Below are 497,143 nucleotides of genomic sequence, written 5' to 3' on the forward strand. Positions count from 1 at the left end.
GTAATTGAGCTTTCGATTCAATAGATATATGGCACACTTTTATATGTAATTTCGGATTGTCCTTTTAATTTAATAACTATTTTTAAATTTTGAATAAAGAATGTGATTTGAGTCGAAGAGGATGTGATTTCACTTGTAAACTAAGATTTCTTATTAGAATAGATTACAGAAGTTATGTCCAAATGTAATAACTTTTAAATAAATGGAAAATAAAAATATATATTAGTTTCCGAAACAATTTACCGTTTTTTTAGTTAATGAAAATAAAAATTTCAACATTAAGAAAAAGATAAAATAAAGTTTTTTGTTAAAGAAGGTCTACTCACCGAAATTTTTGATAGTTTGTTTAAGCACAATAATTATAGAATTCTCTATTTATAGTAAAAGGTGAATGCAAAAATTTTTTGATTCGTAACTAATTATTTTTATTTTTATTCTTTTCATTTCCTTTATTTAGCTTTGTTTCATTTTCTACCATTAATTTACTTTACCTTAAATAAATAAAATCAATAATAAACCAGATATCAAAAAATGTATCCATCTCTGTGATCACTTAATGTAAAAATTTAAAAATGAAACATAACTTATCATATCTAATTTTTAAATACATAAAAGGGCGTGTTAACAAGTTCTGCGATTTAAAATTGAACTTTACATTGTGAAGAATCATCTTATAAATTTAAATATCCAGCACAATATAGAAACACAGACCAAATCTGAAATTCCCTTCTAATTTCTTATGTGTTTCCGGCATTGAAAATTGATATCAGCATGCGTAAGTGAATATAGCTGAAACGTTTTAAAAGGAAACATACAATATTCCGGTCTTCACTACGATCAAAACCTTCACATTTTATTCAAAATTTAAATAATAAAGTAACATAATTCGGGGAAAGTGTTGTAAGAACGTATAAATAAAACTGGAAATCCTGTTGGAATTACTCTATTTAACCGAGATATTTTCAAATTTTTTTAAGATGCAGTAGACTTTCTCTAATACGATACATATGATTCCAAATACTTGCCGGATTATAAAGAATGTCCGAACTATAGAAAATAAAATACACGCTGCTCACAAAGTCTTGCACCGATAAAAAGAAATTTGTTAAAAAAATCTATTACAGATATAAACCTTCTTTTTTTTTTATTTTGATACTTATTTCAAACAGTTTTTTTCTCACAGCGTTAATACAATTCAACATGTGCACATTTCGTAACTCCGCGATTATCTAGACGATTTTCAATTTCGCGCCAGGTATTCGTCAGCATGTCTGCTGTTACCCATTATACCGCATTCATCATTCTTTCCTTTAATATGTCCTTACTGGGGATCAGAGTAGCAAACACTTAGTCTTTGACAGACCCTCACAGAACAAAGTCTAACGGAGTTATGTCCGCAGAACGTGGAAAAGTAGCAGATTTTATTTTATATAACCAATTCACGATTTTATTTATAAATAATAAATTTTATTATAAATAATCAACGCCTAATGCGTTTTTATCGTGTAAATGGAAAGATCGAATCGAAGATATTCATAGGAGTCGTAAATACCATGTCTGGATGTTGTATCGTATGGGAGTAATGTGGCAACTAGCACAATAAAGGAACACTATTTTTTGGGGCTATATTAATTACAGCCACAGTTAGACATCATTTTTGTTAAGGCATGTAACAGCGCTGATGACAACTTTATGATAGCAATGTTTATTTTCTCTCAACAGAGAGAATGCTCCATGCTCATTGATTAAGCACTATCAGGTAGTTTTAGTCAATGTCACCCATCTGAATGATTGAAGATAATAATTTTTGTCTATTGATTTCGAAAGTTTCTAAAAATTTTCTAAACCATCAGATGGAAAAATATGTTCTTTTGATTTTGGACAGTATAGAATTGAATTAATTCCCAATCACAAATTTTCTGAACATTACGCAAGGGGAAAGGAATCTGTAAGGATCTATAAATATATATTAGGCAATGAAAAATCCTGTTATACTTTTTAGTTCGTTTTAAAAAAGTCGTAGATCAAACATTTAAAAAAATTATTATTTCTTCTGCTTCGACTTTCCGTGACAATTCCCAAGTCCTCACAAATGTCTTTTGCAAAACTGACTGCAATACGATCCAGTTATAGATTATGAAAGTGCCAGTCCATCATATATCTTTTTTTATGTACACAATGATTGAGCTTGTACTACTCTTCTTAATTTTAAAGTTGTTTTACTGTTATGTTCGATTTTTTTTTTACCCTTTCGAAAAATTGTAGGAGGGATAACTGAGAGAGGGCAGAACCGCTGCCCCCTCTCAGTTATCCACTGGAAAGGAAGTTCGACTCAAAATGAATCTAAACTTGCAAATTTAACTAACCAATTCATATTTAACGATGAGTCAAACTTCTGCATTCTTTAAAGTTGTAATTAAATATTTTGATTACAATAACTTTCTCTTAATGTGATCATTTAGAGACTCAAGAATTTTGATAACATTAACCAACTGATAACAATAGACGAATGGGATAAAGTCAACTAGATTTTCGTTTCTCATATCGTGAGAAAAGAAGAAAAAAATTACTTCAGGGTTGGCTATAAATTATTTCAAAAATACCAAAAGTTTATTAATTGTTGCTTTTCGGCAATCATTTCTTAATGATTCACATATAAACTGTGCGTAATCAATTTCCTTTTAAAATTTCAAAATATTAAATGTTTGCATTTGATTTTCATTTGGACGCATTTTAATCTTAATTGGAGAGTTTCTTTAAGACATTCGTTCCTGTTGGAATTATCAGCTTATTCTTGTTCACAAAAACATCACAGTATTTAAAAAATGTTTATAGAGAGGCTGTAAAATTTTAAACATTTTTCGCCGCAGAGCTGCATTGATCAATTTTAGATAAGCTTTTCTACCGGTTAAGAATTTCAATTTTGTCTTCAAGTCACAAATAAGTTCTATTTCATCATTTTGCTTAATTAATTCTATCACAGGTAATAATGGTTTATGGTTTCCCAACTGTCTGAAGTCAGATCTGGCAGCATAGCTATCGGTTTATGTCAATACAGATCACTCTAGTTCAGACATAAGAATATGAATTCTATCCCATGGAGAAAATGATTACCAGATATTATCTTACAAATGCAGCAAGAAATTCCACAAGTGTCAACCGTTAACGATGGGTGAAAATGATGGTTTCGGGAATTATTCTCTCTAAAACTGATAATATTAAACAATGTGTCGGTTCGGGATCTTTATTTTTGATAATATAAAGCGAACGAACTACGATCATATAAAGCGGCATCCACTGTAATTAATTAAAAAAAAACAAAATTCATATGATCACAGTTGAATCTATAAAGAACCCTGTAGATTCTTACATGGAAGAAAATAAATGTAAAATCCCAGAGCAAAATGTGTTATATAGTTAGGATGAATAAGAAATGAGTCAAATGAGTAATTGTCAAATGAATAAATGCATCATCAAACGTATGAGGATTTTATTTTAATTCTACAAAGTAAATGCTGTTTTAAATGTGTTATATCTTCATTCAAATTAAATTCAAGTGCTTCTCGTGCATAGACGTTGTGGAGCAGTAGCAAGTCAGACTTTTTTAAAGATATATATTGGCTTATTTATTTAATTTGAAGCATGATATCTAATTTTACCTACAATCTTTCTTTTTAAGAATTTTGAATGTTTAGAGATAACGCAACAAAGAATGGTATCGGTTGAAAGAAAAAAAATATTATGACATTGAATAGTAAGGTTTTCTATCATTGCGCGCAAGCAGTAACAAAGTGCATTCGCTTCACTGTTAAGAAAGGAAGTGGGTGCTGTTTTCGGACAACACATTCTTCTTTACCAGAAATCTTAGGAACGACGTTTTAAACGCCTTTCCGCTGCGATTGCTATTTTTTTCTGAGTTTTAAATACGATTATATAAAAAAATGACGCATAATTACTGATAAATAAAAACACGAATTAAAAATATTGTACTTTAAAGCTTTTATTTAAATATACGAAAACATCAAACCAGCACATATAATTTTAACCTTACAGTTTCACGATTTTCTTATTATTCAGCCATAGTAGTGTACATCTTCATAAAGGAGAGAGGGGAATGTAAGAAAATAATCAAAAACATTTCGTCTACTTTTTAATTAAAATTAGAAATTATTTATAGTTTATTTGTTAATTTGATTACATTAAATCATTTTTTATTATCTAGTTATTTAATTATTCAAAATGAATTAGAAAAACCAAGATTTAAGTTAAAATGAAAAGCATCAACATGCAACGTAGTATAGGTCAAGCATTCTCACAACTACAGCACACAAGACGCCGCAGATTAAAATTAGAAAAAAATAGAAAAATAATCATTTATTTAAAACTTTTATTAATGTTTAAATAATACCGAAAGAAAATAGTGATATAATAATAATAATTAATTAAGCATAAAGAAATCCGAAGTTATTTTCTAAGAGACATATCATTGTAAAAAAATAATAATAACATGCTTTACTAAAAAAAAAAAAAAAAGCATCACATTTGAAGTGCAAATGATAATGTCAAATAAAATAGCCAGTGGCACAAAAATTGAAAAACTAAAACGAACACATCTTTAAAATGCATGTTCCTGCTATGATAAATTACAAAAGGATAATAAAACTAGGCTAATTAAACCGAATGAAAGCAGAAAATCGAGTGTCGCTAACACGTCAAAACAAAACGGCATATTTCTGCAACTTTCAAAAAAGAATAATTCAAACCTCGTAAATTCAAAGGTTTGATTTGATTTAGTTTTCTAGTGCAAAAGTCATATTTGATCAAAATACTTTGCGCCAAATACTTTGAAATGTAAATTATTCAAGGTTTGGGCAAGATTAAAATACAGTAAAAGCTAGAAATCAACAACACACAGGAAACAGAAGGAAAAAAAAAAAAAAAAGATTCAGACGAGTTTATCCATTCCTGTAACAGGCAAAAATGAGAACAGTTTTTGACAGGCAATATTTGCTAATAAGTTTTTTATTCCCTAATGTTAGTATAGAAAGAGTTTTGTCTAAATATACTATAATTTGAGCATCGCATTAGAATATGCTTCTTAGATTAAAAACAACAACAATTAAAATGTGTATATGTAGATTCTGAATTGCTAAATGTTTGTGTGTTAATCGAGTGCATCTGATTCTAAAATGATTCAGCATAATTGATTATTTTCAGTTAAAATTACAATTCAGATAAGCTTCATCTAAAGGTTAATTTAGTACAACTTAATTGATTTTGTTCTTTGCAAATACTCTGTCATTTTTTCCTCCAATCAACTTTTGAAAGCTTACAGAGTACCACTTAAGTGGATAAAATTTTCAAGTATTACGTACTGTCGATTGTCTTGCAACTTTATCGACCATCTAATTCTCTTCAACCATCTTCCTAAATGTCGAGGAATTCAACAAAATCTAATCAGTATACAGTTTTCGGTCAAATAAAGATAAAATTCCACACATATCAGCACAAAGGAGCTGGAGAGAGAAACATTACTCCATGGTGCTTTTTGAATTCGTTTACAAAATAATTTTTTTTAATAATCATTTTCTATTTTTTTTAACAATGTATGATATATGGCATATATTTACGATATCAACCAGGAGCACAATTAGGGTAAATTTTCCGAAACTATTGCATCTTTGATAACTACAGACGTACCCACAATGCTATCGACTTTGGATTCGTAGGTAAAAACAGGTTCAGACCCGGAAAACAATGGGGTCAATTCACGGTCACGTGTCAAGTACCAAACAAACCGTTTCTGTTCAATTTTCAACCGTTCTGCGTATCTCGGGATGTCTGCCAATAACGTTGATGATTGAATAACGTTGAACCATTGTTTAGTAAATGTTACGCTATCCGATCCATTATTAAAAACTTCCGATTTTTTTAAAAAAATTATTATTTTCTCCAAATTTTCGTAGTTATATAATTTTATTTCTTATATTAAAATTTTAATTAGTATTTTCAATGGAATTATTGTTTTTGCATAAATAATTAACATCGCTTTTTAATTCGTTTAGTGCTGCTTTATTCTTTCCTTTCCCATATCCTCCCCCCCCCGCTTTTTTTTTTTTTATCAAAGGATACATTTTGACAAATGACTATGGCAGTATTTTTGAAAAATTACATATGTTCTTTTTTACATGTTATTGAATGTTGAATCTTATGAATATAGTTCTTTTTAAAAATAATTATTACTCTTAGATAAGTTAATATTTTAAAGCTTACTAGTAAAATTATTACATTTTTTTTTCTTATGTAATGATTTTTATTAATATTGAGACTTTGATGTTTTCAGTTTGCTCAGAGGAAAGAACATGAAACTCAAATTAGTATATATTGAATAAATTATGTTTACATTTTCAAATTATGAAATATAAAAGGTATAGATACCTTTTTTTAAATCTATGCAACTTATGAATCAGTTATTTCATTTTAATTTGTAGAAATCATTAAAGAAAAACACTTTCATATTTTTTATTTACACATTACAAAAAAAATATATATAGATAAAATATATATGATAATTATTTGAAAAAATACGATCAAATGGATGTTTCAATATATTCACTTTTTCAAAAAAACTATTTGCTATTTATCAACATTTATTTTTCTAGACACTTAGAAAAAATATAAAGAATGTTAATGTAAATGATGAAATCAATTTTATTCAATAGAAACATCCTAGATACTAAACAACAGTTTTTTTTTTATCACCAATAAAAACATAATGTTGAACAATATACTTTTAAAGCAGAACATTTATGAAATTTTTTTTAATGCTAAAGTTACATTGATAAAAATTACACTGAATGAATATCATAAAATAAAACAAAAACATACAATACAGAAAATTTAATAAACAAGAATAAGGTCATGATAAATATATACATATATATGTAGAGAGAGAAGTTAAATAGGATATAAAGAGGAGTTGGAAGAAAAACTTTTATGCTTTTACAGAATTTTATAATTCAAATTTGATATGTTAAAAAAATAGGAAAAAAAAAAAAAAAAAAAAAAAAAAAAAAAAAAGAAGAAGAAGAAGAAGAAAAGTGAAACATGCATGTAGCAATGAAGTTGGGAATAAAAATTATAAAATAAATGCTGATATGGAAATTGATTTTCAATGAAAAGAACCTTTATTTATTAAAACGGAAATCACTGAGGTGCACAGTGTTATAACAGAATATTATGATAACAGTCAATTTCAGTTTAAATAGAATAAACTATTAACATTTCATTTTTAACAATAGAAAAGTTGTTTGACATAAATTCACTTTGAATCCATCACAAATCTGCAAATGTAATTAGAAAACTAGTAATATTCACTTCCACCTAATTTTAGCATTATAGCAGTTTGCAACATTTTGCAACAGGAGTTTGTTTACTTACATTAATTAAATTTAGATAAGATTTTTTTAAAAAAATGCAATGTAATATTCATGTAAACATTTTAAAACCTTCTAAGCATATTCAAAATTATCAGAAATTTCATCAAATGTGAATAAAGTAAATTAGAAATGCACTCACGATTTTGTTTGATTGTTTTTGACGGCAAATCGTTTACCGATTTCTTTTACCGACGTTTTTCTAACAAATTACTGGAACAGCTATATTTAATAAACGGAAACACACTGAATGAATTCTTCAAAATGATCGGAGCATATCACCGACTTCGAAGTCGTGAAAAAATCTATACCAAAGCTATCAATCCAAGTCAGAATTGTTGAAAGGAAAATAAGAAAACATTTTACCATGACAATCACTCTTGTGTTTCGCTTGAAAGCATGCATCCCTCAACACACCAGTATTTCCTCTGTTAACATATAATAAGAAGAAAGAAAATGATTAAAAAATTATAACTTCAAATGTAAACAAAAAATCCGCTTCATACTTGGCGTTGGAACGTTAATGGCAGACTGATCGACGAAAGCGGTGCGGATGAAACTTAAATGCCATGCGCAAGAAGTACATGACATGTGACTTTTACGTCACAAGAATTGACCCCATTGTCTACGATCATAAAACATGGACTGATATACTAGATCATAGGTTCCCAAAGTGGTCCAGGTGGACCCCCAGGGGTCCATAGGAGATCACACGGGGGTCCACGTAGACGTGAAAAGAAAACAGGGGTTCACAAGTTCTAAGTGTTTGTAATAATAAATGTTTATAATTTTGTATAACCACAAGTATTATTTTAATAAAGAGGACACAAGAAAATGTGCTACTTTTTTTTTCTTAACACCCCCAATTTAGGGTGATATTTTTTAGAAGTTTTGAGAATACAGTAGAAATGTAGCAGCAGGGGGTCTACTGAAAATAGTAAAACTTTGAAAGTGGTCCACGAGAAAAAAAAAGTTTGGGAACCTCTGCACTAGATTAAGTGTTGTTAATTTATGCCACTTAAAAATAAGCAATAAAATTTAAATTTGCATTTTTCCATGGACTGAATTTGCCAGGCTTATTAAGGACTGGAAAATCGACTATATTTATGTCTCCAAGAATACGTTTGATCTTGAAAATAAAAGTGGAAATGAATGATAATCTCATTCAGAATAATGAACCACCCATATAGTTTATACATTATTATGCAATAGATGAGAATTGGCGCTTCTTATTTCAAAAATATTAATTGCTAACTTTTCTCTATTAAGTTCCAAAGAATATTCGTTATATAAGCTATAGAGACTGAGAATTGGAAAATTTCCGAACATGCTTACATTGAAAGGCGTAGATCCTAAACATAGTATCAAGTATATATCAATCATAGTATCAAGTACCTGATTATATATATATCAAGAGGTCGAAGCGTCGTTTGTCGTAGACCTGTATACAGAGCTACCATAATTAAGTTTTGACAGAAGCTCTCCATATTTTGAGTTAGCAAGAGCTTTTTGCCCCATATCATGAGCGAGAGAGAATTTTCCTAATATTCGAAGGGAAAGCATACTTTTCTTCTCAGAAAGTCAATGTGCGAACTGAAGGCAAGCTACGAAGCGAATATTATTTTAAAAATATTATTACAGAAACAACTTGTTATTTAGTTTAAAGTCTTCTAAAAACTAAAGAGCAACGGATTTTTATACAGAGAATGAAGCCCTGAACATTACTTATTTTACAATGATCTCTTGAAGATTTTATCTATACAACTCATGTTCTCACTGAAATATTCAATCTAAAAAACGTCAACAAATAACGAACCACGTACAGCTGGAAGTGGATTATTGAAGATTGATTTTAAGGATAAATAAAATTAGGCGTACGACACTTCTTTAGGGAAAATCTTGTATTGAAAGAATCTGTCTGACAAAATATTACCTAATAGAACTCTAAAAGTTCTCTTTAAAAATAAATTTCTACAAAAATTCGTGAATTTCCTCGGAAGTTGATTCGATACAGATCACTCACTTCATCGTACTACTACGTTTTATTGTAAGCCTTCACCAGGTTTAGATGTGAACTCTTTCATCTGCCTACGGTTCAAAATCATGAAGTCTGCTCCAAAATAGCTCATATAATTTCAAAGCGAAAGGTTAATTCAAATAAACTAAACTTTTAGTTAATGTGGAATATAGCGAAGAATTCTACATTTGTTCAAATGCTGATCTGCAATCCTAAAAATGACTTGAAAATTCGGAAGTCAATAAAGATTCGGCCTGATGCATGTAAAATCTGCAGTCGACGATCGAAAGTTCTCACGTTAGCGTGAAAGTTTAGAAAGCAGAGTTCCGATTTATGCGCTGTTTTCGTCATCTGATCATGGTTCAAAATTACAAGGACCATTCAAACATAGCTCTGATATTGTTTCAAAATATGACATTAATCTAACACAATTAAATTAAAAAAAGGAAACATTATTGGAAATTATTACAATGCAATTTTTGAAAATTCATTTTACTTTTTTTAGAATTAAATTTAATAGTTTTGAAATAAATTGCCTATTGTACTAATCCCCATATCAATTAAGCATTTTGTTATTAATATATTATTTCAAAATAATAAATTTAAACAAATTCTTTCATTTCACAAAGCATAATTTTTGACTAATTTGGTCTACAACAAATATAAACATGATCGTAATGTTTTAAAAACTGCTTTTTCCGCTAATAAAACATGTTTTTTTAATCTATTCTAAGTAAAAAAAAAAAATCTGTACCAATATTCGGAAATTCTTACGACCAATGGTTACATTAGCAATTAGGGATTGCAATACCGGTATACCGAATGTATCGTTACAATTTTGTAATACCGATATTCACAAATTTAAATACCGTTTTTTCGGTATTTACTAGAAATTTTTTAAATTGTCTTCACTATATGTTCAGGGATTGCCAACATAGCAAAATAGTATACGTTTTTGTTTTTATGTCTCCCTAACGGGCGAAATTAATTAGACTGTGAATACAAAGTTGCATCGTACAATCAAGACAAGTGAAGCAGGCGGGTCAAAACTATCCTATTACAGTTCCAAGCGATACTGCACATGCGCAGGATTCGTAATCTGATATTCGTATCTGTGAAAACAAGGTTTTAGTTGTGAAGAAAGTGCGTAAAATTTCCATATTTTTTAAATTGGTGAGTTTGTTATTCACATTATATTTGCATATCATACTTTAGGGTTCAAAATATTTTTCAGATTTATTATATATATACTCATAAATAATAACTCATAATAATGCATAACTTTAAAGAACACAAAAAATCAGTTGATAATATTTCGGTTTGGTTTCATTATTTATATGATGAAAAGAATATGGTGGCATAATGTAAAAAATGTTCAAGAGTTATTAAAGTGAACGGAGGAAGTACAAGCTGTCTCCATACACATTTAAAAACGAAACATGATACAAATTTATTAAAGAGGAAAGAATCTAATTGCGATGAAGATACAAATTTAAGCACGGTTTCTAAGTCCAAGCCATCAGGGATTTTAGATTATTTTGGGAAAAAAAAAAAAAAAAAAATGGATGAAATTATAAGTAAAATGACAGCATTAGATGGTTTGCCATTTCTAGTGTTTTGCACTTCTACTGAATTAAGAAAATCACTATCCGCCAGAGGTTTTAAAAATCTACCAACATCGATTAACATTATAAGAACTGCTGTAAACTACAGTAACGCTGTTCGCAATTCTTTGAAACACGAGCTAATACAATTAAAAGTAAACGGTGAAAAATTTAGTCCTACATTTGATGAATGGACAAGTGTAAGAAATAGACGTTATTTAAATATAAATATTCATTCAGAAAAAAAAAAAAAAAAAAATTGGAATATAGGACATAAACATGTCTCGGGAAGTATGCCAGCCGAAAAATGTGTGTAAGTGCTTAAATCTAAATTAGCGAAACATGGATTATCCCTGAAAGAAGATATTGTATCCATAACACCTGATGGAGCAATAGTTACGAAAAAGGTTGGAAAGTTGGTTGGTGCAAAGCAGCAATTGTGCTATGCTCATAGAATTATATGCTCATAAGTAAGTATATGTTTGGAATTGCATTAAAAGAAAATGTCCATATGTATTTCGTTATTTTGAATATCGAAGCTCTAACAATCTATTGGTTGTTATTGTTAGAAAAAACTGATTCTACACATAAAGCTGAATTGCTTATTCCATTTTTTTTCTATTATCATTTATCAAAATTTATTATATGTATGGCTGCTGAATATCTACTATATATATATATACACACATATATGTGTGTGTGACAGAATAACTAACTCCTTTTTTTATCGTACAACCGAAGAAATGCAGTGACACTATTTTTTCGATCAGCATTTTACGAATTCCCATGACATTCAAGCAAATGAACTAAAAAATGCTGAAAAACTTCTAAGGCTTCGAAGTCACTGCGACATCTGAGATCAGTTATTGCTGATGAATTTTGTTGGCTTCTGTGAAAAAACAAATTAGCTGACAGCGCATTAAAAAAAAATATTCTTGTTCAATACTTTCAAATCTAAACTGCTCTTTATTGAATTTTATTTTGTTCATTCTTAATATGGCAAATATTTCTCTACCAGCGATACCTTTTTTACTTTATTTTTGAAGTTTTCACATTAGTCTTTATTTTATAGGGGTCAAATTTCAAAAAAGTTTCCCCAAATGCTGGCCATTGGTGAGAAAAAATCTTAAGATGCTTTCACCGTCTATTAAAAGCATTTGTTGAAAATAAGCATTTCGATTTCGATCACCGAAAGTGTTAATGATTCACCTGTCTTCTTCGTAGTAAGTAGGTTGCTCTTTTGAACTTTAAAATTGACCTTGTATCTCCGTTTTATTTTATCTTTTGCCGAAAACGGCAGTTCCTTAATTCTGTAACAGAAATTATTTTACTAAATTTTACAATAATGCATAAACTATAAGGTTTTCTGCTGTATAGAAATTTGGCATATTAAGGAAAACTTCACAAATTTTACAATCATTGAATACATTTATTCAGGATAACTGAAATTAATCAATTAAATTCTTTCAACGCTTGGGCACTGTACTGCAAAACTTCATTTTATTTTTATATTTCAAGTTCACCAATTTTTGATAAAAAAAAGGCAGCAATTTATGTATAATATTTCAGATTGTAGTTGCTTACATTTTTTAAATGTTCACTTCTCTTTTAGCACATCATACAGTTTATATTACACTATTTCACAGATTAAAAACGCAACTGAATGTTTAATATTAATATGCCGCTCACAGAAATCGACCAGACTATTATATTTAACATAGTTCGAACTGCTTGCAATATCAATCAGTAGCATTTCTCACTATGTTATGAATACTTGGAATGAATGTAGAAAATTAAATTTTTTGTTGAGAATTTCAATTATTCATACATGTATCGTATTTTAAAAAAAAGATGTTTAAAGTTCTGTATATAACTGGCAACTGAAAAATAATAATAAAAAAGGTGTTTTTTTTCTATACAAAAACTTATAAAATGTAAATAATTATCAGATTTAAAACCAAAGTAGTAAGGTTTCATTTGCTTAGAATTCAGCACAGGATTTATTTGTGATAATATCACGATGGAAAATAGTTTGCTTTATTTTGTTTTAAGTAATTCTTAATCCAAATATTTATCAATCGACTAGCTATACCTGACTATAAGTAGATATATTATTACAAAATTTAATTCCAACAATTTTCACTTGTCAGTGATAACTTGTTTATTTACCAAAGAGATATGGCCAATTAATTTTATTTTGATAGGACATATTTTATTTAATTCGTTATTGTTATTTGTTCCTGAGAAAGATTTTTGGTTTTAGAGTAGGCAGCTCAATCATTTATTTCCTTTTCAATAAGCTTTGAAAGTAAGAAGCCTTGTTTCATAAATTTTCTTTTAAAAGGAACTCGTTTTTTCACTCTGAAAAGAACTTTGTTTACAGTGATTTTTGGTTTCATTTTTTAGAGTTGTAAAGAACCGGTTTCTTTCTCATTCTCAGAATTTTTGATTTTCTGTCTTTGACAAGAGCCATATGTTTTATTGTTTGGCTCTAAAAAGAGTCATTTTTTCACTGTTATTTACTTAGTTTCACTTCAATAAGTTTTACTCAATGCTTTTTATTCCAAACAAAAGTCAGACCCCCCTTTCCCCTCCTATGAAACATTTTTTTTTGTATATGGTCCTTAAATTTTGTCTTAATTTACTTCATTTTAATTCAGATACACAAATTCTTGCCTTTTGCCTTGTTTCAGTTTCAAACTGAGATTTATAAGAAAAATTCTTGGTATTATTTCACTGAATAGCTAAAGGAAATTTTATAGATTAAATCAGTCTAGATTTTAGACGCTTATTCCCTTCAGCAATGCAATATGAAAGTTCAGAAAGCAATCTTTGTCAAGGGTTACATTATAAGTCTTGCATATAACTATCGAATATCTTTGCAGGCCATTTTGTTCGTACACAAGTCATTTTCATCAACCATCAATGGCTATTATTTACAACAGGACGAGAAATTTGAGAATTTCCAATCAACTATGAAATTAAACCTTGCATTTCTAGAGTGCATCTAACCTTTGGCTTGAGATTACTTCGCTTAAAGAGAAGAAATGCATTTACCACGGCTAAGTCCAACGAATCGAAGAACTTTTCAGTCCTTTGGTTCAGTGATTAGTTTGTACTTATTTTATCATCTAAATCTAAATAATCCATATGATGCTCATAGTCTGCAACTACTTTCTGGTTTGCATAATGTCTCTTTCGTTTAAATGAAGTATTTTCATCATCTTAAAACCTCTTGAAGCGTTTCCCCCCTTTCAAAGTTCTTAGACACATGGATGTTACTTAGAATATACATAACTCTTAGTATATACATAACTTTCTTATATATACCAACTCAATTTAGTCATTCATCTACAGAATTTTATGACCACAATCTGACTTCTTGGAAGAAACTAATTCTTTAGGAAAATATTTTTGTTCTGTCAAATAGTTGCAGAGGAATGAATTCTTTTTATATTTCAGAAGCTCATTAAATAATTCTGGAGATGAAAAGTAATTGTCCAAATATAATTTAAGGTTTTTTTTTTTATGCACTCTGTCTTTTTCATCAATGGATAAATCCTCTACAGAATTATATACATCTTAAAACTACATAGGATTGTATACATCTTAAATTTTAATATTTTACTTTATATACAACAAATGAAATCATTTTCTGCAAAAGACCAACAGAAAATCAAATTTTTCTTTTTATTTACCAACACTTCCTTTCTTGTGAAAAAATATTGCGATATATTTATGAAAGTTTTATAATACTTCTATATTTATAATTACTTTTAAGTAAACAATTTAAGAGTCTAAATAAATGGCGATCTGAAGGTATTCCAGAATGCCTGCATTTTTAGATGTTCATCACATCACAGACTTAGGCCAAACATATATTTAAAATATAATAAATTTGAAGCACTTGCACAAGGACAGATTAGAAAATTGCTGTCATTTCAATGTTTAATAAGACAAATATTAATGTAGATAACATGGTAGATTCTTTAAAAATGTTGGCTGTAAACTTAATATAAAATGATATGCATTAATTGTGGGTTCAGATACTCCCACATTCTTTAATTGAGAATAGCATTCTGTTACTTAGCAGAAAGCCCAAATATGAAAATTGAATTCTACTTGTAACCGTTATATCCTATAGATCCAGGATATATATATATATATATAACTTAGCATATATTTTGCCAATAACAAATGTACAAAATGAATAATGACATTTAAGAAAGTTTTGGTTTCAGTTAAAGTAACATGATTACAACTAAAGTAAGCAAATGTTAGAAAATAACATTGAAAAAGCAGTAAAATATATTTTGTCTTCCTCTGGTGTCCTAAAGAGGCATATATTTCTCAGCTCCCTAAGGCTTCATTGGTTCACATTGTAGTCACGATTTCCAATTGCCCTGCTTAGCCTTACTTATCTGTTCATAACAGAGCATTTTGACATGTGGGGTGGGCAAACCAAGAAAATAATAAAGAAGCGAATATCAACTCTTATACAAATCTCAGTTATAGAATATCAGTTTGACGACTTAGTATTAAAAACTAACTAGTAATCATTTTGACAGTAATATTTGCAAACAGATAATATATACTGAACAAGATATATTTAACCCTACTGTGTCTTTCATTTGCAATACATTCAGATTAAATTTGACCCAGGATTGTTTTACTTACTTACTTACTGTTAGAACAGTAAATAACAAATGATGAAAACTGAAAAATGTATGATATGCAGAAACAAAATGATGTAAAAGCTATGACTTTAAAAACAAAAATATATATTTATAATTGATAAACCTTAATTAAAATTTTAATATATCTAATATTATCAAACCATTGTGGAACCAGAACTGCAACAATGCAAAACGATATGATTCATGTGTGGGAAAGGATATTTATAAATTATGGCAACATGCACATGCTACAAATTTGCTTACAATTTCAAAAATACAATCAATAAGTTTTGCATGTAAGCATAATATCAAGTAAAGTATGAAATATCTCCATCACATTCTACATACACTACTGGCAAAGGATACAAGTTCGAGAATGATTTTTGCAAATCCTCATTGTTTGCAGACAAAACTAGTTTTGTTGTCACTTTTACATAATATAAACGAACGTCTTTACTTGCTAACTGAGCCAGTCTTTTCAGCTGCAATACTTCTTTTGTCTCATTTCTTCTGCTATTGCCTTTGAAAATCTAATCTTGCTAAATGTACTCCAGTTACGATGTATAGTTTTTACTAGGGAAAAGACAAGTTGCTCTAAAGAGAGTCGGCAATTATGTATTGTTATTTTATGGTAGATTCTGAGCTTCAATGGAAATGTAAGCATTATAAAGAGATATATCGAATATATTAAAAAACATGTGGCCATCCGTTAGTAACTTATAGTGTGAAAAGGAAAATCAATAGTTTATCCACTGCACCTTTAGTTGCATTACAATCAAGGTTTTTTTTTTTTTTTTTTTTTTTTTTTTTTAAGAATAGCATTGTTTGTGAAGTTATCATGATGAAAGATAAGATGCTCTGTAATAATACACACTTCTTTAGTTTATAAGTATATATTTCTTTTTCTTCTATAGTTTATAAGACACAAGAATTTTGACTTTAGTGAAGGCAAATATGGAGTTATTTACATCATAATGTTTTAGTTTGCTGAGTTCATGAGAAACGGAGGTTTTGTTTTTTCATCTGAATGATATTAGTGCCCTCTTCCCACATACACGAAAGAAAAACGTAAACAATTTTGCGATCACCGTGAAAGGACTGCTCAAACATATTAGCATCTCCATACAAAAACATGAAATGCTATGTAAGAATCTTCACAAAACCCTATTAATGTTTCTTTAAAGACATCTAAATGATATTTGGGCTTTAATAACTTCTTTCGTTTCTTGAAACATATCAGGAAACAATATTGCGTAGAACGAGGTTTTTACATAAAAAAAATATTGCTTCTTATTTCTTTCTGTTATCGCCAATATATGCTGAGACTAGATAATTGACAACAGTAATTAGTTTTCAAATTCAACAAATGCAAACATGACATATTTTATGTACTCACAAAACTATTCAACCCTCGTGTTTGGCCATAAAAGTACCTTTGTTTATAAAACTCACATTTATTAAGACATTTTATACCAAAACATGTTTGTTCTGGCTGAAAATTTCAGATAACAGAAGAAAAAAGGACATAGGAGTAAATTCTATGTTTCTTATGGCATTCAAATTCTTTTTAACTCCGAATAAGTAAAGGCATAAGAACTGAAGAATAAACAATATCATATAACAATATAAGAGTTCATATAATAATTTAAAAGATATTTTCAGAAAACATCGTGTTTGGTAAAGAAAGAAGCGAAAGTTGCAGTAGGGTTAAATGGAAAGATACACAAATTAACAAGTAAATGATCAAATGAATCTGTGTTTAAAGTTAAAATTTTACATGCATATATATAAAGATTGTGCTTTATATTGTAAAATCAAGACATTCAACATATCAACATGATTGGTCGCTACATAGAAGCATACCAGATTTAAATATCATTTCTTGATAAACCTTTTATAAATATTAAAATGAAATTAATAAATTATCAAAATACTTTTTATTATTAAATTTTTTATGATGACATGAGATTTGATCTGGCTGAGAAGGCAATGTACCATAGCAAAATGCTAGTGGTTGCAGCTATAAATTCAGTTGATACCCATGGTCCATAATAAGTGCCCTAAAATAATATGAATGAATAATAATGAATGAATAATAAATAAAATCAAGCTCAAGAAACAAAGAATAATTCAAAATTTAAAGAAAAGAATAATCTGCATATTTTTAATTTTCATATTTAACATTTCCACTGGTACATAATTTATTTCTTAACTATTGTATACAATTACTTTCCTAAGTTATAATTCATTATAAAATCAAACAGCAATAAAACACAAGGGATACATCCCAATTTGCTCAAGATTAAAATCCTTTCATATATAATATTGTTTAATAATCTGTATTTAATTAAAATATCAGTTGAATCAGACGGTTTTCAAAAACTATGAACAATTAATTCTCTATAAGTTATTAATATTTGCTATGAAAATTGTTGACTCATAAAAAAAAAGGTTTTTCATTTGAGAAATTGACCTATGCTTAGTATTAAACCTGGTTAAATCACTACCAAGACCAATAAAAAGCATATACACAAACGATAAACAAGAAATTAAAAAAAAAAAAAAAATGGAATATTTAAAATGTAAAAACCTAAATTTTCGCTAATTTCTATTTAATTTAAATTAATTTTTGCATTTTTAAATGTTTACAGTATTTTTCCTGATGTCTCATGTAATAAATAAGTTCGTAAAATTTGATTTAGGATCAAAAGAGGAACATACATATAAATATACATAGGCACAATGGCTTTTATTTATATTAATATTCAAACAGTGACATAACATATTTATTAATATTTTAAATAAATATGACAGAAAATAATAATGATGATTACTGCCTTCAATTTATTAATAGTATCAAATCAAAATATTTTAAATAATATTTAAAAAAAAAAAAAAAAAAAAACTACATACCCTGTGATACAGTGAAAGGAAGAAAGCGGATGGAACTTCAGAAGTATCTCCACTGTTCCTCTGTGCCTAAGTGATAAAATGAGCAAAATAATATAAATAGAAAGTTGCAATAAAACAATTATCATATACACACATACTGAATTTGGAGTTCTACACTCAAATACAATAAGATCCATTTAGGAGGATAAAAATCGAATACCTGAAACATTAAAAGCAGTTACAACAAGTAATCAAATATAAAAAGTAAAATCAAGTTCTGCAAAGTTAATTTTCTATGGCAAAAATGTGTTAAAAATAATTCTAATTAAAAAGACATCTATGATTAAAAATCTCCTTTGTAAATAAGGGAGATATTAAACAAATGATAATTGAAATTATGTTGATTACTGCTTAATCATTAGTAACTTAATTAAAAAACAACAACCAATTTTGCTTTAGATTGTTGAAATTGAAGTTCTGCATTCATTAAATTGTTTCCCATTCTTATGAGTACTCTATGCAAGATGTCATATTATATGTAATAATCTTTCCATTTGCTGTATATTGGACACAAACACTATTTAAGTCATATGATTTGTTTTTCCTGGTAATTAGCTGGCTTGTTATCTTTTGGTACTTGTCATGTTGTAAGTTGAAGCTGAAGTAACGACTCAAATTTATTCATTTCCATTTAATTTTAATCGGAAATAATAAAGATGCATTTTCACACTTTCATTAAAAAGCTCAATTTTCACCATTTTTCATCCCTGACTATGGGGTCCAGAAGGGGCTGGATTTGAATTTGAGAAAAAGGTATCAGTGGACTATTTTTCTGCTGTTGTGTATTTTGTCAAAGAAGTCAGCTATCAGTTGACTTTTGACAACATAAGACATGGAAGCTGTTAGAATATGAATTATCTTTTCCTGGAAACTTGTTTCCACTGCTGAACATTTTCTAACAGAAATAAGCAACAGTAGAAGACACTGCAAAAAGATGTGAGATCCAAGTTCCAGTAGCAAGGAGGCTATACCATACATTCGCAATCATAGCACAGGACAATAATACGCAACATACAAATTGCATCTACAGTTTTCATGTTTTGACAGATAGGCAAGTTTTCTAAATCGTTTAACCTATGACGTTAGCAAAATCATAATTCTTAATTATGAATTGTGCTAATGCTGTGTTTAGTGATAATAAAAATGGAAATTGCTTTTGGACAGCATAGACTGATTTATACAAACAGAATTTACAATATATTAAAAAGCACTTTTCGAATCGCATTTTGGCCATAAGCGGACTAAGAAATTTTAGAATATTTGGATTTCATGTTTTTGTAGAAATGCTTAAGCTACTCAGAAATAAATGGATTTACATGCTAAGCACTGTATTATACTATATAAATTAGAGAATACTATATCTGGAGCTTGGGGGAGCAAAATCATCAGAAACCTGCAATAAGCATTTTGATGAAATTAATTACTTTTTTTTTAAAAAATCTTAACTCTCCCATCTCTTGTCCAAACATTAAAACAATGTAGTGGAATAAATTCAAGATGAATGAGTTTTGTAACTCATTTAATTGTTATTAGGACCCAAAAGATTTGGCAAAATTTTTTAGCAGTAACGATTAAGTTGCAACTACTTTTCATCAGTAAATTTAATTTAAAAGCATGTGTTTCAATCCCTTTTACTAGACTAATTATTTTGTACTAAATAAGATCGGTACTAGATTGCTAAGTATTTAGCACTAGATCGATACTAAATAAGACATTTATTATCATATTATTTATCATTATTAAGGGCGTAAATACTGGATAACAATCTTTCAATAATGTAGAGATATTGTAGGGATAATAGTATAGAGTATGACCAAAGTTTCTAAAAATTTAAGAGTTTCTTTATACTGAAGTGAAAAATCTTCAAAATTTCAATCTTAAAGACCAGTGAAGGATTTGAGTTTCCAGACATTTACAATAGAAAAGATGCTCCCAAGTCTCCCCACTCTGATAAATGGCAAAGGAGATTGATGTAATGAAAGAAGGCAAAGTTTGAGAAATAATCCTTGCCCTCCAAAATTCAAAGATAATAGGCTACTAATGGATTTACACTCTTAAAAGGATGCGACGGAGGAAATATATGCAGAAACTTTAGAGTAATTATATGAGGCAACTGTAAGGTTCTAAAGATCTTACTATAAGTGATCACATTTCTAATTGAAAAAATCACAAATAGGAAGTGCATCAAAATGGTGGCGAGAGCGATAGTGAACTCAAAAATTTATATTTTACTAAATATAATTAGTGCAACTGTATATTTATAGCAAGAATGTACTTTTAAATCTACATGTTGATTGCATTCTTATGTTTGTATTCTTATGTATGTCACAAGAAGACATTGTTTCTTGGCCATAGAGTAAATTTGATATTTTAATTTTGGGTAAAATTCAGAAATTGTTAAGCATTGAATTTTGTAATATCTATTGTCAATATTTTATTTGACCGAAAAATATATAGATAAAATACATAACATGTTTGTTATTGTAAAAATTTAACTGTCGTCACATATCACTTCTTACTCTACAGAGTATTATTTTTTTAAAACTATACAGTCCATTAAAATGTAATGAGCTGGAGGAAATGACTAAATATTTACACAGAAGTTGTGCTGTAAACAATGCCTTTTTGGTTATATCATGATTAAAGAGTTTGTTTTATCTGTACTGTAATATAATTTGCTTATATACTAAATTTTTAATACTTTTTATGTAGCTGTCTTGTTTTGCATCTAATAGTTGTCTTTTTAATGTTTCATAGCTGTCTTTAGTAGCATGGAGCCACCTAAACAAACGTATACAACACATGGTAACAGTGCCAGGGGTGTTTGTGGGACCCCAAAAAATCCCCTGAAACTTTTACGGTCTTACTACCGACATTTTGGAGTTTCGAGAAGGGGGGGGGGAGAAATGAAAAATTACAATTATGAAGTATTGAATGACCTAATTATAAAAGTTCAATGAATTACTTTTTTTGCAAAATTAATAACCATAAATTTTTAAACATATAAACTACTACATTTTATGTAAATATTTTAAATTACCTGAATTAATTCTTTAAAAAAAAAAATTATCTAATTTCTGCTGCTTTTTTTTATTTTCTGATGTTTGTGGGCTTGTCTTTCTTTTGTGGTGAACTTCATAATTGCAGGAAGGTTGACTTTTATTTTCCTCATTTACAGTTGAAGAAATTTCCTCGAGAACTGCACATGCAGAGGTAGAAGCAGTTTGCTTTTCTGCTAATGTAGAAGGTTTTTCAGAGACTTTTATAGGTGACTCATCTGAAATGCGTGTTTTTAAGTCCTCTTGATATGTTTTCCAACTTCTGTTCACATTGAGTAAGAGAATTTTGTGAATTGGATCAGTCATTGGATTTTTTGAGCCATATTTTTCACATGAGGTTTCTTTAGAAGCCATTAAATCATATTTAATAGTCTGCACTGCATCTAGGGAATCAATCTTAAGAGAGGTTCTATAGTCAGTGACAAGTGTATCCATTAAGTTGAATGCACTTTCCACTAATGGGTCATGGAAGCAGCTAAGGCAGGCTTTGACCAATTTAGCCAATGTAGGATACTTATAATCATTTGTGAAATCATTTTTTAAATTAAAAACTTTAGACCAATATTTATCAATTGTACACTTGACTTGATTTCCACTTTCATCAGATGTGTAGAGCATTTCTTTGGTGATATCAATATCATTCTGGTATAACCTTATTCCAGCTTCTACTTTTGACTTTTCATTATCACTAAAAATATGGGACATAAAAGGTGATAATTTTTCAAAAGCTAATATTGTACTGGTTTTACCTCTTAGCTCTGGATCTAATGCTGTAAAACTAATTAGATATGAATTTTTAAGGGGTAATTTCTGTTTCATATGCTGTGCTGTATTAGTATAAGCTTTCATCAGAGAAATTTGGAATTCTTTTGCTATTGGATGATTTTTTGATAATTTCTTCAGGAGAGTGGAAGCTTCTGCACCAGTAAATATTACTTTGCTAGGTAGATGGAATTCTGGATTTGTGACATCAACCTTTAATAAATCATCATAAGATGTGAACTCTATATTTTCTGGCATCATAAAAAAAGAGAAAAATTTTGCCATCAATTTATAAATACTGGAATGTATTAAATGAAGCATTGGTTTTTTTGTTTCAAATAATTTAATATATGTGTTGAACTCTGGTAATACTGCTGAATATAATGCCATATGCAATAAAGTTTTGTTTTGCATAACAAATAACCCAATTAGTATTCTTTTTATCCGAGCTAAAGCATCCTTTGTGAGTTGTTGGAAATGCAAGCAAAAATACACCCCTTCAACATTTTTTTTTTTTTTTTTTTGAGCTGCAGAAATATTTCTTTTATTGTATACAGTTTCAACATAAGAAAAATAATCCCCTTTATCAGTTTTATCCAAGTAGTGAAAATAAAATGCAATAAGAGCATCCCACAGATCTTTGATTCTTTCTAAAACACATAAAATGTACACCCACCAATGGTCTGGTCTCTTCAAGGGCTTAAGTTTTTTAATGGCAAGGGATTCACAGATTTTGAAAAAATTCTCTTTTACTGCAGCTTTTCATATCAAAATAGATGTCATCAAACAAATCTTCTAAGTATCTATCAAAACAAGAAGCAAATTTTTTTGCACAGTTATTAGCTGTGTGACATGTGTCACCATCAATATCTAATAAGTGGGGTGCTTTGTTTGATCGTAGTCTGGTTTCAATACCCTTTTTTTTTCCACGCATGGTGTTACATGAGTCCATTAATACACTAATTAAGTTTGCCCATGGAATATTATTATCTTCAACAGTATTAACAACTGCTTTAAAAACAGCTTCTGAATTGCAAGATTCCATCTTTAGAGATGCAAAATGATGAACTACAACTTCATTTTGATTGTTGTCATAAAACTGCACCAATATTGCCAGTATACTTTCTTGAGCATTGCTAGTACTTTCATCCAAATTTAGAGAAAATGGAGTCTCCTTTAAAGTTTTAATGATATTTTCCTTAATAGTTTTTGCGAGCCCATATTTCATCTTATAACATGCAGCAGTCCTGGACATTTCCAACGAGTTTAGTGCCGTCTAATCGCGCCTCAACTGTTTGCAGAGTTCAATTAAATTGGGAGCTACATTGACAGAAAGAGAATTCTCGGCGATAAACGAAGTTATTAATACCTCTTGGCGTGCTTTTCTTGTCACTATATCCAATGGCCGAGCATCAGTCTCCAGTAAGTCATCAGTATTTTTTGAATTAGCATAATTACTTAAAGTCATTGAATGTCTAATGCACTTTGAATATTTTATGTGCGTCACAGTTTTAGAATGATTTGTGAAAGCCTTGAATCCTTCCCTACCATACTTCAGCAGTGAGTTACAAAAAACACAATATGCTTGTCCAGCAACATTTATTTTCTTGCACCATGTGCCGATGGTATCCCCATTACCATCTCTCCGTTCAATCCAATTCCACCTAAATGCATTCCGGACACCTTCTAATTATATAATATCACTATTTATATCGAGAAATTTCATAGTGAAATTCTCTTGCGTACATAAATAAAAAAATATTTCAATAAACGAAACGAAAAATTTACACGTGCGTCAATAAATGAAACGAAAATTTTACACAGCGGAGAAAAAAAAGTTGCGAAGCGATCAATGACAAATAGCTAATACGGCGAAAAATCCCCCTTCTCTACTTATTGGCACCACGCCAGGAGAGATAAGGCCTTTGAACCCACTTGCCGAAAAGAATCCAGAAGAGAATGTCCGAGAACCAGGGGAATGAGTCATAACTCGCAATAAGGAAAGAACAAAAAAGAAGTTTTTTCCCCCTTTTCACGCATTATCACTGCCTTTGGAGAAAGAAAGGAAAAGTTTTCACCACACACACTGACCTTGCGTTTTCTGCTTTCAAAGCAAACAAAATTACCCAGATCAAAATAAATAATTCATTATTATTCCTTTTGAACGACGATCCCCGGAATTTCCGGGTATCGAAGTTCAAAATCCCCGGAATTCCGGGGTTTCCCCGGAGCACAAACACCCCTGCAGTGCTATAATGCTTTTAAAAAGGAAAATCATATAAGATTAAAATGGAAGAAAAATTTCAAATGTTTCTGAACGTTTCGAGCAAGTTGTAATTGAATTAAAGAGAACGACAGATCAAAAAGTTATTACTCCAGTCATAAAGGCAACAGAATGGTGTTCATCATTTGTGACAGTACCTCCAAAATGGCAAGATAAGAAATTTTGAAGGCTTGAAAGTGCTTTACAAAAATGCACTGCTTGAATTAACACTCACTAAGTCGGAATATACTTTAAATCTTTTAGTAGATGCTAAAATATTTTCAAAGATGGAAACTAACTTTGGTCTCAGGCAGATACTTCAAGATAAAAAGACATCCTATCATACCATTCAGTAGGTTTAGATTTAAAAGCTTGCTTTTTGGCATTCCTTCTGCTTCAGAGATTTAAAAAAAGAATGACACAAATATATATCAGGAAAAGCTTGTCACATGAATGATAATTTAATAGATATTACTTTAGAAGAATATGACTAGCGACTCATAGAAGTTTATTAGAGATTAAAAGACCTTTGAATGACATTAAATGTGAAGAAATGTAGTTTCTCTCAGACATTTCTTAAATTGCTATATTATATGATAGATGGACAAGGAATTCATTGAGGAACAAATAAAACAGCAATAGAAAATTATACACGTCAATGAATAAAGAGGGGAAAACACTCTTATTATGCATGAACAAATATTTAGCAAGATTCATTTCTAATTACTCAAAAACTTCTGTATTAAATAATAAATTAATTTTCGCCTCGAAATTACCACAATAAGAAACTTTCCAGAAACTGAAGAGTCAGGAAACGCCAGGTATTTAGATGTCTATTATAGAAAAAGAAAGATAGTTACCATAAATGCTTCATTGTATGGTTTGGGAGTGACGAGCAGCCAAAAGCATATAATAAGATTGAAAATAGCAATGAGACTTGTCAAAAGCTTACTGATTATGCACTAAAAGTATGACCATAAAAGAAAAAAGTTAAACTCTGCACCTTATTGATAACATCAGTTCAAGCTAGATTGCTGAAGAGAGGCTGCAGAATTATTATTCCAAAGGTGCATCAAGCAGAATTACTAAATCGAATTCATTTAAGCATAGTCAAGTGTTCTGTGTACTGATGGGGAATGAGGAAAAGAATTGAAGAGAAAATAAAGAGTTGCACTGAATATATAGAAGAGTCGAGCAGTTACCAGGAAAATGTAACCTGAACTTCATTTCCAGAGAAATCTTAGTAAATTTTAGATTTGGATCTTTTTAAACACAAAAATGCAAGGCATCAGATTATATTCGATATATCCTGTAACTACCAGGTATGACAGACCAACATTTACTGAAATTATAAATCAATGTAAATCACTAGTTTCCCATCACAGAATCCAAAATGCTTTCAGTGCAGGCAAAGGTGCATAGTTTTACTTAATTAAGACTAATAAATTCAAACATTTTTGTAGAAGTTTGAACTTCATTTCAAATGGCCTTAAATTTCATTAAAGAATGAAATAACAGAAGCAGCATGGAAGAGGCTTCCCAAATTAAGAAATCCAAAGACGCTTATCTTGCATTAAAAATATACTGAACAGCTACTTTAGAGAATGGTTTTAGCTCTACGGAATAACTCACGAGTAGAAGAATAAATATTACTCGCATTTTTTTAAGATCCAGTTGAAGCTACTTTCAGTAAACAAAAAAAGTCTCGAGTCTAAAGTTTAGAGGTGAATGAAAAGCCAGAAAAATAACTATAACAATTATGTGCACTACATATGCTATGATTAAAGCCTTTGATGTCATATCATGAGCTTAGCTTATTGGTAACTGTATCGTGGTATGAATATGTTCTAAATTCTTAATGTTTGTAATATGTTATTTTATATCCAATAAATATGTTTACATGTTCCATAGCTATATAATAGTATAACATCTCCAAGACTTTTAGGACATTTATGGTTTATTGTAGAAAGAATGGGGCCGGACTCAAGCACTGCAGAGAATAATCTATTGCAATTTCAAGAATCTTATGAAATTAAACACTAAAATATTTTATTAAAATTATCAGGGTATGTAAGTGATACAAGAGATTTAGAGTTACACTTATCAGAAATTGAAAATTCAAAATCAATTTGCCTTTTAGATTTGTATTTAGATTAATATTTGTACTAGGTGGAGATGATAGCAATATTAGTGATGAAAGATCCAGTTTGTCATTTCCGGATTAATTCTTGGACTTCTTCCCAACTTGAAAATCTAGCAAGAAAAATCAGACTTTCCTATCTAAAGATAATGCTGTTACGACAATGCAGCCGACATTCAGCAGTATACCACATATGAATGAAATTTAGAGTTGGACACATAAAATGGAAACAAGATAATGCATATTTGCAAAATTATGCCCTAAAAATCTGCACTAAACTTTTGAAAACTGACACTAATATTATAACTTTCAAATAAATTTCTTGGAACTTGCTAAAAGAAAACAGTTCAGAAGTAGAAATGCTTAAAAAAGTGAACTTAAGTCAAAAAGTCAGATTGTGATAAAGATCTTACTTTTTTAAATGCAACATATCCTGCTTCATCATATACATTAACACCATGCTCTCCACTAGAAAGTGACTCTGCACTTTCAGTCCAACTTATCTAGGAAGAAAGAAGGCATCATATTAATTGATTTCAGAAATTGTATATTGAAGATCTATAATATAAAAATGCAATGAAAAAAATAAATTATAGATTTTTGTTGCATAAATTCTTAAGTTTTACGAGTTCTTGTAGACGTTAACAATTATCTTCGGATGACATTCCTATCTTTGGATACACACCCAGATAGTTAAAAATTAAACCATGTCATTCTAAACTTCATAAAAAAAAGTGCTCATTAAAAAACAAGAGAACAGAATAATACTAAGAGAGTCTATAAGATATTGCAGCATTATGTATTAAGGTATAATGTGAAAAAAATAAACATTTAGGGCTTAATAAAGGGGAAAAAACAAACAATGAAAAAATAATTTAAGACCAGTTGAATAATAATAATAGGAATAAAAAACATCATGCAGTAGACAACTGCAAATTTAATGGTACTATGAACTATAACAGGCTAATACTATTAGATATAACTACACGCATAACAAAAGCAATTACATTGAAATGAATTGATAAACATAAATTAACCAATCCTGGTACTTCAAAAACAATACAGTACAGAATATTCAAATTATGGTGAAAACTTAGCTAATTGATTCACATCTACTTATACACTGAAATTACTACCCTGAAACATGAACCAATGAAATAAAACACACATCTTAGCCAGTGGAGTCATTCTGAAATGGAACACTCTTCCACACCCATTTCTTGGAATGCTGATATTTTAGACAAAAAGGAAATCAAGCTCATACAATGACTTTAATTTATAACGCTAAGAAAAATAATAAAATGCATAATAATATATATGAGAATATAAGGATTCAATTTAGAACCTAGGTAGCTAGAAAATATAGTGGTTTTGTGTTTGAAAATATAGTTGTTTTGTGTGTTGGGCTTTTATAATAATTGTTATCTAATAAGAAAATAAAAATGATGCTTCATTCAGAATGACTTGACAACGAAGTACAAATGACTAAAGCATTTTCTGGCTGATGGTATATGGAAAAAATTGAGACTTTTTTATGATGTAATAGAAAAGAATAATTCTCCAAAGCCGACATTTAAAATGTAGATATTTTAGGAAAGAGAAGTTAAAAAAAAAAAAAAAAAAAAAAAAAAGGAAATTTCAAAACATGGTAGCAATGCACTATTTCTTTTTAGATGAAAATTTATGAACTGGATTGATACATTTTTAAGATGCATGAGAGAATAATAGAAAGATTTTAAATTCAAATGGACCCATTACATATACATCAGCAAGATGTGCTTATATAAACATTGCTAGATCATCTCCAGTAATAGAGGAAATTTAAAATAAAAAACAGTAACATTTTAAAATTATCATACCTGGTATTTAGTATTATCTGCAGATCTTAGAGCAGGAAGTTGTTTTCCTTTCTTATCAGCAAACAGAATATAATCCTAGTTAAAAGAATGAAACTTATTATTGATACAAAACTTGCAGACCATTGGACATATAAATTACAATTACATTAGCATCAAAAGTAAATCATGAGTCAATACAGGTATTTCATAAATCAAGCCCCCCCCCCAGAAATCAAATTAATGAATATCTTTAAAAAAATTATCACTGATTAATTAATTAATACATTCTGCAATGATTATATAAATTTTTTTGTAGTACTTAGATGGCAGATATGGTGTAAAATATATTAATTTGGTAATTTTTTGCCTATATATTATACAAATAATTCCAACTTTTAAATTAGAGCAAGAATTTTAAACTACTTTATTACAAATTTCATAAATTTAAAGTTCTATACTCTTTCACATTCATTAATGTTCAGTATATGATCAAAAGAATTTGGACACTTTCATATTAATTTTTTTTTCTAAATTCTTCACAACAAAATTCTACAAGAGATGAAAACACTTGAACTTCTATTTTACAGTGGAGCTTTCATCACAAGGGAATGGCAAGAAATGGACGAAAAAAATTATTTGCTGTGCACATAAAAATAGCATTATATTCAGAAAGACACCAGGATATATATATATATAATGGATTTTTTTCGTCTTCTTACAACATGCAGAGTTTTGAATCAAATTATATGAAAACATTGTATTTTTGTTTTTATAATTTCAATGGCAGATATATTGAAATTCCAGCTGATACTATCAAGATTTAGAAAGATATTAAACATTGTATTAACTCAATTTTCAGTTGCTCTCTAAGAGAAATTAAATAATGAGAGATTTTCAAAAGCAAATTTTTTAACTTGAATCTTCAAATGTTTATTTAAATTGTATAAAGATTAATATATTAACTGTCTATGCATATTTATAATTTAAATACATAATTGCAGTAAATCAAACATTAAAAATAATATATTACATGAATCACATTATCTGCATAAAGATTAGAATGGTAACACGATATATAATAAGAAGATTAGGATTCTTTGCTTGTTCTTGCAGAGGCATCAATTACCAATAGGAAGTGGATCACTTGCAGCTGCAATGATGGCTGCTACTCTAAGAGGAAGGTTACTTATTTTTGGAATATTTCTCGAAGAACTGCATATCATTCCTTTGGGGAAAGGGAGCAAGCTCTGTCATTGATGCCGAACATTTTGAATTCCACGTTCTGGTTTATTTCACAAGTGCAGAAGAACTAGACTGGTCTGATCAGAGTTAGGATCTTAATCCCATAGAAGTAGGGTGAACTGGAATACTAAATTAAAGCTAGACTACAACACCCCACATCTGTGACAGAGTGTTTCAGTTTTCATTCACAAAAATGGAGAGCAATTCTTACAGAAATTTTCTAAAAATTACTGGATAGCCTTACTTATAAACAAGTTGCCATCACTGCAGTTACAGATGACAACACTTCATATTTGATTGATTGATTGAAATGGGGCAAGAATGGGATTTTTGGCAACAAATCCTAATTTTGGCCGTTCTCTCAAAATGCCAAAAGAGTATTCATATTTAACACCGTAGTAAACAAATAAGTATAAACAAAACATAAAGGTGTCTGGATACTTTAAATTATATACAATACATTGAGTTACAATATTAATGCTTGCACAAATAATATGAACGGCATAATAAAATTTGTTATTTATGATGCCTTATTAAGAAACTTATTCGCAGAAGTGGTGATTTACCGCTAAATAAGGTAAATGTATTATTTCCATGTTTCTTTTAAATTTGTATAAACTTATTCTTTTATGTGTCGTGATGGAATAAAGATGTGTTATTGTATATTTTCTGTTTTTTTTTTTTTTTTTCCTAACACTACTTTGCGCTGATGGCTTCACAAGGTTATGAGCCCAAAATTATATACCAATGATTATATAAAATCATGGTTTAAATTGAAATGCAGGCAAGGAAAGCAAAACTTATGCCAGCAAATGGAGTATTTTTTTTAAAATTACGTTTCAAGTGGCTGATTTTAATATTGAAGAACAAGAATACGTAGGAAAAAGTGTTGCCAATACACATAAGGAAATTTCTGGTAGAACATTAAATTTAAAAGCAGCAGATGATTAACAACTTACACGAAAAATAACTATTGATTTGGTTTATTTTCATGTTTTTATTAATAAAAAATTATCTATTCATTCAATTACTCTAAAGGTTCATTACATTCTTATTATATTTCAGCAACTGTGAACACAATTTGAAGTACATAAATAATAATTTTTAATACATTATGAAGAAAAGTAGCAGTCGGCGATTTTTAAAAATCGCCTAGCTGAATTTATATTCTTATTTTAAGAAAATGTTTCAGATAATACAACTTTTTTTGTCTAACATATTTTAATTCCGATTAACTACAGGTATATCACACAATATCAATTAAAAGATGCCGATTTTATTTCAGTCAAGCGTTATTTGAAAATGGAAGGTTATAAATAATGTGTCTGCAATCTGTGTCTGTTTCGCCTGCAGTGGAGCGGGATTTACAGCGAGATTTCACTCACATGCATGTAGAAAACGAAATGATTTTTCAGATTATCATGGCACCGGATATTCTTCGCATTTCAGACTGAAAAATAGTTTTAAGACAAATTTTTCTAGTGAATGGTGTATGCAAATTTGGGAGGAAGATTCGGCGACAGTAAAATTTTTATTTTTGATTCTGGAGCTACTAACATTTTTTTTTTTTTACTTTATACCGATACGTTTATTTATGTAGATAGAAAAGTTAAACAAGCAAAAGATTTATACGTGAAAGGCGTCAGAATTATCGAAATAATTGTAATGGCGAAAATTGAACAGTGAATTATACTACTGAAATAAGTAAAACTTTGAAGTTCAAGATTTATTGAAAAAGTCATAGTAACAAATAGTTAGATCTTTCGTAGACAAAATTGTCTTTTTGTGCATTAACGGCCCAAAGGAGAGTTTAGTCTTGAAAATGTCAAATAGGAATTCTATTTATCTTCTCCAAGGAGTGAAAGTTACATTAAAAGCAAATGTAAATATAGGTATAGACCAAAAGTCACTCAGATCATGGTGAGAATAGACGGCTTCATTTTGTAGTTTGATAAACAAACGATCGCAACATCTCACTTTTGAATATTGAAACTGTTTCTAACGAAAATGAACGCAAATTTATGCCTGCAGTTGGATACTTAATATGCAATAATTACTTTTTATAGCTTCATGGAGTGCATTCCGGAATCCTTGTTTCTATTGAAATTAATAGACTGTGTTATTGTATATCCCATGTATTTAAGTTCATTTTATCTTTTGATGAAGCAGATTCTTTATGAAAGATGACACGCATCTTAAAGAGTAAATCGTTGATATTCACTAAATTTCAATGATCCAAGATCCCTTAAAATGAGAATGAAAAGTTTAAAATGCTTCAAAACTTTTATTATAGACGATTTAAATATTTTTAAAACATTTTAAAACTTATTATAGTGTTTGTTTATAAAACAACGAACTTTGATTTTATTATTATTATTATTGTGAAATATGATTTGGTAATAAAAATTATTTTAAAAATATCAATATATATCTGATTATTAGTGTAAGAAATGTCTTTGTTATTATTGTAATATTTTCAAATTAATAATTCTTTTATCAATAAAATTAGAATCAGATTGTGATTTTATAATAATGTACAAATATTGCTGTAAACAAGAAATAAACATTCATAAATAAATTCTAAACATTAGGATAGAATATTGTATCCTTTTTAGATTTTGATTGTAGTGGAGTCAGTTTGGAATGGGATTTTAAAACATGAATAGTTTTGCTGCTATTTGTAATCCAAGTAAAATTTTACAATAGTATTAAATCAGAAGTATTAATTAAACTTCAGCAAAATTAAGCATACTTAACTATATACTATGCAAAATTTTCTTACAAATGGTTTGCTCTGAAATGGAATAGAATGAATTTAATTAAGAATCTCTTTAGACTGATTAATGTCTTATTTATTGTTATATATTGCTTCTCGGATTTTAAAAATAATACACTGAATATAGCATCGTCTTTATACTGACTTCAATTTAAAAAGATTTTCGCCATTTTCATTAATTATCTTTTAACTTGGAGATTTTCTACATATTAATTGCAATTTTCATGCTCATTTTTATAGGCAAAATTACAAAGTTTTTCTGATAACCATATCAGCAAATATTTGTTTACGTTTTTAATAACAGAACTTGATGATGTTTTTGAGATGCACTTTCATTCTTTGGCTGCTTTATTTCATATTAATATCAGGAAGAAAGGGGGTGGGGAATCAATAGTTATCATGATTGAAACGAAGAAATTTCTCTGTCGCGAAGGTTTTCTTTTTCGAATTTTCAGATAGATCGAAAATCCAAGAAAATGACAAAGATAAAAAGTTAATGTGGCTACGAAATATATTTTTTTCGTTCAAAGCGAAGGAATTGAAAAGTAGATGTTCAAGATTTTCAACTTTACAAACTCCGTACATCGGAGTTAGTAATAGCGGATATCTGTACCTGTTTGTAGGATCTAGTTAGGATCTTACAAGGGCAGGACACGGTTTGGAGAATTGAGTTCGAGATGAGATTTAGTATAATAATGGTAATATACCTTTAGGATGCCATAAAACATTAAAGCGCAATAAGCAACCCATTTCGAGGAAATGGCCCTCAGACTTCCAGTATAGCTTATATACTAATAATGTGTCAGTGTCAGAGGAAGACTGCACATCATAGTTGGGAAGGCGCTGGCTGAGCAGTCGGAAGACTCCGAGTTCGGTTCTGGACTAATGTTTTTCCTTTTTTTTATGCATAAATAAATGTTTATTCTCCTAATTCTTGAATTATTATTTAATTTTTAGAAGAAAATAGACATTAAAGCGTTTTTTTAATATTAAAAATTACATAAATTAACAAATTAAAGATTGTTTACATTAATATATTACTCATTTCTGTAAGCAAAAATAGTTTTTTGTCTCTTAATACGCGAGTTATAATGTAATTTTTAAAAGAAAAATAACTGTGTTCATTCATATGGTGCTTGAATTATAATTTAATTTTAAGTGTTCAAATTATAATTTTAACGATAAAATTTAAATACCAATTATCTTAAAATCATTAAAAGTTTTAAAATTTTGGATTTTAATAATGACAAATTATTTGTTATAACTCAACAAAGCCATATTTATATCGGAAATTAAAAGGAGTAGCTGAAATCAATATAAAATATACCCACAAACGTTCTCAAAATTTCGAGAGGTGCCTCTCCCTTGCCATTCAAGACGGTGCATCATTTTGGCATTTTATTTATTTTTTCAATTTTGATTGTTAAAAACGCCTACGGAACGGTAAAAAGATGTAGATTAATTTTGTAAAGAAATTTGTCTTTAAAAATTATATATATTTATTTTCCAGAGCAATAAACAAATCTTTGCATTAGGTGAAAAATTATGCATCAAATTACTTTTCCGAGTGCAAAGGTTAAAAATCGGGGGAAAAAAAAAAGTGTTCAAGGCATGGAATGCATAGTAGGCGGTTTAAAATTTTAAGTAAAATGATACGGTATGTACGCTGCCTGATTTTCTGAAAATAAATGAAGATTGTTTTCCAATCAATCCTTTTAATGTTTCTCTTTTGGATAATCATTATTTATAAACTGTGCAAGATGTCAAAGTATATAATATAAAATTAAGGAAATATTTTTATGATGTCAGTAATTATAATTAATTTTTTTTCCTGCTAAAATATAAAATTATGATTCAAACATTAGGTGAATGAAAATTTATTTTTGCGAATGAAATTTTATATATTCGAAAGTTACATTTTAATTAAAACTGCCTAATTTTTTCATTTTATTTAAATAATCTTATAAGAAAAACGTGTTAATATCTTTAATTATTTTTCTTCTAAAAATGAAATTATAATTCAAGAATTAGAATAAACATTTATTTATGCAAAAAAAAAAAAATGAAAAACACTAATTAAAACTATTTGTAAATTATTAAATTAAATTGAAATAATTTTGAAAAGGAAAAAAAATTACCCCAGGACCGAACTCGGGTCTCGTGGCTGCTAACCCAACACTTTCTCGACTGTGCCATGCAGACTTCCGGTGACGCCAGACATTATTAGTATATCAATCTATTATATATGTATTAAAAAAAAATGTAAACATTGCTTCTTATTCGCTTTGTGATTGGTAGATAGCGTGTCAACGGGCCGATGTCAAAAGAGGTTGGTTTTGCCAGTATTGTTTAAATATTTAATAAATATTTTTACGTTGCAGTAAGTATTTATATTTCACTTGACGGTGAAATGGTGATAAAAAAGCTTTAATTAACACCAAATGAGTTTAAAACAATATTATTTGTAAATTCTACTTTTAGATACACCGTCTGCGACAACACTAATGCATAACTTTCCAGTTTATCTTTTTTCCGGCAAACGGAAATTTTTCTTTTCGTTAGCAATCGTCTAAATATCTAAGTAATACACGTGTTAACTTTGCACTTTTTTTTTTTTTTTTTAAATAATAATGGGTCGTCCAGCTATATCAGAGGAAGAAAAAAAACGCGAAGAAAAGACCGAGCGACAATCTGGCAATTTGAAAAGAAAAGTTGATCTTGAAGCTGCTAAGTTGGCAGCAAAATGTGAAAAATTGATTCGATATTTAAATATTGGAGATACAAGCAAAGAATATTCTCATTTGGGGCTTTGAATTGGAAGTAGGCCGATCAGAAAATGTATGTTCTCATCACGGAAAGGTTACGCTTTGAATGAATGACCAATACTGTTTAAAAATTCGCTAATTGGAACTGATGAACAACAAGCACAATATTACACAAGATCGGGGTTGGCGAGTGAAAGCGAGCAGGGATCCCCTAGTAAGTTATACTGAACTAGCCGTCTTTGGCGACCAGCTCGCCAAAATTATTGATTTTTTAGGCTATTAAACAATTAATATGATATTTTTTAAACTTTCAGTTCATTTGATATTACTTAAATATATGACTTCAACCGAATTATTCTGCAATAAAATATTGTGGGCACAAATTAAAAGTATATATATTATGAAATACAAGCGGAAGTGACAATCCTATTTTGGAATTAATGATAAGAAATTTTAACGTTAGCAAAAGCAAGAGATTGAATAATTTGATAGATGAATTTGAATTTCATAACATTAAAAGCATTGTAACATTGTAAATTAAACTTGAAGAATTTACTAAAAGTAAAGGAAAAAAAAAAAAAAAAACTATAGAAATAAAAAGCTTTTTGGGAAATGATTGGAATGGGAATTTGGTTCTCTTCTATTTCCGTAAGTAAGTCATAGCGAACATCCATAGTGATGGTTAAGCTTATTTTCATTCTCGAATATTAAACATTCAAATTAATGCTTATCCCTTAATCTCTTTTACATTTTCTGACTGAATGAAGCGTTTAACACGGCAATAATATAATAATGTTATTTGATCAGCGAAGTGTTGAATTAATTGCAGCTGTAAAAATGCTGAATTAAGCAGTCTGCTGAAACTTCCACAAATCGATATGTTTAATTTGATTGTTGCCATTGCCATCCCGTAATAAGAGCTATTTCTGTGTCATGTACGTTATATATAAGTTTGAGGGCCATTTACTGAAAATTGGCTGGCCATTGCGCTTTAATATTTTATTGAATAAGCAACCTAAAGGCATACTTCCATTATACAAAATTTCATCCTGAACTGAATTCTGGAACCCATGCCCTCTCATTGTCAGTTCGAAAGGAGAGTGAGGATATCAAATTTGGGACATGAGGGAAGCAATCGATGCTGGGATTTGATGCTGTTTAAATATGCAGAGTCGGTGAGCTATTTTGAATTTCTCCACTTACTTTTAGGTTTTCAGTTTAGATGCATTTAAATGTTGAATCAAATCTCCATGAGAGATTCAGTTTAGGATACAGAAATTTGAAGTGTTTCAAGTCAAAGAATCGACAAGATTGTTTTTAATATTTCCCGTGTGACCAGACAAATTCAATGGATTTGATTGTATAAATAATTTTGGACAATTTTTCTCCTAAGAGATTGATGACATGTTTCGTATGAATGTTTGAAGTTGAAAAGCTATCAATTATGATATAGTGTTGGTTTTCATTTATAAAATTTGTGATTGCCAATAATATTGCAAGATATTATAATTTGAAATAGATCCGGACTTTAATAATACAAGAAAGTTAATTTATTAATAACTTTTTAGAATTCTAATTACTAACTATAAATTCTTAGGTGAATATCTCATTCATAATAATTCTGCATTACATTGGAGCACAGTTTTTAATAATAAAATGATGTTATTTACAAGACATTTTTTTTTCTTTTAGGTACTCATTTATTGCGGCAGCTTGAGTGTCTTTAAATCATGTAGTCTGTTTCAACCATCTTAAAATTGATGCACGGAAAATTTTCCATTAAAAAAATTGTGAATGTAAGATTGGTTTATAAAGGATTATTTAGGTTTGGTTTGTTTGGGCTTATAGGCACAAGAGCCATTCGTTGGCCATACTGCAGACTAAATGTCTAAACCATGACAAGTTAAATAAATCAAAAGTTAAAAATCTTGTAAATGATCTTGGAATGACGGTAAAGTCAATATTAAACTAAGAGTATGGTAATAAAAATTAAAACCGATTAAATCGTATTATAAAATCTTGTTTTTTAAATGGAGGAAAAGATGAGCATGTAATACATTTCCAATCAATGCAGACAGTGTATTTGGAGTTGTCTGAAAAAAAAAATTAAAGGCGAAGTGAAATGAATAATGGGCAAAGTATCAGAATATGAAAAATGAAGATAACACAATCACAATGTGAGCAGACAGGTGGTTGTTCACTTAGCAACAAGTGCCGATGAGTGCATTGAATATGAACAATACATAAGCGCATTAGGTCTAAGTGCATAAAGTGTATTATGTGTCTCGAAATCCCGCTATGCTAATTAAAGAATGTTCTTTGTTTTCTATTTTAAGATTGTTTGTTGGTACTGTTTTGTTATAAGGCATGGAAGCTAATTCAGCAGCCCTATCAGCCTGTTCATTGCCATTTATGCCAGCATGTACTGATATCCAACATGGTAAATCTACAAGTATACACTTTTTCATAAAATTTTAAAAATTAATGAATGATTATGAGGATGCACCGACTTCAATGATTGCAGGACGCTCAAAGAATCAATGTATTTGACATAACATCCAGGTCTATCTATTAACGCAAATACTATCCCAGGTTTAAAAATCTCTTAAATGCAATCATGACCGCAATTATTTCAGTTGTAAAAATTAAATATGATGAATGAAGTTGGAAAGAGTAAATATTACTAGGAAATATAGAAGCAAAAGATGCCTGGGTAGAAGATTTAAATCCATCAATATAAACAGGTATGAAACTATGGTAATGAGGTCGGAGTTTAGAGAAAAGATTTTGGTAGATAACTAATGTGTCAAATTTTGAGAAATTCTCGAACGAATTTAAAAAATAAAACCTATTGACTTTCTAAGGAGGTAAACTGTTAGCCGACCGCGGAGAGACTGATATAATAATAAAGATTTAATTTCGACATATTTTCAATTCTACAGAAGAACGGTGGGATAAACGTTTTTCTTACTTTTTGTACAAGATGAAGTGAAGAATGCATCCTATAGTTATGAATAGTTACAGAGAATTCATAGATAATATCTGTCACCTCATATTCAAAGCATATTCATCAGCAGAAGGTTTTACTGAGCGTTTGGTGGACTGCAAATGGAATTGTTCACTATGAACTTTTACCATCTCTCCAAACTATTATTGCTAACGTCTACAGCGACCTACTCCGTCGAGTTCACTAAACACCTTTTTTGGTTACCTGATGTTAGCTTTTGATTGGGGAAGTCAAAGGTATCAATGCACAGTCGAAGCGTTACATGGTGCACTGGATCCAATGTCTTGAAAATTATTTTTTTAGCAGAACTATAGATCATATATCCATAATCTATGACTGAAAAAACTGTTGCCCGATAAACTCGAAATATTGAGGAGGATAATTTAGATGACCATTTTTCCACAGCAAATTAAAAATAAATTTTAAGTTCAAAATAGGATTAGCTGAATATTGGAAACTATATTCTGAATTTCAGAAGCACATTTTTTTTGTTCGAATAATGAAATAAAATCTAGCACAGATTAAAAAAACAGTATATATGATTAGCATTTTTGGACTATATTAAGGTTAAATATAAATTCTTTATATTTAGGCTTGACCATATTTTTTTTCAAAAAAGCTTTCCTTTTTCATTTGAAATAATTTGGTAAAAATGTTTTTTGTAACTGTGTACTGCTATTTATATTTATCTTATATGATCCATTTAATGATACTCTGAACTGATTTTTTTTAACAATGTAATAATTTTTTTTTAGTGAATTTGCAATTTGACTAGAGAATTTGTATTCATTTTATGATGCATTTTGAATTAATTTTTATAACCTTTGTGTTTGTACTTTTGCAATCAAGTAGTCTCTTAGGTTTCAGTTATACAATTTTTTCTGAATACTAGTATATTCAACAAATCCTACTTTTTTCTTCTTTTCTAGATAAGACCATCTTTTAATTATGTTGCTGTCTTCCATTTAATTCTATTTTAAATTTGACTAACATGTCTAAGTTTTAGCTATAACACTTCAAGGATATAAGCATAGAAAGAAATATGAATATAGAATCCCAAGATATCTAATGCAATTTGTCATGCATACATTTTTTAAGAAATGGTAATTCATGTATTTCCAATGTTCTGTATATTATTATGCTTATTCAATAAATAAAATCATGCGATATTTTTTGAGTACGCTTATTTTAACATATTGCTTTATGACCAAATATATACGTAATTTCTTTGGAAGGTTGAAAAAAATTTAAAAAATTAACTCCACAAATGATTTTGCTGTATAAAACTTGCATTCTTATAATTATTTTTATTTTGTATGTCTTGAATAAGAATAAATGAAAAATAAAAATAAATTTATTATTGAATTTTAAAAATATTCTGAAAGGGATAGAGAATAATACTATCTTAACTATAATAAAATCTATTGTGTTAAAAAATCCCACAAACTTAAAGAATTTTTTTTGAAAAACAGCATTTGTAATATAATGATTTGTAAATGATTTACATTTACACATTGACATTGTTACATTTTGACAATAGATAGGTGAAGGAGAGTAGAGGTTTAAAAGAAAACGGGACATAGAACCAAAATCTATTAATGAGATCTATTAATCCAATGAGATTAAATGAAGCTTTTGAAATGATATGCATGGAAAAAGAAAATTTAAATTTTAGATAATTTAATTTTAAACCAACTGATATAAAAATAAATGAAACCACAGATAACTTTGATTCTGAATTGGAATTAATGGTCTAAAATAAATTCCCAAGAAGAAATGTTATCTTTTAATAGAGAGAATTTGAGAAAAGCAATACAAGGAGAAATGGACACTATAAAAAAAATGTGATGTTTGGGAATTACTTTCGCTTAATGAGGTTTCTAGGCAGGTATTTACACTGAAACAGAATGGGACAGTTAAAAGATATAAAAAACACCTACATGCTCAAAATATGGAGAAGCTTCTCAGTTGACATTTTTACCTGTCATTGATTTTAAAATAATCAAAATGCTTTTAGTGGTACTCATTTTAAATGGTAGGTAAACAGGCATTTTGATGCAAGATGTTTACTTGCATTGAATTCCAACTGAAGATATAAGCACAGAAAAACCAGAAGATATGAAGTTGATAAAAGTATTTATTTTGAAATTGAAGAAAGCATCGAATGGTCTTAAACTGTCATAATTGAATTAGCTACGAATCTAAAAACTTTGCACTTTTTTTAATCTTAATGTAATATTTGCATATTTTATCTTGGAAATAAGAGCATTTTTTTTAAATATGCTGATGATTTTTATTTTTACCAAAGGTGAATAAAGTGTTACAAAATTACTTTTTATCTCTATCTGTTAACCGATATCGTGTATTTTTGAAATGTTAGTGATCTTTTAGAAGCTCAATTTGATGAGTTTAACGGGAATATATATATATGCATGAAACTAAATATATTGAAAAGTTATTAGAAAAATTTAATGATGATTTAACTGTTAACATGTATACTCTTTTAGATCATAACCTATTTTATACTTATGCTAAAACAGTCGAATGCTTATATTATATAGATTCAGAGAATTGTTAGAATCTTTATCGTTTTTAGCTAATTGTATTCACCAGATTATTCTATTTACTGACAGTTTGGTGATGAATTTTCTTCTAAATTAAATGTTCATTATTATAAGTTAATTGTAAGAATCTTGAAATTTGTTGGATGCACTACAGGCTAATTAATTTGTCAAAAGCTACTTTATGAAACTTAGTTATATATTCAGCTGCATCATGGGTTTCTATTGAAGAAATCCATGGTCAAGATCAATTTCTGGCTATAAATGGGACATCAGGTGATGTTTTTTCAGGATAGAGATTTAGACTCCAGAAATGTATAGCAAAAAGTACTAAGGCAAATTTAGTTGCTCTTGATATTGCTGTCAAATAAATCCAATATTTGGCAAATGTAAAACACGATCAAAAGTTTGAATTTTTCCGACAATCCTTTATGACAATCAGACAGCTATAGTTTTACCAAAAAATGTAATAATAAAAATATTGATGATCAGTACTATTATTACACTAGTTTCCAACAAGTATGTATCCACACTATTGAATACAGATTTGTTTACAAAGGTATTGTTAAAATTAAATTTAAGGAATCTTGAGAATTTGACAAACAGGAGACACATATAAAAGCTATTTTCAGAAGCGGCAATTTATCATCAATTGCGATAACTATAATTTTTGTGCTTTTTTAAAAAAATGTTTGCATAAAGTTTATAATTTGTTTCTTCCCTATCATGATGGAATAAAGACTTGTTTTTGTTTACCTTCAGTTTTTTTTTTTTTTTTAAATTCCACTGTGCTAATGGTTTACTGCTAATTTAAAATATTTTTATTTATAGCTATGCATTGGTATTTAGCATAATTTGAACCCTTATACAATTTATTATAACTGTTTGAAGATTTATTTAAAAACTATCAATTTGCAGAAAAACACCCATCAAGTAGTTTCTCTTAAAAACAGCAAGTAAAAAACAAATCACTGCAATATTTGTCTGAATCTTAAATCTACAAAAGCAATTTTTATATAAGCTAAAATTATGAATTAGATATATTATATATGTAAATGTTATGTTTCACATAAGTGCAGTTAAAATTTATTACAAATACTCATATTTCTATGAACATTCACATATGCTTTTCTTGTATATTGTCACAAATTTTATAATTTTGTAAAATGTGGCTGCATGGTATAAACAAACGGAATAAAAATTCAAGATTTTTTCAAAATGTCACTATCCTTCCAAATACAATGCTATTTTTAAAAAAAATGAATGCAAGTACAATAAAAAAAACCCATTAATGAAAGTAGCAGTTCATTATAAGCTTTCTGTAAAGTGTAAATCCATAGTTTCTGAATGATGCCCTACATGCTCTTACGACTGAATCTTTATTGAAAAATGAAATTCAAACTATTCTTTATGTGGTAAATGTTCAAGGGCAGATCCTCTGCCATTTTAAGAAAAATTTGAAAAAAATGTATTTCATTTGCAATATAAAAATTATTTAACAAACACAAGAGGACTTATTTTATTGTATATTTGCTCAAAAGTTTAAATGCAAAAAATACTCAGATATTGAAAACAGATTTGTTTTCTAGGTTTTATATTCTATTAATGCTCCAACATTCAAGAAGACAGTTAAAGGAGAAAAAACTGAGTTATACTAGTTATGCTTTCAAATCTCCATTAACATAAATATTCTCTTGTATTAACCCAATTTTATAAAACTAAATGAAACACTAAAACAATATTAATTCATTAGTTAAAACTTTATTTTATAAGTAATTTCTAAGAAATCTGATAAATGAATTTTATCAATAAAATCAAATTACAGTAGACTTTATTTAACATAGTTAAAAAAAGGCAGATTGTGAGAACACATGCAAAAGGAAATCATGCAGTAGGGATATTTATTTACAATACACTCCTATATTTCCCCGCATTACAAGATTTCCTATAAACACATTTATATAATTCAATTAATTTAATTTCAAATAAAGAGCCCGATAGTTGTGAAAACCAAAAAGTGAGATATATGTAATTTTTTGTAAAAAAAAAAAAAAAAAAAAAAAAAAAAAAAAAAAAAAATGCATAATTTACAGAACAGGTTAATAAAATTTCAAATAAGATTTGATTTAGTTATATGAAATACCTTCTTTCCAGAATCGCATGAAAGTGTGAATTCTGTAATAAAAGCAACATCAGAAATGACCATTCCATCAACAGTTGTATATGAAGTTTGCTCAACTTTTGGGTTTTGACATATTGCGCCTACAAATACAAGATTAAAATATTTAATTAATAATTTGAAGCTTATATTTGGTATGAAAATAAATGAGTTAACAAGTAATGATATTAAATATCAATTTAACAAATAAGTAAAAAAATTCACAATTCTTTTTAACAGCACTAATAACAGAATAAGCATGAACAATTTTCTTTTTCCCTTGACAGACCTGTAATTATATTAAATAAATCACAACAAAATTGCAAATATGTTTTCAGATCTTATTGATTTTCTTAACCTGCTTACACCCAGCATCTTATAGATAGATCAAGTTATGTTTTATTTCCTTAACTAAATTGACTAAACAATTGTTTTGTTTAATAATTCATCAATATATATTCATGAGCTTTTAAACAATTCCAAATAGCATACTCTTCTACTTAACTAGATTTTACCGTCAAAGTGTAATCTCATAGTATTTTTCTTTTAATATTTTAAAAATTGTTCACAGCATATAATTTTTTTTAATTGGATGATCGACTGAAAAATAAAGTATAAGAATGAAATTTCACTTCAAAATTATCTTAATATTTAATAGCTGCTTTAACATAATTTATAATAAAACCTATGTTTTAAATTAAGTTGGTTGTAAACAGACAAGTTCATAATAATAACAGCCTTTATTTACTGAAAACTATAAACAAACCAATTACAATTTAGTACAAGTGAATGCAAACATTTTGTTCAAAATAAAAAGCCAAGAAACAAAAGAGATTTTCACATGGCAGTTAATAAATTGATTCTATTTAATATCAATCCAGAAAAAAAAAATCACAATCATAGCAATAGCTTCAGTAAAATAATAAGGAGAAGCAACCTTTGGTCATTATAAACACATAAAATTTCTGTCAGTTCTTACACAAATTTGAAAATCTGAATATGATACATAGATACTTATCACATATAAAATTGATATCAGACCAGTTAATCAATCCATCATAAATATTTTCCTTAAGCTTAAAATTCTGATTTTGTTTTCCATCATAATGTTAGTTAAATGGAAGAAAGAATGAAGTGCATCTTCATTAGAGGAAATATTTAATGATATATTGCATATCTTATTTAATCATACGTCCAACTTTAGTGGTTCTTTACAAAAAGTATGAATTTTTGTTGTGATTATTTTCAGCAGTCTGTTAAATAGTTTAAAGGCAAGAAGACACAAGTTAGGGATTTTTAAAATAATTCATGCAGTTTATTATAATGGTTTTGAAAAAAGTGAGAATTTCGAGCAACACGAACTACATAATAAAATATAAGTGAACATTAAAATGCTGAGAAGGAATTTATTTTTATGCATAGTGATCCATGAGAACAACTGCAAAAGATCTGCGATGATGAATAAAAATTGTCAAAATTTTAATTAGGCATTTAAATTATTTAATAACAGAAAAAGTCTGAATTTAAATCAAATAAAAAACAGTTATATACTATACCTAGAGTAGGAAGAACTAAGCAAATCAGGAAAATTACAACTATAGAAAGATGCATTTTACTTAATACACGTGGAGCAAAGATACAAAATAAGTGGAAAAATGACAACGTTTACGTTTCCAACTGCACGCCGACCGATAATAGATAAAATTTGAACGCGAACACTGTTATCAACGGCAAAGAAAATAGCTCAGAAAGTTCAATTTTCCACCACTAGGAAAAGAAACAATAGGATTGAATTTCAGTCGTACTATAGTCACTTTTTTCAGTGTGCTACGGAATTGCTGAGCTATGAAAATTATAGTGGCTATATAAAAAAAGATTTTTCTATGAAATAAATCAGATAAATTGTTAGTGCTCTTATCAGCCATGAATTTCTGAACAGAGCAACAGCTGCTATGTGTAGTTTTGTCAGATATGTGTGCCACCTTTATAGCCTAGTGATTAAGGAGTTGAAATCGGAAATTATTTATGGTAAACGTTTTACTACTTTATTCACTTCCGTTTCCCCTTGTCTTCTGTATTCAGCCGACCACCCCGCCACCAATGAACTATGCAGTGGCTATAGTAAGCTATCGACACTTCGATTGCCCTACCGGCGAGATGAACTGCAGTTATTGGGTAGGAAAAAATGATATAAAATTGAATTTTCTTTTTATATTTTGCTGCAAAAGTACTGGCATGGGCTACTGCCAAAGTTGTGATGATTCTGTAATTTTTGTCATTCATCAAATAGTTTTTCGAAATTCACTCAAAGAATCATAATACAGTTGAAGAAATTATGTTTCATATTGTACAATATATTTCCCAATATATTCAAAGTAATTTCCAATATCAAGAATTTATTATAATATGGGAAAAATATAGAAACTTTGATTTTCCTACAGGAAATACTGATTAGTCCTTTTTGCTTTATCATTTTGCTTGTTAACCTTTTCCTAGCAACTCAGCTTCTTTTCTGATTCAATCAGCTAATTATTAGCTGAGCTAAACGGTATCTTATCCTTTAAACTAGCGATGCTTTGATCGAAGCGCGTTGACAATGATAATGGAATGTTTCTTAAGAAGATCGGCACAGTATCCAAGTAGACATAATATCTTACAATATCGTAGAATTTAAAAGTAATACTACATAATGTTCGACAATAAAACATGCTAAAATGTGAGATTTTTATAATATTAAACAATATTTTTCCTGACATTGCGCACTGTTTTACAGTACTATTCATAGCTAATAGCCGTCTTAGCCATTGGAACTACAAGATTTGGAGTGACGGGGTTTTATAATGGTAGCAGAATGACAGAGAAGAAGTTCTATTCGATACGAAGTTTACGCATTGACAGATCCAATTTTGCCGGCGTCCTGGCATAGGGGTAGCGCGTCTTCCCCGTGATCTGGGCGTCCCGGGTTCGAGTCCCGGTTTGGGCATGTTTGTTCTTCTGTTGTTCTATCTGTGAGATGTATGAATGTGCCCTCCTGTAAAAAGGGGTTGTGCAAGCGAATGAATGATGTGTGAGTGGCAAAGTCGTACTCTTGGCCCTAGTTGGCGCTACTATAAAAAATAAGAGACGTTCCCCTCAGGCTTAAATCGCTGTCTTCGTAACAGCGGGCTTGTCAGTGGCAAGTGCCATAAGAAACAAACAGATCCAATTTTGAATAGCCTTTTTAATTAAACTACCCTTTTGTATATTTTCTAATTATTATTGTAACTTGTAGTAAATGAAAGAGAGATTTTCGCTAACCTATGATTTGGTATATGGATACAAGAAAGAAGTTTGGTTCAAAAGTAATGCTCTCATTACGAAAATACTTCATTTTTTGAATTGGAAATAATTTCGGGAAAATTCAGGTTTTCAGCAGTTTTCAGTTTCATGATATTTTCAAGCATAAATTGCATACCGTCGATGAACTAGAATTTATAATATTATTTTCATAGTATTGTATGAAATGACATGCTGCCATCTGTTGATGGCAAGAATCTTTTGACTTCAAAAAATTTTTTGATTTTGATACAGCATCGATAAACATCGAATGAATGCAATAAATTTTGCTATATTATGATTTAATATTCAGGATCCTAAGGAATAATTACCCAGATGATTTAAAAAAAGTAATACCTTTAAGCAAATGATATCCTGAGCTAACATTAATTATTAAGTAAAACTTTACTTTTATAATTTTTACTTTTTTTAAGTAAAACTTTTCTTTTTATGGAAATTTTTATAGTTTCGAGTTAAGAAGTTAATTTGACATCAAAGAGTTAATGATTTTCTCTCGTAATTAGCTATTGGATTATAAATGGAAGTTAGATTTAAAAGAAATTTCATTAAAAATATGGATCATTAAAAATGTTTTATATTTTCAAAACCATTTACGTTTTTGGCTTTGGTATAACCAATGAACATTAAAATTTCAATATTAGGTAAAAAAAATGAAATAGAATTCTTAATAAAATACCAGCTGCAACCAATATTAAAATTTCAACATTAGGGAAAAAAGTGAAATAGAATTCTTTATAAAATACCAGTTGCTCATCGCAGCTTTTGATAATGTGCTGAAACAAAATTTTTGACATGCTTTCTATATACTATATGACGGGATGAATAAATTTTTTAGAATAACATTTTTTATTACTAGTAAGTTTAAAAAATTTATTTAATTTTAAATAAATAAGTAAAGGGGGAGGATATCTTATTAAAAATCGGGACAAATGTATTTTTCTTACTTTGATATTTCAGGTGAAACTTTAAAAGTTAACAATAAACTGTCATTTAACATTGTTTGCAGAATTTATACTAATATCGACATAATGTTGGTCAGGTTCATCAAATATAGATTTCTCTGTATATTTTTCGCAGTATTGTTTAACTTTGTTTAATGTCGAATTTTCAATAATGTTTCACTATGATACATAGTGTTATACAATATGCGGCTTTAAAAAAAGGACTTCAGCTAATTTTTTTTCTTTCTCTTTTACGAAGTATAGTGAAAGTATTCTTATCATCATCATCAAAAAAAAATTACGAGCTGGAGATCCCTGAGTTCGATAAACACATTTTTGGAAAATATCGGTCTATGAAAAAATTACTCAAAACATTTTGAGCTAGACAGATGAAATGTAGTATATGGTTCTTTAAACCATCCAGATTTCTATCAAATTTTGAGCAAAATCTATTCAGAAGACGTCTGTCTATCCGGCTGTTCCAATATAAATTAACGTGATAACTTCAAAGCGAAAAGAGTTAGAAGGATAAAACTCTGTGCACTGATTTAAAATCTATGCCGTAGATACCCGTCAAATTTTGAACCAAAATCACCAAGGAGTTGAGCGTTTGTTTCTCTGTACTTTCAGAAGCATGTAAATACTATAACTAAAAAAGCTCAATGACTTAATCATTAAATTTGGTATGTGATTTTGTGACTATAATTATAGTGATGTTAAATTTTGGTTTCTATCTGCAAAAAAAAAAAAAAAAAAAAAAAAAAAGCATGCATAAAACATAAATTCCTTTATTAAAGAGTATGCGAGAAAGTTTTGGGGAGACTACTCTCACTGGTTTTAAATGAAGTTTCAAAAAAAATAAATTTATATGCTGAAACTAATATTTTTGTTTATAATCTTAAATTAATAATATCTTTAAAAATTTTGGACGCTCTTAAATATTATACAATATTTTTTACATAGTATTCAGCATTCCTCAGCAGCTACAGTATTTACTGAAATATTTTATTAATATTTTAATATTATTGGGATTAATGCATCTATATCCGAGAGCAAGTGAGGTGCCGAAGTTTAAGAAAACATGGTGGATGATGATATGTCTTTCCCTTTAACTATTCATTTTTGAAAATCACGTGGTCCTTCTTCTTTTTTAGTTTCATCATAGTGAATGTAAGCGAAATATCGAGAATTTTTTTTTCCAAATATTCCTTTTTACAATTTGGTTTTAGCTTAGCATTTGAAGCATTCTTCATAATTGGCAAAAATTTAACAAACTTTTGACCAATCCTAATCTATAATGTATCCTAATGTATAATGGTTATTGCAGAATTTTTTTCTTTATACTAAGCTTTTTTTTATTAGGGTTTTTTGTAACAAATTTTTTATTGGTTTTTTTTATTCCATTTTTATTTATTAGGATTTTTATTAATTTTTTTTATCAGGGTTTAGAGTAACAAGAAGCTGCCAGTCAGTTTTTGCTCACTAAATCATGCTTGACAATCTTATATGTAAAGAAATCGTTTGATTGCTGACCTAAGAACTTCCATACCTTCACATACTATTCACCATTCTTTATTGTTTGCAGGATTAGAGCAAAATATTAACAATTTTCATTAATATGTACTGAAAATCGAATACGAAGGGAAGAATATTTATTACCATCGTACAGGAAAACGCTTTTGGAACTAAGTTTTGAGGAATCTATCGATAGATGCTACTCATCGGAATATAGATTTTTAATTTTTCTTTTTTGAAACAGTAACAAAATTCTTCTCACTTTCTCAAAGAAGAGGGATGAGAACCATAAAAATGATATACAGGTAGTAAGAAGTTTTTTCTGCAGACTTGAAACCAAAAATGAAATTTTAAGGCATTACTAAAGAATTTCTTTATAAATTATGTCTAAAACTTTCATGCTGCAGAAAAAGATGGGATGGCATTCTGAAATTATTCTTTTCTCTTTCAGCATACAAAAATCTATAGAAAATAGTTAAGAAATCTTTTGCAGTGTTTTGGTTGCAGAACGGAGCTAATTAAATTCTACTTATCAAATATGTTACTGTTTTTCAAATTGATGAAAAGAAAGGAAATGAGCAAATATGAGGTTACGGCTCATGAAACTTTGCATTCGATAGACAGTGTAATCGAATTCTAAGCATATGCAAACTCAATGAGGAAAGATAGGTAAAAAAAAAAAAAAAAAAAAAAAAAAAGATGAAACAAAATAAAAAAGAAAACCCTTGTTTGTAATTATCTAACCAATCCCGAGCGGTTCAGTGATAATTACAATTTAGAGTCTGTTTCTTTTTCTTCTTCTGGGTCTTCGTCTTCCTCACTCAAATGAAGTATTTATAATTGACGTGATAAACGTCTTTTACAATAGTCCTTGCATTTTTTCGGAAGTAGAATTAGTGCATGAATGTCCTTCGGAGTACGCAAGTTAGCACAAATATTTGATTTTCTCTAATACTTAATTTTCTACTGTTATAAGGTTATCGATATTCTTTGGAACATTCGAAGCATATAACGAAAAAAGCGACTATGGAGAGGAATTTTTGATACTCGTAGTGGAATTTAGATCATAATTGGTAATTTGATAACTCTAGTTCTTCAGATTCATTGCGTTACTCAATCACATTTGAATTTCTAGGTATATACTTAGGCAATTTTGACGTACTACTTTCAGTGTTGAAAATACTGAAGCTGAAAATAATACAAAAAACAAACTGAAAATGGTTTTCACTATTGATTTAAAAAAAAACAACAAAAAACGTTGACAATTTGAGCCATTCAAGGGATCACTACACTTACTTCTATATGATGCAATCATGAGTTTTTGCGTTGTATTTACCATATTATCAGGTAGAATGTGCTCGCTCCTGAAAATTTGAGTGACTTTTAGAAGTGTTTAAATGCACAAGACCAATTTAATAAACTTCTTCTTACCTTGTTTTTAAAGCGAACATCTACAAGAACATTTATCATGCCTTTTGTAAAGCGAACTAGGAATACAAGAACGTTTATCATGCCTTGATAATGTGTTAAACTGTTGGCAGAGAATAGATTGATCCATGAGGTTCTTTTGTTTGCTGTTCAAAAAATACTTGAAGATGGTAAAGCAAATGCTGTGAGCATGACAATAGGATCCATACATTGTTGTGTTTAGCGCAAAACTTTTAACTTATTAAGCGTCCTTTGCGCCATAAAAAGTCAATCAGTCAATCGACCCTGCCCTTTTCCTACAACACATTCATGATTTTCAACATCTGTAGTTATTTTTGTGATAATAAAACTACCTGCACCCTCCGCAGTTTGCTTAATTGTAAAGTCCTCACTCAACTTTAGTACCTGGCATAGTTAAAAGCCTAACTTTATTACAATTGAGCATGACTGCTTTTGTGCCATAGTTTCTATCATTATTTTACTAAATGCTAACTCAAGTGCTGTGTATCTCCTAGTGCATGTTATATATCCATCTGAATTAGTTTTTTCACAGTTGATCGCCTCGAGAACCATAAGAAACAGCAATGATTTTTTTAATATGTTCAACGTATTTGTGTAAAATTGTAGAAAATCTTTTACCATTTTTCCAAATTTAACAGCAATAAAATCAGCATATAAGTTGGAGCAGCAGCTTAGCATATAAGTTGCTCTTATCAACTATGGAGGTAAAAAACATCTTAAAAAAAAGGATCTCGAACTTTTTTCATACCTCATTCATTGAAAAATGTCAATGGATAGTGTGTTATCTCAGTTATTTTGAAAACTGTAGAATCATTACAAATTTGATAAGATCTAATACTTATATTACAGTAGAAAAATACGTGATATTATGCAGAATTTTATGCTTCACAAGTCTTATGTAGAACCTTTTTAGAATGAAGTACGCTTTTTCGAGTTATCTAGGAAAACCAGGAGGAAAAAAAAACCCATTTCATTTCATTTTTATCCACGAAGCAGCTAAAGCTCATTTTGCCAGTAGAAAAAAATTATTTCGAACAGTTGTACTAAGTCCAGCTGAAGTGACTGAAAAACCATTCTGACTTTTTTCAAGCGAAAATATTGTTTTCTTTTTTTTACTTTTACATGTTTTACTTATATTCGATGCTTCCAAAGAATATATCTTGATTTTTTTGTTTCATTCAGTGATAAATAATGACATTGGCACTCACTTTATCAATATTCAACATTTTCTCTAAGTATATTATAAGAATTGAATAAATGTACTAGTTAATCAGAAACGTTAATCAAATTACGATTTTTTATGAATAGAAGTAAAAAAAAAAATGGTTATTATGAAAATTATTTTGGATAAAAAAATTGTGAAAAAAAAAAGAGCATTGGGAGGGCAGTTTTATTTTGATGTGAAACATTTCATTGTTAAAAACTTTCATTATTTTTCTTGCAAACGAAATAATTACCTTCAAAATGAAATGTTTAACAATTTGTATCGAAATAAGATGCGATTTCATCAAGTTTTAAACTACAGAAATTAAGTGGTATCATTTTAAAGAGATCTTTTTTTTATTTTTTGTTTCACTTCACTTTAAGGAATTTTTTAGATGATAAGCGGAAAATATTTAACAGATCGATAAGTATAAAGCTTTTTTTTTTTCAAAAACTAAAAGTTGTACATCAGTCTATTTGTTTAAAAACAAATCTAGTTGATTTCAACTTTTTTAGAGAAAACAAGATATATATATATATATATATATATATATATATATATATATATATATATATATATTTTGGTTTAGAATATCCGGAAACTTAAATCATTAATTTTTTTTCTGTTTATACTTATAAAAATTAAAAAAAATTATTGAGCATGATGGGCATACATTAGATGTACATTTTTTGCATTCTCTTTATTGCATTTTTATTTTCTAAACGCATTTTTGTGAGCATCTATTTTAACAAATTTAAAGCCCCTGCTAGAAAAAACTTATACATCTGCTGATTTTAGTATAATATATTTCAATACTAATTTAAGTAACAAGACAAATTACTTTTTATCTTGAAGGGACGACGAAAAATTTCATTATATCGCTTTACTCAAATTAAAATTTTGTCCAGATGTGCTTATAAGGATTAGTTTCTTGCAGGAATTACTTCTAAGGAAAAGCTTCTTGAAGTGCTTTTTGTTCCACCACCATCTATTGATAAGATGATTTTTTAAAAGATATCTTCGGATCAGTCTCTCCTTATTTCTACTTTTTGTTAGAAAAGTCGACTCTGATCCTATGTGTAAACAATCCCTACTCAAGACCAGACTCTTAAGATCAAGTTAACGCCAATGAAAACTGTGTTGTGAAAAGAGAGTGAGACTTAAAAGAGAATAGGGTATCCTTTCTTGAAATGGATGAGGCAGCATTTTGTGATAAGTTAATTCGTTCCTTTCGATGCCAAAGAAAGTCTGATGTTCCTAACATAAGCTGCAATTAAATTAAATTGCTTGTCAGCAGTGGTATTAATGATTCTTTTTAGAGGAAAAACCCCCCGATATAATCGTGTCTGCATATCATGTTTTTAAAATTAAAGAAATCCTAAACAGGTGTTTACAATGCTGTAAAAAAATAAGCTATTTTCCCTCAATTTTTTAAAAATAGCATCGCTTCGGGTACAGTTGCTATTTGCCTCAAAGTAACATGTCTGATTAAATTTCTAGCACGGATGAACAGGCGTTTTCAGTTCTATAGCCCGTTGTTGTGGTGTGGAGAGGGGGTACCAGCTCAGGTGTCGTCCTGGTCATCTAACCGCGGTTCAAAATTACGAGGTCCGTCCCAAAATAGCCCTAGTGTTGCTTTAAGCGGGGCGTTAATATAACTAAACTAAACTAAACTAAGCTTCAGTGCTATAGTAAAATAAGCTATTGTTCCTCCACTTTTCTTAAATAGTATCGCTTCGCGTTCAGTTACTATTTGCCGCGATCAGAAACATCTCTGAATAAACTGCCAGCAAGGATAAAGAGAGACCTATTACAACAGTACTTAATGCTGTTTTTTGGGAATAAGGGGTTTTCTATATGTAATGTTCTATAGTAGGAATTTCAGTAGCCTGTTAATTTAAGTGAGATTTTTCTACTTGTTCTTCTGAAGGATCTGCTATTTATTTACTTTTTTTTGCTCCTTTCTCAGACAAAACTTGCCAGATAAGGCGAATATTCATGTAAAAAAAACTTTTTTCCTTATAAAATTTATTGAACATATCAGATATTTATCTTCACTCAGATTAAAAATAAAACAAAAGTAAAAGCTCTTACGTTTTTTTTTTTTTTTCGTTTTCAATTCTTAAAGTGTATCAAACGGGCTCTCGTTGATTTAGTACGGAATTATGAAGAATATAATGTCAGTATAATTGCTGCGTTTTAATTCTGACGTCATTCATTTTCAATTAATCTTACATCTCTTAAAAGGTTAACACAGCGAAGTTAAATCGTTGAACTTAATGATAATTTATTATAAAGCTGAGCCTTTATGTATCGAACTATGAAAAAATCGATATATAAAGTTGCTAGATCGATTCTTGTCAAAGATTCAATATATAGATACTGCGATATACAGATATGACACCGAAATTTTTTTTATCAATTTTCTAGGAGAAAAAACCTCTTCACCAAGTTAATTTTTTAGGGTTAAAGGAGAGAAAAAACTATTAAATTGGCAAAAAATTTTTAAATAATGTACAAATTATAACATTTTTTTTAAAGATGGCTATTGCCTTATTTGTTAAATTTTTTTTTATACTGGGCCTTTTTTACCTAGTATCTTTATTGCCATTTTCTACGTTTTTTTTATTAAACTGAAATTTTTTTTTCACTTTTAAAGATTTCATTCTGAGGCCTCACTCACAATAAGAAATTTAAAGCTAAGCTAAATTTGAGGTAAAAATTTTGCACCAAGTTAGAAAAGCGGTTCCGTGAACAGAAGCTAAGAATAATACATGACTCATTGGCAATCGCGTATTGCTTTCCCATAAATGATTTTCGGTCTTCCGAGAATTTCTATTATATTAAGAATAGACGAAACAACTTTTCTTCTATATAATTTATATTTTTTTTAATGAATACAATCAGACGTCGCTTTTTGATAAAAATATGTAACTATATTTTTTTATGTGAAAATCTTTCTTCTAGATACATGGATTTTATTTGTGATAAAGAAATGGTTTTTGTATTCAAAATAAAAGATTCTAGAAAAAATTCGATGAATAGAGATTTTTGATGCATGTGAGGATTCCACTGAATTTCAAAATTCGATTTTGTAACAGATATTGCTTTTGTATAAACATATCAAAAAAATCGATTATAAGTGACAAAGATTTCAAAGAAAAAATTAATTGCAAAATTACAAAATGCAATTTCAAACTTTATTTTAAGAATATTTTTAAGGTTTATAAACAAGTGAACCGAAGCTTAAAAGATTTTTGGTAGCTTAAGTTTATAAATAGTTAAAACACAAACTTTGTCAGTCTTTTCCTGTTTATTTCAGCTTTTAAGTAGTGTTAAGACAAAAGACCTAAGCTCATACACCATTTTACTTAAAATCTGAAACACGATAAAGCAATGATTTGATTGGTCAATGCGTTTTTAAATAGTAGACATTCAAACAATTAAAATTTTAGCTGCTCTTGTAAATAAAATGTGCATGCGATCTAGACCGAAATTAGTTTCTAGGTCTGATACTTTATTACAAAAACCAAGTTCCAAAAACTGAAAATTGAAGTTAATATCTGTAATACCGTTAGAGATATGCTTAGCAACCGGATGGCATGATAAATAATAGATGGAGTTTCAAAAAGACGATTTTATTGATTTGAACTTGGAGTTGGTTTATATATAAGGTGAGTGGAAAAATGTGAGGCTAGTTTTAATGGAAAATCAGAAATTCACGAATGAGTCATTTTAACATGGGAACATGTGATCACAAGAGTAGTGTACGACCGATAGAGAGGGCGCTGTGACAGAGCAATGAGGAATGGCAGGATAACATGTTTCGATGAATGCTCATTGATATGAAATTTTGGGGACACTTCAATATTATGCGATAGATTTTTTAGTCAAGTTATTTTGGCAACAGGTATGGGCCGACCAGGTAATCTTCCAGAATGTCAATCCAAACGTTGATGTTGAGGTCTATTGTATATCACATTACCTTGTTTCTCATGAGTTTTCAAACACTCACGGAGGTAAACAATTACATCGACCTTTGAAAATGCAGTTTTGTTCATGCGAAAATGAGCCTTAAATTACCTTTTGTTGCTTTACTTGTGTTTTGTATGCGATCTCATGCTCCTATGCAATAATGTCTTGGATATATAACAGAATTATTTTTGGAAGTGTGTTTAAGGCTTTTTGGCTCTTCCCGTTATTCTATCATGTAAATCACAGTAGGAATAATTGTGAATACACTAAAGTTTTAATGAAAATTCGGGACAAGGAACAGGAGTGATTTATCTAGAAACTTTATTTCATGTAGTCGTCTTTTATTTTCTTGTACAAGTGTCGAACATTGTTGCTTCATGTCATTGTAAAAAGTGGAATACTAATTTGCTTTTTCATTTTCTTGACTGGAAGTTAATTATAGCACAATTTTTAAAAATCTTAAATCAATTCATCATTGAATGATAACTTGCACTGAAATCAAAAGTAGTATAATGCCATTTTAACTTTTTTAGTAAGTGTTGCCATTTTTTTTCTAAAAGTTGCTCAAAGACATTGAAAAGTTAATAGCTTTTTTTTTCTATATATGCAACTTAAGCATACGAAATTCTATTTAATTTAGATAATTCCTTTGAGGCATGCTCTTTTTCCTTTGAAATAAAATGTATTTTTTTTTCTGAAAATTTCCACTTTCCTCAACTTTACGTTTAAAAATCATTGTTTTTTAACTCATTGTTTTTATTAAAATTCTAATATAAATTCAGATCTCTTAAAAATGTACAATATTTTTCTTTTTCTTGAAGCAAGGTCGTTAAAATTTTGAGTGTTTGAAGCAAATTCACATTAAAAATCCCACAGAAATGCGTGATTGGTATTTAGTGCTTATGAATCTGATGTGAAAAATCTGGATTTTGTTGCAACAAACTGATATATAGTTTAAAATTATATACAATTGAATACCTGCATTTTAATCCAGTCCATGCTATATTTATTATGATCTACTCTTTTACTGTAATTCAGCTTGAAATTTCAAATCAATAAACTTTATTTAGAATTACAATGCATCTTTCTGCTACACTGATAACATCAAACATCATCATCACTGATACATCATTATAACATCAAATTCAATACTTATAATAAAACATAAAATTCAATATTTTTAATTTCTGGAAGCTACCTCAAAATGGAGCAACAACCAGTGTTTGAGAAACGTAATTATTATGTATAAATTTCACATAATGAATTAAACTCTTTATAAACATATTTTTGAATCTCTGAAAATAGAAGAATGGTGCAGATAAAGAGTATTGTCAAAAATATTAAAAAATTATCTATTTCTATAAACAAAATAAATCACAAAAATTACATTTTTTTACAACCTTTAGCAAATTGTATAAATTAAATTTCAGTTTTTATTTTTCAACCGGCAAAGAACACAAAATTAGCAATGAAAATTGTAATGAAATAAATGAGGAATTGAGCATGTGATTTGAAAATCTAATTCTGCTAAATCTTTAAATTGTCTGATGGTTAAATCTTTCCTTTTGGTAGAAAAATTGTTTTTTTCAAAATATAATTACCATTTTTTTTTACAATGGAAACAGTGAATTATGAAATAAATTATACAGCATATGCAAGTAACATTTTATTACATTGTACAAACAAACAGGCTAATATGCCCATTAATACTGTACAACATAGAGGCACATAATACACATGTTACACATTTCCAGAAAACACTTTTACATTTAGCATGCACAGAAGGCAAACTAAAATAACACCTATGATTTTCTCTAATTTATGAACAATATATAATTCATCAGTTAAATTCTAAACATGACTGTCAATTCGAACAACATCACACTTTTGAAATTTTCTTTCTGTATACTATTACACATCAATACATAACAATTACTTCTCGTGTATCAAATAAATATTTTTTTCAAGAATATATTTCTTGAGACATGTCCGTTATCGATATACTGCAATGTGCTGTTTAAAATGTCTTTCGGATGTAACGAAAATATATGTGCAGCGTTATTTTATTTCTTATAAATATCAGCTATATCAAATACACTTAGTTCCATACTCAAAAAAGAACTATAAAAATGCATTTATGTCTTTCAAATCATTATTTATTCATGTTCTGAAGAATTTTTGGCTATGAAAAATTTGGTGAATAAAAATGAAGTGCCAGAATAATGGAAGAAAAATACATCAATGTTGTGCAGGTTTTGAAGAATTGAAACGTGCAGGACAACAATTATGAAACGGCGACATTTAGTTTTACATTTGATTAAATTTAGAGCCCCGGAAACTCGACATTTTGCAACAAAAATTATTATATTTTGAGCAAGTTATCGTTTATTTTTTGGTATCCCACTTGGATTCTATGAGAAGTTCTTCCCGAGGACAACTTATTTCTGAGAACAGTATTTAAAGATAACATTTACTACAATTAAATGTTCTAGAATTGAACGAATGTATTGTTCTAGATAACTGGGCATAACTTTAAAATTCCCCAAAACTGAAGGAGCTGCTAACCAGTTATATTGATAAGTAGATTAGCATGGGCATCACATGAAGCTGTCGAAAATACTTAACGGAATCCTAAGGAAATAAAATATTCCAAATAAGTATATTCTATATATTCCTTATATCTTACTGATTTGCTTGTCGTGAGATTTAACATTATGTATTTTAGAATTAGGAATTAAGAATTTTCTTAGTATCCATGTATTTTCATGAATTATGTTTAGTTTTGTGTTTCATAGAACTTGTGGCTGTTATTCCCTCAGCTTGTATTACGCAGAGTTTACGGGGTTCTATTGTTACTTTTCAATAATTTAGAATGTTGTATATATGTTTCTTTTAGAAGTTAAAAAAATTTGCTTTATCACTTTTAACTATGTATTATGCAGGCCAAAACAATGAATTTTTGTTGGTAGATATATTCTAAGTCTGAACTCTTTAGTAAGATAAAACGGAATTTAACAATTTGATTTTGTAAATGCATAATACATGTTTTTGACTTCCGTATATACGATTTATAATATTCCATAAATTCAAATAATAAAATTTTTATTTCATATAGTTACCTATTTAAAATAATAGCTATAGGAAAACCAATAGCACCAGTAATATACCTGAGAACATGCAAGCATGTTCATAATTGATATGATATATTCCATATATATATATAGATTTATATATATGTATATATAGTTACATATATTTGCTAAGTATATCCTTGTTTTCTGTTTATCATCAAGAAGAAAACGGCAGATACTCGCAGGGACTCTCCATTTGTTCCTTCATCTTTATGAAGATGATAATTTATTTCATCACATACCGGAGTTTAAAAAGAAAATGGTTAATTTAGATTCTATAAAAAAGCATTGAAGAAGAGCAGCATTGTTCTAAAAATACTATCATTACTGAGTCGTATTCAGTTTTTCATTTATATGTTTCAGAGATTTCAGTGAATTTTTGAAAGAGGGGGGGGGGAAGTAAGAAAAGGAAAGGAGAAAAAAGAAAGAAAAGGAAAGGGAAAAAAGAAAGAAAAGGAAAGGGAAAAAAATATTCTACAAAAATATATAAGATAAATATTTTCATAGCTAGATTATTAAGCTCACATTGTTTAGTCATATTTATAATATTCGCACAAAAATTCATTTTCTTTCATTTTTGATTGTTGTAATAAAATATTACAGTATTATATCCACAAGAATAGTTTCTGATTCTGTATTTAGAAATAATTTTAGATTTAGATAGTTTATGAAACATAAATTACTTAAATGGTCCATTGAGAATCCAATATGTCTAATTTAAGTATCTGTTTAGTGTTTAATTAAAGTATGCTAAAATGTTGCATTTTGGAAATCAAAATATCACGTTTATATCATTAAGGACTTTCAGGAATAATATTGGCAGTGTTATTGGGTTTCATAAATGTGGATTGTTTCAAATAAAAATTATTGTTGGCTTAAATAAAATTGGTGTTGAGGAAAATGAGTAGAAACACTTGCTTTACTATGATTCTCACAGTTCAAATATCAAATAAATTGAGAAGAGTTTGTATTTTAAACGAAAATATGTAACAATCAAAAGCAAAATCGTTATAATCTCTGATTCCTCTGAAATTAATTCTCCATTGTTAAATCTGGCCGAACCGAATTGATTTGAAATCCTCAATCTTTGACACTGAACATTATAGCTGTACATTATAATTGTACTGTTACTGCAATATATAATACATAATAGTTGTACTGTTACGAAATTAAGGTGACCAGAATTATATTCAAGAATTTTTTTGAAATTCTTAAGATTGAACAATTGAAAAATGACATTGCTGCTCTTCTGTGGTATTTATTCATTCACATTATCAATACATCGAACAAATCTATAGAAAGAGCATTGGCGTCACAGAACAGCATACATATAGAACATCGAACGTATATACTCAAAGCACGGCAATACATTCTCAAAGGGATACAATCAAACACGGAATCAAAAGGCATCCACCGGCCGGTATAAAGCTGTGTAACCACAGCATCGAGCTCGGAGATGGTCTACAAACACAAGGGCCTCTGTTACATGTTCCACCAACGCGGAACATTCACACATGAGTACATACGTTATTCCACCGTCAGGAAAAAGTTTTTTATGGAAGGTTAATCTTCGTAGTCCTAAATGCTTTGGCAAAGATGTGTAGACTTGGCGAGCTCCTGTCCATGTTAACCAATTCTTTTCCAATTTTTCACGATCTTCTCCAGGAAACACTCGAAAAGCTGATATTATGAAACCAGTTCTGCTGGATATGGCGCTATTTAAAGATGGTTTGACGATGGATGCAACTTCTTCATAGCCAGCTAGAAAAAACAAAAAACAGAATTATAAATAACTCGAACCACAGAATACATAATGAATCTTAATGCGATGATATAAACATCGTAAAAAAGTATTTATATATAAAGGTTGTCCCAAAATTAACACAAGTTTTGAATTTGCCTCCATTTGTGTAGTAAAGTGCTGGCAACCTTAATAAAAAAAACCCATTTGACCGCTGATAGTTTAGGGTTGTAAAAGTAGGACGTTACACGGTAGAACAACGTGTTAAAGCAAGATTTGAATTAAAAAAAGAAACACAGTTTTTTTCTTTAAATTGTTATATTTTTAATGAATCCTAAAGTACACAGGATAGGGTTATGCATGGAATACCACATAGAGTAAATGGCCCCTATGGCTTTGCTGGTGCATACGCACTCTTTTGTCGAAATTTTCCACGACCATTTTGCATAAATGTGGCTTCATCGATGCAGGGTGGAATTTACTCCTTCAATGCACGCATGCTTGTGGGCTTGTTGTGATAGACCTTTGACTTTAAATAACTCCATAAAAAGAAACACAGATGGTGTTAAATCACTCGATCTATGGGGCTAATTCTCACACTTTTGAACCGTGATCTCCAGAATTTCATTATTTTTGAAATATTATTCTACAATGAAAACATGTTGTTCTATCGTGTAACTCTAACTTTCACTAACCCTAAACTATCAACTGTTAAATGTTTTTTATTAGGTTTCCAACACTTTACTGCATGAATGGTGGTAAATCTTGCGTTAATTTTGGGACTTCCTTTAGTTTCCACATACTTGCCTTAACTGATGTATTAATTGATTGTGTATTTGCAGACAATTCCTATATATTAGTTTTAATTGATTTTATTCCCATTTCCATTTTTCAAAACAATAATTTGATTTTTTACAACTCATCGGTCAAATCTTTCTACTATAATGAAAAACAAATTATTAAAGGTTTTTCAGACTAATATTTATAGAGCTTTATTTAACTACGAGAAAGATAAATTGAATAAATTTTGATATTCTATTTATACAGTTTCGCTTTTTCTGTGCTCAATAAATGTTCAGTAATCATGAAATATTTTTAGTTAATCTAGCTAGTTAATTTAGTTAATCTAGTTTCAATAACAAAAAAAAGCAAAGGATATTGTTGTTGCTTTTTCTAATGGCACTTGCCGTAACACAAGCTCGCTGACTAAGTCAGCGATTTTAAGCCGAGGGTGCGTCTATTGTTTTCAGTAGCGCCAACTAGGGCCAAGAGTATGTCTTAGCTATCCACGCATCACATTCGCTTGCACAGACCCTTTTTACAGGGGGGCAAATTCACAGATCTCATAGATAGCATAGATGAAGTAACAACCATGCCCGAACCGGGACTGGAACCCAGGAGGCTCAGTCACGGGGAAGACGCGCTACCCTTATGCCAGGACGCCGACGCAAAGGATATAAGTATATTAAACTCATACAAATATCAAAAAAATTTACAAAATGATTCTCAGCCTTTAAAATTTCTGGGAAAATAAATACCGTCTGTGTCAAAATCTTAGAACGCATATTCTGTACTTAACACTTTTCAACTCATTTCAACAGAACAAAAAAACTAGCTAAATAGAATAATATAATTCCAATTGACAAGACATATATTACTGAATGGTATAATTTTTGAATAAAACTAAATAAAAATATGTACATTTATAAAGCTGGTAATATAAAGCTGAAAATCCTTTGGGAGGTGTAATATCAATAATTGGGTTCAGAAGATTAATTTTTTTTGACATTGCATAAGCACTCAGTTATTAATACAATAATTACACCATATAGCATTTAATATAATATTAAAAACAACTAAAATCTATTGGGTGTGGTCTTCCCGAAATTTTCTCACATACTTCCCAACAAAGATCTTATACCTTTCCCCTGCACAAAATTGTGGATCTTTGGTAAGGCTCTGAATGCCTGATAATTTCAGGCATTGATAATTTTAATGTGAAATGCCTGATATTTCGTGACGGAGTAAGATTCACGAAATATACATGCTTGGCTTGAAACCAGCATTTTTATTGGATCTATCGTGCGAATATGAATTTTGAATGACTCTTTTCGACCGATTGAAATCAGAATTTAACACGGAACTAAAGTTGTAGTCATAAGATTACACACTGAATTTTATTGATTCAAGCCACTGCTTTCATGAGTTATCGCGTTTACGTGTATGTAAAAGTACAGTTCGACAGACGGCCAATCCTTTATCAGATTTAGTCCAAAATTTGAAAAGAATCTATATTTTAGATGCTAAACTTGTGTACCAAATTTTTTCTATCAGCTCATAACACTGTAGTTTGTCGTGTTTACTTGTATTCAAGCAGACGGACATACAGACTTGCTATGAATGGATTTTGTTTAAAATTAAAAAAGAATCTACAAAATTGGTCTAAAGTTCAAATACCAAATCTCATCCGTCCAGCTCAAAGCGTTTTTGAATTATCGTGTTCACAAACAAACAGAAGAATGTGCAGACAGGTTGTGCCAAAAAAGTGTTTTTCGAACTATAGAAATAAAGCGTAAATCACCAAAATCTCGAGTTCGAATTTTTTGGTGATTACAGTATTTTTTCTATACTTCTTATAGAGAAATTTAATATCATGTACAAGAGCTTTGCGCTCGTTTGAATCCGCAAGGATCCTCTTTTAATGATCCGAAATATTGAACTTTCCACGGTTATATAAAAAAAAAATGTTAAAAACTTATAGTAATTTAGGATTTCAGTTACTAATTGGTTATTTTAATTTTTAAATGAACTTATCTTTTCAAATTTTTCGATTTTAAAAGGAGTAAAAAAAAAAAAAAAAACCCTAAATGATGGGATTTTTGTATTTAGAATTTATGGAGACCTTAGCGCTTCAATTACTAAAAAAAAAAACTGTTTTATTAGGGAACAACCCCGTGCAGTAAATAGTAGGGAAGAAACAATGACGGGCTATTTAGTCAGGCCAATTTATATGAGCAGTGAATCTTCGTTAGTCAGGATCCGAACATTTGCAGCTGCACAATGAAAGAAGCAGGCAGCTGCTAATAAAACTTTATTTGATGCTGGTCTTTTCGTTCAGCAATACTTTACACACAATGAGAATTTAATTAAATAACGTATATCTGTTTTTGGTAGGTGCTGCTATTCAAGATGTAACTTTATACAAAAGTATAAAGTCTTTCAGAAAATTTTCAAAGTACATTTAATGAATAAACTTGACATTCTTTGTTTTCAAGAACATCGCTCTTAGTCTATTAAGATAATTATATATTATCAAGATAATTATAAAAAGGAATTTAAATGAAATTTTTTTATTAGATTCTATAAAATGTAAAACAAAATATTAGATGAAAAGAATAATGATGTTTACGTGACGAAGAACAATGAATATAATTGAAATTAATGAGAAAGGTATAAAGAAGAAAATCATGCATTAAAAATATTTAAAATTGTTATAAGGATATAAAACAGAGCGTCATTATATACTTGATAATATTTTTCATTTAAAAAAGTGCACCCAATGGATGAATACCAAACTATTAATTTCACTTTGAAAACTGAAGAGATAGGATAACTAAATGTATATGAAAAATCAGATTTGTAAAATTAATTAATTTTTAACCATGTTTATAAATGTTAATATTGCCAGAAAACGGGATTTATTTTTTGGAAAACATATTAAATATGAAATAAAAAAAATATTTGAAACATTTGTTGTTTGATTTAGTCATTATAGAATTCGTACTCTGACCAAATGCTTTTCATCGTCGGTTAGTTAAATCATAATTTCTTTTAATTATTAAGATTGAAAATTGATTTACTTGACTACTAAACATTATTTAATAAACTGTAATTGAAATTTTAAATGTGTTGCTTAAAAAAAGAAAACATACATTTAAAAAAACAAAATATTCATTTCCCAAGATATCGATAATTGAAATACAAATGAAAACGACGAAAAAACCATTTACATGAGCGAATTATTAATAAAAAGATTTAAGGCATAAAGAGGACTAGCAAAGGCTAAGAAAGGTAAGGCATCAAATTCTGAAGGACGTCTTAAAAGAAGAATCGAACATGTCATATACTAATATTTACATTCGGATTTATGATTCATTCTTGTGCAAAAATGCATTTTTTTAGAAGATTATTATGGAAGGGTTTGAAAACACATTGAATTTCATTTGTCGTGCCATCATCTATATTGGTTGGATTTTGGGCGAAAAGAAATTTGAGGATAATTATTTATATCGTTTTAAACATATGAATACTTAGAAAATATCACGGAAATAGCTTCCCTGAATATTTCAATTACTTTAACTCGATCCATATACATTCCAAAATGAAAAATACAAACCATGAAGCACACACAACACAAGACGTTGCTAACACATTTTCGCCCAACCAGACTAAGTTCTCCGCTTTTTATTATATTAATGACTTCCTTTCACCAAAAACATCTCCAAACTAATCACAGAATGGTGACCGAAAGCATATGTCAGGGCTTTCCATTGTTCATGAAAATCTACCGGAAAGAATCAAAAAGAGTCAAAAGCGTCGACAATAATAGACGACTCTAAAGAATTCACAAACGACCCCTTGCGCTACAGACGGCGAGGCACAAAGAAATCTTTATTCCGCTTTTGGGGTGTGGCTGATAGAAGGCAGAATCTTGATTACGTGAAAGGCACAGTAATCAAATCCATCGTGAAAAAGATCTTGGACATAGAGTTTGACATCGCCTAAATCTCTTTAGTCGCACATTTAACGAAGATTTATTATGGATAGGAAGTTTTTATGTTGTCTAATAGATATGAATGATTTTTGGAATTTTATTGGGCAGGTCAGGTACTTGTGTACAGCAGAATGAATAATATTACAATTGTAGGTGAATTTCATAAGATTTTTTTGGGAAACAAAAATTTAGAAAATGACATAAATTAAGGCATAGTCATTAAACATATAAAATGTGTATCCCTTTTTTTAGTGTGCCAATAATGTACAGTCTTTCGGGGGGGGGGGTGAAGCTACCTATAAAATCTTTGGTTTGTAAACATTGTAAAATAAATCTGCAAATTTTTTGATAAAAAGGAAATACATGTAATATATACACAGTGGATTCACATGGATTACAGTGGTTGGTGAATTTGGTAAGTTTTTTTTTGAGGAACTAAAATTTAGAAAATGATATAAATAAAGGCATGGTCATTAAATATACAAATGTATATCCTTTTTTTAGTGTGCCAATAATCTACAGTCTTAATGTACAGTTAATGTACAAAAGGCATAGTCATTAAATATATAAAATGTATATCCTTTTTTTCTTTTTTAGTGTGCCGATAATCTACAGTCTTAATGTACAGTTAATGTACAAAAGGCATAGTCATTAAATATACAAATATGTATCTTTTTTTTCAGTGTACCAATAATATACAGTCTTAATGTATAGTTAATGCACAAAAGGCATAGTAATTAAATATATCAAATGTGTATCCTTTTTTTTTAGTGTTTCAATAATGTACAGTCTTTCAGGGGAAAAAGCTACCTATAAAATATTTGGTTTGTAAACATTGTAAAAAATTTTTGTAAATTCTTTAGTAAGATTAAAACGCGTGTAATATTTTAATATATCTACAGATCATAAGCTGTCATTAATTCAATGATTTGATTGTATTTAACTTAAAACTGTCTAAATGCTTAAATCAATGCAATCAAGTAATATATTTATTCCTCGTCTGAGTTGTACATTTATGCAGATATATTGTATAAATGTACATTGTATAAAAAATGTACATTGTATTATATAAAAACTTTGCAGCTTGCCATTTATTTATAGGTTTCCAGTTAGCATTTTCGGTCGTTGAAGTACATTTTAAACTTAAAGAGAACAGCATCTTTTATGCTTTAAAAAAATTCAGAGTAGTTATCAGTTGAAGGTAAAGAAAGTTACTTCAGTGCGAAGAATGTCTGCAAAAAGTTGAAATATGTTATTTTTTAAAAAATATAATAGAAAAAATGCACGAAGTTTGTTAAATTGGTATCTAACCATATGGATACACATTTATCTCATCATTGCTATTGCTACAAAAATTGGAATATTAAAAAAAAAACAAAAAAAAAACACTCCTACAAATAGAACTGGACGCCAACATGCATAATAACATTAGCTTAATAATTTACAAGACTACATCATCATTACATAACATCATCACATATAAGTGCTAGCTCATACAATAAATTCCTCCTATACTATAAAACATATTGACATGGTAATTAGGGAATATAATGCCTTAATTAAAGAAATATCTGGATATTAAAAAATGTAGCTTTCTTTCAGTATTGATACTGTCAGATTTGAATTTTATTGAACATGTATGGGACGCTTAAAGAGATGAATTTTATCGCCATATTTTTCAAGAAGTCTAGAAGGTCACGTACATGTTTAACGAAAACCGGTGGGAAATGTTGCTTCTAGTTATTGCCGTACAGTTAATCATTATCAAAGTTGCATTTTTGTAAAAGAATATCAATCATGCTGATACACTAGTATAGATATTGAACATGTGATATTTATGACGTTTATTAACTGAATAGGTCAGAAGCTGAACACTATTCCTTATAATCTTTTCTTATTTTAGTGAAGTTATTATAAAATAGTGGCAATTGTTTTTTTGATTTGAGGAGTGCATTGCGTTTGGTTTTAAATAAATTCTCTTTTGCTATAACCGACGGTATTTATGCACTGAAAATATATACTCCTTTCTTGCCCAAATTATTTAAAACAAGGATGGGGAATCCTATAAACCAAGTAGCAATTCATACTGTTTACAAGTACAGATTCTTTAATAATTATATCCAAGTAAATAATTAGAATAACATTAATATAGATACTTCCATTGTTAATTGGTAAAATATTTTTGTTTTAAGCAGAGTCAGAAATTTATGAAAGAGAGCGGCTGAAAAGAAAGTAATGAGGAAAGGCAAATTCACAACGTGAGGAAGAAACGTGGAACATGAAGGCAGAAAGAAAGAGGGAGAAAACATTAATTACTAACGTTTTGCAGTTGATAGATGTTATAAGACGCAGCCCAATATTCCCCTAGTTTCGCTCGAAAGCTTAGGAAATGGTAATGCTGTCAGTAGAGAAATCAGTCTGATTTATGTAAGCGATTATTGCCACTAAGCAGCCAGGAAATGAAATGATGAAAGGAACTTCATTTCTGATTATTGATTAATCTATACACCTATGTTACATAAATAGTTAGGAATAATGGTGTGTTGAAAAACACATCACTGTTAGGGATAACTGTTTTTACACACCCATGTTACACCAATAGTTAGGAATAGTAGTGTGTTGAGAAACACTTAATTGTTAGAGATAACTGTTTCTATATGCCTATGTTACACCGATAGTAAGGAATGGCGGTGTGTTGAAAAACACTTAACTGTTAGGAATAAGTGTTTCTCAGAAAATAGGAAGGTAATGATATTTTTCCCACCAGAGAAGATACAATTAATATAATTCATCTTATTAATAAAAAAATCTTATCTGTTTTCACAAAGTATGTGCCCATGTAATTAAAGTTACTCTAAATTTTATAAAAAAATACTTCAATATCTTTGATTTAAGTGCGAGATAATAAGAAAAGAATTTGGCACAGTAAATAAAATTTTTTCCCGTATCATTTGTTTTTTATCAGATGTAAAAATTTTCCTGTGAAGCTTCCAGCAAAAGTATTTACAAATGAAAGTTCTTTAAAAAAGGGGAAATTTAAACTACTCTCTTCAATTATTCAGGCCGGGAATAAACACATAAATACTACAACGAGTAACAATAAAATCCAACAGTTTTGCGAATGCGTAGAAAAAAGTACTTAGGAAAATAAATCGTTATTCATAACGGCATTTTAAAATTGTTATTCATTTTTCAACATGCGGATTGTTTTCCTGTTTTGGAAATAATAGAAACCTCTGTCACACTTTTAGAAGATTTTATTGACCTAATTGCTTTTGGCCAGAAGTTGCCTAGTTACGTTGGCTGGTTCGTCTTTTAAAAATAATGTCGAAAGCGGACATACTGAGTACTAACTTCGTTAATGCTTTTTGAAAAAAAATTCTTAAAACTCTTACTATTTTTGAAAAATAATTACTGCTTAAAGTTGTGTTGCATGGAAATATACAGCCAAGAAAAAAAAATCTGCGAATTTTGATGGTAATTTTAAAGCAGATTCGCAGATTTTATAGAAAACAGGATTTTATTTATAAAATATAATGTTGCAGCATAAAATCTTATTATATTAATTTTTCAATATGCCTTTATTTTCTGTAACTATTCTTTGACATTATTTTTCATGATGATAAAGGTTTTGAAGCGTTAACAGGTGAATTCTTACCCCTTTTCTCTTTCTCAACTTCTTATAGCGCAACAATCGTTTCTAGACAACTTCTATTTTTAGCATATCGAATGCCACGATATAGAAGAAGATCTCAAAGATATGTTAGAAAAAGGATTATCGGCTTGATGCAGAATTCTTGTTCCATTATCGTAAAGAAAATCTGTTGGAGACGGAGAAATACGTTCGCTTGGCAGAGTTTTGTAAACTGTGACTGTGAGTGCTGAGTATCTTTTTTGCAAGTATGCAAAACAAAAGATGGCTTCGAAAAAACACGCCGAATTGAAAGTTTTATATTCTTTTGGGGCGACTTTTTTTGGGATTTGTTTTCATGATTTCGTATTTAAGAAAGAAATAGAAGTAATAATTCTACTGAATTTAAACCATTAGCTTTCTGGTGTTTTTTTCACCACCGCAATTTATAGGATTCTCATTTCAGGTGCCCATTTTATTTAATATATTTCTTGCGTTCAAAGAGCCATTATGAAGCAAAATTAAAATTATTTTTCCGTATTTAAAATAAGCATTATAATTCTTGCAGAGCTAATAATTTATAAATAATGGCTCAGCAACAAATGAGTTCAACAGCAATGATCAGAATTTGCTCAACAGCAAATGAGCCATTCTGCTGAAAATTGTTAATCGTCTTAAACTGTTAGAAACATATTTTAAAATTACTTCTAGATTCTTAGAGGTGGTATTAATTATTATATTATTAAGTATATATATATATTAATTATTAAAAAAATATTTTTCTTTTATATGTGAAACCTTTTTAAATCAATCCATTCCAGACTAATATTTCCAACTAGGAATACCGGATTGCCTTGCATTTCAAGATGCGGGCGGGATGCCTATATATTGAAGAAAGCGAAGTCCTTCAATTTTGAAAAAAAAAAAAAAAAAAAAAACCAAACATTTGCTAGCAATCTAAGCCATTTGATTGCAAAAGTGATTGATTTGTATTATATACTGTTAGAATAATAATTGTGCTCTGAATGTTTTTTTTCAACTATTATTTTCATTAGTAGGTTTGGTGGAATTTCATTTCATGGTAGGTATGGTGTGGTTTTTTGGCACAAGATCCAATTTAGGACAAGCTGCGCCATTCGCAGGGATTTTTGAACAGTCCCGGTATAAAAAGTGTAAATGAAGCAAGGATATTTTGTAAAACGTCGATATATATTTGGTGTAGTCCTCGAACGGGTTGGAGTTGATCAGTTGAATAAGATGTTGAACATGCACCGTCACAGTTTTGTAGTAAGAAATAATGGTGGAATTTATTTGCAAAAACACTAAATTCGGCTATTGTCATTGCTTGTTACTACATGTAGTAAAAAAAGACAAGGAATCACTCATCTAGAGTTTCATTGAGGAGTTAATTTATCATTTTACGAATTAGATGCATAGGAATACATCAGAAAAGACCAAAAGTTAACTGATGTATATTATTGTAGTAAAGTGATGATTTAGCGTAGCAATTCAAAGAAGACGTGAAAAAAAGCAAGATAATGCAAAGAGTGACAAAAAAAAATTAATTCAAATGACTCTCCATGGGATACACATATAAAGTTTACCTTTCTGAATTCTTTTATGATAAAAAATATTTTTTTTTCACTTAGATTATTCTAAATTTTAAATATATTCGCATTTGCACTTTGTTACAAAAGCGATTTTAAGTCCTTTAGTTATTATTCAATCTGATCAACATTATATTTTATTTTTATGTTTAGCTGAATGAACTTCAAAGAGGTCCCCAAATGGGAAAATCCTAATAATAAATAAATTTTTTCTTCATATTTTGATGACTAACATCATTAAATTAAGGCATTAAAAAGTAAAATATACAAAAGCGTAATTGCAAATAAACCGAATCAGGATTTGATTTATAAAGAATTAAAATTGTCCTTGCATAATTGAATTTAGTATATTTCTCATTTTTCTCAAGATAATTGTGTTTCGAATGCGATTCTGTAATATGTTAATCTCCTCATAGAACAATTTAAAAAGATACTATAGCCATTTTATTTTCCCCCTCTTTTTACTTTCTAGTGTATGATGTATAGAATGAAAAAATTACTGTAAATGTCAAAAAATTCACTTTCTATATTTCTATAAATTTCCAAGTTTTAGCCCACCTTGAATACAAACCCCTCTCACCCATTTTTTAGAAGTCAGGTCTATTTATGAATATAATATCTCAAAAAACGCAGCAAGCTAGGAAGTTGAAATTCGGCATGTGGTTTTTTTTCCCGCCAAAATTGCAGATTTCTATCAAATTTTGAAACAAATCTGTCAAAAGAAATCTTCCTGTTCTCTATGTGTATGCGAAATTCAAAGAGTTAGATAAATAAAGTTTGGCTTACAGTTTTATCATAAGGTTTACAGATCTTCATCAACTTTTGGGGGCCGTTGTGGCCTGGTGATAAGGTCTCGGCTCTTGAGCCGTAGGGCTTTAGGTTCAAGACCGGATTCCACCGAAGAACCGTCGTGTAAGGGGGGGCTGTTGTACGTAAAATACGCCAGGGCCAAACGTCCTCCCGTTTGTGCAATGTGGTGCGGGGAGGGGGGCGCCAGCTCAGTGTCGTCCTCGTCATCTGACCGCAGTTCAAAATTACGAGGTCCGTCCCAAAGTAGCCTATTGTTGCTTTACAACGGGAGTTTAATATGACTAACTATCATCAACTTTTGGACCAAATCTGCCAAAGGATTGATTGTCTTATCGTGTACATGCGAACTCCTTAACTAAAAAACACAACAGATTACATAAATGAAGTTCGGTGTGCGGTCCTTACAGCACAATCCTTTATCTGTAACAAAGTTACCATGGAATCAGTCTAAGGTAAGATGTGCAAAATGTATGCCCAATTATATTACGAAACTTAGTACAAGATGCGTCATGTTACATAAGCATACGGAGAAGACAAGGGGAGAATTCTACCTCTGGTTAAAAATTAAGTCATTAAGTATTAAAAGTGAGTAAAGTACTAGTACTTCAGTAAAAGTATAAAATAACTAGTATTTTATACATTCTTTTGAATGCTTATTTTTTCTTGTCACATTATTTCTTTTTCGTAACATTTTTTTGAACTTTTCTTTCATTAAAAAGTCTATTTCTTAATTTTCATATTTGCCGTTGACAATAATGTGATTTGCCATTAAAAATACTATCTTCTTACCGTTGTAAATAATATTAATATCATACTTAGTCTTTAATAATGCTATTAATGATAAATGTATTATTTAAAAATTCCTTTTCAATTCTTTTAATAAAGTTTATAAAACTCGAAATACGAAAAAATTCTTTAAGAAGAAATAGAAAATGTAAGCTTCGGTGAATATTTAATTTATACTTTTTAGAAAAAAATAAAAGCATTAAAAACACTACAGATTGCCAAATAATGTTTTTTTAAAAAGACATTTATAAAATAAAAATCTTTTTTAAAAATATTTAAAAAATCTGCGAATGTTCATATTTTTGAATTATTGCAGAAGAAAATGTATAATTAGATAGCTGTCTATAGTTTTTTTTAAAGCTTGAGGCTGATAAAAATTAAATCAAACAATTTAGGGAATTTTTAATGGAATTCTACATTTTATTCATGCTATTTCCGAAAACATTCTCTGTTATTGTTTTTTAAAAGGGTTATTCTACAAAATCTCTTTCAATCCAATAAATTAAAAAAATACTGAAGTGGAAAATTTAAGAAAAAATTCCTTTCAAGAAAAGAACAGTTGATTTATTTGTCTGAAGGCAATGTTGGCAATCTTTTTACTTAGTTAAATAAATAATTACTTTAAGTTGTGTGCGAATGAATGCTATATTAAACACAAATTATTTACTGAACTAAAGAAAGAAAGTTATAAAGGAAAAAAAGCCAGATTTTTTTCAATAATTACAAATACAAATTAATGAATTCTTTCAGAAATCAAGTCAGCTGAGCGTAAAACTGACTGCGAATTCCTGTGATAATCTCAGAATGGTACTGACAGTTACTTTTTAACGAAAGAATTCGTTAAAAAGATTCTATGTGCAAAAAGATAATTTGCATGGAATGAAGGATAAGACACTATCCAAAAGTTTTATTTTTTAAAAGCTGAAAAAAGTTTTGAGATTTATAATTACATATATAGCGAACTTAATCATTACGTTATAAAAAAAATCCTGAGTTTTTTCCAATTAAAATTACATTTATCGAGCATATAAACAAAAATTATTCTAATAAGAAGTAATTTAATAAATATAAGAAATGTAAGTAATATGAAATTGAATCAGTCAGAAATGATTATTAGAGCACAAATTTTTTAAATAATGTTTAATGAGAAGATGGTAAAACTTAGTAAATGAAATGAAGTCATTATAAATGATCAGAGTAATAAATAGATTCAACACGGGATATATAACTGTTTACACATATGAACAATATTAATATCTTTTTTGTGCAGTTTTTAAAGTTAATTTTTTTTCTAAAATGAGGTTCAGTTTTAGAATTATACTTTTGCATATACTTTCAGGTATATTTAGTTATCTATTTACTAAAAAAAGTAATACATAAATATAAAATACAAAAAATAATTTAAAAGTGTTATTAATATTGAAACTTTTGATTTCTTTCCTTTTATTGCTTATTATCTCACATTTTGTATTTTTATATATTGCTGTATATTTCATGCAGAGACTATTTTCATCATTTGAAATGAAAATTGATTTATTATAAATTAAAGGTGACCTTTTTATAGTTACTGAATAAATATTTGTCAAAAATCAGGATTAAATAGTATTAGAGACATCTTGATGATCGTTTAATTAGGATTTCAAAAATATATAGAAGATCTATTATCTGCTTTTTGTTAAATGCAAAATAAAAATTCTCCATTTGGTAAATTTTTTTGCACGCTTTATCATAATAGCTCACCACAGAAGTAAAGAGCTTTATACTGTTAGCATTTTAGCAAGAAGGATAACTTCGTAGTGAAAACGATTTACAGGCAAACAAATTCAATAAAAATGACGTTTTAAGAATTAAAAAGGTTATTTATAAATGCAATAGTCTGGAGAATAAAAGAATAAATAAATAAATAAAAAAGGCAAAAAGGAAATTTGTTTAATTTTGAGGATAGTAATGAGGGTAACATTGCAGTTAAATAATTTTACAGACGAAAGGTTCGGCAAAATTAAGTTTACTAAGTCATGTCAGTCATAAATATTCTAATTAGAAGTTGAAAGGAGGCGAAAAGCATAGATAGAAATACTTTTTTGTTTTGAGAGAAAAATATATGAAAACTTTTTAGGACTTCTTAGGTAAGTGAAGTAAATAAAAAATGGGTTGCGTTGGAATGGAAAAAATTATACAAATCATTTGTCGTATAGGATTCTGAAAGATATGATCGATATTTTGCTGTCTCAGTGAAAATGGAACTGGATAATAAAGAGAAAATAAATTAGGTTTGAAAGAAATGCTTTATTATCCTAAATACCAGATAAACCGACTATCTCTGTTTCTGTTTGATTGATTCCAATTGTTCTCTTAAGATATAACCTAACCGAATAATACTTAAAAATTATTTGGTTGAATCATGATTTACGAGTTAAAAAAAGAATTCAGATTTTTTTTTTTTTTTTTTTTACTTTTCCCGGACATTCTTTGCCGGAAAAGAATTAATTCAATCCTTTCTCATTCTAGAATAGGTCTCATTCTAGAATAGGACTCATTCTAGAAGATTTGCAAAATATGCATACATAGAACAACAATTATCAGAAGCCAATTGTACGTATCTCCGATTATTCGAAATATCTGGGAGACCGAGTTTCGCTCGGCAGTTTTATTTTTCGTAAAATCGGGTTTTTTCGGTGAAAATATTTAGATACGAATCACATACTTATTACATATGGATATTTTTCAATCTTACCTCATCTCACATCGATTAGCGCCATTTCACAAAACTTGAGGCACCAGTAGGTTATCATCCTATGGCAACAATGAAAGTACCACAAAAATTTACGAGATGGCGCTACCTGACATTGTCGGCAGAAGAGCAGACAGAAAAAGGCTCTAATAGTTAGCTATATAAAATATTTTTGTTTGTTTGTAAAATCGCGTTTTTTGAGGAAAAGTACCACACAAAATTTACGAGATGGCGCTATATACGCTGTCAGCATAAAAGTAGGTAGAAAAAGCTCTAATAGTTAGTTATAATTTTTTTTTGTGTGTGTAGAACCTCGTTTTTTCAGGAAAGACACCAATATAAATAAAATTAAAAAGCAAAACCTTATCTAAATATAAAATTTGATCCGTATCGTTCGAGAGTTTCCAAGATGCACGAAATAAATTTATGTATGGACAAGAATTATTCACTTAAGGTTATAAGAAAAGCGAAATCTAATTGAATTGCAAAAGCGGGATCGAACATGAGAAAAATGCAGGTTAATCCGATGCTCTAACCACTACTCTACTTCTCATAAACTCACGCCTGTCATGTACAACCAGTCACATGTCACTATTCAGTTATATAAAGGTTTTTTTGTGTGTGTAAAATCTCGTTTTTTCAGAAAAGATACCTATATAGATCAATTTTAAAAAGCAAAATCTTATATATATATATACACATAAAAGAGTTGTTCTTTTAAAGTTATTTATAAATTCTGAGCTAATTTATAATTTTAATATTTAAATATGTAGTTTTTTTATGTAAATCTTACAATATCCAAAGTATTCTGTAAATTATGTTGTTAAATTTAAGTTCATGAATTAAAGTTTATTCTTTTATGTCTAACGTTTTTTTTTCTCACTTAATTTCTGTGCTTGATCCCATCATTCAAATTTTCGCACATCCGGATCGATCCTTTCCTGTTTAATTTGGATAGATGGATTTCTGCTGTAATAACAGAATTCGATGTAGAGGGCGAAACAAACAAATCTGCATGCTCCTCTGTTCTGCTGCAGGTGACAAGATCAATAATGGCTGTTTGACTATTTAGGTATCTGACGACTAGAGGAACTTAAACTGATCTGAAATCCGATACTGCGATGCTTTTCCAGCACCGATTCTTACTATTTTAACTTATAATAACGAATTTAAAAATTAATTGAAGATTACGATTAAGTTAGTTCGAAATGAATACAATTTTTAAATTACAAAAGGCGAAATTTTTAAATTTTTAAATCTATCTCACCTATAAAGTTATCTTTCACTATATATGCATACTCATCATCCATTTCTGTATCTTCCCTTTTACATATTAGGTGCTTGTATGTATTTTAATCAGCGACATCTATTGGTAAACATGCAAAGTATCTATATAAACGACAATGGTTTTGGGTTTTATCAATTTACTATTACTTTATTATTATCATTTTGAAAGTTTTCCATTTAGTATTATTGAGTTATTCAGTGAATAAAAACCCCAATCATGGAACGTTCCAAACTGCATTTTTGACATTAGTTATTCAATGAATAAAGACCCCAATCATGGAACGTTCCAAATTGCATATTTTCATTGCTTGCGACATTCATTGCTTTTTTTTTTGTTTGATTTGAAGAAATCTGCTGCCGAAGCCCATCAGACACATTTTGAAACTTATGGAGATGCTGGCTCGTCATATCCCAATTGTCGGTTTTGGTTTCAACGACTTAAGTGTGGTGATTTCGATGGCAATGGCAAAGAACGGCCTGGAAGACTAAAAGAATTCGAAGACCATCAATTGTAAGACTTATTGGATTATTATTATTAAAATAATGGAAAATATTTTGATTGATATATATTGTATCAATTTTTCACAATAAATGCCTTTTTAAAGTGAAAAAAATGATCAAAATACATGCAAGCACCTAATAAATAACAACAGAGCATTTCCTTAGAAACTGTTAAAATAATTATGACATTCTCTCTAACATTTATATTTCGAAACATACGCTTTGAATAGTGAATAAGGCTCAAAACTTATAAAGAGAGGGAGAGTCAAATTATGACCTTTTATTGATCATTTCTTACACATAACGTGCATGTCTAATAAAATCCTCCACAAACAACGAGAAGCTAATACTGCAAGAAGCTTCTAAAATTAGAAAATGTCTATGTCGAAAGATAGGGAATTAATAAATTTATTTATGAAGAACGAGAACGAAATGCGTTGACATAAATTAATTCTTAACTCTGCTTAAAAGCTCAAAATGTCGAAATTCGAAAATATTATTAAAAATAGAATTATAATAACAAATAAATATAATAAACGAAAGCAATGAGAATGATGAAGCTTGAACCAAACATAAATAAAGCATTAAATGGAAAGAATAGATTTATCTATCTTTAACATATATGTTATTTATTAATACGTGTACAAAGAAAAAGATAAATAACAATTTAAGATTTCTCATCATGTTTCTCATCTCATCAAAAACATCTATCTCATCATGAGATAGATGTTTTTTTTATAAAATCTCAATTTCTTGAGTTCCTTCACAGCCTTAAGTTTGATGCTGCAAAATGCAGATCGATAGATAGCTTTCAGAAATTAATAAACCCGTCATTTAGATAAAGTTTCAGAAGAGAAACTTTTGTTTCTAATTTGTTCTCCGTCTTCTCTGATTTCTCCTGGGCTGTTATCTTGACACACCTAATATATCATCCGTGTATAAATGCCACCTATGAAATTAATTGCTTTTAAATATAACAGTCTAATACATTGGTTGATATCTATAGAAAGAAGCATTTTGATTCTGGGATACTAAACAGTATTAATTCGAAAATTAAATACATTTTTTGATAAAAACAACAAGAGAATAAATGTATAAAACTTGCATCTATAATATATAATAAAGGTATTCTTACAACGTAATTAATAGATTTTTATTTTATAATTTTCAAGTTAGTTTATTTCCATGATTTAAAGTACAGTCTTGCAGGGTCAGTTAGAGTAAAACTGAAAAACATTTGCAGAAATTGTCATTTTCTTCGATTTTAAATATTCTTATGAGAAGAAAATTTATAATTTATGTGTGTGCAGAGTCATGTTGTGGCGAGCTCATTAAACAGTGCGTTTTCCCCCAAAGTAATTCTTTAATTAATCAGTATTAGTTACAGCAGCGTTCATTTATCCCAATTTGTTTCCAATTACCCTAGAAAATATGGGGTAATTAGGAACTCGTATTTCAGCTTCTGATCACAGTAACGAACTGACTTGAAGAAAATATATATGTAATGATAGAAACTATTGCTTATTGTCTCAGAATTTATTTTACCTCCTTCTCTCAAGTACTTCCAAATACTGTTTTCTAATAAAAATCTAGTCTATTTCATGGAATATTGCATATAAATTGTAAATATTTAATACCTTCAGTGTGAAGTAATTTATGAACATTCTACTTCCAATTTTATGGAAAAAAGTAGGAAAATAACTTTTGTGAAATAGAAATAACTGAACATTATGAGAAACGAGAAGTAAATATATAAGATTTAGGAGCGGACGAATAATAGTCATTCATTCAGGTATATTTAACATAATCGATTAAAATACACATATTTGTTGAAAAATCAACCATGGATGATTTAAGAAGTTACTTTCTTCCTCTCTATAACATTGAAAATTAGCTGAAAAAAATTCAAAATCAGCATATTCAGATTTTTCGTTAGGCACAACGCTTTTTTCGCCATTGAAGTCAGCTTTCTTATTTTCTTCTATTCTCTACATCAATCATCATCAAATTATTTTTAATAACTAGCTTTCGAACATGAAAAGTGTTATGAACGTAAATTCCACCGCTGATTCTTAAAAAACATCAGTTGTTAATTTGGCATAAAATAATAAATATTAACAGGACACTAACGTGTCTTAATATCATTTCCTATCTTATAATAAATTATTTAAAATATACAAAAAGTATAGATTTTTGTAACATTAAAAACCGGTTCTTATCTATCCCAGGATGAAGGTTGTCAGAGTAATTCAGAATCTTATCCTGTTTCTCAACAGAAAATATAAAAATGAAATTTAAATTTTACTCTTAACTGCTATATCCTTCAGATCCAAGAAATACGTAATTAAGAAACTTGCTTCGTAAATAACAGTTGTAGGGAACGAATAATGATACTTAGAAAAGTTTTGGTTTCACTGTCTTTGACTACGGTTACAACTAGAGTTAACAAGCTTTAGAAAATTTTACTGGGGCAGGCAGGAAAGTGTCTATCATCTTCCTTTAGAGTGCATTAAAGAAGGTTCATTTTTCCCAGACCTCAAAATATTCAACTGTGCGTATTATAGTCGCGGTTCCCAATTACCCACACTGACTCTGCATATGATATTTACTTAAATAATGTGATTTGTATCGTTTTTTATAATTTTAACAAAAACTGAAAGAAAAGTAAATCTTATACTGAGCATGTTGAATTGTAGAAATCTGTAAATCTTAAGTGTTTGATAATCCATCAATATATATATACTTGTATCATTATATATACATATATATGCGCACACATAGCGCAAAGAAGAATAATAGAGTTTTATGCAAACAATGTCAGTCAATGAAACGAAAAGACACAGTTTTCATATCGGAAACTAAAATACATCAAGAAACGATTTTGATTTATGCTTTATTCGTACGATTTTATGCTCGTGTGTTAATTGTTAATCTACGCATAAATAAGGTATCGGGTTATGGTTTGTTCATTGATCTGATAAGATTATGAGATGCACTTTCTGAAATAGGTTCTATAAATGCGTATCAAAACAGCAATCATAAGATGATACATTTAGTCATTGGGATTATATGCAACCATGTCTGACTGAACCACTGAATCCCTAACTTCCAATCCAAGTGACTCCCCTCGGGGTGATTCTTATGCTAACTGAATCAATTATATTTTTCCATCTTCAGATGACTGAGGATTTCAGGTATCAGGCAAAATCTAGAAATCAGACTGATTTCTGCGTTCCGGCAAATGTTTTTATCCTTGGTTGGATGGTATGGGGGCGTACATCCGTAAGTGGCACTTTACCTCCTGTCGGGAATTTTGTTTTCCTTTCCTTCAAACCAAATATACATGTAGACAATTTCCTTACAGAATTTGTCTGAGAAGATCGATTGATATATTTATAAAAAGGATCTGAATTTGTGTTCAGTAATAATTCATTAGTTTAAATATATTTTTAAATTTCAAAAATGATAAATTATAAATTAAATAAAATTCGAGAAAGATAGGCTGATTAAATGCAAAATATTCTAGAATCTTGGTATATATAAAAACATATGTAAGACACATTTAAATTATTTTTAGTCTTAATGCCATTGGAAAGATGAATCCAAAATAAATTTGACTTTTCATTTCACAAATTTAAATAAAAATATATTAAAATTACATCTCAGGATAAATCAATATATCACGATTTTTTTTAGAAATTCAAGATTGATTTCTAATTACAATAACTACTAACTAATACATTTGATAAATAATATACACAGAATAGGTAAATACACGTTTTTAAAAATGAAACAAAACCCTCTTTTTGAATTCCAACTGAGAAGCAGAATGTATAGATTAAAAAGAAAAAAAAATATATTACCGTCTGAAAGAAAAGTTGCAACATTACCATATTTCTGCAAATCCTGTCGCATTTCTCGTCGAATGTCAAAAAGTCGATACACTAAAATCCTTCAGCAGTGTTTGTTTTATATTATTATTTAAAATATAGCTTGAATCTAAATGTAGTTTTAAAACTGCTTTGAAATTCAAGGAGTAAAAATAGTGAGCTTGGAAGACATTTATAAAGGCGGATAGCTTGAATCTGAATGCAGTTTTAAAATTGCTTTGAAATTCAATAAAAAAAATGCCTCGAAATATATTAATAAAATTTGGATTGCATGAATCTGAATGTAGATTTAAAATTGTTTTGAGATTCAGAGAATCAAAATATGTAATGCTGAGGACCTTTAAATAATTTGCTTAAAATATGATGTTTGATCATTTCAGAGATTTTCAATTTATTATAAATATGACCTAATTAAACAGTAAGTACTTTTTGAATTTTAAATTGATGAAATGATCGAATATTTTTCAAACTTTATTAAAGAGTTTTCTGAAACAAGATCTATAATTTTTAAAATTGTTTTGAATTTAGAGAATGAAAATAGGCAACGTTGAGGAACATTTCAATAGTTTTCTTAAAATGTGATGGTTGATTATTTAAGAGATTTTCAATTAATTATAAATATAACCGAATTAAACAGTAAGTACTTTTTGAATTTTAAAGTGATCAAATGATCGAATATTTTTCACACTTTATTAAAGAGTTTTCTGAAACAAGATCTATAATTTTTAAAATTGTTTTAAATTTAGAGAATGAAAATATGCAACGTTGAGGAACATTTCAATAGTTTTCTTAAAATGTGATGGTTGATTATTTAAGAGATTTTCAACTAATTATAAATATAACCGAATTAAACAGTAAGTACTTTTTGAATTTTAAATTGATGAAATGATCGAATATTTTTCAAACTTTATTAAAGAGTTTTCTGAAACAAGATCTATAATTTTTAAAATTGTTTTGAATTTAGAGAATGAAAATAGGCAACGTTGAGGAACATTTCAATAGTTTTCTTAAAATGTGATGGTTGATTATTTAAGAGATTTTCAATTAATTATAAATATAACCGAATTAAACAGTAAGTACTTTTTGAATTTTAAATTGATGAAATGATCGAATATTTTTCAAACTTTATTAAAGAGTTTTCTGAAACAAGATCTATAATTTTTAAAATTGTTTTGAATTTAGAGAATGAAAATAGGCAACGTTGAGGAACATTTCAATAGTTTTCTTAAAATGTGATGGTTGATTATTTAAGAGATTTTCAACTAATTATAAATATAACCGAATTAAACAGTAAGTACTTTTTGAATTTTAAATTGATCAAATGATCGAATATTTTTCACACTTTATTAAAGAGTTTTCTGAAACAAGATCTATAATTTTTAAAATTGTTTTAAATTTAGAGAATGAAAATATGCAATGTTGAGGAACATTTCAATAGTTTTCTTAAAATGCGATGGTTGATTATTTAAGAGATTTTCAACTAATTATAAATATAACCGAATTAAACAGTAAGTACTTTTTGAATTTTAAATTGATGAAATGATCGAATATTTTTCAAACTTTATTAAAGAGTTTTCTGAAACAAGATCTATAATTTTTAAAATTGTTTTGAATTTAGAGAATGAAAATAGGCAACGTTGAGGAACATTTCAATAGTTTTCTTAAAATGTGATGGTTGATTATTTAAGAGATTTTCAACTAATTATAAATATAACCGAATTAAACAGTAAGTACTTTTTGAATTTTAAATTGATCAAATGATCGAATATTTTTCACACTTTATTAAAGAGTTTTCTGAAACAAGATCTATAATTTTTGCAAATTATTTCAATTGTATCTATATAAATGACAGAGATTGTTAAATAAAACGAGATAAATTCCGTGAATTAAGATAAATGCGTGTTTTATTTTGCTACTATGCTTAGTGCCATGGGCTTCTAAAATTTTCAAAATGTTTATCAATTATTTTGCTTAAATGTTTGAAAAAAAAATACGCAATTTTATTTAGAATCAAAGAATATTTCAATGTTATGCTGCAAGAAATAAGAATATAATAAAGAAATAATATACACTATTTGCCTATACTGCAATATTGTTGGAAATGCGTTATTATATTATTACAACGATCTATTACTTCTCAAAGAATTTTAAATGAAAACATATTAATTTAAAAAAAACATAAGTTAAAAAAAATATAATACAAAGCTTTTATGAATCGAACAAAAAAAAAACCCATTTTTTTTGGTATTACGTATTAGCTTTGCGCAACAAAAAATAATTTTTTCCACTTAAATAAATACATCATTTTCTGAATTCAAACTTCTAATTTTTAGACGCGAAGATATATATTTGCATTTTCATGTTTCTTTAGACACTTTAATTCAAACATACTTGTTTCATTTTTGAAAAGATGGAATTTTTAATTTAGTTTTTACTTAGGTTCTACTATATTAAATTTCTGAAAGTTTATAGAATTATGTATTACTGATAACAAATACACTCATTTTGTTTCATCCAGAACTTAATTATTCCTTAATCGATTAGTTTAATTAAATTTCTAATACTCATCAGTGGTGCCACATGGCAATGAATAAAGGAAAAATAATTTCATAATGTTTATAAAAATAAATTATGAATTAATAATAAAAATAAAGAAAACAACTTTATAGTACACTAATAAAATCCCTTTTAATAACTGTTTTTATTTAATTTATATTATTATCTAGAATTTAAGAGAAGCTCGAATAACTCTTTAGATTAAAATATTCTCTCAAGAGTCGTTTTCCCAGAAATTTCCCTTAGCGATAATTAGAAGGAACAACTTGATTTCTGTTAAATTACCTTGACACTTGATTAACTTGAAATAACCAGAGATTTTTGTTTATACGACGATAACCCTAATCATCTGGGCTGGATTCGATGTCTTCACTAATATCGATTTCCTATCAACCTCGAAATGTTGTTCTTTAAAGAAGAAACTTTGCATTTATCCTGCATTTAATTAAAGAAGTAGAGCAAAAGAAAATACCGAGAATGATACCGACTTTTCCTTTTTTTGACTTTTGGATTTATCTGTTTCCTTACCTCAAAGATTTTTCAACCAGAAAATATCAGCGGTTCCATCATTTTTAATAATGATGTAATCGAATGCCTTTATTTTTTTATGGAAAATATCTTTGTTATCTCTTTATCTTATCTTGTTATCTTTGTATTTTGTTATCTCAGGAAAATTGTCTTGAAATTCAAAATCTTTCTTATTCTGTAGATATTTAAGATATTTTAAAATCAACATCTGCAACTACTTCTCTTTTAGGTCAAAATTGAACTGGTGCATCGAAGCTAAGGTTTATTTTTGGAAAGATTTTGGATATTTTACCCAAATTTAGGTGATAAAATGGGCATCTAAACTAGAATCCCTAAACTCCAATTTCCACATCACAACATAATAGATTTCACATACATTAAATTAGCTTACAAGTTGATTTTTAAAGGAATGTGGCCTTGAAACATGAATCATCTAAATGAAAGTCGAGATTAAAGCACCAGACTATTGCAGTCATGTTTGATAGGTATAAAAATAAAATATGCATTGCTATATTAACTATTCCATATTAGAAAAATATAAAAAAAATTAGTTTAATTTAATTAGCTTAAAGTCCTATTTTGAAATTTCTCAAAGACTATTTAGGAACCGATCTTATAATTTTTAACGGCACTTAGATGACGAAGATGGCATCTCCTTTTCAAACTTTCTTACCACACGAACGAGAAAAAGTTTGTCCCTTCGATTTAACTTGTTTCAGGATCGTATATACCACGGACCTTCTAAGGATTAGAGTCTTTAACTTCAGACCTTAAAGTAGAATTTTTTCCAATTTGTAACCGCTACCGTATTTAGGAACGGAGAAATAATAACTGGATTTCTTTATTTATGGCTCACTATTAAAAAAACATAAAAAAAAATAGTAAAATTTCTTTTGACTTCCTTTCATCGAAAAAAGATTTCTTTTAATATCAAACAGCCATAATTATTTGATTTTCTGTGAAATTACATCTAGTCTACTTAAAATAAATAGCGATTTCCTATTTACTCGACTATAATTTTAATAACCTCTGTTAGATTCGATATCTCCCTTAATATCGATTTCCTATCAACTTCCAAATATTATTCTTTGAAGGAAATATTTGTAATTTATTTTGCATTTCATAAGAGAAAGTATGTGGAGCGGGAGAATGTGTAGAGAAATGCGCAGTCTTTTCCTTTCTTTGACTTTTTGTTTTAACTTGCTCAAGTGCAAACTTCCTCATTAGGAATATGCATGCTGTTACCATGGCAGCTGCTGACTTCGAAGACAAATATGTGGCATTAGTTCGGGCCGCCATGTGTCGTGATGGAAATTCAAAGTAGGTAAATAAATATTTGATCTTTTTTTTATGCGTATGCGGGAAAAGTCTTTTGCCACTGCTGCGGCTCAGTACCTTCTGCTTGTTATATTTCTAAGCTACCAAGTTTGTTTTAGATCTTTTTTTTTGTTTCGGTTTCATTTTTGCGGTGAATGTAATGCAGTAGTAAGATGCTAGGAAAATGTGATATAGATAATGAAGTAGACAAAGCGTGAAAATTCATATTTTAGCTGTTTATTGAAGCGTGGCTTTAATACTTTTTTAAAAAAAATTTCGTTTTAATTTTGAACGTGTTTTTTATGAGCGAAACATCATTTAATTTTTTTAACGTTTATTTGAATTGCAGGAAATGATTCCCATTTATTTTATTCTTTTCTGTATCATGCGGAATATTTATATCGTGGTTTTTATAGCTAATCAGATTAATCAACGTTATTGAAAAATATTATTTTAATTTTTGAGTATTATTTTCTTGCTAGTTAAAATCCTTGCATCGTACAAGAAAACAGACACAACAGATTAAAAGTTTAACTGATAATTTGCCAAATAATTAGTTCACCAGATAAAATTATGATATTAGTTTCATCGATTTTCCCACTCATCAATAACATATTTTTTAAAAAAAATGTAAAAAAGAAAAGGACAATGAAAGAAACTGTTGATCTTTTTTTATGATTGTGCAGAAAAAAAGTCTTTTGAATTTTGCGTATTATATAACTAAGTTACCGAGTTTGTTCAGACGTCCTTTTTTGTTAAGAAATCTTTTCCTTTTTCTTGCTCAGAAGTCCGAGTTTGATCTATTGAAAAACATCAAAAATAGAAAATATTGTTTTGAACCTCTAAACTTCTCAGAATTCAAAAATTTACACTTTCAAAAGTCTGTTTTTTTTGTAGTAAACTCAGCTCTATTATCTCTACTACATGCTAACTATATGAGTATTCTTTTCCCTGATTTTAATATTAACGGATTTGTTCATCAAAATTTTATCTTTAAAACGAATTTCAAAAATTTTTTGGGAAAAATAAAATATTAATTACACAGAAACATATGTATATAAAACTATTGTCGAGATTTTTTTAGCATTCTACTTTAGTGAAGAAGGCAAGCACTGTTTCTTTTTTTAGACACCCATATTTTGGCAACCAAGTCTCGTGATTTTATGGCGAATTTCACTAGGTTTTTATGGCAATATCCTTATCCTTCATACGTTATCTTGTGACTTCATTATGGCAAATGTGCTTGCGATGTAATTTATTGACTACAAAAGACATTTTTTATTGTCTTTTATGTATCTTGTTAACAGTCTCTATATCTTTTCCTCCCTCTCGAGACTGACGTTCTTAAGGTTAATAAATAAAAGAATGTGTCAATTTAATGCACCAGAAAAAAGATGAGTTCTTTGAAGACTGGATTGTACAGGATGCTGTACTTAAGTGATGACACTTATACCGCTACGAATAAGGTCGAAAACAGGGTTTTGAGGTAAATAATGATAATTTTAAAGTCCGAGCTCTTTTGATTTCCATTTTTATGATTCATTCGCGTGTGAAGTGCTTGCTATTTGGGAATAAAGGAGATTCCCGACAATCATTGTGTAGGAATAAAGCACAACTATCCGATTTTGGACTAAGTGGACTTTGATGGGGTCTGCCGGTGCCCTTAAATCACACACGCCATTCTCTGCAGCTTTGTAGATCTAAACTACTGAAAGTTATTAAAGATGATTCGATGATTCGAAAGGGAAATAATATTTTATGCGGTTCAGGCGCTACTTAAACTCGCTACGCTGTTGGCATACAATATAATTAGTGAATCGATCAATGTCATTTTAATACAGCCACATTACTATTCATTTCGTAGAAATACAAAAACTGTTATAGGATGGAACTCGTAATTTGAATAATTGTCAGATAACATTCTATGACCTTTAGGTTATGTAATTTCGGCAGATAACTTTTAAAGCAAACATCTTTGACCATATGAATTCAAATTCGTCACTTATAGCAAAACAAGCGACGGGGTTCATTTCCAAATAAAGTCAAACAGTGAAGAAATTTCAGCTGAATTTATTTGACTTAATGTGTATAATCAAAACTGGAATCTCATATAATCAAAACTTGAAGAACAATAATTTTTTAATATTTTGACTGTATCATAACAAGTATTTGCAAGGCTTATAAGAAATGAATATCAATTTCACTTTCTTAGCGGTCTATTATTTTTACAAGAAATTAATTTGAAATTTCTCTATCTTAAATTTAGAAATTAGAATCTAAATCTTTTTAGATCGAACTATATTTTTGACTTGTAATCGAATCTTGAAAAAAAAATTCTACTTCAGAGTATTTATATGAAACAGAATGGAATTTTCCAACTTGAATGTGTTGTTTTTTATGCACAAAATCTTTTTTTTTAAAAGGATGTCTTTGAAAAAATATTTAAAGGAAATTTTGTGTGTAGAAGAATTAAGTCTTAGTAACTTTAGAGAAGAAAGCTAAGTTATTTCTTCTAAAACATTTAGTTTTATTAGAATAATTTAACTCAGTTATTCTGATAAAATTAAATCAATTACTTTAATCCACATAAAATTCCTAATTGATTGAATGTTTCTTCATTAACATTCAGTTCAATTAATAATTATATTTTAATTTTGGAATTTTTCAGACTCGAGCCTTTGAGTTTTTAAAGTGCAAAACACTGACCTTAGAGAAATTTCGAAAAAGTCCCACATTTAGAAAAATTCCATTCTTTCTAATAGAAACATCTGGTTTTGTGCGAATCTGCTCAGCGAATTCAAAAGAAGTTTATTTATTAAAATCCAGTCGTGTAAATAAATATACTTTAGAACTGAGAAAAAAGAACAGAATTTTCGATCTGGGAAACTTTGAGTTCTTCAAATAAAAAGCATTGACCGAAGAAAGAGACTCTTTTATTCCCTTTCAAAAAGAACAAAGTTTTAGTAAACTTGAAAAAGGGAATCTGAATTCTATCTTGTAGAAATGTTCTAGATTTATCTGAGTAGATTAAATTCTGCTCACACAAAACTTCAAACTAAACAAAAGATTTAGCATTCAAATCCGGTTCGCTTTATTGAAAAATATTCAAAACTTTGTAAAAGATAACAAATTCTGTTTTTCACATATGAGAACGTCTTGCAAGCATTTTCTTTTACACAGAACGACGAAACAAAGCAACCTCCTGAGAAAATGGATCGCTTATTCGTAAAATTTCTCTTGCGAAGACGGCCTCTACGGTATTCCATAAATGTGTCATTCCATATTACATTACCAAACACTGGAAGTAATGTACTATCTTACGTGAGAAATGTACGAATCTCATCTAAAATAAAACTCATACCGCGAAAGATGGAGTATGCGTATGGTTGGAAAACATTGATTATAAGGTTGAATCCGATTTCATTCTTGGATATCCATTGCGTGACGAGGAACATCAGTCTCTGAGTCACGCTATGTTGTAACAAATGGTTTGTTACAACATAAACTTATTTGGTATGTACTGGACAGATTTTAGTCTTAAAACTCGACCAAAAAAAATTCCTCTGACAAGATTTGTTTTCATTTCGTTTGCTCAGATGCTATGCAATTGGATATTGTTTCTGAAGATAAACACATGTCCTGTCTTTTTCCATTTCCTTCTCTTCTATAAACAATGCCAATTTCCTTTTCAGGGGTTTCATAATGAAATTTTTTGTTTTGATAACATTCGTATTCTCCCTTTCTCTGTCTTTCTACCAAACATAGCTTGAAGCAAACCGTATCTCACAGAGAAATTTCTAGATTCGAAAGTAAAAGTTACCAAAATGTAAGAAAAAAATTGGGAATCTCTGGAAGAAAAAAATTGAAATTCCGGACAAACTGCGTTATTAATCAATCCGAAGTTATCAGTGTTTCTATATCAGAAATTATAAATCCTATTCATTCATTTTTTTCTAATTCAAAGTGAAGCGAATATGATTTAATTTATTAAATTTTTTTTTTAAATTTAAAGCAATCAGTAAATTTGTTGTAAAGTATCTGACTTTTTACTACAATTATCTTAAAATTTTCCTTTCATAAATTTCTGAAAGTAAAATTTTTATTAATTGCTAAGTTTATCAAGTCTGTTTTAAGTAAGCAATCTTTTAATTTTAATTTTATTTGATTCAGGTTTGTAGAGAGTGAATTCTGTAATAGATTTTGCACTAGCATTATGATGCAATAGAATTTCTTTTTACATATATTTATTCTCCGCAATAATAAGTTATTTTAATATTTCCCAAATTTATCTAGCATTCAGTCAATTAATTTAACTAAATTATGATTCCAAATGAGTGGCGCCTCCTGGAAATAATTTTTTGGGGAAAATTGATTGCAAGATTCCATAAAATTTACTATAGTGAATTTGTGAATTAAAAGTAATAAAATTTATTGTAGTGAATTAGTGTGAATTAAAAACTAAAAAGTGAAAAAAGTAAAAAAATAGTAAATAAAAATATCCTTCTTTTTAGTACGCAAATAAACGAATGCAATAAAAACTGATTTTATTAAATAATTTTAAAGAAGATGTGATTTGTTAATCAAATATAGGCTTTGAGAAGGATGGATTTGGAATTATGAATTTCATCTTAATTACGCGCTTGTATTTGTTCACAAATGTTATTGGTAAATGCTGAAATTAATGATATATCAAATGTTTTAATACTTTGTGAAAGAAAAGTAAATGTTGGATATATCATTTTCAAGTGTTATTTTCAATATGAGTTCTCCATAGCCGAGAATAAAATTGCTAAAAAAGTAATAAAAGATTTTAATCTCCGGACAGTTGATTTCAGTATCAAACTATAAATAATACACAATACTACATCTATCTGCATGAAACATTGGAACTGTTTACTGCTTGAAGTTTGTACCTTGTTTTAGTCAAAACACAAACTAATGCGACTCTATATTTGTCGATTTCTACAGATTCTTACATGTAGATAAGATACTCTATAGATTTTGTTCTGCAGATAAGATATTCTACAGATTCGTTTCTACAAATAAAATTCAAAGCAGAATGCATAAATTCGAAATTTTTATATAAATACTAAAAAAAATCTACATAAATACTAACATAATTATTTAATAGAATAGGGAGAATTTGTAAGATTTCTCAAATAACTGTTAAAATAAAGGTGATAATGTGAAATGGGCCATCTATGGGCAAAATTCAATTATCATTGATTTGGAACATAACGACATAACTATTTTTAATTTAAAAAAAATTGATTTGGTTTTTGAGGAAATTGGAATAAACATCAATTATAAAAATAAGTAAAACATACTATAAATCAATATATAACCATATCTAGTGGAATAGTAATCGACGTTAGTCTAGTTATATTCAGTTCCCGTTTAGGAGCACCACGAACACCCATTTCATTCACTTTAGAAATGAGATAAATGAGAACTCAGAGAAGCATATTACCCAACAACATCATCGCTTCCGAAGTTTTCTAATTCATGCATTGTTCTCTTAGAACAATTATAATACAATCCGTCAAGCTCCCGGTTCTATGGAAACGGCGGTAGCTAATTAAAATATGCGGCATTGAGAAAAATAAAAACCAATAACAATCGGATCATCCTCATATCATTGGAAAACTTTTGCCCCCCTTAAACCATGCATCTCTCCTGTCAATTACACACTTTTCCTAGCAATTTCAGTTGACGTGTATTTGCTTTCAAAGCCCCTTCTGTCCTTGACGTTGAAACGACGCGCATGCACTTTGCAGGTAAATATTGCTCCGGGAGCGTTCTGTCTATATTCTCCTGAACTCCAGCTTCAAGGAGAGCGAACAATACCTTTATTTACAGCTTCTATTGGTTCAGGTCCATTATTGGGACCTTTCATAAGACGACTGAAATACCTCATGCTACCTAGATCACCATTCTATTGCAAGGTACTTGATTGGCGAAATTTGGAATAAATAATTTAGAGTGTACGATAGTACAGCATAGCTTAAATGCAATATCAGTTAAATTTAAAAATAGTTTATTTGTTTAAAATTTTGTGATTCTTTAAAAAGGTTAGGAATTTATTTATTTGATTTATGCCTCATATTCAAGCTATTCAGAATTATTTTAGAATAAATCGCGCAGTCTTGAACTAATTTCTTCCTTTAATGTTATATATTACCATATGTATCGATGAAATAAAAAAAAAGCATTTTTTTTTTAAAACTCACTTTTATTAATCTACTAAAAAGTTTTTTTTTTTGAAAAATTTTTCACTGTTTTTTACTCTTTAATATTTAGTTCATAATTCACTATTATAAATATTATGGAATTTAAAAATCAATTTCTTCATAAATTCACCGCTAGCCAGTACCGCTCATATGTAATCAAAATTATATAAATGAATAGATTAATTGATAGTTAAACTGTGAAAATAATAAAAATTGCTCACATATGAGCTTGAAAGAGAATGATATCCTTATTTAGTACCTGTTGACTCAGCTTCCTTATTGGGAATATATCACGTAATAACCGAAATAACTTATTTTACTTTTATTACTTACTTATTTGTAGGTATTCAGTCTGTGGAATTCAGAGTAACCACACAAATCTATTCCGCCCCGCCTAATTAAATGCATTCGGATTAAATTTGAATGACTGGACCGCGCTACAGCATTGGCGGGAACAAAGGTTGAGTCCTAAGGGCTATCACCGGTCACGGTACAACTCTTCCCGTGAGAAGTCAGTCCCATCATCGGAAGCAGGTAGCCGACCACTACCAATTTTTTACCTACTCGGGTGGCCAGAACCAATCACTATGCCGGAAGCTTCTCGTCCTCATATAAGATGCCCCTGCCGGTGGGAGAGGCAATTTGGAGTAAGTCATATCACTGACTATCCGACCCGCCCGAAGGCACACGGATAAAGAAAACTGAATGACCGGACCACCACACCAGCAACACTGGCGGGAATTGTGGTGAGTCCTAAGGGCCATCACCGGCTACGGTACAACCCTTCCCAAAGGAAGTACGTCCCGTCATCGATGGGAGGAGCCAGATCCCCCACCTTTTTGTGTACCCTCCAGGGTGACGAGATCCATCTACTATACCGGAAACATCTCATCCTCCTTTCGAAGTGCCCCCGGGGGTTTGCAAGGTGGAGTAAATAATTTATAGATTATCGTGACAAACAATTGTATCAATTAAGAATGAAATGCAGCAATCTTAACAATTTATATATCTGAAATGTCGCAGTATTTTAAAAACATTAATATTTTTTTGTTTCATTTATGTCCCATTCAGAAGCTATCCGAGAGCTATTTAAATAAAAAAAGATTTTTTAGATTATTACTATGCTTTAATAGAATTTGCATATTTGATGAATGTATAAATTAATTTTTATTTAATTTAATTACATTTAAATTTAGCAAAAATAGTTTTTAGATATAACAATTTTATAAGTGCACAAAAAGGCTTTGAATTGATTTCTATATAAAATTCAAAATAAAAGAGAATTGTGTGTAGAGATTAAGCTAATTGTAAACAATAGCTCTCATTTCTTAAAATTTTCTAAAATAAAAATTTTATATGCATATTTTATGTTCGTACATGGATTTTATTTCTAACTTTATATAAGAAATTCAAAAATGAAAAGGAAATGTAAAGCAATGTAGGCAATGCTAAATGAGAGAGACTCTTAATAATAAAATTTAATTCATTGCACAGACATATAATGCTGAAATTACATGCTTGCGTTATCCATTTTAATTTAACAAATTTTTTAAGAATTTTATATTTGAACTTAATTCTTGTTTTGAAATTATTCTATAAAAATCTCTTAAAAATGATTTTGACTTAAAAAGCATAAATTCTTTTTCTATGCTCGCTTTAAAATACTGAACAAAAATAGAATCTGATTTGCTGAAATGAAATGTATATCCATTTTTTACACAACTATGCTATTTTTAGACCATGTACTTGACGTAATATTTTGAAAATAGAAACCGAAAACAAAACAGAATAAACAAACTTTAGATATATATGATTTTCTTGGAAGCATTTCTGGAATAGAAAGCAACAAAATCAATGTTAAAGTAAGAAAAATATTTGCCTTTATATTTCCCTTTTGGATTGAGAGCCAGAAATCTGTTGTTATCTGAAATAACTTTATTCTTTGAGATAAATAAAGTATGATATAATATGTATGAAACTAAATGTATTTTATACATGGCCAAAGCACTTAACAGGCATTCTGTCTGAAAACGTCAACAATTTTTATTTTAGTTTTCTTATTTTATTTTTATAGTTTTACTTTGCTTATTAATCTTTTCATTATTATTTTTCTTCAGTTTTTTCATCTGCTGAACGAGATCTTTTGAGATTCAAACTTTTAAAAAGCTTCCCGAAATCTTGGGTTAGGCGAAACAGGACGATTTCATTATCTTGCCTAGCTCTTATCTAACCCTACACTTTTGCTCTTTTTCTAAAAAGCAATTCTTTCACATCCCCAGTATAGTGCATCTCAGGATGTATTTATAAAAAAACCGGTCTACTTAACTTTAAGGAAAAGAGAAAATTGGAACCTGGTCAAAAATTCATCCAGAAAGAGAAAATTGTTTAATTTTTTTCTAAATCTTGCAAAAAACAAAGCAACCTTTGAAGTGTCTCTTTGAAATTTTAGACTTTGACAGAAAGCATTTTTACAAATGATGCTGTTTTCTCAACTATGCATGATTTTTCTTATTTCTAAAAAGGAAAATATAAGTTCACATGTATGTAACGTCCTGTAACTGAAAGATTTAATTTTTCTTAAACTTAACAGCTACTGTATTACATTGGCATTCAAGGAAAGGAGAATTTGGACACACACACACACACATGCATATGTAACATATTTTTGCAGATGAATGACCGTCCGGAAGATAAATTTGGAGCTAACTTTAATTTATCTTTTCACGGGAGGGTGTGGTATGTACGCTGGGATGATCGACCAAACGCGCCCATTTGCGTCGGGACACAAGAGGAAAGTGCATGAAGATTTTCTCTTAGTACTTTTCTTATAAGGAAAAGTACTAAGAGATAGATTCTTATAGGAATATCTTTGACATATGATGTTTAAGAAAGGGAATCTTAGATATTTTTGGAAGGAATGCTTGGGCATTAGGAATTTTTTTTATCACTGCTCTTGAATTTTAAGAGCTATATTAGTCTTCCACTTTTAAGAGCGCGTGGTGGAAATAATTAAATAGAAAGTGGGATTTTGATCAAAAAATAAGAGACAATTTTAGAATAAAATAATATAGGATAATTTATAAAAAAAATATACAAAAGTAGGAAATTAATTAGGATTTAAAGTAGATTAAGAGTTGTTATGACATATACATAAATAATTATATAAAAAAGTACTGCACAACAATTATTACATTCACTTATAATTGTTAGTATACATTATAAGAGCTAGTTTGAAATCCCTCTAATATGTGATGCATCACAAAGCCTTATCTCAAAGACACACAAATGATATCTCGTCTATTTCTAAATTGAGCCCTATCTGTAAGTTTTTCTTTACAGTTTTAATACGAAACAGTGTTCCCTCTTAAGGCCATACAGCTCTAAAAATTCAACATCATGCTCGAAAGAAAGAAGCTGATATATACATCCGTCTGACAGTTGGTCCTGCACAGTTTTCAGCTCTTTATACTGATTATTTAGATTTAAAGTAATAAAATAAAGCAGCGATGTTGTTTTTTGTTGTGCAAATGATTTGAGGAACAGTAGTTGCCGTGTTTGGTTAGCCATGTAAGAAAGAATTGTCCCCTCGTAAAAGATAATTGTCCCCTCGCTTATTTTCTTTACTTATAAAAAATCTCATCTTTAGAGTTTAGTTTTACAGCACAATGATGATAAGTGAAATCATGTGAAATACCTCGAAATTAACCGATTTTTGCATTATATTTCTTTTTAGCAAAAAGAGCCCATTTTTCCAATTTTTTTAAAGATCTTTTGTCACGTAACTATTGTATTTTGGTTTCACCAATGTTTTCCCAATCTTTTTATGTAAAAATTCGAAAATATAAGAAATGTTTTCATCCCTTACATATCTTAAAAATTAATCCACATACCTTAAAAAATGGCATATTTCGATATCGTCCTTTCAGAAAGAAAAACTACTAAATGGAGTAGAAATCGCTTCGCAAACAAAAACCTCCAATAATATGATTAGATAATAGAACTAAATTGACCTTCCGTATCTGCGAAAACAGTTTTATTTTTGCTGCGTAAATCTTAATTTTTCTTCGAGACTGGTAGCTTCTCCCCTTTACTTTGAGGGCTGATAAAGTTGTCAAATATCTCAGAAACTCGGTAAACAATTTTGCGATGCTTCGGACTTAATTAAAGGTTCATATGAAAGGAGAATTTAGAAATTGATAACTCTACTCTTCAAGCTTAAAATTTCGATTTATTTCATATGAGTATTTACAAAAGTTTTAATTTTGACGAAAAAGATGAATTTATGAAAACAAGTTTGTGTAAAACTGATGAGTCTTTAAATTAATTAAGGAAAATAAAGTTATCAAATCCTATACCATGAGTGTTATGATAATCTTATCAGTTCCAATCTTCAAAGTAACACTTCTGTGTTGTGAGAATATTAATTAGGAAATTAGTGACAAAGATAATGAATTTCTCATCAAAAATAGAACAGTACGTTTTACACAAAATTGCCCTTGGCATTAGGTATCCATTCTTCACTAAAGCTTTACTCGCATTCCTTTTAAATACTTTTTTAAAAATCTAAGTTGGCCCATGTTTGTACAGATGGAAGTTTATCCATTCATCGTCCAATTTCTGATATGTTAGATAAGTGAAATTTTGTTTATTTGTGTAATCATGATCAAAATACGTTATTTAATGTTTTCAGAATTTAATCATAAGTTACTCATTAATTTAATTAAATTTAATTCGGTATCCGTGATATTATCTGAAAGAGAATTTGAGAAATAAGTTTTCTGAAAATCAAATTGTAGAAAAAAATTCAAATACTATTATTTTGTTGTTTAGTGTACTCGCAAAAGTGTGTTTAAAAAGCAACAACTTTTTTTAGTTATTTATTCAGATTCTCATTTATTTCAGATCCTCATTTATGAAGAAATTAATTTGAGTGAAAGCTACATCTAAAAAGGCAAGAAATCTTTTTATAAATATTGATATAAAGAGGTTCAAAATGTTTATTAATCTTATTATTGGTTTTAAATGTTAATCATTTATCGTAATATTTATTTCAAGGGCAACATATAACAATACTTAAAAATATGTTTTAAGAAATTTACATATCAAAAGACGATATAAAGCAATTAAAACTTGTTATTTTATTGCAAATAAATACATGAAAATTAAAACAGTTGTTTTTTCTTCTAAACATCCAGCCTTCTTACTTACAAGTCTCATCAATCTTTAAAATGGAACAAGAATTTTTTTTTTTAGTTAAACATTTGTTATTTAAGCAACTATCTATCCCCTTCCCACCGCTATAATATGTCTTGTTAATTGCATTTTACTTGATACAAATAAAGTACTCATATTTTACTTCGAATTAAGATGATACATATACGCCAAAAATGACTTTAAACTCATATTCAGTAGCTGATTAAACATCAGAATGCTACTGAATTCTTTAATTACAAACAAAAGCACCGCTCAAGAATAAATTACTTGGGAACCTATTTAATCTTCAGAAAATTAGAATGTTTCTGGCATTTGTTTCAAGTGAGTACAAATAAAAATTCCGGCGTCTCTTTTTCATTAATTACGAGGTGCAAGAAGTCTCAAAAGCAGAAATGACATGCTTCCAGAAAAAAAAAGATAATGCATTTTTGACCTACATGTTTCTTTTATTTAATTACATTAATGTTAATTACGATACGCTCATACTTTAGAGGCAATGCAAATGGATTATAAGCCTCAGTGCTTTGTAAGGGTGGGCTGACCTGAAACAATGCAATTGCAGAATCATTAAACCCAACCTTTGATTCTCCCAGTTTATTTTAATATTACTTTTTTTATGTATCGAATGTTTCCATAGCAACCCACTCATTTCGTACATAACCAAAATCTTTTTCACGTTTTATGAAACTGAAAATTTCTCTAGAAATAGGTGATTATTTACGAATTTAGAAAATTCCCCATCGAAATGGATGGCCAGATTTCCACGCATTACATTCTGGAAACTTTAATCGAAATTTTTTTCTGATTTATTTGGATTACTCCTATCAAATACTTAATTTATTTAAAAGCAAAAAAAGTTGCGAGGAAGTTTGATTTTTATTACCGTAGTTCATGATCGAAAATCTTGTTGACTCAATGGAAACATCATTTTATTTTATTTGATTCATGGAAGAGGATAATTAATTCAGAAGAAAATTTTCTTTCAATAGATTTTTTTTAGTCATTAAAATCTAGGTAGTAAAAATATAACCTTCAAGCCAGTTAGGTTTTTTTGCAAGTAATAAAAATCCATTGTTCAGCGCCAATTACTTCATATAACTTAATAAGAAGTTTATAGTCTTCTGTTCATAAACTGCTTTATGCATACCAATGTAAAACTATTATTTTCTTCAAATTAAAGTCACAAATCACATCGCCGACTTTATTGCTTTCTAGGTCAATAGATATAAAATTAAAAAAATTAATTTTTTTGCAAGTAAAGGATTTCAAAGAAGCTTTAAAATTTATTATTTCATCATAAAACAAAAAGGTTTTAAAACTCCTTTTATTTAACTTGACTTGTTTCATAGATGGAAGATAAAATATTGTATTCGATTTTTCACCACTTGATGCATTATAATTTTTAAAAAAATCATACAGTTTCATGCTTTTGATGACTGTACACTAAAGTGAGGCCTTTAAATATTAGTGCAGTTTTTAAAGGAGAATCATTCACTCGTTCGAGACGGTACAGTTTTTGGAGATATTGAATTACATTTTCACTCGCAATGTGCAATCTGCCTTGAATGGGTTAAGGTAGTTGCCAGATATACATATTGATGCTTGAGTTATTAAAAGAAGCTACTTTTTAGAATATTTCGTCATTAAATTATTTACAGTTTAAAAACTGTAACTGTCTGATAATATTTCTGAAACGCACTTCGATTTTCTATAGCCCGAATATTTTTTAATATCATATTAACAATATTTTGTTTTTATTATGGCTTGTAGTAGTTTCATATAAATACACATATTAATGCAAGTATCTTCTATCTTTGTAAATGTGTCTATAGATATAAATATATGGATTTAAGAAATTATTTGAGGTTGTATTACACTGCAATATCAAGATTTAATGTATGCTGGAAGTAAGCATCTAAGTCTCTGAAAATTTTGTATTATACTGTAATCTCCAAATATCATGTTAAAAGCTAATATCCGAGTCATTAAGTATTATTTTAGAAATTTCTCTCGGAAATATTTCTTTTCTTTTAGTCAAGGAATAGCTGAATTGCTTTATTTCATCAAAGATATGTAAGATTTTTATCTCGGAAAAGATTACACTGGGAATTTTAATATTCTTGGTATTTCTCAGCCAAATGTATGCACATTTAAGTTTTATAAATTTGACTACTCTAAAATACTATTTGTAACTAATTTTGGATACTTTAAACTAAGAGATAGTATTATTATCATTGAAAGAGTTATTTATTGTTTTATTATAAGGCATGAACGTGCCTTTTACATATACAAAATTTAAATTTCCTGAGAAAATTCTTGAGCATGAGAAACGAACGAATGTGAAAAGTTTTTTTAAAACAAAATAACATAAAATAAACTACAGAAATTTGCATAGAAGTTTTACAAACAGGAATTACACATAAACAAACATTTCACAAATAAAGAAGTCAAGGATAATAATAAAAAAATATTACTGTTAACAAGCGGTAAATCATTTTTAACTCACAGTTAACAAATGTGAGCTCACAATTAAATAGAACCATGAGTTTCTGCAATCGATTTTTCATCTCAGTAACGCGTGCTAAGAAAATCTTAGTATTTACACGAACGCACTTGCACATTGGGACGGTTCGTCATCGCAAAATGATTGCCAACTTTCACTAGCGTGTGATACCTTGGCTCTTTTGCATTCCATTCAAGATTATCTTTAGGTTCACGTATTCACAGTGAATTAAAATCAAATTTCTATTGATTGAAAGCGGAAAATAACTTGAAACAAACAAAAACATTTAAATTTAAAGAAAGCCGGAATAGAAAAAGTACAGAAAAAAGAAAACTAAGAATTTATATTTTATTCATTTGTAAATTGCTAAAGGGAGAAATGCAAATGTTATCATCACCGATTACTCCAACCCTCCTGAAAGGAACACGGAAAGATCTGAATGACTGGATCGACATGACAGCATTGGTGGGAATTAAGGTCGGGTCTTGAGGGCCATCACCGACCACGGTAAAACTCCTCCCGTAGGAAGTACGTCATGCCATCGATAGGAAATAACCATATTACAACACTTTTGTATCCAACCATTATTTCGGAAGTTTTCTCATTCCCATGTCTGAGGTACTCCCCTTCCCCCGGGGGCGGTAATGTAAATGTGCATTAAAAAAAACGTACCAATATATTTTTTAATAAGAACAATAAATCTCCTCTTCACTTGATTATGTTCAACATTTCTTATTTATGTACAATAATTTGATTTAAAAGAATTTTTTTGCAATTAACAACCAGAACAAATCACTCTTTATTGTGAACCAAGATGCAATCAGCAATCAGTTTAAATCACTGTCAATTATCAGCAATGAATAATCAACAATCAAATTTTTTTAAAAAAGAAATTTAGTCTGACAAAATTGGAAGAAATTTGTTTCAGAAATTATCATGAAATTGATTATATTGAAAATATTTTATAGCATTGCAATTACTTTGAAGGAAAGTTAGTGCATTAGATATGCAACTGAGCAAATGCTATCATATCGATTAGTTCCACTGAATACTTGATATTTCTGAAACATGTTTATTAAAAGCTAATTTTTTGCAAATTATTCTCTAAGATAACAAAGCTTCCTCGTCATTCCTTGAACAAGAAGACCAATAAAATAAGGAAGAAAAAAAATATCGAGAAAGAATCGAAGTCAAAATGCATGTATTTATGGATGTTGAGATCCTTTTAGCTTTTTACTCCAAGAGATACAATGAATATATAATATTTAATTGTTTCTAGATATTATTCTTATCAAGAAAAAAGGTTTTATCCCTTTTTATGAAGGGATTCTAGATGCTTCTTATAGTTTTATGACACAAAATGCACTTTTAAACTGCAATAGTAAAGAACATCAAGTGGTATAACGAAACGTTTATCCTTCAATACGTGCTCATGTTCGTGGAAACATTTTCTGCCTATTTTGCGAAGCATTCAGTCAACCAACCCTACCTTGTCATTGGTTCCACTAAAGCACGTAAAGAACGTTTTATCGTAGACACGCATCTGCGACAAAAAACAGTCTTCAAACGTGACACTTGTGCAAATGAGATCCCGAAATTCGGATGTTCAAACTACCAGCTAAACTGGAACGAATGGTGTGTTATATCTCTATTTCACTAGGATTTTCTTGGAACATTCTTTTTTAAAAAACCTATCTGTTATTCATACCATTACCATTATTGGCACAAAGCGAAATTTAAATCAGAAACGCTTTGATAAGGCAATCTATATGTAGCTTGAAAGTCGGAAGGAATGGGATTGATCACATGATTTTTACGTGATATGATTTTTTCTACCTTTCCTAACTGTTCAATACTTCACATTCATTATTTACAAAGTAAAATTTGTTATGGGTTATTCATTCCGATTTTTTTTAAAAATGTGAATTATTCGGCACTCCCCTTAAAGATAACCGAGACAAAGAGATGGAATAACATTTTTGTAATAATATTTTTATTCTGCAATCTACATGTAGCTTGAATGTCAGAAGGAATGTGATGGATCACATGATTTTTTCTACCTTTCCTAACTGTTCAATACTTCGCATTCATAATTCATAATTTACAAAGAAAAATTTGTTATGGGTTGTTCTTTCCCAATTGTTTGAACCGCGGTGGCCTGTGGTAAGGTCTCGTCATCGGAACCAGAGGGTGTCAGATTCAAGATCCGATTCCGACGAAGAACCGCCGTGTAAGCGGGTCCAGTGCACGTTAAATTCGTACGGGTTAAGCGTCCTCCTACTGATGTTGACGTTTTGAGAGCGGGAGGGGTGCCAGATCAAGTGCCGTCCTCGTCATCTAACCACGGTTCAAAATTACGAGGTCCATCCCAAAATAGTCCTAGTGTTTCTTTAAAACGGGATGTTAATATAACTAAATTAAATTAATGTGCATTATTCGGTCCTCCCCTTAAAGAGAACCGAGAACAAGAGATGAAATATTTCAAGCATTAAAAAAAAACATTTTCTAGGGGAGTTTCAAATACTGAAAAACCGACGAAGAAGCTCATTTTTATTCTTGACATTATTAAATATGACCAGAATTAAAAGATCTACAAGAGAATTTCGTCTTCAAACCTTTGCTTTGTATTCTATTTTCTAACTGTTCCTACCATTTTCTAACTGTTGAATATTTTGCCTTCATAATTCATAATTTACAAAGAAAAATTTATTATGGCTTATTCTTTCCAATTTTTTTGAAATGTGGATTATTTGGTGGACGCCTTAAAGAGAACTGAGACAAAGAGATGAAATAATATTTTTATTCAAGTATTTTTTGAAAATTATTTTCTGAAGAGTTTTGAATAATAATAACCAACTGACTATGTTTTTTTTCATGACATTATCAACTGTACTCATAATTAAAAAATCTGCATGAAAATTTTGTTTTCAATTCTTTGTTTTGTGTACTATTATTCACCATAAGTTTTAAATTCCCTAGCTAATTCTTTCAAAGCCTTTGGGAGAGGAAGTAAACCTTGTTTTTGTTCGGAAAATCCAGGAAAAATACAAGTAATATTACTATAATATACAAGTTACTTGTACAGTATAGTTACAAGTAAAGTTTTGAAATATATGTAGCACTTTATTCATGAAACTTTATTAAGAAATATTAAAGTTAGTTAAGATAACAAAAACAGCCGATGCTGTTAGTTTCATTATTCCTATTTAACCAAAAATTTTCTAACTTGCCTTTTCATTATAAACTGATTATTCGTGTTTTTGTAATTTTGATTTGATAACAGATTCAACAATTTTTTCAAATACTGTTGCAAACAATATACATACATACATAAAATTTAATTTAATCCTAATTAATTTCCAAAGTTTTATCTTAATTCAGTCCATATTAACTTCATTCTAAAATATTCTCTTATTTCCTGATCCCATTCCACTTTTTTTGTTTAACCCCTTAACTGTTTCATTTTCTTTACTATCTAATAAGATGACACCTTCTATTTTGGGAATATTTTCTTATTTTGATTCAAATAGGAATCCATTGCATACTTGACTTATCTATGTATTTGAAGTAATTTTAATATTGAATTATAATCATCATGAATGGCTTATTTTTTTGCTTGCAACTATCAAAATTCGATAAATCGATGCACGTATGGCACTCGGGCAAAACAGTTAAGTGGTTAATTAATTCAACAGAAGCTTTATAAAAATGCTTAGGTCAGCGGTTTCCACACTCCGAGTGAAGGGATAAAAATTCTGAACCTAAGCGAATTCTTTTTAAAAGATCCCTATAATTCCCTTATCTAAATCGGCACGTGTCAAGAAATCCCTATCAGAACCTCATAGTATATAAATACTGGGGAAAGTATTTTCTCTCTCTTGTCTTTTTACGCTTCTTCTACTCTTGTATCGCTTGTGAACGGGCGTCAGTTCGCTCTCGCTTCTTGTACATAAATTATTCCTCCCGGGATGGAATAAAAGTGTGGAGTTTATATATATATATATATATATATATATATATTACATCAAAACGTATACAATGGAGAAAGTTATTTATCATTTAATTTTTAATGAGTTTCTTGTAAATTTGTCTATATGTGAATTTTTTTAAAAGATTAAAAAAAAGCTATATTTCTATACGTGAAGAATGCATTGGTATATTTTTATACATGTAAAAGCCGTTCTTATTTGCATTAATTGTATTTGAATAATATTAAAATAGATAGAAATTTCAGAATGATATTGTTAAATAAACTATTTGTGCCTTCAGATATCAACTTAAAAAGGAGAAATTTATGAAATGAAATTTCGGTAGGAAAAAGGCCATATAACTCTTTCCTGTGAGATAGGATAAGAAATTTCTATGTACCTAAAATGGAAATAATTTATCATTTTGAGAAATTTTTTCGTCAAATAATATTTAAAAAAAATTGATATTGTTACCTTAATGATAAATTAAATTCTTGTCGTTTATTTTAGTTGCATTGAATTATAATCCAATATGAAAAAAAGAAGCATATTCAAATAATATAATTCAAACTTAAAACTGCTCCTTTCCTTTGCTCTTCGAAATTTTGACTGAAGGTTTGAAAATGATAAAAAATCAAAGATCAGAAAGAAAGTAATAAACATCGAGTGCTCAAAAATAATGAACTATTGAAACAAGAATGGAAAAGAAAATTATTGATTTTAAAACTTTCTCAGAAAGGGATTATTAAGAAGAAAAGAAGAAAAAAGAAAAACGAGGAGGTGCGACAAAAGAAAGATGGGTAAGTTGTTATGATTCAGCTGATGATTAGCTCTGATTTTTTAATAAGTGCCTATAACAGTAACAATATATTTAGATAAAGTATTCTTAGTGCAAGAAAAGCAGCCAAAAAGTTTACGCAAATTGAAACAAATTGTGAGACAATTGTGTAATGTATTTTAAGCATTTTTATTTATCTTGAATTGTTTTATATTTTCATAATGGAACTTTCCACTTTACAGCTTTTCTCTCACTTTCTTCTACTCTAGAGTTTTGAAATTTTGCACGCAAAGCACGCATATATGTTCATGATGAAGTTAGTCTATTTTAATATTTCTAGAGTATAATTATCTATAAATAAATTAATTGAATTAAAGCGTCTCCTAGTAACGAATGTGAAATTATTTGAAGATTTTTCACGACTTCTGAACTTCTGAAGAATAAAATGATACATAAGAAATAGATAATAATTTACAAAAAAAAAAATATTTCAGTTTACTAATAAAAATGTGTTTTTGGAATTTTTTAAAAAATATATTCTTTTGCAACAACCCTTTGATGTAAATAGTTTTGTGAAATTCACAGTTGAAGGGCAAAATTTAATATTATACATAATCTGATGATAAATATAGATATTATAAATAATAATAATATAATTAGAAAGATCTAAAAATCATCAGGATGTGATAATCTAGGACAAGTATTGTAAATCATCTTATCATCACTTCATAAGGTATTAACATCCTAATAATCGTAATCTCAGAATGACGTGCGATTATCTCTGCCAGTAAGGATTTTCATCCTGAATGAGTCAAAATTTTGCGAAGATATTTTTTTTTAATTATGTCTCTGAATTTGATATTCGTTAGAAATAGTGTAACGGCAGAAAGTTAATAATTATTCACTAATAAAGGAATATTTTTTGAATAGAATTAACAAGACAAAAAAATATTTTTCAACTGTATATTGATATTTTAAAGACAATTACTTAACAGAAAAAAAGTTTACAATCTTTATGAAAATTCTCTCCACTCCTATGTTCTTTATGAAAATTGGAGTGGAGAGAATTCTGTTTCTTTATGAAAATTTTGTAACAAAATAATTTCCAAAAATATTTGTTACTGTATGTTAGAAAGCTGAATTCAAAGATAAATCAAATGAATATATAAAAGATAATTATAAATATTACTTGACGTTAAAATGGACTCCTCCATAAAGGATTGATTTCATATGAAGTTAAATATTATATTCTACTGTTTTCAACATTAAAGTACTTGAGACAAATTAACCAACTCTTCTATTCGCTAAAAAAGCATTTAATTTATAGAAAATCATGTACAAAATTTGTTGTTTTCAGCTTAATAAACTGTTCAATATTTCTTTAAATTTCCAAATAATACCACATTGAATAACATTTGTTTAAGATAAGATGTTTTTTTAGAATTTCAATTTTTCCTAAGTTTTTTAAAAATTAAATTATGATTCTAAATAAAATAATAATCACAATGAAATTTTAAAACAAGCAACATCTATTCTGATGTAATATCATATGTGCTTACCATTTATTTCATTTTAAAAACTCAGCATGAATAGCTCAGCTTAACAGATGAATATCCGATTTCCAATTTCAGCAAGGAACTGACAAATACAATTTATTTTAGTAACTCGGTTTCATTTATATTGATTTATTGGATTATTTTACTTCCATTACAAAACTATTAATACAGAAATGATTTCTGATTTAAGATATTACATATGCTGAATTTCCCTATATAAATATATTTTGTTAAGAACATGCAATTATATATATGTCCCAATTTACATTAAATTTTTCCAATGCAAATTTCTTCAATAATATCAGATTGTTGCTGCGCTAGTACATTACATTTCTTTCTCAGCAAATTTTTATCAATATTTGGATGTTCTTGCAGCGTTATTTCTTTTGTAGCCTGTTTCCAAAGAAATGTTTTGCAAGGCAGAAAACAAAGACTATCGAAAATTTTGAAAGAAATATCCAAGAGGAAGAAGTCAGGTACTTTCTAGATAGAAAGTAAATACATCCCTCCATTTTTTTTGGTAGATTATTATCAAACAGAATGCTCCTTTTTTTTTAAGCAGGAAGTTTGAAAAGGCCCTTACTACTTCGCTAAAAAACTTGAATATCACACGCTTGGGAGAATTCTGATTTTGGAAATAAAAAGAAGAGATAGAGAATAATAGGACAAGACGGAGTTGTTGAGGTTTAACAACGAAGAGTACTTTCTTAAAATCGAAATTTTTTTTTATTGAAAGAATTTTCAGCAGGTTTTTTTTTTGCTTTTTATTCATTGACAAAATAGAAACATTTTTAAGTAATTCAACAACAAAATAAAAATCATGATTTTGAAAATGGCATTTTTCCTCATCTTGCTCAATGATGGGTTTAAATGAGGCTTCCCTGAGGAGCAAGACAAGTTTTGGCCGCAAAGATTATTTATTCTAATAGTAGGAATGGGTTCGTTAGCTTCTTAATATGGTTAAACTTTCCTTCCTAAAGCAGTTTCAGGAAATAAAAGGAATTTGCAGTTAAAACAATATCCTTTTTTCCCACTGAAAATATTGGCATTGCTTTTTTTCAATGCATTTTCCGAAGCAACTGCTTTTGACATTTTTCGTATAAATTTTTCAGACATTCTGAAATAAAAACAGTGAAATTTGTTTATTAGATTATTAATACTTGAGACGGAAGACGAGATATTATTTCTAGACGATAGCTCCTGTTGCGGTCTGGAAGTACGAAAAGTAAATTACAGAAAGTGTGCTGCATAATGTAAAGTAAATATCTCTCTACTTAAAAATCTATGATTGTATATTTCTTAAAAACTGCAGTTAATCATATTGGCACAGTTTTCTATTTATATAAGGAGCTTTTCCTTAAATATATCATAAAAATATAGCCAAAAATGCAAGCATAGTTCTTCCTATGTTGATTGAATTACGAACACATACATATAAACATCTATATATATACACATACATATAAACATCTGTATATATACACATACATATAAGCATCTGTATATATACACGTACATATAAACATCTGTATATATACACATACATATAAGCATCTGTATATATACACGTACATATGAACGTCTGTATATATACGCATACATATAAGCATCTGTATATATACACATACATATAAACATCTGTATACGAACACTTCTGTTTAAAAATAGAATATTAGGATTTTGTGTTTATATACAGCATACTCTCTCTTTTTCTGATTTTTCAAATTTAAATGAATATGATTTATTGCTTCTTATTGTCTATCATTCACGACAACGGACTTTTCTTAAACTGAATATTTAATACGTCTAACGGGAAAAAGCGCCACCCCCTCCTCAGAAATGGTGGGGTGAAAAGGTACAGAAAAGGTGGGGGTTGGCTACTTCCTATCGACGGCGGGACGTACTTTCCACTGGAAGAGTGTACTATGGCCGGTGATGGGTCTTAGGACTCAGTCACAGTTCCCGCCAGTCTTACTGTCGCGGCGGTCCGGTTATTCAGTTTTTTCCGAGTGTCTCAGGGAGGGACGGAATAGTCAATTTATGATTATAATAAATATTTTCTCCTTTTTAGAATTGTAAGGTATTCATTTCGATTAGATTATGGCCATTTTTTAAAAAGGAAAACACATGTGAAATATATAACATACGACAGAAAGAAATTGACACACACACACACACACACACACACACACACACACACACACGGAGATAGAGAGCAGTATTAAAACAATTGTAAAAAATAAAATATTGGTAAAGTAGTGAATGGATAGGCTTGAATGAGAAGTAAATTTGGAAGGATTTATGCTCAATAGCGTTCTTCTAAAAGAAGATTGATCTCATAACACATGAGGCGTTTGGAAGTTGAGATGGATTTCTTGAGATGTTACTTGATGAGAATATTTTTCAGTCCCTGTAATTTATTTTGTAGTTTAGACAGAGAATTCCACTCATTTGAAACATTAACTGAATACGAAATTTTCCTGTTAAATTCATTCTGTCCTAGTCTCCAAAATTATCTGATCAAAAGCACATTCTTTTTTTTTTGTCTCAAACAATAGAATAAAAGCACATTCCAAGGGAATTTCAGAAATTTATGCTGATACTTTGGACAGGTATCTCGTATTACCTATATCTTTTTTCTCAACGAATGGCTCGATTTTGAAGTAAATATGTGAAATCAAACTACTTTTTAGATAGGTAAGTAATAAGTAATTTTGACTTCTGATTAAAGAAAGTAATGCATATCGATGTATATATAATAATTCAGTTTTATTTTTCAAAAATATTCTTTTGCATTGCTAGTAAAATAATAAATATTTGTTCATTGTTCAAAAATCTTAAACTTTAAACTTTTCAGTTTTAGATAAAACCTTGTGCATCCATGTCTCTTCTATAACTAGAATTACATATAATGTGTCTTCAGATTTATAGTAAATGCTGGTAATTATAATCTTATGTAAGATGACAGACGACGAGGTTCTACTCCGAGCTCAAGATACATGACAACTCACATCAATAAATGCTTATTTAGGTTTCACTTAGCTAGAATTACCAAAAGAAGCACTGGAATGATTTTTAAATCCACTATCAAGAATATAAGGATTACGATCGCAAAGCAGAAAATGTCTCTCTTATCCTCCATATTGAAAAGAAACAGGAAATGTTATCTTAAATCTGTTTCAAATCCACCAAAACCGATTTAGAACCATTTGAGTGGAAAATTGAACGAAGAATGCTCAGGTTATATATTTTGGCATGGTTCTTATTTGCAAAAGTCTGATGCAGCATGTTTTAAAATACTAGAGAATATACAAGGATATTATTTGAGCGCAGAAAATGTTGAGGTGAACGAATTTTTATACACGGGGGTGGTTTGGTGAGGGTTCTTATGATGCAGAAGCCAGAATATTGACTATATTGGGCCAAGTACGCATTTTTTTTTATTTATTTTTAACGCCTTACCTAATTTTGCATATTTCATGTTTGCAAAGATAAAACTTAGTAATCGAATTTTCATTCAATTATGATGCGCTGAAACTCTAACATTTTGTACAGATGTTGGTTACTAAGGAAACAGTTATTTTAATAATTTTAGAGCTCTTGTTTCTAAGTTAATCTGTAAATTTTGGGATAAATATTGATATCAAGGAGGTGATGCGACTTAAAAATTAATTTAAAAATAATAATTTTCATATTATATAATATTTTTAAAAAGAAAAAATGGAATATATTAAATATTAAAAAGAAAATTCATTATTAATGTAGTAAAAAAATATATTTTTAGATCGAAAATCAAGCAATCAAAAGAAATTAAGATTTGGATATTCACTGAAAGTTAAACAATATAATTAATATGATTGAAATTCCAATTTATTTAGAGTATTACGATCAGAACCTCACGAGTTTATGATTTTGTTTTAAGAAATAAATTTTTGACAAAAATTATCTAAGTAATGAACTAAGAGCATTATAAGAAGGTAATTTATTAAAAAAAATTATTCATAAAATAGGATTATTTCAAGTGCGTACTAGAATATTAATATCCTAGAAGAATATTAAATATATAGATTATGTACAAATTATAATAATTATACTTTGAAATCTAGAGTATTAATAGGAGATTTAACTTCATGATGAAATTTTGTGTGATTGTTTGGAGTATGGATGTAAGTTGAACGAAAGACGGTTTGGTGTAATGATTAGAGCACGGCCATGCTCGGTTCTTCTCCAAGTCATAGGTGTTTTACATATTTTTTAAACCACAATAAATATCATAAGAAAAACGAACTGAAAGCTAAAAAATAATATATATATATATATATATATATATATATATATATATATATATATATATATATATATATATATATATATATATATATATATATATATATATATATATATATATATATATAATAAAACAATAGAAGAAGGAAACAATAGGAAAAGTTGGATAAATAAGCTAAAAAGGCTTAATGAAGAATCTCAAACATTAATTATATAAAGATTATAAGACATCAGGATCGAAAATTTTCATTATAAATTAATTTCCCTTTTAAATATTAGGATAAAGTAGTTTAATTTTTTATATTTATTATTTACAAAGATAAATAAAGATATATGTGTCAAAGGATTTTTTGGATTTTTGGATTGTTTATATGAGTTGTATTCTCTTCTGAGAAAAATTTAGAAATGTGATTATGAAAAGGCAAAGAGGAAAAAAAAAAGCAATTATTTTTTAAAACTTAGACTTTATCATTTTTCAAATACTTGTATTTGGCGGCGGTATATATACAGTCTGTCCAATAAATGAATACGCGAATCGGGATCATAAAAACTTTATGTGATAAAATTTATGTTCAAATTTTTATCCCTTTATAGTTCTCTTTATTTGGATCATATTGTTGTCTCCTTTATTGCCAAAGGAAGATCTATTGAGAGAGTAAGAGAAAGAGTAAACGGACAAAGAAGAAATAAAGGGTTGTTCTAAACAAGTCTGGAAGTCCGCAGAGCTCAGGTTGTTCAACTACCGTGTTATTCAATGTTTTATTGTTTTTATACTATCTTAAAGCTATTCCAGCATTAATATTTTGTATTGCAGGAGTAAAAAGAAATCACAGGAGGCTAAATATGATGAGAAAGGAAAATGCTCTAAGGCAACAATTGAATAATGGACAGAAACTTGCGGGCAATCACTTTTGAATGTGCAGAACATTGGGATGATTTCTTCCTATGACCTTCCCAAGGTCAAATATTTCCCCTGAATCTTGTGCATAGACAATTTTTGCAAATTCAGCTCATCAACAATGATCCGGATAATTGATAGATATGTTACCGGCAAAGTATAAAATCCTAAAACTAGCCGACAATGTATGAAACGATACATATTTCGCACATTTCCTAGGCATTCTACAGAAGCTAATGAGAAGCTAGCAAAGTATGAAATACATATCCGATTACAGTTTTTTCTTAACCGAAACTACTTAGCAGAAATTCATAAATGATGTACAAAAAGTCAAAATGACTACTAAGAAGGAACCCAAGGACTATTGATTGCTGAATCACTATGATGATTTTTTGTTTTGTACAACTTTTATTTTTTGACGTATCTTGAATACATTTTTTTAATGACACTCTCAATAATTTTTAGAATAACATTGGAATTTTTGAGGAATGCACGTCATATATATAATAGCCTTATCAGGACCTTTTTTTCATTTTATGCCTAAATAGCATTTGCCATTCTATAGAATGCCTAATTATTAGATACAATGCCTAGGGAAAGTATGTAATAATTCTGATGTTTCATACTTTGCCGGTAACAGATACAACAAGAATGCAAAAGAAGATGTCATGTTTTTCAACAAAACATGATGTCGATAATTGTCCTTTTAATCCCCAAGGTGTTCTCTGAAATGCTTAAAAATAATTCTTTGTTACAAAAGCTGAAATAATTGTCAACCTCTCATAGATTTCCTGACGGTTTTTTTTACAAATTTCCGTAAAAAATTGATATTTAATCATTGTTTATTCATTTCCATCGCTGAAAGTAAAAGCAAAGTAAAAGAAAAAAAAAAAATGTGGAACAATAAAATCTGCTTTTTGCTGTTGGTTTGTCTCAACATTTACTAATCCGATTTCCGATACTTGAAACTTTAAAATTAAGCCTTAGCTTATGGAATCTCATTCTTAAAATAAATCCTTTGATTTATATTGAATTTAGTTCAATATCCAATACTGGTCCTAAGAAATGAGATGGATAAATTAAGGTTCACCTATTCATTCATTCTATCAAATTTCCAACTAAAAGTCTTCTTGAAAAATAAATTCCAATTTAATCCTAAATTTCAACAAAGTAAAGTGATATAAATTGATTTTCCGAAAAAAGGCTTTTAGTTTTTATCAGATATTTTTTCTCCTGATTAAAATAAGTTTCTAATGCTGGCTGAAATCATTCTTAATACTTTATACTAATATAAAAAGATGAAACACTCGTTAATAATAATTTATATTAAAATCAGCATACCTTTGCTTTTTCCGAGCTTAATTTAGTAAAACCTGTCATAAACTTTTTTCTTTTGCAAAATTTCACTATTTATCTTTATTTGCTTCTGTAAAATATTTTCCAACTCTTATTGAAATTTCTTTAGCGTAACTCTTACCGTCGAATAAACAAACATCATAAATTCTCTCTCAGATTTTAATTCAGATATCAATCCTAAAAATAGCGAGACTTATGATTTTTTAAAAAAATAATTTGGTTCTTTTCTTTATTATGCGATCATATTTAAAACTGATGATTTTTATACAAAAAAAAAAAAACATTTATAAGAGAATCGTAAGTTTAAAAAAATCATGCGAATTATGGAGTTCATCATTTCTGCTTACAAAGAGCTAAAAAAAAACAACAACACTTGAAAGTAAAATGGAACGTGTTAATTAGAAACAAATCACAGACTCTAATTAATAATCCAGCATAAAGTTTAATTAAACTTGATGCACGAAACGGCCATAAATGTCGAGCAAGAAATATCGGAAAGCGCTACATGAAAAATGCCGTCACTCCTAAAAAAAATGCCAGAATCACATGCAGCTGTGTAATAAATCATATCTCCATATACTTCCTCCTTAGAAATAACTCAACCAATCTTTTCTTATTAGTTGAGGCTGATATATTAGAGTAAAATCCCTAATACCGTGTTGTGGCGAGATTTCTCTAAAAACTTTGCTTTGACTTGTATAAATGCAATAAAAGTAAACTGTGGAGACTTAAGATTTTAAAGAAATTCTTTTGAAAGTTTTCTCTGATTCCAAGTTTAAACCCAGTTTGGAATAAAAATGGTAGTTTTGCTTAAGCTGTAGTTCTCTTTTACGCCTATTCTACATGGTGAATTAAATGGATTTATTTGAGTATAAAATAAAAATCTGTTCCGAAATTGCTGTTGGGTACTTTTCTAACTTCACAAACACAGTTACAAAAAAAATATCGACTTAACTATTTTCAGTTAAGATCTGATTTTGTAAGCTTGTGAATTTAAAAAGAAGGAAATAGCATCTTTCATCTTAGAAGTAGTAAATAAGGGAATTTGTTCAAAATGCAATATACAGTTTTTTCATTGCTTCTCTCTTGTATAACTTGAAGTGTAAAGAGTCGCAATATCTTAAAGAGCAGTTTCTTATTTTTAATTTTTTTAAATAATGGAAAAAGGAATTCTTTACTGACAAAAATTTCCTGAATTACTTGCTAATGTCAGAGATACCTGGTTGGAAACTTGAACCTTCCTGCTTTCAGGTCAACCCCAATCTAGTAACCAATTTAAATATTTTATTATGATTTCAAATCTTTTAAGTACTTCCTCATAATGGACAATATCAATGAGGTGAATAAAAAAAAAACTCATTTCACTTCCCGATTTACATGTTCAGAAAATTTTTAAAGATATTGGTTCCCGATGACAATGCAACACTTTAATAGTTTAGAGTTCTTAATTATTAATTATGAACTGTAGATTTCATGATTTATACGAATTCCTGATGATTTTAATTTAACGAAGCATCGATTGCATGTAGGTAATCATGAATTATAAAATATATTAATGAATAAAAGGTAGAAAATAATAAAAATAAAATGATTTTATGATGCTTGCATTAGTGTAATATTAAGTAGGATATAAGTTCTTAAAATCAGAAATCAAACAATATTTTTAAGGAGTTAAGACGCAATGAATACAAAAAATATATCTAGAAAACCAGTAGAAGTTAAAATATTAATAAAATAAAATATAAAATAAAATAAAATATCTTCTCACATTTTTGAAATTTTTTTTTTTTGATCTCCAGGTTTTTGATAAAAAAATTATTTTACCATTTTAATACCTTGGTAAAAGTACTTTAAAAAAAAGTATTTTTATGTTCATTTTTTTAATTTTCAAAGGCCTTTCTTTTTTGTCATTGATAATACCAGAAGATAATACAACCATTTCTAAAGGAGCGCTTAGTAAGTGGACCATAACTGCTCTTAAGGAGAAAAGACGCCTTCCTGAAAAAAACGTGAAGGATAATTTGATCACATTCTAGATTTATGTTCAAGAAAACTTAAAACACATAGCGCAATTTTCTCATTTCCAAATTACCACCTCTATTTATTTTGCCCATTCGGGGCTCAGATTTTTTTAAACAGATAGATGTAAAATTCACACTTCTTTCTCCAAGTAAGTCAGATCTGCAATAATCTAATGGTGAAGTCTCGGCTTTTTAAAAAAAGTATTTTTATGTTCATTTTTTTAAATTTTCAGAGGCCTTTCATTTTTGTCATTGATAATACCAGAAGATAATACAACCATTTCTAAAGGAGCGCTTACTAAGTAGACCATAACTGCTCTTAAGGAGAAAAGACGCCTTCCTGAAAAAAACGTGAAGGATAATTTGATCACATTCCAGATTTATGTTCAGGAAAACTTAAAACACATAGCGAAATTTTCTCATTTCCAAATTACCACCTCTATTTATTTTGCCCATTCGGGGCTCAGATTTTTTTAAACAGATAGATGTAAAATTCACACTTCTTTCTCCAAGTAAGTCAGATCTGCAATGATCTAATGGTGAAGTCTCGGCTTTTTAAAAAAAGTATTTTTATGTTCATTTTTTTTAATTTTCAGAGGCCTTTCTTTTTTGTCATTGATAATACCAGAAGATAATACAACCATTTCTAAAGGAGCGCTTACTAAGTAGACCATAACTGCTCTTAAGGAGAAAAGACGCCTTCCTGAAAAAAACGTGAAGGATAATTTGATCACATTCCAGATTTATGTTCAGGAAAACTTAAAACACATAGCGCAATTTTCTCATTTCCAAATTACCACCTCTATTTATTTTGCCCATTCGGGGCTCAGATTTTTTTAAACAGATAGATGTAAAATTCACACTTCTTTCTCCAAGTAAGTCAGATCTGCAATGATCTAATGGTGAAGTCTCGGCTTTTTTAAAAAAGTATTTTTATGTTCATTTTTTTTTAATTTTCAGAGGCCTTTCTTTTTTGTCATTGATAATACCAGAAGATAATACAACCATTTCTAAAGGAGCGCTTACTAAGTAGACCATAACTGCTCTTAAGGAGAAAAGACGCCTTCCTGAAAAAAACGTGAAGGATAATTTGATCACATTCCAGATTTATGTTCAAGAAAACTTAAAACACATAGCGCAATTTTCTCATTTCCAAATTACCACCTCTATTTATTTTGCCCATTCGGGGCTCAGATTTTTTTAAACAGATAGATGTAAAATTCACACTTCTTTCTCCAAGTAAGTCAGATCTGCAATGATCTAATGGTGAAGTCTCGGCTTTTTTAAAAAAGTATTTTTATGTTCATTTTTTTTTAATTTTCAGAGGCCTTTCTTTTTTGTCATTGATAATACCAGAAGATAATACAACCATTTCTAAAGGAGCGCTTACTAAGTAGACCATAACTGCTCTTAAGGAGAAAAGACGCCTTCCTGAAAAAAACGTGAAGGATAATTTGATCACATTCCAGATTTATGTTCAGGAAAACTTAAAACACATAGCGCAATTTTCTCATTTCCAAATTACCACCTCTATTTATTTTGCCCATTCGGGGCTCAGATTTTTTTAAACAGATAGATGTAAAATTCACACTTCTTTCTCCAAGTAAGTCAGATCTGCAATGATCTAATGGTGAAGTCTCGGCTTTTTTAAAAAAGTATTTTTATGTTCATTTTTTTTTAATTTTCAGAGGCCTTTCTTTTTTGTCATTGATAATACCAGAAGATAATACAACCATTTCTAAAGGAGCGCTTACTAAGTAGACCATAACTGCTCTTAAGGAGAAAAGACGCCTTCCTGAAAAAAACGTGAAGGATAATTTGATCACATTCCAGATTTATGTTCAAGAAAACTTAAAACACATAGCGCAATTTTCTCATTTCCAAATTACCACCTCTATTTATTTTGCCCATTCGGGGCTCAGATTTTTTTAAACAGATAGATGTAAAATTCACACTTCTTTCTCCAAGTAAGTCAGATCTGCAATGATCTAATGGTGAAGTCTCGGCTTTTTTAAAAAAGTATTTTTATGTTCATTTTTTTTTTAATTTTCAGAGGCCTTTCTTTTTTGTCATTGATAATACCAGAAGATAATACAACCATTTCTAAAGGAGCGCTTACTAAGTAGACCATAACTGCTCTTAAGGAGAAAAGACGCCTTCCTGAAAAAAACGTGAAGGATAATTTGATCACATTCCAGATTTATGTTCAGGAAAACTTAAAACACATAGCGCAATTTTCTCATTTCCAAATTACCACCTCTATTTATTTTGCCCATTCCGGGCTCAGATTTTTTTAAACAGATAGATGTAAAATTCACACTTCTTTCTCCAAGTAAGTCAGATCTGCAATGATCTAATGGTGAAGTCTCGGCTTTAAAATAGGAAGCTTACGAATTCGAGATTCGATTACACTGTAAATCTTCCCTCTATGTAGGCCTGTTAAATCTACCGTCAAGGGTCAAAAGGTCTCATCATTGATGTAGAGTGGAAGCGTGGCCAGAGGATGACTTTTCAAGCGTCGTCATCGTCTTCTGACCAAGGTTCGAAATTACAAGTTCTTAAAATATCTCTCGTACTCCGGGGTGTTAATCAGACTCATCTGAACCAAATCCCATCCCATCATGATTTAATTAATTTTTTTATTAATTCAGTCAGTCAAAATTGAATAGAACTTCTAAAATAAATGAAAAATTCTAATTTTATGATAAAAAAATTAATTTTTTGATGGAGAATTATTTTTGGACTGTAAATGCCTTAACGTCGATAGCTTAATATTAATTAATAATTTTTACATATTGATGAAAATATAAGCTGGTTTTGTTGTTTAAGCTCATTTTTCTTTCTAAGCTGCCATGAAGAGCTTATTTTTTCTCTGTAAGCTGACATTTAATTTCTACATATTGCTGAAAATATAAGCTGGTTTTGCTGTTTAAGCTCATTTTTTTTCTAAGCTGCCATGAAGAGCTCATGTTTTCTCTGTAAGCTGTCATTTAATTTCTACATATTGCTGAAACTATAAGCTGGCTTTGGATTACTTATAAATAAATTTTTTACAAATTCTTATTTAGAGTTCTTTATAAATAATCTCTTCTTTGGAAAAAAGGAGAGTTCATTTTTTTTTCTGTAAGCTGCCATGACGATTTTCATTTCTATCCGTTGTATTTCATTTGCAAAGGAATTCAATCATAGGAAAAGCTGCAAAATGAATCACTATTATAAGCAAAATAAAGGAAAACGATGTACCTTTCTTATTTATTTTTTTTAAATTTCTGGTTTGAATCTTTCTAGAAATTTTTCTGGATAATTTTATTAATATTTCTCTACAAAATAATGTTTTATTTTTAACAGGCGTATTAATCGTTCTTGCATTATTTAACTTTTTGAATTGAATCTTCTTTCGTTTTAAGGATTTTCGTAATTACCATAAGATTTGTAGTAAAATAGCCGGCTGAGAGTTAACATTTTAACAGATTTATTAATAAACGGTTGTGTTTGTCTCTCGATTTCCCATTGGCTCATCCAGCCTTCATTTTCGTGATTACTTATATAAAATTACATTTGCATTTTAATACTCGAGGAACAAAGTGAATTATTCAAATATCGAACACTCAGTACTATAGTTTGAACATTTTCATACATAACCCTATTTTTATTTAGTGTAATAAACATTGATACCAGAAAATTTGTGATAAATATATACTATGCCACAAAGATAGAGAATTAAAGTGTTTATATATTATGTATTGAATTGGTTGAAATTTAATTACTATAGGATTCTAAACTATTTACGTCTGTTGAGAATTTATTTTATCAAATAATGATCAGGTATGAATAATGGCTGTGCACTGATCCACACCACTGATATATTTACTGTTCGCTTATATGATATGTATGCATCACACACTGATCGGATATGAATAATGATCCACGCCACTGATATATTTAATATTCGTTGAGATAATATGTATACTTCTAGCATAACGGAAATGTATATAAATGGAATGTTCATAATAAGAATTATTGATTTATTTGTAAACAGACATATAGTATTTCCATTGAGTACATGAGATGAATATTTTTCTATCGGATCGTTCATCTTTTATTTTTTTCTTTAACCCCGTGAAAGCCATAGGGGTCATCAGTAACCGGAATTAAGCTTGTTCGTGACGCCACTGAGATCACCGATGAAGGCAAGATTATTACAAGTACATTATTCGAGTTAAGTTTTAATTTTTTTAAATTTTTCATTATAATCATCGTTTATAAAATGGCGTGAAGAAATTAATGCAATATAGAACATATAGAACAATTGTATATTTATACAAATATATATATATATTTATTCACCTGGTTAAAGAAGAAATTGGGAGATGAACGAGCCTATCGTTCACTTCATGTACTCAATGGAAATACTATGTACTACAAATGAATCAATAATAGCCATTATGTACATTCCTTTTATGTACATTTCCGTTATGCCAGAAGTATACGTATTACCGCAACGCATAGTAAATACATCACTGGCGTAGAATAGTGTATAGTCCTTATTGATACACGATCAGTGTGTGATACATACATATCATATCAACGAGTCACCAGTGTTCTCAGTAAAATAAATGCCTTATGAATGATTATATAAATTAACTTGTCTATTGTAATTAATATTTCACTGAAATATTCAACCCAAAATGTGAAATTCATTCTGGCCAAACTTGAAGCCATATGAAATTAGCGTGGTATTCAACGTGTTAAGATTATACAAAAAATATACTTAATTTCATTATAATGACTAAAAATTGTACTACTTGACCTTCATGCTAAAAGAAACCCTCTGCATTAATTTGCATTGATTATTTCGCTTATAAAGCTTGGCACACGAATGCTAAAAACTGAAAATGAAATATTCATACGTCATTAGTGAAAACCACTGAATAACTAATCCTTTAGGAAAACAAAATTAATGAATACAGTCTTTATAAAAACATTACTCAAAAGTACATATTTTTATTTTAACTATTTCCTACTATTTAAAAATTAATTTTTATAAATATTATAATTTTTCAATCAAATTTTCTCAAATTCAAACCAATGGTGGCACTCATTTGAGATAAAATGTTAATTAAATTATTAGACTAACTGATAATTAAGTTAAAATTTCAAAGTTTTAGCATGACAAGGATTGAGTGAAAACTCGATTATGAAATTTCATCTTCACAAACACGAAACAAGACAAATTAAATAAAAGTGAATAAAAAAGGCCAAAAATTCGGCTCAATTTACGCTTGTATAAAAGTATAACAGAAAATGATTTTTTTTCATCCGTTTGAATCCAGTATTTGAGGATTTATGTTGTAGTTCGGGAAATAAAATGTAAAGTAAATAGAAATGTCTGTAGAAAACGCGCATGACATCGCAGGCAAAATCCCGTATTATCAAAAATTTATATAATACAAAATAATCAACGTCTCTTGCTAGCTCTTTTACCAGAAGGTTTGGAGCATTTCCTGATCTGTGGGATCAAAAAATTGCGTATTTTCCTATGAAAAATGATTCATTTCCTGCTACTTTTTACAAAATGTGAGAATAAGGAAGGTAAAAAACTTGCGTGTGGAATCCTTTTCCGAAGGTTTTAAATGAACGACATTAATGACCTATTTTAAAGCAACACTAGGGCTATTTTGGTACGGACCTCGTAACATTGAGCCTTGATCGGATGACCAGTACGGCGCCTGAGCTGGCGCTGTCCCCGTATACAAAAAATATATCATTCTCGCATTAATCACAAAAAATTTCGTGAACCTAGCTGTAAAGAAATAAAACCTCTAACAGATGTAGTTGTTAACGGATGTTTTGTGTACAAGTTTTTGTTCACTAAATGTTATGATGGAAATTTCCATCATTATGCAAAGAAGAGTTTAAAACGTGAAACAAATAGAATTAAATGAAAGTCTATAAGTATCATTAAAAACACCATCATTTTTATAGGGCAAGGAGGAGCTGAAATATATCTTATCGGTTGTATGAATAATTTTGGTGAAGTTACATGAATTGCGTTGAATTTTCTTTGCATTATCGTCGCATTGCTAATCTGTGTATACTATACTTTTATCGTATGTTTTGAAATACATGCGATGAAATCTAATCTCAACTTATTTTAAAGAACTAGTGACTGATTTTATGATGAAGTACTTTGTAACAGATAGTATCATGTCATAGTTAAAGTTTTAAACTTGTGTCATTAAGAGTTTAAAACAGCATAATTACTAAATCTCTCGAGAGACACAGGCTCGAAGGCAAATTTTACGTCATATTGAAAGTATGTCATTTAGATACTCCTCCACTTATTAAAATTTGATCTAATGATTTCAAAATCGTGAAGTAAATTTTATCATTAACATTTTAACTTTGATCAGGAATTTGGAAATGTTGTAAATGTGTTGATGGATAATTTTTAAGAAATATAAAGCATTTCAGAATGCTTTTCGGGAAATTTATTTATTTCTTATGTTTATTTGTTTAACAATAAACACTGCAAATAATTTAATTGCTGTATCTCATGACATAAATAAACAGAAATAAAAAAAATAAAAAACAAAGCACAATGAATCCCCCCCCCCAAAAAAAAAATAAACACAAAAAATATTTGAACATCACAGAATAGTATTTTAATATAAATTATCTACGAATTTAAAAGTCGTTGATACTTAACTTTAAAAATATTAAAAGACATGATGAAATCATTGAGAATTTCAGAATATTTATCTAAAATTTTATAAAATTTGTATAAAGAAAAATTGAGGATTAGAAGTGGTAAACATTGTAAGTGTTAACGATAAAATAGTGGGTAATCGCTTCTCAGGATCTTTCACATGAGCGATCTTCTTAAACAGCCCTTTGAATATTTTAGAAGTGAACCATGAACTTTTAAAATTTACTATATTATTGAAAACTGCTTATTTGATATTTTAAAGTGAAAAATAGTATTTTTCTCATTAATGTCACAGGATGTCGAAATATGAATAATTAAAATTTCACATAGATACGTAATTGAAGATATGTCCAGAGAAAAAAAAGATATGATTAGTTTATTAATTCCGGCTATAGAGGCTAGGTAAAATTTAAACACGTATAAAATATTAATTACTATTTAAAAGTTTAAAACTGTGATAATTATTTTAATTTTGTGTAGGCGATTTATATATTTCATTTATTAAAATAAATATTGTATTGCTTATTAAAATATGAAAGTTGCTCCACTTTATACCTGACGAATTGATCTATTTCAAAGGAAAACTAAATCCATTTGAACTTTAGTTTAATGACAACAAATTAAATGAACGTGCATAAAATATTAACTAGCGAATTGAAAAATGAAATGACACCGTCTTATTAATTCCAGTTATAGAGGCTAGGAAAAATTTAAACACACATAAAATATTAATTAGCATTTCAAAGTTTAAAACTGTGATAATTTTTATAAAGTTTGTATAGACGATTTATATATTTCATTTATTAAAGTAAATATTGTATTACTTATTAATATGTGAAAACTGTTCAAATTATTAGCCTGACAAGTTCATCTATTTCAAAGGAAAACTAAAGCCATTTGAATATTAATTTAATTACAACAATAGAATGTTTGTTGGTGCGATAATTGCGTTCCAAAATGAAATCTCAAAGCCTTTGCGTTTGTTGAAGTTCACATCAAAGATTTTATACTAAAAAACCCCCCGAATTTTCGAAATGGACATATAATTTTTATTTTACATCAGCAGCAATTTAAAGAGACAGAAAAAGGTATATATATATATTTTGAATTTCTATCTAGGAGATATTAATTTTTTTCACTTTGTATGATTTTAATTTAAATAAAAATTAATTGTACACTTATGTGTCAGTATCCTTGAAGAGCTTAAAATTCCTTTTGTTACAATGTTCATTATCACATTAACCCTTTATTTACCGGCGGTACTTTAAAGTACCGTTTAAATCCGACTGATTTCTTCATAATATGATTATTTTTTCTAACAGTATTTAAAAGAACACGAAGAAAGTATTTCCAATAGAAAGCAGTAGATATCGACTAAAAACAACATTAAAAATCTTTTAATTATTACTTAAATTAATTAAGTTATTTCAATTAATTAAAAAAGTTTTTTTCTTCTTCCTTGGGTTTATTCTGTAGCAAAACTTAATTAATGGTTCAAAAATAAATTTGAAAAACCGATGATAAAAGAATTCCGTAAATAAAGGGTTAACATGCGAAAATTTATTTATTGTTCATTAATCAGAAAAACAATTATCTGAAAAAAAAAAGACGAAAATATTCAGAAGAAGAATTATGCAGGAAATTCATCAAAGTACTATTTTCGAATTTAGATAGGTGAAATAATCAGAGATTTATTGACTTCATTTATTATCGTTTCTCAAAAATCAAAACTTGAAACCTTTTCATTAGCTAAATTTCACACCAAGGCTATAACTTAAGGATATGGTTCCACGCCGGAAACCAAACTTTCGAAGTGGACACGTGGTAAGAATAAAAGAGTTGTTTCTGACCCATTTAGACCTTTCGACCTTATTGTCTTCGACCATATTATCCTACTTTCAGTGGCGTATTAAGCTTTCTTTCTTAGCAACGTATATCACCATGTTAACTTGCGAACACCTATTTCTGGTATATTAACAAGAAAAAACTTCCATGGAAGGAGAAAAAAATAAGAAATCCGAGAAGAGATATTCAGGAAATTCGTCACAAAATCAATCTTAATCTCTAGGCCGGGAGATTGGAGGGGAAAAAAATCCCACGGTGTAGGATTAAGGATAAAAAGACCCAGAGCAGCTTATTTTTCACATGTATAGGAAACGGTTTAGCAGAAACACGTAAAGGCTTTCTTTTGAAGAGATTTATATGAAAGAAAATGTGCAAGAGGCATATTTCAGAGAGAATAGACGATCATTTTGAATGTTGAATTGAATATTTTTTGAGTTTCTGAGGGTAGGTTTTGAATCTTCTTTTCTAAATTAAGGTGAAGCATTTTGTAAAATAAGTTTTTAGTGAATCGTTCAGTTTTAGAGCTTCATGAGTCAAAGTGTCCTTAATTTTAGAGTTATGTTTGTCTGCGAACATGATATGTCAAAACTAAAACGAGCTAAACAGAATTCTGATAAGCTATCTGTACGCCAAAACTCTATATTTGTATAAAATTTTATACAAATTACGTAAATAAGTGTCTATTGATAAATATTGATATTGAGCTAAACAGAATTTAGGTATGCAATCTGTGCACCAAAATTCTAGATTTGTATAAAATTTTGGACAAAATACGTAAATAAATGTCTATTGATAAATATTGATATTGAACGGAACAGAATTTTGGTCTGCGATCTGTACACCCAAATTCTAGATTTGTAGAAAATTTGGACTAAGTACGCAAATAAGTGTCTATTGATCTATCAATTCGTGCCTATGTGAACATGACAAATAAGAACGCAACATGAACGCTAGATAAGTGACTTTAGTGTGTTATTTTTAAACGAAAATTACAGATATGCTTCTAAATTTGCACTCAATCATCGATGGGTAGGTTATAATGTCTGTGAATATCGGTGTTATGTGAACATAATAACTCGAAAGCAAAACGATCTAGATAAATGAAATTTGGCATCCGATCTTGATAGTAAAATTGTAAATCTGTTTTAAATTTTGGAACCAGTCTTTCAAAGGGGAAAGGTTCAAAATGAATATTCCTTTCTATGCATTATACTATGAATATACACAAAATATGCCATACTTTGTATATACATTAGAAAGTAGACGGGTGAACATTCCTGATAGTTTCGCATGGCGTTTATGAATTTCGTATAGAATTCTGCAACCTAACTGTAGTAATATGAAAAAGAAAGAAAGAAATTGTAAATCTGTTTTAGATTTTGGAACCAGTCTTTCAAAGGGGAAAGGTTCAAAACGAATATTCGTTTCTATGCATTATACTATGAATATACACAAAATATGCCATACTTTGTATATATATTAGAAAGTAGACGGGTGAACATTCCTGATAGTTTCGCATGGCGTTTATGAATTTCGTATAGAATTCTGCAACCTAACTGTAGTAATATGAAAAAGAAAGAAAGAAATTGTAAATCTGTTTTAGATTTTGGAACCAGTCTTTCAAAGGGGAAAGGTTCAAAACGAATATTCGTTTCTATGCATTATACTATGAATATACACAAAATATGCCATACTTTGTATATATATTAGAAAGTAGACGGGTGAACATTCCTGATTGTTTCGCATGCCGTTTATCAATTTCGTATAGAATTCTGCAACCTAACTGTAGTAATATGAAAAAGAAAGAAAGAAATTGTAAATCTGTTTTAGATTTTCGAACCAGTCTTTCAAAGGGGAAAGGTCCAAAATGTGTATTCGTTTCTATGCATTATAGTATGAATATGCACAAAATATGCCATACTTTGTATATATATTAGAAAGTAGACGGGTGTACATTCCTGATAGTTTCGCATGGCGTTTATCAATTTCGTATAGAATTCTGCTACCTAACTGTAGTAATATGAAAAAGAAAGCTGCAAAATAACGAGAAATGAGTTTTTAGTTTTTTCTGTGTTAACAATCAAATCTTGAATGATTAGTTTGGATGCAAGCTATTTTCCACAATTTTCAGATATGACAGATATTCAGAATTAATAATTATTAACCAGTTAATTGGGCATGACGAAATATTCTGTCATGCCAAGCCATTGTAATACAAGTAAGAAAAATTCAATTCTCCAGTTAACAGGTTAAAAAGGTATTGTATATAACAGATGACAATAAGCAAATCTGGTTGTTCTCTTTTTATCTGTCCATTCTGGGATTAGGCTTTATTTTATTTTATCTCATTAAATACTGTAAATTAAAATAGTTAATGCGATTAGCTTTATAAAGAAACATTATAAAATGTGAAAGAAAAAGTATTTCCAGCTTTTAAGAGAACCATCTAAGGAATTCCTTTTTGATTGTATTCATTTGTCTGAAAATAAGATGGTAACGAATGTTTACAAACTTATAATTAAGATTTACATGTTACATATAATTAAGAGTTAGAAGAAAAATGTATGGAATGAAAATGAATTAAATTGTATTTTTGTTGGTAAATACTACTAAAAGAATGCCCAAGAATAAAAATAAATGCATTCATTTAAAAAGATATCTCTCATGGACATATCAATTATAGCATTCTTTTTAGATTTAAGTTTCTGGAATCAAACGCTCTTTTTCTGGCCTTTAGTTCTTTGTTTCGTATAACACGGCAACCTAGCAACCATGTTAAACTCGTCCATTCACAGAATTTTATTTAATTTGAAACCGTTTTATATTTGTGAAGAGGGAATATTGTGATTAATTTTACACTATTTCCCTGATGTGGTAGAGTTTTGAAATTTTGTACCCGCTCCTATGCTCGATGACAAAACACAGTTTTAATATTTTCAAAGCATAATTATTAATTAATCAATTAATTTATTTAGATATTTAATTCATACTAGTGGCGTCATCTGAAAGTGAAATGGAGGAAGTATTCATTTTTCGTTTCCAAAATATTTATGAAAATGAATTATAAATAAAAGATTAAAAAAGAAGATTTGAATGACAAATAGTTTATAATATTTAGTGCATTAATAAAAATATGGTTTTATAAGCTGCTTCTATTAAATTTATTAAAATTATAGTCAAATACGTCCCTATATGATTTGTCCTTAATTAGGAAAACTATTCGATTTATTTAATTGAAAGTACAGTTACAGAAATAATATAGCACGTTCTTTTGTAATCTTCATACAGTGTATGGAAAAAGATGATTCATTTTGGAAATGTGTCAGATTTTTGCGTTGATGAATCTTCAAACCGCGAATGAATGCGAAAATGTTTCTTGTTCTATTTCGACCCCCTGGAGCCTAGATTGTTTTTACTATTAGTATTTCAATAAACATATGCATTTTTTTGCTTGAAAAACAATTTTAGATGATTGAACAGCTTCTATTTATTGTTAAGTTCAATCATTCTGATAGTCTACAGGAACTAAGAATCAGTAAGTATGGAAAAGGATGTGTGACTCTAAATTCGTTTACAAATTAACAATTTTTTTTCAAACTAACCCTAACAGAATGTTTTGCAAATCAAAATCTAAAGAAATACACGTGGCTTTTTTATAAGTTTTCTGAGAACAGCTTAAAATATCTGATATAAAGTACTGTTTAATTTTAATTTTTAGAATTTTTTTCCAATTCCCAAGCAGCAATGAATGACGATTAATCAATATTCAGTTTCAGAAAGGGAAAAATGGTATTGGATTATATTTAAATAAATTAAGTAGCAATATTGAATGGTTCTTTTTTATTTAGATATTTATTTCCAAGACGGAGGAGGGCCATATCGAATATTCAAGAATGAGAAGTTGAAATGTAAGTAAGCTTCATTTTTCCTGGGCGGTTCTGGCAAATTAACGGTTCTATCGCCTATGGCGGGGCATACATTCTTGTTGAGAGTTTCTTTTATAAGATCCTCGTTAATTCGGAACGTTAATTATACAATAGGGAATATTATGCGATAGAGAATATTCGTTAATTATAAAATAGGGAATATTATGCAATAGAGAATATACGTTAATTATAAAATAGGGAATATTATGCAATAGGGAATATACGTTAATTATAAAATAGGGAATATATAATTTTAATCGATTAATACATAAAATAATCCAATGGGAATGCTTTCCCTTTGACTTTATCGAAGACATACACAACATGGCGCGTTTTGAGGAAAGATTTGAAGCATATTGAAAGGAATAGAATAAGAATTCAGACCTCCATCCATTGAACTATTGCATGTAAAGTTTTTTTTTTTTTAAATTTTACAATCTAGATGAGAAAAGCAGCACACCTCCTTTCATTAAAATAGCAAAATGAGATTTTGAGCTTCATATACCCTCGAATCTACAGACTGACTGACACTCAAGCTTTGGCAGATTTTATTCAAAATTTAATACACGCTTATAATTTATTGATAAAATTAAGTGCCATTTCATTAATCTTGCTCTGGGTGTTTTTAAATCATCATATTCATATGCAAGCAGATGGACAACTATAATTCCAAGAAGATTTTTTTTTTCTAATTCGGGGAGATCTAAAACAGGAAGATAAACAAAACTGGGAGATAGAGTATTTTTTATGATTGAAATGGTTTATCTTTGTATACAAGATAATAGAAAAGCTGTAAAGTAGCCAAAAAATTTAATCTAATGACTTGAAGTTAAATGAACTTGAAAAAAAAATAATTTTCCAAGAAATTAAAGCACTTTTATTGTATTTCGCAGTTCAAATAATATACCTTACTTTTTGCTTCTGGAAAGTTTAAAATTTTCATTATTTAAACTTTTATTTCATTCATTTAACATATTATAATTCCTTCTATTAAATACAAAAAAAAAAAAAACACACCTTAACATTTTTTTTTTGCAAAATATTAACTAACGGCAAAATTACTATTAATTTAAAGAAAAAGTTTTAAATAATTTTATAAATTTTATAATAATTTTTTTTATTAAATTATATAAATTTTAATAATTGTATTAAAACTGATAAATTCATCAATTTTCTTTGAAATTCCTTAAACTATGAATTGTTTATTTTTTGAAATTTTTTTATTTATTTAACTGATAGAAGTATTTTTAACTCATTCTCTCAAATAACAGATAACAACTACAGGAATATCTATCTACATATTTACATATATAAGAGAGTTTATAACAGACTTTTTAAACTAAGCTGTATTATTTTAATTTACTGAAGTTATTTTTTTAAAAATAATTTAATGAAATATGTCCGTTGTTTTATTCAATTTATATGCACCGTACCCTTTTACAACGCTATTTTAATTGAGAACAAGTCGAGACACAGCGACATCACTGGAAGCAAAGTTTACAGTTTCTGCCACCAGATGGATCTGCCAGTATCGGAGATGTTTTACATGAAAAAATTAGTGGAATAATGGCACGCAAACGCTCCTTGTCCCGTTCTTCATTTAGGAAGGAACAAAATGATTAGAAGCGCAGTCACATTTTTCTCATCAAGCGGTCGTTCTGATATTTAATAGAAAACGTAAGAAATGTTGAAAGTTTAAAAGAAATGCTGATTACTTTTGAGAAAAACTACGGTTTTTCTTCAGATATCTGAAGGAAGAAAATATTTTTACCAGTTCTAATCAGTGAATATTTTTAATCAGTTGTTCCGACGAATGTCTTATTTTAGATAATCTATAACTCTGAGAATCGCAGAAGCAGCTGGTTTAAGTTATAAAGCATGCTACTAATGAATTCTGGGTTCGTGATGTTTCCTTTCTATCCTTTCTTTGCAAAAATCCTCTTTAAATTTTCATTTCTTTGTAAATCATCAATACTAAAAGTTGTTCCAAACTTCTTATAACTAACGTTGATTATTGTCTAGGTATTTTAAATATTTTTGAAATTGAAAAATATATCGATTCTTCGACAAGCTAACAAAGAGAGACCGAAAATTAATTTCTGACTTATCCTCCTGTTCTTATCACCTCGAATTTGGCTCCACGCCCGGAAAGGTTAAAAGAGTGACAGGTCTCAAGTAAATCTTATCACTAAGCCGAGGTTATGCGGTCGTCATTTTTCACAGGCTCTTGGATAAACAAAGAGGAATATTTTGGATAGTTCCCCCTAATAAAGAGTAAAATCCGTAACAGCTATAAATGCTGAGGTCCTTGGCCCGGAGGTTAATTTACGCAACCATAAATGAGGATCTTGTTCTTCCTAGATCGTAAAAGAACTTTTATGTCACAGTGGACCTGCGATGATGGATATGGAGGAACCTTAATTTGTCCCTTCGGCAACTCTGGAAACAAGAATGGCTTTCCCATTAACACGCAGTCGACTCCAAAGCTCTTATCACGAGTATTCGCTTTAATATTCGCGATATTTTATCGATATGATGAACTTTAAACACTTTTGGGATAAACGGGATTTCAAGAGCTGTTGACCAGGTTACCAAGATGACGGACATTACTTTGAAGACAGTAGAGATGCTGAAATATGAAAAGGAAAATTAATTTTACGTTTATAGATTTTTAGAGATTTGGGTTTGGTTTGGTTTGGTTTGGTTATATTAACGTCCCGTTTGAAGCAACACTAGGGCTATTTTGGGACGGACCTCGTAATTTGGAACCGCGGTCAGATGACGAGGACGACATCTGAGCTGGCACCCCCCTCTTTACACCACACCACACCAGCGGGAGGACGTTTGGTCATTTTAGAGATTTGGGAGTTTATAGATATATCTGCGTTGATAAAATATTATAGTAAATGTTGATTTAGTAATTTGAATGTATAATGAAACTTTTATATTAAAATGCATTTCTTATCACTATATAAGAAAACCACATAAGAATATAAGATGATTAGATAATTACCTTGATAATTACCACATAATGTAGATAATGTGACACACATAATTACCTAGATAATTAAGTTTATCTAAGTAGTCTGCAAATTAATCAGACCTGTCTATTAAAATGTGGCAAATTGTTTCGTTTTTCTTACTACATCTGCAGTTCTAACTACTAATCTACCTACTTAATCTGCAAAAGAGGTACAGAGAATCTAGATTTTATTTTTCAGTGACGCGGAATACGTTAATTTGCATATTACCTTATTTGCATAACTCTTATTTTGTAGATAATTCCCTAATATCAAATTATATAAAAATATTAAGTTTAAATTGCAAAAAAAAAAATAAATAAAATGAATCCGGTTTGAAGACTTTAACAAGGGTCACCCTAGTGCAAGAATTTTATTTATTTTTTGAAGTTTAAATATTTATATCTAATTTGGTTAAATTCATTTGTATTTTAGATGTCACAGCATTGGCACGCTCTAAGTACAATGTATTCATTTGTATTTTAGATGTCACAGCATTGGCACGCTCTAAGTACAATGTATTCATTTGTATTTTTGATATCACAGCATTGGCACGCTCTAAGTACAATGTATTCATTTGTATTTTAGATGTCACAGCATTGGCACGCTCTAAGTACAACGTATTCATTTGTATTTTAGATGTCACAGCATTGGCACGCTCTAAGTACAATGTATTCATTTGTATTTTAGATGTCACAGCATTGGCACGCTCTAAGTACAATGTATTCATTTGTATTTTAGATGTCACAGCATTGGCACGCTCTAAGTACAACGTATTCATTTGTATTTTAGATGTCACAGCATTGGCACGCTCTAAGTACAATGTATTCATTTGTATTTTAGATGTCACAGCATTGGCACGCTCTAAGTACAATGTATTCATTTGTATTTTTGATATCACAGCATTGGCACGCTCTAAGTACAATGTATTCATTTGTATTTTAGATGTCACAGCATTGGCACGCTCTAAGTACAACGTATTCATTTGTATTTTAGATGTCACAGCATTGGCACGCTCTAAGTACAATGTATTCATTTGTATTTTAGATATCACAGCATTGGCACGCTCTAAGTACAATGTATTCATTTGTATTTTAGATGTCACAGCATTGACACGCTCTAAGTACAATGTATTCATTTGTATTTTAGATGTAACAGCATTGGCACGCTCTAAGTACAATGTTTCTTCCTTTAAATAGTTTTTGACTGAAGAAATATTTACTTTATAAGTTAATTTCATAAATTTTCCTTTAATTTTATGGTGTGTAGTTCCTTACTTCATCTTATCAAATCAGTTATTTGCTGATTATACAAGTAATGTGAACATTGATGATTTCTAATTTTAAAGGTTATATATATAAGGTAATACTCAAGGAATGAAATAATAGAAAAATGAAATTTCACCACGGTGTTTTATGAACATTTTAAGCACGGTGGAACAGAAATTCTTTTAAGAAAATCGAAGCTAGAATTAAACTCTATATTTCCACCTCATTATAAATTTATTATTCGAATGTTTACGAAGTGAAATTCCAAGAAATGTCTGATAGAATTGAAGTTCCTTTGTAATCAAATATTAAACACATTTTTTAACGCCATTGCCATGAGTCCTTGCTTTTCTTGTTTTTAAATATGAAAATGGCTAAAAACATATTTTCTTAAAGCCTAAATGTGTTCCAGCTGTTTTGAATTTCTTAAAATTCGTTCCTGTTGATTGTGGAATCAATGCCAATTTGTTGTTTTCTGGAATCTGTGTGCTAAAAATTATTTTTTAACATTTTTGTATAATTAAGTGTTAATCTCATTTTTACATTCTTTTGCTTTTCGAATTGTAAAAGTAGGTGCCCTCTCTCAGTTGGCTCCCTCCTTTGATTTGTATTGTAGATTTCAACCATTTTTATTTTCTCGCACATGAAATAAATAAAAAGAATATATTGTAATCTTTCAAATATTACCATAATTTGAAAAAGCAAATTTAGCGCTATGGCCTTTTGACTGTCTTTCAGCGAATACAATAACTTATAGATTAAAACCAAACTAATTTTATAAATATGTCTGTTCGTTCGTCCATGTTAGTGTAAACACGATAATTCAAATATTCAAAAAATTAGAATTGTGAAATTAAGCTTATAGAATTAGTCGTTATTTAGTCTGCCTGTTCGCCTGTTCATGTCAGTGTGAACACGATAGCTGAAAAACTTAAATAACTAGAATGATGAAATTAAGCTTTTAGATTTAATCTGTCTGTTTGCCCGTTCATATTAGTGGGAACACGATAACTCAAAAAATCAAATAACTAGAATGATAAAATTAAGCTTATGAATTTTGTCTTTATTTAATCTGTCTGTTCGCCCGTTCATGTCAGAGTGAGCACGATAAGTTGAAAATCTCAAATAACTAGAATGATGAAATTAAGCTTATAGATTTAGTCTTTATTTAGTCCGTCTGTTCGCCCGTTCATATCAATGTGAACACGATAACTCAAAAACTCAAATAACTAGAATGATGAAATTCGGCTTATAGATTTAGTCTTTATTTAGTCTGTTCTGTTCGCCTGTTCATGTCAGTGTTAACATGATAACTCAGAAAATCAAATAACTAGTATGATGAAATTAAGCTTATAGATTTAGTCTTTATTTAATCTGTCTGTTCGCCCGTTCATGTCAGAGTGAGCACGATAAGTTGAAAATCTCAAATAACTAGAATGATGAAATTAAGCTTTTAGATTTAGTATTTATTTAGTCCGTCTGTTCGCCCGTTCATATCAATGTGAACACGATAACTCAAAAACTCAAATAACTAGAATGATGAAATTCGGCTTATAGATTTAATCTGTCTGTTTGCCCGTTCATATTAGCGGGAACACGATAACACAAAAACTCAAATAACTTGAATGATGAAATTAAGCTTATGAATTTTGTCTTTATTTAATCTGTCTGTTCGCCCGTTCATGTCAGAGTGAGCACGATAAGTTGAAAATCTCAAATAACTAGAATGATGAAATTAAGCTTATAGATTTAGTCTTTATTTAGTCTGTTCTGTTCGCATGTTCATGTCAGTGTTAACATGATAACTCAGAAAATCAAATAACTAGAATGATGAAATTAAGCTTTTAGATTTAGTATTTATTTAGTCCGTCTGTTCGCCCGTTCATATCAATGTGAACACGATAACTCAAAAACTCAAATAACTAGAATGATGAAATTCGGCTTATAGATTTAATCTGTCTGTTTGCCCGTTCATATTAGCGGGAACACGATAACACAAAAACTCAAATAACTTGAATGATGAAATTAAGCTTATGAATTTTGTCTTTATTTAATCTGTCTGTTCGCCCGTTCATGTCAGAGTGAACACGATAACTCAAAAACTCAAATAACTAGAATGATGAAATTAAGCTTATAGATTTAGTCTTTATTTAGTCTGTTCTGTTCGCCTGTTCATGTCAGTGTTAACATGATAACTCAGAAAATCAAATAACTAGTATGATGAAATTAAGCTTTTAGATTTAGTATTTATTTAGTCCGTCTGTTCGCCCGTTCATATCAATGTGAACACGATAACTCAAAAAACTCAAATAACTAGAATGATGAAATTCGGCTTATAGATTTAATCTGTCTGTTTGCCCGTTCATATTAGCGGGAACACGATAACTCAAAAACTCAAATAACTAGAATGATGAAATTAAGCTTATTGATTTAGTCTTTATTTAATCTGTCTGTTCGCCCGTTCATGTCAGAGTGAACACGATAAGTTGAAAATCTCAAATAACTAGAATGATGAAATTAAGCTTATAGATTTAGTCTTTATTTAGTCTGTTCTGTTCGCCTGTTCATGTCAGTGTTAACATGATAACTCAGAAAATCAAATAACTAGTATGATGAAATTAAGCTTATAGATTTAGTCTTTATTTAGTCTGTCTGTTCGCGTGTTCATGTCAATGTGAACACGATAACCCAAAAACGCAAATAACTAGAATGACAAAATTAAGTTGATATATTTATTCTTTATTTAGTCTGTCTGTTCGATCGTCCATGTCGGTATGAACACTATAATTCAAAAACTCAAATAATTAGAATGACGCTTATAAATTTAGTCTTTATTTAATCTATCTATTCATCCGCCCATATCAGTGTGAACATGATAACTCGAAAACTAGAATGATGAAATTAAACTCATTGATTTATTATTAAAATTGAAGATCTGAGTCAAATTTTGCACTGAATCTGTGAATGGGTTGTCCATATGTCTTTATATATATTGTCATTATTATAATGTGAATGCAATAACTCAAAAACGTAATGACTCAGATGAATGCAATTTGATATTTAGTTATTTCATTAATACTGTTGATTTTCATCAATTTTTGAACTCCATCAATGATAATAAAACACTCTAAATCCATCCACAGTTTTCTTCACTGTACTATGAAAAAGCAGCAACAACAAAAACGCATAATATTGTTTTAATGTATAAGATATTCTCAGGAAGATCAATTCCCTCCGGCTTATTTTATTTTATGTTTTCTCTCTGGAGTTACAAAAAATGCAAGTAATGCCGTTTGTGAGGGAAAAAACAATCCATGAATAAAATTAATATTATACGAAAAACCAGATGAGTTTTTACAACGGAAGAAAGTTTCGTTACATGGGAAACCAAATATTTCATAAAAATTCAGTCCAGCAAATGAATATTCCTACGGGCGCAAAGTTTACATATTTACTAAATGAAGATGGATAGCAATAATGCCAGATAATTTATTCGCATTTCTATTTTTGTTCGTCAGTGTTATTAAAGAGAATTTGAACAATAAAAAAACTGAAAGGCAAGCGCTGAAAAAATTATTACTTTATAGAAACTACGTTTATCTGTTTCCCTATACTGTAACTAGCGTGTTGTAAATTGGTAATTCCAAAAATATTCTTGTTAAAATGCGGTATGTAACAGATGGCAGATAAAGAAAATTTATTTGAATTTCCATATCTGTTTGTCATTGTTATTAAACCGAATTTAAACAAACAAACAAAAAACAGCTAAAGCAATTACTTCAATATAAAAAATACATTTATCTGTCTGCCTGTATTTTCAGTTTAAGTAACAGGATGTAAATTTGTAATTCCAAAAATATTCTTGTTAAAATGCGGTATGTAACAGATGGCAGATAAAGAAAATTTATTTGAATTTCCATATCTGTTTGTCATTGTTATTAAACCGAATTTAAACAAACAAACATAAAACAGCTAAAGCAATTAGTTCAATATAAAAAATACATTTATCTGTCTGCCTGTATTTTCAGTTTAAGTAACAGGATGTAAATTTGTAATTCCAAGAATATTCTTGTTAAAACGAAGAATGTAATGGACGACGAGAACATCAGATATTCAGTTTAGTCCATTCTTTATGAAATGCAATAACCATAGCATATATGGAGGGAGATCTTGGTACGCCGTTTCAACGTTGATACGATTTGAAACATAGCACGATTGATTTTCAGATAAATTATTGTTTCTCCATTTCCAAATTGTTAGGGATACATTAATTTTTTTTGAATTTATCAATGATAATTAAAGGGTAAGCAGCGCATTTGTGTTATGTGACTGATTATTCAACTTGTTTAAGGACGACCTACAGGGGTTGGACAAAATAATGGAAACACTTAACATTTTGGCATCATAATCTTTGAACATGTTATAAACAATCAAAACTTGACCTATTTTAATGTTTTTTAGTTTTATTATTTTTGTTATTTGATATGTTTATTTAAAATAACTGTGTTTTTACAGAAATGCAAAAAAAGTGGCTATAACCTTATAAAAATGGCAGACCTCTCGGACTTACAAAGATGCCAAATTGTTGCTGCTCGTATGGCAGGCGCTACATTAACAGAAACTGTACCCAAACTCCCAATCTTAAAACATGGCGGGGGTTCTGTGATGATCAAGGGTGCTATTTCTTGGAAATCCGCCAGGACAATGATTTCCCTTCATGGAAGAATTAACAGCCGAGAGTATTTAGGAATTTTGGACGACCAAGTTCATCCTATGGTTCAAGAACTGTTTCAGGAGGGGAACGCCATCTTTCAAGATGATAATGCACCAATCCATACAGCTAGAATTGTTAAAGAATGGCACGAGGAACATTCTCAAGAAGTTGAGCATCTCATCTGGTCACCACAATCCCCACATCTCATCATTATTGAGCATTTATGGTCAATTTTAGAGATTTCAGTAAGAAGTCGATTTCCGCGTCATCGTCTCTAAAAGAACTGGAGGGTGTTTTTTAACTGAAGAATGGGCTAAAATTCTTTTGGAAACAATTCACAATTTGTATGAATCAATACCTCGGAAAATTGAGGCTGTTATTGCTGCAAAAGGTGGACCTACACCATATTAAAATATATTTTATTGATTTTTCAAGGTGTTTCCATTATTTTACCCAACCCCAGAATATAGTTATTATCTTCAATATGGTTATTATATTCAAATGATTAGTAATAATTACTGATACACATTGCATCTGAGTTAAAAAAAAACCTAACACAGAGTTTTAGACAGCCAGTAGTTCTATGTTTTTTCAAACTGCAGTTCAAAAATTAAATTATTCTTATTGAATTGATCAGCAATAATTAACTCTAAAACACCGCATCTGTGTTAAATGTAACTTATTCTAGCAGACTTTTAAACATTACATACAATTTAATCTTTAAATTGCAATCAATTTATTCAAATGATTAGTAATAAACAGGATAAATGAAGCATAATTCGGCTGAGTTTAGACAGCCGATAGTTTAATTCTTTTAACTCATTAATCGCCACGTGAAACACGTGTGTACCCCAGGTAATATAATTGTTCACGCCATATGAATTACGCATGCATCACGTATTTCAGTGTATAATGAGCAGTTATTTCCCATGGTCCAGAAGGTCCAAACAATACTTTGTGTTGTGCGATTAACGTGTTAAATTACAGCACACATTTTAATTCATATAAGTTTATTCATAATAATTGGTAGTCAACGACGCGTGGGTAGTTCATATCAGGAAAGTGACGGAGAACTCTAATTGTGTTTCTCAATAATAATGTAATAAATTTAATAAAAATTTAAGAACAATTTTAACAGAGTATTAAAAAGTAGATTTTTTATCAATTATTTTCCGTTTATTAATATTTAATTTATAATTCAAGTTTATAAATACAATGGAATTTTGAAATCGATTTTTTTCTCAAATTCCCAACCTTGTGTTGCCCTTAGTAGGCATCAAAATTAATAAATTTAATAAGCAAAATTTAATAAAAATTAATATTAATAAATTTAATTTATTAACTGATAATTAAGTTCTGAAAATATTAAAATGATATATTCTCATCTTGTAAACATTAGTGTAAAAAATTTAAAAAAATTCTAAAGCACGAGAAAAAAAAAATCGCTTACATAAAAAAAAAAAAAAAAAAAAAAACACCTTTACAAACATGAAATAAGTCAAGTTAAATAAAAGCGTATAAAAACAGATGTGATTTTAATATTATAAATAAAATATATAAATATTTAACATATGCTGCTTCAGTTCATTAAATAATCTAACAAAACTTCCGATCGATAATCATCATTAAATATATTAAATTGTTAATCATTTCTCAGCTTTTTGTGCTAGGAAAACACTTCTGGCTTGAAAAAAAATATTTAAAGGATTAAAGTTGAAAATAAATGCAGCTGTCGACTAAAAGTTGCACGCTTAGACATACTGACGGCCTGCTTATAAAAGCTCGTCACGTTGCAAGCACGAGATCTCGGCATTTTGTCTTCTTCTTCAACGAGACGACATCTCTTTATCATGCATGCACTCTATTCAAAATGTTACTTGGGGTAAAATTTAAAGGTCATTCTTAAAAAAAAATGAAAAAATCGAATTTTCAAAGTAAGCGCGGAACGTTGTATTCAAAGGAGAGTTAAATTTCTTGCAATAAAAAATGAAAACGGTTTTGAAACAAGTTTAATACTTCAATGGATCTCGAATAATTCAACCGTTCGTAATTTGATTTTATTCACTGATTCCTTAAATTTTTTTTGTTAACAGAGTGTTAAAATATCGCCCACAATTCGACTAAGTCGACAAAACTATAATTTTTAAAACATTAGTTGTAGCTTCTTGCAATAAAAAATGAAAACGATTTTGAAATAAGTTTGATTCTACAATGGAACACGAATAATTCAACCGTTCCTAATTCGATTTTATTCTCTGATTCCTTGAATTTTTTTTGTTAATACAATGTTAAAATATCTCCCACAATTTGACTACAGTCGATAAAATTATAATTTATAAAACATTAGTTCTAGTTTCTGAACTATTTTGGTTATTTAGATAAATCCTTGCATTGCATCCATCGCGTCTATTTTATTATAATTAGGAACATATATTTCCACGAAAAATTCAATTAAAGAGTAATAAAAACTTCTCACTAATTCAATAAATTTTACTAGATGCGAATTGCTCTGTTTATTTTCAATTTTGTTGCTTATAGATTTTTATATTGTCCATTGATCCGATATGTCATATTTAATTAAGCAATATTAACACTTTAAATTATAAATAAAGATAATAAAAAGGTTTTGTTCTTCTGCGTTTAAAACTGACCGCGTTATGAATCTTTGAATTTCGTTATTCAACGTCTAAGCTACATCAAACAAGATACGCTAACCAATAGCCTCTGCTTCTTCGAGGAGGATGCTCGTTGGCCTAAAACAATGAAATTTAAGTTTCATAGTTTACTCAGTATGTGTCGCAGAGGGTTGAAACTTTTTTTTTTCAAATGTTAATGTGTCAAATTAATTTTGCTTAACATAACTAATAGAATCATGTGAGTGTATAAAAATATAGGTTTTGTAATTTTTGTGACTCAATCAAAATAAAAAGTAATTCTTTATTTCATTTGAAGCATTCTTCCAATAGAAAATGTACTCTTTTTCATTTTCAGTTTGGAAGTTGGCTGGTGAGTCACAATGAGAGCGGACAGCGTAAATAAATAATTTAGCTTTTTGTGGTAAAAAAACTGGAAGTTACTTTCTCAAAAATCAGCTTCAAGTTATATGAAATACAATAATAAAATATCATGTTAATATTATGTTTCTTAAATAAGTTCAATTCTAATTTAAATGATGTATTTCAGTTTTTCCATAAGCTGTTTGTAAGATTTCGAATCTTAGTTAGAAAAAAACTGGATGGAAAACTAGATATATTCACGAATTTACAAACCCATGACGATCTAGTTCTGCGTTAATAATTCTGCTACTTATAAAATCTTATCTCCTAAATCTCTCATTCGCCATAATATTAAACTTTTTTCTGGTTTTCCGAAAGAAAAAAATTTGATCCAATTGAAGACGAAAGTCGGTGAGATTATCTTTTATTTTGTTACATAGATGGATAACAACTTGGCAGTGCAGTTTCCCCATGCAGCTCTTTTTTTGTTTTTTCACTATTTCCGATAAAAGCGGTATGTATTTTCAGGTGATATGAGAAATGTTATCCTTATGATAACAATCTGCTACAAAGAGATTCATGGACGAACAAAAGTCGATGAAGACATTTCTGAACAATGGATTTGATCCAGAAGAAAAAGTTTCTTCTATTTATGGAGGTTAATGGTGTCATTTTTTTTTATTTTAACCCATATATTTGATTTTATTGAAGAATACCTAGAAAATGTAATCAATATAATGACTTGCATTCATTTCTGGAATTACTAGAATGAATTACAGAAAGAAGAAAGTTACACACTGATTCTAAATTATCAGTTAATATGAGGTTTCGTAAAAATTAGTTTCATTAGATTTTTTTAAAAAAAAGTGAAATCTTGATTTATCGAACAAAAGGTAATATTTTCGAAGACGAATCTCTTTTTTCCAATAATGCAATTATCTTTGAATGATGTATAAAGAAACTAATAAATGATAAGATTACATAAAGGATTCTAAGAATATGGAAGTAAACTATTAATAAATAGACTTTTGAATCTTTCCTGTTAATGCTTTTTGTCAACTTCATATTATTATATTCATATATCGAATGATTAGTATCAATAATTAAAAAAAATACCCTAAATTATCTAATCTTTCTTACATTATTAAGATATCTATACTAAAATAAAAATGAATGAATGTGTGCTAGCGCTCTACAGACCTGACCGTTTTACATTTAGCTACCAACTTTGGAACATGTATATCTTAGAAGGTAGGAATAAGGATATTTTAAAAATTTTAATTATTTAAAAATTAAGCTGAATTTTGGCGTTTTTCCGCTGTAACTTCCGAAAGTATTACTGCAAAAAAAAAAAAAAATTCCCACCGCTTGAAAATTTAAAAATTTGCATTTTTAATGATATCAATTTAAGAGTCTCAAATTTTTGCTGGAGTTTTGCAATTTTTGAAAACTATTATTTTGCCACATTTCAAACAATGTCCTGAAATTCAAACTATTTTCATCGTTTCATCAAATACTTAATCGTCTGTTTTTTCCATTTTTTGAAAGCTAAAGAACAAGATTTCTATTTAATATCTTTGAAGTTTTCGAGATATATAAAAAATGAAGTTACAATATCGAGAAATTTAGAAGATAGACGAACCACATATTTACGTTTTTAATAGTGTCATGATGTCATGGGACTTATCTCCATTAGAAAGGTTCATGTACAAAATAAATAGAGCATGTGTTAGAGACCATTAAAATAACAAGACTTTAATGTCTGATAATTTGGTGGAATGATGGACATGAAATTATATCTACACGATTTAAAGAAAATTCAATATGATCGATATTCCCAGCGAACCGCTGGTCGCCGAAGGAGAATAATTTTAAATAAAAAGAAAGATCCACTCTATTGCGATTAAAACTGAGCGAGTTGTGAAAATTTGAAAGCGCCCAAAGTTTCCCAAAGGCTGATCGGCTTAAGATTGTGAAAATGTTGATTGTTCTAATACTATAATCTTCAAAACTTCATAATTCAATCGGATTTGATCTCTGAAGGTTGAAAAGTTTGCTTTTTTTATTTGAAAGTTGGGGTGTCAAGGGTTTTTACCAGAATATGATTCCTTAGAACCAAAGAATTGTATGAAATTACGAATTCATAGCTTTTTTGAACTATATTTGGTGACCGAAACAAAATAAAATTTGTTATTATTTACGTAATTTAAACCCTTTTGAAAGTACAACTAAAAATTGAATTTTACGATGAATCAGAAAATTTTTTATTAAATAATTCTTTGAAATATTGCATAAATTATTAAAACTATTCTATAGAGCACATGAGACTTCAATGCCGAACGATTCTGTTTTCTGTGCTGGGTTTTTTTAAAAACATGTTTAGTTTTAGGAAAAAATGTTTTGTATTTATTGAAGTTTAATCGCCTCCACTTTAATTTAAAGTTCACATTTTACAGGAGTTGATTGAAAATTAGAAAAATACAGAGCACAATAAACAGGATGGCTTAAAGCTTTATAATAGTATGAGTTATACCATATCAAAATTTAAATCTTAAAAATATTCTATCATCTTTAAGTCTTGATCTCTAAAGAAGCTATTTATGCATTTACTACCAAACGCGATCACTTGTTTTTTGAAAACATCTTTGAGAGATTTTGTTTTACATATTGGACAAGATTTTCAATATAATGTAATAAGTAAGAAAATGTTTTAACTAACAGAGCGGTAATATAGTTTTATAATAATAATTTAATATATAAAAAAGAATTTTTGTTTGTTCGTATTTTACGCGCTGCCATATCGTTCATCCGATTGCTATAAAACTGCCAACATATTGCTTGCACTTGCGCGAAGGTTGTAGGCATAGTACAATTATTATATCTAAAGTAAAAAAAAGAATAAATATTATTTATGTTTCTTTATATATCATTCAATTTCATTGAATGCATTCATCGTCGACAAGAAAATAAATATAATTCTTTCTATCATTCCTAATTAAACAAGATAGCGATTTCAAATTTCAAACGATATTTTCAAAATTATTTCTTCTTAGGTAGCAAAGCGCCGGGTACCTAAGAAGCTAGTGTACTATAAAAATGCACTAGAATAATTTAAAGAATGTCGTAATGCATTGGGGCTTGCTATTAGAGCAGGGACACTTTTTACTATGAGCACTGCATCTAAAACAGTGTCATATTCAAAGTAGTATGTTATTCAAGTTATTTATTTTATTATAACTTTAATAATATAGGAATTCAACTGAACAAAAAAATAATTTTCGTTAAATAGGAATATATGGTAACGTTTCTCACTTCATAGATTCTATAACGGAATTTTTATGACTTTTACGTCTAGTAAGTCATGGTTTCATCAACAAATAATAAAAAGATTCTAGGATTTTTTATAAGAGTGGTTTCAGTAGGATTTAGAGCTAACATTTAAGAGCTCGCAAGATAATTTTTTAATTCGATGCACGATAATTTATTTACTTCATTAGCGAATAAAAAAGCGGAATTTTTAGTAAACGCATACTAATAAGTTAATCATTTTGAAATTTATATCTAAATATATCTCTATAAGGATATCAGAAATTTCCTGTAAACATATAAAAACTTTTGTTATTATCAAAAACATTCCAATGACATTCCGGAATGAAGTTGCATTGAAACGACAGTATAAAACAAGAAAGATGAGCAAAAAAGTTTCCAAGAAAAGGCAAAAAAAGAAAAAAAAATCCTGTATGGAAACCAAAAAATGTTTTTTTTCCCGAAAGATTGGGAAGAAAATGTTCGATAAATAAAAATATTTAATTATCCATTAGCTGTATAGAAGTATACAAAGAAGAAGTTCCTGTACAAAATCATATTCATGAATTCCCCACCTGCCTATATCACATCATTATTCAGATACCTCAAATTCTAATAAAGGATACCTCAAGCTACCTCTAATTTCTAGGAAGCTTTACTTAATTAGTTTGAATTGCCTTTTTTATGAAAATTTTTTGGAAAGACATTTTAAAAAGCCTGAAGGAAAATACTTTCTTTTGTTTTGGAAAGAAATTAATTGTTTGGATGAACGGTTTTTGTAAAAAAGAGATTATAATTTTTCTCAGAAAAATTATAATCACAAGAATGTTTTCATTGCAAGCCTCATGAAAAACTTCTTGAATATGCAACAGTTTTGGTTTTTTTTAGACAAAACAAGGATTCAATGTTTCGTATTTTGATTGAGAGATAATAGAATTTTGAATTTTATTTAATTAAAGATAATGTCATCAAGTTAGTGGTGTTTGTTTATGCAGAAAAATATGGACAGAAAGAGCCTGAGGGTGCTTAGAGGGTTAAAACTCGGTAAGTATAAGAAATTAAAATAAATATAAATATTAATTTGTTGAATTCTAAAAAGAAAAAAGCATTAACTTCATACTCTAACTTTTTTTGTTGTATCCATAAAATTATGGTGGTAATTTTGAAAAATAAGCCTTAAAGATATTTCTTGAACAAAAAAGCCGTGAAGATTAACAGCATTAATTTGTATTCGAATTCTGCGTTTTTTAAAGACAAATTATAATTGTAATTGCTCATAATTAATTAATCACAGAAACTAAGTTGCTGATTTTTTAAAGAAAATTCCAGACTGAAAATTTAGAAGTATTCTCTCAGAAGTAGATTCCGTACAGTTCAATTATATTAACGTCCCATTTATAAATCAACTCTAAGGCTACTTTGCGCCGGACCTCTTAATTTTGAACCGCGGTCAGATGACGGGGACGACACCTGAGCTGGAGGCCCCTCTTCTTCCGCACCACACCAGGGTGAGGACGTTTAACCCCGACGGTTTTAGCGTGCACCAGACCCAGTTACACAGCGGTTCTTCGTTGAAATCGGGTCTCGAGTCCGACGCCTTCCGGCTCCGATGCCGAGATCTTACCAACAGGTTTCCGCGGTCCCTCTTATGAAAAGAAGTTTGAAGAAGGTTTTCTATTAGAAGTAAGTTTTCTTTTTGAGTTACAGAAAGTCTCTAAAACTATGAGTTTGAGATTTTTCAGATCTACAGTGGGCATAACGTTCAAATATTAATAAGCTTTGGATGGTCCTAGATTTTAAAAGCAAGGTAGATATAAAATCGGAAATGAAACAGTATGTAAGAAACTATCATTTCTAATTCACAGAAAATTTGAGTACATTTTATCTTATCTGTTGTAGAATAATCACCCATTTCACTCAGTTTAATTTTTCCTCATACGAAATTTAATAGGAAGAATTGTTTCAATCTCTAAATAAAAGTAATTGAGTTTATGATAATGAATTCGAGTTCAGATAATACCGTGTTTTCGATTGACGATAGATTATTCCGAGTTTATGGTGAATATCCTTTTGTCAGACCTTACGGAGTCCAAAAAAACAGTTTGACTTTTTGTAAACATGACAGCTTAAAAGTTCAACTATCTAAATGAATAAAACTTGATGTATGGCTTTATCATCCAGATTATAGATCTCTATCAGACAAAATTCATGAGCTGTCTTACAGTCTGCTGTTCGGCTTACACTCTGATTATTAGCATGCAAATGAACGCAATTACTCAAAAAGACAACAAGCTGCCGAATAACATTTGATGCTTATTCTTGGTACCGAAATTCGAGATCTGTATCAAATTTTAGATCCTATAGGCCAAATAGAAACGGTCTAAAATGAGTACTTCATTTGCTTTTTTATATTATGTTACTAAATACAAAAAATGCCGTATAGTGAAGTATGAGAAAATCGAGGGTAACTATTTCGCTGGTTATTTATAATTATCACTAGATAAACTCGGGAGGCTCAAGATTTTATCAATTCAAAGCCCAAATAACAAACCAATTTTCAGTCGGATTATAAATGGAAATAATTTCTTTGGTAATAACAATGGGATTCTTTTATAGAAATATGTAAAATTACTGATATATTCTTTTTCTAATTTTCCTTTCTTAGCAAAAGCAACAACTGTAAAAATAAAAAAGAATTAAATGTAAAAAACACAATTTTAGGGAAAGGTGTACTGATACTGTGTACTGTACTAAAACAGCACTAATACTGTAAGTGTACTAAGTGCAAAAAAGTGTACTAATACTGTGTTTTTGTACTAAAAATATCTACATGAGTAAACTGATATACATTTAATAAAAATGATACAAAATGTTTTAATTACCCTTTACTTTATATAAAATGATAAATATTTTATCCCGAGAGGTATGATTTACGTACAAGCAGAAGCGACGACTACATTAACACAGGATGACACAACAGAGAAATGAGGAAATGCTAATGTAAAATTTATCCACGTGATTATATACTGTGAGATTTTGATAGGGATTTTTCTACACGTGTCGACTAAAGGCAAGGGAATCATAGGGATCTTTTAAAAAGAATTCGCTTGACTGACGGTTTTTTTATCCCTTCTATCGGTGAGTGTGAACTGCCGATTTAAGCATTTTTAAAGAACTTCTGTTAAATTAATGAAATGGAAAAAGTGGAATGGGATCAGGAAATAAGAGAATATTTTAGAATGAAGTTAATATGTGCTGAATTAAGATAAAACTTTGGAAATTAATTAGGATTAAATTAAATTTTAAAATATCGTTACATATATATATTGTGTTTCTGTATTAATAGTAGTCCTAACTAGTAATCCAGAAATTTCCCTGAAACACCCTGTATCCCTGAAAATTAATCACTAACAACAGCTTTTGTGCTTTTTTCTGTATCGATTTATTATTTTTACGCATGCAATTATTGAACAGGCATTTGACTCAATAAATTTTAAAAATTAATGATGATTACGGGTCTGAAAAGGAAATCGCGAAATGTAGAGCTGTTACATAGATAAAGTTAAAATGTCTTTTAAAAGTTTATGCAAATTTCAGCTATAACATGGACGAACTTCTTTTGAATAAAGCTGCAAGAAAGAAAATGAAGTTGAATATGTATAAAGTTCTCCGTTTTCGTTGAAAAATTTTCCATCTATGATGTGCGCTTCCCCCCCCCCATCTTATGACTTCAGTAAAGAATTCTAAAAAAGTAAATATATCACGATGAGTACCTTTATGTTGCTTAGAGTAAAAAGTGTAAGCGCATGTACATGTACAATTCATACAGGGAAAAGATGGAGGATTTAATTATAGATTTCACTTGAATGTTTTTAGTGAAATTTAATAAAATTAATTAAAACTAAGAAAATACAGAATATTGAGAATGGAAATAAGATAAAAATTTGAGTATGAAAATAATGATTATTTATACCTCCTTATTTTTGACATCATATTTTGTACTATAGAGACAGTTTAAATTAATTTTCGGTACACTTTTATTTAACTTAACTTGTTACATATTTCTTAAAATGAAATTTTGCAATCCATTTTTCGCGTACTTTTTAATGCGTTAGAGTTTACACATTTTATACACTTGCGTATTCTTGATGATAATATATTATTTAGATATTTTCTGAGCTTAATTGCTAGGTAATCTGCAATTGAAATTAAATTTGATTCCATGTTAGTAATGCCATTTGGTAATCAGTTTGAGAGAAATTGATTAAATTATTCCAAAATACTTACGGTAAAGAATTATAAATAAAAAAAAATCTAGTAGAAAATAATAACAACAAAATAATTATACTTTTTTATTAACAGAATAATTATATTTCTATTCTAAAAAAGATGTTTTTTTTATATTGTAGTTATTTTATCTTAAGTTTGTATATATATATACGTATGTATAGTTTAAAGATGAAAGATAATGAAAACAAGGAAGAATTTTATAGGAAGACTTATATAAAATGACAATAATAATACTGAATAATGATATATCATTTATAATTACATTACACTATATAAGATTATCAAACTCATCATAACTGTTTTGAAAATTTACCCAGCAAATATGAATATTATTTTATACCAATATATAATATTTCTTAATTAAAACTAAACAGATTCTAAAAAATTTGATTCTTCTAAACAAGAAAACATGAACTCAAATTCTTCACGGCATGCACAATTTAAAATTTTTACGTAAGTATGATACAGAATAATATGCCGAGTACTCTTGAGATTCAAATATATATCGAGAATACAGCTGGACTTTATTGGAAAAGCACTAACCAAATCCGATATATGGAACTTATCTTTTAATCTTTTATCTGAGTTGTGTCATTTTATCATCATTTCTGTCAGCGCTGAGAGGCATCAAGCGGGCGCATCTCTTAAATCATGGACTGGTTTTTGAAATGGAATACAAATGCTATAATTTATCCCCCCTTCAAGAAAAACGGATTTTCTATAAATAGTATGAAATAGATCTTTTCTGCAACTGAAATATGAGCAGAAATTCATTGGAAAATGATACAATGTATTTATCTCATCTGAAGCAATAATTAGCAATAAATTAAAAGATCTTTCTTTATTCGGAAGCTTATTTGTTGTTTAACAGGAATTCATTATTAAGAACTTTTAACATCTGCTTTTACCCATAAACATTTAAAAAACATCCGTTGCGCATTGTTTACAAAACCCCTTCTTTGTTTCACTGATTTCCAATAATGATCTTTATTAAAAATTACCTTGATGCATAATTATTGGCGACTTTATTTATTCAACAGGTTATGGTAAAAACACTTTTGTGTTTTTATAAAAATGTTAGAAATCTCATGATTATTCTTGAAATTTCAGCATTTTTCCTCAGAATATTGTTTAGATACATGACAATCTATCCGCAAAATGCAATATTTGAAAATTTTAGGCAAATGAGGAAACTATAACTTTTTATTCTTTAAAATATAATAATAATAATAGAATTTTGTAACCCAGGGATCAAGAATATAATGGGAACCCAGGTTTTAGTAACAGTACTGATGAAATCTGTCAATTTTATGTTCCCCAAATAATGTAACGATTAATTTACAATTAATAAATAACGATTAAATGGTAACGATTAATTTACAATTAATAAATAACGATTAAATGGTAACGATTAATTTACAATTAATAAATAACGATTAAATGGTAACGATTAATTTACAATTAATAAATAACGATTAAATGGTAACGATTAATTTACAATTAATAAATAACGATTAAATGGTAACGATTAATTTACAATTAATAAATAACGATTAAATGGTAACGATTAATTTACAATTAATAAATAACGATTAAATGGTAACGATTAATTTACAATTAATAAATAACGATTAAATGGTAACGATTAATTTACAATTAATAAATAACGATTAAATGGTAACGATTACATTATTTCTATTTTCTCGGGTACGAAATATAGAGAAAGTATTATAATTGTCAAAAAATTCGAACTGGAGATTTTGGAATATCTCCACGTTTTACATTTTCTGAGTGAAAAAAAAAAAAAAAAAAAAAAATTAGCATTTAATCTGTCTGTTTGGGACAAAGATAACACAAAAATACTTGAGCTAGACGGATGAAATTTAGTATATGGTCTTTACATCAAATTCTCCTGAATTTTGAGCAAAATCCATTCTGTGGAAGTCTATCTGTCCATCTGTTCGAAAATAAGTTAACGCGATAACTATAAAGCGAAGAGGGCTAAATGGATAAATATTGGACACTGACTTAGCATCTAAAATATAGTCACCTAACAAATTCTGAATCAAATCCAATAAGGGATTAGGGGTTTGTCGGTCTGTATTTTTAAAAGTATGTAAACATAAAAAAATAAAGCCTTGTAAGAGTTAAAAAACAAAACAAAAACAAAAAAACAACAACAACAACTTGCAAGAGTAAAAAACCTCGACCTCGAGAGTCTGATGAATCACGTTTCAGGCATCTGAGTCCAAAAAACAGGTTTTCGAAGTAAAGTTTATCTGTCTGACAATACAACTCGAAAACGCAAAAAGCTAAAAGAATGAAACTATGCACATTATTTTACTATCAGAATTCTTCACATATATCACATTTTGGACTCAAAAACTCAACATATTAGATAAATAAAATTAGATTATTGTTCTGATATTAGTTTATTGTTTGATTCAAATTCTGGACACAGTCTGGCCAAAGGGAAGAAGCCCAAATGCATCCGCCATTTTCTTCGCTATATAACGAAGCCTTGATCAAGAAGCCATATCATTTGTATTGTACGAGAAAGTCGAGGAAAAAGTAATCCCACCGGTTTCATTACTAATGAAAGATCGATATGAAATGAAAGTGAAAATCAATGCATCTTTTTCCTTTATCTATAAGAAAGAGTAATAGACCGTGGTTCTTTGTAGACTTATATCTTCATTTGAAGCTGCTATTGTCGTTATATCTAATTTTTTTCTCCATATATTGCCCCGAGTCACTAAAAATGATTACTTTTTATTGTATTTTCATATAAATATATTGTTTCTGAAATAATCCGATATGAATTAAAAATGAATTTGTTTTAAACGAAGTGAAACATAAAAATTTAAAAAAAAAAATTAAAGCCTTGAATTCTGAAATCCAATATTCAACATTCTAAATATCTAACAGTTTTATCACAAATAATTAATATTTCTGCATATTTAAAATGAGCAATAAAATAGCTTACGGAAGATTACAATCGTAAGTTAAATATTCATCTCTATCTCATCAATCCGAAATAATTTCTTTTTCCTGCATGAAAACAGTCGACTTTTTCTGCGATCTTAACTTTAACGCGAAATTTTCCCCATTAACTTTTATTCTTTCTTTTTTTCTGTACTTCATTTCGACATTTTAGAACAATTTTCTTCCAAGAAAACAGAGGAGTTTTCTATTTTTATTTGTTCATTTTTGTTTCAATTTTATGAGTGAGGACTCATAAAGGGATTAACTAAATAATGTTTACTAGTTAAGGAAGAGCCGTTTCAGTATAAATAAATTATGTAAGAGTTTGCTCTGCTGCTGCATGTAAGTATAGACTCATTTGGGCAGCAGAAGAGATGCGAAATTAGTTGTGACACAAAATCGATGGTCAAAGAGTGATAAATTTTAGTGTTGACTCAGTTATATTACTTATTTCTCGGGAGATGATTGGAATAGTTCTTTTTATTTATTATTAAGTTATTATAGCTAACTTCAGCTCTCTCTAATTAAAAAAAAAATTTTTTTTCTTAAAAAAAAAGGGGTTTTTTTTTGCGCTAATTTGTTCTTGTTGTTGCTTGAAAATCAAGCGAGAAAAAATGTCTTTCCAATGATTTTTTCGTTGATAAAAAAATGTAAAAATATTAGATAAATTTATAATTTATTATTCATAATTATAGTACTGAAAATTATTATTTTTACCAAGGTTCTCATGGGGGAATATCGTAGCAAAATTAAAGCAGTGGACAAATATGACTAAATATTCAAATACAATAACCATTTCAAATACAAGAACCATTCAAATACATTTACCATTTGCTTGGCGCAGCATGGCGAAAAAATGAATTTTGCGCCAGAAAACCCAACAAACAACAACAAAACAACAAATCAAATACAAGAAAAAATCAATCTGAGAAATAAAAAAGACGCATTTCCGAATTCTAATTTTAAATTAGCAAATAAATCTAAATGCGTTTTAGAAAAGCAATCTTTCATAAAAAGAGTTATTCTCATACAAAAACTTTTGCATTTTTCAATTGCTTTACGTTTCATTCGTATATCAAAACAAAAATACTTGAACACTTTACATGTAAAGCAAAAAGATTTATTGCTTGGAAGAAGAGCAGGCGTGTGATAATCTCGAAGAGCTACCAGTTCGAGACCCGATTCTATTCCAAACATGTTGGGAATTTTAGTTGGCTGCATGTTTAATTTACCGTTTGTCGAATACCACCTGATGTAGTGTGAAAATATGAAGGGAGGCCAACCTAAAGCCAAGTTCCGACGACCCGTGCGCGTCTTCAGACAGGCACATTTCCTCCTCTTCCCTTCTTTTGTGCTTTTCCGGGGTTCTTGGATGTCTGTTCATTTTACTTTCAATTCGCGGGAAGCTCCCGATTGACGTCCAGAGGTGGGGGTGTTCCTACAATGGGTCAGTTGGCAGATTTACTACCCTATCAGTAAAGGCAACATACCGTCGGACCGGGGCTTAAGGCCGATGACACATCTGATTGTTTATTTGTATTTGCTTCTTCAACACCCTCCGGTATAAGAAGAACGATGAAATAAAAAAAAAATACATTGACAAAAGTTGGGTGGAGCAAATATCCCGTGAGTGAAATTAAGGAAATTATCAAGAGATCATCGACTGTTTTATTCACAGGAGGTGTCATTGCAGTGTCGAAGTGATCATATGCAAGATCGACCCTCTCCTGCCCAAATAGTTGCCCGACTGAATAAGTGTAATATATACTCAAATGCACTATGTCTTATGCACTATGTCTATGTCTATGAGAACATACTACTATGTGGTGTAGTATGCAGTTGAATTTGAGATTATCGACAACTACAAGAATTTCTCAGAAAAGAATGAAGACAAAGAGTTTTCATAATGAAACACACTCTTTTTCTGAATATCGGTGATGTCCTGCTTTCTTTGAAGCTTTGTGAATTCTACAATTAAATAATTGTGAATTTTCGCCGCTGAATATAAAGAAAGAATAAGAGAATCAAAGCAATTTGCGAGTCAAGACGCTAATGCATGCATCGTTTCAGTAGTATTTATTTTTCTCAGTCCGAAGTATTTGTTGAAGCTTAAAGAGACTTGGGATAAATTGCTTTGGCAATGTGCCGGACAGATCTAGATTTTATTTCTTTGTCTCGTAATATATTTCTGAGGGATATTTTCAGATTTCTTTTAAGTCCTTTACTTTGTTTTGGCTTTTATTTAACTTGGTTTGTTTCTTTTTTATAAAGTCAGAATTTTGTTATCAATTTTGCTTTGCCTTATGTGCTAGAGTTTTGAAATTTTAGGCTTTTATGTGCTATTAAAATGCATTATTTTAACATGTTCAGAGCTCAATTATCAATGAATCGACTCATTTAATTAGATTTTGATTCCATTCAAGATGTGTCACCATACAGTAAATTTGATAAAACAAAGATTACCAAATATTTTTCATAATGAGTTTTAAATTGAAAACTGAAAAAAAAAGAAACGATTAAAATAAAAATAATTTCTTATTTTTTGCTCAATAGTAAAATGATATTTTAAAAGCTTTTTATTTACATTTACTACTTATTTGAATATTTGAACAGCTCTTTTTCCCTTTCAAAATAAAATAATATAACTTTTTAAGTAAGAACAAGAAAGGCACATGCTCAAAAAACGGTGTTCAATGAATTTGTGCTTAATGAATGAATCGCGTTCAATGAACAATCAGTAATAAAAGAAGAAAATTTCTAAGGGATTGATTTTTTCAAAGGAGAAGGAGTTCGCAATCTGCAGGATGTAAATATATTTATGAGGGCCTTCTTTTCAAATTTTATTGGATCATAAAAAAGACATGAATAGAGAACAAAATGAATTTATTTATGCTCAAACATTGTTACTTTTTGACATAATCATTGTGAAGATCCAGGCATTTTTCATACCTGTGGACCAGGTTACCAACTCCCCTTTTTGAAGAACGTTGCCGCTAGTGATGCGAAATGGGTCTTAACGTTTCTTTGAAGTGCTTTTTAGTTCAGAAATTCTTTGAGTTTATTTTTAAGCAAAGATATGGAAAAGGAATATTTAGAAACTACCTTTCCATTTTCGTAATTTTGGCATGCTGATTGGCTAGTTGGATGCCTAGGATTCCAGCATATTTCGTTTCTTTCGACCAATTTACTCAATTCTTTGAACAAGAACTTTTCCTTCGACAGACTTATGTCCTTGTTCCTCTTCATGGAGAACCTGGTTTAGAGCCGAGTGAATTTCATCTCTTTTCTGAATTGAAAAATTGACTAGGATGTCAAAGCTTCCAAACTAGTGAGGAGTTTCAAAGGAATGTTAAGGCTCATCTCACAGCACTGGAGGAAATGTTCTTCGATCGGAAATCGGAACCACCGACATGACAAATACCTGAATCTTTACTGGGATTATGTTGAAATGTTTCCATGGCACATAACTTTTGGTAATAAATTTATTTTGTTCTCTACTCTTGCCTCTTTTATGCGGGAAAACAAACAAAAAAAAATGATCCTCTTATTAACATTTCAATTTGAGATATCCTTCGTATAGTTTTCAAACCAAACTTTGATACGCCACTTTTTAACCTTATCTCTAACAATTCTTGTGGTCTTTGTTGTGCACTCTCTAATTCTGAATAAGAGAGAGAAACTTTTATTGAATAGTTTATCTCATAGCTGGATTGTATGAGGGGATTTGGCGTTAAATCGAATTGATTTTTGGAGCATAAATGTTCCTTAAATGATTAATAAAAGTTATGGAAATTCATATTCAAATACGTTTTGTCTTACGTTGTTGACATGTTCCCGATGATTAACTCTCTTAATATGGGGGTGTCTAATCTGCTTTCGAAATATCATGCAGTAATTATTAAGGCATGAATTTCAAATATCTACTTGTAATCTGGTTTTAAGAGAAAATACAGTTACTAAATATTAAAAAAGACTTCTTTTTTAAGAATCATAATGGAATCCTGAGAGTCACATTGTAAATAGTAGGAAATTGCATCACACAACACATGCATTATTGGATGAAATTATGCAAATTCAAACATGTCTTTAATATGTAACTATGCATATTGCTAGAGAGATGCTACTTTTCTAAAATAATCAACTTAATAGCTTAGATATAAGCTACAGATAAGCGTATACATTTGATTTTCTCAAAAAAGGAAACCTATAAAAATTAAATTATCTTAAAAGTCCTGAGAGACACATTCGAAATAGTAGGAAATTGCATCACACAACACATGCATTATTGGATGAAATTATGCAAATTCAAACATGTCTTTAATATGTAACTATGCATATTGCTACTGAGATGTTACTTTTCTAAAACAGTCAACTTAATAGCTCAGATATAAGCTACAGATAAGCGTATACATTTGATTTTCTCAAAAAGAAAACCTATAAAAATTAAATTATCTTAAATTTATTAAATTTTAAAAAGTTTGTTACGAAAAAAATAATTCCTCCGTATGACAACTAGTCACTTTTTTTTGCTGTGTTATTTCCACAATAAAAATTCATAGCATGGATCATAAATATTGACAAGTTGAAGAACTGCAATTTATTTAATTTAACCTCTCTAGGAAGTAGAAAGATCTTTAATATACGTTTTTATTTATTGTGTTTTTTTTGAATAAGATATGCATTAATAACCCGCTTATTAAGAAACTTTTTTAAACAATAAAAAGAGGAGGAAAAATTGTATTTCAGGAAAGTTGCAATATCTGAAAAAAAACAACTTAAAAATGTTTTTTCATGAAATGAAATGCTTGAGTAATGCATTTTTCTGACTTAGTTCAGTTGATTTTATTTCCATATTCTTGACGTTTCTAGTAAATAGTAATTTTATTGAACCGGTAGAAATTATTTCTATTTTTATCTGAATGCCGATAGTTTTCGAAATTGCACTTACTGAGCATTTATGCAATTCTTTTTGCAAAAATCATTATTTGGCTTAGTTGGCTTTAAAAATTAAACTTTGAAAAATGCATTAAATGGATCGCAGTGAGAGCCACTGTTGTTTTTAACATCAGTTTGTTGTCTCTAGTTACACGAAAGTTTCTTGCTTTATTACCTCTAGTCACACATCATTGATTGTAGCTAATCGTACCATTACTATACCATCGCTATTTGCTTTTTCGAATATCTATAAACAATAGTTTTCGCTTATCTTGTTTTATTCAAAACAACTGCCATTTTTTCAAGTTAAACGACAATATACAATACAATAGTAAAATTATTTCAAGGATTAAGAAACAAATAAAAGTTTTATTTCTACCACTATCAAGTCTCTTTCTTTTAATGTTTGTTGTTGAAAATGCACATTGATATTGCGACGTATATTCTTCAAAATTCTTCGAAAATTAATACGTTTGACCAGCTGATGTTGTATATAATATTACTAACTATACAGCCTATTATAGTATATTCTTATTTAACCCATTCACTTACAGGGAAATTTAAAAACGCTTAATTTTACCGCAGCTTCCTACAAGATATCTCGTAAATGGCAGTGAATGGGTTAATTCTTACTATATGAACAACTGTGTTTCCATAGACGAAATATAACGCTTACAAATGAAAATGCAGATTGTTTGTTATCGTAAAATTTATAAATATCTATTTTCACTTGTCTAAATAATTAGTTTCTTTAAATCTAAAACGATCTTTGGTTAAAATGGTAATTAATTTTATTCTACAATCTATCTTAACCTCAAATCGAGTGTTTTTTAAATCAGTCTTGTTAACAAATCAAAGGCGGAAATCATAGCATAGCATCAAGACTGACGATTTCAAGAAACTGTACAAACTTTTCAGACTTCCAATGAAACCTTTACAATTTTCCCAGGATGCATGCTTCAAGGATTAAAAGGTGAATCGGGGAAATTATCAACTCAGCTTAACTGCTAGCTGTGAGTTAAAAGCGGTTTTTAATCTTTTGCCCATTTAGTGACAGTGTTTTTAGTGATAACGACACATTTAGTGACAGTGTTTTTAGTGATAACGACACATTTAGTGACAGCGTTTTTAAGTGATAATGACACATTTAGTGACAGCGTTTTTAAGTGATAATGACACATTTAGTGACATTGTTTATTGATGATACGTCTCTTTATTTACCAAATGTTTTTCATAAAGAATTGCTCTTTTGCATTTAATTTAAACAATTCATTTATTTTATTTAACGAATGAATGTTCAATTTTTCCTTTCTATAGACTGCCTGATTTTTTAAAGAGGCCTTTACAGCAAATGACCTAATCTTCGAAAATCTATATTTATATTAAAGCTCAATGTGTGTGTGTGTGTGTTGGCGCTCTACAGGCCAGACCGTTTGACCTACAGCTACCAAATTTGGTACATGTATACCTTGGAGATCGGGACTGTGCACCTGATGTCACTTTTTTGAATTTTTAATTAGAATTTTAATTATTAATTAAAAACTAACTTTCCCGCCAAAAACGTCTTATTTCCTCACCGCCAAATGAGTAGGGCTTCAATTCCCCCCCCCCATGCTAATAAGGTTAGGCTTTACATTTTTCGACGATTCGTTTCGACGATTTACTTTCAAACGATTCTGTTTATTTTCTTAATGTTTGATGCATTTAAAATTAAACATTGTTAATCAATCGATCTTTCAGATTCATTCTTAAGTACTTTTGAATTAAAATAAAACATAATAAAGAAAATTAAAGATTTCTAATCTCCATAGCGTTACCCTAACTGGCGTAGAAAAATTCACGCATTAGCGTTACCATAACTGGCGCTGAAAATCCACGCATGCGCAGTGTTGTTGACAACTACTTTCAACGGATGCGGACTTGATTTAAATTATTTTTAGGTTAGTTGCATGCTTTTGTAATTAAAATGTATTTATGTTAGTTATATATTTTTTGTATATGCTTATAGTTTTAAGTACATCGTTTTTAAGTAGTTTTTTAAACACGTTTTCTACGATTATTTTAAACGATTCTGTTTATTTTCTTAGTGTTTGATGCATAATTAAAATTAAACATTGTTAATGAATCAATCTGCTCATGATGAATCTGAGAAAATTTTGTTGACAATTTCTTGTGATATTACATAAATTAAGAAAGACATTCTTTAGTGCCCATAAGGTTTAAATGCTCAGTGACTCTGTTTTCAGTAATCATATTATAAAAAAAAAATGCTTTGTTTCAGTAAAAAATATTATTATATTAATTGCAGATTAATCATTTCCACTTTAATTTAAAGCATAAATTCTATTGGAACTAATAGAACATTAGAGAGATACATATTACGCTATGACTGAAGGCCTTTATAATATTATGAGTGAATTATATGACTATCAAAATTTGAAGTTTTAAAATATTTTGATGAAGAAGCTATTAAAGTAGGAATTACATAAAAAATTTAATTATTAAAATTTTAACGAGCATTAAGATTGGTGATCCGGCTGGTCCCCAAAGGCGGCTAGTATTTTATAAATTTGCATATAAAGGGGAAAACGAAAGAGCGAGCATCTTTTCATTATCAAAGATACTAAACCCCTATGTATCTATTTGTATTAATTTCTAATAGTATTATAATATGCAGAGTGGGTAAATTTATAGAAAAAATTAAAAAAAAAATTCGTATGTAAGTAATTGCAGAAAGTAAATAATAAAATTAAAATTTTTTTAATTAACTAACTTTGTAAGTATAACTTTAAAACAAAATGTACTCAAACCTTTTTATAAAAGTAATCGTTGGAAGATACGTACAAACTTTTGTTTTCTTTTAAGGTGGTTTTTTTATTGAGTTTTTATACAAAATATACCCAGATAAAAAGAAAAAAGATTTTTCTTCAATTATATGATATTCTTTCTTTAGTTATTTTCTTTTTCAGAAAATTTCTTGTAATAATTCCAGTTGTAAAATCTCCTTTAAAAGAAGCATTGTAAATGATTCGACTTCAATTATTGAGATCATTATCGTAATATGTTAAAATAATAATTGATTTGATACCCATTATTATAGTGATTCCCATGGTTGATTCGTTTTGCTCGTTTGGAGCTGGAAGATGTTCAACCTTGATGTAGGCCCTTGTGCTTATACTTTGATTTCTCAGGAGAAGGAAACACGTCATGACATTTGTTAAACTGTGCAAGAGATTTTCAGAATAATAGATAGCTCTAATTAAAAATTGAATAGAACTGGTGCTGCTTCAGATATCCTCTATGATTTCCACATCGGCCGTCATAATACATTTTCAAAGGAAATCAGTCCTGCACACACACACACACACACACACACACACACACACACACACACACACACACACACACACACACACACAAACACACACTTTCCAGCAAAATGTGAACCAAACACTATTACTTTTGAAACATATTAACTTCTGAAATATACATTATTTTCAAACACATAAAACAAATTTACTTTCGTTTTTTTCTCATCAGTGTGATTTATAACTCGGTAAGTTACTGCTGGGTATAATGGAACTAAAAAATGGACTTATGAAGTGCGTGGCCAGAACACGCACTTCGAGTGAGAACAAATAAACCTTTTGTTTAACAAAGAAATCGATAATTTACTCCTTTTTTTGAATTGAAAACATTATTACTACAAAAAATAAAAGAACGGCGAAATCAGATAATTATATGAGCGCGACAAAAAAGAAAAAAAAAAAAAAAGTCATCGACCGAAACGGAATTAAGGATTCTGACTGAATAAAGCTTCAAGCTATAGGTATCGATCTAAACTGTGCAGTTATTAGATAAGAGCAGTGGCGGTAATTTGTGAATTACATAGCTTTCTGCATGCTTGCAGCGAGGGAATTTATAATTGTTTGAAGGTTGATAAGTAGATTTAAAATTTGTCGGAAAAGGCGGATAATGAGGATTTACATTGGAATATTGCTAGAGGATAAAGCCGGAAGTATTATCTATTATAAAAATGTATAGAAACTGAACTGTTAACTTTCTTTCGCAAATTATAATACCAGTCGATAATTTATTTTGGTTTTGCACTATAATTTCATTCATTAAAGATTCTCTTTTTTTATGCCACTTTGAACAGAATAATTTGTAATTCCATTTTTTTTTTGCTTAGAAACTTTCTTGGAAATTATTGCCAATTCAAAAAATAGTTTTATCGAAAATATATTTTTAAGTTCTTTAAAATGTTTTTATTGAATTTTCTAACTACATTTATTGAATTTGATAAAAGTATTTCATGCATGCTAATGAAGTAAGCTTCATTTATCAATAAGTAATTTAATTAATTTATTTAAAATAAGCTTTATGTATTAATATTTGAATCAAAAACAAGCGATATATTGCAATAAATTTGTTGAAATATGAGTTTTTCTATTAAACAATTTTCTGATAAATGCATATTTCTTGCAACTCGATTTTCAGTATGAATAGATCCGAATAAAACAACATAAAAATAATGCATCTTTTTGAAAAACAATTTTATTTGCAGAGTACTTTTTTCTCTTTTCCAGGTGTTCCGATAAAAAATTTCTTTTGTATTAAAATTCAAAAGGACTGCTATGAATGATTACTTAAAGCAAAATTCAATCAAACACCTTTCAAAGTTTTAATTTCCTCAAAATTCAAGTGTACTCGAGTGTTTCTACAAATATGCCATGAAAATTTATTGATTTGAAATTGAGCGTTACAGAAAAATCCTATTAAATCATCGAAAGGTAAGAATTTTCATTCGTTTCCATATGTGTGAGAAGTATGGCATTTTGTATACCAGCGTATTATCGATGAAAATCACTATTTTAATAACATCAGTATTTAAGCATCAGTTAATCATGAATTAAATTCTGATTCCTACAAAGTGGAACCATTGTTAGTGAGTTTTAAAAACAATACTCAACACAATCTCAAGATAAAAGGGTGAAAAAACATTGAAAATATTTCTATTGTTTAATTCACTAATCAAAGCATGTTTTTAAAAGTTGCTCTTAAATAAATTTATTTTGAATTATTTCTCAGTATGTAAAAGTAAATTGTAATTCCTACTGAATTCTTTATTTTGTTGTACCAATTTCATGGCTTGTTATCCGACTTAAAGGTTAAAAATTACCCGACTTAAAGGTCACTCTGTAAAGAGATAAAGCTTTCGTGTTGTGCTCTTCCTGCCATTCCAGTCAGGCCTCAACCCAGTTAGAAATAAAAGACATTTACCCAAGTAGAAATGGAGGACCCCAACCGCAGTGGAAAGAAAGAAAGACTATTTAAGTCAATCGAACCATGAAGTTTGTGAAGAAAAGTTGTGTTTTTGTCTCTTATAAGTTTTCATTGTGTACGACTACATTCGGATAAATTATTTGAAAAACGCTTTAAAATAGTTATATTTTTAAGTTATGACATTAAAAAGATTGAAAAAAAAAACATTTATAAAACCAAAATATACCAATTAAATGACAAAGTTTTTAAAAATTAAAAAAAAAGTGCCTTTTTTGCGGGGGGGGGGGCGGGGGGAAGAGTGGTATACAGAAAAAAATCTTTTAGTTTTAAGATTTATCAAATTATTTGCTTAAAATTAAGAAGTAGGTAGTAGATAGATTAAGAAATATATTGCCTAGTTCCTGAACAAAAAATAACTTTCATATCTATCCTTGCTTTAAATATTGGGGTTCGACTGATAAATAACACAATATTTTCAAATTTCTTCGTATTGTGTAGCATTAAAACAAACATAGAATATTTCTAACTGAATAGATTACTAATTCGCTATTTCAGGAACTCCAGAATATGTTGAGAAATTAGTATACCACATTTATTTGAACAAAAATTAGATTTTAATTTATGAGGGTTTTTTCGTAAGAAAATTCTACCAAATATTAGAATTTAAGAAAATAGCATTAATTCATAAATTCATTTTTTTCATCAAAATTAAACTTTTTTAAATACTCATGATGAAATAACTCGAAATTTCAAGCTTCAAGAATAGAGTTACCAATTTCTGAATTCTCTTTTTAGAAGAACCTTTAATTAAGTCTGAAACGTCGCAAAATTGGTTACCGAGTTTCTGAGATATTTGACAGTTTTATCAACTTTCAAGGCATAAGGAGAGAAATTATCAGCTTCGATGAAGAATTAAGGATTACACAGCAAAAATGAAAGTGTTTTTGTAGATTCAAAAGGTCAATTTAGTTCTATTATGCAATCACATTATTGAAAGTTTTTGTTTACGAAGCGATTTTTATCGCGTCTACTACATTCTTTTTGTAAGGTCGATATTGCCATTTTTCAAAGTATGTGGTAAAATTTTAAATATATGTAAAGGATTAAGCTTTTGAAAAAGCTCTAAAATATTATGTTTTTGAATTTTTGAATAAAAAGAGGTTAAAAAAACATCTATGAAATCAAAATACACTAGATACGTGACAACTAAACTAAGTTCCTGAACTAAAAAATAAGCTATATTTCCATCCATTCTTTAAATATCGGGTTTTGGTTAATATTTTGAATCAACTGAAATTTTAATTTTTTTGCATTGTGAAAAATTCAAACAACTATAAAATGTTTCTAAATAAATAAATTACTTATTCTCAAATTCAGGAACATTTTTGAGAAATTACTATACCAAATTTGGACAAAAAAATAGTCTTTAGATTTTAATTTATGAGGTTATTCTTTAAAAAATTCTACCAACAATTAGAATTTGTGAATATAGCATTTAAAAATATAAAATAGCACTGAAACGCGTATAAATGTAAATTTAAAAATCAATGTAACTTCCTAAAAAATGGACATAGAAACAAAATTCAATCAGTTTTATAAAGGAAATTGTTCAAAAATTACGAACATGATATATAAAAAAATTAACACCTTCGCAAAAAATCGATTTTTCACCGTAGTGATATGTCCCAAAATTTTCTCCTCTGAGTGACACTACATTGGCATTTCTGTAAACACTCAGCATTCTTCCTTTAGATGTAACACCAGTAAAGAGACTTTCTAGCTCGTTGAAGATAACGATAAAGTGATTAAATGAGAGAAGAAAGAGAAATAATTGCCTAGCTCCTGAAGTAACAAAAGCTGTATATTTATCCTCGCTTTAAATGTTGGGGTTATTTTTAACCCCAACAAGGGGTTGATAAATAATATGAAATTTTGAAATTATTCCGTATTGTGAAGCATTAAAATAACTACAGAATATTTCTAACTGAATAGATCACCTGGTTCAAGAACACCAGAGCATGTTGAGAAATTATAATACCAAATTTGAACAAAAATTAAATTTTAATTTATGAGGTTTTTCATAAAAAAATTCTGCCAAAGATTAGAATTTGAGAAAACATCATTTAAAGATGAAAAATAGCATTAAAGCGTAAGTAAATGCAAATGGAAAAAATAAGTGTTAACTTCCGCAAAAATGGACTTAAAAACAAAGCTGAAATGGTTCTATAAAGGAAATTGTTCAAACATTATAAATATTTAATAAAAAAAATCCAAATTTTCGCAAAAAAATCGACTTTTCAACATAGTTATCTATTTCGAAATTCTCTCCACTAAGCGACTATACATTGACATCTTTGTAAACACCCAGCATTCTTCTTCTCTTAGATGAGACGCTAGTGAAGAGACTTTCTAGCTCTTTGAAGATAATGATAAAGTGATTAAATGAGTGAAGAAAGAGCTAAGCTTGCATCTCGTTTCTCAAAGCCGCTTCGTAGATTAATTGCTACGGAAATTGAAATTGCGGAAGCACTTACGTACTAACGCGGGCGCAAGAACGCTTCATGGCAGCACACGACAGGAAAATGCTTAAAATGCTTCTCCAATAACCAATTATCTTTTAAATAATATCAATTTTCTCTCTAGTCTTTCAGCTTAATTACCAGATTCTTTGAAATGTTTTCGGGTAATATTACTTTTTTTAATCCTTCCCTTTCAGATTTAGAAACACTTATAAAAGGGCAATAGATTAAATGCACATAATTAAAATAAATTTCTCTGTGATGTTTCTTTATACTTCGCCGACATATTTATAATTTCGCTAATTGCTGCTTATAATGCTAAAATACTTAATGTTCGAATTTTGGGGCTATTTTCATCAATTATGTTATAAAATAAATTTAGAGTTCATTAATCTTGCTAAAGGGCCTAAGAGTTTCTTGACAATGAAAACTGACAAAATCTCTCTTGTAAATAAAGGGGTTTTTTTCGCTAGTAAAATTTAATATCTGATAGAAAATGTAGGATATATAGAACGAATGATTTATTTTAAATATAAAACAGTAGAAAAATATTTGTTTCTTAAAGTATTTCTTTTTTAATGGCAAAGCGAATATGTGTTGTGATGTGATAGTTTTGAAGTTCATAATCAAAAATCGGTAGAAAGGCTTAGAAAAAATAATTCTGAGTAAAATCACTCCAAAATTAGTGTAATATATGAACATAAGTTTAATAATTGTAGTGAACTTTTATTTATTTAAATATGTAAATAATAAAAAATTCATAAAATAATAATTGTGGTTTGATTTGGAAATCTAAAAATGTATATGATATTTTGGATGATAAATAGCCTATAAATGATAATACTATTGCGTGAAAAGTAAAAATATGTTTAACACATGCATACTATTTTTTAATATTACTGTATAAAATTTCATAAATTTGTAATGAATAGAATGCCTTCTATGAGTTCCGATGTTTGAAAAAAAAAAAAAAAAAAAAAAAAAAGCGTGTTCTGAGAAAAATGCAAAACACTATCTTTTTATCACAGAAGCTCCTGACAAATAAATTCATTGTTAAAGAATAATTTAAAAACTTTCGAATTTCAAACCTATACAAATTATACATTTCTGTGCCAATCATATGTCCCCTATTTTATTAAACTAAAATTGAAAAATTAATTTTTTGAAAGCATAAAAATTCCCAGTTCCTTTAATATGCAAACGATAATTATGAAATTCAAACTATGAAATACCAGGGAATGACGTTTTGCATAACTTCTTAAGATATTTGGTAGAATGCCCACATATTATGCAGAATTAGAAACTATTTTTTTGGTTAAGGAAGTGAATGTTTTTTATAAAAAACATTTGAAATTCTATTTATGACTTATTTTTAAAAGCATTTGATATGGGGCTCATAAAAGAAGTAAAGATAACTCATGATTAATTGAGAATAAAGAATATTGTTATGAAATTTCCGGGGTTCGTTTGGATAGAGGAAGTTATATGGTGTGGAGAACGCTCAATCAGCAGGCGGCAGTAGAAAATAAAACAACGACGTTTATTTACACGAAGACACACAGGACAGCACAAAGACGACAACTATATACAGCACAGAAGACGATTATCTTCAGCCGAGACGTGCAGCATACACAACAGCATACAACAACTGCAGACAGTAGGGCACAGCTTAGTTCAGCACTCGCTTGACTCCGTCGCTGCTCCGCTAATCTCTGGAAGGCCAGTTCTTTACCGTCGATTCCGACTACGACGACCCTGGCATTGATGGTTGGGTTGACGGGGCGCCTAGCCCCGGCAGGGGCTTATCCCCGGTAAGAAGAGATTTCTCAGTGCTTTTCTGTCTATACTTTGCCGTGGCCGTCTTCTACGAGATTTGGAGAGGCGAGTGTCAGGACTCATTGTGAATGTCTGATATTAGGGTGAGGGTGGGGTGGGGGGAAGCTGCCGTTAGGCTTAGTAGCCGCGGCCGCCTCCTTTTATAGGTCTCAGGGGGCGGAGCTAGAAGCCTCTCAACCACTCAGGAACATTCGAGGCGTATCTCGGTTAATACTGGACGGTACGGGAAATTTCCCGATGTTCAGATATAATCTATTTTGGCGCCAAACTCGCCAAATGGCCGCCAAGCTCCGGGACCTCCGACGCGACACACGGACTCCGTCCAATACAGATGACTGTAAAACATTCTTTCCGATGGTGGAACCAACTATGCTGGGAAGCAGCATTACAGATTCGTAACAATATTTTTAAAGAATCGGAGGTTGCACATCCTGTTGCAAAATATTATGCAATATTGTGCGATATTATATTATCAGGAACGTTCGAGGCGTATCTCGGTTCCTACTGGACGGAACGGGAAAATTCCCGATGTTCAGATATAATCTATTTTGGCGCCAAACTCGGCAAATATTATTTATAATTATTTTATAATATTCAACAATATTATAAAATACTGCAAATGTTGTTTAATATTAAACAATATTGTACAATATATTTGTGCTAATAGGGATTGAAAGCACTATTTATAGGAAAAAATAAAAATATAAAGAAATTTAACAGATTTCCTAACAATACGAACTGTTTATAGTCCCATACTATATATTTCATCTGATGTATTAAAGATCATAAATAATTATTAACTTATTTATGTTTTTGTGAAAAATATATAACGCGAAACTATTACTCTCTCTCGAATTAAAAAAATGCTGCATATTATAAACGCAAAAAAATTTTAATCATATTTTTAATGTAGCAAAATGTTTAAAACGGCCCTCGATACGCTGTTTGAAGGTTAATTTTAATTAAAAATAAAAACCTGATTTTCCGAGAGGGAAAAAAATTACTTGTTACCTTTGTTAATTTGAGGAAATACCTCAGTGAACTTTTGAAAATGCCTGATTTTTTTCTGCCGTTTTGCGATTAACATTAAGTATGAACTTCATATATATAAAAACGATTTCATTTTAAACATTTTAATATAGCTTGCATTATGTTTTCAACATAGTCAACAACAGAATTTTGAAATCGAATTTTCAAACATTTCGCATTTTATAAGAATTTTCAATATTTGATGTGTTCTTGATGACAATATACTATTTTAATGTTTCCAGAACTTAATTATAAATTAATATATTAATTTGATTGACTTTTGATTCCATATGAGTGGCGTCACCTGATATTGAATTAAAGACCCAATTGATTATTGTTAACTATAAGCGAATATACTGAATTTCAAGTAGTTGTACAAAAACTTAAAAGGTGCTAAAAAAACACACTCTGAAAAAAAGATCACTCTCTTAGAACATGCGAAATTTCAGTGTCTCCGATTCAATGTCCGTTGTTTGATAATATTAGCTCTATTATGAAATTATATTACATATTTACGCCTGGATCGATGCATGATCATGATGACGTTATTCCATTTGGCGAGATCTGTGGCTGAAGGTACTGTCATGTGACGTAATAATACAATTTCAGTCATAGTGCATCGATGGACCCTCATTATCATTCATGCTTGCATTATTATCTGTTAGTTTAAACTCCGTAACGTGTGCTAATAAACCCTGCAGGTTGAAACTAATTGAAACTAATCTATATTTTTGGCACACCGGAGCGAAATCAACATTGCAATCAGAAATTCAATAGAAATTTAATAGTTTTCTAATGGAAATCATTGGTAATGCATGTTTTAAGGAAAGATAAATGGAACTGATGAACAGTTTTTGTTTTTTAAGAAGGAGTAATGGAAATCATTGGTAATGCATGTTTTAAGGAAAGATAAATGGAACTGATGAACAGTTTTTGTTTTTTAAGAAGGAGTAATGGAAATCATTGGAAATGCATGTTTTAAGGAAAGATAAAGGAAAATGGTGAACAGTTTTTGTTTCTTATGAAGGAGTAATGGAAATCATTGGCAATGCATGTTTTAAGGAAAGATAAATGAAGATGATGAGCAGTTTTTGCTTTTATGAAGGAATAATAGTAATCATTAGGATCTCTTTCATTTTTATAAAAGAAAAATGAAAAACATTCGAAATTTAAAATTATATAAAAAAGCATCAGAAATCTTCCTTGGATTTATTACAAGAAAACGAATGCGATTAATTAAATCATTTTTATAAAAAAATATTAGAAAGTTTCATGATTTCTCTTATTTGCCATGAAGAAATTTTTTCTCATAGTCAATATGTAGACATATTCAATATTAGCGTTTTTCTCATTAGAAAGTACCATAAAGTATAAATAATAAGATACATGTCTTATTTAGTGATATTCTCAATATTTTTTATAGCATAACTTTCTAGTACAAGAGTCCTGGAATGTGTCCTGGAATGTACAGTGGAGATTGCATAATTTATGTTAAAATGCGAACAGTTTATATCCTTTAACTTACATTTTCTCTGGTAAATTCTTAAAACGTGCTGTGCAGTATATAAATTAACAGTACATAGTCTTCTATTTCAACTCGACATTTTACCGGCAACTGCTTCTATGATTCACCGGGCCGCGACTGCGTTCACACCGAGAGAAAATATGTATTATAGCAGTGCGTTTTGGTAAAAAAACACTTTGTCTTCTGGTATTGGTGGGCGAAGAAATGAGTTCATAGAACTCCGGCCTATCCGGCTTATTTGATATCTGGCCTACCCATCAGCTACATTAGGCCAGATACTCGAGAATGTACTGTATATCATTCATACGAAAAGTCTCAATGCAGTTTCTATATATTTGTAACATTGCATAGAATTTCTATTCAGCTAACCTTTTATAGCATAACTTTCTAGTACAAGAGTCCTGGAATGTACAGTGGAGATTGCATAATTTATGTTAAAATGCGAACAGTTTATATCCTTTAACTTACATTTTCTCTGGTAAATTCTTAAAACGTGCTGTGCAGTATATAAATAAACAGTACATAGTCTTCTATTTCAACTCGACATTTTACCGGCAACTGCTTCTATGATTCACCGGGCCGCGACTGCGTTCACACCGAGAGAAAATATGTATTATAGCAGTGCGTTTTGGTAAAAAAACACTTTGTCTTCTGGTATTGGTGGGCGAAGAAATGAGTTCATAGAACTCCGGCCTATCCGGCTTATTTGATATCTGGCCTACCCATCAGCTACATTAGGCCAGATACTCGAGAATGTACTGTATATCATTCATACGAAAAGTCTCAATGCAGTTTCTATATATTTGTAACATTGCATAGAATTTCTATTCAGCTAACCTTTTATAGCATAACTTTCTAGTACAAGAGTCCTGGAATGTGTCCTGGAATGTACAGTGGATATTGCATAATTTATGTTAAAATGCGAACAGTTTATATCCTTTAACTTACATTTTCTCTAGTAAATTCTTAAAACGTGCTGTGCAGTATATAAATTAACAGTACATAGTCTTCTATTTCAACTCGACATTTTACCTGCAACTGCTTCTATGATTCACCGGGCCGCGACTGCGTTCACACCGAGAGAAAATATGTATTATAGCAGTGCGTTTTGGTAAAAAAACACTTTGTCTTCTGGTATTGGTGGGCGAAGAAATGAGTTCATAGAACTCCGGCCTATCCGGCTTATTTGATATCTGGCCTACCCATCAGCTACATTAGGCCAGATACTCGAGAATGTACTGTATATCATTCATACGAAAAGTCTTAATGCAGTTTCTATATATTTGTAACATTGCATAGAATTTCTATTCAGCTAACCTTTTATAGCATAACTTTCTAGTACAAGAGTCCTGGAATGTGTCCTGGAATGTACAGTGGATATTGCATAATTTATGTTAAAATGCGAACAGTTTATATCCTTTAACTTACATTTTCTCTAGTAAATTCTTAAAACGTGCTGTGCAGTATATAAATTAACAGTACATAGTCTTCTATTTCAACTCGACATTTTACCTGCAACTGCTTCTATGATTCACCGGGCCGCGACTGCGTTCACACCGAGAGAAAATATGTATTATAGCAGTGCGTTTTGGTAAAAAAAAAAACTTTGTCTTCTGGTATTGGTGGGCGAAGAAATGAGTTCATAGAACTCCGGCCTATCCGGCTTATTTGATATCTGGCCTACCCATCAGCTACATTAGGCCAGATACTCGAGAATGTACTGTATATCATTCATACGAAAAGTCTCAATGCAGTTTCTATATATTTGTAACATTGCATGGAATTTCTATTCAGCTGTTGTTGTGAAACTAAAGAACAGGCATAACTAATATAATTCTTCATCTGGTAGTAAGGAACTGTCAGCATTTTCCACTGCAGTTTTGCTTAGATTTTCTTTTAAAGAAATTAAGTCATGGTTATTTGTTTATCCTACAGGAAAAAGTATCAGAAAAATTTGAATGAATGTTTTTTTTCAGTACTGGTATGTCTAATGAATTGCAGCAAAAGATTAAAAGATTCTCTCTATAGAAGGCAGCAATTATTTGAGAGCCAGATAAATCAGTCATTGAATTTAATCTATGAAGATATTTACATTTTAATAATTTCTATCTAATGAATTTTAGAAATAATAAGTTTAATCAAGACCGTTTTTCTTAACACACTTTTAGTAATATAATAATTTTTATTTTAATTAATTACATTTTTCAGTTATAATGCATTATCTTTAATATATTTTGGAATTTTGAAATAATTATTTTCTCAAATCGATTACTAGGTGTCGATATATGTATGGAATCAATATTTAATTAAATTAATAGATTAATTAATATTTACGTTCTGAAATTATTAAACTGATGTACCGTAAACCATAACGTACGGATGTACCAAATTTGAAAACTCTAATATACCTGGAAGTGAGTGATTTAATTTTTACAAGCATGGAGGTATTCAAATTAAATATAAGTGAATGAAATAACTAATCCTTTAGATTCTTTATTTTACTTTTAAAAATATGTTTTAATGCATTGAATGATCATTAGGTTTAAAGGGAAAAACTCCAGTATATTTGCTTTCTTTTGGAGGAATGCCATCACATAACTATCTAACTTCTTTTGATATTCACATTTTTAGAAAGTCACAAAATATCCATATTTATCGTTAAGAAGAGCATATAAGTAATTGGAGTGAAAAATAATTGGCTATATTATCTATCAAATCATCTGATAATAAGTTGTAAAATGGAAAGAAAGCATTCTGCTGATCTATCTATTAAATGATCTGAGTAGTAAGTTGTAAAATGAAATGAAAGCTAATTATCTGATAAATTTTTTAAAAGGATTTTTCGGCTTTTCATACATCAGGAAACTCGCCAAAATCCTTTTATGCATGTGAGATGATACCCATTACTATGCATAACTCAATGTATAACTGATGCGAGTGTATCTCGGCATTTTGTGATTTGAATAAGCCATGTCATTAGCTTAGAGTACATTTCCAAACGGATGTAAAATGGCTCCTTTTAACGATTTTGTATGTTGAATATGGGTATTTTGCCTAGTGAAGGAATGTTTAAAAGATGTTATTTTTATAAAGAGTCGAGAACTCCTCGATTTATAGCAAGATATTTAGAATAACTATCACATGAAAAATAACGATGTAACAAATTTATATTTACTTTCATAATATAAAAGAGTGATTTGACAAATTATATTGAAATAAATTTAATAAAAACAGTTTTTAAAAGTATTCTTTTATTAGCACACTTTTTCTTTAATTTCCTATTAAGCTGCGTTATTCGTAAAGAATGAAAATATAAAAAATCTTAACGTATTAGCTGGTTATTAAGTTCTAAAAATATGAAATTGATGTATTGCATTGAACAAACTGTTGTAACAAATGTGAAAATGTTAGTTTATCAGGAATTTATGAGTAAAGATTAAAAAATTATTTTTACAAACATGAAATTACTCAAACAAAAAATATTGAAAATTAAATCCTTTTTATTATGTGGCATGCATTTTTCTGGAAAATACGGAACGAAGAAGTTAGGGGAAATGGACGAACTGACCTATACATTATTTATAGAACATGAATGACCATATGAAATCTATGCAGCGTCGATATATCCACACTCTGTATTTCTAAGTTAATTTATTGATTACATATTATTTGGAACGTCAATAAGATGATTAGCAAATTATATACTATTATAAAATAATATTTGCTCGGAAATCATTAATCTTATAAAGGATTAAGGATTTTCGGGAAGACTTTAAAAGAGTAACTAATCCACATTTGTGTTATTCGTTAAAAAATCATATAGTAATTTGACTGAGTCATGGCTTTTTACTTAACTTGATTTGTTTCCATGTTTTTAAAAATGGAATTTCGAAGTCAATTCGTCACCTACTTTTGCAAGTGTGAGAGCTTCGAAATTTTGTACTTTATATTTTTAATGACATTACATTTGATGACCTAAGAACTGAGTTATCAGTTAATTGATTGCTTGGTTAAAAATTGATTCTATGTGAGTGGCGACTCCTGGAATTCAATTTGCGGAAAATTATTTCAAGAGTTCATAATATTTAGAATGGTGAATTATAAATTAAAAGCCATGAAGTAGAAAATAATTAAAAATATCTTTTTCTTTCATATACCAATAAAATTGTGTTATTTTATTTTAATTTTTTTATTTTAATGCTTTAATTTAACATTGGGACGAGATTCGAAGTCATTGTTTTCTTTTCGGAAACAACTTGAATTTTTTTTCTCAAATCTGCTGAATCTGACTTCATCCACTTTATACTCTAATATTTTTTAAAAATTGCCCTTTATCTGCTTATTGGTGGAGCAAAAGCATTAATAAGTTAATTAATGACTATTTTCCATAATTAAGCAGAAGCAGCATTAATAATTAATTAGTATAAATATACACTTCCAGTAGCGACCATTTTTTATGAATACTTTTCTTAATAGAATCTCTTAAAGGTTTAAGATTCCTATAAGCAAATATTTTTAAGAAAGTGACTTAAAGGAATTTCAGCTTAAATTTGTTTTCGCTTTGAGAACGAAACTTGTGAATTTTGGAACCGAAATTCACACCCCACTGCTTTCCCCCTTGTCTGACAATTTTCTTGAGAAGTTTAATATCAGGCCATGAGAACGAAAGTGACAACTTGCCGAATTTGCACAAAACATAAATGCTAAAAATTTATTCTCTTCGCATTCTTAAACATTATATTAAAAGTGGATTATTTTCACGACATTTTTTTAAAAAAAATTCTGAGAATTTGAACAAGTATAACAAAATTTTGCAGACTTAAAGGAATTCACGGAATTTACATCATTTAAGGGAGTGAAGGATTCATATTTTGCTCCCTCCTCAAAAAAGGGCATGAATTGAATATTATGAGCTGAAAAAAGGCAATTAAAATATTTAAATAATATGATCTTATTTGGTTACTCAAAATCGGTATATATTATACTCAAATGCTATTAGATAAAATGCATTCATTAGCGGCTTTGAGGCAATAAAAAAAGATAAAAGGGGTAATTAATGATCATATTTTTTCCCTGTGAAACACTGAAAATCAGTTAAAGACAGCATTCAGGATAATTTAAATAATTATCTAGAGTTTTTATGCTCTTAATGTTTCAGTGTTTAATGAATATGAAAGAGCAAAGTCTTAATTCAGCCAGCTTTGATTTTTTGAGTTGTTTTAACTACTTAAGAGAAATAGGTTGATTCGGAGTTAGTTTTAGATCTCTTTAGAATGCTGAATCAGAGGTTCGTTAGCATGCTTTGGCGTTGTATTCGATTCGAGCAGGAATTTCCTTCTTTTTGCGTTGCTAAAAGGCATCAGCTGCCAGTTCTCTATTATCTGCTGCTAGTTTTCTATTTAGAGTGACCATAAGTGAATTATAAAACTAATTTCAAAAAAAATATAATAATAATAATAATATGAACATTTTTTGAATTTAGATTGGTAAATGGAAATAAAATCAAGATTATTTAGAGTCGTCTTCAATATTTTTGAATAATATAGTTAGTTTCTATTATTATCTTTTTTCAACCAAGACAATACAATCTTACTTGAATAAATTTTACTGAAGTTGACAACTGAAATTAGAAATTGTGTTTCATTTTTTAGTTTTAAGAAAATACTCAGCTTTAAACAGTGATTAAAGGCTAGGCATTTAATTTTAGGTTATAGTTATTTATCAGATAAATTAAAAATTGTACTGTTGATTAAAAATAATTTGCAGCTTTGTTTGAAGGAAATTTTGATTTTACGATACCCCTATTTGGTTATTACATGTGTTAAAATTAATCACTTATCAGATAAATTAAAAGTTGTGCTGCTGCCTCAAAATAAATTGTAGTTTTGTTTGAGTAAAATTTTGATTTTACGATACCCCTATTTGGTTATTACATGTGTTAAAATTAGTCACTTATCAGATAAATTAAAAGTTGTGCTGATGCCTCAAAATAAATTGTAGTTTTGTTTGAGTAAAATTTTGATTTTACGATACCCCTATTTGGTTATTACATGTGTTAAAATTAGTCACTTATCAGATAAATTAAAAATTGTGCTGATGCCTCAAAATAAATTGTAGTTTTGTTTGAGTGAAATTTTGATTTTACGATACCCCTATTTGGTTATTACATGTGTTAAAATTAGTCACTTATCAGATAAATTAAAAGTTGTGCTGATGCCTCAAAATAAATTGTAGTTTTGTTTGAGTAAAATTTTGATTTTACAATACCCCAGTTTGATTACTATACGACTAAAAATTTTATTCTAGATTTTTTTGGGTCCAGTGCATTTAAAATTAAATATTTGTTCTTAATTAGATTCTGCATAATCGTTTTAAAATATTAATGAAATTAATTGATGTCGGAAGATGAATATTCTTCTGAAAAAGTTGAAAATGAGTTGAAATGGTGAACAATGATTACATAATTGAGCACGAGTTGAGAATAATCTTTGACATACTTGACTTTGGATTAACAGTAAAACTTTTAACACATATTGTTCAATATAATAATATCCCATGCAATCGAATTTTTGTATGCGAAAATTATTACATAACTGAGTTAGACATAAAGAACTGTAGAGCATGAGTAGAAAATAATTTGAGACGAACATGACTTTGGATTAACCGTAAAGCTTAAACTTTAAAACAAATTGTTCAAATGATAATATTCATTGTAACAGGAATTACAATTCATTCTTCATTTAAAAATTGTTTAAATTTTCGAAAATGTCGAGGAATCAGTGTTTACAAACATTTACACATGATTACGTTAGTTTAGGTACCCATTTGCAATTCAGTTTTATTCGCTAATTTCAAGATATGTTCTCTTTTCAGAATCTTTTTCCTTTTTGATTAGGACGCTGCAGGTAATAAAAGTTTCTACTTAATTGTATCAGATAAGGTACTTCTATAAAAGGCTTCATTTAGCTCTTAAATCTAAATACACAATTATTTGAATCCCAAAAATATGTGAAGGAACAGATTGGAAAAGCCAAAACTTTGAATACTTTGTGTAATATTATTTCTAGAGTAAGTTCTATGCAGTTTTCGAGGAAAGTTTGGAGTTTAGAAATTTCTAATATAAAAAGTCGACATATTTAAATCTTATATGACGATATATTTAATATAGAAACAAGAATGTGTAAAAGTAAATTATAGCCAGTATATGTAAATTAAAATGACGAAATTAATTTTGCTCTTTTTTAATTAATTTGACTTCCCATTTCTAAAGATGGAATTTTAAAATTGATTTTTGCTCACTTTGTGATAAGTACTAGAACTCTGATATTTTACACTGTTGATGATATTAACATCTTTTAAAATTTTGAAAACTTATTTATCATTTAATAAATAATTGAATGAATCATATAAAGAGTTATAATCCAATTAGAGTATTTCTGTCAGCGCATGTTTATATGATTTTGTATTAATCCTAATATTTTTTTTCTTTTTAACGCAATAACAATATATGTTTTCTTAAAAAACGTATTTTTATTCATCATTGTTTTATGGATGCAGTAAAAACCCTAAAACTTTTAAATTAATTCTATTCCACATTGATTTATGGATGCAGTAAAAGCCATAAAACTTTTTAATTAATTTCATAAGCCTTATTTGAGCTTCTCTGAGAATCCTTACGTGATTTTCTCTATTAGATTATATCTTCAAGTAGAGCCTTCGTTACTCAAGTTCCTTAAATATTCACTCCCACTCACTAGAAAACAAGCCCCATCTCTTTGAAATGTATGAAGCTATTTATAGATACTATATATACCATTTCTTTTATGTGTAGAAATTTCAAGAAATTCTTTTAACTCCAACACTCCTACCTTTTCTTTTCTTCCCTAATGAGGCGCATAGAACTAATTTCGATCTAAGTTTTTAAGAAATAGAAAAGAATAGGTGATCGTTCTTACGCAATATATTTAAAACTGTTATTCATAGTTTTAACTAGGAGATTTAAAGATTATAGCTGGTAATTTGATATGTTCTTAACTATGAATAAACCTTAAACTCTGAATGAATGGACTTTTTGCAGGCTTAAAATTTTTCTTATACTTTAACATATCATTTTTTATATTAGCTCTTTGTATACAAAATAAGAACTGATTTGAAAACGTATGCCCAAAAAAGATTTTGTGAGGAAGTCTAAATTTAAAAAAATTCTAAATAAAGCTAAACGAAAGCTGCTTGTTATTCAAAAAAATCTGTCATCTTCTTAGAATTCAAATTTTTATCTTCAAAACCAACATTGTGAATCTGTGAATTATACAAATAGCTTTCAAATTTAAAAAATAAATGTATAAATAATAATTAAAAAAAAATGTTCTTAAATTCTATGTCCTAAAGTGTTTAATCCTTCTTATTTCGAAAAAATGTTCTAACATAGATTTTTTTAGAGCTATCAAGCAAAGTTAAGCTCAAACATTTCGGGACTCTTATTTCGAAGAAATATAAATTTTTTGGAAATTATTTTGTCTTAAAGAATAAAGTAAAATAAAATATAGGAAGCTAATTTGGATAATTACTTAATGGCTCCCTCTGGAGTTTCTAAAAATTAAAAAACGTTTTGTGTAACTATGAATCTTGGATTATTCTGCCGTTCTTTAATCTGCTCTTCAAATTCTAAAAGAAACTGAAACTTGTTGACCAATGTTTCATTTTAATTGTCATTGCTTTCAAATGAATAAAAGCAAAAAATTAGATTGAGAAATGATTTTTTGAAGTTATTCTTTATAGATCGTAAAATATTAAAGTTCTTCTTTTATCTGTTGTTTCGGATATTTGTTTATCTTCTTGTAGAGAAGGATAGAAATTTATCAGAAAAAGCCTACAAATTCTGTTGAATATCTTATGAATTCGAATTATTATAACTATTATTTATTATATTATTTCATTATTTTCATTCTAACACTTTTCTTTATAATAGTTCACTTTACCTAAATGTTCATGAAATAGAAGAAAAAAATCAAGAAAATAATCTTTGTTAAGAGACTTCATCTGTATAAACATTTAGTGAGGCAGTGGTTACAGTTTAAGTTAGATTTAGTCTCATTTTGAAACTACAGGAGAGCTTTTTTGGGATGAAACTTAAAATTTTGAACTGCGTTCAGATTATAAGTGTGACATCTCAACCAGAAATCCTTTCTAAAATTCCATACTGTACCCCTAGAAGAACGTTTGATTTAATCTAATATTAAGGGCACCAAGTGCATCCCTATAATGAAACTTTATTAGAAACAAATCAGCCTAAATTCTTCTACCAGGCGACTTTCCAATTGGAACAGATAGCATAAGGATATTCTATAATAATAATAAGTAAAAAAAAAACCCGTTTTGAAAAATGAATAAAAAAGAAAAAAATAATGCTTTTATCAAAAATTTGGAGGTAAAAACAAAATTGTAAAAGTATAAGTTGAAGATAGAAAATCTTTTTAAGTAAACTGAAAATGGAATCACATTTATAATGTATTTTAAGTTTTATGTAACGAATGTTTGGGATTTATGATATTCATTGTAACTTTTCCTAAATCTTCTAAAAATAAATATTCTGATGTGTGCATTCTGTATATATTTAATTTTCTGCTAGGATAGTAAATATTTCAATATCTTATAAATATTTTAAAGAAATTCTAATCCTTTTATAATTTTTTAAATATCTTATTTTACTTAATTTATTTAAAAAAAAATAAGCATCAAAACAAAATCTTGAAAAAGAGAAATAAAGAGATACTGGTAAAAATATTGAAATTTTTTGAAAGTTGAATTTTTTTGTACATTTATAATTTGCTTTAAATTTCAATGAATATCTAAGAATTTCTTTTTTATGATTGCAGTCTGTCTTATTTATTTATAATATTGCTTGATCTTCCATAAAAATATTATTTCCTTATTTTAAGGGCATTATGTTGTAAGCCCCTTTATTTTAATTATTTTCTACTGTTTGATTTTAAAATACTTCATTATTCAGGGCACAAATATTATGGTATCCAATTTTTCAAATTAATTTCTAGATTGAGCAACCTTTATGAAATGCACTTATAGTTTAATTGATATATTAATTGATAATTGAAAGCTCTTTTATTAAAATTAAACCCTCTAAAAAGGATGGAAGTGGGCGTATATTGAGTAGAAACGTTCCGTCTTTACATAAACACATGAAATTAATACAAAACCATTTGAAAGAGGGAAGACCTCTAACGTATTTTACTTTATAAAGAATAAAAGATGATCAACATAGCAATGAAGGTAATTAAAATTCATTCTTTATGATTTTTTAGGTTGTGTTTTCACATTCTGTTATCAAACCGAGTATTTTGGTAAGTGTTTTTTCACTTATTTTCTAATGAGATAGAATTTTGAAATATTACACCTACGCATTTTCAATGGTCATATAAAATTTTAATATTTTTCATAGCTTAATAATTAGCTAATCGAGTGATTGTTTTAAATATTTATTTCATATCAGCGTTCTTGAATTCGAGAAAGTATTGTTTTCACAATTCCGTTAATATGAATCTAATTAATTCTATGAAAATGAATAAATATAAAAGTAGGCTTTTAAAACTACTATTAATAATTTTTTTTTAAATTATCGTCAGATGATCTATGTAATTTATCTTTAATAAGGAAGGGTTTTTGATCTATTTCAGTAAGAGTATCGTTTCGAAAATAATATGGTAAGGTTTTTTGTCGTTTTCCTGTTGTGTAAAAATCAAAAGAATTCTTTATTTTGGAAATCTTTTCTTTGACATCTTTTAAGATATCAAAGATAAGATGTCATCTTTTTCTTTTGACAAATTTTCGATTCTTTGACGAACGTGCAAGTTTTTCTCTCTTTATTTAATACTACAGTTTTTTCATTGTCATTCCTTAAAAAAGACTGACGTATCTTTTTGTTTGAAAATTAACGAAAAAACATTATGGATAATGGAGCAGAAATTAATAATAATAATCCTACGAAAAATATTAAAGACTAAATAGCAGAAAATAATTTAAAAAAAAGAGAACTTTACATTTTATTACACTAGTAAAATTCTGTTTTTAAAAGCTTATTTAATTAAATATATTTCTGTTAGAAATTGACATACAGACGGTTTCAGTGACACCTCGAACAAACCTTCTTAAAGAGGAATGTTGCAATGGTGCAGGGAAGGGACTATGCATTAAATTTTACCCCTTCAAGGTCCCTTGTGTCTCCACCCTTAACGAGATACTCCAAGAGATAAAACAATCGGTTAATCTCTTAAGCAGATGATCGAAGACCAACCCAAAAATTGACTGGTACTGTGGACCACAGTGCACCTTTTATCCATCATGAAAATGCGGCAAAGCTAACGTACCGGGAGAATTCGCAATTTATGCGCATTAGCGAACGTCGTTTTTGTCAGGGAGTTAAAATGAATTTAAGAGTTTTTGGAGTCTGTTTCAGCTTTGCCATTATTTCTAGATTTGAGCCAGGAATGGCAATGCCGAATCTGCGGTTGCCTACGTGTGAATCTACTACGAGGAAATGCAAGAAAAATATTCACATCTGCTTTATCTTGTCTGTAAATGCTGCTTCTTTGTAAAAGTACAACTCTTGAGGTGAAAACTTCGTTCATCCTCTAATCTTTTTATTAGGCGTCATGGTTCATGTTAACAATGGACTGAAATACTGCACAAGCTATATAATTGATAAATGGAAGTGAATTATCAAAACTTTCTTTAGAAAACACTTTAGCTAGTAGACTGAAAATTAGAATCCATTTAATTTGAATTATTTACTACATTTTATTCTTGAATAAATTTCATAATTCCTTATTATAAACATAACGACACTTTTATTAAGGAAATGGAAAATTATTTAAATTTACAATGGAAATTCACTACTCCTATGGAATCGAAACATAATTAAATTAAACTACAAGTTATATAACTAAACTACGAGTTATAGTTAAACTCTGAAAACTGTAAAATAGTGCATTTTCACTGAGAGCTTACATGTGTGCAATACTTTAAAAACGACCACAACTGGAGGCGGAAAATCAATTACAAATTTTCTTCTTTACAAACATGAAACAAATCAAATTATTTATAAGTATGTAAAAACAAATAATAATAAATAATCGTTAAACCATTTAATTGAAAAATGCTCACCCATATCTTGCCAGACAGGATTAGTTTAAGGATTGTCTGATAATTTGCTTATCTTATTACCGTTTGAAAATTTATCCTGCCTTTTACATTTTGCTATAAGTTTTTAGAATTTCTTGATTCATATTTCAAAAGTTATCGGAAAATTTCTAATAAAATGTTTCAAAAACATTTTCAGGCAATAAATAATAATAAATAATCACTAAAATATTAATTGCAGAGCTATCTCATATATCTTGCTAGAAAGAATTAGTTTAAGGATTGCATAATAGTTTGCTTACCTTACCAACATTTGAAAATTTATCCTGCCTTTTGCACTTTACTATTAGCATGACCGCTTTTGCCAGATTTTGTGATTCGTTCTTCAAAGGATATTGGAAGGTTTTTTTTCAGTAGAATGTTTCAAAAAGTTTCTTAGAACAACAGAATAAATCAAATAAAAAGTTTAAAACATCTTCTTTGGGCAGTGATGTTATAATTATTTATGAAATTTCGGTGTGGTGTACAAATACACAAATAAAAATTTTACATTTAAATTTCATGGAAGTAAAAAATATATAAACCACTTCAATCGAGAAAAATAATTACAATAGATTCTCATTATGTTTCTGATTATTTTCCCTGTTTCAGTGGCTCTATTCACGTATTATTTGATTTAAAGTTTTATAACAAATAAGAATAAGTAATGTTTGCAGTTTGACTTTGATTTATTGCCTTTACATATTTTTAGACTCACGAAAATCTAAAAATTTAATCTTTGGAAAATTTTATAAAGGAATATTTAATTTTAAAGCAAGTATTGCAAATTTTTAAGAATTTTTTTTGGATTAAATTCCTCTTACCTCCCTCAAAAGTCACTCCCATTATTAAGGCTGTTGAAAAGAATGGTACGGAAAATGTGAAGGAATGTTATATAAATGTATATATATTGTTTTTACAAATAAAACACATTCATACACATTTCAATACACTTCAAAAGTGCTATCTATCTAAAAATGCTAATTTCACGAAATAAAAATTTTATAATCAATGCAAAAGTTTTTGAAATCATCTTTCAAAATCGTCATCTGCTGTTAGTGAACAGAGATTTATTACAGGCAAGAAAATTAGGTTTCTGAGAACCAACAGATTTTTTTTTCTTAAATTTTAATGATAGCTCATCTCCCCATACATTAATTTGTTTCACGCTGTCTGAAGAAAATGAATGGGCGGACTGCTTAAGATATTTGGAGATTAATCATTTGATCAAACTCATTAGCTACACGCATATAAAAACTCTATTTTTTTTTTTTTTTTTTTTTTTTTTTTTTTTTTTTTTACATCAGAAGAAATTAACTGATGACCAAAATAAAAAAGTCAATCTGCAAACTATAATTTTTTAGAGTATCATCAAAATCATGTACATGTTTTTAATGCAAAAACGGATTTAACTCAACGGCTATCAGTATTTTATTATTTGGAATACATTTTTCCCGAGAATAATTTTTAAATTCCTCGGTAATAATTATAGTTTCGGATTAATAATTTTAGTTTCCTCTCTTTCTGAATATTTTTGTTGAATCTTTTACTTCTTCTTTCTAATGAATTTAAGCTTAATCTACCATCAATACAAAAATATGTATCTATACAGGATGAGTCTAAAAAGATGGGGCAAACTTTGAGGGGTGGTAGAGCTCACTATAATAAACAATTATTGTATAGGAATATATGACCGGAAGTGACGTGTTGAGGCACAAACACAAAAAATAACACATGAAATGAGAAACATTGTTTATTTACAACGTCGTGGCCAAATGACTTTTTTTATAGTAATGTCTACAAAAAATGCTCAACATTGCTGCCATCGACAGTAATGCAAGCCTGATAGTATCGGCTTGCATTATCGGCAAGCCTGAGTGACTGGCGAACAGATTCCTATACCCCCGGGTATTTCACGTACGCATGCAGCCTCACAGGATAGTCGAGCAACGAGTTCTTCAATGGAGTCAACTGGAGTCTTGCAAATGAGGGCTTTCAAATGCCCCCATAGGAAAAAATAGAGACTCGATAAATCTGTCGATCATGGCGGCCATCGGAAATAGCATCCAGCAACTGTTTTAACATTTTCTTTACGGAATCACTGGTTAAGTTTCCTGCTAATAAAAATTTTATGATTCCTTTAATGTGTTATTTCTTTTCTGTTTGTGCCCCAACGTGTCACTTCCAGTCATATATTCCTATACAATTGTTTATTATATAATTGTTTATTATATAATAGTGAGCTCGGCCACCACTCAAAGTTTGTCCCACGATTTTAGACTCACCCTGTATATTTATTTATTTATTTACTTATATAAGTGTTAGTATAAGTTATAGTGTTTTTCAGATAAGGACATTTATTCATTTTTATAGTAGTTTCTGTAATTAATAGAGTATTAGGTTATGGATGAAAACTTAATAAATCCAGTAAAAATGAAATTTGACTCCTTTTTGTACCTCCACTTTACAAATAAATTCAAAAAATATTTCGAAGTTTCATAATATGTATAATAATGAATTATGATATAAAAGAGTAAAAATTTGAAGAGAATTAAAACGAAAAAAAAGATTCTATTATTCAATTCACTAATTACAATGCATTTCTAATTTTTTTAAAAGCAATTAACGATTTCTAGTTAAACTCCTATTTTAAGGCAGAGCAGCTCGCACGATAGAAGTCGTTAACTTAATCGTTAATCGTTTCTTGGTCATTGCCCTTTAAGATGGGAATCAAAGATTTACATACTATGTTTCCTATTCTCCCAAATCAGGATTATTCAATAGGAATGCTGATTTATCAAGAAGATATCTTATTTTTATCCATTAGAATTGTTAATAAAAACATATATTCTCTACTTTCTGTTAAGACTTTCAATAAATTTCCATTTAAGCTATTATACTTAGAAGATAATTTATTAAGCTTCAAGATGTCTAACAAACTATTCTATAACAGGAAGCCAGGTCAGATAACCATAGGATTTAGGAGGATGAGAGGGTGTAATTGGATTAAAGAGCTTAACCATTTAAATTGAATCAAATATGTATAAATCCTGGCAAATTAAAAAAAACAGTCCTTGTAATATTATTATAATTGTTATTATTATTAATAATATTAATCCATCAGACGGGAGCCTATTTACAATGCTTGGATCAGAAGAATCAGAAGAAAATATTTATTAAGTAAAATAAAATATAAATATCCAAAAAAAAAGATTTTTTTTTTATTAAGTAGGTAGCCGAATATTGTATTGTACAGAATTTAAAGAAGAAACCTAATGGTAGAATTTGATATGATCTTTGAAACACGCTTGAAAAAAAATGATTCATTTTTAGCAAATTACCATTTTTTATTTTTAAATGTTAATATTTATTGCGGATTTGTAAAACTGCGGATTAAAAGAAATCGGAATGTAAGAGAAACAAAAGAAAATAAATAACATAATGCAAGGTTTTCAAAATAACCTCAGTATCAGTTAAGGATGGTGAAGCGTCAACCGCATTATCAGGCGCACTGCTATTGATTTGCATCGAATCCCGCTAAGTATCTGTAATACACAATTCGCTTTCAGAGTGTCTATAAAGACTTCAATTGAATTGAATAAAATCTACAGGAAAATACATAGTTACAAATATTATTGCTATACTTTTATATCTATGGAATTTTATGTCAATATATTTCTAGCAATGCTTCCCTATTTTCTCTTCTGCATGTTTTTACTCTTTTAGACATCTGGATTTCGTGCGTATTTATATGTTTCTAATTTACATATTTCATTGATTGTATATAAATGCTTTAGTAATCTTTTGTGTATTTGTATCTTTTAATTAGTTAACTGCGAAATTTATTTTTTAAAGTGCCTGAAGTCCTATTTTTTGAAATCAATTGATGACGCATATATAAGTCGAACGTAACATTGTCTAATAGATTTTGAGAAATAGCAAATATTTTAAAATATATAGTAAATTTATAGTAATATACAGTAATATATTACTATAAATAAATATTATTAATATATTACTATAAATGGAAGTAAAAATATAGTAAAATTTTGTATAGTGAATACAGCAAATAATTATATATAACCGTATAATAAATTTTGCAGAAAATCATAATAAAATGAATAAGATATCATTTATATAGTTAAAACAATACACATCGGCAGTCCCAAAATGGGCAGAATTGTATGGCCATGCATACACATCGAACGCATTTAACTGGTTAATATGGATATGACGCAGTTTTGCCCTAATTTGATTTTTGGGCCCAAAAAACTCAGCTAAATTCTGTGAGAAAAAATGCGTGCTATTGAAATGAAAATAATTTTCATTACTTTCTTTATAACATTCACTTTTTCAGTGTTTTGCAAGCTTCTTCATTTATTTCCTTTAAAGAGTATTCTGAACCCTATCTCTTCACCCTTTAGAATACCCTCTCTTCTTTAAAAAATACGACTTTTAAACTATTTTTGGCTAACCGATAATCATTTCATTTTTAGGATGAAATTATTAAGATATAAAAGATCCAAATTTCAGTAATTTTTCCAATATCCTTCCACTCGTGCCAAAATGAAGTTTTGGACTGCATATATATACATCGAACGAGCTTAACTGGTTAATATGGACATGACGCAGTATAGCCGAAGGTCGTTTTTAAGCAAAAACTCAACCAAATTCTAATCAGAAAAGTGCATACTATGGAATTAATATCATTTCCATTAGTTATTTTACAATAGCCACTTTTTCAATGTATCGTAAGTTTCTGCAGTTATTTTCTTTAAAGAGTATTCTGCAATCTAGTACTTCACGCTTTTGAATTCCTCCTCTTCTTTTACCAATACGACTTTTAAGGCATTTTTGGCTAGCCGTTAATCATTTCATATTTAGGATGAAATTATTACCATCTAAAGGATCCAAATTCCAGTAATTTTTGAAATGTCTTTCCTCCCTTTAAATACTTTTTAAATGAGAAGCCGAATGTCCTTGTAATGAGCCTTTATGAGAACCGAGAACTTTGAGCATTTGATGGAAGCATTTCTATCGGCATTTCCAGAAAATGTGTGTCCTACTTTATTTTCTTTCCGCCTTCTAAGGGATGCGTTCGCCAGACCTCGACTCATCGATTGCCGCAAGCAGCGAATAAGAGGGAAGAGCACACATCTTCCTCCCTTTCTTTCTTTCGCTCTCTTTTTTCAAACTCAAAACACACATAAGTTGGAAACCTGAGCCGAGAAAGAGACGGGACGGCTGTGAAAAAACCTTTAGACGAAAGTTTCAATCCAAATGATTACGTGAATCCGAAGCTGGGCTTAAAAGAAGAAATAGAGGAGATGTAGACGAATTATTGGAAGGAATAATATTTTTTCGAAGAGATAATCATGTTAGATTATAAATAAGACTAATTATCTGCAAGAAAAATTATTGTTCTTGTGGCCTCATTTTGTAACAGAAGGAAACAGATTAATACTAGAATTAAAAAGAATATACAAATACTTAAAGCCAATATTTTAAATATCCCTTGGGTGAATTTGCAAATGAATCTTAGAATTTTACTCTCACTTTATCTTCAAATTATCTTGATATTCTATTATTTCAGGATGGCTTTGAAATAAACCCACTTTTAGATAAAAGTTTCAATCCAAATGATTACGTGAATACGAATCTAGTCTTAAAAGAAGAAATAGAAGAGATGTCTACAAATTATTGGAAGGAATAATATTTTTTCGAAGTGATAATCATGTTGGATTATAAAAAATACCAAGTAACTGCAAGAAAGTTATTGTTCTTCTGGCCTCATTTTGTAACAGAAGGAAATAGATTAATACTAGAATTAAAAAGAATATACAAATACTTATAGCCAATATTTTAAATATCCCTTCTATTAATTCAGAACATCTGTAAAAAATACATTTAGAATAAAATTTCAATCCAAATGATTGCATGAATCTGTAGCTGGGCTTAAAAGAAGAAATAGAGGAGATGTAGACGAATTATTGGAAGGAATAATATTTTTTCGAAGAGATTATCAAGTTAGATTATAAAAAATACTAAGTAACTGAAAGAAAGTTATATGTTCTTGTGGCCTCATTTTTTAACAGCAGAAAATTGACTAATACTTGAATTAAAAGGAATATATAAATATGTGAAGTCTATATTTTAAATATCCCTTAGTTGAATTTGTAAATTAATCTTAGAATTTTACCCTCACTTTATCTTAAAATTCAGGACGGCTATGAAAAAAAAAACTTTAGAAGAAAATTTCAACCCAAATTATTACCTGAATACGAAGCTGGGATTAAAAGAAAACAAAATAGAGAAGATGTATATGAATTATTGAAGGAATAATATTTTTTCGAAGAGAAAATCATGTTGGGGTATAAATAAGACTAATTATCTGCAAGAAAGTTATTGTTCTTGTGGCTTCATTTTGTAACCGAAGAAAATGGATTAATGCTTGAATTAAAAGAAATATATAAATATTTAAAGCCTATATTTTAAATATCCCTTGGTTGAATTTGCCAATTAATCTTAGAATTTTAAGTTATCTTCAAATTATCTAAATAATCTATGATTTATTTGGTGCAGTGGGCTTCAGATCTTTAAAATAGGGTAATCAGCTAATATAATATATGTTTCCATAATTGTAAACTTTTTCAAAAATGAATTTGAATTTTTTCATCTATTTATTAGGTTGCTTAAATGCTTTGATTTTCGTGGAGTAATGTTTTGAAATGTGATCATCAAATTGCCTTTGTAATTCTTTGGTTTCTAAAATATGTACTTAATCTAGTTTTATGTGGTACTAACCACCTATGATAAAAAGCTGGTTCATGGGGGATATTTATTATACTTAATTTCAATTAAATAAGAGATAATTTTATGTTCATGATTCTGTTAATAAACTGCTGTTAGCATCAAAATTTCATAGATATTACAGCCATACCATTTTAATAGACCTTTACATGTTCTTCACATTGTGTATATGAACCTTCTTAATGGAGACTAATCCCATAGCGAATGTAAAAACGTAATTGCCTAGTTTAGTTAATCTATCCTCTAACTTCCGCGGTACTGTAACCGTACTTTTATACTTGCCATTTAAACTGAACAGATATAAAACCAAATCCATCTTCCTTAACTTTCAAAAATGGTAGAAAATTGCGTGATTGAATATTTATCGAAATAATAAAAATAGTTTGAATTTTAAGAAACAATGTAATGAATTGTTGAAAATTAGGAAAAAAAAATATTTTTAAAGAATTGTCAGAATTAGGGAAAAATTGTAAGATTATGAAATTTGTATCATTAAAAACACAATTTTAAATTTTTTTAACTAGCCTAAAAATATTTTTGATCAATAATATTTCCGGAGTAATAGTGGGAAAACGTCGAAATTTCGCTTAATTTTTAATGAATTAAAATTTTAAAATAATCGCTACAGGCTGCGCATTATCATTTTACAAAGTATATCTCTACCAAATTTGGTAACTTTAGGCCAAACGGTAACTCTAGGTTTGTGTTAATCTAGGTAACTCTTGGCCAAACGGCAACTCTAGGTTTGTGTTAATCTAGGTAACTCTAGGTTTGTGTTAGTACTCTGTTCTGTAGAGAACTAACACAAAAGTTCCCCTTGAGTCTTAAATTTGCAGATTGAATGACAAAAATTTGCCCTATTTTTATTTATTTTATTAAATTAATCATCTGATAAATACTTTGAAAAGAGGACCTATGTTTGTCCTCTGTGAATCTAGAATCTGTACTCTGTGAATTTCACCACATGATGCGAATTAAATTAATGATAGAAAAATCATATTAAGCAGGTTTTTAGTGTATTTAAGAAGAAAAATAATCAATATTTATAAGGGTACAACGATAAGAAACTAATGGAATTTGACTAAATTATCGATAATACATGACTAAATATACGCTCGGATAGCATCTAATTAAAATCTTACTCAGAGGGATTTTATTATTGAAACTGGATTAAGAAAAGACCTTTTTTTAAAGATTAATTTATTTTCTGCTTTCTAAAACGATTTTAACTATAGAAAAACAAAAAAATTCTTATGCGGACGTGGATCTTGATGGTACCATGCACAATGTCTAGAGTCACTTCAGATCGTGTTCTAAGACAAAATACAACAACTTTCAGCCCACCAGTGATTGGAAGGCTCATTAAAGGTATAGTTGAGGAATACACCGATGAAAGATATTTCCAGACTTCATCTTCTAATTGCAATTTCAACTTATGTTGTTCAAAAATGGATAGAACAATACGCGCTTTAACAAAGAATTTCTAATTGTGATCCGAATAGAGGAAAATTCTCTAGGTAAACCAGGAAGACGTAGAGGCTTTCATGGTTTACTTCCAAGTGAAACACGAATGGAGACCAGTTTCTTCTATAATCCTCTCGGAAGGGAATTTTCCTGCTTATGTTAGTTCTCATGTCAGATTACTATCTCGGATGCTACCTATAGTCGCCATTGTAACTTTGACCATCAGAAGATATATTTTTCATTTATCATGAGAATTTGACTAAACAGTTTTGACTAAGAGTGGGACTAGAATAACCAACCTTTAGATACATTTTGAAAACAATGGTTTGAATCGAGTTATTAAAGCAACGGATTCCAAAATAGGATTGATTATGCATTTGTCATACCAACTGAAAGTTTCTTATGCATATTCTCAAGTAAATCCCACTAAAGCCGCATTAAAGTATAAATTTCCGTGTGTCAGTTTAAATTACGACAACAACTTTTATATTAAAATATCCGGTAACAATTTTTTAAAGCCTATTCTAGTCTAAGCAATGTGAAGAATCCTATTATCCACATTTTACGAGGGATATTAATTTTTAAAAATCTGTTCGATCCCAACAAAACTTTCACTCAGTGTTTTCAGAAAAAGAAACTCGAATTCTTTTATAATCTTAGTTGGAAAAATAAAATCTTAAGAATTTCTGATTCAATTTCTGCATTCACTTCAACATATAAAAAGAACTAGAAATGCAATAAAAGATCAGACTCACGTAATAAAATTTTAGAAAAGTTTTTAAAGTGGAAATGAAATTTTTCTCCTGAGTTAACTTCATCATCTGCATTCATTCAAGAAAGCAGAGCTTTATCCAATGTCGTGAACACAAACACGCTTTCTGGAAATGGAAATGTATTCTTCACGTACAAGTTTAACACGCAATACTTCCATTATTCATGTTTGCATTTTAATCAGTCTTCGTAAACTTTGATATATGCAATTTTAAAGTTTTTTGGGGAAATAAAAATCAACTAAACACTCACGAGATGGTATTTACTTAAGTGGATTTTAGAAAATATTCTGCACAAGGATCTTTTTATTAAGAATTTTCTGTTTAGTTCCGAGGCGTTAGTTTTTTCTCTTTCTAAGAGTTTTATTTTATGACAAGAGCTTTTTTTCATGTTAAATTGACCTTAAAGAGTTTTATAAACTTGAATTAGTATCTCGTTATTTTGAAGCTATTTTAAATATACTGTTACTGATGCATTTAAAAGACTAAATATAAAATTAAAACTGTTTATTACGAACATTAGCATATGGAATAAACAATTTGAAATGTCGTGGATTGATAAGAATTAGAATGAATCGCGGATTGGTAAGAACTGAATGAATATATAAAACTTATAATGAATTAGTTGTCAGTTAGTAAAGAAATAATTAAACATTTTGTATATTTTAGAGTAAGGATTAGAAAATATTTGACACAAATACGATTTTAATCAAATAAAACTGATTTATAGAAATAAAATAAATGTTTAACTTTCAGAAAACGTGATTACAGTTTTTTGACTATATCTCTCAAGTTTTACAATTTAATTATATTCTTAAAACATATTATTCCAAAAATGGTGGAAATGCTTTATTAAATAATATTCCTAAAACTGTAATTTAACAAATTGCTTCTAAATTTGTCAAAAATAGATAAATACAAATAAGATAAAAAAATTAACGAAATCATATATTTTAAAATTTTATTTTAATATCATAAGCCTTGATAGTACTTTTTTGGGGGGTGGGGTGGGGGAGAGCAGGCTGTCAACATAGAACCAGATAACAGCTGCAATAGTTTTTGTTCACAAGTTCATAAATATGGCCTTCTATTCCGTTAACGTCACTGAATGAATCTGAATCATTCCTTTTGACAGCACAGGCCAAATGTCCCAGATTTTTTAAAGAGTATTAATATGCTGACAATATGAACTGTGGGAAATCGAACAACTCCTGTTCTATTGTCAAGTCCTGAACACATCTGTTGTTTAACACATTGTCTGTTTTTGTACAACCTACAAGATATTTATTTCAAAGATTAGATATTCTTTCTTAAAGTTCACATAATAGAAGATGTTAACATTCAGAATGGGATTTCGTGTCACCTATTGTTATCTGAAGGATGATATGCACCAATGGTTTCAGTGCCGCTCATCAAATATGCCCTGAAACCTTAAGCTGGCATTCTCGAACTGCAATGATGTCTGAGCACAATTCTGTTAATGCACCTTTATAGACTCTTGGTGACAATAGAATGTGCATCATTAAAACATGAATAAAAGATGATTTCTTTAGCCGTACTACACGCCATTAGCCACCCACAACTATCTAAGTGCTTTGACATATTTTTAAGTGCAGTGATATCTGAATACAGTTCTGTTAATGCACTTCTCTAGACTCTTGGTGACAACAGAATGTTCATCATTAAAATACGGGTAAAACATGATTCGTTTGGACATACTACACGTCATTAGTTACCTACAATCAAGTATCTAAGTGTTTCGATATATTTTTAAGTACAATGATATCAACACAGTTCAGTTAATGTACCTCTCTAGACTCTTGGTGTCAACAAAATGTGCATGACTTAAATACGAATACAAGATGATTCGATTGACCTCACTACATAGCATTAGTCCCCCACAACAAAGTATCTAAGTATTTTGATATGTTTTTAAGAGCAATGACATTTTAACAGTTCTATTAATGCACCTCTCTAGACTCTTGGTGACAACAGAATGTGCATGACTAAAATATGAATACAAGATGATTTGCTTGGTCATATTGCACGCCATTAGTCACCCACAACCAAGTATCTAAGTGCTTTGACGTGTTTTTAAGTGCAGTGATATCTGGAAGCAGTTCTGTTAATGCACTTCTCTAGACTCTTGGTGACAACAGAATGTTCATCATTAAAATACGGGTAAAATATGATTCGTTTGGACATACTACACGTCATTAGTTACCTATAATCAAGTATCTAAGTGTTTCGATATATTTTTAAGTACAATGATATCAACACAGTTCAGTTAATGTACCTCTCTAGACTCTTGGTGACAACAAAATGTGCATGACTTAAATACGAATACAAGATGATTCGATTGACCTCACTACATAGCATTAGTCCCCCACAACAAAGTATCTAAGTATTTTGATATGTTTTTAAGAGCAATGACATTTTAACAGTTCTATTAATGCACCTCTCTAGACTCTTGGTGACAACAGAATGTGCATGACTAAAATATGAATACAAGATGATTTGCTTGGTCATATTGCACGCCATTAGTCACCCACAACCAAGTATCTAAGTGCTTTGACGTGTTTTTAAGTGCAGTGATATCTGGAAGCAGTTCTGTTAATGCATTTCTCTAGACTCTTGGTGACAACAGAATGTGCATGACTAAAATACGAATACAAGATGATTTGCTTGGTCATATTGCACGCCATTAGTCACCCACAACAAAGTATCTAAGTGCTTTGACGTGTTTTTAAGTGCAGTGATATCTGGAAGCAGTTCTGTTAATGCATTTCTCTAGACTCTTGGTGACAACAAATTGTGCATGACTTAAATGCGAATACAAGATGATTCGATTGACCTCACTACATAGCATTAGTCCCCCACAACAAAGTATCTAAGTATTTTGATATGTTTTTAAGAGCAATGACATTTTAACAGTTCTGTTAATGCATTTCTCTAGACTCTTGGTGACAACAGAATGTGCATCACTAAAATACGGATACAAGATGATTTGCTTGGTCATATCACACGCCATTAGTCACCCACAAACCGAGTATCTAAGTGCTTTATCTCATTGAAAACTATTCTGTTTTTGGTTTGCGATGTCCAAAGATATCATTGAGGTAGAAAAAGCCCAAATAATTCCACTCAGTGCAGCTCCCGACACAGGAGCACTCGGAAATAGACGGATTTAATCAAGCATTAACTTGTAACATCAATTGTTGTCTGCTTTGAGGGAAATTAGCTACAGTCAAGCGCCACACATTCTGACGATTCTTTTCGATAGTTTTGTCTTTTAGACGGTGTTGTATGTCTGGAATTTATTTGTTTCCAACAAACACCGTTACTCATACACTCTACTCATGCAAGATGTCGTTAAGCTTAAGAAAGCATGAATATCTACAATTTTGTGGTCTGTTTTCGGCTTAACACTATATCCTCTTTTTGCCAGTAATTGATTTCGCGTTTGCCATCCATTACTATTTATTTAATGATGCACACTCATCATCAGGTATTAGAACGTGTCCTGCATTTTACATAGCTAAGCGAAATGTATTGCATATAAGCGCTCTTATATAATATAAATTGGGTGCAAAGGCTGATTTCGTAATATATTTCGTGTGGAATGTTAACATTAAAATGCCTTTTTATCCATTTTCACGAGATATTCTTTTTAAAATCAGACGAAAATCAATATTACTCTAAATTATTATTGAACTGTAATAAATATTCTGAAATTTCTTTCAATTAAGACATACTTTAAAGTAATCGAAATTATCTATGACAATGGTTGAAGAAAAAAGAATTCTTTGTTTTTAAATGAATAGGCCCTTAGAATTCCTTTACAGAATGACAAAGAAAATTTTTCAGATTTTTCATTATCCATCCAAACAAAAGATAAAAACAAGTTTTTAAAAGTTTCATGGATCTTGTTAAACACCAGACACAAACGCGAGTGAAGTTTTGAGTTTCTCCTACGTTTACTGAATTTGCTAAAACCGAAATAGATCGATGCATTTTCTTTTTTCGTAAACAGCTCCTCTCCGCCGAGAAACTTCAATAATTTTCGACGTAAGTTTATCAACTGCCGGGAGGGTATGTTCTGTGTCAACAATTAAGTCATATGACTCACCTGTGTGTTGCAGCTGTTCTGAGTTCTGCGATACTGTACTCTGACTGCGAAGTTGCAGAATGATTCGTCTAGGATCACTGTCAATAGTACTGGTGACAAGGTAGGTCACAAAAGGAAATTGACCTGTAAAGAATAAAAATATTTCATTACGTTACGCACTATACGTATAGCCACTATGTAACAAGAAACAGAGTTTTGTGGATTGTTTTATATAATTTAAAATGTAGAGATTTATGTAAAAGTTCAGCATCATTTTCGTATTATCTGAAAATTAGTATGGCAAGCAATTTTCAGGAAAGATCCTGAGTTCATTTTAGAATCCGTTTAAAATTAAAATTCCATTGATGTATTTTAGATACAATTTGGAAAAAAAAATATATTCACTTTCTTGTTAATTTGAAACAGCAAGAAAAAAAAGTTCTTAATTGTGAAATCAAATATCTGTTATATTCTTAATTCGGAAATCAAATATCTGTTATATTCTTAATTGTGAAATCAAATATCTGTTATATTCTTAATTGTGAAATCAAATATCTGTTATATTCTTAATTGTGAAATCAAATATCTGTTATATTCTTAATTGTGAAATTTCCCTGATGAAATTTTTATCTTTTCTAATTCATGTTTCAGTAGTATAGTAGCATCTACAATATCATTAAATTTATCTCAAATATTAATTGTTTCGTTGTCAGGGAAAATGTTTGAAAATAATTATATGTACTTGGGCAAACCAAAAAGCTATATTAAGATCAAGTGTGAAATCAAAGAAAGACGCGTTAATCGGTGTATTATATTAAACAAAAATATCTGCAGCCACAGGAATTGAAGTGAAAAATCTGTTATTTCTTTTACCATTCTAGTAGATAATCAAAGACGAGTTTAAAAAAATTCCGAAATAAAGAATATCTAATAAATTTTGAGACTATATTCTGAGATGAATGCTTAAACTATGTTGCTAAAAGTGAGTTATTTTGAGAAAAGTGAAAATTATAGATAATTTTTTTCATAATGAATTTAACTTTGAAGAAACTAAATGGAATTATAGTTTGTACTTAGGGATCGTCTACATTCTGACGTAATATGTTGTGAACCTACGGTAATGGCACCTTTTTACGCACGAACTTTTAATTTTTAAATTTTAAAGTTATAGAATTATGAATTCAAAAAGTGATAGAATTATTATAGAATTCAATCCATGATAAATATGTAAAACTACAATAACATTATTAAATATGTAAGACTACAATAACATTATAAAGTTTCAAATAAAAAAAAGTTCCAATTTTGTACAAAATTTACTAACATTATACAAGATAATTTTTGTATTAGCATGATTCACTGAAGCATTTGATTGTACAGAACTACTTAGACTCTCTATTATTTTGGAAAGGAAATATATTTATTGTTTTAATGTTTATTTTAGATACCCAAATAATTCAAACGTGCAGTTTGAATTTCGCAATATTCCATAAAAATCATACAGTTCTATTATTAAATATCTCATTGTAGTATTTTTTTAATGAATTTTGATGTATAAACAGAACATAAAATAATAAAAATAACAAAAAATAAAAGTAGCAAAAACCGTAAATTCAGTTTTATAGAAATTCTTCTCTGAGTAAATAATCGAATTTGTTGTAGTAACATCACTTTCTTTTCTTTCATTTTTGAGTTCTTTCGCATTGAATTTAATTATTTGTCTACTTTTTCTTATTTTATTGTTTCAAAGTTCTCTCTGTTTCACATATCTGAATTTCATTTTTCGATGTATGCACTTTTCTGTCAGACGTAGATACAGAGAATATATATATATATATATATATATATATATATATATATATATATATATATATATATATATATATATATATATATATATTTCTTACTCAAAATAAGAGAGGTCTTAAGGTGAAGGAAAAAAATTTATGCCTGTCATATAAATAATTTTATGATAACATAACAAGTAAATTCATGAAAGTCAATAATAAAGAGGTTAACCTCCGAACAAATCCAAAAAGAAATTATTTATGGTTTATTAATCTTCTAGAATAAGCGTAGTCGAAGACGGACAACAAATCGATCCAGAATTCACTTGGGAGAAATAAGGATAAATGTCTGAGCCCTTTCTTTGTCTTCTAATAAAATGGCTTTAGAATATATATTCATTTATGATTCGTTACTATTTTTAATAGATAATATAAAAAAATCAAATTCCGATTTCAAGGCTAATGAACTCTAAGATGATCAATATAGAATATTTCTTTTCATTTAATTATTCTTTTATAATTCTGAATTAAAATAATAAAAATTCATACAGGAATTTAAATTAATTTTTGAGATAAAAAAATTCTTATGTGATGTAATATTCGAAAGTAACAAAAAGTAATGTACGGATTTCATGTGTAAAAAATTATTATCTCTCTTCTAATTTATTATCAAATATAAAAACGAATGGAAATAAAAGTAGTTGATTATAATAAATACATTACCAGAAAGTACATTATTCCCTGACTCTAACGAGTGTTATTAGAGGAGTCTATTTTCATAAATCAGGAGACGTCAATAAAATCATATTTATTACAATCCTTTTATTTATCCACGGAATAATGACTTTTTTGTACTTTTCCCCCCTCTAAGCAAATGCACTCGTCTATCTGAAGTCGAAGGTTAGCCTCAAACCCGGGACAAATAAGGAAGTCAATTTTGGATACTCTCTGGAGGCAGAAAGATAACAAAGTTGCATTTCTTTATCACATACGCATTTTCAATAACAAAAATTGACTTTGGAAGAAATTTCTTTCATATGTTTATTCTTAAATTATAATTATACAGTAAAAATATATCTAGTAAATTGAGAAAATTTAAATTTATTTTAAAATTTAAATCAGGTTACAAAATAATAAAACTTTTATTTTGAAAATTTTGAATCTTTTTTTGCAGATTTTTTTCACAATTATACGAATTATAGGAAATATAGCGAAATGTTTAAAAGTCATTTATTTAATTCGAATAATGTGAGTTTGGTTGATAAATTTTGCAAAGTATAAACTGATTTTGGATCACAAATTAAATTTAAATAATTTTTTAATAGTTTGAAGATACTTTTAGTAAATAATACAATAAAATATTGTTAGCAATGAATAGGAACATTAAAATAACAATATGATAATGAAAACAATATGAAAATGAAAATAACAATATGAAAATGAAAATAATAATATGAAAATGAAAATAACAATATGCAAATGAAAACAACAATATGAAAATGAAAACAACAATATGAAAATGAAAACAACAATATGAAAATGAAAATAACAATATGAAAATGAAAACAACAATATGAAAATGAAAATAACAATATGAAAATGAAAATAACAATATGAAAATGAAAATAACAATATGAAAATGAAAACAACAATATGAAAATGAAAACAACAATATGAAAATGAAAATAACAATATGAATATATACTTTAAAAATATCAACAAATTCGGATTATACAAAAAAATTCTTTTTGGACTCTTGAAAAAAAAGTTTTAATAAAGACTAATTTATTGTCAATCTGATATTCCTTAACTTTATTTTCCTTCCTTAATATTCGTTACACTTCCCGATATTATTTTTTCAAGTATACTAAATAAATAAAGATAAAGATTACAGGAAAGATGATAAAAATTATGTTTAATTCACTGAATTAATCTAAGCTTCTTAAATATTTTAATTAAAATTTATCAGTTTAAAACCTTCCTTCGAACAAAAATGTAATTAATTTTTAAGTCACCTGAACTTTATTTAAAAAAATTCAAAATTTAAAATGATGTGTGTATGCATGATTTCACAGTAAAGATTAAATAAATAAGTATTTCAAAATCCAGAGTAACCGATAAAAATGTGATAGGTTAATTAGTGCATTATTGATGTTTGAGAGAAATTCTTTCGTCATCTTTTATTCGAATAAATAAGAATTCTATCAAGGAAAATGAATAACACGACTTAAAAAGGATGTGTCAAGATTAAAAACACAAAAACTGCTTGTTCACAAACAGACAGATATCTAATGATTCGTTTTAAGCAATTTATTTTTAAATATATCTTAATTTTTCCCGATATCTATATCCTAAAATAATATAATCCGCTTAAAATACACTTTACTTTCTTTTTATAAATGATGTCAATAAAATGCGTTGTTCTCAGAAGTAGCTTAATGCATTCCATCGAAACAAATTTGTAAGCTAAGCCTTTTTTCCGAATGACCGGTGAATGCTTAGTGATTAATTTGACTCTTAATTAAATTGTGCAACAAATAATAACAAGTGGGAACTGTATGAAAAGAGTTTACGTTCTGTTCTGTAGAAAACATTCTTCTGATTTTTCATAAATCTATTTAAATCGCATTTATTATTCTATAACTGAAAGTAAGATGTAGAAATGAAAAATTCGTTGACATTCTCCTTGAAACATTCAACATTCATTGCACAGAAATATATTCAGCAATTGTTAGATTCGAATGACTGGTTTGTTTCTAAACCTGTTCATTCAAAGAATGAACAAGTAGTTTGTAAAAAAGAAAACAAAATCTCTTTAAAAATTGACTTTATTGATACTTTTATTTTACTTTCTAGTATAGGAAGTATAGATAAAGTATAGTAATCTTTAAGAAAATTCGAAACTCGAGATTTTGATGAATCTAAAAGTTTTAGAACTTTCTGAGTTTGAAAAAGACACTTTTGGTAACTGCCTGTTTGTCTGTGACAAAGATAATTAAAAAACGTTTTGAGCTAGATGCAGGAAATTTGGTATACAGTCTTTACACCAATTCTGTAGATTCTGTCAAATTTTGTGTAAAATCTATTCAGAAGAAGTCTGTTTATCCGGTTTTTTGAAAATCATTTAACACAATAACTACAAAACGAAGAGAGCTAGATGGATAAAATTGGGTGCATAGATTTAACATCTACAGTCTAGAGACCTATCAAATTTTCAACCAAATCCAGCAAGGAATAGCACGTCTGTAGGTTTGTTCTTTCAGAACATGCAAAGGCGATTACCCGGGAACGCAAAGAATTAAGTATATCAAATTTGGTATGGGATTTTACAACTGCAATTGTAATTTTGTGTGAAATTTTGGTTTCACTAGGTTGAGAAAAATGCGTCTAAAACGCAAATTACCCTTTATTAGAAGACATGTGAGAAAGTTTTACGGAGACCACTCCCACTGGTTCTCTCTTGTAATATCCCCCTAAATGCTCTTGTCATCAATTTTAATTTAATATCTTTCTAATTTTTTACTGAAAACAATTTATGGTGACTATTCGTTGTATTTCTAGAGTCAATTGTAGTAATTGTCCGTAATTGTTGCTCTATATCAAATTGTGACTTCAATCGGTTGGGAAAAAACTCGTCTAAAACCCAAATTCACTTTTATTAGAGAGTGCGCCAGAAAGTTTTGAGAAGACCAATCATAATGATTCTTTGAGTGACCGTAAAAGGGCCCTTTGAGTTACTGAAATCTAAGTCTTATGGGATAAACTAAAGAGAATGAAATAAATAAGTTTGACTGAGTGAATCATAGTGAGGCGAGTAAGGTTAAGAAAGTGTAAGAATATTTCGATTCTGGCAGAAATTATGCCCTTTAGGATAGAGAGTCTGTTTTAAAGATGCGTTGTCAAACAAGTGATGGACATTCAATGAATTTTTTTGTTGAAATTATACTGGACAGTAAATAGCTGGTTATGTTCAAGAGACATATGAAATAATACCATAATTGGCTCATAAACTGAATCAGTTGAGATTTGTACTTGTTAATTGGCAGTAAAAATGGAAAGAAAAAATTCTTATCAAATTCAATAGTAACAATCTTTAAAAACACATTATTATAAGTGCATTGAAGAACAGACAAATTAGGGTTTCAGGTTCGAGACCCGATTCTACCGAAGAACAGTCGTGTAAGGGGGTCTGTTGCACGTTAAATCCGAGAGGGCCAAACGTCCTCCCGCTGGTGTGCTGTGGTGTGGAGAGGGGGATGCCAGCTCAGGTAGTATCGTCTTCGTCATCTGACCGCGGTTCAAAATTACGAGGTCCGTCCCAAAATAGCCCTAGTGTTGCTTTACAACGGGATGTTAATATAATTAAACTAAACTGAACAGGCAAATAATTTTTGCATTTAGATTTTAATTTATTATTTATTGATACAAATATTATGAAATCTTGTAATCATTTGTTCCTCATATTCACTTCCAGATGGTGCCGGATGAAAAGACTAAAATTTCAACTTAATTAATAAATGAGCCGAAAATTACTTTTTTGACAATATTTAAATAGTGAATTTCCATCAAGAATACACAAATTCAGAAAATTTGTAAAGTCTAGAAGTGGGGAAATGTATGTAAAATGAATTATAAGCTTTCATAATTACAAGAATGAAACAAACGAAGTTAAATAAAAGTGCACAAAAAAACTCTTTGAGGCATTCAAACCGAGACAATGACTATTGACTGCAATAGATGTTAATGCTGTGTGACTAGTCTGTGGAAAAAAAAGGACGTAGTAATATGCTAAGGAAATCTACAAAATTATACTTATTACACCATCAATGGCAATAAAAGAACCCATTGAGTTCTTAAAAATAATTTCTTCAAATAATCAAAACCAGAAAAGAAGTCTTGTGAATCAACTGACGAAAGCTCAATGACTAGTTTTGTTACTTAATTCACCCATGTAAAGAAAATGACACATTTTTCACGAGACAACACTGTAATCTGCTCAAAAATTCAATCAAATGATACTCATTATTCTGTAAATGGCCGTTAAAGGTAGAAATGAGCGGTCCTTAAAAACAACTCCTTTAAACATTGAAAGCCAGATAAAGATGCGAGGCGTTGATATGATAAGGTATAAAGAATAAAAGGGATTCACCTGGCAGATTTATGATGTGTACGGAGTTGTAATTACTACAACGTAATTACAGCCGAGACTCCAAAAACTTCGTATTTAATCTGTGTCATGAATATTTTAAGCATGTAGGGCAGAATAATGAAGATCAATTCTGTTTAGCCGGAGACACATTTTCTTCTTATCTCACGAGTTTTAATTCAAATAAATGTTAGTTCCTGAAAAGGAATTAAAATTCAGAAACTTAAAATCCACTCATAATTCTCACGATTAACTACCTCTGTTATTATACTATGTTTGAAAGTAAACTTAAACTCAGAAGAGAACGAAACTTTTTAAAGTTTTGAGAAGTTGTTCCGTAACAAACTTTAACCAGTTATTTTCTGCGGTAAAGTTGAAGTAAAGGCGTGGTAAAATTCTTATAGAAACTAAACGTTATCGTAGATTACATGTAATGATTGCTCGAGGCTTGATTTAATATTTTGAGATGACATTAAAACGTTATACAGTTTTTATATTTTTAAATATTCCTTCTCTAATAGCTATTCGGAAAATTAGTTTCGGAAAATAACATGTTAATGTTGTTTCTAAATAAAAAGTTAAAATATTGATCAGAGTTTAAGACTCCCTTGCAAATTTTCAATTTAAAACTGAAAAACATTTCTTTAATTTTATATTATTTGGGCAGTTCTTGGATAATTTTAAATGCACTTTTTGAGTATATACGTATCTGTTAGCAAAATCAATTTTCTTTTTTGGCCAGTTCAATTACGGTGTATATTGTTGATCAGAAATTTTATTTAAATCAAGAATAAAGTAGACAGGGAGAATTTTATATCTAGAAAATTCGTCATTTTCAGAAGACAATGACAAAAAAATAAAGCCACTAGCCCTCATTATATAAAAGTTTTTAGAAATATATAGTTCCTTTTTTCCAAATTTGATTGTCACATTCGATACACTGTAAAATAACGCACCCTGCTTTAAAATCACGGAAAAATAATTTAAATAAAAAATAACCTTCTGTCAATAGAAAGAGAGGTTTTTGGTAGTTAAAATATTTAAATATGGTTAGATGGACTAAAATTATGCCATATTATAAATATAATAAGTTATAATGCTTGGACGGAATTTAGGATTTCAGATTTATATAGAGATTTATATTCAAACATAATATTTTTTAATAAAAACATAATTTTAACGTAACAATAAAGAGAATAATAAAAAATAGTTTTTTAAATTAAAAAACGAAGCATTCCACGCATAACATTGATTAAAAATGCTTTCTAATTAATGAATCTTATAATTTGAGAATATGAGAGCTTAGAAAATATCGTGTTGCTATTATGAACGTTATATTTATGCAGAAAGGACATTAATATTTTTGAGATGATTAGGATAGGTATGAGCTGACTTTAGATTGGGGTTTCTTCGAAACAGATTTTTTAAGGGCAGGACGGCGTCCAAGGAACGCTTTAATTTGAGAAAAAAAAATTAAATCTCCAATTTGGGTTTAATGAAGAATAATTTAGATTTCATGCCATTTTTATATTTAGAAAAGTTTATGAGGAATACCTAAAACAAACAAATTGAAAATAGAAATATTAAACAACAATTTTCCACTTTAAAAATAACTTTTGTCATTTATTTTATTTAATTGACATTATTAATTAATGCTTTAATGCTTCAATAGCATATTTCTGGAATTAAATAAGGAATTTAAGTTTAATTTAAATATAATTTAGCAGCTATTAATACAATAACTATGAGCAACACGTGATATATTTTCTTCGTAAATACAAACAAATTTTATATATATATATATATATATATATATATATATATACAAATTAAAGGGCAACAAAGCAAAGAATAAAATATCTGAAAAACGCACTCTGAGGAGGCGGGGATACCGGAGAATACATTTTTTTTATAATTGCCTTTTTGACCGATTTCTTTATTTTTTAAACTACTTTTTTCTAACTTCCTTATTTTGCCACTAGTGCTCTGTAACCTGTCTGAATGAATCCAGAATAGTCATGTTGCTAAAGGTACACGTGAAAGGTACTAATGTCACGTTGCTAAAGGTACACGTGAAAAGTACTAATGCCATGTTGCTAAAGGTACACGTGAAAGGTATAAATGTCATGTTGCTAAAGGTACACGTGAAAGGTACTAATGTCACGTTGCTAAAGGTACACGTGAAAAGTACTAATGTCATGTTGCTAAAGGTACACGTGAAAGGTACTAATGTCACGTTGCTAAAGGTACACGTGAAAAGTACTAATGTCATGTTGCTAAAGGTACACGTGAAAGGTACTAATGTCACGTTGCTAAAGGTACACGTGAAAAGTACTAATGTCACGTTGCTAAAGGTACACGTGAAAAGTACTAATGTCATGTTGCTAAAGGTACACGTGAAAGGTATAAATGTCATGTTGCTAAAGGTACACGTGAAAGGTACTAATGTCACGTTGCTAAAGGTACACGTGAAAAGTACTAATGTCATGTTGCTAAAGGTACACGTGAAAGGTACTAATGTCACGTTGCTAAAGGTACACGTGAAAAGTACTAATGTCATGTTGCTAAAGGTACACGTGAAAGGTATAAATGTCATGTTGCTAAAGGTACACGTGAAAGGTACTAATGTCACGTTGCTAAAGGTACACGTGAAAAGTACTAATGTCATGTTGCTAAAGGTACACGTGAAAGGTACTAATGTCACGTTGCTAAAGGTACACGTGAAAAGTACTAATGTCATGTTGCTAAAGGTACACGTGAAAGGTACTAATGTCACGTTGCTAAAGGTACACGTGAAAAGTACTAATGTCACGTTGCTAAAGGTACACGAGGAAAAGTAATTTTTCCCCGAATTTCAGAAAAAAAAAAAAGAAGATAAAAGTGAATACCATTGAGTCATGAGGCATTTAGAATAGTAAAGGAAACACATTTTAGGTGGAAAACTCCCAATCAAACTATCTGATGGTCATCACAATATCTTATTTTCAATCGAAAGGAAGATATTTTGAAATTTTTAAACTATACATTCTTCGAATATACTAAACAAAAAGATAAAATTAATTTTTACAAATTTCTTCTAAAAATATTCTATTTAATAAACAGTGATGTATTTTATTAGAGAAAATTTCTCAACTGTCATCTCATTTTGAATCAAACCATTACTATACTATTTCTATGTTCTATATCTGAAATGAAAAAAAAGCTTTAAACGTAACTAATTCGATGTTTTATATATTTTTTAAAAATCTAATGGATTTATCGATTACGAGGAAAACATTCTATGCTAGAAACACGTCGAATGTCATAGTCACAAAATTATTTTTCTTGAAAATAACTGATTATTGAATAAAATTTATATGTGTATTGAATTCAATATTACTCGAATTATCCATTTTAAAATGAATTTTTTATTTCTTCTTTCTTTCTTAAACAATTTTTAAATTGAATATTTAAATTCCCAATATATTTAATATTGAAAATCTCCCCATATTTCCCAACCGACTGAAATAAAAATTTGATACTAAACTACAATTCCATTCGTAAAATGACATACCAAATATGATGTTTTTAGCTATTATTTTTACATGATTCTGAAAGTACAGATCAACAGATTGTCAACCCCTTGCTCAATTTATCTCAAAAATTGATAGGAGTCTGCATTATAGATGTTAAATCTGTGCACCAAATTTTATCCATCTAGCTGTCTTCACTTTGAAGTTATCGTCTTAACTAATTTTTGAAAAGCCGGACAAATAGAATTCCCCAGAATAGAGTTAGTGGTGAAGCTTATAAGCCAGATAACAGCTACGGGATATGAATGATTACTTTTGTCTTGTGGTCTTGTTACTCGGCTGCGAACCACAAGGTCCCAGGTTCTATTCTAGCCAATTCAATTTTTACATTACCAACATGTCAGTAACAAGACCAAAAAACAAAAGTAATTACTCATGTCCCGTATCTCTTACCTGGCTTATAAGCTTCACCATAGTTCTCCAGAACAGAAGGTTGCTTTTTCAAATCACGTCCGGGTCACCACTTATGGAGGTATGGGATGATTCCTCCACTTAAAATGTTCAGAGCATCAAGGACGACGCAACGGCATTTTTAACAAGGAACAAGATTATATTTATTTATACAACAAAAACAAAAATTAAAAAGATTAACAGAAGAAGTTGAAGTAGCTCACTCTCGAGTTGAGAAAGAAATATTAAGTTCTTGCTGGCCATATTGCACAGTGGGTAATTATACATTGATACCCACAAGTTTGCTCAAAATTTGAAAGAAAACTACAAATTTGGTGCAAAAACCAAATACCAAACTTCATCCATTCAGCTCAGAGCATTTTCGAGTTATCCTTCTTACAGACAGACATTGTTTTACAATGCGTTTTTCGAACCCAGAAAAGTCTAAAACGTTAAGATTCGTCAAAATATCGATGTTCAAATATCTTGACTATTGCAATTACTTTTCTATGTTTCGTATACGAAACAATAAAATGTACATTTGAAATTGTTTTATCCGTAATTTGAATCATTTATACCACTGGATCTTTTAGAGACGGAATGAGGATTTTTCTTTCAGAGGTTCTAACCTGTGATACTTGTATTCACAGGGATATGAAATAGACCAATTTAGGGGACAAAAACTCGATGTTGCTAATGGGGAAAACATAAAACTTAATGGATTAAAATGAAAAAAAAAATGTCTGAAAAGCATTTTAGTTTCTCCAAATTCATATGTAAAGAGAAATTTATGCGATTAGACACTCAGGTAATAACTATTATTCATAAATCATCTATCATCGTTCATAAAGCCTTAATCGTTCAGAAATCATTCATAATTCATCTTAATTTTTTTGTGAGTATTTAATTTGAAGTTTTATCGTTATTCTTTTGATGTCATTCGAAGAGTTATTCTTTCTTAAAAAGAAAAATAGATTAAAATTTCGACTGATTTTTCATTATAATTTCATTTTTATATATATAATGTCGGTAGAGTGAAGGAAAAGGACACGAGTATTCAGTGTCGAATCATTTAAATCATTTAAATATGTGCATTTTAAGATATTTATCCCAGTAAACTTGATGCAGCTTCAAATTTGAGATTATATCTTCATTCGAGCCTAAATTTATGAAAATTTACTGAAACAAACTCAATTATTGCAATCTAATTTTCTTCCACTCGAAAAGTTGATTATCACAATGGATAAATATTAGCTTTTATTGGCAGATAATGCGAAATTATTTCACTGCTGTTTTCATTTATTTTAACTTTTAACTTATACCTTTGGAAATAACAGAATAAAATGAGAAACCAAAAATTAATCTCAAAAATAATATATAATTAATTCAAATCGTTTGACCTTAAAGCTTATATAAATCCTTAAGATTAATGATAAAAACTATTTTCAGCGATGGAGAGATAGGGAAGATATTGGGGATTCAAAGAAAAAGCACCAATCAAAGGACGCCTTAAAAAAAAGTAATGTTGCTTACATTTAATATTTATCGCAATGTGGTTTGATTTAGGTAATTATTAAATATTTACCCCTCTTGAACCTTATTTATGTAAGGTCTAATCTTGATCATCCTTTGACAACCCGTCTTCAAAGAGATTATCATTCATAAGCTTCATCTTTTCTGGAAAAAAACATCGTACACAAATTGCATTTTCAGCTTCCCCAATATTATAAGTGGATTAGTCTCCAGTCAAGCGCTTTCGCGCGGAACCTTACTGATCTGTCACGTACTCGCTGGGGGAACCTTAATTTTTTTCTAGAGATATTCATCGCCGAATATTCTACTTGCTTGCTAACTTTTGTTAAAGAGTTTTGGCTGCTGAGTTTAAGCTGTTGATATCGCTTTATTTGGATTCATCGTCTTTTTTTTCTTATTAGAGTCAATTTATGAAATGAAGTAGGGATCTAGGCTTAGCAAAAATAGCATTTCATTCAGAATAATTTGCGTGCAGCAAAATTCATTTAAGGAAATGTTTGTTTTAGCTGATTAATTATTTGGCAACTTAGTGACTTTGAGATGTTCATAGACAACATACTTAACATTAAAACATTTTTTTTTGTAATTCACCTTGAAATTCAACTCTATATACCTAATTTCCATATAATATGCAAGATATCTGTGTTTAAAGATCATTTAACCGTAGCTGTTTATAGTCATGACTATTCATCAAAAAGTATGTCACTTTGTGAATGACTTAATAAAGGATAAAATAAAACATTTAACGAATAAAAATTATTAGTTCTAAACATGACCACAGGAGGAAGTATTGCTGTGAAAAACTATTGTGTATAGGCAACATGCTTAACTTCCAAACAGTTTTTTTTTTTTTTGTAATTCACCTTGAAATTCAACTCTATATACCTAATTTCCATATAATATGCAAGATAGCTGTGTTTAAAGATCATTTAACCGTAGCTGTTTATAGTCATGACTATTCATCAAAAAGTATGTCACTTTGTGAATGACTTAATAAAGGATAAAATAAAACATTTAACGAATAAAAATTATTAGTTCTAAACATGACCACAGGAGGAAGTATTGCTGTGAAAAACTATTGTGTATAGGCAACATGCTTAACTTCCAAACAGTTTTTTTTTTGTAATTCACCTTGAAATTCAACTCTATATACCTAATTTCCATATAATATGCAAGATATCTGTGTTTAAAGATCATTTAACCGTAGCTGTTTATAGTCATGACTATTCATCAAAAAGTATGTCACTTTGTGAATGACTTAATAAAGGATAAAATAAAACATTTAACGAATAAAAATTATTAGTTCTAAACATGACCACAGGAGGAAGTATTGCTGTGAAAAACTATTGTGTATAGGCAACATGCTTAACTTCCAAACAGTTTTTTTTTTGTAATTCACCTTGAAATTCAACTCTATATACCTAATTTCCATATAATATGCAATATATCTGTGTTTAAAGATCATCTAACCATAACTGTTTATAGTCATGACTATTCATCAAAAAGTAGGTCACTTTGTGAATGACTTAATAAAGGATAAAAAAAAAACATTTAAAGAATAAAAATAAATGGGTGCAAATATGACCACTGGAGGAAGTATTACCGCTATTTCCATTTGTACCATTGTACACATGGAAATGTTTCGTTGCGTTTTAAATGAAATTTAAAAGGATTAGGAGGAATTGTCTTCACGAAACTTTCTCGTACAATCTCTGATAAAGATTTTATCCCTGAGAATGCCTCGCATAGCAATGGGGTACAATAGTTATGAAATATTAACCTTTAACGGGAATTTTACATTTTTAGGGAATCTATCATGTGATCCTTAGAAAATATTTCGGGGGTTAATCCCTGCAATGCGGTAAATGATGTCCGAAAATCGGATTTGTGTTTTAGATGCGTTTTTACCAAATGACTCAAACAAAACAACGATACAAAAAATTACACAGAGCTATTACTATAGGCACAAAATTACATACCAATTTTGATGTAAATACATCAAAATTGGTAACACAAAGTATCTGCACTTTTGAGACATTGTGTTTCTGAAAGTACAGACCGAAAGACTAGTAAGCATTTGTTAGATTTTATTTAATTCTGGCAAGTATCTAAGCTATAGATGCTAAATTTCTGTACCAAATTTTATTCATCTAGCCGTCTTCAATTCGTAGTTATCGTGTTAACTTATATTCGTATATCTGGACAGACAAACTTCCTTTGTAAAGAGTTTGCTCAAAAGTTTATAAAAAATTACAAATTTGGTGTAAAGACCGTATATCGAATTCCACCCGTTTAGCTCAAAACATTTTAAAATGATCTTTGTCACAGACAGACATTTTCTAAAATGTATTTTTCAAACTCAAGGAAGACTTAAGGTGTATGTACACACTTGAAACTTCGAAAATCGTTCAAAATATCGAATATTTTTTTATTGCTTAATAATGTTCTCTGATCCTTTAGCTTTCAAACGACACCAAGATGTTGTCAATATTCGAAATATTTCTCGAGTTATAATTATTTTTCTTGAGGTGCTTTCATTAAAAACTCTAGTTACAGTGTTTTTAGAACTCATTTTATGAAGAATGATATTTTTTCACTATGTTGCTTTATTCAAACAATCATAACTCAACAAGAAATTAACCAAATACAGTTATTTATATATCAAAATAATCTGTAGGAAATGGCGGATGTTTTGCGCCTCAATCAAAGTTATATTTATAGAAGTAAATTTTTAATAGCTATTTAAAAGTTAAAATTACAGAAAAAAATCTCGCTTTTTCTATTCATCTTTGATGAAAAAATTGTTTAAAAAAAACTATACATTTTTATAACTTGTTAGAGGCAGACAACATGAAGACTAATATTAGAGGTAATTTCCAACTAGAATTGTGTGTCTGTACAAATTAGGATTTAAGATATCATGTTTCAAAAATTAGGCTAATTAGCTCATTAAATATTATTTAATTAATTAATAATTAGTGTAATATGGTTTTTTTTATCACTGAAATGAGTTTAAACATATATTAATAACCTACTGTGAAAAACTGGATTTTTAAAGTTAAAATTTAAAAAAAATCTTCAAGTGTGTACGTACACCTTAAATGTAAAGACTCGAATTCAAATATTGACGAATACAGTATCTTCTGTACACTTCGTATAAGAGAAATGACATGTTCTGTCACCGATATAAGCATAATGGAAGATTAAAGATGTTAACAAAAGAAATTTCATGACTAGTTTTGCCATGGTGTCATAAGTTATTTATTTTCTGTGCATCATATTTAAAGTACGCACTGCATGAAAGATGGTACCTCTCTAAGCCAACAGAATGATGCTTATCCTTTCGTCGTTTGTGAGATCTCTTCAGTTGGTTCACCTTCTTGAAAACGAAAAAGAAAAAAATATTAGTTACTACCTTCATTAATTTTATTGAGACTTATCTAGTAGTAAGGCAATGGAATAGTGTTGGCATCATCTCTGATGACGGGGCATACCTCCTACGAGAGGAGTTTGGGCATGAGGCCATAATGGTAGTTAGGTTATAGACCACAATTCTAGTGTTACTGTCGCTGCGGCGAGGTAGTTAGTATCCCAGACGTTTCAAAAAGCCGAGGTAAATCCTTTACAGTAACGAAAATTCAATTTGATGCTAATTCAAGTAAAGTTAATAATTATTATTTGGTATGTAATGTAATACTAATATTTGGGAATAGTTTTCCAATAAATTATTTAAATTATAATTATTCTTTCTGTTGCTTTTTATTTTGTCATAAGATGATCGTGCAAAAGAAGTATAAAAGAAACATTGATATTTACCCATTTTACTTTAAAAATCCATCTTAATTTGCATTTGACACATTGAATGCATTTTTCCGATCACACTCAGCTGACTATCAGATGTTTTATCGTGAAATAAAGTAATGCAGTGTGATATATTTCCCCAAAAATAAGACAGCATTTCTTCAAATAGTAGCAAAACATAGTTGGCTGGAGCTCAAAGAGATTTCAGAGCTTCCCTCTTCAAATATTTTGCGATTCAATCAGTTGTAGGTTTGGGAGGAGACTATCTGTTAAAATGAAGACTCAGGCGGTAAGATAAACATCGATTTTTAAAGCTTCGCTTGAGCGGCGTGTGGTTATATAGTTGACAGAAGTTCGGAAACTATCCGGAAGCTTTTAGCTTAAATTCGCTCAAGGAAGAAAAAAAAGGAAGTTATGTTGGAAAGAAGTAAAAAGAAAGTCACTATTTGGATCCACGGGTGGTCATGTTGTGGAATTGACCTCTCTTCCGTAAGTCTTAGTCGATCAAATGACTTGGGTAGAGTGGTTTGAAAGTTATTATTTTTTGTTTTCTGTCTTTTATTAGTATTATTTTCTTATTTCCCCCCATTTTTGAAGGATAGGTGTAACGGCCAGTGGCAAATTCTGAGGTTTGTAGCTTATATTGATATCGGTGATCGATAGTTAATAATGGTGAAATGACACCTTCTCGGAACGCAAATCGATAACGAATCGATACTGTTAGCCAATATTGTAATCTTTTGTGACTTTTTTTTCCTCAGGTGAAAAGAGATAAGTCTTTAATAGATTCTGTATAAGTTATCGAACGTGTAACAATAAAATGGACACGTAGCCTTAATTTCTTTCTTTTCTCTTTAGGAATGTCTATTTCATTGACAGTTTTTTAGGAAATGGATGGCGAATTTTAGGAATATCATGCAAAAAGCAAAATATTGAGATAAGGTATAAAAATGATTTATTTATCGTCTGACGACTATTACTAAATTTTAACGGATAGATAATGTAAAGGGAAAATCGTTTGCTAGATTTTCTGTGATTTAAATAGCGAAAATATTTCGTGCTGGTTAAAATTGATAGAAATAAATTTATTTATAGAATAATCTTTTTTTTTTTTTAAAAAAAGAAGAATCATGAAGAATCCTTTACATATTCTTTTCGATGGAAGTGCAAATAAAATAATTATTTATTTAAATAGAAACAACCAGTTTTTAAGATATTCTCACAAACTGTTCTTAGTATAAAGAATTGCTTCTAAAGCGTTTTTAATATCTTGGAGCTATACATTGAGCTAAGACTTTCCTTAGTCAACTTTTCACTTCAAATTGTGCTTTTAACAAGAAAGAGAGAGAGAGAGAAGGAGAGATGCTTCAATTTAAGTTGAGAAAGGCTAGAGAAATTTTTTTACAAAATTTGATAGCTAGAGTAATGGTTTTATTTTTGCAAAGTACTAAAGCATCAGAGAAGAATTCCAAAAACTTTTTGATAATATGATTCTCTATGCAATGAAAAGATGATAATTTTGTTTTAACAAATCCTTATTAATTATTAAAAATATTCGGCCAAATAATTTCAAAATGTTTTAAAAAATGTTGCAGCTATTATATTTATAAATTACAAATTAAAAATGATGCAATCCATGATTAAAAGAAGCTGCAATCGTAAACATTCTTGTCATCAATATTTACTGCCAATGCATTCTTTCTGAAATAAATTTCCCACTCTTTTGTCATTTATTCAGTTTGAAACTACCAAGTCATAATTTAGGAACTGGAAAATGAAACCATCAGTTCCATTCCAAAATTAAACTTCTATTGAAACATCTTCCCCGCAGAAATTTTGGAAACAAATATATCAGAACTCTAAGACAGTTTCACATTTTGTCATCTGCCTATTGTTTAAGAATGCGAGTTGCAAAATAAGAGGAACTTCGTAATTACTAGAGACAAAGCATTAGTTTTAAAGATAGAACGAAGATTTTTGGTTTAACAAACCTTTGATTCAACATATCTATAATCAACTGAATCCATATTTAACGAATATAGTTTGATTAATTATTTTAATCTTTCCTTTCACTCTCCTAATAAGGTTGAAGCTTTATTTCAAAACTCCTAATACGTAATTGTAGAAAGCGTTTTTCTTTTTTTTTTTTACTATTATGGAAAACAATTAAATATATTACCATAAATTATATTACATAATTTCAAGTATAATCTTATATATTTTCGTATTAAAATTCATAACTTATTTGACTTTCGAATTCGTAATCCTCCTTGAGCTGTAATTAGTCTATCAAGTAGAAAGTTATGTACTGATATTTTAATTTCCTTGCAAAGTCTTTAATTCAAACCTGCGTAGCTTCTTTATTATTTCAAACTTTTACTTAATTTGATTTGTTCACGTCTATAAAGATGTAATATGTAAACTGTAAATATTAATTTTAATCGAACCTCTATGAAATATTAATAAATCTCTTTATAACAACGTAACTTATTAATATCGAAAGCAAACATTCATTTAATTATATCTGAAATGGGAAGAAGCTACACTCTTTTCTTATCTTCATGATTTAGAGTATATTGGAACGTTATGAATAAATTAATTTAAAGATTATATTTTACCGATGAAGTAAATAAATCTTCCAAAGTAATCTATTCATTAATAGACGTAGTTGCATCCCGCTTAAGTTAAGTATTAATTAATCGCGTTCATTAGTTACGGATCAAATTCAATCATGCGCCATGTCTTCTATGTTTATTACTTAAAACTTAATATTATTTTAGATTTTAATTTCTGCTGTTTACAATTCCGGTTAATACTAATATTGAAGTTACAATTTGCTACATACTTTTATTGAATGCAACTTGTTTGTAAAAGATGGAATTTCGTGTCTATTTTCATATCTTTCCTTATCTGTTAGAGATTTGAAAATGTTGTGCGTTTGCGTATTCTGTAAAACAATGGACTCTTTTGATATTTTCAGAACTTAATTACCAGTTCCTCGAATAATTTAATTAAATTTTGATGCCATACAAATGGCGCCATCTGTTAGTAAATTTGAGAAAAAATGATATTAAGATTCTTTAAAATTTATGAAAAGGGATTATATATTGAATATTAAAGTGAGCATAACAATTAACATAAAAAAAATTCTTATTTTTTTGCCGACCTACAGACAGGCATAATTAGAAAAAATCCCATGTTCTCTAACTCGGAGAATGTCGAAATAGGCAAATTCATGAACATATTATTGTCGTCTTTTACATATTTTTATTTAATGCGACTTATTTGTAAAGATGGGATTTCGTGGTTGATTTTCAGCCCTCCCCTGATCGGTTAGAGATTTGAAAATTTTTTTACTTTTGAGTTTTTCTTGAAAACAATTGGCTCTTTTCATATTTTCAGAATTTAATCCCTAGTTCCTTGAGCAATTACATTTTGAGGCCATACAAATGGCGCCCCCTGTTAGAAATTTTAGAAAAATAGATATCAAGAGTCTATAAAATTTATGATAATGTATCATAACTTAAAGAATAAAAGGTACATAACAATTAATTTTTTTAGCAGACTGACAGACAGACATAATTCCAAAAAACTGTGTTTTCGGACTCGGAGAAGTCAAAAATACAGATTCATACATATATAAACATGCAGATTCAAAATGTCAATGTCGGTTTCTGAGAAGTACAATACTTTCTTCTTGTATATTTAGCATACGAGAAAGCAAAGTTAAAGGTTTCAATCCACAGCTACAAGACAGACTTTTAATATATCGCGTCAATACGATTTCGAAATACACTTAGTATATAGAAGTTAGATGATATGCGATTGTGGCTGGTTCAGCAAGAATTCAAAAATCAGAAATATTTTTAGAGTTCATATACAAGTTGGTAGAATTTTATTAAATAAATTTTCTACATTGCTGATGAAATTAAGGAATAAAAGAAAATGGCTACAAAGATCTAAGCATCTTTCTGGAAAAATTTCAAATATTTCTTAACATGAGCATAATAATTTTTTGTTTTAACCCCCACCACCACCACCAACAAAAATTGTGGCATGCATCTTCTGAACCATTTTTCCCCCGACTCTCACATAATTCTACGCTATGACGCTTTGTCTATTTAATTCTTGCATAAAGTGAACAGAATTGAGTAAGCATTTTGTATCTCTTCCCGTTGATCAATTTAATCCAAAATTAAATACAAATTTATAATACTAATATCAATACCACAAATTAAATTAAATTTCTTTAGTTTGCTAAATTTTTGCGTTATCGTGTTCACATACAAACGAAAAGACAAACCATTAGACAGTCAACTCATTAACAGATTTTGTTTAAAATTTGAAACTAGATACAGACCTATAATAGATTTGAAATCAGATATAAATCTATCATACTGATATCTCCCCCACAAATTAAATTTCACTTCTTTAGTTAGATATATTTTTGCGTTATCGTTGTTCACATACAGACGAGTAGACAAATCGGTAGACAGTCAACTAATCGATAGATTTCATCTAAAATTTGAAACTAGATACAACCCTACAATAGATCTGATATCAGATACAGATCTACTCTTTATATCAACACCATAAATTACATTTCATTTTTTTAGTTTGCTACATTTTTTTGCATTATCGTGTTCACATAAGAGGAATAGACAGATGGATAGACAATATAAGAGGAATAGACAGATGGATAGACAATCAACTCTTCGACAGATTTTTAGTCTAAAATATGAAACTCTTCGACAGATTTTTCGTCTAAAATATGAAACTCTTCGACAATTTTGATGTTAAAATCTTATGTCAAATTTCACCTATCTAGATTGTTGTATTCTTAAGTTATCGCGTTCACTTCTCATTTACGGATTCAACTTTAAAATTCGGAAGAAATCTATAAGTGTGGTGAAAAGACAACATATCAAATTCTATTTAACTCATTGAGTTTGTGAATCATCGTATTTACAGACAGACACTAATTACCCCAAAAATGTATGCTTTTGATTCACGAGGGTGTGAAAGGCAAAGACTCATTAAAAACAAGTGTTCGATATTTTCGACAGTTACAATATTTTCACTTAATATAAGAGAAAGAAAAAGTAACTAATATAGAGGATATATATTTCTTATATTAAACCTTTTCGATACATTCCATTATTGGCTGACACTTAAAAAAAAGAAAAGACAACTTTCGCTTTAATATAAAAAAGAAAATTTTCGAGAAGTTCAAAATCTAATTTCCTTTGGCAAGTTCCATCCTTTTTTTCCACCCGAGCTCCCCTTTCTTTCATTTCTAAAATGAACTCTCCCCCATTACTCTAAGGACTTGCACTGATATTGCTTTCGGAACTTTAATCTCTTGATTCGATTTATTTTACGTATTAATGGCTTCTCTCTCTCTCTCTCTTGTGAGAAAACAGAACATTAGAATTTAATGTCCTACGAATATAGTTAGGGTTGTTTTATTTCTTTTGGTTAATTCTGTAACTAATTTGGCGGCATTTGCTCCTTTAATAAATCTTGTCACAAAATGTAAAGTACATTGAAGTCACTCGACTAGTTTAAGGAAATTTAGAATTTCCAGCATTTTTTTTTTTTTTTGTACATAAGTTGAGTTTATTACAAATGTCTAATCTTTTTTATTGTTAACTTTATTGTTCTTTTAAGTGTGGCAATCTTCTTTTCACATTAACTTTACGAGTACTGTTCGAACATCAAATGATTTACGAGGCTCGTTATGGATTTAAAGTGCATTATAATTCCATAAAAAATACCTCTCACATTCTGAGAGCATAAATCATAAACAAGTTTTTTGAGGAAACTATTGGAAATCGGAATTTGATTTCATTATTTCGATTTGAAGTTCCATTCCCAATGCGCATAGAGGCTTTGAACGGTGGTACCCTTTTAAGAATTTCTCGTTTCAAAAAATAACAATATATAATTGCTATTTGTATATTAGTACTTCCATTAAACTGCAGCATCTGAAAGAATTTTCTTTTATAAAAATGGACGCTTAAATGCTAAATATGCTTTCACTTATATCATTAATTCATTGGCTTATTTTATTTTTACTTATACGTAATCTATATGCAGGATGAAGGAATAAGCATATAATGCTTCAGACACAATATGTAAACTTTAAACAATTTTTATCTCTTTCTACTATTTTACTTTCTCTTACAAGAAGTGAGCAAATAGAAAATGTTGTAGTTAAAATTAATTTTATTAACTTTTAAAGCTTTTTAAAGCAACACTAGGGCTATTTTGGGACGGACCTCGTAATTTTGAAGCGCGGTCAGATGAGGAGGAAGACACCTGAACCGGCACTCCCTCTCCAAATTTTCTCACTACACTAGCGGGAAAAAATGTTTTAATCATTGGAAAATTCGAAGGCGAAATTTTGACAACTTTCCACGTTTCACTCCTCTATTTCGAAAAACACGTTTTTGGCATTATGTCTGTCTACCAATCAGTCTGTCTATTAACACAATAACTCAAAAACTTTTTGAGCTAGATGGATGAAATTTGGTGTATGGACTAATGACTAAATTTTTAGATTTTTATCGAATTTTGAAAGAAATGCATTCACAGAAAGTCTATCTGCTTGGCTGTTCGATTGTAAGTGAAATTGATAACGCCAAAATGCAAAGAACTAGGTAGATGAAATTTGGTACTCATATATAACATCTGAAATATAGATTTATATCAAATTTGAACCAAATGTGGCACAAGGTTGACTTTCTGTTGGCTGTACTTTCTCAAATGTGACAACTCAATAGCTCATAAACTAAATGATTTAAATCAATGAAATTCGTATGTTATCCTTTATTATAAAGTTCCGTGTCAATTCCGTTCCAAAGTTATTACAAAGTTTTATTACTAGTTCCGTGTTATATTTTGATTTCATTCGATCGGTAGAAAAGCATTCAAAATTGATAGATTCAGTAGAAAATATAATATTCAGTAGAAAAGTTAGATTCACTCTAATGATTTATATTTTTAACTATTGTTTGCTAGCGCCATGAAAGTCATTTGCAGCCATTATATGCGGGGTGGTGGCAATAAACCCTTAATTGGAGAGTGATTGGAGTTAATGTGATAAAGTTTCGGATATATTACTCCCTCTGGTTGGAATTATATCTATCAGTGAACACTATAACACAAAAACCTTCTAAGCTAGGTAGATGAAATTTGGTATAAGATCTTACAACCAAATTTGTAGATTTCATGAATTTTTCTAACAAAATTCATTCTTACGAAATTTATGTGTGTATCTTTCGGAGAGCAAGTGAACACAGTGACTACAAAATGTAAAGAGCTAGACAGATGAAATTTAGTACACTTTTTTAGAATATAAAGTGCAGATTTAATGCAAAGGGTTGATCATATGTCAGTTTCAATATTCGGATTCATATAAACAACATGATAATTCAAAAATTCAACATCTTAGATAAATGAAATTTGGTATGTCAATGCTTATTGTTATGCTTGTTGCTTGTTATTAAAATGGTAGCTCTGCGTCAAATTTTGGCTTAAAATGATTGAAAAAAAGGCATTAAATAAGTTGAATGTCTTAAATAAGTATATTAAGTTTTCTTCAGTACGAAGCATACAACTCTCATTTGCGGGAATATGAAAATGAATATCTGTGCACTCATTGTTATACCTAATGTCCACAATTTTATGCGAGTAATGAGGATGACACCTTTATTAGAGAGAATGCGAGAAAGTTTCATGGAGACCATTTCTACTGATTCTTATTTCTTGCGAAATATTACTGTAAGTAATTCTGCTATTTTAAAATCGTAAATATTTTCACCTTCTGCTATGAAAAAAGTATACTGAAAGAAAGTATTGCAATCGTCAAAAAATTCCACTCCTGGATTTTGGTACATCTCTCTGGTTTAAACCTCCCCTAGTCAGAAACATATTTATCGATTTTTAAATTTAGGTCTAACCATCTGTTTGTTAGCCACAAAAAATTGGTATGCACTATTTAAACCGAAATTGTTGATCTATAATGCGGCATATTGTGCAAGCATACTAGTAAGTAGAAGAGAGATAATTTTCGCTAGTTTGAAAACAAAACAAGCTCAAATTGTTGCACGAATTGCTGTGAATTATGTATTTAATAATTCAGAAATACACCCTTTAAATCTTATTTTTTATCCCCAGAAATAATTTGCTGGAAGTGAAGTAGCCTAATTTTACTTACCTTTATTTCATTCTTTTAACAATAACAAGAAAAATAACTTTTACCAATAACCAAATAATAAATAAATATCTCTGAATGGTACTTATCATTAATAGATAAAATAACTGAGTAACTCCTCACTGAAGAGTGTTTACTGCTGTTTAACAAGCTGAATAATTAACAGCATTCACCATTTACAGATAAACTAACAGATGAACTCATCACTGAAAGGTGTTTATTGCTGACTCATTACTAAACATTTTTCATCATTTACAGATAAACTAACAAAGGAACTCAGCAATAAACACTAAAAAGTGTTTATTGCTGACTAGCAAACTCTTTTTTGAACAGTTTTCATCATTAACAGATAAACTAACAAAGGAACTCAGCAATAAACACTAAAAAGTGTTGAAAAGTGTTTATTGCTGACTAGCAAACTCATTATTGAACAGTTTTCATCATTAACAGATAAACTAACAAAGGAACTCAGCAATAAACACTAAAAAGGGTTGAAAAGTGTTTATTGCTGACTAGCAAACTCATTATTGAACAGTTTTCATCATTAACAGATAAACTAACAAAGGAACTCAGCAATAAACACTAAAAAGTGTTGAAAAGTGTTTATTGCTGACTAGCAAACTCATTATTGAACAGTTTTCATCATTAACAGATAAACTAACAAAGAAACTCAGCAATAAACACTAAAAAGTGTTGAAAAGTGTTTATTGCTAACTAGCAAACTCATTATTGAACAGTTTTCATCATTAACAGATAAACTAACAAAGGAACTCAGCAATAAACACTAAAAAGTGTTGAAAAGTGCTTATTGCTGACTAGCAAACTCATTATTGAACAGTTTTCATCATTAACAGATAAACTAACAAAGGAACTGAGCAATAAACACTAAAAAGTGTTGAAAAGTGTTTATTGCTGACTAGCAAACTCATTATTGAACAGTTTTCATCATTAACAGATAAACTAACAAAGGAACTCAGCAATAAACACTAAAAAGTGTTGAAAAGTGTTTATTGCTGACTAGCAAACTCATTATTGAACAGTTTTCATCATTAACAGATAAACTAACAAAGGAACTCAGCAATAAACACTAAAAAGTGTTGAAAAGTGTTTATTGCTGACTAGCAAACTCTTTTTTGAACAGTTTTCATCATTAACAGATAAACTCACAGAAGAACTTATCACAGAAAATTATTAACTAACAAACTCATTACTGAACAGTTTGCATCATTAACAGATAAACTTATCATTGTGCACTATTCTCTTTTATTTTCCCTTTCGTGCCCATTATTGGCAGAAAACACCAATTTATATGCATATTTCATTTATAAATTATATGTAAGCAAATGAGCAATAATATTCATCATTGTTATACCAGTGTTGCAACACCAAAATTATTCACTCATTTTCTTTTTATTTTTTAAGAATACTTATTGAATTTCTTCTCCATTTTGTAAAATCTTATACATTTTACTCGCATCTTCGTATTACCCTCTTCTCCTGTGACAGTTGATCCTTGCTACAACAAATGATGATTTATCATTTTTTTTTCTAGATGACCTAGAAAATTCCAGTCTTTTCAAATTCCTTCATTAGAAAGTAATTCTTGTAATATTGAATTTGATCTCTAAGTATTAAGAAATAAATTTTGAAAATGTACTTACATCATTGGTAGAATACTTTCCAAATTATGGAATTGAACTAATTGAATATATTATGCATACATTATTTATTTTGAGATAAATTATTTCCTTTAAAATTTTTGGAGGATTTTTAGTACAATCTATAAAAAATAATTAAACCTTCGATTTTCTATTAGTGCTATCTCTAATAGCATTATTTGCACATGATTATAAAACATTTTAATCATTTGCTAATGATACTATTAGAAATAGTATTGGTAGAAAATCTATAGATCTTTAAAGATCAATAAAGGAATAAAATAACTATATCAATTTCTTTTAGATTCATGAATGTTCTTAGAATCACACCATATAATAAATGAATTCCAAATAATTAAATAATTGTTAATAATTTTATAAATATCCACAAATAGCATCCAAATTTTTTATCCTTCGATACATGTATTCTGTAAAATATTATTTGTTTGTAGGTTTTAGTTTAATGCGAGTTATTTCAATTTATTTTCGGCATCACAGATCAGATGCATTATCAACAATTTTAATTAAGATGTAAATAACACTCTTGCAACAGAATTTTAATTAAAATGTTAATGACCAGAGGCTTTAAGCCGTAATAAACTTCAAGAAGCTCGACGACTATCACAAAGTTTCCACTGTTTCCATGATGACGCTACAATTTTCTCAAACCAATGCGCAGTATCAACTTCGGAAACTATTGGCTTAGTGTTTGCGCTGCCCTCAAGCCTTTAATTGTGTACTGAAAGTAATTTTAAATTCGTCCTGCGATTGAAGGTAATCCTTGAATGCAGTTCAAGACTGTCCTTTTTAATTGGTCTCTTGACCTATTAAAGTTTCCTTTTCCTAACCATCTTGATAACGGCAAGGCTTTAAAAATAAGGTATAGGTATATAAAACAAAACCCTTTAGTTTATCTGAGAAGCTTTAACTTTTTAGATAATATTTTCAGAATCGTTATACGATATTCGGGAATTAAGAAATTCAGTTTACAGAGGAGATGGACATCATAAATTATTTTCGCTTGATAAATACTACTTTTATCTAAAACTTGTTGCAAGTCTGTGACTTATATTGTTTTTCGTTCATCTATACGAGTTTCATCAAAGAAATCAACCTTTTATAAAGCCTACTGTGCAGTGTGCCGCAAAAACTCGCTTGAAAACTTCATTTCAAAGTAATTTTTCAGGACATGGAATCACATGCTCAAAGGGCAGCTATTTCAGAGAGCAGTTTCTTAATGAATTAAAAAAAAAAGATTCTCAAGATAAAACCAGCGGGAGTGGTCACTCCAAAACTTACTCGCGTAACCTCTCATGCAGATGAATTTGTGTTTTAGATGTAGTTTTTCCCACCGATTGAAGCCGAACTTTGACACAAATTTACAATTACAGTCACAAAATCACAAATTTGATATATTTAAGTTATCGTGTTTTTGAGTTTTACCTTTACATACTTCTGAAAGTACAGACCGGTAAACATTATAGCCTTTGTTAGATTTAACTGAAAATTTGATAGGTATTTATAGTATAGATATTAAATCAATGTTCTAAGTTATATCAAACTATCTCTCTTCGTTTTGTAGTTATCGTGTTAACCGGACAGACAGACTTCCTCTGAATAAATTTTGTTCAAAAATTGATAGAAATTTACAAATTTGGTGTCAGACAGATATAATGCCAAAAATGTGCTTTTCTTACTCAAGGACATCTAGAATATGGAGATACGTCAAATTCTATAGAATATGGAAATACGTCAAATCCTCTAGAATATGGAGATACGTCAAATTCTCTAGAATATGGAGATACGTCAAATTCTATAGAATATGGAGATACGTCAAATTCTATAGAATATGGAGATACGTCAAATTGTCTAGAATATGGAGATACGTCAAATTCTCTAGAATATGGAGATACGTCAAATTCTCGAGTTCGAATTTCTTGACGAATGCTTTCTCTATACTTCGTATTTTTAGAAAGTAATATACACTGCGTAGAAAAAGTAGAAGAACAATCGTTTCTTGTAATTTTATCCTGGCTAATAGATTTTTATGTAGGTTTTATTTAACAATGTTTTATTTATTTTCATGTAAAAATGAAATAACTACCACTGTTTATAATTAAAAATGATGAGAAAATATGATTTATAGTATGTAAAAATAGTAAAAGGATACTTACTACATTTTTTTATTTGGTGGAATGTGCACGAGTAGAAGAGTAAGTATATGCTTTATAAAACCGTTTTTCCTCAGGACAAAGTATTTATTTAAAAATTTCACTGATTCTTTCATTTCAGAATGCCTACAGGTATACTCTTAAATGATTTTCAAAAGGGTCATGTTGTTGCATATAAAAATGATAGTAAAGGTATTTTTTTTACAAATTTTTTTAACAAAATTAATTACGATATTAACTCGCATCAAATTATATATTTCGTAAAACATTGATTTCTTATGAAAATTTCATTATTTTGATATAAAGATTTCAGGTCTGAACACAGGGATAAATATCAACTCAGTGTGAAGCAATTTCATTGAAGTTAGAAGTGAACTATGTTTTAACTATGTTTATTAACATTTATTTCAGTCAAATGAATAGCACTTGAAAGTTGAAAATTATTTTGTCCTCTGTTGTGCTGATTTGAATGAACTAATTATTTCTCACCTTAGTTTCTCTATTGAAATATTCCCCTATTAGCGAATTTTTAATTCAATAAGAAACTCGATTAACAATAAAATTTAGAGATTGTCGCATGCGTTCGGAAAACATTTTTATTCTTGAGAATCCGAAGTACTTGCCTTTTGAAATATGTATATTTGTTACATGTTAATAATTACATCATCCAGAAATTGCTTCAGGAATTTTAAGAATCTTATAAGCTTACAGCAATATTATATTGCTGTCAAGAACAAGAATCTATTCCTTGAAAAAAAAGTTTAGGCATTCTTTATCCTTTTTTCTCTAAAAATATACATTCCTGAATAGAATATGCAAATATTAGGAAAGATGTTTATAAAAGTATTTTTAAACAAGAAATGCTACATATTGTTACGGAATTTCCGGGGTTTTGTTTGGATAGTGGGGGTTATATGGTGTGGAGAACACTCAATCAGCAGGCGGCAGTAGAAAATAAAACAACGACGTTTATTTACACGAAGACACACAGGACAGCACAAGGACGACAACTATATACAGCAGAGAAGACAATTATATTCAGCCGAGACGTGCAGCATACAACAGTATACACAGCAGTTCTACTCCGTCGCTGCTCCGCTAGTCCCTGGAAGATGAGTTCTTCTCCGTCGCTTCCGACTACTCTTCTACTCCACTGGTCCACGACTCAATTCATCACGACGACTCTAGTTCACTCTACTCTGCTCTGCTCTGTCGCTTCCGACTTCTCCTCAAGTCACCGCTGGTCCACCACTCGACTCACCACTGCCCGGCAGCTGCGGGTGCTTCCTTTTATAGGTCTCAGGAGGCGGGGCTAGAAGCCTCTCAACCAATCAGGAACATTCAAGGCGTTCTCGATGTTTCGGGTATAATCTATTTTGGCGCCAAAGTCGCCAAATTCGTCGCCAAGCTCCAGGACCCCCTATGGAACCCACTATGCTGGGAAGCCGCATCACGGATTCGTAACAATATTTTTGAAAAATTACACACATTTTTTTCCTCCTTCTATATTATTTGTTATTTAATTTGTTGGTGTTTTTTATACTTGAAAAAAATATATATATAGTTCTCCCTTTTTTGGACGTCCTTTATTTTATATGGAAAATTTACAAAACCATAATAACTATGTTCAGAAACACTGAAACAAATATATAAATCCAATTTTTCCCCTCCCATGGACAATTTACCAGCTGGAAACCTTATAAGCTAAGTAATTTGATCATATTTTCAGATTGCAACATCTGTGAAAAAGAAGATTGGATATAGGCAGACGCTAACAAATTTATGGCTGGGGGGATGCAATTACTCTTACCTTTCATTGACTGAATTCAGATTGGAAAAATACCTTGAGCTTATACAAAGTTAAGACCAACAGAACAGGAAAAGGGCAGGAGTCCTTTTTCCAATCTGGAAAGTGGGCGGCAAAAAGAATTCTATTACTTATAAATAGTGACTTCTACATTAAAACTGCTTTAAAGAAGTGGTTTGGTTGTTCGTGGTGTTTCGGAACAAAAACAGAGCCTTGGCTAACCTGCGCCAGCTTTAAAGAAGTAGGTTAATTCATTAATGAAATTGGCTAATTTGTATACTTTTAATTGAAATTCTTCGATGGGCCGAATTTTTGAAGCACCCACCATACCACTATGGACTTGGCACACTCAAATGTTCATCTGCTGAGACCCATGAAGTTCTTCGCCAGTCAAAAATTTGATTGACAACGATTTCAAACGTGCCGACGGTGTTCCGAGACTGGGATTTTCATCTTGATCCAGAGCTTGGATAAAGGCTACAGCTTAAATGGTAACTTCTACATTAAAACTTCTTTAAAGAAGTGGTTTGGTTGTTCGTGGTTTTTTTGGCACAAGAACAGAACCTTGTTAAACTACACCAGCTTTAAAGGAGTAGGTTAATTCATTATTGCAGTTTGGCTAATTTGAATACTTTCAATTGAAATTCATCAATAGGTCGAATTGTAGGGCACTTACCATACAACTTTGGACTCGGCATCCTCACATGTTCATCTGCTTAGGACCATGAAGTTCATCTATCAAAAATTTGACTCTAACAATGATCTCCTATGGACTTACGGTGTTCTGAGACTGGGATTTTCAATTTGATCGGGAATTAAGACAAATGCCTCACTACAAATGGTAGTTATGTTGAAAAATAATAAATTGGTACTATTTTCATTTCTGTTTTGTATTGTAGTGCATGGCACTTTTTATTATTGAGTACAGAATTAAGCGCTTTGCTTCTTGATACCCCCTTGTATTAATGTAAAAAGCGAAATATAGAAAAGTTGACGATAATAATAATAAGTAATCAGTAAGAAGAAAGAGGTAATGACTTATTTTAGTCGACTGGAGGCTCTTGTTATTTTTTATAATTCATTTAAGTTTCAACTTTAAAGATGTAGGATAATTTTAATTCTAATATTTTGGTTCCGCTCGTTTTGAATGATAAATATCATAATATGGCTCATTTCATTTCACCATGCTCATTAGATCTAATAGAAGTGAGAAAGGGAGATTTCAGTCATATCGTTGGCCAGTTAATTGGCGTGAATTGTAAAGCTACTTACTATGTCTCTCCACATTCATTAGCAGCAATCCCTCTATAGCGCTCTGTGACTCCTTGACCCAGTTGAAAGCTTTCCGGTGACGGGTCAGCTGACTGGCAAGCCACTCCTTGGGGGTGAGTCTCAAGGCCGTGCTGGGGAAGGGGAGATCTTGGGAAGCGAAGGAACCATTTTCCCGGAAGTCGATGATAATGCATACTTTCGGGTCGGCTACTTCCAGCATGTTCATCTCCTGAGGATATAAAACGCGTCTTGCCTCAACATTTCATATGACAAATCTGACAGAAACACAAATATTTCAAAGAATTATGTTTCGCAGGGTAGGTTTGAGTCTTGAGGGAATAAATAGTTTTAATTGTGCTACATAAGGGATTTTCTTTTTATTCTTTGATCGGGTTCATTTTGGGGTTAAACCAAGAAATACCTTACAATGATGGCAAAAGATCAATATGGGAAGATTAAGGTCAGGGCAATAATGTGTGTTAGTTATTTAAGATTCTCTGGGTTTGAATTTGTGATCAACATTTAATATAAATATAATAGTATTCGAAAGATAGATAGTTAAAATAATGTAATTTTTAATGAAATGCAAAACAAATACTAAGCAATTTTTCTTTCTCGCTTCCATTAAATTCGTTTGAAAATTTAAAATATTTGGAAGAACAAATTCAGTTGATTTAATATTAAAGAATGGCAAATGTACTGGTACTACCTTTTTTTAAATGCTCATTTAAAATTTTTATTTATATTTATTTTAAAATGTACATATATTGTCTTGCCATCTGTAGTTTCTAGAAGAAAGAACGTCAGCATGTGAAACAAGCGCTGCTGTTCAATATTTAATAAAGTATAGAGCATTTTTTTCATTACAATGTACAAATAATGCAAGGAGAAATATAAAATTTTGGATGGTAAGGTTTGCGTCAGGGATTGAATGGAAAGCTTGAAATCAACCATTGCTCTGATGAAATATTATAACTAGAAACAATTTTAAAATGACATTCATTGAACATATTTTATCATATATATATACAAAAAGAGAAATTAGATGCTCTTTTTTCTGGAAAAATAACTGGGGCAGTATGAAAATGATTCCATGATTTATCAATTTAAAAATACATAGAAGTAAGAAAGCAAAAAAATTCTGCTTTAAAAGTTATATAATAAAACATTTAAAAATTTCATCTATTTTCATAAATAATAATATTTAACTGTTTCGACGAAACAATAATATGTATTTTCAAATGTTTTCATTCACATACTATCATACTAAATGTACAGTTTGGAGTTTGAATTTCTTTTTCTCCCATATTCTTCAACCCTTTAACAATTGAATGGCTTTCCTCGAATTTAAATTATAAGCGTTTGAATTCCAGAAACTACCCGAATCATCATTATATGGTTAAAGTATTATTTGAAATTCGATTGAAAGTTTCTTTTTTCAATGGTTCTTCTCAGAAAGAAACTGACTGATATTCTGAACTGACTAACATCTCTGATAATTTTTCATACAATTCCCACTAACCCTTTGACTGCACATTTATTTGAAACGACTTTTTTATATGAAGAGTATTTAATTTTTGAACATGTGAAGGCAGTAACTTTTACGTAAGAATTCATTTATTTCTTATTATTCAGAATATATACTGCAACATGATACTGAGATAAGTTAAGCTAATTAAAATTTTAAAAAAAATGAAAGCTTAAATTCAAACAAATACGAAACGTTCTGATACGTCAAATGTACACAAAGGGTTAAACTATCCTTCAGTATCTAAATTGGAAATAAAACTGTATTTTTATTTCCTAATTTATTGAATCTCCAAACACGTTACTTTTTGTACATTTATTTCAATCCATATATAAACGTAATTTTTCAATTTCCAATAAGTTTGACACAAGCGAATTTTGTCTTAATTAATTGTACTTTGACTTAGTTACTGATTTAAGTATCATAAATTCTGCAGTTTGATGTGCGAAATAGACATCAATCATTATATAAACCATTTTTTACTTTGGTTATTCTCTCAAAGCAAATGAAAAAAAAAATGATTTGTGTAAAAAGTATTGATTTCAGCATGTGTAAGATAAAAACATGGTAATCGCTTAGTACTAAAACTAAAATTTCTTTATCATCTGACAAAGTTGATTGAATTCCATATTATAGTAACTTTCATTTAGTTATATTTGAAAAAGATTGAAACAGCAATATTATTCAGTCAATTTTTCCCCTTCGTGCATTTATTTTCAATTACTCAGTTACGTTGAGCCTCCGTAGCAAATTTGATTTGCAAAAGATTAAATTTGATTCGCAGTAAAGTCATCTTTTAAGGAATCCTTATGTTTCAACTTCGAAGCAAAATAAAATTTAACTGATGATGAAATGATCAATTTTATTTGATTTTAATAAAGTCGAAGTTAAATTTTAAAGTATTGGAAGTCAACTTCATTTAACTTTTTACATTTTCAAGTATCGAGACATCCCACCATTTTTTTTAGTCAACTTTATTTCTTATATTTTCAAGTACCGAGATATCCCACTATTTTTTTTTTACAAGCGCATACTTAATTTTGGTTTTGCTATTTATTGTATTTGTATCAAATTATAATCTTAAATACATAGTGCAAGTATTTTTCTAGATTTTATAGTCTGATCAGAATTTGAAATACATGGTGTTTTTTATATTTCCATAAACCATTGCAAGTAACAGGTTAATAAAAAAATATCCAAGCCTACAGTGCTTTTAATATTAATTTTGAACGAATTAAGCATCATTATATGAGATTATAAAGCATCTTTAAAGAAATTAATTGGACAAAAAGTGATGGAATACAATTTAATAATTTTCCTGGTAATAAATATTAATATACAGAACAGAACGCCGTCTCATACCACCGTATCCATGACCATTCTTGTCACTGAATGGTTTAGTGGGCATGTTACGGGAATTTTATTTAAGTACCAAAATATTTACAGTAATATTAATATACAGCATGCAATGCTCTTTAACAGTAAACAACTCTGGGAACCGAACTGTATGTGATGCACCAGGTTGAAGAGATTGCAACTCATGAATGATTCAATATAATGGAATGATGGCATCTATTCCGATATTCCAATCATGAATGATTTAATATAATTGAATGATGGCATCTATTCCGATATTCCAATCAAATTAACTGAGTAATTGCTTCCCAATGTACGCTAATGGAACTTTGTGAATTGGAGTTCTAATTCATTACTTTATGTTAATGACTAACTTGTAAATGATTATCAATGAGAAATCTATTATATTCTCAAGAAAAATTCAAAGTTATTCATATCAAGGCCTTCTACGTTTTTCACACAGTAAATGTCACACGAAAGAGCTTATAAATAAAATGTGATATTAACTTACACTCTGTTATCTCTGCATGGAATACTGCAGCATATTTATTTATTCGATATTCGATTATTTATTGCATAGCAGTTACAATGGATTTCTTATAGCCGGTAGTTGGAATAAGTTAGAAAGACACTATATATTATGTTTTCGAAACCTTATTTTATAAAGACTTTTTAGATTAAGAAGTAATTCGTCAAAACAATTTTTTATTCCTTCTTTCGAAGAAGTATTTCATCTCTTATTTTTTTGTTTTTTACATGGCTGAATAGTTTAAGGCACATTCAAACCAAAGCGGTAATGTGCTTGAAGTGTTGTTATGGAATTTAGAGATATCTCTCCTAGATAGCTGTGATAACTTTGTGGTAACATATATCATGATAGCTTTGTATAAAGCTATTGGCGGCTATGTGTCTTTGAATGAAACAGAAGTGACAAATTAAGTAATATCATGCCATGGATTATTCCTTCAAGCAGGATCAGCATGCAGTAATCTTAGATGTATGGGTGCAGCTGACATATCACGACCCAATCACTATTAATCATTAATGCCATATTACTGCTCCATCGAGAAACCGCAGTTGGTGACATGCTGTCTATTTCCGTACATATTCGACTGTAATTCTCGACTGCATTAACACCTTCTCCCAAAGAAAATCCGATTATTAAGCTTTGAAGCCGTTTAGAGAAATTCATGGCACTATGCTAGCTTTGTATTTTGCTTTATCCAAAAGCATGCGGTGGTTAACAGTTTTATATCGATTTATTCAGACATATATAGTCATTTACTAGGGAAAGTTTTACCGTGCGAAATAGACTCACTGGAGAGACCGTTTACTTTCATTTGGCTACGTCTTATAGGGAAAATACCGTAAAATATGGGGAGAGAGTACCCGGTGGGGTGAGAATGTACGGAAGGGCTCCTCACTATTGATTAACAGGAAAGCCAACAGCTTCTCGGATTTCCACCAGTTCGCTTCAGGGCTGTAAATTGTAGGTTTTACCCGATACTCAGAAGATAGCACGTTTTAAAAAAATACAGTATTTTAAAAATAAATTCTCGCTCCACAAGGTACAATCTCATTTCACTCTACAGAATTAAAAAATAAATATTTATTTAAAGAATGTTTTATCTATTGAGCCCTAGATAAAAATTTTGTTCTTCAGAAGTTCTGAAAAAATTTTATATAAAAAAAGATATTTAAGAAACATATATAAAACTTATTTTTTTCAAGATGATGAGAATCGGAACAGGCATTCATATACATATATTTAGAATTGAAAATATTTAAAAACAGTAATTTAACACGTAAATGTTTTCATGTTACATTATGCTTTCGAAAATTACGACGAAAATAGCATCAGAAATTTTGTTCCACAGGCTTTCCCGAAGAAAATTTTGTATAAAACACGATATTTAAGGAACATAAATGATACTTATTTTTTCAAGATAATGAGAATCAGGGCAGGCATTCATATACACATATTTAGAGTTGAAAGTATTTAAAAATAATAATTTAACATTTAAGAGTATAACTTTTCATGTTATATTATGTTTTCAAAAATTACGACAAACATTTTTTTTCATCAAAATTTTTTTTTTTGGTGGGTAGGGTTGAAAAGATAAAGAATGGAGTACTGGTAAAGTCCACTCTTTAAGCAATGCATATAAAACCACTTTATTGTGAGCAAATTAAAATTATAGTATTTAGAATAATTATATTCTGAAATATTATGAAAAAATTAAAAAGTGTTGCAGTTTAAAAATGTCTCGAAACGGTCATAAATAGTATTATTTAACAATATTTTAGTAGAAATGCTTTTACCATAATCATTTGCAGTTTACAAAGTGCTCTTAAATACAAGAAGATAAAATTCTAATTTAAAAAAATTAAATCTTGAAGATTTATAACTTTATTTGAAATTTCTGATAAACAATATTCACCCCAAAACAATTATTTAACCAGTCTTTTGAAAGAGCCATTGTAATTGTGAAAGATAGTATAAAGATTCCCCTAAAATTTTGGAAATAATATTAAGTTTCTTATAAAATTTTGGAAATAATATTAAGTTTCTTATAAAATTTTGGAAATAATGTTTCATTCGAAGCCTGATTATCATTCAATAAATAACATTTGAAATTTGCTAAAACTTTAAAATATCTTCCTATCAATATTCAGCATTCATACCCAAATTACAATGCGAAAAATGCTGGAAAATTTCTGTAAAAAGGAAACACGTGAGCAGTTTTAAAACTTTATTCACTGTCTTGGAAACAATTAATTAATTCGTAGTATCTTACCTTTTTTCCTTACTTTTTTCATATACTCAAGTTGTCGGAAGCGCTATCTTCATTAACAATTGAATTTCACAAATTAATCAAGGAGAAACCCTTCCTTATCATACTTGTTCCTTAGATATCGACGAATATTATGGATGTTATTTTAAACGCTATGATTTTTTACCAGTTTTAATGAAATTTCGAATGAAAAGTTGAAGAGAAGTAATTTAAATCGAAAGCAAAATTATTAGGGAGAATATAGAATATCTTTTATTTATCATTATTTTAATCAGATTTTTTGGAATTACTTTAAGCAAAATGTCCTTGAAGCTTTAGAAATTTGATTAAATGCAAGGCAATTAAAGATGCATTGTTATTCATCACAGGAAAATGTGGTTCATTTAATTAAGAAATATAAAGAGTTCCTTTGGAAGACACAATTAAAGTCTTCCCTTTGTTCATTCAAAGTACAAAATTTTTTAATGTGAACTAATTCCAACGAATTCTATCGTATTCTTATGACATCTACTCAGTAAAAATTAATTTTATAGATGTACTATAACGTGGAAATTTCTTATTTTAATTATTTTCTACTTTTTAAACCTTAATCCTTTAAATATTTTCTCTACTTTTTATCTTTTTTAATTCTGATTATAAATAAGAAATCTATAAATAATTTTTTTTTTCAAATTCACTACCAGGATTGCTCTTATTGAATCAAAATTTATTTAAATACATTGCGAAATCCCTAATTAATATCTGAAAAATATTAAAAAAGAGTATTAGAATTGGGAATATGCAAATATAAAAATTTCGAAATTCTTGCGACTTAAGAATAGCATCAGTTAGGGTGATTGGGAAATAATTTGCGGATTTCGTCATTTTCTTCTACTTTAAACGATCGCATAATGTGGAAAATATGCCTAAAATTTATCTGAGTGCTCTGGAGGGCTCATTAAACAATGCCTTTTTTCCCAAATTAATTTATTAATTAACGATTCTGAGTTACAGTAACTTTCATAATTACTCCGATATGTTCCTATTCATCCCATAGATTATGGGATAATTGGGAATATATGTTTTGGTTTCTGATCACAACTATGAACTGATTTAAGGAGAATATATTTGTGGTGATAATAAACTAGTAATTTTTCTATTTTTGCCGTCATCCCCAATTACACCAAAGTACTGCTTTTACATTATTCTTCAATAAAAATATATTCTATTTTATGGTATATCATATATAAACTTACATAACTATTTAATACCTTCGATTTGGAGTAATTTATAAACACTCAAACCATAATTTTGTGGGGAAAAGTGGGGAAACGAACCTTTACAATAAAAGAAATAATTGAATTTTAACGGACAAGAAAAGCAAATATTTAAGAAAAGCAACTATTAATTCAAATTTGTAGTTGACTATGCAGATCTCACTTAAAGTAGAGCGTTCAATTTCTTTTTTAAGTCATCTATCTATGGACATTTACGTTACAAGAAAAGTCTTACACAGTTATAAAATCTGGTAGAATAATTTTTAAGTAATCGTGAGAAATCGCAAACAATCGCTAACCACCAAATTAATTTAAATTTAGTCAAATTTATGCTGTTCAAACCTGTCACATTCAGTTGATCACCGTTAACTCCATTAATGTCTCAGATTTACAGATAACAGATATTTATTCTTGTTCCCCCAATATAATCGATCAAAATATACATATTAGCTGACAAATCAACCATGCATGAAACGAGATAATCTATTTCCTCCATCTCTACAACCTTATTTTTTAGCCTAAAGAATTAAAATCATCATTTTCCGATTCCTCCTTCAGTAACACATTTGTTTCTTCCATATTTGACGACAAAAAACATCAAATCGTAATTAATTATCAATTTCCATTCATGAAAAGTAATAAATATGTAGAACGTTTGGTAAAATATTGAAAAATGTCAATTGTTGATTTGACATAAAATAATAACATCATTGACAAGACATGAAGCTACTGTGTTCCTATATTAAATATCACTTCCTACCATATCATAAATTATTCCAAATGTTTCAAAAATACAGGTTTTTATTACTATAAAAGTCTGTTCTTAGTTACCAAAAGATGAAAATTGAGGGTAATCCTTTAAAGTATTCCTTTTTCTTAGGAGAAAGTATAAAAATGAGAATTGAATCTTACTTGTAATCGCTATAACCTACAGATCCTAAAAATATACAGCTTACCTTGTTAATATACATGATAGGAAATATATATGTATATATATGGGAATGTTTTGGTTTTACTTTTTTTTTAACACGGTTGTAACTAAAGTAAAATCAAAGAAGAGTTTTGAAAGAAGTGATAAAGTTTTGTTCGAACTTTTCTGGAATGCGTTAAAGGAAGCATTAATTTCCCAACTCTCTAATTCTTCACCAGCGCATACAGTAGTCCCCGTTCTCATTTACCCATCTTAATCCTAAGTGAAAAATTGATAAAAAAAAACTTTATTTTTAATAGCGTAAAACAAGTTATTAAAGAAAAGTGCATAATAATATTCGATAGATAGATCTACTTCGTAGATTTCATGAAGGTATGGGGTAATTCTTCTGAGGGTAACTTATATTCACATTTAAGGATAATTTTTTAAAATATTAATCGGAAGTTTGTTTTGTTCAAACTTGTCAAACGGAGCATTTCCCGGAATATTGCGGAGTTTCGTATCGGAGCGGTACAATACGTATTACATTTAACACTTAACTACTTCATTTTCTTGAAAATTTCTTTTCATTTAAAAATTTTTACTTCACTTATGTTTAAATACATGCCACTTTCGTTTCTGGGTGGTTCCGCTTTGATTTAGCTTCGAATAATAACTTCTATTATGATAATAATTAAGTTGTTAAACCTTGTTAAAAAATTTTGTTAATTTTTTCTATTTTATTTAATTTGAATTGTTATTATGATTGCGAAAAACCAATTTTTTATAGATATTTCTTGAAATTTCTTGAGTTTTGTTAATTCTTTACACATGTATATATTCAATGACAATATAATGTTTTAATATTTTCTGAACATATTTTTCAATTTATTTGATTTTAATTCAATATAAAAAGTATTATTTAGTATGGAATTTGAAAAAAAAATTCATTGCAAGATTCTGTTATAATAATGAATTATGAAATATAAAAAAAGACAAAAAAATGTGAAAACGATAAAAATTAGTAGAATGTCATTTTTTGCTTTTATTAGTGTGTTAGAATGCGAATAATAGTTTTTTTTAATCAAAAATAAACAAAACAAAAATTATTTATTTCAACACCTCATACTTTTATGATTTTTCCTTAGTCTTTGGAATTTCGATATAAATATATTTTCTTTATTTTATTATATTAATAAAAGTGTTCATATATATATATATATTATATTTTTTCTAATAAACAAACGGGCAACAACTTACTTCAGTTCAAACTCAGCCTTTTAATTTGGGGTTTTGAAAGAATTAAGAGTGTTCTTAAATGCGCTAAAATACAGAAACACAATCGATATGCTCTCAGAGTAACATCAAGTTATAATTTAATCTCAGCTTTATTAAATACATATATTATTCATTTTTATTGAATTATATTTTAGATTAGTCTTTTTCAGATGTTATACAGAACTTGTAAATAGCAGTATTCATAATTCTGAAGTTTTGTCAAAAGAAAGAAACAAGAACTGAGGTAATAATTTTCTCTAAATCCTTATAAGAATATTTGGCCTTCAACGTCATGTTTAGACTACTTGAAGTGTTCTGCCCTAATCTTTTTCATGTGCCTACACAGTATATATGATTTTGTGTGAAGCATTATAGTACTCTGAAGAAAGTTGACAATACGTTTGGATTCTCGATGTCAAGATAACATGCCAAATTTTATTTATCTAAATTATTTTCTTTTGCGCTATGGCGTTTACATGGTCTTAAACAGACCAACCAACAGACAGTCGAACCTTTGATGGATTTGATCCAAAATCTGACACACATTTGCAATTCTGATAATAAAATTATATGCTAAATTTCCTCCCTCTAGCTCTTTGTGTTTTAAGGTTATTGTATTCCTAGACAAACATAAAAAAAAATTCAAAAAATGTGTTTTTTACAAAGGTAGGTATGAAACCAGGAGTCAAATTTTGAGCGACTGCGATACTTTGTTTATTTAATATAACTGAAAGTAAAAATGCGTTCACCATATCTACAAATGATTCTTGGCAGAGTCGGATCTTGGATTAGGAGGTCAAGAGTATGGTAAAAAGATACCAATTCATATTTGCAACGCCAAATTTAGAGCGACAGCGATACTTTGTTTATTTAACATAAGAGAAAGTAAAAATATGTTAACCATTTCTACGAAGGATTCATGGCAGAGTCGGATCTTGGACTAGAAGATCAAGAGTCTGGTACAAAGATACAGTTCATATCTACAACATTTTATATTGGTTTTCTTTAATTTTGAAAAATTAGTTCTTGATTAGCCTCATATAATCACCATATTGTCAAACAAGAACCCTAAATAAAATATAGACAGTAGACACTTTAAGACAAAGAAATCGTAAGAAGATTTAATGTAATGTTATTAATGTAATAGAAATGTAGGGAATGTCTATTCGAAAAGAATATTTGAATGATCAGCGATACAGTAATTTAGGTAACATTAAATAAGTTTGTCTGAAAAACATTTTGTTTCATTTCTCTCCTTGTTCCGTTTGAGCTTCAAATATGAGTGGACATTCGATAATAGGATCGATTGTGTAAATTAAGTGGCTTTATCTGTGACATCCATTTATCTGATTTAGGCTTCACTTATTCTTAATTAAGTTATGAATGAAGCAGATAAAAGAGAAGTCAGAGAAAAGTCTGAGAATATTATTTTCGTCATACGAGCAAAAATATTGGATTAAAGAACATTATTAAAAGTGTTGCTATTCAGCAAACGAATATGATATATCTGTTTGCATTGTATGTATTTAAAATGCGACAGCAAGCAATAGTAAATGTGGTAGATATTGTAGATATTCTCAAGTAAGGAAACAAGGGAATGTATACTATATATTAAATTGCAATTTTTTATTTTACAGTTAATTGAGCTGATGATATTTTGATGCGGAAAACTAATTTTCAAGAATAACATATGCAAAAATAAATGCAATGTTAGATGATCCTTTATTTTTATTAATTATATTTAATAACGTAATGAAATGAATTCAATAGCTTAAAACCCTTGTTAACATGAACATTATAACATTAAATATATTTACAAAAATATTTATATTTTAGTTAAAATTTAATAATTAAATGTAACTCATTTAAATGTAATAAAAATTATCACATTTTAATGAGTTGCATTTTATGAAAAAATATGTATTGATGTGTATGCAGTTATCGTTTCAAATAATACATTTCTCAGAACCGTTTAGAGTAACAATTCTCTGAATCATGCGTTAGATCGCAGTCTTAATGATTTATTGTAAATAGCAAATAATTTTTCATTGTCCACTCTCTTAAAAAAAAAAAGCCCTTAACATTTTTTACAGAATGTTTTTCATTTTATCGTTTTATTAATAGTTAATTCATGGAGCTATAATATCTCAGAACTCGTTTTATCATAGTTAGTTTTGAATCAGAGAAAAACAAAAAGCAACCAAGACTTCTGAATTCAAATCATCAATAATTCCTATACAAACGCAAATCAGTGAACAAAGAAAACAAACGAGGTAAACCAAGCAAAAGATCTCATTATGAGCGACCAGCTTTGAAAAGCCCAAACTAAGGCGTAATACCAGACATTTCTCATATTAGATTACAATCGGTGGAACTTTATTTTAAAAACATTCTACTTTAAAAAGTCAACCACAGTATCATAAAAAAATATTTCGCAATATCAATGGAAAAGGTGCATAATTCTCCGAATGCATAAAATCTTTTCATTCATAATTGACCAATAATATTCAAGGACAACGTATGTGGGCATGACTTTTGTGTATATTTATCATTTTATCGATATTTTTTCATGCTAGATTGCTCTCCTTGTAAAATAAACATATCGTTATAACTAGCAGGAGTGGTTTCACGCATACCCTCCAATTGAAGTCTTCCTCTTCTTCTCCCGCATGTAGTTGAGAACCTTGGGCAAGGCTACAAATGCCTTGCATGGTATTAGCTAACAATAGTTATGAAATACAACAGTTATGATTCTAACATTTTTACTTAATCTATCGTGTAAATATGCATTTTGGACACCTCCGAATGAAACCAAAATTTGACGCGGAACAGTTGTAGTACACAGTACAGTTGTAGTCACAAGTAAACATACCGAATTTCATCGATTTAAGCCATTCTGTTTATGAGTTATTGAATTTACATTCATGCGCATGCGCATTCATTCAGGCCGGCAGACGGTCAATCCTTCGACAGATTTAGTTTCAAATTTGATAGGAATTTATATTTTAGATGCTTCACTTGCGTATTAAATTTTAACTACCTAGCACTTTGCGTTTTGTTATAGAATTTAGTTGTACTCGACAGCCTATCAAACAGTCCTCCTGCTATGGATTTCGTTCAAAATTGCTAGAAAACGACAAATTTGGTCGTAAGTTCGTACATAAAATTTCATTTGACTGGCTCAAAGGGTTTTTAGATTATGGTGTTCACTGACTGATAGACAGAGAGACTGATAGATAGACAGAGAGACTGATAGGCAGACAGAGAGACAGAACGCCAAAAATTTGTTTTTCGAACACATGGATGCCTGAAACGCAGAGATTCGTCAAAATTTCTTGTTCAAATTTGTTGACGTTTACAATATTTTTTGCTCCATATACGAGAAAGTAAAAAAGAAATCAAACTTTTTTGCAAGCCTTAAAAATTTTATCTTTGAAAAAGTTAGGAACTCTGCTAAATTTAGCAATTATTTAACTATCGTTCTTATCGAACGTTTCATTAGAATTAGTATAAATTCTGTATTTCTCTCTATGGGTTAAAAGTTTGAAAGAATCTTTAGAATAAAATGTAACTGTCTTTTATTCTCTTTATAATGAATTATTTTACATGTTAGGATTATTATAACCAATTAAACGATTACAAATTAACCGATGCAATTTACCATTTTTATTTTAGTATTTTTTTTCCTAAAAGCGCAAGAAAATAGTTTTCCGTCCTGGAAATAACACAAAAAGTTTGTAAGAGACTTTTCTAATAAAACTAAAACGCAACAAAACACCATTCCTGCATTAACGATGTAATTACATTGATGTTCTGCCAAGTGTGAAAGAGTTCAAAGAGGAAAGCATTGCTCCTTTCTTTTTCTTGTGTTTATGCTTTCATTTTATACCCGTTTCGCCCAAGTTGTTGATCTCGAAATAAATTACTTTGCTGTTAAAAATCTTTTTAAGTCGAGAGTTTGTTTTTGATCTTTTGATAATTAAAATATCGCAGGTGAGCAGAAAAAAATCGTCTGATGAAATCATTTTGCTAAGCATTTATTACTAGGAAGAATGATGTGAAATTCAATTAATGATTGAAAGCAGACGGAAAGTTGTCAAAAAGTCTTCAACTATCGAATGAATATGAAAGGTTTTGAAAGAGTGAACGAGCGTAATATTTATCTACGCACTTTTTAGGTTGTCGAATAAGATAGGACGCTAGAAAATTCTTGGATAGATTACAAAATTATGTAAAATTAAAACTATAGGGTATACAAACAAAATGTATTTAATCACTTATACTAGAAATGGTAAGTTAATAAATATCGATGTCGGATCTTTAGATTACGCATAGCATGTCCAAGTGATAATGAATTTCAAGCTATGCGTTTGCAAGTGTTTGAGAAGTTTTAGATTGAATATTAGCAATGATACACTGCTATAAACTTTAAAGGTATCTCATACAAACAATTTTTTCATATCCCTAAATGAAAAGAAAATCCAAGGAGCTGAATTCTGAAAATTGTATGATGAAATACTGAATTTGTATGTATACTGAAATTTTCTTATTAAATCATCAGCAGCTCATAATTAGCGCCATCTATCGTATTCTCAGGAATATCAGTGTGGTGAAATAAACTTCATGAGCGATGCTAGCAATGTGTAGAATCGGAGAAACGCCATTATTCCTACCCATTCTGTTACATAATTTTGTAATGTGACTTAATGTGACTTTTTTTTTTTGTAATGTGGATTTCTGTACATAAATTTTTCTAAAAAGTTAGTCTTTCAAAGTCTGTTTCAAGTTAGACTTTATTACTTTTATATCTGAAAAAATAGATTTTTTTTTGTTACGCTGGCAAGATATATTGCCTGCAAGATATCTAATTACATTTCAATGTTTAAGAACTGAATGAGTTGAATATAGACAGTTTTTAAAACACTTTTATTATTAGTGTGGGTACTGAAATTTTTTTTCAGAAATTATTTCCTACTTTTTAATTCATTGTTATAAATATTATGGAATCATAGCATTTTTTTAAAAAAAAATAAACTGTCAGGTATGGAAACAGAGGGTATCATACAGAACATAGAAGCTTGTAAAATTTTAAAACGCTAGTAAATCAACAAATGATTGAAAAATCGTTTACAAAGTATGACAAGTAAAATGAAATAAAACAGTGTAAAAATAAGATTTAAAAGCATTTCATGATAAAAATTTTCTTCATGATTCATTGTCACACATTTTTATTTTATGATAAGCTGAAAAAAAAAAACTCTTATGTTATTGATGCAACACAAAAAGTGCTTTGTTTTTAATGAACTCTATCCAAAAGCGTTGGAACAGTAAACATTTGAAAAATTAATCATGTTGCATCGATTATCTCTTTTTTTTATAAACAAGATTAGCAGCTTTAAACACTACTTTTGATCATTAGTGTAGGCATAGAATTGGCAATGAACTTGGAGCCGTATTGAATTTTATGGTAAGTGAAGTATTTTACCAACATTGCTTTTAAGCGAATTGTGATTCAATTCTAATACGAATAAAACATGAAAACTGTTGTCAGACAAGAGTCCTATTATTGCTGCAAAATTATAATTACTAAGTGTAAATGATTTGAAAAACGCTCTGCATTTGCATGTGCTTGAGAAGTTGTAGATTGAATATTAGCTGTGATACACTTCTTTAAACTTTCAAAGTATTTAATACACCCAGTTTTTTATATCCACACATTAAAAAAAATCAAGGAACTTCTGAAAATTATATGATGAAATTACTGAAATTTTCTTATTAAATTATCATCAGGTCATAAATAGCGCCATCTATTGGATGCACAGGAATATCAATGTTGTGAAATAAAACTTTATGAGCGGTGCTTATAATATATAGCATCGTAAAAGCGCTATTATTCCAAACTATTCCATTACAATGTTTGGTAATGTATCCAAGAATTCTTGGGCTTTCTGTACAGTAACTCTTTAAAAAATTGCCTCTTTCAACTCGGATATTTTTACTTTTATATCGGTAAAAAAGCTTTAAATACTACTTTTTTTCATTATTGTTGGTGTAGAATTGGAAATGATCTTGGAGGTGTATTGAATTCCTTGGTAAGTGAAGTTTTTTACCAAAATTATTTTCTTTTAAGCGAATTGCAATTCAATCCTAATATGAATTTAAAAAATCAAAACTTTTATTAGACAAGAGTTCTATAGTTGCTGAAAAATTAGAATTACTAAGTGTAAATGATTTGAACGATATATAAATGTGATATAGTGTAATAAGTTAAACTTTTAAAGTTCTTTATGATCTCAAGCATGAAATAATTTCATTAAAGACCGGTATTCAAACTGGCTTTGAACAAATTTGTGTTTTTCTACTATAGAAAATACTTTTTGTTAGAAATATTCTAAATATAGTTAAATGTTTTAATTTAAAGCATAGAGACAATTTACTTCATAATTTTTTGATAAAATCCATTTGCATTTGTTCAAATAACCATGTGATAATTTATGATTGAGTGTAGACAAATTTGTAATTGAAAGAAATTGATTGGGAAACTCCTATAATTACAAAATTTCAGCTTTAAAGACCATACATCTGTAATGAATTGCATCGACACACTTTTATTTTTGTTTGGTTTTGTTCTTTTGTGAAGATAGGATTTAGTAACTGTTTTTCACGAATTTCCTGATGTGCTAGAGTTTTAAAATTTTACATATTTATGTGATTTCGGTGACAGTTTGACAATTAGACAGTTTTTGAAATTTATCTATCTATTAATCGATTAATGTTATTATATTTTGATTCCATAAATGAGACACTACCTGGTAGGAAATTTGAGAAAAAAATTATTTGAAGATTCCATAACAGTAGCGATAATTTGAAACATAAGGCAAAAAATTAGAAAATAATGAAAATAAGAAAAAAAATACCTTTTAATAAGCTAATAAAAGTTCTATTTAAAAATTGTTTTTGTTAAATTTATTTTTATTATGAATCATTTATGAGACGTCAATCATCCAAACTTCTGAATATACCTATATTTATTATTATTTAAGGGAGTTTTATATCATCCCTTCAATTCATTTCTTAAATTCTAACTTCATTCTTTCTTCAATCGACAGAAGGAAGTTCGATAAGCTTACATCATTCTTCAATTTTCATTGTGCAAATTTATTTGAAGAGAATTTTCATTTATCTATATATATTTCCCCAATATGCAAATAATCTTACTACTCAAAAACTATGTATATTTCCTTTATATAAATTATCTTTAAAAACTGCGGAATCAAACACGTCTATCATCATTTGTCGTAGTACAAATAGAATTCTATTCCTGTACAAATAGTAGATAGTACAAATAGAATTCTATTCCTGTTTGCATAGATATATCTCTTGTAGTATGATTTTGATTCTCATGCTATGTTTGCATTTGCATTTATATTATTTTTATACATCGGAGATATTTTTATTTAACTTGAATTGTTTCATAATAATAAAATACATATGCAATGGAATTTTGGAATCGGATTTTCTTTCACTTATTCTTGAGCTAGGATTTTGAAATTTTTTACACGAGTGTTTTGGATGTCGATATATTAATTTAATGATTTAAAAACTTTAATATAATTTAGTTTATTATTTTAAATAAATTTTTTTCCCGTACGGATGGCTCGACATGAAAATGAATTTGAGAAAAATTGAATTTAATATTCCGTCCGATATAAAATAACGAATTATGAAGTGAATACTAAAAAATAAAATATGAGTAACAGTAAATGAATTCAGTTAATGAGAGGAATTGGGCCCCACGTAAATACTTCTGCTGAAAATATCAGTTTTATGTAAGTTAAATATTATAAAAAATTGTGATTGTACAAAAACATTCTAAAGCACACGAAACAATAGCTCAAGTGATAGTTCATTTTGAGCAGAAGAAAGTGATAATTTTTATCTTTTCATGCTTAAAATAATGATATTATTGTCATTTTTAAAGCGGCGTTTCGTTTATTGTTAAGGATAGAAATTATTTTTGAGAATTTGTGCTTTATTTAGAAATAAGAAAGTGATTTTATAAAATGTAAATAAATTGAAATGAAATTTACTGTTTGAAATATTGTTTATAAAACAAGCTTCAGAATTCTGAATCGGTTTTTGTTAATATTCAAACATATCGGAATTTACTATGCGTTAACAATTCCTAGAAGAATATTTCTGATTTCAGAAGGCTCTTTTGTAGTTTTCAAAACGCTTAATGGTAATAATTAATAAGAAGCATGTTCAAACAAATAGCAAAAAGGTAAAAACGCACACATCTACGAAATCTCCATTAATTGTATTAAATCTAATGATAATTTAACTACGACGGAAATGCAGTAATTAATTTCTGCAGTTTTTCCAGTAATTATTTTCTCGGTTCGTCTAGGATTTGGTGTTATGACCCTTAATACAGCTTTGATCCAATTTCTGAACCCTATGAAAGGTTCGTAGCTGAAATTGATTGTCTTGAAGATAAAGCTAAAAAAAATGAAAAATGCTGTATTAACTCATATGTAAACATTTCAGGATAAAGTAATCGGGTTTGGGATTTTTTCAAGAGTGAATGAAAAAAAAAAAAAAATCTGAAATTAGCACGGAAAATTCATTTCTTTCATTTTAAATTTTAAATTTCGCTCTCAAAATTTGCACACGTGAGAAAATTATTAAGAAAATTTTTATTTAGAATAAAGAACTATAATTAATTAAATTTAATGGACTGAATCCATACTCACATCATAGGCGTCAAACGCTCAAATACAATTTCTGTCGTTGCAAGTAACGTCAAAGCATAACATTAATAAAAAAGTCTTAAATATCGGATGGCATGTGGCAAGTGCCTTTACATTTGATGAAAAGTTATGACAAATTCAATGAGACGTTTGAAAAAATGTACTTACCTGTTAATATCCTGTTCTATATGCAGTAATAAAAGGTTGTATATAGAACCAAATAAAAATCCCATGTGCGAAATTAACTACTTTATTCATAATTTCAGAATTTTGTCTATTTAAAAAGGAAACAAAATTACAGATTTACTTACCGTGCAGTAAATATCATGTTATGGGAGGAAAATTTTACTATAAAACTATTTTTTCTTCCATAAGACTGAAATGAGTTTCAAGAAAATTAACCCTTTGTACTCGGAAAGGTAATTCGATGCAAAATTATTCAGCTAACACAAAGACTTGCTTATTGCAATAAAAAATATTTATTATAGTTTTAATTTGAATTTTACCGAAAAATTAATCTACATCTTTTCACGATTCTTTAGAAATTTCTTAAAAATCAAAATGAAAAAAAAAAAAAAAATAGATAAATAAAACTTCAAAATGATGTGCTGTCCTGAATGAGGAGTCAGAATCACCATCCGAGTGCAAAGAGTTAATTCTACTTAACAATCAATGCTCAATTCTGCTTAACAATCTTTATTTTTTTAAAATTTCTTATTAATTAAAAATTTGGTGGAATGTTATAATGTACTTATTTTTATTTCAGAGAAAACTTCACAATAACTAGTTTAACCATTTTAACACTCAATAATTGCATCTAAAACAGATTCAATAAGAATATTTCCATTATTGAAATATTTATTAAATGAGAATTTAGACACCCAAAACTTTCCAAATTTTCGTTCGTTGTATACGTTTGTTTCATTCTCTTATTTATTGGAAATTCGTTTAGCAAAAATCAATAAAACCAATTACTACTATTAATCACTCTGTTTTAGAAATGGTAGGAAACTGAATTTGGAGAAAAGTCACTTTTAATGAAATCTCAATACTATGTAATAAAGTGCTTTTGTCTCAAGAATATATATATGACAAGATATATATTAAAACTTTGTAATAACTAGTCTATAAACATTTTTTCCAAAGCAGATTCTATAAAGAATATTTAACATATCGATAAATTTATCAAATGAATAATTAAACACACAAAACCATCAAGCATTTATTTTCGTCTTTTGTATGCTTAGCTCTCTGCTTTTAATGGAAATGCATCTAATAAAAATCAATAAAACCAATTACTATCATTAACTATTTTGTTGTACCACTGGGATTTGGGAAAAGCTGCCATTTAATGAAATCTCAAAAGTAGGTAATTACGTTTTTTTTTAACTCAAGAATATCCCAAGATGAATATTTAAAGCATTTCAGTATCATTTTACAATTCAATTCTTACTGAAATAAAATAATAAATTTTAATGGGTTTAAAATATGTGCAGCTTTTTCGTAATGGAAAAGAAACAAAAGGATTATATAGGAGAAATAATTATGATTAGTAGTTCTTTTTATAAAAGAAAAATATTTCTTATAAAATAGAAGAAATTATTATACTGAAATAAGATAAATATTGCGGAAATATAATTTTTGTTTTTTAGATTTATACATTAAAAATTATATTGATTTCAATTTTGAAGTATTAAATTTTAAATTTATATATTAAAAATTAAATTTATTTCAGTTTTAAAGTATTAATTTTTAAATTTGTATCCAAAAAGAATTAGTTTCAATTATAAAAAAAAGCTCTTTTATATTTAAACCTGTTAGTGTCATTTTCTTGTTTCTACTGGAAAATTTTTATGAAGTTGGTGAAAAAAAGATGACTTAAAATTATAAATATTTAAAGAAAGATTATTTTTAAAAATAAGCTTTTGTTGTTATATTAACAAGAATTTTCTTACTTAGACTTTTTTTTACATTATAATCTTTAATTTGCAATTCGTTTTATAAAAGTTATCAAATTTTGAATTGATTTTGCTCCTTTAACTCTTAATAAAATATCATTTGAAAAAAAATCTATGTACTTACAGTAAATAAGAAATGCAAAATTTTTCTCTCTTTCTTATTTTTAAAAGTATATAATTACCTTTAAACATGTGCATTTATCCTTTCATAAATACTTCAGTGAATTACAATACTGATACTAGAAGGGTTATTTGTACTTTTCTTTAAGTCGCTTCTCATAACATACTTATGAAAATTCATCTCCACTTAAAGAATATATTGCCTTTTGAACTTCAAATCGAAACCTCTTTAAGTACAAATAAAATAGAAATCAATTTACATTAGCCATTCTCTTTCAGCGAAAGGATTTAAAAGCTGTTCAAATCTTCTACTTCACCAAATGCAGCTTTTTCACGAAGAGGATTTCTTTCTAGCAAGCTTTGCCAATTTATAGATAGAACAGAGAAGATTCTATTCTAAAATTCACTTATTTTTGGAAAATCAAGAGGAAGCCTAGTTTCATCAGAGTGCCCAAAGTGTGAAACAAAAAATAAATGTCTCTTAAGTCCGAAAGATTGCAAAGAGCTTGGTATATTTCACAATTCTGTAAGAATTTGGTTTGAGTAACATATGCTGTACATTTTTTAATGCAATTTTAAAAAAATTTCTTAGCTCTTAATCCGGATTCCTTATTTTGAAGCTTTTACGTATGAAATACAATCTTCGTGTTTCGAAAGGCGACATTCTGGCCTAATCCTTTCAAAAATATTTGAAAAAGAATTTACAATGTTGGAATTTTAGAACGAGTAAAAGGCGAATAGGCTGAAAACTTGAAAAGTTTAAGCAGATGGTAAAAGATCCTTCTTATGCAAACGCACCTAAATGGGGTGATGAAATGGTCCATAAATCTTATTGAATCGTCACTTAGACGCAATGATTTTGATTCTAAAGTGCTTTAGATGTTTGTACACATTTCTTTTCTATCTTTTCTAGAAAGCGAAAAATATTGATACGAATTTCTTCGGTTGTTTTGCATCAAAATGTTTATATGTTGTTGTTGTTTCTGATGGCAGTTGACATAGACAATCCCGCTGTTTCGAAGTCAGCGATTTAAGCCGATAGGGAGCGTCTCTTGTTTTAGTAGCGCCAACTGGGGCCAAGAGTACGATTTTGCTACTCACGCATCACTCATTCGCTTGCACAACCTCTTTTTACAGGGAGGCTCATTCACACACCTCACATATAGAACAGATGAAGAACAACCATGCCCAAACCGGGACTCGAACCCAGGACACCCAGGTCACGGGGAGACACGCTCCTCCTATACAGGACGCCGGCCAAATGCTTATATACTCGTGTATAATTTATAGAACGAAGTCTTATCGTTATAAAGAAACCCCTAAAAATATTTCTTTATTTCATCTGGCATTGTCTGAAAAAAAAAAACATTTCAGGATTGTGAAAATCATATTTTTTTAGCAGCACAACTCAAAGAATAGAACGTGATGATTCTCAGGTTGAATTTCATTGAACTCGGATTGGAAATCTTTTTTTTTTTATTGCAACATTTCAGTTATAAGTAGATAGCTATTCAGTTATAGTATTATCAAATTCAGTTATAGTATTATCATATTAATTAGAGATTGTTTGTATCTGCATGTTGCGTAAGATCAATGTGAATAAAAAATTATTAAAGGAAAGCCGGATACATGAAAGTCGTAGATGCGCATAACAAAAAATTTAGTTATTTGAAGCTTGTAGCAACAGAATTAAAGTATTTACCATTTTTGGAAAGTACTGTGTTCATATAAACAATAAATAAATAAATGAAAGCACAGATACAAAAAAAATTGGATACTATTTGATAAAGAATTAATTCTAAAATATTAAAATAATTTCAGATAATAAAACACCCTAATTATTCATTGCAATAATACTCATACACGTGTTGGTTCAATGAAGCATCGATATATTGTTACGTTCAAAGCCAAATGCACAAATATTTATTAATAATTAACATTTATGCGTGATTGATATTTAATTTTCAATCTTTGTTATATTGAAAACTCCTCATACAGTTGACACCACATATGTATTTAGCTGTAATCAAAATTAAATGTTCTTCAAAACGGTGTTTAATATAAGGATTTACATAAAACAACTTCTTTTGGAACAGTGAAGTTGAAAAGTAGAAAAATTTCATGAAATATCAGAAAAGTCCACGTTTGCATATGACCTTTAGCACTAGATTATATCTTATGCGCTTTAACTCATACACGCGATAGCTCAAAGAAACATCGATGTATTGTTTCGTTTAAAGCCAAATATACAGTTAAACATTTAGTAATAATTAACATTTCTTCGTGATTGATATTTATTTTATAAACTATTTTGTGTTGAAAAACACCCTCATACAGTTTATACCTCATATGTATTTAGCTGTATTCAAAATTAAATTTTCTTCAAAACGGTATACAATATAAGTTTTTACATAAAACAGTTTTTTTTTTGGAACAGTAAAGTTGAAAAGTAGAAAAATTTCAAAAAAATGTCATAAAAGTTCACTTTTACACATGATCGTTATCACTAAATTATAACTTACGCGTATTAACTCATGCACATGTTGGCTCAGTGAAACATCGATGCATCGTTGTGTTTTAAAGCCAAATTCACAGTTAAATATTTAATAATAATTAACATTTCTACTTGATTGATATTTTATTTTTAAACTGTTTACATGTGGAAAAAAATCTCATACATTTGATATCAAATATGTATTTAGATGTATTCAAAATTAATTTTTCTTCAAAACGGCACGTAATGTAAACATTTACATAAAACAGCTGTTTTTGGAAAAATGAAATTGAAAAGTAGAAAAATTTCAAAAAATGTCATAAAAGTACACTTTTGCATACGGCCGTTATCACTAGATTATAACTCATGCGTTTTAACTTTTCTAAACTGTGAAAAAAAGAACGCTGTATTTTTGTATTTCTCGTGGCGCTGAGTTTGAAATTTATCGAGTTTCTAAAACTTTGTCTTCTTAGATTTTGACTCCAAGCATTTTTTTTTTTTTTGTTAAAAGTAGACTGGTTTCTGGTTGTTTTTGCTTCTGATCGATCGTGTTTGAATTCCCAGGGGACTTCTGAAAGAGGGTTTAGATCCGATGTGAAACCAATGTCCAAAGCCAAAACAAATGAGCTAGAAATACGGGAAGTTCCGTCCATAAAAATCAATAGTTTCTTTTATACAATAGAATATGTCCTGATGGAAAGAATGACAAAGGTTTGGGAAAGTGGTTTCTGCCCCTTTATTCTCCGGTTATTTCCAGTTTATTCTTGCTTTTCTAGGGCTTTATGTTGAAATAAGAGGTGTTGTTAAGAAGACGCGGAAAGGTTTAGGTTGAAATATTTATGAGTTCATTTGTCTTCGGGTTGGTTTAAGGAAGGACTTAAAGTGGAAAACAATATATCCGTTGGTGTATACGGTAATCAAGTTTAATTATTCATTACGCAAAAATTTAAAATGTATTTGATGTCTCGCATATAACGGAACATGTAAATAAAAATAATTTTGAATTTATTCTTTAAAGAATTTAAAATGCCGTTACAAAATTGCTTGCACACATTTAAAACGGTGAATAAATCGTCCATGACTTATTCAAATGGTAATAATAATATTAATGAGAGTATCAATTTAAATGGTAATAATAATATTAATGATGGTATCAATTTAAGTGGTAATAATAATATTAATAATGGAAATAATTTAAATAGTAATAGTACTTAATAATGGTAATAATTTAAATGGTAATAACAATATTAATAATGGAAATAATTTAAATGGTAATAACAATATTAATAATGGAAATAATTTAAATATTAATAGTAATTAATAATGGTAATAATTTAAATAGTAATAGTAATTAATAATGGTAATAATTTAAATGGTAATAACAATATTAATAATAGAAACAATTTAAATGGTAATGGCAATATTAATAATGGTAATTATTTAAATGGTAATAATAATATTAATAATGGTAATAATTTAAATTGTAATGGCAATATTAATAATGGTAATTATTTAAATGGTAATAATAATATTAATAATGGTAATAATTTAAATGGCAATGCAATAATAATACTAATGATTGTAATAATTTAAATGGTAAGAATAATATTAATAATGGTAATAATTTAAATGGCAATGCAATAATAATACTAATGATTGTAATAATTTAAATGGTAAGAATAATATTAATAATGGTAATAATTTAAATAGTGATAATGATTTATTTAAATAGCACAATTTTTTATACTTATTCATCAGACGTTGTTTTAATTTTTATCAGTGCTTTTTTATGATAAGTTTTGAATGCATGGAATATCAATAAGCTTGTATTTATTTTCTGTGCAACTGTTAACTGCTTTCAGAAATCATTATTTTTTCATAATTATCCAAGTCATTGCATCATTTAAAAATTCCTTTCAGATTTCTATAGGGAATTCTCAGAAAAGTGTTGAAATAATAGACATCAAAACGAATTCTAAAAATGTCATGGAGTTTTATTAATGAAAAATGAATGATAATAAAAAAAGAAAAACAGATGAGCTTTTATTGCTTATAAAAGATATATTCATATGTGTTATTTTTCGTATTACAAGTTGATATTTTAAAATAACTTGAGCACATTAAGTCATTCTTTTCCTTCTAACTTAATAATTTTTAGCTATATAAACAGAAGCAAATAAGCTTTTTTCTTCCAATTCTGGAGGAGAAAACACACACACAATTCTGTTATAAATAAAATGGCTCATATTAATGAATAATAATTTATTTCTTCTTATGTAATGCACAATATTCTCTGTATAAAATATAGATACAAATAACTTTTTTCAAGAAAATGATTTCTTTACTTTTCTTACACGATTCTTTATTTGCTGCCTTATGATTATAAAATTCATCCTTTCGATAGGCATTCACTGTTATGTTATATCAAAAACAGTTTTAAGGAATAAGTCAGTTTGACCTATTAAAGATTTTATTTCTATATACATAGAGAATATTAAAATTAATTTAAAAAAAATTTAAAACAGTTTTTAATAATCTAAGACTATATACATTTATAAATTAATTTATCCTTCCATAGTTTATTCTAGTTTCAGAGAATGTGGTATACCTATTTTTACTACTATGAGTTAATTTGACATTATCTTAACTAACTTAAATTTATTTCCCTACCGTTGTTCACAACGGTCATTTTCAATTGGAGCAACTGTTTTGAATCACCCTGTATTTATTAAAAGTTATTAATGAAGTTATGGCCATTTGTAATTATAGCAACTGCTTTGAATCACCTTGCATTATTTAAACAAGGATTAAATATTATGTCATTAAAGTGGTGATATGCAATTTTCAAGGTAGATTTCTCAAAGGAATGCTATCATTTGTCGAGTATACTATTACAAATCTAATATGCGTTTCTCTCAGTCTGTCATAAGAGTTAAAAAGGTACTGTTGTTGTGACTTATGGCCCTTTACAAGCCCGCTGACAGCTATCTATCAGCGATTTAAGCCAAGTGAGCGTCTCTTGCTTTTTCAGTAGCATCAACTAGGGCCAAGAGTACGACTTAGCTACTTCAAGCGTCACGTTCGCTTGTACAACCCCCTTTTACAAAAGGGCACATTCACACACCTCACATATAGGACACTGAAGAACAACTATGTCCGAACACGGACTCGATCCCGGGGCGCCCAGATCGCGGGGAGGACTCTCTACTGCTATGCCAGGACGCTGGCTAAAAAGTTACTTCTAAAGATATTTAGTTAAATAAGGAAAAATATTATGCGAAATTCTTCTGCAAAGGATCTGTCAATATTGTTTAGCACCGGTTGTGATCAGCAAGAAATTATTTATCTTGTATATAACCAAGTTTTGAATTAAATTAGTACTAACAGGATTGATGAATTATATTACAATGAAAAAACGGTTTCAATTCATCCCATGACAAATTATATTACAAAACTAATGAAATTACAAAATATTTCCATTGCTGAAGCTGATAAAATATTTCTTAAAGTAATTATTTCCCAAGTGAAAAGCGAATTTTTTTATTGCATTTATACTTCCTATTTCTTATACGAAATTACTGCGAGATTAAAGAAATGATCCAACGTGCAGTAATTATTTGAAACTCTCTCCTATGAATATAATAATAAATTATTCATAGCGTTTTAATATGAACAGCCTTCACATTTATCGCGCGAATAATGAATAAAAGAAAAGCTCTCTATCTCTTCAATAGATGGGGGACGTACTGAATATTGCTTCAAAAGACATCCTAACCATGTATAAATAACATGAATGGAATAAAATCACCCACTAGAAAGCCATCCATAAAACATGTTAGGTGAAATATATACAACAAATACCAGCGTAGAAAGTATTTCTCTTCTGTTGCGCTTTCATATGTCCGGCGTTTTATGCCTACTTCTTATTTCAAAATGCGTTTTCTTTGATATATTATCGTATTCGGTTAGAGGCTCAACACCGACAAAGAATAAGTACGAATTTAACTGTTATCAGTTTGTAATGAATTCAGATTCATATATCTTTCGATTTTATATAACCTTTCTGTTAGAAATATTTTAAATAAATGTTACAGAAAAATTTAGCTGTAATAGTTCCATTTTCTTTATTTTTTATGGTTTGCATCTCGTAATATGTTGATGCATGTGTAACTATATTGCTTTAAAATTGCTTGTTTTATTGCAAAATGATTTCCAGAACTAAGGATTTTAATACGCTGGTTTCTCTGAAAAAACGCTATATACCTGATTCTGTATATATATTAAATTTCGCATTGTTTCGACAATGGCCATTAATTAATCTCATGAAGTGAATCTTTTAATACATTTTGAAATTTTTATACACTTTTATTTAACTTGATTAGCTTCATATTCATTAAGACGGAATTTTGTAATTTATTTTTTTTTGCTCACTTCCTAATATGTCAGAGTTTTGAAATTATGTGCACTTATAGATTATCGATGACAACACACTATTTTAAATAGAGTTCTTATCAGGTAACGAATCTAGATTTACTTGATTATCTGATTATAAAATTACTGACTGACTACTTTCTAAGTGATCAACCAATTTAATTAAATTTTGGTTCCATATGAGTGTCACTACCTGGCGGCGAATTTGAAAATTTTTTTTCATGATTCTGTAATGATTAGTGGAATAATTTATAAAATAAAGAGAGGGCTGGGTTAGCCTGGTTGGCAGGGCGTTGGATTCGCGTCCCTTGGGTTGCTAGTTCGAACCACCTGCCGAAGACTCTCAGTGTGTGTGGTGGCTGGAGCACGCATAAATATGTCGTGGTCACAAAGTCCTTCATATCGAAAGCAATACCACTAGGGGTACTGGATCAGGGGTGACCGTTCTCTGATTCGTGTCTAAATTATGATCTGTAAATGAATGAATGAAATGCATGAATGAAGTCCGCCCCGTAAAGAGGGTTGTGACGTGGGGGTAGCTAAGACGTACTCTTGGATCTTGATGGCGCTATTGAAAAAACAAGAGACGCACCCTTGGCTTAAAATCATTGACTTCTAAAGTCAGTGGGCTTGTTAATGACAAGTGCTATTAGAAACAATAACAGCATAAATTAAAAGTTAAAAATATATAAAGTAAACTGATTTCTATTCTTTAGATTAAAAAATGTGTTTTTGAAATGGTTTTTATTAAATTTATTACTTTCTATTACTCAAGGTGGTGAAAGAAAAAATATTGTGGCTGTGCGAATATTCGAGTACCAGAGCTTGATGTGTAACGTTTTCCAAAGTGTAAAATAGTAATTTTTAAATCATGTACTTCTAATTGGTAAACACAGTAACTTACAAATCAGCGGCGATGAAATGTAGTACTTAGTTTTCACATTATAATTTGAGATTCATATCAAATTTCGAAAATCTGTCGAGGGGAAGTCTGTCTGTCTGTCAGTTAGACTGCATGATGACTGAAATACACTTTGAGCTAAATGAACATACAGTTTTATCCTTGAAACTGTTTATTTATATCATTTGGATTAAATATCTCAGTTTGACTGCTCGTACTCATGCAAATGAGAATACTCAAGACCTTATCGAGCTAAATAAATAAATTTTATCATGTAATTTTGTCTTAAAAACTTTAAATCTATATCTATAGATCATCTTTTCACAATATGCCGAAGTTAAACTCAAAATGCGCCATATTGTGATAATATGGGGAGGTCATTTCTGCTACTTAAGTTTAATTGGACAAATATTTGACCTTGAGAAGTTGTCCGCTAATGGTTATAAATGATAAAAAAATCAAAATATTTTGATAAATAAACAAAAATTTCTTTTTGTTCATGCACAAAAAAATTATTATTAGAGAGAAATAAATTTTACATAAATGTAATTAATGTAATAGGATCTCATTTTTCTCAAATATGAAATAAAATCTTTCGGTAAGAAAAATACTCCTACTAATACAGGTCTCTTTAATGATCCAGCTCGGTGTTAATCATAGTATTGTTCACCGAAACTACGTGGAACATTAACGTGAGGGGATAACAAATGCGATAAATGGGTTAGCGCGCAAAGCTGTTAAAAGTCTGCGAGCAGATTGTCTTGGATCAGTTTGATCTGCGAACTCCTAACTATGCTTTAGAAATAATCTCTTTTAATCTGTCGAGCGATTATCGATCACATTCTTAATTCCATGACAGCATTTGCTTAAAAGTATATTATTTATTTAGTTATAAATAATTAATGAATTGGTTACAGAACGATATAGATTTTAACCAAGCAATGCATGTTATCTACTTTATCTGGGCTTTGGAAATAAAAATACTCTTTGATATTTTAATAGCTCGGATGATATGTTTAATGTTCTTTTTATTTCAAATAAGTATATTTTTGTTTATGAATAGGATATCTCAGTGCCTTATTAATTCTTCATACAGTTAAATTTTTTCCCTAGTAAAGGAACATAATTCAGAAAATTTAATTTAAACGAATAATTTTACTATACCAAATATTTTTAAAGATTCACCATATTCTTCTGAGTCATCCCCAATAAGAGGTTAGAGGATAAGAGAAGGATTCGTAATTACGTAAATACCAGGGGCAGAAATGCCTTCTTCATCGGTAGATGGCAATGTATGGGAAATGAACTGTATGCATGCAGAATGGACCATTTTATTGAAAATGTCTGTCAGGAATTATTATACACCACTTTAGGTTTTCTTATTTGTTCAATAGAGGAAAAGAGCTTGATCTTTCTACAGCAAGTTTTGCTATTACCTTTCGAAGAAGAACCTTAGTAGTTAAAAAGCTCAATGTTGCTCCAGCTTGAAAGGGAAGCTTCTTTCGACTAATTTCACCAATGAAATTCGGCAGAATCTAACTCTTAAATTCGGGCAACATTCGCTTGGATTGTGTGATCCAGTTAATGAGTTTTCAAGAGTGTCGGAGTCAGATGTCAGAAGATAGAGTCAGTTGAAAGTAAAATAGAATGAAATTACAGTCAAATCTGTTGGAGAGCGTTTTTACTCGTATCCTTATAGCTGTCGTTGAGGTCCTAGATGTGGGTGAAATCTTTCTTGTATGTAAGAGATTCCGCACCCTGCCGATATCAAGCCATATAACAGCATGTGGTCAAATTTTCGATAATTTTTCGTTTGCATTTATGCTAATACAAGATTCTCATAGTGCTAATATAAGATTGCTAATACAAGATTCTCATAGTGCTAATATAAGATTGCTAATACAAGATTCTCATAGTGCTAATATAAGATTGCTAATACAAGATTCTCATCATGATAATATAAGAATATCATAAAATATAAGATTCTCATGATTAAAATACATTATTAGTTCACTTGTTCATGCTTCTTTTTTTTTTGTTAGCTTTTTATTTCTTTTTGTTGCACTTCCTGAATATGGTATTTTCGACCCTGCAATGTTGTGTGATTTTGAACCATTTTAGTGTATCCTATTCATTTATTTATCACACTGGTATTGAATCACCTTCATTCAGCATTAGAGAATTATCAAATAAGTCATGAACGCAATGCTCGAAATATCGTCCTACAGTTAAAAGTATAAACTATCACCGCTATATCAATATGTTGTATGTCAACACCCAAGCTCAGCGAAACATAAAATTGATGTACCAATTCAAAAGATTAATGACATATGGCATTTTGTAACAATATATAACAATCTCATTTTAATTTGAGCATTGTTAACCTATACTAATATTTTTCACCAATAAAATGTTTTGATATATTTGATATACGAAATTATTAGAGGACATTTACATAAAAGTGAAGGAACGTACGAAATTATTAGAGGACATTTACATAAAATTGAAGAAATGTACGAAATTATTAGAGGCCATTTACATAAAATCGAAGAAACGTACGAAATTATTAGAGGACATTTACATAAAAGCGAAGAAAAGTTTCTGCTTCCCTTGATTGTCAGATAAGACCTCTTAATTATTTATTTTGTGTCAAAGAAGTTCATAAAGGTTTCCATCCTCCTTTTTTTTGTACTTTCGAATGAAAAAATCTTACTTTAATAGTCAGATATTTAAAAAGAATCCTTTGCATTAACCATGAAAGTCTAACCATCTTACAAGAAAGGAAAAATGCGAAGATGTTATATGGAGTAACAAAAGATACATTGAAGTCTGTAGCGGTATTTACAAGCATAATAAAGAAAAGCCTAAATCTAAACGTAACAGTAGGTTTACAGGCCACGACCAGGGTAAATTGATTTGTGTCTGAAACGGTTTGCTTGAACTACGACACCCGCGGAATAAATAGACTTAGTACGTGATAACTGAAACAGAACGATTGTCGTTACTATGCTAAACATTACCAGAAAAAGAATTGAAAGGTGCCTTGCACAAAAAGCAAAAAATACAAAATTTAAACTAGAAGTGGGTTTTGTAAAAGAGAAGAAAATATTTAATGCTTTTAACAAAACTCTATTAAAATAAATATCCATTTAATTTTCCAAACCCATGTTTTTGTTTATTGATTGTACACATTCATAGCGGCGTTTTTTTTTTTTTTTTTTTTTTTTTTTACTTTTCGAGTAATGCAGCAGGGTTTTGTCTTAAACGAAAAAAATTAATTGTAAAATTATTCCCAATTCGCTGGTTCATTTATAAAAAATAAAACTCATCAGAATTTTTTTGGTTGAAATATTGAAATGCACCATTAAATAAATTAGTTAGATTTATTTAATGGTATTAATAATTATTATTATTTAATTAGTATTAATTAGATTTTGATTATTTCTTTTTATTACATTTGTTACTTTAAATACTTATCACAATTAAATTTTAGAGAATATTAGCTTATTGTTTTGGAAATAATATACTTTATAAACAACTATAGTACAAAAAATTCTCTATATTTTATATTAAGTATTGCTTATTCATATAGTTATCAGTATCAAAATAAAGCCATTTCATTTTGTGCGTGAAGTATTTTTAATAAAATGACTTCTTTTATTTTTTATTTTGAAGAAAATTTTTTTAAGAATTGCCTAAATGCATGCTGACACTTTATAAAAATGTTTTTTTTTTATTTAATATAATGCAATTTTGTAAAGGTGCTTTCTATTTTAGGAAAGTTTTTAATTTAAGAGCCCATTTTCTACGTCTATCAAAAATGCTCTCAATTGTAGAATGATTGCAATTATTTTAGAATATTTAAGATAATATATTTCAAAAATTAATCTTTGAATTTTTCTGGATTTATCAATATGAGAATCTATTAAATTTTACATGATTGATAAAGATATCTATTCTACAAAAACTGTCTTTTAAACAAGAATTTATTTCTCTGACACACCTCCATCAATCATTTCTATGAAGAAACATCAGTTACAACACCTAAGTTTCACTTAAGCTATGCTCCCAAAATCATTTTAAAAATATTTAATAATTTAGAAATTTCTTTTATTTGATATTGCAATTCTTTTTTATTAAAAATTTTTTCAATGAAAGTTGTAAATTCTTCAGTTGTTTTAAGCCCAGATACAACAAAACTTACATATTGCTGATAAATTGCTTCGGATTTATTGGTATGAGAATCTGTTGAGTTTCAGATGACTGATAGAGATATCCTTCCTTCAAAAACTTAAATAAAAGAAAACCTAAAAAAGAAAAGCATCAAAACAAGCACAAAAAATTTATCCTATCTTTTAAACGAAAATTCCTTTCTTTGACGTATCTCTATCATTTATTTCTATGAAAAATGTTAGGGGTTGAGTTTCCGTAGGGTTACGCAAGTTTAACTTAAACTCCTTTTAAAAATCATTTTGGAAACGACGATGGATCGCTCTTTCAATCCAAACATTCATTTCATTAGTTTCAAGATTTAAAAAAACAGATTCCTGTTCTTTGAGATATTTTATTCTAGGCTTACAATTCCTTCTAAACGAGTTTTGTCGCTTGAAACATGTATTTCGTTTCTTCCGTCGACTTTTCAACAAACGAGGAATCTTTTGCAAAACACTCAAATGGATATTTTGTACGAAGTGAGTGCATTAGACGGATAATAAAAATTCCGTTGAATGCGTCTCGAGACAAATACTTGTCTGAAAGAAGCAAGCTTAAATATGGATCGTGTTTGACAAGACAATATACAACTTTTCAACTCTAAGTAAGATTTGTTGCTTCCTAAAGTTGCGAAAGATCAGTAGGGAATACATTATTTTATCAGTTTTGTGGCGAGGATGAAAATATTTATCAGGAAGCTTTGTAACTTCTATAAACAGGTGAAGTCATTTTTGCCTCGCTTTATTCGAAGTTGCTGTTAAAATATTTTCCTTTTGGCAAAATGTGATTTAAATTGAAATAAATTAAATAACAGTGGATAATATTGAAAACAGAAGTGGAAATAGCTGCTATATCAAATATTTCATGGAAATCCGAATGGCATTGAAATGATATTTAAAATGCTATATACTGCAGTACTTTTAAAGGAAAATATTCAGGGCTTCTTTGATACACCAAAAGAAACAAACGATTGCGCTTTTTCTCTTAATATAATTTCTAATAATTTTTTTGTTTGATTATTACGTTTTCCCGTTTTATAAAAATGAAAAATTTCGCATTTTAAAAAGAACTCCAGGGATTTTGCATCTCTTTGAATTCACAGCTGTAATGGGAGTTTTTTCATAAATTACTATATTTTAGACCTGAATTCACATATATAAATATAAAAAAAAATACGGATATTATAATTTGTAGATAATTTTTAGTATGCAATTTCCTAATTCCGAATTCATAATGAAATCCCAAATTCCCTCCTCAAATATTGATTACTATATTATTTATCTTTTCTTATCAAGTATGTAGCTTATTTCTTCTAGAGTTTACCGAACTCCAGTGATTTTACGTTTCTTTGAATCCAATTCAAGTATAACAGCTGCAATGAGAGTTTTTTTTTTAAAAAAATTACTGTTATTTAAATCGAAATTCATTTATATTAATACAAAAAAATACGGATATTATAATTTGTAGGTAACTAAATTCCTAATTCCGAACTCATAATGAGATCTTAAATTCCCTCATGAAATATTGATGAGGGAATCCTTATTCCTTTCTCATCAAGCATGAAGCTTATTTCTTTTAGAATTTACAATTAAATCTTAAACCTACTCCTTTTTAAATATTTAATGTTCTATTGCAATAATTCGAAAAATTAAATTGAAATTGTATGATGAATTTTTAAAGACATATCTCGAGAAACGTTGGAACAAATGATTGCATTTATGGAAGCAAAGAAATTTCATTTGATAAACAAACATTGGCATTGTCATGCCATGGTTATGTTACTGATTACTTTAATTTTTAAAATATTGAAAGAGATTCGTAACCTCAAAAATAAATTATTAATTATTCTTTTTCAGAAATTCTGATGATAAAATATGAGCATCTTTCAGTCGAAAAGCTCGTTATCAGTTAAGTATTTATGATAATAAAAAAATAATAAAAAGATCTTAATTTGAAATGCTTTATTTAAGCTAGTTGTATATCAAACTGGCAGATGTTTTCGATGATATTAAGCGGAAACATGATTCAAGCTTTGTTTGCATTTGAATAATAATAATAATAAAAATAACATCCATCCGATGATACTATAATCATCTGCTGCATTCTTTATTTTTTCATTAAATAAAATAAAAGATCGTAATTAAAAATGATTTATTTAAGCTAGTTGTAATCAAAGTGGCAGATCTTTCCGATGATATTGTGTGGAAGCATGATTTAAGTATTGTCTGGGTTATATGACAAACATAGAATACTAAATATATTACAAAACAACTCTCATAAAGAGTGCAAATGGTACGTTAATCTAATAAAATTAAACTAACTCCAGACTATGAGAGTTTATTTATATGATACATGGTAGCATAATAATTTATTAGAATACATTTTTTTAAAGTATTCATTGAGTTCGGATAAGCAAAAATATTTATTTTTGGTATATTAGCTAACAGATATGCTTGAAATTAGTGAGTGAAAAATATATAACATTCTATTAAGTAAATATTTTTAGAAATATGGATTAACTTTATTACAAACAGCCTTTGGTTATCCAAAGGAAGTATGATTGAAATATATCCTACTTTCATTAATCTGTAATGAAAAGCTTGAATAAAACTAAAATCTTATTTATCAAGAAACTAAATCAGTTTTAGTTAAGTTTTTTTCATAGTTTTGGAATTAACTAGTTCTTTAACTATTCGTTTACGTTCATTAAATCAGAAATACATGACATTTATTGAAAGGAAATTATATGAAGTAATTTTTTGAAAACTAATATGATGTCTCATGCCGATGAGAGTCATTTGAAAGATATGAATTGGAATTCTACTGTTCCATTTCATATCGTAATTATATGATTTCGAAATGAAATTGAATAGATAAATTAAATTAGATCCAGAAATATAGAAACGCATTTTTATTTGTATTCAAAAGTAGAAGTAATAAAAACTTTTAGATTAATTTAACGAGGAAAAATGTTTTCAAGTTTTTTTTTTCCAAAAATAAGGCAAAGCTCATAATGAAAACTGATATTTCTGCTAAAAGCACTTCAAAAATGAAAAACAGAATGCACGAAAATTACAAAATTCATCAACCAATAATAAAATATAGAGACTAGTAAAATTCCATAAATTACCTAAATAAAATAAATTATTTACTGTTCATTTGAAGATGATGTAACAAAAAAACCCTAAGTAGAAAAATTCAGAACATAGATTTTAAAGTTTTAAATATGTTATTATTTTTGTACCTATCTAAGGTACCTTTCTAACGTTTTAATAAGTATATTTACCGACAAATTCATAAATTTTAAATCTATAGAAAATTATTTTAACAAGTCTGATTAAAAATGCTATATCTTAATAAATTAATAAATCGCAAAGAACAATAATAAACAGTTTGATCTTATAATGTGGCTTTAACAATCAAGTTACCTGCAACTATCAGTCACGTATTATTATTATTTGGCGATAATATTGAAATAATTGAAAAGAAGGTTGATGTAATATCTCACCAAATTGTTCGATGAAACAACCTTGCTGTTTCAGTTTCTTATCTCAAATCATATAAATGCGTTTGATTAATTAATTAATTAATTAATAATCTATCAAACTACTTTTATTTAATAAGATAAAACGAAATTATGAAATCAATTTCAATCCAAAAATATTTTAGTGTTTTATTATTTAAAAAAAAAACGTCCTTTTGAAACGTTAAATTACCGAAACAATTGAAAAATGGGAAAAATTATGAAAGCGTTCACAATTTCAAAAATATTTTAGTATCTTATTATCAAAAAATGTCCTTTGAATGGGCTAAATTATCGAAACAAATGAAAGAGGGGAAATAATTTGATTACAAAAGCATGAGAAGTTTGTAAAATCCTATGTTTAGGTATTTAGATATCGTAAATGCTTTTCAAATATTGCATAGATAAATATCGCAATGTACAGTAAATCCATTGATATCGAAGATGTACACAATAAATGCCTATAAATATCGCACATATTATTAACCTATATTAAACTATAAAGCTTTTCACAATCATTTTCTTTTAAATTTAATTTATAAAAAAGTCAACTTTTATATGTTTAGGTACTTAGATATCGTAAATGCTTTTCAAATATTGTATAGATAGATATCGCAATGTACAGCAAATCCATTGATATCGAAAATGTACACAATAAATGCCTATAAATATATTACATATTATTAACCTATATTAAACTATAAAAGGTTTTTACGATCATTTTCTTTTAAATTTAATTTATAAAAAAGCCAGCTTTTATATGCGCGATAAATTTTTATTATGAACTCACATAATAGATCAAATGATAATCCACTTATTTCTTTTAAAAAATTAAATATCTGATAAGGACAATCTAGCGAATTGAAGGACAATAAGGCAAATCTATCGAAAAATTAGTTCTAGCGATTCTTTTGAACGTTGCCTGATATTTCAACTTCAGATTCAGAATTTTTTTGCACAATTTTATTGGAATAGCTTTCTAACGTCAGTGTAATTTTCGGACATTTTAATTTACTCTAATTCAATAAAAAACTTACAAAGAAATTCTTAAAATATTTTTCTGCATTTTTATTGCGCATATGCTGCAACCGTGGAAAATTCAAAGAAATGGTTTTACTCGTTACTTCATTATGCGGGTTCTGAGAATTTTGAAGCTTTGCTTAACACTGAATTTACATTTTAACACTTCGATTCTTTACTTCGCAACAATTTTTAAGAATAATTTAATTAAGTTGAAGTTTAAAATTTGTGTTTGCACCAAATTGACCACGGTTGGTTGGAAACAAGTCTTTTACATCTGACGCATTATGTGAAGGAATTTGCATATTCGTCGAATTGGATGCAAGTTCCAGAAAAAACAAAGAAAAGCTGTGTTCGTTCTAGACAATTTATGTACAAAAGAAAGTGAATGCTTTTTTTTGGCATTTATTAAAATGTCCAACTTGCTTAAACTCTAAACGACTTCTAGAGTTTAAATAAGACGAATTCTAGATCACAGTGAGCATTTCTGGAAGATGAGGTATTTCGTACACAGCGAAGAGCTTTTTAAAGCACTCGTGTTAGTTAATCATTTTTTTAATGTGGATTAAAAGAGCAGAGAAGTCATGCAATGGAGATCTAAGAAAATCTCTATTAAAATTTTTCTTAACTGTTAGCCTGCTTTTACTAACTTTCAAAACTTGCATATTACTTCGACGCCATAGAGAAATATAAGGACCTTTGGAGAAATATAAATTTGGTAACTACCAAGATAATTTGAGAAACAAATTTTTTTTTTGTAGAGTTGTATGATACTGCAAATTCAAAACTAAGACTTAGCCATTAAATAGTTGGGGTACAAATAATTCAGTTGATATTTTGTATAGCAAATGATGGATTTTGTTCAACTTGTATTCTTCATTTCGTGTTTGATATTTTATCATCGGTCGTGATGAATTGCATACCTCAAATATTTATACAGTGGAGCATCGCTTAACAAGTATAATTCTTTCCCAAATCTTATTCGTAATGCGAAACCCTCGTTCAGCAAAATAATTTTTTCCATACGAATTCATGTTAAAATCTGTTCCATTCCGTAATAAAATACTAAAACAAATTTATAATAATGCAATTTATTATTTATATTCCATGCTTTTTTTACAAGAAAACTGTCTAAAAACATTTATCTTTGACTATGCTTCAAAATTTTTCAAAATGGGACAGCATTATCTGTAAATGAATTTGTAGAGTGCATAGCTATGACCTTATCACGTCGATGCTTATCAACATATGATGTCATAATTTTTCATGCATTCAGCATCTTCCTTACTTCACTGTAAGGTTGTTGCTTTATAGAGTCTATTATTTCTTCATCTCATGGCCAAATCTCCTGTGCAGTTTTTTGCCCTGACACAAAAATACACCCCATAATTTTGGTATTTTTGTCTATGCTTTCCCATCATCTTATTGATGTTATTGCTATCCATGTCTAGTCTCATAATCTTGACCAGAGACAAAATATCGTCTATTAAAGTACCATAGGCAATTGCTCAAACTGTTCGGAATGGTGTTGGACAACGCTATCCGACCAAACTTTCTTCCATATAGATATAACAGTTGTTTTCAAATTTTGCTTTCATACAGACTGATGAAGACCAAACAAGCATATTAAGTCACGTAGTATCCTCACTATTCATTCTGTGAAACATCGCTCGTTTAGCGAGTCATTTTTTAATATTTTGTTTTGTTTGTTATACTAGTGCTCACTAAGCGAGGTTTGATTGTAATACCAAATAAACCCGAGTTAACCTTTCTTCCTCGCAGGTAATTGTTTTATGAAAATTCTTACTTGATTATGAGATTTAATTTAATATTAATTCTCTATTTATCTATCTGAACATAATAGCTACCATTCAAAATATCTCTCATAACTCAATTGAGATTTTAGTTAAAATATTATCAATAAATATGTTCATTTTTCAAGATCCGCACTTTTATTTGTCTCAGAACTTTATCTCATTGTAACATCAGAATATTTATGATGTTTGATGAGTAAAAATTTAACCTTTCTTTTAAACGTTTTCTTTCATGAGTAAAAATTTAACCTTTCTTTTAAACTTTTTCTTTCATGAGTAAAAATTTAACCTTTCTTTTAAACTTTTTCTTTCATGAGTAAAAATTTAACCTTTCTTTTAAACTTTTTCTTTCATGAGTAAAAATTTAACCTTTCTTTTAAACTTTTTCTTTCATGAGTAAAAATTTAACCTTTCTTTTAAACTTTTTCTTTCATGAGTAAAAATTTAACCTTTCTTTTAAACTTTTTCTTTATCCAATACAAGAGCTTGCAAAATACTAGAAATGGTGAATAAGCTAAAATTACTTCCAGAAGTTAGTAAACGGCTTCACTTCACAAAGTTTTCACTATATATCATGTAACCTCAAATCCACTCTTCATTACTTTCGATGTGGATCCATTTAAGTAAGTTCATTATAACTTTTGTAATAAAAAAAAATTGCTAAATCCACTTCCGCTCACTAAACGAGGTAGTTTGGGAAGTAAAGCGCTTCCTCGTATTTTTAAGAAGTCTTCCAATATTTTTTGAAGGGGGAAAAAACTTCCATTGATTATGTTTAATCTGTTTAATTGAGATTCCGTTCGTTACTTCAAATTAGCACTGTTTCTCCTATAAACTAAGAGTAAAAAAAAAGGTTTATCACCGTAACCGTAACAAGAAGAACGATATTTAGTGCGGACTCATCGAGCACTTTATTTTCAAATTGTTTCTCAAATTTTTTTTTTTTTTAATTTTTATCCTATGCTTCAACTTATTTTTTTAATCCTCTTAAAAGGAACAGGAAAAAGAAAAATGGAGCTTTGACGGCCATTAGGAGTTTTTAAATTTGCCTCTCTGTGATAGTGAATGCGTGATACGAAAAAAAAAGGGGGGGAGGAGTTTCAACAGAATATTACTTGCAAAAAGGAGCACTTAAATAATATATTAAAATCGACCATTACAGAAAAGTTATGTTTTAATGAAAACCTTATTTTATTTTTAAAGAAAGGAGATTCTTTTTTATTTGTTGAAGGATTTCCACATCATGTTGATTTTCAATTTCGATTTTCAGAATTAGAATGAAGTTGAGAATTCCTTTTTGTAATTCCATTGTGAAGCAATAATTTATAAATATTTATAAGGTAAATCAAATATTTAATGAATAATTTTCCGATACTGTCAAAATCAAGACATTTTTCGTAGGTAAGTGACCATTTTTATAAGTTTTATATTCATGTTTGTAAAAATTGAAATTTTGGGATCAATTTTTTTCATCCGCATCCTAATGAGGTCGAGTTTTGCATGTTTTTGCTTTCTTATTAAAAATATAAAACTTTAATATTTTTAAAATAACGAATACTGAATAATACCTAAAGATTGTATTGTCAGAAAAAATGATAATATGAATGACAAATGCATAATTAATTTAATGGAATCTTTATGAATTTTTTAAATTCCAACTCACAAAATTTAAGAATTACTTTCGCTGCTTTTTCGTAAATTTATTTGTGATAGAAAATTACAGCACTTAACCTGTCATTACAACATGAAATGTTCATTATAATACTTTCAAAATAACAAAGTTTTTTGTATTTCTTTTATGACAGAAATTGTAATCGTAAAACAAGAGTGCTTCGTAAACAAAAAAAATATTAGTGCTGAGCTAGCGAAGTAGAGCTGTAAAGGTTTGATTGTTAAACCAGAAAGAGGAAATCGAAAGAGAAAAAATTATTTGTGACAGAAAATTACAGCACTTAACCTTTCATTACAACTTGAAATATTCATTTTTATACTTTTAAAATAATACTGGTTTTTACATTTATTTTATGACACAAATTTTAATCGTAAAACGAGAGTGCTTCGTAGACAAAAGTATTAGTGCTGAACTAGTGAAGTGGAGCTGTGAGGGCTTGATTGTTAAAATAGAAATCGTAAATCGATTGAAACTCTATGATCACAAGTTTCAAAGAAAACTTGACTTGGACGTAAAAGAAATTTGAATTTGGATTTTAAGAATTTACAATTTCAAACTGGAGATAATTCTATACATTATGTTTTTTAATTCAGTATTTATCAGTACTATTGCAGTTGATCAGAAAATTGGTGTGCTAAAATTATTTACTTTTTGAACTTAAATTTTGAACAAATACAAACAGTATTGTATAAACGGTAGTTATAATATATACAAAAATTATTCTTTAGTCTCGGTCGCTAGTTAAATGATACGCATTAAACGAATGTTTAAGAATTTAGAACTGGGGAAATAAGGTTCAAGTCCCAAATGACTTAATGTAAGTATTATGCATCAGATACACATTTAAAACATTTAAATATTTAGCCATTGCAATCAGTTATTGCAATCATGAATGCACATTATTAAACATAGAAAAATACTAGAATTATTTACTTTTTAAACTTAACTTTTGTACAAATAGACACAGAAGTGTCTAAACGGTAGCTACAATATATACAAAAAATTTTCTCTAGTATCTGTCGCTAATCAAGAGATATGCATTGAACGAATGTTTAAGAATTTAAGAAACTAGGGAAATAAGGTTCAAGTCCCAAATGACTTCATATAAATGCAATGTATCAGGTATACATTTAAAACATTCGAACAATTTGCCATTGGAATCGTTTACCATGTCAAAGTTCGAACATATATGCACATTATTACATATAGAAAAGTAATTTATAAATAATTTAAGAATAATTTATTAAGTTAACTCGGATACTTAATGAGTGGAAAAAAATTCTAAGAAATCGATAAAAAATGATATTTGCTATCCCAGTGATAGAGACATTTGTTAAAAAGCCTTTACTTTTATCATAACACCAATTACAAAAAGGAAAAGACCAAAATTGGATGAAACAATTTCGGTAAAAGGAAATCAAAAATTAATGAATCTAAAAGCAAGATAATATTAAATTTAAAAACTATTTTTATTTAGCACTTTTTGCATATTTTTGAATTCTGTTCTACATATTGTATATAGGTGAGACAAGTAGAAAATTAAACTGATATACTTAAATACAGGAAGCATTGGACGAAAATAGTCTGGCTTTGAAGGTTTTACACCTTACTAATAAATGATCATATTTTGAAAAATGCTTTTACACTCTTTTCTTAACTCCCCAAAGCACAATCAACACAAATTTTTTATCAACAGCTAATAGTAGTAAATGTAATTCACGACGATTAATTGACAAAATTGCCGGAAGCTTATTATCATGCTAAATGAGTACCACGTAATTCGTTATTTTACACAACTCCCGTAGCTTACAAATTTCGCTGTTTTCGAGAATGAAATTGGTAGTGAACTAGGTTTTTCTTTATGTTCTATACTTTTTGAGCAGCATCAAGTTACCACGGTAACGCAAATTTTCGTGTCTAACATTCAAGGACTTTGCGTGCTTCAGGAACATAATCCTTTTTACTCCTAGAAACGTAGGACTGAGTTTCGCAGAAAAACATATCATAAATACAGCATCCCTTCCAAAAGCTACTACTCGTTCCTGCACTTATGAAAACAGATTAAGCTAGTTTTGTATTGAAAACAATAAAAGGAAGAATTTCATATGCATATTTTTATTATTGTGTTTAAATGTTGGGAATTCGTTCTCATTTCTTATTTATAAAGAGAAAGTATCTTAATCGTCAAATTTGATTTTAGATTTTTACTAGATTTGATTCTAGATTAAATTTGATTCTAGATTTTGACTAGATTTGATTCTAAATTTTTACTAGATTTGATTCTAGATCAAATTTGAGTCTAGATTTGATTTTAAATTTTTACTAGATTTGATTCTAGATCAAATTTGAGTCTAGTTTTGATTCTAGATCAAATTTGAGTCTAGATTTGATTCTAGATCAAATTTGAGTCTAGATTTGATTCTATATCAAATTTGAGTCTAGATTCTAGATTTTGACTAGATTTGATTCTAGATTTTAGATTTTAAATATAGATTTTGACGAATCTCCAGATTTCAGACCTCCTCGAGTGGACAAAGATATATATTTTAAATTATGTCAGTAGGTCTGTGAATATGATAACTCAAAAACGCTTTGAACTAAATAGATAAATTTGGTATATGGACTTAAGCTATAAGCCAAATATCTGGATTTCTATCAAATTTTGAACGAAATCTAATAAGAGGAAGTCTGTTTATCCGGTTGTTCAAATACAAGTGAACACGACAACTGCAAAACGTAAAGATCTAATTATACAAAATCTGTCTAATTGTATTTTTTTCTATCATCTTGTACTTTTGCATGAATGTAAATGCAATGACTCAAACAAGGAACTACTTAAACAAATGTAATTTTGCATGTGATCTTATGATTTCAGTTTTGATTATATGAGGAATTTTCATTTCTATCAATCAATAAAAAGGCGTCAAAATTTTTTATTCTTATATCACTGACAAATTGCGAAAGATCGCAAGCTAGATTTAATAAAAAATAGACTCAATAACACTCAGCAGATCTATATTTCGTAACTATTATTCGCCAATGCTGTGCAATTAATGTACCGGTTTTCTTTACGTCGAAGCACAGACAATAAAAATCTGAGCACTCATGGAATTCAGAGCCTTGCCATGGTGCACAATTGTATGTGGGAGAGGGATGAGAAATCAACATTATTAGAGAGTATGTGAGGAAGTTATGGAAAGACCACTCCAGCCGGTATTTTTTATTTTGCTTTCAAAATTCTGAAAATCAAAAGAAAAAAGTCTAAACCAATGATAAATACATTCTGGTTTAGCTGGGAATGTTATCCTATTTATAATATATTTTTAATTTTTCATGAATAATTATTATATTTCTTATGATATTCAATGTGGTTTAATATTAAACTATAGCTATCAGCGTTTCATAATTTTAAGGTTTTCTATTTTCCTCCAAATTTTTGATAAAATATTTTTTTTCTTTTAAATACATTAATAATAGCATGTTTTGAGAATTTTTTGATTTTATTATTTTATATTGTTTACTTCTAGTCTATTTCATGATTAATTATTATAAATATTAATGGATCTCGCCATGACTTTTTCTCAAATTCAATACAAAATGAAGTTTCCCATAATCAAAATGAATGTTAAAATAAATTTATCATTTGATAATAATATTAAGTTCTGGAAATATTAAATTTTGGATTGTTGTAGAAAATGCACAAGATCACAATTTTTTATTTACATATATGAAAGAAGATGTGTCAAAGCTCGTTTTATAAAAATTAAAACCAATAATTGCGGAAAGTATATTATTTTCTAATCCGAACACATTTATTGCGATAGTATGTAGTAAAAAGTAATACTTATGAAAAAAAGTTCAGCATTTTTAATATAAACTCTTTTAATCTGTATCTAAAGTGTGGAAGTACTATCCATGAAAACAATACATATTTATCTATGAAAGTAATACATTTTTTACTTGAAATTGGTTACATTTTTTTCTATCAATCCAATATTCATTATTCATTTAAAATTTTTGACTCGCACATTAATTTAACAAAATTTACATATTAAAAGGTAACAATTACCTTAATTTTTTCGTTAGGTGCATAATTTATAAAAAAAACCAATTTTTTGTTTCCTGAACTACATTTAATTTTTATTTATAAATTCTCCAGTCAAGAAATTTGTAATATTTTAAGAAAATTAAAAATAGCAAACCATTCCTCGTGTTGTGATTTGTATTTGTTTATATACCATACATCTCCAAATTTCACAGTAATGCGGTATTTTTAAAGTTATACAGCCACTGAAACTCTCTCTAGTTTTGATCAAAAACTCGAATTTGATTGAAAGCAAACAGAAATAGGTTCATGTTTTCATAGCAAATATATATTGATCTAAATTTAGTCTTATTACATAAGTGCAGTCACTTCCAAAATTTGTTGAGTGCTCTCCATTAAGAGGCTTATCATAATGGAGTAATAAGATTAATAAAGCAGAAATCATTAAAAGTAGGGCGCAAATGAAATTGACTTGAACACTTAGATTGCAGAAACTTGTCACCTGATAATGAATGAGTAAATATTTTTGTATTTCATTAATCGAAATGAACGGAAAGTGGTTTATCTTAATAATCGCATCTCATCATTGAAGCGTTTTCAGTTTGTTCAGTCAGTAAATAACATTTCGAAGTTTGTCGGATAGACGCTCATTAGCCACAAAATCACATATTTTTAACGGAGGAAGTTGTTTTTTTTCAAAATACAAAAAAATGTGTTTCGTAATTTACCTCTTTTAATACAGATTTTAATGCTTTTTTTTAAGGAAATTAATGGGACAACGCTCGAAGTTGAAAGTCCTTTCATGTTTTATTTAGCAAATAGGATTTAAAAGTTTATATTCCTGTAATTAAAGAAGCTAAAATACAGAATCAAACGCTATTCGTGGAAAGAATAAAGATAGAATGAAGGATATTTGCATGTGAAAATTTCTGTCTTTAAAAGGGTTAATGCCTAACTGCATAACGGTAATTTTGGCAGAGGCATATAACTGGGCCCAATGTTTCCCGAATTTTTAATTGCTGCGATTGACGATTCCATTTTTGTTCTAAAGTTTTATCTGCAATTTAAATAGATAGTTACAGAGTAAGCTGTAAAAACACATGAAATGTTCACTAATAATAAGAAACAAACATTTATTTAATAACATTTTTTGGTTCATTTTATCCAGTTAATACCCCGCCAATTCGTTCTGCTTGCATCGCATTTTTAAACCCAAATGTTAAAAGAAATCATTCTTTCATGTTTGAATTATATGTAAATGAGCCGGCGTCCTGGCATAGGGGTAGCGCGTTTTCCCCGTGATCTGGGCGTCCCGGGTTCGAGTCCCGGTTTGGGCATGGTTGTTCTTCTGTTGTTCTATCTGTGAGATGTGTGAATGTGCCCTCCTGTAAAAAGGGGTTGTGCAAGCGAATGAATGATGCGTGAGTGGCAAAGTCGTACTCTTGGCCCTAGTTGGCGCTGCTATAAAAAATAAGAGACGTTCCCCCTCAGGCTTAAATCGCTGTCTTCGTAACAGCGGACTTGTCAGTGGCAAGTGCCATAAGAAAAAAACAAACAAACATATGTAATTATTCAGCCCTGGTAATGAGACACCCAATAATCTTGAAACTGTGGATAATAATATGCGAATTATGAGCCACACATTACGAGCGTCACATGATTGGAATCGTCACAACGAGGTAGGTCTCATCATCCGCATTTAATCTTTAATCAGTCTCACCAATTTCATTTTACCGCAAAAGGAAGCGAGAACCTACTTGTTTATATGCAACTTCTCATTCTCGTGATAGGACTGATTATCTCGTTAGATGAATGAAATTTGATATATGCTCTAAACACCAAATATGTAGATTCTTATAACATTTTTTGCGAAATCAATTTACTGGATGTTTGCCTATCAAGTAAGAAAGAAAACGAACACTAAATGGGTAGCGAAATGTCTTAAAAATGAAATTTTTTAAGATGTTCCTTTGTTTATACAGAAAAATTGAAAATAAGCCTATATTACCTAATAAATATTTATCAAATCTGTTTTGCTACCCAATCTAATTTTGACAATAAAGAATTAAGAAATATAATCTTCGCTAATTATTTGAAATATAATACTAAAATGCACGTTTTAATCTTTGAAATTTTCATTCTAGAAATTTTAATGCACATTTTATATAAGAATATCTTGCAATTCTAAGTCTTTGCAATAAAAAACAAATAAAATATACCCTGGCAGACATAAATCAAGTGACATTTACCAGTTTCTTTTTCCTCTGTTCCCGCAGGCTTTCGAAGGTTCGAGAGCAGCTGGAATTGATTTAGTCACGAAGCGTCGAACCGAAATCTTAACTCCCTTGAATAATATCTGCTGATTCGGTTTCTTAATTCACATAAAGAGACGCCGATTCACACCTTTTCGTTATGAATAGATTCACACGCGTTATTATTCTGATAAAGGAGAAATACGTTTAATTGGCTTAAAATTGCCCAAAAATTACTGAGCAAACTGCACTTTATAATTTTTTTATTATTATATATTGCTTTTTGAAACAAGAAAAAAATTTAGTCTTTAAGCTTAAAAAATACTTTATTTACTTTCCATCTTTTGAGAATAACAATACATATGTACCGGATTTCTTTACTATACTAAAAAACGCACAACTCTCATGAGTGGGAATCTGAAAATAAAAATCTGAGCACTCATGGTTTTCAGGGCTTTGCCCAAGATTGACAGTTTAATGCCAGAGTTGGAAGAGGGGTAACATATTTATTAGAGAGTATGTGTGAAAATTCCAGGTGACAAATTCTACTAGTAATTACAGGAGAATTGCCTCTTTTCGCTCGTCACTATCATCCGTTCCCAAAAAAACTTCACGATCTTATTTTTGTATGAAAATTTGTTCATGAAAGATTATTATAAATAAATTCGGAAAACAAGTGATTTTATAAAAAGATTTTTGTTAAGTAAATAAGTGGTTCTTTTAAACCATTAATATCTGAAATACAATAATATTTAAAAATTTTCCTTTTTGTTTTTATCATCCCTTTGCAGCCCCACACATTTATGACCTAATATTTTCTCAACTATCCAAACTATTAACATGTATAAAAAAAAAGTGAAATAAACAGCTGGAACGTTATTCTAAAAAACTCTAGAAGGAGGGAACAGATGACTTACCTTAAAGTTTTTTAAAAATAGATAGTTATCCAATTATATTTCAAAGCTTAGGCCTAATATTCGAAAAATTTCGTTATCTAAAAATAATTGAATACATAATTTTAAATATGATAGTAATTCTTAGTTTTAAAATGAAGGAGAACACAAATTATTATAATAATGTCTGAAAATTAACTCTGCGTTCTAAGCTCCTACTCATATTATTCAGTAATTTGTCGGAGAAATAATTTAAAATTTAAATAATTTAAAAAATAAATTAAGTAATTTAAGAGAAATTAAGAAATAATTTGTAATATAAGTAATTTAGAATAATACATATGTATCGGATTTCTTTACTATTTCAATTACTAATTAAATCGTTATTTAGTTTTATTAAATCACTTACTAATTAAATCATTATTTAGTTTTATTTTGATTTCATGTAAAGTTGATTAATTTTGCTGTAAAAATCCGGAAAGCAAGGGTAAAGATAAAAACATTTAAAAATCGGAAAGCAATTAACCACTTAACAGTCTTGCATTTTTTTAAATCAAATTAGATGACTTCTTGCATTTCGCTAATGTGATGTCTTACCGATTTAATTAAGAATCCATAGAATAGGCGGATTAAATGTAATTTCTGCGTCGAATTATAGCTTATTAGAAAGGTTTAATATCAGCTTATGAGTGCGAGACTGATAATCCGATGCTCGTATGACGCACGGACAAACGATTAAGTTAATGATCTTAAAGCGTTAATGCGTCCGAAGAATAGGATTAATGCGTATAATATATCTAAGTTAATTCAAGTTAATGTGCTGCCGCTGTCAGAAACTGTTAATCATTTACCTTTGAACTTTCCTTTTAGAGTTTCTCCTGATTTTTTTTTTTATGTTTATGTAACTGTGATAAAGTCGGTATTCTTGCTCGTGATGCGCTTCAGTGTATATATTCTCTAGGCAGGTTTTTTTTATATATAAACGTCCCATTTTTAAAATAAAACTATAATGGTTTTGAGGCGAACTTTTGAACGAAGACAGTACTTGGGCCGGTAATCCTTCTCCAAGCTCCTGCGCCACACTAGCAGGTGGATATTTGACCAAGACCGATTTAACGTGCACCGAATCCACTTATACGGCAGTTCTTAGGCGGAATCTGGTTTCGATCTTAGAGCCCTGCAGTCGAGAAGCAGAGACCGTGCTACCACCACCTGTGTGTTGATGAATGAAGGAGCCTTATTCTCGACACCAGTTTAATTATAATAGAATGAGTAATATGTATGTATTTTTATTTATGTATATGCATCAAATATGATGATTTTAATGTACGCATAGTACAATATATGATTATTCCGATACTTTAAGCATACAGTACAGAGACCGTGCTACCACCACCTGTGTGTTGATGAATGAAGGAGCCTTATTCTCGACACCAGTTTAATTATAATAGAATGAGTAATATGTATGTATTTTTATTTATGTATATGCATCAAATATGATGATTTTAATGTACGCATAGTACAATATATGATTATTCCGATACTTTAAGCATACAGTACAGAGACCGTGCTATCACCACCTGTGTGTTGATGAATGAAGGAGCCTTATTCTCGACACCAGTTTAATTATAATAGAATGAGTAATATGTATGTATTTTTATTTATGTATATGCATCAAATATGATGATTTTAATGTACGCATAGTACAATATATGATTATTCCGATACTTTAAGCATACAGTACAGAGACCGTGCTACCACCACCTGTGTGTTGATGAATGAAGGAGCCTTATTCTCGACACCAGTTTAATTATAATAGAATGAGTAATATGTATGTATTTTTATTTATGTATATGCATCAAATATGATGATTTTAATGTACGCATAGTACAATATATGATTATTCCGATACTTTAAGCATACAGTACAGAGACCGTGCTACCACCACCTGTGTGTTGATGAATAAAGGAGCCTTATTCTCGACACCAGTTTAATTATAATAGAATGAGTAATATGTATGTATTTTTATTTATGTATATGCATCAAATATGATGATTTTAATGTACGCATAGTACAATATATGATTATTCCGATACTTTAAGCATACAGTACAGAGACCGTGCTACCACCACCTGTGTGTTGATGAATGAAGGAGCCTTATTCTCGACACCAGTTTAATTATAATAGAATGAGTAATATGTATGTATTTTTATTTATGTATATGCATCAAATATGATGATTTTAATGTACGCATAGTACAATATATGATTATTCCGATACTTTAAGCATACAGTACAGAGACCGTGCTACCACCACCTGTGTGTTGATGAATGAAGGAGCCTTATTCTCGACACCAGTTTAATTATAATAGAATGAGTAATATGTATGTATTTTTATTTATGTATATGCATCAAATATGATGATTTTAATGTACGCATAGTACAATATATGATTATTCCGATACTTTAAGCATACAGTACAGAGACCGTGCTACCACCACCTGTGTGTTGATGAATGAAGGAGCCTTATTCTCGACACCAGTTTAATTATAATAGAATGAGTAATATGTATGTATTTTTATTTATGTATATGCATCAAATATGATGATTTTAATGTACGCATAGTACAATATATGATTATTCCGATACTTTAAGCATACAGTACAGAGACCGTGCTACCACCACCTGTGTGTTGATGAATGAAGGAGCCTTATTCTCGACACCAGTTTAATTATAATAGAATGAGTAATATGTATGTATTTTTATTTATGTATATGCATCAAATATGATGATTTTAATGTACGCATAGTACAATATATGATTATCCGATACTTTAAGCATACAGTACAGAGACCGTGCTACCACCACCTGTGTGTTGATGAATAAAGGAGCCTTATTCTCGACACCAGTTTAATTATAATAGAATGAGTAATATGTATGTATTTTTATTTATGTATATGCATCAAATATGATGATTTTAATGTACGCATAGTACAATATATGATTATTCCGATACTTTAAGCATACAGTACAGAGACCGTGCTACCACCACCTGTGTGTTGATGAATGAAGGAGCCTTATTCTCGACACCAGTTTAATTATAATAGAATGAGTAATATGTATGTATTTTTATTTATGTATATGCATCAAATATGATGATTTTAATGTACGCATAGTACAATATATGATTATTCCGATACTTTAAGCATACAGTACAGAGACCGTGCTACCACCACCTGTGTGTTGATGAATGAAGGAGCCTTATTCTCGACACCAGTTTAATTATAATAGAATGAGTAATATGTATGTATTTTTATTTATGTATATGCATCAAATATGATGATTTTAATGTACGCATAGTACAATATATGATTATTCCGATACTTTAAGCATACAGTAATGTACTATTATGTGCATTTTAACAATCCCGACATGGTAAAAATTTTTGTGTATTGCTTCAGAGTTCATTTGTTCTAGACGTATATAAATTGGAAAAAAATCCTTACATATTTCTTATTTAAGTTAAGATTTCACATCTAATTTCGAAACAAAAGCTATCTTAGCTTGTACAAATAGCCATTTTATCGAAATAAAAAATTGTATGACCTTGATTGTGCAATTCGATTAGTTTAATTTAACATGTCGAAGATTTCAAAATGTGAGAAAAATTGTTGAAACATGAAAATTTCTTACATTTGCCAAAGCTAATGTAATTATTTTAATTAATAATAAGTAACAGACACAAATGACATTTCAGGTTAGTGATAAACATTGAAAACATCAATACATTCTACATTTTCTCAAAGTTTATTATTAAGAAATTTATTTCACTTGATCTGTTGTCGGTTTTTAAAGATGGAATTTCATAATCAAGTTTTCATTCTCTTCATGATATGTTAAAAATTTGAAATTTTGTTAATTACTGTCCATTACTTTATTTTATATTGTCAACATTTAATTATAAGCAGCTTCATTCATTTAATTAATTTTTTTCCATTAGTATATAGCCATCTAATAGTGAATATATGAATAATGGATTAATAAGTAGTTAAGGCTTAAAATAAAAAAGAAAGTTTTTTTTTTTTTAATTCTAATTATGGTATGTTTTTGATGCTGCTTTAAAGGAATTAATACGAGGAAATGAATATTAAAAAGTTAATGCAGGGATAAGTAAAGTTATCCGTGGTATTCATTTTAAACTAATATTGTACTTTGAAAAACATTTGCGTGATTATTTAGCCTCTTGTGGTTTACTTAAGTAAGAAATGATACATCCCTTGCCATTACCAAACCGCCATAGTTGCATAAACAATTAGGCGACGATACGCAAGAAAAGTTCGCCAGGAATAAAAGAAACAGAAAAAATATCATTTTAATATACGAAGGTAAGGTATCAGTTTTCCTATTTTTCAGCAGGTAACCAATTAGAAATCTCTCGCGTGTGATTAAATGTGTTTTTCTTCCAATTTTTCATTCTTCTTTTTTCTAAGAATAATACAATGCATTTGGAACTTTAAAAAAAATCTAACTCTTTCTTGGTCTTTGATGTTTTCAGCTTTTTCGCTCATTCTTTTTCCCATCTCGATCTTTTTCTTTTCCAAATAGTTCTCGTCCAAAATTCAGTCATTTTTCTTCATTTTTCCGACTTATTCTGGACAAAGTTTCTTTGAATAGATGATTCTGGCTTTCTATTGTTGATTTTGAAAATAATATAGCTTTTCATTAGAGCGTGCTGCTTCTGACAGATAAGTCATAACTAATTAAGAAGCTATGGACTTGCAGAAGAAGTTTCGAAATATATAGTTGGAATGCTTTTTATGTTGAAAGATAAATTGCGTATTTTTTGCAGTATTATACAAGTCTTTTCCCTGTGAGTTCCAAATTAAAACAGAATAGTAATCTAAGCTCAATCTCTGTATTCCAATGAAAAATAAGTTCGATTCAAAAAATAACTTCTCAAAGCCATCATATTTTATGTTTCTTATTTAAGAACCCTTCTTTTAGGACTATTACTCCTTACAATAGTTCTCATTACGTGATTTCTGGATAGTTTTTCCGAAAATAGCCCCTAGAACACGAACTAAGTTTTAAAAGTTTATATGTATTATGTATGTGTATAACGTTTTACCCATGCTAACTTGTGAAACTTATAATTAATGTAAATTTGAATGGGCATGTGCTTTCAAGTAAAAGTTTATACGTATTATGTATGCGTACAACGCTTTATCCATGCTAATTTGTGAATCTTTTAACTAATATAAATTTGAGTGAGCGTGTACTTTCGAGTAAATATACGTATTACGTCTGTTAATAACGCTTTACCCATACTAACTTGTGAATCTTATAATTAATGTAAATTTAAAAGAGCGTGTGCTTTCAAGTGAAATGTTACAAAGAGGGGAAAAATTTTACCTTCAAAATTAGAACGTCTATTTCAAAAAGAATGGAAATGGAGTTTGAAATTTTCGTTTCCCCCATAACTCCCTTACGATTGAGGATAGAAATGTAATTTAAATTAGGCGAATAATCACTTCAACATAACGGAAAGTTTTCGTATTAAATGTTTTTAATGGCTGCAGTTTCTCAGAAGGGATGATTATTAAAAAAAGATTATTACCCTTAGATTCAATTACTTTTGAACCTAAAATTGTGACATAATTTCATTTCTATAGCTCCAAATCTTCTGAAAACTAAGAAATAAATATCGGAAGAGGAGACGAAATTTTCTTTTCCTTGTGTCTCTGCATAAAGTATCTGCTCTTACCTTCCAGTTTAGATTAGACAGCATTTACCCCCTTTTTTTCAAACAATAAGTTTCAGTTAAGCACGAGTCAACACGATATTATGTGTTTATTTTATGGCTCTGAATGTAGAGATTTTTTTATTTGAATAACAAATATTAAAAAATGATATAACGAAGCGCAATTAAAAATTATTCATTTATCCATTTTGGTACGGAAATTTAGTTATAGAATTAGAAAAAAGTCCAGATTTCCCGAAATTGCTTTGAGTTCCGATTTTCGACGCTATATTTCAGAATTCACCAGAATTCCTATTAATTTTTTCGTATTATTCTTATATTTACTTATTAACAAATAGTTCATAGTAAAAAATTATCCATATTTAGGTAATAAAAATGTTAGCTTTTGCAGAATTCTTCTTCCTAAGTTTTACTACATAAATAAGGTGGTCACTCTAATATAACCAATGTAAATGAATCATCCTGAAGGAAATATCGTTATAAAAAAATATATATAATTTTACGCTATTTCTTTCCTTTTTACGCGTTTAAAGCCTTTTATGTGATTTTATGTGTATTTCATTGTGGGTAATTTTAGTTATTTATTGCATTTTTTGGTTGTATAATTTTTGTCTTTCCCCTCGCGCCACATATTGCACGTTCAGGTTCTGGAGTTCCTGATTAAATATATCATATATTCTACTACCTACTTAAATATATCCTGAGAAAATATATCACTTCATTTTTAATTACTCATATACGAAATATAGAGAAAGTATTGGAATCTTCAAAGAATTCGAACTCAAGATTTTCATGAATCACCACATTTTAGATCTCTCTGAGTACCTCCCCCAACCCCCGCCTTACATTTTTGGCATTATGCCTATTTGTCAGTCTGTCTGTAAACACAATGACTCAAAACTAGACGCCTGAAATTTAGTATATAGAATTACGTACAAATTTGTAGATTTCTATGAATGTTTCCACGAAATCCATTCACATAAAGTCTGTATGGCTGTTCGATTACTATTGAATATGATAACGCCAAAAGGCGAAATAAAAACAAACTATGTAGTTAAAATTTGGCATCTAAAATATAGATTCATATCAAATTTTGAACCAAATCTGTCAAAGGCTTGATCATCGGTCGATCTGTACTTTCGCTTGCATATAAACGCATTGATTTAAATCAATTAAAGTCGGTATGTTATCTTGTGATTGAAACTGTAGTTTTGGTTCAAATTTTATTTTAAATTGGCCATCAAAAATTATTATATTACATAAATTCAGTAAAAATGCTGGATTCATGCCAAAGATCTATATTTTGTAATTATTGTTCACCAATTCTATGCATGTTATTCGCTGCCTTACCAAAGGCTACCAATTTTATGCAGAGGAGCCTTTATTAGAGAATATGCGAGAAAGTTTCGGGAAGACAACTTCCCTCCGGTTTTGAACAAAGACGATGCTATTTAATATCATAAACTTTTCAGTTCTACTTTATATTCCTTGCTTGTATTATTTTTACTTTTTATTATGATTACTATGTTAGTTAGTTATTTTATATAATCAATCATTTCATTGTTTTTAATTTTTAATTTTCGAGATTATTTCTTTATTTGTTTATTAGTTATCCAAAACTTATTTCTCAATCCACCATACCATACTACAAGTCCAAATTTTAGGGCGTGCCGAAAATTCAGAAAAAAAAAAGAAAGAAAAATGGTAACAATTTTCCTTGGAAGAAAGTAAAAGCTATTTATTATCTTAAACTTTTAAAACATGCATCGATATACACAAAAGGAAAGTTCTGTGCAATCAATTTCCATTCTACTTAAAAGCCTGTAGTTGCATTATTAGTTCTTCGAGCTCATTAAAAGCAACCCGGAGCAAATAATGTTTAAAGGCATTCAAAAATCGGTCAATTTGCTTATAAAGTGCTTTCATTTAGAAGACGCATACGAACTACCTTTAATTAAGCGATAACTTATTTTGAAACTAACAGGCACTTATTCTACAAAGGATTTACAGGCAATTCTTAAAAGATGGATCAGAATGAACACTGGAGGAGAGGATCATGTAAAATTTGGAAGTAATGATTCTACAACAGCAATTTTTATTTCGATGTAGTGTAAATATATAGTAAATGGGAAAGTTTACTTACTCTTATAATTTTTGGATTATAAATTTCTACTTTTACATAGTTAGATGGATGTAGGAGTAAATTTCACTTGCATAGCCTTTTATTGATTATTAAAAACACATAAAATAAATAGGAAATGCACTTCATTTGCTAATAAATTGAAGAATATAAGTGGTAAATGATGCAAAATTTCAAAGCCATTTTTTTTTGTTAAGTTATCAAAAGAGCAATAGTGTATAATGTGATTAATATAAAAATGCCTAAAAGTCCTCTAAGTAGTTAAAAAAAGTATTCAAAGAAGTTGTTAGTATGAACGTTTCCGTAATAGATAGAGTAAATAGTGTGTCATGATTTCCGAATAGTAGCACTTTTATTCCTCGATTTAAGAAAACAACTTTTAAAATCCTACTTTAATATCTTTACTTAAAAGTATATTTTAAAATTTTAATTATTGCCTTTTTTTAAGTCTTTAATTTATAATTCATTATTACATTGTATATTAAGACATTTTAAAACAATTTTTCTTTTGTTCAGTACCAGAGGGCGCCACGAGAACGAAATAAAAATTTAATTCACTTTATCGTTTAAGTGATGCGTAAGTTTTATAAATTTTTAAAAAGAATATTGTCATCGAAAGCATATTAGACATAGAATTTCAAAACTCCAATACGTTGGAGAGTAAGTGAAAAACTGAATTCGAAATTCTATGCTTACAAGCATAAGAAAGTCAATTTGAATGAAAGATGTGTAAAATTATTTTCCATTTACTGTTTCACTGACTTTAAACTTTTCTTTTCGAACTACCTATACCATCATATGAATATGATGACGAACATACCAAAACTCTAATAATTGTAAAATTCGTATAGCAAAGAAGATTATAAAAGTATCCCAAAGGAATTCTTTTTATAGAAACAAGTGGGAGTGTTTTCTGATTGCTTTTCCTGTATATTTACGCAATATGGCTATTTTTACCTTTAGTTTCAGAGCAAAGAGACGAGAATGGAATTTTAATCTTTTTAGATCGTATTGAATTTCGTTTATCTAGCATTTTACGGATTTCCTCTAACATGTGATACAAATCCACAGTTCTAAAAATAAAGCCATATGTCCACTCAGGATTTTTCAAGCTACAATACAAATAAATACAAAAAATCAAAAAAAATATTACTTGCCCCTAATATGTGCATTATATTTTATTAGCTGTATTTTTACATAAAATATTCAAACTAATTTAAAATGGATTGCTTTTTAGCATTTTATTTTTAATCTTAATTATTCTGATATCTATCTATATCTTTATCTACATCTATTTCTATATATATTCTATGTCTCATCACCCTCCCTCAAATTGAACCATTTGGTGTCCTCCACACTGAGCATATGCTAGTTACCGTTCAGGAATTAATTCTTTTCGAAGAATTTTGGAGATGGAAAATTGTAAGATCATTCCAGTTTTCCTTTTTTCATTCCCCCCTCCCCAATGCACACATATAGTTAATGGTTACAGAGAAACATAATAGTTTTCATTGTTTCTATTCAATGATAAATCTTAATATTTTCAACAATACATTATTACACACTATTTAATACAATATACAGTATATTTATATTTAATCGTTAAGTCATACAGCATTTATTAGAATACAAAAGTTTATTTACAGATATAACTGAATAATACGAATTAAAAAAAATTCCTTTCATTAAAATAACTCTACTTAGGATACATAGATATTTAATAGTAAAATGCTTTTATAACGATGCATATAATTTTAATTGGAAAATGTTTTTATAATGATGCATATAATTTTGATTGGAAAATGTTTTTATAATGATGCATATAATTTTAATTGTAAAATGTTTTTATAATGATGCATATAATTTTGATTGGAAAATGTTTTTATAATGATGCATATAATTTTAATTGTAAAATGTTTTTATAATGATGCATATAATTTTAATTGTAAAATGTTTTTATAATGATGCATATAATTTTGATTGGAAAATGTTTTTACAATGATGCATATAATTTTGGTTGGAAAATATTTTTATAATGATGCATACATATGTTTTAAATCTAAAATGCCTTAATAATTATGCATATAATTTTAATTGTAAAATGTTTTTATAATGTTGTATATATTTTTTATCGTATAATTATTTTATAATGATGCATATATTTTTGAATCCTATTTATGTGGTACAATATTCAAAATATTGTGGGGCCTTTGGTCTAATGAGTTGCATTTTTTTTATTATTTATTGCACGAGCATAGATTGTCAGTGAGAGAAATTTCCCGAAAACAAATTACCTCTAAAATTTGACAGAAATCTATAATTTTTTTATACTAAATTCAACCTATCTAGTTTGCTGCATTTTTCATTAATTTGTTCTCAAATCGATAAATTGATTGGTCGATATAATTCCTAAAAGGATTATCTGGACTCAAAAAAGTTTAAAATACAAAAATTCCACACCGAATTTTTTTTTTGTCCTCATGAAACTTTATACACAAGAAAGAAAAAAGAGAGATAGGTTTATAAAAAGCTTATTGGCGAAGAAATTTAATTTCTAGCTATTAATGCACAAGACAAGAGAAAGGAATGTATAAAACAGGTAATAAGGACCTTTCTATACATTCAATTATAATAGCACAGTATAATGATTGACGATAAAACAAGGAACCGAGAAAAATATCTTATTAAAGCAATTGATGAAAACAACTCTAATAATGTATCGCGGATGATAAATGATACGAAGATGGTTCGGTTGAAAACCTGTTATTCATCAACCGATGAGATAATGAAGTACATTCTGTATAATCCAGCTGCTCTTACTGTCCCATATATGAAGTATGCAAAAAGAAAACATTAGGATCGTCAAAAATATTATTCCGTGATGTTAACGAATCTTTGCTTTCTATATGTCTTTGAATCTGAAAAAAATATCTCTTTGTAGATTTGTCTATCTGTGAAAACAATGAACTCTAAAAGGAAAAGAAGAAAAAAAATTGATGAAATTTGGCTTGGTAATTTGTTGCTTATGATTTCAAATTTGAGATTTACAGAGCAAAATTTTGGATTTATGCCAAATTTTGGATGAAATCCATTCGTGGGAACTTTATCTTAACAGAAGATAAAAAGCTAGAGATGAAATTGAGCACATGGTTTTATTACCAGATTTATAGTCCTGAATCAAAATTTAATCCAATTTTGGGAAAGGGTTGATTGTTACTTGATTTGCGTTTTCCTAATTATGTGAACACGATAGTTTAAAATGGCAATCAGTGACAATAGTGAAATTTGGTATGTGGTCTTGACTCTAAAATTATAAATTTGTATCAATTTTTGAAACCAGTCACTCGAATGGAAGATAAAAGTAAGTAGGCTCGATACTTTACAAAATTTAACACAAAATGCGCCATAAATATACAGAGAAGTCGAGAAGAGAGCTCTGCGTTCACTTATTTAAAATATTTAATAATAATGTATAAAAATGCCACAAATGACCGTAGGTAAGTAACACATCGTTTGACAGTAACGTTAGGGCTATTTTGTGGCGGATTTCGTTATTTTGAGCCGCTGTCAGACGACGAGGATTACACTCAATTAGACACAGCATTACGACTGGCCCACGAATCAGATTCAAAATGCATCATACATACGACCTTTAATACAATCAGGTTTCAAATATGGAGCTGGCTTCCATTCATCAGCACGGTTTCAACATTCAGTCCCAAAGCCTTCACCACAAGAAAAGAATATAAATCACTCAAAGTTAATAAATAAAATAAATTGCTTAAAGTTACAAGAATTAATGCACCATTTTATAATACCATGGTTATTTAGAAATTGAGAAACGTTTGTGAGTTTTATCTTCTTATCATAACACTTCGTGCTCACCCACTGAAGATCCACCGTTAATGCAGGCATGGCGTGCACTAAATCAATCGAGGGTGCAATGCCTTACACATATGATTCGGGTATATAGGGGAAGGAGAAGCCCAGCTCAGTTGCTATTTTCGTATCTGGCCATGATTCAAAATCATGTGATCCATCAACAAATAGTCGTCGTGTAGCTTCAAAACAAGACATTAACCTACCCTAAATAATCAAAACTAAAATTCTCATAACCAGTTGTATGTATAGATCGTTGAAGTTTAATCAGAGTTTTATCGTATAATCGAAAACATTAGTAAAAACTCTGTTTTTGTTTTTTCTGCTGTTTTGAAAAGTTTTAGCTTGTGTTAAAAATTACTTTTCTGACGTAATAGAATTTCAGCGGGTTTGAAAATATTGCGTTATCAATATTATTCCTTGGAAACATCAATTACAATTATTTAAATGAAATCTTATTATAAAATGTTCGATTATTAGTTCAAAATCATAGCAAATTTTGAAATTACTTCAATGAGACACATTTTTAAAGCTCAACCAGATGTAAATGTGTACAAAATAACATTTTTTGTAAGAATTTTGAAAAAATGCTCCTTTGTTCATTGCGCACTTTTTTTTTTTGCTCATTGACGCTTTATTTCTGTATTATATGCCTTTCAATATTTGTTTGTTTATTTTATTTTAAATTTATCTTATGTTAAACTCTTGGAAGACACTAATTTTAAAGGATAACAGTAACACACTGTACTGTCTAAAGTCTTAATTAAGATGAGGCCCATTGAAATGTTTTCACTCTTCTATCAGATGGTCTTCAGTCTTCCGTATATATATTTTTTTATGTTCCCTGAGAATGAATTTTAAATCGTCGAATCTCTCCTTGAATTTCTCGCATACGTCCACTTTATGATGCGTTTTATGTTTAATTTCGTCTCACGGCGAATAAAACTGAATACGAATGTTATACCATTTCCTGTTGACTTTTGAGTCTAAAATTTCATGCAGATCTATAATTTTGATGTCAAGACTACATACAAAATTTCATTTTTCTAGTTTGTTGCTATTTTTTAGTGTTAACTCCCATAAATTTTTAGTGATAATGCGATAATGTTCACACTCAGATGGAGAGATGTTCCGAAAAACAGCAGACAATGGATGGATACGGTCTAAATTCTGATATTGATCTAAAATTCGGATTAAACCATATGCCAAATTACATCCTCCTAGCTTACTGCGAATTTCAGTGGCGGATTTCGTCTAAAATTTGATCAATATTTACAACTTTGTTACCACAAAACGATTATTTTGGCTCACCTCTTAGGTAAACAAATGACCGAAACGCGCAATAGCATTAACGGGAACTATGGCTGAATCCTAAGGGCCATCACCGACCACGGGATAACTCCTCCTATAGGAGGCACGTCCGTCATCGTTAGGGGGCAGACAACCTCATACTATTTCTGTACCCACCAGGGAGGAGAGAATCCACCATCATATTGGAAGCTTCGTATCCCCGTTTTTTTAAATGTCTCTCGTGGGATACAATTTTAGTATAAAGACCATATACTAAAATTCAACTTTCTAACATTTCTTCAATTTGTATTATTCTGCTCAAACACAGAGAGAGATGCATAATTTCGTAATTAATTTTTTTTTGACTCTAAAAGATCTGGAGTCAAAATTTTTTCAAATCAATTTTTTATATATATTTGAAAAGCTCTCTTAATATTCAAGTAGCCTTTAAGACATTTTTAAAAATTTACTAAACGTAAAAAATGGTATTTAATTTTTGTATGAACAATACGCAAATTTATTTATCGTTGCACAAATGACAAAGGATACAAAAATAATAAAAAAAAACTGACAGTAAAATATTATCAATTTTTAGTATTATAAATTTTAGCAGTTTTAATTATCCCATTATATGCAATACGCAAATGGGTGTCAAAATTCTTAATATATATAAAACGACAAATAAATGGTGGGACAATTTTTAATACGCCCGACCTTGAATAATTAATGTTGTTAATGCAGTGTAATGACTTCTTTATACTCGTGGAGATTTTGCCCTAAGGCTTCGAAGAAAACCCTTAACACTTCTATTTGAGAATAGATTAAGAGATGCTCTGAATGAGACTAAATGTAATGCAAAGATTTATTGAAAGATTTCTCCGAAGAATTATTGCATCTTGGGCCTTAGGGTCCAATACATCATTTCCCATCCTTAACTTTTCCTTTCTTAGTAATTTTTTTTCTTAAGATGAGTTAAGAGTTTCCTTCAAGATATAAATGAACTATGAATGAAGACTAATCGAAAATGAGAATAATTCATGGTTTGACTCTAATATTTTGGATTTTTAAATTATATTATGATAATATTTGAGAATTAGTTTGGGGTATTTGCAATTAAAATTCCGTTTTGAAGCAACACGAAAGCAATTTTGGTATAATATTTCTGGTTTAAAAAACTGGTCAGATGATGAAGCAAGATTGAAAACGATTTTAGTATAAGCCTTCTGGCTTTGGAAATTGGTCAGATGACGAAGCAACGTGAAGGCAGTTTTGGTATAAGTCATCTGGCTTAGAAAACTAGTCAAATGATGAAGTAACGTGAAGGCAATTTCGATACCAGCCTTCTGGTTTAGAAAACTGTTCAGATGATGAAGCAAAATTAAAAGCAATGTTAACATAATTCTTCTAGATTAGAAACTGGTCAGATAATGGAGCAGCTTGAAAGCAATTTTGGTATAAGCTTTCTAGTTTAGAAAACAGGTCAGATAATGGAGCAGTTTGAAAGCAATTTTGGTATAAGCTTTTTAGTTTCGAAAACTGGTCAAATGATGAAGCAAAAGGGGAAGTAATTTTAGTATAAGCCTTCTGGCTCAGAAAATTAGTCAGTTGATGAAGCAATGTGAAGGCAATTTTGGCATAAGCCTTCTGCTCTAGAAAACTTTTGAGAAGATGAAGTAACGTGATGGCAATTATTTTATAAGCCTCCTGGTCAGATGATGATACCTAAGTCACCAAATTATTTTCAAGCTTCCACGCTACGTCAGCGGAAGGTCATCTGACCTTTAAAATTAGTGTTAATCCTCATACAGTCGCTTTCACGGTTGCGTTGAGTTTCGTATCTGATACAACCAACTTCCGGTCAAGAAGCCAAGACCTTACCATTAGGATATTCAAGCTCAGTATCACGCCTGCTTTTAAGGTACATGAGAGTTATTGTGGGATACGAGTCTTAATCGGTCTTTCGTCCAACAAACTGACCGGTCAGTTTGTTGGACGAAAGTCAGACCCCTCACAGAAAAAAAAATCCCTGGTTTGATGAATCCTTGCCTGAGGGTGACCCTTGAGAAAGTCTTCGGGCCGGATTCATTTAATCTTTCTTTTTGATTCTTTGGCTGTTAACTTAATATTTATTTCTAATTTTAATTTGGTTAAGTTCATTTGTGTTTTAGTTGTAGCAGCATTAGCGCTCTCTAAATACAATGTATATTTTATATTTTATTATATAGATTCAGAAAATTTATATATGTGTCTTTGCACATTGTTTATTTATGGATTGATAGTTTCTAAATAACGAAAGTTATTTGTTGATGAATTGCTTGAAATAGGCAAAATGTCATGAACTTATATAATTTCAAAATAAATCTTGCATGCCTCTCAGATTTATGATTTCCATGATGGTACTCAAAAATGGTCTAGTTAGTTTACTGGTAAGGTTAGTTAAGTTAGCTTACTAGTTAGTAAGTTATATAAAAATCAAGCTAAATAATCTGAAGCAATTAAAATACTTTAAAATTTAATCGTGATTGATAAAGTGATAAAAAATGTTCAGTATTATACTTTTATTTGAAAGCTTTAGAAATTATTGATTTGATTATATATATAGCGCTTGTTCTGAAAACCATTAGCAAAAGGCATACGAAGAAAGAATAATATTATCAATCAAGAATCAAATTTTACAAAAAAAAAAAAAAAAAAAAAAAAAATGAAATCTTGACAAAATATAAGAACATGACATCTCACATCAAAGAACTGACCTGCCCAAATTATAAAAATAAATATTTTATGCATCATCTGTCAATCAGTTTGGGATAGTAGTGTGACCAATATAAAAAACATTTATCAATTTAGTAATACGATTTTTAAGACTAATTTGATTTTTGAAAAGCTGTTTATAACAAAAAAATTAGAAATAATGCGATTGGAAATGAAAAAATGTTTTCACATGACATTTTTTTTTAAATTTTAGATAATTCTTCAGTTTTTATTGATGTGTGATCTAGTACCAGAATATTGGTTTAGGTATTAGAAATGAATCATTTTTTCCCTTTAAATTTTTTTATTAGTTAAATAATATAAGGTGTCCAGCATCCTGAGTTTAGGATCGAAATAGAAGAACTGTCTATTTTTAAAATTTTCGGTTATTTTAAACTATGTTATCTGGTACACAACGTTTTTACTGAAGGATTATAAATTCGGTGTATTATAATATTAATGAATATCTTCTCATATATGCAAGTCTGATGTACGCCAAATTGCTCGCTGTTTGTTAAATGTCTTGATGTTAGTGTGGTGTTCAAGTTTGGAAAGTAAAGGTACGGCTCAATTGTTTTTCTTGATGTCTAATCAATTTTATAAATAAATTCACTTCTAAATAGTTTAACTTAACTTCAAGGAGGAAACTGATTATGTAGGTCAAATAAATAACATATAATTACATAAATAATCACTTTTACAATTGTATAACCTTATTATAACTAGTAATATAATTTCTGTTTCTTAGAAAAAAGTACAAAAGTACATCTCATGTAAGTATTTTAAAATTTCAAAAGTACTTGAGTTATTTAAGAACAATTTCTAAAGGTGTTTTGTCACATTTTATTCTCGTAAAGAAAAAAAAAATTCTTAGTCTAATGATCTTGGCGTATAATGATGTCTTTCCTCCTGAAAGCTCATTATAACTTTAATATGACTCCAGAAACTTTTTTGAAAAAAATTCTTAAAATAGCATAATTAACTTCTTCATGGATAATAAGAAATTTCGGAATCTTGTCGGAGGAATTTGTTTAATGACATTCTTGCGAACAATTTAATGGTGGGTAAGTAATCGTTAGGTTAGTCATAATTTAGAAACTATACTTTAAAATAGGACGAATTCTTAATAACTCTTTGTCTTGCTTACTTTTTCCTTAAACACAACTATATTTATAGCTATTATCTATAGAAGTAATTTTCGATTGAATGAATAGCAACACACAGATAATTAATTACCAATGCATTTTTTAGTTTAGTTTAGTTTCATTTAGTTATACTAACTTCCAGTTGTAAAGCAACATTAGGGATATTTTGGGATGGACCTCATAATTTTGAACCACGGTCAGATGACGAGGACGACACCTGAGCTGGCACCCCCCCCTCTCTCCACACCACACCAACGGGAGGATATTTGGACCTGACGGATTTAAAGTGCAACAGACCACCTTACGCGACGTTTCTTCGGTGGAATATGGTCTCGAATCTGAAACCCTACGGCTCACGAGCCGAAACCTTACCACCAGGCCCTTGCGGCCCCCTTATGTTTTTAGAAGGCAGCAAAGTGTACTCACCATTAATCTATTTTAAGAGTTATCATAACGAAGACTTCATAAAGCATTGTTAGCATTAAAAAATTACAATCTGGTCATGTAATGCCATAATTTTTATTCATTTTTTTTTGTTAAAATTTTCACCTTCTAGTTACTTCTAAAATTTGTTCAGATTTTCTACGTTAGAGCAGCACCATATCACTATGTAGCATTAATTTAACATTAATAATGTATTAAGACACTGACAGACTAATAATAATTAAATTAAATTAAATTAATTATTAAATTATTAATTGATTAATTAAATTAAATTAATAATTAAATTTAAATAATTTAGACTAATAATAATTAAAGACACATACAAATTTATTTGATATTTATATCAACATGAATGCTACTTTTGCTTCATGCAGATTTTATTTTTTACAATAGTTTGGAATTGTAACTATTTTGAAATACGAAAGTGATAAAATATCATAATATAGATGCATTATTTTATCTCGAATGTTCTAAATTTATGAGATTTTAATGAAATGGTTTTCATTTTATCTATATTTATCAATAACGAAACAGCAATTAATATTTCTCTATTCATTTGCTTTATTCTATTTATGACAGACACATGATTCATATTCAAAGTGGTATTGGCATAGTAAGATTTGGTATTGTATGACTGAGGAACATGAATCAAAGGAAGAAGCTTAGGGTTCTGCCCACTAGCTATGCTTTTAACCAGATTATTCAAATATTTGGAGATCAGTGTACATATTAGCAGCGAATTGTTCATATTCATTTGCCTGTCAGCTAAAGATTTTTCTTTTTTTCTTCCTTCCAATCGCAGTACAAATATGGGCTACTTCATTGAAGCAATTATCTCTCTAGAGAGATAATTGTCGTAATAAAGTCAGAGGAAATATATAATTATTATAAAAATTTCTTTTTTATTCGGTTGTAAAAATTCAGAGAATAATTTTGAAAATAAAAATAATTACTGTATAAAATAATTGGATTAATTTTCAAATTATATGGTTTTGAAAATCTGTGAATTTTATGCATTTCATCGCTGCTACATAGCAGTATCATACAGTAAAATTCACATACAGCAAAATATAGCTAGTAACATTTGATATTTTATAACAACATTATAGCAGCATTATAGCAGTCATATATAACAGTTTGAGTGTATTTGATTTATCTAACCTGTACGTGTATTTTACATCCATAAAATGTTTTGGAAATTTTTAAATATTAAATTTTTATATAACAACATTGTTATTTATCTATATGTATATATTTTTCTAACCATGTGCATGTATTTTGCCTGCATAAAATGATTTGTCAATTTTAAAATTTTATATTTTGATATAACAGCATTGAAATTTTAAACGTATATCTCTAAAAAATATGAGAGGGCCGAGGTGACCCGATGGTAAAGTCTCGGCTTCGGAACCGGAGGGTTACAGGTTCGAGACCCGATTCCACCGAAGAACCGGAGTTTATGCGGGTCTGGTGCTCATTAAACGTCCTCCCACTGGTGGGAAGAAGGGGGCGCCTGCTCAGGTGTCGTCCTCGTCATCTGATCGTGGTTCAAAATGACGAGGACCGTCACAAAATAACCCTCGTGGGGCTTTAAAACGGGACGTTAATATAACTAAACTAAAAAATATGGGATAGAAAATACATGAGTTTGAAATAAATAATAACACGAATTTATTTCCAATATTCATTATAAAGTTCTCGAGAACTATAAAAAATAATATAATTAATTACTTTTGGTTGGGATATACCATATAAAATTCTTCAAATCGATATTCGTCACTATCTTTCCTTCTTATTTATTTTTCCCTCGACATTCTTTTTTTTTTTCTTTTTTTTTTTAACGCCTAGAGCAAAATGTCATTTTCGAATGACCACTATATAGAGCAATAGTTTTTGAGATAAAAAGCGATATAAAAAGTATTATCGGTTGTAAAGTCTGGTTTGAACACTCAATTCTCATTTCTCAGTCACTGATTCCCCGGAAGCGAGGAAAGATTGAGAATTTTTTGAATAGCAGAGTCTCTATTTGATTCGAAGAAAGGCCATTGCTCTCATCTATATATGCTTTGATATTGTAGAGTTAGAATAAAAATCTACCATAGTGGGAACATGCTGCGGGAGTTTTTTAGGAAATATTTTCAGAAGAATGATTTATATTTGCGAATACTATGAGAGAAGAATGAGATTTATTGCGAATGATAATCAAGTATATTCAAGGAAAATTTCAATAGTTTTAGTAACTGTTAAGGTCTGTATGAAACTTTGAAAATAGGATTAAATTTATTAATCTGTAGTTTTACTAGAAAATAAATCTATATAACAATAATATTTCAATTTTTCCTTGCATCTATGTTTCCCTACAAATTCACAAGTGTTGTTAGTGAGTTCTTCTCAAGTAAAATAATGTTTCGTTAAAAATGTTTCAAATTTAGCAATGAAAAGCCAACTAGAAATAGAAGATTAGCATCTAGTAAGCGAAACAACTACATCAGTAATGTAAGTGATATATAAAATAAAAGAGCACATAACACATAAATATATTCAATATATATATCTGTCTCATTTTATTTTATGAGTGGCAAACTCCTCATCATATGAAATTTAAAAAATCATTTTCAATTATTAATGTAGGAATTAGTTTCCTTAGAAAATCACGCAGAAGACCAAAAAAAGTATTAGATTTAGATTAATAAGGAAGTTTTTAAAAAAAGATGAAATATTCTAGCATATTTATAAGTAGTAGTTTCTTAGAAAAATTAAAGTGGAAATTAAAATGTTATTTACTTTTTGAAAATTTAGTTTAAAAAAATTAATTAATCAATATTTTGCATCGTAAAATTTTGTTCTACTCAAAGCCATACGAAGCATTGGAACATATACTACGTCACTAATTGGTGATGTGATCTTCAGTACATTTCAGTGCATTGCTATTTTGAAATATCGCCAACTATAGTTGTTACTTTGGACTTCAGACAATATTTTAGTCTCGAGCAATGCTGATTGTTTTTTTCATAACAGCTTCAAAAAAGACGTGGAAATATAACAAGAATATAGAGTGAAAATGTAAATTTCAATATTTTTTCAAACGGTACAACATAATTGTTTAAAATCATATTCTATAAATAGAAATTTATCTTCCTTAAATTCAATTAAGATACATTTCAAATTGTAGAAATTATTTTTATGAGTGATAGACGCTTTTAAAATTGTCTTGAAATGTATTCGTATAAAAATAACTATTTAATTTAAAAGTATCAAAAATGAACAAATGTATATTATGTAGCACAGTATATCGATTTTTAAACATAGTATTTTAATATTAGAGTGCCCAGTCATTCATGACATAATAAAATAAGTACAAATGCCACTAATACTATACACTTAAATTCATTGCTTACACTTTTAAGCCATAATTAGCCATAAGTGAAACTATATGAGAGCAAATTCATGATTTGACTCCATGACAGCTAAAAAGTGTGATGTCCAGTAACTTGTCATGCACTACAATAGGTTGGTAAATATATAGATGACAAACTCTAAAAATACACAAAAATGTGAGTACCACAAAGAAAAAGGAATAGTATTTATAAAGATATATACCTTTTGCATCTACAAACAATCACCGAATCTAACATGTCTCGGCTAATTATTCCTTCGTTGTTTTTTCCTTCCATTCAGAATGTAGAGGAAGAAATGCCAATCATTCATTCTGCACTAAAACACGTACAAATGCCACATATGCCATGCACTTAAATCAACTTTTGCAGCAAATTTAACAATTGATGAAATTGCAAGCTGACAAATCTACTAGAATTAAAATATGATATAAACATCCATCTGAAAAATATGATAAAATATGATACTGATATCAATTACCAACCATTCGTTTTGCACTAAAACACGTATACAGCCACATATGCCATGAACTTAAATGAACTTCAGGAGCAAAATCAATTATTGATGAAATTGCATGCGAACAAATCCATTCGAATTAAAATATGATATAAACATTCACCTGAAAAATATGATACTGATATCAACTACATCTTAAATGTGTATTGTCCAATACATTAAGGTATGCAGTGGCAAATTTGTTACCATATTGAAGAAAAAAAGTGCTGAACCCAGACAAAGAAAACGAGCATCAAAAGAAAAAAAAGAAGAAAGAGTATTTATACCGATTTGGGGATTATGCATCCGTAAAGAACCGCTGAAACCAACGTATGTAGGATCAACGTTTCTTAGCAAAATCTCCTTTGATTTTTTTCTGCTTTAGCCAAAGTAAGATCTTAGGGAGGTCATTAAATGATGGCATTCTCAGACAATTAGCTCGATCGGGGAAAAAAAAGTAGAGTTGTCGAGGTAAAATCGATCAGACAATCAATAACTTTCAATGAGAATGAACACGTTTTGGTGATAAAAAGAAAGTGATTGAAAATGTTACGTGGTTTATTAGATAAAAAAGAATATTTTCTGTAAGGCGCCATATTTCTATGACAGCAATGCAGTCCAAGAAAATGGGATATATGCATAAAAATCTCATTAAACGGGAAAGAATAGAATTTATGAGAAAACGTTAAAACAAAGGAAGCAGATATGAAGCAATATTTGTTTCATTTTTTGTTCCTGCAGGTGGGAAAAAAACTTTCGAAAGTCAGTTTCTTTTTTTTCCGTAAACAATGAATTTTAAGATTAGATTTTTTTAATGTAAAGATTAAATTACGAAAAAAATGAAGAATTATTTCTTGTCTTTTCCTATTTTAACGAAGTTTAATCTTAGAAGTTTTGTATTATAAAACTAAGAATAAAGTTAAAAAGTAACTATTTTATTACAGAAAAATTATTGCAAGGAAAATAATGCGGGATTATTTTTAATCCTGGTGAATAATTTAGTTAAAATATTTATCAAATGAGTTATAGTGGTTAAAAATAAATTTATTTGGGACTTTAAATTAAATTTATAAATTTTCTTAATTTAAATCATAGTTTATTGAAAATTTTATTGAAATAATTAAAGGAATATTCAGGAATTTCCTTGTAAGATAGTTAAAATATTTATCAAATGAGTTATAGTGGTTAAAAATAAATTTATTTGTGACTTTAAATTAAATTTATAAATTTTCTTAATTTAAATCATAGTTTATTGAAAATTTTATTGAAATAATTAAAGGAATATTCAGGAATTTCCTTGTAAGATTTCAAAATGAAGTCATCAAAATTTTAAATGATACAGCCAAATATTTGTACATTTATCAGAGAAAATTTGCAGAGTTATTAAAGAAAGTGTAAAATCTAATGCATTTTAAATAATAATGTATGAAATCTTTATATGATTATTTATCATTTTTCAAACTATGCGGAATATGTTATTTCTTTATACATTTGATCTTCTGATGAAAAACAATATGTTTAAAAATTTATAATAATGAAATAGTTGGATTATTTTATACAGGATGATAAATTAAAATGCAGACAAAATATATCAAATATATTCAAAAGTTTATTTGAAAAACATGTAAAAAGCAAACAATTTTTTAATGTATCAAAGAATTCGAGTAAAATGTAAGTAATTTAATTACGCTTTGACTATGTAAAGAATTTTAAATTATAAAACAGACTTTTAATTTTTAATTAAAATGATTCAAAATATAAAAAATGAATGTTGGTGTAGTCGACGGTAACTGTTTGAAAACATTCCTATTTTAGTTTATACTGTTCTTAAAAAAGTTTTCAAGGATAAAAATATCTTTCCAATAAATATTATTAGTAAAACTATTTCATTTTAAAAAGATAAAAATGAAATGAAATTAGTTACAAAAATGTAACTATTTTTCTTCAAAGAAGTAAATTTAATGTACTTTTAAAGCATTTTTGTTAAATAACACTACATTACATTATAAATTTATATTTCCGAAATACAAACAGCTTTACTGTAAGAAAAATGGCTTTTCAAAGCTAAATTTAAATAGGCAGAAAAAAAATCAGTTGAAAGCAACAGAACGTATAACCAATACTGAATTCCTGTTGACTACATATTTCTCACACCAGCATGAATTTAGTATCCAGAAGTTGCTAAATTGCAGTTACCGAAAACCAAATATTCAAGTGGACTAACTGCCTTGGAAAAATTTCTTATGCAATAAAAAAGAATATTTTCCATTTCCCTGAAAATAGCAGCAAGCAAACACGAATCAAAATATGTTCCTCGGAACATTAACTCTGTCAGTTTGGAAAAACAGGTAAGTTAAAAATATACCGATTGCAAAATAACATCTTAAATTCTGAATGTATAAACAGTATTCATTTTTTTTTTGTCAATGCTTTACACGAGAAAGTTAATTTTCGATTTCAAACTTTGTCTTTCTTTTTCTTGTTGTTAACTTTAAATTATTCAAAGATAAAAACTCATAAAAAATAAATAAGAACATAGCTTCTTTTTCGACGAATGTTTCGTTGGAAATTAAAAAGTTTTCAAATTCTTTTAAGTCGATTCCATTCTAAAACTATTTGAAGAATTGTAGGGATATGAAATATAATATGTAAGAAATATAAAAGCAATGCATTTAATAATGAAAACAACTTTTAAAAAATGTACTTTTATGGCTAACTAAAAAGAATTGTAGAGATTTGAAATACAATATGTAAGGAGCATAAAAGTAATGAATTTAATAATAAAAAAGTATTTTTTTAAATGCAATTTTATTACAAAAGGGTAAATTTTTCATTCTAATTACACTGGCCTACAAAAAAAACTTTTTGTAGTTAAAAATTAAATTGTTTTAATTTTTATAACTGATTTTTGTTATTTTTAATGTTGATTCAAAAAGAAAACAGTTTATTTCCATTATATAAAGTTTTTTATCTAATAGAAATATGATATAAAAATTAGTATTAGTATTAAAATATTATATAAAAATATAGTGATTAAATATTTGGAAGCAAATAGTTAAAATCACGGTATTTTTACATTCTTTTAAGCTTCATTATTTCATGAATCCACAGAAATTACATTTATATACTATCTCAAATGCTTATTAAGTATATGATAAAAGTTACAAATCCTTATAGTAACGTTTTTCTTCACTTTAAAAGTTCTTTTGCCACCCTTTCTTTAGTTAACTTTACAGGGATTGTTTTTTTATTGCTTCTAGCAGTAGCCGGATATCATGCTTACATTTCATTTTTTTTTATATCACGTCTATATTTCCTTTATGTGAAATCTTTCAACTTGTTCCTCGCTAATTGCTCCTAAATTTTTAGGAAAATAGCCTAGTTATAATCAAGAAAATTAACTTTAAAACTCATACAACAGCCAAAACTCTTGAAATCTTTATCGTCTTTTCTACAGCAAATTTGTAGTTTGTGTCCTTTTTATTTCCAGGAAAACTAGTAATAACTAGTTTTAAAGATTTCTAGATTTTGTTTTTATTTTAATTTCAAAGTTTTAATTTTTTTATGCCTGGTTCAACAAACACACCTTTGCTTCAGAAACTGGTAGCAAAAATATTTGAAGCATTCGCCTTCTTTTGATTAAATCTTGACAAATTTCTTCATAAGGTTTAATTTTATTTGAAGTGGAGGAAATAATATATATTTTTTTAATTAGATTACCAGATTTACAACCAGATTTTCCCTCTGAATATTTTTGACTCCAAGGTCTAATGTCATTCTGATTGGCCATTTTTTCTTAATGTAATGTTATTTCCTGTCTCGGTAGTCCAATTCACAAAGAAAGTGGCAAAATATCGTGTACCCTTTTCGCTGACCAAATAACAAAGAAATCACTTTCAGATCATCACATACTGCCCATTTGTGATCTGAATACGATTGTTTATTCAGGTTGAAATCAAGAGTTTCAAAAGAATATTCTGGATAGAAATAGATTATTCTCTCATTATTATTTTTTACGAATTTGCTATTTTAAATCCATATATATGTTTATCGAACTCATATAAATAATAATTTATTTGGTACGAAATATACAAGAAAGAAGGTCGCTATTTGGGATGAAACTGTACGTGATGGAAGTCTTCACTATTTTTCCAGCAATTACCATCCAAAATTCTATAGAATGCAACACTTGCTTTATTGAAAAAAATTTCATCTCAAAACTGTGCTATTTCTGTTTATGATTTCTAATTTATTATTCATTTTCCGCAATATTACTTAATATTTCTTATAATGAATTATAAATCTCTTCCAAATTATCTAAACCCGAATTCTTGTAATCAATATTTTCCGTAATTCAGTAACAGATGGCGCCATTAAAATGGGTTTAAAATTTAATTTAATTAATTGATTAACAAAGGAGTAAGTTCTGAATATTTAAATATATCTTACTGTCATTTTGCATACGCAAATGTACAAAATTTCAAAATGTTAACAGTCTAAAAGTGAAAGAAAATTCGAACACATAGTTCCATCTTTACAATTATGAAACGTGACTATTTAAATAAAAGTGTTTAAAAAAGCAAAACCTCGAAAGCTAAGTTTGTTTACCTACATTTTTGTTCATATTAATTATGATATTTGGTAATTTTACAACTCGTTTCACTTAATTCTATAACTTAATTATTAGTTTTAATTACTATAATATCCTTTCATCGAACTTTTGAATACTTTAATTACAACTTTTCCTCAGGCGAAAGCCATCTTTTTTCACGTACTTTCAGTAAATATTTTTGAAAATTAATTCAGTGCTGATTCTTGTGTTTTCTTCTTCAACATTCCCCCAATTTTTTAAATAAGTAATGTGCAATTCATCAGAATCGTCAAATATTCATATGTATTCATCAGATAGGGAGGATGGATTTGGTATGTAATTTACTTTATGTTACTGTATCGACGAAAAACAATTGATATAGGAAATGAAATTGCTTGAGGAAATATCTCTTTTTTTTTGTGCATCGTGTAGCAAATGAATTTTAGAAGTTAAAATCAATTTATCAAAAATGCATTAAAAATTAATAATTAAATACCATACAATACAATTAATTTTAGTTCCGAGATTTATATTTTTTATTCAGATTTCAATCTTTTCATCAATTCTTCTATGAATATTCCCCGAAATTAAATTTCTACATTATTCATTTTTAATCCCCATACATGCCTTCGTGATGAAATTCAAATTAAGGGAGGACAAAAATGAAATTTTCTTTTCAATACTCATAGATTTCATTCGAATTGTATTATTTATTAATAATATCAAAAATTTATTTAATAATTCTTAAAAGTTTAATGAGACAAAAAATGAGCTTATGGTCAACGAATGATATGGAAATGACTTCAGAGCTAAAATTTAAGCTTTGTTATGGTTTAAAGCTATTTTTTCTTAAGTATTTTAAAGTGAATTTAAAAAAAATGCTACTTAAGACATTGTATAACATCTATATTCAGAAAATATTTTACTTTCCGAATTAGAAAAATGAATGATCCAAAAGAATCAAAATGTATCCGGCATATATGAAAATACATTCTTTTACTTCCCACAGTTGTACTATTACAGTTTAAAAATATAATTAAGAACTATTTGATTGAATGAGCTTCAAAGTTATTTTATTTGCATTGAATCGACAACTGTTTATTGATTTCTGATATTATTTATAAGAAAGAAGTTCCAATTCTTTTGTCCAGTTCGCATGTTTTCTTTCATTTTTTTATATATATCACACTAATGCCGATGAAACAGATCTTTAGATTTTAACTATTTAAATATTAACAATTTTGCAATAAATCTATTGATACAATTTTATTTCGATAAAAATTATTTGAAATCTGAACATAATTTTATTGAATCAGCGGTATTGGTCTCATTTGAACTTACTGGCATATTCTTCAATAAAATTCTAATTCCCTTTCTTCACATAAAATTATGGACCTATATTAAGACCACAAATGCCTTTCGTGACATTGGTAAATGAAACTTACGAAATATAGGCATATCTTTGGCACGAATATAATATTTTTATTGAGTATATTGCGAGAATATGTATTTTGGATATCTTTTTGCAGACCGAATGACACCAAAAGTTGATATGAAACTGCAATTATAGTCATGAAATTACATATCGAATTTCATAGATTTAATTGAAAGCGTTTACATGCATGCGGAAGTGCAGATAGACAGATGGACAACCGTTTGACGGATTTGGTTCAAATTTAATAAGTATCTATATCTTGGATTCTAAACCTGTATATAAAATTTTATTTACTTAGAACTTTGCGTTTGGCAGTTATTTGTACGAGTTCATTTGTACTAAAACAGCCAGACAGATGGACTTTTTTCGAATGAATTTCGTTCAAAATTTGAGAGACATCTACAAATTTGGTAGTAATTTTATATAACAAATTTTAACCGCGTAGTTCAAAATGATTTCAATGAGATGAGTTATCTTGTTCACAGACTGACAGATTGACAGACAGAGAAGCAGTCATAATGCTTTTTTTTATGACCAGGAGTTTTGATCCAAAAATTCGTCAAAATCTCGTCGCCAAAATCGTTAAAATCTTGAGTTTGAATCGAATTTTTTGACGATTATAATAATTCCTTTATCCTTTGTACATGAAAAAATAAAAAGTGTTTTTAATATTACGTTTTTTATTTATATTTCTGATTCATTTCCGTGTGTTTATTAATTCGTCACTGTTATATCAAAACAAATGTCAAATATATCAAAACATTTTATTGGTAGAAAATACCCGCATAAGTTAATTACATCTGCTCTCAAATTGTTGTCTTTTAGTACCGATACTTTGACGTCATCAGTTTGCGATGTCAAAAGTCGCTAGTATTTCAGTTGTTACGTCAAAATTTTACATGTCGTTCTGTGTAGTTTTGATGTACGGCATCTAGATATTACTGCGACGATCTATCATGCCAAGTTTTTCAAAGATCTATTCTATTTTATCTACAATTTGATAATATTTGACATAATTAGATTGTGCAATTCATGGAATAAGTTGAAATGATAGATAAAGAACTTCATAAGTCAATTGTTCCGCGAATAAATGTCAACATATTCATTTCTCGGCCATTTTAATCGATGTTTCCTTTGCGTGATAGCGTTTCACCCCTTTCTGGCTAAATTTTAATGATATTGATTGGTGGAACTCTGCTGAACATGCATTCTAACGCTGCAAAAGCTTGGAAGTAATTCCATTGATTTTATTGAGGTAAACATCGGACGAAGAAATGAACATGAATACTTCAAGAAAATCGGAGATAAATCAAGATTAAGAATTTTGAAAAGGCTCCTTTCCGGAAAATGAAATATTGATTTGTTTAATCTGGAACTACGTATTTTGCGAAAAGTGTAAGACAGTTCAATAATCTCTGCTCGTTCAAATACTTCATATGGAATGAATAGAATATAAAATTAGGCACATTTTTGTTTCTATGCATATACCGAATAAAACTATGTTCTATTTTTTCTGGAATAAATATTACATGCCATGGTTTTTATTTCAATAATGTTACAAAATTAATGAAGCATTAATTATTAATTTATGATTTCAATTACAATAATATATTTTATTATATTAAAATACCATATAAAGGCATTAAACAGCTACATAAAGTATACACAAACTAACTGTGGTGCTTGCATTTCTGAGCGATCATGCACCAATGTGCATGTGCAATTGAATTTATTAGTTAATGATGAAATAGACTGAAGGATAATTTAAATTAAAAAAACATTTGAAGAAAGAATTGAAATGATACAATTTAGATTTATTTTAAGTGTCAATTTACAACAATTATTTGCTATTACTGTCAATATGATTATTTTCTATTCCTCGAAATACCAGTCTAAATTTAACTCTTGACTCTCCCTGCTTTGTATCCTTATGAAATTTCTCATTTTATCCTTTTCTGTGAGAAAACTGTCTTCTCATCAAAATTGCCTTGCTTCATTTTTTAACAATTTTTTTTCTATCGTTAAATAATGTTAAAGATAGAAATTTAAGCTAACTATCATTAACTTATTTTCCTACATTATTGTCAAGTCGCCACACAGTATTTTTTAAACAACATTTTAATAAAATAGTTTGAGACAGAAATAAGCAGATCCGCTGTTTTAATTCTCAAAGTAGCTTACTTGTGCCATTGCATTGCATAATATTTTAAGGAAATGACCGATTCATTTTAAGGAAAAAGACTGATATACTGATACAGAAATTATAATAGACAACAGTTAATCCATATGACGTTCTGCTTAATCACGCAGAGAAAAGGAGATTGCAATTAGAGGTTACGTTTTCTTTAAAAAAATTTGGTGATAGGGGATTTGGACCTTTCTTACTACTTTATAGCTCCCCTAATGTTAACTCATACTAAATATAAAGAAGTTTATAAATTATCAGAAAAATTGGCCTGCCTCCTTTACAAAGCCTGTTTTCAATTGTGTGGTTCTAAAGGATTAAAATCATGCAATTGCTAAGGAATAAAAATTCTCAAGAATAAGATTAATGCCGAATCTGTTACCTGCATAGCAAAATGGATCCCTTCCTTTTTTTGATTGCATCGTTTATTACAAATTTTAATGGCAGTTAATTCAGATTTTTTGAACGGAAATTTACATTTTATCAATGAAATTATAAGCAGATTTAAACTATTAACATCGGATCTCCGACAACTATACAGAGTTATTTCAAATATCGCAATGCATCATTTGGGCTCATAGAATTATAAAATTTGGAAATGCGAATTTTATCGATAATCTACCAAGAGATGAAGTTTTATAACTGAACGTTTCAATTATTATACTGTCTTTAATGAATTAAATGAGATTCGCTTTCAACCAACTTTCAAACCCAGATTCAATGGGGACCATAAACAATGCCTACACCCGAAGAAACAGTGAAAAAACATGGAAAGAGTGATATTAAAGTTTTTAATAAATTCAAAAAAATCTCAAGTACAAAAAGAAAATTTTGAAATTCCCACAGAAATAATACTTAATTTGAGAAAAAACCTGTAAATTATATTTTAATCCTCAAATTACTGTACCTAACCATAACGTTTTATTCATAGGTATAGTACCTGTAACTGTTATGTTCCTAATGTACATTACCTGGAAATAATCACTTCCTTTTTTTTATAACACAAGCTGACTAAATAAAAGAAAAGATAAAATGAGAAAGTGAAATTAAAAAAGAAAAAAAAAAATGCTCATCAAAATTTCTCATTAACATATATATTTATTTTCTCGACTCTATCTATGTTTCATTAAGGTAACTTAAGAACAAACACCAAAGAAAGCTTATGTTACTCTCGATTTAAATATTACTCCGGATTCCTCTCCTGAGGAAGAATCCTTCCTAAAAAGAAGGAGTCCGCATTGATTCCTCACTCTTAACGCGTCTCGGAGCTCTCGAAGCAATCAGGAGCGTTTCTATGATTACATTCCTTCCTTTTGCTTTCTTTATTGTAGGAGACGGTCAATATGCAAATGGCGATTTGGAAGTGTTTATCATCCTGAATGAATCACGGGATTTGAATCTCATTCTCCATTTTTCATTCACCTAAATGATCATCAGCACTTGTAAGAGAATTCGGTATCGTTATGGGGATACTTTTTGCCAAGAATTGCTCGGATTTGTCAATTCGGAAGCTAGGGTTTGATGAAAATTATTTTGTGAGAAATGTGGGCTTTTTATTTCTGGAGAATATTTGAAATATCAGGAGAATATATATATATATAAATATAATGATGAGCGGAATTTAAAATATCTCCACCCTTTTGGTCTGCATCATTATCGAATACGAAATTCCAACTTCTGTTTCGCTTCTAACAACGAGAAAACCTTTTTTTTTTTTTTTTTTACTTTCTGATTTAATGGTGTACACTGCTGATTCATGGACCAAATTGAAGAGCACTTCTCATATTTTTTAGCATTATTTTTATCTCGTGCTGGCCGGTTTTTATTTCTGTTAGTGACTCACTATTTATTTCAATCCAAATTTTGTGATTAATTTTTATTTGAGTATTCGTGAACATCATGGATAGAAAAGATCCTATGGTAAAGAAACAGAACTTCTAGAGTTATTATATACTAGCCGCTTTTGGCGACCAGTTTTTTACCCAGACTTTTATTGACTTTTAGACTGCTAAATGATATACAGGATGCATTAAAAAACTTTTCACCTTGTTGATTTATACAATTAAAAAAAGTATTTAATTGAATCATTTTAACTGCAAATTTTGGGATTAATTTTTATTTGAGTATTCGTGAACATCATGGATAGAAAAGATCCTATTGTAAAGAAACAGAACTTCTAGAGTTATTATATACTAGCCGCTTTTGGCGACCAGTTTTTTACCCCGACTTTTATTGACTTTTGGAATGTTAAATGATATACAGGATGCATTAAAAAACTTTTCACCTTGTTGATTTATAAAATTAAAAAAAGTATTTGATTGAATCATTTTAACTGCAAATTAAAAAGTGTATATTTTTAGAAATGAAAGCAGAAGGGAAAATTTTTCTACGGAATTAATGATTGCCAAAAATATGCGATTGGATGTTTGATGGAGGAATTTGAATTCCCTCATAGCAATTAAAAACATCGTTAAGTTTGTATGAACAAAGTGGATGAAAATGAATTAGAAATATTTTTAAAATTAAGGGGAAAATGTAGTTTTTATGGATGAGTTTGAATTCCAACATAGCAATTGTAAACATTGTTGAGTTTGTATGAATATAGTGTACGAAACTGAATTAAAAAATATTTTTAAAATTAAGGGGAAAATGTAGTTTTTATGGATGAGTTTGAATTCCAACATAGCAATTGTAAACATTGTTGAGTTTGTATGAATATAGTGTACGAAACTGAATTAAAAAATATTTTTAAAATTAAGGGGAAAATGTAGTTTTTATGGATGAGTTTGAATTCCAACATAGCAATTGTAAACATTGTTGAGTTTGTATGAATATAGTGTACGAAACTGAATTAAAAAATATTTTTAAAATTAAGGGGAAAATGTAGTTTTTATGGATGAGTTTGAATTCCAACATAGCAATTGTAAACATTGTTGAGTTTGTATGAATATAGTGTACGAAACTGAATTAAAAAATATTTTTAAAATTAAGGGGAAAATGTAGTTTTTATGGATGAGTTTGAATTCCAACATAGCAATTGTAAACATTGTTGAGTTTGTATGAATATAGTGTACGAAACTGAATTAAAAAATATTTTTAAAATTAAGGGGAAAATGTAGTTTTTATGGATGAGTTTGAATTCCAACATAGCAATTGTAAACATTGTTGAGTTTGTATGAATATAGTGTACGAAACTGAATTAAAAAATATTTTTAAAATTAAGGGGAAAATGTAGTTTTTATGGATGAGTTTGAATTCCAATATAGCAATTGAAAACATTGTTAAGTTTGTATGAATATAATGTACGAAACTGAATTAAAAAAATATTATTAAAATTAAGGGGAAAATTCTACAGAAATGAAATTGATATCATTAAGAAGTTATTTTTTAAGTCTTAGGATAATCCTAAGACTATTTAAAAAAAATAATTCTTTTGGAAGATATGGACATCAGTTTTCGTAGGCAACTCAAAACCATTGGCTATTTGGTGACGTTTAAATATATTTTTAATCTCGATTAAATTTTCTGTTTGAAACCAATTTCTTGATTTCTTTTATATCTTCTTTCCTCTGACTAAATGTGGCTTTTGGTGACAGAATATAATATCGTTCGATAACTTTTTTACCACCAAAATTTTATTATTGCAATGGACGGTTGTAGTCTGAAATATCCTCTAATATATGACATAATGATGGATAAATGTGCTAGGTTTCGCAAAATTAAAATCCATAAAATGTATGCAACAGTTTTCAAAAATACTTGGTAGAGAAATATTATTTACATATTTTTATTTATTTGGCTTATTTCATGTTTGTAAAGATGGTTGTTTCTAATTGAATTTTGATCATTTCTTGGTGTGGTAGAAGTTTGCAATTTGTAGACATGCGGATTATCAATATATATTCACTAATTTAATTTCTACAGAACTTAATTATTAGTAAACTAACAAAAATTATATATCAATTAATTTAATTTAATTGCAACTTCGCAAGAATGTCGCCATATGTTAATAAATTTTAAAATGGTTGAAGATTTCATAATATTTATCATTATAAATTAAATTATAGGGACTATGATTAATAATAATTAAAATACAATTTTTTTTGCTTTTAATGCATTAATAAAATATTTTTAAAAATTGTTTATAAAATTAATTTTATTATTTAAATTATAGATGAAGATTTTAAAACGAAGTTTTAATTTACAGGGACAGGTTTAATAAAAAGAAAAATTTTAATTAAAAAGATGCAATCCAATGGACAATTTTATGAGGATTTAAAATTTAATAAAGTGTCTTACGTTGTGATAAGTATTTCAGGAGGAATGTTTCTTGAAATTTATAAAATATATTTATTAGACTATTACAAAAATAAAATATTTTAAGCTCACAAGAAAAAACAAATTCCCCACTCCCAATTTTTTCTAGGTTTTATTATAAAACAATATTGTCATCAATTTGAACAATTCTGATTACTTATGTTACTGACAGGAAAAATGCATTGCAGTTTGAACACTAATTATCTTTAATACCTCACATATAATTCCTTTGGTTTCAAATCGATATATTGAATCTAATTATCTACAAAAAGGATTTATAATTTCTCTTTTGCAATCACTAAAATTTCAAATATAGAGCTTTTTTTCATAATTATTGATGAAATTCCTTTAAAATTCATAAACATTTTGCTTTTAAAAGTGAATCCCTTGAAAAAGTGGAAAAAGTGCTGTTCTAAAATTTAAAGAATTTGTAAATTTTGCATATTTGAAGTATCAAAAAAGAATTCAAGAAAGTGAATATAAATTTGTGTTTTAATTATTTCAGCATTTATTTACAAGCCATTTCAAGTCAATTAATTAAGAGAAAAATAATTAATTCATTCTGCTTTTGGATAAACATTCGATATCAGTTGGAGTAGCTAAATTTACATATTTTTCGATATAGCTTAATATGATGTGTTTATTAATTAAATATATCATTTGCATGTAATTAAATAGTTTCATATTTTAGAAATCATTTTACTATATTATTAGAAATATCATAATAGATTTTGTAAAAATTTGTATATAATATAATTTATTGTTTTACTTAGGTATATTAGATAACAGGGAGGGTACTTTTTGTTGGTACAATTGATTTTTGTTTGATCAGAAACATTTGGACCTGACAAATTAGGTCAAATTAAATGGCTGCCTCAATTGCGGGAGTTACATCTAATTAATCAATTTTCTTTCACTCTTTTTTTTAACCTATTATAAACTAATATAAAAAGAAAATAATATCGATATCGATACTTTGCCCACAAACTATAGAATTCGATTGACATTTAGCTTCAGGATCGTTTTTATCTTATTATCTTTGTTCTTTCTCTAATGATTATTTCGCATTGTAGAGTTTCCTTGCTACAAGAGAGTGCTACAGTAGATTTTGTATAAAAATTATTTCAAGAAGCATATAATTATTTGAATCAAAATGGCTGCCTTCGATTTTTCTAAGAAAGCAGTTTTATTTTTTCTTGGGAACTTTTGTTTTGTTTTCAAGCACTGTATGAAAAATAAATTTATTGATACCTTCAAAGCGGTGTAATAATAACAGTAGACTGAACATACTCTTGTTTATTTCACGGACAACAGAAAATGACTGACCAGAAATTGAACCGCATAATGGCATACAATCGCTGTTATATCAAAATATCTTATATCAGAAATCACATATTACAAAATACAGAATTTTGATTGATTACTTTAGTGATAACAATAAACCTGTTTAATAATAACGATAGACTAAACATATTTTTTCCACAAACAACAGAAAATGTTTGACTATTAAGGTCCTGTAAAAAACAGAAATCGAGCTGCGTAATTGCATATAATCGCAGTTATATCAATATGTCTTATGCCAGAAATTACATATATAAAAATACGGAATTTTGTTGAAATAATTGTAAACATGGGTGGCATATGGCATTTTGTAGCAACATATCAAAATTACATATGAGATACAAAAATTTGATATATAACTAATCGGAATAAGTTTTCCACATCAATAGAAAGTTTTGGCAAATTTCAAATAAAAGTGGCATGGAAGTTAAGAAAAAAAAAATGAAATGGATTTATATAAGGCACAGTTCAATATCTGAAAAACATTCAGAAGAAATGGATATGTTGCGTGCTGATATCAATCGCATTATAAATCATCGACAAACAATTTGTAATTATCTGAAATGAAATTTTATATCAGTTGGAAGATTTGCGTGACAATCGTACCTCCGATTCATCAAATTCATTTCTCTCAGTTCTTTATCAAATATTTAAAGTAATTCAGTTATAGAGAAATATACACATATCTCATCTTTTATAAATAAAAAATGAGTATAAATAGATACATTGATCCGATAGTCTTTTGTATATTAAGTGTAATTTGTAGTATTTGGAATACGGTGAAATGAGAAATACAATGTTATTTTTAACTACGAAGGTTCTGCAAGTAAATTTTGTTTCTGATGACTGAAAATACCTATATGCACTAATTTAATCTATTTTATTATAGCTTTGTGCGCACAAAATTCATTCATCTGATCGAAGAGCAATGTTTATTCAAACCAATGGAAACTTTGATTGAGCATTGTCTATTCAAACCAATGGAAACTTTGATTGAGCATTGTTTATTCAAATCAATGAATTGCTTTTTTCGGTTAAGATTTTTTAAATGGCATATTATTAAAGGAAGAATATTTACAATTTAGCAGTTTGCTTTAGCAATGTTTAATATAAATAAAGAGACTGATTAGAAAAATGAGGAGAGACGCTTTGCAGAAATTAGACTGCAAATTTGATCAAATATTTATAAATGTTAAACAAAAATAAATTAATAAATAGTTAATTCTCATATAGAGAAAAGCAGTAACTGCATTCAAAATAAAACTGTTTATGATTTTGTGGATCCTTTTTTTCTCACAGTTGGCAAATTTTTCATTGTCAATTCCCATTTTCCCAACGCATGCTAAGCAAATAATCACGATTATATGACAAATGTAGAACCCTTTTTGATGATTTAGGAAAATTCAATAAAAAGAACACGAATCCAAATAGTTATTATGTTTTACGTGCATTATAGCCCAAAATCACAATTTCCTTTCTTATTAAAAACTCTCTTGGGAATCTATTTATCAAACAAGAAGTACTCTAAATACATAGCGGAAATCAGATAGATTGATTTGTATGATAAAACAATGTTTTGGTTTGTTTTTTAATTTAAACGAAAATTTGATAGTTTGAAATGTAGTTGTATGCTGAAAACGATACTTCAGCCGGTTTCCCAGTCTACCATCTGGCTCCATTTTCCACCAGTTAGAGGACGTTTGGAGGTCATCAACAGACTGCCACATTAGATTATTTGGGAAACTCTATCTCGAAATCTCTACCATTCATACACAAAAGTATCAAAAATGGTTCGTTGAATATAGCATTAATTTAATGTAAGTTCATAAAAAGATATTGTCCAAGTATATTTTTGAGATGGCTAGCAGAGTTTTCATCAGTTATTCGCCAGTCAAAACCATTTTAACAGTATTGGAATAATGATATTGTTAATTATTAAAAACACTCTTGTCGAAATTTGCACTATAATCCTTTTTGAAAAGGTCAGTTAAGTGTTGATCATAAAAGATTATTTAAAAGATGACCAAAGCTAGCTCAAATAGATCAAGAATTCTTATAGTGGTTTCACATTGGGTTAAGTTGAAAATCTTAAGAATTATGAAACATCCGAGACAGAAACGTTTCTGTAAAATTTATGAATATCTTCAAAAATAACTAAATTACTTAAAAATCAATTTATTTATCAATACTTTTGTATATTTTATTTTATAAAGTAAGCTAAGTCTGAGGAAAATATCTTTTAAAGCAAATTCGGACCCGTAAACTTCTTGTAGCAAATGTAGGGAGATCTCTCCAGATTTGAATTATTTAAACGACATGATATTTTAGAAACAAATGTTAGAAAACAAGTCACTGTCCTCCAGCAGATCTTCCAAGTAATCTCCAGTGAACATTTGCTTTCAACCGAATGGTGCAGCTTCCGTTTTCAGTAATTGAAGTGTGAATTCGTGGCAACCAAAATGTCGAGTGCCAGTTTAATATCCTTAGCCATGTTCGTCTGTAATGTAACCGTGCCCGAGGAAACTAATATTAAGCAGCTCTTGTCCGTACAGAGATCTCTGTTCCACTAATCTTGCTCTCTCATTAGTTGAGGTTTCCGGCGCTTTAAGTACACGATCTTTGCGGTAACAAGCAGTTCACTAGCTTTAGATACCAGTCTCTGATATGTGTGACAAAAGGAATGAAACATTAATGCAGGAATAAAGCTCCTTTCACTGCACAAGCGCTTTGTATAAAAAGAATTTAAAGCCAAGCTTTCAAATGAAGTACTTTCTGGTTTGTGAGCGTGGTTTCCGTTTGCAAATGAACTTGAATAAACCTGCCAAACTTCAGAGCTCCCTAGTGAGCTTATTGTTTTATCTCACTAACGAAGGCTTCAAACTGAGGATTTACCAGAACTGCTCAGATGACTCCCCGGTGATGTAGGGTAAATGACAGAACATTTTACATTCTGTCACTCTGTAGTAAAGAATGTTGCTTTTTTAAATAAAAAAAGTGTTTCTTTTGTAAAAGATTTGATGAGAAATAATTTTGAACGGAATTTTACACATTAATAAATTAAAATTGCTGTCTATGTGGAAGGCAGGATTAAAAAAAAATAATCTCTTCTTTCTTTGGCTACGCTTAGTTTAGTTAAATTAACGTCCCATTTTAGAGCAACACAAGGCTATTTTGGGATGGACCTTGTAATTTTGAACCGCATTCAGATGACTAGGACGACACCTGAACTGTCACCCCTTCTTCAAGCTTCCACACCAAACTAATGTGAGAGCATTTGGCCCCCACGGATGTGGCGTGCATCAGGCCCTCTTGCCCGACGGTTCTTCGGCGGAGTCGGGTCTCGAACCTGAAACCTTCTAATTCCGAAGCCCAGAGCTTGCCACCAGCCATCACGGCCCCAATTTCGATGCGATATTCAAAAACTTTTGTGAACAAGATTTTAAGCCTGACCATGTTTTAAATTTTGTTTAAATAACTAGAGCTTGCAAAATTATTAAATCGAATCAGAAAACAATTTCTGATTCGATAATGGCCATAATTTTTTTCAAAAATTTCCTTGACTTGTTTTTAATTTATTTGTAATAAAAATTTTAAGTGTGCTGTTATAAATTCTTAATCGTTAATCAACCATTTAGGTATTTTCCAGAAATTTAGTGTCGTTATAATTTTAAGTAATTTGATTTGTACTATCTGGTTAAGCGTATTATCGACGGCAAAGGATGTTTTACAGTTTTAACACTAATTAACTTTAATGGGCCATCCAAAATTCAATTTATTTTTGATCGATTTATTTTTATCGATTTATCGCGTAAAATTATCAAAAAAAGGGACCCTGAATTCTTTCTTTTTGACTTCTAGAATAGTAATTTAATTCTTCCTAGTAGTGAATTTGAGAAAAAATGATTTCAATATTCCATAATATTTATAGAAATGAATTATGAATTAAAGACTAAAAATTAGAAAATAATTAAAATAAAAATTGTACTCTTTAATGCAATAATAAAAGTGTGTTTTAAAAATTCTTTTTATTAATTTTCAACTAACTCGACTTTATATAACTAACTATACATGCACGATATCTGTACAATTTATTTTTTAAATTATTTTATCTCACTCAACTTATTTTATGACTGGAATTTTGTAGTTAATTTTTCATTCATTTATTAAAATATTAGAGGTTTGAAATTTTGCTCACTTTTATATTATTGATGAGGATATCCTATTTTAATATTTTATCAATTAATTGATTAATTTTATCTTATCTCTTATTGATTAATTTTATCTTGTCTCTTGCTGATTAATTTATCTTATTGATTATTTTTATGGCATCTATTATTGATTAATTTCATCTTATTTCTTATTGATTATTTTTATTTTATCTCTTATCAATTAATTGATTATTTTTATTAATTTTTGAATCTATACGTGTGAGATGATACGCTAAGGAATTTAAGAAAAATTAATTTCTAGAATTCATACTGTTTATGACAAGATAAAAAAAATAGAAAATAATAAAAATTGAAAGATTTTCTACTGCTTAGTATTCTGACAAATTTTTGGCAATTTGGCAAAAATTGGTTCCTAGAATTCATAATGTTAATGGCAAATTAAAGACAAAAAAATAAAAAAACAATAAAAGTAAAAGGATTTTTTGCTGCTTAGTATTTTGAAAAGTTTTTTTCAAATTTTTATTCAATTTATTTGTAAGAACAACTTCTTTAAAACGAAAATTATTTTTTCATACTGCGTGTGGGGAGGGTGGCAGGGCAGAAAAATGAAAATAATAATGAAATAGTTGAATGCCTATTTTAGTTCAGAAGTTTTTTGTCAATATTTCTGCTGAGGGCGGTGGCTGTGTACGAGGAAATGACCAGCCACATATTTCAAGAACAGACAGGGGGAGAGATTTGGATGGTTCTTTTAAAATGACTGTAACCGGGAACGGACGTTGATTGATAGCCTTTTTATGGTTTCTGAATCAACTAGACATCTTGGAAAAAAAAGACTGTTTTCTCTTTCTTTTCATTTCAGCCATTGAATGACAAGTAACATAATTTTGGTTGCTGTTTTTTAACTTAACGAGAGAAACTGTAGTAATCATTTTCAGAAGGAAAATTTCTTTATATTACTTGATTGATATGATGTTCCTTATGAGAATAATAAGTTCATACCACGAGGAAGGTGCTTCAAAAATAGAAATGGTTTCAAGGCATAGTTTACCGGACTTCGTAACTATCACATTAAAAATATAATGCTCTTTCATTCTAAAGATTTTTTTTAATGTTTTCTTATATCATCTCTATGTACATATCGTTTAGCGGCACTTGACTCTATTTAACTGCAATGTTGGCTAGGTATGCATACATATGCAGTCAACATTACCGCTAAGAGAAGCAATGTTTGCTTCTCTTTAGCGGTAATGTTGACTCGATATCAATGTCGCTTAACCACATTTTTCTGTTGACTCAGTTGAGAGAAAATAAAGTTTCTATCTGTCGATATAATACAATAATTTTGTCCAGCATTGCATTCAATGTACAGGGTGATAATGAATCACTGGGCTATTATAAGAAAAAAGTATAACCTTGTCGTTCATCAGAAATTACAAATAACAGTTGAAAATTTAAATTTAACTTAGTTATAAGTGTTTATCTCAAGCACCTCCAAAACACGGAAAATATCAATTCAAGACGATAAATCACCCCGTATTTTTTCAGTATCTCTAAGGTGATTCTTTGAAAGTTTGCAAATATGAATGTCTTAAGTTAATCAACATCAGTTAGTAGAGGGGAACTAACCATGTTTGATGTAGTTTCAGAAAAAAATAATAAATATCGCTATATCGCCCTACAGAAAAAATTGTTGGATGAGCCATCGACCTACTTTAATATCCTTTGTATTTCTTCCTATAAAATGATCTTACACTAGAATGATACCCACATCTTATTTTAACTTATCCTTTGTGTTTCTGGAGGGGCTCATGTTGAACATTTATAACTGTGTTGAATTTAAACTTTCAACTAACTGCTGTTTTTGATTTCCTATGAACAACAGGGCTGTTCTGTTTTCTTTTAATAGAACCTGTAAGGTTAGGATATACATTTATAATCACCTTGTATTAAATGCATCCTCTTTCGATGGTTAGAATCTAACAAATCTTAGAACACTAAAATAATCCACAATAGATAATATAATAGAAGACGAACAGTGATGCAGAAAAAGCTCGTAAGAAATTTTAAGTAGATGTCGGTAACCCCAGACAGTGAATGTTATTAAATAATAGGGTGGGGCGGAAACTTATGATCAATATTTTGAAAATTTTGAAGTTTCAGTTAAATTTTGATTGGCTCACTGGAGTGGAACAATATCCGTAAAGTCGAAGATTTGTGTATTTGTAAAATTGTGTTATGAACAAAATTTAAAATACAAGTGTGCACTTCAAATTGCGCTATGTAATTAAAATATAAAATATCTACTAAACATATTATATTATTAAGAATCATTACAACTATATAATGAGGAGTGGCAAAAAGCCCCAACTTCATTTTATTTGTTCCAAATGTATTTAATTTCATTTGTGTTATTCCGTCCATTATATCCGTTATTAGTTGGTTTGAAATTAAATTCGCTCGTTAAATTAAGGTTTTATTGTAATATTAGTGTATGTGATATTTTCTATTTTTAAAAAGTTTTTCATTTAGTATCAAGCTTACTTTCTTAAATGTATCGAAAAAAATGTAAATTAGAAAGCATTTGTTCCAAAAATGGGTTTTATTCAACTAAAGAAATAAATTAAATATGTATATATTTGTATTAATCGCATACGAATTCATTAATGTAAAATTTTTGATACTGAATGTATCGAAAAAAAATGTAAACTAGAAAGCCTTTTTTAAAAAGAAACTTATTTTGTTTAACTAAAGAAATAAACTTTTATATATTTAAATTAATTGCATACGAATTCATTAACGTAAAATTTTCAATACTAAATGTATTGAAAAAAAAATATGAATTAGAAAGCATTTAAAAATTTATTTTGTTTAGTGAAAGAAATAAACTTTTATATATTTATATTAATTTCATACGAATTCATTAAGACAATGCAAGGAAATATTACTTTAAGCTACTGTTTTATATTCCAGAAAATACTCGTGCAAGTAAATTCTAAAATTAAAAAAAAATTATCTAATGAATTATAAATATCAAAAGAAGTTTAGCAAAAAATGGAACGTAAGAGCGATAGTAATTAATTACGCTCTTTTCAAGAATGGTTGTCGTTCTTTATCTAATATTTTTATACTAATTTCAAAATTTCAGATGGCCACAGCTATTAGATCATGTTCAAGTTTCGATGAAAAAAAAGTTTTCTCAAAGCACTTTATACTGTGCGAAACTTCATTATAATTTAAATCACGTAATTGGTTGATAATCATTAAAAAAATCTAGGAAATTAATAATTAATTTCCTAAAGAGAGTGGGGGATTTTCTGATGACAATAAAACTGCGTTGGAAAAAAAATGTGAATTGGGCTTCAATCTTATGAAAATGAACTTCCTGTAAAAATAAAGTGATGGAAAGTATTTATCTAAGATTGAGACCTCAAATTCTAAAGGTTAATTAATAAAAAATAATTTCAGATAAAAGATGAAATATACCCCATTTTATTTTTGTTTCCGAATTGGTACCTATGGCACTGGAGTCTGTTTTCACACTATTTTAAGCTTTCAAAAGATGAAGTTGTTCAAACACATCCTTCATCTTCGTGACAGAAAAATAGGCAACTCCGTGGAACACTGAAGTGACAGAATAACTGATAGAGACAGAAAATTGTTCCAGTGACAAAATTTGTTCCCTCAGTACTCAATTTTACTTTCGAGGCAAAGACGGATTAGCGGATCAGCTGCGTTAAAAGAACGAAAATAGAGATATAACGAAAGTGCTCTGAGAAGAGGATGGGTCTTTCATCTAGGTTAGAAGCAATTTTCATTTTCTCTTTTGATGTTAAATATATTTCATTCTTTGTGATATCGTTAAATATAAATGGAAAATTTAAAAGAATAAGTGTATTTATACAACTTGGTAAATAGGAATTATACTATTCTCAAGCGCAATTATCAAATACTAATGTTGAAAATTCCAACAACAACCATATAATTTCAAAAGTTTTCTAGAAAAACGTTTGTAATATTTTAATAAAGTTATCAGCTTTGTGTTGAATGATGTGGTGATGTGGAAGTTGTAGAATACATGAAGCAGGAAAAATGTTTTCGAATCCTTTGATAAAGTCATCAACTTTGTGTTAAATAAGTTTTAAATGGTGTGGAAGTTGTAGAATACATGAAGCAGGAAAAATGTTTGCGAATCCTTTGATAAAGTCATCAACTTTGTGTTAAATAAGTTTTAAATGGTGTGGAAGTTGTAGAATACATGAAGCAGGAAAAATGTTTGCGAATCCTTTGATAAAGTCATCAACTTTGTGTTAAATAAGTTTTAAATGGCGTGGAAGTTGTAGAATACATGAAGCAGGAAAAATGTTTGCGAATCCTTTGATAAAGTCATCAACTTTGTGTTAAATAAGTTTTAAATGGTGTGGAAGTTGTAGAATACATGAAACAGGAAAAATGTTTGTGATTCTTTAATAAAGTCACCAGCGTTGTGTTGGATAATTTTTAAGTGATATGGAATGCATGAAGCTGGAAAAATATTTGTACTTCTTTAATAAACTCATCAGCATTGTGTTCAATAAGTTTTCATTTTAGTGAAAGTTGTAGAATGCATAAAGCAGTACCAATTAGTTCTACTGATGATTAGGTTGAGGCCTTTTATCAATTTAAAAATATCTCTTAATAGTTTGTTAACAAACCATTAACCTTTTTTTTTGCTATCTATACTCTAATTTAAACAATTATAATTTTGGTATGATTTCAACGAAGAAAGAATAACTTCGTGACATTCATTATCGAACGGTTTCAAAGATTAACACTATTTGTACCATCAATAGAATTGTTACCGCTTCAGGTATTCTACAACTTCAACATTGTTATAAACAAAATGTACACAAGGCTTTGCAAGTCTATAAAGTACTAAATAGTACCAATTCTGCATTGGATTTAACCAGTCCCGACTCATACCTATAACTTGGACTATTTTCTCTAATTAGTAATCTCTTTTTTGCCAAATCTAAAATATTATAGAGTCGGAGTCATCTCATTAGAAAATATGAATCACAGACGATTCATACTTCAGCCAAAGTGTGAATTATGTGTTTCTATTAAATTTCAGATTTTTTTCAGAATTTATTTTGGAAAGCATAAAAAGATATGTGAGATTCTTAAAATGATCCAGAACACAATTTCTTTCAAATAAACATTAGGCATGAAAATTCATAAAATAGTTCTCATTTTAAATAAAAGAGTTACTTCCCTCAGAAGAGAACAAAAGTAACAAATGCCGAAATAGTTTAATACTAGGAACAACAGACTGTTTCTTAAATTTTTGTTGAAAGTTTGCGAGCTTCCAAGTAACCAAAAACACTAAGAGACTAAAAACTAAACAGAGTAAATTTTTGAAAACAATGTCAGCGAACTTAATCTTTTGTCAGTGTAACAGGCGAGCAAGACAAGAAAGACGACTACACTTTATCGAAGGCCAATTTGAAACAGAAACTTCAAGTATCCTTCCCAAATCTTGTCTTACTACTTTTCCGCCAGAACTTCATTTTAGAAGGAGAATAAGAAAAGGAATTGGAGCCTTCTTTATTGAAGTAGTCTCTCTTTTCGACTTTATTCCGTAGTTAAAGTACTAGAAAGTTTCGACTGAGTTATCCAAGAATGTTTTTCGATGCTTTTTAAAAGCAGTTTTACATAACAATCCTCTTAGATTTTAAAGCCAAGACAATCGTATCATTAACTCTTCTAAGAATGATAATAGGTGGTTCAGAGAATTTAAGTAAAAACTGCGGCAGAAATATACTTCTTTTTATAATTCTGACATTGTTCATGGTTTATCAATTAACTTATTACACGTTTCTATTTAACTTGATTTATTTCATTGATTTTTTCCAACCTTTTTGATGTGCCCGTATTTTGAAATTTTGATGTGTGTTCTCAATGAAAATGCATTATTTAAATAATTTCAAAATTTAATTATCAGTTTATTCGTTTAATTAAATTTTCATTTCATTCAAAAAGTGTCATGCTATAGTGAGTTTGAGGAAAAGCTACTTTCAATATTCAATATAATTTTAATGGTGAATTATAAATTAAGGAATAGAATAATTTAAATAAAAAACGTTTTTAAATTTTATTGCTTCAATACAGACATTTAGATCGGGTGCTACATATTTCATTATAACATTTTTAGGAATGAAAATAAACTAACTTTTTCATGCAGAGGAGTATTTAAATTAAGAATTATTTTTCAAGAAATTATGAAACAATGACTCCACAAATCAACACTCTGATTCCTAAGGCCAGTGATCAAATTTTTAATTCATTTAATTATTAGAATGTTCAGTAATTACACATTGACTATTCCGACCCTTCCTGAGGCACACGTATAATGACTGGACCACCACGACAACACTGGCGGAAACTAAGGTTGAGTCGTAAGAGCCACGGAACAACCCTTTCAGTTGGTAGCACGTCGCATCATCAGTTGAGAGTAGTCAACCCCACACACCATTTTTGTACTCACACTGATGGCGAGAATCAAGTACCATGTCTGGAGTTTCTGATCTTCATATATGAGGTCATCTCGGTAGGAGTAAAGAAGCCAGATTCGGAAGATTTTCTTCCTTTGGTTTATTGAAGTAAAACGGCTCTTCAGACAATACAGCTATAAAGCTTTCTTTTACTTACAATGCTACGAGATACAAGTAGATTCTTTATACCCATCGTTGAAAATCGTTTCTGTGTTGAGAAGTATTGAATTTACTCAAGCAATTAACTTAATATTTTCTGTAAATCGTAGCAAAATATTTTAAAAAGAACTTAACAAATTTTGTCTTAAAAATGGATTTGAAAACTGAGAACTGAAAAAATTAATTCTCATGAATTTCTGAAATTAAAATTCCTTTTAACTACTCATTTCAATTTTCAGTCATCAAGCATTTAGTAGCATCTTAAAATTAGAGTAAATGCCATTTTCTTTTTTGTTTCTCAGAATCTGAAGTGGATTGATACAGGCCATCTGAATCAGTCGAATTGTCATGAATTAGCCCAAAAGTAAATTAGAAAGAAAAGTAAATTGTGAAAAATATTTTTAAAATTTGTGAAAAAGCTTTGCAGTTCCTCTAGAGTATTATAACACCAGAGGAAATATTCAATAAAAATGTTGGATCGTTATCTTTTATATTTCTCAATAAATTTGATTTTTTCGAGAAAAAGAAGGGTTGTCAAAAAAATGGCTATAAGTGCGAGGAAAATAAAAGTGGAATAAAATTCAGAATGTCGCTTTACTAACTCAAGATTGATCAAAAAAATTCTTCAACTTTTCACATCTGAATAAAAAAATATTTTAAACGAATGCAGCAACAGAAAATATGCAAGAATAATCTTATTGAAATTTCTTTCAAAGGAGGCAGACTGTTCGGTGAAAAACATCGAGTACCAGGGAAATTTAAAAATTATTCACTTCTTTCAAATTATTAGAATGAAAATATTGAAAAAAGTACAAATTTTGGAAAAGTATAAATGGTTATAAAGTATAAAAAAATATTATAAGGTATTAAAAGGTATAAATGATTTCAAAAATGATGAAAAGTTTGCTTGACAAAAAAGTTGGAGAGACTGCGAGAAGTTGATGCTGTTACTAGCTCACCATTTTTCATAAATTCAGTTCTGAAGGTAACCGTTTTGGAATTTTTTATTGGTATGATTGCCATAGGTGGATAAATGTTTGCTTTCATATTATTTTTATTATTTCGTTGTTTTTTAAAATAATAATACAAAAATGTCATTTTTCCCTGCTAGGGACATGATGACAATCCGGGTAAATGCTGAACACATTTTTACTCTTATAAAATTTAATTAATGCATTAATTAGTTAGACGGTGTTAAGAAGGCTTTCTTGAATTGTAAGTTATAAAAGGGTTGTTGTTATTAAAATTCTAGCAAAAAATAAGTTAAATAACTTATAAAGAAGATTTCATACTGAAATCTCCCCAACGCTTGATTCATTTATGATATTAAAGTAGTACATATATATTTAGTTATTTGTTCACATTAACACAGTCAAAATGTTGATTTTTTTTAAAATCCAAAATCAAACCTTTTTAACAATTGTCTCCAAATATTGTGAATAGAATCTTAAGTCATGTTCGATTTATTTTCTGTAATGAATCCTTTTTAAGGTTATTATTTTACAAGTCTCAAGGAAATAAGAGAAATTTTAATAGAAAAAGTTTTTAAAGTTAATAGTCAAAGGGGTTATATTTTGGAGATTTTTAACAAATGCAATTTACACCAAAAATTGTTAGCGTTATAAGGATGTTTTATTCTAAAATCTACTCTGAATATTCTGAAATAAAAACATTTCACTCTCCTATAACTGTTATTGTACTACTATTATATTGGTAAAAACTATAAAAATTCGATAAAAAAAGCCTTTAAAATAAAGAAAAGCAACTCCAACTGATTCAGATCCAAAGTATAAACCACAAATGGACCTGTTCTGAACTTTCTAGTATAAATCTTCATTTGCATGTGTTTGTATTAAAAATATTCTAATTTAAATAAAAACTTCGTAGAAACATGTAAAAGAAAAATTGTTTTCTTAAATCTACATCTTTTACCACAAACCTTTTAGCTGAGTAATTTTACATTACAAATGATTCAAAAAATAGTGTAAGCTTCTTTAAAATTATTTCAACCTAATAATAAAATTTATAGCTAGAGAAATACATTTTATAAATCCGACAGAAAATTCGATCAAATTTTTACCTTCCATCAATATTTTTCTCTGAGATAACATTTTTTGAGGATGAAATATTTTACTGCTGCTTCTTGCGTGCATGTCTCATGCACATTTACACATTTGAAAAATGAATTTATTTCTGTCAGAGAATTTTTAATCGAAAACATATCCGTCCAACGGAAAAACATCCACAATCTGTTATAAATATCAAAATAAAGGAAATTTATTTCGTCCGTACACGAGCGCGAAGGTGTTTTCGAGAAAAAACACCATTTCAAATGCAATTCTTGACAATTTATGAATGATGTGTTTTTAGGAAACGCGCTACAATAACATGTTTCCCCTTGTCTGGCGCTACCAATCATCTTGGAAATAACTTGATGCAACTGCATCACTCGGTAAATAAATAAAATGTATCCGGACGCACGAAACGTTTCTACATCTTCGTGATCAATTGTATATATGCTTTAAGCGATGTATCTAGTTCGTTTTGTTTCGAAAAATTCAATTATTTTGAGCATTCGTTTTCAGTACAAATCAAGATCTCATACAAAAACTTTTTAATCTATCCATATACTATGCCTTCTATGAATGGTTCAAGAAATTTGATTTCTTCAGTATATTTTATACTTGATTTTAACAAAATTGATACTTGGAGTTTCAGCGATAGGTTTATTGGATTGTCATTTCGTAGTTTCAAAAATCATACTTTAAATAAGAGTTTGAAGGCATAATTCAAAATCACACTTTAAATAATAGTTTGAAGGCAAATTCAAAATCACACTTTAAATAAGAGTTTGATGGCATAATTCAAAATCACGCTTTAAATAAGAGTTTGAAGGCATAATTCAAAATCACACTTTAAATAAGAGTTTGAAGGCATAATTCAAAATCACACTTTAAATAAGAGTTTGAAGGCATAATTCAAAATCACACTTTAAATAAGAGTTTGATGGCATAATTCAAAATCACACTTTAAATAAGAGTTTGATGGCATAATTCAAAATCACGCTTTAAATAAGAGTTTGATGGCATAATTCAAAATCACACTTTAAATAAGAGTTTGAAGGCATAATTCAAAATCACACTTTAAATAAGAGTTTGAAGGCATAATTCAAAATCACACTTTAAATAAGAGTTTGATGGCATAATTCAAAATCACACTTTAAATAAGAGTTTGAGGGCAGAATTCAAAATCACGCTTTAAATAAGAGTTTGAGGGCAGAATTCGAAAAGCGATTTCTTAAAATACTCTTTATCAGAACCTGCTTTTAAAAACGAATATTCATATTGCATAGAAATAGTTTTTAATATTGCTTTCTTTAAAAGCTTAAGTAAGTGTAGGATAGTCTTAAGAAAGCTTCCCCGAAATAAGAACCCCTAGCGGCCTATGTGCTGAGTCAATTGAAAGAAAATTTCAGATATTATTCTTGGAAGGTAGACGCTCGAGATAATGATGATTAAAAACAATAGAGCTTACATGGTTATAGTTACAGTTAAACTTTTTCGAAATATACAAATATCAACATCCACTTTTTCCTTTAAAAATCGATTATTGCACTGAATAAATAAATAAATAAAACTTCAAAAAGTACCTGAGAAGAAACATCCGAGTACAAAGGGTTAAGGGCTATACTGCCGATAAAATAATAGTTTTTGCGTATAAATAATCTTTCAATAACCTATGCATATTTTGAAAGGAATTTCTAACAATAACATAAATACTTGCTTTTTTTTGTGAATTTCGAAATTTTTCATGCAATTGAATATAGTTATTACTGATTAAGTACGCCCCATGAATATTGATAGACCTCAAGAGCAATGAATTGGTGTATTTTTAAACACAATGCGTTAAAAAACTATTTTGTTCAATTATTGATTTTTACAGTCATACATAGAAAATTTCAGAATGTTCGTTCATCCGTTAAAAAATAGCTGATCATTGGTATTATACCAAAATATTGAATGAAAAAAAAATCGTAAGCATTCAAGTCAACCGAAATTTGATGTAATATCTGGAATCATCAACCCTTCCTTGCATGATGATGGAAATTTTCCTTATAACATTTAGTGAAAAAATGTATTAAAAAATGATGTACTGTAAATTGATTATTGCTGACAACATTTTTCACGACCATTTTTTAAAAAAGTAACTTTGTTGTCAAAAAAAAAATCATGTTTCACAATCATTATAGCGGGTTTGAACTTGTCATTCCGCTGTTTGTTGTGATTGAAAGAAACGCGCGATTTCTTGAATATTTTTTATAATTAATCTGAGATATTTTTGTTAATAAAAGCGACAATGAGTGGAGAAATTTAGAAGAGAGAGACAGTGAGATTTTGTATTGAGCTTACATGTTAATTTGCATGGTGATGGATATTTCCTTCATACTGTTTTTTAATTACTTTATATTATATATTTATACCAGGATTTTTTAAAACATTTTTTTCCTTTAATCTAGAGCATGAATTATACCACCCTGATATATTTCACAAAGAAAAAAATCATGCAAAGAAGAGTTAACGACATGTTACATTTGTGCCAGCATGCAATAATCATACACAACAGTCTGACAGTGGATATAGTTAATATATATAAGTGGAGTCAATAAAAAGATTTGGCAAATTTGTCATAAGACATTTTGATGTAACTCTGACGAAATGCTAAGGCCTTCGGCTTTGGGTCTATATTTAATTATATACCATGTTTATCATTGCATAATTCAGTCATAACAAAGCAGTAAAATTTGCGAGAGGCTACTTAGATAATGATGTCTTAATTGCTTTAATCAGTAATCAATAAGCAACGGCACACGCAGCTGCATAATTGCAATAAGAGGAAAACATCAATTGCTTGCTTTGGTCACAAACTGATTTAATTGCATAACTGAAATGGCTGTTGGAAATAGAAAATTAATGTTGATTCCAATCAATAAAGAAGTCTAGAAAGATTAAGAAAAGATAAAAAGATAAATATATTTTGTTCACTGAAAGTATTTCATCTTAAGAAAATTTTAGAGATGATCAACTAATGAATAACACCCAAATTTGTAATAATTTTCTGACCGCAGTATTTTAACTTAAGATGGCAATTGCCATTTAATTGCATTTGGTAATATCTCTTTATATTTTATACCGGAGGTGTTGGAAGAGATTATTTATTGAAATAGATAATGTATTTTTAATATCTTATGTTTCCGAAACTTTTCTAAATTTGCATTGATGTCGATAATTTTTTCTTCGCTTGTAATTTTGAAAGGGAATCATCGACTCTTTTACAGATTTTACAGGAAAAACAAAGTCCACCTTTGTTCATTACATATATTTTCCCACCGGGGGGGGGGCGCACCTCGTAACTGAGGATCAGAAACTTCCTTTATGATGATTGGTTCTCGCTACCATCGTAGGTACAGAAAAATGTGAGGGTCGGTTGCTTCAAATCGATGACAGGGCGTACTTCCCAAGGGAAGTGTTGTACCGTAGCCGGTGATGGACCTTAGGACCAAGCCACAGTTCCCACCAGTATTTCTGTTCCGGCAGTCCGGTTATTCAGATTTTTCCGTGTGCCTTCGGGAGGGTCGGAGTAGTAGGTTATAGGTTAACTTACACGGATATGTATTTTAATGAAACCCTTGATAAAAATCACCAGTAAACTTTACTGGATTTCCATATAATGGGCAAGATAAGTGTGAAAGATATAATAGCACGCACTAGTAAAACTTCTTGATCATCTTGTATTTTCTTAATATTGATACGAAATTAAATATATTCCGTTTTAATATTAAATTCAAGAACTGATGTTAAAGAATGGCAAAACCCCTAAAAATAAATTAAATTAGTGAAAAAACAGAGATGGTTCTTTTGAAAATGACGATTCAGTTATTGACTGGTTTGATCAGTACTCCATTATAAACCAACTTCCAGAAACTCATCATAATTTAGGTATTTCGTTTTATGACGAAGGAGTTACTAGGCATACACTTTACTGATCAATATTTCACACTAAATCAGAATCGGGCGTTTGTAACCTACATGAAAGGTTAAGTATCAATTAAGTTTACACATAAAAAAGATCTTCTCGGTAATTAGATCTCGAATACTCAAAATGTTGACACACAATTCTCTAAGTTCTCTAAACCTTTATGGTTGCCTTACCTGCTGCAAACATTTGCCGAGATTTTGTAGTTTTAATAAAAAAGATCATATTTACACAATTTCAACGCCGGAGTTCCTTTTCTGGGTATTAAAAATTTTCGCTTGAATTTACATTTAATACGTCTTTTGCTTTCAAAATTGTTTATATTTTACATTACCTTTATAGAATTATTGAATTTATAAATAATAAGAATAAATATAACTGTTGTAACTTTTTCAAATATCCAAACTATGATTTTACTTCTTGAATATTTGTCACTTCATAGATATTTTTGATTTTCTTCATATCATTAGTTTGTATGAATTCTCACTGTCTGTAACAAACGTCATCATTATCTTTGTTTAATTAAAAATATACAAATCAGTAGAATATTGAACAATATATTTGTTTTTATATTTTCAGGAAACTCTTGTCTGAGGCTAAAATCATAAAATCATAATCATCACATTAATAAAAATATCATGTTCTAACAAGGACCAAAATTTCTAGTATACTTAAAATAAACAAAATAGTAATTATTTGATAAATGAAATCATTTATCGAAAGAAACGTAATTTTACAAACTACAAAATAACTTTATCGACTATTAAAATAACAAAAATAGTAGATATATAAGGCTAAAAAGAATATAAAGAAATGTGAAAATTCAAATATCTTATCATCATGAATTTTAAATTTAGATTTTAAATTAATTTAATTAAATTTAAATTAATTTTAAATTTTATTATTTAGATTTCAAATTAAGTGTCTAAAGATATTATTTTAATTTGGAGCATATGATCCTACAAAAGGGATGAGAAGTTCAAGTTAAAAGTTTGGACTCGCTCGTGTGAAATATTTAGAAAAAACAAATAATCGACTGCAGCAAAAATCCGATGATTTATGCTGAACGGAAGAGAAAGGCATCTTAAAATACGGCAGAAGTTCCATAAACTTTTATAAATATTGATTCTTTTGAAATTCACAAAATATTCGAGCGGTAAACTGCATCGTAAATCAAAACTTACTTAAAGTATCCTTAATAATATCATTAGAAAGGAAAAGTGAGCGAAATTTTAAATCTTATTTTTAAAAATAGAGGGAAATATGGGCGTGTTTTAAGGATTCTATGCATAGAAGTACTCCAAAATTGAAAAGGCTGAAATGTTGAAAAAACGATGAAATAAGGTGATTTATATTTAACTATTTGATATAAAATATTGAATTCTTTAAATCATTCGATTCCTAAATTATTTAATATCTTGCTCCTTCGGAAGTTTGAATCTGAAATGAAAGGAAATTCAATAAAATTATATTCATGGAAATTTTATGTTAAAAATGGTTCTGGGATTGCTCAAAGATGACTGCTTATTCACGATATTTAAAAAATTAAACCATTTTCCAAGAAAACCCAACTCTAATTTTTTTGAAATTTCGTAGTAAAAACGCTCCATTTGTTCATTCTTTGATTTTTCAAATTTCCATTTCCAATCAACTGATTTTCCATTTTCAATAAAATTGCTCACTTTAAATATAGATTTGCTAAGGTCATTTTCTTTTCTCACTAAATAATAAAATTTAAAGAAAAGAAAGATCGCATATAATATGCAAATAAATGTGTCAGCAACTTTTCAAAACCATCGTTTTTTCCATTGAACTATTTCCTATACTGCATCAAATATTTTTTTATAGGCATTTCATACATCTTAGAGATTGATACTTGAATTATATTTCTTTAACATAATCACCCGAAATGCAGCTTGGAAACTATGCGTAGTGTATATTCATTTACTGCATAGCCACTAATATTATTTTTACTAATATACAATTCCGAGAGGCAGCTTGGAAACTGTGTGTAGTGCAAAACATTCACTTACTATATAGCCACTAATGTTGTTTTTACTAATATACAGCTCCGAGAGGCTTATTTGACATTGATAATGTATATTTCAGTATAAGATGGCAAATTTCATTGAGGAAAATCGAAAGTTTTATGATCCCACTTTTACCTATACAGCCAAAATCATAAGTTAAGGATTCATAATAATAGAGAAATGTGGCATCTTTTGTTAGAAGAACGAACTTAGAACACCACCTGTGGTATATTTAATTGCAATATCTGGGTGTGCAATGTCCTCCTGGATGGATTCACCTAGGAGGGCAACTAGCCCACATTTGTGTTTCGATTGGGGAGAATCCTCCAAGAGGAAATCCGACTGCAAGAGCAATTCAAACTAAAATGCACATAGGCCTTTTAGTTCTTAAATAATGATGGTTAAATGCACAAAGAATAGAATTTGCAATCTTCTTTCTCTAATTAGAGGTTCTTAATCCTTTCCTGCCTTAACCCATTAGTTCCTAAATAAGAGGTTATAATTTAAGATCTTACAATTACCACTATTTCAAGGAATCGTGCAGAAAACAAAATAAACACGAAAAAAAATGATAAAATATGTAGTAAAAGTATTTAATTTGGAAGAAGCATGTACATTTGGTTATGGAATAATTATGATGCATTCAAATAACAATAATTAGAAATTTAGTAGAAGTTCTCGAATGCCTTGAGAATTATTTTTAAGCGTAAGAGTCAAAAAAATTGTTTTTATTAGATTATTAATCCACTTGTTAACACTTAAAGAATGTACTATTCTATCTATTTAAATTTTTGTTTACATATGCAGATAATTCAAAATTCGATAAGCATATATATTTTTTTTTTATTTGAAAAGACTTGCTTCAAATTAAATATCTTTCTCAGAGTCAGAGATTTAATAAAGTACCGAATTGTAAGCAAAAAGATAATTGTATTCTCTTCCCTCTCTTTTTTTTTTTTCTTTTTTGGTCTTAACATGTGGCTTCCCGCAAATTAATAGAAATCCCTGAGCAAGAAAAGATATTTATACTACGCGCTAATAAAGAACCAAGACAGTTTCAGGAGAAAAAAAGGACAAAGAAGGGCTTCAAAGGTATTTATAGAGAAGAATTTCCTCTTCTTTGCACAAAATAGTCTTAACTGAATAAACAGCGTGTGAAACCTTATAATTAAAGCCTAGGCAGTGTGGGTTAAAAAATTCTGAATGATTAAAAATGCTATGTCAGGGAAATTGATGTAAGGCTCGAAGCTAATGTATGCTTAAAATCGAATAATCTTTCGCCAAAAATTCAATTTTAATTTTATCGAAATTAATAATAGAAATAATTTTTTCCAACCCTCTAGCAGGAGCATTTCTATTTACATGACATAGTGATCACGTTTAAAGATTAATATTACACAAGCAAAAAATTAATACAATCTTTAATAATTAGAATTGATTAGAGATAATAATCTTGAGTTTGCTAAAAAAATAATAAAAGCTATCGAATATATTTATTCAACGTACTAATCAAAAGAAAAACAATAACTGGATATTTAAAAGTTATTTTACTATTTTCTGGTAAATAATTTATAAGAATTCTAGTTAGGGATCGTTTTTGTTTTTTATATACATTTGGATCAAACCAAATCATTTTTATTTGCAGTAGAGCGTTTAAAAATGAAAATAACCTTTTCAGACCCTCTAACAGGAACATTTTTTGAATACCTATTTACCTGAGTGATCATATTCAAAGGATTAAAATAACACAAAATAAAAAATTAGTACAATCTTTAAGAGTGACCATTGATTAGAGATGAAAATTTTGAATTTGTTAAAAATTAAAAAAAACGAGTATATTTATTCAATGTACTAATCAAAAGGTAAATAATAACATGAAATTTGAAGTTATTTTCCTATTTTCTGGTAAAGAATTTATAAGAATTCTAGTAGAGACCGTTTTTGTTCTTTCTATACATTTTATTCTAAGTAAAACGTTAGTGCAAAAGCATTCAAAATCTTTGAACCCTACAGAACTAGTGCAACAAGTGCCAGGTAAAATAAAATCTATGCATTTATTTTAGAATAAAATGCTTTGATGTATAAGTAAACATAAAACAATTTTTTATACTTCTAACGTTGCTAAAAAGTACTATTGAAAAGAAAATCTTGGAGAACAAACAGTTTTCAAAAGTTCCGTTGCTCTGGAATTGGCAGCCTTGTCACAGAGTTCTACTCCAATTCTTTTAGCTCGATATCAGACTGTTTGAAGTGTTTCATACTCGTAGGAGACAGAAGAGAAATATTTTCTGCTCAAACATACACAACAAATATATCGGTTGTTTGTACCGTTTTTTGTTGTTGTGTGTTTAAATTCTTAGATATACCTGACAAAATAAAGAAGCACATTCTCAACTGGAGTATGTCAATCATTTTCGAGAGCTACTTTTTAAGCGAACTGTAAGTAGTACGTGAAGCCTTCGATAAATCACGGAATTTAAAAATAATGGGAAGTGTCTACTGAAAGTGTCTCAGATGTCAGACGTAAACATTTATCTTTGTCAGTATCCAGGATTGGAAGTACATTTATTTTACGCCGACATTAACTCTTGGAATTCTTACTATGAAAGACTTTGGGAGGTTCACTTATCTTCAATGTGGCATTTAAAGACTTTAAAAATAATTTATTTAAAATGAATTTTAAATAAACTGCACACAAATTTTGAAAGAGAAAATGAATGAATTATATCTCTTGGCTTCCTGTATAAATGGTCACAAAATTTAAGAATTCATAACCAATGTTAACTTTTGTAAATCATGTTAAAGGTGGTTTTCGGGAACTGAATGAGAAAATTTGTAATCTTTAAATATACAGGTGTTTTTTTTTTTTAACTGAAGGTACTCAGAGACCTCTGTAGCTTGAACTATCAGCCGCAAAGACACCAAATTTTGTACGGGGACTATTGAAGACATTGGAAAAAGGAATCCTTAAAAAAATATTAGTTCCACAAGTTGTCGATAGGGGAAAATGTGGCGCTTTACACTTTAAGACAGCTAAAATTTTGTATAAAACACGGGGAAAATTGCAAAATGCAAAATCCCGATAACGTAGTCGACACCAGTCCCAGTATTTTGAGTTATAAAAAAGAAGCGGGGCATTGAAAATTATTTCAAGTATCAGTTGATTTGTAAAATGCGTCCCACTTTAGCACAGCGTACATTACTTGTGTAGTTCTTTTATCTTAATCAATCCAAGGCAGCGACCACTCTTCGCGAATTTAGAAGTCAAAACAATTAATTAACAGCGAATTAGATATCGTAAAGGACTTCTATCAATTAATGCAATGAAAGCAATGATTGAAAAATTTGAAAAAACAGGTTCTCTCGCAACTCAGCCTGGTAGAGGACGGAAATCGGTATCGGAGGATGCGATCACAGATGTTGCGACTGCAGTTGCTGAAAGAAATCAGACGAGCACTGCTGGTAATAGCAGCATACGAGGAGTTGCCCGATAACTGGATGTTAGTGCTTCAACAGTATGGAAAGTTTTAAGAAAAATTATTTAATTTTATCCGTATAAAATTAGCCCTTTGCATGAATTAAAACCTACAGATTATGATCTTCGATTAACCTTTGCTTTGATATTTCTTGCCAGGAGGTCGACGGGGCTTGACCTTGGACAATTCTCTGGATTGACGAGGCCCATTATTATTTGAATGGGACTGCTAACATCCAGAATTCTAGAATTTGGGCATCTTAACAACCCCATGCATTTCAAGAAATCCATTCTCAAAAAGCAAATGTTTGGTGTGGTTTTATAGCAGATTTTATCATCGGACCGTACTTTTTTGAGACTATTACCCAAGCAGGACTGCAGACCTGTTCCGTAAACGCTCAAAGATATCATGATATGCTGAGAAGTGTTGTTATCCCACACAACTTCAGCAAAGGCAATGCTTAGATACAATTGTCTTTATGCAGGATGGAGCACCACTACATATTGTTACATCTGTACAGCAACTGTTGTGCCATCACTTTACAGAAGAAAGAATCATTAGTCGCTGTTTTCGTGTTCATGACCATCTCGCTCCCCGGATCTAACCCCATGAGAGTTTTTTTTTCTGTGGTGTTACTTAAAATCGAAGATTTATCTTGGTGGAGTCACGAACTTATCAGTTTTAAAGGAAAATATAACACGGACTGTTATGATCATGCCTCCTGAAATGTTGCATTCAGCTGTAAAGAGTACGGTATATAGAATCCAATGCTTAGTCCATAAAAATGGGATTTTTTATTAAAAATAGCCGATGTCTTTCCCTGGTTTTTACTAAATAAAAACAAAAGAACAAAGAATAAAAAGGGAGTCAAATAGAATCTCTCTCTCTTTTTTTTTTATTTGTAACCATTTACAGAAGTTATTTTTTTCAAATAAAGCACGTTTGTGGAAAAATTAATTCTTGGTTATTCATTTGTCTGTTTACTGCAGCTTTTTAAAATTTTATCGTGCAGTTAAACTTAAAATTTAGAGCAAAAAGATCATATTCCCCCTATCGGCAACTTTTCGAACTAAAACTTTTTACGGATGCTTTTTTCCCATATCGTCAATAGTTACCGTACAAAATTTGGTGATTTTGCGGCTGATAGTTCGAGCTACAGACCTCTCTCAGTACCGTCAGGTTTTTAAAAAAAACACTCTGTATATGGGATTCTTAAACGTAATTCTTGATCTTTAAATGTATATGTGATTCCTGAATGTAAATTCGTGATTTTCAAATGTCTATTTGATTTCTGAATGTAAATTCGTAGTCTTTAAATGTATATGTGATTCCTAAATGTAAATTCGTTATCTTTAAATGTATATGTGATTCCTGAATGTAAATTTGTGATCTTTAAATGTATATGTGATTCCTGAATGTAAATTCGTGATCTTTAAATGTATATGGGATTCCTGAGTGTAAATTCGTGAACTTTAAATGTATATGTGATTCCTGAATGTAAATTCGTGATTTTCAAATGTATATGTGATTTCTGAATGTACATTCGTAGTCTTGAAATGTATATGTGATTCCTAAATGTAAATTCGTTATCTTTAAATGTATATGTGATTCCTGAATGTAAATTCGTGATTTTTAAATGTATATGGGATTCCTGAGTGTAAATTCGTTATCTTTAAATGTATATGTGATTCCTGAATGTAAATTCATGATCTTTAAATGTATATGGGATTCCTGAGTGTAAATTTGTGAACTTTAAATGTATATATGATTCCTGAATGTAAATTCGTTATCTTTAAATGTGCATGTGACTTCTGAATGTAAATTCGTGATCTTTAAATATAATTTATAATATAGCATCTCCTTAAAATGATTAATTCAAAAGATCTACAGATATTCAACAAAAATAAATTCTAAAATAGTTTCCAAGTGATAAAAAACACAGTATTCGGTTTCAAAAAAGATATGCAATAATTTCCTGTAGTTGATAAATAAGTAATAATTATTGGAATACATATTATTCTTTCAAGAATGTAAATTAAAACATAAGGTTGCCCTCACTATCTACGTGATATTTCTGTGGACAAATTTGGGACAAAAATATACCACTAAACAAAAGGCGAAAAATAAATTATGAGAAGAACGTAATACAGAGACAATCTTATAAAAAGAATGGTAATGCAAAAAAGTACAACGATTCTAGAAAGTTAGGGAAGTTATTAAAATGTAAAACGATTCGAAAAAGTTAGGGAAGTTATTAAAATGTAAAACATTCGAAAAAATTAGGGAAGTTATTAAAATGTTTTACGTTGATAATTCGAATCATATTCTTATTCTTTTATGCGCCATATTTTTTCCAAGAATATATTCAAAGAAATATTCCAGCATTTAACGCATTTTTTAATTAGTATCTATAGATCTTTTATATTATTTCGTATGATCTTGGTAAAAATATACAGAACAATTAAAAATTCAATGCAAATGTTAATATTTCGTGTTCATATTCAAATGCCCTTACATAGTTACAAGAATGGTCGAATTTTTATTATTTTCTGAGCTATCCTATTAAAGGATTGTATCTTAAAATTAAAATTGTGTGCAATATTTTATTTTAATGTGGCATTGCGAGGGATAATTTGTTGTTCAGTCCTCACGTACAGCCAGAAAGTTAGGTAAATATATATATATATATATATATATATATATATATATATATATATATATATATATATATATATATATATATATATATATATATATATATATATATATATATATATATATATATATATATATATATATATATATATATATATATAACACTTATTCTTGGAAGAAGTATTTTAATAATTTAATTTACCATGCATTTGCAGTAATAGAATATTAAAAAGTACCGTATTAATCTTTAGTTTAGTATGTTAAAACCATACTATACTAAAGTGATTTAGAACTGAAAAAAATTAACAATTTTACGAAGAAGCTTACTTTTTCTTTATTGAAAACAATAAGGGTAAGAAATCATTCCAGTAAGATCTTAATTTTTTTTTTCTGAATCATATGAATCAGATATCTGCTTTTTAAATTTATTCGTAAAGAACGTAAAGCAATTGTGTTTAACTTTGTATAAGAAAGAATTGTTTCATGTATTTTTAATTGTTTCATTTGTAAAAATAAGAAACAACTGTTCTCTTGCGAAAATAATAAAACTGTTTTTATTTAGAATTTCTTTTTCAGTCCATTTTAATAAGATTTACTCAGAGCAAGCAAGTAGATTCGTCAAAACAAAATTTAATTTTGTGTGTAATTGTTTTTCTTATAGAGAGGTTATAAAAGTTTTAAACTCGAATACCACTGAAATAAGAATAGCACGGAACTGTCACTGTCCTTCGCTTTTTTTTTTATTTCGACTCTTTTTTTGGAGAACATGAGAATGATGAATGCACACTGAAGCATTTAAGCTGCTTTTCAACAATAAAGCTTCATGAGGCGAAATGAAAGTTTAAAAGCATTTGTTGGGAAACTTTCGTTTTCGGTACTGCAATCTTACTGTTCGCTGAACTTTTCATAAGAATCAATGAAGTGTTGTTCGCCTTGTAACAGAAAGTAAAAACTCTTTTCATTGTTTTTGTTTTTAGATAATATTTTAAAATAAATAGAAATAAAATAGTTGAAACAGGATAAAAAAAGGGAAAAATTCAGCGTTTCGTTTATAAAGCATAAGCAAATTTAAATTTATTTTCTTATCAGTTTAAATACAAAATTGATAAACACAAATAGGATTAACTTTTTTATTTCTAGTAACCTTAGATTTTAATAATTATTTTCAAACAATACAGCGACAGCAAAGTGAAAAAAAAGAAATGAAGAAAATTAATATTATCAAATTAATTCCCAATTTCTAAAATGGACAGAAACTTTGCAGTAAATTGAAGTAGTTATTAAATTGAGATTCGTAGTTTTCACAAGGATGGTTTCTTCGACGATTTGTTTATGGCAAATGTTTAATATTTACGCTGATACTACATGCATCCATTAAATTTTACAGAATAAAATAACAATTCTTATGTAGAATAAATTAGAACTTTTATCCTGATCCTTTTAAGATTATTAAAGATTTTTATATTATTCAGACTGGTTGATTCAAGTTATTATGACAGATTAAATAATGTTTACCATGAACGATTTGAAACCTTGGCAACTAAATACTGCGACTTGAATTTAATTCAATAATAGAAGCATATATATAGCAAATTATTTCTACTTTCCTATGAGTAATTTCTCGTTTGTTTCAATTATATCGTTCCTGAAATAACAGCAAATTATTTATATTTTCCAATGAGTAATTTCTCTTTCATTTAAATTATATTGTTCCTAAAGCAAGAGCAAATTATTTCTACTTTCCAATGAGTAATTTCTCATTCGTTTAAATCATATCGTTCCTGAAACAAGAACAGTAACTAAGATGGCACAACCCTCTCCAGAATTCCCCATCACATCAACGGCAAGCTGCTCCATCACGACAGATTTAATATACTTATGATCACCATATCCGAATGATTTCGGTGGAATCATATCTCGAACCTGTGACTCTCCAGTACAGTCAAAACTCAAGTCGCTGTGCTATATAATTCTGTTTTAAAATTTTACTCTGGACTTCAATTCCTCAGTCAAACCTCTTATTTTCTTAAACCAATAGCTTGAAATAAACATTTTTCTAGCTTTTCTTTTAAAGGTATATGAAAACTCGCAGTAATTTTATTCGGGCAGATTTATTAAACTATTGTAAAAGAAACATGATCACTCATCGATCTTTTGTAGAAGTGATCCAGATCCTTTGTAATGAACATGTTAAAAGGCCTACTAGTCAGAGAATAGTTCTTTTGTTTAATAATATATCCTTGATGTGCGTAAGAATAAAATAAATAAAACAATCATTTTCTTTGTATCTGATACATAAAACAACAGTCATAGAATATGTTTTATGTAGCAGATTACTTTTCATCATTATGAGTTTTCAACTTTCTTTTCTTTTCTTCATACTACTTTCGTCTTATATTCACGATGATATTCTTTTTCATGAACGTCATCGCGATCAAATCTACCATTTTTTCATGAATTCTTCTGCCAATAATTGTCAAAGAATGCAATAAAAGTTTTTGCATCTTCATTGAAGCTATCATTTTACTAACCTTTCGTATAGATAATTTATTTTTGTTTAACACCAAACTATTTTAGAACAAACTCTTTCTTACATTCATCATCAGCACTGTTTCCCATGAAAAATCATTAAAAAATATTTGTAAATTTTCTGTTTGTATTCGGTATGGTAGTCTTTTTACGCCATTTTAATTGTATTACCGTAAGAGAAATATTAAATATCGTTCTATTTATGACCACATATTTGCGGATTTGCTTTTGTGGTGAAAGCTTATAAGCCAGTTAACAGCAGCTGTACATGAGCAATTGCTTTTGTATTGTGGTCATGTTACTAGGCTGCGAACCACAAGGTCCCAGGTTCTATCCTCGCTCATAACAAACCGCTACATTGGTGACCCGGACGTGATAGGAACAGCAACCTTCTGATTCACCGCACTTTCTATTTAGAGAAAACGTGTTGATTTTTAATTTAAGCATCAAATATATACTATTTAACCTTTTATAAATAATTTCTACTTTCGCCTAAATCTAAATTAGACTAGTACTGAGTGCTGAGATTATTTTTGAAAACTCATAATTTCCATCTATATCCATTTTTACTTTCTCGTAAACCAGACATACAGAACGTATTGTAATTATCAAAAAAGACTCAAAAATGTAATTAAATATACGATACGCGTCTAAAATACAAGTCATCTTTATTAGAGAGTATGCGAGAAGGTTTTGGGAAAACCACTTGTAATTGAACCCTAAATGCTATTGCAACCACTGAACCTCGTTTTAACCGTAAATTTTAATTTAATCACTTCATAATTTTTTACAATTACTTACAAATTTTTTTTATCTTGAACCTCCGTTGTATTTCTAGAAACAATAATTGCGATAATAATGAGGAAATACTTATTCTGAAATACGAAAGTTTTCCAAACCTAAAAATTATATTTAAATTCAATTTAATTCTGATTTGGCAGTGCATAATTCCTTATAATCTGGAACAATTTTGTAGATGTACTCCCGTGTTTATTACCTAATGTGAATACTAGCTGTCAAGTACCGTTAAGAGTGAGCATGTGTGAGTTACCGTTAAAAAGGGGCCTCATTCTGTGAATTTACATATCAAAGAACGCTACAATCCGCCATCACAGAAACTCTAAACAATTCCTTTGTACTACGCTGCAATCCGAACCCAAGTATAGAATATATTGTGTTTCATCTGTGCTTTCAAAGTGGCTATATCTTGAATAAAGACAAAGAAAAGTATAATGAAATTATCAAACTATTTCTTACCATTAAACATGCATAATTTAATGTGAAGAGAAAGAAAAATATATTCAACTTAATAGATAAATGGAATTAAAAATATTTTCTTAATTGGTGGTTTGCGGTCATTGTGTTATACACATGCAGAAATATTTAAATTTCATACTGAATATTTTAAATTAATTATCATCATTGTTATATCAAAGTGTTTTATATCAAATTTGTCAAAATATTTTTTATTCAAAATATTTGTATCAGCTAGCGGCAACTGCTTATGTGACATATGATATGCTTATGTGCTTATGTGACATATGATATGCTTATGTGCTTATGTGACATATGATATGCTTATGTGCTTATGTGACATATGATATGCTTATGTGCTTATGTGACATATGATATGCTTAAGTGCTTATGTGACATCATATGCGACATGTGATCTTAGTATTTCGTTGCAAAATATCATATATGCCGAGTAATTCCAACTGTTGAGTAAGACTTTCGATTGCTTTGTAGGAAGTGATTTATGACTTAGACAATTTGATGTAATAAATTTATTATTTAAAATTTTCTTCTCTTAAATAAATCCTTATTAATATTTACTCTGCCGTTTCCCTTTATTCTGATTTTTATTTTTATATTACTTCAATTTTATAATGACTAATAATTTCTCGCTCTAGTTCACCAACCTCGGTGTTGTCCTAGAATCTTGAATGTCCTCAGGTTAGTGAGGTTTCCTGAGGGATGGATTCCATCCCACCAGTCAAGAAAAGTAAATGAAAACAAACTGTTTAAAAAATGTCATAAGCAAAAAAGCTCGATTCCAAATAAAAAATAAATATTTTAGTATTAGTTAAAATTAAGAAGAATTTTAACTTAACGGCAGGAATGAAGAATTAAAACAGGAAATTAAAAAAATGTAAGCAAATTAAACAAAAACTTTCTTAAAATCGTTAATTCTTTCAATGCATTTTTTTTCTTCATCTAATATCGCTAGACGCCCCATTACTATTTAAATACAATGTAGGGTTAACACGTATATTGCTTCAGTATCCAGATGATCGCTAGCCGAGAGACGAAAAATTTCCGTTATTCAAAAAATGTAAAGAAACTGGAAAGATATTTATTAGTGTTGCCACAAATGGTGTGTATAAAAGCAAAATTAGCAAATAATATTGTTTTAAACTCAGTTGCTGTTAATATGATGTTAATTAAAGCTTTGCTTTTCCTTATTTGCCATCATATCACCGTCAATTGCAACATAAATAGTTACTACGACGTAATAAAAATTTTCATTAAATACTTTGAATAATAATGGCAAAACAAACCTCGTCATCGGGCAATTGTCCAAATCTACCAATCACAAAGCGAATAAAACGCAACGTTTGCATAAAAAAATTATACTATAGATAGATTCTAAAAAATTATAATAACTTTTGCACACGGAGAAAAAATTTATGATTATTAATCAATCGAATGAAAAATAATCACTGCGTTTGAAATTTGATTAAAAGATTACAGTTCCTACAGCACAGCTTATTACAGAAATTTTTCTCTCTTTTTATAACAATAAGATGCTTCGTGGTTTTAATTTAAACAGGAGCAAGTAATAAATGAAAAGTATTTCGCTGATAAAAAATTTTCATTAGGAATTAAGTTTAGTCTATATTTTTTTATTTCTTTGTTCTTCATTTCTTTCTTTTAATTTCCTTTTACTTGGCTAAAACTACTCAGATTCTTAACGTCTTAAAAATCTCTAATTGAGATCTATTAAAAATCTAAAACGGTCATGAAAAAGTTTTGACTGAATACTCAATCAATGAAAATGATGTTTTCCTTTTCATCATGTTAAAGTTATTTATAAACTTTTGTATGTGCCTAATATTCATTTTATTAAGACTAATAATACATTCAAGCACTTTTTAAAGCAGAAATGGGGATACCGTGTTATTAGCACAAATGTATATACATAAAAATGAATTTTTTTAACATATAAATCTTCAGTTTTTATGTTATTTTTGTGAAATTCAGCACACGCACTATTCAATGTAAGAGAAAGATCGTTGTCAACTTTTGAAAGCCAGAAAGTTAATTAAAATACAAATCAAAAGAAAATTAAAATTTAAAGCTGAATCGTTTTTATTTAAGGAAATATTTTTTAAAAATTCTTAGAGAATTTTCACTTCCATTTTTAATAAAAAATTAAGATGTAAAGTTGCATCGTTCGAAAATATTCCTTTACAAAAATTATTTCTACGCGATATAAATTTAAAAAAAACTACTTTTTAAAATAATAAAATTAAGATTAAAAAATGTCTTTCGACGTTAACTCCGAAATATGATTTTCACTAGGTTTTGAAGGTTTTTTAAAGTAAATTTGTCACATTTGAAAACCGGTTTTTAAATTAAGAAAACATTTTTTTTTTAATTTAAAACCGATGGTTAATACCGATTCGTCTAGCAGATGAAGGCTTAGGGTGATGAGATGCCAATTTATTAACAAGTGAAGGTATATTTGAATTTCTGTTAATTGAACTAAAAAATTTAAACACTGAAATAAGTTTGAAATTATTACATGATTTAGAAGAACGAATTCAAGAAAGAAGACAAGTAGAATTAGCAACTCTTTTGCTGTATTTGCAAAATCCACAAAACATTTCTAATTCAGCGAAGAAATCTAGTGTACTTTCTTTAGCTCCAAAAACCGAAATTATTAAGTTATCTGGAAAGATATTGTCTTGAATATTTCCAAATTCTTATGTGGAAACCAATTCTGATGAGAAAACCAAAGGAACTACATCAGAGTAATGCTTTGTAAAAAGAAGCCATAGGAAAATCTATTCATAAGTTTCTTGAAGATCCTGAAGAAAACCTTACAAATTCCAAGACGCTGAAAGATGAATTTTCATTATTTATGACAACGAATAAAAGGAACAAAATACTTAGATTTATTATTTGATGCCCAGAAAACTATAAAACCAAGCACAATAGCTAGTGAACGAGTATTTTCAATTCCAGGCCATATTATGTCCAAAATAAGAACAAGACTTAGCCACCGTTCAGTGAATATTTTAAGTTTTATAAAATCCTATTTTCTTAGGAGAAATTAAAATTGGTGAAAATAATATAAAAATTATTTGAAATTTTTGTTTGAGTTTTCTTTGTTTTGTATAAGTAATATGTATATGTAATGCTTAATTTTTTTTTAATATTTTGACTTAGACTTTGATATTGATTTCATTTTTTGTTATTTTATATAAATGAAATAAAATATTTTTTCCTATTGTATTTTTTTTTGACAGACATTTGAAAACTGGCTAAAACAGGTTTTTTGGCAATATTGAATTTGAAAACCGGTTTTTCAAAAAGTCGGTTTTTGTATAAACCCTAATTTCCACATCCATTTTTGTTTCGTAGTGTATATGTTATGTGTAATATAATAGTAATTATTGTATACGATAAGTGTAATAAAATGGTAATTATTGTATACAATAAGTGTAATAAAATGGTAATTATTGTATACTATAAGTGTAATAAAATGGTAATTATTCATAATTAGTGATTACTCATAATCGCCAATAAGTTTAGTAGTTATTATGAATAATCACCAGTAATTATACATAATTATCGGATTAATCACATTTTCCGTAACATACACTCTTTCCAATTTACACGAGCAGTAATTTTTAGTTGACTGATCCCACTGAATTTATAATTTTCAGTCTTATCATATAAAACAAGATAAAATTTTAAATGAAGCATTTCATATTAATAATCTTAGAGCCAGGATAGCCAATATTCTGGCTTTTGAACAGCCAATAGCTTTGGAATTACTTTTCTCACAACATCCGATATATTTTGCCATCTTTAGTTGAGTCTGCACTTCCAGGTTCATACAAAGTGATTGTATATCCATGCATTACCAAATCTTAAAAATCTTCTGAGATCTTATGACTCATTATACATTTCAATTTTTAGCATACTTATTTCATGGATTCGTTATTAATAAATGTACATAGTTATAAATTTGGAAAATATAGCTAAATATGAAATTTTCATCGAAACTTTTATTCAGAATAATGGATCCACTTAATTGGAAATTCTTATTCGTGGCTGCATGAGACATGTGAGGCCATAAATTCAGTCTTCTCATCAAAAGATGTGTTGTTGTGACTATGGTATTTTACAAGCCGCCAAAATTTATCTGTCAGCGATTTAAACTGAGTGAGCGTCTCTTGTTTTGGCAGTAGTGCTAGGAGTACAATTTAGCTACTCACACGTCACAGCTCTATTTACGGGGCAAACTTCACTCATGCATTTCATTCACTCATCCACAGATCGGCATTGAGACCTGAATCAGAGAACAATCACTTCTGAACCAATACCCCCAGTGGTACTACTCTCGACATGGAGGATTTCGTGACCACAACGGATTTGTACGTGTGCCAGCCACCACACACACAGAGATTCTTCGGACGACGACGTTCCAACCAGGACAATCCGAACCTACCAACCAGGCTATCCCGGCTCTCATCCAAAGATAGTAATAATATCAATCCAACTTTTAGATTTTATTCAGTCAAAATAATAGGCAATTTAAAAGACGAATCTGCTGATTTTTTGGATAAAAAGTTTCGTATATATCTTCTTTTTCACACAATTTCAGTTCTTACCATAATACAAGCAAACATTCGGGGGCAAATGAATGAGACTTTGAAGTCGTTATTAATAAATGTACATGATTGGAAATTTTGGAAAAATGAGCTTGACATGAAATTTTCATCTAAACTTTTACTCAAAATAATAGATCCACCAAATTGGAATAATTTCTATTGGCGGCCACGTGAGATTAATGAGATCTTTATCCTTTCCAATAAAAGAAAAATACAAATTCAATCTTCTTATTAAAAGATAGTAATAATATCATTCCAGCTTTTAGAATTTATTCAGTCAAAATAAAAGTTCAGTTTAAAAGCGTAATCTGCAGATTTTTCAGTTAAGCATTTGAGCATAAAATCCCCTTTTTCTCACAACTTCAGTTCTTACTATAATACAAACAAAAAATAGGTTGCAATGGAAATGAGATGTGGAAGTCATTATTAATAAATGTACATGGTTGGAAATTTTGGAAAAATGAGCTTCAGATGAAATTTTCATCTAAACTTTTACTCAAAATAATAGATACAAAGAATTGTAAAAGTTTCTCTTGGTAGCCACTTGTGGTGTTATGCGGTTCTTAAATTTTCCATATAGTAAAATACAAATTCAATATTCTTATCAAAAGATAGTAATGATATCAATCCAACTTTAAGAATTTATTCAGCTACAATAAAAGTTCAATTTAAAAGCGTAATCTGCTGATTTTTCGGGTAAGCATTTGTGCATAAAATCCCCTTTTTCTCACAACTTCAGTTCCTACCATAATACAAGCAAAAAAACAAAAAAAAGTGCAATGAGAATGTCTTTTTCAGGCAGACTCTTCAAGACAAAGGAATAGTTTAAAATACTAGTCGAATTTATTTCTATAAAGTATTCGTTCCTGTAAAATCCTATTTTGTCTTTCTCTTTTACTGGAAGTGTTTCTTCAAGAAAATTTATTTTACCAGTTGTAAACTTTTTCATGCAAATGTGAAGTAGTTCTTGTGATAGTATAGAACGTAAGCGATTATTTCACAAAAAATATAACGGATGAAGGGAAAAAAACGATTTTATATACTTGCGATATATTTGTATTAAATCGAGTGTTTTAAATTTTGTTCTGACTTATGCCCCTGACTATTTGGTTTAGAAAACTGTTTTATCACTATATACAGAGCACACAGATTCTATGCTATGTTTTATAACTTCAGAGAAAACTCTTATTTCTAAAAGTTTTTTTTTCTGAATAACTTACATTTGTATAATGATGTGCACAAGTACTTCAATTTCTTATTCAGAACCAAGTGCATGAATTCAGCTTTTTTCTTGCTTGAAATAATACTTCTGAAAAAATAGCAGATTGCATCGCCTTTCCAAGAGTGATAGTTTCTCCTTTTTTTGCGATCATTTTTCTTCAGAAGGCAGTAGTCTTTTGATGATTTGTTTAAAGAAATCATTTTTTGTATCTAATGGAGATGGCAGATGGCAATACTATTTCTAATTCGTTTATATATATATATATATATATATATATATATATATATATACCTTCACTAACATTAAAAGATACCGATGAAGGAAGACAAATTAATTATATTCGTCTCTGAAAGTTTTAAAACAATGTTTTCTATTAACAGAAATATGTTCAGAACATTTGTTTGTCTCTTATATTGAAATCGAGTAAAGAACATTTTCACCCTCATATGAATTTTTGTAGGAAATTGACGATGCGAGTCAAAACGCATAAAATTCAAAGATACAAATAATTACGCATATAATTTTGTCTGTCCTATCTAGGTTACTGTGTGTTCGTGTACCTTTAAAAAATTTACCTATGGAGATGTAACTTGAAAGTCAGGAGAGTTTGGAAGTGGCTCAATTGTTGTCCTCGGTATCTGACTATCCTTTTAAATTATTGGGTTTTTCCGTAAATAATTCTTAAGCAAACTAATAATTAACTAAATATACTAACTCACAGAATGTATGCTTTTATGAAAAATATCTATATTATTATTAGTATTCGAAGAATATTTAACATTTTACTTGGGATTCACTTAAAATTTTATCACATGTAGTCAGAACTGCATAGAATTGTATTTACAATACCAATCTCTTTTGAAGTTTATATTAAGGACTTATTTTCATTCATAAAATTGAAAAGCATCTTCTAAAATTAACTTTTGTACGAATCACCAATAAGAATTGCTTTTTATTTTTGCCAATTGTCTGCGCTGTAGTAACACTCTTATAGCATCACCTTAAGATTAGAAGTAACGATGGGAGAAAAGAGATGAGAAACAAAGAATGGAAGTAGAGACTTGTTTAAAAATTATAGAAATCGTTCACTTCAAATTTGAATAATATTTTATAAAATAATTTCCAGCTTTATTTTCTACCTTCGATCTTTTATTTATTTTCAGATTTTAAAAAAATCTATAAAAAATCATTCTGTAGTGCGTCGTTTTATTCCGCAGAAGATATCGAATGCAAACTATGTTACAAGACCAGAATCAAGTCTTCTAGTTTAGTAACAGTAACTCTGTATGTTTCTCTTAAAGCAATTTTGAAGGATATTATTATATTTAAAGTAAATGCCATCACAAAATAAAATTTAAAAAATAAGTATTTAAGAATCTCTCTTTTTTTTAAATTTATAAATGTTCATCGAGTATGAACTTTGTATTTCCCTCAGATATAAGAACGTACAAATTAATATCTATGTCAATCACAATACTTTTTTTGTCAATCACAATACTTTATTAACATCTATGACAATCACAATACTTTTTTTGTCAATCACAATACTTTGTTAACATCTATGACAATCACAATACTTTGTTAACATCTATGACAATCACAATACTTTTTTTGCATATTTAGGGTGCAAGAAATTATAAACGTAAATAAAAATCTCCTACTACTATTTACTACATTTGCTACACTGTTAATGCATTTTTGGAGCTCTCATCAGGCAAACATTACATCTTTGATAAGATATTTTCTTTTTTTTTAAAAAACCTTTTGTTAAAACTTGCTATCGCTTATTCGCAATTGTTAAAAACAATCCCTTCTTCCTAGTATTCCCAAATTTGGCTGACTTTTTTCATTCTAAGTCATTTATTTCAGGAAGCAAAAGCTTCACATAATGAAATAAATAGGAAGTAAAAGCTAATTTACAGAACAAAAGACAATTTCAACAACGGAAGAGAACGTGTCCTTAGGAGGGCGTTCATTTATTTTTTACCCGGATGTATTTGATTCTTCTCATTTACATTAACTTCTCTCTGTTATTGTATTCATTTAGCTTTCAGAGAGGCCCCCTTAAGGGCCTACATACTACTTTGTTTTCGTGATCTTCATTTGTTGTTCCAGCAAATGCAGTCTTGATAAAACGTCAAGATGAAAATAACAGAACGACTTTAAAACAACTGCAAATGTTATCCCTTGACTGAAATGTTGACTGAAGGTTATCCCTTCAAATGAATGTTATAAGAAATTAAAGTAAGTAAGTATGCAAGCTTGCCCTGAAGAAATCTAGAATAGTGACAGATTTTTATTATTAGAGAAGTTAATTTCTAATAAAATAAAAGTTATATTGTAAAATATCTTTTAAAGACATAAAGGGGTCTTTTTTTAGTATTTACGACGTACATTTACTTCCTGCTTTAAACCTTATATATTTCTTTGGTATTTATGCTTACCACTAGCAAACGATTTTTTATGAGGGTTCAAAAAGGTATTTAAAAATGATAAACAGGATAATCAGACGCTTAACATTTGATTGATTACCTTAAGAGCTCAGAAATACATTAAATCCATAGTTAAATATCATTTCAATTTAAAAGTTGTAAGTATGCTTACTGTTGCCAGCTTACAATGCGAGTGTTTTTATAACAACATTAAGCTCTGTCGTTTCTCAATAAATGTTAACCCCAGGAAAAGTCTTCAGAAATGAAACATCACTATGTTGTTTTCCTTATGTCTAAGATATTATTATATTTAATTATCAGTATTTGTTATTGAATTTATTTAATTTAAATTCAACATTCATTTTAAAAAGGAACAAAAACTGATGACGCAGTTGGAGTTTCTTAAAATTCAAAATCTCCCTGTCAATGATTTTATCCATATTTTGATTTCATTTTTGATGTGTTGGTTATTTTAATATTGTAGTTTATGGCATTTTAATTCATTTCTTAGCGAAAAACATGGTTAAGATGTTATTAATAAAGTTGCGTCAGATTACAACGGTTTTATTTTTATGCATTGTAGCAATCCACCTAGCCGTCCTATCAAATACAAAATGAACGTCAAACTTTAATGTAAGACATTATTCAATTTGAATTCAGAACAGTTCTATGGTTTCTAACTAAAAAATTTAATAAAATTACATAATATTAAGTGATAAATATATTATCATTTAACATTCGATGATATATTTACCCTTAACGCTGAGTGGTAAGTATGCTTACCACTTTCAGTATCTCTGAACGAAATCTGGTAAGTATGCTTACCACTTTCAATATTCCTGAACGAAATCTGATAAATATGCTTACCACATTCAGTATCCCTGAACGAAATCTGTTAAGTATGCTTACCACTTTCAGTATCCCTAAACGAAATATGGTAAGTATGCTTACCACTTTCAGTATCCCTGAACGAAATCTGGTAAGTATGCTTACCACTTTCAATATCCATGAACGAAATCTGGTAAGTATACTTACCACTCTGTATTTCATAAATGAAAATGCAAATAAGTGAACTTTTGATGTTTTAGTATTTACGCCATAAGTTTATCATGATGCAATTACAAATTTTTTTATTTGTCGATACCCCTGTGTTATACCCAATAAAGGGTCAGCATATTAGCATATACTAATACACCACATTTTCCCTTTCATTCTTATCATTTTTTATCTTCTTGTGATTCATACTTTTTGTGAATTCATGTCTCTGTGGAACTTTTCTAATTTGAAGCAAGCGGGATTCTATTTAAGTAAAAATGTGAATTAAGAAAATCCAATCCAAAGATGAATAAAGCAAGAGAAAGCGGCAATTTTTTAAAATGAAAATAATAGGAATGGTTAATTTTTTACATTTAATCCTTTCATTAAGTAATAAAAAATAAATAAATAGTAAGTCATTGAAATAATAATATAGATATTATGATAATATTTAAAATGCTTTTAATTATTTCAAAAATTACGATTTGATCAAATAAATAAAATACGAAATTTATTACGATTTAATTAATAAATTATTTAATAAGTTTGCTTATTAAATAATTTCATTTAATAAACAAACAGTATACGATATTTTGTATTCAATAATAGTAAAATAAAATATTCAATAAAGTATTCAGTGATAGTATAAAATAGGTAGTTTAAATCACATCTAATGTTTTCAATTTTTTTAAATACTGATAAGTTTTTGATCGAATAATTTATAATGTAGTTAAGTCCACGAATGATTGAAAGACTCTAACTTACTATACATTTTCGATCACTGACGACTAAAAGAAATGTATATAACTACCAAAACATAACTTTTATTAATTAAATTTTATTAGAAATAAAAAGATCTTATTAAAATTTTAAATTTTGAATTTTGATTAGCCAAAATAAATTCTATTCCTGACAAATTAAAATTAAAAACGTTCCAATGAGTCACGCTTTAGTATATGGAAAATATTATAACACTGTATTGTAATTCTTATGAGAGATTTTAATTATATAAGGGTATATAGAGAATGCAAAATTTATTATATTTGCTATTTATTATATATTGCTATTTTAATATTTAATTTATTATATTTGCTATTTATTATATATTGCTATTTCTTACTGAAACACCTAAAATTATATACAAAAAGCTGTTCAGAACCGTTCAAAATTTTCCATTCTTTGAAAACAACTTTAGTTGCAAGGAAAGAAAGTTAGCAAAGAAAACAGTTTTACAGATATATATTCTAAAATGACAGAGCCGAAATACAAAGGAGGAGTTTTTAGTTCGAACGTAGACGAATTTTGTCGTGTTAGAGTCATAATTTTTTTTCAGGAACTCAAAATTGATTATTTGAAATCAGATCATGACAGTTAGACCCCCCCCCAGCAAGCCTACAAACAACACTGTGATTATTCACATACAGAAGAAATAATGTAAAGGGAAAAAATATATTGTGGAATCTTGCAATCATTTTTTTCTCTTTGCAAAGTGGCGTGAATCGTGTGATATCAACATTCACTTAACTTAATATATTAACTGGTGATTTAGTCTTGAAATTTTTAAAGATAGTATTGCCATTTTTAATACACAAACGTAACAAATTTCAAGGATCTAGTGTACAAAAAAGTGAGTGAAAAATCAATTATAAGATTCCATCTTAACAAACATCAAACAAGTCAAGTTAAATAAAAGTACGTAAAAATTTCTTATCCGAAATCTTTCAATCGAATCCAAATATCATCTCAGATATGACTGTAGAATCTTTGGATTCATTCGAACTTTTAATGTAGACTATGTTATGTTTAAAAAAATTTTTAAAAAAATCCCTCAAAATGCATTCCATTTCAATAAAGCAATAAATGCAGATTGAAGATTAATTTGAAAAGAGAAAAGGTCACTACAATTTTGGATTTAAACTGAGCAATAAGCTGAGAGATATATGGCAAAAATGAAAATGCTTTTGATTAATGGCTCCCATTAAAAGAGAAAATCAATATTTATTTTATATTAATAAGTCATATTTTGATGAAAATTATTTCTACAAAGTTGTTTCTCTTTTTCTTCCCTATGAAAAATATTTTACCTTTTTTTTAAATTTCTGAAATATATTCATTCCTGATTAGCTCTTTATTTCTTTTTGAACGTGAAACTGGTACTTTTAGTAAACTAGCAACCGTATTATACACATTTTCTTTTAATATTATTTATGTCTTAACTTTTTGATGTAAATACATTTATTTAATCAGAGCATCATTCAAGCTTTAGGAAAGATTTATAAATAATATTAACGTCAAAAGAGATCATTTTGGAAATAAGGGAACTGGAAAATTCAGAAACAACATTTTATGACAAGAATGTTTAGTTATTTCGTTCTACCGTGAAGGATTTATTTTACCCAAGCGAAGAATTAATGCAAGCTGACAAGTGGGGGTTTTAACATGTATTTTCCTTTCTACGTGCTGAACATATCTGTCCAGTAATAAAGAAACGTATTTAATTCCTTACGTTTATAATTCTCTTATACGAAAATTGTCAAATGTACCATTGATTTCAGTGTGAGTTATTTATCCTTCACTTGTTTACTGATTTAAATTAATTTTTCATTTCTATGTGTTGAACATATCTGTACAATAATGTAGAAATGTATTTAATTCCTTACGTTTATAATTTACTTTACGAAAATTGTCAAATGTACCATTGATTTCAATGTGAGTTATTTATCCTTCACTTGTTTACCGAAGTAAATTAATTTTTCGTTTCTATGTGTTGAACATATCTGTACAGTAATGAAGAAATGTATTTAATTCCTTTCTTCTGCATTCACTTATACGAAAATTGTCAAAAGTATCGTTGATTTCAGTATGAGTTTTTTATCTTTCACTTCTTTACCGGCGTGAATTAAAAATGTGAAGAATTTTTTTTTTGGTTGAAAATAAAGTAATTTAAATTTACAAATTAGAAGTAAATAAATAATGAATTTTCTTTTATATATTATTACGTGGAATGTAAATCTTCTTAATGAATTATTTTTATTACTTTCTTAATAATTTAATTTTCTAATTAATTTAATTTACTTTTAATTATTTGTAATATTTCTTAATGAATTATTTTAATTTAAATAAATTAAAATAATTTTTTAATTAAATAAATAATAAGTAAAACTTTTAAAATAAAATAAAGGAATTATTAAATAAGTATTAATCTCCCGGAAAAAAGAATCTAAACCGTTTTACCATTCTGTAGGTGTTTGTAACAATTAAAATTAAATAAATAAATATATAAAAAATAAATAAATAAATATAAATGATGCACCGCCTTCAATAGTGCTTGAGAGAAGACATTCCAGTTCAAACTGTTAAATAAAATACTGAGGTAAAATAAATCATTTTATCATTTTTGTATCATTTACTGTTACCTAATAATATAGTGTGTTACATTTCATGTAAAAACAATATTTCAAACTTATTTGAATGAAAACGCAGAGTCCAAAGAAGAAAACTGTTAGGAAGTCTAAACGAATCAATAATAAGCATTATATGAACAATAATAAAATAGAATTTATATTAAATACCAAAAGAATGAAAGTTATTCATTATATTTCATTAAAAACTCTCTTATTTCATTTACAGAGTGTATTTGAAATAAGTTTCGATCATTATCCTTATTGCATTTGAAGGATCACAAAATTCATTCATTCATTCTGTCATTCTAAAGTGGCGCCTCATTATTGTCTTACTAAAAAAATTATGAAAATTAAATATCACTAAATTTTTTGAAGACATTCTACAGTTCTAACTTCCTAACATATCTCTTCCTAACCGAATTTTCAGCTTCCCATGAAGATAAAAGACTCATTAAAAATTCAGAATACGACCCAACTTTCGTAAGTATGATTCGCTTCATGTCAAAGAGAAAGAAAAAGAGCAAACGGTCATCTGAAGTTCCTTCCCTAACGAGGCTACGTAAGAACCACACCCGCGGCCTTTTGCTCGCAGTGTTTGTTTCACTAATTATTTCAAATCGATTGCAGTCATGAATAAAACATTTCACGCTTATCATCTGGCTGTGGTTTATTACAGTCACTCAAACTCTTTTGTGCTTTTAAGGTATACACACTCAACCTCTTTCCCTCCACAAATTTTGGGGGTTAGTCAAAATCGGGGGGGGGTAAATCTGTCACTTATGTGTTTTCATAATTCAATAATTGACATACACTTATATATAATGGTTAACATACAACTGTATGTTTCTTAAGTCGATAGTTGACATACACCTGTATATCTCCTAAGTCAATAGGTAACACACAGTTTTCTGCTTCGTAAATCGATAGTAAACATACACCTATATGGTTCGTGAATCTATAGTAAACATACACCTATATGGTTCGTGAATCGATAGTAAACATACACCTATATGGTTCGTGAGTCGATAGTAAACATACACCTATAGGTTTCGAAAGCAGATAGTTAACATATTCCTACATGTTTTGAAAGTCGATAGTTAACTTGTATCTTTATGTTTAGTAAGTCGATAGCTAACATACACTTGAATGTTTCGTAAACAGTGGAAATATCAACGTCGACGTCTCGTTTTTTTAAATAGTATGAATTGTTTTGATTTTCTTCATAATATAACATAGAGAAGCAAATGTACACTTTGAACAAATTGCTATTCATCAATTGTCCTTGATTATTTATAGATATAGAGTTGTGGCATCAAAACCGTGTACCAAAACCATGTATCATCTATTGAGCGCTTCGCATTTAAATTCTCATACATAGAGACAGTCTATTCGCTGAGAGTTTTGGTCTAAAATTCAGCAATGATATGAAATTTTAGTTTCATGTTGGTATTCAAAAACCCATCCATCTAGCTTGTTAAGTTTCTGATTTTTTGCGTTAAATAAACATGAATAATGAGACTAATAGACAGTCAATACCTCTGGATAGATATGACTACAAATCTGTTACAAACTTATAATTCTGGCTATAAAATAACTGCCAAATGTCATCGATCTAACTAGTTGCATTTTATTTTATGCTCATATGCAAGGAGGATAGACAGGTAAGTGCTGTACAATTCTGATGCAATGCCTACATGCCAAACTTCACTCGTCTAGCCATTATTGATTCACAAATAGAGAGAACTTTTTAGGAAAAAAAAGCCTTTTGAGGGCAGAGGAAGATAAATAAAAGTATATTCATCAAACTATTGAGGTCAAATATTTTAACTGTTACAATAGCTTACAACAGACGTATACGAAAATGTCAAAATAATTAGGTATATAATTATAATTAGTTAATAATAATTAGTTTTATTATTAATTAATAATAATAATTAGGTAAAAAAGAAAAACTGATATTTATAACTAAAACTATGTTTAGCATCAATATTGGCATTCAAAATTATTGCAGACCACGCTTGAAAATGAAGAGCCAGGGTTTCTTAAAAGCACGAATTTATTATTGTGCCACATAAAACGTGACTCACTTCTTGGAGTATTTATAAAAGATAAAGTAAAAATTTTCACAAACAAAAAAAGAAACCCAGTCAGTACATGTATTGTCAACGCACTCGCTTCTCACGAAATCAACCTCTACTTCGAGATAAAAATAGAACAACTGTTAATTTTGTTTTTGACACGTTTTCCTTTCACTCAGTGTTGCCAACGAAGATTTACCAAACATGCACTGATCGTATGCAAATGAGTGGCATCATGGCATGGGATTGAAAAAAAAAACTAATTACTTCAAAATATCTGAAAAAAAAGTATCTTTTCTTTTTCAATGATTCCTATTTACAACTTCTTGAGCAAATGAAAAATAAAGCTTTATAATATAATTGGAAATGTGCTTAGATTTTTTAGTATAGCCCTGCCACTAATATGCATCAACTTCTAGTTAAAATCACTAACTAAATTATCATAAAGCTAACAAGGCTACCATGCCCTGCAGCCAAACTCTGAATTTGAATATAATTCGTTTAAATCTTATCAAAGGTAATGACTTATTGGGTTCACAAATTAAATTAGTAAAGATTTCGAACTCGGGGTGTGTTGTAAATCAATACTTCTGTATTAGTTTAAGAATTAGAAAATAACTTGGAAGGGTTGTGATTTGAAAAGATTATATTAATTCTACCTTGAAGTCAGAAAATTATAAATCTTTGAAATTGTTCGAAACGCAATTTACTTAATTATGAACACGTGTCCCACTGAAATAATATTAATTTTGATTCGTTTATATTGTCTTTTAAATTACGGAAATAAAAATAGAGAATTGCTGAAGAATCAATATTTTCTTATGTGTATTTTTATCACTATTAGATTTCTAACAAAATTTAATATCGTATTCAATTTTCAAATCATTTTGAAAAGTTAATATCTTAGTGTATAAAAATATAAACATTTCAGTGCTTCTGGCTGTCGCTAATATTCTTATTGATTTAAGGCTAAAGGCAATCGAATTTCTTATAAACTAGCAGAATATTAAAGTCGAATTTTGTTGTATATTTAATTTTGTTAGAAGCAGACTGGCAAAATTAAATATACAACAAAATAAACATACATATATTAAATATATATATCTATCGTCTTTTTCAGCACTAGTAGAATACGATATAAAGTTGAACGTTATTTTAAAAAAGTGTTTATATTATAATCGAAGGGCCATGTAAGCGTTGGTGGTTTTTGAGTCTCAGATTTAAATCCCAATTACACGAAAAATGTAGGTCATGTGAAGGTCATTTCGTACATCATGAGGCAAATACCTTCGTGTTAGTGTGACATGGGGATTTGGAGATTCATGCTTCTACTCAGATTTTTCCTTTTTTCATCAATTTATGATTTTTATTAACGAGTTACACAACAAAAAATTGCTATCAAGTTTTTAAAAAGTGAATAATTAAGAATAATAAATGACTGATTAATATGTGATTAAACTATCCTTAAGAAATACTATGGGTTAAAGGAATGAAGACGTGATATTAAGAGAAATCTTTTCCATTCTGGGGGGGGGGGGCTCCAATGACTGAACCACTTTTAAAGGTAAATTTGACTTCTGCTGTTGTTTTGGAGCCTGAGAAGCTAGATAAGAGTCATCGATTCATGATCGCAGAATAGCTGTTTGACCTTTCAATTCTCTGGATCAGAATGTTGGTAAATGGAATTCCAACTCAGTCATCGTCCTTTTCATCTGACTATTCAATTATTACTTACCTGCTTTCGTTATAGTGTTTAAAAAAAGAGGTATTAATCAATGTAAAATTGTATCATATAACATATAACATATAAATATTAATAAACAAAAATGTATTGTTTTCTGAAGAAATGTAGTATCGTCTCGGCATATCGCATATATTTTGAGAAAAGAAACGACACATTCAGAGCAATGTCGAAAATTATTTGAAACTAAGAATAATAAAATGCAAAAGTAAATTAAAAATATACATTAAAAATGTATTTAGTGAAATTAAGTTTCTAAAAAAAGCAAATGGTAGGTCATACCTAAAGGTAGATCATAGTTATTGTAGTTATCTGCTAGAGTATTTTAGGGGAGAATGTTGTACTTTGGATGTGATGTGTCTTGAATCAATAACCCTTGTCTCAGTATGGGCTGCCTTCATGGAGCCAGAAGTTGAACTATTTCAAGCAATATTTACTAATAGTTGAAATCTGCTTTTGGTTATTATTCAGATTGTCGGTATGGCAGTAGAAAAGCTTCTGAAAAAATACGAGCTCTGTTTAGAACAGTATATAAGCAAAGTGGAATGATAATGTATGGAATGAAGAAGAAAAGAGTTCAGTTTAGTTATATTAACGTCCCGTTTGAAGCAACACTAGGGCTATTTTGGGACGGACCTCGTAATTTTGAACCACGGTCAGATGACGAGGACGACACCTGAGCTGGCACCCCTCTCTCCACACCACACCACACCAGCGGGAGGATGTTTGGTTATGACGGATTTAACGTGCAACAGACCCCCTTACACGACGGTTCTTCGGTGGAATCGGGTCTCGAACCTGAAACCCTCTGGTTCCGAAGTCGAGACCTTACCACCAGGCCACCGCGGCCCAGAAAAGAGTTAGGATTCTGGTTTATAAACCTGCAGTGACCAATAATAGAATTCGACCTGACAAGTGGAATGAAGATAAAATGCCTCATGAAAAATGATTGAAACTGTTTGTGATTTAGCATGGCGAGAACTTTTTAGTTAGAAAGCTAGAAAAGATTTTGACAGAGATGACAGCTTTCAGCCGTACCAATGTCAAAAACCTTTTTAAAAACACCGGTGCATAATTTAAATTAGGTACTTTTCCTCATCATCACAACTGAAATCAGGACGAAACAATACAAATAACAGTATTATCTAACGCCCAAAAGGGTGCGATCCACGGTAAAAGGTCATCTTGTACCATGCTCACTTTGTATCCAAATACAATTTTTATTTTTTCTAGTTTACCTTTCTTATGTTATTGTACATGCACAGAGAAATCTTAAGATGAATAAATGTTATATAAAATGACATACCTATAACTACAACAAAAATGTAATTTGTTAGTTTACCAGAACCAGGAGGGAGTGGTCTCAGCAAAACTTTTTCGCATATTCTCTAAGAAAAGTGCTATCCCCATGTCTCCTCATAATGCATACAAGAGAAGGCTACGAACGTCAAGAGTATTTAGATTTTTATTTTCAGAGTCCGGCACATGGTTGTTGTAAGTTTCGAAGTACGGTAAACAAATCCGGTACTTGCGCATTAACCACAGGTCGAATTGCGAAAGAACTTATTAACGAGCGATTTTCGGTAATTAATCGCTGGCATTCAGTTAATACATAAGTATCAGAAAACTGAACTTTGAACTTATTTTGAACGCCCTTTTTTCGACGACTGAAACGAGTTTTTGAAACAGAACTGCAATTATAGTCACAAGATTACATTCAAATTTGCATTTATTTAAGTTATTGGGCTTTGTGTTATTGCTTTTATATGCTTGTGAAAGTATAGACCTACAGACAGTCAACTCTTTGACTGATTTATTTGAAAACTTGATAAAAATATACCCTCTAGATGCAGAAATTTTAAACCGAATTTCATTTATCTAAACTGTTACGATGTTACATTATCGCGTTTGTATGTATGCAAAAGAATTGACCGACAAAAGCTTCGAAGTGATGTTATCCAGTTGTCTTGTACTTGGACAGCCAAACAGGTAGATCTCTTCTGAATGCATATCGTTCAAAATTTGATAGAAATCTACAAATTTGGTATAGGGACCAAATTTCATGCATCTGATTAAAACGTTTTTGAGTTTTTTCCTCTGAATGCATATCGTTCAAAATTTGATAGAAATCTACAAATTTGGTATAGAGACCAAATTTTATCCATCTGGTTAACCGTCAAATACCCAGCGTCTGAGTCTTCATAAAAGGACCATTATCATAGAAGGAAAAAGCACTAATAATTTTTACATCTCAGACGATCTTAGGACAATTTTCAGAAAACGACTTATTACGTTTCTGCCGATTTTTGAATAGTAATAGAAGTACGACTTTCTACGTTCGAGTCTTTATAGAAGTCATTCTTTGGGACGACTTTCTACGTTCAATCCGGTTGAAGGGTTAAAGCGTTTTTGAGTTTTCTTGTTCACAGACAGAATTTCAAAAATGTATTTATTGGACTCAAGGAGTTCTGAAACGGGGAAGATTCATAAACGTCTCGAATTCGAATTTTTCGACGATTTGAAGGAATTCTCTTTGCATACTACGTTTATAAGAAAGTGCAAAGACACATCAAGATACATCATTGTTCCATATATAAAAACTGAACCTTAAAATTATTCAGTATTTAATCAAATAAAACAACAAAATAGCGAGAAAAATTGAAAATATTAAAATAATCCTTAATTTATGAACATTATTATTTTTCCCAGTAGTTTAGCGATCAGTACATAAAAAGAAGGAGTCTCCAAAAACAAAATACACTGTTACATTTCTTTCTGAAAATAAATCTCTGAATTTTCTTCAGCAAATCATATTCATGTCGTACGTGAGTTTCTTCGAATTCTCGCACCGTAGTAAAATGAATTAATCTTATACAAGTACATTTTAAATGGAAGCTACCAATATTCTCGAAAATACAAATTTTAATTCCGAGTGAAATCTTTTTTAGAAGGAAAATTACTTCGGATCAGGAAGGTTTATTCAATTACTCGAGTGAATGAATCAACTGAATTATATTTGAATCTCTGGAACGTGTAATTAACCGGTTAGATAAATCGATTCTCCAGATCCGCTCGTGTGACGCATCATTTAAACTCGATAGAGGAGTCTGAAATGAGAATTTCGACAGACCAGCAGCACGAACATTGATTTGAATGCCGAAAATTTAATTCAATATTCTAACAATTTCTGTGAAAGAAAGGTGATTATTCCATTCCATTCCTTTCTCCATTATGTTGTACATAAAATTAAATTTGCACAAAAATTTATTAGCTAAAATAAAGCAATTTTAAGCTTATTATTGAACTTGACGATAATGCATATGATCCTGTTACAGTAATTGATGCTATAGATAAGCATATCGTCACTGTTTTACGTATTAAAGCGTTCAGTGCCATGGGGAGCACCGGTGACCGGCACTTGACTAGCTTGCGGCGCAGTGGGGTCACCTATGACCGGCGCACCTGGATTTCTAGAAAAGCATTATTTAAGCAAATGCGAGTACATATAAATTTTTTATTATTACCGTTATTATTATATTTGTATCAAGAGAGTAATGCATTATAAAACATATAAAATATTTTTATTTTTACATAAAATATAAACCCATTGTTCTTGCACATTGCGATATGTCGTATTGAAGCATTTCAAATAAAAAAAAGGAGAGTCAACACAGTCTTTACAATTTATCAGGACTTCTTAGTACTATTTTTTGCAGTCGCACTTCCTAATTGCATTGGATATTTTTGATAAAATATTTTATAATCTGATCTATTTTTAATTAAATAAAAAAATCAATCTGTTTTTAATCTGATAAATTTTGTAAAATATTTAAACAGTTCTAACATTAGCAAAATTTTTAAAATAATTATTAAAAGCATGCCTTCAACAGAGATCTTCGCAACTTGGAAAAATAAGCCAAATATTCATATCTATATCATCAACAATATAAGAAAGCCAGGAAGAATATTTGAAACGACATTCAAATATATCGTTGTGAAATGTACCCAAAATATTTTTTAAAAAAATCTATTAAAAATAGAAAAATATTAAAAACGGAAAAAATTGATGTTATTGAAAAAATTTTTTTTCAATTTTAAGATGATGTTAAAATTATTTTGTGTTGTTATATTTTAAGAATTTATATGCTGTTAACTTGAGTGTGCTGTTGAATTTGGCGGGAAAACATCAAATTTATTTGCTTTAATATTTAGCTCGAAAAGGTCAAAATTTTGCATAATTTTTAATTAATTAAAATTCAAACAAATATCGCCTCAAAGAATTTATCCACCTTTTAATGAGCATGGGCCGAATTCGGTAGTTTTAAGTGAAATGCTATGGCCTCTAGAGCGCCAACACACGCACACACTCATCTATCTTTATTATTAGTAAAGATTTTCTTCTTCGAGTTGAATTTTATGTTTTTTTGAGTTAAAGACGGTGAGGTTTTTAAAAATTTCCTAAATTCAATCTTGAAATTACTGTGTAACAGAAAGAAACTCGCGTAAATTGATACATGCATATGCAAAATATTTTCGGCAACCTGCTGAGTCTATCACTAAACACCCCCCAAAACAATGGATAGAAAACGTGTTGTAAACCACGCTTGAAAATGAAGAGCCAGGGTTTCTTAAAAACACGAATTTATTATTCTGCCACATAAAACGTGACTCACTTCTTGGAGTATTTATAAAAGATAAAGTAAAAATTTTCAAAAAAAAAACAAAAACAAACGGTTGGTGCATGTATTGTCAACGCACTCGCTTCTCGCGAAGTCAACCTCTACTTCTGGATAAAAATGGAACAACTGTTATTTTTGTTTTTGACACTTTTTCCTTTCACTCAGTGTTGCCAACAAAGATTTACCAAGTTTAGTTTAGTTTAGTTATATTAACGTCCCGTTTGAAGCAACACTAGGGCTATTTTGGGACGGACCTCGTCATTTTGAACCCCAGTCAGATGACGAGGACGACACCTCAGCTGGCATCCCCCTCTCCACACCAGCGGGAGGACTAAAGATTTACCAAATATGCACCGATCGTATGGAAATTAGTGAGATCGTGGCATGGGATTGAAAAAAATTACTAATAACTTCAAAATATCTAACAACACGGAAGAGTGGCTTCGATTAACGAAGTTATCATACTTATATTAGGATTGTGTATTACAGTTTGTATCATATATTAAATATTTTTAATTCATACAAAATGGTTTTGAACATTGATACTTGAACAGAACCGACAATCTCTTGATTATGTTTAATCAAGTAAGACTAATACATACATAATAATGTATGCATTAATATTTCAAATTAGAATTTATTTCATTACAAAATTAGATTTTTAAGATCATGCAAAAAACTTAAAAGTTACATTCTTAAATGATGAAGCGTTTTAATTGAAAAATGCAAAAAAAACACGTAATCATTTAAAAATGATGATAAGCGCTTTTATGAAAAATTAAAACTAAAATGCATAATACATTTTTTTTATGATGAAGCATATTAATTGAGAATTATATGTAGTACCAATCTCTCTTGAAATACAAACTATTACACGACTGGTTTGCATTCCCTTTAAAATTGGGGAACTCAAAGAAAAAGTTCGAAAAAAATTAAAATTTACTATTAAGTTATTAACAATCTGCCAAGTTATTAACAATTTGATTTGAATTTTTTGTTTCATTAATGGGTGCAATATGTCCACGTTAAAGTTATAATGCAAAAAATATCAAAAAGTGTAGAACAAAATATTGGTGGGAAATTTTAAACTTATGCCCTAATCTATCTATACTTATAATAAAGCTCAATGTGTGTGTGTGTGTGTGTGTGTGTGTGTGTTGGCGCTCTACAGGCCAGACCGTTTGACATACAGCTACCAAATTTGGTACATGCATACCTTGGAGGTTGGAAATGTGCACCTGGGGTTCCTTTTTTCGAATTTTTAATTAGAATTTTAATTATTAATTAAAAACTAACTTTTCCGCCAAAAAAATCTTCCACTTTCCGAGAAAGGCTTCAGATTTTTTTTCTCCCAACAGTAATGAGGCTAGGGTTAAAATTTTTCGGAGGATTATTTCAATCGGTTCTGTTTATTTTCTTAATGTTTGAGGCATTTAAAATTAAACATTGTTAATGAATCGATCTTTCATATTCATTCTGAAGTACTTTTGAATTAAAATAAAACAGAATAAAGGAAATTAAAAATTTCTAATCCGCATAGCGTTACCCCAACTGGCGTAGAAAAAAAATCACGTATTTGCGTTACGTAACCGGCGAAGAAAATTCACGCATGCGCATTCTGTTCTGATTGTTGCCATGACAACGTTATCAATGGATGATTTAAATTATTTTTGGGTTAGTTCCATGCTTTTGTAAGTAAATTGTATTTATGTTAGTTATATATTTTTTGTATATGCTTATAGTTTTAAGTACATCGTTTTTTAAATAGTTTTTTTAAAACCTGTTTTCCACCGTTTATTTTAAACGATTCGTTTTATTTTCTTAGTGTTTGTTGCATTTAAATTTAAACATTGTTAATGAATCTATCTGCTCATAATGAATCTAAGAAAATTTTGTTGACCAACTCTTGAGATATTACATAAATTAAAAAAGATATTCTTTAGTGCCCATAAAGTTTAAACGCTGAGTGACTCTATTTTCAGTAATCAGATTATAAAAAAATGCTTTGTTTCAGTAAAAAATATTATTATATTAAATGAAGATTAATTCTTTCCACTTTAATTTAAAGCATAAATTCTACGGGTGCTAACAGAAAATGAGAGAGATACATATTACGTTATGACTGAAGGCCTTTATAATATTATGAATGAATTATATGATAATCAAAATTTGAAGTTTTAAAATATTTTGATGAAGAAGCTATTAAAGTAGAAATTGCATAAAATATTTAATTATTAAAATTTTAACGAACATTAAGATTGGCGAACCGGCTGGTCGCCAAAGGCGGCTAGTACTTTTAATAAAGCTCAATGTGTGTGTGTGTGTGTGTTTGTTGGCGCTCTACAGGCCAGGCATTTGACATATAGCTATCAAATTTGGTACATGTATACCTTAGAGGTCGGGAATGTGCACCTGGGGTCCCTTTTTTTGAAATTTTAATTAGAATTTTAATTATAATTAAAAATTAACTTTCCCGCCAAAAAAATCTTCCATTTTCCCCACCGCCAAATAAGTAAGTCATCAGTTGTTTTTTTCTCTCAACAGTAATGAGGCTAGGGTAACATTTTTCGACGGATTATTTCAAACGATTCTGTTTATTTTCTTAATGTTTCATGCATTTAAAATTAAACATTGTTAATTAATCCATGTTTCAGATTCATTCTGAAGTACTTTTGAATTAAAATAACACAGAATAAAGGAAATTAAAAATGTCTAATCTGCATAGCGTTACCCCAACTGGCGTAGAAAAATTTACGCATTTGCGTTAACGTAACTGGCGAAGAAAATCCACGCATGCGCATTGTTCTGATTGTTGGCATGACAACCAACGGACGATTTAAATTATTTTTAGGTTAGTCGCATGCTTTTGTAAGTAAATTGTATTTATGTTAGTTATATATTTTTTGTATATGCTTATAGTTTTAAATACATCGTTTTTTAAGTAGTTTTTTTAAACCTGTTTTCGACCGATTATTTTAAACGATTCATTTTATTTTCTTAGTGTTTGATGCATTTAAAATTAAACATTGTTAATGAATCGATATGTTCATGATGAATCTGAGAAAATTTTGTTGACAAATTCTTGAGATAATACATAAATTAAGAAAGATATTCTTTAGTGCCCATAAAGTTTAAACGCTCAGTGACTCTATTATCAGTAATCATATTATTAAAAAAAATGCTTTGTTTCAGTAAAAAATATTATTATATTAATTGCAGATTAATCCTTTCCACTTTAATTTAAAGCATAAATTCTACGGGAGCTAACAGAAAATTAGAGAGATACAGATTACGTTATGACTGAAGGTCTTTATAATGTTATGAGTGAGTTGAAATTTGAAATTTTGAAATATTTTAATGAAGAAGCTATTAAAGTAGGAATTACATAAAATATTTAAGTATTAAAATTTTAACGAGCATTAAAATTGGCGAACCGGCTGTTTGCCAAAGGCGGCTAGTATTAAATAAACCTAAATAAAGAGAGATGAAAATGAGATTTTTTTTAAGCAGTTAAGATCATTTAGCGTGGTTTCACAAGTCTTGAAATAAATACTTAAAATTAATGTAATGGGTTTTTAGATTTTTAAAAATAAGAAACCTTTTAAGCTTTTATTTTATAGGAATGCAGATGCTGGTACCTTAGAAGAAAGGCACGACTTAATTTTTCAACTTTTAAGTCCATTACAATAAAGATTGTTGTATCAAATAATCTTCAATATATCAAAGTCGGAAATAATTCGCTGAGAGATTTGCAAGCTTTTATAAAAGACTATCATTTCTTAGAACAAATGCCTAGAACGAAAGATTTCAAATCAAATTGATAATCAAAATTATGGTAAAAATAATTGTGGTTTTAAATCTTTTATTCTGTAAGTTCTCTTACTTTATTTATCAGCAAGAAAACGCCCGCATTTCTTGCCACACCCAAGGAATTTCATAATAAATCTACGACACCAATATAATTTGTGTTAAGTTTCTTAAAGATACTTCTTAACCCTCCCAGTGATTCATTTTATTAATTACGCTAACTAATTGCAACTTGAATAAACCGCAGCTCGATGGTCTTGTGAAAATTTGTTTTAAATAAGACCTCAAAGAAATAGGAGGATTTCAATAAAATTACGTAACTATGGAAACACTCGAGACTTCTTTGTGATTCGAGGAATGAAATCGGGGACTGAAATAAGGAAAAGAATTCGGTAAAAAAACGACAAAAGGAAAATCTCAAACGGCTTAAGCTCCTTTCAACCCTGGAAAAATTTTTTTGTCCTTGCTGTACAAATAAAAAAATGTACACAGTGCAACACTATCATGTTACAAAATTCCAGAGAATCCAGAGATTTGAAGAGAAAAAATCTGATATATATCTGCAAGAGGATGCAATTTAATCTAGAGTCTTGTGTACATTTTAAAAGGCAGGAAAACTGGAAGCAATTTCGGAACAGGGTACATAGATTGAAATTTTGTGATGTCATCTCGTATTTTGTTTATCTATGTCGTTTTGAATTGCACCCATTTCAAAAACATGGAAATTTTGTGAATAGTCATATCTAAGGTTTCATAAAAGGGAGAAAAATCTTAAGGCTTTCAAGTTTCTGAAACATCCATATGTAACGTCAAGTTAGACCTCAAAAGTGCTGAAAAATATTATTTTTTCTACATTAATTATGCCTATAGTGAAACATCTTTGAGCTTTTTTAGTTTTCTGTATTCGAAGTACAGAGAAAGTATTGTAATATTTATAAAAATTCGAATAGAAGATTGTAACGATTCTCCCTATTTCAAACCTCAGGGTTTAGTTTAGTTATATTAACATCCCGTTGTAAAGCAACACTAGGTCTGTTTAGGGACGGACCTCATAATTTTGAACCGCGGACAGATGACGAGGACGACACCTGACCTGGCACCCCCTCTCCACACCGCATCGCACCAGCGGGAGGGCGTTTGGCCTGACGGATTTAGCGTGAGACAGATTTTCGATAGGGGTTGACTGTAGGTCGGTCAAAAGTACACTTTTGCAAACGAAATAACGTAAATAAATGAGATATGAAATATGATCTTGTGATTACAAGTTTGGTTTTAATCAGTCAGAAAAACCATGCACAAAATGCATGTTTAATTTTCTGATTCTTGTGTATTAATCGCACACCAGCTATTAATACTAGAATCAGTCCGCGCATGTAACAATTTGCCAAAGGTAAAACTGCGAATGCTCAGGCTCCGAGGATGCCAAGTTGTTTTTGGCATACAAGATAAGGCGCTATAGAGCCAAATGTTGTGTCATTGAAAGTTTAACAAAATACGTCTTTAAACAAAACAGCCTTGATTATTATAGCCAAACATTATTTATTTTTACAGTTAATTCTTTTAAATATATTTTTTTCACCATATATGACTGTATTAATACAGCATATTTAGTTATCCATGTTCACATTATAGACATTAATGCTTGAGTTTTTAAATTATATGAAATTTCTTTTAATTTAGGTTTGAAAATGAATGTTTTTAAAATAAATACTTTTCATATGTGAAACTTCAAGTGATATTATAATTTTCTTTAAGGAATTATGATTACAAAAGAAAAAAAGTAATTATTAATATTTTTATTATTACTATAAATTTCATTTACATGATATTTGAGATAAATAATTACTTAAATTTATTTACCTATAATTTGACTCAAATGTTTCTATGAAAGCCCTATTAGTCGATAATTTATCTGCAAGGCTTTGCCTTTCAGAAGATAATAATTGCACATGTTTCAATTCCATTTCATGGCTTATATGAACTTTAATATATTAATCTTATTTTTACTTTATATATTAATTTTAATATATTAATCTTATTCTTTTTAACTTATCAACTTCTATCAGCAGCTTCTAATATTTTTATGCTTAAGAGGCATAATTCTTTTTTTTTTTTTTTTTTTTTGCTGCCCTGAGTTTTTAGATGTCTAATACCATCACTCTTGGTATCAAAATAATCCGAACGGTGACACTTGTAAAAATAATGTTTCATACCTGCATACTCTTTCGTCCCTTTTTCTACAATATATTTATATTTAATATCCTTTTCTATAGATTCTTTCCATTTTATTACTTCTTAAAACGTGGAAAAGCTGAGTATTTCTTCCTCCATGTCAATATTATGTTCATTCACATAATGAATCAAAAAGGACTCTTTTTCAAACTCCATGGAGCACGTAAAACACGAATGTAGTTTTCGAACAGCTGAAATAAGACCATGTTTTGATCTCCGATGAGACCTTAGGTTTCGTGCATTATTGAATTTTCTGTTACAATCATTACAAGTGAATTTGTACTCCTTCACAGGCTTCGGAAATTCTTTTTTCGGATGGATTTTTAAAATATGGAGCTTTGAATTCCGCTTGTTAGCATATTGCTGTTTACATTTCGAATATTCAAAATGGGCGTATATTTGGAATTTACATAATGTACTGAAAATACATTACTTTCAAAAGCATTCTTGTTACTGTCATTTTCAGCAGTGGGATTTGGCCCTGAAAAGGGCCGTAGGCTTGAAAATTCAAGAAAAGATATTAAAAAGCGAAAAAAAAGAGTAAACATAAAAGATTTTCAAAAGCGAAAAATATGGTAAGCATAAAAGTAAATTGGCGCGTTTGCTGCTCGAGAAAGCTATTCAATCCTTTGGAGCATGCGCAGTTTTGCCTTTGGCAAGTTGTTACGGGCGCGGACTAAGGTCTAGTGCTATTAATCACCAAATATCAGTTCAGTTTAAAATGCCAGATTCAAGCCAAAAATAGATATTTTCCTGATAGATAGATTGATATAAATAATAACAAATAGATATTGTTCGCCAGTGCCATCCAATTAATATACATGTACAGGCTTTCTTTTCTATATTACGAAGCACAAAATTCTCATGAGTGGGACTCTGAAAATAAAAATCTGAGTACTCTTGGAATTCACTGCCTTGTCCAAATTTATTTGCGGAAGCAGGAGGATAGCAGAAAATATGCGAAAAAGTTTTGGGGTGATTACTCTGCTGGTTATTACATCAAACAGGAATACAAGATTTAAACTAACTTCAATTAACATCTTCCTTTGGAAATTATATCTTATATGTATCAAATTTTTGAAAAACAAAGTAAACTTCAAGTGGCGTTGCCAAAAATACTATATGTACATCCTCACTAGTGTTATATAAGAAAGAAAATAGTTTTATAAATTATTTTCGAAATATGACTAGATAGATTTTCATTCACCATAAAAGGTTCTTCAAATGAAAATAATTAAATTTTTAATAAATCAGTAGATTGTTAATCATTAGATCATAGATCTAATGGAACTGAAAATAAAGCATTTGTTTTTTTCTAAATTAAATTAAATTTGAAATTGTGGACTCGTTAAAACAAAAAATCACTACGAAGTTGATAATATGGGTTGAGAGATCTATTCCTGGTTATAAGGAAGGAGACGCATTTCAATATATGAAAACTGCTTTTAAATATTTAGCAAAACAAAATACATCATAGAAAAAACTTTTGTTTATCTCCTCATACATAACATCATTTTAATGAGATACTTCAACAAGGTCGGCACGCATATCGGCACGAATTCACATGCAAGAGATTTAAATCCGATTATCTACATTGCACGAATCGATGATCGTGGAATGTCCTATCCAATGTGTTAACTGCAATGATAGTTCAAAGGAAGGTCGAAATTTCGCAACATAATTTGATTATTTGAAATTTCCACGTACGTTGTTAATGTATTCTACGCGACGTGATTCAAATGCATCTCGTTTAATAATGTATTAATATGCATCGTTGAGATAAATTTTCTACTAAGTTGAAAGTTTTCGCGTAGGTTACTCATCGATCTTATGGCATTTCTGATACATTTTTAACTTTAGATAGTTAACGTAAATAAAAAATCAGAAATTTCGCCATGCATTGGCCTTTTATGTTAGAAAGTAAGAATTTAATTGGACGCAAATTATGCGTTCTATTATATATTGTCGATGTAATACTAAGATTCAGAAATCCTAATAACTCAACAAATGACCATCATTTTTCGTTTCAAGGTGACTTTGGTCTTTATTAGGCAATTTTACAAATTATTCACCTTAGAGTTATGAAATTTTTTATACATATGTATTATAATATAAATACATCAAATTTCTTTTAAAAAACTTTTTAAAACGAAATATTATTTATAGAAAATTAAAAGATTAAATGTTTTTTAATCTCAAAATATTCTAGATTACACAATTTTTAATATTTTCTATTATTTTTTCCTTATTACCAAATATAAATTTATTTGGAATAAAACTGCGTATGATTTTGTAATTCCAATTAAATGCTAATTTTTTTAGAAATATTTGTATGCCCACTTATTGAATTTTCATATCAATTTTATGTTTTTCGGTACTAATATTGACTTTTAACTATAAAAAAAAATTGAAATATAAAATACATACCCAGTTTTCTTTTAATGTTTAACCAAAATCTTTATAATCAATTCTATTTAATTTCTTCAAAAATGAAGACACCCGGAACATTTCAAATATATTCAAATCTAATAACAATATTATTTTGAGGAAAGCAATGAAATTGAGTTTCTTTTCTCTTCGCCTTTGAAATATTCATTTTATTGAATAATATATCTTGTAACACTATATTAGTTGAATATGAACATACATTTTGGTGAGGAAACTATAAAAATAAAATTTCATATTTCTTTTCATTTTTGCTTATCCATTGTCCCCTTAAATTAAAATATTTAAACTAAAGTAAAGCAGTTTATTGATAACAGATAATACATAATTTTCTATTATCAGTTATCACTGGAGATATTCTATTTTCGATTTTCTCATACGCTTTCACTCTGTGACACGTTTTGTATTTAGCCTCTTTATATATCATGATGTGGGTTTAATATGCATTTTGGAACTTTTTTCGTTAATCAATCAAGTCTAAAATACAAAGATATAAGAATAATATTCATTTTTCAGATTTATTGAGTTTTTGAGTAGTCGCTTTTGCATAAATCTTAATACACTAACAGAAGATGGCCAACACTTTCAATGTTTTTATTCCAGATTTGACGCATATCTGCTATTCCACTAATAACACCATATTCATACTTTTATTCTTCTAATTCATTATACGTTTAAATTAAAGTGTCAAAAAAAGAGTAAAAAATGGCGAATTTAATCCACAATTTGATAGTTCTCTTCGATTATGGCGTTTAGATTACAAGCTAAAGTTTAATGGTCTAACTCGTTCCGTTTTTTAATTACCTTCTCGTATAGAATAACTAAATTTTTTTATAAAAATAAGGCTAAAGAAAGAAAAGTGAAAATTCGTCAAAATGACCGAATTTTGAGACCGAATTTTTCGACAATTAGAATATTTTCTCTTTGTATACTTCACCTAATAGAAAAAATTAATTATTCTTTACAATATGAAAATACTTTTTTTTTTCGTTTTTGAAATTGTAAATGTTTATGAACGTCATGTAATCTTAAAATTAAAAATAAATTATAATAGCACTACTGGCGCCTCGGTTTTTAGTAAAATTTAACCTCACTTATCAGACATATTCTTATCTAACAGAGCAGATGCGTGACATTTTGAGCAAGCAGCAAATAAATCGCCTCTTTTTCCATATATCTCAACACGTATTTTTTCTCAGTATCTACTAAATAGAATTTTAGTTTCAATATATTATTATATTATATTAAAGAATGTTGTTTTTAATATTAAGATTAAATTATGTTTATAAACATTTACAATAATTCCCTTCGTATACTTCACCTAAAAGAAAACAATAATCATATTTAAATATAATTATATATTTTTCTTTTTTTTTTCATTGTAAATGTATATGGATGTCAATTAATTTAAAATTAAAAATATAATAGCACTACTGGCGATTCGTTTTTTATGAAAATTTATCTGCGTCTATCAGACATTTTCTTTTCTACCAAAGCAGATGTGTATCATTTTGCGCAAGCAGCAAATAAATCGCCTTTTCTTCTATATACCCAATGCTTATTTCTTCCCAGTATCCACTAAAAATAATTTTTTAAATATATGATTATATAATATTAAAGAATGTTATTTTTAGTTTTAAGATTAAATGACGTTCATATTCATTTACAATACTTTCTCTTTGTATACTTCATGTAAAAGAAGAAATTAATCATTTTTAATATTAAATTAATTATATTTTTCCTTTTTTAATTGTAAATGTATAGGAATGTCATTTAATCTTAAAAATAAAAATAAATTATGAAACCACTACTGGTGACACTGTTTTTATGAAATTTATCTGCGTCTATCAGACATTTTCTTTTCTAACAAAGCAGACGTGTGACATTTTGCGCAAGCAGCAAATAAATCGCCTTTCCTTCTATATATCCAAACACTTATTTCTTAATATTATCCACTAAAAATAATTTTAAAAATATATTATTATATAATATTAAAGAATGTTATTTTTAATTTTAAGATTAAATGACGTCCAATATTCATTTACAATACTTTCTCTTTGTATACTTCATGTAAAAGAAGAAATTAATCATTTTTAATATTAAATTAATTATATTTTTCCTTTTTTAATTGTAAATGTATAGGAATGTCATTTAATCTTAAAAATAAAAATAAATTATGAAACTACTACTGGTGACACTGTTTTTATGAAATTTATCTGCGTCTATCAGACATTTTCTTTTCTAACAAAGCAGACGTGTGACATTTTGCGCAAGCAGCAAATAAATCGCCTTTCCTTCTATATATCCAAACACTTATTTCTTAATATTATCCACTAAAAATAATTTTAAAAATATATTATTATATAATATTAAAGAATGTTATTTTTAATTTTAAGATTAAATGACGTTCAATATTCATTTACAATACTTTCTCTTTGTATACTTCATGTAAAAGAGGAAAATAATCATTTTTAATATTAAATTAATTATATTTTTCCTTTTTTAATTGTAAATGTATAGGAATGTCATTTAATCTTAAAAATAAAAATAAATTATGAAACCACTACTGGTGACACTGTTTTTATGAAATTTATCTGCGTCTATCAGACATTTTCTTTTCTAACAAAGCAGACGTGTGACATTTTGCGCAAGCAGCAAATAAATCGCCTTTCCTTCTATATATCCAAACACTTATTTCTTCCTAGCATCCACTAAAAATAATTTTAAAAATATATTATTATATAATATTAAAGAAGGTTATTTTTAATTTTAAGATTAAATGACGTCCAATATTCATTTACAATACTTTCTCTTTGTATACTTCATGTAAAAGAAGAAATTAATCATTTTTAATATTAAATTAATTATATTTTTCCTTTTTTAATTGTAAATGTATAGGAATGTCATTTAATCTTAAAAATAAAAATAAATTATGAAACCACTACTGGTGACACTGTTTTTATGAAATTTATCTGCGTCTATCAGACATTTTCTTTTCTAACAAAGCAGACGTGTGACATTTTGCGCAAGCAGCAAATAAATCGCCTTTCCTTCTATATATCCAAACACTTATTTCTTAATATTATCCACTAAAAATAATTTTAAAAATATATTATTATATAATATTAAAGAATGTTATTTTTAATTTTAAGATTAAATGACGTTCAATATTCATTTACAATACTTTCTCTTTGTATACTTCATGTAAAAGAGGAAAATAATCATTTTTAATATTAAATTAATTATATTTTTCCTTTTTTAATTGTAAATGTATAGGAATGTCATTTAATCTTAAAAATAAAAATAAATTATGAAAGCACTGCTGGCGTCTCGGTTTTTAGGAAAATGTATCTGCGTCTATCAGACATTTTCTTTTCTAACAAAGCAGACGTGTGACATTTTGCGCAAGCAGCAAATAAATCGCCTTTCCTTCCATATATCCCCACACGTATTTCTTTCCCAGTATCCACTAAAAAGAAGTTGGGCCGTGGAGATTTTTGCTCGTTTCTCAGTCTCCCACTCGGCACAATTTTCTTTAAGTGCAGAAGGCCATAAAAACCAGACAGTCTTAAGAATTGATGCAGATACCCAATTTTCTGATCAAGAAGCAGTAAAATAAAAACCCCGATACTATTGCGTGTGCGGTAATTCCACCTTTCTTCTGTCGGCTTCTCTTTCTCCACTCATGGCCTTGCAAGAAATTAATCAGGACTAAGAGATCACGTGTTCTTGTTGTCAGGACTATTCCCTGCTATTGTACCCTAGTTCATCGAATGGCGACCGATTCCATGCACTTGTCTCGAGAGGAAGGAAATTAGGCATACTAATCTGCTGCTGTGGGTGCGAAAAAACGTTTTTATCCTTGTCTTCGAATCAGGAGGTTAATCGCTTTTGAAGTATCTCTCTTTTTTTAATTCTGTTTGACATTCATAATTACTTTTTATCAAGCTTTGAGTAATCTTACAAATTATTACTATTAAAATCATGAATAAAATATGTTAATATATAAAAATCTTACTTATAAAAGATGCATCATGCTCTAATATATAGAACTTTTAAAACATTTCTCAACCGTGACGATTCTCGACAAGAAACACTTTTCGAAAAATTAAGGTGTAAAAAATGAAAATAGGTGATCGAAAATAAAATGAAAAAGTAAAGCATAAAGCAAGTAAAAAAATAGAAAATTAGTATTAAATAGTTATTTTCTAAACTTCATTGAAGTATTTTAGAATTAAATAATTTACCTTTCCATCTTTGCTTACTAATGTTGAAAATCTTCTTGTTCCCTAAAATTCAACCTTCTGTTTGAATCTACAGTTTAAGTTTTAAGAATTTGGAATATAGCCTTTTGCATGTGTTCAGTCAAAATTAATGAAATTAATAATATATAAGCTTCGGCTTTCCATATAAAATGCACATGCTATGGAAAAATTTCATTTTCCCGACTATTATTAAAAATTAAATTTTTAGAAACAAAAAGTAATTTTGAACAATCTAAATCCACTAGGAACTGCTATAAATAAATTAGACAGCAGCAATGAATACGGAACATTTTGAAAGAATGTTTTCATTGATTTCTGATGATATTTTTATTTTCAAAAAGGTACTAGATAAGGCCTAGCAAAAAATACATATAATAAATATTCTTATAATTAATTATTATATTATAAGAATTTTTATAATGCTTATAACAAATCTTTGTATCGCTTTATTATATTACTTCACAATAATTTACGCTGTCAGTAATACTAATATTGACGCGATAAATTCATATAAATTATATAAAAATTGTAAAATAAATTTTTAATGATTCAATGTGGATCTCTAGGAACATACAGATACTGTACAATGTATGCAGATACAGTACAATAATATTATGGTATCGTATAATATTTGCAACATTATTATTTCATAATATCAAATTATATTCCATATTATAGAATAATGTTGTGAAATATATATATATATATATATATCATCTAATTTCGGTTTATGATTTGAAGATAATCCTCTTGATATACCTTTTTAAAGTTTATCCAATAAAAGTTTTCAAAAAAAAAAAAATATCTGTTTAATCTGAAGTAAGAAAAGAAAGACTAAATGAAAGAAATGTGCCCATTTGAATGAAAGAGGAGGTTCTCCTATGGCCAGCAAGGTTTAGTTTAGTTTAGTTATATTAACGTTCCGTTTGAAGCAACACTAGGGCTATTTTGGGACGGACCTCGTCATTTTGAACCGCGGTCAGATGATGAGCACGACACCTAAAGTGGCACCTCCCTCTCCACACCACACCAGCGGGAGGACGTTTGGTCAGGACGGATTTAACGTGCAACATACCCCCTTACACGACGGTTCTTGGGTGGAATCGAGTCTCGAACCTGAAACCCTCTGGTTCCGAATCCGAGACCTTACCACCAGGCCACCCCGGCCTATATTGTCAGCAAGGAGACTTACGGTTGATTCTACTGCTTACATTATTAAAACGGAAAACAGAATTGTTTGAATTCAATAAGAAAGTTGTAAGGAAACGTATTCTCTATGTAACACTTTGCATACACAAGAAAAATTACTTGGAAGAATATTATTTATAATTATCGACTTCCCAGCCATTGTATTCATTAAATATCAAAATTATTTATTATTATTAAAATTAAACTAGAAAAAAACAACAAATTATTAAAAATTGCAACATGTAAAAAATTAAGCATAACCCAATAGCATTAGGTTTAGGTAGCATTATGAAATCAGCATTTTGCGATCAAAGTAGGCTCCTTTTTTTTCTTTGCTTTTTTTTAAGTATTTTAATCAAAAATGCCAAGGCATCCGATTATTTTGCATTATATTAGCTAAATATTTTTCATTAAATTTGGTATTCATTAAATTAATTCTAATTTCATTAAATTAGGTAGCATTATGTAATCGGCATTTTGCGATCCAAGTAGGTTTTTTTTTTTTTTTTGCTTTGCTTTTTTTTTTAAGTATTTTAATCAAAAATGCCTAGGCATCCGATTATTTTGCATTATATTAGCTAAATATTTTTCATTAAATTTGGTATTCATTAAATTAATTCTAATTTCATTAAATTAGGTAGCATTATGTAATCGGCATTTTGTGATCCAAGTAGGCTTTTTTTTTTCTTTTTTTTTCTTTGCTTTTTTTTAAGTATTTTAATCAAAAATGCCAAGGCATCCGATTATTTTGCATTATATTAGCTAAATAATTTTCATTAAATTTGGTATTCATTAAATTAATTCTAATTTCATTAAATTAGGTAGCATTATGTAATCGGCATTTTGCGATCCAAGTAGGCTTTTTTTTTTTGCTTTGCTTTTTTTTTAAGTATTTTAATCAAAAATGCCTAGGCATCCGATTATTTTGCATTATATTAGCTAAATAATTTTCATTAAATTTGGTATTCATTAAATTAATTCTAATTTCATTAAATTAGGTAGCATTATGTAATCGGCATTTTGTGATCCAAGTAGGCTTTTTTTTTTCTTTTTTTGCTTTGCTTTTTTTTAAGATTTTAATCAAAAATGCCAAGGCATCCGATTATTTTGCATTATATTAGCTAAATATTTTTCATTAAATTTGGTATTCATTAAATTAATTCTAATTTCATTAAATTAGGTAGCATTATGTAATCGGCATTTTGCGATCCAAGTAGGCTTTTTTTTTTGCTTTGCTTTTTTTTAAGTATTTTAATCAAAAATGCCTAGGCATCCAATTATTTTGCATTATATTAGCTAAATATTTTTCATTAAATTTGCTAATTTTGAGGTTTTAATTATAAAAAGAAGCCCTTATATACAGCCCTTAGTGCACAAAAAGCGCTAAAGTGCATCAATATACAAATAGATTTTATATATCGATTTCCTACTGTTATTACACAAAATACTGCTAGAAGTAATCGAGATATTTTGTTACCAACTGTAAGAAAAGACTAATATTTGATCATCTTTTACATTAAACATCTGATACGAAAGAGTCGGTGATACAGAGTCATCAAGCAAAACGATTAAATTGTGTAGAAATAATAGATAGCGTGGACAAAGAAATGAATTGAAGTATTTTCTCTGATGGGAAAAAGATTTAATTTGGACGATCCAGTTGAACGTCTGTATTTCTGGCATGACTTTGGTTTCTAGCCAAAAGAATACGGTAGCGTGCAGCTGGGGAAAAAAGATTATTGTTTGAGAAGCAATTAGTTTCATTGTTCGACCAAAAATTGGTTTTATTTTTGTTCGCTATGCTACAATTAAGTATCAATGGATGGTGATCATCCACTTTTGGTCAATTCTAGTTTTTTGCAGTTTAAGCCATGTATGTGACCATGTTCGGGATAGATGTTTTTGAAAAAAACTCTAAAATATTTATATTTGTGAAGTTTTGCATTAAGAAAGATTGAAAAAATATGTATGAAACCAATATATACTAGTTAAAAAAATGTTTTTTAATTGGGAAAAAGTTTCCTTTATTATTACTATTATTATTTTTTTACTAACAAGAGGTATAAAGCAAAACTCTTCTAATTTGGAGGTTTATCAAATGATTTGCCAAAACTTTTGCAGTTAGCTTAAGATATATATTATATAGTTCTTGTACTAAAAAAATGAGCTGCATCTCTGTTCATTCTTTAAATAATGAGGTTCGAATGATAAATAACGTGAAAGGTTTCATTTTTTTATATTGTGAATCATTAAAACAATTATAAAATATCTCTAAATGAATAGATTATTTATTCTCTCTTCAGAAACTGTAGAAAGTATTGTAAAATTATTATCCCGAATTTGGACAAAAAAATATGTATGAGACTTTAATTTATAAGGTTTTTCGTAAGAAAATTCTACCAAGATTTAGTAGTTGAGAAAATATCATCTTAAGATTTAAAATGGCATTAAAATGCAAATGTAATTGCAAATATAAAAATCTATGCAACTTACCCAAAAATGGATTTAGAAACAAATTTCAAACATGTTCAAATATTAAGAATATTAAGTAAAAAAAAAACATTATTTTGCAAAAGATCTATTTTTTATCGTAGTCGCCTACCTTAAAATCAAATATTTTTTTTAAGTATCTTAGCAATTAATTTGTTCAGACTAGAGATATTTGATCTCTTTAATTAAACTGTTCTGCATCTAAAGATAAAATAATCTATGATACTAATAATTTTTATGTTCACAAGCCTTTTTTTTATTAAGAGGAGCTTCTTGAAATCTATATTTTTGGCTTGAAATTTATATGATTAAGTGCTAAAAATATTCAATTGCTGTCTAGTTTAAATAAATTATCTGGTATGATTAAATGGAAGTGGGATGGTGGTTCTAATGATGCGTCCGGTAAATAGCTATACACTTCAAGAGAAATCTAGTATGAAACAATTGCTGGTAGTACATAGTTGAGTGAAACGGAAGCGAAGAAACAATAAATTTCATATTATGAATTCCCTCAAAGAGGCTCAATCCACCGTAATATAATCTTTGATGGTAGAAAGTGTTAATGGAATCTGTGTTTACGACGAATGTATATGACACGGAATGTAGTTTCGGAGGATTCACGGCACAACTTTATTTATTTGCTAGCTTCCATTTCACATAATGGCGTACCGTCACTAATCACTTTATACCAGTGCAATAAGTCGTAGAGACTACAATCCCCCTACCATTTGGGAGAGTATTTTATGAATATTGTTATTAGTCACTACAAGCATGGAGTTTTGGAGAATTCATGACACAACTTTATTTGTTTGCTAGATTTCATTTCACTTAACGACATACCGACACTAACCACTTTATACTAGTGCAATAAGTAGTAGGGACTACAATTCCACTACCATTTGGGAGAGCATTTTATGAATATTTTTATCAGCCACTAAAAGCATGTAGTTTTGGAGAATTCATTACACAGCTGTACTTGTTTGCAAGTTTCTATTGTACTCAACGACATACCGTCATCAACCATTTTATACCAGTGCAATAATGTCATAAGATGACAGCCCCACTACCATTCTGAACAGCCTTATATGAATGTTATTATCAGCCACTACAAGCATGTAGTTTTGGAGAATTCATTACTCAGCTTTACTTGTTTGCGAGTTTCTATTGCACTCAACGACATACCATCACCAACCACTTTATACCAGAGCAATAATGTCATAGGATGAGATCCCCACTACCATTTTGAACAGCCTTATATGAATGTTATTATCAGCCACTACAAGCATGTAGTTTTGGACAATTCATTACACAGCTTTACTTGTTTGCGAGTTTCTATTGCACTCAACGACATACCATCACCAACCACTTTATACCAGAGCAATAATGTCATAGGATGAGATCCCCACTACCATTTTGAACAGCCTTATATGAATGTTATTATCAGCCACTACAAGCATGTAGTTTTGGACAATTCATTACACAGCTTTACTTGTTTGCGAGTTTCTATTGCACTCAACGACATACCATCACCAACCACTTTATACTAGAGCAATAATGTCATAGGAAGACAGACCCACTACCATTTTGAACAGCCTTATATGAATGTTATTATCAACCACTACAACCATGTAGTTTTGGAGAATTCATTATACAGCTTTACTTGTTTGCGAGTTTCTATTGCACTCAACGACATACCATCACCAACCACTTTATACCAGAGCAATAATGTCATAGGATGACAGACCCACTACCATTTTGAACAGCCTTATATGAATGTTATTATCAGCCACTACAACCATGTAGTTTTGGAGAATTCATTATACAGCTTTACTTGTTTGCGAGTTTCTATTGCACTCAACGACATACCATCACCAACCACTTTATACCAGAGCAATAATGTCATAGGATGACAGACCCACTACCATTTTGAACAGCCTTATATGAATGTTATTATCAGCCACTACAAGCATGCAGTTTTAGAGAATTCATGACACAACTTTTCTTGTTTGCTAGCTTTCATTTCACTTGACTATATACGGTCATTAACTATTTTATACCAGTTCAATAATGTCATAGAGCCCACTATCATTTGAGAGAGCCTTATATGAATAGTGCTATAAGCCATTAGCAGTATTAAATAGTTGTTAATAGATACATTGAATGTAAGTAAATTCTTCATTGTTAAAAGCTGACACAAATTATTTGTACTTTTTGCTTTACAAAAGAGCTAATTATTAATAGTTAGCTATATAAGGAAAATTATAGAAAATTGTAGATCAATTTATAAAACTGAAGTTAACAACACAGCATAGTTAGAAAATTCTGCAAGATACTCAGACCCATAATCAAGAACACAAAAGAAGCCTTTGAAACGGAATTCAAAGTTCCAGATATCTTCGTTAAGACTTTAAAGACAAATATAGGTAAAAGATTTATATCTGGAGACGAAATGAAAATTCTCAAAGCACCTCAGGAAATGCAGAATTTTAGATTATGCTTAAGCCACAACTGAAAGGAGAGCTATAACTTTGACTAACCAAGTCCCCTTAGAAGAATATCCAAACGAACATGCATTACAGATACAAAAGCCTGTCGCAATTAAAATTTCGCTGAACATAATTTAATATTCGCTGAGGAGAAAGTGCGCTTCCTTAACTATTGCGTCTCTCCTTATAAACAAGTTAAATAACGAACCTAGAGGCAATTTCTGATAAGACAGAATGATTAGGTAAAATTCATTTCACTCTCCGAGTGGGGTGTAGTTCAGGAGAAGTTTTCATTTGATGTTATTATTCTATTCAAAACTTTTCGTAGTTATCTTGCATTGTTTTCAAGCAAAGTAAAAAACTGAAATTTTGCGAAATGTTTATTACTTCTTAAAGAAGTTATCTATAACTACGATTGTTTTTCCTGTTTCAAAAATATGGAAAGGTATACAAATCCCATTTAAAATTGAAAAGGGAATGCCTTATCTTTAGTGTAGTTTTTTAGATGCCACATCAATGAGTTTCGGATTAGAATACAACTCTTATCTAAATAGTTGTTATATGAATGTATTATCTATCATAACATTAAATGACCACATTCTGTTTAATCTCACTTATTATATCTATGTTTCTGAATGCCAAATTTTACTTAGAAATTCTTCTAAAAGATATTCTTTTCAGTATCTGATGAAGTAACATTTGGGGTTTTATTGATACGTTTTTGCTCCACCAAACACAAATTTACGGGTAAAACAGTATTTAAAATTCTTATACGTTTTTCAGTTTATCACAATGAAATCAAAATACATTTTATTTTATTGCGAAACTACCTTTCAAAATGGTCGCATTACGCCGTCTAGTTTAATGAAAATATGCACTACTTACCCTTTTTATACACTAATATGTCAATAAAGTATAAGGCATGGAATAGGAACTAATATGATGTTTTGTTGCTTGAAATTACTATGGTGAATGATATATTGTTATGAATGATGACGAATGATGTATTATTATGAATGATGACGAATGATGTATTGTTATGAATGATAATTACTAAGATGAATGATGTATTGTTATGAATGATAATTACTAAGATGAATGATTTATTGTTATGAATGATGATGCTATGTTGAATGATGTATTGTTATGAAAAATGATTACTATAATGAAATGACGTATTGTTGTGAATAATGATTACTATAATGAAATGATGTATTGTTTATATTTTAATTACTCTTCTTCACAACAGATATTTGCATTCTTTTATTTCTAGAAATAGGACATATGTTACCTCTCACATTTCTAATGAATTTACAAATTTTATTGTTTCCTTTTCCTCAATTTTAGGCAAAGGATCTCAGAATGAATATTGAAATGACAGTATGTAATCCATTTGTCATATCAAGCGTCAAATGGATTTACGAGATAAAATATCTATCATATTATAAGAGTTTCCTGAACGATTTCATACAAAACGTAGCATTTATATCTTCTATATAAATTTATTTTCAGCACATACTTTAGTATATCACATATATAGTAATCATACGATAATAGTTAGATTACATCTACTGTTGAAAATTTCTTTCAAACTTTTTGCGCATAAACCATTTAATTGCAAACCCAAAAGTTTCAAATTCCTCGAAGCCTGTATTTCGTAAACTGTAATCTACTATTGGATAGGTTGTTTGTGGAAATACATGCTTCCAAACAGACCCAGCTAAGCATGAGGAAGTATTTTCAAATTACATTCCAAGTCCTATCTCCCAATTCAGAATCGTGCTATTAAACATTCCAAGAAGCTTAAGCGTTCGGGCCGATATTATGAATCTCGGCAATCAGTTCATATTAATAAACATTTCACATACGTCGATTCCGAGTCTGAAATGGTTGCTATTCTCAGACAATTGAGATAGAGGGCTTAATAACAAATTGAGGCCAGGACTCGTATGAAGAATCATACGAATTCGCACTGCAGAATTTTATCCATTAGTTTCTAAGAAGACTTTATGACAAAATCTTGTATTAATATCTTCCGTATAAACTAGATTTCATGGCAAACTTTAGTATAAATTATGGGTTACCAGTTAGATTATCTTTACCAGCAAGGGTATCCTTCCAGCTCTTAGCAGTGGGGTCTTTAAATTGGAGACTCAAAATTACTCCCAAGTTTCTATTTCGGGAATAGTAATCTACTACGCTGTAGAAAGGTTATTTCTGAAAATCCGTACCCCCCCCCCCCTATCTGACCCAACGAAGCGTAAGGAAATATTTCCGAATTGAATTCCCGCCCCGATTTCCCAGCGCACAGTTGGGAGTATTAAATCTTCCAAGAAGTTCAAGCATTCGGACCGAATTTGTGACTCTCCATAATCAGTTCATATTAATAAATATCTCAGATGCGACGATTCCGAATCGAAAATAGTTGCTATTCTCTCACAATTGAGAGAGAGACAGAGAGAGAGAGATACAGAAACTGAATACAAAATTGAAATAAGACGTCTAATCAAAAGCCATATGGATTTGCAATATAAAATTATACATATATATTATTTTTAAAAGGCTAAAGTCGAAGTACTGCTTCTAAACTCTTGACAGCTCAATTTTCTCTTCTATTTTATTAGGTATCATGCTCTGTTTCAGAAATCTTTTTGATTATTATTACAACTTAGCAATTCCAAGTGCTGAAGTCATTTCATGATAATTGAAAAATGATGAATAATCACGGGACTTATAAAAGAATTATTGCTTTTTCAAATTTGTAAACCATAGCTCATGTTTCAATTATTGAGCATAAAATTAAGAATATTCATTTTGTTGTTTGAAATTTGTAATCCATTCCTCATCTTCCAGTTACTGAGCATAAGACTAAGAATATTCATTTTGTTTTTTGAAATTTGTAATCCATTGCTCATCTTCCAGTTATTGAGCATAAGATTAAGAATAATCATTTTGTTATTTGAAATTTGTAACCCATTGTTCATTTTCTAGTTATTGAGCATAAGATTAAGAATAACCATTTTGTTATTTGAAATATTTAGGTATTTATATTTTCTTTCCTAATAAAATTCAAGTTCTTACTTTAGTAACTACAGTTGGTTTTTGGAATTTTCTTAATGGGTTTTAAACTTAGCATGAATTATTTAATATAATTTTATATTTGCATCAAAGGCATTCATAATCTTATTATAATAAATTTAATCTAAATTATGAAAAATGTTTGATGCGCTATATATTCAAATAATTTTGCACACAAAATATTAATTGATTTATAGTTAATTAATTAGTCGATAAATACAAACACTAGTTTCCTGAAATATAGTTTTTTTCTGAAAAGAATATCAATCATAATATGATATAAAAAAAACTTATCTTCGAATTTTCAAAATTTGCACTTATTAACAATTTAGAATTATTAAATAGAAACTTAATAAATGTTTTTATACGACAATCGTTTTTTCTCTTTTGCATAATAATAGTCGAAAGAGTAACAATTACTCATTTTTCTGCTCGTTACAATTTTGCGAATCTTTACCACAGTGCCATAGCGCAGCATTAATAATAGGCTCCTGCTCACTAAATCATGCATTGAAATATTTTGTTGTGTAATCGACATGCGCAGTTAAATATTTCATGTGACTGAGGTATTACATGAATTCACGCTGTTGAAATATTTGTCTCAAGCAACCACTTCCTTCATCTAATTCCAGAATCTGAATATTTTTATTATATCTAAATGGCATGATTAAAAATAAAGTGAATTTTGACATAATCAGATTATTAAAACTATGCAAACAATACATGATAAATCTTGCAGCAAACTATAGTCTATTCAAATCTTGTAAGACATAAGTCTAAGGAAATACATTCAAAATTAAAGAAATATTTAAACACTTAAAAATAAACACAATAACACTATTTGAGACAATTTTGGAACACATATCTCTCTTTATTTCACTATTAATTTAAAACTTGTATGCTAATTAAATCTAATGGGCTTGCATTGGCTGTCACATTCAGTAGCATGGGCTTGCATTGTATTTTACATTCAGTAGCATAAAGACATTCGAAATACACAAATCTTGTGCCGACATCTTGGATAAATTAGAGGATAATACGTTATTGTACGGCTTTTGGAGCCAAAAACATCAATAGCCTGTCAGGAAATGCATTCTTAATTAGGAAAAGAGTTGGAAGAGTATTTGTATTTAATTATGCTGTCATCCAGTTTCCTTAATGTTCCGTGATAATTAAATGACCTAATTTCTTTTAAATGCAAACTCTTTGAAGTATCCAGACGATACTAAGAATATAATTAAATCAAGATCGCGTAACTGAAGTGTTCATTGACTGGGGCATTCTGTTCTTAGGCGAAATCGTAAACGGTAATTTGCCTTGCCAGGGAACGACTGTAGCTCGAGTCCAATGAGTTCACTCCAATAAATGCAGCCGATAACCAGCCGGGTAACGCTCCAGACATGTTACAACCTTACTGGCCTAAAGAGCGAGAAATTAAATCAGCCGTTCTTTTTAATTCCTTAGAATTAAATTTCTCGAGCCTGAAAAACCGTTGGAAAAGTTTGGTTGAATCGTCAAAGATTTGGAATTCGAAGAGACATGTTTATTTCCTTAGCTAGAAACCTTAAATTTCCCCTTGTTGCTTCATTATATTAGAAACTTATCTTAGAAATTGGATCTGTTTCTCAAAAAGACGGGAAACTTCACTTGTTACTTTGATCTCAATTTAATTTAACGACTATCAAACAGTTTTGTATATACGAATAAAATTTGGCCTTTAGGTTTGGGCTCTTAGTTACATTTGTTTACTGCGAATATTTATTTAACTACGTGCAAAGCGTTTCGGAATTACCAAAATTCAAAATTTCATGTCTCTGCTTTTATTGTCGGTCATTTTAACGTAATTAATAAAAGATTCCTTTTGAATCCGGTCCACTTTTAAGTATTTATTGACTTAATTGACTTGGTTATGGTTTTGAAACTGCATTAGATCGATGTCAAAGAACTCTCTGCATTTTGAAGTACCACTTTACAGTCTTTTATAAACTTTTATTCTTGTAACAACTTTGGAGGCAAATTTTCTATTTACATAGCGAAGCAAAGTTTTGATTTATTAAAAACCTTTTCTGTCTCAAAAGATAATGACTATACGTACATGTTGGACTTAGTCGTGCTCGCATAAGAGATCTCTTTTCCATTAATTTAAGCGAATAAGGGCCTTTTTATGCATGCTGCTAATTGGGCTGCAGACCTGGCTGCTAATAATCCAAAAAAGCATTTATTACTTTTACTTTTATATTGTACCAAAAAACTTATTTAATTATAATTTCAAATATGCTAATAATAAAAATATGATCACGATTGGAACTAGATAGCCATTGATTTTGTAGAATTAAATAAACATGTATATCAATTTTAAAAAATTCCATACCTCACCAAAGTATAAACATGTTTTATATTATTATAAATTGGCAAAATCAATGACGTTACGATTAGCGTGATGGTCGCTGGTTTTCAATTGAAAAGTTCCGATTTACAAAATACAAGTTTTTAATTGTTTGATTTGTACAAGTACAAAATACAAGTTGTTGTTTGATTTGTACAAAAACAAAATACAAGTTTTTAATTGTTTGATTTGTACAAGTACAAAATACAAGTTGTTGTTTGATTTGTACAAAAACAAAATACAAGTTTTTAATTGTTTGATTTGTACAAGTACAAAATACAAGTTGTTGTTTGATTTGTACAAAAACAAAATACAAGTTGTTTGATTTGTACAAGTACAAAATACAAGTTGTTGTTTGATTTGTACAAAAACAAAATACAAGTTGTTTGATTTGTACAAGTACAAAATACAAGTTGTTGTTTGATTTGCACAAATACAAAATACAAGTTGTTTGATTTGTAAAAGTACAAAATACAAGTTGCTGTTTGATTTTAAGTGATTTCTTTGCACCTCATTTGTTTTATAAAGTAGGTATTTTTGTTTGATCATAGGAGCTCAAAATCCAAACAAATATATTTCTGATGGAGTGTCAAATGAATCATGCCAATGCCATTCAGATTTGTTAAGACAACTATTACTGGGTCAATGCGAATCTTAAATGGAATAAGTTTTGTTCTAAAGTTAGTTCAAATGGTCATTTAAACCTATCTTTAGAATATTGATGATGGGAAAATTCTCTGATCTTAAAAATGAAGTTAAAATTAATTGCTGTCGTGCCTTATTTGTTATCTCATTATAGAGAAAAAACAAGATATTATTTATAAAACAAGAAAGAGCACCCATTAATAAAAGTAACGGTGAAGACGTTAATTGGGCGTGCTGTTTTCAAGAGAGACAAAGAGACCTTCAGAACTTTACAAATGACTGATGACATCTCAGGAATCTGGATTCTCTTCGATTAATCTAATATCGGATATTCTCTGAACACAAGAAGGTATGTTTCATAGTACCTAGCTTTTAGTGAATCATATTTTTTTAGTGCCATAAACATAGTTATGCGTTTGACATTCTAATAAAACTTTCATTAATATTTAAATAAAATTAATATTAATTAATAATTAAATAATCAATAAATGATAATTAAATTAATAATTAAATAATCAATGAATGATAATTAAATTAATAATTAAATAATAAATAAATAAAATTAGTACTAATTATGTTTTTGTTTCCATTGAAACTGCGTTAAGCTAAAATAAACCATTCAGCTAAGTTAAAGCAGATTGAACAAAGCATTCGTGAACATTCGTCTCCCAGCATATAGAAAAATTCACGCTGGGTGAAGAATTTCAAAGTTTTTTAAATCGTTCCGCTTAAGAACCATATTATCAGTATATCTTATTGTTGGAAGGCTAAAACAATTTTTGCATTGTGTTTTATGGGAAATACATTATTCGAATGTCGTATTAAGAAAGAGATGACCATAAAAAGTAAGAATAGTTATTCAAAAACGTTGTTAGAATAACTTTTTACACACTTTTATAACATGCGACGTACAGAAAAAGTATTGAATCTCCACGTTTTAGACCTCCCTGCATTCGAATGGCACATTTTTGAAAAATCCCTGCCTGTCTGTCGGCGTCAAAGATAACTGATTTTTTTTTTTTATTTCGATGGATGAGATTTGTTATGAGGGCTTTACACTATACTTTTAGATTTCTATCATATTTTGAGAGAAATCTATTCTGAGGATGTCTGTTCTCCGAGTGTTTGAATATAACTTAACACAATAACTAAAATACGAAGAAAGCGTGATGGATAAAATTTGATACACAAATCTCCTGTCTATATCGTAGAGACCTATCAAATCACATTTGGAGCCAAATTTAAAAATGGATTGATAGTCTGACAGTCTGTTCTTTCAGAAGCATGTAAACTAGATAAATGAAAAACGCAACGGGCTAAATTTATCAAATTTGGGATGTTATTTTGTGATTGTGACTATAGTTTTGCTTCAAATTTTGGTTTTAATTGGTTGGGGGAAAAAACCACAGTTAAAAAACATATTCACTTTTATTAGAGAATTTAGAACGTTTTGTGGATTCCACTTCCTCTGATTATGTTTGTAAAAATAAATATTTGTAATAGATTTTTTTACTTATTTCTTGATACTCTACAGTTCTGAAATTTTGCATGTATTTGATGACGACACTTTATTTTAATGTTGTCACGACTTACATATCAGTTAAATAAATTAAATTTTAATTCCATACGAAAGTCTCCATCTGGTAAAAATTGAATATTAACTTCCATTTATTTATAATAATTAATTATGAATTAAAACTGCTAAATTTATTTTCCACTTTGTAATGGTTTGATAGCAAAGTCTAAGCTTCGAAATCGAAGGGTCTTAAGTTGAAGACCTGATTCTATCGGAGGTTCACCTTGAATCGGTGGCTAGTATATTAATTTTTTACCATCCAAGCGCTCATCCGCTAGTATAATATGAAAGAGAGAGAGAATGCCGTGGCTCAAAATCACTGGTCTTTTCCTTGTTTCATGTAAGTTCGAAAAAAATGCCATTAAAATATAAAAAAATATTTTCAACATAAAATGCATATAATAATTTTTCGAATTGAAAATAATGATTTTTCCAATAATTTTAATTATTTATCGAAAACATTAAGTTATGGACATCTTTAAAATTCAATGAAAACGACATTTTAAAACTGCTCTTTTATTCAGAACCATTATTTATTTTTATTTACATGCTGCATATTTTCATTGCCACTGCATAAGTTGTTAATCAAAGCTAAAACTTTTCACATGAAGATTAAATAAAGAAATAAATAAAGATTAAATATTTGAGCATTATTTGTTCTAAAACTCGTTTATAATGGTTAGAGAACAATAACTTTCTATCTGTAACTTAACTGAAAATAAGAAAAGAAATAAGAAAATCATTAGTCACGTAAGAATTCAAGTCATCAGAAAAATATTAATTTCGAAAATATAATGATGACAAGATAAGAGCATTAAAGTAATCCTCTAAAAATGAAAAAAAATAACGATACAAAGTATCATAATCATAAAAATAAAAATAACTAATCTAACGTTATTTATTTTTTGAAAAGAACGCAAATGTCAGTATCTAGTTTTTTTAACTGCTTTTGAATATGAGCATGGCATAATTGTAAAGTACAACAAATTCTGAAAATTACCAATAATTACCTGAATGCTGAGGCACTTCAGGTATACAAAACAAGCAAAGAATTTTTAATTACCTTTCAAAGAATACTCCAGTGCTTCATTTTTGAATTAAAAGAACTTAAGAAAATTGTGCGTCCTTCACTTTTTTCTGAGTAATGATTAGAAAACGTTCTCCTCCAAGAGAAAAATGAAAAGAGATTTGATTAATGCGCTTGTTACTTTTTGAAAACAAAGTTGGAGGAGAAAATAAAAATAAAATATGAAACTCCATGTAAACATTTGTCAGCTGAATTAATATGCAAGAGATTATGTAATCTTTAAAAGTCATTGTAAAGAATAAAAGTTATTTATCATCTAGGAAACGCAATTTATGTCGTATACAAACTAGAGATTACTTCTTGACAAATCGTTTTCTGATTAGCTGGGTTTTCTTTATTTTTTCAGACTAAGTATGAGGTTCCAAGTATTTCATAATCTTGTTCTTAGTCAGTATTTAGTTTCAGCAAAATAACAATACGTCGTTGTAACTAGATATTCATTTCAATCTAGCTAATGAACTTCATGTATTCGATATACCGGGTGTCCCATAAATTAGTAAATACTTTAAAAATTCATAAAAATTGAAGGAATGAGTATATTTTAATGTGGTTTGCGAAACTGTTATTCTCATGAAGAGGGATTTTTTTTTTCATACAAAAAAAAAAAGAAGAAATAGTTAAAAAATTTGTCGATAGAGGGCGCTAAACACAAGCAAAACATACAATTCTACGGGGAAAATACTTTTATTTGCATGCAAGCAATTGTTTACATGCGTATCACACCAGTACTACAGTACATGTTCTATGTGTCCGCCATCACCTCAAATAACAGTTTGGAAGCGGGAGACAACACTAGTAACTGCATCATCCAGCATATCCGGATGAATGCATGAGATTTCGTCGCGAATGGTTTCCTTTAGCTGCACTAACGAAGTTGGCCTATGGCGGTACACCCCAGACTTAAGGTAACCCCATAGCCAAAAATCAAGGGGTGTTAAATCTGGTGAGCGTGGGGGCCATTCATGTGTAAAGTGACGGCTGATTATCCGTTCTTCAGTAAAAGTTCTCAAAAATGCCTTCACTTCGGTGTCGATGTGAGGAGGTGCCCCGTCTTGCATGAATGCCACTGTGTCAAGGACATCGTGTTCCAATAAGGATGGTATCACTTCCTTCTGTAAAATTTCCAAGTAACTTGTTCCATTAACTGAACATGTCTTCCATCCTGCTTTTTTACAGGGCTTTTCAAAGAAAAAAGGGTCTACAATAATGGATGCAGTGAAACCACACCAAACAGTAACCCGTGGTGAATGCAGAGGCTTCTCAGTGTAAGCATGTGGATTCTCATGTGCCCATATTCTACAGTTATGGGTATTAACTGCTCCGTGCAAAGCAAAATGAGCCTCATCTGTCCACAATATTTTGAGCAGCCATCGCGGATCATCTTCAATTTTCGCCAAAGCCCAATTTGAGAATTCCAATCTCTTAGCTGTATCATTTGGTAAGAGCTGATGTAGCGATTGCAATTTGTATGGGTACAATTGCAATACACCATGAAGGATACGGTACACAGAAGTGTTTGGTATACCAGTTATTTGTGCCACTTCTCGTGCGCTACTGACTCACTTGTAGACTGTTCCCTTAGCGTGTCCATTTGCGAAGAGACATCGGGGGTACGGACTGTTGTTAAACGAGGTGCACCACTGCGTGGCCGATGACAAACTTCCAGTTTCTTCGAAACGGCGTACTAGGGAAACAAGTCCAGCAGGAGTGATCGGATCTGAACCTTTCTTCAATCTTTTCTGGGTCCTAAACTTTCGTAGGGCTTCAGCCGCCGATTCGTTGCTGACATAAAACAACTTTACCAATAGTGCTTTATCCACCAGTGTCAACATCTTAATACAAACCTTATGCAAACCTTTAGAAATGATGTGTCAATCGCTCACTCTGCCTTTCATAAGACTTTAATTTGCATATTTCCACTGATTTGCTTGTGTGCAACGCCCTCTATTGACAAATTTTTGAATTATTTCTTTTTTTCTGTATGAAAAAAAATCCCCCTTCATGAGAATAATAGTTTCGCAAACCGCATTCAAATATACCCAGTCCTTCAATTTTTATGAATTTTTAAAGTATTTACAAATTTATGGGACACCCGGTATAAACAGAAATTTTAGAATTAAGTAAATATTTCTCACAAATTTTCATGTAATTAATTAAAATATTCATAAAAAATATTGAACGATGTTTATAGGATGATTTTTATTCTTCTTTAAGTTAAATCATTTTCGAATATCAAGAAAAGCTTTTTTTTTTTGGAATGAACGTTTTTTAAAAGTATAAATATTGGAATAAAGGTAGAAATTCCAGATGTATACGTAAACAGTTTACTATTTCTATTTCTTCACTGTAAATTAGTCTCACTAAATATTTCGATAAATATTATGAAAAAGATATATAATTCTTGATTCAGCTAGATTTTCAAACTAGGCTAAGAGGCTCTCTTTGTATGGAAATTCCGATTAAAATGGTTTTACGTTTAACAAAATTCCATAATTATACCCCCAAAAATTATAAAACAAAAAGGTTATTTCTTTTTTAGAGAGAGAATTTTAATTTTCTTTATCATCGTGACGAACTCACACGGGGGGGGCATCTTGTAACTGAGGGTGAGAAGCTTCCTTCATAGTAGATGGTTCTCCCCACCCTGATGGGTAAAGCGAAAGGTAGGGGTCTGGCTCCCCCTATCGATGACAAGATGTACTTCACAAGGGAAGAGTTGTACCGTAGCCGGTGATGGACCTTAGGACTCGACCACTTAGGACTCAACTCACTCAGTGTTGCTACTGCAGCGATCCGGTCATTTTTCGTGTGCCTCCGAGCAGGTAGGAGTAGCCAGTTTAAGGTTATCATGGTGACGACAAGTCGAATATATTTATAATTGTTTATAGGTTAAATATTTGACACAATGTGATATTAGATTTGGTAAAGCTCCCGTCTAATTTCAAAGAAGCCCAAACACTACTTATTATAATCAATCATGGCAACCTGCATTATACTTAATCCTCTAACGATGTAGAGGTTATTAAATATTACAGCTTATGAGAAACTTTACTGTAAACTATTGAATTAAATAAGAAAAAACATTCAATAAAACGATTAATTGAGAATGAAAATGTATGTAAGAAATGTTTCGGGTCGGGCTGTTCGATATCTAATAGGTGTGCTCAAATAAAACTGAGATTACTGCGACATTTGAAGATTATTTAAATTAACTCATGTGTAACACACGTTTGCCGCTGATGCACTGATTCTGGACATTCTTTCCTCACAGTTAGAAACAGAACGGATGATTTCAGTATAGAAACTCCTGAATTCCAGACCTTAAAAAAACATCAAAATTAAATCGGATTTTAATTGTTTTCTGTGTTGTTTTCAAACAATTTTGTCTAACTTGTTATTAAGTAACACAAAAATGAGTTTATGATTACCTCTCTTATTTGTATTTAAAGAATGGTCATACCAATTGTTGTTAAGTAACACAAAAATGAGTTTATGATTACATCTCTTATTTGTATTTAAAGAATGGTCATACCAATTGTTGTTAAGTAACACAAAAATGAGTTTATGATTACCTCTCTTATTTGTATTTAAAGAATGGTCATACCAATTGTTGTTAAGTAACACAAAAATGAGTTTATGATTACCTCTCTTATTTGTATTTAAAGAATGGTCATACCAATTGTTATTAAGTAACACAAAAATGAGTTTATGATTACCTCTCTTATTTGTATTTAAAGAATGGTCTTACCAATTGTTGTTAAGAACACAAAAATGAGTTTATGATTACCTCTCTTATTTGTATTTAATGAATGGTCTTACCAATTGTTGTTAAGTAACACAAAAAGGAGTTTATGATTACCTCTCTTATTTGTATTTAAAGAATGGTCATACCAATTGTTGTTAAGTAACACAAAAATGAGTTTATGATTACCTCTCTTATTTGTATTTAAAGAATGGTCTTACCAATTGTTGTTAAGAACACAAAAATGAGTTTATGATTACCTCTCTTATTTGTATTTAAAGAATGGTCTTACCAATTGTTGTTAAGTAACACAAAAAGGAGTTTATGATTACCTCTCTTATTTGTATTTAAAGAATGGTCATACCAATTGTTGTTAAGTAACACAAAAATGAGTTTATGATTACCTCTCTTATTTGTATTTAAAGAATGGTCTTGCCAATTGTTGTTAAGCAACACAAAAATGAGCTTCTGAATACATACTACAGAATGAATACTACAGAGTCAACCTGAGAGTAAACATTTTAATCTGTCTTTCTTTCTCATCCTTTAAACTTATAAATAGACGGTTAATTAAATAAAAATATTTCATTAACCTTTTTTATTACTAATTGATATTTCAGTGGGCTGTTTACTTTCCTATTTTTATGCATACATTTGTTGAAAAATTTATACAACAAAATCAAAATCAAAATTTCATTTAAAATCTGAAACCTCTAACTTGTGAAAAGCTTGATGATGAGAAAAGTTTTTCATATACAGGAGAAGAATGTCATTGGTACTGCAGATTCAACCCTAGAGCAAAAATTTAAATCTGTCGTCCTTTCTCATCCTTTAAACTTATTTTTCTCAAAAAACCAGACACCCAAAACGCGAATTCAATATACCTAATGTGAAAGTTTCGGTGGCAAAAAAGAAATGTGGTAATTGAAAAATTTCTCTTTAGAAATTGAACTACTACCCAGTTCCACTACAGCCGAACATCTCTGTTAAGAAAACATATTTCCATATTAGCTAGGAACATCTTACAGATTTAGACTTGCATATTTGAAATATCTGCATCAGGAGGCCATTCGTTCCATTTCTACCCTCCAAAGCTTCAAAGTACATTGACCGTAAGATCGATAAAGCCATATAAGGATCAACAGAAGGGGCTGAATTTTAAAATATATTTTAAAATTGAAGCCTATGTAAAGCGAAAATTTCTAAGAGCTATTACAAGCTAATATTACTTGGCCCCAAAATCTTCTTTTGAAGCCGATAATTAATTTCACTTCCCGAGAAGTGAGCTCAAATTTCCTTTGAATGAATAAAGGAACGTTTTGCAGAATTTTCGATTAGTCTTTTATGTAGTCAGCATTTTTTTTTTTTTTATTGTTGTAAATGCAATTCTTTCGAAAGAAAAAAAACTTCTTTCTTAAGTCCTGTTTTCAGTGCCGAAATCCTTAAGTCGGTAATTCTTTATAAAGTTTCTGACCAAGCATGTCACTTTTTATTTTTATCGCATATCTTCTTATTTTTTTCTTAAAATACATCCTGTAATCCAACATAATCTTTATTTAAAGAGATAAATGAAAATGAAAATAAAAAGGAGAGAAAGAATTAAAAAAAAATTCTACTTCATTTCTCACGAATATTTTTAATTTTTCTCAAAACTGTAATTTTGTAACCAGTTTTCCTTATTTCATATTTCAACAAATTCATAAATAAATATATAAATGCATTAGTATAGTAAATATATGCATATTTATATGGTTTTCAATACTACCTTATTTAATATGAGAATTAGTCATTTTTCTTACAGAATTAATCATAACTGAACATAGTGTATTTACATATTTACATAGTGTATGTACATAGAACATCTGTAATTCTGTCATTTTAATTATCTGATGTCTCCAGTAGTAAAAAAATGAATTAGTATGAAATAAATTCTCATCATCAAGTAGAAATGACATTGGGTCTAGTTTAGTTTAGTTACAATTGCATCCCATTTTAAAGCAACGCTAGGACTATTTTTGGACGAACCACGTCATTTTGAACCACGGTCAGATGACGAGGATGACACTCGAACTGGCATCCCCTCTTCAAACTTCCACGCCGTACCTGCGGGAGGACGTTGGTCCCGATGGAATTAACATGCACCTTACATCGAGTGAAAGAAAATAACATAATCGTATTTTTTTCCAAAAATGTATAACTGTTAATGAAATTTCAAAAACATATTTTAAAAAATATTCAAAGAACAACATTAATAAGTAATTTTAAAAATTCTCATTAATCTGTGTAATTGCCATGTTCTTGAAGAGAAGCATAAAACTGGCGTGAAATCAATTGTACAAGTGTCAGATTCTGGGCGGGGGGGTGGGGAGAATTCAGCATATGAATGATATCACAATGGGATGAATCATCATTTTGACGAACCATTCTGTATTCAAGGTCACTGAAATAACGGGGATATACTGTCATGCGAAATTCCTCTATAAACTGAAACAGCCAAAGCTGACCTACTAAACTTATGTGAGAAAGTACTCAATAGAACACTTTTATGGGTCCTATTGGACTTCTCAGGGCTAATCAAAAGCACAGAGACAGAAAATGGTCACGCCTGTGAACATTCTGTGGAGACTTCCCATTAGCTATCATGGCACCATTACAACAGGCTTCCATGGCACTTAGGAATAAGTGATAGGCATGTCGCAGGACGTTTGTAGAGGAATCCACAGAATAAGAGGCTATTTCTAATTGCCAGAAATCTGACTGTAGGCCTAGTAACCGTTCAAATTTGTTAAGCCGGCGCATTCGATCATCAATGGACGTAATCCATATTCGTCATTCTTCCTTTTACCTAATCACTAGGACCGATAAGATTAACGGTATTATGCTAGAACATATATTCTTGAATTATTAATTACTATAATAAATGCAGTAATAACTACTATGCAGTTGTAAAACATGGATCCATTCTTTCTTTAATATGGCGAAGGGAATATCTTTTTCTCTTCGCCATATTCGGTGTTTTTAATCCTATCTCTTTCAAAACACTTCATTTCTTGGTAATAGGACTTCTGTTTTTTTAGAGGCCTTTCTACATACATTTATACATTTAGCCATTATGTACAATACTTTTAAGAGTTTCATCCCTTTATAAGCAGAGTTACAGCAGTGACATATGCAGTAATCCATAGAATACTCATCTCGGCCAGAGTATTTATGGAAAAGATAAAGTCACTGAAATTTTAATCAGTATTTCAGGTAGCAAAAGGAAAAAAATCATTCATAGATCCATCACACAATTTATTTCGGGCGTTGGACATTTACAACATACCATTGCCTAGTGTTATATATTTACTAGATATAAAGATTAGGCTAATCTACCACAGCTAGAACTAACCGATGTAAAATTTTCGTAACTCAGAAGAAATTTATTCACTGTAAATGTCTCCGTCTGAAAATAAAGATAAATTTCTCGCAAAAATTGTGAATATTTTAAAATGAACATGAAGCGATAAAAAAGACGCATTTTAATTTTTTTAAAGCAAGAACATCAGAATTAACTTTATATTTTGCTTTTCTGATATTTTTTTAATGAAAAAAGAATAAATGCTCCCTTTCCTTTTCATATTCATTTCGAAATATCCATAATTTTTTCAGAAATATAATTTATCCAGCACTTCTTTTTTCTGTAAGATGGTACAATTTCTACGGCAACTACATTAACTCAGATTTCTTTATGATGACATTTCTCTGTATTCGCAGACAACAAAAGGATTAAATTTTAAATGATATCAAAAGATTTTATAAACAAAATACTTCGCTTCCATTAAATATATATATTCACTATAGTTGAATTTATTTTCTGCATTCTAGAATTTAAAAGCTGTACATTAAAAAGAAATTGAGAATAAAAGAAATTTATGACTGTCACACACACATTTAAACAGAGCGCGATTCCTTGGTATCTTTCTACAGTTCATAAACTTGAACTAGAATTCCCGTGAAACTCAATTTCATTTCCAAATGTCACTTGCAGATGAAAATCAATTAGATTTATAATTTAAAATAAATCTCAGGATTTACTTTTTAATAAAAGTTCTTTGTCGGCGTTAATATAAAATCAGATATTTTTTAAAAATAAAAACTCATTCCATCTGCAAAAGAGGGAAATTCCAGCGGGAATAAATAATGCCGTTCCGAGCAATAACATTTTAATTAATTATTTTTCAAATTCATAAAATTCCTTCCTTCTGATTCCTGGAATTTATAATTGAAGGATATCTATACATTTCAATTGTATTGAAACTAAGTTTGTCGACAGAACCTAAACATACTTGAGATGCTTTGTATCAAAAATCCAGGATTAAATTGAAATGGCTTGCTTTCTTTCGCTCCTTTCCAAAATGAAGATTCGGCCGATCGATTTCCAAGAATTTCTCCAGGGCTATTTTCTCTTAATGATAACGGCAGATTGCTCCAAAACTGTTTGCAAAGAAATGATCTTTAGCAAGAAATAGCATTGCTTACGGCATAAGCCAAATTTCGGAAGATAGCAAGCAAAATATACAGGCCAACTAAAATATAAGTAAAAAAGAATTTTCATTTAAAAATTAAAATAATTTTGGGTTTATCATGCATATTTATTGCAATTATTATAATTACATACTTTTACAGCAATGATGATCGATTCTATAATAATCATACCCGTGGGCAATATCGCTCAATATGAGTTCAAACTAATGATTGTTTTCTAATTTTGTTTAGTTTTACTTTATTCTCATTATTATTTCGAAAAGATCCTCATATGTTATGTGCATAGGTAAAGGACATAAATGTCCGCTTTCATAACTTATTCAACAGACAACTTCTTCTAGAATCATTTCTTATTATTTATGTTATTATTATCATATAAAGGCTGTTAAGCATTACTTTCTTCCTTTATATCTAATTATTATTATTATTTGTTGATTTTCAGTAACAGGAATCCTTATTGTCTTCAATATTTTTCTATTTTTATTGTCGTACTGTTGTTCTCATCTTACTTTACTATATCGATATGATTTTCTCTCATACTTTTTAAGCTGTTTTCATATTTTTAATCTTCGGATTTTTCTAAATATTTCAAGTTTTTAAACTTTTGAAACTTGAGTTTCATTAAAACATCAATATTACATTATTAAAATGGTTAATGTATCTTCACTTTGTATATTTCAATACAGGGAAGTAAGAATAAAAACAATAAAATTCCCTTCAAAGCAACACTAATGCAAAGTGGAATTTATGTACATCCATATGTACGGAGTATCCATATATATGTATGCTTCCATATATAAGGAATATCCATATATGCATATGCTTCCATATATAAGGAATATCCATATATGCATATGCTTCCATATGTAAGGAATATCCATATATGCATATGCTTCCATATATAAGGGATATCCATATATGCATATGTTTTCATATATAAGGAATATCCATATATGCATATGTTTCCATATATAAGGAACATCCATATATGCATATGCTTCCATATATATGGAAAGACATATATAATTTCATAAATATTTTTATCGGACACAGAGAGGTCTGAAACTTGAGTTTCATCAAAATATTAATATCACTTTTTTTTAATGATTAAAGTTTCTTCTCTTTATACATTTCAATACAGTGAAGTAAAAATGAAAACAATAAAATCTAATTCAAAGCATCACTAATGCAATGTGGAATTTATGTGCATCCATATATACGGAGTATCCATATATATACGTATGCTTCCATATATACGGAATATCCATTACGTATGCTTCCATTTATATGGAGAGACATATATAATTTTTGAAATGCTTTTATCGGACACAGAAAGGTCTGAAACTTGAATTTCATTAAAACATCAATATTACATTATTAAAATGGTTAATGTATCTTCACTTTGTATATTTCAATACAGGGAAGTAAGAATAAAAAGAATAAAATTCCCTTCAAAGCAACACTAATGCAATGTGGAATTTATGTACATCCATATGTACGGAGTATCCATATATATGTATGCTTCCATATATAAGGAATATCCATATATGCATATGCTTCCATATATAAGGAATATCCATATATGCATATACTTCCATATGTAAGGAATATCCATATATGCATATGCTTCCATATATAAGGGATATCCATATATGCATATGTTTCCATATATAAGGAATATCCATATATGCATATGTTTCCATATATAAGGAATATCCATATATGCATATGCTTCCATATATATGGAAAGACATATAATTTCATAAATATTTTTATCGGACACAGAGAGGTCTGAAACTTGAGTTTCATCAAAATATTAATATCACTTTTTTTTAATGATTAAAGTTTCTTCTCTTTATACATTTCAATACAGTGAAGTAAAAATGAAAACAATAAAATCTAATTCAAAGCATCACTAATGCAATGATGGAATTTATGTGCATCCATATATACGGAGTATCCATATATATACGGAGTATCCATATATATACGGAGTATCCATATATATACGGAGTATCCATATATATACGTATGCTTCGATATATACGGAATATCCATTACGTATGCTTCCATTTATACGGAGAGACATATATAATTTTTGAAATGCTTTTATCGGACACAGAAAGGTCTGAAACTTGAATTTCATCAAAACAACAATATCAACTTTTTTTAATGATTAAAGTATCTTCTCTTTCTATATTTCAGTACAGGGAAGTAAGAATAAAAACAATAAAATGCCCTTCAAAGCATCACCAGTACAATGCGAAATTTATGTACATCATATATACGGAGTATCCAAATACACGCATGATTCCGTATATACTGAGAGACACATATAATTTCTGAAATGTTTTTATCGGACACAGAGCAGTCTGAAACTTTTATTTTCATTAAAATATCAATATCACATTATTTAATGATTAAAGTTTCTTCTCTTTATATATTTCAATACAGGGAAGTAAGAATATAAACAATAAAATGCTCTTCAAATCATTACTAACGCAATGCGGAATTTATGTACATCCACTTTTGGCTTTCTCCGAAATGAAAAATAAGATTTCCTCGTAAGCATATTTAGGGAATTTATTTTGTTTGTCTTTTTTTACATAAAACACTTTGTATCTGCTCTCGTGAAAGGCTTTTTTCTTTTTATTGAAGGAAAAACCATTTGAATAGTTATCCAGTTCTTTTAGTACACAGTGGTTGTTAGTTTCTTTTTGATAGTCTGTAATAAGATCATTACATTGATACCTCAGACATGACTTTTTTTTTATATTCTCAGTGACATGTATCTCTAATCATATGCACGCAAAAGTGTCTTGTTTGGGTATCTCATACTGATTTGTTTCTTTATTCTTGATATAGTTAACAAATGAAATATGCAAGCATTTCTGTCTTTTTCTGTTAATAGAAAAAGAACATTAAATGATAAATGAAAGTAGGCATAAGAATTTAAATCAATCATACTCATATTAAAAGTTTATTCTCAGACTCTTATACTTGCAATATAAAAATATTAAATTATTTCACAAATGAATCTTACTACAGAAATTCACAGAATTTTTTAACATGATAGTATACTTAGTTCAATACTTATACTTAGTTTCAATGAAGGCACAACATTCACAATTTTATGAACATGACATTATAAATTTAAATTGGAAAAAATATATGTTTTTGGAAAGAAGGCCTGTTTTACTATAACTAACTATAAGTAACTGTTTTTACTATAACATTAATTCATTATTTGATGATTTTGTACTTGAAATGATGGTGTTAGTCTCGTGTATAAAATGTAACAAAATCTATTTTGATATAATTTCATCGATTATATATATATATATATATATATATATATATATATATATATATATATATATATATATATATATATATATATATATATATATATATATATATATATATATATATATATATATATATATATATATATATATATATATATATATATATATATATATATATATATATATATATATATTGTGTGTGTATGTGTGTGTGCTTGCGCAGCCGAAGAGAAGAAACTTTTGAAATTTATTTCAAACTCATTACGGGATTTATTTCAACACGGGGAGGCATATTGTGTACAAGGAAGAAGCGATGAGATACGTCAGTCTACATAGCAATACAAAAGCAAAAGAGACAGAAAACTTTTCCCTCAGTGATTTTATAGTGAGATTTTGATAGGGATTTCTTTTACACATGTAGTAGTCTTAGTCTTAGGAAAGGGAAATTTAGGTATCTTTAAAAGAATATGCTGAGCCTTAAGGATTATTATTCCTTCACTTGGAAAGTGAGTAAATGCTGAAGTGTTATAGTATATATATATATATATATATATATATATATATATATATATATATTTAATTGATATCTTAATTTAATCCAAATTAATTTCCAAAACTTTATCTTAATTTAGCCCATCGTAACTTCATTCTAAAATATTCTCTTATTTCGTGATCCAATTCCCCTTTCAGCTTAATTAATTTCTTTGTAAAAATAATGCGCCATAAATACTACTTATCAAATGAAAGTGATCCCTTCTGTGCCCATGAAAAGGTGTCAAAGGTCACCATGTGTATTGAATTGGCGCGTGGCCGGAAATCCCATGTTATATAAGACTAGTGATCATTTGTTTCGGCCCTTCTTTCTTACTTCTGCTTTTGTGCCGCACGGCGTCTGCTTGTAAATAATTATGCTTTCCTGGATTGTGGTAGAGAGAAAATAGAAAGAAATTAAAAATACAACGTCTCGTCTATGTCTCCAAACTTGCTCTCTGCTTCAACCAAAATAAGGTTATATATATATATATATATATATAAACAAATTCATCAACGAATATAATACAGAAATTTTCAAATCAATAGTCAATTCATAATCAATCAATTATGAAAAAGCACTTTTGAAAGCATTTTTAGTACAACAAATATGCATTAAATACCTATGATTGTTTACACTTTATATCTACTGTTTTTAGGTAAATAGAAAGTAACAATGTGAAAATATTTTATTTCATTTTCTTTCAATAATAAGGAATAATTGCAGTTTGTATGGCAAATATCTTCTTAGAAGATTTGCTTGACAGAAACACTCATTTTAAAATAAAACATAGAGCAGTCGATTTATGTATGATATGATTTCATTTTCGTTTATGTATTTAGTAATAATTATAAATTAACTGAAATAAACCTCTTGTTTATTATATTACAAATAATTTAAATAATAGCTTTGATCCGAGTGCATCTCGTAGAGCATGTTTTGCATTTAGCTCTTGCAAAAAAAAAAAAAAAAAAAAAAAAAAAAAAAAAAAATTTACCTTGTAGCTGCCAAATATATTTCAGGGACGATTTCTTCAAAAAAGTAGGAAATGCCATCAAATGCAATCTTAAATAATCAAACAATTTATTTTCTTAAATCAATACACAATCATAAACATGCATTACAATTAACGGAAAATCTTTCTTTTCAATAGCTTTCCGTTCTAAAATCCATTTATCTCTCTAAAATAATCCTTCAGTGTATCGACAAGCATGCTTCAGATAAGAATCATTTTTTAAAAAGAAAATTTTGATTTAACTTGAAGCTTTAATTCAAACTATGCGTAACTCTGTCGTGTGAGTTAAATTAATCCTATTTTGGAATCCAATTAATTAAATAAAAATGAGTTATTAATTCTAGGCTCGAAGAACTGATGCAAACTTTTACTCAGTTTATAGCACATTTCAACCCCTTTGAAATTAATAGCATTAAATATTTATGTTAATGCAGTTTAGTAGCATAAACAGATTTTATCATGCAAAAGTTTTAAACGTACAGCACTAATCAGCTAACGCTTCTCTTACGTTTTTGCATCAGCTTGAATTATATATAACCACCTAATAAGGCAAGGAATAATACCTATTTCACAGAACGCAGAGCACGAATTGCTTCAAGAAACAAATTAGTAAATGCTTTGACATTTTAAAAGTGAAAGTGAGCTTCAAATCCCACTACATTATCAACAGATGTCACAAATTTACTGCTATGTTATTTATTTCACCCTCGAATTCAGAAAAATATCAGAAGTCTTATAACGTTTTTAAGATGGCTTTCTCTAGGTTTGGATTTTGAGATGGAAATAGGGCATGCACTTAATATAAATCATCGACTATATCATCGACATAGATATTTGTATAATTATTTCATTTTTTACAAATTACATGCAATCAGTATTTATTTTCTCACTATTAACTGACTTTGATAGAATATACATTAAATAACAAATTAAATTTTTCTTTTACTTTCAGTATCACTGACCTTAACCCTTATCGTGGCAAGATTGCTTTTTTGAAGAAAAGCAAAAAAATGTATATAGGTAGCTTATTTTATATTTTATATATATTTTTTTATATTTTATATTTTTATATTTTTTTATATTTTATATTTTTATATTTTTTTATATTTTATATTTTATATTTTTTTTATATTTTATATTTTTATATTTTTTTATATTTTATATTTTTTATATTTTATATTTTTATATTTTTTTATATTTTATATTTTTATATTTTTTTATATTTTGTATATATTTTTATAAAATTGTATGTATGGTATACTATACAAAATGAACATAAGGGTTAATTAATTATGTTGTTTCCCCAATTTTTATAACATGGTAGACATAGGAGACACACACATGCATTTCATATCTAAAATGTATCTGAAGTGTAAGTAGGATATTATTATTAATATAAAAAAATATATTTAGAAGGAAAATGCATTTTATAAGGAAACTTTTATTGTCCTTTAATCTATTAATATAATTAAATTTTGATTCTATACCAACGGTGCCATTTGGTTGTGCATTCGAGAAAAAATGATTTTAATATTTCGTAATATTTATAACAGTGAATTATAAGTTAAAACCTAAAAAGTAAGAAATGATTAAATTTTTTAAAGCATACTTCAAAATGCACAAATAAAAGTATATATATTTTTTAACATTTTTTTATATTTATTTATTAATTAATATTTATTTTTCAGAAGTTCAATTCATCTAAAACAGCATTTTTCAATCGTTAATATTTCCCATTTACATAGATGTCCTAGCGCTATCTATACAACCTTTAATGAATCTATAGCATTGCTACAAAGCATAAATAATATAAAACCATATAATGTTCTTTTCATCTCATCTATATAACTTTTATGAATCATTAAGTATAAAAATTCTGAAAATTTAACTAAATTACTAACAGTAACAAAATAATCTATTCCTTTACAACAAATGCTACTTACTCTCGAAAGAACCCAAGCAAAAAAAAAAACTCCATTTAGACCTATGTCTCTATTTTGGTAAATGGTGGATTAAGGCTCTCTTACATTATTTAGGATAAAATGGCTTTAATTTGAAATGAATATTTATGAAATGCTAATTTTTTCGCTGAAATGTAACGGGGAAAAATCAATACAAAACTTCTTTCTGTTTACAGAATCATGAAATTTATACTTTTAAATGTTTTCCTATTACGAGATCAAATACCTTCACGTTGCAAATATTTCTGCTTTTATGCCTCGAGATCTCTTTTTGAATTCATTACCATATCTTTGACATTGACATTATGTCGTAATAAATCTTAATTTGAATAAAATTAATTTAAACCGGATAAGATGAATAAGCCAACAAAGGTTTTTAATTCCTTACTAGAGGTTATTATCGAAGTATTGGTAATTTATTTAAAATAGGTGAAAGAGCTGTTCGCATACGTTCTATAAATAAACAGTGGGGGATCGCTGAGAAAAGTAATCCCAAAAGAAATTTTTAGTACGAAATTTGATTTATTGAATCAAATATTTTTTATTGCAAGCATAACTTTATTTTACAATTTTGTCTTAAACTAAATTATAATCCTATGTAGTTTCTACCCCAGTTTGGTACTTAAACTAAAATTGATTGAACTTTAGTCGATGAAATATTAACTGAGTTCATATTCAATTCTATTGTTTAGAGGTGGATTAAATCTTCAATTCACCTGATCTTTTTCAAGGTCAGGTGATCTCGTATATTTATCTTGCCAGTGTTTCGTATACGAAGCATAAAGCACTGTAATCGTCAAAAAATTCGAACTCGAGATTTTGATAAATCTACACATTTTTTTTTTGATAAATATCTAAACATATTTATGGTATTATGTCTGTCTGTGACAAAGATAACTCAAAAACGATTTGAGCTATACGGATGAAATTTGGTATACAGTTTTTACACCAAATTTGTAGATTTCTATCATATTTTGAGCAAAATTCGTTGAATGAAAATCTGTATGTCCGGCTGTTCGAATATAAGTTAATACAATAATTACAAAACGAAGAGAGCTAATTGGATAAAATTTGGTATACATTTATGGGTAGACACCTACCAAACTCTAAGCCAAATCGGACAGGGGGCTGACCGTCTGCCATTTTGTACTTTCAGAAATATTTAAACACGATAACTCAAAAACGCAAGATTTAAATATATCAAATATGGTATGTCAGTTTGTGATTAGAAGTGTAGTTTTATGTCAAATTTTTGTTTCAATCGGTTGGGAAAAATTCGTCTTAAACACAAATTCGATTTTCGGATACTATTAACAGCATGCCAGGGATTAATTGCCAATATATTCGCCAAAGATCACATGTCAGATTTAGTAAAAGAGCTAAATTCACGCCAAAAGTAAATATTTCGCAAACTTTCTTTCAACCGTACTTTCAGAAATATTTAACACGATAACTCAAAACGTATGATTTAAATATATCAAATATGGTATATTCGCCAAAGATCACATGACAGATTTTGTAAAAGAGCTAAATTCACGTCAAAAGTAAATATTTCGCAAACTTTCTTTCAACCGTACTTTCAGAAATATTTAAACACGATAACTCAAAAACGCAGGATTTAAATATATCAAATATGGAATGTCAGTTTGTTATTAGAAGTGTAGTTTGTGTCAAATTTTTGTTTCAATCGGTTGGGAAAAATTCGCTTAAACACAAATTCGATTTTCGGATACTATTAAACGCATGCCAGGGATTAATCGCCAAAATATTCGCCAAAGATCACACGACAGATTTAGTAAAAGAGCTAAATTCATGCCAAAGGTAAATATTTCGGTACGCATTCTCTGAGATAAAGCTCTATTAGCGAGCATGTACTACCACCCTTTTGGTGTAATTATCGAACTGAAGGAATGTATGGTATTATTTGAAATGAAAGGAATTTTAGCGCGTTTCTGCAGTATGTGAGGAATTTCTCTAAACATTTATGGATCTTGCATAAACCACAAGACATTTCAATCAATTAACTGACGAGAAATAAAACCACTAATGGTTATAACACATACTTGTTGTTATCCTTTTTAAATTCACGAATTTTTTTTATTTAATTATTTATTCTTTCCTCTCTATTTGTATTAACTGGTGATGATTTCAAATTTCAGACCCTTTGAAGTTGTCTTTTTATTCTTATTTTGTTATTCTTTATTTTGTTTGTTTATTCTTATTCTTATTTTAGTTTAATTGAGAAAGTAAAAAACAATTTTTTTAAAAAAACTTAAAGAGGGTGGATAGTAGTGATAACCACATGTTTTTTTCTTTTTTTGCATTAACACAACCAATATATAATTAGTTGAATAAAGAGTGGCCATATTGCCATTAGGTCTCTTATATTCAATTAAGTCCATTACCAGTAAAATATTTCGGAGGACAAAAACACTGACGAAAACGAATCTATGAATAAAGAATATTCGTAGTATTCGAATATGGTATTTTTAGTTAGTTTCATCATAGATTCGTTTCTTTAGAAAAATGTTGGATATCAAGAAAATCATTAAAGCAAACTGTATTTAGATATATTGACCATGATAAACTACATATAGTTGCATTGAGGATAATAGCATTGTAATTTCATTTACTGAAAGATCTTCGCTTCACACCTAAACAACCTCAAACCACACCTCCGTTTCTAGAACTCATGAGGCCCCTTCCCGGTTTGGTATAGATGTAGATGGACTTTATTGAAAGCAACAAAAAGAAAGGAAAGAAGAAAAAAATTACACTGTAATTTGCATACAAATGACAAAATAAGAATACATGTAACCCAAAAAAATAACAACTAAAATATTCGCTTAGAACTTCTGTTTAATAACATTTCTTTATGCCAATATTCTAAATAATTTCATTACTCCAAAGAGAAATGATTTGTCAATATCATTCGACAGCGTATATATAGAAGCAAATAAATATATATTTGAAATGAAATAAAAAAAAATTATCTGTTTGACATTACAGCACGAACATCGTTGTTTAAGCTATATCAGTTCACGCTTTAAACATGTTATTTCATTCACGATGCATTTCATTTTTGATAAACATTGATTTAAATAATAAATGAGCTGTATATGTGTAAAACTTAAAATAAAGACTGTAATGGATGGCATTATGTTATTCAAGACCATTAGTAGAATTCTCAATTCGAGTTTGCATCGATCAGTGCTTTTACACCCACGAAGTTTTATATTGTAAAAAATGCCAAATAATTTATCTTTATTGAAAATAATAAGCTGCAACAATAATTTGTGTATTATCGCATTATGAAATTCAGCTATTTTTTATTGTATTTGCTACATTCAATAATTCAAACGAATGTTATGTTTTTTTTTTATTCCTACAAAAAAATTTTTTTTAATGCAAAAAAGACTTGGAATGAATGTTATGAATTAGCAAATATCTTTCATACGTAAAATCTTTCACACAGCCATATTTAATACAAAGTAAATCAAAATAATTACCCTGATTACAAATTAATATAATTATTAAAAAATTAATTGTAAGATTTCCGCAGAATGGTAAAAAAAAAATTTCACATCTATTTGGCATGTGCGTCGTGTGACCAACCATGATCACATATATGACTGGTATTTTTAATCGGCAATCTGACTGGGCCATGAACTCAAAAACATATCAGTATCCAATGATTCCCATGCATTGTAATCATTATTTGTGGAATCCCTATGAGCGTCATCCGTCGAATAACCGAAGTCTATGTGCAAAAGAACAGTTGATTTTCTCAATACTTCGCAATAATATCCTTGGATAAACGCCACTTTTACACGAACATCCAATTTCCGTTTATTAGCGATATCATGTACGTTTGCTCATCTGTATCTGACATCTACAAGTGCATGATAGAATATCTGAAGTCTTCTGTACACCCAGTGGCGTACCTAGATAAAAGAGCACCCTCTGCAAATACCAGAAATGCGTCCTTCCTTTTTTTTCTGACTCTTTATACCGAGGAGTGCAAAGATTGAAAGTACAATTAAACCTAAATAATAATATATAAAATATTTCGGAATTGATATGATCTAAGCATTACAAATAACTTCACAATGATCGTTATATATAGACAACCCTTGAATATAAAATGTAAAGGAGAAATGTCTCAAAAGAAGTTTGCAACAAATTTCGTAAAATTAGTTCGAAAGTTTTATGCTAAACTTACACTGATAATTTCCTCCATTCTAATTTTAATTATTTAAATAAGACTCAAATTGAGAAATCAAATAGTTGTTTGAGTAAAACTTTTAATGCATTATAGAAATGCAAATGTAAAATCATTTCTATTTATATTATGGTTGAAAAATATGAAAATGTGTACTAATCTCTTAATCCATTGAAAAGGAATATGTATACGAAAAATAACGAAAATGTTATATATATATATATATATATATATATATATATATATATATATATATATATATATATAACTTTTTGCCCTTTGGTTATTATTTGGAAACTGAATATTGAAATAAATCCTTTGTTAAAATTAAATAAAATCATTCAAAATCCTTGGTAATTAATTTTATAGTTGATTTATTACTTCTTGCACATCGTTAAATTTACAATTAATAACACAGAAACACAAAAATCTATTTCAAACATGAATTACAATTATTGTAAATTCTTCTATGGCATGTCAAATGGCATTTTATTATAATTTTAGTAAAACGTTTACATATGTATTAAAAGGGATACATTATTTCCTAAAGGTTTGGAAAGCTTAACGTATCATAAATGTTATAAATTCGTTTTCTTCACTCTGATCGACGCGAATTTGTTTATGATTTCGTTGAGATCAGTCAGTTTATAATCAAAAGAACTAATTCACTTCAGTTAGCTAAACGAGCAAGCATTAACGAAAATAACAAGCTTTTGAAGCTTGAACTTGATGTTGCTTTAGTCAAAGTTATCAGCGAAATACTTCAGATAGTTTAAAAGAGAAAAATAAAATTATGAATGCTATGTGTGGTAAAAATACCCTATTGATGTTTGGCTATTATATCATCTTACTTCATAGAACAGATTTTTACTGCTTATAATTCCCATGATATGTCCTTTCATTTTTAATGTAAATTATTTACGATTTTTCGCATCCAAAAGCATTAGTCCAAATTCCAAAATACCAGTCATTCAAAATACCGTCGATTTTTTTCCTCATGAATAGAAGTTTCAATGAGTGAAAATAATTATGATCTTTTGGGCTTATTTACATTTATTGATACTCCAAATAAGAAAAGCTGGGAAATTTAGTTTTATTATAAGTACTTTCCATATATTATTTTATCTTGATATATATGTCTTGGTTATATCAATCATAAGTATAGTTTCTAACATTGTTGATTTGATTTTCAGGCACGTAGTTTCCAATAATCTGTTTTACTGTCCAGATATATTTGAAAAACGACTCTTTTCTGAAACACACATGACAATGTTATTGAAAGATTTTGAAATTTATTCAATCTCTAGTTATATTATTGGCGAGTGTGCTTTTTTTCGCGAGAATAGAAAAGCAATGCTATTTCTTTTCACATAAATTTGAAACATTTAAAATCTCTATTCCTTTCTTCTGAAGCACAAAATTCTAAGTTATCTTATATGAATTTTTTTATAATAAAGGAAATAACCATAAGCTCTAATTCATAAGCTAGTAAGTTTCTACTAAGCCCTTATTCTAAACTTGAAAAGCCTATTGCCTTAGAAAGCTTTTAGTTTTCACTTATTTTATGCAACTGTTTTTATTTTTAAAATCTTGGGAATAAGAGTATTTTAAAAACTTAATTCTTTTAAATAAAACAAATGAATCTTAATTTTGCACCCTTTGGAAACTGTGTCCAGGACATGCACCTAGAGCTTAGTCAAGCTATTAAGAGCACTAGAATGAAAAAACGACATTTTCAAGCTACTACAACATGCAGAACCCTTTCTGAATCTGAATCCCCAATTTTACACATAACACCGCGCATGCATAGGATCCCTATTCACTGTGTTTTCGCCCTGACGAAAGGAACTTTGAACTTTCTGCAACAACAACCTCCGGTAAATCTTTCTTCGCAATATAATTTTTCTTGTAATTCCACTAGTTTGAATCATTTTGAAACATCCTGTATTTAAAATAATTTCATGTAGCCAAAGTTCGAGTACTTTTTCATATATAACATTATGGATTTCATTTGTTTGCTTATTGTCCGTGCCTAAGGCTCCATTAGGAACAAATCTTTTATTTTAAAACATTAGATGATTGTGTGGATTGAACATGGGATCCCTGCTGAAATCGGGTATCGAACTTATGACCCTTCGCTCTCAAAGATGACACGATGATAGCTGCTCCTATTATTCTCGACACCACACACAGGAAATTGCGTGTCATCTATACATTAGAAATTATTGATAGAGATTACGGTAAGTCCGTATTCATAATAAATCTGCTAAGTATATCATACCTCAAATGAATCGATAAAATTTAAGCTTCTTAAATTTTCGCTCCTTAACTAATAACATTCTTTAAATAATGGAGACATGAAAGAAAGCAGTTCAAATATAAGTAATATTTTAAACGAATGCATTTTAAGTGAACATTTCATCTATCAGTTTAAACAATTAATCATTTCTTTTTTATTCTTTTAAAAATAAATAATTCACAAAAACAACTATAATCAACGAAATAGAACATTTATAACATTCAAGATTAAAAACTATCTGAAAGTCCTTTCGAATTTTGAAAAGTATTTATAAGAAAAACAAATGAGAAATATAGTTTATTATTAATGTAAGCTATAGTTTATACTATGTATAATAGTTTATTATATAGTTATGAGAAATATAGTTATTATAGTATACTATATTCCTGCGTAAAATTTAATAATCTCAAATGACTTAAAATAAAATGCCATAAATTATTCCATTTCTTTCCGTAACTTTTACGAATTAACTCACAGTTAACGTCTAAAGTAACTTTCACGAATTAACTCACAGTTAACGTCTAAAGTCATTTCGATCGTGCAAATATGATTAAAGAAGAAAGTTTAAATTATTAAAGAGACCAATGCCTGTTTCTGACATTCATCCCTTATGTAAACTGCTAAATCGTGATGGAGTATGGTTATTCCTTTTATGGAAACCGATAAATTTTCCTGCTCCTACACTTATTGAAACTTGTAGCAAAAATACAAAAGTGTATTTATTTTCCATTTCTTTTATCAAAACTTTTATTAAAGAAAATATTTTGAAATATAATCATTTTCCTACCTTTATAGCAATGACTATTTAAAAGCAATTCGTAATTTTATTTCTCAAGAAATAAATAATTTATAAAATTCTGTTTTAATTACTATCAACAGGCGATGAAATTTAATTAATTTTCGAGCTTTCTGTTGTCGATAGTGCTAGTATTTAACAACCTGTTTTATAATTATGATGATTTATTTTATTTAATCTTATTATCAGGCTTCATTAAAAAAAACATGATTTCGAGCAACAAATTATTTTTTTTTCATAAAATCGTAATTTATTTTCGAATATCAGATTTTTTTCCGTTAATCTGATTAAGAGACGGGGAAAGAAGATTTTTTTCAGGAACTTCATTCTTTGATCACTTCTGATTTTAAACTTCTTTACTGAAACTTACTTATCGCTAGACTTAGTAAAAAATGAATATTTTAAAACAATGCCGAACTTTATTATTTTATAAAATAAACCAATTTAACAATTCGCATAATAAAAACTCAAAAGATTTTATCTTACCCTTTTTAACACTCAAAATACTATGTATATGCTTATGCATGATAAAAAAAAATATTGTGAGAAAATCTTTCGCTATTTTCTGTTGGAAATCAATCTTTGTATTTATTTTCATTTTAAGAAGTTTGGCAAACACTTGCCAAAACAAATCTTATTAACTGAAATTAGCGATAATAAAACTGACTGACTGAAGCGATGATAAAACTGACGACTATTTACATAGTCAGACAAGTGCAAACGAGACGAAAATTTTTTCTTTCAGTGATTTTACTATGAGATTTTTATAAGGATATCTTTGACATTTGTAGTCCTTGGGAAGGAAAGTTAGGTATCTTTAAAAGAATGTTACAAGCATTATTAATTTTTATCCCTTCACTCGGAGCATGAGAAGATGCTGAGACTATCAGTTTCCTAGAATTAATTAAATAAAAAATGGGAATTTAATCAGGAAATAAGAGAATATTTCAGAATGAAGTTAATATGAACTAAATTAAGAAATTAATTAGATTTTAAATTAGATACTAAAATATCATTACATGTGTGTATATATATATATATAAAGCATTCCTTGAAGAAGGAGTTCCTTGGCAATTTATATTTTTCATGGTTTAACGAAATTGTGCAATTTTTATATGTTATTAAGATTTTTTTTAAAGCTATGGTAAACGCAATCCAAAGCACAGAATGGGAAGGCATAAAACAGGAAAAATAGAAAGCGAGAAAGTGTTTTGAAATGTAGCTTCAGAAAAGAATTTGCTGAAACAGCATTTTAATTCTGTAGGAGAGAGTTCGACAGCAAGACATAAAGCGTGCACCCATAAAGTCTTTAATCCCTCCCCCCTCCTTTCCAACTTCCTATATACCAATATAAAGCAATTGCTCTCTTAAGCAATCATGACCAATTTAGTGGCGAAGATACGTCATAGCGTCTCAATGTGAAGAATCGGGAATATTCAGGAGATCAATTATCCTAAATTCTGCAATCATGAAATTATTTTTTATCGATGTTATTAATGATCTACTAAATTTACAAACCCACAAAATGGTAGCATATTGAAGTGTATCTTCACTGAAGCGAGTTCGAGCTTCTTAGAGCAAGAAAACCATTTTTTTTTTTTTTTTTTCCTAGTCTATCACAATGTCAGAGGAATCTACTGAAGCGCAACCACATTTCCCCCTGATGGCTAACAGCGTCAAAAAATCCAGACAACGGAAAACTTCATCTGATGCAGGAATCCATTTAGAACTAATGGACTGGACTGCGTCGTGGGAATTAGAATGTGGGACCACTTTAACAAATCTACCACATTTAAGATCAATAGTTATTTCAAGGTAAATCGACTTCCAAATTGTTTTATATTTTCTTGCAAAAGCATAAAAGAAGAGACCCGACTATTTCAATCGGGGAAATAGTCTTCCCAAAACTTTCTCGCATAGTCTCTAATAAAGGTGTTATACCAGAAAACACCTGGGCCGCTGTGACCTGGTGGTAAGGCCTCGGCTCACAAGCCTTAGGGTTTTAGGTTCGAGACCCGATTCCACCGAAGGACCGCTGTGTAAGGGGGTCTGTTGCTCGATAAATCCATCAGGGCCAAATGTCTTCCCTTTACTGTTGTGTGGAGAGGGGGGTGCCAACTCAGGTGTCATCCTCGTTGTCTGACCGTGGTTCAAAATTACGGGGTCCATATCGAAATAGGCTTAGTATTGCTTTAAATGGAACGTTAATATAACCAAACTAAACCCAAAGAACGCCTTGCATGGCATTAGCGTACAATAGTTATAAAACATCAACCTTTGGCAAGGATTTAGCGCTTTTACTGAATCTATTGTGTAATCTTGAGGATTAATCCCTGGCACACGGTTAATATTATCCGAAAATCGAATTTTTGTTTTAGACGCTTATTTTCCAACTGACTGAAATCAAAATGAGCCCAGATGTCGACCTCGTCGTCTGTTTCTAGGTTCAAAACTACGAGGTCTGTCCCAAAATAGCCCAAGAATTGTTTTCAAACAGGGCGTTAACTCTTTATTTACCGAATTATTTTACCATCGATTTTTCAAATTTATTTATGAACCATTAGTTATGTTTTGGCACAGAATAAGCCCAGGAAGAAAAAAAAAGAACCTTTTAAATTAATTAAAATAATTTAATTAATTAAATTATTCATAAAAGTTTTTTATGTAACTTTTATTAGCACCTATTGCTTTCTACTGGAAAGATGTTCTTCGTGTTCTTTTAAATACTCTTAGAATAATTAGTCATATTGGGAGGTTATTAACCGCGTTTAAACGGTACTTTAAAGTACCAATGGTAAATAAAGGGTTAATATAACAAAATTAAACTTCCCCAATTTCAAATTCTAGTAAATAATATATAGATAAATAAACCTAAAATATAAATATATATTCTTCTTATTAACTAATACTGCCATTTTTACAATTAGGAAATGATAAATCTTTAAGTATGCTTCCGTCTAATTCTGATAAGTACTTCAAGACAAAAGTTTCGCAAGCTTGTATTACCGAAGTAAGGGGAAGAAATGGTAATGATATTTATATGAAAATAAAAATTAAAACTGCTTCCAAAGCATTCTCATCTAGTATGACGAAACCGCAAATGAACGGCGTCAAATTATTACGTGCTTTATCCATGCCTCAAATACAACCGTTTAGAGTTCCCTCATAGACAGCGAAGATTTCCCTATTGCAAAACTGACAAACGACTGGATAATTACCGCGATATTTAAACCTTCAAACTGTAAATTTACACCTAAAGATAAACGGCAGAGAGTTTCGAAAAGCATAAATAAGGGCTTAAAATCTTTGGTAAATAATCTCTTTGAAGTACTTAACATAATGAGAAAACCAAGAGACATTTTACATTGTTAAGCACGGAAATTGTCCGGCTCTTAATGAATGTTTAAACTAAGAAAAATGCGAGAACAAACCAATTTGAATTAAAAATTCAGAAGTTATGCGAGCATAAAATACTCTAGTTCCACTTTGAATGCTCCTTTGAATTGAAATGCAATAGGCTCTTGAAATCATTTATTTCTTTGCAAGTCTTTATTATTACATTTTTAGGGGGAGAGAATAAATAGAAGGCGATGTATTTTACTCTCTTAATATGTTTCATTGTTCAAGTATTCAATTACAAAATACGGAAACTCTTTGTCAAATGATCATTGGACTCTCTTTAGATGCTATTATTCATTTTATTATTTAGTAGTAAAATATTAAGTATATAAAATAAAATCGGAAATATCCATGCGTGAAAATAATTATATTTTATAACCAACATGTTTCAACTTATTTATGTTCTTTATAAATTATGTTTAATACGTTAGTAATAAAGGTGCAATAAATAAAATATTAATTATAAAGAAAAAATAAGAAATAAAAATTCCAACAGTTATTGTAAAGATTGTCTTTTTATGTGTTACTGTTGAGGTGATTATGTCCTTCCTGTATTTGTTCGTAGTCGGATTTAAGCAAAATAAAACAGGCGTTCAAAAGTTAAGTACACATTTTAACTACAGATATGTGTGGAAACCAGCGGGGGTGGTCTCTCCGAAATTTCCTCGCATCCTCTCCTATAAAAGCTGTATCCACTTTTCTCTGCATAAAGTTGTAAGCATTGGATAATGTCACGTATGCCTTTCATGATATTGTTGAACGATAATTACGAAATATTGATCTTGGGCATGAATCTAGCCTTTTTACTGGATTTATTGCGAGAATAGGCATTAGGGTCGCCTTTTTATCTGTCAGTTGACACCAAAATTTAACACTTAGATGTAGTTGAAATCACAAAATAATATGCCAAATTTCAATGATTTAAGTCTTTGCGTTTATATGCATTTGGAATTGCAGATCGTCAAACGGTCAATCGTTTGATAGATTTCGTTCAAAATTTAAAGAAATCTATATTTAAAATGCTAAACCTTGTACTAAATTTTAGCTACCTAGCTTTTTGTCTTTTGAAGTTATCGAGTTCACTTGTATTCGAAGAGCTAAACAGTCAGACTTCCTGTGGGTGGATTTCGTTCAAACTTTGATAAAAATCTATATTTAAATTGCTAAACCTTGTACTAAATTTTAGCTACCTAGCTTTTTGTCTTTTGAAGTTCACTTGTACTCGAAGAGCTAAAAAGTCAGACTTCCTGTGAGTGGATTTCGTTCAAATTTTGATAAAAATCTATATTTAAATTGCTAAACCTTGTACTAAATTTTAGCTACCTAGCTTTTTGTCTTTTGAAGTTCACTTGTACTCGAAGAGCTAAAAAGTCAGACTTCCTGTGAATGAATTTCGTTCAAACTTTGATAAATATCTATATTTAAATTGTTAAACCTTGTACTAAATTTTAGCTACCTAGCTTTTTGTCTTTTGAAGTTCACTTGTACTCGAAGAGCTAAAAAGTCAGACTTCCTGTGAGTGGATTTCGTTCAAACTTTGATAAAAATCTATATTTAAAATGCTAAACCTTGTACTAAATTTTAGCTACCTAGCTTTTTGTCTTTTGAAGTTATCGAGTTCACTTGTATTCGAAGAGCTAAACAGTCAGACTTCCTGTGAGTGGATTTCGTTCAAACTTTGATAAAAATCTACATTAAAAACGCTAAACCTTGTACTAAATTTTAGCTACCTAGCTTTTTGTCTTTTGAAGTTATCGAGTTCACTTGTATTCGAAGAGCTAAACAGTCAGACTTCCTGTGAGTGGATTTCGTTCAAACTTTGATAAAAATCTATATTAAAAATGCTAAACCTTGTACTAAATTTTAGCTACCTAGCTTTTTGTCTTTTGAAGTTATCGAGTTCACTTGTATTCGAAGAGCTAAACAGTCAGACTTCCTGTGAGTGGATTTCGTTCAAACTTTGATAAAAATCTATATTAAAAATGCTAAACCTTGTACTAAATTTTAGCTACCTAGCTTTTTGTCTTTTGAAGTTATCGAGTTCACTTGTATTCGAAGAGCTAAACAGTCAGACTTCCTGTGAGTGGATTTCGTTCAAAATTTGATAAAAATCGACAAATTTGATCTTAATTCCATATACTAAATTTCAGTTGTCTGATTTAGAGCGTCTTTGAGACACCATGTTCACAGACAGGCATATTGCCAAAAATGTGCTTATAGGGCTCAAGAAAGTCAGAAACGAGGAGATTTGTCAGAATTTCGAGATCGAATTTTTCGACGATTATAATAGTAGCTCTATATTTCGCATACGAAAAAGTAAAAACAATAAAATTGACAACTAAATATTCTAAATCATGTAACACTGAATGCGCTTAATATTCCGTATGCACAATGTAATTTTTTTTTTACTTACTTTACTTACGCTTACTTTTATGATCTTAGAGATTTTTATTTTCCATGAAGCATGACTAATTTCTCAAGAATGCATCTGAAATTCCGCCTAGATACAATAAAATATTTTTATTTCCTTATATTATAACCACTTACAACCATCTTGATTTTGATTGATTTAATTTTAATTAAGAAGAAATAATTAAATGGAAGATTTATACATGAATTCCCAATTGCTACTCAAAGGTAAGTGAAAAAAATGTTTAAAGTACTTCAATTCACAGCCAATCAAACGCGAATATGAACAATCCATGTTCAAGAAACGAGGATGTGGCATGGGGTAGTAGCAGTAGCAAGACGCTGGATGAAATTCGTAGTTATGTTCGTCATGTGTCCATGACGTCACTTGAAAAATAAATAAAGTGGCATAAGATCTAACATGACATCAAAAGTATGGATAATTCCAAATTCCATCATGAATGGTGTGAAATATTCCGAAAGGTTTAAAAATTACTCTTTTAAATATTTTAAATATATAAAGCTATTATATTTAAAATGTATTTTCAATTATGGGCTAAAAAACATTTAGGTGTAAGTAATTTTTCTTCAATGCTCTTCGTCCCTAATATTCTAAAGTGATTTTAAATTTGCTGCATATAATATTTAATAACATACAGATGCTTTATTCGTTCAAGAAAAAATATTAGTTTAGCACTTCAGATTACTTTCAGTTCAATTCAAACAGTCCTTTTACTTTTATCTTAAGAACAAATATAAACACTTGATATGTATTAGCGATAAGTGCCTTATCAAATTCAAGCAGATAAGGAGAAAAAATCTGTACAATATTGAAAGAAATTACTTTCGTTTTATCCGTTACTAAATTACTCTGGGAGTAACAATTTGAAAGGATGAAGATATACCTATAAATAACAAATCTAAATTTTTTAGAAATAGGAAAAGGTTACAGATTGAAAGGGTCATTAAATATATGCTTAAAATAACTAATTATGGTTTCATTCAAGAGACATTATTACAGCTTTTTTTCGGAAAATATGAAAGCGAACTAAAATTTCAAAAAATTCTTTAATATCAAATCTATCGATTCACTGACCTTCTTTTACGAATTATTACATAGGAAAAGACGAGATCTATGAATTTCACCTTATTATTTGTTATATAAATTCTACTTATATGAATATAAAAAATGGCATTTCAGTACTTCAAAATGTCTCAAGGGTGTTTGGTGCCTCGCTATTTCGAAAAATAAATGACTATTCGAAAATATATAGCTGGGATTAAATCAAAAGCACGTTTCTTGGAAAGTGCTACTTTAACCATCCGATATCAGGATATAAAGCATACAGTATACATCTGCTAGCTGTTTTTAATGCATTTTAATATGAATTTTTCTTACAAAGTATTCATTAACATTTTGATCTTGATATCTTTTTCGCCGCCCGTAACGCGCTTCAAGAGTTCTTCTACATTTGAAAACGTTTTGTAAATGTTTATTTGTTTGAGTTTTTATTTTTGTTTGTTCTAATGCGACGAAAAACAGAGGAAAAATAGAAATTTTCGTAGACAGAAAAGGACGGTGAAAGGGTTAATTATCAAAGAAATAAAAACTAGAAAGAAAGAGAAACCGGATGAACATATCATGATATATTTTTTTTTTATCCAAGAGATACATTGCAGCTATTTAATAACGAAATTAATTGCAACTAACAAAGAGTTAAAATCTCTCCTGAATTTACTTTTTGGAAGTTTAAGACCTACTCATATACTTGGAAACTCGACAGGAAAATTTTATTGTGAGAGCTTAAAAATACCCATTGCTATGAAATTGCTGATTTTATTGGTTATCTACAACAGAGAAATTTACAGAATTTTTTCTATGAAGACTTTTTTTGCTAGTGCAGAAAATAAACGTTGAAATTAAGTTCGATTATACCTGTGTTTTTCCTTGTTTTGCTTTGGTTACATTGAGACCGCACTAGTAAGATTTCCTTTTATACCTTTTTTCCAGAATATGTCTGCTTTCTATATCATTTTTATTCTCTGAATTTTGGATGTTGGCTCCGGCTGTTTTGCTTTGAGCCTTAGACATATATTTGTTGCTTTCCATAAGCAATGTTTACCACTGTATTTTTGTTAGATATTTTGAAGTTATTAGTTATTTTTTTTCAATCCCATGCCATGATATCACTAATTAGTATACGATCGGTGCATGTTTGGTAAATCTTCGTTGGCAACACTGAGTGAAAGGAAAACGTGTCAAAAACCAAAATAACAGTTGTTCTATTTTTATCTATAAGCAGAGGCTGACTTCGCGAGAAGCGAGTGCACTGACAATACATGCACCGACCGGGTTTCTTTTTTTGTTTGTGAAAAAATTTTACTTTATCTTTTATAAATACTCCAAGAATTGAGTTACGTTTTATGTGGTAGAATAATAAATTCGTGTTTTTAAGAAACCCTGGCTCTTCATTTTCAAGCGTGGTTGACAACAATTTTAAATAATTCTTTCAACAGCTCTTAATAAACGAGATAGAAGAAATGAAAATAAAACAAGCATAATCTAGAATTCTGAATTATCCTCATCTAACATTCATTTTCTTACATATTACGTTCATATCATAAATTCCAGCTGTATATTTATGGATAGGGATCTAAATTCAGCGAATGCAATTAATTTTTTTAATTAATTATTAAATTAAATCAGTTGGCTCAAATTTTTATCTTAATTATAGAACCATAAATTTGGAAAGAGATTCGGAATCTTTTTTTTTTTTTTTTCGTTTCTAGGTACAAAATTTGGATTTTCTAATGTAAAATGAATAAGAGCGATAATGAAAATAATAATTTATTGTCTTGTCTTTTAATTTACTTCTTAAAAATGATTAAACGTGATTAAAAGTTCCTCAACCCTTTCTGCAATATTTATTCATAGAAAAGCTTGTTTTTAGTTAAATACAATGTGTTTCAAGCTTGGCCGAGTTTAATTGGAAAACGATTGTCATAACAAGACCCTTTTTCTAAAATATAAATTTACAATTAATCATACTCAAATATACAAAATGAATAAATGCAAATTTTATGAATCATATAAGAATTGGGAATAAGCATTTATGATAAGGTCTTAAAAATCAATTTATAAGACACATTTTTAAACTGAAACACATTAAATTGAATATATGAAAGAGCATATGCTTTTATATTTGCTCTGTTTGGTATTTTTCTGTCACTACTCAGTCACATAAAAATCATAACATCTTAGGTAGGTGATTTTTTTTAAACATGAGAATCACTATCGAATTATTTAAATTTTAAATTTGTAAAATGAAGATATATCATTCGTAGCTGTTGTAACATAAGACACAAAACTATTAGATACAAATGATTATCTCAATTACAAATGGCTGTATCTTCCTTATAAGCATCGATAGGTATAAAACATCTGAACACTATACAGAAATATTAAGTTTGTTTTGTCCTTTGTAATTTTTTATTTGATTATCTAGATCACCCAGACAATATTCAAGCGGCCATTGCGTGTTTGTAGCAATTGATGCTGTGAATGCTCTGTATTTTTTACCTCTCTCGCCTTTTATTTTTACAGGCTTATGGAATGCACATAGAGAATCTGGAATGAACAAAAAGCTAAGTTTAAATACGTAAAATGAGCAATTTGTTCAGTGTATCTATGGCCATCTAAATTATCTGACCAAATGTCTGACAAATTTATTTCATGGAAATATGCCCAAGATTCTGTATTAAAGCTCCCTTTTTCTTAAGTAGTGAAAGAAAGGTTCCTTTCGCTATCATATGAAGCATTTCCATAGAGAGTCTTTCATATGATAATCAATGGCCTTCCACTTCGATAGTGTCTTTGTGACCATTCATTTAATTGGAAATTCGAACCATTTATATTCAGGACAATTATTTTAAATTGTCTTATCCTTCAGAGGTTCTCATTTCGTAAGCATCTCATTGACTATTAAATCAATATCTGACCAAAACAAAATGTATCATATAATTAGACAGCAGTAATCAATAGGCTTTCAATTCAATAAGGTCTTTGTGACCATTCATGGAATTATAGAGAAATAATTATATATACAAACAAAACTTTTTAAGCCTCTTTTTGTATTCTAACCAAATCTTTTCTTTCTATCACCGTTTTCATGGAAATTCAAGCCATTTGTAATTTGGGCAGTTATTTTAAATTGTCTTATAATTGGGGTGAGCAAATTTTACAAGCATCTTATTAACTATTCAATCAATATTTTCCCAAAACAAAATATATTATATAATTAGACAGCAGTAATAATTCGAAAAGAGTTCAAATTACAAATCTGCTGACCATTCATATAGAGTACTAATTTACAGATAAGAACCCAAGCGAATCACTTTAGCAAGCACTTTGGGACAAATCTTTGGGTTTTGGAGCAACTTATCGAACAGGTATTCTCTAAACACAACCACAGCATTACTGATTTCAAGCATGTCCACATCTCAGGACATAACATTCAGCAAGAAAAGACTCTCGAGTTCCATCAAGGATCCCCTGAGGACTTTTTCCTTTCCCTTTCATTCCCAGAAGAGCAACGTGGAACACGAATAAGGTGTGAAATGTCCCTTGGGCAAAAGAATTCTTAAATAAATTCGAGTGCTCGAAATGCTAGATTAAAGTTGCCCCCCGGGAAGTGCAATTGGATAGCAAAATACGAATACTACAAGCGCTCGTTTAAAAATGGAAGTTTTTAATACGAATAAAACTACGGCTAACGATGTACTACAACTGACAGACTTAAAATGGCGTTTGCTCTTGACTTTTGATTTAAACAGGTTTAAAATCGCCCTGAAGTTATTTCCCATGGAAGACAAATAGAAAGAAAATTGAACAGAAATACGAGAAATTCAAAGCGGAATTTCTCGCGTATTTCGCTTCTTTTCTCACAGAGTTTTATATAAGATCTGAATCTTAGCCCTGGATTTAAATAAAATGTAGAATTGGTTCTTATATATTTATGACGGCATTTTTTCTTCTAAAACAGAAACATAATCAATGGTTTGTGCAACTTTGTAACATACAGGATAATTATCGCCCATAATTATCCTCCTATTTTTATATTAAAAATCATATCATATCCCAATAGATATAAGATATTTTTTTAATTAAATAAGATCATCGAACAATACTCATATAAAGAAATTCAAAATCTGTTTATGTACTTTTCAAAATTATAAAAATTATTGTTGTATGATTCATAATCTACTCCTTCAATATTGATTGCCACTTATTTTATTTTATACTAGCCGCCTTTGGCGACCAGCCGGTTCGCCAATCTTAATGTTCGTTAAAATTTTAATAATTAAATATTTTATGCAATTTCTACTTTAATAGCTTCTTCATCAAAATATTTTAAAACTTCAAATTTTGATTATCATATAATTCATTCATAATATTATAAAGGCCTTCAGTCATAACGTAATATGTATCTCTCTCATTTTCTGTTATCACCCGTAGAATTTATGCTTTAAATTAAAGTGGAAAGAATTTATCTTCAATTATTATAATAATATTTTTTACTGAAACAAAGCATTTTTTTATAATCTGATTACTGAAAATAGAGTCACTCAGCGTTTAAACTTTATGGGCACTAAAGAATATTTTTTTAAATTTATGTAATATCTCAAGAGTTGGTCAACAAAATTTTCTTAGATTCATTATGAGCAGATCGATTCATTAACAATGTTTAAATTTAAATGCATCAAACACTAAGAAAATAAAACGAATCGTTTAAAATAAACGGTTGAAAATAGGTTTTAAAAAAACTACTTAAAAAACGTTGTACTTAAAACTATAAGCATATACATGTTGTCATGGCAACAATCAGAACAGAATGCGCATGCGTGAATTTTCTTCGCCGGTTACGTAACGCAAATACGTGATTTTTTCTACGCCAGTTGGGGTAACGCTATGCGGATTAGAAATTTTTAATTTCCTTTATTCTGTTTTATTTTAATTCAAAAGTACTTCAGAATGAATCTGAAAGATTGATTCATTAACAATGTTTAATTTTAAATGCATCAAACATTAAGAAAATAAGCAGAACCGATTGAAATAATCCGCCGAAAAATTTTAACCCTAGCCTCATTACTGTTGGGAGAAAAAAACAACGGAAGCCTTTCTCGTTTGGCGCTGGGGATAATGGAAGATTTTTTTGGCGGAAAAGTTGGCGGTGGGGAAAATGGAAGATTCTTTTGGCGGGAAAGTTAGTTTTTAATTAATAATTAAAATTCTAATTAAAATTTCAAAAAAAGGGACCCCAGGTGCACATTCCCGACCTCTAAGGTATACATGTACCAAATTTGATAGCTGTATGTCAAATGACCTGGCCTGTAGAGCGCCAACACACACACACACATTGAGCTTTATTATAAGTATAGATATAGATATAGATATAGATGAACCTGAAGATATAAGTTTTGACAGTCTTTATTAAATTGCTGTCTCTAGTAATTTGAAATACCTTAAAATAGTAATCCGATAATTATCATTTATAATGCGTCTTTTGCACCTTTCGACTGCATAAAAGATTATAAAATTTAAGCATGCTATTGGATTGTGTTCCCTGTTATAATCTCATTAACAGCAAATGAGAATTTTCCATGTCTAATTTCCGACAGAAATATATGATAAACGTTTGACAATCTTTATTAAATTGCTGTCTCTAGTAATTTGAAATACCTTAAAATAGTAATCCGATAATTATCATTTATAATGCGTCTTTTGCACCTTTCAACTGCATAAAAGATTATAAAATTTAAGCATGCTATTGGATTGTGTTCCCTGTTATAATCTCATTAACAGCAAATGAGAATTTCCGACAGAAATATATGATAAACGTGTTGCTATATATTTGTTGTTTAAAATTAAGGAAGCTGTATATTGTTTTTGAATTTCATATATCTGTACAGTGCTTTCTCTTTAAAATTAAAAAAAATCAAAACTATTATTAATCTTAAATTATTTCTTTTTGTTTTCAAGTAACAAAGATAATTTAATTGATATTTTATTCGTTATTATGTAAAAAAAATATTTGTTAGAATGCCTTCATTTTATTCGTATACTGGTTTTAAAATGTAGGACATTCCTTATATGATAATAAATTTAGATTTTAAAGTAGTAGGAATAAATATATTCCAGTAATTTTTTTGTCTTTTTAATCATTTTGATATTTGAATATCAATACTGAAATGCTACAGCATATACAATACCACGAAATAGAAACAAAGTTAACTTAGAAATTTATAATGAAATTTAGATTAAATTTTGATTTAACTACGTAGATCACTTTCCATTTCATTTCACTTCACTTCTCACACAAAAATTACTGCTTTATTCCTTCAAGAAATTAATTAATATCTCAGATTTATATTTAATCAACTTCTAAGAAATTTTGTAAGTTCTCAAAAAATATCAAATTCAGAAATTTAGTTTGATCGAGCCTCACAGTAAATTACAGAGTTTTTTTTTTTAACTGACGGTACTGAGAGACCTCTGTAGCTCGAACTATCATCCCAAAGACACTAAATTTTGTACTGGGACTATTGATGACATAGGAAAAAGGAATCCACGAAAAAAAAATTTTAGTTCGAAAAGTTGCCGATAGGGGGAATGTGGCGCTTTTGATCTAAATTTTAAGTTTAACTGCAAGATAAAATTTCAAAAAGCTACAGTAAACAGACAAATGAATAATAAAGAATTAATTTTTCCACAAATGTGCTTTATTCGAAAACATTTCTGTAAAGGGTTACAAAAAAAAAAAAAAAAAAAAAAGAGGAGATTCTATTCGACTTCCTTTTTATTCTTTGTTCTTTTGTTTTTATTCAGTAGAATTGCTTTCCCGGGAAAGACATCGGCTATTTTCAATATGACCTCCATTTCCTTGGACTAATCATTGCATTCTGTACACCATACTCTCTACAGCTGAATGCAATATTTCAGGAGGCATGTTCATAGCAGCCTGTGTTATGATTTCCTGTAAAACTGATAAATTCGAGACTCCACCAAGATAAACCTTCGATTTTAAATAACCCCACACAAAAAAAATCACATGGGTTAGATCAGGGAAGCGAGGTGGCGATGCAATACGAAAATAGCGGCTAATGACTCTTTCTTCTGTAAAATGATGGCGCAACAGTTGCTGTACGGATGTACCAATATGTTATGGTGCTCCATACGGTTTAAAGACAATTTCATCTAAGCACTGCCTTTAACGAAGTTGTCGGATAACAACACTACTCAGCATATCATGATTCTTTGAGCGTTTACAGAACATATCTGCAGTCCTGCTTGGGTAATAGTCTCAAAAATGTATGGTCCGACGATAAAATGTGCCATAAAACCACACCAAACAGTTACTTTTTGAGAATGGATATCTTTAAATACATGGGGTTGTTAAGATGCCCAAATTCTAGAATTCTGGGTGTTAACAGTCCCATTCAAATAAAAATGGGCCTCGTCAATCCAGAGAATTGTCCAAGGCCAAACTTCGTCGACCTCCATCCTGGCAAGAAATGCCAAAGCAAAGGTTAATCGAAGATCATAATCTGTAGGTTTTAATTCATGCAAAAGGCTAATTTTATATGAATAAAATTAAAGAATTTTTCTTAAAACTTTCCATACTGTTGAAGCACTAACATCCAGTTGTTTGGCAACTCTCCGTGTGTTGTTATTACCAGGAGTGCTCGTCTGATTTCTTTCAACAATTGCAGTCGCAATATCCGCGATCGTATCCTCCGATACCGGTTTCCATCTTCTACCAGGCCGAGTTGCTAGAGAACCTGTTTTTTCAAATTTTTTAATCATTGCTTTCACTGCATTAATTGATAGAGATCCTTTACGACATCTAATTCGCTGTTAATTAATTGTTTAGACTTCTAAATTCGCGAAAACCGGCCGCTGCATTGGATTGTTTGATATAAAAGAGCTTCACAAGTAATGCAAGCCGTGCTAAAGTGAGACGCATTTTACAAATCAACTGATACTTGAAATAATTTTCAATGCCCCGCTTCTTTTTTATAACTCAAAATACTGGTGCTGGTGCCGACTACGTAGTCGGGATTTTGCATTTTGCAATTTTTCCCGTGTTTTATGCAAAATTTTAGCTGTCTTTTAGTGTAAAGCGTCCCATTTACCCCTATCGGTAACTTTTGGAACTTATTTTTTTGCGGATTCATTTTTCCCATGTCGTCAATAGTCCCCGTACAAAATTTGGTGACTTTTCTGCTGATAGTTCAAGCTACAGAGGTCTCTGAGTACCATCAGTTTTTAAAAAAAGCATCCTGTATTTCAAAAATTTAATCTGCTGAATCCACGTCTACAATGATTGTAGAAAAAACTGTCTGACGTTGTTAACCATTGATGCAAATAATTTACTTAAAAAAATCCAATATCTTAAAAAAATCCAATATTAATTTGTAATACGGTTTCAATCCTATCTTTCGTTCCTTTCCTTACTGAATTTTTTCCGAAGATCTGAAAAGAAAATAGGCAAGATAAAGATGAAAGATATCGTGAAATGTCTTTGTTCAAAATAATAGCAAAAAAAGGGGGAAGAATGAAAATATGCCGTGTTTCCACGAAGTGTAACTTGTTCAAGGGTTAAAAACGGAGTTCCGGATAAAAGTTGGTTTTGCAATGAGATAACAATTCTTTTTGAAATTGCTTTTGGTTTTAAATCAAAAGAAAATAAAATCCTGATGTAAAGGATAGTTACTTTAAAAAAAATTGTAAAATTGTATTTTTTGTTCGAATTCAATATGTCGTTTTCACAGAATTTAAATCATTGATATCTGTTTTTCTTATTTTGCCGAGATTATCAGGGAGTATTTGATTTGCTTGATTAAAGACGTGTTTTGAATCTCCACGGGAGAAACCAATGGAGATTTTATATTTCTAAGCCATGCGTAGATGACGATATCAACTCCTGAGTCAGATTTCCATAATCCGCAGAAAGAGGACATCTGATCATGAAAACTCATTTCATGTTCATTGTATTCACATAAGCTAAGGATATTCATTAGAATCGTGGCTAGAACTCATTATCCTCTAATCGCTAACTGAAGATAAAAAACGAGAAATATATCTTATCATTCAAATACAGAATGAAACCATTTCATTAGGGTGAAAATATTAATTCAGTATCCATTATTAATTTCATATTCATATTAATGCAATAATATTATCCATTATTAATTTCATATTCATATTAATGCAATAATATTATCCATTATTAATTTCATATTCATATTAATGCAATAATATTATCCATTATTAATTTCATATTCATATTAATGCAATAATATTATCCATTATTAATTTCATATTCATATTAATGCAATAATATTATCCATTATTAATTTCATATTCATATTAATGCAATAATATTATCCATTATTAATTTCATATTCATATTAATGCAATAATATTATCCATTATAATTATATGAATGATAAGAAAATTTGTTAGGAGCAATTGTATCTCTAGCTTTTTCGACCGCTATTCAATATTTTGTTAAGAAACAACATCGAATTTCTTACAACTGGCTTGCATATATTTTAGTAATTAGTAATTATATTTTAGCAATTAATCTTGTTGGTCACAACAAGCTCTTCGTGCTTGTTGTGACCAACAAGAATTTTCTGATAAATGTATGAAAAATCTAAAATTCACGTTCAATGTATTTAAGTGCGATTTCGTAGGCCGGGATAGCCTGGTTGGTAGAGCGTCGGATTCGCGTCCCTTAGGTTGCGAGTTCGAACCCCGAAGATTCCCCGCGTGCTTGGTGGCTGACGCGCGCTAAATCTGCCGTGGTCACAAAGTCCTCCATGTCGAGAGTAAGTACCCCCAGTAATACCACTGGGGGTACTGGATCAGGGGTGATCGTTCTCTGATTCAGGTCTGAATTACGATCTGTGAATGAAATGCGTGAATGAAGTCCACCCCGTAAAAAGGGTTGTGACGTGTGTGTAGCTAAGTCGTACTCTTGGCCCTATATGGCGCAACTATTGAAACAAGAGGCGCTCCCCTTGAGGCTTAAATCAGCTGTCTTCGACAGCGGGCTTGTCCATGGCAAGTGCCATTAGAAACAACAACAAGTGCAATTTCATCAGTAAAGATAAATTTTCATATGAAAGGGCTTCATTTCACATTCATTTTTAAACGGTGTGTTTTTTGTTTTTTTTCGTTATTTGAATAGAATTAATTCAAGCTCACGTGATGCAAGATAAGCAAGGAGGGTTAGTTTTGGAAACTATTGTGCATGTTGCAGAAAGAGAAAGTACAGAAGGTCACATAATAACGTATAAAGTCAATTCATGTCCACGCGACGCATTTCAAATGTGTAAGCCTAATTTTGAAAACAATGGCACATGTTGTAAAAGAAAAAAATACAGAACATTACAAAACAATGCAAGGCAAATTTAGTTTATTGTAAGATTTTATTAAAGATAAAAACTAATATATCACTTTTCAACAAAATTATCTTAAACTTATCTTAATTATATTACACTTAAATTATCCTTAGCAAAATTATCAAAATTACTTTAAATTTCCTGACTGAAATTGAAGGATTAGAGAAATATTAATACATATCGAGTATAACAGCGAAAAATTAGATTCAAAGAAAAAAAATTGGAAAATAATTTTAAATGCTGAACTTATATTGAAGTTGGATTTTTTTTTTCAAAAGCCTCGAAGAATTTTTAATTAATATTCAGTGAAAAATTATTGTAATGCAATTCCACAAAAACAACGAAAGAAAGTGTGTAAGATTATAAATCAAGTAGAACGTTGTATTATCTATTTTATATTAATTATCGAGTAAAATATTTTTAATATAGAAAGAGAATTTAAAAATAACAGCGTGAAAAGGAGACAGGAGTGATATACTGAGCACTAAAAAAGACAAACAAACTTATAGTTAATTTTCAAATAAGCTATGTCATTCTAAATTAACAGCATTTAAACAGGCTCCTAATTTATTTCTATTATAAGTTTACCTCTACATCTAAATTAATGGATTTCCTCCTTCAGCTTTGATCTCTAATAGAATTTAAAAATATTTTTAGAATTAAGTGAAGTAGAAGGTTCTGACACAACTTTTCTTCTTAAACGCATTTGTCTAGTTAATTAAATTTCAGCATGTTTATGTTTTTATATTCAAAATGCGCCAAAAAAAGTCCTAATCCCTTTATGGATTTTTGAGAAGTTGCTGATTAGTTTTTAGCTTTCTTTCTTAATCTTCTTGCCATAAAAATTAATTCACTTCTCAGAATTTTAATAAAAACAATCTTGTGAACGCTTTCATGTAAAAAACTGTTTACCAGCGAAATTTTCGAGTGTTTTTATTGTAAGAAGCTTATATAATCAGCAGCAGAAAAAAAAATGTTACTACGAACTCGGTGCAGAATTTTTTTTACACATTAGATAACCAAATATCCTAAAAGGACTTCATGATAAAAATATAAAATATTGATAAAAGAATTAAATGTTCGTTGGAAATAATCCTTGGTCGTTTAAAAATGCAGAAACTCATAGAAATTCAATAATGGATTCCTTTAAGCAGCTTAAGTTTAAGAGTTAATTCATTTACTACTGCGCACGTGTATAGATATACATGTGCATGGTTTTTAGAGGCCTTTTTTAATAATAATTTCTAGAATTTAAAGTTTTATTTTTCAGTGACTTTATTGACCTATGACTTAATCAGTATAGAAGAATGGATAGAACAAATGAAAGAGAAATGATGGAATAAATGAACGAAGAATGATGGAATAAACGAATGAAGAATGGTGGAGAAACTGAATGAAGAATGACGAATAAAAGGTTGGTGAGTGATATTCATTTTTTTTTTATTTCTTACTCTCTTTTGTAGATCGAACGCGATGAGAAAGCATTGCAATCATCAAAAGATTTGATTTGCGAATTTTGCTGAATCGACATGCTTTAGACCTCCAGCAGTTCGGAAAAAATCCTCTTTCGAATGAAAAGAATTTGGTTTACCTGATATCTATGGAATATGATCGCTCAAAATTGCAATTACATTCAAATTCGAATTGAAATGGCTTTTATATGCCCAAATTATTAGTCCACTACACAATAAAATATTCCCCATGATTTATTTTTGTATAGTTTAGTTGTGATACACTAACCTCCTATTATGCCACAACACGAAGTTTATTTTGGGACAAAGTTTTATTTTTCAGCGACTTTATTGACCTATGACTTAATCAGTATAGAAGAATGGATAGAAAAAAATGAAAGAGAAATGATGGAATAAATGAACGAAGAATGATGGAATAAACGAATGAAGAATGATGGAATAAACAGAATGTAGAATGATGGAAAAGCTGAAGGAAGAATGATGAAAAAAAGGTTGGTGAGTGATATTCATTTTTTTTTTTATTTCTTACTCTCTTTTGTAGATCGAACGCGATGAGAAAGCATTGCAATCATCAAAAGATTTGATTTGCGAATTTTGCTGAATCGACATGCTTTAGACCTCCAGCAGTTCGGAAAAAATCCTCTTTCGAATGAAAAGAATTTGGTTTACCTGATATCTATGGAATATGATCGCTCAAAATTGCAATTACATTCAAATTCGAATTGAAATGGCTTTTATATGCCCAAATTATTAGTCCACTACACAATAAAATATTCCCCATGATTTATTTTTGTATAGTTTAGTTGTGATACACTAACCTCCTATTATGCCACAACACGAAGTTTATTTTGGGACAAAGTTTTATTTTTCAGCGACTTTATTGACCTATGACTTAATCAGTATAGAAGAATGGATAGAAAAAAATGAAAGAGAAATGATGGAATAAATGAACGAAGAATGATGGAATAAACGAATGAAGAATGATGGAATAAACAGAATGTAGAATGATGGAAAAGCTGAAGGAAGAATGATGAAAAAAAGGTTGGTGAGTGATATTCATTTTTTTTATTTCTTACTTTCTTTTGTAGATCGAACGCGATGAGAAAGCATTGCAATCATCAAAAGATTTGATTTGCGAATTTTGCTGAATCGACATGCTTTAGACCTCCAGCAGTTCGGAAAAAATCCTCTTTCGAATGAAAAGAATTTGGTTTACCTGATATCTATGGAATACGATCGCTCAAAATTGCAATTACATTCAAATTCAAATTGAATTGACTTTTATATACCCAAATTATTAGTCCACAACATAATAAAGTTTCCCTCATTTTTATTTTTGTATAGTTTAGTTGTTTTATTTTGCTACACTAACATCCTATTATGCCACAACATGAAGTTTATTCTGGGACGAACCCTGTAATTATAAACCATGATCAGATGGTTCCCCTTGACAGTGGGAAAAAGCTTAATTCTGGACATGTGAAGGTTCATGCCAAGGCGGATCGTCTTTATAATAATAACTCTCTAAACTGGAAGCGTAAATCTTACCACCAGGCCACATCAGCGTTATTTTGCATGAAAAGTTGCCTAATGTATGAAAATCTATTGAAAAACTTAAGCTTTATTACTGTATTGACTGACTCCAATCTAAAGGTAAAAATTTATAGCTCTATTATTTTATAAATTAATTCATCGGCACAAATTTAGTACAGATGTTACACAAGGGTAATTGTAACCTATTTTAAATCTTCCTCACCTGATTTGGATACTTGAGACAGTACCTGAAAGTAAGATTTGGATTTCTCTATTGAAGAAGATGAATGCGAAATATCTCATTATTTTGATTTTTTTTAAATCTGTGAAACGGAAACTTTTCAAAATTCTGATATGACTGTTAAAATTAGACTGAATAATTTATCCATAACAATTTTAGAGAGAAAGCAAAAGACATATTTCTAATAGAAGCAGGTATAGTTTTTTTATATAGTTGCGACTTGCTGGAGATATAAAAGAACCTCCCAATCAAAAGTATTAATATATCTATCCTTTAATGTTTTTTCTTAATGAAAAATAGATAATTGAACCAATACTTGATGGTAAGATACAGGATTTTTTTCTACTGAAGAAGATGGGGGCAAAATTCCTTCCACATTATATTGATTTATTTTTGAGTTTTGAAATCTCTGAAAAGGAAATTTTTCAAAATTCTGATATGTCTGTTAAAATTAGTCTGAATAATTTACCCATAACCATTTTAGAGTTAATGCAAAATATATGTTTCTAATATAACACTTTGTGTATAAGGAGAAAGGTTACTCAGCTTGAACCACAAAAAGTTGCCGAAATTGAATAGTTTAAATTGATTGGATTATCATTCTGAACTCCCAAAGATCAGTTAAAATCATTAAAAATTCTAATAAATTTGAAGTGGAAGAAGACCAAGCAAATAAATAAATAAAAGATTATGATAGATATCAAAAGTTGTATAAAAAAACAGAAACTAAGGCATGCATTATTTGAGAGGAAACAAAGGAATAAAACTGATAAAATGTATAAAATATCATATATGGATTCATACATTGTACGCTGATAAGAATATTGTACTAAAAATATTTTTGCTTTAATTGTACTTAAAAAATTAGTGATCCAATCTGGGAAACTAGTTTCCGCATTTGGACTTATGCCACAAGTTTTTATGTTGTTTTTTTTCTCTTAAAGTGTATTTTCGAAAAAGATAATTCCGTAAACTACAAAAAATATTTTACTACATATTTCTTATTAAAATTCCTTCTCTGTCACTGTATATATAAAAAATTTCAGGGGCTCCGAAGTTGACAATCGTTTCCTATATCCATAAGAATGGAAATATTTTTCAATATTTTGTGTAATACTATTTAGATAAAAATAATAACAGTCCGTGTTATGTTTTCCTTTAAAACTAATAAGTTCGAGACTCCACCAAGATAAACCTTCGATTTTAAATAACCCCAAAGAAAAAAAGTCACATGGGGTTAGATCCGGGGAGTTAGGTGGCCATGCAACACGAAAACAGAGACTAAGAACTCTTTCTTCTGTAAAGTGATGTCGCAACAGTTGCTGCATTCATGTACCAATATGTGGTGGCGCTCCATCCTGCATAAAGACAATTTTATCTAAGCATTGCCTTTGCTGAAGTTGTGGGATGACAAAACTACTCAGCATATCATGCTAACTTTGAGCGTTTATGGAACAGGTCTGCGGTCCTGCTTGGGTAATAGTCTCAAAAAAGTATGGTCCGATGGCTCCTCGGACAATGAAACCTTTTGCAAATAGCCCCTCCATTGCTAAATGAATCGTATAAATATTTGATGATATCTCAGAAATCATTATATATTTTTTTTAAAAATTTCACTTTCTAATAAAGAACATCATCTTACTACACAAAAGAAATAAAATTTTTAAAAAACATTAATATTTTTAAGAAAGTTTTTAACATGATTACGGAAAAGAAGGATATTGTAACTTATTAAAATTTTTTATATGAGAGCAACTTTACGTTTCGGATCGAGAAATTGTTTGCATGTATACAAATCATAGTTTTCAAGAAATTAATCAAAAATAAAAACATTATGAAATTTCCATTAAAAAAATATTTCTGAATCAAACTAAAAAAGATGCAACTGTATTTAGAGAGCGCTAATGCTGCTACAACTAAAACGCAGATGAACTTAACCAAATTAGTTAAAATATTAAGTTAATATAAGCAAAAAGAAGAAAAAAAAAAGAAATGATGAATCCGGCTTGAAGGGTCTCATGGGTCACCCTCAGGCAGGGATTCAAACAAGGGATTCATAGTTTTCAAAATATTTATAAACAAATTGCAAAATTTTCGCTGTCGATTCATAGAATTTAACTGCCCTTATAAAATCGAGATTTGAAAAATATTTTTATTTTTGATAGGATGATTTTTATAGAAAATGTAGTCTTCTTTCTTTAAAAAAATTAAATATATTTTACTCATATAATGTAAAATTTGTGGCATTTTATCAAGCATAATTTCTGATTAGAAAACGATTATATTTTTGCAAATTATTTATGTATTTTATTATCTATCAAACGATTTTTATTAACATTTTATTATCATCAACCAGTTGTGTGAATTATAATATTTATTAGTGTTGTAAATAAAATTGTAACTTCATATAATTTAAATATTAGAAACATCGTTTGGCATTTCAAATAAAGCCAATAAACACTGCCCTATTTATAAAGGAAAGTCGAATATATTTTACCACCGTTTGCCGTGTATTTTGTAGAATACATTTTTCTGTGTGGAATTGATGGAAATGCTAAATTGTGTATGTGTGCGTGCGCGTGCACTTCGAACACTCAAATTGTTTTGCATTATTATGTTAAAAATTATGTAAAGCCTGAACAGAAGAAAAAGATATGCCTGATTGATTTATTGGAAAATTTTTGAGGATAAGCTATGTTAATTAACGCAGTTAATCAGTTTATCGATCTGAATAAACAAATCTCTTCGAGTCATTTCTAACGACATCATTTCTATGAAGATGCGGTAATTAATACTGGAACAATAGAAATAACCCATTTTCAAGGAAACATACTGTACAACCATTCAGGCAAAAGAAGAAAAAAAAAAGGGAGAGGGAATCTAACCACTTTCTTAATAATACTGAAAATACTTCTATTTAAATCTACTGATTTTTCTATCTTTTATATATTTGTTTATTAAAAGTAACATGAAAAGTGATTTCTAAAATTCCTCAGAAACATTTGTCATTGAAAAAACAGATTATGGTAGCTTTCTAAGCATTTTAAAAATCTGCTATAAACTGTAATCTGAATGATTATTTTCTGTAACCGAACTATAAAAATTCATTGGATAAGGTTGTTTATTAGTTTTGGAATTAGTTGTCGATTAAAGTTAGTTCTGACTGAACTATACTCGTTCAGGGGTAAAGTTTGTCAATTATTTGGGGGAAATTTATTATAAAATTCAATAGACATCCGAGGTTATTGTTGAAAAATTCTTTCTACATAGAGAAAATGACTAACAAAATATGAATAGTATATTTTGTTTATTCATCAATTCAATTAAATTCCATCATTCTTTTCTGCCCAGCTTAAAAGTTTAGCTTTTTTTATCATTTTAAATCGCTCTTATTGACAATAAAACATAATTCCTTAGATTATTTTTAGTGTATCTATCGCAAATAAATGGACTAAGTATATCTGCAATGAATTTTTATATTCCATAATATAAAAACTTATTAATAATGTTTTCCTTTGAATAATAGATTCAGCATCGAGATCCAAGTTTACTTACGCTTTAATTCTTCTATAAATGACGAAAAATATAACAATAGACCCCCACAGAAGCTCTTATCTTCTTCTAACACTAATGTAAATAACAAAGCGATTCCCAAAAGCTATAGGGAAAATACTTTATCTTCCATTCCTTGAGGTCATATGTATCCTTTATTTTTCCGCAGAACTATCGCTCGTCATGCTCTGATTACTTATATTTTCGTTGCTACTTTGATAAATCGTTTTACTCTCAAGAGTCAATGTTCAGTATTTATATACTTGAAAAAAAATTTTGCTTGTTTTCGAAGGCAAAATAAATTATTCCGGCATTTGTTACACAGAAAGAGGGTTAATACTCCATTTAGTATTTTAATGGGGTTTTTAAATGGTTTTGTAATAAAAAGCTTTTTCGCTCGAGAATCTTTCATTTGATTTGTTTTGTGCTGTATTTATAATACAAGTATTGTTTATAATAATTCCCCATTGATTCTATAATTTCTTTGATATCCCCCGTTTTTGCAAGTTTATAAAATTGAAACATAGAACAGTAAACTTACATGATATATATAGATGTTAAAATTATTTCTCCGCGACTATTTTTATGTTTAATGTGATAATTTATTTCTACTTAACATGGCTAATTTTTACAAATTTCCTTCTAATTATTTTGCAAACAAAGCTTAATATTAGTTTTTATCTCAGAATTTTTGTCAGTAGAATGTATATCATCCGGAATGAACATGGGCTTTGTTCATGAATTCAAAGTTATATAGCTCGTAATTTTATCTATTTGAAAGCTTGCTGGAGATATAAAAGAAGCACTCGAACAAAGGTATTAATATTTCTATTCATGAATATTTTTTAATGAAAAATGAACGTATCTTCTTGTAATATGATCTGAACTGTAAATGTAAAAAAAAACCTCTCTTGTGATATGGAAGATTCTATTAAAAAAGCAATATAATTTTTGTATTAAATTCTGTTTTATAATGTATGCCATCACCAGTGAACATGACCTTTATTCATGAATGCAAATTAATATAGCTGAAAATTTTATCTGTTTGACGACTTGTTGGAGATATAAAAGAAGCACACAAACAAAGGTACTAATATTTCTATCGTTTAATTCTTTTTAAGGAAAAATAAATGTATCTTCTTTTAATATGATCCAAACTGTAAATATAAAAAATTACTCTCACGTTCTGTGTATATAAAGAACCAATTCTAAAAAAACCAAATACAATGTGCTAAAAAGGAAAGAATTTTTGTAATAAATCAACAATTGCTTAGAATTTTTGTAATAAATAAATAACTGCTCAAAGAATTTTTTAATGAGATTAGTCTAATCTAAATTACTCTGTCTTTCTATATACACTCTGCTCCCAATGCATCTTCTATTCCTTGGATGATTTCTGGGATCCCACATAAATTCCACTGTGAATTTTCTTCTATATCTTCAGTTGTTTTCATATTGTCGATATTTCAAGGTAAGTTCCAACTTCCAGGACAATAGACAATTCACATAGAATATTACAACATGTTTCATAAACTTTTGGTTTGTATTTAAACCATCAAGTAATTGCTGACACGATTTGAATTTTGTTTATCAAGATATAGGCGACAAATTGTCATGCAATGTAATATGTGGGTAGATTGTTAATCAAAATTGTGTGAAAAAGGTTTCTACTAATGCCTAGATCTTTAGTAATCTCATGAACATTTAAACGATGATTTGTACGAATAAATGCCTGCATTTACTTCTCGTGAAATTCGTGATTTTCTTCGTCGTTTTTAAGTGACTTATTAATGTTTATTATTTTATCATGTTAAAGTATTCACAAAAATGCATTCTAACTTGATATTCATCACATTACAATTACTGACATAGAACATACAGTTCATTTATTTTGAGACAAAGCACACTATTGAATGTATATAGTTTATAAAAATCACAAAATATATTTATGCGACATGGAATAGAATTTATTATTTGCATTGAAGTCCTCATATTTTTGCATAAATTGAAAGATTTCTGTTATAAATGTCTCAAAAAAATTCATTGAATTAGAAGTCTAAAAAAATTATACCAAGAGCATAAAATGCTCTTGTAATCAAATTCTATTAATAATCATATGTCCCAATAAATTATGATCTGAAATCAGTCTTAATTGTATTTTTTTAACCTTTAGTAATATATCAAATCAGCCGAATTAAACAAAATTAAATTTTTAAAAAGTGAATTTTAAAACTTAATTTAAAAATTCACTATCAAATATTTTCAATATAATCTGTATTGGATCATAAATCTAGATGGTATTAAGAGAAATTAATTTATACTTTTTATCTTTCTGAAAATGTGGTACATTAAAATCCTTTATTTAAATAATTAATTTCTGCTTTTTTAATCTTTTATTTTAAACTAAAGTCCTATTAAAGTAAAGTTTAACTATTTTAAACTTTAATAATCTTGTGTTTTAATCTTTTATTTGAAACTAAAGTCCCGATGAGCTAACAACTTGGCATGGCGCCATCTGTGTGTTGTAAAAGTTTTTAATCCGTTGCAAAATTTGCGCTGAAACAATAAACATATAGACAGACAAGAAAGCAAGTTGTCATACAGTTCTAAATTATGTTTAAAGTAACAAGTCTCTAGTCCATTGGGAAACTTTAAAACCGATTGCCAAATTTGCACAGAACAGAATTTGTAAACAGACAGAGCAGAAAACAAGTTAATAAAAACGCTTTAATATAATATTGACAACCACAAATAATCGACATAAGTTCTCCGAATTCTCCTTTGCTTCAGTTTTCGAGTACTTGTCCCTTTAGATTCGGTTTTGCCACAATCTCTAATTGTTTGTTTAAAAACTGAAAAATGAGTATTTGCAGGAACTAAGGCAAATTATCCGAATTCCAAGAAACGTCATTTATCTCTTGCAGTCAAATGAACAGTAATTGTGGCGAAGAAAAATATGTCACTCCCGGATGAATACGAACTCCATCTCTCTCTCTACAAATGAAACGCGTTTTGCCTTTATTGGGAAGTCATTCTTAACGAAATATTTCTCGTGAAATTACATTTAAAATGTATTGTTCCAAACAGTAGACACTATAGAGCCGTGTTCCAAAAGTCAATAATACTCTTTGGATGGTAACTAATCTAGAAGACTGGACAATGAATTAAAGGCTTATCCTCTAAAGAGAAGATTTCATGATTGATTATGCTGCTCTAATAATAAGTAGAATGGTACGATACGATGATTCTTTGAATCATTAGACGTCCAGAAAAGTCATGTACCAGCACTAATTCGATGGCAGTTTGATGGGGAATTCATCTGGAAAAATTTTTATGGTTAGCTAAATGAACCAAAATCTAATTGTCTTTGCTTTGATTATGTATGAGAGGTAAAAGACAGCAAATATTACTACAAATTATATCTAAGTACAAAATGGGTTAAATTAAATATTTTAAATGATCACTAAAGATTATTTAAGATGTAAATTTATAAGTAGTTTATCAAATCGATGATTATAAATGGATTTAGTTTTCAGCTTTTTGAAGTGAGTCAAGAATAAATATTCTTCAGATTTTTAACTTTAAAAATTGATAACAGACGATAAAGTAAAAATAAATAAATTCCCAAAATGTGACTATGTCATTAAAAAGCATTGTTTACATTGTTGATGAGCAGTTAGCTTTCCTTTGTGGGCATATAATATCGAAAAGGCTTACCAATATGTCGGGGCAATCTGATGTCACATATTTTATCAGTTTCTTATTGCAGTTTGTAATTCCGAGACAATTAAACTTTTCCATAAACTCTTAGACAACAAAATTTTATCATTCTGCTGTCTCAACGATTGAAAAATATACTTGAAAATGCATTAATAATGTTTTATTCTTCTGAAATTTTGAAAAAAAAAATCGATCCAAAATTAATGCTTTGTCCAACTAGTATTTTTAAATATCGATATATTTTTCATGTTTTTTTTAAATGAAAATTCCATTTTTGTTACACAATTCAAAAAGGTAGGGATGTTTACACTAAAAAATATAATTAAAGTTTTTTTAATAAATAAAATTTTGAAACACAATGTATAAGCAAGTAAAAATATGGTAAATTCTCCCTCAATATAGAATGAAAGTATGAAAATAAATATAAAATATATCGAAGAGTGAAGTGTTACATATAGAAATAGTTATAAGCGAATATACAATATATTTGTCGCACAATTTGAAAATGGTTGTGAAATATCTGAATAAATACTAAAGAAAAACCATCGGGAAATTAAATAAAAATTATTAGGATTATTATTAAATAGAAATTATTTTATCTTCTGGATAATCACATATGGGCAATATTTGAAAAAGGGGTCCAGATTTTTTCACTTCTGGTTAAATATAAAAGCTCAAAACAAGAGAATAGTGGAATTTAGTTTTATTTTATATAGTTCTTGTATCATATTTTTAAATTTCTTGCTAATATAAGTATTTAAATGTAACGCTATTTTTAGTGCTGGTTGCCAAGAAATTGCGACATTAGAGGTTTTGTTTATTTAAATGAGAAGATGAAATAATCAGCAAACTATGCAGTTACGATCTTTATCCAGTATTGCTAGCATTCAAGATATACTCAGAGAAATGTTCAAATCAAACATGAAAACCAAGATTATAAATCTATTTTTTTAAAATAACAAATTTAACAAACATAACCGAAAAATAAAAAAAAAAACGAATTTATCAATAAGTATGGAAAGAAAATAATTACAAAATACATTATAATAAATTATTAATACAAATTAAAAACTACAAATTTATTAATAATAATTTAAAAATTAAAATCAGACTTCTTATTAATGTTTTTTAAAGTAAAAAATTACTATTCTTTAAAATTTGGATGTCAAATCATAAATCGGAAATGAGTGAGGAAAATTATAAAAATAATTTAATTAATTTAGAATGTTAATTACATTCATAATACATTTTAAATTTTAGTGAGTGTTTAAGAATATTCTTTCTTATGATTTTTATCAAGGCTTTATTTTCTTTCCATGTGGTTTTCACCGACTCAAACTTTCATGAATTTATTTTTCGCAATTTTGATTTCAAAATTTCCTTCTATCATTTATCATGCTAATAAAAATATGCTTTCGTTAAAAAAACATTTTTCAGAATTTTTTACGTTTTAATCTCGAATACATTTCGCATTTCAATATTAAATTTATCATGAAATACCGAAAGTAAATTTTCTTGAAATTCCCTACCAGGCAGCGATTACCAAATGGAATCACAATTTGATTCAAATTAATAGTTTATTTGATAATTAAATTCCAAAGATATTAAAATATTATACTGTCATCTAGAATTTACAACTCTACAAAATTTTAAAGCTCTATTAAACCATTAAATCAACGAAAATTAATTTCATCTTTACAAGCATTAAAAGAAATCGGCCGATAGAAGCAAATCAGAATTCTTTTAGAATTTTGCTAGTGCACACGAAGTAATCAAAATATGCATTGTAGACTATAACATTCGTGTTCATTGAACCATTCTGATATATCTTGACTCCAATTATAACATAGGTGCAGTTACGTCAATGTTGAACGTCATTTCAACAACATGTCTAAAATTATTAATCAAGCGACGTACAAAATGATTACAAACCGAATAGCGAATATAAGAACTTATACGAAAATCAGACGGAGTTTTCAAAGCAATGCATTCAAATTGAAAGAGAATGCCTTTTCATTTGCATTGTTCCCAGAATGCAGTCTAATTTTCGTGTAAATTGCCATCTTCGCTGCTATACAGACAATAAAATGTTGTCTTGAAAAGCTGAAATTCAATTTCCTTTTGAAACCGAAAGGGAACAATAGGAAGCAAAATGAAAATAGCAATGAAGTCTGTTTGCATTTTAAAGTAAACTATTCTCACATGAATCTGTCTGCGACCAACAGTCAACATTTTCATTATAACTTAAAAAAATGTACGAGAATTGTTTTTAAGTTAGATCCGTTTTGAAATAAAAATGAAGCAAGTAAAAAATAATTGAAACATTATTTACTTTCTTATATTACATATGATTCTCTAATTTATTTCATAATTTCATTGTTGTAAATATTTATCCTAGTGAAGAAAAAAAAGTTTCCAATATTCTCACAGATATTTGGTGGTGCCACCAATGGTGATAAAAAATAATTCGCAGTCATTTTTTACTTCCACGACAGTCTCTAAACATCTGGCGATCAGAAAGATCTTCAAATGGAAGAAGAGGGTAATCGGTAGGTGCAAGGTTTGGGCTGTCTGGTTGAATATCGAATACCTCCAAACCAAAATATTTTATAGGATTTTGAGTTTGAGCCGAAACATGTGATCTTACATCGACCTGTAGTTACAACGACCTTACAACGCCTGAAGGAATTCCTAGTTAGCTCTATATCGCCAAATGAAGTTTTCCTATGGTCTCGCAATAAGAAACCAGTTCCATTTTTGTCCATTAAGGCAAAAAAATAATAAATAATAAATCCTCGTCATTGTAGTAAAAATATAATGATAAAGCGCATTTCGTTGTTTCCTTTTTATGTCCCTCGTTGGTTCCACGGGGGGGGCACCACGTAATTGTGGATGAGAAGCTTTCGGCATGGTAGTTGGTTTTCGCCAACCTTGTGGGTATACGGAAAGGTAGGGATTGGTTACCTCCCATCGATGACGGGACGTATTTCCTTAAGGAAGGGTTGTACGGTAGCCGGTGATGGCCCTTAGGACTCAACCACATTTCCCGTCAGTGTTGCTGTTGCAGTAGTTCGATCATTCAAGTTTTTCCGTGTGCCTTCGGGTGGATCGGAGCAGTCAGTCTATGATTATTATTCTTCACTGAGCACATCAATACAGTATTTAAGTCAATAAATCATTGTCAATACAGTAATACAGTCAATAAGAATCTTTTGTTGCATGACTCTTATCGTCAACTGCTTGCATCAAATCATCTGCAATGACGCATGTACGATAAGAACCGGATTTGACTTAAGCGTTTTCCTCACCTTCCTTGAACAGTTTCATCCCTTTTTTCACTTCACTATTACTCATTGTTGTTACCGTAAATCCTATATACCTGGCAATAAATGTTTGCAGCTTTCATATTTTTTTCTGCTAAAAATCAAAATGATTGCAGTTCACAATCTGTGGACGTCTGATTTTCAACAGTTCACAATCTGTAGACGTCTGATTTTCAACAGTTCACAATCTGTAGACGTCTGATTTTCAACAGTTCACCTAATTTCGCAATGCAAAACCTATAGATTAGCAAACTGGTTACAAGTAGTATTAGATTCTCTACAAGGAATTTCGTGAGATTGCACTCGTTTATATTCCCACGCACATCTGAAATTTCAAATGAAATTAACAATTGGATCTTATTTTTAAAAAATAATCACCTCGTATCATAATTTTTGACAGCCTTTTTAGTAAAATTGCTTCTGAATGGAATATCAACTTTCCTCTTTTAAAGGGAGCTTTGAATCCTCAAATTGACATTTATGTTAATATATGCGAACTCCCATATGTGATGTTGTAACAATCTGCGGGTTGATTATAATATAGTACTATGTCTGGAAATTAAAATTAGAAGTGTATTCTCCTGTAATTAGGAAAGGTTTGTTACATAAAGATACATTTAGTTAAGTCTAGGCTCTAAGCAAATATTTCAGCTAAGCTTTCTGCATATCCGTCTGAATAATATTTCTGGATAAATATTGTATAACATTCATCTTCTCAAGTAATCAATTATTACATGTTCTCAGACAGAAGGAAATAGATGTGAGGAAAACTTGATTGTAGATAACAGAAGGCATCATCGCGAGATGTAATTTTACTGGAAGAAATCTGATCTGAAGAACAAATTCCCTAAACCTCTCTACTAAAATTCCCTAACTCTTATTTACAGACCAAGAATAAGATTATTATCTTTTTTTTTGGAGGGAAGGGGTTCATTTTTTTTATGTAGATACTCACCGATTCATTCCTCTCGCATATTGATCCGTTTTTCATTATTCTTTGTCAAATAAGCAATGAACTTGACGTAGTTAATTTTATTGGAAGATGCCATAAAAACGAAAAAAAAAAATTCTTCCTCTAATACATTACCATGCAATGGTATTTCAAGAAGCGGAGTATTCTAATTTTAATAATCGTAATTATCACCGTCATAAATTAATTAAATCAGGCAGAATTTCTGAAAAAGCAGTTTTATTTAATTAGAATGCTTTAATAAGAAAGGAGATCTCATTTTCTGAAACGCAGAGATAAATGTCAACATATGCCACAGAGCATACTTTAAGATCACCAGTCTTTTAATTTTCTAAGCTCATAATTGTTAAGCTTCATAATCACTTAATAATCACAATTTCAATAAAAAATTCGTTGCTTTTAAAAATTTTGCAACTTAACCATACTTCAGACAACATCTTTGTTGTGAAGAAGAAAAAAAAAAAAAAAGAGCAGTATACTATAGAAAACATGTTTTATGTGAATAGCTTATTTTCTTGACATCTCGGAGGCTTGCTGGAACAGAATACAATACTACGCTGTTCATTTCACAATAAACAGCATCAAGTGAACCTGGCGGTCGTCAAATCCATCTGAGCCGAAAGCCCTCCCACTAGCTCAGACAGGAATCCTGGAGAACAGATGGACGTCAGCGTAGACTTTGTCATCAGATTTTGGCTCAAAACTTCGAGGCCCATCCCAAAATGGCCCTGGAGCTGCAAAATTGGACGTCTAGTAAACCAATGATTCTCTCTTTGGATATGAGTGTGTGCACGGGCATATTCAATAATGTAGAGTTTCTACAATATTGTCTTAATCTACTCTGATTTAAAAGAACATTTTCTTTATCTTAATAAAAACAATGCTGCATTCGGAGAAAAATTCAAATGTATTTTTTTTAAACTATTCAAGAAAGCTGGTTTTTAAATATTTACATAGAGCATAAAAATCAACGAAATAGGAACGGAAGAAAGTGATTAATTCCCTTATTTATATATTAGTATAAAATAAACAAACTTTAGAGGAAAATTAATGCTATAAGGGAACGATTAAAAATGAGAAAAAAATTAATTCCTTATGTTATGTAATTTATAATAAAAATAGTATTACGGATTATTTAAACATCTTTGCTCAATTATTCAATCTTTACAAGACTTTACATATCTTTATTCAATGTTATGTAATTTATTAAAAAAAAATATTACGGAATAAGACTTATTTACGCATCTTTACTCAATTACTCAATCTTTACAAAATTTTACGCATCTTCACTCAATATTATGTAATTTATAAAAAAAAATGGTACTAGGGAATGAGATTTGAATTTGTATTTCATATGAAGTACTTACACATAGGAAGGAGTGATACGTTTCCAATATAAATTTAATTTGTCTCAGTAAAATGCTAAACTATAAAGTTGGTGACTTTTAGATTGACTTTTTTTCATCAACAATACTACATCAGTAAAGAAATTGTAGCATTACAATCTTTTTTTTTTTTTTTTTTTACTTATGATCAGTAACACTTATTTTCACATTTTTTTTTTTTTTTGGTCATTGATATATTTTTATTTTATTTTATATATAATATGTTTTACATATTCTAGATAATTGTAAGAACTTCCAAAAGGGAAACAGTTTTTCATCGTTCAAAATTTGTCCGATTCTAAAATAATTCATTTATAAAATCGTTTTCAACTTAAAGAGTTGCCACGCATATAATGCCTTTAATTAAGAATTAGTTTTTTTCTTTTCAAAAAATATTAGTTTTCTTTTGTCATAAATTGCGCATTAAAAAAAACATCTAGTATGTTAAAACTTAATTATTAGCTTTATAAGATAATTACTATTTCTTCAAAAGTCAGTTTAGTTTATATAATTTATATAATTGCTTAAAGTTTAAATAATTAAAGTTTATATAATTGCTAAATCAGACAGCGAATGATTCGCCCGGTGCTATCTATTTATTCATTAGAAAGCTGCCAGTCTCTGCTTATATCCAACAGACTGTAAGTTAATAAATAGCGTTGAGGCAAAGTAGCAAATTAACTTACAACTGGAACATTCTAAAATAGTTTCAGTTCGAAAATTCAGTTTCGAATTTTCAATGGAAAACTTATGCCATCTACAACGAGGACTAATTGCAATTTAGAGTAAACCCTAATTAAACAGTTTTAACAACTTGTGTGCCGGTTGTCAGTAAAACATCTTATGCAAGTCACTTAGTGGTATTTCTTTAACTGCCACTGATAATTACTTCGGAGATTGATCAGTTTGCATTTATATTTAATTTTCGTTTCATACGTGAGTTGTGTTAAATTTCACAGAATGACTTTGAAAAGTCTTCGTAATTGGCATTGTGTGGAAGAATTATCTAAATATGTAGAAAATTTGGAAATAGTATTATATGGAAGAATTATCTAAATATGTAGAAAATTTGGAAATAGTATTATATGGAAGAATTATCTAAATATGTAGAAAATTTGGAAATAGTATTATATGGAAGAATTATCTAAATATGTAGAAAATTTGGAAATAGTATTATATGGAAGAATTATCTAAATATGTAGAAAATTTGGAAATAGTATTATATGGAAGAATTATCTAAATATGTAGAAAATTTGGAAATAGTATTATATGGAATAATTAGCTAAATATGTAGAAAAATTTTATATTGTTCGATTTACATATATTTATAAATGGGACAATTGGAAATGAACCATTTATGACGGTTTTTGTTATCGTATCATGAATAAAATACATGATTAAACCATGCTTAAATTCATATTAGAAACAATGAAAAATAATGGGTTCAAAACTGAGGAAAATGAGTATGGCAAATTTGATTTCTTCGTCTGCTAAATTGAAATGCTGTCAATGCTGCGCAATTCAGAAGTGTCAATTACACATTTTGCTGCATTTCAATGCGTCATTAACCCTTTAAAAGGCCATTTTTTTTCTAGTCATAATATACACTCATGTCCAAAATTAAGGTCACAAAAGTATTTTTCAAAGTAATTCTAAATGGTTACCAGTAAATTTTAAACAAATTATATTTTATATATTGTGAAGGACCGGTAACACGATATTAACCTTTGTTGTGGGAAAAAATGTTGTTTAGCATTAGTTTTTGAGGAACTACTGAAATTAGACCGTTTAGGCATTTGGGAATTTTGCCTGCAATTTTGTGAATATTGCATTAAAACAAAAAATTTAACCTGTTTCCAATGAGAATGAGTTCTCATAATCGTTTAGATGATTCCTTGAGATGGAGAGCCGTTGTCAGGCTTGAAGCTGGGCAGTCTCAAGCGGAGGTGGCTCGATGGTTACAAGTAGCACCGAAAGTGGTATCCAGGCTGTGGAATCAATTCCAAACAAATGGTACTGTAACCAGGAAGGCTGGCCAAGGCCAGCACAAAGCAACGACGCCTGCACAGGATCGCTATTTGGCATTAAGCGCACGACGGCATAGGCTGATAACGGCTCCTCAACTTGCTCGTGACCTTGCTGCTGCGTCTGGAATAAGAATTTCCAGACAAACAGTATACATACGTCTAGCAGAGAGGGCCCTTTATGCCCGGCGACCAGTTGACTGCATCCAACAGAAAATCCCGGTTGCTGTGGTGCCGAACACATCAGTTTTAGGCGCAGCAAGAATGGGGACGTGTTCTTTTCAGTAATGAGTCGAGATTTACCACACAGAGTGACACTCGTCGAATCTTCATCTGAAGAGAGCGAGGAACTCACTATCATCTCTCCTACGTAAAAGAAATCGTCAGATTTGGTGGCAGAGGAATTCTTGTCTGAGGTGGCATAATGTTGGGCAGTCGCACATCACTGCAAGTCTTCGATGGGGGTACTGTCAGTGCATATCGCTATTGGGATGAGATCCTTAAAGCCTATGTGAGGTTGTTCCGGGGTGCTTTTGGCCCAGACTTCATGTTTATGTACGATAAAGCGCGTCCACACAGAGCCCAGATCGTTGATGATTTTCTTGAGGAAGAGAATATTCGACGTATGGACTTGCTCTCGAGGTCTCCGTATCTCAATCCTATTGAGCATGTTTGGGATGGTCTCGGAAGAGCCATTGCACAGCGTAACCCCCCTCCTAATACCCCCCCCCAAGAGATGAAAGCCGCATTTTTGTAAGAATGGTCTTTGTTGCCCCAAGCATTTATTAAAACCCTCATAAACAGTATGAAAGCTTGTTATGAAGCCTGTATAGCAGTGCACGGTGGTCACACTCCATATTAGACAAGTTTTTCCCGAGATAAATGCTTTATCTCTGATTCATAATGTAACATTTTTTGATATACACTGTTTCTTAATTCCTAATTAAAATCATTTCTATGTTGTTATGCGTCTATGTTCTTTCTTTCATTGTAGTGTACCTCTGTGCCAAATTTCGTGGCAACACAATGAATATTTTTTCATTTTTCGCAGATTTTTTGTTTGTGACCTTAATTTTGGACATGAGTGTAGTAAAATATTTTTAGGAATGAGACTGGCTTAAGGAAAGTGATTCATTTAATTTATCAGATAAATTTAATTTGATTAATTAATTTATTGTGTTAATTTAATAATTAAGTAACAAATCAAGACACACCATTTTGTGTGAGACAAGGAACTGTAGCATCTAAGTTTCTGTCTTATTGAAAAATTTGTCAGAACTTAAGCCAAACTACGTAACTTCACCCAAAGACAGATGAATTTGGTGAGAAGCATACTTCCCATGGCCTTACAAAGGGTTAATTGCGCTTAGAAGCATTAGAAAGTTAAAATTTAAAAAAAAAAGACAGTTTATTAATTTTAATTTTCTGCACTCGTATGGTGCATATCACTCACCATTCAAAACTATGCATCATTTTGACGTTTTATTTATTTATTTTTCGATATTGATTGTTAAAAACGTCTACAGAGTGGTAAAAAGATGTGGATTAATTTTTCAAGGAAATTCAACTTCAAACAATTATATATATTTATTTTTCGGGACAATGAACAAGCCTTTGTATTAGGTGAATAATTATGCATCAGATTACTTTTCCCAGTGAAAAGGGTTAATATATGCAAAAATTTCTCAATTAAAAATTACTATTAAATTTTTACTGTTTATTGGTTTCCAAATAGATTAACATATCCCAATAAAAACATTTCACGCATGGTTTCTTGTAAGCTAACTTTGATAGATAAGCTCAAAATATAAAAATACCGTAGTTCCAAAGATCAAAAGCATTTCGAAGAAGTACTTTTTAAGGTTTAAGAAAAGATAAACACAGATTTTCAAAGTCAAATAAATTTAGTTTATTTCATTCTCAAATATTAAGAGAGCTTTTAATTGAATTTTCCGCTTTCTTGCAACAAATAACCTTTCCTGTCTTTAAGTGGTTTTAGACTTCAATTTTGGACTTCTTTTTTTCCATCTCCAACTTTTGAAATAAATAGAAGAAATGTAATTTCTTCGGTGCTGACGTCAACCGAGGGACTTTATATCCTTCTCTTTCAGATGTTCCATTAGTTTCAAAATTATTTTTTAAGGAATAAAGTCCTTTATATGAGAGATCGAATAAAATAATCCTAAGATCGGACCAAAATAAGATAAGATCGAACCAAAATAACTCTTTTTTTTTTTTTTTCAGATTTTTCATTTTAGTTCGCAATTTTTCTTCTGTGCGGTGACGGAAAATTTCTGCTACAACTATTCTTCGTTTATTAAAATTATTTCAGTGAATCATATGGAGAAGTGTATTTTGCAAAATTAATTCAAGCTTTCAAAAATAAACTTTGGAATTAAATATGACCCGTATTTTCATATAAGTAGAGAAAGTTATACAATTGAGAAAATTTGAAAGAAAAAATATTGATTTAATAAATTGAACTTAGTATTACTTTTTAATCTTTCTTCATATATTGGCCAATTTTAACAGGTCTTTTCTTTAGAATAAATTAAATATTTTTCCTTTTTTTACTGTACGATTGAATGATATTTTTTTCTCTCACTTAAAAAAGTATTAATTTATTTTAAAATATGTTACATTCCAGCATTTGGAATACTTTTAAAGATATTTTAATACAAAAAACCTGTTGAATAAAGTATATTTCAGTTTCGAAATACTCAAAATTAATAATATGTTAAAACATATCGCAAAATTGTAAATTTTTTCAGATTGTTTAAATTTTTTTAATTAAGTGGGCGTCAAAATTTCGTCTTTCTAAAGAATTATTAAGTATCTTTTCAAAAAGTATCACAGGTGAGCTAATAAAAATGCTTTTCTAAATTGTTGAAATAAATGCATAAATATTCTTCTTCCAGTATATGCTGGTAAACATTTTCTTTAAAAGATTTTCATTGCATAACTCGAAAACAATGACTAAATGCTGAACTATATAGCAAACAGGAGCCATGTTCGAATTTTACATTTTTAGCGAATTTTATATTTTTAGGCTCCTGCATTCAAAAATGTAGGATTCTGACGTTTTCTGATTTATGAAATTCGAAATGGCGAAAAGAAGTGCATATTGACAATAGAAAAAAATCAGACTGCCTAAATGTAGGTTAACATACATTCCCAGCGATGGTTTTTGTGATTCGTAATGGAGGGGATGTCATACATTAAAAAAAGGCAAAAATGTTCTCGCAGAAACTCTTTTGACAGCTATGGTTTTTTTTAGTGCAGACATTTTTATGAATCGTTACAACTATGTTCTTCACAAAATTAGTTTGATACAAGCAGTTTTTCATTTTATAAATTCGTGTAATGGTTGTAAAATGTATGCATATAATAGTGATTCTTTATATCCACTTTCTGATTGACGGAATTTTCCCTTTTTTCAGTTTTTTTTCTAACAATTTATCAGATAAAATGTCTCCATGGTTTGAAAAAAAAAATTACATCGAAAACGAATCCATAGAAGTCTGGGCAATTCGATTCTTCGACAGTAAAAATTGGTATTTTTAAAAGGAGGATATCTGATCGATGCTTTCAAAATACGATTTTCATTTCAGGGTTTTTAAAGGTTTCTCGTAAAAGAATTAGTTTTCTTACTTGAAAAACGAACACTGTTCAATTCACTACTTGCTCTTATACTTCATCTCTACAAATTAAATAGTAAGAGAATTCTGAAATTCTGCAAAAGGACATCAGAACAAAATTCCGCATTAAAACTAAACTTCGGAAATAATTAGCTTCCATTAATATCATTCAAAGATCCAATTAAATTTCGAAGTGAAAAAGGTTTCCCTGTAATAAATGAAAAAAATTTCCGTAAAAATCATAGTTTTAGAATTAACTACATTCCTTATATAAATTTATTTTTAAGCTCTAGTAAGAAATTAAAAAACCCTGCTTTAATGTTATAACAATTGATAAATTTGAAATATTGCTAATAGCCTTATATTAAAGTAAATGAAAATCTTTATAAATATGATTAACAGGAAAAGAAGTTATTCTTACATCTGATCCTCGTAAGGACTGAAAATTTACAGAATACTTTAAAATGCGTTTTGAATTATAGAATCACCTTCTAGGAAAAGTTTTCCTGGTAGTAGCCATAATTTTCTTTCTAAAGTGTTGCAAATGAGTTCACTCGATTTATAAACGCACCAAACCAAGCATATGTTTTCATAGTAAACAGCTTTTAAAATATTTTGAATTTGAAGAGGTATGCGAAATGCTTTCCTATTAGATTATGGTCGAAACACAAACCCTTATTGAAGAATACTGACTGCTATTTGGTTGTTTTCTTGATTTAAAAAAAAATTAAAGTTGAGAAATTGCAATTACCTTTCTGTATCGTTCCTAAGAGTTTTGCTTAAAATGCAAAATACACAGATTAAGCAAGTATTTTGATAATAAAAAAAATATAATGCGCCATTATGATGCACGAAAAATTTTCTCTGTTAGATTCAAAGGTATGAGTCAGCGAGGATTTTGCAAATCTTTATTGTAACGTCATTTCAAAGACAATCTAATAAATTATCTGTTTCTTTAAAAACTCAAAAGTCAAGAAGCTAAATTTTGATTCTATGAGGTGTGTTTTTCAGACTTTTAAATCAGAGAAGTTACTAAAAACTTTAGAAGATTTTTTATCAAATTCCAAAATTTACTTCTTTACTTTTTCAAAAAGAAGTTCATTTTGCTGCGCTGATCTTCAAATTGCTAAATTTCCAGAAGCAAATTCAAATACATTTTTTTTAAAAATAAGCTTTCATATCAAATCGGTAAAGTATACTTTTCATCAAATGTTCGAAACTAATCAACTCTGTTTTTGATTATTAGTTCTAGCCAAAAGTGATGAGAAAAATACGGAAATAAACAAAATAAAGAAATTTTCGGACATACATATTTAAAGAGAAAAATGGAGTGATTTTTTTAATTATTCACGTCATTTAAAATCTTTTGTATAACTAGTTTCAAAGATTTAAATAATAATTCTTATTTTCTATTTTAATTAAAATAAAATCTTTTTTTATTGTAATAAACTAATCACATCCCGAAATTGTTGGATTAATCTATGTTTGAATTGCCATACCATATTGGGTCATTCCATGCAAAACTGAATTTGAAAATTAAAAATTGCACAAATAAAGAAAAATGAAACTCTATGAAATCGAATTTCTTGATTAATTTTATTGTCTGGGTGATTCATCCCTTGAACTAATTGCTTTCTACTCTTCATTTTTTATTAGTATGACATCTGAGATGACTGGCTGAATTTCAGTAATTTTAGTAAATATATAAAAATATGAGCATTGGAGCTGCATAATCACGTTGGAAGCCATTGTCTTTCGAAGTTGCATATATTCCTATATCGACAATCTTTAACATTTGAGGACTAGAAATCTTTGATTTCTCTTTATTTTTCCACAGTTATATTTGCAAAAGGGAACAATAGCTAGAGAAATCATCTTAAATTTTAATATGCTTTCAACCTTTTTATCAAAAATATTCTGAATTTCCCCAGTTGAGTTTCTCTATTAAAAAACTCATCCATTAATTTAAAATCATTAAAACTTTCTGAGTACGAAATCACATCCGAAATTTTTAATTATTGTTTCCTCATATAAAGTATGCAGTAAAATTTTTCCTTAACTGTTTAATTGAAACAAAACGCAGGATTCATTTAATGATTTCACATTTTAAATTTCATATGTGCCACAGTATGCATTTGTTTAATTAATGCTATTATTGTCTTCATCACGCATACTCATATACGCGCTTTCTGTTTTCTCATCCAGTACCCATTTTCGTGCGCTCCATAGTATGGAAAAACATATATTCAAAAAAATTTAATTTTTTCATAAAAATCGTGGACAATAAAAATCTTTCAAGAACTCTAATACTGTTTCTTCAAAACATTCTACACGTCACAGACTATATATATATATATACAGAAAGATAGAGAGAGAGAACAAATAACAAGAAAAGTGAAAGTAAGCCGGTGTAAAGAAGAAATTATCCCAGACGAGCTACTATTACTGATTTACTCTATCTCTTTTATATATATATATATACACACACAAGTAAAGGTATGGAATATTCAATTCCATAACATTTTAGCGGTATTAAAAACGCAAATATCCTACGAATCTATTCTAAATTTTGCGATATTGCATCTTCAATTTTTTGGCTTGTAAACAACACAAATATTAATTCGAATCCTTCTTCTTCAGCTTTCAACATTGGAAGAAAGAAATGATGTAGAAATATATGATGAAACAACAAAAACTGTTTAAACTTCAGGACGACAATGTAATCTATTGTTGAAAAATTAAGGAAAAAATGTTTTTTTTTTTTTAAATATTGCCAAAATTCAGAAATAATTCACATTATTATTAAATTGGTATCATAGAACTAACTATCTTTTTTAAATAATGAAACGGTGCAAAATTCATTTTTGTGCAATAATATTTTCAGAAATTATCTTGGAAAAAGCACAAAATTCGGATAAATTTTTAATTAATAACAATTCTAATTTAATTTTCAAAAAAAAAAATTGTTCCAAAGTGCATATTATCCAAGATATATATGTGCTAATTTGGTAGCTGTAGGCCAAAACTTTAGCCTGTAGAGCATCAATACACACACACACGTACACACATTCATCTTTACTATAAATCTATATAAACATAAACGCGATAAAGCCTTATTTATAATAGAAAATGTCCTCAATCATTTTGTGTCAGAAATCTTATTATAATTTGTATTCTTATAAGATTAAGAACCAACAGAAATTAATTGTAAGATATTTTGACCTCATAAGGTTCGTATATGAAATAAGTTATACTATTATTAATTCTTCTGTTAATCATTAAAATTTTTCAAAACAAGTCGTTCTTAAGTGATAATCTTCAGAAAAATATAGTTTATTTAAATTAAAACGGAATTAGATTTTCGCCTCAAAATCATGGAATCATTTTAATGAACTTACCATTTTTTTTTTCATTGGGCTCAATATTAGGTCACGCAATTTTCCTAAAATTGTAAAAAGAAATATAAATATTTAATACTCACGTCTTTGACAGGCAGAAATCGTCCCCTCATGTGAGCTGGCACGATGAAGCAATCTTGTTCTAGCTCATCAGGATATACGGATGGATGTACAAAGTCATCACGACCATCTCTACTTGCAGGACTATGAGGAATGGGTGGCAGATGTCTTCGATCCATTATTGGAGAAGAAGGTTCTGGAGGTCTCATTCTTGGATGCTCCGTCATGGGATGGACATAGTCATCATCTTCATCAAGTGAGACCTCATATCTACCGGAAGAACTTGCATATCTTCGATTATGACGCCTACGTGTCCTTGACTTCGAAGACAAATCGGGTGTTAAAAGGTAAGGACTATAACTAAAATAGTCTTCTGGCCAATCATTGCCCATGATGCTGCCTCTGTGTTCAGAGCTCATATGTCGGGGACTACCTGCACTAATTGAATCATCATAAGAGGGTACAAGCTCGCCACTGTAGCCGCTATAACCTCTTGGTTCGAGATCACCCGTACTGTTTTCTTTGTTCCAAGCTCGGGGTCTTTGTGTGGTTGGCGAGTGCTGTAGATCACTTCGAGTAAAGCCAGAAGTTCCTGGTTGACTACTTCGACTTCCTGATTTATGGTGGTTGCGTTCCATGTGGAAGTAAAGGTGGGTACTGAGATGCTTAGCAAAAGATGCCATAGCTTCATGACGCTTAACTTAATTTATGAAAAAAGTCTGCTCGCGCGGTGTCGCAAATATATGGAATTGTAACGGCATTTTTCAAAGAACAGGGCAATGTTTCCAAATGCTGAAGTTGGTCTCACAATATTAAAGAAAAATGCAGAACTTTATGTTTCTTCTAAAAGCTACTGTGCTTTTCTTTTCAGAAGTTTATACTACTTCACTAGAAGAAAAGATATGTGTTTCTTAATGCTTCAGTTCCATGTCCGAGATATGTTTACCAACAGATTTGAAATATAGATCATCATGATTTTCAAGAATTTATATTGCTTTCAATGCGCATATATTTTTGATTTCTTCAAATGTTTTTAATTTGACACTTGCAATTCCATTATATCTGAAGAAAATGCATCTTTTCCAAGAGAATTATCAAATTCAAATAAGCAAAAAGCAATGCAATACTTATAGTCTTAAATACTTTCAAAAACTGTCCCAAAAAATATGCAAAAAAATGAATGCGCTAAATTTCATATGCTGTGAAAATAGCTGTTATTTTGTTGCAATAAATAATCAAAGTTTCTCTTTCAGAAAAAATATCTCACCATTTATTCCCTGTTTTTACTAATTTTTTAAGTTGAATGATACTCATAACAAGTCTAAACTAACAGGCCGTTCACTTGCATTTCATCACACAGAACATGCATGTGTCTCTAAAGGATAACTGAAGTTGTTTTAATTATTTATATAATAGTGGTAAATAAAATGGTCGATTACAAAAATAAGTTCTTTGCAACAGTTTTTGGAAAAATGATATGTTTGAGATTAAAGCTTCAGTGATTCTAATTAGATAGTATGTTTATAAGAATAAAAACAACTACACAAGTTATTTATCACAAAGAAAATAGTCTTAACTTAAAAATAAATAATGAAAAGTAATTTTTTTCCTAAATGGTAAATTTATATATGTTTTGAAAAGTAAGAACTAAATCATACATTATTGATATTTAAGTTTTTTTCAACTCAAAAAAAAATATGACAACTTCGATAAAAAAAAATTTTGAAACTTGCTTGGAAATTAAACAAAAATGTTCATTTTTATAAGAAAGAGCGTCGTGTCATCTGCAATTTTTGCATGTGGTAACATACCTTTTCTTTGCCTGATCCTAATCCAACTCAAATTTCATTAGTCCCACTAAAGTCTGAATGCAGGAATTACAAATATTTCTAAGTTCCGAAAGAATGCACTTTCAAAAAGTTTGAAACATTCTACCAAGTGACAAGCTTGCAGTGTGCACACTGAGTTAAGCGGAAAAGTAGTACTTTGCAAGTGTTGGCGAGTTTGCATGCAAAAATGTTTCTCACAGCAAAATCAACCGCAAGAGTTAAGCACCCACAAATCCATGTGTGCACTCCAGATGAAGTCTCACAGAGGAATGATAAAGAGCTCCTACTCTAAGCAGAGGCCGATTGCAAATGCCTGTGCTGCTACAGCAACAGGCTATCGATCCTGGCGTCCTCTAGCGGCAGGCATCGATCCACAAGAAAATCGCGGGAATTCGTCATAGTTTTTAACTTTAATTTGAAATCAACATCAGATGGACGTATCCGAGATGCGGGTACGATATTATTTCTGGCGATAATCTTAAACATGTGCTGAAAGGCGTCTGTTGATTATCTTTTAAGAGATCAAATTCATTATGGAACAAACTGAGAATGATTTTCGTATATTTGCAAAGACTTTTTGTAGTTTCGTTAAATATCGTTTGCCGCACAACGCTCAAAGATATTTTCAAAAAAAGGCCCATGATTTGTTAATTTATATGATCAAGACAGAAATACAGAAATTTGAGATAATGAGTACGAAAAAATCATAAATGTATGAAATAAAGAACTATATTTCTTTTAAATCTCTGAAGTTTCATTTCATTGTATTACCAAATCATTTTTAACGAAAATATAGCAAGAAAAAAAATCTAATAAAAAATCAACAGGCTTTCGAGTTTGCCGATCTCTCTAAATAACTATTAAATTAATATAAATTAAAATGAAATACATACAATTTTAGAATAGAAGAAACAAGGCCGGATTAAGCCTTCTAGAAAGCCTTAGACAGTACAAATCTCAGAGACTCCTTTCTTCCCCAAACTTTCAAAACCAAATATTTTTTGCCAATTTTAATTTATTCTTTACATAAGTTGTTTTAAGTCACAAATTGTGACAAACTGAAATTGCTAACAGCTTTATTGCAGATCACTTTCTAAAAACTTGGTTTCAATATATAAAATAAAAAAATAAAAAAAAAATTAAATGAAACTTAAACAATCCATTTTTTTTTAAATGACAAAACTTCTTTTAAAACTATCATAATGATATTTAATAATAGGGTGGACATTTTTTTAATTATAAAGTACCACAATTTTTTGAAACTATTAAATTCTATAAAACGTGCGAATGAGAATTAATTAGAGTTGCTACAAGAATAATGATCCAAGATTAATCTAAACAATATTTGATTTTAATTTGAAAAAGAAAGTGTGAAACAAATTGTACTGGAATCAGATTTCATACCACAGCGATTGCTAAACCTTCTGCTCAAGGATAGAAATTCTGACAGAACATTCTCTAGCAATATTCACAAAATCTGCCCATCCAAATACTCATCTATAAGGTCTGGTTCATTTTCCCCAGGGGGGATCTCAAAGTTTGTAGGTACAGAAATGGTGTCGGGTTGGTTACCCCCTATACCCATAACTGGACGTGCCTCCTACGGGTGGGATTGTACCGAGGCCAGTGAAGGCTCTTAGGACTCAACCATAGCGTTGCGGTGTTCCAATAATTCGGATTTTTCCGACTGAATGGAAGAGCAAAACTAAATAACTTTCAGAATATCGCAAAAAATTTCAAAGGTCAATATATGGTATCTAAATACATTGGGACTTGAAACAATCGCTTTTGCCTGTTTAATAATCTGGTCTTGAAAATAAAATCAGGATTTAAATAAAGTTCTTTACAACAGTTCAGTGGATTCAAAACATTAAAATTTTTTTAAATATTTCTCACATAAATTATTTCTTCGATTTCTCACATGCACTTGTATAAAGTAACAATTTACGAATATAAAACCAGGGAAATGATCTGTCGCTTACAAGTGTCGAAACTGCATAGAGAAAGAAATTGCGATCTTGAGGTTTGAGAACTTTAAAAACGAAATGGTCAAACCCAATTTAAAATTTATATTTTTGATATTTATATTTGTTAACATACTTTTGAAAAATAGAGTCGATTTTTAAAACGAAAGTGAGTTCTAATAAGTGTCGTTTTGTTTAATTGAGTGTCGTTTGATGCTAAAATCATAGGACAAAATTAAATGTAAGTCAAGTACACAGAAACTGTCATTTTTACAAGAGAACATGGAATCGCAAGAGCAACTGGCTAACCTTATTGGGACTTCTGTGCCAATAAATCAAGTAAAAAAATGCATATACCAGATGGCAGGATACAGTTGTATAAATAACACCTTTGTAATTAAGTCTGGGAAGTATGCACGATAGCAAGAGCTCTTTATCTCAAAATCCCAAGAGATTAGCAATTTTCGACTATTCTGCTACGCTAAGGGATGCTACATGGAAACATAAAAAGATGAGATTATTGCACTCATTTCCGGAAATAATTTCAGTTCACCCTTTTGCTAAATGTAAACATCTCATTGTTTCATCTTTTTTTAATGGAATAAATATCTCCTTACGCATGCGCAGGAGGGTTTCCGAATCCAAGAAAGAACAGTAGGACTCAGTTTCCATAACAAAAAATTGGAGAAATTAAAATTGCTATTTAAAAGACTTACCTTTGAAGCTCTACATGTTTCCCGCATTATTATGTTATTGTAAAATTGTCTTCCATAAAACTTATATTATACATTTTATCTATTGTATCCAAGACTGGATTAAGCCTGCAGAGGTCCTTAGGCTCATGAAATTTCGGGTCCCTTATCTTTCCACCTTAATTTACAAAACCAAATATTTCTAAGGACTTTTAGTTTAATCTCTATACATGCAGTTTATAAGTCACAAATATTTACTAATTAAAATAACAAAAAAAAAAAACTTTTAGAGATCTCTATCAACAGATATGGATTTAGTAACTCGAGATTAAAAATATTTAAAATAGATTTACACAAAATGGTAAATAATGTTTTTAATGTCATCTAAATATTCGAATATTGTTTAAAAGATTGATTACAAAAATGATTATAACACAGCATGAAAGCGGATAAGCTAGTTATGCTAACGCCCAGTTTCAAAGAAACACTAGGGATATTTTGGGACGAACCTCGTGATCTTGAACCGCGCTCAGATGACGAGGGTGACATCTGAGCTGGCATCCCCCTCTCTACACCACACCATCGAGAGGACATTTGGCCCTGACGGATTTAGCGTGCAACAGACCTCCTTACACGACGGTTCTTCGGTGGAAACGGGTCTCGAACGTGAAACCTTACGGCTCACGAGCCGAGACCTTACCACCAGGCTACCGTGACCCTAGAGAATAAGCAAATTTGAAAACATGAAAAAAATCTTAAGAATGCTGTTCTGAAACAAAATATTCTTGATTTTAATTTGATTCATTTCGGGTACATGATCCTTAAAAATCAAATGAAACACAAAAGCAAATTAACCTGAGAATATCACATAAGGCATCGGGGTCCTCAAAGTAGCAGGACCCCAGGCAGTTGCCTACATTGCCTATTTGATAATCTGACTCTGATTTTATGTTTACGGTTTGCTTAATTTGTTGGTAAATTGATTTAATGGACACTCTTTGTGTTTGTGATAACATTTTCGATTGTAAAAATGACTTGTTTCTCTATACCTGATTAATCCTTAAAATCTGTCACATAATTTTTTTAATAATTCTATACGGGTAAGAATTTTTAGGAGAGTAAAGAAATCTAAATTTCACTTGTTTTATTTAAATTTTTCTCCTATCTTTAATAATTTTCAATCCTAATCCTAATAGCAATCATCCCTATTTCAATAACATTATTTAAAATAATACATTAAAGAATGAAAAATACGCGTTTTCGTTTTACTAAGACTCGAAACATGCTCGCATGCTCTGGGTTAAATTTGCTTATATTAAGTCCCTTTTCGAAGTTTTGCGAAAGCTATGTTGGAGCAGACATCGAAATTTTAAATTGTGAGCAGATGAGAGGACAAATCAAGAGCCGAATTAGTAGCAGATGAAACCAGATTTCCCATATGATGAATGCATTGCAAATAACCATCCAATGTCAATAGTGCGGTTGCCAAAGGCGACAATTCATATTAATGTCATATACAGTAGACTCCCGATTATCCGCGGGATTTATTTTTTTTTTTGACTGATTTTTTCAAAAAGGTGTAGTTTTACAGTTATGCTTTTGTAATTACATAATATATTACAGTATTAAAACAGTACATATGTATTCATTTTTCTGTGTATCCTTGACGCCTCTCGTAAATACAAAGCACTTTTCTGTTTTCATTAACAAAATGCATTTTAGGTTAGTTTTAAGTGATATACTAAAATATTAAGCGTTAGTTAAACATTTCCTGCTGTTTATTTTACGTTTTATTGTACATTAAACGATTTTTCTAAGTTGGAATGACTGTTTCCTTTTTTGCTATACCCGTTTTTAGCTTTTTTCGGATTATCCGCGATTTTTGTTATCCGCGGCGGCCGCGCCACCCAATTCCGCGGATAATCGGGAGTGTACTGTATCTCAAAACGTTAATTCGCCGCGCCAACTTCATTTTGGAACCTATTGTGCACAGCATGATTGAACACCCAATAATGTTACATAGTTTGCGCAGTTACGTTTATCATATGATTATCATGTCACATGAATTAATGCCATTCGCATATCATTATCACAAATGTTGCTACTCTGCAGTATTTAATGAATGTCGGATATAATCATCGCAAGCCTATATGAAGGTTAAAGTGTTTACAGGATATAATATAATAATGCCGGATCGATGCTACACCGTATGGAACTTTAATTGGATGACAGATATAGAGCAAGCGTTAATCGGTGAAGAATTGAATTAGTCTCTTTTAGCGCACTTTTATTGAATTTGACTTCTTTCTTGCTAAGATGGACAATGGACAGTTAAAAAATTATCAGGACATAATTATCAATTAATAAATGAATTCAATTAAATTTTTATTTCGTAAGAGGAGAGCTATCTAGTAGTGCCTTTGGGAACGAATTGATTTTTAGATTCCATAATATTTAAAGGAAACCAAAAAATAAAAATTTCTAAAAGGACTAAATACATTATAAAATAATAAAATTAATAATAATTTCTATTTTTTAATTCACCAATAAAAAAAACTTGACTATTAATTTCAGTTTTTCATTTCTATAATTGAATCTTCGCACACAAAATATTACTTAACGTATAAATAAAATACTTTATATATAAATAATATAATATATAAATATCTGTATTTATTAGATTCTAATGCTTTTAAGAATATTAATATTATTAAAAACACGAAAATTATATGCATCCGTTACTGGAAATGAAATTCAGCCACTTTTTTATCCTTCTATAAAATGAAAGTCATATACAAACATTTCGTGAATATATACTTTTAAGAAACGAAAAATATATATACTATAACAAAAGTTGTCATAAATCTTTCTTTAACACAGATGGCTCATGTTTGAAAAATGTTCGAACCCATCTTTTTATTTAGTTTCACTTTTAAGAAATCAGCCAGATGCCAGAACCCTCCCCCCCCCCTCCAAAAAAAAGTTACTGGCACAAGAATTTTTCTAGAAACCCTCAACACAAATTTATACAGTATTATTTATCTTGGTTTTTTTTACGCTCGTTTCTATTGAATATACTTGCTAGTATAGGTCGATCATAACTAAATAAAATATTTCTTTTTAAAAATAAAGCTCCTTTATGACGTATATTCCTTTTTTTTACTTGTATCTGTAAAATGGGCTTTATGCCATTCTAGTTTATCACTTTAATCTAATTGATGTGCTATTTTTAAAATCATTAAATATGGATATTGGTCATCAGGAACATTTATAAAAAAAATTTATTAATTATAAATTCATTTATTTCTTGTCATACTTATTAGATCAGAATAGCTCTACTCAAATAATATTTATATCTTTAAAGATTTAGGATTTTACATAATATCATTTCACTCAAAACATTTGAAATGTGCTGTTTAAAACACGAAATTAATTAAATAAAAAAAACTGAACATTTATGCTTTAAAATAACAATCACAGACCCCAAACATTTTATAAAAACTAATAATGACAGTTATTTTCTTTTCTGTTTAATAAAGACTAATTTAGCTTTAAATGCAAAAGGGTTTTTAAATATTATAGTTTAAAGATGTATATATTAGCAATGAATTACAAAAAAATATAATGTAGATATTCTATGTATTTAGTATGATGCAACATATTGTTATAAGATTTTATAATGCATAATCTGGCATTTCTACTTTCTTCATTTAAGACAATTGAAATCTGCATCTTAAAATGTGGAAGATAATTTATTTAATAAAAGCTACCATTATTTTAAATGACGACATCAAGCAAAAAAATATTTGTAAAGAAATAAATAATCATCCCGATTATCTTGTGAATGGTTAATTTTGCCTTAAATAGCATGCCTTGATAAATATTTTACAACCATTTAGCTTTGCATAAGCCACTATTGCCCAAACTAACGGTAAGCTTACAAATGCTAGCTCCAATGCCGAAATGGGAATCAAAGAATAAAATAAATTTAATAATAACAACCTTTGAAAACACATAATTATTATTATATTAAAATAAAAACTATTTCTTTTTTAATTATTTTCTAATTTTTAGTCTTTAATTCTTAATTCATTATTATAAGTATTATGAAATCTTTAAATAAGAGTTATTTTCAAATACATTGAGCCTGTTGGAAACAATTACATGCAATTAGAAATTAATTAAGAGATTCATTCATAATCACACTCTACAAATATCAAAATATTGCATTATCAATAAGAACATGCAAATGTATAAAATTTCAGAATATAAACACAGTAAGATTTAAGTCAAAACTCTATTACAAAAATAAAAAAATCTTTACAGACATAAAAAAGAAAGAAATTTAATATTTTGGCCTTATTATATGGCGGAGACAACGTAAACAAATTAATATTTCCATTCAGGGCCATAGAAAAACACTTCACGGAATGAATTTCCTCATATTTTATGAGGTAGATTCGATTAGCTGATATTTTACCCATTATTCGTCAGTGAATAGCTATAAAGGTAATTTGTGTTCCCTTCAATTACTTCACAGAATAAGCTACGCTGAGTTGATAAACTTACTGATTGAAACCATACTGAGAGCAGAGGACATTCCAAAAGTCTCCTAAAGGCCCTTCGAAACAGTCATTTTCTCAATGATAAATAATGAATGATTTGACTGTGTTTATTAAATGAAAGCTGTTGAAATCGTTTACATTACTGAAACTTTGAATGACCCAAATTCTCACAGACGCTTTATTACAAGTGAATTAAAATTTCTTTATTCGTACACGAAGTAAAAATAGGCTAAATATTGTTAAAAAAAATTCTATATTTGCAAATTCTCAGATTCCTTTGTGACAATTTTTTTAAAAAATTATAATAGATCTGTCTATATGTTGCTTTAATTCAAAAATACAACTGTCTAGACGAATGAAATTTGTCACGCCATCTTTGCTTCCAAATTGCAGGTTTTTGCCATCTTTGCCTCCAAATTGCAGGTTTTTGCCATCTTTGCCTCCAAATTGCAGGTTTTTGCCATCTTTGCCTCCAAATTGCAGGTTTTTGCCATCTTTGCCTCCAAATTGTAGATTTTTGCCATCTTTGCCTCCATTGTAATTGTAAGTTTTCAACAAATTTTGGGCAAATACAATCTCTATGTGCATTTATGTACAGTGCAAATACGATAACTCAAAAACGCAACAGGCAATATAGGCGTATCGTTTTATCATCAAAATTATATCCCACCGGGGGCACCTCAAATAAGAGAAAGAGAAGCTTTAGGTTTGGTGGCTGGTTCTCACAGCCTTGATGATACAGAAATAGAGTGATGCCGGCCACCCCTTACCGATGATGGGGTGTGCCTCCTACGGGAGAGATTTTATCGTCGCCGGTAATCACCATTAAGACTCAACCATAATCCCTGCCTACCCTATCTCGTTTTGATCCTTCAATGAATACGAATGCCTACAAGCAGGGTGGAATAGCAACGTTATGGTTATCATCACAATTGTATATAAGACTCAAAGCTGGAGTGAAATCCATTAAAGAATTGACTATCAGTCGTTCTGCAAACTCATTTTAAGTGAAAGGCATAACTCGAAAATACAATAACTCGAAATACCAACGTTACATGTCTGAATAAAATGCTACGCTAAATAAGTCAAACAAAAAAAAAACCCCACAAAACGCTCTTTGTAGTTTTAATATATGAAAAAATTCAGAGGAGGACAATCCGACTGGCTTATTAATGCTTTTTAATTAGTTCAATCATTTCTTCGAAATACACTACCCAAAATGAACAAGAAAATATTAAAATAATCATAGCTGACAACTCCACCCTCCTCAAAGCACTTTGAAAACTCTGAATAACCAGACAGCATACGCCAGAACGATTGTTAAGTTCTAAGGGCCATCACCGGCAACTGTACAACCCCACCCTTAAGAGGTACGTTCCATTATCGGTAGGGAGTAATTCCTCCACACCATTTTTGCACGTACCGGCGGCAAGAAGCAACCATCATAATATAAAGATTCTTGTCCCCAAATATGAGGCGCCCTCTGGGGATAAAATATTAACATGAATTCAATACTAATCTTAATCAGTTTTTCTTTTGTTAACGTGCAATTGATATACTAATTTATTATATAAAAGAGAAGGTACATTTTCTATGATTTTAGCAGATCTTATTAAACTCAACCACCATTACTGTTCTTAATTAAGCCAGTTATTTCCAGTCGGCTTGTCACTGATCTGTTGAAAGGAATCTAGAAAAAATAGAAAGATTGCTAAGGTTTGTTGTATGGATATATAGTTCCCAGAAATATCGAAATTGAAAGGAATTTAGAGGGGAAAAAATAGAAGGATTGCTAAGGTTTGTTCTGAATATATAGTTCCGAGAAATACCGAAACTTAAAAACTGTTTTTATACTAAATGTTTCAAATTCCAGTATTTCAGTTAAAGATCATAGGAAAAATTTTGTCGAATAATCATGCTGATGATTTAAATTTTAGAAAATAATAGTTATTCCTGTCTAAAGCTGCAAATTGTTGATTACAATTTTATAAATTCTGCGTGCACGTGGAAAGGTCGAAGTATTCCTGGTAGAAAATTATGTTCCCTTAAAATGAATATATTCTGTATCAAGAGTTCCTACATGTGTCACACAAACAAGTAGTATATTGATATTTTTTATTGATGGAAGTTAAGATTTTTTTAAAACATCCGACAGAAGCTTTTTTTTTCAGAATTTAGATTACATAATTCAAGATTTCTAATTTTATAAAACTTGATTTGATTCGTGTATCTAAAGATAGAATTCTATAATCGATTTTGCTCTACAGTTTTTTCTCCCCTTTCTTTCTTTTGATTTTCAAATCTAATTTATTTCTCAAGAGATTGATTTTAACAAAACTTTCAGGCCGTATCAATGACGCCACATGACAGTGAATTTGAAAAAGCATTATAACATATTTCCATAATATTCATAATTATGAATTATTTTTCAAAAAAAATGCTAAAATTCAAAAGTATATAAAAGCTTTTTTTTTTTAAAAATTTTATTAGAGAGCATTAGTTTAGCTATATTAACTCCCCGTTTTAAAGCAACACTAAAGCTATTGTGGGACAGATCTCGTAATTTTGAGCAGTGGTCAGATGACGAGGACCACATCTGTGCTAGCCCCCCTCTCACCGAGCTTCCGCGCCACCGGGAAGACATTTGGCCTCGATGGATTTAGCATGCACTAGGTTCGCTTACACGGCAATTCTTCGGTAAGGTCTTGAACTTAGAGGCCCTCCGGCCCCGAGGTCGAGACCTTACCACCAGCCCGCCGCGGACTGTTAGAGAGCATTAAAGTGGAATGTTACGTTTTTTATCGAAATTCAGGAAATCGAAATAAAAAAGTAAAAGCTTCAGAAACAATAAGGAAGCCTTAAAACAATACGTAATGGAAATTAATTAGCAATGAATGAATGACATGAGAAAGAAAATTTATCAAAAATTTAAATATATTAGGAATATGATGGAAATTATTATCTAAATGTATATTTATGAAGGATATGCGCTTTTTTAATTCAGTTTTGGGCCTCACAATTTTGTAAAATAGTAGTAATAATCTACTTTTAAATGCATTAATGAAATAATTCTTTAAAAACAATTTTTATTTAGGTTCATGTACATTCCTGGGTCACTTAATCCTGTTTAATGGGATTGACTTTTGATAAAGCTTGTTCAAATTTCACAAAATGACATACACGAATTTTGCAAAATTTCGAATACATGAGATATTTACTTCCGTAACCGTTTTTTAAAAACTTTTTTGAATTCTGTTATTTTTTTAGATAGCATCTGAAATAGTAAAAAGATAAAAGTTGGAAATTCATAAATTATTCCATTTACTTGAAATACAACATTTATTATTTTTTTAAGTTAAAAAAGTGAGAATTACATACTTTTTTAATAAAAATATGGGATTATATATGCATGCTTTCTTCATTTCTTCTTTATTAATAATATTAAATTAGCCCTCAAACTCTTCTAAACCTTAGTACACTTAAACGAAACCTAAACCTATATCAAATAATAAACTTAGTCATGAGTGGAATTTAAAAAATAATTTTAAAATTATTGATTATTATAAAAATTATTTAAAATAATTTTTAAATTATTGATTATTATAAAAATTATTTAAAATAATTTTAAAATTATTGATTATTATAAAAATTATTTAAAATAATTTTAAAATTATTGATTATTATAAAAATTATTTAAAATAATTTTAAAATTATTGATTATTATAAAAATTATTTAAAATTATTGATTATTATAAAAATTATTTAAAATAATTTTAAAATTATTGATTATTATAAAAATTATTTAAAATAATTTTAAAATTATTGATTATTATAAAAATAATTCCACATTTAAATTTTGAATATTAACCCTTTGTGGTCGTATTTAATTTGTACATAGGTGCCGTGCTGGTCGGAATTAATTTTCGTTGAGCGAACAGTAATACATAGTATGTAAAATTATGAAGGAAAAACACAACTTACTCATTCTCATTCTTTTGCAAACTTTGATATTGTAAGCACAATAATGTTTTAATGCAATGTTTTATTGTAAAAATTCTAGTTTATAATTCGCCATCGTGTGGTATTTTTCGAAACAGTCTCCATTGTCAATAATTCCCCCCTTGATTTTTCATGGCGAGTCAGAGGTGGTTCATTATCACGAAGTGGTAGAAGCACCATACTGGTTGGTGAATTTGTTCCTTAGCCCTTTCTGTTCTTTCATAGAATGTGTAAATTGATATATACTAAATGGAGATTAAGGTATGCCGAATACTATATAAGTTTAGTATATTTCTTTGCTGTGGTGGCTGAGGGACCGGAACGGTAAAAAGTGCTTTGGTGGCTGAGAGTAGATATACGACCGCAAAGGGTTAAATGCCTTAAGAATAACTGGTTCATAAATTGAAAAATTCTCAAAATTTTAATCTAAGATTCGCTTATTTGGTCCACAAAATTATAGAGATCCAAAATCGTTTATTGCAAGGACATAGATCTAATGAGTATCTTATAAAATCTCTTATAAAATGAATAATAATAAGCAAATAAAATAGTGAACAATTGTGGTAACAGTTTTATGTCACAGCCACTGATCCATAAAATCCCCCCCCTCCGAATTTCTAATCACGCCTGTTTTTGAAATATCTTTTGTCACTTAACATTGTAAAATCTATTCAACCATGTAACAACGATTGTGATGTTATTCTAATCACAGCACTGTCAGGCGTGGAGATGAAGAACCTTTGAATTCAAGTACTCCATTAACCGCCACTCAAGTCGGCAAATTGGTCCTTAAACAAGCCAACTGCCTTTTCAAATCTAATCATTAAGCACTTTAAACTATCGTTTCAGTAAGATATTTGTGCCAAATAAATTAGTTTATAGTTTGTTTAAGAAACGAAGTTAAAAGAATGTTTTTCCCTATTAAATGTGACTTAGAAGCCTGCTTCCCAATCAGCCTAGAGAAGTGGTGATATAGTGGTAAGGTATCGGCTTTAAAACTTGATTCCACTAAACATCCGTCGTACCTGTGGAAAAGGTGAATATTTAATCTGACTCAAACACCTTTCCGCTGGTGTGATGCAGAAACTTAAAAAGAGGATGCTACCTCAGGTGTCATCCTCGTCTCTGCGTAGGGTATAAAATTATGAAGTTATTCAAAGTAACCGTTCTGTTTCTTCAAAAAGATATTTTAATATAACTAAACAAACCCAATCAGACTTAAAACGCGGGTGTGGTACACGTTAAATCCGTCCAGGTTAAACGTGCTTCCGCTGGCGAGGTGCAGTGTGGAGAGGTGGTGCCAGTTCAGATGTCGTCCTCGTCATCTGGCGCGGTTCAAAATTTCGAGGTCCGTAATATCCGGGACGTTAGTATAACTAAACTAAACAGACTTAAAACTTTGAACCAAGTGCGTTTAGCTTACTAAAGGCGTCAACCATTTTTTATATATTAATTTATCTTTTTAAAAAAATGTTTTATAGTATGAAACTCAAGAATTCAGGGGTAATTCATGAAATAGATAGAAATAGACCCTCGAAGTTTAATTCCTTCAATCTTTGCATTTTATTTAGAGAATAAATAGACCATCTTTATTGATATTAACATCTATCAGGTTATTTCAGCGAATGCTTTTGATACAATGTCAGTTTGGTAAAAAATTATTACTTTTAAAAATATTAGTTTCTTAAGTCCTAATTATGGATGCTGAAGTCTATGCCCATCCCAGCTGTAGATGGCCTTATCCGAATGCTCAGTAGATTTGACCTATAATCCCTCATAAAATTTTGAATACATTTCGCATAAAAGCAAAACGTTCAACTAATTTATAATATCGAAATTAATTTGTTTAAATCTTTCATTTAATTCACTTTTGTGCTATTTTATGGCATGTTATTTTGTCTTTTAATAACCACGACCTTCAATTCAGAACAACGTCTAACAACCAGAAAATTCGAACTATGGCAAATAATTAAAAATTAAATTTTGACTATGGAAACATGAAAAAGTCATATTGTTTCATATTAGACGAATGTTTAACTGTCTTTTCTGTGTTTTAACTTAAGTACAATAAATAAAAAAATTGCATTTTATTCAACCTTATACCATACTTATTCATTTGGCTTAGCTCACTTATCTAACCAGCAGAAGTTGTCTCTCCCTAAACTTTCTCGCAGACTCTCTAATAAATGGACTTGTCTATCATTACTCGGCTCTTATTAAACATGTGAGATACGTTTGCATAATTAAGATTCCTTAACTGTCTAGATGATATTTAGTAATCTAGCATAATATTTATTCGGTTCTTATTAAGCATGTTTGATTAACCTGCATAATTAAGATCCCTTAACTATCTAAATGATATTTAGTGATCTAGCATAATGATTATTATTATCAAGTATAATTAACAATGCATAATTAAGATCCCTTGACTGTCTAGATGATATTTAGTGATCTAGCATAATGATTGCTCTTATCAAGTATAATTAAGCCTGCATACTTAAGATCCCTAAACTATCTAAATGATATTTTGTGATCTAGCATAATGATTGTTCTTATCAAGTACAAATAAGCCTGCATAAGTAAGATCCCTTGACTTTCTAGATGATATTTAGTGATCTATCAAAATGATTGCTCTTATCAAACATAATTAAGCCTGCATAAAAGAGATCCCTTGACTGTATAGATGATATTTAGTGATCTAACATAATGATTGCTCTTATCAAGTATAATTAAGCCTGCATAATTAAGATCCCTTAACTATCTAAATGATATTTAGTGATCTAGCATAATGATTATTATTATCAAGTATAATTAACAATGCATAATTAAGATCCCTTGACTTTCCAGATGATATTTAGTGATCTATCAAAATGATTGCTCTTATCAAACATAATTAAGCCTGCATAAAAGAGATCCCTTGACTGTATAGATGATATTTAGTGATCTAACATAATGATTGCTCTTATCAAGTATCATTAAGCCTGCATAATTAAAATCCCTTAACTATCTAAATGATATTTACTGATTTAGCATAATGATTGTTATCAGGTATAATTAAGTCAGCATAATTAAGATCCCCTGAATGTCTGGATTATATTTAGTAATCTAGCATAATGATTGTACTTATCAAGCATAATCAAGCCTGTATAATCACGACTCTTGACTGTCTAGATGATATTTAGTGATCTATAAAAATTATTGCTCTTATTTAGCATGTGTGATTAATCTGCATAATTAAGATTCCTTAACTACTAGATGATATTTAATGATCCTGCATTATGATTACTCCGTTCATATTACTCATGAGGGATTAGCCTGCATATTTAAAATCCCTTGACTGCCTATATGATATTTAATGATTTACCACAATGATTGTTTTTATTAAATATAATTAAGCCTGCATAATTGAGATCCCTTGACTGCCTGGATGATAATAGTGATCTAACATAAATTCAATTAAAACAACTTCACAATCGTATTGTCTCGGCTTGCTCGGAGGAGTAAGAAATGCTTTAAAATCACAATTACGACAGCCATCCATAATGAACGAACCAATGAATATATATTAGAAGGAAAATGCTAAGTCTTGCGAAGAGGTTAATCCTAAGAAGTAATTTGTAACCAACGCCATCTTTAAGCAACCGATTTTTATGCGAAAGGGATTTTCGCATTTTCAGTCTTTCTTTCTTTTATCCATTTGTTACATGCACTGACTCCTTCTCTGAAATATTCCTGATAATCCTTTCGAATGCCTTCTTAACTTTTTGGTCTCAGCCTTTAACTCGCGATCTGTATAATCTCAACATTTGCTCTCCAAAAGTTACGTAAAAACTTCTGAGACCTTATTACAGAAAAAAAAGGAAGTGATCTATTTTGATAGAGATCGCTTTCACCCAAGGATGCTAAAATTCTTTTTAATAACAATTTATTCTAATTTTTTTTCAAATTCAAATATTTTTTACAATTAATTTTATGCCTAAAGAGTTTCTTTATTTTAATAATCTTTTCCAATCTTGGAAAAAAAGTGTAATTACTTTTTAAATTTTTTTTCCTTTTACGTTTTAAACTTTTTTCAAAAACTTAACTACTTTAAAAACTAATTTTCCTTAACAAAATGAAGACGCATAAAGATTTAGACAAATTTTTTAATTGCTGAAACAAATAATTTTAAAATATGTGTTGTTTTGCTATTTATCTCTTTTTGTCAGTATTTGTAAAACCCGTGTTAAAAACACACAATTATGAAACCTATTTTAGAGTATCTCTCCTTTCACACTTGTCTGAATTACTAAAAATAGAAATGTCAAAGTTCATTCTCTGTTCTATTTTTGCATTTGTTTTCTAGCCACTTTATTAGAATTTTCTCTCCACAGTTAAATTAATTATAATTTATTGCCGTCCTTGTTCTTAATTTATCTACTTTATTCTCAAATTGATATTTTATTAATTAAATCATGAGCAGTTAAATAGATTTAATTGAAAATAGTTTTAAAAATCTTTTTTATTAATGTACTGAATAACAAGGATTTTTTTATTTTAATTATTTTCCCACTTTATCTTGAAATTAATTTTTTTAGCTTCCTACGGAATAAAAATTTAATTTAATTAATAATTAACTGACAATTAATTATTAAAACTATGTGTTTCATCAAGAACACAAAAACGTGCAAATTCTGGAAGTCACGAACTAAAAAAATCAATTTTAAACTCAAAGCTTAATAAAAACGAAACATATCGAGTTAAATAAAAAATACTTAAAAATTGTAAAAATATAAACCGTATACTGAAATTCAAAGTTAATTCTTTTAATATAGAAAATTCAAAATATAAATGCATTGATATCTGTTATTTTATTTTTGCTTCATTCGCGCTATCTTAAATTAAACTTATATTTTATTAATTGCGTATATGTGTGTTTGTATGGCGCCTTTTGAAATTCAGGAAATATTTCAAATATACAAAACTAAGATGAATATGCATATTTAAAAAAAGGCTTATTTTGAAAATGTATATATATGTCCCTTTTTTTTATAATCTTATAAATCCAGGTTCAGTGATGCCCGAAGCTTAATTGGAATACTTTCGATTCCAATAGACATCGTTGGTTTAATAAGTGTAAATGTCCCCTGAGACATGGCATCATTTCTTTGCCCTATAACATATCTTGCCTTTAAAAAGCGAGCAGGAACATTTTTTTTTTCAAAATATCCTTTCCCCTCAGGAACTGGAGGGACAAAGGACATCTATAGATTCCCTTCCTCTTCATCAATACGTCACTGTTTAAGTTTGAATACTAGTCTCTAAATAATTCAAGTATTTTGAGAGTATAAAATAGGCCATAGGGTTGAAGAAAATTTTTAAAAATAAATTATCCACAAATACGGCAAGTTATAAGAAAAAATGTTGTACATATACGAAAACGAAAATATACATTTAATTGAAATTTTGAGCACGAGAAGAAAAATATACATTTTTGTGCATCTTAGAAGAACAATTGATGATTTTTTCTTAAAAAAGGAAATATTATCAAACAAGGCGAATATGTTTCTCCCTAATAACAACACCCACTATGGTTTAGTTTAATTTGTGTTAAAATCCTGCTTTTTAATACAACCTACGTCTATTTTGGGATTTACCTAGCAATTTTGCACCGCTTTCAGAAAACGGGAATGGAGTTTAGGCTAACACTCCCCTCTTCGTCGGGGGACAATTGGCTGCGCCCGCTTGTAAGGCAGTTTTTTTATTGTATCAGATCTCTGGTTTCGAACTTGAAATCTTACAATCAAACAAGCACGGCTCTCAGTCACTATGTCGTGGAGTCTATTAGGATATTAATGGAAGACCCGGAAGAGTGGATAATTCTGTATTTCTTTTCTAAAAGATTCCAGCTTTTATCGGGGTGATAAACGACAGCCACTCGTCTACTTAGCATGTGAAAAGCGCATTCTGTCGGATTTATGTCCGAAGAACATATTGATCAAACTATGTGAATAATTCCTTCGTCGTTGAATAAATCATCCCCTAACCGAGCTCAATGCGGCATGCAATTACTGTCCATTCCAATGAGCTCGGCTCCGATTTCTGCAGCATAAGAAATTGCAAAAGATCTTATATCATCCCTGTTTATCTGAGCTGTCTTTTCTAATGATGCGGAGGTTGGTGCATTCCTTAACAAGGAAAAAGACCCCTACCGCCACTCCCCCACCCCGAAATCTGATGCTTTCGAACAAAAGCAAATTTGTTTCGTGTTTCGTTTGGTCCCTTTCCAGATATTACTTCTGTAATGAGGGTGGACTGAGAAACAGAATTCGTCAGAGAAGAGTATATTGCTTCAGTCATTTATCCTTTATTTTATGTTATCTAATGTTCTCCGTAGATTTATCTTATAGATACATCCATATTGAAAGCCGTTTTTTTTATTTTTTGGTTTATAGACTTTTTTTTTTTACTCCAAGTGAAAGCATGATATACACTGAACAACAGTCATCAAAAATGTGTCAATTAAGCTTTCCGTTTAATATAATTTTTTTATATTTGAATAAGAATTTAGATATTAGAAGAATTTAATATTTTAGAATAAAACAGCTGTTATTAAATTATAACTCTACTGACAGCCACTGATCATAGTGAGAAGTAAAATTACCAAAATTAAGTGACAGCACGGTATACATTGAACCCCAGTCATCAAAATTATATTAATTAAGCTTTCCATTTAATGTAATTTTTTTATATTTGAATAAGAATTTCCATGAATTATTCATTCATTTTTTAATAAGAGCGTTTTCTTCACTATATTTTAGAATAAAACAGCTGTTTTATAAAATTATGACTCTACTGACAGACATTGATCATAGTGAGAAATAAAATTACCAAAATTAAGTGAAAGCACGGTATACATTGGACCCCAGTCATCAGAAATGTATTAATTAAGCTTTCCATTTAATGTAGTTTTTTTATATTTGAATAAGAATTCCCGTGAATAATTCATTCCTTTTTTTAATAAGAGCGTTTTTTCTTCACTATATTTTAGAATAAAACACTGTTTTATAAAATTATGACTCTACTGACAGACAATGATCATAGTGAGAAGTAAAATTACCAAAATTAAGTGAAAGCACGGTATACATTGGACCCCAGTCATCAGAAATGTATTAATTAAGCTTTCCATTTAATGTAATTTTTTTATATTTGAATAAGAATTCCCGTGAATAATTCATTCCTTTTTTAATAAGAGCGTTTTTTCTTCACTATATTTTGGAATAAAACACTGTTTTATAAAATTATGACTCTACTGACAGACACTGATCATCGTGAGAAGTAAAATTGTCAAAATTAAGAAAAAGCACTGTATACACTGGATAATAATCATCAAAAATGTGTTAATTAAGCTTTCGATTTAATGTAATTTTTATAAAAATGTCCGTGAATAATTAATTCTTTTTTTTAATAAGAACGTTTTTTATCACTATATTTTAGAATAAAACAGCTGTTTTATAAAATTATGACTCTGCTGATAGACACTGATCATTGTGAGAAGTAAAATTGTCAAAATTATGCGAAATCTCAGTATACACTGGACAACAGTCATCAAAAATGCGTCAATTTAAGCTTTCCATTTAATGTATTTTTTTACATTTTAATAAGAATCTGTTAATAATTAATTCCTTTTTTTTAATCAGAGATTTCTTTTCACTCAGTTTTAGAATAAAACAGCTGTTTTATAAAATTATGATTCTACTGATAGACACCGATCATTGTGAGAAGTAAAATTATCAAAATTATGTTAAAATTTAAAAATAACCCTAAACTCACAGCTACGGCAACCTTATTTTCCTATCAAGAGAGGCATACATCAAAGAAAATTATTTGTTCGCAAATACTTGGAGTGAGGCATTTTGAGCAAAACGTTTTTCTTTGTCTGGGCATATTGGAAAGCAAAGATTTTGAAACTAATTGTTACAAATTAGATAACTAATATATTCATTTGAATAAACATATATTAAAACAAATGTAAAATCTTAACTCAAACGTTTCATTGAATTGCTTAATTTATTTTGCTTAAATGTGAATGCTAAAATATTTGCTCTAAGATTAATCGAGATAAAAATAATTTTACTGGAACTCATATTAATAAATGCAATTAATGATTTTGTAATTAGTGTTATTTCCCCATTTTGTAAACTGTCTGATTCAGGTTAAATGAATATTACATACAGGTAGGGATTGCAATACCGGACCAAAATTTCAATACCGGTATTCGGTATTTTTTAGATCTTAATACCGGTATACCGGTTTTAATACCGGTATTAGAAATTTTAGAAAAAGAAAGAAAACACAGGTGTTTCTTTGTTTTATTTGCCAGTTTTATAAGAGAGTGTAATTATCACAAAAAATAACATGTAACTTATAAATTATAACAGTATATAAAGAATCACAAAAAAGTAAAGGAACAACTTATTTATTTAAATCACAAAAAAAAGTGTAAATATCATTATTCAGTCTGTGGTACTATTACAAATTTTTGAAATGCAATCTTAAAAAACATAATGCATCCATTGTACTGTCATTAAGCCTGAAATGTAATTTTGTGTAAAAATTACCAGCTGTCGAAAACGCTCTTTCGACATCGACGCTAGTTGGTGGCATTTGTTAGCAATGCGCGATATACTTTTTCCAAGTATTGAATTCCATGAGCATAGTACAATTGTTGATTTGCACCAATCAACTTTCCAACTTTTTTCATAACTTTTGATCCATGAGTCGTTATGGATACAATATCTTCATTCAGGGATATTCCATATTTCTCTAATTTAGATTTAAGCAATGAATTAAGCCATTATTTAGCTAATATAATTTCGCCCGTTAGGGAGACATAAAAACAAAAACGTATACTATTTTGCTATGTTGGCGATCCCTGAACATATAGTGGAGACAATTTAAAAAATGTCTAGTAAATACCGAAAAACCGGTATTTAAACTTGTAAATACCGATATTACAAAATTGTACAAATGGCTCAAAATACCGGTATTCGGTATCCCGGTATTCATCTGTAACATTACAATTTATATAATTGTACAGTCATATGATAAAAATTAATGGTTAAGTCATATAAGTCTAGATATTCAGTATATTGGAAAGAGCTGCGAGTTTGCCTATTATTCTTGCTGAATATTCACAGGAGGTCACAATTAATTCATCGCAACACACTTTAGCAAACGAAGATGAACATAATCCATTCAAAATTATTTATTAAACTGTCTTATAATATAAATGCACTCCTCGAAATTCATATTATACGTAAAATGTAACTATTCAAAAAGGAAGTAACGAATAAAAAAAATTTAAATCTATCTGTTTCAAGGCATTCTTTGTTAAGCAAAATCTACAAAAATACAAGCAGGGATAATTTATTTGAATTCGTAAGAAATTTGTTTCCAATAATTCCAAGATTAAATATAAAAGACAGTAAATAAATATCAATAGTTAATTAAGTAAGTGCTTTTGAAAACATCTGTAAATTTATTGTTGACATCTGTAATTCTTCATGGCTGTTAAATTTTCTTCTTTTTCTTTATGTAATGTGTTGCATACTTACTTCTGTAAGCCCCGTGTGATACTTTGTGGTGCAAGGGGGTTTTATAAATATTTCAATAAAATAAAAAATAGTTAAGAAAATATCTATAAATTATATATATCAGTGTAATGATATGTAAATGTATAAAATGATTCAATGTTTTTATCTTCAATGAATGAAATTCAATCTAAATTATATTTTTTCCTACGAGCATTTTGTAAATATGATTTTCTAAAAATATCTCCTTTGAATTATCTTTACGTTTTTTTTATTTAGATTTATACAGCAAATGCTCAATATAAAATATATCATTAACCATACCACTTCCAAAGTTTTCAAATTTCTAATTAAATTTAAAGAATGCAAAACAATTCAAATACATAAAAAAATTAGAAATGTACTTTTTTTATGATATGACACAATAATTTTCGTATAGCATAAATCCATTTTAAGAAACATTAATTTATACACGAGCACAAAAATACAAATAAAAAAGACTAATTATATTAAAATCCATCGAGTCAACTTAATTTTTTTTTCCTTCAGAGAAAACAAGCTTTAACCATTTTTTGTCTGCCACTTCAACTTTTTTTTTGAATTTTGTTAACAAATTTCCATTGATAACAAACATTAAAAGACATTTGATAATTTTAACTAGCATCCGCTGCATTTTCTGTCTCATAAAGAATATATTTTATTTATAAAATTTGATATAGTATATATATTTCTTCTTATACGATTTTTGAATCCAGGAAAATTAATATCATCAGCATTCTGGGTATTATTTTGCTTTTATTTTCAAAATTAGACAAGTTATTCGAGTCACCTATGGTCTATGCAACATTGAAAATCAAATTTAATTACATATGTATGTAAACATATTTTAGCAGTTTTGTGGCCGAATAGAAGAAACTTTTGAGATTTTAAAACTTTGATCTATTTCACCACGGGAGGCATAATTTCAGTAAAAAGAATAAGCGGTAAGAGATACGTCAATCTACATCGCGACACAAGAGCAGAAGAGACCAACATTTTCCCCTTCAGTGCTTTTACAATGAGATTTTGATAGGAATTTCTTTGACACGTGTAGACTTAGGAAATGAAAATTTAGGTATCTTTAAAAGAATGTTGTAAATATTAAAGATTTTTATCTCTTCACTCGGAGAGGGAGAACCTGCTGAATTCAGCAGTTTTACAGATCGCTTGTTGAATTAATTAAATAAAATAAAAGTGGACATTGGATTAGGAAATAAGAAACCATTTTAGGACGAAGTTAATAGGGTTAAATTAAGATAAAAATTAGGAAATTAACAAAGACATAAATTAGATTAAGAGATATCATTACATATATGGGTCAGACGATTGTTTAAAATAATGCCATAGATTTAAAAATGATTGCAGTATACTAATAATAAACTAAACAAGAGACATCTGAGAACACAAACTCCGCAATATTACTATTTTGTCTCTATTTATAATACAAAATCATATCACTGATATTTTTTGTACTACAGATTGTGTTTCAATCTCTTTTTAAGCGATCAGCAACTCTCTTGACTTTATTCAGACATTGTACTCACTAACATAAAGCAATCAAACACTGTCGATCATTTCTTTTAGCCCTTTTATTAATAAGCTGAAATTCAAAATTAGTTAAATCGATATCCCACGATTTTTCACATTACAGACAAAATTTATATATCCCATCATTTAAATACTTGGATAATTTGAATTTTTGCATTTTTTGCAGAATTTTGCAGCTGGTTTAATTATACCATGTCCTCAGAGAACGCCCTTTGAATATTTTGATTAGTGTATTTCAGTTATTTTGTTGAAATACTTTTTTCCCGTAAATATCCGAATTATAATTCTCGATAACCAAAATAAAAATAAAAAATAAATCTTTCATTCAAAATAATAAATAAAAGCTTAAATAATAATTAAAAGTTCTCATTTAATTTTAAACTATTCATTTTTATATAGATTTTAAAAAGTGCAAAGAGCAACCCCTGTTCATATGATCAATAATTGGTGGCAATTTAAAAATCAATAGTAATTAAAGTGGATTATTTTTTAACGCTACATAATTTAAACGAAATTTTTTGCAGTAAAAATAATTGCTTTTTTATAGTTACAGAAATTCTATCTAAGTACTCTAGTTGTTATTTTCTAAAATAAAATTATGAAAAATCTATTAGAAAATATTTCTTCATATTAGATAATTAAAAAATAGTTATCAGTAGGTTATCAATATTTTGAATATTTTTAACTTTAGATATTTTTATTTTAGTTTAAAAATCAATAGTAATTAAAGTTTTGCCATTTTAATAAAAAAAGATTACAAATTTTAAGAGAATTATTTTAATCTTGCAATCATTACAACCAAATTTAATTCTGAATTAAATATTAAAGAAGAGAATTAAATATATAGTTAGTTGCCTTATCTCAGGGATAAGCTTTCTAAAAAGGGGTAGAGTACTCAAAAACGAAGTACGTCTTTTTAATAATTAAGGGCTTGAAACGCCATTATTTTGCAGAACTTTATGCGAAACAAGAAAAATAACTATATATAAGCGAACAGCATTCAATTAATATTAACAATAGATATATTTAAGATGCATGTAAAGGTGAAAAGACGTGCTCATAATTGTTTGATGTCATTTACTCATATTCATTATGGAATATTTCCGGAATTTTTTGGGCTACCTCAGCGGCTACAGAACGTGAAACAATTTTTTTTTTTTTTTAGTTTTTAAAGAGTTTCATATTCCACAGGAGAAAATATTCAAGACAAGTTAAATCCGGTCTACAAAGTATGGGATTTGCCTGCTTGATTCATGTTATTTAGATATCACGTTTAGATGTTAACGAATGCCATGTATGAAATGAACTATACTGGAGCCACATTTCACACGGCAGCGAGTGTTAAACCTGCTGCTCAAGAACAAGAATTATGGTGGAACATTCTCCAACAATATTCACAAAATCCATCTATCCAAACTTAAAGGATGGGCCGTTCCCCCAGGAGGGGATCTCAAAGATGGGTATGAAAAGCTTCTGGTATGATGGATGGTACTCGCCGTCCTGGTGGCTACTGAAATGGTGTGGGGTTGATTATCTCCTATCCATGACGGATCCTCCTACGTGAGGGACTGTACCGTGGCCGTTGATGGCTCTTAGGACTCCACCATAGTATTGCGGTTTTCTGATTATTCAGATTTTTCCGAATGCGTAGGCGGAGTAGCTTCTTGTGGTAAGGTATAACGACGAAAAAATGGGACGCTGGTAATGCCGATCAAACACTTACTGATAATACCCATGTAGCAAATAAATTCCCTAATGCCATTTATCAAGTGAAGATGGTATTCTCAACTTTGCACTGCACAATGATTCCAAATCATCTTTGAACATTTTACTCTTCCAAAAGAGTAGATTGTTCATAGATGAGTGAAAAAACTTGCACAAGCATTGCTAACTTCTGCTCATAGTGAAATAACTTGCACAAGCAATTAATTGTTAAAATTGTAATGATGATAAATCTAGAGTTCTCTGGTAGAATATCATTGGAAGTATACATTTTTCAAATCGACAGATTTTCAATACATTTCTCATTTCATCGATGATTTAAGAGTTCAAAGTTGTTCAATCCGTATTAGAGATCTCTGTATACAATTTCTATCAAATTCGTAACGATACAGCCTATATTTTTGTCTTTATCTAAAAAAACATGTATTTATTTTAATTTCTGATGTAACTATGTTCAGAATATTTTTTTTTTTTTTTTTGAAAAACGCTTTAAAAGAATTATATTTTTGAATTTTAGAGATTGACAAAACATCTATGAAACCAAAATATACCAGTCAAGTAACAAGTCAAGTGTTTTTTAAAAATTGGAAAAACAGGGCCTTTTGGGCTTGAAAAGGTATAAAACAAATATCTTCTCGTTTAGAGGATTATCAAATGATTAGCTTAAAGTTTTGCGGATAGCTTAAGAAATATACTATCTAGCTCTTGAACTAAAAAATAAACCGTATTTCTTTTCATTTTGTAAATAGTGGATTTCAAATAATAAATAATGTGAAATTATTCTATTTATTCACACTGTGAAGCACTAAAATAACTATAAAATATTTCTAAATGAATAGTTTGCTTATTCTTCAATTCAGGAACTGCAAAATATATTGAGAATTTATTATATCAAATTTGAGCAAAAAAATTCATTATATTTTAATTTAAGACATTTTCGAAAGAAAATGCTACCAGATTAAAATTTAAAAAAAAATAGCTTCTAAAGATATAAAATAGCATTAAAGCATACGTAAATACAAATATAAAAATCAATGTAACTCATCTAAAAATAGACTTATTAACAAAAATAAAACGGATTTATAAATACCTGTTCAAATATTAAGAATAATAAATAAAAAAATCCTAATTTTGTAAAAAAAAAACCGACTTTTCAATTGGTCACCTACCTTAATTATTCAAACTATTTTTTCTTTCAATTAAAAATCACAATATAATAAATTAAAAAATCCTAATTTTGTAAAAAAAGTCACTTTTCAATTAGTCACCTACCTTAATTATTGAAACTACTTATTACTTTGAATTAAAAATCACAATATCTTGTGATGACAATCATTTGCATTCAGCCAAGCAAAAGACTTTATGTTATTAAGTAAATTTACCCCAAAAATTGGTAAAATTTTCGATTATTTCTATAATTATAGTTATATATATTCACGGCTCAGATACTTCTCAATTTACCAAAACGCCAGCACCACTTCATACTAAAATACTAAAAAATATCTATGGGCTACTAAAAATTAAAGATATCATTTCTTATTACAGTTTATTATAATTAAATGTTTTTGTTTTATATTTTACTTTTCTGTCTTCACTCGTTTTTATTTAATTTGATTTGTTTCGTGTTCGTAAAGATGGAATTTTGTGATTGGTATTTTACACTCTTCCTAATGAAATAGTTTTAAAATGCATGCTATTGTATGTCCATTATAGCAATGTATGATTTTAAAATTTTTAAACCCGCATTATCAATTAATATATTAGTTACTTTCTGATTCTTTCTTAAAAAGTCTCGCGGTTTTTAAGTTTAGATATTTTTTTAGACATTCCATAATATTTATAACAATGAATCATAAGCTGACGACTAAAAAGTAATTAATATAAAAATTGTCTCTACTTTTTATTACACTAATACAAGTATATTTATAAAAACTTTACTTTAAAAAAGCATTGAAAAGTGCTCCAGAGTTCTTGAATACTTTAACTCAGGAGAGCTACTTAAAGCAGAAAAAAAGTAAGAAAAAACAAGCGACACTCAATTATAAAAAAGGAATTTCTTTAAAATTGTATCAAAACATTTTTTAGGAGAGGAACTGTTCCTCTCAACATTTAATTAAATCCTTATCTCCTATAACTAAACAAAAATAGCCACTTCTTTAATTTATGTCCAGTTACGAGGAGGTTCCTGGAATCTTGAGAGATTTAGTGATATAAACAACCTTTACTCTTAAGAATATTCACGGTCGAAAAAGTTCAAATTAAATTTATTCAGACAGTCAAATTCGTGACATAGTTACGTGACTGAAAGAGGATTTTAAGAGTGGGAATTCAAAAGATTACAATTTTAACCAAAAACATTATGTGAAGGTAGATGATTAGTTATATCCAACTATGGACTTTGGAAGACATATAAGTCATTATACTTCATTCTTTTCTTATGGCCCGCGGTTACCTGGTGGTGTCTCGACTTCAGAACCAGAGGGCCTCAGATCTGAGATCTAATTCCACCGAAGAACCATCGTGTAAGCGGGACTGGTGCACGTTAAATCCGTCGGGCCAAACGTCTTCCTAATGGTGTAGTGTGGAAATTTGGAGAGGAGGTTCCAGCTCAGGTGTCGACCTCGTCATCTGACCGCGGTTCAAAATTATGAGTTCAGTCCCAAAATAGCCCTAGTGTTGATTTAAAAAAGGGACGTTAACATAATTAAACTAAACTTCATTGTTTTCTTTTAAGTATATAAATTCAACTGGCGGAAAAAACTAAACTTGAAAATCTGGAAAGTTATCAGAAAGTATTTATATCTTAAGCCAATTGATATAAATATATTACTTTCATGATAATGATATGAAAAAGAGCTACAAAATTCCCATCTTTACCTTTGAAATATTCAAAAATCCTTCCAGTTAGATAATCTCGGATATAAAGCAAACTTCTAGAAGAGTATGTTTGTGAAGATGAAAGAAAGAATTTCCGATTAGTTAACAGTTGACGAATGTCATGTAAAGCTCCCTGATCTACTTTTATTTCTTCGCGAATTAGCAGGATTCCATTCCTGTATGGGATATGTCGAATTGCTTTGCTGGGGCAACGTCGATGGAATTTGTAGAGGAGATGAAAACGTCTGATATTGATCTTACTGACCCATTTCTGTTTCCGAATTGGACATTTACGATGCCTACCTTTTCACTGGTATGCAGAACCCATTGGGGCTCGAATTCTTCTGGAGCTGGAAGGAGAATGAAGAAAAAGGAATAAAATTTTTTAAAAATTGCGATCGAAAACTTTTTCTACAATTTATTAAAATTTATTAAATTGTAAAATAAAATAATACATAAATTATAAAAAAAATATTGTAAAATAAAATAATACATAAAATATAAAAAAATATTGTAAAATAAAATAATACATAAATGTTAAAAAAATTATTGTAAAATAAAATAATACATAAATTGTAAAAAAAAATTGTAAAATAAAATAATACATAAATTGTGAAAAAAATTATTTAAATTGTAAAAATATTGATTAATAGCCATTTATTTGAAATTTATTAATTACAAACTTTTAGAAATAATTTATTTTTACTTTTTCCAATTTAATTTATTTTTTTAATTCAGGCATTAATAATATAATTACAAAACTATAATAATAAACTGTGATTGAATTATTAAATTGTGAAAAAAATTATTTAAATTGTAAAAATATTGATTAATAGTCATTTATTTGAAATTTATTAATTACAAACTTTTAGAAATAATTTATTTTTACTTCTTCAATTTAATTTATTTTTCTAATTAAGGCATTAATAATATAATTACAAAACTATAATAATAAACTGTGATCTAATTATTAAAAACAGTAACAAAATTATAATACTCAATTAAACATTTTGGTTGGTAAATAATTACTACTTAATTTATTAAAAGAGAATAAGGAAAAAGAAAAAAATGAAAATATCTTGAAAATAGAAATTTTTCTTCAACTTTTTGAAAACAAATTGAATTCTTAATTTATTTTATTTACAATGCAATTATTTAAATTATATATGTAGTTATTAAATCCATTAGTTTGATTATATATTTTTGTTCGTGCATACTTACTGAGTAATCAGTTAAGTCTACAAATATAAAAATCCCTTATTTATTTTAAATTACCTGATAATTTATAAACACTGAAGAAATTAATAAAGAATATTTTTAAGCTTCATATTATTATTTGTTACATTAATTTTAATTTAATAAATTCCTTCAATTTGGTTTCATTAGTTACTTTTTCAGTTTAAATTTCATTTATACTTTTTTTAAGGCTTAATGTAACTTAAAAATGCAATGACATATCTACTTCCAATTTGCTTTTAAAAAAAAAGCAAACTGGTTTAAACTATTGTAATGTCTTGATCTAGACTGATCAAATAACGAAGCAGAATTTCCAGACAATTCTTAATTTTACAGCCCTATATATACAAAAGAACAACTTGTTCTAATATTGGTTAAAAAAATAGTTGTTTACACCTGTAGTAGGAGACACAACAGTCGAAGTCGAAGGTTTATCTTGAAACTCAGTTCTCCATAAATACGGAGAAACAACACCACAGGGAACTAACAGGTTGTTAGTCAACACGACCACTCCAGGGGTAGTTCTCAGAATGCGTGGGCGTAGTCCAACAGTCTGCCTGCAATTCGTTTCTTCTCTTCCTAAAAAAAAAATCTCCACACTTTATTTCGGCGATATTCTCCGCCTCTTAATTTACATTGGTCGTTTGAGCTCTCTTTGGGCGAATCGGGATTCAGCAATATGCTCCCTCAGCGGCGCCAGTTGGTCGTGGAAAGGTCCTTTTAGTGATGCACCTTTCATAACTGACTATTCAGGAACACGGAGTTATCATAGTCCTTTCAAAATGAGAAACATTTAGCATCCAGATGTTTGGACACCCCTTTCTCTTTGAAGGTACTCTCAATATCTCTTCGACTAGGAATTCCCCCATATGGTCTTTCACTGTAGTCGCTACTGAACAGATGCGAAACCACCTAGGTGAAAAGATTCACCATCTGGCTATCTCGAGGAGTTTAGAAATTAACAGAGACGAAATAGCTGGCTGTAAATGTCTTATCGGTACTGGGAAACGGGGAATGTTACACTATATAAGGTAATAAGAATTCAGCCGATAATTAGTTGTATTTATTAAGCAAAATAATCATATTTTACATGATAGAAAAGAATATTTCATAAAAAGTTTTCATAGGGATTCAATGAAGAACTTCATTCTCTTCTTCTACGTTATTGAAATGACATTTTTATAAGAAAACAAACAATAAATAATTACTACAATCGTGAATTAAAAACTATGGATAGAAGTAGCAAATAATAATAATAATAAACCACTCCAAAGAGAGGAACACAAATTAAAAAAATTGTTTTACAAATCCTTTTCTTCTGAATGTGCTATTAAGTACAAAAATTTACCCTCGCCATGCTAATGTATCCGGAGTAATTTGAATGATAGAGTCGCCGAGACAAATAACACCGACCTTTATAGAAACAACAGAACAAAATAGTTCCCATTATGAGCTACTCATAGTTTTTGAAACCCGCCATAAGCAACACTATCTTTATTAAATCCATCAAATAGGCGAGATACTACTGGCAGTTTCAGGTGTCGCCTCATCCTCATATCTATGGTGCCCTCTCAGTGGTATTGAAAGCAAAATGAAATACTATTTAGAGGAAGAGTACAACTCCTGCTAGTTTTTGATTTAACAAAATAGAAAGGAAAAAAATGGATTTCGTAAAAAAAAAAAAAATACAAAGAACAAAAGACCCTCTAAAACAATACATGAATAATATTAGTATATGATGAAATTTGTACTAATTATAATGAAAATTTGAGAATTAAAAATTAAAACTGGTAAATGATATAAATATTTAAAAATTAAACGTTATTTTCCATATTGATTCGTCACGTTAATAATACGGTAAATAGGAAAATTATCTGGTAATCCTCAAAGTGACTCAAAAGAGGTTTCAAAAAAGATCGCTAGTGTGAACGTTCTTGTGGCTAGTGTAAAGTATTTTTCCTGATTTCCAAATTTTTTTTCGGCTTGGCATTTACAACATTTATTACTTGTCGATCTCAATTTACTTTTTTTCTAATTGGAAATAAACTAAATAAGAGGAAAATTTTCAAGCATTTGCACTTTCCCAAATTACTCTAATATCGATTTTTTTTAAATATATATATATATATATATATATATATATATAAGTGTGTAGGACAAAGAAGGATTTGATATATATATATATATATATATAAATTTGTGTAGGACAAAGAAGGATTTGAAATTTCTTCCAGTGAATAATTTAAAAAAAAAAAAAAAATTCAGAATTTCGCCACCAGAGTGTTTTTTTTTTTTCAATAAATTACACATTTACGACTGTTACTTAATTTAGATTTCACCACTTTTTTATCCACATGTCACTCTAACAAAATAATAATTACAATAACAAATAACAATTCATAATCACTGAATTACACAATCTCCAAAATGAACTGTAAACTTTAATTAAAACAATTAAAACCCTCTTGGTACACCCTCAACAGCAACTGCCATCGAACACACTCGAGCTCTCTGGTCTCGACTGAAATTTACAAAAACTGTCACTTTGACAGCTAACACGAGAAAAACAAAACATTCAAGCGACAAAATGTCTTTCGAAGCAAGCATTCAAACTCCCTTATGAAATTCATCTTTCAGTGCATGACCTTTTACGTAATAGCATGAGGTCTTTTAACCAGATGTCGTTCGATAATTGCACTCGACCGAAAATCTTAATTTTCGAACAAAAATTTTAAATGAACGGAAAAGTAGAAATAAATACGCTAAGTTTTGTCGACATCACACAGCAGCTATAATAAAATCTAAACATTTTCGATGAGATTTAGTTTTTACTATGCCCACTATTGCTAATCAGGATTTCATTACTTTTACCAGATCGAGTTTGGTTTGTTAAATTGTTTTACCAAAACGATAATTCCGCAGCAGATGGTCTATAGAAATAGCGAACTTTGAAAAATATATAATTGATTGTTAAAAATCTTCAATTAATAGTTACCAAATTTAAAGAAACAGGTTCGTATAATGTTCTTTCTGAAAGAAAAAGAAAACCGGTTTCCACAGAAACAGAAAAGGTTGCACTTTACTTGGAAGAAAACAAAATTTCCAATCTACAATCTAGTATGTCCGTAATGTGGCAAAAGAATTGTATATTCGCCGCTCAACTGTCCAGAACATCACGCGGAGTAGCCTTCTATATCATCAGTACAAGCTTCAACTTGCGCAGAGGTTTCTACAGTATGATTTCAAGACTCGACACCGGTTCTCACTTGCTCGCTTTGAGGTTGATTGAGATTGGCCATTGAATATCCTCTAGAACAGACGAAGCACACATTCACTTGCACGGTTCGGTGAATAATCACAACTTCTGAATTCAGGAAACAGAAAAGCCGTGTTTAATGTTACGGATTCTGTTGCACTCACCAAAAGTATTGATGTGTTTGGATTTATTGAATCATTTATTCTCGGCTCGCATTTCTTCAAGGAATTAAATGCTAGATATCCAATAACATATTCGATAACCGACTTAGTTGTTACAGAATAAAATTGTTCCGGATATGCTAGCATGTCAATTCCTTTCACGCCCAATTTTTATGCTTCTACATTAGACTTTGAGGTAAGGATATTCTTAAAAATCACTTCACAGAGAAACGTATCAGCAGTCGCTACTTTCTAGATCTGTGGCCTTCTCAATCCCCATATATTAATCCATGTGATTTTTGGTCTTGGAGGCATTTGAAACATCTAATAAATCATTTATTCTCGGCCAGTATTTCTTGTAGGAAGTATTAGAGGACCAATATCATGTTCGATCACTGGGCAGCAATATGCTTCGTTGTTGCAAAATAACATTTTTCCGGATCTGCAAGCACATCATTGTATTTCCTCAAAAATCACTTCACTGTAGAACGTGTTATCAGCCACTAATTTTGATACCTGTGACATCCTCGATCCCCCTGTCTTTATCAATGTGACTTTTGGCATTTGGGACTTGGAAACATCTAATAAATTGTGATACTCCAAGAACTTTACCTGATCATAATGGCAGCATTTCACAACCTGTTCATAGCCTTTCCCAAAAGCCGCTGCTATCAATTGTGGAATATGCTATCTTACGATCCCAGTTGGTAGTTGAAAATGATGGCCTCCATATTGAAAGTTTGTAAACTACCGTAAATGTATGCTAAATGTGTAATTCGTTAAAAAGCGCCCTCTAGTGGCTAAATTCTCAACTTTTTTTATTTTCTGAAATGAATTCCCATACTTTTATTATGCCATACACAAAACTGCACGACTTTTTGAACAACTGTTTCGTCTGTAAATAGCTTTAAAATACGGTCGTTTAATTTTTGACACCTTGTACATCAGTGAAAGAGAAGCGATGAATGCTTGAAGAAAATGATTGCAAAGTGTAAATGCATATATTTCGTAAATTGAATTAATCTTAAAAATTGTGCTTGAATTAATCTTTTTCAGGGAGAGATTACAACGATTGTAAGCGGGTTTCTTCTCCCTTCGATTTCTTACATACTTTAGCTGGAGCACTTTGTGTTTACATCCGTAGTTTAGAATAGAATCGAGTATGCAGTTTGGACCTCTTCTCATCAATTGATTGGTTCCAAAATTAGGTATACTGTTTTAATATAACGGCTAAATACCAAATTTGACATCGTTCTCACGTTTTCAGGTTCCCATACACTCATTCATATAAACAGGCAAAAAACAAACAAACAGATATTCTATTAGTTGGCCAATTTTACCCAAAACTGGAAATACATTTACAATTTTGAGTAACAATCCATTTTTAATGTTCACTCTTCTAACTTGTTGCGTGTTTGGGAAAAGCATGGATAGACAGATCAACAAACGCTGAACCGTCGATGGATTTGACCAAAAATATTATCCACATTTTGAATTGTGGGAATAAAATCACGTGCAAGATTTCATCTATTTAAAATATTACCAGTTTGAATTATCACGTTGATATGCAAACTGACGCATAGACGTACAGACTTTTTCTGAAAATTTGCCAGAAGTCTGCAGTTATGGTGATAACACCGCATATGAAATTTCATTCTACTAACTTGTTTTCTAGCTATCGTGTTCATAGACATAATTCAGGGCGTTAGTTTCGCATCCCCTTGGGTTGCGAGTTCGAAAACCGCCGGCCGAAGACTCCTCGTGTGTGTGGTGGCTGGCGCACGTATAAATCTGCCGTGATCACAAAGTCCTCCATGTAGAGAGAAATACCACTGGGGGTACTGGATCCGGAGTGATCGTTCTCTGATTCAGGTCTAAATTACGATCTGTGGATGAAATGCATGAATGAAATCCGCCCCGCAAAAAAGGGTTGTAACGTGTGTGTAGCTAAGTCGTACTCTTGGCCCTAGTTGGCGCTACTGAAAAACAAGAGACGCAACCTTGACTTAAAATCAGTGGGCTCGTCTATGACAAGTGCCATTAGAAACAACAACAGACATAATTTCAAAAACAGTTTCTCCGCATTCAAGGAGATCAAAAGCATGGAAATTCATCGAAATCGACGTTTTTGATGAATTGCAACATTTTCTGTTTGTATACTTTTCATGTGCAAAAATAAACATGGATGGTGTAACAATTATTAAGGATTTATACAAGTGAGATTATTCTTTTGCAGTTCAATCTTCCGATACCTTTTCTAAAATAAATCACAATCCTATCAATTTTAAAAGACCTTCAAATAGTTTAAACCATGAAACGCAAAAATAAATAAATAAAAATCGATGATAAATTTGGAAAGAAAAAAAAAAAGGAAATCTACGAAGTTTGAATACATTGTATTAGTCGTATTGATTCACCTGGATAAATTTTTTTCTACCAGATACGCGCAATAAAAAAGCACTTCTCAATGATAAATTAACTTGCATTTTCCACGATCCTATCTCTTTTATCAAACAGGACCCCTCCACTTATTGGATATCTGTTACTGCCTATTTTACTATTTGGCTGTTCTCCAAGCTTGTAGCTTACAAAAAGTTCATGCATCATTATTTAACTTTAAAAAAAGATAACTCACAGCTCCTATTTAAAATATTAATGGATTTTTTCGGATTTTAAAATACTTCTTGGAAATGTTTTCCTCCATTTTCGGTAAATAAATTTGTTTCTATTATATTTAACTTGACTTGATTCATGGTTATAAAAATGGAATTTTGTATCTAATTTTTGTAACTAATTTTTGTTTCCACTTATTTTTTGGTGCGATAAAAGTCTCAGATTTTGCACACTACTGTGTTCGAAATGGCAATGATCTGTTTTAATAGTTTCAGAACTTATCATCATTGGATTGATTAATTTAATTAAATTTGGATTCTACACGAGTTGCGCCCCCTGACGATGAATTTGCGAAAAAGGAAGGTTGAGACTCCATGCGATTTATAATAATTAATTATAAACTAAAGATAAAAATGAAGTATAATTATCATAAAATATGTCTACATTTCAGTATACTGATAAAAGTAAGTAAAAAAAATTTTATGAAGTGTATAAGAAATATTGATGTTATGAACAATTTTAACGATTGTCCGCTTCGTATTTATTATCAGATATTTGTCTTTAGCACTAACACTGTAAGAAATTATGTAAGCATAATTAACGAAAGATTTCATATCTTTTTTATTTAATTTTGGAGTAAAATCTCCAACATTAAAAATTATTTTTAGCATCTACAAAATGTTTCAAAAAAGTGTAACAAGCGTTTATTGCCATTATTATTGCAATTACACTTTCATTTTGCAAAGTTTCGTCAAATAAGTATGTATGAAATGAAATACTTTGTATGAAATGTATGAAAATACTTTGATTTTTGGAGAGAAGGAATAATAAAAGTTAGTAAAAGTTAGTTTTGATGCGGCTTCCATAGCGAAAAAGTGTAAATGAGTAAAAATTTTTTTTCTTGCATTTATACGGACACAAAATTTTATGCATCTGTGTAAAATTTCTGAGATATTAAAAACCAAATTTATTGACTTAGACCATTTTCCCATAGCCCGACTGGTGTTTCAGCGAAACTTTTCAATTTTAAAGTACATTTTTTTATTTCACAGAAGATTATGAAAAGTGAAAAATCAGAAAATAATAAAAAAAAAAATTATTAACTTTCATTAAATTTTAAAAAATGTTCAGATTATACATAAGTTGAAGTACTTGAAAACTTATTCAAAATAAATACCTTCGAAATCTATACAATTCTGTAATCTTTTAACAGTACGTGCGTATATGCGATCGAGTTCACCACTTAAAGACAGGTCTTTTTAATTTGTCGGAAAATGATCTACAGAGAGTGTATTATCAAAACCGATTCTTCTCTTAGTTCAGACCTAATGCCAGTCAAAACAGCCTGAATATATTGGTCACTTTTCATCATACTGTTATACAAAATGGAACCAATCGAAAAACTTCTAAAAATGCAATATCATATATTTATAGAAAAATACCACAGCTCTTGATCCGTTTCTAAGAAATTACAGGTCCAAAAATGATAGTTACAAACATTATTGTTTTTTATCTCGATTCAAGGAATATTCGTCTATCCAAACTGAATTTATCGGAAAAGAAGAGCTTGATTTTGTTCTAACTTTTTGGCCCAATTCTAAAATTCTAGATTCAAGTGTGTAATTGTTCGTATACTGTTGCATCACTCCATGAACTCAGTACTGTACTGTATAAACGCCAAAAATTACGTTGAAATATTCTGCACACTCTTCTAATGTACAACCGACCACCCCGCCACTGCTGAACGAAGCAGTATGGACAGGATTTGTTGTGGCCGACTGCTGTTCTTATCATAATTGTCCATAAAATTGGTCGATTCACCGAATTTCATCCTCTTCGAGGCGGTTGGACCCCAACCACAAAGTTGTCAATCTCTGATCTTTCTCCTCATCTTCCTGCACACTTATCATCCTTCTAAACGAGGAGAAAATCTCCTCAAAATTCTCAACATTCCTCCAAATTCCCGTTCCATAACTAAAAGAATCCAAACACTTTAAAACTTTCAAATAGCTGGTAAACAACTGACAATTTTTAACATGATGTCCTTCAGTGTCCAAAATTATTTGGAACCATTAGCACTGTACTTAAGTCGTCAATTTCAACTTTCAGATTCTTTCTTAATTCTGAGATTAGTATGCACCACTCCTTTAAATAACGATAAATAATTCCATTCCTCCACAAATGCATTTGTTTTCCGCATTCTTCTAAATAATATTCTCAACACTGTTGGTTTCGGCATGTTGAGTTCTCGACTGACCGTGCGTGCACTTCAAGAGAGTAACTTGAAAAATACGACAAAATAGCAGTGTTTGTATCACGTGTATAATACCTCCCCCCCCCCCAAGCAACTCCGAGAAAATAAGAATCCTGTAGTTCGTCATCGCTAAATCGTTCTGTAAACACACTTCCTAGAAGCATGCTGGGAATTCGAAAAACAATGTCTGCATTCTTTCTTACAACTATACCAGGATTATTATTACATACGCGTAAATCGTGATCATATCCAAGCATTCCTTGTTAATGAAATTTGTCATTCTTTTCGAGAGCAAACAAGTGCAACTAAATGATTTTGTTTTCGTACACAACATTCCCTTATTTCTGTGAGACGTTCCATTTCTCTTCACTTCTTAATAAAGTCGGCGTTACAACTGCTGACCAATCAAAGTGAATAACACTATGTTAAAGGCATGATGATTGGATGATTTATTACTAAATAAATATTTACGTATGCCTTTTATTGTATTGAATTTATTAGTATTTCTGAAATAAATGTTTTCATCGAAATCTGTGAATAGCCCCTCTAAATTTAAAAACAAGCATAACTCTGCAACATTAGAAGATAATAAATGTGAAGTTTTGTTTGTATATTGATGAATTCATGAGAAAAATGTTTCTCATGAATTCATCAATATACAACATACATTTTACTAATTGACACTTTTACACTATAAAAATGCATAAAAAATTAAATTTAACTCTTTACTATCAATCTTCACAGAAATCAAGATGTTTCTATACAATTGTTCATTTTATTTAAAGAAACTTTGTAATTAAAAGTATATGTTTAAGTGCAATATTTAGGGAAACAAAGTTTGTTCCACTTTTTCGGAACAACCTGTAACACCCTATCTTTTCTATTTTTTTTTCTTCTTATTTAAAAGAAATTTCAAGATGTTTGCATGGTTTTTATTACTATCCACAGAAAATTTTTTTTGAAAAAACAGATGACAAAATTCAGAAGTAAAGAATTTAATTAAAAACAGCATTGAATATCTTATGAAAGCAAAAAATTACTATAAAAAGTATTAAACTAAATGTGCGAAAAGAAATATCTTTAAATTTTTATTATTTTGAATTTTTAAAAGCAAACATTTCCTTTTCTTCCTCTATTTAATAACAAAAATGAATGGATATATAAATGAGAATAATTTTTTAAACATGTTTACACAAACAAAGAAATACAAATACAAAAGTGCAACACTAATGGTTTGGAAATTCTTTAAATTGCTTTGAAAAGATCCATTTTATTTCTATAGGCTCTTTCAGAGGACATATGCTCCTGAGAAATATAGAAGAGAATCTAGATTTCTCTAGAGTACAAGTTTAAATCGAATTCTGTCTCTGAATCTTTGGAACTGTTCCAGTTGTACACTAATTTAACCTCTGTTCCATAATGGGAAATTGAAGAATGATTGAGAGAGAAATCCGTTCACCTACAGCTGCAGGTGAACAAATAAATTTAAAACTATTGCCGAAAAATTTGTAATTTATAAAAATATTCAATAAATCAAATTAAATTAAATTTTAAAAATACGTTTTTACAATTTTACTAAAAAGTAGAGATTATTTTATTTTATTTTTACTACGTTTTTGTCTTAAATTTGTAATTCATCGCTATGAATATTATGGTGTCCTGAAATAGGTTTCTTTCTTAAATTCACTACCAATAGATGCCCTGTTATGGAATCAAAAGTTAATTAACTGAATTGATTAACTGATTACTATCTTCTGAAATTAAAATATTGTCATTAAGAACAAATAAGTGCACAAAACTTCAAAACTCTGGCATATCTTGAAATGAAACAAACTCGGTCTCTACAAAAATAAAACAAGTCAAGTTAAATAAAAGGATGACCTTAAACTGGTTATTCCTACCCGTTCTGAGACACACGGAAAAATCTGAATGACGGGACAGCCGCAACAGCAACACTGCCGGGAACTATGGTTGAGTTCTAAGGACCATCACCGGTCACAGTACAACCATTCCCTTGGAAAGAACGTCCGTCATCGATAGGAGGAGCCAGACCCCCACCTTTTTCTGTAGCCAGCAGTGTGGTGAGAACCAACCACCATGCCGGAAGCTTCTTATCCTTAAAAACGAGGTGCGCCCCGGGGGAATAAATAAAAGGGTATAAAGAGTACAAAACAGCAGCAATCACTTTTCACTCCAAAAAATATTTAATTATTCGTTACTTACTATGCTAATTATATTTACTTGCAAATTTGTTTCTATATTAATTGTACATTCTTTGAAATTTATAGTTATTCGTCATAGTTGAAAGACTTTTATTCCATTTTGAAGAATATAAACAATCTCGATGACAACAATTACTTATGAACAATAATCTCGGCCATCAGAATTGTTGTAGTAGCATACTTAATTAGCATTTATATTGTAATGGATAATCAGCCGATAAAAACTGATAAAAAACTGATTGAATCAAAAACAAGAAACTGATAATCAACCAAGATACTCTCCAACTACTAGCAATTAGCTTTGGGCTAAGATTGTACGGTTGTAGACTCGCGGAATTAAATTCGCTGCCAAAGTGTAGATGTTTGGAGAAAGAATCGGGATAAAGTACTAAAAATGGGTAAGTCAATCGGCAAAGATAAGGTTAAAGTATCTCTCCAAAAGGCCTCTACCCAAAACTGCTAAGGCAGCCTGAAAATAGTCCTTTATAGCTTCACAATGGTGCTTTAATACAACAAACCAACCAAATATGTTAAAAGCATAAATTAAAAGTCATAAATTTAATTCAAAAAATATTTTTAATGTGACATGAGGAGTTTAGGCCAAGAACCACTTCCTACATCACTACTATAAATGTAAAATATTTTCTGAACAATGGCGTAACTACTTACATTTGCATGAGATCTTTTCTCCTAATTATTATATACAGTAATTGTTCCGTAAAAATTACCAGTATAATTAACAATCTGCTGTATTATATGTCATTGAGAATGTTGCATTTATAATTCAACTAAACTTCATGACTCACGCGCAATGACTTTAATCTTTTAGTTTCAAATATTTAACTGCCTCATTCTGAATATTTTACAGTGCACTTGTTGAAGCATAATTAGTTTGATAATACCTTTCAGTAAGTGCCATTCAAGATATTTTCGAGCTGGCTATCTTTAAAACTGATAAAATATTGTGATCGTCAAATGTTCACGAGATTTTGATGATGTATACTAAATGAACTCAACTTTTGTGTCAAGACGGAATATCAGGATGATTGATCGGAAAATCATCAAATAATTACGAATCAATGATATAATTTTAAAAATAGTATATAAATATTGAATTCAAGGAAATTCAGTCATTTTAACGACCTCATATTGAAAGTACAAAAGGATTACTTTGCAACGAGCTTCATTATTTTGAACCACAGTCAGATAATAAGGAAGGCACCTGATTCTGTTCCTCTTGTATCACAGCAACCTGACGTTGCTTCATCCAAGACGGATTTAATGTACATCAGGCCATCATGTATGACAAATCTTTTGATTTTCGAACCAGCAACCATCATGGCTCGAACGTAAGACTCACCCAAGCTACTACACCCTCAGTTCGAAAAATTATTTAAAAAATAATAATAATAAATAAAGGAAGAGTGTCATTGGCCCATTACGCCGCCTTCAACAACCATTAGCGAAACAAAGCAGAAATGTAATTATTAGAATTAAAATGGAATCGGACCAATTCGAATATTCAGAAATCCGGATGATTGAATAAAGCTCGAAAAATTAATAAAAAAGAAATAAGACTGAAAAAATTATTTTTAATTCATAAAACAACTTTATGATACATAAGATACAAGAAAATGTAAATACTGTAATATTTATACAATCGCATATTAAAGTATGCATGTAGACCAGCCCGTGCTCCAGCTATTATTTTTCCAATTTTGACACTGCTTTTATTTTTCCACCTCTAAAAATAGATTTCTATAAAAATTGGATAATTGAAGCTTTACATTACTCGTCTAGTCTAAAGTAAATGTGGAGGAGGGGGGGGGGGGAACACGAAAAATTTTAATTTAAACTAGAATTACAATTGATGTGTCAATGTTTAAAAAAAATTTTCAAAAAAAAAAACCCCGATTGTTATTAATATCCTTTAACTGAAAAAAAATGTTTTAAAATTTTGCTTTAGGTTTTGAATTTCACTTTCAAATTTAAAATTTCAGAGAACACTTTTTTGTTGAGTGTGATTGTTGCCAATGAAGATCATTCGTTCACTTTCATGTTTTTAGAAATAAATCCATTTCTTTTGTTTCGATTAAGGAAAGAATTCAATAATTCAATTGCAAAATTTCAATATTTTTATAAAGAAAACCTATTTGTTTGTATTTGCAATAATCCGACAGTAAACAAAAGAAATCCCCCCCTCCAAAAAAAAAATAATTCAAAATATTATCAAAAATTCAAAAGGTTAAAAATTTTGAAACAATCTACTAGACACACAGTGAAAATGACTGAATAAGAATTTAATCAAAAATTTGTTAAATTTTGAAGGAATGAGAGTGAGTGTGTGCTACAATCATTAATGGCCTTGTTTCTCTAAATATACGTTTATGACATGTTTTAAGACTCATACACAACTATGAATGTCTTGAGAAATTCCATCTCATATTATTCAACCGCATTAGAAATATTACCATATTCAATAGTAAGTCAGCCATCTGACTCTCCGGCGCGCCACGAAGGCACACGGATTTAAACCATAAAACTGAATGACCGGACTGCCGCAACAACAACACTGGCGGGAACTGTGGTTGAGTCCTAAGGGCCATCACCGGTCACAGTACAACCCTCCCCGAAGGAAGTACGTCCCGTCATCGATGGGAGGATTCAGATCCGCCACCTCTTGGGTACCCTCCAGGGTGGCGAGATCCAACCACCATGCCGGAAGCATCTCATCCTCATTTCGAAGTGCCCCCGGGGGTTAGATTCAATAGCAAATTAAATTTCATCAGTTCAGTATCTAGACGTCACTAGCGGAAATGGTGTCCCCGAAACTTTCTTGCATACTCTCCAATAAAGGCCGCATCTACCTCTCCCGGCATAAAATTGCGAACCTTGAGTAAGATCGCGAATGCCTTCTTTGGTATTGGAGACAATGTTTACGAAATATAAATATTTGGGGTGAATCAAGAATTTTTATTGAACCCATCGTGCAGAATAAAAAGAAATATTAATCTAAATTAAAAGCTTTTTTGCCGATCGATTGGGGGAAAAAATTTAACGCGAGACTACATAGTCACAAGATCATATACTTAATTTTATTGATTTAAGTTATTGTGTTTACATGCATGCGAAAATGCAGACAGATAGACAGTCAATCGTTCGACAGATTTAGTTCAAAATTTGATAACAATCTACATTTTAGAGGCTAAACCTGGGTACCAAATTTTATAAATCTAGCTCTGTGGGGTTTGTAGTTATCGAGTTCACTTGGACTCAGACAGCCAGACAGTAAGATTTTGTCTGAATTGATTTCGTTTAAAATTTGACAGAAATCTACAAAATTTGGTCTAAAGTCCATGTACCAAATTTAATCTATCTAGCTTAAAGAGTTTTTGAGTTGTCTTGTTGACAGAACAGACAGATATAATGCCGAAATTGGCGTTTTTCTAACTCACGAAGGTCTGAAACGTGGTGATACGTTAAAATCTCGAGTTCGAATTTCTGGAGATTACGATAATTTCTGTATACTTCATATATCAAATTGTAAAAAGAATAAACTTATAAATTCAAAATAAGAAATATCCTTCTGAAAGACAAGCACTCTTAGATTTCCTCATCCATAAGAAGGGAGGTATTAGACTAACATGTAGTTTGAATTACGATATGACAGCTCTGCCTTTTTTAAAAAAAAAAAATGTTCTTTTCAAAATATTATTTATCTTTTTTTGTGTGAAATTAAAATTAACCCTGAAATAATCAAGTGGCCAGAGTTTAGCTCAGTTATATTAACATCCCATTTGAAAGCAACACTGGGACTATCTTGTGCCTCGCAATTTTCAACCTCTGTCGAATGACGAATACGATGCCTAAACAGGTGTCCCCCTCTTCAAATTTCTGCGCCACACCAGAGAGTGAATATTTGGGCTGAGACGTCAATGCAGCATGCACCAGGGCGGCATATATGGTGGATATTTAGTGGAATCGGGGTTCGAACTTCGAGCCTTCGCTTCCGAGGCTAAGACCTTAATACTGGACTACCACTGGCTCCGGCAGACACAAGCCGCATTATCTTGAAATACCTTCTATCAACTTGAAATATATTTTGTATTATTATTGTATATTACTATTTCCTTAAAAATTAAGCTTTACCGCTGCAATGAATGCACTACTGTATCAATTGGATACTGTATTTCTAATCTCAATATATATGCTATTTGTCCCTAACACAGTTTTCTTATCCAGGATTAATGTTATAAAAATGACGCAGTACAAAGATCAAGGCTATATAAAACCCGCAACTGACAAGCCACCATTAATTTCTATCCGACCTTGACGAGTTGTTGTATTTTCACTTACGTCTGCAGGTTATCAGTAGATTCACTGAAAGGAGGCCAAAACACGATTGCACTTTTCGTCTTCTGCAGGAAATGAGGCAAAACCAATTATCCAGAAAATGTGTTAGGAAACATTGCATCCGCCAAAGAGCTTCGTTCCTCATTTTTTTAGGGTTCTCAGAGAATAAAAACAATGCCGAAAGCAAACAACAGAATTAGACCAAGGGAGATTATGGATGAAAAAAGAAGCCAGATTCTCCGGCAAATCCATTCACAGAAAATAGGTTTTAAAAAATGGTAATTACGTTGTAATCGATTTGTCGTAATTTAATGATAGTTCCGATTTCTCTCATCCCACCAAAAATTTTTCCAGAAAGAATTTTAGTGTAAACTAATTATTTAAACCATTAATAATTTATGCTCAGAACGTATGTACGAAGCACAAAAAAAATGGCTTAATTGCTAATTACGTGCTAAAGGAGTAGCATCCGCTAATGAGCTGATGAAATGAGGTCGCATATGCAAGAATTTTATTAAAAGGTATTGCTCTGATCTGAAACTAGATAATTTGATTTCAACACTGAAACAGAACACAAGTAAGTTACTTAACACATAATTAAATTTAAATATAATCGAAAGTATGCTGAAAGTCAGTTGAAAATAATATTTTTTCAACTGATAAATGCCTTTTCAGCAAAAAGGTTTAATTTAATATGCTTTTATTTAAAACTAGCCGCCTTTGGCGATCAGCCGGTTCGCCAATCTTAATGTTCGTTTAAATTTTAATAATTAAATATTTTACGCTACTTTAATAGATTCTTCATCAAAATATTTAAAAACTTCTAATTTTGATAGTCATATAATTCACTCATAATATTATAAAGGCCTTCAGTCATAACGTAATATTATCTCACTAATTTTCTGTTAGCTCCCGTAGAATTTATGCTTTAAATTAAAGTGGAAAGAATTAATCTGCAATTAATATAATATTTTTTTATGATATGATTACTGATAACAGAGTCACTGAGCGTTTAAACTTTATGGGCACTAAAGAATATCTTTCTTAATTTATGTAATATCTCAAGAATTTGACAACAAAATTTTCTCAGATTCATCATGAACAGATCGATTAATTAACAATGTTTAATTTTAAATGCATCAAACACTAAGAAAATAAAACGAATCGTTTAAAATAATCGGTCGAACACAGGTTTAACATTGTTAATTAATCGATGTACTTAAAATTATAAGCATATACAAAAAATATATAACTAACATAAATACAATTTAATTACAAAAGCATGCAACTAACCTAAAAATAATTTAAATCAAGAATCATCCGTTGATAATATTGTCAACAACCAGAACACAATGCACATGCGTGAATTTCCAATGCCCGTTACGGTAACGCAAACGAGTGAATTTTTCGATATGCAGATTAGAAATTTTTAATTTCCTTTATTCTGTGTTATTTTAATTCAAAAATACTTCAGAATGAATCTGATAGATCGATTAATTAACAATGTTTAATTTTAAATACATAAAACATTAAGAAAATAAACAGAATCGTTTGAAATAATCGGCCGAAAAATGTTAACCTTAGCTTTAAATTAAAGTGTAAATGATTAATCTGCAATTAATATAATAATATTTTTTACTGAAACAAAGCATTTTTTTTAATAATATGATTACTGATAATAGAGTCACTGAGCGTATAAACTTTATGGTCCCTAAAGAATATCTTTCTTAATTTATGGAATATCTCAAGAATTTGTCAACAAAAATTTCTCAGATTCATCATCAACAGATCGATTAATTAACAATGTTTAATTTTAAATGCATCAATCACTAAGAAAATAAAATGAATCGTTTAAAATAATCGGTCGAAAACCAGTTTAAAAAACTACTTAAAAAATGATGTACTTAAAACTATAAGCATATACAAAAAAATATATAACTAACATAAATACAATTTAATTACAAAAGCATGCAACTAACCTAAAAATAATTTAAATCAAGAATCATCCGTTGATAATATTGTCAACAACCAGAACACAATGCACATGCGTGAATTTCCAATGCCCGTTACGGTAACGCAAACGAGTGAATTTTTCGATATGCAGATTAGAAATTTTTAATTTCCTTTATTCTGTGTTATTTTAATTCAAAAATACTTCAGAATGAATCTGATAGATCGATTAATTAACAATGTTTAATTTTAAATACATAAAACATTAAGAAAATAAACAGAATCGTTTGAAATAATCGGCCGAAAAATGTTAACCTTAGCTTTAAATTAAAGTGTAAATGATTAATCTGCAATTAATATAATAATATTTTTTACTGAAACAAAGCATTTTTTTTAATAATATGATTACTGATAATAGAGTCACTGAGCGTATAAACTTTATGGTCCCTAAAGAATATCTTTCTTAATTTATGGAATATCTCAAGAATTTGTCAACAAAAATTTCTCAGATTCATCATCAACAGATCGATTAATTAACAATGTTTAATTTTAAATGCATCAATCACTAAGAAAATAAAATGAATCGTTTAAAATAATCGGTCGAAAACCAGTTTAAAAAACTACTTAAAAAATGATGTACTTAAAACTATAAGCATATACAAAAAAATATATAACTAACATAAATACAATTTAATTACAAAAGCATGCAACTAACTTAAAAATAATTTAAATCATTGAAAACAGGTTAAAAAAAAACTACTTAAAAAACGATGTACTTAAAACTATAAGCATATACAAAAAATATATAACTAACATAAATACAATTTACTTACAAAAGCATGCAACTAACCCAAAAATAATTTAAATCATCCGTTGGTTGCCATGTCAACAATCAAAACACAATGCGCATGCGTGAATTTTCTTCGCCAGTTACGTTAACGCAAATGCGTGAATTTTTCTACGTCAGTTGGGGTAACGCTATGCAGATTATACATTTTTAATTTCCTTTATTCTGTGTTATTTTAATTCAAAAGTACTTCAGAATGAATCTGAAACATGGATTAATTAACAATGTTTAATTTTAAATGCATAAAACATTAAGAAAATAAACAGAATCGTTTGAAATAATCCGCCGAAAAATGTTAACCCTAGCCTCACTACTGTTGGGAGGAAAAAAAAAACTGAAGCCTTACTCATTTGGCGGTGGGGAAAATGGAAGATTTTTTTGGCGAAAAAGTTGGCGGTGGGGGAAATGGAAGATTTTTTTGGCGAAAAAGTTGGCGGTGGGGGAAATGGAAGATTTTTTGGCGGGAAAGTTAGCTTTTAATTAATAATTAAAATTCTACTTAAAATTTCAAAAAAAGGGACCCCAGGTGCACATTACCGACCTCTAAGGTATACATGTACCAAATTTGATAGCTGTATGTCAAATGACCTGGCCTGTAGAGCGCCAACACACACACACACACATTGAGCTTTATTATAAGTATAGATAGATAATGGCTAATATGATTAAATAAAAAAAAACTACGATTAGGCGAGGATAAAACAACGCATTAATTTCAGCATTTAGATTGTTTCGTTTGTAGAAAATAGAATTCAAGATATAATCTGTTATATGACTCATTTAATTAAATATATATATTATATTATAGAAGCCATTCATGAATGAAAGTTGGGTTAACCTAACTTTAGGTTCATTCCCATTTCAGTTAACCATAGTTAACTGAAATTCATATTAACGATCCAGTTCTTTATATTTGACGTTAAGCCCTGACTTTGAAAAATATATTAGTGAAACTCCGAATTTTTCAGCTGTAGAAGGCACGGCAAAAAGGATCGTAGAAATCTCAGAGACATAGATTTGCACATAGATTTGCACATTTTGTGTAGAACATAAAAAGACACTACTGAAAAGCAATGTAATAAATACACCAAATAAATAAAAGTCTTTCCAACCGACTGACATAGAACGAAAATTGCAGCTCCAACATAATATACCAATTTTGATATATTAAGTCGTTTTTCAGTTATTGAGCTTACAGACTTCTGAAAATACAGACAGACAGATATTCAACATCTTGTTGAATTTGGCTCAGAATCTTAAGGGTATCTACATTATAGATATTAAAACTGTATTCGGAATTTCATTCATCCAACTTTATTCGTTTTGTAGTCATCGTATTAACTTATATCCAAACAACCGGACAGACTTCCGCTGAATAACTTTTACTCGAAATTTGATAGAAATTTACAAATTTTGGGCAAAAATCACATACTTAATTTCATTTGTCTAGCTCAAAGTGTTTTTGAGTTATCGTTGTCACAGGCAGGCATTTCCCAAAAATGTGTTTTTCGAACTCAAGGTGATCTAAAACTTGGAAATTTGTCAAAATATCGAGTTCGAATTTTTCGACGATTATAATATTTTCTCTGTATTTCATATACGACAAAGTAAAACCCATACTGATATAGCAAATCATATCAT

General features: G+C 29.2%; 2 protein-coding genes across 2 annotated transcripts; both read right to left on the reverse strand.

The window, feature by feature from the left end:
* Positions 1–17,651: 17,651 nt before the first annotated feature.
* Positions 17,652–44,967, reverse strand: LOC129960282 (translocon-associated protein subunit delta-like). The gene is made up of 6 exons (XM_056073586.1): positions 44,813–44,967; positions 43,242–43,360; positions 28,769–28,843; positions 27,323–27,412; positions 18,647–18,712; positions 17,652–17,793 (listed from the first exon to the last, which is right to left on the reverse strand). Exons 1-6 carry the CDS (start codon positions 44,865–44,867, stop codon positions 17,686–17,688), a joined length of 513 nt encoding a protein of 170 aa, XP_055929561.1. The 5' UTR covers positions 44,868–44,967; the 3' UTR covers positions 17,652–17,685.
* A 14,366-nt stretch (positions 44,968–59,333) lies between these two features.
* On the reverse strand, positions 59,334–449,264 carry LOC129960640 (uncharacterized). The gene is made up of 4 exons (XM_056074188.1): positions 447,827–449,264; positions 222,666–222,894; positions 191,332–191,454; positions 59,334–60,568 (listed from the first exon to the last, which is right to left on the reverse strand). The coding sequence occupies exons 1-4, from the start codon at positions 448,484–448,486 to the stop codon at positions 60,207–60,209; spliced, it is 1,374 nt and encodes a 457-aa protein (XP_055930163.1). The 5' UTR covers positions 448,487–449,264; the 3' UTR covers positions 59,334–60,206.
* Between the last annotated feature and the right edge of the window lie 47,879 nt (positions 449,265–497,143).

This window comes from Argiope bruennichi, chromosome X2 (genome assembly GCF_947563725.1).
Source record: "Argiope bruennichi chromosome X2, qqArgBrue1.1, whole genome shotgun sequence".
Classification (NCBI taxonomy): domain Eukaryota; kingdom Metazoa; phylum Arthropoda; class Arachnida; order Araneae; family Araneidae; genus Argiope; species Argiope bruennichi.

Bases quoted from the DNA above. Each gene is read 5' to 3' on its own strand.
- LOC129960282 (XM_056073586.1), bottom strand. From the start codon at position 44,867: ATGCATCTTTCTATAGTTGTAATTTTCCTGATTTGCTTAGTTCTTCCT. The intron at 43,361-44,812 runs GTATAGTATATA...TTGTATTTGTAG, and splicing joins CTTAGTTCTTCCTACTCTAG to GCGCAATATGTCAAAACCCA. The intron at 28,844-43,241 runs GTATTTCATATA...TCTTTTAACTAG, and splicing joins CATGCGATTCTGGAAAGAAG to GATTATATTCTGTTTGCTGA.
- LOC129960640 (XM_056074188.1), bottom strand. From the start codon at position 448,486: ATGGCATCTTTTGCTAAGCATCTCAGTACCCACCTTTACTTCCACATG. The intron at 222,895-447,826 runs GTGAGTATTAAA...TTATATCCTCAG, and splicing joins GATTTCTGCCTGTCAAAGAC to GAGATGAACATGCTGGAAGT. The intron at 191,455-222,665 runs GTAAGTAGCTTT...TATTCTTTACAG, and splicing joins AATGAATGTGGAGAGACATA to GTCAATTTCCTTTTGTGACC.